General features: G+C 39.6%; 5 protein-coding genes, 3 non-coding genes and 8 pseudogenes across 31 annotated transcripts; 12 read left to right on the plus strand and 4 right to left on the minus strand.

The window, feature by feature from the left end:
* Positions 1 to 224: 224 nt before the first annotated feature.
* Positions 225 to 133071, minus strand: HELZ (helicase with zinc finger). Of its 17 annotated transcripts, XM_039859539.1 has the most exons (36): positions 132972 to 133071; positions 131745 to 131800; positions 130739 to 130814; positions 127854 to 127910; positions 126202 to 126265; positions 123926 to 124121; positions 114269 to 114496; positions 112027 to 112063; positions 101871 to 101995; positions 100141 to 100197; positions 96160 to 96211; positions 94725 to 94800; positions 92519 to 92717; positions 91956 to 92063; positions 90603 to 90900; positions 81929 to 82196; positions 74005 to 74338; positions 73033 to 73184; positions 67626 to 67805; positions 67002 to 67106; positions 61056 to 61234; positions 57917 to 58035; positions 56754 to 56899; positions 55363 to 55510; positions 49240 to 49423; positions 47224 to 47452; positions 41251 to 41455; positions 35462 to 35513; positions 34536 to 34726; positions 32568 to 32775; positions 27453 to 27532; positions 22912 to 23482; positions 22274 to 22520; positions 20960 to 21476; positions 5383 to 5635; positions 225 to 1833 (listed from the first exon to the last, which is right to left on the minus strand). In XM_039859539.1, the coding sequence occupies exons 7-36, from the start codon at positions 114476 to 114478 to the stop codon at positions 1499 to 1501; spliced, it is 5865 nt and encodes a 1954-aa protein (XP_039715473.1). In that variant the 5' UTR covers positions 114479 to 114496; positions 123926 to 124121; positions 126202 to 126265; positions 127854 to 127910; positions 130739 to 130814; positions 131745 to 131800; positions 132972 to 133071; the 3' UTR covers positions 225 to 1498. The 17 variants fall into 17 exon arrangements, with proteins under 17 accessions (XP_039715473.1, XP_039715471.1, XP_039715472.1 ...); XM_039859537.1 differs by lacking the exon at positions 126202 to 126265; XM_039859538.1 differs by lacking the exon at positions 123926 to 124121.
* Positions 16947 to 17055, plus strand: LOC120600466 (uncharacterized; annotated as a pseudogene).
* Positions 31045 to 31163, plus strand: LOC120600493 (5S ribosomal RNA). The gene has a single exon (XR_005652209.1). It is a non-coding gene; the product is annotated as a 5S ribosomal RNA (ribosomal RNA).
* Positions 58312 to 58429, plus strand: LOC120600456 (uncharacterized; annotated as a pseudogene).
* LOC120600494 (5S ribosomal RNA) lies at positions 63484 to 63603 on the plus strand. The gene has a single exon (XR_005652210.1). It is a non-coding gene; the product is annotated as a 5S ribosomal RNA (ribosomal RNA).
* On the plus strand, positions 69948 to 70064 carry LOC120600471 (uncharacterized; annotated as a pseudogene).
* On the plus strand, positions 132265 to 143450 carry LOC120600188 (translation initiation factor IF-2-like). Of its 3 annotated transcripts, none has more exons than XM_039859552.1 (2): positions 132265 to 133032; positions 143023 to 143450. In XM_039859552.1, exons 1-2 carry the CDS (start codon positions 132327 to 132329, stop codon positions 143067 to 143069), a joined length of 753 nt encoding a protein of 250 aa, XP_039715486.1. In that variant the 5' UTR covers positions 132265 to 132326; the 3' UTR covers positions 143070 to 143450. The 3 variants fall into 3 exon arrangements, 2 of the variants coding, with proteins under 2 accessions (XP_039715486.1, XP_039715487.1); XM_039859553.1 differs by lacking the exon at positions 143023 to 143450 and adding an exon at positions 137766 to 138321; XR_005652137.1 differs by lacking the exon at positions 132265 to 133032 and adding an exon at positions 138495 to 140800.
* Positions 143451 to 157313: 13863 nt separating this feature from the next.
* LOC120600453 (uncharacterized) lies at positions 157314 to 157432 on the minus strand (annotated as a pseudogene).
* Positions 157433 to 169273: 11841 nt separating this feature from the next.
* On the plus strand, positions 169274 to 169392 carry LOC120600447 (uncharacterized; annotated as a pseudogene).
* Positions 169393 to 169829: 437 nt separating this feature from the next.
* On the minus strand, positions 169830 to 191611 carry PSMD12 (proteasome 26S subunit, non-ATPase 12). Its single transcript, XM_039859237.1, has 11 exons — positions 191417 to 191611; positions 184776 to 184835; positions 184562 to 184690; positions 181404 to 181511; positions 179891 to 179995; positions 176794 to 176943; positions 176568 to 176702; positions 175578 to 175690; positions 174778 to 174952; positions 172889 to 172966; positions 169830 to 172227 (listed from the first exon to the last, which is right to left on the minus strand). The coding sequence occupies exons 1-11, from the start codon at positions 191522 to 191524 to the stop codon at positions 172018 to 172020; spliced, it is 1371 nt and encodes a 456-aa protein (XP_039715171.1). The 5' UTR covers positions 191525 to 191611; the 3' UTR covers positions 169830 to 172017.
* Positions 176069 to 176187, plus strand: LOC120600498 (uncharacterized; annotated as a pseudogene).
* A 45-nt stretch (positions 191612 to 191656) lies between the features above and the next one.
* PITPNC1 (phosphatidylinositol transfer protein cytoplasmic 1) lies at positions 191657 to 411058 on the plus strand. Of its 4 annotated transcripts, none has more exons than XM_039859239.1 (10): positions 191657 to 191778; positions 191912 to 192031; positions 306943 to 307091; positions 318865 to 318953; positions 319991 to 319998; positions 338751 to 338822; positions 369786 to 369881; positions 390749 to 390904; positions 393709 to 393772; positions 406439 to 411058. In XM_039859239.1, exons 2-10 carry the CDS (start codon positions 192017 to 192019, stop codon positions 406753 to 406755), a joined length of 966 nt encoding a protein of 321 aa, XP_039715173.1. In that variant the 5' UTR covers positions 191657 to 191778; positions 191912 to 192016; the 3' UTR covers positions 406756 to 411058. The 4 variants fall into 4 exon arrangements, with proteins under 4 accessions (XP_039715173.1, XP_039715174.1, XP_039715172.1 ...); XM_039859242.1 differs by lacking the exons at positions 191657 to 191778; positions 191912 to 192031 and adding exons at positions 199993 to 200924; positions 402487 to 402605; XM_039859240.1 differs by lacking the exon at positions 191657 to 191778 and having other exon boundaries at positions 191849 to 192031.
* Positions 249523 to 249625, plus strand: LOC120600481 (U6 spliceosomal RNA). The gene has a single exon (XR_005652197.1). It is a non-coding gene; the product is annotated as a U6 spliceosomal RNA (small nuclear RNA).
* Positions 411059 to 421130: 10072 nt separating the features above from the next.
* On the plus strand, positions 421131 to 436494 carry NOL11 (nucleolar protein 11). Of its 3 annotated transcripts, none has more exons than XM_039859244.1 (18): positions 421131 to 421322; positions 422723 to 422836; positions 422961 to 423017; positions 424117 to 424265; positions 425445 to 425502; positions 425804 to 425948; positions 427280 to 427468; positions 428788 to 428864; positions 429991 to 430114; positions 430618 to 430706; positions 431209 to 431283; positions 431742 to 431926; positions 432075 to 432200; positions 432412 to 432582; positions 433006 to 433084; positions 433584 to 433676; positions 435805 to 435912; positions 436045 to 436494. In XM_039859244.1, the coding sequence occupies exons 1-18, from the start codon at positions 421182 to 421184 to the stop codon at positions 436159 to 436161; spliced, it is 2097 nt and encodes a 698-aa protein (XP_039715178.1). In that variant the 5' UTR covers positions 421131 to 421181; the 3' UTR covers positions 436162 to 436494. The 3 variants fall into 3 exon arrangements, with proteins under 3 accessions (XP_039715178.1, XP_039715179.1, XP_039715177.1); XM_039859243.1 differs by having other exon boundaries at positions 421132 to 421322; positions 432352 to 432582; XM_039859245.1 differs by lacking the exon at positions 433584 to 433676 and having other exon boundaries at positions 432352 to 432582.
* A 798-nt stretch (positions 436495 to 437292) lies between these two features.
* On the plus strand, positions 437293 to 437411 carry LOC120600527 (uncharacterized; annotated as a pseudogene).
* A 27209-nt stretch (positions 437412 to 464620) lies between these two features.
* LOC120600474 (uncharacterized) lies at positions 464621 to 464739 on the minus strand (annotated as a pseudogene).
* Positions 464740 to 473490: the final 8751 nt, after the last annotated feature.

Here is a 473490-nt window from a genome sequence, read left to right on the forward strand (position 1 = left end):
AATACAGGATGGCCTATTCAAAAGTAGCCCTCCAAAAACTATTTTTGAATGGATCATCAGGATCTACTGGTTAATTTGCAATGTTTCCCAACCTCGTCTTATTAAAAAAAAAAAAAAAAGTTATATTGTAGTTTCAAGATATTTCTGAAGTATAAAAGCAGTACTACTAGATCTGGAAAACAATAAGGACATGCATCGCTTCGGAAGTGTTACAAGACCACAAGTTTTAAGAGGGTAAACGTTTTCCTTTGGATTTTACCAAAGTTCATTCAAAACAACTTTTAGACCATAGAATATATAAGATAGCTATTTAAAGTTTATATTTTTGTACAAGTTCAGTGGGGTTATTTTAGAAGAATCAAAAGACATGAAAAACAAGGGGAGATTTTTGCCCCAGATTTTGATGAATTTTGATACATCTTTGACAAACATTATATTTCTTCTTTAATGATGTTCCTCGAACAAAACAGTTAGCAAAATATCTGAATTGCCATGTATAATGTCACATTGTAATGTAAACATCAAAATAAGGTACCAAAATTTTTACTGGAGGGGAAAAAAAAAAAACCTTAAAGCGGCACAATTCTTTATACCACTGGAAGGGGGAGAGCCAGATTACAAACATTTACACATGCATAGTGAGGGAAAAAAAGGGTTTTACTAAATTCACGCATTTTTAAAATAGTTATCAAGTCTACTAAGCACCAACAATCCTAAAAATTTTTCAGCTTCATGATTTGTTTAAAAAAAAAACACACTATCAAATTAACATTAAAAACAAGCCTGAAGTGTAGCTTGTCCAAAAAATAACTAAATATGCCAACGTTTTTTCACGTTATAAAAAACAGTGGCATACAAAATACACCTGCAAAGAATGCCTTTAACTCTATCCTACAGTGGATGGAGATTACAACAGCACATCATACATAGTCTAAAACTATAAAAGTTTTAGAATGCAGCATCTTGTCACAAAAAAAAGCTGATAAAACTTAAAGTATTTAGAAGATGCTGCCCCTTTATTTTAAAAAATTTTAAATGAATTTAAGCAAAAATAACATACATCTGTACATCAACTGGCCATTTCTGGTACAGAAACCCAGCATATGGTAATATTATTGAATAAATGTAAATGCTACTTACAACTTTTTTTTCTTTTTAAATACATTTTAGACAAACTTTTTTTTCTTTTTTTTTTATAGTTTCACAATTAACCTCTTAGCTGCTAGCTTGATGCAAACATATGTAACAATACACAAATTTAAAAATATTTTTTATTCTACATAAAAGCTGTCAAAATTCCGACTCACATCAAAAATGCAAAATAATGGAATATACTTTTAAAAAATTAGTTGCAAGTCTAGCAGCAAAGCAATTAAGTGAGAACGTATTTAATGTTAAAACAAAGGGAACTGTGCATCTATCGATGAAGTCCAACTATCTGAATTCTACTGATACGAATAGAAATTAAAACATTCTCCCTTCAAGGAAAAAAAAGTGATTATTTAAAATAGGAGTAAAAGCCATTGCTGCCCGATGAGCTCCCCAAGCTAAGTTCCTGGAACAGAGAAAGAGGGTCGCTACTCTTCTTGGCCTGCTCAGGCTGGGGCCTGGGCTTGGGTGGGGCCCGCAGAGCACTGGCGTAGGACATGGCGGGTTTGCCACCCCCGCAGCTCTGCTGGCCGCTGCTGTTAGCCGACTCCACGATCTGCTTATTGGGCATGAGGGGGGGAAACTGGCCGAGATGCTGCAGCACGTTATAGTTGAAAGAACTGGGCACCTCAAGGTTTTCAGACTTCAGGTGATCCTCAGGGGGTCTGCCGGCCTTGGGGGGAGCTGAAAGCAGAAAACAGTAAGACCGATTTAAGGGCAAGCCCAGTGATGCTTGTGCATCCCATCGGCTCAGAGCGTCACAGCCGATTCTCCTCTCCATGAACTCAGTGACAGTATAGCCACAAGGACAGACAACTCTGCCACAGAACGTTAAAATCACAATGCAGCTAGCCAAACTTCTCTATCTTATTAACACTCAAAAAAACAATTAACTATGTGAGCTGGAATAGCTAACATAAAAACTAAAGGTCAAGTCTGAAGGTTTGCTTCAAAAACTAATTTGTACAATTGTACACTTTGATATTTAATATATAAACTGCTCAGTCTGAAAATGGGAACAAACATGTTCTTTCTTAAATAAAAATAAGCTGTATAGGCAGACTTCTGGTCAAAGGAGCTTTTGTTATTAACCTAAGAAATAGTAGCCCTGAATTCTATTTCTTAAAAATGCTACCTTTTCTTGTAATACATATCATAAATAAACATGGAATAAGATGGAGAAAAACAGCTATAAACTTTACTTCAGATATCCTATAATCTGCCTGACTTTCAAGGTCCTTTAAAATTTGACTCTATTCTTCCTAATTTTACTGCCCACTAAATCATAACTTATTTTCAAACACTGCTTTTATATTCGATCTTTTAAAAACTTAACTAACATTATATTGAATTATAACCATAATACATATTCATTGAAGATAACCTGGAAATTACACAAAAGGCCAAAGAAAATAAGTCATTCATATTCTCAAATACCAGAGATAAGTCTTAATTTGTTCATGTATTTTTTTCCTAAGGTCATAATACAATGCAGATATTTCATTACTTATTTAAGTAATCTCTCATTTTTGGAAATTTGGATTACAGCCAATTTTTCACTTTTATTCACCATGATAAATGTTATCAGAGATAAATATTTCTAAATATTCATGAATATTTCCTTAGAATAGATCTCTAGACGTGTAATGGCTGGGTCATTGGTATAATCACAATACACAATGAAAGCTTTTCACACCTATGGGCAAACTTCTCTGCAGGAAGATGCTGCAAATTTATACTCATCCAATGATGTTTACCCATATCGCAACACTGGTGTTATTATATCTCTTTTAATCTTAGCCTATTTTATAAATAATCTTTTAATTTGTATATCTTTGATTACTGATGTTTATAGACATTTCCCCTATGTTTATTACCTGTGTGTGGATTGGAAGGTTAAGGTGAAAACATTTCATTTTTTAGTTTTAGTATTTCATTGATTCAATATGCTAGTTTCATAGTACTATTCTAAAATTTCATGCTTCTAGAACATTCATCTCTTTTCCGCCTAAATGTTACTGATTTTGTGACTGAAACAATTGCTTTTAAGAAATATTTCAATATAAAAGTGGCCAGTACTGCCTAACATCATACATAACCATTTTATTGGCTGTTCGAGACCGTCCTAGTTTTATTTACTTTACTAAGATTTATTATTAACCACATTCTCATTTTCATGACAATATCATCAGAATTTAAAATGTTTTCATTCAAATAATACTTAGAAAATAATACTTTAGAGGCAGTTTAACCTAATGCCTATGTTCCTGCCTAAATTTGATTTTAAGACTTCTATTCATTTATCATATATACTCCAGATAAGAGAAACTATGAATTTTGCTAATCTTACAACCGATGATACTTTTCCAAAATACGTATTTCCATCCAATCTAAAATCGTCCATGTATTTTAAGAAAATGTCTGATAAAGTATGCTTTGTCACCAAGATATGTGAATAGAACCCAAATACACCTGTTAGAGAGGGGAACCCCACCTGCAACGTGGATCCACCGTGCATAAAGGCTCTGCATGTGCCTGGATCACCCCCTCAACTGCACAAGATCTATTTTCATTATCTCCTTACTCAGCAGGCATTGATAAGAGCCTCAACTGTGATCGGTGCCAGAATGTTAAATCCAGAGTTCAAAAAGGTCAAAGACATGGTCTGTGCTCTCAGGCTTACAATTGTAGAGAAACTATTTTCCTTCTGATTTACCATTGGCAATTGCTACATTCCTTTAAAAATACACACACATACACACAGACAAGAAGTTGTGCTTCAGGATATTAGTGACTTCGAATTATTTTTTTTAATATTCATCTGTTACTTTCAACTAAAGAAAACGACTGCAATTTGTCTCCAGCAATGAAGAAAATAATTTTATGTTTTTGTGGTTCTGGACTGAGGCCACATACCTAACTACGACTCCATAAGCCTTGCCACTAAACTGAGATTGAATATTGGACATGACAGTCAGGCATTTGTTAAGGAACTTTCTATCTTATCACTTCAGGTTAGATTTTTATTGATTTTGGCCAAAAGCTATCCTAAAATTTAGGTGGAAAGAGAAATGATGTTGTCTTTAAAATAAATTATAATAAACAAAACAAAAAATAAGAAATTTTCATCACTGATTTGTAACTTAGATGTTTCTCAGAAAATTCATATATGATAATGTCAGTGTATTTATGTTAGACTTTTAAAATGACAAAGCAACCGGGGCAAAATACAGCAGCTTATACATGGGAGGTACTAATGAATGTTTAAAGATTAAAATGACAATGTCTCTTGCCAGGAAAGAAAACCAAAATCTTTTCAGTGCTTTTTGCTCTACCATGTCTATTGTTCTAAAAATATGTTTCTATGGCACATATTCAAAAAATGGGTCAGTTACAGAAACAATGGATTCAGATTCTAAAGATGAACGAAATTAATTTCAGATACAAAGGTGCTACCAGGGCGTTAATTTATCAAACATCATGGACTTGTTTATAAAGATGAACACCTACAGCTGACAGACAGAAGGCTACAGATTAGAGAACTCAAATAGTATCATTCATTTCTTTACATTCGAAATGCATACATTAAGAAGAGAGGAAATAAAGATAAAAGTGCATTCATGTTCAAGGCTAAAGAGGAAGACTTTAGACCTCCCACCATACAATACGAGTTCAGAGCCTTGTCCATTCCAATGCCTTTCTATGCCTTTCTTTTTTCATTTTAGCCTTGGATTTCGCAGTTCATTAGAATATAAGGAACAAACAGAATTTCTAAATCGCAAAATGTTATACTTCACTGGTTTCTCTCATGGTCAAACTCTATTGTATAGCAAATTGTCAACAGCATTATTGACAATAAATCTTTGAAAACTGATATTGACCTAACCAACTCCCACCATCTCCAGGTCTGAAGAAGAAAAACCAAAACACCAGAAAACGAACTTTTCCCAAGCAAAGGTGATTCTATCTAGTATTTAGAAATACATTTGTTCACAAGTCAAAATGATCAGTTCCCAAATATGGATAGATCTACTTACATTCCAGACTATAAATACAGAGTCAGTATAATCCTAATTAATATGCATACCTAAAGCACATCTACAAGCTATGACCATTAAAAACTATTCAAAGATAATAATGCAAATGGGGGTGGGTGGGAGAAGAAAAACTCCGTAAGCATCCAGGAGCTGAATGGTCAAGGTTACAGTTTTAGCGACCCGTCACCTGTCTTACCTATCAACTCTCTGGGCTGAGCTGTCCTGCTAGATCCATTGCACGGAATGTTCTGATAGGGGGTGGATGAGGTGGTGTTTACCCAGGACTCCGGGGATGAAAAGTTGAAAGAAGATTGGTTGCTATGGTCCTGGCGCTCTTTACACTGAGCAAGACTGTCTTGAGGAGAGCTCACTTCTTCAGAACAAGGCTGGACTGAGCTGGATGAGATTCTTCTTTGGTACAAGGGCCGACCAGGTCCTCTGGGTTCATACTATACAAAGAAAAAGGACATTTCATAAATCGGGGAAATGTGCACCCCCTTCCCTTAGGTACATAGCAATTTCACTGTATTAAGCAGAAATTCTCAAAAATATTCTCTTCTGTGACTATGAAAACTCCCAAAAAGCAGCCTGAGCTCTGGACATGGTGTTAGGAGACATGGGTTCAAAAACCCAGTTTTGGCCCTCAGTAGGTAGTTCAAGGACAAATACACGTCTGATTTCTGATTCTGTTTTCTTGTCTGTAAAATATGGAGCTGAACTTCCTGTGTTCAGTTCTAAAATTCTATTGGTGTTTTATGTAATACTGGATTAAGAATAAGAAACACATCTGTTCAAAATTAAATGGGAAAATTATAGTCACAACCCACTGAATCACAGTATCCTGACCAGCCTTCCATTCTAGACTTACCTCTTGGGCCTGGGCCTTCACAACCCCCCGATTTATTGCTCCTTAGACTGACCAGGTGGCATGATACAATTCTCGCCCTACGTAACTGCTCCTGATTGAACTCACTGTGTCTTCTTTTAGACGGTCTTCAATTGACACAGAACGTTCATTACTTTCTTTAAAAAATCCTTTATGTTTGAAACTCAACTTATTCCTTATATTTTCTCTTCCCTAAAAAGCACAATCCAAATTCCTTTAACCCTCCTAAAGAAATCTATTTGCTGGCCACTTCAAGGTTTTTTTATCATTACCTAAGTACTCTCCGATTTTTTCTTGCCTGACTGTTGTGACTAATATTCAGTCTCAGTTTAGTGGCAAGGCACTATGGAGTCGTAGCTAGGTATGTGGCCTTAGTCCGGAGCCACATGACTTGGGTTAGACTTCAGGCTTTCTTTTACGAGCAGTGTCACCCTGGGCAACAGACTTAACCTCTTGGGAACTTCATCTGTAAATGTGTCTTCATTAACCACAGTATGTATATCATTTAGAATTGTTCCTGGCACATAGGAAGGGTTTGTTGTTATATAATTGTTGTAATATAACATATAAAGATAACATTCCATGTTATATCTCAAACAACAGATTGGGATTGGCTTTTATTGCCTCCTTCTTTCCCCCTAATAATAGATTTGTTATTCAGTTGGTGGTCGTTAGGATTCTAGGAATCTTCCTTATACCATTGTTGTTAGCAATAATTGGAAATCAGGTACTGGGGGTTAGATGACGAAGGAGAGAGAGAGATGAACTGGCAGTCATAGCAGGATATTTTGGGGGACTATAAGCACAAGCAGATATTGTGAGGCCGATTAGATGGGAGAAACTGCAGTATGGGCACTGTGAGAATAAGGTCATCACAGATAGGACCGCGGTACTGAGCAGAATAACCGGCCTTTCTCAACTTTATGTTCTATGGGCAGGTAACCCCCAAATGATGGATCACAACAGCTTGTGCAATATGTCTTTGTTTTTTTTATCAATGTTTGTTATGAAGATGATTAGCTCTTAGAATCAAAATGAAGTGTTTCTTTTTATTACTATGCCCTGACTGTTGAGCCCATTCGCAATCTGTAGGAGATCACATTCTAAAGTCTTCATGTGTGAATACTTCAATACTAAACTAATGTCTGCTATGGCCTCAGAAGGAACAGGTTATAAACTCAAATCCCCTGGTGATACAGAACACTAAATATTCTCATATAAATACAGGTATTAATTTTATAAGTCCTTTTTCATTAAATACTTGACATATATATACTCCAGTAGTATAAACAAACATCTTTTTGCAATGAATAGAAATATGAACCACAAAGCTTAACTGAGGAAAACTAAAAATTAGGAAGCAATAGAAGGCTGATATAAAAAAGAGACATATTCAAATAAACTTTTTAGAAAACGCATATCATTTGTATCTTCCCAACTGAAATACAAAAAAATTAGAACTGACAGGCACAGCAGGACTTGTGGAAGTAATGTATAACATATTTATAAGCAGCTATTGACAAAGATGAATGTGCCAATGAAATACGGAATTCAATTCTAAATCACATTATGAATATAACTGATCTTTTACATTAGAAAAAGAACCAAAGCTTGAAATTGTTTTTATGTTCTTAAAATTAGATAGATATGTTGAAGATTTTATATGTATATATAAAAGTCTACTGGTATATCTATTTCATGCAACAGAGATGATGGTAAATGCATGAAAATATGATTTGCTACTCTGGAATCTGTACTCAGAGGAAATTTGAGTACAGGCAAAGAAATCTTGATGACAACTGAATAAAATGATTTATATACCAAACAAATTGCATTTTAGCAGTTTTGTAGTTTTCAGCATACAGACCCTGTACAGGTTTTGTTAGATTTACATCTAAGTATTTTTGTTTGTTCTTTGAACTATTGTAATGGTACTGGCTTTTACATTTGGGATTCCAAGTGTATGTTGCTAGTTATAGAAATGAGACTGATTTGGGTATGCTGACCTTATATCCTGAAACTCTGCTAAATTTGCAATAGTCAAAGGATTTTTGTTGGTTTGTTTTCTGGGTAAATTCTTTGGGGTTTTCTCCATTGACAACCATGTCGTTTGTGAATAGGGACATTTTATTTCTCCCTTTCCAATCCCTATGCCTTTTATTTCTTTCTCTTGCCATACTGCATGAGCTAAGACTTCCAGTACAATGCTGGATAGGAGTGTTGAGAGTGGACATCTTACCTCCTTCCTAAATCTTAGAGAGAAAACATTCAGTCTCTACCATAAGTATGATGGTGGCTGCTGGATTTTTATAGATGCCCTTTAACAGGTTCTTTCCCTTCTATTTCTAATTTGCCAAGAGTTTTTACAAATAGATGTATTTTGTCAAATGTGTGTAGGGTATTTGTTGTTGTTGATATAATCACGTGATGTTGCTCTTTAGACTGTTAGGATGGTGGATTACATTGATTTATTTTCAAATACTAAACCAGCCTTGCATTCTAGGAATAATTGCCAACACAATCATAGTGCATTGTTCTTTTTTATACATTGCTGAATTCAATTTGCTAATGTTATCTTGAGGAAATGTGCACTGATGTTCACGGATATTACTCTGCAGTTTTCTCTTTTTTGTACAATCTCTGTCTAGTTTTGTTATTAGAGTAATGCTGGCCATTTATGGTAGGATGGGAAGTATTCCCTTCTCTTCCATTTTCTGGATATAAATTGGTGATGTTTCTTCTTTACATGTTTGGAGGGGCAGGAGGACACAGAGAATAAAAGACAATGAGGTTTGGCCCCACCTCTAAGGCAGGGGTCCCGACTCCTGGGCCATGGACTGGTTAGGAGCTAGGCCACCACCGGGCCGCATAGCAGGAAGGTGAGCAGCAGGCGAGTAAGCGAAGCTTCATCTGCATCTGCAGCCGCTCCCCAGAGCTAGCATCACCGCCTCAGCTCCAACTCAGATCATCGGGCATCAGATTCTCTTAGGAGCACTGGTCTCTCGCACCATAAAGGTTGGGAACCGCTGCTCTAAGGTACCACAGCTCCACCAAACAGAGATGATTCCCCTCCCTCAGAGTTTTGGCTCCTGCAGGATTTTGACAGTGTGAAATTTTCGATTCCATACTGCAACTATTCTTTAGGAAACCAACTGCTGAGTTTTAGTGTCATATCAAAGAAGAGTATCTAAAATTATCTGAAAAAGCTATCAAAATTCCCTCTTCCGGGTAAATATTTGTACGATGGAATTTTCTTCATACACTTCAACCAAAATGACATATTGCAGTAGATTTGCAAAACTGAAAAAGATGGCACTTTTCTCATGAAATACTTTTGGAAAATATAGTTATTTTCATAAAAATGTTATTTATGTTAACAAGTAATAGGTTTACTATTATAATTTTAAGTGAATTAATTTAAAATTGTTTTAAATATTGATAGCTTATATAAAAAACTATTCATAGATCTTTAAATATCACATAAACAAAAGGTCTTTGTTTTTTACAGAAGACTACCCACTGAAGCACTATTTGTAAGAGCAAAGGACTGAAAGTGATCAAATGTCCATGAACAGGAGACCAGCTAAGTACCTATGATGCAGCTACATAATGCAAATACTATGCCAGTGTAAAAGAAATGAGGAAGATTTTTATATACTGCTGTGGATGAGCGCCAATCTATGAAGGTACAAGATACATATATAATATGCTACGTTTTAGCTAAAAAAAGAGAAGACTATATATACATATAAGCATTTCTTTGTATTTTCAAAAAGAAATAATAAAAGGATAAACTAAAAAAAATAATAATGGTTATCTATAGAGGGAAGGAATGAGTTGAGGTAAAGAACAGGAATGGAAGTTTAACCTCTGTTAAACTTTGCTTATTTTGTAATTTGGACTTTGGGAGCCTGTATTAATAAATGTGTCTTAAAATCAAAATTAGATTTCAACAACACAATCCTTTAAAATTAAAAACAAATAGATATAAATTCAAATGTTTATCAAATGGGTACTATAACCACACGTAGAAAAATTATTTCGAATGCCTTTAAAATCCAATATTTTAACTAAATATATCTACGGGATATGGCCTTAGGGTAAAGTGAGCCACAAAGGTATCTTCAACTATATTTACTGCTAACTTAAAATCAGCATTATTCTTATAAAACCGTTATATACATATATAGACACACGCATATACAGAGCTATCTATATCTATCTCTATGTATGTATACACACAGAGATAAAGCCAATAAGTAGTTCTATTAGTCATTCATTAGGAACCATGATTTTTAATGTAAAAGGAAATATACAAATATTAAAAACCCTATAATCCTTTATTTGACTTAGAACTATTGGCATGAACTTATGATTTTTCTCTTTCAAAAAACAAAGCATTTCCCAGCTCTGACCAGCGAAAAGGCAGGGACAGCTAGTGGGGCAAGGAGCATCTTTAGCACCAAACTGTAGTCTCCACCAGGGCTCTCTGAGAATATCTGCTTCCTGATCAGGGAGAGAAAATACATGTACAAGAAGAGCCAGAGACATCTCATCATGCCTGAAAGCAAGGAAGCCACCAAAAATTACGTCGTCGCTATGTCAAAAGAACACAGACACCAACACGAAGGGGCTCCCACCGGTCAAAGACAGAACGATGTGTCAAAAAGTAGAATGATGACCATGAATTGAAAACACAATTATATAATATCTGATTCATAATGATATTCAAAAAGAAAAAAGTGGGGATGGGGAGCCTCAGTGGTCAACTTTGGGGACTGCTAAGGCATCAACTCATTACTCTGAAAACTGACTTTATAAAGGGCAAAAATGCACCTTTTATCCTGCCTTTTCGACATAGACTGTATTTGATGTAATTGAACATTCAACGAGGAAAAGGTCTCTTTTATAGAAGGAAAATAAATACAGAAGAAATGGAAAGAATTTAAAATCGCCATTTTGTCATCTTGAATGAAACTGGATCTAAGCAACAATCATTAAGAGCTGCTAAAATCTGAAAGTTCACTGGGAACTTTTAAAATTGATGGATCAGACAGATATCACTTGATCACTGATACAGAGTGATCAACTTAACATCACTAAAAGTATAAAAACCACATATTATGTGTATCTTTTCCCATATACATATAAACATACACATTTATTTAAAACGAAATATTATACATGGCTTGGTAATTTCCCACTAAATTTCACAGATATCTTTCTATGTCATGAAAACTCTTTTATAACGTCATATTTAACAGAAGCATTTTATTTCTTCACTTATTTAAACTTGGAATAGCAAATTCTAATGCCTTCCAGGGCTGTGTGTGTAACCTAAATGTATAAATCAGACCAGGAATTTGACAATACGAAGTTATACTGTGATAAACTAGAGAATACATGCCGGGCATTCACACTAGTAAAATTAATTTTCTAAAAACCACTGACCAAACAAACAAAACAAATCTGGACCAACAGCCTATATTCTCTGAGTTAAACCATATCCGGGACACTTAGGTTTTTATAATTTTTCACAATTATACAAAATTTAATGGTCTAAAATATCACAAAATTCCATTGTTTTATATCTTGTTCAACTATAAATTCTCATATGATATGAAGGTTATTGGTTCATTTACAAAACTGATATTTTAGAAATGTTCACAATTTTCTCTTAATCAAAAAATATGTTTAAGTCTGAATTTGTTTAGGCCTGGATTTATGTGATCCAAGACGAGGCACTGTAACCTTGACCTATAAAATGTGAAGGATATGTAAAGATTATGGGGCAGAAACTAGATCTTACTTGTGTATTCCCAGAACCTAATAAAAATCCTCAATATCTGACAAAAGAATTAAATTGTTAAATGTTGAAAAAAATGCCATATTTTCTATTTAATTTTCCCAAGATTTGAAGAAGAAATTCTTGACTGTAGAACACTCTTAGGCTCTACTAACTTACTTCAATTTAGCTCCCCATAAGTTTATCATCTTACATTTAAAGCAATGAGCCCTAATTTCGTAGAGAGGTACAAAGTTACCTAGAAAGAAAGAAACTAGGAAGAAGGGAGGAAAGGAGTATCAATGTAAGATTAAAAACAATCAATATTAAAAATAACAGTAATAAAAAAATCAATATTGGCAAGCCAGGAAACGTGTGATGAATAAACTGCAGTTTGCAGCAGTAATGTCTATGGGTTCATGGGCTGTAATCTATTGACAAACACCTGATAAATTATAACAATACTTTTTTTAAGGACATGATTCCTAGCTAATGGTGAAGACTGGACCAATACTCCACTAAAATAATAATAAATGAATATAAAAGATCTACAAAAATCAAGACCAGATGACTAGCCATCAATAAAGGACACATTTCTAGACTATATGGAGACACAATGGAGGAATGGTGTCTGAGGAAGAAAAATGGAGTTGCACCTCCCAACCAAGAAGGGATTTCATCTGCCCTACAGAATTCCACAGAGCTCGGGCCTCAGAAACACCATCCACAATAGAAAGTGAATGGTCTCACTCTGTGCTCCTCCCCACCAGAGGGATTCAAGCAGTAAAAAGTTGCCAGGCATAAACTATATAAATGTCTAACTAATATACTGTATACTTGAAACCAATAACAAAACAAAATTTAAAAGAAAAAGTCCCCAGGGAAAGGTCTGCCACACAGTAAGTCCTGAGACATCCATAAATGACCAAGCTGCTTTTCAGTAACACAAAGAATCAAGACTCACCAGATGTTTAAGGGGGTGTCTCTAGCATAAAAGATAAACAAGAAAGAAAGGGGATCCAAAGAAATAAATAACAGTGATGTTTTAAAATATATTTTTTTAAATAGTTCTAGTTCTTACTAAAAATCTAAAACAAAACAACAACAAATCCTCAACCGATTTCCTCAGAAAAGACACTGCATTTATAAGCAAAAATAAGATGTTACAAAAAAGGAAAATCTGAAAATAAAGAACTCTTGGAGATTAAACATTTGAGGGCTCAAATATAAAATGCAATAGAATGGTCTGTACATAAAATCAAGGAAAACTTTCAGAAACTAAGATAAAAAAAATATGAGGGGGGAAAAAAAGAGAGATTTGGAGACTTCAGGAGGTTAATGTCTTTTCAGCAAAATTTTCAGAAAGTCAGAAACAGAAAAGAGATTGTAGGAAATTATCAAAGAACTCCCATCAGACAATTTCAAAAAGCTGAATGAAGGGCAGGAGTCTCTCTCTGGAGCAATGCTGTCCACAGGCCTTCCTGCGCTGACGGAGATGGTTTGCATCTGCACTGTTCAGTGAGGTGGCCCCCAGCCACATGTGGCTGCTGAGCAACTGCGGCTAGTAGAAGTAAGGATAGATTATTTCTGTTTTACCTACAAAAAGATCTTAAATTTATTTACTTCTCACATTCCCAATACTACATCATAGTCCAAGCCACCAACATCTCTCACCTAGAAAATTATGACACCCTTCACTATTTAATATTTTAAAATAACTATTTTAAAAATAAAATGCATCACCTTAACAGGATTTTAAAAACAACTTTAATGTCACATTAGATTAATAAGATTCAGTCAAAATAGAAGGAAAAATTTATCTTAACATCCAAAACCACAGTACATTTATTTTGGGGTTTTATTATCGGTTTTTCTTGAAAGGTATACTGAAATGTATGTGACTTTGTAGCAAAGTGCATTAAATTCAACTTAAGTCTCAACAAAGAAAAATACCACTGGAAGCATCTCACAAGTAAGGGTGCTTCCAATCTGCAAATAGTACTGTCCTCCCAAGCACTATTATTTTCCTATATCCAAATATGAGGTCCTAGAAGAGATACTAGAATGAATGCAATATTATATCTGAGAAAAATGTCAGATTCATTGTTATGACATTTTGAGCTACTTTGAATCTATCTGGCTCTTGTTTACTCTTCTTGAATATGAAAGTCAAGTTATCAATTATAGACCACAACATCTCTTACAATGAGATAATGTCAGTTCGGGTAGGAAATAAAATAATTCATAGTTTACACCTTCAATTCATAACTATTTGCATTTCTCTGAAGAATCAATTAACATAATTAAATAAACTTTCCAGCTTAAAAAAAAAAACAACAAAGTAATGCTGGAAAATTTTTGTTTTATTCTTAAAGAATACTTAAAAATGAAGTACACTAATCATTTTCTGGTATTTGAGGTCTCTGAATTAATCATCTGAGCAGTCTCTTGTCCATCTCCCCCCCACAAATGAAGACTTGCTTCTTTGGTCCCAAGAACATAATTTGGCTCCCCCCACCCAAACACACACACCCCTACTTCCAGTGACTGCAATCATCTCTTGTTTTCCAGGAAGGAACCTTACTTATGGCATAAAGATCTGAAGAACAGTGTGACATTCCAGAGGCAACACAGGACTGAAGTCAGGAGTCTCGGCTCCACTTTAATTAATAACTGCTCAAGCTGCAAGTCCCTTAACATCTCAGTGCCTCGGTTTCCTTCAAAATGGAGGAGTTTGAATAAATGATCTTTGAGGCCTCAAACTAGTTCTAAGTTTTACTTTAAAGTAAATAAATCAAGTTGTTGTCAATGAGAATATATTCTAACATTTTATCATTAAAATATCCAAATATAATCTACCACCAACTTTAACAATCATCGTTTTGACGTATTTGTTAAAATAATTCAAGTGTTATCACATATACAAGCCTATGTAAATTATTTAAGTTAAAAAAACTATAGAGCATGCTAATTGACTATAATAATATGCATTCTGGGCAACAAGTTTAAAATTTCAGATTTTTTTTTTCTCACAGAGGGAATTTCTATGAAGTACACTGAAAGACAAAAGCCTCAAAACAAAACTTTTTAGAAAGAGATCCTTTCCTGCAAAAGAAAAATATTTCTGACAGAGAATAAATACCCTTTATATTTCAACTTACATTTCAGTCTTGTGGGCCCCAGGGTTGTTGAAATATACAAACTCTACTTGTCCTCCTTTCTTTTCTTATTTCTTGACCATTTTTTTTGTTTTCTGTTACTTCTGCACAGTTCTCAGTTTTTCCATGAAAAGACTATATCCATCTCCTGCCTATCAGACTACTTCTGTACTTTTAGATGGCCACCCTATCAATGACGGAAATTCAGGTATAAATCTAGAGTCCTTGGGTCTTAAATAATTTCATTATTTATTACTTAAAAGCTCATTCTATTCTGTCAGAGATCCTTATTTCTGGGTTCAGTATCAACTCCACATATATATTTGTCTTTTATAAATATTCTTCATGTTTAACTGTGAAATCATTACGTTGCTAAACATACGATCATTAGTCTAAGTCTACTGCTAATATCTTTCTAAATATCAAAATATAATGCTAAATTTCAATAGCCATTAAAGAAGGAAAAACTAAGTGACTAAATTCATATATAAATTTCTATTGTTAAAGATGGTTATCAGTTTTAAGTAAAAATTTACAGTTTGCTTACCACTGTCTTAAAAGGTATATCTCTAATGTATGAGGTTAGCAAGCTATTTCCCATGTATATGTATAAATAAATAACGGGGGAAAAGTTAGCAACTTACTTAGAGCTCTATTTATAATCATACTATCAAAGCTAATCACTAAGGAAGAGCTAAATGCTCTAGTGAAAATTCCAAGTCTCATTAACTCTGGTGCCAGAAATTTTAATTAAAATAGAACATCTCATTTAAATGATTAGCTTTGATAATTTAAGCATGAATAGAGGGCAATTTATTAATTTGCTGATCACTGTCTATGTTATGTGCATTAGATGGTTTACTGGATACTCTACATTAACTGTCTCTGAGAAGACAGCAATGTTACACCTGGTTATACAAGATAAGTCATGAGCTATCGTGACCCACTTCTAAAGTCAGAATAGGCAGAATGTGACAATCAGACAAGGACACAATCTTTAAGTTACATTTACACAATACTTTGCTCTACAGAAGGAAATTGGGGGTAGGAGGGTGATGATTAGACAACAGTATTAAAATCAAAACTATCAACTAACTTCAAAACTAGAGTGGTTTGAAGGAGAAAAATAGAAATGAATAGATGGGTCAAAAGTGTCTTTGTTCAAAAGCCAACCTATAAGACAAGAAATATTTCAAAGGAATACATACAGAGGCATACATGTCACTTCTAAGATGGCATAAGGATTTGCCCCTCAAGATAAAATGACTGAAAAGTATAACGGGGAAAAAAGGTCCTGTTCATAACAAAAACGAGGGGGGAAAAAAAAAATCAACCTAAGAGTAAATTTAATCAGAAATGTAGATGCTCCTGAATTTTATAGAGGAATATTCAGAAAACAAAAAATGGAGGAGGGAAGGGAGGAAGAGAAGGAAAAAAATTAAAATATTGAAGACTGCATCGATTTCTAAATGAGAGGTTTAAAATATTTGTAAAGACAAAATTTCCCCCAAATGAAACTATATATTTAATGTAATTCTAATCAAAATCCAAGGAAGGTTTTTTGGGGGGAAGATAGAGCATGGGAAAGAGTTTTAAAAGGTTTTCTAAACTTATAGTAGAAAAAGCATAGAATAACCATCCTCTCCCACCCAGCTCACACACCCATACAGAAAATGGAAGAAAAAACAGTACTAATAAGGGAGACATTTCATTATACTATCAAATTAGAATACTACGAAGCCTCAAAAGTTAAAACATTGTGATTCTGGTACAGAAACATATAGATAGATGAGGAGAAAAAGAAGAGTCCAGAAACAGATCTCACTATATACTAAAGAACTTCATCTTACTCAGAGGTTAGATTATAAAGTTATCATGCAAAGTGAAAAACCTCATGCAGGTGAAAATTAGCCTTTAAAAATCCTGAATTGGTCTACAGCCATGCCACCCTGAACATGCCTGATCTCAGAAGCTAAGCAGGGTCAGGCCTGGTTAGTACTTGGATGGGAGACTACCTAGGAATACCAGCTGCTGTAGGCAATTAAATAAATCAATCGATAAATAGATAGATAGATAGATAAATAGATAGATAGATAAATAAATAAGAAAGAAAGAATAATGAAAACCCTGAATCATGACAAAGTTACTAGAAACTGAACCCCTGGAAGCCCAGAAGCCAAGAATTTACTTCTATTGTTTCTCTTTGCAATTCATCTCCCTCACCTCCACAGCAAGCAGTTGAAATGCAAGGATGATACGGTGCTTCTGTAAAGAATTCAGTATTTGATAAGAAAGCTAATATTCTATTTAGTGAGAATACGATAATTTAATAAAGAGGAGGAAGACAACAGGAATGGTCTGTAACCTGGCCCAGGTAAGGATGGCACCTTTGCCTTGATCCCATCACAGCAGGAGAGAACTAGAAGTGAGAGAGGGTACAGACGTGACTCCAGCCCACAGTGCCCCGCCTCATCCAGGCAGCGAAGGCCAGCATTTTTGCTGCATTTGAGATAGGTAAGGAAAACCCATGGAGTCCAGCCTTAGGCACCTATGAGAACTCTTAACAATTTTAAGTAGCAAAAATATTATAGAATAGGATCAAGACCCCATTTATGGTGCCTTGACCTAGTGGAAAGAAAGATTTAATGGGGTGATATAACTGAGCACCACAATTAGAGAAAAAATTGTTTCAAGTTTCCCAACAAGTAATCCCTCTCCATTAATCAATCACAGGTTCATATATATGAATGCTATGAAAAACTAAATGTTGCAGTAACTATCTTTGAATAGTGAAATTAAAAATAATGTCTCTAAACTTCTATTTTCCATGCTGACCGTGTACTTCATTTGTCAAAAGAAAATCGAAATATTATAAAAAAAGGAAAAGCATAATATGAAAAACCATCTCCATTCAAATTCACTGTTAAGCTAACATGTAGACATTTTCATCCCACATAAAATTAATCTACCAAGGTTTCTAGCAATAAAAGAATTCACAGTAGGGAAGGAAATAAGACATTTTTCTGTATTGTTAATGTTAAAGAAATTATTTTAAAAGGCTAGAAATAAACAGCAAACACATAAACAATTCATTTTCTGAGATGATTCATGCAAAATCATTTTGTACAACATAACACGCAAAAGTTATCCTAATGCACTGAAAACGTCAAAATCTGCAATGTGGTAAATATAATATTTTTCCTTGTCAAGGTATTTTTTCAGCGTTCCGAGTTAGTTAGTCATCACTTGTGAATCTCACGCATCAAAATAAAGGTGACCAAATGTTTCTGCAAAAATTATTTCACTCTAGGAGCCCAACGATAATTGAGGGTACTTACTCACACACTCACAGCTAAACAGTAATACCAAATGTTAAAAGCTCGAGGGTACAAAGAACTCGGCTCCGAAACTAAGGAAACGTTTACACAGATCAATGATTAAAGTACATTATTTGGTATTTTTCATAAAGTACAAAACTTGACAAGACCTTATAAAAACTTTGGCATGTTGTTCCCCGTACATATTATGAATTCATTTGGCAGGTTAAGTCAAAATATCACAAGTGATATCAGTAATGGCGGAGTAAGGAACTCCTAAGTCCATCCCTCCATAAAGCAATGAAAAAACTGGCAAGACTGTCACAATCACCTTTCTTGGAATTAGAGAAACTAAAGCTTGCAGCAACCAAGGGAGCACTTACTCAAGAAAAACCAGGGAATTTCAGTAAGAACAGTGAGCTTTGTGGTATTTTAACTTACCCTAGTCCCATTCGCCTGCTCTCCAAGTCAGTGGTAGCCTTGAAATAAGACCCTGCATTTCTGACACCAGCTCTGAGGAAGCAGAATAGGCCTCGTTCTCAAAGAATAGTAATTATTCATTTTAACCCTGTCTGGTGGCTTTTAAAAAACAAAACAAGACTTAAAAAAAAAAAAACTTGCCTTGTTTTGTCTAACTCAGAATTCAACTTGTGCTTTATAAAGGGGCCATATCAAAAACATTTACAGGCAAATATTTTAGTTGCTGCTGCCTGTGGTAATGGATAACAGTTGAATTAAACAACAGACTAACGCAACCGTTTGAAGGAAAGGCTGAAGAATGAGATGCTTTAGGGAGTAAGGGGTTTGAACAGCTCTGATACATTCCTACAAATCCAGAAGACCACACAAGTGCTGTGCACATGCTCAGGAAAAACCTAAAAATTTCTCACCTCTCGCTGATCTGGAGGCTCTGCGGGAGCAGCAAGTAAACGCTAAAGCAGAGATGGGAACAGCCTGGCTGAGTATGGACGGTGTGTCCAGACACACAGACAAACACTGGGTAATGCTTTTGGTCTGAACATTTAAGGAAATCTCTGCACGTTGATGAGTTGATCATTAAGCTAATAGAATAAAGACTTCAGAGGCCACACATGACAAATACAGACTTTAAAAATTAGTTTGGAATTTAAAAGTTAATTTAAAATTAAAATTATTTTTTGATTAGTTCAGAAAAGTCACAAATGACAACAAAATCAAAAATCAAAAGGATGAGCAAAGACATTCCATGCAAACTGTAACCAAAGATAGCTGGGGTGGCTATATGAATATCAGAAAGGACATACTTGAAGAAAAAATTATGTGAAAGGACATTACATTACATAATGATAAAAAGGTCAACCCATCAAAAAGATATAACAATTATAAATATATGTAAACCTAACGACAGAGCCCCAAAATAGATGAAGCATAAACTGACAGAGTTGAAAGGAGAAATAGAAAATTCAACAATTTAAGACTTCAATACACTACTTTCAATAATGAATATAAAACCTAACAGAAGAATGAAGTAAACTGAAAATCTGAACAACAATATGAACCAAATAGACCTAACATATCTTTAGAACGCTCCACCTAACAAGAGCAAAATATACGTTCTTCTCCGGGATAGACCATACGTTGGGCCACAAAACAAGTCTCAAATTTTAAAAGACTAAAGTTATACAAATATGTTCTCTAACCACAATGGAATGAAATTAGAAATCAGTAACAGGAGGAAATTTGCAAAACTCACCCCAGATATACTTGTTTTTTTCTAATTTTGCCAAATATGTACTCGACACATTATACTAGAGGTTCTGCCAGGGCAATCAGGCAAGAAAAAGAAATAAAAGGCATCCAGATTGGAAAAAAAGAACAAAACTATATTTGCAGATGACATTATCTTCTATATTAAAAAACCTAAGGTGTCCACAAAAAAATCTATTAGAGCTAATAAAGAGTTCAGCAAGTTTTTATAGTCTACACCAAAAGGAACCCATTCTGGAAGTTTATAACCTGGAATTGCTAAGGTTTTCATATCAATGAAGGTCCATTAAGATGCTCTTTGGAAATACCTAAGTAGTTTAAGATAAAAATTCAATTTACTGTAAAATGCCTAGTTTAGCAGAGTCAATCCTATGTTAAACAATGCAAATTCTGACATTTGGAAATCAGAGTATCATTTTGTATCAACTGTGTCAGTCTAAGAAACTACTGAGATGAGTGACAGAAGAAAAAGAATAGCACTTGGAATCGGCCATTGGCTGAGATGGCCAACCTCTATGGAAAGCTCTAATAACAAATTTGTAATAAACAAATGTAACCTAAGCAAAAAGATGAGTCACTAAAAACCATTTTCCCAAATTAAACAGGACTAAGCTAGCCTCCTTGGCTCAGTCAGATGTTAAATGTTCCAAATCAGCAATAAAAGACTGTAAGGGTCTTCATTTTCCAACAATAATGACCATTCTACAAAGTCTGAAATAACACAATAGGAGGAAGGAAATTAAAATAAGTTCCAAGATTATCTTCAATAGACTATTAAATTCAATAAGATTTGTCCACTATTGTCAAATCCATAAATACTGACATTTTTCACAATCAACTAGTCCCAAAGTAAAAAAAAAAAAGGAAAGAAAGGCATTTACCTCTTCTAAGCTAGGGAGCGAAGAAGAAGATACTGTTCGAGATGACAATGGGTGAAATGGCTCTTGACCAATAGCATGTTGATGATTCTGTATTTGTACAAAAGGGTTCTGCGGTGGCCTGTGAGGCAATGGAGGTAGGCCATAGGGAAAACCCGGCCCCATTAGGTGATTCTGTTGTAAGTTAGCAAAAGTCCATGCTCCATCAGGTGCCAGGTATTTCAAGGGAGGAGGGGCAAGGTGTTCAGATGGCAACGAGAAAGGCGAGCTGAAAATCTGGGGTGGTAGGCGCTGTGGAAATGCTGGGTTGTTGGCTACTTCAACGTCTCTGCTGTTGTCATTAAAGTTAGAAAAGTGGCTACTGTGGTCTGTACTGGATGGGGGAGATGGGACTGCTGGTGGGCTCCTAGTCTGAATTTGTCTATATTGCAAAAGTCTTGATTGAGGTGGTGGCATTTCAGCGAGTTCCCGTGTGTCACTTTGATCACGATTAGACAGTTCTCTGAGTAAGTCTTGAAACCTACATAAAGACGATGAAATATGAGGAGGAGAAAACAAAAGAGAGGCTCTGTCACATTAAAAAGAGCTTAGTCAACGATAAGTGCAATTTCTACAAACAAAATCATAAAATATAATTTGAACTAACATTAATTAATCTCAAAGGTAAACATTAACACTCAAGAGATGCTGAATTGAAGACACTAAATATGCCCAGGTACCTGGTTTCTTTCTTTTCACTTTGTATTAAAAACAATTGTCCTTGTCTCTACGTGTCTTTGATAACTGGCAGTGATAAAAAGTCACCATAATGGCGGACCTTATTCAGAAGGCATCAGGAAACACTTCAATACATTCACATGACACTGGCCATAAAAACAAGTTTAGAGTCAGGACTGAACACTAAATAAATAACTGTAGTTAAAAGAAGGTAGAATTCTGTGCTTCCAGAAAAAATAATATTAAATTTAGAATTTTTCACTTTTAGCCACTAATTTACTTCTGTCCTTATTCATTCTTTAAAAGTACTACTACTGAGTATGAAAAAGACACTACTGAGTAGGATGGTATGTTTCTATTTTAGAAGAGACCACAAAGCCCAGGACCATGTTAATTTACGGCAGATTGTCCATGCCTAGATTTGCACGGAATTACTTCTAAATCGATTCTCTGTTTTTTGGGGTCAATCAATAGAACTGTGTAGCACATGCTCAGAAGGCCAGCATTCACTTTCTTTGGGACTAGATTCCAACTTGAGACAACATTCAAGAGAACAGGGCGGGTCATGTCTCACAGGCTATTTTTAGTTTGCCGCAATACCTCGAGTCTGCTGCTTCTGCTTCATCTTCGGCACTGCTGGGGAGCTTCCAGTCTGCCCTCACTGGAGGCTGATGTAATCCAGTGGGTGGCTGAGGAAGGTGCTGGAGGTGAGGATGGGGATGAGGGTGGGGATGGTGTGGGTAAGGAATACTGCCCTGGCTGAGATAGGCGTGATGCTCATTCCACTGCTGTAACCGCACCTGCTGCTGCCTCAACGTTTCCAGAGCCACGCTCCCATGCACACGATCTGCAAAACGTTTGTGAAGAGTTCAAGTCAGCATGCACTCGGGGTTTCCAGTTAATTTTTCAAGAGTTTTTACAACATAGTTTTCCCCACAAGGACAAAGAAATGGCTACAATTTGGGTTCTGGAGAAAGCAAATTTTTTAAATTTGCCAGTAACCAGAGTTATGGTGGTGATGATGAGTCTTTTCACCTACATAATGATGTGACCTCGCATCAACTGGATGCTTAATACTATACAGCATTTGGAACTACATTCTGATTACTACACTAAGTGACTGATTTTTACTTAAAGAAACGTACCAATTCTGACCCAAATTAATATTGCCTAGTATATGTCATTTTAAGTAAATAATCTCTGAATTTGTCACATTCGACAGTGACAGGAGAACTTACCTAAAGCCTCCCCTATAGGCAATCCCGGGGGGTTCTCATCAGTGAAGTTATTCAGATGTGAAGGAAGAATGGGGCCAGGCTGTGTGATGGCTCGCAGGGGACTGTGGCCTTCTTGCAGCATAGGAGAGGGCTGCTGCTCAGGAATCACAGTCTCTGCAGGAGGGGACTGTGGTCGATGAGAAACTGCATTATTAAAAAAAGCACTGTTGGGTCCTGCCTGATAGGCAGGAGAAAGTTGAGGAGGTGGCTGCTGAGTCAGCTGATTCAAAGGATTCTGCTGCTGGACCACCTGATTTGGTTGGGGTGGCATTTGATTTGGTTGTTCAGGCAAATTACTCTGCTGCTGATTTAACAGGGCGTGCTGCTGCGGAACTGGAAACGGTGGTCTTGGCAGCTGGGGGAGGGGATGAAAATGACGACTGGGGATTGCATATTGTGTGTGGGGAGCAGGAAGAGGAAGATTTATGTGTCTTGGGTTGAGATTATCTTTGCGATGAAATTTAGTATTGGGATAAACAACACCAGGACGTGATTCAGGACTTCTGTTATGTGGATTTGACTCCAAATCAATCTAGAAAAAAATAAGAAGTCTTTCTTAACCGCAGAAGATTTGAGTCCTGTGGCTCTCCACCTTTTCCCACCCCTAGCACATCTTAAGGATATGATACATTCTTATCAGCATTGCAGGAGTGCTGGGTGCTTAATCTATCACTATCTGACAATCAAATGAGGGAATAAATATTTTTTTAAATCAGGAAAGACAAAATAAACGGCATAGTAAATCTGAGTCATAAGAAGACATACTGCCATTTTATTAGCATACCCGCTCTAATCCCCTTAAAAACATTATTTTTAATTTCACACTTTCTTCCTTGGAAAATAATCATTTCTTTCTTTCTAAAATAAATCATTAAAATGCGGTCTTTCCTTCTTATTTTATTGTCTTTATATATCTCTTTCCTCAAACATATCTATACGAATAAAAAAAATACCTTGTTTCCATTTAAATGCTTTAAAGTAGATAAACAATTTATATATCATCTTTGCATAACGAGTTTGGTTATTATTTTTTGCCATTAGATACTGACATTTATTCCTTCAACAAACATTTATGGAGGGCTTACCAAGGGCATTGTGCCTGGTGCTGGAGATTAAAAAGCAGTAAGAAGACAGTCTGTGTCCCCAAGACAATAGAGAAGGGGTTGGCAAACTATAGCCCTCAGGCCACTTTCGGCCCAACATATTTTTGTAAGTAAAGTTTTACTGGAATGTAGCCATACTCATTTGTTTACGTATTATCTATGGCTGCTTTCTCACTACAATGGCAGAGCTGAGTGGCTGCAACAGAAAGATGAGCCACAAAGCTGAAGATCTGACCTTTTGCAAGAAAAGTTTGCAAAGCCCTGTTTTAGAGTCCAGTAGAGGATACCAACATCTAAACATAAAATGAGAGGTACTATGAGAGGACATGATATCCTAGTGCCTGGCAAGAGATCCTAGTGCATGAGAAAATTAAAAATGGCTCTTCACAGAGGCTGTGACATTTGAGTTGAATCTTGCACAAGGAGCTGGATTTTCCAGGGAGAGAAGGATATTCTAGGTAAAGGTAACAGCTTATGCAAAGGTGGAGAAAGGAGAAAAAGTATGGCAGATCGGAGGAGCGTGAGAAGTTTTGAGTGCATAGATAAAGCTGTAACTTTACTTGTTTATATGTTCGTTTTCCCCTTCTTGACATCAGATGAAACTACAAGAGCCCAATAACACAAGACTTTGAATGATTCAATATTGAGTATAAATATTTTTTTAATCCTGTAAACCGTGACAAGTTACCAAAGGTTTATAAGCTAGGGAAATGCTGTCATCCTTCTGAAACACAAGTTTGATCATAAGTGGTGACAATGTGAAAAATGAAATATAATGGGGAAACCTCTGTCAAACACTCCATGCATTGCGTTGGTATATCAATCTCCTTACAAGTTTTAATGTTGAAATAGTCACTGAAGGTTGCAGAGAACTTGCCTCACCAAAGGCGCTCAAGACAGAACGGACCATCCTAAGAACACAGGACAGGCAGCTTGTTCCTCAATGGAAGCTGGGGGACACCTGGCAACCAGGCTACTGCAACAAATGGTTGCAATGTGCCAATCATGCCCCAAGTGCACTCTCGTCTCTATGTACTAGCTCAAATGGACTGCCATTAAATTTAGCCATTGAGGTCCTTAAGATTACTAGGTGTATATAAATTGTCTACAAAATGACATGAGAAGGATGAAACTCTGTCCCAGTCTTCCCGAGCAGCTGCAATGCCTGCTCTTCAGAACCTGATTAAGGTTCTTTATAAATAAACATTTTGCCCCATAAATCTTCCTCTTTTTACTGACTGATGCTACTACATTCAGCTGTGATATACTTTTTTTCCAAAGGTACTGTTGATATGCATACTCTGATCACATGAGGGAGACCATGATTAGATGTCAAGGTTGTCTGTGGATAAGCTGCTGTTTTCATTGCCTCTTTCACTTCTGACTTTAACGTGGACAGGAAGCTAAGCCAGTGCCACAGAAATTTAGATCAAGACGTGCTACTTCATGATACTACAATAGACTAAGCAGGATAGAAGGCTGTAAGGTCTGAAGGAGTCTGAGTCTATTACCAGAATTAGATTGTCCTCTATCACTTTCCTCTTAATTCTGAGTTACTGACTCAAGGAGAGCTAGGAAGTATTTTTCCCCCAGGCCCCAAGACGAAGCATTATGGTGGGAAAGAAAATGAAACTTGCCTATCAGGATGCTTAGTCTCCTAACAAGAAGGATCACAATAGAAATTTGAAAACAAGGACATGAGAGACACTCAGCTATCTTGGCTTCAGTTGCTCTGATAGCACCTAAGACTTACGCTTGGCTTTGTCCTAAGCTGCCTCTGACTACAACCGCTGCTGCTGCTGCACCATCCCAACGTGCCCTTTGTTCTCTCTCTGAGCTCCTTCCTTGACACACAGGACTTCAACTTTCACTACAGCTCCCCTCGTACTCTCCCAGGAGGTTCCCTGGCTGCCTCATTCGCACTGCGGCTCCTCCAGTGGGCACTGAGTCCTTCCAGCTATTGAAACTGTGAGTCAGAGCTGCTTATGAGATTAACTAACTGAGTATAGAGAGCAGTTGCTTAAAGCAAGGCTGAAGTTGGAGATACAGATTTGGAAGTGCTTATCATGGGATGGGTATTTAAAATCATGGAATGGACCAGTTTATAGTAAGAAACGATAGTATGCAAATAGAGTTGTGGGACAGTGACAGAACCCTGGGAAACCCCAAGTTAAGGACTAAGAACAGATGGGAAGGAGGTACTCAGGAACTTATAAAGGACAGAAGGTCATGTGAAAAGCAGAAATGTGTGTCACAGAAACCGAAAGAAACAAGATGGTTAAGATGAAAGAAGAAGAAAATCATGCCAAATACCAAAGATAAGTCAAGTAAGACTATAACCGAAGTGTTCATGACATTTGGTCACTTGAAGCACGGTAGTTTCATTGACATGTTTGAAGCCTGATACTAGACAGTTGGTTAAGAGACAAATAAAAAGATGAGGTGGGAAGTAGAAATTAGGTAGTAATTACAAGCAGATGAAGGTCAGAGAAAGTGTCTTTTAAAAAACATTCTATCAATCAATTTATTTATAGACTGAGGAGGAAGAACCAATAGCTAAAAAGAATCTAAAGATAAATTAAAAGAAGAGACAAGGTCTATGAGGGACCAGAAGGGGAGAGATTAGTTTTAATGGGAACTGTTCCCTGAGACTGGTGATAAGGAAGTAAGAATGTGTGAAGATAAAGAAAAGTGATAAGTCTAAGGTTTTAAGTTAACAGGGTGAAATCCTGATGATGGAAGTCTAAGGCAAGGTCATCCTCTGATCATAAAGATAATAGAAAGTGGAAGATGATCAGGCATGAGATAAGCTGCTGAGAAAAATGGGCAAAAGGAACTAGGTACTTATAAAAGAAATGCAGGAGAGCTCCCTCAGGTTCCCTGGGATTAGAAAACATGAATTTCCAGTGCCATTATCTCGACCAATTTTATTTTCCCTAACTTGTTCACAAATACAGAAGCAGAGAAAGTAGAGAATGAATGAATACAGAGTTAAGGATTTACACAGCAGGTGTGATGAGGTGACAAGGTGAGGGGCATGAAGAAATTAATTCTTCCTTCTTCACTATAATAGCACTTCTCATTCTGAGATAATTTTCAATGATACATCTATAGCTGTGTCTTCATTTACTACTTTTATTGTGGAAAGGCTCTAAATTCGAGTCTATCGTTGAATACCACAATTTGAGAAACATATACTGATAAATGAATAATGGAGCCCCAAAACAGGTGGAGGGAGAGAGGGTAACATGACCCACTAGACTGTCATGAAACAATAAACAGAAAAGATATACATAAAAAAGATAAATACTTTGCTTTAAAACATCGAGATTCCAAGATGATCAATCAAACTAAATCTATTAGAACAATGCATTCGCTAAATGTAAGTAAGTAGCATACCTGTTTTGATTCTGTAGGCTTTTTCTCTGGTGTTCGAATCTTATTAATTTCAGGTCCTGGATTATTTGTATCACTTTTACCTAAGAAAATATTTTAAAATTCTTATAAATTATCTCCAGTGGATGTTACATTTCCAATGACTATCCAATATTAAACAAAGAAGTAGAATATTTTGAACATTTTTCACCCACTATATCAATTTATATTACTGCTCGAGTTTTGTCCTTAAATTTTCAGTGGCGGTTTCTCCACAAGAAAGAAAATTTATAAATAAAGCAAACCTCACTGACAAGGTAAAAGCTTGATAAAATAATCTTAAAACAGCAAATAATTCCAAAGATAACTGCCCAATCTCCAGGAATTTACGGCCTCATTTTTTCAAACTAGACAAAGAACTTGGCATTCTTGCCTATTTATTAAGGCTCAAAAATTTAGTCATTTATAAGTGCAATTAAGCAAAATCCAAATAATATGTCAATCTAAATTAGTAAAGGAGCCTTTATTGAATAAAGATATTCTGAAACAAATGTACTTATGCTACTTAAAAGTAATAGATATCAAACTAAATATAAGTGGATGATAAATAATAAAGGAAGCAAATTGAGGTTTAAAATATCATGATTACAATAGACTTAAATAATGCTATTTCATGCATATGAAAGGCTTTTAATACATAAGAATTAATGGCTGGATATTTTAAATTCCTTGAAAAAATACTTGATTTGGGTTCTTGTTCAAAAATATTCCTTCAGGAATACCACTGACACAATAAAATAAATTATTGTGCCAGAACAGCCTTACTACTAAACTTCAAGAAATAAAAACTACAATGTCTGAGATGAAAAATACACTGGATGGAATTAGCAGCAGATTAGACAATTCGGAAGGAAAACTTAGTGAACTTGAAGGCAGAGCAATAGAAACTATGCAAAATGAAATACAAAAAGAAAAAGGAACTTCTAAAAAATGAAAAGAGCATCCATGAATTGTGGGGAAACTTTAAGCAGACTAATATAGGGGTAGTTGGAATTCCTGATAAAGAGAGAAAGTAAGACAGAAAAAAATATCTGAAGAAAATAAAGGGTCTAAAATTTCCAAACTTGATGAAAATGGTAAACCATTGATCCAAGAAACTCAACAAACCCCAAATACAAGAAGCATAAATAAGATTACACCAAGGAATATTATAATCGAATAGCTAAAACCACTGTAAAAGTCTTAAAAGCATCCAGGAAAAAAAAGACATGTTTCATATAGAAAAACAAAGATAAGGGTGACATCAGATTTCTCTCTGAAAACAATACAAGCCAGAAAACAGTAGAGAAACATAATAAAGTACCGAAAGAGAAAAACTGTCAACCAAGAATTCTATACCCTGCAAAAATATTTTTCAAAAATTAAAGTAAAATTAAAACATTTTCAGAAATACAAATACTGAAAGAATTTATCACCATCAGAGCTATAGCACAAGGAATGTCAAAAGAAGTCCTTCAGGCAGAAGGAAAATTATATTACATGGAAACATAAATACACAGAAAAAAATAAAGATTAATAGGAATGCTAACTACATGGATAATACAAAAGACTATTTTTCTTATTATTTAAAACTCTTTAAAAAGATACTTGGATGTTTAAACAAAAATAATAACAATGTTTGGAACAATATATGTGAAAGTAAAATGCACTGTAACAATATCATAAAGGCCAGGAGAGAAAACATTGAAACATCGTAAGGTTCTTTTATTACACATGAAGTGGTAAATATAAAATTGGAAAATAGACTGTGATAAGTTAAAGATGTGTACTATAAACCCTAAAGCAAATACTAAAATAACAAAGTTATAGCTAATAAGCCAACAAAAGAGATAAAACGGAATCATAAAAAAAAATGCTCAATTAATCCAAAAAGAAAGCAGAATAAAAAAGGGGGGCGGGGAGGGACAAAATGCAGATTGGACAAATTTAAAACTGATACAGCAAGATGCTAAAATCAAGCTTAACTATATCAATAATCACCTTAAGTATAAATGGTCCAAACAACCCAATTAAAAGAGATTGTTATAATGGATTTAAAAAAAAAAATCAAGAGCCAACCATATGCTATCTAAAAGAAATGCACTTTAAATATAAAGACACGATAGATTAAAAGTAAATGGCCACAAAAAGATATGCTGTGCACTAGTCAAAGCTAAGTGGCTTTCAATTATTAAGCAAAGTAGATCTCAGAGCAAAGAATATTACATTACCAGGGATAAATAAGGTCATTCCATAATGATTATGAGTTAATTAATCTAGAACACATTATCTTAAGTGTTTAGGTACCTAGTTTCATCAAGCATACCTTAAAGGAAAAATAGACAAATATCAATTATATTTGGAGATCTCAATATTTTTCTCTCAATATTTATATTTTAAAAAGTAGGCAAATATCAGCGAGGATACAGTAGACTTGAACAATCCTATCAACAAATTTGATCTAATTAACATTTACAGAGCACTTTATTCTTCTCAAATGCATGTGGAAATTTACAAAGACAAACCATATCCTGGACCATAAAACAAATCTCGGAAAATTCAAAATGATTCAAGTCATACAAAATATGTTTTCTTACTATAGTGGAATTAAAGTAGAAATCAATAACAGAAAAATACTTAGAAAACCCCCCAATAAAGAAAAACTAAAACTCACCTTTCTAAATAATCCATGGAACTAATTTCAAGAGAAATTAGAAAGTGTACTGAATTGAATGAAATGAAAATACAGCACTGTAACTTGTGGGATGCACTAGTGGAGAGGAGGAGACTTACACTGCTAAATACCTACATTAACCTAAGCTTTCACCTGAAAAAACTATGTACAGGAGTTGTATACTGAAAACCTAAACTGAGACAGAGAGAGAGAGGAGAAAGAGAGAGACAGAGAGAGAGACAGAGAGAGAGAGAGAGATGCCCTGTTCATATACCAGAAGACTCAATATTGTTAAGATGTTAATTCTCCCAAAATTGACCTATAGATTCAATACAATCGCAATCAAAATCCCAGCAGGGCTTTTTTATAGAAACTTACAAGCTGATTCTAAAAAGTATATGGAAATGCAAAGGACCTGGAATAGATCATTTTGAACAAAGGTGGAGGATTTATACTACCTTATTACAAGACTTTTATAAAGCTATAGTAATCAAGGCAGCACACTTGGCAAAAACATAAACATATGCATAAATGGAAAAGAACAGACTTCAAGTATTTGCTCAACTGATTTTCAGGACAGGCACCAAGTTAGTTTAATAGCAGAAGGACAGTGTTTTCAACAAATGGTGCTCAAACAATTGAACATATATATGCAAAAACAAAACAAAATACTCTTCAATTCTTAGCTCACACCATATACAAAAATTAATTCAAAATGGACATAATGTACGAGCTAAAACTATGGAATTGCTAGAAAAAGAAAGATGATCTTTCTGATCTTAGATAAGGCAAAAATTTTTAGTTACACCAAAATATACACCATGAAATAAAAAATAGATAAAATGGACTTCATCAAAAATACAAACTTCTACTCTTTGAAAGATATTAAGAAAATGAAAACACATCTACAGCCATGCCACCCTGAACGTGCCCGATCTCATCTGATCTCGGAAGCTAAGCAGGGTCAGGCCTGGTTAGTACTTGGATGGGAGACCACCTAGGAAGACCAAGTGCTGTAGGCATTAAAAAAAGAAAAAGAAAAAAAGAAAATGAAAAAGCAAGCCATATCCTGGGAAAAAATATTTTCAAAACAAATATTTAATTAAAGGTTTATATCCAGAATGTATAAAGAACTCTTACGATATAATAAACAAAGAAACCAATAAAAAAATGGGCAAAAGATATTAATAAGACACTTCATCAAAGGTATACAGACGGCAGATAAGCCCAGTGAAAAGATACTCAACATCATTAGTCATTAGGAACATACAAACTTTAACTACAATCAGCTACTATCAGATACCCACTAGCAAGAGTAAAATGAAAAAGACTGACAATACCAAGTGCTGATGAGAATGTGGAGTAACTGGAAATCTCAGACATGACTAGCCCAAATTAAAAAGGCTTCCATCACCTTACAAAATAGCATGGCAGTTTCTCAAAGTATTAACTATGTATTTATAATGCGCTTTGGGTATAATGTGTTTACCCAAAGAAATGAAAATACATGTTCACACGTATGTTCATAGCAGCTTAGGAGCCAAAAATTAAAAATAAGGTATCTATCAATTAATAGATCAATAAAAACCCTGGTGCATCTGTATAAAGGAATACTAATCAACAGTAAAAAAGGAACAAACAACTGACACAGATAGCATGAATGAATTGCAAAAGCACTGTTAAGTGAACAAAGCCTAACATAAAAAACTACATACCCTATAATCCCATTTATATGACATACCAGAGTAAAGACAAAATTACAGGGACAACAGTCAGATTAGTGGGTGTCGACAGCAAAGAGATATAGGGGAACTGAGGTAATGTAAATACCGTGTATCCTGATTCGGTGGTGATTAACAACTCTGTATATTTGTCAAAACACGTCAAAATGCATGTTTTAGAAGTGTGAATTTTACTGTATAGAAATCATACTTCAATAAACCTGACTTTAAAAATTATAGAGGGCAATTTTTTGTTATTTATAATTCTAGTAGACAAGAGACTATGACTTGCATAAGAAACAACTACTTTAAGTCAACTATTGCCAGAGCAGTAGTAACTTTTAGTATACCACAAAAATATATTGCGTCAATAAAAATGTTTAACAAAAGAGGGTTTTCTGTCTCAATGTTAAATGACTACCATTTAAAGCACTTTAAATATTAAAATTTAACTTTTTTAGAAAATTGGTAATACCAATCACAAGTGGTAGATCACATACAAATTTTGTATCTGTGTACAATTTTTTATCTTCTGGAGAGAAGATCCATAGTTTTTATGTCAGATTTTTTTCTCAAAGGGTTTAATAATCTATAAACAAGTTTAATAATCTATAAACAATAATCATACTGTTAAAGGAACTTTATATGTTGATACAACTTGGCATATCATTAATTTAGGAACATGAAAACAGCAAAGCAACTCACCATTTCGATTTTGCTCATGTTGATCCTTCTCCTGATGCTGGTTTTGTGGTTGCCCTATGCTGACAGGTGGATGGTGCCCAAGGCCGTAAGGTATAGGAGATCCCCGTCCATGTGTCTGTAAGAGGTTCATGTTGTAGGCCATCGCTGCCTGGTGGGTAATGATTCGAGGATCAACTGCAAACCTACCCTGGTACCCTGTCCATGGTACCTAGGTTATTACAAGAAACAAAATAACTGCATCAAGTACATTTTGGAAGGACAACTGCTATAGTGCTATTGATTATGAAAAAAGCAAACACACAGAGACACATGTTAATTTTATCAAAATGAATAACTACGGAGTCAATGCTAATAGCAACAATTGGTAGAATTACTGCTACATCTTAACTGGTCAAAAAGTGGCTCCCTGAATCTTGAGTGTGTTAAGAGAAAACTAATCATTTTTCAGGTTAGGAAGAAATTGAAGACTTAAAATTGGTAATTATTCCTTGAGGCATTAAATCACTTTATAATCGTTAATCATTTCCCCTCAATATGAATGTATACGTATCACAGATTACCATGAAAATTATCTTTTAAAATCATAAGTGTATAATTATATAATTTAATAGACCAAATAAGAAAATAAAGGAAAAATTAAGAGTTTAGTCTAAGGAGCCCCAACTCAAAAAAAAAAAAAGGAAAGAAAGAAAAAGGTATTCCAACTTTATAATAATAATCAAAAAATTTAATGTTCATTTATGATAGGCAAAATTCAAACTGGTCATTAGTTTAGTTAATGCTTTTAATTCAACTCTTCCCTTAAGTCGTGGAAACAGAAAATTTCTTAGGTGTGTCTAAACACATAATCCCGGCAGTGTTAACATAAAAAGAATAAATACAATGACATCTGAGCTACTGCCCCTATTATTTTATTATAATATAACTGCTAAATGCAGACTCTTAGAATCTTATATAATAAAGGCCTCTTTGACCTAGTAAAATGAAATATAAATCCTACGGGACTTACTATTTAAAGCAGATGATGTATAATGTTGCCAGGCTGTCTGGGAAGAAATAACTCAGCTAAAATTGAAAGTCTATGGGGAGTGGACATAAATTACATATTTCTTACTGACAGTTTTTTCATTGTGAACTATCATGACCAATATGACTGAGAAATGTTTGCAGCTATCATGACCAATACGACTGAGAAATGTTTGCAGCTCAGCATTTTTCCACTTTTGGGGTGTGGGCAGGGTGCCAAAGACCCTTGGTAATGATCACCCCAGCTTGAAATTACGGCACTTGCCTTAAATGAAAGGCTTTCTAGGCTAAAATTCCTGAATTTGGAAATATTAGTATACCAGCAAATTAACAAAGTTACCAATATATTCGAATATCTTTAAAGAAATAAAACTGGGTTTTACATGAGATGGAAGCCCTCTAAAAATGAAAGTTTTAGAAAGGATTTAATGATGTTTTTAAGTACCAGTAAGATTTCATCAGGCGTGGAATTTCTTGGATAAATTTAGATCCAAGTGAGTTACACTAATCCAAGCCTCTTTGCCTCCTCCAAAGAACTGTTATTTCTTAGGAAGGGTTAGTGAATTACACAAGAATAAAAAGCAAAACCTAAAAGAAAACATCACTTTACAAAACAAGAGACTAATTTCTACCTCTGTTAACTTTTAGCCCAAATTTCCTCAGTAAAAATATTTTAAAAGAATACGAAGTCTTCTCAATCAAAATATCCAGTTAACAGATTTCTTCATAGCCACTGACAATCTAGTAACAAATTGTAAGCAACAATTCACATTGCTTTGGCTTTGGTCATTTCAAATTTTGAAAGTCAAATATATGAACTGCTTTAAAGGCTTTGAAAAGTCTTTTTAAAAAGAGATTGGTAGACACTATTTGTGATAGTCATTAATTTAGTGAAGCCTATTTCATTTTACTCAATAGAAAGTATCTCAAACATCCACTTACAGGTAAAGGCACCGACATAACTACATTCCCTCCATAGACAGCAGGTACATAAAGAATACTTGTCCCAGTGTGAGGATCTATTCTCTGAACAGGGCTTGGAGATTTCCCCAAATTTGGGTGAGGTCCAAGAGGGGGTGGAGGAGTATATGCTCTAATAGGATTGCCAATAAGTACGGAAGGGTTGGGTTGAACTGAAAAATAAATAGAGAAAGGATGCACTCAATAGCTGAACATATTCACCTAAAATAATTTACATCATCCAACAGCAAAATATATTTCCCAGGCTTGCCACAAGGTATCTTACAAAGAATTATCAGTGTGAATGAGTAAAGCATATTTAAAAAAATAATAACCATTTAAAAATGTTCCCTAAAATTAGCTTGAGATATACAACGTATTCCTTTTTTAAACTAGCATAATTTTAAATGTCTTCTGAGGTTGGAGATGTGTCAAGAAAGAAAGCCATGTACACACACACACTCTCAGTAAACATCCTTCCAAGACTAGGAAAACATATACGATTCTTCGGAATAAAGTTTTAACTTGCAATTGTAACAAAGCCACACAGGAAATGAAGGATAAACAATTATTATTTTAAAAGCATAACACTGCAACATTTAAAAATATTAACTTTACCTTGAAATTTGTATGACCTAACATTTGTTGGGATATAAATACGTTCCAAAAACTTACGTTGCATTAAAGGCTTAAATGTTTTTCCTCAAAGTTTCTCAATATATACCTTGGTGCCTACAAAATCACCACTTTCAGAAATGACATATGAAGACTTGAGTGAGTTCCAAAGTGTCCCTGAGTGTGTTTGTGCATTTGTGTGTCCCTCTCCCCACCCTCTCCTTTCTAATGATGAAATTTAGAACTCTTATATCATAAAAGCAAGTTTTCATAGGGCTAATTTTTCCACTTACCAATTCCATCATTCTGGAAATGATCATTCTGGGTATGATGGAGGCTTTTTCCCTTTACAGAAAAAAAACAAATGTATAATAAACACATTTAATATTAGAAAACAACCATTTTTCCTAACCCTATGCAAATAAAATGTATACAGCAATAATTAAAATTTGAGGACTGTGAGTCTGTAGTGAATAACCATGAGACTGCTCTGAATGAACTTTCTTTTTAAATATTGTCGTGTTGCTAGAACGAAAGTGTTCTCAGCTTCAAATTAAGGACATCTAAAATTCTTTTATTAATAAATTTTTATATAAAGAAATATGCAATCAATGACTGAAATCTAAGTTCTATTCCTTTGTAGTTTCTCTATAAATTTTCTATGAATTAAATGATGAAATATAAAAGTTGTTTTTCAAGGGAAAAATATCAGTCTTCAATTCTTGAGGATGAGAACCTTTAAAACAATAACATGAATGTAAATATGGTTTGAGATTTATGATATATTGAGTACGATTCATGGCATCTTAAAATGTAAAAGTGACAGAAAAAAAAACAGAAAAAGACACACTGTCATAATTTAAGAGAATGTACAAATTTTCTAGAAAGCAATTTGACAATATATATCAAAAACATCAAAAATGTACATACACTTTAACCCAGTGACTGCACTTCCAGAAATGTATCCAAATGAAATAATGGATTTGTGCACAGATGTTCATCACAGCATTGTTTATACATGTGATAAAATGTTAAGAACCTCAATGTCCATCAATGAAAGATTTATGAAATAAGCAATAGCAGATTCATATAATGGTGTACTAGTCTTCCATTAAAAATGATGACTTGGGGACAGAAACAGTATTTGAAGAGACAATGGTTCTGAATTTTCGAACTTTAAAAAATTTCTTTCTCTTGACATTGGCCATTTGTAATATACAAAGCCATCATACAAACACAAGTAGCACACTATACGACTTACCCTTAGATATGCACAAATCTGTTATTTGTATATTACATCTGAAAACTAAAGGTAGAGATAATGTCTATAGTGGGAAGAAAAATTCAGTCTTAACTAGAGCTAAAGTATAATGATGCTTCAGTTACCTCCCTCTCAGCAACATTAAATATTCAAATCAGCACTAAACATCAAAAGTCAGTTGGTTAAGTGATGAGTGGGCAAGAGAAGGTAAGCTCTAACTCTTAAAAAGTGAGAAAAAAAAAAAATAGTCAGAAAGAACCACAGTTGGTCCATTAACCAGAAGAGAATGTTCACAGTGATTGGCACTAGCTATAAGAAACAAACTTCTGAGGAATAAAGAATAACAAAGTAGGCAGAGAAAAAGGATAAAATGAGAAAATGGCAGGCAGCAGAGTTGGCAGAAGTATTTGTGAAGATCAGAAGCATAAGCAATTAGAAGTGACAACAAGAGCAGCCAGGGACACATACACTTACAGAAGAAAGGAGAGCCAATGACAGAGTCAGACGGTGAAACAGTTCCAAAAGGGGAACAACCCGTTTAGATTTCTTAGCCTCTAGGACCCATCAACCAAGGGCAACTATGTATTATGTGAAGAAAACATGATGGTTTTGGCAGTGTGGTAGGCAGAATGCCTCCTCCCACACCAAAGATGTCCACACCCTAATCCCTGGAAACCCTGAATATGTCATGTGATGAGACAAAAGGACTCTGCAGATATAATTAAAGTTATGGACTTAAAATAAGGAGATTATCCTGCATTATCTGGGAAGGCTCACTCTAATCACATAAGCCCTAAATTTCTCCAGCTGGAGTCAGAGAGATGCAGCAGGAGAGGAAGTAAGAGGTGTGGTAGAAGCGGAAGTCACAAGGATTCCAAGGGAGAGAGGGAGTCAATGCACCACTGATGGCTCTGAGATGCAGGGGCCACAGGCAAGAACTGGAGAGAAGCCTCCAGAAGCTAAGAATGGCTCCCAGCTGAGAGCCAGCAAAGAAACAGGGACTTCAGTCCTACAGCCACAAGGAATTAGATTCTGCCAACAACCTGCATGACTTAGGAGGAGACTCTTCCCAGAGCCTCCAGGTGAGAGCCCAGTTGGCCGACACCTTAAACGTGGCTTGGTGAGACTCAAGCCGAGAAACCAACCAAGGCAACCCGGACATTTGACCCAAAGAAATGTGAGATAACAAATTTGTGGTTTTAAGTCACTAAACTTGTGCTAATTTGTTACAGCAGCAATAGGAAACCAACACAAAGAATAACCATAGTCTGGGGTAATCCTCTACTAAAGCTGGAAGCATGCCAGACAATATACGTCAGCACTCTGGGTGATCTACTACATTAAAACTCAACCTAGAGCCTATCATGTAAAAAGACTGGCATATCTACAAGCGTGATTCAGCACTCTGTACAGTTCAATATAGGAAAAACTCTAGTATATTTCGACTTTGCATGCAACTGTAGAACGTAAGCATACTTGCTCTATACAAAATATAGTGTTTGGTGGCTTATAAAAAAAAATAATGAGGCAGTGAGCTAGAGCTAACTATGTATATAAAAGTCATTCCATAATGATAATTCCAAACTTCTGCTAATAAATCTCAGAAAGTATGTGTATCTTTGGTAGAATGCTAATTAATTCCAGGAATTTTATAAGCAAATATAGTTCATATCTATTTTCTAAGGACTGTCTTTTTACTCAACCATTTCTTCACTCAAGTATTTATTTTTTCATTCATTCGTTCTTTGGTTTCCATTTATTTATTCAACAAATGTTTATAAGACCACCACATGTCCAGCCCTGGCTAGGCACTAAGGCTTCTGAGCTACATAAGCCTGACACCTCTTCTGATGTCTGGACAGCAAGACACAACATAAACAGCTAGAGACAGGTGGTGGAAAACAAACTAAAATTTAATAAATAATGCTTTGGTCTTTTCAGAGGATCCATTTTTGAATATTATCTAACCTCGGACTAGTTTTTATAGTGTGTGCAAATGAATCTATTCCAAACATTGCTCTCAGCACGTGCCCTAGGAGTTAGCACAATGAAGACGGGCATATTATTTTTCTATGTGCTAATTCTGCAGAAGCCCACGAGATAGACACTGCTATAAATGATGCCTGGAGAGAGGAAGGCAATGAAGGGTTCTAGGACTACCTACTCCTGGACGTTTTGTTGCCACACGAAGTCCTGAGGAAGCAGGGCCTGGAGCATTTTTAACCATCATCCAGCCTCTTACTTTTAACTGCATGAAATCTTGTTGGGATTTTAAATCTTAATCTAACATTAACACTACTAATTTTTAATATTTCTCATGCACAGAACTATGCTGAAAATGAAACATTAGGGAAACTTGGGGAGAACTGAATGGCTTAGCATCATATTTTCAGAAATATCTTTTTTTATCAGTGAAGTAAATTCCCCTTTAATCAAAAGACTCCAACACATAAAATAAAATATCTGGAATTTGTTTCAAAATTCTCCAGGGTGTGTGTGCAGTGGTGGCGGAGCCGAGAAAGTGGGCTACAGAGAAAACAAGATCAAGAATAAGCTGATAATTAATGAAGCTGGGTAACAGGCAATTCATTATACTATTTTCTCTACTTGGGTAAATATTTGAAATTTTCTACAATAGAAAGTTAAATAAAAAGACTCCAGTACTTATTCAAACCTCAAAACAGTTTCACAGAAATTTAAAAAATACTGGGACAAGGAAGGAGATAAAGAGACAAAAATAACCTTTGGCACATAATATCTCAGTTATTTAAAATTATTATTACATATGATGTAAAGAATAATTTAAAATAACCAAGTACATAGAAAATTTGGTAAACCATTGTGTTAGGGACATAAAAATAACAGATGATATCTACTGGATCAGTGAAGAAGATGCTCTAAAAAGTTTTAAAAACTGGGGAGATGGCTGCTTTGGCCTTTAATTACACAATCTTCTCACTGAAAGAAAAGCCACACTACTGGACGCAGCATAACTATTATTCGCTTATCAGATACTTACTAAGCACCCGCTATGTACAAAGAGTGGGGCTGGGTACTGGGGGCCATAAAAAGAATATAGAATAGTATTTCTGTCTTCAGGGAGTTTATGGTTTTGGAAAAGCAAGTGGATTCAACATATATTTTCTTCACCTTTAAAATAAAAACAAAAAGCAAACTACAGGATCTTGCTTAGGATCAACAGACATTTGGGACTATGGCTTAAATCTAGCTGCACCTATATAGACATTAATTGATGCTTACATTGCTCAATTAAATAAGAAGTTTATTGTAGTTACTCTACTTTACTCTAGAAAGCACAAAGAGTATAATGATTTTGCAACATATTAAATAAAAATAAAATTTTAAAGTTTCTACCTGGGGTCCCTACTCCTCTCATACCCTAAACTAGTTGCTATTCCCTGTAGAGCCTGTAGAGCTTCCACATAAGCTCTTTTTCTTAAGCTTCACTCATTCATCTAAAAAATACTTCTAAGCACCTATGATGAGCCAGAAGTTCTAGGCAGAGAGGCCAGAGCACTAATGCAGGCAAAAAGCACCACCCCGATGGAACTTCCATTCTAGTTTTTGACATGTCTCCCCAATCTCCCACTATCCCCAACCACTCAGTGGGCTCCTAGACGACACCTCCATGGTAGAAAATGCCTTGAACCCACCTCCTTCCTCTGACCATCACCCCTCCAACGTCTGCCACTAGGGGACCGGAGGCTAATTTCTTAGCTCTGCTGCTCTAACACCTAGTATAATAGCTGGCGCGTAGAAGAAACTTACCTGTTTGATAATTATTATTTGTTAATAGTTTAAGTTTTATAAATCTATAAGATACATTTATGCAAAATGCTTAATCTAGTAACCTCAAGTTGCTAAAGCACTATTGCACATTAGGTTCATTTTTATTAAACTAAGAATATACAACAGTATATTAACATAGAAAATAGTTCTATTCTCAGCTGAATACATATTTAGCTATGTATTAAGATTTTCAAGATATTTTATTGCTTACATATTAGGTTCTATATTTTTTAAATGAAGCCCAAAATTGACATACTCTATTAACTCATGTCAATAAGTTTAATAACATGCTGAAGGACTATAAATACACCAAAACACTGGAACACATACTAAATGTGTCATTCTCATAATTTCCTTTTCTAGATGGTTAAGTGCAAGCATTTCTTTTTTTTCAGGCACTCTAGCAAATAAGCCAGCTGTCTTTGCCAAAAATAACTACGGTTCAAAAGTAGAAACAGCTTTGACTCTCCCATCTCCACTCCCTGTGACTGGACTACTTCTCATACAACAAATATAGGTCAAAAATCAACGAAAGTTATCTTCAAGAAGTCGGCCAAATTTTTTCACTATCAAATACCACTTGAAATGAACTGGTCATCAACAAAGAATCAGAACTATTTTCTTTATACAAATATTGTTTTTATAATACTATTCCTTATAAATAATAATACGCTTTTAAAAGACAGTGATAGTCTTTTAAACTGCTTCATTTTATTCACATCTTGCTAAAATAAGTCTATCAGCAGAGAGGCCTGGGAGGTTACATTACACAAAGGACATCAGAAGAAATCAGGCACTTGGAAATTTTGAGGGCGGTTATGACATTAAGCATGGCTAAAGATCACGCTGCCTTCCCACTCGCACATCCACACCAGACAGGTCCTTACAGAAGAGCTTGATACCAAATATAACCTTGACCTCCAACACTGGAAGTAATACGCGGCCCAGTAACCTCTGACACTCCTGCACTCCCCCACCGATACCCTCTTCGACCTCACTGCCAGGCTGTACCTTGGGGGGTGACTGCTGCAGCTTGGTGGCACTTCCTGAAGGCTGCAGTCTCAGAGCCCGTGGGATGAACTCGGGTGCCAGGGGATTCAACACGTATGTCTTCTTTAGCTCTAAAGCCTCTAGCTGAGCTTTGATCTGTTCAAAAGTGATTCCGTGCAGGCTATTATTTTCATGACAGAGGGCAATAAACCGCTCCCAAAATTTCCTACAGAAAAGATCAAGAAGATCAGTTCATGTTTCCAGTGCATGAGATCACCGAAATGAACAAAAGCAACTAAACATAATTTCAAGTTTCCTCCTTACGTCCAATATTCACTTGACTATGATTCAGATATAATCTCCCCACCAAATCACAAGACTTCAGAAGTTTGATTCTGAAATTAGAGTCATGTCTAATATTGCAAAACATACAAGGTACTCAATCTTGGCTGATCAAGTAATACAGTCAGTCAATGCTCAACTATCCACACTAACTTAGAATGATGGTTTTTGTTATCTACATATAGTAAGAATTTCAAAACTGATAACTCATTCTATAAAAGATTTGTACTTCTGGGCATACTTATATATATGTGTGTGTGTGTGTGTGTGTATACACACACACACACACACACACACACACACACACACACACACACACACACACACACAGAGAAATTAAACTATTTTGAATTATGGAGCCAAAGTAGCCTAGTAAATCTGAGCCACAAAGTAGATACTCTCCTCATGAAGATTCTTAAGAAATAATTTGCTACTTCTACATTTTTTTCTTACTTAACAAATGCTTGTCACAATCACAAGTTATAACATTAATTGACTGTTAAGAGTTAAATTAATTATGGAAATACAGGAAGCTGGCATGCTAATTTTAATGTTGATTATTCATTTCCTAATCAAATTAATAAATACTAAAGGAGAAAAATACATTTAAAACTTGTTGCCATTGTATACTGTTGTTCTTAAAGGTTTGAAAATTGATCTCCAAATATTAAAATATTAAATACATATTACAAAAGACAACATATAAAGAGTTTAAAATTTTTAAATGACTATTATAAATATGCATACCTATCTTTAATATGAGGTTCAAACAATGTTTTTATTATGCTATAAGAGATATGTGATATGGATTCTTCCCAAGTTGGTATCCTTGTGTCTAGGTGGACAGCAGGAAATCAAGATGGCTTCAAAAAGCATAAATGAAAAGGTTTATATTATAAAAGTTAGTATATGAATGGGAATTGGGTTATTAATATATTCATAAAACTGCAGTTCAATTTCAAACTATGATTCTCTTACATATGCCTTCTACCATCTTTCTTAACTTTTTAAAAATAAGTTTAAAAAAATGGGTCCAGAAAAAATTTCAAGCCTATATGCCAACAATGGGAAAAGTAAAAATGCTACAAAATATTATTATGTATTCCTGACAATTGGACATAAAGGCTAACGAGATAGTTATAGGAAGTGTATGTTGCTAAGAAATGCACACTAATGGCTGTCCTTTATTTTTATTCTTAAGGATCTTCTAAAGGCATCAAGTCTTGAAAGCTAAGGATTATCTTTAATATAGCACTCAGGATCTAAAATCCATAAACTTTGCCATCGTTTTAATTTAAAAAGCCACAACGTTCAACTGTATGAATATCAACACAATTCTAATCGCTATATTCAAAAGAAAGTGTTTCAGTCTAACCAATAAAGTATCAGTTTCATAGAGTGGCATTCGGCATTTGTGTTAAACTTAAGACACAGCCAAACAGGAGAGAATGGATCGCCTTTTACTCTAGCTCAGTTTTTAATATCAATTTCTTATAACATATTTTCATTTCAAGCTTACATAGCCAAAGTGCTAGAACTTGCTCTGTTTTCAAGCTACCCTTTTATACTCTATACCCAGTTCCTATACTGACCTCATCTGCACTGAACGGGAGCTGAAGTAACACAGAATAAGCAGAACCTTCAAACAACCTCACATTTAAGAAGCTAACAGCTGGGTGTCAGTCTCTGTCTATAAGATCCCAAGGATCTCAAAGAAGCAGCCTTTGAGCTAAGGACACCGTTTTAGAAGTAACACTAAACACTTATTATAAATTAAGTTAAACTAGTCCTGAAAATAACCTGAAATTTCCATTTTAAATCTCACTTGTCTTTTAATTACCCCATTGATAGCAAAATGGTCAAGAGCATGGATTCAAGAACTAGACTACTTGGGTTTTAGTTGTGGCTCATCATTTATTCAGTAGCTATGTCACTTCAGGTTAATTTCTTGACCTCTCTTTGTACCTCAGTTTCCTCATGTGTAAAACAGGACACCAACAGTATTATTATTATTATTATTATTATTATTATTATTATTATTATACTTTATTATTGAACTTTTAAACTCTCAGAGAAATGTATTTTTTCTTTAAAAATTATGTTTTAAAGTTCAAATTTTTCCTTTTTTCTCTCTTTGTGAAGACTCTTTTAAAGACTGGTCACACTGTCCTTGACCTCCCTAATGTTCAATGGAATACTACATATAGCATTATTAGGCATTCGTTTCTGAACTCATAACTGGAGGATGACCTGAAAATTTCAAGTATACTCAGAATGAAGATAAGAAATCACCACTCTACTTATTTAAAGGCTTCACCAGTTCTCAGTCCCCTCCATAAATGTTAATATATTATGTTAACAAGTTTTTCTAGTAATGTTGGTTAGAGACCCCAAGTGTATCTTTCTATTGCAATATAAGTATTTCAAAGGACAAAACCTTACTTTTAATCATTGCATGAACACAAAATTTGCTTTTGTTTTTATGCTAAGCTTGCTTTTAGGATCACTGATAAAACACTGAAAAATCACTAGATGTCTTTAGGGGAGAGAGAGAAGATGTGAGCACATGTACACAGATACATACACACACATCTCTACACACGTGAAAGGTGTTTGTATCTCACTGAGTAAAGAGAATTTGCTTATGAAGAAATTCAGATAAAAGAAAGACCTTCTCCAAAGACGCTGGTTTAGAGGAATGTATGACTCCCCTCTTGGCCTCTCCCCATGCAGTGCAGACTTATCCACACACATTCATCACTTCCTGGGAAAGGAAGGTAACCCAGGAAGAAGAGTTTGGGTTTTGAAGTCAATGTGACATCAATGTGACATTTGAGTGAACCACTTAATAGCTATATGACCATGGGCAGGAATTTCAACTCTCTGAATCAGGCTGCCCATTTAAAATGCAAATAAAATAACCACACTGCAGGGTTATTGGGTTGATGAACCAGGTTAAGTGTGCAAAACACTTAACCTAGCACCTGGCACAGCCAGCACAGAGAGCGCTGTCAGTAAACGACAGCTACTATATTACAGTTGTTGGTTTGATGAGTGGAGGAGGGGGAAGTTCACTACATTCGTTTCAGGTTAATAGAAAAATTCTATTCAAAAATACTTTATAACAAAAAAAGGTTATATAACTGTTTGCTTTCTAAATGGTATAGTATACACAGTAATTATTGTGTGATCAATATTTGCAAATGTCATATTTGGTTTTTGTATATATTGAATGGCGGCGGGGGGAAGCCTCATTAGCTTAAACTACAAAAAATTCGCTTCATTATTGTAGTACCTAAAAATCATATGACATCCTCCAGGTTTACTTGTATTGTGAAATTAAATTAATTTCTAATGAATTTAGAAAGATTAAAACATAAATACCCATATGCCTCGAATATCGGCTTTTGGATTAGAGCCATAATTAAACTGTCCAAATAACATAGATAACATTCCCACTTAGCTATGTGTCACATGATTTTTTTCTCTCTATACCACATATTTATCACTCTGAAAATATTTTCCTTACCTTATAAATTAATTTGCAGTCCCTGACATATCCCAGCTCAGTAGTAAGAAATAAGCAACCGGTAAAGATGGCTTCAAGTTAAAAATTAGCCCTAGATAATTCTGACAGCATGGCCTCAGGAGGAATCTTTCATCCATTTGTTTTGAGAAAGTTAACAGTTTATGTCAGAGAAGGGGTGAAAAATACTGATCTCATAGAATTCACAGTAGAATATGACTCTATAGAAAGCGGTAATGGTTTTTTTGTTTTTTTTTTAAAAAATATTCATGTTGGTAAATGTTTGGAGTTATTTATAAGGAGAGTCCAAAACTAACATGGCTCAAGACTATTGTTATACCTATTTATTCCCCCAACAGTTAGGCTGGTTTTTAATACATTTCATCCCATTTTATACATGTGTTTTAATCTATTAAGTTCTAATCAAACTGTATGTGTTCTCATATTTATCATATGATAAACAGAAACAAAATAGTAAACTATCACAGCAATATTCTAACCAAATACACTTTCAATGAATAGTAAAGTAACTAAAGTAAAATTCTCAGGAGAGAGGCCAAATTAATATTCTGTTTTATTCGTTTCCAACTTGAAATATATTTCCCTCCCCAATTTTTTGTCATTAGTGGCTAAAAATGAATGAAAATATTTTCGAAATATGAAATTAAAGATATTTTACAACAGAATTGTTTATCTATACATAAATAAGTCATAAACCATTCCGGTTTTTTTAAAGGTTATTTTTCACAACCATAAATTAAAACTCTATTTGATTCCTTTAATGGTTTTCTCCTATAAAGGATATTAACTTCTCTGGGAATCTGAAACTCTTAATACATGCAGCTTATTCTTAAAGGTCCCAAATCGTATTCCTCTCCATAGGATACTTTTTTCCTGCTGAAACAGGAAAACAGATAATAAAATGCTGCCATATCTATATTACAACAGAAAACTTGGTTCAAAGAGGGCCACTTCCTAACAACTTTGTCTACTTTAATTCTAAAACATCAAAAAGGCATATTCAGGACTGTCTACATGTCTTTCTATTATTCTGAACTCACTTTGACAGGGACTAGAATACTTAGAAAATTTTAAGTAATCTCAAGCACATTTCTTTCTTTTTCATAAAAGAGTAATACAAATTTCTGTTCGACTGGTTTTCTGTCAATGTTAAGATAGTTTTTCAATACTACAAAGGCCAAGTCTCATATACTGGCTTCATACAGTTAAAATCCCTATGATTGGTATAAATCAAAAGTGTAAAGAAAATATTTTATTTATGTTGATATTTTAACAATGTTTTAATAGAAAGTTCCTATGACGACGATCTAAATAATACTAACAATGCTATCCAAAGACAAGTAACAATCATGTATAATCCCCACCCCCAATTTTAGGATCCTCTGGATTAACCAGATGTAAAGAATTATTTACAGTGAGGAGCTTTGAGAGAGAAAATGAGTGAAAAAAATTCATGAAAAATGAGCCAAAACAATAAAGAAAGAAATAAAATGAAGTATCGACATAAAATGTAGTTTGCATCAAAGATACACACAAACACAAAACCACCTCAGGACCCTTGCATTGGCTGTTCTTTCTTCGTGGAGCACTTTTACTCCAGACAGCTCCCTAACTCACTGTCAATGTCAGCTTCTCAGTGAGGTCTACTCTGACCACACTATGCATAATCACAAACCAGCCCACTTCCACCCCATCACTCCTAATTCCCCTTAATGCTCTATTTCTTTTCCATTAAACTTAACACATGAAACACTACATAGTATACTTTTTGTTTGTTGTCAGCCGTCTTCTCTTCTCCAATAAAATGTAAGCTGCACAAAGGCAGGGATTTTTGTCTATTTTGTTTACTGATATATTTTGAATGGCTTGAAGAGTGCTTAGAACATAGTAGGCACTCGGGAAATGTCTGCTGAATGATAACTGAACGAATACAAAAGTACGTATAGAACAGACTCAAAGTAATATATTTTTGTTTCCCACTGCGTATCAGGTAAGACTAACTTGATTTTAATTAGCCAAGAGGTCTTATAAATAAATGTACACACAGGGATGCAAATTACCCTACATTTTCCCCTTTAATGTCTCCATCAGTAACACATAATTACCTGCATCTTCCAATAGAGCACAGAGCAATGGGATCACCCACCACAGCAACCAGGGATTGTGCTCTTGTGATGGCAGTATTGAGAAGTTTGTAGTTAGATAAAAAACCGTAATCTAAGTCCTCTGTGGAATCTTCCAGCAGTTGTTCTTTCTTTTTAATTGGTGTCTGTTTATGTTTACAAGTATGCCTTGTACGTACTGTGCTAAGAAACAAAACTCTGAACTGCTTTCCTATTAAAAAAATAAAAAATAGAGACTTAAGATTGTTATTCTGAACCACTAGCATAAAAGCATTTCATTTTTTTTTAACATTATTGCTAAATAACAGGTGTTGGCAAGGATGTGGTGAGACTGGAACCCGAGCACTGTCGGTGGGAATGTAAAACGGTATACAAAACGCTATGGAAAATAGTATGGCAGTTCCTCAAAAAATTAAACAGAGAATTAACCTATGATCCTGCAATTCAACTTCTGGGAATATACCCAAAAGAACTGAAATCAGGGACTCGAACAGATATTTGTATATCTGTGTCACAGCAGCATTATTCACGAAAGCCAAAAGGTGAAAGCAACATAAGTGTCCATCAGATAGCTGAACAGATAAACAAAATGTGGTAATATACATTTAATAAAATATTCAGCCCTTAAAAGGAAAGAAATTCTGACACATGCTACGACTTGGATGAACCTTGAATACATTATGCTAAGTGAAATAAGCCAGTCACAAAAGGGCAAATACTGTATTACCGTACTTATCTGAGGTACTGAGAGTAGCCAAATTCATACACAGCAAGTACAGTGGGGGTTGCCAGGGCTGAGGGCAGGGGTGGAATGGGGCGTTATAGTTTAATAGGGACAGAGTTTCAGTTTTACAAGATGAAAAGAGCTGTGATGATGGCTGCACCACAATGTGCATGCACTTAATGCCACTGGCTGAGGCATTTTACGTGTTTACGAACACATGAAAATAATTAAGCGGTAAATTTTGTTTTTAAAAAATTTAATATTATTTCTGGAACCAACCTTAGTGATTATCTATTCCAAGGTCCCACTCAATACAAGAACCCACTTCTCGCTGACCAAGGCAGACACAGCTGATTCCCTAAGGAAGCCTCGTACAACATTTTTAAATGCTCTTTCTCACAGTTAACACATCTAGTCCTGCATCCTATGACAGGTCTCCAAATATCTGACTATAGTTTCACTGTCAGTCTTTAGTCTTTTCTTCTCTCAGCCAAACAATCCTTTCAGCCGTTCTCGACTTCCATATGGCAATTTCTAAACCATCAACTATCCTAGATCTCCTCTGGGTGCTTCCTAGTTTACCAGTAATATTCCTTCTAAAATGGACACCCAAATTCTCTGTGACCTGGACAACACCTGGTATAATGGAGCTATTTTTCTCCTGTGATTTAGAAATTGTTTACTCTTACTATTGTATACCACCCTGAAACCTAAGATTGTACTGGGCTTTTTTAGCATTCACATTGTGTTGCTTCATATATTTAAAAGTACAAATTTATAGCAACTAATTACACAAAGACAATTTAAAAGAGTTCCTGGTAACTATTCATTCAGGAAAAGTCTATAGATGAAAAACAAGCTGGGCCTTTAAAAATGCATTTAAACAGAACTTGTTTGACAGGTACAAGTTTTTTAAAATCTTTATGAACAAATGAATCCTCAAACAGAGAGTAACAACAGTAGGTGTCATATGCTCTGGTGATTGTAACTATAACATACAGATATCATGTATGACATTTATACAATTACGATCATTAAAAAAGTTCATTTGTGCATATTTCTTTTATTTAGATATAAAAATTTAATAAACATGTAAATGAGCTCTACCTTTAACTGTCGAATTTGGCACTGAAGAATTTGGTATGAAATGAATACATAATTACTCGTCCAGAAAAAGAGAACTTGAGAATTATAAATCAAATGTGCACGCACGTTAAGACGCACGTTAAGATGTAAGCATCTGAGTAACTTCGCTCATTTCGATGAATGCTCACCTTGAACGTTTAGCACCCGTTCTACATTGACATCAGATAACCTCTTTTTTCGAAGTTCAGCGCGTATCCTAAACACCTGATCAGCATATGGAGTCACCACACCGATACTGCCGTCGTCTAACTTCCCCCACGCTACTGGCCACTTCCTTCTTAACTCTTCCACACGTTCCACCACCTCGAATACCTTTAAACAAACACACGTAACACATTAAAGTTACACAAGTGTTTAGAGAAAAGAATATGGTAACGGAAATAGATGTCATTTAAAAATTACCTCGAAATAGAAATAATGCTTTGCTGTTATGAACAGGGAGAATAAAATTTTTTTGGAACACAGTGAGAATAAAAATTTATTTGCCTTGTAAAACAGTAAAATTCTACAATAATGTACCCAGTGAAAACATGAAAATCAGAGACAATGTAACTGGCAATTGGCCCCCACCCTTTCTTTACTCAGCCTCCATTCTTAAATGAGGACTGGTTCAAGTTCCTGTGGAGGAACAAGGACAGAGATGGGGCCATAAAACTGGCGACCCCACCCAGGGAAACAGGAAAGAAAGTCCCGACATTCCCAATATTTCTCAGTCCACTCTCTCTAGACTGGGCCAATGAAACCAACCAACAAACTAGAAGATTCCCAGAGTCAGTGTCACTGTTAAGTCTCAGCAGTACGAGGCCTAGCATTGTCCCACACCCACCCCCCTCCATTAATACAACTAAGCAGAGCAGCCAACAGTTGGCATCAAACCATTGCTGGGACTAGGACAAATCTGGATGGCAAGACAGACTTTCAGAGTTCACGCCCTTCTAGTGGTACAAGTTCACCCAAGCCTCTTCATCAAGCTCGTGATACAGTAATGCCACATTTTACCCAACTGAATGTTTTAGACACCTTATTGGGCTGTTAGTGTAGTTCAATCATTTTAATTCAATGAATTGATCAAACAGTTTCAATGTTCAGCACAGTGGGAAATATGATGATTAATAAAAACAGGTTCCTTCCCTGCTAAGAGATTACTGTATATTTAGAAAATAAATTCCTAATAAATATATACATAAGGCAAGCTCAACAGAGGGTCAAGCAAGAATCCAGAGAGGAAGGAGAATTTTTTAAATGTCTTTTAATCATTTATTTACTATTTGTTAATGTCTATTTAAATTTATAATATTGAATATATTTAATAAATTTTAAGTTTTCATTTCTTTCAAGTACTTGAGAATTATTGGCTAGGACACAGCTCCGACTTCCAGATACAAATTCGATAAATGACAGAGGCTTAGACCAGTCAGCAATACTGCCATAATGATACAACAGCAAGTGCATCAGATGTGTAGCCCACCCAAGCATTCTGAAGAGCAAACTGGACTGAAGACATGGAGCTCTAGCTGTGAAGGACAAGAAAGGCGGGTCTGAGTCTACTGTGATAAGGAATAAGACAAAGAGGTCTTTACCCACTTGGTTAGATATGGAGGTAGATGAAAGCTAGAGAGACACCCCTGCTGCCCCCCACATGCAAAGAGTTCCTACAACTAAGCAACACATAACCATTTCTCTACTTCATCTCTCTGTTCACACCCTTATATTCTAGGCACCATAAAACTAATCAAAACACACGGACTTGGAATGGTTAAGGAGCTTGGGGAAACCTCTCTCCCAGACAGACATCTAATAAGCTGGTCGAAGTTAGAAGGCAATCATTTGAAGTCTCTGGAGGTTCATAAAGAGCTTACAAGAAATGGAGAAGCATTTACTGTATTCAAGTTCTACAGAAACTCAAAGAAGAGTAGAAAGCTGAGGCATTCAAACTAGGGACTGCACCCAGCCCCTCACAGCTCTGTCTACAGAAGGACTGTTTCAGCAGCCAAGGGGCAGTTCCCGTCTCCCACAGCAACCTGGGGTGCGAGAGCTATTCCAGGTAGTTTCAGTAGCTGGTGAACATGAGAGCTCGCATCCTCTGCCTATATTGAGTAGTTAACAGCAGCTGGGTGGTGCCTAGTCCCCTATCCCCATCGCCTGCTACGCAGGGAGGGTCTGAGTGGGACAGCAGGTGAAGAGAGCAGTCTCCCTTTCCCTCACAGACTGTACTGCAGGAGAGCTGAACCAGTGGCAGCCAAGTAACAGTTGCCATCTCCCCTGGCTTCCGAGGGCAGAAGACCTATTCCGGGTAGATTGAGCAGCCAGTGAATATCAGCAGATCCCAACCTCCCAAGCTCTGGGTTGCAGAAGACTGGCAATGGCTGGTAGCACCTGGACGGCAGCACGGATTCCACACACGCATATAACACATAGAGCTCTTGGCCCATATTGGTGACGTGGGTGGGACAGCCAGCAAATAGCAAGGTCCACATCCTCCCATAGTAACTGCTCCCTAAGTTCCAACCAGGAGAGGGTCAGAGTACACCTCACAACCTGGCAACACTCTGCCTCTGTCAAGGGGCCCACTCCAACTGGATCACACCATGGAGCAATCTATGCCTCGGAAAGGTGAAAAGTAAATAACTGAAGTAAAAAATTCACAATAGGGCCTCAAAGTAGATTTGAAACTGACAGAAGAATGAATCAGCAAACGAGAAGATAGACAGAAATTATGCAATCTAAAGAAGAGAGAAAAAAGACTTAGAGAAATGTGGAATCCCATTAAGCTCATCAACACACATGAGGACCAGAAGAAGAGAGAGAAAGGACCAGAAAAATATTCAAACAAATAATGGCTAAAACTGTTACAAATCTGAGAAAAACATGGGATCAGTGAAATTCAAGTAAAATAACTGCAAGGAGATCCACACCCAGACACGTTATAATCAACATGCTGCAAGTCAAAGACAAAAATAAAACCTTGAAAACAGGTTTTCACTTCTGAAGGAACTGAAACAAGTTATCACTTCTAAAGGAAGCCCAGTAAAATTAACAGATGACTTCTCAACAGAAAAAATGAAGGCAACAAAGTAGTAGGAAAGCGAATTTCAACATGCTGAAAGAAATAACCAATCATCAAATATCCAGCAAAACCCCCTTTTCAAAAATGAGGGCAAAATAAAGACATTCCCAGATAAACAAAAATTAATAAAATTCCTTCCTAGTAGACCCACCCTAAAGGAAGTTCTTTAGAATGAAAGCAAGTAACACCAGACAGTAATTCAAATCCACACAAACAAAGCACACTGCTAACGGGAATTATGTGGCTAATTAAGACAGTATAACCATATTTCTTCTCCCTTCTCCTCTTAACTCACTCAAATAATACTGCATAACACAACATGTACATAATTACATTGTTAGGTTACTGCATATAGAAATGTAATATATTAGACTATAAGGAAAAAGAAGGTGAGTAAAAATTGACACCAGATAGTAACTCGAATGAATTCACAGAAAGAAGGGAAGAGAACCAGAAATAGTAAACAAAGTTAATACAGCAAACTCTATGAATATGTACTTGACCCTCTTCCTTCTCTCAGAATCTTTACGAGACATTAAACTTATATAATTATAACCATGTATTATTGGCATATATATAGGTATAATATGAAAAACAATAATAGCACAAAAATAGGAAAGAGGGAATAGAGAAATGCAGTTCATTCTATATGTCATTAGAATTAAATCAGTTTAAAACTGAGGTTGATTCCAGTAAGTTAAGATGTATACTGTAAGCTCTAGAGAAACCACTAAGAAAACAACTCAAAAAATGTAGTTAATAAATTAAAATGTGAGACTAGAAAAATGCACTTAATGCTAACAGTCGTGGTAAAGGAGAAACAAAGGGTCAAAAAACACGAGACACAGAAAACGAAAAGCAAAAGACAGAGGTGTAAATCCAAACATATCAATAATAACATTGAAAGTGAATGAATTAGGCAATTCAAACAAAAGGTAGTTATTATCAGACTAGATTTAAAATAAAAACAAAAACACGATGCAATGACACAGTCTACAGAAAATATACTTTAGATTCAAAGGTACAAATAAGATGAAAGTAAACGGATGAAAAAATATTCCATGCAAATGGCAACCGTAAGTTCAGCTGAAGTGGCTATACTAATACCAGACAAATCAAGTTTAAACCCCACCCCCCCAAAAAAACGTTGCCGAAGGACATTTTATAATGATTAAAATGGTCAATCCACCAGGAAGATGTAAGAATTATCAATATATATGACAACTAACCACTGAGTGTCAGTATATCTAAGGCAAAAGACATATTCTCTATGCCACAGGTTCCATCAAACCTGATAGAGTCATGTTTTCATGTCTGTACAACTCTGCCTACCTCCCACCTATGCTTATCTTATAGTTAACTGTTTCCACAGCGTCTCTCTTCAGACCGAATTTCTCAAGGTTAAGAGAATCATGTCTTGGTGCTTAGTACTTAAATTCTGCTTTGTTCCCCTCAAGAGGGCATTATTATTGAGGTCGTTTCATTATTGTGGCATACGAGTTCAGTCGGAATCAAGAAAAAAAAGGATGATCTTTCTCACTTTGTTTCAATCTATCATTTTAAGTACGTGAAAGAAGATACAAGTTTAGGCAATAAACATGACATAAAATTACAAAACGTTCTCTATATAAAGGAGAGTTACATACAGCAAAAATGCTGTTAGCATTCTTTAATTTTATTTTTAATTTTATCTTGTTTTAAGTTCTTATGATTGTTAAGTCTGTGTGAAACTAGATCATTTTCATAATAATGAACTCTAAACCATTCTCAAATATCATAATGTCCTCCTAAATTTTAATCAGTACCTTTATAAAAATAGAAATCTCTTTTTTCTCCTATTGATATAACTGGTGCCACTTGCTCTGCTTGCTTTAAAACACAAAATAGATCTGAGTTTCATCTATGAATGATCTACTCTCAAGAAAAGTCCAGGGCAACTGGGGTGAAGTGTCTCACAGTTCTGACTACAGTAACTCGTGAGGCTGAAGAAAGCAACTGAACAACCATGTTCCAGTTGTAAAGTTCAAGGTGGCTTCAAATTTCTCTAAAGTTACATGTGTGATATTTAAAGGTCACACAAATCTTATCTTTGTGTGTTTTAAATATGAAAACTATTTCTTCCCCAAAAATTTCTGAATAAAATTGACAATCCAGAACATGTATCTTATTTGTCCTATAGCTAGCAGGTGTCTGGGAAACACATCACATCACCATGAAGGAACAAGTGGCCCAGGCTGAGCCTCTGGCAAACATCGGTCCTGCCTCAGGATCAAAGTTTGGGCTCGGCTCTGACCCCTGGTGTCACAGCAGGACCCCAGGCCTCCCGGACTGCAGGCTTGCCTCTGCCTGTCAGCACTGTCACCCTTACCAGGTGGCTGGTTTCTAACCCGAGTGTAAAAGCAATAAAGGAGACCCTAGAGTTATTTGTCAATATTTCACACATTTAAAGAAAAGTTGACCTATTCTTGAAATTAAATGGCACAGATGAACTAAAATGTCAAGTTCCTTTGCTTTTGCTAGGATTTTATCAAGTGAGCACTATTGATTTTCTTGTACTGACTTTTAACTATAGCCCTCTGATCAATTTTTAAAAGGAAAGATGAATTACTATTCCATAATGAAAGCCATCTCTTTGAAAAGAAGATGAGCCAAGCATGAGACTCAAGAAACAGAGGAAGATGGCTATCGTAGATCAAGAACCATCCCCCGTCCCCCATGCTCTGGGTTTCCTCAAGTCCGAAACTCTACTCACTGTAATGGCCAGAACTCAATCGAAGGGTGTCTGGCCTGCTGGCCCCTAAAGACTTCACCGGGTTTTTGTCTGCTGTCTGATCTGACACCTCATTCGAGCATGCACTATAAAATGTCATCGTAGTCTATTTTAGAAGGCTAATAATAATAATCTCTGTGAAAATAATATTGGCTTTTCTTTTAAGTGGAGTTACATATATTTTGTATTTTATCACAGGACAAAATGTAAACTAAAGTTTTTGTTTCCTACAGGAGATATATCTTAACAAATCTGAATCAACGTTATACAAGAACAAATAAACTTTACATACTATTTTCATGTAAACGAAGTCAACACACAATAAGATGTCAACTCAAAATTTTAAATAAATGCTCAACAAGACCAGATTACGTGACTGTGAAATGTTAATAATTTGCAAAAGAACTAAGGTACCTCTGCATTATTATAAAAAGCTGTGCTATTTTTCTCTTGTACATCTTCCCCTCGTGCTGTAAAGAAAGTTAGTGGGTAGAAATCCTTGTGTGCTGGTTGCTTTCCACTGGCCATCAGTTTGCCCTCATAGAAGAGCTCAGAGGTGTAACTGCAGAAAAAGACCAAGATAAATAAATAAAGAGTGATCTAGCATCAAAATTAAATTTAACCATCAGAAAAAGAAAAATTGGTCTACTATAATAATGTTACTTTATGTCCATGATTAATTTTAATCCAAACACCTCATAACAGTGAGGCCAAGATTTTCTCCAAAATTAACTACAGCAATAACAACACAGTAGGCTCCTGGTATACCATTGCTAAACAGAATTATTTAGTTAAGTGCGAAGCCAGAATATGGAAATAAAAGGAAGACATGACAACAGTTCAATCCTACATAAGCATCTTGCTCTATGAGGTAATGTGTGCTAGCTAGTATATTTTCCTGGTAATACACATTTTTACTTATGTGAATCGTATACACGCAAACACAAAGATATATAGACATCAAATCAATACACACAACTGTCTTCAACTGTAAAATAAATACTCTTTACTGATGAAGATACTATCTAGTACTTGATTCATCACTGACTTCAGCAAATAATTTGCAACAATAAAAAAGAAATCATATTTTGAGCTATCGATAAATGCCATAGTTAAACCTTTTTTTAATATATATCCTACTGCTTCCAGAGAAACCTAAAAATGGTTTCTACATGACTAACGTAATCACCATTATTAAATTATACTAAACTTTAAAAAATTCTAAGTTTTTAGTGGGGACAGTGCCCAGAAGGCACACAGGGCTCTCCAGAGTGCCAGCAACGTTCTGTTTCTTGATCTGGACACCAGCTACATGGGAGTGTTTGGCTCATGATGATTCATTGAGCTGTCACTTATGATATTTTTACTTTTATGGATACATACTATATTTAATAGAAACTTTTAAAAACTTTACTACTGTTTCATGGCTTTCTGTCCTTCTCTTCTTCCCTTCCATCCTTTCTTTTAAAACAGATTCCTTATATAACACAGCAAGACACAATAAGCAAACCATTATGTGGTTTGTCAATATACTTGTTTATTATATCATATAGTTTTACATATATATTATATATTCAGTCACAGGAAAATACGTCCTAGCTAATAGAAGCTAAAATTTTAGTTTCCAGAAGTGCCCTATTGTGTGAAAAACTGCAGCTCTGACTTCTGAAGTGTTCTTCTTTTAAAGACATAAAATTAAACATAATTTGCAACACTAGAGACACCGTAAAACTGCTGAAAATAATCTCTCCCTAGTAACAATGCTGTCCTGAGTTCCTTACGTAGAGAGGGTAGTTCACACCTACTTGATGATAGCTTCATGGGAGCGGTAGTTCTCACATAGCAGGATCCTACATGGAAACTCGGCAGGGTAATGCTCATAGAGTCGATCAAGTAATGAAACATGAAGGTTTCTCTCCCTGGCAAACTCGCTGTAAACAAAAGGACTGAGCTGTAACAGACAAACATACAGAGAAAATTTAACTAAATATAAAAATAGTATTTTTTAACCTACTAATCAAAAAAAAAAAAAAATCCACTATGCTGAAACTTCCGATGTACTTAACTTCAACATGCTAAATGCTGGAATAAACAGAATCAAAAATATTTACTATGAACAATTCCATTACTATAAAGAACTAGTCTAAAATTTCTAACTTTTCATTTCAGTACACCAACACTGACCTAGAGTTTCTACACACAGGTTAGTAAAGGGCTCCTCCAGCATAGTAATAACTACGACTTCAGTAATTTCAGAACTGCAACCCACTGCACCACTGGAGGAGTCAATCTGTTCTTTTAGTAAAATTGATGGCCTATTTAAAATGGTGAGCTGGCAGGATATTTAGTCTATAAATAAAATTTTTTTAATAATTAGCAAAATAACCCTCTCTATTTCATAAAATATAAGGAGCCACTCTAGATCATACCTCTCTTCCCATTAAAGAACAAAATTAAACTACTTTTGGCAAAGAAACTAAAACAGAATTTGTTCCTCTACATTCAACTCTTTCCTATATGTCTTGATGGCTACAATACTATAAAGGTTCAAACTTTATCAACTGTGGAAGAAGAGACATGTAAAACAGAAATTTTAATAGAAAAATTATATTTCCCTTTCTTACATAGGTATGCAAATACATAAAATCAGACATGTTCTTTGAGACTTTGATCATTATTTTTAATGAAGCACTTTGTTTCTTAAGATAGTGAAAAATTAACCCTTCAGGAAAACAAATGTTGGGACAGGAACCAGCGAACTATAGGAAGGATAATTTAAATTTGCTTTATAAAGAAAAGTAATTTCCTTCAGAAATACCAGTACTTTTCACTATTAGTACAGAAATATTTAAAGTACTTAAACTACGATACGTGGCACAATTTCATAAGATGTTTTAGAAAACAGAATATTAAACATCAAAATATAATTCAAAATTCCTTTCAGTATGATGACTCAGAAGGCATTTACCTGCATGTGGTCACCAGCCAAGACAATCCGCGTATTTTTAGTTGCTAATGCTAGAGGCATAATAGTTTCACACTCCATGGCCTGGGCAGCTTCATCTAATAGGATGTGCGTAAAAAACCCTACAAAGTACAGTATAAACACAGTAAAGCATATTACAGCAGCAATAAAGGTAGGAATGTGTTTTTTTCTTTTCTGCTAAAAGTTTAGTGTGCTAATTTAAGAGGTATGAATACTTTTAATGCCAATCCTCAATTTAGAAAATTATCCATTTAAATCATTTTTTAAAAACGAGGTTAAAAGGAGTAACTATTTTACTCAATAATAGATACGTAAATGACATCTGGTGCTAAAGGCCCTGAGACTAAGAGCTGAATCAGTATATTTAAAAATATTTTGTCTACGGTCATGCCACCTGAATGTGCCTGAGCTCATCTGATCTCAGAAGCTAAACAGGGTTAGACCTGGTTAGTACTTGGATGGGAGACCACCTAGGAATACCAGGTGCAGTAGGAGTTAAAAAGAAAAAAAAAAAGAAAAGAAAAATATTTTAAAAGTACAAGACAGTAGATTTTCACCAAAAAGAAGGGCTGGCAACTAAACACTGATGGGCCCAAAGTCCTTTCACTATTTATTTGGTGAAACACCAAAAATAAAACAACGGTAGCTTATAAGTAACTTGAACCTAAACGTGAATATCCAATAATAAAAAAATCATACAAAATCTAATATAAAGGAGAAAGTTGTAATCTAACTTTGAAATCAAGTTATCTATTAGCAAATTCTTTCATTTGATTATTTAGGTTTATTTTGTGTGTGCATGTGTAATATATATATAAAACATAATACACACACACACACAGACTTTTTTTAGTCTAAGATCATACTCTGGCTGAAAAGAAAATCACCACTCTGCAAAAAGTGACTAATAATAAATGTCAAAAATGTACATTATCAAATGTCCCCGAGATGCAAACATCAAGAGCAGGAGGCATCCCACATCTCGGCTGCTGTTGCTACTCACACTGGGGCACGGGGACCTGTATATGGAGGAAAAGTCCCTTGGCTCCTAAATGGGGGAAAGAGGCAAAAATCTCCTTGCTGCCTCAATGTGAAGAAGGAAAAAGCAGTCTCCTGCTGCTGATTCACCAAAGTAGGAAGAAGAGGGCCCTCTTTTAACTAACCTAGCAAAGAACACAAAAGAGTTTCTCAGCAGAATGATGAGTTATAAAACTCAGAGTTAATCAGCTTGCTGTGAGTTAGCCCAAGAACCTAACCTCTATTTCTATCTCTATTTCTAAGAATATCAACGAGTTCCAAACAATCGGTTTATACAACTTTCTAATGCAACCTGTTTTTAGATTAAAACTCTTAATCTTCCTGACTGGCAATAATAAACCTCATCATCACCCATTCAAACAAATGGTTGAAAGTACAAGTATTAATGACTGTTGTCTATTTACCGACAACAGTCATTAATACTTGTGGCCCAAGCATAATATGGACACATGCATTTTTCTCCCACTGAGGAGAATTTGTATTTTTGTTCTCCGAGACTAATTAAGGAAGATGATTATATAAACATAGGATTAAATGGGGAGGAAAATATGGAGACTAGTGAAAAAAATCTGTTTTCATTAGATAACATTTTAATTAAATAGAGCTAGGCTTGAATCAGGAACTGGATAAACCATGAAATTATTACAGCTATTGCTCAAGCTAGTAAAGGTAACTTGAATTAATCAAACCGATTTAGCCTGAGCCTTGGTTTTCTTATCTGTAAAATAACCCTCTGCAGGGATGATATGAGAATTAAATGAAATGAAGTATAAACAATGCCCACAACAAAACACACAGTTGACTTCTAATAAGCATTCTTCCATAGTTGCTCTTCGAAGCCATTCTTTACTCTCTCACAAAACTATACTGTTTAGGAGGTTTGGGTATTTAAGTAGTGAATATGCAGAGTATAATCATAAAGTAATGAGACTGATTGTTAAATAAACATACCAAAATTTACATTTCAAATGTGTTGTTCCATTCAAAGAAGTCAGCTAGGAGTAAATACAACTCATTCCGATGATACAGTCACTGTTCAAAACAATTTTGAAACTCTGCTTTTGTAAGGGCCCTCACCAGCGAGCTAGAAGCTGCATGCACAATAAGTCTCATTACTCAAAGTCATGGTGCGCTCGCTTGCGCGCGCTCTCTCTTTCTCTCTCTCTCTCTTATCCCTAATGGTATTGCTCAGTTTGATCTCCTACCTATTTACCAGTCTCAGACATACATGTCGCCGAAAGATTTTGAAGCTTTTCTAAAATGACATCTATCCTCAAAAAAAGAAAGTTTGGCCACTGTTCATTAAAATAAAGAGAGGTTTATCAAGGGCCTCCAGGTGTCTACATCCTAGGCCAGGTGCCAGGAATACAAGGTGAAAAGAACAGTCTCTACCTTTCAGGATGTTCAAAAGAATTTGTCACTGGCTCTGAAAGCCAGTCCCATAGGAGAGAGCAAACAAGTGTTGAGCAACGTCAGCAATTATACGGCAGCAATAAATGCTCTTCCAAAGCAACCACCTCAAAGTGATACCACTTTTTAAGTTCTGCCATATTTATCAGAACTTCTCACCTTATATTTATACTTAATATTAGTTTGATTTTACATGGTTCCTGCACTTAATCTTAATAGCAAGTAAAAAAAAAAATACACCGTATAACACAAAAACTTGAGAAAATTGTAAAAACCACCAATAGTGTCTAAATTTGAATTTTTCACATGATCAATAGTAAATATATTTCAGCTGACCAATAAGAGAACAAATAGAGTAGCAGTCATTAAAATGTCTAAACTAGGAGTTAATTTTTGTTTTGTAAAGGGCCAAACATGTTTTAAGGTTTGTTGACCATACAGTCTCTTTTACAATTACTCAACTAAGCTGTTGAAGCATAAAAGCATCCACGGGTAATAAAGAGGCAAATAAATGGGCATCAATGTGTTCCATTCACTAAAATTTTATTTCCAAAAACAGACAGCAGGCCAGATTTGGCCCACAGGCTATGTAGTCTGCCAACCCCTGGTCTAAATGGAATGCAGAAGCTCTAAGCATTCAGAGACCCACTGTCTGTGTCTGAAGTCGGCATACCAGGTTCAAGGTCCAACTGACAGAGGTACTGGGAAGTATTCAACGTAACAACAACCACTCGGTGCTTAAGAATATCTTCTTTCTGTGGCATCTGAAAGGTGGAATGTGCGCTTGAGATCAAACAGTACTGATGCACAACTGGGTGAACAGTCTTTACCCAGCGATTTCTGAAATATACCCTATAAAAGAAGACAACATTTCCTATTTATATTTATTAATACTTTACCAGTACTTGATTATCAAAATATCGACATTATTATTTTAGACTACAATATGTGGAAATTAACAAATAAATCTGATAACTGTTAACATTCTACTAGATTAGAATTTAACAAACTGTGACTTCTCCCACCAAAAAAGGTCCAAACAGAAAGCAGATGAACTACCATAAAATAAATATCTAAAAATTTTTGACTTCGGATTGATCTCACAATAGAATGACAACAAATACTTTCATAAACATTACAATTTAAGTTCAAAGCATTCCCATTTGGGAAGTTTTTTTCTAGAAAATTCTCCCAAAAATATATTTAATTTCTATTTTAATTATGCTAATAGTGAATTGCATATTTAAAATAGAAATTAAAAAATTATTTGCAGTTCACTTTAGAATATATTCTTATACCTATCTTTAAATAGACCTCTATCTAAGGTTCTAGAAATTTAAAAATAAATATCAATTTTGGACAATCAGAAAATCTTAAGAAATAGGATATCTTCCATTAATTGTAAAAGAAAAATATTAGCAGGCTTTGTGCAATAGATCACTAAGACAGCAGAGAAACAAGCTATCCATCTATCCACCCTCCCACACATCTCTAACCAACCCATGTAACGAAATCCTCCGGGTGTCTACTCTGCTCCAGCAGAGGCAAATCACATGGCCTGCACACTTTCCTAACAGCTTTAGATTTACTATGATTTTAATGGAAAACCATGAGAGAGTTCTCACAGAGCCGTCACATGGCAAACATGACTTATGTTGTTAAAGGACCGCTTTGTTTCTCTTGTTTGGCGGAGTGAGGAGTGGACAGTGGCATGTTGGTAAATGTTGAGCTCTGGGGTGGAGGTAGGGGATTTGTAGTGTTTGCTGATTTCTGTGGTATAAAACCTACTACAGCCAATTTCAAGCTACCAACATGATGTTGCTGAACATGAACTTGGGAAGACATGCAAATGACTGGCTCTCACAAGCCAGTACAAGCTGGCTGCAACACCCACTGGCTGGAACAGAGGCAGGAGCAGGGTACAGGAGCAAGAAGCCCAGTTAGGAGGTTGTTGTAAGGGTCTGGACAAGAAAAGATAATAGGGTGGTAACAGTAGAGATGTGAAAATGGTCAGAATCACTATACACTTTGAGAGTAATGCTGATAGGATTTACTTATGAACTAGATGTGGAATTTAAGAGAAAGGATGATTCCATGCCTTTGAAAATAGATGAATGCTACAAAGTTGGTAAAAAGGGGGAATAAATCTGGGGCGGGAATTGAGAATGCAGTTTTAGACATATCTGAATAAACATCAAAGTGGAGATGTCCAAAAACAGAGGGATATATAAGTTTAGATTTCAGGAGAATGCCCGGAACAAGAAATATACAAATGGAATAATATTTAATCCTTAAGCCTCGACGAGATTACCTGGAGGATAAAAGCAGATAGAAAAGAAACTAGTTGGAAGAATGACTGATGGACCACGGCAACATTTAGAGGCTGGGAAAAGGAGAGGGATACAGCGAAGGAGCAGTGAGTGACACAGGAAAGAACTTAAGAGAGTGTGGGGGTCCAAACCAAGGGAAATAAACGTCATGTCACTACATCACGTGGACATTTTTCTAGGCCCATCAAGTTACTTATTAACAGCATCCAATTCTATGGCCCCTCCCTCCTTGAAACACTGTCTTCTCTCAGCTTCCATGACTCAGCCTTCCCCTTCTTTCCTTCTATCTCTCTGGGTTAGGGTTCCCCAAGGCTTAAGACTTCGCCCTCTCTTTTTTCAAGCTCTTTTCTCTCCCCTGGCAATCTCGTCAAGGCCCGTGGCTTTAACTGCCACCATTACCCTAATGACTCACACATTTTTCTCTCTCCAGCCACGACCTCACCTCTGAGCTCCAGGATGTGTATCTAACTCTTTATTTAGCATCTATCTCCTCTAAGATATTTCAAAGACAGCTCAAATGTAAAATGCACAAAAACTAATCTCAAATCTTCTAAAATGTGTTGTAATCCTCCACTAAACACTTAAAACTGGCTGTCTTCTTTTAAGTAAAGCAAAAAGAAAAAAAGTATATCATAAATATCTCTAAATATAAATTATAATAGAGGAAGGTAAAAACATGTATTTTAAAACATTATTATAAAAGCAAAGACTGTAAACTTGGTGAAAGTAACCAATATCACTTCTAAAAGATACAAAAATTTTAAATATATTGTCTATGGCCATGCTACTCTGAACAAGCCTGATCCCGTCTGATCTCGGAAGCTAAGCAGGGTCGGGCCTGGTTAGTACTTGGATGGGAGACCACCTGGGAAAGACCAGGTGCTATAGGCATAAAAAAATTTTTAAAAACTAAGGGATTGTAAGCTGACAAAGTCCTTGCAATCTGTGAGGTCAACCAAGGGTTGCCTCGCCTAACACTAAGTAAATAAATAATAAATAAAATTTTAAGCATGTTTTAGGTGTTAATAAAAAATGTTAAGCAAATCAGCAAAGCTGAATTTACTTTTAAATATATGAAAAACCTCATTTTACAAACTATCTGAAAAAATCATTTACAAATTATAATTCCATTAATATTAACTAATATATGTGTATTTAAGCATATAAATTACTAGAAATTAACTTCAAAATGTTAGTAGTATTAACTCTGGCTGATGAGATTATCATTTTTATTTTTCTTCTTTGTACTTTTCTATATTTTCCATATTTTCTTATATAAACATGTCATTGTAAAACTGAAAAAGTGATTTAAGTTATTTATTAAATCTGACTCCAAGTACTGCTTCTTCCTCAAAGAAAAAATAGAAATTGAAGTTCTAAGTCTCACTACTAACTTTTTAGTAATCACCTTGGAAAGCTACCTCAAGTTGAAGCTAGTAAGAATAAAAAGTTTGATCATTAGGTCTATGCTTCCTTAAAAGTATAATATTCTAGTGCTGACTTCAAAAAGATTTAAATACTTTCTCAGCACTTTAGTTTTGTACAACCTTTCAGGTAGACACTATCTATAAGATTATTTAAAACACATCCAAGAACATCTACAAAACTGGACACTTTCAAGCTCAAAGTATAAAATGTGACACTAAGTAATTTACATATTTTTAGAAACAAACCCATCCATTTATCTCACATGAAGTATAATGACACTTAGCATGAAATTGACTGGTAATATAACATTTTAATTCACTTAAGTTTTACTCATGTATTGAATTCATATGCCAAAAACTCCAACAAAATTATTATTACTTATGAAACTACACAATCAGAAAGACATAATCCCAGAGGAAAATGTTTCTTTAAATATCTATATAAAACAAATAATTGCTTTGTATAGTTGCCCAGAACACGGTAAATACGCACGTTCTCCATAGATAATCTTTAATCTACTAAGTGCCAGATACTAATCTTCAGAACCATACACAGAAACTGGGTTTTCCTCTCTATTCCATTTTTAAATCTTCTAATTCTAAGAAAGAAATAAAAACTGAAACTAAATGTAATCTAAAATGGTTTCTTACAACCTCCAACTCCAAATATTTTAAGCTTGACTCCTGGCATCTAATAGAATTTTATACACTTTAACCATAAGTATGCATATTTTAACATATTTACTGTATTAACTATATAATATTTATGACTATTTTCACACTTCATCGCATTTACCAGAATCCACTCTAACCTACACTGTGAAGAAGGCAAAGTCCTCCTCAGTGTTACTCCAGAGACACCACACTCCCTGGGTCACAGGCAGACACTTAGTGCCCTCTTGTGTTCCTTCCCCTGCATCCTGGGACAACTCTCCCTAGAGGGCACAGCCATTCCCATCTTCTCCATTCCATCTCCCAAGCCTCGCAAGTTTATCGTCCATTAGAAAAAATTATAAATCAATCTGAGCTAATGTGATAATAGATGGTGCTAATAAATCCTAACATTTCAATGCATTAATCTTTGTAGGAAATACATTCACAAGTTAACGCCTTTCCCAAAGAGAAAAACTGCTGTGAAAATGTAGACCCACACACACAAAAAAACATTTGGGGAAGTCAAGCTTTTTCTTATTTTATTCTATTCACTAAATGAAATAACATAAAATTTGTATTTAAATATATTTAAATATTTTTCCATCTTGACTGAACCACTCCTGCAATTTATGGAGAGGTGAGATTTTCAACCAGAGGGCCGGTTCCTGTATTTGGGCCACTACAACTATACATATACCTTGATGGAACAGAACTTCTTATTCTACATATTCAGATGCACTACATGTGAAATTATAACCCCAAAACATAATTTTACCTGGGAAAGCTAAGCATAATGCGAGTCAAATGATGGATTTTAATGTTTACCAACAACAGCTTTACTGCCCCAAATGTCAAATGACCTATGCTAGGTTGACCAAGACTTGAAGAGCCTTTACTTGCACTGTTTCCAAGCCAAATACACCATGGTTATTGAGACTGCCATGATTCCTACATAACACACACACACACACAAACATTAACACCCATACACACGCTCAGTAAAGCAAACAAAACAAACATCTCCATTAAAGTAAGAACACTCATAGCAAAAATGCTACTAGCTTTTCAATTTTCACTTAGGAGCTAAAAATGATTAAAATATGAAGCAAACTAGTCATCGATAAATTTATCCACTGGCAAATACCACATTTTCATTTATAGTGATTGTACACATGTGATATTTTCTTATTAACTACAACTAAATTCTACTGAAATAATTATTTCTGCTCTAATTTTCCAGAATGAAAACAAAGTATGGCATAAAACCCATGTTAACAGATCATGCCATTTTTTTCTCTTTCGTCTTTTTTAATGCAACTATAAAATCATTCAAATGGCTTTGGTTATAGTTATTGAAGAATTAAATAGCAAAATCTCATTTTTTTCATGTCTAGGCTCAACTAGAAATAAAGAGTTAGTGAATTATGATTCAAAAGTGTGGTTAGAAATTAATTTATAAACAATAATTGTATTCAAACAACATAGCGCATGACATATTAGTTTATAAAATGGCAAAACCAAACATTAATTCATATAACAATGAAAGCAAATGGTATAATAAACAACCATTTAATGATTCTTTATTGTTTTCTGAAGAAAAGGATTTTATTCTCCCATGATCCTACATTTAAGCACATTTCATGTTCATCTACACTGAAAGGACCTTTCTATATCGACCTAAAATTTTCTTTGACTCTTTGTCTTTTAAAAGATAGTAAAAAGTTGTAAAGACCAGTCAGTTACATTTTAGTGCAGAAATCACTTCAATACCTCATGTTTCTCTAATGTATGGCTTTTATGAAATTACCTACATCACAGTCAGAATCTTATTTCCATAAAAAACAATCACTGCATGACTACTCTGTCACGTAAAATATGCTAGAATTTTAAATTTTACGTAATCATATTTATATTACTTCATCATAGCAGCTTTTAGAGGTACACATCAAAATCAGCTCAGACTATAAAAACATTTTTACATACAAAACTTAAAAAAGGATGTCTTTCTCTTTACTTAATGTTTAAGAAGTAAATGGTCAAAGATTTTTCAATTTTTCCTTAATAATGGTTTCTTCACAAGGCATAACTTCCAAATGTCAATGCAGAGTTAACAATTTTGGTATTCTCGAAGTTACTAAAATCTTTACAGACACCTTTTCTTAAGAATAATAAAGTATGATACAGATACATAATAAGCCTTAAAAATACCTGAGAGGTCTTGCCTGGGGATTGCCTGCTTCTACATATGGATGTAAATAATCCTTTATGTAGAGATCAGCAGCACTATTAGAATGGGTGCAAATGAGAATCCTGCTGAAATAAATGGTGCAAATAAAAAGAATGATAAAACACAAAACTATTCAAGCAGTATAATACCAAAAAAAAGCAGTGGCCATCTTAACATTATACATTTCCCTCAACCTACTCAATAACCTCTAACATAAAATTCAATGATGCTTCAGAAAATTATATTACTCTTTATGCTATAAAGGAAATAAGTTCCCCCAAATTATTACTAAATCCATCACATAAAATTATTTTTTAAAAATCCAACCCTTTTGCTCTAATATATGTCATAATTCCTTAGCAGACTTGGAGTTTTGCTGGCTATTTATTTAAACGCTATCATTCTCTACATTGCCAATTTTTCTAAACAGTATGTTTTAAGAGAATTCAAATTTTAGTGCTTTGGGGTTTGAGTGTGGGTCCTTTTCTCTTTTTTATTTCTTAAAATTTTTACAAGCTGGCTTGCTAGCTCTCACTTTGCATTCACAACAAGGACCAAGGTCATGCCCTGCTAATGAGATCGGAACACACATACCACCATCTCACCTCGTCTCCTGCTGCTGGAGGATGTGCTTTACGGCCTGAGCTAGAGTGAACGTTTTGCCTGTCCCATAGGGTCCGATGATGAGAACAGGAGGCAGCTGTATTGAAAGTGGAGTTGTAATGGCCAGAACCGCCTCTTTCTGTTTTGCATTTAGTCGAGGATCCAACTGTTCATCCCATTGTCTATAGAAAATAAAAATTTCAAACAAATACAGTTTATTAATAAACAGAACATGACATACAAGTATCCTGAATTTCACTGAAACATGAAAAATACTGAAATAACATAGCATCTATAAAAACAAATGCTTATGCTAAAACTATCTTTTAGAAAATTACCCAACAGAGTTGGTATAAGTAAGATATTTTGCTATTTTCATCAAAACTCACTTTAGTTATCTTGTCTTGCTCCAAGTGCAAAAAGATTTTGATAAATAACCTATAGACATCACACACTTCTAGTCTAGTTTCTGCCAAGTCTATACATAGTAATGAAAGTGTCTCTAAAATGTAATTTCCCTGTTACATAATATCAGAAAACTTTTCTTCTGTGATAATATAGTAGTTTCTTTGCATAGTATACAAAATGCAAAAGGGAAACTGATTTTCAATTTCTAATCCACTGAAAGATATCTTAGAAAAGTTTAAAATAAAGAGAAAAGAAAAAGCCTGTATGTCCCTGTTAAGAGATATCAAACTTGTGAAGTTCTTAATTCGGAAAACAGCAGTTTTATTTTAAAAGGCCAAACGACATGAAATGTTTCTAATATTTTCACATACACAAATAATACACGTATGTCATATTTTTCAGAGTAGAGAACACCTGTCACGGTAGCACAAATGGCTGCTGTAATGAGATCCGGCTTACTAGTGTCCCTTCTATGACTTGGCTAAGTTTCGAAGATTTAAATGGACAGCAGATGCTGAAAGGGATCAAACCAAGTGGAGAATCAACAGCATTCTTTCTCACAACTACAATTAAAATACTAAATATCGCAACAACTATGGTAAAAATGATAGGGATGTGAACCAAAATAGGAAGGGTGTGTAAAGAGACTCGGAAAATTTGCACAGTGCCTACAAAATGACCCTGAAGTAGGAGGACATGGTATAGTGAAAATTCCTTCTTTATGAGGCTATTCTCTGCTTAAATCAGAAGATGGTTATTTATGGAAAATCTTCTTAACGCTTTCAGTTTTTAAAAATTATAACTAATGCTATATTAATTTCAAATAAACAACATTCTACTAAAAATGTAAAACCTCAGAAAACAAACTGGCTATATAAACATGCCATTACTTATTTTTCTGAAATTAAAATTTTTTAGGTAAAAAACAAAAGGACTGACCAATGGCACTAGACTTCCTGGAAGCCATTTACTAAAGCTCAAGCATTTCACTCCAAAGAGTTAAGCATTAATTAGCTTATTTACTCACACGTCTGCCAATTTCTAGCAATGTTCTATCTTCTATGAATGAGGATATTGCTCTAGGTAACTAACTGCTAAGTACAGATCTAAAATATGTGGCAGACACTGCGGAACAGTTACCCCCAAGCCATCCACGCACCCTTTCTACCTTTCCTCTATTAAGCCTAGGCAACTATTAATTTCCACTGCCCAGCCTCCTCTGCTGGAGACCCAACCTGGCCAATGAGATGTGCAAGAAGCTCCTCAGAAGGGCTTCTATATCCAAAGAAACAGAAACAACGCCTCAGTAGAAGAAATCCCTTTCTGCTCCTTTTGGTAAATAAAACTGCAGCAGCCATCTTATAATCAAGAAACAGGCATCAAGAAGAAAGCCAACACGCTCTATGCTGCAGTGGTCTCCAACCTTTTTGGCACCAAGGATGGGTGTTCCTATGAGAATCTAATGCCTGATGATCTGAGGTGGAGCTGAGGCGGTGATGCTAGCACTGCGGGGGGGCGACTGCAAATACAGATGAAGCTTTGCTCATTGGCCTGCCACTCACCTCCTGATGTGCAGCCCAGTTCCTAAAAGGCCACTGACGATACCAGTTCGCGGCCTGGAGGGTTAGGAACCCCTACTCTATAGGATAGAGAGAAGACGGAAACCTTGATCCTTTATGGCACTGCTGAGCCCTGGTACCAGCCCTGGACTACTTAACTCTGAGCCTCTATCTCTACATGTTAAAGCCACAGTTAGTTCAGTAAACTGTTATTTGCATCAATACCTGACCACTGTGATTCTATGATACCTGGGACCATGGTTCCTTTATCTGTACATGGAGATAATATGTGATCAGATGATTATTTTAAAAATCAAATGATGTAATGCATTCAAGTTGTTTAGAAAAATAATTGAAGTCTATGGCCATGCCACCCTGAACAAGCCTAATGTCTGATTTCAGAAGCTAAGCAGGGATGGGGCCTGGTTAGTACTTGGATGGGAGACCACCTAGGAAGACCAGGTGCTGTAGGCATAAAAAATAAAAATTAAGGGATTGTAAGATGACAAGATCCTTGCAATCTGTGAGGTCAACCACAGAAAAAGAAAAAGAAAAATAATTGAGCAATAAGTGCTCAATTAATGTAAGCTTCTATTATTATAAAATTTTCTGAAGATTTCAGGAAAATATTACTTGACCAGTACACTTTTTAAAAAGAGAAAGTTTTAAAACAACCTCTAATCTTTCAAATTCAGACACTTTAATAAACTTATGAACAGATATTAAATTATATACACAAGTATAAACCTAAAAGGTTAATGACAGATTTATAGGTATAATTCTAAAATATGTCAATATCTCTTTGTTTATGTAGCCCATTCTACTTCTCAGTTGGTTCAGTGTAAAAATGCTTCAGAGCAGATGAGAAATTTTATCAATGCTGGTCATCTCTTTAATATCTTGTCATGAATGATAAAAATTTATAGAAAGCCAATGAGTAACACAAACTGTATTTATTGTACCACCTGCTAAATAAAGGGAAGAAGATTTACAATATACATGCTGGTAAGAGTCATCTCCGATTTTCACAACTTAAAACAATATTAAGTTTCTTCAAGTTTATTCTGAATAAAATAAATGTTATTTTATGCCTGGTACCAAACTAATTCAAAGTTCTTTTTTTCCCCTGGTCTAATGCACTGTTATAATTAATTTATACACTACATGCCCAAGAATAATTTCTCATCTTCATTTATCTATCTATATTCTACCTTATTTCAGAAAAGATTTTAAATGGCTAATGATTTCTCAGTAAGTTCCCAGACCCAGATACATTTCAATTACTATTTATAATTACAGTGGTATGGAATTTCTTCCTGCTTAAAAGTTTCCTGCTATTTGACATTTTCTTAGTTAACTTTTACAGTTAACATTTGCAATTAGGGATATTTGAATATATTGCTATGTGCTATACATGTCAACTATAACTGAAAAAATTTTAATTTTTTAAACCTCATAATCTAATGAGAACAGTAGAAATGTACACAACTGACAAAAATTAATTTGAGAGAAATTATGCTTGAAAACACAAAACTGAACCTAGCACAGAGTAGGCACCCAATAAATATTTGTTGAAATAATTAAATGGAAGGATAAGGCTTATCTACTTGAAGGAGAGAGCACTTGAGCTGGACTAAATCTTAAAAGACAGATCTTCGATAAATTAATACTGGGAAAAGATTATTTCGGGGGGAGAATATCACTTACAGAAGAGACGACAGGGCTGGGGAGGGGGAAATGCAGAGTTTAACAAGTATAAAGTTTCAGTTTTGGAAGATGAAAAAGTTCTGCAGATTGACTGCACAACAATGTGAATATACTTAATACTAGTGAACTGTAAAAAATAGTTAAGATGGCAAAATGTTTATGCTATGAAGATTTTACTACAATTTTTAAAAATTTTTTAAAAGATAAGGAGGCAAATAAGAGTAGGGCAAATTAAATGAGTAATTCAATATGGTTAGAGCATGGGAATTTAGAGGGAGAAGCGGGGTGTCAAGTAGAAAAAAGTAAGAGAAATCTGAAAAGATACTGCTGGAAAACGCTGTCAATGAGACCACATAGGAGTCTGGTATTAGGCTGCTCAGATTTTATCTACGTATCAAGGAGAAGCCTTCAGAGAAGTATAAGCGATGAAGTGAAATGATTATTTTGGCAAACTAACTCTGAGAGAAATATGGCAAACTAACTCTGAGAGAAATATGTGGGTTGGACCAGAGAACAGAGACAAAGACAGCAGGATGGAAGACCAACTAAAAGGTGACTGAAATAGTCCAGCTCTAAATTACGCAGGGGCTGTAAGAATGGGGAGCCAGGGAAAGATGCAGAGAAGCTGAATCAAATGAGAACTGAGAAGATGTCACTGGATTTTCACACTTAGTAGATCACTGATTATTTTCAGGAGAGTGAAGAAGAGAAAAACAGAGATTACAGAATTAATAAATAAGAATTCTGGAAATATGTAGACTATTCCTGCTCAAGAATTTTGGCAGTAAAAAGAAGAATGGGAATAGATAGTAAGGGTAAATACAAATAAGGGGGAAATGATTTGGTTTTTGTGTTGAAAGGCATATTTTGTTTTGTTCTGTTTTTAGAACCGGAAGAAACAGAATGTGAGGGGAAGAGATAAATGCCACCTCTAGACCTGGCCCATAAAAACTTCCCCCATGATGCTCCTGTGCTCATTCTTCCCCTGTCTGCCAGCTAGATGCCAATACCCAGGGTGACCGTGGAAACCTTACTGAAGATACCAGAGTCACGCGCCATCAGAGGTAGAACAGGGCCACCCTATCGTGACTGGATTGACACAGTGATAAATAAACTTCTTTGTCTAGAGTAAATGAGATTAAACAAAAAAAAAAAAGATGAAGTGAGCTGGGCATGGGCAGGGACCAACAGAATAAAACCCGCTGAAAGGATGAAAAGAAAACTGTAGTTAGTCATGCAGGCATCACTACTGTTATTCTGGAAATGAAATAGAAGTATCGTATTTAATTACATGTAAAGATATGCCAAATAGAATTTAAACAGAAAAATATTTACACAACCATTAACTTGAGAGTAGTTTCTGAAGTAGTATCTTCTACGATACTTTCTCTACTTTGCTAAATTACAAAAATGTCTTTTATGTTCAAAAATTAACTATTTAAAACACTTTTAGAAAGGCCCTAATTTTCCCATTCAAGTTCTACTCAGAAATATTCCTAAATTGCCTGACATCATATCAAATTCAGGCTGTTGAAAAGCAACAAAACTCATTTAGACTCGGAGGAAAAGTGAAGAATAGATGATGAACCTCAAAGGTTTCATTTAAGGGTTCTTTCACTCTCCTTCCACAACTAATAAAATATCTCCTGGAGAATACAGGGAAACTTTCTTACAAAAGAATGCTTGAGTTATCTGATACAGATATTTAATTGAACATTAACGTAATTTCCTTTACCGAGCTATCGCCTTTTTGTACCTGTTGGGACTCCACGGTATAGTTGGAGTCATGGTGATGTCTGGAAATAAAACCTCATTGTCCTTGATCCTGTCTAGCGCATAATGCATTTCACAGAGGGGTAATCGATTCAGCTGAAACTGAAGTTCAACCTGGAACACAAAATAAACATTTTTTGAAAAAGCATGAAAGTAAACATCAACACTTGCAGCTCACTAAAATACTCTATGGAGATAATCTTTTAGGGGGACCAAGTTTAGAGATTCTTTTAAAGTAGAATAGTATTCTAATAACAATTATTATGGCTAAATACTCACTTTATTTAGTGCCAGGCACTGCAATAAGCACTTTCCATAGATTATCTTATTTAATAAGTCGATGATGTATATACTATTAACTTTGTTTTACACCAAAGAAACTGAAGCACTTGTAAATCACTTAATCTCTAGATAAAGGGTATCTGATTCCACCATTCCTATGAAGAATATATTTGAGAAAAATCAAAACCATCTCTTGAGTGATAAAAACCAGCCCGAAGACATCAATTTACTATGAATGAATACTATTCACCATTTTATGTTTGGAAAAAAAAAAAAAAGGATTAGCTTTCCAGTTAAATATGGCAGACTGAACACACAGTTCACCTGAGAATCCATAAAGACAGAGAACAGAAGCAGATACAACTTCAGATGAGAATTGTCCCAGGATAAAACTTAATTCTTTTAATCTGTTTTTCCATTGCTGATTTAAGACTCTAATCGGAAAGTGTGACCTTGTGTAAAATTGGAACATTTTAGATGATACTTCCATTAAATAGAATCCTCTTTCTCTGAGAGTTACCAGAGGTTCAGTTCTCCACCCATCAGTATAATACTTCAAAAACAACTGCACTTCTGGGTATGGCAGAGGAAGAAAAACCAAAACAGAAGAGTATCAGCTGACGAGGAGCATGCTGCCACACTCAGAACATACCTGTGTGTCATAATCAGGCCGAAGATTAAGTTCTTCACAGCATTCCCTGGATATCCTTAAAAATATATATTCTTTTGTTTTTTCTTCAATAGTAGCTTCATAAACCTTCTCTTTGGTTCCCTGGGTCTGTACTAACTTCTCTTTAGGGACTGGTAATAAATAAACAGCATTGACTTTGGTCATCACCAGCCGTCCAGCCAAAGTATCTTCAGAAAGTGTTTCCGTAAGCTTAAAGCGACCAAAGAGTTGTCCATTCTGAGCATACTTCGCACCTCCAGAAACTCCAGTGAGCATGAAGCTTGCTAGAATCTGCAACTGCACTTTAAGGTTGAATCTAAATCAGAAGTAGGAAATGCGTTTGAATGTTTTACATCAAAAACTTAACAGAAAGAATAAAACAAAATAAATCGAATATAAAGGTACAAAAAGTTAAAATTTCATTATCAATTTCACTCCACTGGGCTACAAACTACATAATCTGTCTGTCTGCCTTTAGTCTAAGATGGAGACAACAAAATTGCTCTTAAAGTGAATAAACTTCCACATAACAACAAGATACATATTTAACTGTGTTGAAAAATATACACACCTCTTTGTAGTCTTAGCATTTAAAAAGAAGCTAAGTATAATTTTCTAATAGTGAAATATTGTGTAATTAATATGAAAGTCTGCTGACCACTATGATGTACACCTGAAACTAATATAAAAAAATACTGAATGCCAACTCTAACTGAAAATAAAAAAAAAAAAACTGAAAATTAAAAAAAATATTTTTAATTAAAAAAACAATCTGTTTGAACACACCTTTGGGACAACTAAGACTTTAAAATCACCTAGAACCAGAAAAAAACGCACTGCACTGAAACCACAGTGGGTTTTTATTAAACTGATGCTCCCTAAGCAGATTTTACCAAAAGATGCTAACCATACAATACTATTAATGAATAATATCCAAAAAAATTTTTGTTCATGACTACAAGAGAAGTTAAAAGCTATCTTATTAAACAATGGTTGGTGCACTAACTCACACTTCCATGTGTACAAGTGAGCATGAGAGGGAACACGTGTGCGAAAGAAGCACAGAGAATCAAGATTAATTTACACAGTCAAGTAATATGAAGTGAAAGAAACATTTAAACTAATCCACAGCTCTTCTCCTTTGTCATTCTACAATGGTGCTACAGGAGTGAAGACAAAGTGGTAAGGATGAGAACATTTTGTACTTTTTCTCAGAAAGTTTAAAATTTTTGAATAAAAAAATTAAATTGTTTTAAAATCTACATATCCATTTGTAGAAAAGGCTACTTCTTAATGGTACTATTGAACTGTTTTCTTTTCAGATCTTCTTTTGTATGCATCATGTCAAGAATGTCTTATAAATTCTTAAGGAAAAAGAAAGAAACCTTTTTTTAAACATTAATTTCTTTAATAAAAACATTTATGTTGTTACAATACTGGGAAACCAAATATAATTTAAACTCTATATTAAAATTTTGAATGTCTATGTATATACTTTAAAATTATAAAATTATAAAAAAATAAAATTACAAAATTATAAGGACAGAAATATTTTTATGAAAATATTTACAAAAAATAACACATCTGAATAGCTATTTATGCATGTAATATGTCATAAGAGTTTACAAGCTCCATTGGTAATTTAAATATTGGTAATTTAAATAGGCAGTATTTGCCTAATATACTTACACATTTCATATTTGCCTCATATATATGAAATTATTAAAAGTCGCATTATACTGTATTTCCCTCATTCTCTAAGCACATTTGACTAGATCCAAACTAGAAAAGTAGGATGGTAATTTAAAGAAATACAGATTAAATGTTATCTAGTTATATTTGACTCTTTAAAAAGGGAATGTGCGCTAAGAATTTATATAAAAATAAATCTAAAAATGAAAATGAAACATAAAAGTATACTACACTCCCCAGTTTACATGTAATCTATGTTTACTTGCTTTTTTAAAATAAAATATATCCTTTTAAAAAGAACGAGTCACCATAAAAAATAAATTTAAAAAATAAGATAAAATAATTAAAATAAAAAGAACAGGAACCCTTACATTATTTATGCTTTCTCAAAGTTAAAACTTTCCCAGAGCAAAGAAATTTCTTACAGTGTATTCTTGATTCATAAATTACCACTTTGTTGCTAAAGCTGATGTAGTTTTCTAACCTTTTTTTTTTTTTTTTGCAACCATGCTCCTTATTCTTTAAACTCTTTCACAGATTTCTGGAAGGTCATACTCTCCCAGTTTTCTTCCTATCTTCCCAGATGCTCCTCCATCTTCCATCCAAGCATCATCCACCTTTGAAAAGCTGCATCCTGCCCTCTTCTTACTCTGTAATTCTCACTACGTGAGGCTGCCCTCTCCTAGATCCCTCAGCTCAGGGCTGTAAACCCAACTGTCAAACAGACATCTTGGTTCATATGCTCTTCAAACTCAGTACGAGCAGAAGAGAGTCACCATCTGACCTCTCCACATATCACCCAAACCAATCCTCTCCTGTATTATACAACTTAAGAGCACCATCATCCACCTCAGTGTCCAAGACAGAAACCAAGTAATCCTTGACCCTGCCTCTCACCAACCTTCATTCCTCCCATCATACAATCACCAGGCCCTCTTAGTTCCTCCTTTTTTGAATTCATCTGCATCTCAACATTTTTTACTTGGATTACTGTAACGCCTAACATGACTTCGTACTTCAAATCTGTTCTCTGAACTACCACCACCAGAGGGTCTTTGTAAAATGCGAGTCTGATGATAAGCAGACAAGTACAGCTTTCTCACCACCCACCCCACCACACGTGTGCCTCTCATTACAATTATGATGGCAAACTGTAGCTTCCCCCAAAACTCTACGTTCTTATTCTCATATCCTGTTTCCTTTAACTGAATACCTTTGTCTTATTTCTTACCTGCCAATTTTACCAGTTTTTCAAAATTTAGCTTAAATACCATGTGGTCCCGAAAGAAGACTTGATTCCTTCCTTTACTTGACCATCCTCCGGCTCCCCACTAATGTGGGGCAGGTGCCTCTCCATGGGGCCCTTGTGCATTCCTCTCTCGCAGTGCTAATCACATTGCATTATAACTCTATATTTATAGGTCTGTCTCCCCATACGAACTTTTGGGGAACAAAGAAATATGTTTGCCTTAGAATCAGCAGTGACTAGCCTAGAACTTAACACTTTTAAATACTCAATAAAATTTGTCCTTTCAATTAACTTTATATTTTTGTAATAATCTGAATTTTTCAAGGTACCATATTCCCATTTCGACTACTTTATATTATCCCCTAACAAATCTGTGAAATCTTGTAATATTTTCTTAACTAACATGGGCAATATATTGTTTTACTGTTAATATCTGTTTTAGAATCTGCCATCCCAAAACACCTGATCACAATTTAGCAGCCATGCAAAATTAATCTCACAGTTTTAAAGCAATAAGAGAATCCTCTTGTGACATTTAGCTATGTCTTGCAACAAAACTCTTGAGGTAAAAACATTAGGAAATACAAAATACAGCTTTTCCCATAGAAAATTTATCATATGTTCAAGATGCAGAAATTACAGACTTTCTAATAGAAGTTAGTTATTGATATTTAATTTTTCTAAAATAAGCTAAAACTAAATTACATTAGTAAGCTTTCTAAAGTATTTAAAATACGTATTTTTAAGATTTAATAATTCTGAAATACCCAAAATACAAAATATGTCCTACAATTAACAAAGATATTTCTTAAGAAAAAGAAAAACCATCTTCCCATTGTTACATGCCACATGTGAAATCAGCATTACAGCTTACATAATTCCTAACCTTTTGGGGAATGACAGGATAACAGCCAACCAAATTTCCAAAAAATTTAAAACCACATTTGTACTAAAAGAAATATGGCTCTATCAATCTTAGTAATAGTTATATCTCTTGAGTATAACCTTAAAAATTTTCAAAGCTATACAGTGAATTTCACTTCATATAATTTTTGATTATATGAACAACAAGAAAAACCAACCCAGGTAATAAGCCAATCCCTGGGTTTACTGAGGCGAGAAACAGAACCAAGGTATAACCAAAAGAGGCCTTGCCCACCTTAATGATGAAATGCACATTCACACACCAGGCCTTTCATGCCAGCTGTCCGCTTTGAGAAGCCGCAACCCGATTAGGCATGCCACTACACAGTCTAATGGACACGACAGCTTCAGCCAAAGTCAATTTCTTTTGAAAATGTATATCTTAGAATCAAGTACACGTCACTTCAAGGCAGAATCGTTGAATGCATATCAATATGCAGTTGAGGACGAGAAGTTTAAAAAAAAATACCCTAAAAGAACTGAAAAGCATTTTCTAAAACTTAAATAAAATGCAATGTTATCCTTACCACCTCCATGCATCTCACATTAAAAATGAACATAAAGAGAAATCTTACTTTCTGGACTGCTTTGAAAAATCATCTCTTAAAAAAGAAAAGATAAACTTGATTACTAAATCCAACCTCAAGGCAAAATATATTTTGTCTAAACCTCAGAGGCTACATTCAATCTATTTTCAAGGAAGGAATGCCAAGGCGACCATGTAAAAGTATAGTCCAATCCTTACAATTAAATTGTAAGAAATCAGTAAGAATTCCCTTGATACTACAGTCACAATTGTAATATTTCGCTTAAATTGTCAAAGATCACAAATTATAAACACATTCTCTGGACCTAGGGAAATATCCTATCAATTGTGTGCTAAGTCTAACTACGAAGTCTCAAAAAGGCAAATTTCAGTGCATTCAGAATACATTATTACTGTCATTACACATAAACGTCATTTACCCATATAGCTGTCTTCTGATTTTAAAATAGTTCTCACTGCACCACAAAACATTCCTCACCATTCTAAAGGTGACTTAGTCTCACTTTTGCTTCAACAGACAAGCAAAATGACCCAACTGGACAAAGTGGAGCATTACCCAAGAGCCGAATCCAACTTCGGCCTGCTTTTGTATAGCCCTTGACTAACAGTGGTTTTTACAAAAACAGAAAACAAAACATAACAAAGAAAATATTCAACAAAGCCTGTATAAAGTCCACAAAGCCTGAAATATTTACTCTCCATCCATTTACAGAAAGAGTGTGCTAATCCCCCACCACAGCACAGTTTACTAGCTGCGCACGGACCTCCCCGAAATCCATTTTTAAACCATATCTCAGTTGTGTTATCTGTGCTTAAAGAATTTATCAAATGTGAATTCAAGCCACCATTAAAATGCACCATAAATATTAATTTTAAAGGGTAAAGGAGAAAACAGAAAATACACTTTTTTAAGCAATGTGTGAAACTTTGTCAAAGACTTTAAAAATCCTTACAATTTATATCTGTACTTTGTCCCTTGTCTATCTGTTTGCAGATGCCCTCCCTCTGAGAACTCCATCTCATAACTAACAGGATTTGCTTTTTTGTATGTGCACCGGTTCTGTATTGTACTTCACAAAATTTTACAAGCCTGCCAAATGCAGAAGGGTAATTTACCAGCCTTCACATCCAGGGTTACCTTTGGGTGAGAGAGAATCACTGGAAATTTTCCAAAATTCTCTGACACAGTAACTATCTACTTGTCACTTTAGACATATAGCAAAAAAATTTTCATTTCTATCTTTAAGATCCTTCAAAACTCTTGTGTAGTTAGCATATATAACATATCAAAAGTGATCCTTACAGATTTATATTCAACTTGTAAATATCCCTATTTGAGTCGACAACCATGATCTAATTTTAAAGATTAAAAAAATAGAAAAAGCTCAGATGTTCCTATAAAAAGACTATACACTATCTACCACACTGTGCACATTGTCTTAACCATAATCATTTTTTTTCATATCTAAGGGCAATTCTACACCACGATCATCAAGTGTTACATAAGGGTTACACATTAGTAATGTGTTGGTTCCTTTCTATTTCTTCGTTTGTTTTTGATGATTATAATAGCAATTTATTGTCATTGTAGAATATTTCAAAAATAGAGAAAACTGTTATATATTAGAATATAAAAATCATCTGTTAATTCCACCAACCAGAACACTTTGCTTTAACTCTTTCCAATACTTTTATATACAAATATATTCATATGTGTGTGCATTATTTACAGTAAATAGTTTTACAACTAGTATTTCTCCCTTAATATTATATCATAACCATCTTCACTGTATTAAAAATTCTTCAAGAACATTATCTCAGTAGTTATATAAGTTTGCTTATATGGCTATATCATAATTTACCTAACTTATTCTTCACTACTCTTTGAGAGACATTTGCATACAGACATCTTAATCTTCACCTCTGATTGTTTCTTCAGGACGATCCCTCATAAACAGAATCACTTCACCAAAAAGTTTAACTTTTCCAAAGACCCTCAATACAAACTTGCAAATGGCCCCCCAGAAATAACTTACCAACTGAGTTTGCCACCAGTGCTCATTTCACATTGCAATTTTTAAGCTCCTCTTATCATTGGCTTTAGAAGCCTTTGCAAGGTGCTCTCAGAGTGAACTTTCATCCTCTTACGTTTCTTGATCAGAATCTGACCTCAATTTTTTAGCATTTATTTTTTTCATTCAGACAAATTTATATTTTTAAAATAGTATTTTTAAAACAATAATCCATAAACTTACTAGTATTTAGTTATAAGTTCTAAAGTAATGTATATGGAATAATTTATAAATGTTAACAAAATATTAAATATAATTTATAATTTTTTGTGAATTTCTGGTTATCGTACTCCAAAATGGTCTCTAAGATTCTGAGAGGCTTTTAAGCTCTGTTTCACCCCAATATTTATGATATGTCATACTGTTCTTTTCTAAGGAAAAGGAAACTCTCATAATGTAAATAAAATGCACACGTAACATTACTCTTAATGACATGATACAAACCATTGTCCTTGTTATTTAATAACCGACCATTTCACTAGAACTGTCTATGGACATAATCGATAAGTCTGGTAAGAGATTATCAATGGGCCATGATTTAAAGTCTTAATGAAAAATACATTCTAGCTGACTTTGTAAATCTTACATGTATTTCATTTAAACACTTTCCAAAAGCTAGATCATGTTTAATCTAGAAACAGAATAACACAAGGCAGCTTTAAGTTTTCTCTTTTCCTTTTCTGAATATGTCCTTCGATGGAGTGTTCAGTGTCAATAATATTAATAAGGTACCAAAAAGGCAGCTCAGAAAAAAAAAAATGTTGGTTAGGCTGTATTTAAGGGAAAATTACTAATAAAAATGTGTTAATGCCTCATAACTGTGGTTCAATTTTTAAGGCTCATTCCATTTTATCTAAAAAGTAGATAGAATGCTACTACCAAATATAACAACTATTTCATTAACATCTTTTACTCATACTTTGATTTCTGAGATTACTTTTCCTAGAATGATTAACATAAGGTTTTGATTTAAACACTTTTGATTTAACCTGTGAGATATGAATAAAATGTAAAACACATGAAAGCATTTATAAACTCCTATAAAGGTATTTTATCATTATCAAAGTTTCCCAGAAGATTTAAATCATTTCATTCTTAAAATTACTTTCCAAAATATGTGATCTTTCAGTTTTTGTACATTTATTAAACACATATCTGCTGAGTGCTCACTCTGCCAGGAGGAGCAGAAACCACATGTTTACACGCCCAGCACCTGGCATGTGTTGGGGAACTGACACTACGTACTGCACACTAGGGCTACCAAGATGAGCCAGACACGGTTCCTGCCTTCAGAAGGTGATATAAAGCTACTGAATGACAACCACTTTTCCACCTCACATAGGCATACCTCCATTTTAAAAATGAAAAATACCATCCAAAGGGGAGATTAACCCCAAAAAAAATGTTTCTAACGTAACTTACTTGCTGACTTCTTTATACTGGGCTATCTCCTCAATATAAAGAAGGTCATGCAACCGTGACTGATAGTTGGTCTTGGTCAATGATTTGTCTAAAACGGACTGGGTAAATAGCTGGTCAGCAGAGAGAGGAATTTGGTATCTGATAAGAAGGCTCTTCTCCAAATCAGTAGTTTCATTAGGTTCAAAATCTATAATAGTCTTAGAAGAAGAATCCCAACGCTTAGCTGTGGTTACTAGCTGTTGTTTTGCATGCATCAGGTATTCAAGATCTAGATGGAAACAAAAAAGACATTTATAAAGGAACACAGCATTAAAATTCTCAAATAATACATTAAACATTTTGGTAAGAGAGTATTATATGCCAGAGCTAAAATTCTTAAAACAGAACAATATAAAGCTCATTTAACAGAGTATTTTCCACATATCAGAAATATTTTTTTTGTCTAGCTTATTTAACAAAATAATATATATAGGAACCCATGTAAAAAATATGTTTTACATCAGGCTAGGACATACCAGAAATAGTTATTAACATTTTAAAAATACAGATTAATATTTAGAACTCAACTCTTCAGTCAAGAGAAATCTGATCTGCATGAAGAAGACATGATAAATTCCTCATAAGACAAAGTCTATCAGGTGACAATCACTTTCTCTCACTACCAATACCTGCCCCATCACAGAAAGAGAAGATCAGAAAATTGTGAAAAGTTAAATCTTTTCTTGTGTGGTAAAGCACAATGAAATTCTCTGAAAGCCAACTTATGACAAACACAAATCTTTGAGAAAGTAGTCATGAAAAACTGCTAATTCTGCAATAAAACATAATATGATATACCATTCAAATGCCATTTTAGAAAAATCCAGTTTGGCCTCAGTTAAATTATACTGTAAGTAGGGCACGGTGTCAAAATGAATGACTGTTCAAGTTATGACATCTCTGAAAAAAAATGTAGCATAATACCAGCACCGTGAAATACATCATTAAGAAATTCTGAGCACTGGGTAGGCTCACTCTATCTGCAGTGCATAATACTTTTCTATTGGGTGGAACATACATACTCCTATAAATATGAAACTTAACCAAGAGAAAAAAAGTTGCTTAACTGACCAATCAGACCAAGATCCAATTTTAATATAACGTAATTGGAAAGATGATTTCACAACTCATTATGATTTTTGGAAGAAATAATAAAAAGTTTAAACAGAGATCAGTTAGCCTCCAAAACACAATGACAAGTTATCCTGTGCTCTTTGAAATAAGAACATAATGCAAAATTGCCATGTTTTGCTTAGTGATTTTGCTACATTTAAAAGTTATATATAAACTATAAAAATGATCATAAATATAGTCATCCACCAAGAGAAATTTTTCAATATTAGAAAATAGCTTATCCTAGTATCTTAATAAAGATTAAAATGTAAAGGGTCTAATTTAAATGTAAAAATGTAATAAAAAGAAAAAAAAGTAAAAGCCCTAATTTCTAACCTTTGCTCCTTGAAAGGCATTTGTAAAAGCTAGTTCTATTATTTCTCAAATGGCAATATAAACACAACTAAAGTCATCAAGCTATAAAATTTGCATTTTTTAAATACTCTGGATGAGATGATGACCATCTGTTTTTGCAATAGCCTCACAATACTGCTGACCTTTGAACAAGAGTATGAACTATGGTGGGTCCACTTATACATGGATTTTTTTCAATAAATACTATAAATGTATTTTCCTTATGATTTTCCAAATAATATTTTCTTTAATTACTTTATTATAAGAATACAGTATGTAATACATATATAAAATATGTGTTAATCAACTATTTGTTTTCAGTAAGGCTTCTGGTCAATAGGCCACTATTGATATAGTTAAGTATTGGGATAACCAAAAGTTATACTCGAATTTTCAACTGCACAGGGAGCTGGTGCCCCTAACCCGAGTTGTTCAAAGGTCAACTGTAGAATTTTCATAAAGTAAACTAATCACGTTTTCTTCCCAAATCACTCTAAAATTAGGCCCTGCCTATTCATTCCCTAGATCATAGCTACGAAAAACTATTTAAATTATACAAATACCCACATTGCTAAAATAGATTATACCATCACTAAAAATCAGAAGGTAATTATTAAAATAGCAAGAATGCACAAAATTTTCTTAATGCAAAAGTCAAAAAGAGAAACAACAAGGGTGCCGTAACAAATCAAATAACCAGCTCTTTTAAAAAAATTTTTTAAACTAAGTTCTATGTAATATTGAAGAATATATTTACTATAATAAAAGAATGTCTTAACTACTCTTTGGGGTGGGGGAATGATATTTCACAATTTTACTTTAAATAAGAAGTTGATTCAGACAATATTACATTCACATCCTTTAAAAAGTCACTAGTTAGTCCTGACTGATATTCAGGTAACTGGAATAATAACAGACTTAAAACAGTATAGCTTTCCTTTAAAAAAAGCTTTTTGTAATATCTATTTAATATGCAAAGCAGATTATACAGAAAGTCATCCTACTCTGGGCTAGAAGTATTCTAGCCTAGCTTTTGGGGAAAACTGTCATGAGAAAAATTTTTTTTCTCATTTTCTATGTAGTGCCATGATTCTCATCCTGATTTTATAAAATTCTTAAAATTAGTGTCTTCAAGCAGGTAGCACAATAATTTCCAAACTATTCCCAATGTTAAATTTTACTCCATTTATTTTTTTAAAGACTATAAACAGTACAAGGGAAGGGAAAGCTGAGGAAGTAGAAAGAAAAATCTTGTTAAATATCCATGTGTGCCAGCATCAAAAAGTCTACAAACTACTGATCTCAATCGTTAACTCAGATGTCAAAACCAAACTGTGGCCAGTGGCTACTAAGAATACAGAGTTTGCAAAAACCACCTGTTTCCCTGCTTCATCTGAACTTGAAACAAACTTCTGCCTCCAATCCTTTCACTTGCAAGAAGCAGTTTATTAAACCAGGTTAATTATCCACCTAACGTACAGTGTTTAAAGGTCATTAGGTCTTAAGGGGCCTTTCTAAATAGAAGAGGGAGATGACACTCTGCCATGGGGAGGGGACATGACTACTGCTGGGGCTCACGTCATCCCTGTGATGGCACATGCGTATCTGCTAACATCTAACCCAGACACCTACTAGCCTGAGCCAGTGCATCCTGGTACAACTTTTCTTCAACCTAGATTAGGCTAAAATGAAAAACACTCTGGAAAGATGAAAAGTAAACAAGTTAGGGTCAATATTCATAAAAGCACATAGGGAGAGTTTAACAGTGACTTATTAACCAATTCTTGTAATAATAAATCCAAAAGCAAACCTGACAGAAATTATACACCTATGGAATTTGTTACCCTGAGGTGTGGAAGGTAGAACCTATAAATATATTTTAAGAGAAATTCATAAGGAAAAAAAAGATAATTAGAATATACTTAATTTTTTGAAGATAACATAAGGGACGAGCTGCTGTCAAAAATAGAATTCGAGGTTGGAATAACTAGTCTGACACAAGATACGCTTCCCCTGCCCTCTGATTACTGAGAATAGCAGTGCTCTCATTTCAGCCACATAGTCAGTATTCTAATAAAGCATCCAAAGGGTTGGTTTATTTTGTCTCAAAGTATGTAGTACAGCAGACTTGAAAATCATTCTTAACAGGACCTGGAGAGTGGATAAGAAGAAAGTAAGGAGAAAAAAAAAAAATCCAGTGGTCTACGTACCCAGCACAAGGGCTGACACAAAAGAGGCACGCAATAAATGCATGTTAAATATGGAATTTATTAAAACAGCTATATTTATCTAGGGCGTAAAAAGAATAAGCTGAACTGATTCCCAATTCCAAAATCAGATATCACATTCTTATCCTTAGAAAACATTTTGGTCTGTGGCTTTACAAGTCTTGACTGCCCAAATTAATGATAAAATAAAGTCCAAAAGTAATCCCAAACTACCATTTCAGTTATCCATTTGATCATTCCTTTCACCACAACTGCTATCGACAAGCAAGATGAACACCTCTCAGCTCTTCCATGTTGTCTGGCCCTATCTCCCCTCTCTTAGCAAGGCTAATAGCAAGGCTACTAAAAAGAGAAAACAGGAGAGAAGTACCTCATACTTTTTACATGCTTCCACTCAGGTACATTTATCTTTCATTGACAAATAAACCATTTTTAAATTTATTTTTCTATTACTTTTCTGATCACATTTTAAATATTATTTTATATGCATATAACGTGTCCTTAATTTACTAACTACTTTGGCAACTGGCAATCATTTTTAAATCATACTAAATTTTAATGTTGAGATATGCTGCTAGACTCGAAGTAGTGAAATATGTAATATCAAGTTATCAAATTTAAATATAAGAATTTTAAACATGTAGCTTTCAGATCATCAAAACAATACCAAATCAAAATCTTTCATTAGTCAAAGTTATGATATGAAGTGCATAATGCAGTTTGTTTACTAAGCAGGGAGAAAATTCACTAACTTCTTTCTTTTGTAGATGTCTTTTAAAAATGTGTTTTACCGCACATTTTGAGAGGCACATCTTTAATCCAAAAAAATTGTTTAGTACATACAGTATCATTTTCTGAACCTGAATCTCACCAACAAGAAGAAAACACTGAAAAAAGCAAAGTTGAAGTTATACATATTTCTCGAACAGTTTGCAGCACTGCCATATAATGATGAGTTGAGAAAAAAAATCATTCATGACCTGCAAATTGAAAAGGTTCGGATACTTTAGATATCATAAAAATAACATTTTAAAAGTGGGGTTTTTTTTCCGATTCAAATGTGAATCGACTAACGTAAGATTTTTAATTCAATAATGAAAAATAAATTAGAGAAAGAAATGTCTGCTATGCAATTTCATTTTAAGTTTCAAGGAGTGATGCACTAATGTAATGAAGTTCCATGATCAAATCAGTTTGACAGAGACTGAGCCTTTAATTACTGAGGTGCACTGTGAATCTCTACCAGGGAAATAAAGCATGCATCACTTCCAAATGTATTTGGACATGGAACCCTTTACCTATTATTAATATAATACCTAATTAATTTATGTGGAACACAGTTTTGGAAACATTGAGCTAATAGATGATCCACCATGGTCCAAATTTATAACTTTATGGAAGAGAAATATATGTTCCCGGCATTCTTTTAAGGACAAAAACTTACCTAAAAAGGAACAATCAAGTGTAAGATGCGATAAAGATACTTTCTATCCAAATTCTAGTTTCGAACCACCATTACATTTCTTTGTGTATGTAGAAACCAAATTATATTAAGATATAATTTACAATATTATCAAAACTGTATGGAAACATGATAAAGCCCAGATTGAATTCAATTCCCCAATTCCCAACTGTACTTGGAATGACACTTTTCTACTAATTCTAAACCAAGGAAGATCAAACGATGAACTGGCTGAGGCTAGAGGTGAAGGTAGCCAGACTGACACATTGTCACCAATTTAATGAAGAAGTTCTCTTCCTCTCAATGTCTCTGAATGTTATCCACACAAGTATTTCAGGAAAAGATACAAATGAGAAACTGACATTTCACATTTTTATTGTTTCAGAATGTTTTATAAAATTGTGATTTCACATAAATCTTTTCCTCTCAATTTTTTTGCTGACAAGAACTCTGCTATAAAAAAAACCTAACTAGCATTAAGAAAGAAGCAGGAAACAAACATTATACTTTTTACATCCTGCTTTAATTTTTCCAAAATTCTGTTGGGACTCTGTACACAGTCACACTGAAACAAATATAGTCACACAAAAAAGCTTAAGAACTTAACAAAAATATCAAGATATCCAATGACATCAATTTTAAGAGTAGAGAAAATACCAAAGAGCTAAAAATTAGCACAACAGGTCAGTTTAACAATGACAAAATAGTCAACCGAATGTCATCTAGCTTGCCTAAACCTAGATTTGTTTTCTTTTTTACATTTATAATTTCATATCATAAGATACATTTTGTACATTTTATATTGTGTTCTTGTGCTATTTATTTTTCCTGTCCTTGAAAAACAAATTTTACTACATGCAACTGTTTGAATGTTTCAAATTAGTTCAAGAAAATGCTTGTTTTCAATTATTTTCTATAATATAACCATACAGAAGTAAAACCTTATTTAAAAGAAAATAGGCAAAGATATCAAACTATAAAGAGGTTACTGGTGGTTTTTATAAAATAGTATTATAAAAAAGGATGAGGGTATATTATAGTATTGGTTACAAATTGGGAGGATATCTTTGTCTATATTAATTTCCTCTATCATATCTGAATGAAATATAACACTTCAAACTGATACATTATAAACATTAAAAATGAGATTCTTTATTTCTTCCAGTTACCACTCTCAACTCATCAGTCACTTCTTTGGACAGCTTCTCTTCCACCGCCTATACTGCAATCTCTTGCCAAGATCTGTAGGTGCTGCGGCCTTAATGACTTAGTTCTTCGTTTCTGCTTTTTAGTCTGTCTGCTAACACCCTAGTCTCAGTCCTCATTTAAAAAAAAAAAAAAAAAATTCCTCCTTCTCTCTTTCCTACTTTCTTCATCCTGTTTGTAAGCCAGAAATTATCCTAATCATGTCTAATGATAAAAATAATAGCTACTATTTACTAAATACCTACTATATGCCAGATACTATGCAAGGTTTGTTTATTTCTAGTACTCACGATAATCCTCTAAGACAGGTATTACTAGCTCCATTTTACAGATGTTTCCACATGAAGCTCAGAGATGTTAAGTACTCTGCCCAGGGTCACACAGTTAATAAGGAGAGTATCAGGATTCGAAGCCAGTTTTATTTCACTCTAAAGTCTGTCCACTACTCTTTTTCTCCACTAGAAAAGTAGACCATATCTCAGGCGAAAGTAGCCCAAGTCCCCTCAATTTCTTAGGCCTATGAGGGTGCCCTGGAATCCTCTTCATCGCCACCTTCTCTTATTATCATCTATTTTAACAGTATCATTTTCTCTTACTTTTTACTGCAGACATTTAGCACTGCATATTATTAATTAAATAGGCTTTTATTAACTAGTACAAATTCTTGACAACACTTATGAACTATTCCTATAAAAAATGAATCATAAGTTACAAATCACCAATCTAAAAGCAAACTTTTAAAATACAACACACGTGTAAGCCAAGAGCATCTTTTCGGAGTTCTATTTGAGAGGAGAGGATGCATGTTGGTCTCATGTTGGTCTCTGTCATATAAATCTCCTTATGATTGAAAAAGGGTGCTTCCTAGTTCTCAAAGTTCTAGTCTCTAAAAGCAACTTAATAGTACAGGGATAGACAAAGCAGGGCAGCCGAGACAAATCCAGCCTGCTGTTGTTTTTGAAAATAAAGTTTTATTGGAACACAGCAATGCCCACTCATTTACATTGTCCACGGCCGCTTTCTCACTACAATGCAGAGTTGAGTAATTGCAACAGCCCTGTGACACAGAAAGTATTTATTATCTGGCCCTTTACAGAAAAAATTTGCCAACTAACTTCTTTTCTAGTAAATGTAAACCAAATATTTTTCTTCGTCATTTATATCTATTTGGCTATGGGAAACAAGATATTTTGATTCCGAAAAGTACTAAGATGACAAAAAAACAATACAACAGAATAAAAACAAGTAAAAGGAATAATCAAAATAAGTAAGAAATAAAGGTAAAATGGAGTCTGGGTAATAACATTAGCACATATACAAAAAGGTAATGCCTAATTGTTCAACTCAGGCATAAATATTCCTTTAACCTTACCAGTAGCTAAAGGAGACAAAACCAGTTCCACCTGCTTGCTACGTCCAAAAACAACTTTGACATTCTTATAAATGGGACAGTGTGGTACATATTACAAACATCCTCCCCATATGGTGAGACATAGCCAATGCAAAAGCAACTTTCATACAGCTCTGCTATATGAAGTGTTTGTTAAATATTTATTGTTCTTTAAATAAAATAAAGCACCTATAAATCCAACCAAGAGCCAAAGAAATGTAGGCTAACGTGATCTTTCCTTGTCCTTTTGGATCTTGGCATAAAATTTAGGTACAGGCAGTAATATGACAATGTACAAAGAAATTCATCATCTTCTACAGGGATTTGCATGTTGAAACCAGGGACTTCTTCCCAAGGACACAGAGCAGAGCCTGTTAAAAGTGCCTTGGTCTCCTTTACACTAGTAAATGTACAAAATCAACTTATGAAAGCTTATATTTAGGACTTTTCATTCAGAGATAATGTAATAATATCAGCAAAGTTAACTGGACAGTCCGACACGGAAACAGACATTGTAGGTATATTCACAATTACCATTAAAATATATATTCTACCCAAACTAACATTAAAAGGTTTTACTGTGCCAAAATTATCTTACTTTAAAAATGAAGTTGGTAAATCAAAACAGACCTGATCATCTACTCATACAAGTTCGGGGAACCTCAAAGTGAGCTTTCCCTGATGACTGTATTAAAAGATCAGGGCATAATGTTAACCATTCTAATCCCATTACACAGTAAATGAGTCAATTAATTTGGGATTTTTTTCCTTATTATTCCCTCCCTATCTATGGAATATTTAGGGGCCAATACATATCTTTTAATGTTGTTATGATAGTGCCTTGTAATACATCGTATCAGGGGAAAAAAGTCTAAATATTACCTTCTGTAGAAGCTGCATCAATCATTACTCTTTGCATGAGTACTGGTTCCAATCCAAAGTCGAAAACTATGGTTTGGCGAAAAGTTCCAAATATTTCTGTGTTAAATGCTATCCCGACTTTATACACGTAATGATCTAATCCATTTTGGGCCATCTTTCCTCCTATCCATTCTTGACAGTTTTCTGGGACTTCTTGTGATACCTGGGTAGTACTATCTCCGGCAGATATTGCAATGATACTAAAATGAGGACGATGAGCATCATAAAGCAATGCTACACGATACAGCATTCTTGCAGGCTACAAGGAAGTTAAAATAATTCATTGAGTACAAGGGGGTAAAAAAATCCAATTGTAATTGGGCTCTTCAATGAAACCATTTCCATAAGGGACCTTTACTTTCCCATGCTTCTAAGATACTATGTTAAAAATACAAATTGTGCTCATAAGCCATTTAAGAAAAAAAATTAGAATGGTTAAAAAAATCAGTTGTTAAATGATATATTTATGATGTCACTAATACCTCAAATAAAGCTGAAATTTTTAAAATGATATATTTATCCTACACCACTAGCTTCCCTGCTCTTTCTGTGATATGTTCACCTTTCATTGTGACAAAGGCTTTCACCCTGTATACCACTGACCTCCAACTTTCCATACCCTTGGTCTAAAAAACTTTTATGTAGCCTCAAGTAGGAACTCTTCATAGGAGGGCAGTTACCCCTGAAGGTACTGGATTGGGTTCAAGGCTGAAACTAAATGTTCCCAGATTTTTCATCCCAAGATGCAGATGGTACAGTGGAAGGAACACCACCAAAAAGTACACAAAACTTTGCCACTGCACATTTCACAGAAATTTTTACTTTGCTTCATTCTTAAACTTTGAATATTTACAATTCAAGGTGAGAAGCACTGCAGAAAATGTCTCATATTAAAAACTCATTATTACAGAATTTGTGATTTCATCAAATCAAATATAAAAACAAGCTGTCATTGTTTAAGTATCTTAGAACTGCCAGATTAAACAATTCAATTTTCAAATGTTAATTATAAGCCATGAACCCCATCCTATGTTCTAAGTTTGGAAGACAATGTCAAAGACCTCTTTACCATATAAATAAAAAAGCAAGTATCTAAACATCTACAGAGATTTTATCTCAAAATCTAAAAAAAAAATGTAACTTTAATGATCAAAATACAGAAATACACTTTAGCACAATACAGAACTTACATTAAAATGTACTTAGACTACAACATTTTCAATGCTCTTTTAACACAGAGATTTAAAGGTTCAAAAAAGCTTTAAGAAAAATCGAAAAAAAATTTACATTCTTTAACTAGCACAAAATTCATACCTTACAAGTGAGAGCAAAAGTCCATGTCTGGTGAGATTTTTTGGTGTTGACAGTAACTGAAAGATCAGGATTATGCTCTACCTTTACTCCTTCTATACATTCACTAAGCTGAAAATAGAGAGCAAGTAACGTTACATTTTTATTCCTAAAAGCACATACAAAACTTCTGGCATGGTAAATAAATGTCAACAGTAAAGATGCTGATGGAATTGTTTACAAAGCAAGGTATTTTATATATTAATTTTCAGTTATTTAAGAACAAAATATAATAGAGCTAAAACAAGAGACATAAGAAAATTAACAACAAAAAAATGGCAGTAAAAACTCCCTGAATGAAGATAAATTAATATAATACCTGCAAATCTCCAAACAAATGGCTTAGTTCTGCTCTTTATTTTAGTAAATGGGTCTACTTTTGCTACTAAAAACTCTTTATCAAGAATCAAGTTCTTCATATAGAGGATAATAAAATAAACCAAAATATAGCACAAAATAAAGTCAAGACTCAAACAAGGTCATTGTTTAAAACAAACAAACAAAAAAATGCAGTTTATTTTCCTCACCACTTTCTCAGGAGATAATGAATTCATCCACTTTTCTATCAAGGTTTCCATGTAACTGCCTGAGAGCTGTTTATTCTCATTTTGCTGTTTCAATTTTATCAACCGTGAAGCATATCTTTTCTGCCATTCTGCTAGTTCTTCCTGGGAATGTGCTGAAGTACACTGGGCACCATACCTACAGATTCCTTGCTCTAAAAATCTAAGTAGAATAGGAAAGACTGTTTTATCATACACTTTGTGGGACCACTTAAAAGACAAACTTCCAGCATTTTGCCCTCTGACTCTTCAATAACAAAAACAAAACTTAGTCTCCTGAAAGGCCATATTTATCACACTGTCTTGCACAGAAGAGGTAGAAGAGGTTCAGAGAACATTTACGACAGTTAAACAAAACAGCAACTCCCCATTATCACTGACCTCCTGCCCTGGAATAAAAGGGTACTAAAGCAGAACATAATCATAACCACCCCCACCCACAAAAAACCACCATTGAAAAGGTAGCTTCCTTCACGATATCACAACGCTATTAGACAATTCTTCTTAGAGAAGAATATTTTTTAAAGCAACACTGACATCAAGTGGATCAGTTCGTCAAACACAGGTATGCCCTACTTCCCAAAATAATACGACCTAGAGAAAATTTTCCACATTCTAGGAATTTCATTCTGAAAAAGATGTTCATATCATTAAGTTATCATTTTAATGCTTCTACCTTTCACCTTCAAATGTAATACTTTTACTCTTTTCTATATTTCTATTACCTATATTTTACTGAAAATATTGGATTCTATAAATGTGCTTGAAATTTTAAATAAATTAAGAATAAAAGTTCTGTATTAGAATCAATAGTCAGATTAAATTCTTCAATAGATAAGTTAATAAATGTTCATTTTAAAGGTTACAGAGTTAATGGTTTCTCAGTGTTTATGACTCAGAAAATTCAACTGTCAATTCAGTGGTCCAAAACATAAAAATATAAGACTTTAATCACTAATTTTTTTTAAGTTTTAAAAACTCCACAAAATTATGGGTCCGGGCAGTTTTTAAACAATTGAAGCATTAAAAAAATAAAAGATCTTCTAAGGAAAAAAATTAAAATTAAACGATAAATAGCAAAATGGAGACAAGAGAAATGCTATAATTTTTCAAATGGAAAATATGGATAGTAGGAAATACAAAATGAACAAAAGCACAATTTATCAAATGGCTTACCCTACTTGAAAAAAATGAGTATATATTAAGCCTTTCTTGGTGATACACAAAGCACCTGGACTTAAGTTACACTATTAATTAAGTGCTCTCATGCTTCCTAAGACACATTTAAAATCATGCATGTTTCTCTTAAGTATATCTTAATGAGCCAAATATTTCTTTGTCTTTCTATTGCTTTGTTTTAAATTATTTCCCTAATAACTAAAGGTTTGATATTCTCATTTGGACTATGAATTTTCACCCATTTCCTTTGCAGAATAGGACTGTGGTCCAGATGCCACCAGGATTTTCAAAATTTACTACTTAGTTTCTTTATTTCTACCACAGATGTTGAATCTGATGTCTTAATTATCAAAACCACATATCAAATTCCACTCATCAAAAGCAATCTAGAATGATTTTATATCTAAAAAATCCCACTAGTTACTAGCTTTTATAAAAAGAACTAAAAAGCTCACCTTTCTAAATGTGACTTTAATAATTCTTTCCACCTTAATACATAATTATGAAATTTTGATAGGTTAGCCCTTCAAATATAAATTACTCGTAAATTCTATTTAAGGATTACATGAAGATAATAGATTCTCTTTCGAGTTAGTAAAATAATTTAACGTTTCTTTATTTTATCTCCTACTTCAGTTTATATAAAATAATTTCAACTTCAATCACAATAACTGGTGAATTTCGCAAAAGCAAGAGACCAGCAATGAAATTCAATCATAATAATCCAAGTGCATTATAAGAGACTTCTAAACAGTCTTAACAATCTCCCCTTTGATCACTGTTGTTTGTAATTAAAAGCTCACCAATATGGCTCAAACTTTTACTATTTAATGTTGATGCCCATTATGGCTTCTGTTTCAAACTGAAAATAAACCGTTTTATTCAAATCATTATCTTCTTCCTTTGCATATTCCCTTCTTTTAAAAAATGAAGCGAAATTATTCTTTGAATAAAGACATGTCATTAATTTAAAACAAAAAGTTCACATTACCTTTTACACAAAGTATATTCCTCGCTGCTTGTGATTCCCCTAGGTGGTGGGCGGAAACGCCAACCATTACAAGATCCTAGAGAGTAATCAGGATATATAGTCTTATCATTTGAAGCTTGCTAATAATTCAGATATTTTAATGTGTAAGAAATTCTATAAACCCTCCATACACATCATCCCAGATGATGTAAAAAGAACATGACATACTTGCCTCTACCAAAAAAGTAATCTACCAATCAAATGAGTTAAATCAATTAACCATATGAAACTTAGAAATTACTGCAGAAGCAATTATCCAGCAGCTAAATCAAATCTATGACCCTGACTCTATCCTAGCAACTGGTGGGCACATTTCCAGGGCAGTCTCTTCCTTAACAACTAAAGGAGGGACGCTGGCATGCTTGTCATTTCTTAAGTATGAGATGTATCTCTATTAGCAATTACTTCAGGAATGAGAAAATTATGTATCCTGGAAGGAAATTTTGTAGAACAAATTCCAATACTGCATACTGAGTGAGAAGAAGTTCCACATTACCACTCACGTACTTTAGGATTTGTCTGACACATCATTGTAAAAAGTAATCCTTTTTTACAATTAAAATGAAATTCAAAAAGTTGAATTCTGAGATAGAAACTAAAAATTAACATTTGTTTACTTCTGAATATAAAGAGCTTTGATTCATTTACATAAATGGTTCCAAATAAGCCAGAAAAAATAAGGCTCAAGAGAGAAATGGCTGAGCAGCTATCAGTTTTCAAGAACAAATCTCTGTGCCTCCTTTCACCCATTAAAAAAAAAAAAAAAAAGATATTCAGCCAGATAGAGTTTAAAGTTATCTTTTATCCCTTACTAGCTTTGTGGCTGGGAAAATTTCTGAACCTTAATAAATATGTTTCATCACCCATCAAAAAGATGGAGAAGGGCTCTAAGAAGTCAATACTTATTTTTGTGACAGCCACTACCACAGTACACAGTATCCAGCAAGCACTCAATGAACGCTGGTCTCTCTTCCCTTTCCTCTGGCAAGATATAAGGAGATCATGGATTTTAACGGTGGCAGCAATAATTCAGTTTACAGATCAGAACTGCCAAAAAGTAATATTGTACTGGCCTGGGGTAGAGAGAGAGGAGAAAAGGCCTCCCTGTAGAGATTGCCAAGAATGAGTTTTAAATTTAGAACTACATGGAGGCAAGAAAATAAAATAGATGGCTTCTGGAGTTATCTACTACCTCCATTATTCCATCATTCTATGTAAAGGAGCCAGTGAAAAAATTGCTTTCATCTACACCTATTTCTTAAAATTAAATTTTTATATTCTCACCTACACCTCCACTTATATGTACTGTAACTCAGTAAATTTCCTCCCAATAATCAATTAATAAAAAAGCAATGCCCAGAACCATAGGTACCAGAAGTTACAGTTTGGTACTTACCCTCTTCTAAGTCTTCCATGTGATATCTAGACAGGACGTTACCAGTTGCTGTCTGCAATTTTTCAAATGAAAGATAATTTTATAATAAATATCTAGTTGATGTTGAATTAAACTTAGACATTTTCAACATTTTTTTAAAGGCCGAGTTTGAATATTTAGAAATTTTTAGTAAACATTAGTATTTCAAAAATGATATTTTTTGCTATTTGCTTTATGTTAAACTACATTTAAATATGGAAAAGAAGTATTTGTTAAGCCCTCATTAAGGAAATTGATAGAGATTTCCTACATAAAAACTACCTGCTGGTAAAGGAAAAGACATCTAAGTCTCCAGTCCTGAACCCCACAGAGTAGCATCTTCCATCCATTTATTCATTTCACTCTCCTCTTAACACCTAGAGAAGAGCCGGCTAGCAAGGTGCCTCTCCTCCTGTACCAAGTGCAGTGCCACCACTTCGGGGCCAGGGAGCACATCTTACCAAGTCCCCCTCACTCTGGGATGAGCCCTTCTCCCACAAGGAGACCGTGGCGGGAGCCCCAGTCGCTCTGACTCCTGGTTTACGCGACTCCCTCGGTGCACATAAATCCCTAATCTGTCCCTTTAGCTCTAACTTAACACTCCACACTCCCGATTCCAACTGAGTGCCAGCCACAGCACTTTCTGTTAACTATTCCATAGCATTTTACATGCTGGATCACTGTCAGCCATGTACAGACCCACTGTCAACAGCCTGCAACTGCCCTTCCGCATTCCTGCCCCTCACAGAAAATCTGTTATATATAATGGGTATTCGGTAAACCAGATGGATCACCTAAGCACTTCAAACACAATATGTCCAACTTTACCCCAAATCTCATCCTCCTTCAGTGCTCCTTACCTCAAGTTAACAGATTCCTCTTCCTCAAAGAGAGCCAGACTGAAATTCTGAACGCCATCTTGAACTCTCCCTCTCTGTCCTGCTTTGAGTATCATCCAAATCCTGCCCAAGTAGGTCTAGAACATCCATCATATCTGTGCTCTCTACTCCCACTGCCACGGTCCTAAGTAAGGCCTTCATTACTACTTGTCTCATCTTCCCCTAAACCAACTGACTGCCAATCTTATCCTGTACCAAATCACCTCTGGGTCTTTACTCAGCTGCCCGCCCCCATCCAACCTTTAAACCTCCCTGGTTTCCCCACAGAGTGTTAATCTCTCATTTCCCTGCCTGTACTTCCATTACAGCACTAACCGCAGGCTGCCCTGTGGCTGCATTAGCTATGTGCATCTCAGACTGCCTCATCAGACTGTTTTATAGGAATCTCAGCTTTCCAAAACCTACAGAACCTTGAAGAGCACAGGTGCACACTAAATGCTGAACTGAATCAGGAAGAAACAGTATCCCAAGGTGAAATATGGAATGTCTTGTACCATAGAAAAAATGTCATAAATGCTAATTGCACATAACAATAATATCACTATAATTTATATGTTGTTGATTAAATTGGACTTTTTAGGTTGGGGTGGAAAAAAATTACTATAATAACTCCTTCTACCAGAAAATTTCTCTGATGTTCAAATGACTTACTAATAAGTTTTTTAAGACAATCCACTCTTTTTGTAAAATGAGGACTGAACATAAGAATACATAAGCTAACAAATTAGTTGTAATTCTGTGCTCACAAGATACATTAGGAGATCTCTTTAAATTGTACAAGCAAGCTCTAAGTGCCATAGTTCCACACTAGCCCTTAAAATATGATTCCAGGTACACAGAATGTATAAAAACAAAAGCTAAAACCTGAATTCAAGTATGAATTTAAAATATCCCCTCTAAAAAATTTATCAAAATTAATTTATCAAATATTCCAAAAAATGGGAATAAAATGTTTCGGTCATAGTATGAAGGCTAAAGCATTTATAATTATTAGAAAGGAAAAATACATGGTGTGTTTCACGAGTCAGCATCTGCGATGATTTGCAAATGCAGAGTAGGCCTGTGCTGACGCTGCAGCTCTGAGTCTGGTAGCGTCTGGTGAACAGTACATCCTCATCAGAAGAGCTGGTAAAAATGAGACACTCAGCCTGGACTGAGGGCTGAGTATTTGGCCACTGTGACTCTTAGGTTCCGAGATATTGTGTGTGTTTGTTTTTTTAAACACCCTTTTTATATGCTCAGACCCCAGACTCAAGATGGAATGGCAATATCAATTAGCTTATGATCTTCGGTCTTAACTAACGCCTTCAAGGAAAGCAGCTAAATTTCATATTGCTAGAATTCCTATAAATTCACAATCAAATCTATTGACTTTTGATATTTTAAATTTTACTGAAGAATATGTATTGTTTTCATTTTCATTAGCTAGTCTTTAGTTTCAGATCTTCATCCTCATCCACCAGCGCTTGCAAGTTAAACAACAGCTCAACCCAACTTTTAAATGACAAATTCTCACTGTTTTTAAATATGTCATATGCAATAATAAATAAGGGTTGTTGCATTGTTTGTTAGCTTTTACTAGATGGATTTTTAACCAAAAATACTACTCTGGTTATACAGAAAATAAATTATAAACAAAACTAAATCGCTTCTTCTAAAAGTACAGTGATATTTGTGGCCTTATATGTAAAAGAATTATAAATATAAAAAATAAAATTGTATACACACACACACATTTGTGTGTGATTATCAGAAGTAGAGGTGGTAATTCAATTAAGGCAATAAAAAGAGAACAAAGCCAAAAATCGTAAAATGAAAGGTTATCTTATTTTACATTCTCATTTTAAAAGTCTAAAACACTTCCTTTACTCCTTAGAAATTAACAAGACACATGAACACAAGAAAGGAAATGGCTCTGAACTTAACTAGAGCTTCCTGATTCTTGGTTAATTCCAGGTAAGATAACAGAAGCCAAATAAAATGACAATTTAAAAAAAAAAACCTATACTACTGGAGCAAACAGTGTATCTTTATCCAGCTTATTAATTCATGATGACTACCTTTGCTTACTTATTTGTTGGTGTTATATTATAGATTTGAAATGGGAAAGTAATCTACTAGAGGTCAAGGTTTACGCCTGGGGTCTCCGCTCACCCTCTCCGCCTACCTGGAGCAACTTCCATTTCACTCTCCATGACACCGGCGCCTTCTCAATCCTTACGGCCCTGCTTAACCGCCCACCCAATCTCAGTTATCTTTTGATAACAGAAAGCTTATTCTTTTCTCTCATACCACTTACCTCAATGTGAATTATACCTAATTTATTTGTTGTCCATATCTTTCTCAAGACTTTAACCTCCCAGAGGACAAGGACTCTGGGTGTCTTGGTCAGTGCTGTACCCCAAGGATGAAGCATTGTACCTACTAGCACATAGTGGGTGCCAATTTTTTAATAAATAAGCCAATCAATCGATCACTTTACATGGGCTTCCATTTACGATAAAAGCTGACCAAAATGGTTATTTTTAAAGTGAGACCTCTAAATAAAAATATTTTCATGTGCCTGTATGAGGAACAGAAATTTGAGACTTACAAAGCTATGGGCCTTTTCCATACTATTGCTGTCCCTGGACTATCCATGTGTCTTTTTACCAGGGCGTATATTTATTCATCATTTACCCTGATACACATCTCCTAAACCCATTCCCTAAAAATAACTCAGACTTTTTTAGTTGCTTACAAAACCTTGACGAGATTTACTAACAGTATTTTCTGACCAGGTGTAGTTAAACACTAAAATTTCCCAATCATCTTTCTGTTTACTGGTCAGAGACAGCTAACAAGAATTAGAAACAGAAGACCTGGGGTGCAGAGGAGACATGAGAAGAAGCAGAGCCCCTAGGACGGGACCAAGCTGGGTTACAGAGCGGAGTCGGGAGGTTTCACTGCCCCACCTTCACGGCCTTGCTTTCTCAGCCAATGCCTATGTTCCAAATTTTAATACAGATGCTTATTAGCCAGACTGAGTTAAACTCTCCAAAGAGACCCTCTCAAATCGTCTTACCTCCGTTTCTGTGAGAAGTGTTTTTAGTCTTGTCAAATCTTTTGTTACCATCCCATTCTGAAAGGGTTCATGGAAAAGGGAAAAAACAGTTAGTATGTTAGTTCTTTACTATGGGGACTTAATTCAATTTCTCAGCTGTTTCTAAGGCTTATCTGTAAAGAAAACAATGCTAACCCTTCATCTCCTATCCCCACTGCCATTAATGGTGATAATAAAGCTTGCCATCTGTAAGGAAAGTTTAAAAGGTTAACAGGACAAAAGATACAGTATGCCCTAAAACACTGTATTCACCTTGTGTAAGAGTTTAAAATCAATAAAATATTCACTATGGGAATCACTGAAGATCAAGACAGAATAAGTGAAAACAAAAATAAATATAAGCTTTTTCTTCTTAACTTTTTTCCCCTAAAACTAATGGGCTTATATTTGCAAAATGGTGAACTCAGTTACCCATGATTCAGATTCACATAAAACGACGATACCAATTTAAAGATGGCTCATTAATAAAGCTATTAAAGGAAAATATGCAAAATATTCACTCTTCTGAAATTCAAATTTCACTTGAGATTTAAAAGCAAATTATTTTTTCCAGGTTTAAAAACCCAACAGATAAAACTGTGCAATATATTTAACTTACATAGAAAAGTTCTTTAAAGATAGAATTAATAATAAAGAAAAAATATTTTATCTACTTAGAACTAAAGAGCTATATACTTCTGCTATATTAATAATACATTTTAGCTTTTATAATCATTTGTGAATTTGGTGAAATCAAAAAACAATGTTAAACCAATTAAACAATTCAGGGCATAATAACTCCTTAGAAAAGAACTAAATTACCCTCTGAGATGGGTATATTACACGCAGCAGTATACCAAGAACTTTCCTAATTTCTTTTTTGTTTTACCAAACATAGTTATTTGCCTTGAAAACAAAACTTTGCTCCAGATTTTCATGATTTATATCAATTCAAAATAATAAAGTATAGGGAATTCATGCTGTATAGCAAAGTCTTTATATACTTCCTTGCTTTATAGCAAAGTCTATATATACTTCCTTGCTTTCATTGTTTTTCACTATACTCCTGAAAAAATATCAGCAAATTTTATAAGTTACCAACTGGTGAAAAAAGTTATCTCTTTTCTTCCAATTTGTATAGATTGCCAACTTCGAAGTTCCAAAAAGTAGTCTTTGAATTATCTCAACCCAAAACAAACAAAAACTCTAGAAAATTAAATACTACACCAAAAAAAAATTTACCCGAAGTCTGAATGGAATTAAATAGCTTCATCAGAGAGGTCATGAATACCGACTTACATGTAGACCATCTTCAGAAACAAAAGTAATTATTACTCAGTTAAGAAAAACATAAACATTTTATAAAATAAATGGCTGAATTTAAGCACTTTATAATATCATAGGCACAAGAATATTTAAAAACCCAAAAACATCTCTAGGTTCTATTAAATACATCTTTAAAGAAAATCATCCAGTTATTCTATACTTTCAAAGTTTTAAAAGGTACCTGTAATTCTTATATATATTATCGTAAACTACAATCAGGTTGTTGGAGAAAAATGAGTATCTCAAGATATTCATGAACTGTCATTTCTGAGAGAATAAAGTAAAAGGAAAAATGCACACTAATTATTTTTTCCCATAATGTTCCCAAGGAGTCAAGTGAATGAATCCGTTTTTTGGACATTCAAAATTAGAGCTCAGCAACGTACCAGGGACTCTCCTGTCAGTGACTTGGCAAGAATGTTGGATACAGGCTGGAGCTTTCCTTTCAGCTGCATGCAACAAAGCACTGCCTGAAAGGCGCCATCTCCCTTGGCAAGTCCTTCTCCTAGCACTGTCAAAAAAGCACAGCCATCATTAACCACGTGGCACGCAATACACATTTCTCTTGATTATATTAGCGCACTCTCACAAGCATGACTTCTTATATGCTAAAAGAAAAAACTTCAAGTTCCAGAGGAAAGCAGTAGTGTTTTAGTTCTGTCCGAGACATGCATGTATCCAATCCACTATAGCCAAGAGCCAGTAGGACTGCACCAAAATCACAGGAAGAATTAATCTAAAGCTCTCGAACCTATGATTTCTGAGTACATGAGGACTTTTAAACTGTAGATACATTCGATGAAGTTCTCACATTTTTGACAGTGACACAAGAGACCCAGTGCCATTAAAATGCAAAGAATAGAAACTGCAAATCTCAACACGTGATATTCTTCAGCAATTAAGAATTAGCCTCTATCAAAACCAGAATGATTAACTAGAACCCAATTGTCAAATGGCCATTGAAAATGCTACCCAAATTGTTTGCAAGTGTTTGCAAATTTAGCTTTATACAATTACAAGGAGTATATGTTTCTAATAATACAGAATATAATCACTTTTATGTCATGTCTTTTGAGATTTCTCACAGCAACTGCAAATGTTTCATCTAGTAAAACAATCTGCATCCTTCTCTTTACTGCTAAATCCAAAGACTGTATTTTTAGTTTGTATACACTTTAGCTTTATTTGCAAGAAAATAATATCTTGAAAGAAAATACTTTGGAAATTGCATTTTTTTCTAATTATTTCCAAGGAAATGTTTCTTTTAAGTATCAGTGTAATATACTGCATATTTAAAGTCCATTGGGAGACTTGAAAACCCATATCCGAAAAGATATTTGCACACCAATGTTCATAGCAGCACTATTCACAGTGGCCAGAACATGGAAGCAACCGATGTGTTTTACGATAGATGATAGGCTAAAGAATCTGTGGTACATATATACAATGGAATATTACTCAGCCATAAGAGATGAAATACTGCCATTTGCAACATCTTGGATGGACCTTGAGATAATCACGCTAAGTGAAATAAGCCAGACTGAAAAAGTTGACAATCACATGATATCACTTATTTTTGGAATATAAACCTAAAAACAACAAATGAACAGGACAAACAGAGACTCAAAGACATGGCAGGGGGTGGGGGAGGAGGGAAGAGGTAGACAGGGTAAAGGAGTTTAAATGAAGTGGGTAAAGGGGATCAAATATATGGTAGCTGAAGGAAACTGGACTCTCGGTGGTAATCACGTAATAGAATATATATAGATGTCAAATTATAATGTACACCTGAAAATTATATAATTGTATTAACCAATGTTACTCCAATAAACATTAAAAAAAGAAAATTAAAAGAAAATTTACATAGATTATAAACTCCACAGTACAAAAAAAAAAAGTCCATTGGGTCTGTTCATAATATTTTTATTTTGGTTGTAATGAACATATCCTTTCGCTATACTGCTCAATGTTTCTATTATACAAATAACATTATAACATTAATAAAATTCTACATAAAAAATTCACCATGAGCTCACCACTGAACTAAACTGTTTTCATTTATTCATGTTCTCTTCCAATTTTTATCAATATTTACATAATTTTTACATGATTATAACTGATAGAAATATGTTTGTTATTCTGGTTTATTTCCTTTTGGCACATTCAATATTTCCATGTTATTAGACTGCTAGGATTTATCATATTATTGCCTATATAATGTTCCATTAAGCAAATACATCAATTTCTTTAACTATTCCCTTGCTCCAGAACAATTCCAATTTTTATCTATTAAAAATAACACGGCAAAAAACATCTTTATGTATATATATCCTTTATTAAATCAGATAACTAAACTGAAAGTTGCATTCTCTCTGTATTTAAGGTTTTGGTCAATTACTTTTGAGCCAAATTGTTGTCTCACTCCATCCAAGTTACAGATCACTCATCCACACAACTGTCCCTGGATAATCCCAAAAAATGAGTAACTCCAACAGAGCATCATTGAGAATGTCTTGAGCATCTTCTAAAATTCCACGATAAACAAACATCTCCCTCAGCGCTATTATTCCTAAAACTATTCAAATATGACTTCTGGCAAGTCATTTTGTCTCTCTGGCCCTCACTGCAATCATCTGTAAAATAGAAAACTGTATAAATGTGTTGTAAAGATCAAATGAAATAACACGAATAAAATGCTTTGAAGAAAAACAACAGCCCTACTAAGGTCTGAACTACTTACATTGGAAGTAGTTTTCTCCCCTGTACAATGGAACCGGCAGTAGACCCTGATAAGGTTGGGGTAAAGATTAATTGTATCAAGTACATAAAGTATCTAGCAGTCTCCTCACGAGGGGTCCCCTTCTAAAAATTATAAAGCAGTATTGAGAACTGCAAAGGAACTATCTTAGTCCCTTTTTAGTAATTGCGATATTAAGGCACTATAGTTAGTAAGAGCTAAAGAATATTTCGGGGAAACAAAAAAAAAAAAATCAAAGAATACTTCAACCTCAGGTGATTAGGTCATGTTTAAAGAGTACTGTATCACACATTTTACACACACCTTTCACATATCTTTAATTTGATAAATGGTATTTGCCATCTTGAAAAAGCTTTAAGAAAACAAAGTGTTATTATTAAACTTGCCTCAGCTTTAATAATTGAACTTGCCAAAGGAGATGATGTTAAAATATAAACTAATCTTGAGCAATTACCAAAAAAAGCTACAATTCCCTGCAAATAAATTCTCTTCCCACCAACTTTTAGCGAAATTCTACTGTGAGCACACAACTGTTCCCAAACTGAATTGCTCCTTCATGTCCACTGGGAGTTACAAAGAAGGAAATCCGAACAGCTTAGCTACGTTGCTGTAGTCAAGTCTCTATCCTTCTCATTCTGAAGCTTCTGTAATATTTTCTAACACTTGAAATATGTCTTTCTTGGAATGGTTTGAATCAGAAACTGAGTCATAAGGAAGGAGCTGTTCCAACAAAAATAGCTTGTTAGGGTTTGATAGCCTCTGGCTAGGGAAGAGAGGATCAACAATTAAAAAGTGTGATTCCCCTTACTTGTAAAGAACTTCCTCCAATGAGAAAGTTCATTTAAAACAAGCTTAAAGTGCAGTAAATGTTAAGTAGTATTCTATATTTTTCAGTAGCATGACTATAGCAAGTTTTTTCTAAAATCTTTAATTGAAGAACTTAGCCTAATCAAGGCATGTTCCCAAATTTTTCAAAAGAAAACGTTTAGTTATCATTAAAAACTAAATCCTCTAGTCATTAATAAAGTGAAATCATTCACTAATTGGATATAATTTCGCTCTCAGAACCAACAGTTCAGGAACTGAATCAAAAATGAAAATGAATTATTTTTATGTATAAAATAAATTTATAATTTGTAAATAAATCCTTTTCCTAAATATCAGCCATTTCATTTTTGACGATAAACTTATTTTCCAAAAAGATATTTGGGTTGGGGGGAGTGGTATATAAACAGACTCCAAACATAACTCTATGTCAAATCATTAACCAGAGATTATTGTCTATTTGTTACAAGTATCAGAAAGTATAACAGAAACCAAAGTTAGAACAATGTAGCAAATCTCTCACCAGTGTCCATTCATTTTGCCAAATTAGGTTTTTTCCCCCCAACATTCTTTTCCTCTGCCTCAACCCTTTTCTCTTGCCCTCTCTTTTCCAATTGTAACAAATTAACGCTTTTGGACATGTGGGCTGCAGCTTTTGTGGCATTTATGCTCTGCCTACCAAGGTCTTTTGAAGATAAAATGTTTCCTTTATAAAATGCCTTGGGAATATGAAAAGCCATAACAGTATTCAATGTTATCTATCACGGAGACCTCTTCTAAATATTTCATCTCCAGTTTTAAATATTCTCTAATACACACACACACACACACACACACACACACACACACACAATCTCTGCTACCTTGCTCCTTTCAACATTCAGTCCTTAATCTGGTCACAAAAATCTTTGTGATCTCCTTTACAGCCTCCTCAGGTGCACAATGGGTTAAGACATTATTGCATATTTTTGGAAGTACTCTTTCCTTCAACTACAGTTCATTGTAAAGAAGCTTGGACTCCTTCCTTCTGGATGTTTCCATACTACAGAAACATAGGTGGTTTCTCCCGGTTTATTTTCAATGTTCCAGTTTAAATTTTAGAGCTAATTCGTTTACTGTCTCTCTACTTCCTTATTTCTATACAAATATAAAATAATTATACACAGTAAAAAGCTGACAATGCAATTAAGCATAAAAACAAACCTGAAACCTGGTTCCCAGAACATCATAAAAGGTTATTCCATCATCTACATGCTTGAATAAACTTCTTACTTAAGGCACTGTTAAAATAATATTTTCCAAAGTAGCCTGTTCTGCACTGCATGTGCACTGGGGAGGGGACGTGGGCTTGCAGAGCCTTCAAAACTTCCTCTGTTAACCGTTCAATAGCTGGATTAAGCTTTTTCTATTTAAAACAAAATCAACGTAACTATATTTTTTATCTTAAAACTCTTCCACTCCCATCATTTCCATTTCATCTTCATCTCTGTCGTAAACACTCAAAGGAAATCCTGATTGTGGATAAAACAAAATTTTTTTCAAATCCTCTGCTAGGCACTCCCTTGCTTCATTGTTTCCACGGTTAATTTGCTTACTTTTTCCCCAAAAATTTGCTTACTGAGAGAAACTCTGACATTTTGCTACTCTTCTATTTTCTTTGTCCGAAAGACGAGAGCTGTTTTCATACGTTCAAGATAATCTTAATTTCAGTTCTCCTTTGGTACAGTATTTACTGAGATTTTATAAGGCAAGGAAGGTACGATTCATTTTAAATCTCCTGTATATAAATATAATTTCAGTTAATATAAAATTAATGCTACTATTTATCCCATGAGTCATAAAACATGAAATACAATTTAAAAATGTCACTCGTGACTATTGCTGATACCCTGCATAAATTAGAAATCTAGAACAGTCACACAACCATGTTAAATATCTATCATACAAAAGAGAATTTGCATCTTTAAAGGATAACAGCCCTCAAACGTAAACACTCACTTCTCTAATTTATATTCGGTCCCAAAATTAGTAGCCTACGATTTAATTTTTTTATTCTTATCAACTTAAATATAAATATAAGACCTTTATTTAAAAGTTAATAAACCTTACGAGGAAATGAAGAGTCAAAGATCCCATGCCATACCCTTAAGTTCCTGGTGGAGAACAAAACCACGGTACAGCCATACAATGGAATAGTGTTCAACCATAAAAAGGAATGAATTATTGATACACACAACTTGGATGGGTCTCAAATACAGTGAGGGAAAAAAGCCGTCTAAAAAGGTCACATACAGTATTATTCCATTATGGAATATTTTCAAAATGACAGAACTCTAGAGATGGAGAACAGACCAATGGTGCCCAGGGATTAGAGATGGTGGAGGGGAGGGTGGAGAGTGTGACTATATCGGATGGCAGCAGCACAAGGGAGATCTTCATGGACATGGGACAACAATTCTATATCTTGACTGTGTTGGTGGTTACACAAATCTACACATGATAAAATGACATCGATTTATATATGATAAAATGACATCGATTTATATATAATCGTATCACAGTCAATTTCCAGGTTTTGCTAATGTACTATAGTTATATAAGATGTAACCAGTGGGGGGGGAAGGTACATGCGATCCCTCTGTACTATCTTTGCAACTTCCTGTAAATCTATATTTCAAAATGAAAAGTTTTTAAAATTACTATTGGATAAAGTTCGTATACATGAAATTTTTTTTTAAAAAATAGTTAATGCAACCAGATCCAAAGAAAAATTAATTAAATGTTATTGGAATGCATCCTGACTTTAAAAGTCTGGTGAACAGAAAAACCAATGGATGGACTACAGGCTTGAAGACCCAAATTCTTGTCCCCCCTCCATTAATGATTATCCAAGTGATCCTGAGCCTCAGTTTTTTTCATTTCTAGAATATCCTTTTGCCTTTTTTTTCCAAGTTTAGTATGCCAAACAGAACAATGTCTACGAAACCCTAAAGAATACACAGGCAGTAGTTTAGGATAAAGAGAAGGAGCACAACCTTTCAGATGAGAAACTCTTCACTTCAAAACCACAGTTCCCCTCTGGACTGGCTCCGTGCTCTTAAGAAAAAATCCTTAATCTCAAAAAGCCTGTTTATTCATGTGTAAAACTGAAATATTACAATACGATTAAATAAAATAACGTATTTCAGAGGGCCTGTCCCAGAGATAATTCTGAATAGTTACCCCTCTAAACTATGTAGTCTTCAAAAAAAAAAATTAATTATCATAAGAGTTTTTAATCAAAACTCTTCTGAGAAGAAAGGTGGGTAAAGATGCCACTTTTTCCCCCAGGGAAAGTGAAGTTCAATCAGTCACATATCAATTCGCTTTTCTTTAACACAATTTCTATTCAATAGGGGTTGCAGGTTACTCCATAGGGCAAATATTACAATAAATGTCAATGGTGCCCCACACTCCTTCGTAATGACGATTTTTTTAAATTAATGACACGCTCGGCTAGGGTTTAAAAGTCTTGCAGCTTTACAAAAATACTTATTGATATTTATGATGACTGAGTTTGTCCTACATAGTACGTGTAGCACATACTGTTTTAGTTGCTAAAATTTTCTTTTGATTTCACTTTCCCCACTTACCTCATTCCATTTTATTAGTGTAAAAAATGTAAGGTTCCTATATAATGAATATTTGAAAGACAGAAAAAATATCATTATTTCATGAAAGTTGTCCTGTTATGCCAAACACAACTTATGTTCAGATAATGGAAACAGACTCGACCACCTTACTATCCGGTGGTCACCAGTCTGGCGATCTCATTATCCAGAACACGACATCGAACTGAGAACTAAACTCCATGAACTTAGTCTATGTAGTTTATTTTCGAGATGGCTTTTGAGTCCTCAACTCAAGGCCTATCTCCTTTCATTAAAGTACAATTCCAACTTTAGAATTTTATGACTCTCATTAGTTCCTGCTTTGAACAAATCAGCCATAAAAAACACTGTGGGAACAACCAGGTAAATCTGATTATGGACTGGGTTTCAGATAATATTAGGGAGTCATTATCCATTTCATTTGGTTGATAATAATACTGTGGTTAGGTAGGTATAGCCTTATTTTTTAGAGCTGCATACTGAAGTATCTAGGGATAAATATCATGATGTCTGTAATGATGTTTAAATATTTCAGAAAAAATATAGTAAAATATTACAATTTAAATTTTGAGAATATAAATGTTTATTACACTATTTCCTCTACTCTCCTGCATGTTTGAAATTTTTCATAATAAAAAGTTTGTTTTGAATTCCATGACAAAGATTGCCTGATTTCCTCACCTTGCCAGAGAAAGCCACATCAGGACAGAAGCAGCAAGTGGAGAAGGGGAGGGGAGCTGCAATGAGGCACGCTGAGAGTCAAGGAACGTGAGCTGATAGGCTGACGGTGAAGGAGCAGACACAGAAAACGCAAACAAGGTCTGGTGGTGCCGTTAAGAGAGAAGCGATTCCACAGCCACCCACCATTACGAAGCAGTATAATAATTAACAGAGGCCAAGATTTTCATCTTGCTTTTTATTACTAACTGACTGCCTAACCATGGTATTTTATCTTACATAAAAATAACGTTACCAAAAGCTGGGGGAAAAATTACATGTAATAGCAGAATTCTGCAATGAGCACTATATACATATAAACTTAGCCAATATTCCCTAATGTCTATTTCAAATTAACAACTTTATATACACTGCTTTTGCATTTAAATAAGTGTTTTCCGTGTTCTTATCACTTAAATGGTTAACAAAGAATGGACAGAATTTAATTAATGAACTCCTCCCTTATTGGAGCTAACCAATTTTTCACTTTTACATACAGCACAGCAGTGAACACCATTCTGCGTGCAATTTTTTCCTTCTTTTGGATTATTACTGGGATGGTATCCCATAAATAAGATTACGGGGCCAAAGGGTATAAACATAGTACCAAGCTGCATTCCACTTCATACACCACCAACACAAGGGTGCACTGACTTCATTAACAACTTTACCTTAGACATTGGTTAAACTTTTTTCCCAACATTACAGAGGTATATTTGGTAGACCAAAAAAAGTGCATATAATTAATGTATACAATTTTGCAAGTTTGGACATATGAATATACTTGTGTTAGTATCATCACAATCCAGGTAATAAGCATACCCATCACCTCCAAGTTTCCTGCTTAAACTTTTATTTTGGTAATTTGGTAGTTGTAAAATAGTTATCTAACTTTAAAATTCTAGGTAAAACAATTAACAGAAAAATGCAACATTTTTCATATGCTCCTTCACCAACAGCAGTTACTGTTCTGTGACTTTTCGCAAGTCATTTAACCTTCAGGACTTTGCATGTCTCCAAAATGAGACGACGGGAAAAACCTCACTAGAACCTGAAGAAGTGAAAATTAAAAAGAGGGGCCAATTCTCACATATGAGATCGGCAAAATGTCAAGACTGATAAATTCTAGTGTTAGTGAGATGGCAGGGAGCAGGCATCCTCATCCATTGCTGGTGGGTATGTGCACTTGAAACTAATCTAATAGTGTCTGTTAAAGTTATATAAGGATATAAGTATATAATTTTAACCCAGATACTGACTTTTAAAACTCCTTTAACCCAGACATCCAACTTCTAAGACTATCTTACAGAAACAAAGGCAACAGTAAGAAAGAATATATGTATTACAGGATAGATGATAATGAACTAGAAAATCAGAACCACCTCAATGTCCATCAGTATGGAAATTTTTGAATAAATTATGGCACAACTACACTATGAAATAGTAAGCAGGAGTTTGGGGCAGGTGTATTAACTTAGGGAGATTCCATGATCTACGGTATATAAGGAAGCAAGTGCATTGTGATGATCACATAAATTTTTTTTTAACTCTTAAAGGAGTTAAATACACCTATCAGTGTATTATAAGTATCTGTGTTTATCACTATAGAGAAAGGCGCAGAAGATACAGCAAACTAGTAACGATGATTTCTTCAGGAGGGGGAAGAAGGAAAAATGATTCCCTCCTTCATATTCCTCGATGTTATCTGACATTACTATTTGACTTGTTGGTAATTTTTAAACGCTCATAGATAGTAGGAATTTTGTTAAAGGAAGACTGTAAGTATCTCTCAAATTCCAATTAACTCCCAAAGTATAAACTAACATGAGGAAAGGGTCACAAAAGGATCGCTGAATCTTTAATGAATGGTTAAACTATGTCCAATATGCCACAGGAGTTCGTAAGATAGTTTTGCAAGGTTTACAACAAAAATAGTTAATACGTACTTTTAAAAGTTTTAATACAAAGGAGTAAATAGAAAAAAAATTAACTTCTGTTAAACACCTCAGCACCCCCAAAATTCTGGATAAATGAAACATTATATTATTCAAATCACTGAGGTATGCAAAAAACCCCACCAAGAGCATGTGATAATGTATGTACCCAAAGAGCAAGAATCCTTTTAATCAATTTCCTGCCCAAAAGAAAACAGGAAAAAGCACTAAAGAACATTCTAACCAGTCTCTTCTCTCTGTGGAGAATCTTCCAGTGGAGGGAGGGAAAAAACATTTTAGAAGGAATAGGCCCAGTCTTTCAATTTATCCAAGCTTAATGTTTTAATCAATGTGTATATATATATTCTTAAAATTTCACTCTTATTGACTGAAAATACTCACAGAAACTATAAAAAGACGCCATCCATGTTCCCAAAGGAGTGACAGGAATGTCAACACTTGTGACTAGAAACAATGTACACCCATCATAGCAGGAAAGTTGTCATCCACATTAGTCACGAGTCACCACAGAAAGGTGGGGGGGGTTTAAATATTAGAATCACTTTTGAAATTAGCATATAAAAAATGAAATCTTAAACAGTGCTCAATTAAATAATTCAAAATCTTCAAATCAGAAGAGTCCCATTTTTACACATACCGTGCCTACAGTCTTCATCAGCTTGCCCATAGTTTTTCTGCAAAATAAAAGGTACGAGATAAAATTAAGTAGTTCAAGGGCTGCTTAAAACAGATATTTTATCAAAAAGAAGCTCAGCTTTGTTTTAAAGTTTGATTGTTAATGTTGCAAATTTAATATTCACAGAGCAAAGCTAACTCCTGTGCTCTCTGAGAATTACACAATACTCTACAGACAAACACCATCGTCTACTTCCCTACCTAGTCCTTTTACTCACACTCCTACTCCTCACCTTCCCTAACCTCAAATCGCCAGAACCTCCTGGGCCCCTGTTCTCGTTCTCAGCTGATGGCTTGACTGAGAAAACTGAAGCCCTGAGAGAATTTCCACAGAGCGTCAGCATCGCATCTACCTGCTTCCCAGCACACTCTCTGCCCCCACCTGTTACCAGACAAGTCGTTCACATTCACCACTAAGGCCTAGCCTACCACTCGTGCAGATCTCCGGCCTACGGAAAAATGTCGCTCCTGCAAGCCTCCTCTGATTCCCCAACATCGTTAACTTTTTGCTTTCTATCAGTTCAGTCCTATAAACAAACATACTGTTATTACTGCCCATCTAAAAACATCATTCTCTTGACTTCACTTCCCCCACCAGCTACCATTTCATTTTTTGGTGCCTCTTTGAGGCAAAACTCCTCAAGAATTGTCTGTACTCATGTATGTAAATTCCTTTCCTCTGATTCTCTTAAACTCTCTTTAATTGGACATTCACGCTCCACTCCAGGGAACGACAACTGACACTGCTGAACGTTCCCTCGCTGAATGCGCTTTCTTCACTCAGCTACCACGACACCTTACTCTTGGTTTTCCTTTACCTCAGGTTGCTCTTTCAGGTTGCTTTGTTGGTTCCACTTCTTCTCACCAACCTCCTAAAACTGTAGAGCCACAAGTCTAAGCCCTTGATCTCCTGTTCTCTTCCTACACTCACTCCTTGGTGATGTGCCCCTAGGCCCAAGACTTTATATAACAGCTATGAGCCAAGACTCTAAACTTAGTGTCTTTAGCCCAGACTTCTCTCCCAAACTCCTGCATAAATGACTATGTACATAACACCTGCGGCAGGATATCTAAGAGACATCTCAAACTCACCGTGTCCAAAACGACCTCTCCCCCCACAGAGCCTGCTGCTCATGTACAGCCTTCTCATCTTAGTCAAAAGAAACTCCATTCTTCAAATTGCTCAGACAAAAACATATCAAAGAAAGTAACCTGTGACCGCTCTGTATGTCTCACTCCCTGCATTCAATATATTAAAAAATCTTACTGGTTCTACCTTGAAATTAGAACCAGAACCAAACCACTTCTCGCTAGCTCCCCTGCTTCCGTTTTGTTCTGCGCCACTGTCATCTCTGGCCTGGATTATTCCAAAAGCCTCCAAACTAGTCTCCCTGCATCTATTCTTACCCCTTTATAAATTATTCTCGACACAAAAGCCAAAGAATTCCTGTTAAATAAGACCATGCCACACCTCTGCTCAAAATCCCACAATAGCTTCACTTCCCACCTCAAGCAGAATAAAAACCAGTCCTTACCATGACCCGAGATGCCCCACAGGATCTAGCCCCATGATCTTCTCCCCCTCATGCACTTTATTCCAGCACATTGGCCTCCTAGCTGTTCCTCAAACATGGCAGGCATGCTTCTGCCTCAGGGCCTTTGCACTGATTTCCTCTGCCTGTAATGCTCTTCCCCCAGATTTCAACAGGGCTCACTCCCTTACCGCCTTCATATCACCTCATCGATGAGGCCTACCTTGACCAACCAATTTAAAACTGCAACCCTAACCCTGTAACCCCAATCTCCCTTGCTCTGTTCTACCTTTTTTTCATGCAGACTGTTACTTTCTAACAATCTAAAGTACTTATTTACGATGTCTATTGTTTATTATCTGTCCCCCCTAGAAAAAGTGCCATAAAAAATGGATCTTCTTCTTTTTTACCAATGTATACCAACCACCTAAAACAGTTATCTAGCACATAATATGCACTAAAAAAAAGTGTCAAACAAATAGTCCAAAAGGCTATGTAATAGTACAATTTTCAAGGCTTAAAAACACAGTTGCTTGCCATCAACAGCCACTTCACTCATCTCCTCAGCCCAGAATTAGGTGATTTATAGAGGGAGTGACCAGGAATAGTCCCCAGTCAATGAAACGGACCATTTTACATGGTTTCGCATTGGCTTATCAACAGTTTACTCACCAGCTGCAAAAATGAGGCAATTCTATAAAGAAGACTCTCAATTTTGATGCTTTCTATCTCCAGTGGACATGGCCCTGTGAAGTCGGCCATGGAGTACTGGCCAAGAGAAAGAAGGGCCTCTGTGCAGTGCTTGAGGGCCATTTCATAGTCCTGCCTCTTGAGTGATTCACACGCTTGTTCACATGACTTCTCAGCTCTTCTGTCTTCCATGACTCAGGGACAAAAATCCTGAAGACAGAGAGAAAGAACAAGTAAGAAAAGATTTCAAAACTTATTAATTATAAATTCTAACCCCATTCCTATTTCAGTTAGCTTAATTATCTATCTGAATAGTTACTCGCAACCAGCCTTTTGATCAAGGTCGCAGCTGAGCAGCAGCTATTGATGCTACAAAATCTATACTTCTCTTTTATATCTTATGAAGTCTTTAGTGTAAGATCCAAGCAAAATGTCACCTGTAAGTCAGGATCATACCAACAAAACATCCAATTTATAAATGAGACAAATTTATAAATGAAACATGACTTTGAATATTGTCAAGTACAACAAACCATAAAGGCTTCCTTTTATTCTTTTTAACCAGAAGGTGTGGAAATGTTTCATATTCAAACCTCCCAATTTCAGTCTTGTAATTCTGTGACTGATTGCAGAAAATCAAAACCTATATACCATGTAGGAATTTTCCCACCAATATAGAAAAGTGGCTAAAACGCAAGTTTGAACTGCCTATTAATTTAATTCAGCAAACATGTCCCGAGGCCAGACCATGTGCTGGCAGCACTGAAATCAAAGATGGAGCGTGTCATCAGTGCTTTTAAGAAACTCATATTCTAGCAAGAGAGGCAGAGCACAAATGAACAATTACAAGAAAGACATTCCATCTGCCAAAAGGCATGAGCTGGCCTCAAAAGTGAAAAGAAGTTCACCACACAGAGATGATAGGGAGAGCACAGGCAAGCTTTTCAGAGAGAAGAGTTCAAGCGAAATCACCAAAAGAAAGTACGCGACAGACTCCAGCTGTCCTGTTAGAGAGGAGGAGGGAGAGGAGCTAGGAAAGATCTCAAATGCCACAAGAAGTGAGGGCTTTATTCCATACGCAATGGACACCACAGAAAGTTTTTAAATAAAGCAGAAACCTATCATATATAAGTCCTGTGAAGAACTGGTGAGAAGCAACCATTACCACTAATAAAAGACAAATAAACTAGTCCAAGTGAGACACAGAATTGAAGGGCGGCCTCTCCCTAGCTACAGCGCTCGGGACAACAGGGAGCAGCAAACCTGGGCAGAGAAGGCCTTAAAATCCTCTGACCTGGCAATCACAACACTGCTTCAGAGGGTCTCTCTTGCTGACGTAACCTCTTGTCACAAGCTCTGTCAAGCATCGATGCTGCTTTTCTTGCCTGTTCCCACCGTAGTCACCCTCCTGCTCTTCCCTACCTTCCACCTTACCGAATGGCCCCAGCGTACTTACCTGTCCCTCCTACCTCTCTCCAGCTTACCCATACACTCCTGCCCGCCCTCTCCACTAGCTTTGACGACAACCTGGCTCTGCCTTCTCCTGGCTGTTCTGCAGCTGCCTATATATTGCAGTGAAAGGTGAGGGGAGAAAGTTGCTGATGGTCAGACAAAAGACAGTGGCAGTGAGTAAAGCATGATGACAGACTTTAAAAGAGGTTTAGGCCCCCTTGACTTTGGAGATTCTTGGTGTATCGTCAAAAAAGTAGAAATATCAAAGAAATAGGACGACGAAGAATTCAAAAAGGACTTCGGTATTTGTTAGCATTTGTTAAATATGGGTAGTATATACATGGGGTACAATGTAATATTCTCTACTTTTCTCACTTTGAAATTTTTTATTAAAAAAATACCAAAACATGTTTTGAAATTTATAGGATATTTTAAATGTTTACATTTAACAAATTAACATTTTCAACATAAAAAATAAAGTCTAATTGTGTTATTCACAAAATAATCCAACAAATATTTAGAATATTGTATTTTTAGTCTTTACATGGCTTCCTCCCTTTAAACTTTCTCAGCTTTCCTTCAGTGAGCTATAATTCTTACTTCGGTTTAAAAGAACTTAAATATATCAGTTACAGAGGTATTTATGCCCCATATACTAACATGCGTTAATCTGAGTGAAATAAATTATCAAACAAAAATCAAAAATGATTTCTATATTACTGCAGTGACTTTTCCCATTAGACATAAGAATGGCATTACAAGATAACCACTAATTATACAGACCAGAGTTAATGCTATTGAAATTTTGGACTGAATAATTCTTTGCTGTGGGGATCTGTCCTGTGCATTGTAAGATGTTTAGCAGCATCCTTGGCCTCTACTCACTAGGTACCAGTAGCATATCTCCCGATTTGTGACAACTAAAAATGTCTCCAGATATTAGCAAATGTCCCCTGGGAGGTAAAGTCCTTCCTGCTTGAGAACTACTGATAGAGACAAGTGTATAGTATTTGCCTGCCCGATGATAACAACAACAGTGGATGGATAAATCCATGAATATCAAAGGCCCTAGAATTAGCAAATCTTATCTATAAAACTCCCAGCCCACATCTAGAAAATATTACAAAAAGAAGTAGAAAGAAAAAACTGATAATACACAAGCTAAATTCTTCCTAAGAAGAGGATGCAACATATTGATCCAGAACACAGACTCAGAGCCAAAGTTCAAAAAAAGGAAGCCTTTATGGTTTGTTGAACTTAATCTCAAGTTATCTCAACTGGCTCATCTCTAAAATGGTAAGAAGACAACCAAAACCTATCTCCTATGGTTATTTTAAGGATTAAATGAAATAATATGCATAAAGTACTTAAAAGAATGCCCGGCACACAGTAATGCTCAGTAGGTGTTAGCTATTATTACTTTCCTAAAATTCCAAATTGTCAATTTATATAAAGTGGAAACCACTTTACTGATTTCAACATACAATGTTTTATTATAGAAAATAAAATATCACTCTGCATAACTACTTTATCCACTTGACGGAGGAAATATCTTTACCTTTTGTCTCCATCTCAATAAACTGATAATGATTATGCAAGAATAGCCACTGGAGAAATAAGTGCTTCTGTATGTCACTGAAAGATGAGCCAATCCCTAAAACTGGCTAAGAGGGGAGATCACAAAGACTACTGTCAACATCAGTCACCAAACGTATTAGCCAAGGAGATCTCAGTAACATTAATATATAAGTAGAGATTAGAGGCAGAACCATTCATTTCAGGAGCTTTGGTGGGAATTGACTATAGAGATTAAGTCTCTGATACATTAGGCTCAGATGTCTACCTCAGAAGGTTTCTCCCATAATTATCTTTGGTAATCAGGTCCTGATAATTAGTTTCTAAGACCTACCTGAATCTCACTAGGAATACTTTGCTGTAGTGTGGATCTCAGTACAAGGCAGGTCTCTGTTCAACTGTTTTTCAGAAAGCAGTATGACCTTGTGACACATACTCCTTCTGAAGAAGTTAAAGTGCTTCCTCAAATGTAAAATAAAAACTGCCAAAGTCAGAGTGAGACAATGTCTGAGGCTATTCTAAAATGGACTATACAAAACACATGGTGAAAGCCTTGCTCACTCGCTGGCCAATTTGGCAGCTGCTCTTGTGATGGGGGCCATCCCACACCTAAGACAGGAAGATGGTGGCCACAAGGATGAAAAGGTCACTGGAGTCAATCAACTCTAGGCTCCAACTTGTTATGAAAAATGGCAAGTACATGCTGGCGTACAAGCAGACTCTGAAAATGATCAGAGAAGGCAAAGCCAAACTGGCCATCCTATCCAACAACTGCTCAGCCTTGAGGAAATCTGAAGTGAGTACTACGCCATGTTGGCCAAGACTGTGTCCATCACTACAATGGCAATAATATTAAATTGGGGAGAGTGTGTGGAAAATACTAGAGTGTGCACCCTGGCCATCACTGATCCAGGTGATTCTGGTAACATTAAAAGCATGCCAGAACAAACAGACTGGTGAAAAGAAAATCATGCAAATTTTTTCTTAATAAAACTGGCCAGAGTTTGTTTAAAAAAACTTGGGAAAAAAAGAAAGAAAATACATAGAGATCTAGAACTACTCCTGTACAAGGCCAGCAGCCCGATACACTTCATTGTGTAGGTGACACTCTAGGGTACACGAATACATCCATACTGATAGCATACGCTCTTGTCTGGCCTGATCCTAGGACAGACATAGACCAAGGTGGGCCTAGTACAGTTTCTCCAAGGACAAATGAGAGGCCCAGGGAAAGGAGCTGAGTCACATAAATCACAACAGTGTAAGAAGCAGCACCACATCCACCCGCTGTTAAAAGTCCATCCCTATCTACGTTGATTCTTTCTCTTCCTGTTAAAAATTATCCAACTTTCACTAAAAGAATAGAAAACACTGTAACTTTCTGCAAATTCCTACCCCTGTGGGGAACACAGACTTGGACAATGTAACTTATAGGCAAGAAAAGTGAATCAGAAACCTATTAAAAAGAGACTAATATTTCATTAGTTGTTTGGCTACCCAGTATCCATTCCTTTTCCTGAAAATAAGAGCCCACAATTTCCCTGTGAAAAGCCACCTCTCCCCCACTCTTAGTCCACGTGGTTCCTGAAAAGCTGACTCCACCAGGGATCCAAGGGTGACATGTGACTGGAACTGGCCAATTCAAGCTTCACAGGCCAAACACAGGGATTGGCTCAGGGTAAGACCTGTGACCCCATAAGAGCCAATGAGACATCATGAGACTTTTGCTGAAGCTTCTGGGAAAGAAACAGGTGCTCTTTCCTGCTGAATCTAAAATCTGAGAGGCTACACAGGTTGCTTATTGTACGGCCATCTGTCTAACATACAACACCTATAACTGAAATCTATACAAGAAAAGATAAAGTTGATTCATGGGGGAAAAAAAACTCAGTCCTGATGACATTATTTGAGCCCTGAAACCAGCTAGCTGTGCCTGGACTTTGCAGTTAGGTGAGCCAAGAAATTTCTTTTTAGCTTAAGCCACCTTAGGCTAATATTTCAGGCAGTTGGAGCTAACTGATATCTGATTAGTACCTTAAGTAAAAACCAAATGAGCTGATAATTGTCTTGTAAAACAGTGTATACATATGATTATTAACAACACCGGTCACAGTTATTGATTACTAATAATAAGTATAAAGAGAAAAGGTAAGCATGGGAGAGAAATGGCTTAGTGCGATATTTGGTTATTCTGCTTCTTGAAAACATAATTCTAAAACATTTAAACTTTATCATAAAGCTATTTCGGCAATAATAATGACCATTTACTGAATGTTTACTGTGTGCCAGATGCTGCTGAAAAGACTATATTCATGTAATATAATTTAATCCTTATAACAACCTTATAAGGTGCATTTTATTATTATTATCATCCCCATTTACAGACAAGGAAACTAAAGCACAGAGAAATTACTTATAGTTATACTGTAAATTAGAGAGGCAGGATTCAAATCTAAACAGTCTGATACAGCTCATGCTTTTAGCCATGACACTGATTCTGAATCCATAATCAAGGCTCTAATGCTGTTCCAATAGAGGAGAAACTCAAAATCAGGCACTCCCAAAAGCATTAAATGTGAATGTAAAATAGCACCATCTTACCTCTGAAACATTCTCAAAGACTAATTTCCTACATAATTCTGCATTATAAAAAGTATATATATACATATATATATAAAAATATATATACATACATATATTAGCCACGTTAATGATTATCATTTTTAAAAAGTGTGAAACACCTCACAAACCTAGCCAAGCATCTCCTTTGATTAAGCAAAAGTCATATGTGTCCCCAAGACTAGAGAGTGTATTAATTAGCACCACTTTTCCATAAAATTATAACTTTTGTACCTTCCACAAAAGTCAACTTTATGAGAACATTCCTATCACTAAGTTTCTTTTCATCACTTTTATAGAATAGAAACTTGTTCTAAAATCTATTCATCTCAGTTCAATTCCAAAATAAAAACTGATAAATTTGACTTTATCAAAATGAAACATTTCGCCCTTTGAAGGACACTGTTAAAAGAATAAAAGACTGAGTGAAAACTATTTGCGAATCACATATCTGAAGAAGGATTTTATCTAAATATATAACAAACTCTCAGAACCCAACAATAAGAAAACAACCCGATTAAAAGCTGGGCAAAAGATTTCAACAAACACTCCACAGAAAGGATATGATGATGGCAAAGAAGCACATGAAAATATGTTCAATGGGATTAGTCAGCAGAGAAATGCAAATGAGAACCATAATTAGATACTATTACATACCTACGAGAATGGCTTAATTAAAAATATTGATAATACAATGATGTGGAATAACTGGAACTCTCATACATTGCTGTTGGGAATAGAAAATTATACAGCCATTCTGGAAAAAAGGCTGAGAGTTTCTTATAAAGTTAAAATACACTCATTATGTGACCCAGTAATCCCCTCTCCCCAGAAACAGCTACCCTAGAGAAATGAAAACTTAGGTTCACACAAAAATCTATACACAAATGTTTTTAGCAGCTCTATTCATAACAACTAAAAACTAGAAACAACCTAAATGTCCTTTAATGAGTGATAATGGAAAACTACTCGGCAATAAAAAGGAACTTTCAATACATGCAATAACTTAGATGAATCTCAAAGACAAAGTAAAAGAACCCATTCCATTAAATAATATACCCCCAAAAAACGAAATTATAGAGATGGAGAAAAGGTCAGTGGTTGAAAGGGTTTTGGGATGGGGATGGGTAACTGTAAATGAACAGCATGAAAGAGTTTTTAGGGTATGATACTATTCTGTATCCTGATTGTGGTTATGGGTACCCAAACTTTATATGTGTTAATTTTACAGAACTGTATACCAAATTAAAGTCAGTTTTACTGTAAGATAATTTTAAAAATAAAAATTTTTAAATTATTTTTAAACTATGAATCTCAATGTCTTAATGGACATGGTCTTTAAAAACTGAAAAGAAATAGATACGGAAGAATAAGTTTGTTGTTAATGCATGAAAAGCCTATACATTTCTCTTCTAAAAGCCATAGGTTTTAGAGGCAAGAATGGTGCCTCAGAAAGAATGTCTCTGAATAGAATAACCACTGAGTTCGCCTGGCACAAAATGTAGGACACGTCTGAAGAATTCCATCTCAGATAACTGGTCCAGTGTCAAAAGTAAATATGGAAAGAAAAATGAAATCAAGAGTGTACCACAGAGGTGGTAGGCAGACTAGCCTGGATTAAGACGGTTTCAATAACAGATGATAAGAAGAAAGATGATATATAAGCATCGTTCTTTCCTCACTGTGGACTTCTTTCTGTAACAGTATGAGAATAACCACCAGCTCACCATGAAACCAAGTCACGAAATGTACTTTTATTTTTTTAAAAAATCAAGAAGTTATCTTCCTTAAATTAACTTTACTTGTTAATGTAGTCATGGTCCTCTTTTATTCCAAAAGACCTAAATCTTATTTGATTAGAGACAGACTTCAAACAAAAAAAAAACTCTGATCAAATAGCAGGAGCCAATAGTAGTAACTAAAGTTTCAATCTAAATTGAAGATGATTTCTGTATCTGTCTTATACATCTGTCTCCATTAGAAAAAGAAAATTATCTACCTCATACTTAACTTGGGTGAAATGCATCTTTGTAAAAGTTTCAGAAGACGGATGAGTTATGCTAAACATTATCCCTATCTACTTTGACAGAAATTACTAACATCCGCAATCGGTTCTTGATTAAACCCCAACTTATCTTTAATTATTAACCTATATAAACAATAAAACTGTAGGAAAACTTAAAAGACAAATGTAATAAAATACATAAGTTTCTTTACATATCTAAAAAACACAAAAATTTAAACAAAAAGACTGCTAGGAAAAAAAACTCGAGATGGACATTTTTTTAAAAGTCAGTAATTTGTCTTTAAACCTCATATACTACTCTCCCTCCGGAAACTCCATTCTTATCCTGAAAACACCGCTATTCTAGAAAGTAGTAAATGTATTGTGACAAAAGAAAGAAAAGTCAGATGGATACATCATTAAAATAACCCACAGAACTCAGTACAGTGGAGTAAGGAAAGCATATCAGAACATCCCCCCTTTCCCTCACTGGGCAGTGTGGCCTTGGTGAGACACTGCGGCTAATAAAAGTGTGTCACACTTCCTCAGGGAGGAAAAAAGCTAAGAACCATTACTCTAGAGATGGCACGGTGGTTCCAAAATGCCTATATAATAAGTTCCAAGCTCATTACTAGGTACCCAGGCAAACCTCAATCTGGCTATAAGCTAACTTTCTCAGCACTCCCACACAGGCCCCAAGCATGGTCTAGACCCTGAGTCTCTGACAATGCCCTCCCTCACCCAAATGTCCTTTCCTGCCCCTCTCTGGACCCAACTCCTACCCACCTTTAAATGAATATTTCAAGGCCTACATTCCCAAAACGCTCTCCTCCCAAAACCATCGTTACTTCCCATAGAAGGAACTGGCCTCTTAATCACCTATTATCTTGGATTAAACATACCATGTTGGATGCCTTAACTGCCCAACAAAACTATCATAAATAGGAGTCATATTTTACATCATTTATATTCCCATGACAATCATTCAATTCACTCGAATCATTCAATAAGTACTTTAACTGAATTTCCCAAAGAGATGGCCTAAAATAACCTAAATGCCAAGCATTCCAAGAACTGTCCTGTACCAAATTCAGTTCTCATTAGAATGCCAAGTCATAAAGAGGAATGTTGTATTATCTTTAAATTCATCTGCTTTCATCCAAAACTGGAATCTGTGACGGTTGTATGGGATGCACAGGCAAAATATTCTACAAAGTAATAAAGTTTTATTTATCGTACTGTGCTTAATGTTCAGCCCGACTTGCATTTTTCTTTAAAACTCTTTCTAAAAATCACTGAGTATGCAAGAAGCATTAGAAGAAAGCCTAAGCCTATTGAGAAAACTAGAAACTAAGATCATCAATCATATTCTTTTTTGAATAATCTCTTTCATCAAGACGTAAATCTCCTAATTCAATATGGCAAAGGGTTTTAAATACATAAAAGAAAGATCCTGATGGACTCTCTACCATCTGTTTTAGTGACTAAAATAATAAAAACAAGCAGCAAATTTTTAAAAAGTTATATCAACAGCTAAATCTGAGATGTTTTCCCATTTATTGCTTTGATTTTTCCTGACCCATTTTTCAGAATTGCCAGCAATTCTAAAGATAGCCTTCTTTCAATAATTCTAATTTATTTCTTGAAGAGTTTGAGTCTCCTCCCAAATCACTGAACATGCTTACTGACAATCAGATATGAAAAAGCAAAAACCTATTTTATGAAGCAAGTAAGTTATATTAATCACTGTAAAACTATTATCCTCTAGGTCTAGAGTATGAGCTCCACAAGAGCTGGGATTTTGTCTGTTTTGTTCACTGAAGCCTCAGGGGCCTAACATAAGTATCTACTGAATAATAAAAATTCATTGAATAATATAAACTTCATGCCAGCAACACAGAAACCCAAAGGAATAGCTCTACTGACAATTAAAATCTGCATAATACTTTAGCCTCAGAGTTTAGAGTTCAGAGGGGATTTTTACCTACCTTATCTCAAGTGATTAAGTAAAGCTGAAATCTCCATCTCACAGACAAACTAAGACTCAGAAGACTTAAGTGATTTGCCCAAAAACAAAGTCTGAGGCAGCACTGGAATTCTGGAAGTTAATCCTACTTCTGTTCAGTCCAGACCCCACCCAGTAAGCTTGGAACATATCCTTCTAAACCGTTCAACTCTCGTTACCTGCAAATACACAAAGTTTAAGGTCACCAAAACACTGTCTCCCGTTTGCTTCAATGTAATTGATGGGGAGGGAGAAAACAGGTGAAACGACATTAATAACCATTGAAGTTGGACAGTGGGTACAGTGGGATTGATTATACTCCTCTTTCCACTTCTGAATGTCTGAAAGTTTCCATAATAAAAAATTTTAATTAGAAAAGGTCCTCACTCCCATCATAAACTCTGCCACTTCCAACTTTCTACTGAGCACACCTAGGTGTTGGGGAAAGAGCACAGCTGAGAAGCTTCAGGTCCCCTCAGTGTGAGGCAGGGAAAGAGTGCTGAGCAGAGGATCAGGGAGTTTCAGTCCTCGCTGTAACTGACTATGAAACCTCACGGATCCCTCTCACTCCTCTGGGCCCGGAACTTCCTCATCACATCCTTCAAAGATTAAAATTCCTATTTTGGCTTTCTACTAGTTCCTTAAACTCCACACACAAAACCCAATTCATCTTTTCTCTCTTCTAAACCCCTAAGACCTGTTCTTCCTGACTTCCCTATGCCTGATGTCCCATCCTGCCAGCCACCCAACCAGAAAAACCTCAACATCATCTCTGACTCGAGGCACAGAACTGACTGTTCCCTTGCCCTCCTACCTAATCCGTCACATCTCTCTGTTCAACCTCCAAAATAGCTTTTGAATCCATCATCTCCTTTCCATTCCCAAGGTCACCAATTCAATTCAAGCCCTCATCCTCCCTCACCTGGACTATTACCATAAATCCAAAGAAAGTCCCTATCTCTAGTTTCTCCTCACTACCAATCCAACATACTTATCCTCTGTCAAACATGTGAGACCCTCCAAAGCCCAGCCCTGACCTCTTGGCAGCCTTACCTTCAACTACGGTCCTTTATGTATTCCAAGGTCCAGGTAATTTGGATATACAGATTCCTGACACCTGCCTCATTTCCAACACTACAACCCGGCCTCTGCTCAAGCTATTCTTCCCGGCAGTGCAATTTAAATGCCACCTCTTCAGTTGAAGTGTTCCTCCATATCCCCAAGGGGGCAGTATCACTCCCTCCACTTAATGCCTAAGCATTTTGTCCCAAACCCTGTTTTGGCACCTATCAAATTGCTATTAGGTCTTCCATTTTTTTGGTGCCTCTATTCTCCTTATTAGATGACTACTTCCTTGTCCATAGGAATGACTTTTTATTCATTTTTGCAGGGGTACAGAGCTTCTGGAGCACCACGGCACAGTGGTAGGCCATGAATGAGTTAAAGATGTTCTAGACAGTGATCCCCTCAGCCCTCCAAGCAGCCACAGAGGGACTTCAGCAGCCAGAGTCCCCCAAGTGGTGAAACCGCAAGCATTCTCAAGCAGCCTCCTCCTTCGACCAGGCAGACACCATGATGATAACTTGAGAAGCAGTCAGAGGATACAACAGCACGTGGTGCACAGTGGATGCACAATAAATATTTGTTGAATTAAATCTTGGAATAATCCACCTGTTTCCCCTTCAACCACTATCCCCAAGATCACTTACCATCTAAAACAGACTCTTTGAACATTTTCACTGAACGTGTTCTAGTTTTTTTAATAATCACCTCTTTATTAGCTAGTTATACTTGCCTTACCATCCAAAGCCCACATCAATATTTTACTGCATAAAGTGGCCAAGGATATGAACAAACAATTCAACATGAAGAGAATCAAAGAGTAAAACTCAACATTATTTGAAAAAAAACAAAACAAAAAAATGCAAGTACCACGCTACACTATTAAATGAGCAAAACTTAAGGAGAAAATTATTTCTGTCCAGTTATGTTGAAACAGAAACATCTATGTATCTGTTAGTAGTACAAACTGGTAAAAATATTCTTAATAAAAACAGTATGGCAAGATATAGCAAACGCCATAAAAACATTCACACCATTTAACACAGCAATGTACTCAAAAATTTACACTAGTGATAATTAGAAAAAAATACAATAGTGTAGATTAAAGTAGTAACTAAAAACCAGCCAGCAACATAAATACCTAACATAAAAAGACTTATGCAAATTATGAAGGCATGACTTGATAAAATATCTTACCCTTCAAAAGGTAATCATATAAATGAAAATTGTGGTAACTTTAACACAGAAATGTTCCAATGATCTAATAAACAGAAAAAAAATCAAATTATATGAACCCGAATTTAAAATGAGCAAAATATATTTTAATAGATGCCAAAAATAAAATTAACTATTTTAGTGTGATAACCCAAATTTTAACAATTTACTTAATATCAACTCAAATTATCTCATAATTTAAGAAAGTTCATTCCACCATACTAAGGGGTTCCAGGATACAAGCTTGATACAGTCTCAAAGAGAAGTCCGACCTTCCCCTCACTTTGCTTAACTGAAAATTCTCATGCACTCCTTATCATGATGACCTACAGCAACCCCAGATCCCAGCTTTCCAAGGACCAACGAGCCTCCTGAACTGGCCTTCTGATCATCCCCATGAACCTGTGGGGGGATGAATCGTGCAAAACAATAAACTCAAGAAACAAAGAATCCCTCCAACCAAGTATGATTACACCAATCAGCAAGTAGCCAAGCCCAAATTCAATTACAAATTCTAAAAGTCTAGAGTATTGTCACATTTGAGAATCTCTGGGATTCTCAAAGCCAACTGGCTGACTCAGTGGCAGACCAAATCACAGTTTTTAAAAAGCAGTACAGACTCATGGACAAAAAGAACTAGGGGCCAATTAAAAAGGAAAAAAAAAAAGTTATTTTAACTACAAGAAATAGAAAACTAAAACTAAAATCTCCAGCTTAAAACAGATGGGTAAAAAGTAGCTGGCAATGTCTTGTAAATCTTACCCAGCCAAAGCCCAAAATGACAGGATGGCAAACCGTTTTATTAACAAATGAAACTTGCTGGAGCTGGTGATGTCTAACAAAAGATTAGTATTGAAAACATATCAAAAAATAATTTTAGCACTGATGCCCCACAGGGATGATATTAAAACAGTCTACTTTTCTGCAGTATTACCATTTCCTAAGTTTAATAATGAAAGACCAAGGTACTATAATAGACCAAGAAGATCAATTACTGTGAAAAAATATTCTCAAGACTAAGTTGTTTTTCTTACTTAGTGGGGCATTTCAGCAAAAGATAATTTGAAGGACTAATACAACCACCTTGTAGAGGGAATACAATCAGCAGAAAAAAAGTTTAAACTTTTGTTTCTATTGATGTGTTCTCAGTATCTAGATCGTCAAAAATTCAGATATATAGTGATTCATGACAATACATACACAGCAGATAACAAGAAAAACAAACAATTCAATACTTAACCAAGTTCATCAGAGTACAGGATGATTACCACTCAAGAATACTGACACAAAAACTGAAGGACCTCTCAAGTTCCAATCATATGCAGATAGGTTGAGCCCTGTGCAGTTACTCATTCAGAACACAAGTGGAAGATTAACCTACCCTCGATTCTCTTCAAACAAACTCGGACAAAGCAGCAGGCAGTCTCTTCAGAGTACGTTCAGCAGGATCCCATCTGTTCTCGAAGTGGCCATTTCAGTCAGGACCTGCACCTTCGGGTTCCCACTGTTCCACCCTGTCTCACCTCATTCTTTCCTAGCTCAGACACTCTTGCCTAGCTTAAGACTTTCTTGCCTCTTTCTCAGCATTACCAAGTTCTTGTTTTCTAAATAAGGCTCTCCTAAACCTTACTCACCTGCAGTTCACTGCACTGGGTGTCACCCAAATAGCCCATCAGAGCTCTTTATAATTTCTGAAAGAGAGAGAAGAAAGATTTTGAATACATAGTACAAAACACTCTTGCTGATGTATCAGTTCTGAAACTTTTGTATCCAGTATTCGCAGCATATGGTCTTTTGCTCCACAGTATTGCAAAAAAAAAAAAATACATAACCAGCCAGGACCCAGAGTCCAGAGATAGGAGTCAAGAGATAAAAGTTTGGTTTAATGTTTCTACTTCTTAGCTGTGGGACCTTAAGCAAGTCACCTGACTTCTTCAGGCCTAATTTCCTTGTCTAGAAAATAGATTAGACAGAAGCAGCGGAGCACATTACAATAGAAAGGGCACAGAACGCCAGCACCTCTACGTGACTAGTCTGTTAGTTCACATTTAGTCTAAATTTCCTCCTTTGCAAAACGTAAATAACAATAACTATCTTAGAGTTATGAGGATTAAAGGAGAGATAATGAATTATAGAAAGCTTATAATAAAGATACCGTACAGCATATTGTACAATTTCACAGATGGCAACTATCACCATTACCCCCAGCCCTGAAGTTATATGACTTCGATTCACAAATATTTATTTCCTTAAAATATCAACAAATCAAAACTGTACTAATCTGACCATGGAATTAACTGTTTGAGTGTTTCACTAACAATTCAACAATTCAATTAGTTATCTTAAACTTATGGTAGTTTAAGATTATCAATATTACATAACATCACAGGAAATAAGAGTAGAATAGTCCCTGCACAACATCTAAACTGCTTCAGCAGCCCTGCCTTCCTGGACTTCTCCCTCTGCTTTTGCTAAGAGCACTATAGCTCGGCAAGGAACAGGTCTTCCAAAAGCCAAGTGACACCAACTGTCTCCTATGGTCAGCTCAGGGGAACGTGACGAAAAGATGGAGGAAGGAAAACAGAGGGTTGGTTTGTTTTTTTAATTTTTACTTTATACACTTATATACACTTACTTTACATAGTACTGCTCAAATCTGTTTACCATAGCATGCATCGGTTTTGTATAAAAATAAATGAATAAAAATAAAGTTTTAAATGATATTAAACATGTTGCCTACTGACAGGAAGCTCGCCTTACAGGAATATTTTCACAAGAACTTTTAAAGAAGAAAAGCAAAAAGGCAAATTCAGATGTGCAGCGAACACCTTAAATATGACACAGGAGTAACAAAAATCACAAATATTCACTTCAGAATGGTGCAATCAAAAAAGATGCTATGCATTCTTTGAAGACCCTAACGAATCAGTTTTTTGTTTTTTTGTTTGTTTTTATTCAAAAGCAAGATGAACATACAAACTCTGGTTTCACCAGGCAACTTTCTGCTCTTGGAGAAAATGACCCAGTACAATCTACATGAGTAAACAAGTTGGTATGACTGTTTGGTAGTAAGTTGGAAAACTTTCAATTATTTTTAGACAACTGATGGCTTTAAAAAAAATTATATATAGAAATCAAAAGTCTTCATGTTACATCCATCTTCGATATTATTTTTTAAAGGAATATTAACTTTATTAAATTCAGGACTACTCAAAAATATTATCCCAGCCACTCTTGAAGTGATAGACCACTATGTTTTATGCTGCTTCTAGCCAATGCTACAGAAATAATCCTGACTACATCCATCAACTGAAATGAACTGTAAGCTAGTATGGCCACACTCTCCACACACATCATAGTTCTCTTCTAGAAAACATTTCAAAATATTCCTTAAAAATCAAATTACATTTCCATGTATACTTATCTAAGTTTATGAAAATAAACAACCAGAACAATTTGCTTATAATTTTTAAGTAGCTTCTCAAGTTGATAAACTTGGCCCAAAATCTATGCATTTTTATGCACTGAAACAACAGGCAAAGGACCTTATTTCTTGAGCCAGGCCTGTATCTGAATCTTAAACATAGTCTGACAATTATAAACCAATTTGCATTTAATATTAATACCAAGCCTACTTCTTAAACAGAGAACAAAAGCACATGTATAAGATCTGGTCTACTTATTTGTAGGTCCCTCTGCAATATTCTTAGCCTTTCATGAACATGCTGCATATTTTTAAACTGCAAAAGGCCTTGTGCAAGTAGGAATAATTTCTCCTGTTGTTTGGCATCACTCCCCTCCCCAGTAAAACACTGGACATTCCATAAATGTATACAGACTTTAAAACAATGTAGATTAAATATCTATAGTATCAAAAAACGAAATTTTTTGCTAACAATTGCAAAAGTCAAGTTAACCAGCTGATTGAGAGGTACTTACTGGCTCTCAAAAACTACAGCCTTACCTAAAAATAGTGTCCTAGCTTCCCAGCCAAAAGGACAGACTAAAAAAGCTATGTCTTTATTCAGCTCAAAGACACAGACTTCTACTTCACCACAACCTTCCATACTATGGTATTTCCCATTTTAGAAGACCTCGTGTAACAACTTGTTTGGTGGCCAACCACTAACTTCACTTTGAAGTGAATACTAACACTTTCACATGGTCGACATGTGTGAAAATTGTGGAAAATGTCTTGACACAATTCAGGCCAAACAACACTAGCCACACAAGACTACCTGTTTCTATATTCCATTTTAGACTACAAACAAACATCTCCATAGGTCAAAAAGCAGATCACTGTTCCTTTCCACAAAGGAATCTGTAAATTAAAAACAACAACAAAACAAAACAAGATAAAAGGTTCAGATTGGGAAGTCTAAGGCATGAATATGCCTCCGTGTGTAAGCTGAAAATAAATTTTAAAATTCATATTTGCCCTGCCAAGAATAAAAATAAATATAATACACACAAGCACTGCTGAGTTTAAAACACAAGCAAATGTGGTGTGTGCACTTACAAAAGGATCTTGGTTTATGTCCACCTTCCTCTCCCAAGTTTTTTTAAAAGGCAAAATGTCAATTGTATGCCTCAATCTGAAAAAAAAAATAAAGTACATCTTAAACAGATGTTGTGATAGATATGAAAAGTCATGAGATTTCAAAATCCAAATGCTACCCAGATGTGTTTAAAAAAAAAAAACCTGCAGTAACTAATCAATCTACCATAACTTAATTTTCTCAATAAATCATAGTAAAATATTTTTAAAGTAAAAAAAATTGCTTGTGAAAAATGTAAAATTAGCAAACTTCTCCCCAGTATCTAATACCAATTGTTCATTAACATTATATATCAATTATGTCCTTTAAATCCAAAGCATTGTAAGTCAGATTAAATAAAGCAACGTTTTGAATTCACACACTACGTGTGAACAGAAAATAATGACAAACCAGTATTATCTAAAAAGCTGAACAAAACTCAACACTATTGTTTTTATTTCAAAATAACTATGAGACAAGTACTATTCCATTTTTCAAAAAAATAAAAGCAGTTGTGACAGATTTGCCTAAAATAATTCTTTACAATGGAAAGAGTGTACTTTATAAAATTCTCACACACTGTGGACACACGATACTCACATACACAATCACTAACACTCGATGTAGAATAAGTGATAGACACCAAAACACAGATAAAATTAAGACATCCAATTAAAGTTACACAAGGAAATTTAAATAGGCAACCTATAATTACCCTGGTGAAGATACTGATCAAGGATAGCTGCAAATAATATTTGGCTCTGGATAAGCTCCACTATGGCTGAGTATGTTGCAGTCACTGAAAAGTTTGGTACATTTGACACATTTCCCTTTCTAAATCTAGCTCTGCTTATACATCCACTAGATTGAATAAGTTATTTGGAAAATAAAGACGCCCCCAGCAAATTACTTAGTTGCGGCTTTACCCTTATGAGTTGATTAAAATAAATAAGAAAAAAATGTAAATCATTTCAACTGCAGTCTCACCTTACACATCTCACCAGCACTGTAGTTCTTTAGTGATCAATTACTTCATCCAATTCCTGAGGCAAATAGAAAAGTAAAGTCTATACAACACCAGTAATATAGTCATGATCAGTAGCAAACATTTTAACAGCCTGAAATGAAAAGGCATGTAAATTTGAAATGGAAAAAGTTACCAAAATGGTATAGCATGCAGCTTTGTAAATGAGTCTGTCTGTTTTACTTTAAAATAAAAACATTTCCTTTCTGTGTGATAAAAGATTATAAAATGCTTTGAAAATCTACAACATAAAACGGTCATCTTCCCCCCGCCCCCCAGGAATCGTCTCTGGAGTTATACACATTATATTGACGATTTGCTTGAAGAGTGTAAGTTATGAGGAAGAAGGAATAACAATTTTGGGTTTCAAACAAAACCTGAGGACCCCTTTCCAAAAAGAATCCTAGATCCTGGCTTCCAGCCCTTGTCTGAAGAACCCTCAAGCAAAGAGTAGAGTGTAGAAGGCTCAAATAATTTGGGGGGAGAGGAACCAAAGTCCTTAGATAAAGCTGCAGTCCCTCGGCCCTAGAAAAGGAGAGTCTTAAATGAATCGCCAAGAAAGGATAGCCTGTTTTTATTCTTGTTCATGTGTTTGTGGCCCAAAGAGAATCTTCGAGGAGGGGGCGGAGAAAGGAGGGAAGAAAGTGAAGCTCAGGCAACAGCCCTCGGTGGGGGAGGGAGGGGGCGCATCCCTGACCCACTTTTCCCGACGCCCACCCTCCGGCCCGCGCCCCACCGGGGTGGAAGTCCGAGCCCTGAGGGGGCAATCGAGCGGGGCGTGGGAGGCCCGCACGCTCCCCGCCCGCAGCCGCGACCCAGACGAGGGGAGCGTGCACGAAGGCTCGACTCCCCCTCGCGGCGTGCCCGGGGCTGGAGAAACCTCCCGCCCGCTCGCGGCCCGGGTCTGCAAGGCCCCCCTCCACCGCCTGGGCTCAGCGCGCCGCGGCCCCCAGCGGAGGGGCAGGGGACCGAGGAGGGGAAGAAGCTGTAAACAGCCCCAGCGTCCGGGCCTCGCCTCGAAGAGCCCCGCTTCCCAGGCCCCGCCGAGGGCCTCCAGGGCCCCCAGCCCGCCCCGGGGCCGCCCCTCCCGGGGCCCAGGGGGCTGGAGGGGAGCCCGGTCCCCTCTCTGGAGGGCTCCGGCAGCTCTCGGAGCGGTCCCAGCAGCAGAGAAGGGGGAAGTCAGGACTTACCTGTCATTACTTTCTACGCCATCTTGGATCCACTTGTCAACGTCCCCACAAAGCATTATGGGTAAGAAAGAGCCTTTAAAGTGACTGCCCCCCTCGGCCCCCGACTCCCGCCTCCGCCGCCGGCGCCGCCCCTCTGGCCGCACCTCCCGCCCGGGAAGTTGCCCCCGGTGGCTGGCTGGCCCGGGCGCCCCTGGTCCGACACCACCCCCTCCTCCGGGCCGTTTGCATTTAAAAGTCATCTCCAATTTTAAAATGTGGCTTTGGGTTTTTTCTCTTTGCTCCTACCCCTGGGCTCCCTTCCCCCCACGCCTCGCCTCCACGCGGGTTCCCTTTGCCCCGCCGCCCTCCTGCCCTGGCAGACACCCCATGTCTGCATTTAATCAGTCCGAGGTTTCCCTGCTGCTGGCAGCAAAGAGCGGCTCATTGATTTATTTATGCGCATTATGTGTCTTATTGCTCCAGCGCCTCCGTGCACAGTGGCGGGCTCCTGCGACCCGCTTCCCGCCCCGGGCAGCCGGGGGTCGCCTTCAGGGCCCGGGAGCCCGGCAGCCCTGCAGACCAGCCGGCGCTCTGACTCCCATATCCGCGGCCCGAAAGGTGCCTGTGTCCTGCCACAGGCTGTGTCCTGACCGCTCCAGAGCCGTCGGGCTCCAGGATCTGGGCGACACGGTGTCCCCGCGTCAACCGGCGTAGAAGCGCGCTTGGGGGTGGGGTGGGGGGGTAGAATAGTAAACTAAATGCAACTTTTATCCTGTTTACTCTCCCTCCCGCTGTCTCCACCCCTCGGCCGGAAACGTGATCCGCGACCCTCTAGGTGCGGACCCCTCCCCTAGGAATGTGGCTTTGGGCTCCACCGAATCCACAGTGTTTCCGCCCGGGCAGCTTGCGGACTGTGACTTCCCGGGGCAGGTAACTCGGGACGCAAGCTGCGGGCTCCGGACCCGGTGCACAGGCGCACCAGGGCTCGCAAGAGGGTCCCCGAGAGCGCCTCGGACTGGACAGAGATGCGCCCGCCCCGGTCCACCTGCTGGGTTCCAGCCGGGAGATTAGCTCAGGCGGCCGGTTGAGGGGAGGACTCCGGGCGCCAGGGGTTGTGGGGGGACGCACAGAGTTGCCCAGCTGTGACAGGGGGCGCTGAAAGTAGGGGACGCCGAGTGCCGCGGGAGACCCGGGGTAGCGACCACGCAGCCCACACCCGTCGCCCGGGTCTCTATTCAGACCAGCAGGCTCTTTGAGGGGTAGCCGAGCTCTCTCCCCGAAAAGCCGCGGTCTTTCGGTTGCGCGGAGCGAGAAGAGACCTGGCGCAGTTATCCATCCCCTTGCCTCCGGCGCACGTAGATCAGACCCCCTCCCGCTTCCCCCCCGCCGATGCCTCTGATCTCTGATTTGCAGACTTTGGGGGCCTACTTCTAGTTGCTTTTTATCCCAAGCAAAATTTTACAAAGAGGTGTCCAAGGAAAAAATGCTCCCGAACATCGATGCTTGCGAAACTGAATTCGGTATAAAATGCCATTGAATGGCTCTGACATTGCAGGAATGCACGGGCATTACATCCCCTCTTCTGGGCACCGGGTGGGCCTGGAGCGATGGGGCCACCCAACGGGTCCAAGCTCCTCCAGACCCTATGAAAAGCCTCTCTCGAGGAACCTGGACGGTCGCTGACAGCAGCCCTGCCCCCGGGGAGCTAAAAACTCCACCAGGCAATTGTCCCAGCCAGATGGGAAGAGTGAGGTGTAGACTCATTAAGGGATTGGCCCGGGGTCAGCGGTGAGGAGGAGAGCGAGGTAATGAGTCACTCTCGGCCGAGAACGCGGCGTGCTGGGGAGGGACCTCCCCTGAGTCACCCGCTTCTCTGAGCTCCGAATGAGTTGGGAAACTGGAGCCTGGAGCCAGGTTCTTAGACGTTCCAGCGCAGGCAGCCACGCACGGCCATGGGCTTGGGGGCGGGGACACAGCACGACTCGCGACCATCTGCTAATGCCCGCTGGAACATGGAATGCCCCTCCGGTCTTAAGAAAGTTCCAGAATCTCTGCTGGGTACCCAAGTTGCTCCTTTTCCAGTTCGCCTTCAGCCACAACTGTGCACTGATTTAATGGTTGCTTTGTGTTTTACATGGCACCTCTAGGTGTGTGGTCTGTTTCCTGTAATTAAACACTAAATAGACTGAGGGCAAGAATTGTGCCTCCCAAAAGTTTCTTTAGTAGGTCCCTTTCTTTGACGTTAAAGGCCTTGACCCAAAGAAGTGCCCAATTTACATAATATTAATTCAAGTCCTATCCCTGCCTGACCCATTCATCCTCTCCAGGGTGCATCCTGGTCCATCCACGTCCTAGCACCATGTGGTGCCTGAGCTAGAAAGCCTCCTAACCCGTCTCCCTGCTTCCACTTTGCCCCCTACAGTCCATTCTCCATTTGTGATGTGTTAATGGGATTATGTGACTCAGCTGCTTAACCCCACCAAAGGCATCCCCATGGAACATAGAATAAAACCCTATTCCTGACCATAGCCACAAGCTCCTGTGTGAGGTGGCTCCTGCCTCCCTTCCTTCACCATGATGGCGGCACTGGCCTCAGCTGCAATGTCACCTTCTCAAAGAGGATGCTTGTGATCCCCTTAACCAAAGCAGATCATTCTCTATTCTCTTACCCCGCATTAGAAATTTTCTTGTTTATCTGTTTGTTGATTGTTTATTATCCGCCCCATTCCCATTGGAGTATGGTTTTTTCACTCAGTGCCTATACCAGAGCCAGGCATGTTTGTAGATGGTCGACAAATATTTACTGAATGAATGACCAAACTCATCAGAGCTAGGGGTGATAATGGAAGTGCTGAAGAAGCATGGAATGAGATGCTGAGGACCCTGCCCTTCATCCTTTCAGATCACTCCAACTGTGCACAGCTAGCAGAGGGCAGATAGGAATGGAGTTGGGGGAGAGAAAGCCCTTTAATGAACATTAATGATTTCCCCATTCCGATTGTGATCTGGTGAACACACAGACTCAAATAAGTCCTTGATCCCTCCCCTCTTCCTTTCCTTGTTTTCCCCTCCCCATTCCCTGCACTGGCCACACCTTCTTTTCAGCCCCAAGTCTCAGTCCTTGGGTCTATCTTCAGATACACACAAACACACACACACACACACATTATCTCTTCAGTCTCAAGTCTTTAAATACTATCTTTACCTTGAGTGGAAAAAAACTCCAAACCTATAGCTCCAGCGGATAGCTTTCTCCTGAGCTTCGGAGTCTTATCCAACAACTTGCTGGCATCTCCACTTGGTTCTCTATTCATAGACACCCCAAACTCAGCATGTCCAGGAATGGATTCTTGATCTCCCCCACAAATACACCCCACAGTCTTCCCCGGTTCTGTTATTGGCAACTCCATCCTTAGATTTGCTCAGGCCACAGTCCCTCCTGTCATTCTCTCCAACTCCACCTCTAACCCATCCATGAATCCTGCTGTGCCTTCAAAATATCCAGTATCTGGCCATTTCTTATCACCTGTATTGTGGCCACTTTAGTCCAATCCATTACAGCCTGCTCCCCTTTACCCTCATCTAGTGTATTCTCAACATAGCTGCCACACTGGTCTTCATAAAATTAAATCTATCCCTCTTCTGCACATGACCCTCTGATTTCTACTCATCTCATTGAGAAGAGAAACTATAGAATCCCTCTGCTGCTTCTTATCTCCCACCTCTCTCTCCCTGGCTCTGCTTCAGCCATAATGGGCTAATGAGTCCCTTTCTCACCATTCAATTTAAAATTTCAATATCTCTCAATACACACACATTTTATATTTCTTCCCATTCTTTTGCTTTCCATAGCATTCATCGCCTTCTAACATAATAAGTATTTCTTTCATTATTCAGTTCCTTGTCTATCTCTCTCATGTGAAGTGTCAGCTTGCTGATCACCAAAGACTTGTGTTTGCTGCTGAGAATTACATTTCCCAGCTGTGCCCTTGCATCTAGCTAGAGCCATGTGACTAGTTCTTGCACATGGACTTAGAGCAAAAGTGTGACTCTGAATGAGCGTGTGGAAATCTGCCTAACCCAAAACATATGCATCGAACTCTAAGCTGATCAAACAGTAGACCTGTGGATTAGTATGCTAATCCACTGAGAACTGTGATCCATTTGCTGTAGCATTTAGCACTTTAATTACTATATCGTGGTTACTACAGCCCACTTCAGTGGAAGCTCAAGGAAGGCAAAGACTTGTGTATATTTTGTTCATTACTGTGTCTATCCTCAGTGCCCAGAACAGTTTGGCAAATAGTAGGTACTTAATATTTGGTTGAGTGAATGAATGAATTCTCTTTTCCACTGCCAATCATGAAAATTAGTGAATGATTGGCAAGGAAAAGACAATAGAGGATTTTGCTGTTGTTGTCGTTGTTAAAAAAAAAAGTGGAAACTATGGGTTTCTAGAGAATCATTGGCCAGCTACGAGACTTTGGTAAAACTAAAAAGCGTTTCCTTTTCGATCGTCCCTGTTTTCACCTTTTCTTTCTCTTCCACTTCCTCCACCTCTGTCCCCCTCCAAGTCCTTCCTTCACGCTCCCACTCTCCTTTCCCCCCTCCCTTTTCCTTCATGAATTTCCTTCTCTTTTTCTTCCTACTTGATCTAACAAAGAATTCACTGTTATTAATTGAGAACGCTCAGCCAAGATATCTACTCTAAGTCACCTAAAATATAATAGTAGAAAATAACATGGATTAAAAAAAAAGAAATCGTACGCTCCGCTTCAACTTTTTAGCCCAACTTCCTTTCTGTTTGAGATGTAGAAAAGAAGTGATGGTGGACCAGATGATTCCATCTAATCCTCCCATGGGCAACTAAAACAAAACGGACCTTCAAAACATCTGCTTGAACACATCTGGAAGGTTAACAAAAGTGGAAAACTACCAGGAGTCGACAGAACAGGGAAGTGATTCTGAAATTTGGGGGTTTTGTGTCCTAATGCCCTTGGCTTTTGACAACATCTTAAATCAAGGGTATCACCTCACACCCATTAGGATAGCTGTTATCCCAACAGAAAATATCAAGTGTTGGCAAGGTCGTGGAGGAATTAGAACCCTTGCACATTGTGGGAATGTAAAATGGTGCAACCACTATGGAAAACACTATGATTATTCCTCAAAAAATTAAACGCACTTACCATATGACCCTGCAATCCCACTTCTGAGTATATACCCAAAAGAATTGAAAGCAAGGACTCAAACAGAGTTTTATACACTCGTGTTCATAGCTGCATTATTCACAGTAGCAAAAAGGTAGAACCAACCCAGTGTCCATTAACGGATGGATTGAAAAATGTGATACACACACACACACACACACACACACTCACACACACACACTCACACATATATTTATATACACACACATACACAGTGGAGGATAATCTATTATTCAGCCTTAAAAGGAAAAGCTGGCACATGCTATGTAACATGGATAAACCTTGAGGGAAAGACATTATGCTAAGTGGAAATAAGCAGTCATCAAAAAAAAAAAAAAACCAAATTACTGTATGATTCTATTTATACAAGGTACCTAAAGTAGTCAAATTCATATACAGAAATTAGAAGGGTGGTTGCTAGGGGATAGGGGGAAGAGACAATGAGGAATTGTTAAATGGGTATGGAGTTTTAAGTTTTGCAGGACCAGAAGAGTTCTGGAGATCAATTGCAAAACCTTGCGAATGCATTTAATACTATTGAACTCTACACTTAAACATGGTTAAAATGATAAACTTTATGTTGTGTTTTTACCATAATAAAAAAAATGAAAAAAATTTGACAGTTAAGATGATAAGTTGTATGTTGTCTGTATTGACCGCAACTGTAAAAAAAAAAAAAAAATTAAAAAGCCATGTAGAAACTGAAAGAAACTAGGCTTTATGGCAAAAAGCATTACTAGAAATAAAAAGGGACACCTCATAATAATAATAATATGCTTAATTTACCAAGAAGATATAATAGTCCTAAATTTGTATGTGCCTAATACACATAGTCTCAAAATATATAAAGCAAAAACATGGACAGAATTGCAAGGAGATAGAGACAAATCTATAATTATAGTGGAAGATATGTATATCAGTAATGTTAGAACAAGCAGTTGAAAAACTAGTAAGAAATATAATTTAAAAAATAAAGCATAAAAAAACTGGTAAGAAATAGATTTGAACTGGATAAGCCAACTCTACCTAATAGATATATATAGACTACTCAGCCCACAACTGCAGATCACAAATTCTTTTCAAGAGTACATGGAATGTCTGTGAAAATGTTAGAAAATATAGCAAGTCTTAACAAATTTCAAATGATCTAAATCATATAGAGTACATGCTCAGACAATGATGCAATTAAGCTAGAAAACAAGAAAAAAGGTAGTTTTCAAATATGTAGATAAGTAGTTGCTGTTTCTTGCTCCTTTTTTAGGTTGTACAAAGTGATTTATTAAGATGTACAACATGATTTTAATATGTGTATACACTGTGAAATGATTACCGCAATCAAGTTAATTAATACATCACCTCACATAGTTACCCTTTTGGGAGAGGTGGTGAGAACACTTAAGATCTACACTCTTAGCAAATTTCAAGTATACAATACAGTATTGTTAACTACAGTCACCACACTGTACATTGGATCCCCAAAACTTAGTCATCTTATAAATCAAAGTTTGTACCCTTTGAAAACCTCTCCATTTCCCCCACCCCTCAGCCCCTGGCAGCCATTGTTCTTTCTCTGGTTATCTAAGAGTTCAACTTTTTCAGACCCCACATACAAATGAGGTCATACAGTATTTGTCTTACTGTGTCTGGCTTATTTCACTTAGCATACTGTCCTCCAGGCTCATCCACGTTGTTTTTGCTTTTCGGTTCTTTCTTATATCCACCCCCTTTCCATCCCTCTCATAGCCAGATATTTTCAGTGTGTGTTTGTGCGTGTGCTTGCACAGGCACCTCTGTGGGTCTGCCTTTGCCTCTGATTCTCCGATGTTTTGCAGGCTCTCCCGTGAGCACCACTCTGCTGAGTCTGCATTTCTGCAGGCAGTCCTCAAACTGATTGAGACAGGAAGCTGGGCCTCCTGGGGTCCTGAATCAGCAGAGCAGGAAGGAAATAAAGGCCACAGTGCTGTTGAAAAGGAAGAAACCAACTTGAAGGCAGAATCCATACCTCAAAGGATAGGTCTAGAGAAGAAAAATTTATATTGTGCCTGGGGTCCCATCATCTGTGAATAGAAGCACAAACTCTGGAGCAAGGCCCAGCAATGCTATTTGCTGTCACCAAAGAACACTGGGCAAGTCCTTTGCCTCTCTTTACTCTAGTTTCCTTATCTGTAAAATGGGAACAATGAAGTAGCCTTCCTGTTGTTTGTTGTAAGGATTACAGGCATCTCAAACCATGGCTTGGATAGAATAAGTCTCCAGCAAGTTTAGCACTTACTGCTTGAAGGTTTTGGTTTTAAAATAGGGAATTAAAAAAAATACCCATTTATTTCCTTCTTGTATTTTGTCTCCCATGTTCCAATTAATAGCTAATATCAAACAAACAAAACAAACCAGAAATACCCTGGTGGTCTATTTTTGCCATTTACAATTGGACCAAGATTTCTTCCACAGGAAAATGGCACTCAAGTAGGGAAATGTGCCTGAGGATATTTTCATTCCAGACCTTATTGTGACTGGAAGTGGCACTTAAGGCCTACAAGCCCAACTCCCATATTTCTAGGTAGTCAAAGGTTCAGAATGGAACTTCGTATTCAACAGAGACAGCAAAAAAAAGTGTACAGTTCAGTGATGAATCCTCACATGGTAAGTCTGCTCTTTAGAAGTGTTGGGATGTACTGGGACAAGCACGGACTTGAAGATGAGTGACTTAGGCCGAGCTTTGCCATGAGACCTTGGGCTAATTCATTTCCCTGGGCCTTCCTGCCCATCAGACTGGGGTGTTGGACTAAGTGGTCTTTAAATTCCTTCAACTCAATGAGTAAGGATTATACTCTTTTAATATCTCCAAAAAAGAAAGGAAGGAAGGAGGGAGGGAGGGAGAGAAGGAAGGAAGAAAGGAGGAAGGGAAGGAGGGAGGAAATAAGAAAGAAAGGAAGAAAGAAAGAAAAGAAAAGGAGAAAAGTAGTCATGATTTTAGCCAGGAACCAGGTGGGGAGAAAAAAAAATCAGGTCCCCAAGGTCCTTTTTAAAAAACAAAGTGTGTTTTAATTATAAGTCGAATTTCAGTTTAAGGGAAAAAACAACCCTTAGGCATTTTCTGTTCTATTTAGTTGAACTTTAATCTTTCTCTTCAGTAGAAAGGTTCCCAAAGGTTTCTCACACTTTCTACCTACAAGCCAGTTACATACAGAAGGGAGCTCCCTGAAACCCATTTACCATTTTTGCATAAAGTTGCTGCAAAGAAAGAAAATTCCCTGTTCAAAGGACTTGAGTAAATCTCTCGTGCCATTTCTGATGCTATAGGGTTAATCTAGTATGAAGAGAGTGACAAAGTGCAGGGTTTTTGTTGTTTTTTTTTTTTATGGATTCCACATTCATAACCAAGTACTTGGCAACCTGCCCTCTCATATGTCGCGAAACAAAAATGTGTTGCCTTCAGTGTGTTTTTAATAGGCCAAGCAGTTTGTTTGATCACAGCGCTTGGGTCTCGACTCAGAGACACCAGAACTTTTCCCACTGCGTCGTCACCGCTTCGGTTAGCATCTTGGTTTTCCTTCCGTCTTAACTAAAGAGCAGTTTGGAGACAGAAGATAGTGATTTCCTGGGATCGGCTACAGGCCCTCGATCGTGGCCTGAACTCTTCAAAAGCATTGGCATCCACATTAGCAAAATATTTTGCCAAACTTGCAAAAACTCAGTTGTAGATTTTGAAATTATTGGCAAGTGTCTACAATCGTGAAATTCTCATGAGTGGGGTGGAGCAGATTTCTATAAACAAAGCAAACTCCAATCTCTGCAGCCTTCTGTAGAAATATTTATACCCAAAGAGAAAGGTCTCTTCCAGCTCTAGGATACTGTAATATAAACATTTTACTAGAAATGAAGTGCCTGTGAACAAACTTGCCCATTCCCACCGAAACTCCAAGTACACAATTTTATCTAAACACATCTTTTTGCCCCATAGGCTTGGCTGAAAGGTAAATATTCCTTGTGATTCTCCTCACAAGAAAGGAGCCAAGTGTTTATTGGATGTAAGGCAGTTTTTTTTTATAAGAGGCCTAAAGAAAAAAATCTATTGACTCAAAAGCCTTATGACCAGCTTTCACAGGATTCAGCAGACCTCCTCAGAGCCACAACAATGGGACCTCCAATAATAGTCAGCCACAGTGTCCCAGAAGACAGGAGCAAAGCCATTGGCTGATTTATCAGGAGTTATTAAAATTCCTCCTTGCACACAGTTGGATTTCTTTTCAGTGTAGCCTAATTTTTTTCTAGCCCTTGTACCATGTTTGCTTGCCTGATTTGGTTATATAAAGGCTTTATTGGAAGTCAGGAGAGTCTCCAACGCTACAAATGACAATTGGAAGTGGATGGTGGTTTCTTATACCAAATAAAGCTGTCCTTCCCAGAACTCTCCTTCTACAGACAAGTAAGAGGCCACGGCCCCAGGGACCAAAGAGCCAGCCTCACACAGGCTGGAGCCACCGAACTTGACCCTCTGTTACTCTTGATCTCTCCCTTGCTTGGACCCCCTCATCCTTCCTTCCTTGGCTCTTCCTTATTTGTTTTCCTCCCCTTCCCTCTTCCCCTGAGTCTTATTCACTTACACCACAGCTCTTACGCAGAGATCTTGACGGTATTGCATCCTACTTTCTAGGGCATCCTCAACGGTTGTTCCCATTTTCTTCTCTTTCCAAACACCTGTCTCTTCCCCCACATCTAATATCCTTCATCTAGGCAGTCCCAATACTGCACTTGAGTCATACATAGTTGCAAGATTTTCCTTACCGATTACTTTTATCTTGCTTTGGAATACGGGGTTTTGACACACCTCATTATCCACTCTCTTGCTTTTTGATTTTTAGATGAAACAGCACTGCCTGTCTTGCATCTAGAAGTTTCCCTGGAATGAAGAGATGTAACCAGAACAGTTGAGTGCAATGTCCAGAAAATGTCTTTAAAGGGGGCGTAGGGTACCCTTCTTTGCTCCTTCCTAGTTCCTACTGACTATGGAATATGGATGTGCTGTCTGAAGCTCGCGTAGCCAGCTTGGAACATGAGGATACACACCGAGCACATCTGAGCAGCAAGACTGGAGGCGTCTTTGGTCTCTTTTGATTAGGTGGTCTCCATATCAGCCCTGGACTGACTGTCCAGTTCTGTTACTTGAGAGAGAAACTAAACTTCTATCACATTCAAGCCACTATTATTTTTGAAAGATATATAACCAAACATGCATTCTAATATGTGGAATTTATAAAGTCATATTGCATATAAATCAAATTTACCTAGACCCATGCAAAAGAATGAGCCTTGTAAAGAGAATAGATATAAATGTAAGAAATTCTAATGACTTTAAATCCTTTTGATCAGTCCATCTGTTTACCAGACTCCCTCAGTGCCACAAATAACTTCCAATAATAGCTTTACTGTCCAGAGGCAGAGGATATTTTAACATTTTGTAACTTTTTTTTTGGCATAATTGCAGATTGACCAACAAATTACAAGAATAGTACAAGGAGTTCCCATACAGCCTTCATACATTCCCCAAATGTTAACATTTTACCACATTCACTTTATCATTCTCTGTATATCAATTTTTTTTTCCTGAAACATTTGAGAATAAGTTGCAGACACACTACCCCTTTACCCATAAACACTTAAGTGTATATTTCCTGAAAGCAAAAGGGCTCAAAGTTTTTTCAGGTTGTCCCAATTATCCCCAATGATGTCCTTTATGAAAAAAGAAAATCCCAGGTCACGTGTTGCATTCCGTTGTCACGTCCTTCTAGTCCTCTTCAATCTGGAAAAATTTCCTGTCTTGCCCTGTCTTGCATAGCCTTGACATTTTGGAGGAATCGGCTATTTTGTAGAATGTTCCTCAGCTTGAGTACATCTGATGCTTTTCTCAGGATTAAATTCAGTTTTTGAACCGGAACACGCTGGAAGTGGTGCTGTGTTATTCTCAGTACATCATATCAGGAGGCATATGTCTCGTGGCAATTTGTCCCGTTACTGATGATGTTAACTTTACCCACTGGTTAAGACATGTCTGCCAGATTTCTTCACTCAAAGTTAATATTTTCTCTTTGTGAAATTAATAAGTATCTGGTGGAGAGAGATTTTGAGACTATACTGTTCTATTCATCCTTTAACTTTGATCTACCAATTTTAGCATCTATCAATGATTCTCGCATGAATCTATTATTACTAGATTGTCCAATGGTGATATTATAACACTTTCTCTCTTCTTTTCCAAGGGAGGCTGAAATTTATTTTTTAAATTTTTATTTATTTACTTTTCAAACCACTTTATCGACCTATGAGGACTGAAATTTAGAACATGAAAGCACAAACCCAGGCATACGGAGATTGTTTCCATGGACACTATAAATAAAAATAATGTACCTATTAAGAAATCCCTTTTTGAGCCCAGAGCATGTCTGGCACTGTGCTAGGCCCTGAGATTCAAAAGCAAATGAGACCTGTCCAAGACACACATACACACACACACACACACACACACACACACACACACACGTGTGAACAGATACCTACTCTACAACACAGTAAGGGCCATTGCCGTGTGGTTTAGAACCAGGTGCCTTGATTTCACTTATATGTGGAATCTAAATAAATAAATAAACAAACAAACAAAACAGAAACAGACCCATGGATAAAAGAGAACAAGCTGATGGTTACCAAAGGGAAGGGGGTTAGGGCTGGGAATAAAATAAGACTTAGGACACCTGATCTGGCATTTGTCCACTACTACACCACACACAAAAATAAATAAATAAAATTTAAAAATTAAAAAAAAAAAGGAATAAAACTGGGAAAATATAGCATTAAAATTTCTTTGAAGAGATTGCAGCAACCACCCCTCTCCCCTGCCAAAAAGAGGAAGCACAGAATAGGTAATTTATTCTGTTCCTCGAATGAAAAAGACTTGTATGTTAGAAAACACATCTTTCCTTAGTTAAAACAACAACAAAACCAGGTGCCTTGTATGGCAGGAGCCAGGGTTTCTTTGTTGGGTGGAGTGAGGATCAGCATGGCTCCGCGATAAAATTATTTTGCATAAACTGATTTCTGTGTAAGATAAGGGTCTTTCCTGGGAGGCAAAAACTTGACCCCTGTCTATCCTTGATATGCCCAGGAACTCAGGTGTTCAGGCAGGGGTGAGACTGCAGGAAAGCCCTACAGAAGCCTTAAGAAAGATCTTTTAAGAAAAGGAAGAATCATCTGGGAGGGGCAGCCTTCCGCTCCCACGACCCTGACCTTCACGGCCCCAGCCCCTCCCTGCCCCCACTCTACCTTTTGGAGGCATCACTCAGCATCATGTCAAACGTGAAATACACCCACGTGCCGTATTACATCAGCTTATATATATTTACGTTAGTTTTACATGAGTTGGCTTTCACTGGTTAGTTGACGTGTCAGCATTCGATTAATTTCGAATATATTTTTATAGTTTAAAGACAGCACTTTTTTTAGGTCTCCCACCTTTTGTAGGCTCTTAGAAAATTCACAGGTCCTAGAAACTACACTTGAAATACCTAACGATTTTTTTTTAAATGGAAAGAAGTTTTATTTACTTAGAGACAAATGTCCCAGAACTAATCAAACTTACTTCTTAAAAAAGAAAACTACTTAATCAATATAATTTACATACCATAAAATTGCATTTAAAGTGCAAAATCTAATGGTCTTTAGTACATTTATAGAGTTGTGCAACCATCACCACTATCTAATTTTAGAATATTTCATCACTTCAAAAAGAAACCTTGTACCTCCTAAAGTCAGTCCCCACCCTTACCCTGGGCCCCGCAGCAATCACTGAACTACTTTCTGTCTCTACAGATTTGCCTTTTATGGACATTTATTTCATATAAATGGAATCACATAATATGTGGTCTTTTGTGATTGGCTTCTTTCAACTTGGCCTAATGTTTTTGAGATTCATCCATGTCTTATGAAGCCTGTATCTGCACTTCATTCCTTTTTATTACTGATTAGTATTACATTGTATGTACATAACAGTTTATTTATCCATTCACCAGATGAGCAATTGGGTTGATTCCCCTTTTTGGCTAATGTGAGCAATGTTGCTATGAACATTTTGTGCAAGTCCTTTTGTGGACATATATTTTCATTTCTCTGGGAGTGGAATTGCTGAGTCATGTGAGAACATTTGGAGAAATTGCCGAAGTGTTTTCCACAGCGACTGCACCATTTTACATTCCCACCAGCAGTGAATGGAGGTTCCACTCTCTCCACATCCTCAACAACACTTGTTACTCTTTTCCATTCTAGCCATCTTAATGGGTATAAAGTGGTATCTCATTTTGGTTTTAATTTGCATTTCCCTAATGACTAATGATGTTGAACATCTTTTTATGTGCTTATTGGCGTTTGTATATCTTCTCTGAGAAATGTTTATTCAACTCCTTTGCCCATTTTTGTAATTGGATTATTTGTATAATTAAGTTGTACGAGTTCTTTCTTTATATATTCTGGATACAAGTCCCTTACCAGTTATATAATATACTAATTCTTTCCCATTCAGTAGGTTGTCTTTTTTCTTTCTAGATAATATCACTTGAAGTATGAAAGTTTTAAATTTTGATAAAGTCCTATTATAAATTCTTCCTTCTATTGTTTGTGCTTTTGGTGTCATATCTAAGAAATCACTGCCTAACCCAAGATCATGAAGAATTATTCCTATGTTTTCTACTAAGAGCTTTATAATTTTAGCTCTCACGTTTAGGCCTAAAATCCATTTTGAGTTAATTTGCGTGCGTGGTATAAGATATCGGTTCAACATAATTCTTTTACATGTGGATATTCAATTGTCCTCGCACCATTTGTTGAAAAGACTGGTTTTTGTTCCATCGACTTGTCTTGGCACCTGATTTTTACAATGGTTCTGAAAGTTATATCTAGTGAAAGTGTCTTGAGAACGAGGGAAAAGCAGTTATTTCCAGGTACGCCGTGACTGCTGACACTTGAACCCGTCCCGCAGACCACTCAGAGGCCAAGCCTGCATCTTGTGAGAAAAACAGCCTTCTTCTGCTTTCTGAGGTGGTGACAAGGGCTTCTGGTTTTGTGGAGCGCCAGTGGCATTCCAGTTTAACTGGCATTGTGCACGGTGCGTTTCCAGTTCCATCGGCACCTGAGTAGTGGTCACAGCAACAGAACCTCAGTATCCTCACAGAGCGGCACTGTGTATAACTGTCAGGACCTGGATCCGTCAGGTCCAAGTTCAGGTAGCTACAGTGGCAACCAACGACCAGCACTGATTCGTAAATATGTCCGAATAAGCTGATATTTCCTAAAGCTATTTTGCGAACGTAGGAGAGATTACTATCGAAGACTAGAAAGGTGAGAGCTCAGGCTAGGTATTCGTTTAAATGATGCCCTATCCGTTTTCATTGACTGGTGAGGTCCAAGACACCGGTATATGTATGCAGTGAATGCTGGGGGCCCCATGTGTTCTTCCTGGCGATGCAACTTGTCAGGACTGAGCAAGGGCATAGGAACGGGGCAGGAAATCAGCTGGGGACACCAAGGCCTGGAATCCGGAGCTGGAGCTTGAAGCCAAGAGCATGGAAGGGCCAAAGCCAGGAGAGAAACAGAAATGTATCAGGAGCCAAAAGGCGAGATCCGGGAAGGCAGGGTACGGCAGAGACACTGAAACCAGGAGTGTGGAAAAAATGAGACGCTAGAGACAGCAACCGAGGATAATGTTATGACTGGGAGCCTAGGTAATCTCGTAGTTGGATTTAGAGGCAAAGCTGGTGATTTTCCCATTGGCCGGCCTTTTAGAAACTCCAGGCTTTCTCCTCCAAAACACCCGTTTCTGCATCCCAGAGAGGTGGGTTCATGGCGCAGCTGGTCCCAAAGTTGGTGCTTGTGACAAGTCACTCCTGACACAAGGCACACATGCGTTGAATGCATATTATGTGCCTCATGTGGCAACATGTATACGTGAAGTTAGAAGCTCCTGTCATAGTGTAAATCAAATCCTACTCTCAGGAAGCTGAAGACAGCAGGCTTGGAACGTGTCCAGGGCTGACACAGGTCCTGGGGCTGTGAAGTCTCCAGCCAGCTTCACAATGGCAGTCAGTGACCAGCCCTAATTCACATGTCCAAGTCAACACAGCTAATAAATTGAAGACCTGGCATTAAGATTCAAGTTCCTTTATTCACACGTGGGACTTTTTCTTCTACATTATGGAAGACTCAGAGGCACAGTGAAAGGGAGAGTTAAAAGAACTGAAACTAGATTATTTCTATAGGGAAGAATGATATGGAGGGACACTGGAGGGGAAGGAGTTAAAAAAGGAGTTCAAGCAGTGAGAGAGAGAGGGAGGAGTTATGGAATGTATTAGGGTTCTCGACAGAAACAGAACCAATAGGATGTACATATATATCCTATTTTCTGTGCATAGACATATATGTATATACACACATGTATATATAATAATACATATATATACACAGAGAACCATATATGTGTGTGTTTAAATATATATAAAGCGACTTATTACAAAGAAGTGGCTCACATGATTATGGCGGCTGAGAAGTCTCAATATCTGTAGCCAACACGCTGGAGGCCTAAGGAGAGCCGATGGTGTAATTTTAGTCTGAGGGCAAGAGAGGATTGATGTTCCAGCTCAAGCAGTAAGGCAAGTGAACTTTCGTCTTACTCAGCCTTTTTGTCTTCAACTGGATTGGATGAGGCCCACCTACATTAAGGAGGGCAGTCTGCTTTGCCCAGACTGCCCATTCAAATATTAATCTCCATTTCCAGAAACATCTTTAACAAACATACCCAGAGTAACGTTTGGGCACCCTGTGGCCTGGTCGAGTTGACACATAAAATTAACCATCACAGGGAACAAAGAAGTGTCAATTCATCATTTTCCAAAGGGTCCCAAAGACCCAAGCAGCTGGCTTTGCCCCATGTTGGAGAGCTTTATAAGTAGACCATGGATTCTCTAAGAGGGTGCTACTGCTCCCCATAAGACTTTGAAAATCTGTAGGGACATTTCCAATGTTCATAGTCAATGGGGAATGCTGTTTAATGGTCGGAGAACAGGGATGCTAGACATTCTACAATACATGTGGTAGCACAGGAATTTTGAATGTCTCACTGAATACTCACAGAGGCAAAAATCATCATGTAGGTATTAATTATCATGTGAGTTCTATCTCACCTAGCACCTAACTCTGCTTTATATTATAATCACAGAGTATCTTAGCACATTTTTATTAAGCATGAAAGTTTAGGGGAGCCAGCTGTCATATAAATTCAGGGATGATTGTGCTTCGTTGTGTATATGTATTTTAGTCCATTTGGACTGCTATAACAAAATACCATAAATTTGGTGGTTCATAAACAACAGAAATTTATTTGTCACTATTCTAGAGGCGGGAAGCCCAAGATCAACATACCTGCACAGTCAGGTTCTACTGAAGGCTCTCTTCTGGATTACAGACTGCCAACTTCTCATTTTATCCTCATGTTGTAGAAAGGCCAAGCTAGTGCTCTGGGGTCTCTGTTATAAGGGCACCAATCTCATTCATGAGGGCTCCACCCTCATGACCTAGTCACCTCCCAAAGGTTCCACCTTCTAATACCACCACCTTGGGCATTGGGGTTTCAACATATGAACTTGGAAGGGATGCTAACATTCAGACTGCATAGCAAAGGGTGCTCCCAAGAGTTATCTGAGAAGAGCAGATACCTGCTTGTGGTATTTAAGTCAATGACACCATCCGCCTTTATGGTATCTCATTCATGGTGATTCTTTATATCGGTATAAGTACCTGCTCACTTGCTTTTATGCCTTCTAGTGTAGTCAGACCCGAGCATTTATGTATTAAAATAGTTATCTTATTATAAATTACTTTCCATTGATTTCTCCTTTGTTTGGGGAATTTATGTTACGAGGTTTTGTTTTGGTTTGGAATATATGTAGGTAGGTTATTATATGTATGAATTTCATTTCAGGAAAACAGAGAAGGCATTTCAAAATATTTGGTTAAAAGAAAGGCATTGGGTCTGATCAAGTTGAAAACAACTGAACCAGACAAGGATATGGTTCCCAGCTACCCTCCCCTTCTCATTCCATGTGGCTTTGGGTCGGTTTTTAAACCCTTCACAAAAGAGCTGCTTACACACTAATTTGTGCTCAGTATGTATTTGGTTTAGAGAAAGGCCAGCAAAGAGTTATCCAGAGTTGGCAGAGTGTAGCTCCTTTGTCCAAGATCCCCTTCGGGCATCAGCAACCCCCTCTTCATGGATCATTAGCAGCAAAGAGCACCCACCCAAGGGTGAGCACACAACCAAGGAGACCTGCCCAATTACTCGCTCCACAAAGAACAGCTAGAGAAACCATATGGAATTAAAAAGGACAGGGCCTGGTGGAGGTGGGGGAGGGTCTCCATGAATGCAAATAGACTCTGCCCTCCCCCTCCTCCCTGGGAAATATCTCAGAGGATTCTCTCATTCTCTTTGGCAGCCATTCTGGTTTTCCAAGAGCCACCCCAGGTCCTAGTTTCCACAGTCCTCACGCTGATTCTACACAGTTCTATCCATTCCATCCATAAAAGTTCTTGCCTTTGTAGATTTTCCTCTGAGATCTCTCTGAGTGCGTTCTCCCGGCCTCGTCTTCCTGCCCGTTCAGGACTGCCAACCCACCCCTTCAAGTCCTGGCTTTGGACTTGATGTTTCAAGTCCAAACTTGCTTCCTAGTTTTGCCTTTTCCCAAGACTCAACACCATTTCCCCTTTGCCCCATAACCCAGAGCACGGGCCAGATCCACCCTTGCTCGGGACCCAGTTTCCCCCTCCTAACACTGCCTCATAACTGCTGACCAAGCCCATCCTTACCCAAGCCCAGCCCAACGCCCAAGCTCCTGGCCTGGGCTAGAATCCAAGACCCAATTTGCCAGGGAGAGACAGTTGGACAATTTCCTTAATTTTTGCCGTTGCAGAATTCAGAGCCACCAACCCTGATCTCATCTGTCCTGTATTTGCTATCGTTCTTCTCTTGGGGGTGAGGGTGGGCTCTCCCGCCACCCACAATGTTACATCTTTTTCACCTTTGAAAAAAAAGTTAAGAGCAACCAGTGCCCCGGGTCTCTACCTAAGAACAGCCCTGTTGGAGAAGCTTTAACTCATCTACTTGGGCAGATTCAGCTATACATCCTGCAAAGTTCTCTTCACCACTTCTCTTAGGGCATCTCTGGAGTTTCTACTGAATCAAATATTTCTGATCTTTGCTAGAGGATATAAGATTATATATCCAGGATATATACCGATTATCGTACTCCTTCCTTACACCTCCAACCCCTAACCACAAATACTTAGCTGTTTGCTACATGTAAGTATACTAAATCTACTAAAACCCCAAATATAATCCAATCTTTTTTTTTTTTCTTTTGATAATTTGGAAACAGCATCCTCGAGTATTCTGTGATGTAGTAGAAAGAGAATTCTTTTCTTGCAAATCACTCCCTTCTCTCTCCAGGAAGCCCTTGTTCTTAAACCCCCCTGCCTCTTACACTCTCTTCCCCCATCCATCACCCTTCCTTACAGAAATGCCTCTTTTCTCCTGCGACTTGCAAATTTCACAAGCCTCTGGTGTCAAAAGGATGTTGACTGGCCTTTCTCCTCTACCCCGTCACTGTGGCTTCTGCAGAGCATCTGGTGGGCTCCAGGAACTCAATACTTACCCGCTTTCCAAGAGAGATGGGAAGAGCACGCTCTGGTTTCAAAGATTGGGGGATGGGAGGGTACCACTTGGAGCCCAGCTGGTTTCTCCTAGAGTATGTAAAATCAAACAGCTCTTGCCTTGATGGGGATTAATTTCCTTCCAGAATCTCTCCTGTCTGGACTACATAAGAAATTTGTATCTCTTCTATTAACACAGCTTTGACCATTTCCCTAAACTAATCCGTTAAACCCTGAGCTACATGAGTATGCACATTTTCCTTGCCCACAGTTGCATGACAAAGCATCCTACCGCCTGACAGTGAGATTGCTGGCAGGCCCAAACTGCTAGGAAGTTTCTCTCCCTCGACCAAAGGTCTAGTGCCTTGGGGATGGGAGCAAGATAAAAGTTCGCCCAGCCTTTTTACAATTATGACTATTATCCATGCCTCTATGCCCTTCCCCCCAGGCTGGGAGAGCCCAAGGGAGCCATGTTTGTAAATTCTTTAAAAACTGAGTCAGCAAATGTCTGACCTACATAGTAAATCTCTAATAAATAGAACTTGGATTGCAAAAAAAAATCATTAATAACTAAAAGAACAACAAATCTATATTTCCAAGCTAGATTATTATTGTCTAAGGGCACCTAAACACCCTAATGTTCCCATTTTCAGGTCATCATTTTTGAATCGAAATCAGAACTCCCGTCATGAAAGCCTGTGGCTGCTCTTTTCAGAGGTTTTGAAAAACTGAGCAAAATACACCTCGACAGAAATTTTTAGATATAAGATGGCTATCGGGCCGTTTTGACTAAACGAAATTATATGAAACTATCTAAAAATCCAATTTTTTAAGGCAATGAAAATTTTCCGTTTGATTTTTCTTTTCTTTTTATGACACTTGAGCAATTCTATTTTTGTGTCATTTGTCAATTAGCCAACCCTATCCCTGGATTTAGATGATAATCAACATTCGATTGCTCATTTAAAAAAAGAAAAAGACTATTGGAAGGATATGATAATAAAAAAGGGCAAGCAAAATTGTCATCCATTTGGCTTGGGTTTGCTTGTTTGTTTGTTTGAGTCCAATCCCAGCGCATCGGAAGACCGTGTTTAGGGGTCCCCTGCGCTTCTCTGCCTTTTGCGTAAAGAAGGTACAAAGTCTGAGATGCAAGAAACTGCCTGCCAGCCTTGGCTTTCCAGATAAAAAGCCTGGTTGGTACTCGTACTTTAATTACAAAATGCCTTCCCAACACTTCCCAAAGTCGCTTACTGCTCCCCTTCCACCCATCGATCAGACAACCTTTTAATTAAAAGGCTGGTGAAGTGATTAAAATACATCACAAAAAAGTCACATGTTTGACTTGCTGAGTTTATGGCTTACACTTTAAGGAACTTGAGATCCTGGATTCTGAATTTATATCAAGTTTGCATCCAGCAAAACAGCTGGACCTCATTCTTGCTGTTGACTGAACTTCGTCATCAACCCAGGACCCACCTATAATAACATTTCTCAGCTGAAGCAGTGGATCTCAACCCTCTCTCCCCACTTTTCTCCACACGTGTCACCGACACTCTTCCCATCTTCCCATACCAGCCGGCTTGCCGCTTCTCCAACAGGCCAAACCGTTCCAGTGGTCCAGCCGAGTGGCGCCCTCTCCCACTGCCTTTCCTGCTGCAGGACCCTCCCTTCCAAAGAGGCTGAAAATGCCAAGAGTTGCTTCTCGCCCTCCTTAGGACTAGAGTGTGGGCATGCAGCCGGATCCAGGCCCACAGGACCTATAGGCAAGCTTTGGGGACAGATTTTCCCCCAACTCAGAGACTCATGGGAGGAAATGCCTGTCTTGTCTGGATGTCCACGACACCTGGAACTGCTCAACCATCTGTCTTCGCCCATGAGGAAGGGGTGCTGCCTACAAGCCGAGCGTAGCCAAATGGAATGATGGAAAGTTGGAAAGTACGCTGGTCCTCGATGTCGCGGTTGAAACTCTGTGAAGGAGAGCAGGATACGCCCCCCCAAAATGTGCCACTTTTGCATATGGGTTATTTTGAGCTGAAGGCAATCGAGACCCAATAGACTCAAGAAAAACTTTGACCTCTTCCTTAAAACTACCTAAGGGAATTTAGATAGGGGGCCTGGCTCGGAGAGATAGCTATTACCAGAGTGTAGGGCCAGGAAAGAATTTTTCCTTTCTACCTTTCTAAGTTCTTCTGGCTGGACTAATAATCAAATTAACATAAGATGGATGAACAGGAAAGAATGACCAAATAAATGTATTATATGGGCACATATGGAGGTTCCATAAGATCCTGAGACCTGAGAACAAACCGACCAGTTAAGGCTTATATGCTATTCTGGACTAAGGAGGGGGGAAGTAGGCAATTCACAGGGAGGTGCAAAAAGCGAACAGGTGATAAACAATGCCAGGCCACCCAGCAACATGGGACACGGAGGGGAATCTAATACACGGGCTTGCTTGGATGCGCTCTGTCTGACACATTCGATTCATATATAAGATGAATGGGCTAAGTACCCCCTTGTGAAGCAGCTTTTTCTATCTGAATTCCTTTTGGCAGGTAAGGGGAAGGTTAAAAAAAACTCTTCTTGAATTTGTTGAGCTTCGATTATTTTTAGCTTGACGTAAGCTGCATGCTACGGTGGCACATTCTAGGCAGACTCTTTCTGGACCCTTAGAAGAGATAACTTTTATGAATGACCTATCTGTATTGCAGGGCAAACATCTAATTACCGAACATCTGCTCTTATTGTTCTGTGAGTTATCCTCCTCCCCTTTGTAGCCCCAAGCCCTTATCCCATTCTTTAGCTCAGGTGGTATATAAGCCTCAACTGCTCAACTTACCCCTGGGTTTCATATTTTTATGGGACTCCTATATGTACACAATTAAACTTCGTTTTATCCTGTTAAAATGTCATATGTCGATTTAACTATTTATGTAGTAATTTATTTTCAAGTAAAAATAATAAACCTGTTTCGTGTTAATACAAACATCAGTTGATGAAAAATAATTATATTTTCCAAAAGAAAAAAGTTAGTAAGAATGGTTGTTCTCTCTTTTTGCAAATCTCAAAGAAATTATTTTTTTTATTGTGATAAAACATACATAACACAAAATTTACCATTTTGCAAATCTCTCTAATGTCTGAATTAACAGGAGACAGCTTCTAATATGTGCGCGATCTGTTGGAATATGTCATATAGCCAATGAAACACTCCCCTCTACACTTGTGAAAGAATGAGAGCGTTCTTGGTATTATTATAAAAATAACCTCATGGATACCTTGAAAGAGTTCTTGAAAACCCCCAGGGGTTCCCCAGATCTCACTTTGAGAACGGGCAGTCTAAGCCGCATTTTGATGAGATAGTCTACTACATGCAGCAAAAATCCCATAATTGACACATCTCCTCAGGGTTGATGTACCTGTTCACTCTCCACCCACCCTCCCCCATGGTCCTCCCTCAGATTTTTGCACCAGTTCCTCTCACTTCATTAAAGTCTCCATTAAAATTTTACTTTCTCAAAGAAGCTATCTTGGACCACCTGGTAACTGTTTCCTTACAGAGGATTTATTGCTTAAAAGTATAAGTTTATTGTTTAAAAATGTAAGCTTCACATGGACAGGTGTTCTGTTCTGTTCACCAGTGTGGGCACTTAATAAATATTTGTAAAATGAATGAGTGAACATGAGTGACGATTTAAGGGTAACCCAGGATGTATTCTATAAGTCACTTTCCAGAAGGTAGAATAACAGTTGCCAGACGCTGAAGGGAGTTATTATTGAATGGATGTAGAGTTTCAGTTTGGGAAAATGAAAACATTCTGGAAGTGGATAGTGGTGATAGTCACGCAATGATATGATATGAATGTACTTAATGCCACAGAACTGTACACTTAAAAATGGTCAAAATGGTAAATTTTGTGTTATGTATATTTTATCACAATAAAAAAAATAATTTCTCTGTAAACTTTGGTACAAGGAACAGTTACTACCTATAATATAGCACACCCCAGAGGAAGCTCTCAACAAAGCTCTGTCCAGCTGTTGGTTGAATTCATTTGCAAAAATTTTCATTCACAGACACTTATTCTTTTTTACAGCTGAGTCAGCTAGGGAGGGCTAGATCATCTATTTGCATGGTGGGAGGGAGAAGCAGGTGGGGAGAACAGTGCTGTACTATGCACTGAGCTGTTTCATACTATCGCAGAAATGAAATCACAGGTTGGAACTCACTTCACACACACACACACACACACACGCACGCATGGAGTATCAGGAAACAGCCTGTCCACTTTGGCCACAGAGGCAGAGATTTTGGTTTCCTTGGCATCTGAGCTGTTCTTGGAGCTGGGCCATCTAGGGAAACTGAGCAAGTACATGGGTCCATTGAACTTGGGCTGGATCCATCAAGGACACAAAAAACAGACTATCCAGCCCTCTCCCCCAAGTGGAGCAGACAAAAGTGTCGTTGATGTTGAAGCTGTGGAAAGCTTCGGAAGGCCCCGTGGGAGGAAGCTTGGCATGAGCAGGCAAACAGCTCTGACCGACCCTGGAAGGGAGCACCAGGCTGGGGTAAGTAAGATCCAGGCCTCCGCTCAGCCTTGACTGCTGACACCTTGTGCTTTCTCAGCGAGTGACAGAGAGAGGCAGGCAGCCTGTCCCCACAGGCTCTGCTTGGTAGATTTCTCTGATGTCAGGAATTCTCTCAAAAGAATGTCACCCATGGAAAAAATGCTCATGATATAATGTTAAATGGGAAAGTCAAGATAAAAGGAATTCATATATATGCATATATATATACACATATATAAAACACAATATATGTATATATAATATAACTATCTCATCTATGTTTAAACGTGTTTTAAAGCTTGCGTTGAAAAAGAAGACCAGGAGGAAGTTACATTACAATCCTATCAGTGATGTTTTCTGGGAGGTAGGAGAACAGGTAATTGTTTCTCTCTTATTTATGTCATTCTGTGGTTTTAAATTTTCCTATAACTCGAATGTGTTATTTGATCGTCATAGCACAGTTTGAACTCCACCAACCCAGAAGCCCCTCGGCATGGGGGAAGGCGTGGGCTATGGAAAAATGGGTGGGGAATGCTCTTGGAAATATCTGGCAGTTGCAATAAGCTTGCTGCAGAGGGCAAGACGGGAAGCGTCTGGAAGGCCAAAACCAGAGTCCTCCCCTCGCTTTTTCCCTTCGGAGTGACTCTGGTTTCCCTGCCCGTGGGCCTGCTTAGCAAGAGACACAGTAGCAGATGTTATTTTTCCCAGAAAGATGTAGTCCAAACTCCCAGAGCAAAAGGAACCTCCAGCCCGTGCTCCCTGACCCACACCCCTCACCTGAGTTTCCAGGAAAACTCCCACAAAGGATTTCCCAGTGGCAGACATCTCAGATCTACTTTTTTAACGCCTGCAGTACCTGGTCTTCCTAGGTGGTCTCCCATCCAAGTACTAACCAGGCCCGACCCTGCTGAGCTTCCAAGATCAGACAAGATCCGGCCTGTTCAGGGTGGCATGGCCAGAGGCTCGGATCCCCATCTTTCGACACTTCTAAGAGTGTGGCCCAAGTTCCCCAGGGCCTTGTTGTTTTCCCGCCCCATGCTGCCTCTGTTTCTGTCTACTCCATCTCTCCTGCCCCCTCAGCCATGCTGGGACCACGTCACTAACACCAGCCGCAGCTGTGGAAAGTGACAGAGACGTTTAGTCCTCTGGAAACATTTGGCACACTCCTGGGAGGGAAAAACTGAGCTCATCCCAAGAAACAGGAGAGAACTGGGGACGGTACAGTAATCTTTGGATTCTTCAGAAATCTATTTCTTGGCCTTTTTCTCCCCCTTTTTATTATCATTAGTTTTTTTTTTTTTGTAGCCCCTAATTTCCCAAAGAACAAATTTTCTTCACATAAACACTATGGGGAAGCAATATCACAGCCACCCCAGAGTAGCACAATCATGCCCTCTTCACCAGCGAGCGTCAAGTTGCTTTTTCAGAACTCTCATCTTGCAGCCGGGCGGGCGGGCTGGATGGAGCCTTAAAATGCAGGGTTGAGAAGGTTCCAGTTGCCTTGGGAGATGATCTAATAGCTAAGGATACAGTGAGGAGATCCAAGTGGGTCTGAAGCTGAGCGAGTGTTAGAGAGCAGTCCCGGTTCGAGAGACGTGCGGTGAGGGGAGCTGGGAATTCTGCCCGCTGCTGCAGCTGGTACTTACTACCTCGGAGTGCCGCACACACACACACACACACACACACACACACACGCGTCAGCACCGGTGGGGAAGGGCAGCGTCTGTAGCCGCCATGTGGGAGGCTGCCCTCCTGCCATCAGCTCATGAGGCATCGCTCCAGAGAGGAGGAATCAGGCAAAGAGGATGGTAGGAGGGTTTAAATATCAAAGATTCTCCCACCCTCCTCTCGGGCACTTGAGCGATCTCCCTGGACAGTACAAATGTCCCTTTTCTAATCAGTCCTCTTGGCCTGAACTGGACCCTGAATGTTTTTCGCTCTCTTCATCTTTCCCCAACACACAAAGGGGCCTCGTCCCAGGAGGGTAAGACTGAGAAGGGCACTTTATTCCCCACTCAAGAGACCAGCCAGCCGTTGCGGGTGGTCACCTCTCAGGCCATGCCCTGTGCCTCTGCTGGGGCTGCCCTTCCATCCCCCACCTCCCCACCGGCTATGGCCACCAACAGCAGGGCACTGACCACACGAAGCTGGGCCTGCTTCATGCCACCCCTCCTCACCCAACCAGCACCTTCACAGTTCTCCCTGGCCCTCCCGCCGGTGACCAAATGACAGCCACCCCATCCTCCTGGGGGGCGCTACTCCCACCTCCCCTCCACGCCTCTGTCAACCCAGTGGCTGGGTATGAAAGCTGGTGGACCTTTTAGCTGTCCTTGACATTGGAGAGAACTGAGCCCAGTGAGTGACAATCTCCTGTGGGCTGAATCGTATCCCCAACATTCACATGACAAAGGTGTAATCTCAGAATGTATGTGGAGATAAGGTCTCTGTAGAGTCGATCAGATGAAAATGAGGCTGTTAGGGTGGGGCCCTAATCCAGTAGGCCCAGTGTCCTTAAAGGAAGAGGAAGGGACTCCAGGGATGCTGAAGGGACAGCAAGAGAACTGCCGTCTGCAAGCCAAGGAGAGAGGGAGGCCGCAGAGGACACCAACCCTGCCGCCGCCTGGATCTTGCACTTCAAGACTTCTTAACTGTGAGAAAATAAATTTCTGCTGTTTAAGGCACCCAATCTGTGGTTATTTGTCATTGCAGCCTGAGCAAACTACGACACCGTCCTCAGCAGACCCAGTGGCCTCTGGACTCTGTCTTGGGACAACAATAACACACAGTCACAAGTCATGGTGTTGCCCTCCCCACAAAGGGGTGGGCGGGGGTGGGGTGGGGGGAGGGGGCTTGTCCTGAGGACTTCCTGCTCATGAAATGTCCTCAGGGAGTCAGGCCCTTTCTGATTTCCTGCTTGGGAGGGAGTGGGGAACAGCCACCCTAACCCTGTTCTTGGGGCTCAGCCTGTAGATGAGCCCAACCTCGTGGGTGCTGGGGAGGAGGAAGGGAATGCCCACTGTTCGCTCACGCGGCTCCTTCCAGCCCTGTCCTTTCAAGTCACAAAGGAGAATTCCCACGAGCTCAGGCTCTGCCTCCCCTGCAGCCCTCGTTCATTCCCGGGGCTGCGGTTCCTGCGACTGGCACCAAGGCCCTGGGCGACTCTCGTCACATTGACCACCTGGGCCACTGCGACCACGAAAAGGAGACCACGGCTGTTTCCTGCTGCCATGTGAGAGGTTAGAGAGCATGCCCAGCACATGGCCAGTATACTCTCCGGAGGAGGAACAGGAGCAGAATGTAAGGGATCTCAGACCTTTTTACTTTAGCATATTTATGCCTGTGATGAAATAGCCGGCTGGAACCTGTGAGCAGAGCTGCCCCCTCGTGGTGTCTGAGGGGCATGCAGGTTACACCAGGAAGTATTAAAGAGTTCCCTCAAACACACACACACACACACACACACACACACTAAATATTGGAGGGAGTATTTATTTCCCTCTTTTCTTCCTCTTTCCCCCTAGACTTCTGAGGAAGAGAGGAAGGAGACAGAAAACAAGATAAAGAAGCAAGATGAGAGGGGTTCAGGACGGGCCGAGGGAATTTTTAATCTGTTTAACAGACGTGAGACAGAGTTAAATATTCCCCTAAAAAAAACATATTTATTCTTTGCCACCTCAAGCCTGGCCCCTTTTAGCAAACTAGATAGGAATCCAGCCTGGTACTGTGCCAAATATTTCATTGGGATAGATAAATTTAATCCTTATAAAAACCTTAGGCAGATAAATTTGTCATCATCGTTATCCTGATACGAATGGGGAAACTGGAGTACAGAGAGACTGAGTGACTTACCCAAGGGTCACAGAGCTGTTGAATAAGGAGGAAGTCTGAAGGATCTATGTCCAAGCTCCAGAGATGGGACCACGTATTAACCCCTATGCCAAGCCAGCCAGCACCAAAGTTAAGGGTTCTTGGGGTACTCTTGTCTGCTGGACTCACCACACATTGGGTCCTTTATGTCTCAGCCCTCCTCCAAGCTCAAACACTCTTCAAGCCCATGAGTTGCAGAGGCACAGGATGGCTTGTGCTTCTCACAGTGCAATAAGCTCTTTGGTGACTCTTACTCTTTGGGCAAAAAATAATTATTTTTATCAATGTAATGAAAGAGAGGCCAGGGAAATTGATCTCTTAATGAGCTGAAAAGCCAGTTATTTCCAAAGGTTGCAAACCACCCGCCGATCTCCTTCGTCTCATCATTTAAATAGCCTGCTGAAGAGAAATAACCAACCCAGAATTCTACCACACGTCATTTATTAATTCCACAAATATGTATTTCATATCCAACAAATATGAGTTCCCATTGTGTGCCAGGCACTATTCTAAACTCCAGGGGAATAGTAGGGAATAGGACAGAGGACAGAGGTCCACTCTCCTGGGTCAAGTACTCTAGGAAGAGACAGTCAGTACACAGATGAAGGAATAAATTCAGAGATAACTTCAGACAGTGGTAAGTGACAGGGCTAAAATAAAGCTGGGCAGTGGGATAGAGAGGGTCTCAAGACCAGGACCCCCTTAACCAGAGCGGTCAGGGGCATCCTCTTGGAGAAAAGACATTTGAGCTGTGACCCAAGTGATAAGGAGTCCAAGAAGAGCCAACCATGTCAAGATCTGGGGAAAAGTATTTCAGAAAAAGAGAGATCATCATGTGAAGATGCTAATCTAAGACAAGCTCCATAAGTACAAGTCTCAGAAAGAAGAGGGGAAGAAGGAGCTAGACCAGAGATCAGGGAGGTCATGAGGGGACAGATCAGGCCGGGGCTTGTGGATTTATTATTCTCCTTGCAAGGGATGCTGTTGGAAAAATTTTTAGCAGGAATGAGATACGATCAGATTTAAATTTTACAAAAATCACTCCGTTTGCATTTAGAGGGCACAAGAGGCTCAGAGAAGCCAGCTAGGAGGCTCTTGTGGTCCTGGCAAGATCTTACAGTGACTTGGGTCAGGGTGGTAGCAGTGGAGGTGATGAGAAGGAGTCGGGTTTAGGGTGAATCTTGATGATAACTCCGGCGGGACTTGCTAATGAATCAGATGAAGAGCGAGAAGAAAAGGCTGTCGTGAGGGTTTTCGACGGGAGTCGCTGTGTGAAAGGCGGTGTCATTTCCTGAAATAGGGAAGACTGGAGCGAAGGAAATTAATGGGGAGATCAAGAGCTTTGTTTTGGAACTCTTGATGTGGAGATTGAGTTGCCTTTTAGGTATCCAAGTAGAAATGCGTTCGTAGTGGGAATCTGAGGTTTGAGAGAAAGGCACGGGTAGGAGATGGTGACTTGGAAGTCATCAGCCTAGAGACAGAGCTGAAGCCGTGGGATTGGATGAGATTATCTGGAGAGAGAACATGGATGGAATAGAGAAGGCCGAGGAAAGACCCTGACACCCTTCCCTGGAGAAGGCGCTGCTGTCGAGGTGGGGTATGATGCTGACTTTGGCACAGGAGAACGTGTTTCGGTAGGCAATGGGTAACCCAAGCGAATGCTGCTGGGAGACCAAGCAATGTGGGGATCGGATGTGACATGATGAAGAGCTATTCTGGAAAAAGGGTGGAGATCGAAGTCAGATTGCAGTGTGCTGAGGGGAGAGAGGAAGGGCAGAAAGCAGACGGTGAGAAAAGCTACAGAACACGTTTGCAGCAAAGTCCGCCACTTCCTCCCTCCTTAATACTCTCCTACCTCTTATCCAAAGAGTGGGGGGCAAGTCTGCATTTACTACACACCGTACTTTATAATCCCAAGAACTTGGGATTCTCCCGCCACACTGATCACTAGGAAGATTTACAGATGGCTTCATTTAAAGTCAGTATAAACATGTGGAAAATGCCAACTGTCTTAGCCTGAATTCCCAAAAAACACAGCCCGAGGCAAAAGCTTATGTGCTACCGATTTATTAGGGAGTGTAATTTCAGGGAGCAGGAGTAAGAGACCAGGGGAGGGAGGCTGGCAGGGAGGCTGGAGGGGCAGGATGACAGTACCAGGAGGAAGATATATTATCAAACCGGCCACTGCTCAAAAGCTGGGGGACCGTCCTCCAGGAAGTCATGTAACCTACATCTTATTCCAGTCTGTCTGGCGGGGAGAAATGGGAAAGAAGCAACCCCTCAACAACCTCCTCTGATTGGTCAAAGAGTCACCTCGCGGGATGTGAACTCTCCCTCCCTTTAAGTCCCACCTGCTTACATAGATGTCAAACTGGGGTTCTGCTGTGTCGATGGGGAATCCCTCGGCCAGGAAGGGAGATATGACAAAGCAGGCTCAGGGCAGTACATGGCGTGGCCACACCAGCTTACAGAAATGATCAGACTACACAGAAATGATCACTGCTGGTGGCTGGAAAAGTGACAGATGAGGCCACGAAGATCTCAAGTGGTACACGAGAGGTATCTGATATGTCATCCGAATAATAATCTGAACTGTCTGTCACTTTAAAGAATATAATAACCAGAAACGTCAGTAAGACATATGTCTTTAAGAGAAAAACCAAACTAAGATAGATGTTCAAGGATGTTTACAGCAGTTTGTTAACGGGGAAAAAAAAAATCAAAATCAAGAACGAAAACTGGGAAAACCCATTCAAACAAAATGGGGACTGCTGAACAAATGGCGATATTCAATACAATAAAAATCTGTGCCTTCATTAAAAAGAAGGATGATGGGGGACAGTAGGAAGGGACAGGAAGGAAGGATTACAAAAAGACACCAGGAAAATTTGGGTGGTGAGAGATATGTTCACTATTTGATATTGATGAGAGTTTCATGGGTGTAGATATACTTAAAAACTGATCAAAGGGTACACTCCAAATAAGTGAAGTTTCTTGTAGATTATATCTCAACAAGGCTGTGAAAAATAATAAAAGTGGGGGTGAGGGAAATGGGGAGATGTTGGTCAAAGGATATAAACTCTGTTATAAGATCAGTGTGTAGCACAGTGACTATAGTTATAATGTATTATATACTTAAAATTTCTTGAGAGTAGGTACTGAATGTTCCACCGCATACACCCACATACATGCACTAAACGTAAGGTGATGAGCATGTTGATTAGCTTGTTCGTGGTAATCATTTCACAATGTAGATATATCTAAACCCCATGTTGTACATTTTAAATGTATACGGTTTTTATTTGTCAATCATACCTCAGTAAAGCTGGGGGGGGGGGAGAAAAGAATAAATTTAAAAATTAAAAAATTTGGAAACAACCATTCAATCAGTGCGGGGACTGGTTAAAACGATGGTATTTAATACACTGAAAATTTGTGCATTCATTAAAAAGAGGTAGATCATCTTCTACAAGGGGATATGGAAACGTCCCCAAGATATATTCAATGAAAAAAGCAAAGTACAGAGCAGTATGCCTAGCATGGTCTCTCTTGTGCACATTTTTGGACAGATTTACATAAGTAGGCATGTTAGGATGTTTAGGGCTGCAAAACAACAAAAAACTGAGACTCTAAATGACTTAAATAATACAATTTTCTTATCTCTTATAATTTGCAAGACCAAAAGTGGGGTGGGTATCAGGCAAGGTGCAACCATTCCAGAGAAGTTCTGCCTCTCCCCGTGACCCTGCAGCCCCAACAACACCTGCCCCCCTGGATAAACTGCTCATTGGTAGATAATCCAGGGGTAGAGTAGAGAGCATCCCCGTTACTTCTCTTCCCAGCCCATACCACATAGCCCTTAGAGAAAGGGAGAAAGAGCCACAGAAACACAAACACTCTTCAAATAAAAGAGGAAAAGATATCTCTCTTTTTTGTTTTTGAGTCTCTCACAGCAGAACGCCACCGAAACAGCTCAATAAATTACCTCCACATTAGTAAATCGCAGAGAGGGTCTCAGAGTCCTGATTTTCTGGGACAGGTTCGTTCCTAGGTGGATCGAAGCACAATTACCTCATCTGTGTTCACTTTGCCTGTGTAGGGTTCCCATTGTTTGTTTACTCCAAGTGATGAGAAAAATATAGGACATAAATTTTGAAAACAACCAGGTGACTTAGTGCTTCCAGGTGCATCTGAAAGAAGAAAATAAAAACAGTTCTCAGCATTTCTCCTAGTTCAAATTTAGTTTGAGCAGCAGAGCTGGATGATTTTGTTACAAACCTCAGGATTCCAAGGAAACTGTTTTTGACCTTCAGTCTACCTTTTATAGAAGCGGGTAATTCTTAAACATACATATTTCATCATGTTGCCATCTCAAAAAACATAGCATCTGACGCAACTCTACCAAGTTCGAGTGTAACTACCATGACTAATAAAGAGTTTGAAAATGCTTTTGACAGAAAGAGTACTTGAATGTAATACCGGCAAATGTTTTCCTCAACATAAACACCCAAGAATAGCATGGAAAAAACAGGAAGGAAATGAGTGATAGTTATCTCATGGGAAGGAACATAACTTCCTTACAGACACAAGTGTTCTATATTCACTTGTACCCCTTCCAACCCCTAAAGACAACTGAGTGACTTCATGTAGAGAATAATTTGCCTAAGTATATCAGCAAAGAGTCAACAGCAATCGGAGTTTAACACATTTATTTCAATAATATGATGTATCTCAAAAACCAGAGAAGTACATAAATGATTAAACCTTTCAAGATCTGAAAAAAAAAAAAAAAAAGATCTAGGTCCAAAATGAAGTTGTTAAAGTTCAAAATAAGTAAAGGACTCTCATCTCTTTGGGGAGAGGACAAAATGCTGTCTATCTATCAAGAAAGACCTTACTGGGCCACATTTGTTACCTTGGCGAATTTTCTATAGGCCAAGTGTGATCTCTGGTCTCTAGGCACTGAATACCAGTGTTTCCAGCTCAAAGAGCAAATCTATCTTTCAGAGATGGATATACACTGGTGTATAAAACTAGAATGATCATTTACTCAACACTAATGAGAAATTAAACTGCCATCCAAGAAACCACATGATCAACCCGTCTTCTCCTGGGAGGCAGACATGTATGATGCCAGAAAAAGTATTTAAAACTGGGAAATAAGTGAAAGAGATTACTGATTTTCCTTTCAGTGCAGTGCTGAGGTTGACTTGCCATTGTCTGGGCTATTTTAAAGCTCTGCAGGAGCCAAGATTAATCTATAGATTTTCGTCCCCTAGTGATGCAAATAACTTTTTGTCTGGCAAAACCAATAACCTCAAGACATTCCTGTTGGACATTAACAACCAAGTCTGTATCTAATTAGCAATTTTATTCATATGTGTGTGTGTGTGTGTGTGTGTGTGTGTGTGTGTGTGTGTGTGTGTATCCCTTTGAAATGATTTTAACATCTTACTGGTTCTCTTATTAATTGTAAATTGAATAACATCTTCGATATATGTATTTTATATTTACATGAGTCATTTTACCTTTTTAAAAAATTGAAGGTGAAATTCACATGACATAGAACCATTTTAAAACAAAAAAATTCAGTGGGACCTAATACATTCATGTTATACAACCACATCGATCAAGTTTCAAAACATTTCATCACCCCAAAATAAAAACCCTTATTAAACAGTTACTTTAGTTCCCTCCTCTCCCTAGGCCCTGATAACCACCAATCGGCTTTCTTTCTCTTGAATTTGTCTGTTCTGGAAGTTTCACATAAATGGGATCATGCTATATTTCATCTTTGGTGTCTTCTTTTCACTTGGCATCTTTCAAGGTTCATTCTCATGGTAACGTATACTAGCATTTCTGATTTTCCTATTTATGGCTAAATAACATTCTGTTGTATGGATATACCAAATTTATTTATCCATTCATCCTTTGTTGGTCATTTCAGGTAGCTTAAGCCCTTTGGCTGTTGTAAAAAGTGCTGCTATGAACATTTGTGTACAAGTATTTGTTTGAATCTTCCATTAATTTCCTTCGGGTAAATACCTAGGAGTGGGATCGCTGGGTCATATCGTCCTTCTATATTTAAGTTTTTGAGGCTCCACTAAAAGGCTTCATGTGACGGAACTATTTTATATTTGATTTTATTTTTTTGAAAATAATATTGGTTAAGTTACCCAATAATACTTGGTAAGTTATAATGGATCTAATGGTAAATGAAATTACCATCAGAAGTTTGCTTATTGAGCATGGGGTCAGATCAAGATGAGCTCGTTAGATGATCCTAGGCTATTTTTGCATGCTGCTTCCATTCTATGAGAGAAGTGTTTCCAACAAAGGGTTCTAATTCTTGTCCCCATGTCCGTGGTTAGGATGGCCTTGCCAAAAAGTCTGGAATACTTAGACTCAGTTAGCTAAGAAGCTCTGTCCCACACACAACAGCTGTGTATGCATCTGTGACTCTCACTTTTCTAGCTTTCATGGCTAATTCTTGGACCGAGGTATTCTTTATGTTTTTCAAAGCTAGTCAAGTTAATGTTATCTGATTATCCTTCAAAGTCCATACATTTTGTAACTATGTGCCAGGTGCCATTCCAAATATTAGGAAATAAGTTGTCGACTAGTTGTAAAAAGTTGCCCTTTCGAAAGTGAGCTTCCTTTGAGTCAGGTTTTGCCAGCCCAGGAGCCATTATGTATCCATTATCCATTCTGGTCCAGAATATATTAGTATTATCTAAATCTTAGAGGAAGAACTTATTTCCAAACTCTTACTGTAATCCTAAGTACTGACAGTGGAAGAAAATCACATTATCCTTCTCTTTCAAGATTTGCATTCTAATAGGTGAGGGAAATGTGGTCTTCTATAGCATTTCCATTAAGTAGGAACACTCTGAATAAAATATCTGCCCTGCATTCTACACACAATAAAAATCGATGTGAAAGCATCAGGAAATCAGCTGTTTAGTATTCTGCAGTGATGCATTTTGTTGTGCATTCAGCAGTAGCAGACATGATATGCATTTTAAGAATCATCTTATTCCTTCCCAATTTATCTTTGCTTTTTTTCTGAAAGATTAGTTGCTTTTAAACTTATCTAATCCTCCAAAACGCTAAAAAAAAATTTAAATGAATATAACGCTAACCTCTTGGTCAAGTAAAATTAGTTTACATCATATTGCTTTAACCTTTTTACTTGTTGCACTTGCAAGTGACATTTAAGCATTAAAAAAGGGGGCATTTATGAAACAAGAAAGTTCAGTTCAAGGAAAATGTTCCAAGTTCAAAAAAATGTTCCAAGTATACAATTTAACAGGGTACTAAATTTAGAAATATTAAACTTCTTAAAGATGATTTTTCCTGCATATTTGGTACTCACTACAAATAAGGCTGTATGTACGGCAATTTAGAAAAATTAAGATGTATCTGTGACACCTACCTTCTTCCATTTAGATAAAGCTGCCCCTGTTAAGAACATTATTTCCACAGTCTAAAAATAAAGTTTCCAAAAACCTGGCCCAGATGTTCTTTTGTGGATGTATAAATAATGTGTTTATTTAGCTACTTTTATGATTCATACTGAATAACCCTTTGTCCTAGTGATGCCAAATGTGCTTTAGATTTTTTGGTTCTAAAACCTTAAAAAGTCCTTGATGGATTTCAGATACAAGACCACCTATTAAGATATGAGTGCCTTATTTAATGCTAATTAGTCTGCTGGGACTCACGCACATGATACATGCTCAATGTTGGCTAAAACTTGATCTGACAACTCTGATCACAAGTGGTTCTTCTTCCATTGATTGTGGGCCACCTTGAAAGTAGGTACAAGAGAAGAGGCGTTCTCGTGGAATTTGTCTTTATAGTTACTGGGATAAGATTTAAAATATTAACAGCTTTGCCAGAAATTGGTCCCTCTCTGGTCTACCTCACCATTCCTTTGCACATAAACATCCTTTTGGTTTTATAAGCCAATGTGAAGGGTACAAAGAACCTCGCTGTACAATCTTTACAATTTTCTCTGAATCTTTTTTTAAGCCAATATGCAGATATACCTAAAAGATTCGGAAACAGGACTTCAGATACTTGCACACCCATGTTTATAGCAGCACTAGTTCACAACAGCCAAAAGGTGGAAACAACCCAAGTGACCATTAACAGACAAATAAATAAAATGGGGTAAATTTGCACAATGGAATGCTATTCAGGCATAAAAAGATATAAAGTTGATACATGCTACAATGTGGATGAACCTTGAATACATTATGCTAAATGAAATAAGCTGGACACAAAAGGACAAATGTTGTATGATTCCACTTGCGTGAAATATCTAGAGCAGGCAAATTCGGAGACATGAAGTTATTGGGGGCTGGGAAAAAGGGGAAGTAAGGAAATCACTGCTTAATGATTACAGAGCTTGTTTGGGGTGATGCAGAAGTTTTAAAAATAGTGGTGGTGGTTGTATGACATTGTGATGTAATTAATACCACTAAATTGCATGCTTACAGAGTAAAGTTGGAAGTGAAGATCAAAGGAAAATTCCAGGTAGGTATGATAATTAAGGGTTAAAAGATTAATTGCTTATAAAGCAATAACTCAAGAAGTGTTGACGTTTCTACTGTTAACAGAAGTGACAGACACAAAGATAAATGATTCCTAATCTTATAGAGAGAAAACAGCAAAATTCGCGGTCTTCAAAATGTCATTCAATTCTTTCAACATAGTAATTATTAAAGCTCCATGTTAGGGACATTGTTTTACAACCACCAGAAAAGCAAGAACATTTCTCTACACCTCACAATAAAAGCAGACTTTGGAATCACTAGACTCAAAAACAATAGCACTGGATAAGCATTGTGCTGTAGCACAATCCTAAATTCACTAATGTCTATGTTCACTCAATATTTTTGCTCAGAAAAATATTTTTAAAACCCAGCATATGTCTACAGCCATGCCACCCTGAATGTGCCTGATCCTGTCTGATCCTGAAAGCTAAGCAGGGTCGGGCCTGGTTAGTACTCGGGTGGGAGACCACTTAGAAATACCAGGTGCTGCAGGCATTAACAAAAACCAACGTAGTTCTTTTCTAGTATTTAAGTGTTGTCGAGAAGAATGGTTCCCAAAGTGTAGCCCACGAATCGGCCGCATCTGCATCACCTGATAACTTGTTAGAAAAGAAAATTCTTGGGCCTCGTCCCAGACCCTCTGGATGGGAAACTCAGGGGAGCAGCGCAATGTGTGTTATAACAAGCCCTACAGGTGACTCTGAAGCGCGTGGGGTCGGACAACCACTGGTCGAGAGCACAAGCAGGTATGGCCTCTCACCAATCCCAAGAAGTCAGGAGAAGAAAGCCAACCAGTTGACTTTTCAAACAAACATGCAAAATGTTTTCCCACTGATTAAAAACAGGTTTAGAAAGAGAACACGATTTTAAAAGAAAAATGAAAATTATCTATGGCCTTTTGTTTTAAACAGTAAGAGAATTGAAAAGAGAAGTAATCTTTTAAAGTACGAGTTTATTCTCCAGGTTTTCTTAAACACCCACAAATTAGTGATTTTATTGCAGCTATATCCAGGAGCGGAAAACAATTTAAAATAGGTACTTTTATCATACATTTAACACTTGTGAGAATGAAGCAGTATGAATTTTAAAAATTAGTTTTTCAATGATTCAATAAGCATATGGAAACTGAAAATTATTACAGATAGCTATTCAACTTTAAAAACATAAATTATATGAAATAAAAATGGTAAAAAATGTTTCATTTTAAAAAACCAAAAAACAAGAGGCTTATCACCTCTCCTTCTGGTTAGTAACCTGACGAAAATGATGAGTCAACTATTACTTTCTTCATATTTAAAATAAGGTGATTCTATCCTTTTCACAAATGCCGGCTTTAGGTCTGAAATGTAAGGCAGGACTTTAGGTTAAAAAAATCTCAAATATTTTACCGCCCTAGGCTGATGGATTCTTCTTTGTAACACCAAGAAATTGGTAATAACTTCAATTTGAATTTGTGTGAGACACTGGGACACGGTTGTAAGCGGCACCAAATCAGAATAGAGAGCTAGTTGAGGGTGAGCATCTTAAATAAAGACCAAAGAGGAGCACTTGAAGTCTTCGCAGTGACATGTATGGCCAAATATTCTAGGTTTGGCAAATACAAAGGGAATGAATCCCTAGAAAGATGAAGTTAGTGAGAAGCTAGATTCAAATTAGCTCCAATCTGACTTACAAACTAACAATGCAATATAATTTTATTTTCTATCTTTTTCATTCAAAAGAAAATTAAAACCATATTAGTATTGCTAGTGTGAACTTTTTGTTTCTGAACTTGCCATATTTTTGGTTAGTTTTTAAAGATAAGTGATTGCAGATGTTGCTATTATTGTGACTAATAATACATTAAATTTCTAAAGAATAAAATTAGATTAATACTATATTATTCACAATGACTCAACATAAATAGTAGAGGTCCTACAATTGTCCCCAGCCATGGGATCATGAAATAGGACAATTTAGTGACCATTACATGGAAAATGAATAATGAAAAATGTTTCCAAAATGTTTTTCCCCTTCTGAATTTGTTTTTAAAAAAGTAGACCTTATACTTTCATCTAAACATTTTAAATAACCTTCTAACACTGTTTCATTTTTCTATTTTCTCTGAAATAAATCAAATTTTTAAAAAATTTCCAAAATTTGCTCCTATTAATTGATCTCAGATGTTTCCTTTGACAGTGAAACTTCTGTTTAATTCTGTAAAAAATGTTAATACTATACCATTCGCTAAGAGGGTGGCATGAAATTTTCTGGGGGGTCATTTTTAAAGCATTTTAGGTTGTTATCCAGTGTTCAAATAAAGAAACTAAAGTTCCTATAAAGAGATAATGAATTCGGAGCATTAACGACATAATCAGACCTGTAAGTTAAAGCCACAAAGTCTCGTTAAAACGACTGTGTGTTAAATTGTGTCAACATGATGTCACATGATTTTGTTCAACAACTGGTCACGTCAAGGAAAACAAGTAAAAATAAGCTACTGTGATTGAAACCAATTTGACTCCAAAAAAAAAAAAACAAAGTCGATAGCCTACCAGGTAGCTCCATACACTGTACTCAGCCTAGAAGACTTCATGCCATAAAATTTGTACTAAAATACAAATTCTTCACAAATCACAACTCTATCCCAAATGTATATGTTCTATGTTGCTTTTTAAATTCTACAAATATTTCATAGATTTACAACGGAATTTATTTAAAAATCACTTAAACCCCGTAAAATGTTCAGAAACACAGGTAACCATAGAAAATAAACGTCATATACTGCTTTTATTATAATTATGGTTGTTAGCTGAATGAAAACAAATAATAGCTAAAAAGGTTTCAAATAACAGAAAAACATCTGGGTAAGTTATGACATAATTTTTTGAGTACTCAGACAATAGAAATGTATTGTTTTTGTACCAATTGTAAATGCAAAGTTAACAATGAAATCAGGGAGTTGAAAGGTTGATAGGTGCCTCGAACATATTCACTATCTTTTAAATTTTAGACAAAGGAGCTGAGAATAGGGGAAAAAACAACCCCAACATATACACCGTAACAGTCTTTTTTTTTTTTTTTTTTTTAATGACTTCCAATTTTAACTCTTTTCTATAAGCATTAAGGGCATCAAGACCTTTATTGTAGATTATGTATCATCTCCTCTTTGGCTATGAGGTGTGTAGTCTTGTTAACTAGAGACATCAATGAGTTCAGTTTCTGAGACCAGTCATTTAATAAATTATTTGGATCCTTGGGTCTCTGGAAGTTGATAATTCCTGCCAACCTGTCTACTTTAGCAAAGATGGTCTTGTTAACTACTAAATTTGAGAGAAAAGCCTCTGACTCCTGCAAGAGAGAAAGACAAATTGGATTAAGACTTGATAATTATAGATAATTAACAAAATTTAAGAAAAGCGTTTTCTAAACTCTTCATTCAAGATATGCAGGGCAGAACTTCATTATTAATAGTAAGCAACTACTGATTTCCTGTAATAATGTACTTATTTTACTGAGAGTCTAGGGAATGAATATAATGAGTCCACTCAGAGTTAGGGCTGAGTCTCAATCTGCCTCCCCACAAACCTAACACCGCTGGTACTGGGACAGGGCCTGACATCAACAGCAACGCCATCTACTCTCTCCTACGCTTCCTCCTAAATGGCATGTCCTGGGACCTTTTCAGGTAAATTGCCGTTAAGTCTCCCTCACATCTTTTATTCCTACCATTCACTTTTGGGAACCTAGACATATTTATTATAGAATATATACCCTGGACTTCAAATTAACCAATGGAAAACTAACATACTTAAGATGTTAACTAGTATAAATAATATTAATGTAACTATAAACTGATATTTGCGCTATTTTTTGGTACTTAAAATAGGTTGGGGAAACTATCACCTAAACTTAAATAAAACAAAATTGATTTTCTCACTCGATTTCTAGAAGTCCACTGAAATTCAAAATGAATGGCTAAAAATAACTCAAACAAGCGTATACTACTTACATCAACAGATAGATCCAGAAGTTGTGCCATTCTCTTCATTGTTATCCTTGTATAATACTTGGCCATTATTCTAATATTCTGAGGAGAGGAGAATAGGGAGGACATGTAAAAGCTGTCAGAAAGGCTAAAGTCCACTTGTTTTCATATGCAAATAGGTTTAGTTATAATGTCAGACTGAGAGCTGTTTTTTTTCCTAAAGGCCACTACTGGAATGGTGTTGGTTCTAAACTTCAATAACAAAACTAAATACTTAGATATTTTGGTTTCTGCAGTTATTTATAAGTTATTCTGAGTACATTCCACAACCCTTTAAAATTGTATAGTCAAAATATAGACTTAGTGATTGAAAATTGTAACTGTACAATATTTTTGCTAAATGCAAGAACCTAAAGTTAAGCTTTTCTAATTATGACACAAACATTTAAAAGGTTGAAATTTTTAAAAATTGAGATCATCTCAAAACATCACTTTATCTTAACTACTTCAAGGTAACTAGAAATTAAATTCCCTAAGTTTCACTGGAAATGGTACTGAAGTTAGGGACACTCCTCTTTATGATTCTTGATATTAACAGGCCAGCACTCCCGAGGGAAAATGGGGAACAGCGGGGAGACAAGTGAACTCATCTTTGAAGAAGCTGCACCTCCATCCCCATCAGGGTCGATGGCAACACCAATCCCTCAGGAAGTGGGATAATCATTCTAGACCCCACTGCTGCCTTCACCCTTTAAATTTAATCAATGACCAAATTCTACTGATTTTCTTAAAATAATTCCATTCCATCCATTCTTCAATACCTTAGCTACTACCTTAATTCAAGCCCATACGGTCCCATACTTAGTCTCATCTCTAGTCTTTTCTCTCTCTAAACGCATTCTCACACTTACCCCCGAAGGAATCCATAAAACACAAGCCTGGTCATTATCCTCTCAGAGGTTTTCACTACTGGGTGTACAAACTTTGTAATCCAGATCCTTGCTACCTAACTTCCTTTCTTCCTTTCTCGCTGAGCCCTTTTCTTGGGTCCCCAAGTTCCCCTGCTGGTCTGTGCCTCCAAGCCCTTGCTTAGACTGCCCTGTCAGCCTGAAAGGACTGCTCTCCCTTGTCCACCTGCTAACTCTGTATTCTTCTTACAAATCTTACCTCTCACGTCAATTCTTATGTATCTAGCCTGACCATTCTTCCAGGTAGAACCAATCAACTCTCTCCTTACACTAGCCTGTACTCTATATATACTTGTATCATAATATCTATAATACTTTTATTTATAAACGCATCTTCCCTATGGTTAACTTTTAAGCTTTTTGAAGGTAGCGACCATGTCTTACTCTCCCAAGTGTCCCAGCACTTTGTACAGTGTCTGGCACATAGAAGATTAACAATAAATGTGTTTATTATATGAATGAATGTTGACATAATCCAATTTGTATCAACACCAAGAAGATCAAAGGTTTAAGACATGTTACCCATTTCTAAAACTACCAAGTGAGTATCGGATAGAAAACCATCTCCCCCACCCCCATCAATCCCTCACATTCTTAAGACATTCTTTCTGGTTTATATACTATAAAATTTTGGATTTTTGAGAAGTCCTCTCAAAACGAAGCATGCTAACACCTAGTTATCTTTTCTTGAAAAGCCAAATATAGGAAGGGGGAAAGACAAGAAGGATGAGATAAATTCTGACGTGCTTTGGGAAACATAAACATTTGAACAACAGGCTTACATCACTATTACATTGGGCATAGAAAAAAAAACTCTAAGTGAAGAATTAAAGACATCACATCTAAGACACACATTTGATTATCAAACTTGAAAAATAAAAGTTTATGCTCAAATTTTCCAAACTTTACTTTTTAATCGTCACCTCTCCCATGCCATATTCTTACATGTTCAACAACTCTGTTCTTCAAGTCTTTCCACCTTTTTTCACCTTCTTCTGTATAACCAAAAACATCAGTTGCAGGACTCTCAAGAGAACCTTTTCTTAATTCCATTCCATAGTCTTCAACAAGTGTGGACCAACGCATCAGCTCCATTGTGGTAAAAAGCTTTAAAAGATCCCTGTAAATTGTATAAAACTTACTATTCCAAATCTATAAATTAACTTTCATCTAATATAATAGCAAGTTTTTAAATACCAACAAACACTTTTTAATAAATTTTTATTTGTAGAACAGGAATCAAGTGAATTATTAATATTACCAATTTTACTACCATTTTTCCCATGGTAATCCTGCATAGAGCATTCCCTGACCTAACATTGTTCTTTCCTGTATTGTATTTGCCAATCTCTGGACTAAAGATTTACTAATGAAACAGATAGAAGAAAAATAACTTAAAAAAATAAACGTCCACTGTGCTTATGATGAAGTGTATGTCTGTTTTATGAAATGCCCCAAACTACAAATGACAAAACTTTATCAAATGGTTAATTAACCAAAAGCTGCTAAAATTGCTTGAAATAAAACTTCTACTGAATAAGTGGTTTAAAATGATGTGTGGTAATCTCATCACATTAATTTCTGATGCGGTACTAAGTAACAGTTCACCACTTTATTATCTCTAGTTTTACTCTCTAAAACAATCTACCAGCAACCAATTAAAAAATGTACCCTTAGGTTAACCAATTTTCTTTCAAAATAGCACTTTAACTGAGATATACTTCACTAATTATAAAAGTACTTACTTATATTTAGGAATTTCTTCTAACTTCTTGTCACCACTTATTCGGTGAACCAAATCTGACTGTTCGTTATCAAAAGGAGCCAAGATAACATACAGGACAACACTTTTCAGAGCCTAAAAAAGTTGTATAACACAATAGATTATATGCAGGATTAGAAACAAAATGTAAACTTTGGCAAGAACTAAAAAAAAAAAAAAAAAAAAAAAAAATCACAGATTAATTGTATCTATTAATTTTTAATACTGTACTCAAAATTCTTAATCTTACCAAGCTGCTCTTTTCATAGTATCTTTCTGTAATATTTATTTTTCATAAAACTATTATAGTAAGTCTTTGCTAACTTGAATTACTACCTGGGCTGACATTTTTTTTACACAAATGTATAAAAGAAAAAGTTCTTATAATAAGTCGGCAGCATAAATGTGGAATACACATATGAGCTGTTTAAAATTGATTTTATAAAATAATTTTCCAAAGTATTGCTGGGTCTTGTCTACGGCCATGCCACCCTGAACAAGCCTGATCCCATCTGATCTCAGAAGCTAAGCAGGGTTGGGCCTGGTTAATACTTGGATGGGAGAACACCTAGGAAGACCAGGTGCTGTAGGTGTAAAAAATAAAAAATAAATAAATAAGGGATTGGAAACTGACAAGGTCCTTGTAATCTGTGAGGTCAACCAAGGGCTGCCTCACCAAAAAAAAAAAAAAAAAAAAAAAAGTGATAGGTCTCTATCTGTAACCTTTGTTAGCAGGTGACCTGCTGTACATATTTTAAATAGTAAGCCTACATTTCATCCACTGTGATAAATAATTTAGAATATTACCACAATTCATCTGAATAAGTAAGGATAAACTGAATTATCAACACACTGAATATAATGCAGCATCATAAAATTGCACATAATTACTGAAGTAAAAATTTCAAAATTTATAAAATATGTAAATTGCTCCTAATAAGTATCAATGTCAAGTTTAAGAATATATTCTTACCTGTTGCCACTTTTCACTTTCTGCCTGTATACACGGAGTATCATATATTGCTCTGTAGTGCTTACAAATAGACAAATAGGAGCCCTCATGTTGATCCAGCTGAATCATTAAGTTATAGTATTTCAACTTTAATTTCTGAAAAAAACATTGACAAAATAAATTGGGGGTTTGGGGGTTTTCTTCCCAAATACTTTTAAAGTAAATTTATAGTAAGAGATATGCTTACCTCTGTATTTTCTTCTTGGAAAAATTTGGTGTTTATTTTCTTGCTGATGATTTGTGTACGAATATAATCCTTCACAGCCAGGCAGAGCCTCATCTGCTCCAAAATAAACTCCACTCGCTCTTTCTTTTCCATTGACCCGTAGGTTTCCACCTACCAGAGTAAGTCCTCAAATTAGTTTATAACATTTTTAAATTGCAACAAAATTAAACACACATTAACATATTCACCCTTATAAATAGTAAGAACTTTCACATGTATTGGGAGAATGTTGATGCTAGTTTCCTCCAGTAAATTATAATTAAAAAAATTATTATACAGTAAAATGGATTTTTTTTCTTTTGGTGTAAAGTTCTATGAACTTTAACATATTTATAGATTTGTGTAACCACCATCACAATCAAGACACAGAACAGTTAATATCACCCCAAAAAACTCCCTCATGCTACTCCTTTATAGTTACATGCTTCCCCCACTCATAACCCCTGACAACCAATGATCTGTTCTACATCACTACAGGTTTGTCTTTTTAAAGATGTCAAATATAGTGGGTAACCTTTTGAGACTGTCTTTGTTCACCTGGCACAATACTATGAATAATAAGATTCATTCAAGTTATTGTGTGTATCAATAATTCATTCCTTTTTATTGCTAAACAGTATTCCATTGTAAGGAGGAACCATGGTTTATCCTCTCACCTGCTGAAGACCATCTGGGCTGATTCTATCTTTTGTCTACCATGGAGAAAGCCACTACAAAAAACTGCCAAACTGTTTTCTAGAGTGGCTGCAGACTGTATTCCTATCAGCAATCTGAGAGTTTCAGCTGCTTTGCAAAATTCCTGTCATCTCTTGGTATTGTCAGTAGTTTTTTTTTTTTTTAATTTTAGCTCTTCTAATAGGTATGTAGTGGTATGGCATCTCATTGTAGTTTTAATTTGCATTTTCCTAACAGCTAATGAGGAAATTATAATTCTAAATACAAAAAAAGATGCCAGTTGCAGGCCTTTTATTCACATAACAGTTGAAACCATTATATAAAAAAGGAGGCACTAGTCATTTTTTAATTCAGATAACAAGGCTGATATGACTCCTAATGGATGTAGACTGTAGTTACAATAGATATGAATACAATGTAGAAAATCAATTATATCAAGTAGGATGAAAAAGTTCCTAATATTTGGTATACATATATTTTAAGTGAATTTATAAAATCCAGAATGACACATTTTACAAAGCAGTATAAAGTGAGGCTATTGTTATTATAATTTGGTCTGAAAATGTTTTTATTTTACTGTTTCCTTTGTAATTTTTTAAGGAAAATAAAAACAATTACAATGAATAATCGATGTTTCATTTAAACATCTTCACCCACTCTCTCTGAGTCAATTACTTTGAAGCAAATCTCAGAAAACATATTATAAAGATTTCAGTATGTATTTCTAAAAGAAAGACTTTGAATATTATCGTACCTAAAAATTCCTTATATCACCAAATATCAGTTCCCAAAAGTCTCATTTATTTTTTAATCAAATCAGATCCAATTAAGGCTCATATTTTGACAGATACATTTCTTATGTCTCTTTTTTCCTTGCCATTTATTTGTTGAAGAAATCAAGCCAATCATCCTATAGTTTCCTAGAGTCTGAATTTTGCTGACTATGTCCCTGTGTATCATTTAACAGGTTCTTCTGTCCCTGGTATAGCCTGTAAACTAGTGGTTACACATGAATCTATATATAATCGAGATTTAATTTTTGGCAAGAATATTTCACAAATAATGTTGAATTATGAGGTACATAATACTCCTGGTTGTAAAATAGTTTCAAGGCAAAAATATGAAGATAGTAAAAAGATCAGTGGTTGCCAGGCATTAGAGGGGAAATGTGAAATGACAAGAGCACAGGATTTTTATAAGTGAAACTATTCTGCATGAAACTACAATGGTGAACACATCTCACTGTACATTTGTCAAAATCTATAGAATGTACACCACCAAGAGTGAACCCTAATTTAAACTATGGACTCTAGGTGATAATAATGTGCCAATGTAGGTTCATCCACTGTAACTACAAAGTACAACTGTGGTGCAGGATGTTGACATAGGGGAGGTTTTGAGTGAGTAGGGGCAGGGGCTATATGCAGAATTTTTGTACTTTCCACTCAGTTCTGCTGTGAACCTAAAACTGCTCTAAAAAATAAAATCTTTTAATTAAAAAGAAAAAAAGAAAGAAGTCTGAAGCCAAACAGAACTAGTATGAATCCAAACTCGGTCACTTCACAGTAATGACTTTAGGCAAGTTACTTAACTTTAAGTCTCAGCTTCCCTGGCTGAAAATTGGGACTAAAAATTGTGTGTGAACACCGAATGAGACAAAGTATATAGAGAATATATGATATGTTAAAAAAAAAAAGAACAATGCATAGCATTGCAAGATCCTTCCAGTATTATTTTTTCCCCTTTAGCTAAAAAGGACAAGCTACATGATTGAAAAGTTAGAATAATCAATTTAACTTAATAGGAAGCCTTTGATGGGCTAAAATAATAAGCCAGGTTTTGAGCACAGTTCATGTACATTTTTCTGGTGAGAATCAATGGTTTTTCTCATATTTCTTTAGCTCTTTGTTATCTTATTTTAAGGTCTCTCTTAAAAATTGTCCTGAAACATAGCAAATTATGAAGCACTTTTTTTTGATAAACCAATTTAGCCTACAAATTGACCACCAAATATTAAGAACAAAACCAATAATTAATATCAAATTCCTTAGGCAGAGTAAATAGTAAATAAATTACTGATTTTATTTAATTCTGATTTCTATAATTCTATAATTCTAAAGAGAATTAAAATCTTCAAATAATAGCACAATATCAAGATTAATTTGTTCATCCTAATTTTTCTTCAAAATTTCTTTAGTTGTTAAATTTACTTGGGACCATAATTACGCTACTTCCAGCTACTTGAACAACCTCACACCCTATTGCACTCACTCTTGATCTTGGTGGTTCAGAAAAAAGTAATAAGGTGCTAAAATAGGCTATTCCCGCAAGAAAATATTGCTGACTAAAATACATTTACAAACTCTAAAATGCAGCACCATACCTGCAACTCTTGTAAAATGGAGGCTGCCTCTTTGACGTCCCCATTTTGCTCTTTGATAGTTGCTAATGTCTTGGTCAGTCGAGCACGCTCAATTTCAACATAAATCTACAAATATGAGAAATTTATTATTATCCAAATTCTTATAGAAATATATTAAAATTTAAAAGAGAATTAAACTATTATTCAAACTAGATATGAGTATTTATCTTGGAGTTATTGTGCACTTTATCCTCCATATACAAATGGAGCAGTGTGACATTTTACAATTCACAATCATAATTTTTAAGAAAATGTCTTTACAAAATATTACCCATATTTTGCAGCTTTGCTTTGAAACCTAAATATAAAGTCTCTGTGTTTAACAAATAACCGAACCATGTGCTACGTAAATGGCACAGAAAATGGAGAATGCCTGTAAAGGAATTATTTGGGGGAAAAAAAACACTTTATAAAGAGCATATGCAGTCAAGTAGTTACAATTCAATCAATACTCTAATTCTGATGTCTTTAAATAGAAAGCTACATTCTTTAAAAAGATCTAATATTGCTAAGTATTAGATTTACTAGCATTTTTGTAGCTATACATAATATTAGTGGATTTGTAATTTCTAACAAATTAAACATTTAAAACATAGCTATATAGAGCTTAATAGTCTAGGAAACTAACTTTCACACTTAGGCTTGCTTACTCATTTAGCCTTTGCTCTGTAGCAACCTCTTTTCCTCACTCCGTCCCAAAAAACCTTAATCTCCAATAATAACACACTACTTAGTTTCTTAAATGTACTATATTTTCTTTACTTTGATATCTTTGTGTATAATTTTCACTATGTCTAAAATGCCCTTCTCCCTACCCCCTTGCCCTGTAGAATTTCTATTAATTCTTAAAAGGCAGCTCAGCCATCAACTCTTTGAGGTTTCCCTGGGCACCTCAGCCGATCGATCTCTACCTCTGTGCTACTGGGACCTACAGGCACACTGCTACTGTCACAACACAGCGCAGTAATTATTTCTATGACTGACCTCTCTGAGTTACAGAATAGTGCTTTGCTCATTCTGGACCTAGCACACCACAGGTACTAAGTAACATTAACTGAACTGACAGAGACAAAAAGTTAAATATAAGCTAAGTTACTGTCTTCAAGCCACAAAAACTTATCTAGAAAGAAATGTATCTACCACAGTCACTATTTCATGCTTGACCTTTTTCAGAGAAACATGAGATGGGGAGGTGCAGAGAAGGACATTGAAAAAGAAAAAATACAAATAGATCTGGCAAGACAGTGAAATTCTGAAAATTAACTTCGCACTGCAAATACTCTATTAATTTAAATATTGGAGTGAAACCTTAGCTATTCCAAAATAGATTTTTCAAACAGATCTAGGCCAGGGTGAAGAATTAACCTTATCAACCTTATTTTTACATACTAATATGAAATGTCTAAATACATAAGTGTCTCTGAATACAGATAAGAGTAGTTATTACTGTAAGTTATGCCAACAGACAACTCACCTTTCCTTCTGTAACCATTCGTAGAGTATCAATTAATCGAAGTTTGATGGGAAGGTCTGTGATTTCCTCAACATAAGTACAGCATTGTTGAACCATTTTTGCAACAGCCTAAAATAATAAAAGCCCGTAAGTAAAATCCATTCCTCATACAGGAAAAGGAAGTATGTTATTGATGGAAGTGCTATGGGCAAATCTGGTTTTCCCAAGCGACTCTACATACTGAAATGCCTATGAAAGAACAACAAAGAACATTAAAATCTCCCTGACAGCTAAGAAGTACTGAACACCCAGTAACAATTCGAAAGTTAGGATACCCTCATATGCAAAGACTGTACCTCTCCCCACTACAGCTGGTGAACTGATTACACAGAAGGAAACATGGAAGAAGCACATCTAGCGTCTATTCGATGGCTTGCTAGCAGGCATTTTTACAGCCCAACGGAAAAGCATGGAGGAAATGGCAATGGACCAAAGGTCTTTTTTTTTTTTTTTTTAAAGGAAGAGAAAAGCAGAGTTCAGTTATGGCTGTGGGAGCAGTGAAGCAATGACCAGCAGATATTGTGACTGCAGGAAAAAAGCATCAGTGGCAGAGGAAGAAGGTAAAAGAGGTCCACCATCTGAGTGAAGAGGAGGAGCCATAGTGACCCACACTCATCTCAGTAAAATGTGACACTGAAAGGCACAGCATCTTTTGCCCAGTTTCCTCACAGGTAATGTAAGCGGGCTGGACATTTCCTCCACTCTAACATTCTATGACCTAGCTCAGGGCTCACAAACCTTTTTTGTAAATTTTTGTTGACATTTACATAATAAATACTTTAGACTTTGTGGGTCATAGGATCTCTGTCTGCCTTTGTAACTTCAAAGCTGCCACAGACAATGCGTTTCAAACACTAATCTGCAAAGGTGGCAGGTGAAATTTCGTCCATAGCCCACAGTTTGTCAACCCCTAATTTAGATTCTAAAGAGCATATCATAATCATTGATAATAATTAGGACTCTGTCTTCAAGAAAATGTTAAATTATATTAAGCATATTTTATGAAAACAGAAAAGTAAATAGAAAATCTTGCTGTCAATTAAACCTCAATAAAACTGAAAAAGGATTCCCAAGATATATCTTGCAAACTTCCTTGAAAAATAGTTAATGTTCATGTAGCCCAGGTTAGCCTTTTAATTATCTGAAAAATCTGCTGCTCAGAGACCCAAGAGTTCCAAGAAGCAAGGTTTTTATTGTAAACTATAATTCTTTCAGTAAGTACAAGGCTCTGGGACACCTAATATCTCACAAATCATATGATCCCTCTAAAGCTAATTATAATAATGATTTCTAGATGGGCATATGATTGATAATTCTACTGTGCAAAAAACACATTAACAGAAATCAGATGGAGGGTAAGAGCAAAACCAAAACAAAACAATCAATATTCTAATGATAACTGAACATCCTGCAGCTCCCAGAAAAACATATAGATAAGTCACTAAGGAAGCTATGGTTAGAGTGAGGCCTACCCTCTGCTCAAGTAACAATGAACTTGAAACCATTAAGCAATCTAGAAAAGACTATTTTAAAAAAGTATTACTTTCTAAGCCTGATAAGGCAAAAAGTAAGTTTTAGGTAAAGAGTAATTATGAGAAAAGGAAAGAGAATTTTCCGTCCTTAAGCACTTTCCAGTTATGAAGACACGTTACAGCAAAAAGAGCAGTCTTGGTTACGTCACTGGCCAACTGCGAGGCTGACTCAAACTCCTCCTTCTCCAAGAAATCTTCTCAATAAACCTAATCAAAAATTTTCTCTTCCTCCTTTCATAATTCTTAGTACCGTTCACTATTCTTATGTCACTTACTATATATTGCTGTGTATGTAAATAATTTTTTACATGAACATTAGAACACTTGTCAAAGATGTACTTAAGATTACTTGTGATTTATATTCTGTATTAAACTGTAGGTTATTTGCACATTTCTTTGCATTCCAAGAGCCTTATACATAAACTTCAGTTTCTCAATCAAAAAAGTAATAGAGTTAAATAGTACCTTTTAATAGCTCTGAAATTTTATGACTCTGAAATCAAATTTGTATTTGAGAAAATGTGCTTTGAATTGTATTAATACTATATAAATGATACATTTTTGTTTATTTTAACCCAGATTGCCCTTCTAACCAACCCTAAGTAAACCTTTCAAAATTGCAAAATTGTCTTATAGAAAGCAAGCCTAGTAGAAAATCAGAGGAAGATGACAGTTTATCTATGTTGGTCTCTCAACCACTCTGATGGTTTCTCAAACCACAGACCTGAACACCAAAAGGTATATTTAAACAAATTTCACATTCACATTTACTAGATTGTCTTAATTAAATCCATGTAAATTCTTAATAGTGAATTTTTATGCATGGAAGCTTAACTAAAAAAAAAAGACAGAAAAACAATTACAGTAACTTTGTTTTTTGCAAAAAATAATTTAACCCACTAAGCTTACTCTAGCAGCAGACTAATGAAATAAGGGATTTGGACAAGAACCCTATATTTCTGTTTTTGATTCTATTACTGCCTTGTTTTACCATGTCATTACCTTTATCATTTGAAAGCAAAAAATAAAAACCCAGAAGCTTCTCAGAGAATAGCATTTTAAAGATGAGATACAAATGTAAAAAGTGGAATCTACTTCTACAGGACCATTTAAATATATCTCAAGCAGAACACAGAAGCAATAACGAAAATTCAGCTTCTCAAAAACACCCAAAGAGAACACACATAATCCTTATACAAAATCCATATTCAAAATATCTGAAATGGCCTCAAAAATAAGTTTTAATATTAAGTGTTTAATAAAAGACGTGGTTAAATTACAGATTATCAACATGGTGGATTATGACAAAATCATTTAAAATAAAAAATGAAGATATGGTACGACATGGAAATAGAACAAAGCTGTATCAATACTCTCACTATAATTTTATAAAAATATTCAAATATATAAAGACTAAAAGAAAAAAACAAAAATAAAAGCAGTTGTCATGAGTTTATGGACAGAATTTTTAAAAACTGTCTAGACTGTTATGTTGAATTAACAGTAGATACAATACATATTCACAGAAAGGTTTTCTAAAAGTCCTTATTTAAATGAGAATTTTTTTTCGAGCAATTATGAACTCACTTGCTTTAACTGACTCCGTCTTTTTGACAACAGCATAATATTTTCATTAAGTAGATCCCATTCTTTAGCCTCGTAGCACATCTTCACTACTGCAACTAAAATACGAGATGTAGACACCATATCAGAAGCCTGTAAAAATGAAAACATTGAAAGTTAATGCAATCATGTTAAATGAGAGTATTGGTAACTGCAATTTTCACTATAATTTACTCACAGTACGGGTCTGTTTTTCCAAAGAGAGAAGAGTTTCAATGACTTCTTGAAGTCTTCCTTCCTAAAAGATTAAAATGAACAGTGAAAACACCATCGACATGACAAAATCAAATAACTAGTCTAAAATGAGATGTTTCTGACAGAGAAAAGAAAAAAATCAGTGGCCTGTTTTAGAGGAAAAGGACCACCCCCTTAACTACTTTTATACTTTTCATGATAGTGCTTGCTTCTCTAGTGGATTCCGTAAGTCGGTGGTTTCCAACTTGGGGCCCATAAGCTTTTTTACTATTTCAAAATACCTAAAAAAGAAACTGAATATAGAACAACAATGATTTAACACCTGAGGAAAACATCGTCTTTGTTTTGGATTCTAATTTATCAACTTGGTGTGGTAACACCTGTTTATCTCGTTCTAAACAGAGACTCCTAACTGGCAGTCACGTGTCTTTGAAGAATAAAAATGAAAAAATGATTTCTTTAAAAAAATATTTTTATATTTTCAAATTAATGTTTCCAATAACAAGAATTTTAAAATAAAGTTTTGAGGAGAAATAAAAAGGATATTTGGTGGTATAAGGATAGGAATCTCTGGTTTAAATTTTCAATGACCTTAAAAATAAAAAAATGTGCTTAAAAAAATGAAAACCATCTGACAATACCCACACCTGTTATACCTAAAGTCATGTTGTTAAGCAGATACTGATCCAAATAAAACACACCCCTTTTTGTCTACTGATAACAACCTCTACCTCATAGACAAAAACAAAACATTCTCCTTGGGACATATTAGGAACTGAGAATAACAAAATTCAAATAATATAAACCTAAATGACAATACACAAGGACTAAATTAAGCCATTTGACTAGGAACCACACATTTTGATAAAAACAAAATCAACCCATAGCACAAAAATTGCATTTACAATACTGGTATTAATAACAATGACTAAATTGGAAGTAATGAGGAAGGCGTTATTTAGAAATTTTCCTAATCATAAATGAAAAAAAAATTTTAATGACATTCGTGAATGACACGAGCACTCTTTTGCTGATAAAAGAAACTAAAGTTTTTGAATTAAGAGCAAATAATGTTTGAACTTTTCCAAATACTGTTTCCATATTTTCCAAGATAAGTTTTAAACTATGATTTTTCAATGCAGCATAGAATATGTATTATAAAGCCATTATCTGAACGTATTTTAGTTGACACTAAATAGATATGATCACTAATATTTTAACAATGTTTCCTATGTAAAGGGAAGCACCAGTTCTGAAAGCTCTATAGATTCATATATATAATACATGCTAGCTCAATGTCCATCAGAAGAAAAGGACAAAAACTAAATCTATAGATTCCCCAAAGTTCAATGTTAATAAGTTATAACATCAAAGAATCTTAGTGGAAAGACTGCTAGACATTATTTAATCCAATTATCTCACTTTAGAGAGTAAAAAACTGAGGACCAAATAGCTCAGCCACAAAACTAATCAGGAGAACCAGAAGCCAGGGCTCTTGCTTCCTGGTCCAATGTTCCCTTCAGTAAACTAAACCACATCAGTTTAAATCATGTATTTGCTTGAATCAAAGTATGTCCATAGGGAAAATATTACTATCTGGTAACAAATGTAATGTAAAAATAGTTAAAATGCAAAATAACTATTTTTTCATGGCCACCTCCTGTCACTTTTGTAATTACTATTAGTCACATGACTGTGATCAACGGAGTGCAGTTTACTACATTTCATCTACGGGTTTTAAAGAATGGAACCCTACATGTGAAGGAATCACATATACATTACTCTAGAGCAATGATCTGCAGGTATCAATGAAACATGAAATGTCACCTTCTCAGAAAGGTGTTCTCAGATAATGCTCTCTAAAATCAGAAGTCATTCAGCACCTTCTTCTTTAATACTCAAGCCCACTAACTTTCTGCTTTGCAATGACCTCAGACTGTTTTATTTTAATGTTTACTGTCTTTGTAATCTCACTAGAATGTAAACTCTGTAAGAGCAGGGACCATGTCCATACTGTTCGCCACTGAGGCTCAGCGCTCTGCACTTGGCCAAGCACATAATGTTGCTTCTGTAGACATTATGCACAGCCCTCTATGTCTATGCCATAGTTCTTCATGTGCATGTCTTGTCTCCTCAGTCTATGAGGTCCTTTAGGGCTGGACCTTGTTTAGTGAATTGTTGTTTCCCTTGCACCAACTTGCACATAGTATGCACTGAATGGATCCACAACGACTAGAACTATTCAGTTGATCTTAATGGCTTACAATTCCTGATTCTTACTGTCACAGCAAGTAGGATGTGACAAGTTACATGGCCTGACAATTCAGTGCTATGTGAGGGACACTATCATCAACTTTATTAAACACAGCTCCTAATTCGCTAATTATCCTACTTTTTTCTCCCAATTTTCCATGTTCAATCCTATGGCTAAACATCTTCCTCCTATCTTTGCTATATATTACTACAGTTCTTAAAAATTCCATCTCCTCGATGCTGCCTTTCAACATAGAGAAACAAGACAACCAGAACTATTAAAAACCAACTTGTTAGAACATGTGCCTTTTATGATTCATTTTTCTCATTAAAATAATCATTGTAAATGAGATAAATGACTAAGGAGTTTAACAGCAGTACACGTTGGGTATCTGTAAGTTTGTTATTTTTCCCCCCCACCCCGCCCTCTACCTGTAAGTTTTGTATGTCTGTGTCCTTTACTCCTAAATGGATCCAATCTGTTAATGATTTGTTAAATAACCTAAACAAGTAAGAAAAAGGCCAATAACAAGTTACTACAAATGCTAATCCAATACTTTTAAATGATCTATTTCTCAAAGAGGTCTTTTGTCCAAGCTGCTAGCAATCAGTAAACTGTTTTACATTTCATTTTAATACTAACCTAAGAAGAAGCCGCAGGTGACAAATTAAATGAAAAGACATTAAAAGGAGAATCAAAGGATATATTTGATTTAAGAATGTAAGTAGTTCCTAAATAACCATGTGCCACATATACCATAATCAAAAAGTGTATTAAGTTCTGTGTATTAAGAACTGCTAAATGCTACATCTTATAGTTCAGAAAAGGGCTTCTTTAGATTAACTCCTTGATATAAGGGTGAAGCAATAACCATTATCAAGAACTGGTATCACTTTTATTATCTCACCAAACTAATGCAGGGTCCTCAAGTACCAATCACAGGTACAGTAGGATGTAATGGTTAAAAACGCAGGCTCTCCAGCAAGAGTGCTTGTGTCTAAATCTCAGCTCTACCATTGCATTAACTTGGGCAAGACATTTACCCTCTGTGACCCTCTATTTTATCTCCAGTGAAATGAGCACAACAGTCCTTCCACCATAGGGTTGGTGTAGGGATTAAAGCAATACCTGTGAAGGTATGTCTGGAACACAGCATGAACATCATCATCTTCATCATAATAGCTAATATTATATAAAACTTACACGACAATAAATATTACTTATTGTTGTTATTTGCTAGGTGAGTGTTAGGACTTATAGTGTTAGGAATTATACTAGGTCACAATCTTGGGAAATTCAAATGGCCTAGATTTGGCAATTTCACCACCAGGCTTAGACTTCAGTTTTGAAGGCTTCTGCTACATGTGGTCTTCTCACCTGATACATTCTTAAGTCTCTATATACATAAAATTTTTATCTTCAAATGTCTTTCCTGTTAAAAATAAAAACTGTATTAAGGAAAGTAAATATGGAGTGATAGTCCTGTAAACAGGTTGCAGCATGTAGGAAAAAGAACACTATTCTGTTGCCAGGAGACCTGAGCTTGACCTGGCTCTGCTGTAGACACTGGATAAACCACTTCAGCTGCCCAAACCTTAGTTTTCTCAGTAAAGTGAAAATAAAACGTTCTTCAGTTTTATGTATAGGCTCAAAATAAAAAACAAAAGAATGCATACTAAAGTGTTCCATACATTTCAATGGAGAAATGCAATGCTAAACAAGTATTTTCTTATGTTTGGAAAAATGGTTAGAAAATAAAACAAAATGATGAATAAATAGCAAAACACAGAAATATACCTTTTTAAAAAAGTTAACTAGGACTGTAAAACAGTCACCAAATCCAGAAGTTAAAGACTATGGGTCTATACAAATAAAAAACTTATACCTTACCATCTTCCAGCCCTCTACCTCTTCTGCCCCCCAATAAAAGCAATCTATACCTACATCTTATTTTGTTCAACTGGCACAGTGGCTTAAAGAAGAATCAGAATCCAAATGCCTTTAATTTTATTTATTTTAAGAGGCCCAACATTCCTTGTTTTAAACATTTTCATTCCACCTGACAACTAAAAAGGCATCTGGCATTTGCGCTGCAAATCTTTTTAACTGTCTTGAACATAACAATGTCCTAAAAAAATACTATTCATGTAATCACAAGAATGATTGTAGCAGTGATTGTTTTTTTCTTACTGGCGTATAATCTACGAAGGCAAAATATTTGTCTAATAATCTTTATCTCCCTCGCCCCCTCTGATCTAGCACTGATTAAGTCTTGCACACTGCAGGCTATCAGAAGAAATGGGTAAGGGAAGATTTTTTCCTCCTAGGTTTCAGTTCTAGGAATGGTTGTACTTCTTTAAGCAAATGCTTTCTTCCTTGTGGACATTATCATTCTATTAATACCAAAGTGCTGGTTCAGGGGCTGATTTTGGCCTATAGGTAAACATTTGATCTACATGGTATTTGCTCAAATAGCATTTTAAAAGAGATCAGTGTCCAGTTTCTAAATATTGAGGCATCTCATATAAAAATTCATATTATTGGTTTCTCCCCCAAATTAGAAGAGATGACAAAGTTTGGCCTTTATCCTCAACTGGCAAACATTAACTGGAAGTGAAGAGTTATTGCTCCCTTTCCCTGGGCAGGTATTCAGAAGTTCAGGTCTTCATTATACGTGGTTCACCAGGCAGGATAGCATGGTAAGGGCACACACTGTAGAAGCAGTTGGTCTGGGTTTGTATCCTGGCTCCATCACTTTACTAGCTGTATGACCTTGGAGCATGTAACTCAACTCCTCCTAGCCTGTTTTCTATAAAATAAGAATAGTACATATCACACAGGTCTAAGGTGAAGATCAAATGAGTTAATCCAGGTAAACACTGCAGAAACTATTCAATAAATGCCAGCTATTATTATTTACCTGGCACTGTAGGTATTTCAATTTTCCAACCCTTGTGTAACTGATGTTTCTTCACACTAGCCGCTAGAAAGCTCACAGATGAATACATATGGCTCCCCTCCATCAAGTGTACTGAACCCAAGAAATTATCAACGTCATCACTTTTCCCTATCCTTTTTTTTACGGGGGTTGGGGTGGCGAGTGGGGGTGTGTAAAGCTTCATTCAATTCTTTTTTGGAAAAAAGAGAAGCATTAAAAAGTTTTCTAAAAACTAAATATGAAGTATTACTTGACACTCCTCCTGCCCCTGAATTTATTACACTTTAATATATTTATGTAGTAAGCTCCTTAGAGACATAAACAACCCTATTAGTGAATGCATCCCAGGTGAATAGCAATAAACGTCTGTAGCTGGAGAAGGATCAAGGAATTTAATGAGGCTTGAACATAATCCTTAGCAACAGCCCATGATGGAGCTGACTCAACCACTACCCATACCCTAGTCAGGCAAACCGAGTTTTGAATCCCTGGTTCTACCTATTACTCACTGTAACGTTGGGCAAATAACGCTGAGCCTTGGTTTCTCCCTATATAAAATGATACACAAAGTTGCCTGACACACAGCAGGGGGCATGACGAATGTTTGGAGGAAGTTAAATTTCTATTCTATGGGAGATAAGCAGTTATTTGAGTTGGGCTAAACTACTATTCGAGACCTCCTCTAATTAGGTTATTCTGCATTTTAGTACCTATTTGTCTTTATTTCCGTAGTTCCCGCTACAGGAAGGACTCCTTTCTAACCCAATCTCATTCATTCTTTAAGGTCCGACACAAACATTAGCTTCCCTGTAAAACCTCCCCTTATCCCACCAGAAAGAATGAACAGCTTCCTTCTCTATGTTCCAATGACACTATTTATACTTACATGGTACTCACCACCATGCAAGACTTTCTAATTCGTTAGCTATTAGACAACTCCTCAAGGACAGGGAGCCTGTGTTAATCACCTCATACTATCACTTGCCTGCCTTTTCTCCTGGCCAAAGGCCAGGCGCATCGCCATGATCTATAAACAACTTGACATAAATTGATTCAGCAAGAGTAACAGAACGAAACTCTCTGATCTAGCCTGAATGCTGAAGCGGCCTGGACTCCAGGGAAACTACTAAGGTAAACGTTAAACAGTATCCAAGAAAAGGCAAAAAGTACTATGGGGCCCCAACTCGCACGGGGATGAAGTGACCATCTGTCCTGGGGAGAGTGTAGAAGGCTGTATGCACTAGCGTACCCCGCCTACGGAGTCTCCCTGGTCAGGCCGACCTGGGATGTCCTACTCAGGCAGGCCCAACCCGGGCTGGGCAGGCAATGGGGGGATGCGCGCTCCAGCCCTCAGGCCCCCTGAGGCCTAAGCAGGCTCCGCGCCGTGACTCAGCCCCTGGCGCCCGCCAACAGACAGCCGGCCTCCCCTCACCTTGGCCAGCTTCTCGCACTCGGGCAGGCGCTGGTCCACCGTGGCGCTGTAGTCCACCTCCATCTTGACGATGCGCCCATCAGCTCGCTCCGAGCCGCCGTCCGCCATGGTCACTGCCTAAGCGTCCCTTGATGTCCCCCTGCTTCGGCCACCACTCGTCACCCACACCGGAAGCCGCCTGCGCACCCGCTCAGGCAGTGCGTCGGGAGCCCGCGCGAAGGACCCCACGAGGTCCCCTGCGCCGGTCGTCAGGCAGGCAGCGCCGCGGGCAGCCCCGCGGGCGGAGCTGGAGGGCGGGGCTCGCCCCTGTAGCGCACGTCCGGATTTGTCTTCGGTGACAGACCTTTCACTTAGAATTTGTGGTGAGCAGAACTTGTGTAATAGAATAGACCATTCCGTATATTTTTACACCCCTGCTTTGAGAGGTCATGATTTCTCAGAGCCGTGGGCAAGTCGCTTAACTGTCCTCAAATCTCGGTTTTTTCAACTCTATAGGAGCAGGCTGAAATAAACCCTAAAGAAAAAAGTTCTAAGGTTTCATCTGGTTGAGAATCCTGGTGGCTTAATCTGTGGGATCTCTGAAAGCTCCTAAACGAAGATATGGCAGCGGCTCAAGTAAAGTATTTTTGGTTTTCGTTTTTACTATAATACAGTACAGTTGGTGAGAAAAATCTTTAAAAAGACATTTGCTTTCCTTATAGGACTCTTGTGGGCATCAGAAGAGATGACATATGCGAGACTATTTCAATTCTTAAGGACCATACGAGTTTTCTTTATTATCATCTGCACCAATAGTGTCCCTATAAAAAGGCTTTGGATCCTTGAAAATGAAAATGAGGTTGTGTATGGTGTGGTCAAAGTGTCAACGGTAGATTGGGAAGCAAATGCGAAATCTTGCACTGGTCTACCTGTTGTGTTAGTGGTTCTCAATTTAATCAGCACCAACATCTATATATGCTATCAGCTTTAAAAAAATACTGTCCTATAATAAAAACCATCTACACACAATTTAAAAACAAAACAAGAAAATATGCCAGTTATAATGTAAAAGAGAAACATTGTAAAATAGCACAATATATAGTTCAAAATATAAAAGCTAAAATGTGTTTACAGTAGAAAATACAAAGAAGTAGTTATTTGCTTGTACACATAACTGTAATTGCAAAAGCTGCAAACACTAGGTGTGTTCTACTGGTTCCTCGAGCATCAAAGGGCTTATTGTTGGTAGTATGATTTTTCCAAAATGATGTACACCTTCTTGGTAAAAGTTCTGACTATATCAAAGTATAATCTTCCATTGTTTTTCACACAGAAGAATTCTTAGAAATTTTAGTCCATATTAAGGCTTCAAAGAAAAATAGCTTGACATATATAAAATGGAGTTAGAGTCTAGGCCTTAGACACATAAGTGTCTGGCAGGACACTGAAAAGTCTGATATTGTGGGACAGTATTTTATTGTATAGGTTTGTTGCATTGCTCGTGTCTAGCATCCTAATTACATGGTACTATCTCCCTCTCCCAATGATTGTGACAACCTAAAATTGCCTCACAAATTTCAAAAACATTCTAAGAGCCAGTATTGTTGAGATGCATTAGGTTAAGATGTTTTCTGGCCCTGTATTTGGTGTGCAGTTGGTTTGACTAGAATAGACAAGGATTTGGAGGTCTACATTTTGTGTGGAGAGTTCGAAAAGACAAAAAATAACAAAGGTGTGATGGAGTAAAGAGTAATGGTTTTCAGAACTCAAAAAATAAAAGTGTCAGGGGGTCTAAGAAGGGAACAAATAGGTAGAGAAAACTCTAGTTGGCTCCTACACCAAACTGAAGCCCTTCCTTGCTAAGCTTGGAGGTAACAAAAAATGAAAGCAAATGAAATCTAAGGGATAGCTTGCAAAGAAAATAAAAATATTAAAGTGAAGTAAATGAAGTAGTAAAAGTCTGAGCAATGGTCAGAAAAATAGGTACAAGTACCATACTGTAGACAGGCTCTTTATAAATCCTTTATTTGGGTGAGTCTGAGATTAACTTTATGGCTTTGTAAGAAAGAATTTGGTTTCAAAAGAGAAAAATTGGCAGTGGAAGAATAAGGAATCTAAAAGGTAGGGAGAAATGCTGATTAGAAAAAGTTTATTCAGAAAGAACAGTGGTAATGTATATTATACTATTTAAAATGATGTATTTTGAGTGCAGGCGCCAGAAAATAAAATAATATATTTTAACTACTACTATATAGAAGATGTATTAACTACTACTTTGGGTATATTTTGGTTGTATTTGGCATTTCTGGCATGTTCAGCTTATTGGCTGTGCACATATCTGACTCAAATTCCTACCTTTTGAAGTGAACATTCTAAGGAAGGGAAGAAGACACTTATGTAAGTATGAGCCTGGGGGTGACAGTGTTTGAGAGGTGGTCAAGGAAGGTACTGCTAGTGAGCCAAGACATGAAGTAAGTAAGGGTGTCTTGCAGATAGCTAGGGAATGAAGACTCCAGGCAGAGGCGGGAGCAAGAAGCCTGAAGTGACAGTACTCAGGTCTGCCTGGCCTGTTTGAGAACCAGAAGGAGTGAGGGTGAGAGTTGTAGGAGATGAGGTTTAGGGCAATTCGGCCACTAGAAGCACTTAGTTTTTCATCTGAGTAAGACAGGAAGCCAATGGGGGTTTTGGGCAAAGGAGTAGCATGAGCTGATTTACATAGTAAAAGAACCACTCTGGCTGCTGTGTGACTACTAGGTTGGGCAGAAGCTGGGAGCCTAGGTGGGAGGCTACTGCAGTAATCCAAGAGGGAAATGGTGGTGGCTTGGATTAGGGTGGAAGCAGCATTAGTGGTAAGAACTGCCTAGATCCTGGATGCAATCTGAAGGTAGACCCAGAGGAATCAAACGTCATCAAGATTTTTGGCCTGAGTGTCTGGAAAGGTGGAGTTGTCATTGACCAAGAGCAGATTAGAGATGACCATGTCAACGAGGAAGGGACAGCAGCCCAGTTTGGGATATGTTAAGTTCCAGGTGCCTGTTGGATATTCAAGTGACAATGTTGAGAAGCCAAGTGAATATACAAGTGTCAAATTAAGGGGAGTCATTTGGACTAGAGAGTTTTTAAGTTAGGAGTCATTAGCATATCGATGGTATTTAAAGCCACGAGGCTTACATCACAGAAATGTCCCTGAAATGTGTGTAAAATATTTGTTTTTGTAATTTGCCTATTTTAAAGGCAATAGGAGAACTTGGTATTTTCAAGTCTGCCATGAATCCTTTGTAAAGAAAAATACACATTGTCTTTTGAGTAAATCTCTCAGTCCTTTGTAGAATTACTTCATGTCAAGTGCAATTATATCAGGTAAACGGAGTCATAACTGAAGCATTCTATTCATTTATTCTTGCTGCTATAACAACTAACCACAGATTTAGTGGCTTAAAACAATGGAAACTGACTCTCACAATCTGTTGTCTAGAAATCTGGATCGATACCACTGGTTCAAAATCAAGGTATGACGGGGCCATGCTCCTTCCTGAGGCTCTGGGAGACAATCTGATCCTTGCCTCTTCCTGCTTCTGGTGGCTGTGGGCATTCCTTGGTTTGTGGCCTCATCACTCTGATCTCTGCTTTCAGGGCCACATTGCCTTCTTGTCTCTGGGTGTGTCAAATCTTCTGCCTTTCTCTTATAGAGTCACTTATGATTCTATTTAGGCCTCACCCAGATAATCCAGGATAATCTCTTCATTTTGAATCCTTAATCACATCTGCAAAGACTTTTTCCAATAAGGTAGTATTTTCAGGTTTCAGGGTGTCAGCCTAACTACAGTCACCTAAGCAATTTTTAAACTGGGGTTTTGCTATAAATGATTACATATGCTTAATAAGCAAACATAATTCCCTCTTTTTCTCTCTGGTAACATTTAAAATGTTCCACAAAAAGTCAAATTACATGACATCTTTATTGCATCACATGGCTAAGAAATACCATTTCCAGATCTGTGTCGATATCATTTTATGATACTAGGTTAAATATGCTTTGGCATTAAAGAACTACCATAAACTATGGTTACACAGTTGTCTCCTCTTAAACGACCCTCCAGATCAAGAACAATGTTTTCTTTCATCACCAATATTTCTCTCCAGTGAGTATAGGTTATGTATACTCTCATAATCCATCTCAACACATTCCAATGTTTTGATAATTTTTGTAAAAATAAGTAATGCAATAAAAAGTAAAGCTTTGATAAACAGTATTAGCTTATTTATTTCAAAAAAGACAAAACTCTAATAACTTTAGCCACAGAACCTCCAGGTTTTTTTTCTATGTGAAGCAATTTGTACCATATCGTCGTCAGTTAATTTTTATTTTATGAGCATTTACTGCACGGTACAAGCAATTACACGTCAAAGGCATTCTCCGTATTTAATAGAGGTCTGATACATGGGTCTACACAAAAGAATTGCCTTGAGACTTGCTTTGTGTAGTTTTATTAAGAATGAATTTAACATTTGCTTAGCACCTAGCAAGGACAGACATACAGGTGTTTAAAACACACACACACACACACACACAGGTATACATAGACATAGACTTTGCTGGAATTAAATGATATTTAATACAACACAAATTAATTGCAAAAGATAACATTCTGCCTTCATAAATCACCTTTAAAAAGGGAGCATGTCAAAAGAACCCAGGAACCAAACTGTAAGAGCTACCAATGGCCAAAGCTAGAATAATTTAAGCAACAAAATTAATGTAGTATTGAATTATAACTTAAGTATAGAATAAATATGCATGATGCCACACTGATATAAATAATTGAATGAATAAATAAATGAGGGGGGAGGGACAAATCTTGCAGATTTCATTACATATGTAGATATTCTCTCCCCAAAGGAGGTGGGGCTTCCTTAAGTGTGGCCTGCACTTAATGACTCAATTCCAAAGAATGAAGTATGAAAAGGGCAAAATAGTAACTTCATAATGGAAAAACTTGGCAGATATTACCTTAACCAAGTGATCAAGTTTAAGGTCAAGCCTTTTATCAAGGGCCGTTTTGGTAATATAAAGCAGAGCATGGGAATGAGAAAGGTACATCTTTATGTCACTTATGTCACTGTGATGTAACAGTTTTGTTTTGTTCCTTTTCTCCTTAGCCCGAATTTTGACAAGTTGAAAGTCAGTCTTTCCAAAAGCTGCTGCTTGGAGTAGCTAAATATTCAGATAAGACTAGTGACTATCATACTAATAGAGTGGTAAATTTTGACAAATTGAAAGTCTTTCCAAAAGCTTCTGGGAGTAGCTAAGACTAAGACTAGTGACCGTCACACTAATACAGTGGTTCTCATTGCAGGAGTTCCCCGCTCCATGCCGACCACTATATTTGGCAATGTGTGTGTATATGGGGGTGGGGGGAGCTGCTACTGCTATTTAGTGGATAAAGACCAGGGATGTTGCTATAAATTTTACAATGACCCCTACAACAAAGAATTATCTGGACTGAATGTCAATAGTGCTGAGGTTGAGAACCCTGACATCCAATAGACATTTATTGAGTACCTACAATATCCCTCATACCAGGCTACATTTTCCAGATGACATGGATAGGATGTAGTCTGTCTCCTCTAGATGCTTACCATCGCACTGGCAAGTTGGAGGACAGGTGAAACACAGTACTGCACATAACATTTTACATATAAAAGCCACACTTGTATACAAACAAAACCAAAATGAATAGTTCAAATAAAATTTCTGGGTTGTCTAGAAAGGTAAAGAGTTCCTAGAATGTCTCTGTGTAGAAGATAGGACTTTTAAAGGGCCTTGACAGACCCACAGACCTTAGATATAAAGAGTAGGAAAGAGGAAGATAGGAAGAACCCTATATTTTACTTTAGAAATACCAAGAATATTCTAGGAATAAAACATGATTCGAATAGTCACAAGACTGTTGGTATATTCTTATTTCAGATGCTTCTTATAGGGGTGGTCAGGACCTTCTCACAATTTTTCACACAAACTAAGAAGAGGTTTCAATGTGGGGAGGGGAATATCATCAGAATTCTGGTGAAGACAATGGGTTGAAAAAGCTCCTTAGATGATTGATTTTGACGTGTACCTCCTCCCTTCTCGTAATCCCTGCCTTCATAGGTTGTCACTTATCTGAATACATGCTGTCACAGACATGCATAGGCTAATAGTATTCTTCTCCTTTTGGTGATATTATTCCATACTGGTAGCTTTACTCTTTGTTCTTCTTTTTGCCCTTTCCACCACACCCCCATTTTTTAAATATGTGATGATTAGTAACTGTAGACTGTGTGTTGTTAACGGAACATCATATTGTCCAGAATGATGATAGCGACACCTTCAAGGTTCTTTGGAAGTTGAACTGGTTGAAAAGAAACAAAGATACAATTCTCCTTGTCAGACTTTTTGCTGGTAGGTGACTTCAAACATTTTTTCAAATGCGTCTGTCCAGTAGATGGCACTCTCCTCCCTTTGTGTGAATGAGTTATGAATGAATAAGCCCTCACTTTGCCCTCCCATCCCCCAAATGCTGTTGTAGAGAAAACCAATCCATCCCCAAGTCCTTTCCACGTCTTTAAAATGCATCCTCTTTTCTTCATTCACTATTTCAGGCTCTCCACATATGTCTCCTATAGTATTATAATAACATAATCTCCTGCCTCTGGTGTCCTTGTGTTCTAACCCATCCAACACACTACCATCAGAAGCTCTTTCCAAAAACACAGATTGCCAGTGCCCTGCTGAAAAAATGGTGTCACTGGGGGATGGAGCAGGGGAGGGGTTCTCTTTGAAGGCAATGGCAGGAGCAAAGTGGAGGCTTTTTCCGGCCAACAGATTTGTTTCAGGGGAAGGGCGACTGGCTATTGTGGGAAAGGTAGATTCAGAGCCTTGATCCTCCTGCCAAAGAATTTGAATTCGCTCAATAGAGCGTAGAGAATGGCTGAGAGGTTTTGAAGGTTGAGAGATTAAAGCTTGAACAAGATCCGTGTGACCAGGCATGCAGACTGTGTGAAAAGGAAAAATTCAGTGAGGAAGTCAGCTTGCAAGAAGGGTAAGGGGAGAGGCGGGAACCTGGGGACTTGCAGTTTGGGAAATTCAGAGAAGTCGTTCCTCAACCGTAATAGTCATCAGTAAAATACTGATTTACAGCATCAATGTCAGGAAACATCTAGGAAGCCAGGAATATATCCATGTATTCTGATGTCCCCTGTGCATGTGTCTGTGTGGCTAGCCAATACATGCCCAAGCTGCCTCTGGGAAGAGTATTAGGTGCCAGAAGCGAAACCACTACACTTGTTTTCAAGTAAGAAGTAGAAAAAAGAAAAACAGCTTGAGCTTCTTTCCATATCACAGGCTTTCAATGTGTTATTATTCAACACAAAGTGTCAGATTTAGATTTTCCACCTCGAGGAATTTGGTTTAGCTTTAATTAGTTGCTGTGAGTATTTCTGAGCCAACTCTGGGAAGCATTTATCTAGAAAATAGTTTTCACTAAAATATAAACTGGGTACAGGGTGTCATTTTTCTATCAGGCTTTGTATCATGTTCACACAGCTATAAATTCTCTCCAGCCATCTGGATGATTTTTGCCACAGCCCACCATAGTTATACTGGATATTTATTAATCACAATTTAACATACTGTAATAGTGAGGCCATCTGTATTGCCATCCAAGCACTATGAGTAGCTGCAGGACTTTAAAGCATGAATATTTTTCTGAGAAAAGATGATGCTTGCAGGTTGTTCTGCATAGAGGCAACTGGTGTGTTTTCCATCCAGCAACTTTTCATAAAAACAGGCTTAAAAATACCAGACAAATGAAAAACAGACTTCAGCAGTTACATGCAGCTTCCTGAGTAACTGAAGAATGTGCCTCTTGTGGTTAAAATGAGGGATCTGTTTAATATGGATGAAATACCAACACTCCAGGCATTTTCATTGACATTTCACTGTGACTTTTTGAACTTAGGAGTGCTGACACGAACACCCATTCTTGCTGCTCTGTGAAGCCTGCAGGCAGACTGCAGAGCAGGGCCAGGAGCGTGCAAGGCTGTGTCCGGTTCACCTTCCCTCTGCTGGCACGTCTTTATGTTTGTACTTCATTCTGCATTCACACTGTTGCATTCCCTAGTTTTTCCAGGATTCCTTTTGTGGAACCAGTCGGGAAACCAGGCAAGGGTTCTCATGCTCTGGAATTCCATCACCTCTCCAGCGCTGGACTTGCTTGCTGGACCAAAGTGAAAACATTCGTGGTGGGTATTTGCCAAAAGTCGGAGAGCATTTGCGTTCCTTGGAACCAGAAGCTTCCCAGAGTGGCTGGACAGAGCACTGTGGCACCCAGGACACCCTGGAGAACAGATTCAGGGGTAAAGGAGCCGAGAGAAGCCTCCTTCTCCGACTCTCCGCGGCGCCGGGCGGGCTGGGCTCCGGGGCAGCCCGGCCGTCTGGCAGCAGCCCGGTAGAGACATGCTGTTTTGTTTAAATCCTCCACATTCTTTGCCATTTCCCCATTGGCCGGATGGGGCTACCCTCCCTGCCGCGGCCGCTGCTGATGTCAGCCTCGCTCGCGCTGGCTCCTCCCGTACCCACCTCCCCGGCCCGAGGCACACACTGCAGCTCCGCGCGGACTCTCCGGTCCCGGCGAGGTGGCTGCAAACTCGCGGGCACGCACGGCGCTCAGGGAGCCGAGGGACTCGGGGGAGGGGACGCGCGCGGAAGGCGCCAGCTTGCTCTCGTCCGCCCTTCCTTGCGCGAGCGGAGGTTGGAGGAACCCCGGGCCCCAGCCCGGCGGAGCCCGGCAGCGGCGGCGGCGGCTTCCCTTTTCTCCTCCAGCGAGCTTCGGAGCGCCTCGGGGACTGGCCCTAAAAAGATCAGGCAATCTTGTTTACCGCCTGGGGAGAGGAGCCGATCGAGCCTTTGTCTGGAAAGTCAGCATCTCCAGCCCCGGCTGCAGTGTGTTCCTGGTGAATTCGCATTGGGCAGACCGGCCTGAGAAGGGGGTGGTCTCCAGGTTCATGTCTGGTTTCGGAGGCGGATCGAGCGGGTGACTTTTGTGCATTCGCTTTAATTTTTGGAAATCTCTTTTTTTTCCTCCCTCGCCCGCCACGGGGCATGTCCTGATCTGACGGCTGCTCCTACCGCCCCGGGCTGCATATCAGAGCGGTTTCCAGCGGGGCTCCCTCCCTTCCTCCCTGACTTTGAAACGCCGCGTTCCGGGAGGACCGACCTCGGCTAGGAAGGAGGCGGGGGAGCCGCGAACACCGGACCCAAACCTTGACATGCTCTCGGGCGGAGAGCAGGCAGTCAGGAGCTGAGCGCACCGCCGGGGCCGCTTCGCCCGCCGGCTCCGAGCGCTGGGCTCCCGGCGCTTTGCCCTGCGCCTGGGCGGCAGCCTTGTTTCTTGGGGGGCGCCCCCGCTTCCAGCTCCGGGGGTCCGCGGCCGGCAGGACCATGCTGCTGAAGGAGTACCGGATCTGCATGCCGCTCACCGTGGACGAGGTAAACGCCGCGCCGGGCCCGGCCTCGTCCGCTCCCGGTCCCCCGCCCCCCGCCCCCTTCCTTGGGGCGCCGCGTCCCCCGCCGCCGCCTCCTGGCCGGCGAGTCTACTGCGGGCGGCAGGAGAACCTGGTGGGACACTGTCACCTCCCAAACCAGGAGGCTGGAGCGGGTGGAAGAAGGGGAATTGCTGTTTCCACTTGTCACCCCAGCCGGGGAAGCGGCTTTGGGTGGGGCGGTGGACTCCAGGTGGGCCCTTTGGGCATTCAGAATCCAGATTACTGGGAATCAGAATGCGCCAAAGGGAGTCGGTGCGCCCCCTTTCTCCAGTTAAGAAATGAATAATGCAAACCCAGGCGCCCCAAGCGCGCGGTGGTAGTGGGGGACAGGCTTCCCGTCCGCTCTTCGCCGTAAGGTCGGGGTGCGGGGTCGAGTCCTTCGCCCTCGGGGTCCGGAGGCCTCAAGCCCGGGTGGAGGACACCTCGGAGTCCTTGGGGGGTCCATCTGGGCCTGGACCTTATGCGGTGGCCGCCAGCCTAGGCCCTGCTCCCGCCACGCGCGCGCACCGAGGCACCAGGACCTGGCTTCGACCTTTCGCAAACAGCCTGGCTCGGAAACTTTCTGCGTCTCTTGTTTCTTGGGCGGCGGGGGGACGTGGTCTGCGGGCGAGCCGCGCGCGGCGGGGGCTGCGGCGCCGCCACAGGAGGGCGCTCCAGCACGTGGGTGCGGGGCCGGCTCCTGCTCCTGCTCCAGGGTCCCGCTGCAGCAGCACCCGCGCGGGCGAGCGGCGGGGCTTGTCTTCCACGCGCTGCTGAGGTTCCATTCCCCCGGAGCCGCAAGCTCCATCATTCAGGAAATGATGACTCAGGGAAGATTATCCAGGCCCTGGCTTCCCTTTATTCGCCCTCTGCTCCTTGCCTTTAGGTGATTTCACAATTGCTTAGCGCCTGTCCTGGAACTGAGGAAGCGTGAAGTCAATCAAGGCAATTTGAAACTCACTAGTTTGGTTTGGTGTGGCAACACTAACGAAACCGGCGACCCCAACCACATTTATATTTAAATACAGTGCACTTAAATCTATCAGCTATCATTGATCCACTGCTTTGTGCAAGGGGCCAGGTGCTTTGGGAGAGAAAAAGATATTTAACCAAATAGATGGCTGTGCTCCCAAGGGCTATCTTCATTTGTCATCTGGAGCTAGTGTTGAGGCTAGACCCATGTACAATCCAAGGCAAGATCAGAGTAGCTCCGAGTTCAAAATAACGCATCCCAGGGACGCTGGCCACGGGAAAGACCAGTCCCCACCCGAATTAGCAACGGAACATTGCAGTTTGTAGGTATTTGAGGAGATAGCATTTGCACAAGATCTTGAAGGGTGGAGGCCTTGTGGGTAGGCAGAATTTTGGGAGGTGCATTCCGGCCTTGTAAATAAAGTGGAGAGGCAACACACAGCTATCTGAAGAGGGAGGGAGGCAAATGAATGAAACTGGTTAACCTAAATATTTCTTGAAAAGGTTGAGATCTTCCTACCCCTAGGGCAACTGACTGAACTGCAGCGGTTCGGCTTGCGTATACTTCTATCTCATCTCCTCCAGATGACTTTACTTATTGATCGGAATTTGGAATTTGGAACCAGAAAGGGCAATGTTGGTACTGCATGAAATACCCCCAAATACAGGTGATAGTCAAGAAAATCACCAGTTCTAGAATCTTCTCGATTGCCTGCAAAATCTGTTATGGTTGGTTCCCTTCTCAGGCTTTCTTGAACACACAAGCACAGCTCTTTCTCCCACTTTTTTTTTTTTTTTGGTTCTTAAATACCCACCACTTCCTGGTGAAGTAATCACATTTGAGTGGTACAGGTGGAGGCCCTCTTTTCTTAATTGGCAAATGAAATCAGCCTCCACCTGTAATATAATGTATAATTATAACTTAATTAATGTATAATTCATTTGGACTAAAGCGTGATTCAGTTTCTGTAAGGTCATATTCTTCTAAAGTGCTTTTCTACTCTGTCAGAGAAGCAGCAGTGGGAGCGGGGGTGGTTTAGATTGATAGAGATTTCAAACTGGAAGGCTTGAGATGAACCAAACCAGATGATGGATGAGGAAACTAGGCCCAGCTCGCTAGAGGTGAGACCCTTAGGGTCTGACTGGTAGTGAACCCCACGATTTCCATGATCCCCCTTGGCACTGTGTCCTGCCCACCTTAACACTGAAAACTGGGAAACAGGTGTCTTCAGAAAAATGGGTGTCGTCAGCATAGGTGGGTTTTTAGACACCTGACTTTTGCTTCAACTCTTGATTTGCTTTAGGCCCAATTCACGGACCTATGTGGAACTTCTGGAACTTATTTCTGTTTAACTACCATAGTTAATTAGTAGCAGTGTCTGTATTTTTGAAAATGAGGCAAATGCCCTTGCTTTGGAGAGTCACCGAGAGAACCAGCGCTGTGTGTGTCTTTTCATTTCACTGGCCTTATGCCATTTAACTCCTGGCAGAGGGGAGCGTAAGAGGGACTGGTGTGTTATTATCCACATTTTGCAGGTGAGTAAACTGAGATTCAGAATGGTTAAGTAACGTACACCAGGCCACACAACTAGTTAATAGCCAAGCCAGAACCAGAGCTGTGGTAAAAACCATTGTTTGTTTTCCCTCGCTCTGCTCTCTGATTGTCACTAGCATTTACTCCAGCAAAAGGAAAAAACATTTTTTGAAAACAGATAACGTCAATGCTATCGACTAAATGAAAAATCAAAGATCTTTTGAACTGTTTCTACTATTTCTCTAGCCTTACTTAACTCATCAGATGTCCCCTAGTTCCAGGAAAGAACAACTCTAAGAGATGAAGAAAAGAAAGCTGAACTACAGTTTAGATTAGCTGGTGTTTTGTATTGTTTTAGATATTAATTTCAGAATCACTTCTTATAATTCTTTATTCTGAAATTAACACCTAAAACAATATAAAGCTTCATTAGAATAGTTTCCTCGTTTATGTTCAACACCATTGTCTCTGAACTAAATGTAAGCTCATTGGTAAGATCTGTGCAGGAAAGGGCCCTGGGGGCTGATAGTTGGTCATAAAGAGACAGTCGTCATTGTCTTCATTTGCAACATTTGGTGATGTAGACTCTGGAATTTTAGACTTGGAAGGGCTACTAGAAGTCATCTATAGTCTAGCCATTTGTGGAGAAGACTGGAATTGTAGAAGGTTCAGTTAGTATCCCATCTTATAGCTAAGGGCAGAGTCTGGGCCAGAACCCCATCTTCTGAGTTGCAAAGTTGTTTAACTATAGGTCAGGGGTTCACCCCTGCCCCGCTCCCCTCCACTGGGATTCCTTGTTGGAAAGAAATATTATCCCTAAGCCTGATGTGCAGGGCAAATATGCTGAGCAATCTCTAGTTGAAGGTGGGCTGGAGATTCTGACCTTGTCTACTAAGGCGACCTTTAGGGGTAGTCAGCTGACTGGAAGAGTGACCAGAGGGTTCTATCTGAAGCTACTTTTGTATAACAAGCCCACTGGTTTTCCTTAGATTGTATGTTTATTTGGGGTGACTTTTAGATGTGTGGCTCCATGGAGATTATGGACCCCTACCTCCCCAAGCCACTCCTTTGGTGCTGCCACTGGTTCCAGCATCCCAATCCCAAATTCCAACTTCATGACTCCTTAAAGCACCATCTGAAGATCACCCCTCCCTGACAGGTACTTACAAGTAAAATAACCATTTTCCTAAAGCTCAGCACATCCCTAATATGACCTAAGGCAGGAATCCTTTTGTTTTCATTGCTTGCTTTGGTGTTTTAACAGTTCCTGTTCTGACTGCATTTACATTAATGTGTGTACTTTTAGGGATTTATTTGTGGTCTTTAGGGATTTGATGCACAATGAAAAATAGAAACACTCCTCTCCTTTTCAAGAAAAGAGAAGGAAAGAAAAGAAAACCACTTTTTCAATACAGAATATTATTTTGTTCTTTGTCCTGGCAGGGAGCCAGTGCACTTTATCCAGGCTCCCCGGGTCCCCAGAGACGTTTCTTACGCACATTTCTGAGAACAGATTTGGGATCGGGGTGGTGCCGTCTCTGGAATGACATAAATGGAGACGCCAAAATGCCCAACAGTGCTTCTTAGCCTCTGTTTTAAACAGTTTTCGAGGACTGCATCTGCAAAGACATTGGGGCAGAAGTTTTTTTAAGGAAAGAATTTCTGGTGTTGACACTTGGTTTTTTGTTGTGCAAAGTGACACCTCTGAATATAAAGGCTCCTTGGATTAATCTCGTAGACCTTCCCCAGGATTCCTCTTAAACATAATTTTGAAAATGTTTCTTAAGAATGAGCATTATTGTGACTGTTTTTTTCCCCTGTTAGTCTAGTTGGGAGGAACCAGTGCCAGGGTCCTGAGTTGGATTTCTGGGCCATCTTGGTAGTTTTTCTTGCTTATTTCACAGTCAGGAAACAGTTTTCCTCATGCTGCCCAGCTCTCTTGCAAAGCTCCCTTTTGGTGGTGAAGGGCACGGGGAGCGGGGAGAGGGGGGTTAATGGATAAGTGCAAACCTTTCACCACTAATGGATCAGACAACAGGGAACAGATGCTGTCCTCCTGGCTGGTCAGTGAAATTGACTTTGTGTATGAAGGACGGTCCATTTTCCCTGTGATTTGGGTGTGAGTGCCCGTCACATGAAACAGATTCTGGGCCTTGAAATAAAATGCTCACTATTGTTAACAAAACCCGAGTCAAAAGGGGGGTAATTAACTTTTGCTTTTCATTAAGAAGGCATGGAGTGAGTCCTTAAAGCTCTTACAAATCAACTTAGAAACCCTGTCTGATTAAGTGAGTGTTATTGATATTCAGAGAAAGGCGAGTCATCTTCATTTGAGAAAGGCTCTCATTTCAGGTGAATGGAGAATACTATTTTTTGTAAGCAGCTTTTTAAAAAGTAATATATTTTCAATATTCAACCTCTGTACAATCCTCCCTATGGCTCCAGAGTATCAGTTAGGAAAATGTGTGTGTGTGTGTGTGTGTGTGTGCACGCGCGTGTGTGCGCGTGCGTGCGCGAGCGCGTACAGGCAGGAGGGTTCACAAAGATGTTGTTTTAAATATAAAAGTGTATGCACAGTGACAAGCAGTAAACGTGTTTTTCGGGGGCAGTGATTACTGGAAGAGTCCGTTGAGGTTCATTGCTTTAGCCGCCTGAGTGAGGGCACAGGTGCCCGGGCTGGCCTGTGTGGGCTTCGGCCTGCTTTCCGTTGCCTGGAGGTCTGTACAGTCAAGTAACTGAAAACTTTTTTGAAAACCAGCTAACACTTCTGCCTCTGTTCGGAGAAAAAGACACATCAAAATCAGCTGATTTGTAGCCAAGAAGTCAGGAAGGTTTTCCATATCTTGAGCAAATTCAGCCCACTGGGAGAGGAAAAAGAGAATTTCAGATTGCAGGCTGCCAGCTGCCTGCCCTCCCTGTCTTATGCATGAAGTCAGGAATTTTGTGGTATTTCCCAGTGGAGATTTTCTTTGTAGGCCACATGGTAGATGAGGTCCAAGTGTGTTATAAGTATTAAAACTGGAAAATAAATGGTATCTGGAGAATGTAAAGTTGTTTGAAGAATTTATCTTGGAAGCTTGACTTTTTATACCACACAGCCTCCAACTTACAGAAACGGGTACAAACAGTATCTCGGGGTGCACACCTCCAGGGGTGCCGTTTACACGGAGCCCACTGGGAACAGTGCAACGTAATGGCCCTGTAAATGACCGACTACCTTTGTCAGGCCTGTCAGGCTCCCCAGCCCCTGCTGCTGTCATGTATTAAAACTTGAAAGTTTACAGAAAACTTGGGGGTTTATGAGTGGAAATGTTACCTCCTCGGAGACCGCTTTCCTCACCACTCCTCTAAAATAGTTTTTCCCTATTACCCTTTATCTCTGCACTTCTTTCTTTCCGGCAGAGCAATTGTCACATGTACTTACTTGGTGCCTTGTTTGTCACCTCTCTCTGTCACTATCTTTTCAATGTGTAATCCACCTAGGAGAATACCGACAAGATATTTTAACTTATTTTTCTTTCATACTAAGTCTTGGTATATATTTTCCATTTGCAGCACATTTCAGTCTCCACTAGCCAGTGCTCAGGGGCCACATGTGGCTGGTGGCTGGTGGCTGCCGTACTGGACAGGGCGGTCGTACTGCATAACTCGCAGGTCTGTCACATAGTTGGTACCTGCTGAGTGAACAGGTAGAAAGCAGCTGAAAACACAGGAATCTGTCAGGAGAAAGCCGACCCTGTCTTCCATCACACTGTTGAAATTTTTTTTCACTTAAGTTTTATACTGCCTGTAGTTGTGCAAACTAGAGATTCTTTTATATTAAAAACATCTTCATTTTAAAATTCCTCAGTGACACAGCTGAGAAGTTTGAGGCCAGTCATTCCTGGGAGTTCGTGTAATCATTTTGCTTTCTTCCTAAATCCTAGAGGAATGTATTAGATTTCTATTGCTGTGTAACAAACGTAGCAGCTTAAAACAACAGCCATTTATTGTTTCACGGTCTCTGTAAGCCAGAAGTCTGGAGCTGGCATGGCTGGATTCTCTGTTCAGAGTCTCACAGGTTGAAATTGAGGTGTCCGCCAGGCTGCATTTCCTTCTGGAGCTTGGAGTCTTCTTCTGAGCTCGTGTGGTTATTGGCAGAAATAACCTTGTGGTTGCAAAATTAAGATTTCCGCTTTCATGCTGGCCGTCAGCTAGGGGCCAGCTTCTAGAGCCCACCTGCTGTTTCCTGCCACGTGGTCCTTTCCACAGCATGGCATGTTCCCCCTTCAAGGCCAGTAGGAGAGCATCTGCTGCAACTTTGAATCTTTCTGACTTTTTGTCCCTGACTTCTAGACTCTTTTTCCAAAAAGCTGGCCTGTTTAGGTCAGGCCCACCCACATTCATAGGGAAGGAATTATACATATACAGGGTGTGCACACCAGGTAGCAGGAATCTTAGGAGCCGTTCTTCCCACCACAGAGAAATTAGCTGGGTTGAACATTGGAGGAGAGAAGTAGTTTATTTCTTGTATTTAGATTGGTACTTGGGGTGGCAGGAAAGCGTGCATATCACAGATACTTAGTGGACTCCTGCTATGTGCCAGGCATGGAGCAGCAGATAAGGCAGTATCCCCTGCACTGCTAAAGCTTATGGTCCAGAAGCCATTGGAGAAGTTTTGTTGCCATTGTAGAATAGATTATGGCAATGGTTGCACAAGTCTCTGTAAATACATTAAAAACCATTCTGTTGATATATAAAATAGATCTCAATAGAGCTGGGTTTTTTTTTTTCTTTTTCTTTTTTTTTAAATAGAGGAGCCTACGGGTGTTTTCCAGCAGAACAGACGTCTGTGTTCAGAAAGAGCCATTGACAGAAAATGCTGAATTTGAATCATATCTTCAAGGAGATGGCTCTGTTTGTCCTGTGAGTTTAGCTTTCCAGAGGAGGTTGTTCTCTTCTGTAGCAGGGTGGGGGAAAAACTTGCCAGATTTGGATCAGAATGACTGCAATTTAGGTCAGAACTTCGTACTTAAGTTCTCTGTCCCCAAGAGGACAGGGGCTGGTGGCAATCATGAAGCAACAGTACCTGGAGACCATTCTGCTGTGGCTCCAAGTGCATTTCTCTGCTTTCTATGCTCATCCAACAGGAAATAAGGTGCTAGCAGAGTGAATCCTAGAATACATTCTGGAGGAGGAAATGGTTCCACGGGGGGGTTGAATCCTCCGCCGCACTTATCTCAGGCAGATGTCCCCAAGACTTCCCATCATAAGCTTTATTGTAAAGGAGGCCAACTAGCTATTTAAATTATGTCTCAATGGACTCAGTCTAGGATGGCAAAATCACCCCTCTGCAGGCTGGGCACATCTCCCGGGGTGGCGGAAGGGAGCCCCACTGCACAGGACATGCTATCTTGGCTGCTGGCTTTACCCATGACAGAGGAAGGAGTCTAGGATCACCCGCCACTTCCTGGCTGACTGCCTGTGCAACATTATACAGTGCCGTTTGTTGATCTAGAAACACGAAAGCCAGAACTCACCAAGATTTTGACATCAAGTATTAAAGTGATTCATTCTTTCATTTCCCAGCACTTTGACAAAGGGGGCCTGCTCTTAAAACTTTTTTTTGAGACTTTAGTGGAAGTCGACTCATATATCTAAACAAGTAGCTAACGTAAGTTCTTGATCAAATTTATCTAATGACTCTTCATTTCTTTTTCTTTTTTTGCTCCTTTTAAATTTGGGTACAGCATGAACTTCTAGAATTCCTGTTGTTTCCAGGCAAAGAGAAAAACTTAATCATCCTTTAAGTCCTTTAGAATTATATTTGATGATCTTTAGGGTGTTGTTTCTTTCCCAGAATGAATCACCTAGAGAAGTGAGATCAGCCAAACACATGTAATTTGATGATAACCTATAATAATGTTGTTTAAGCACCTAATTTGCTCCCCTGCCCCATGTCATCTACACACACACACACGCACACACACGCACACACACTTCAGGTCTGATTATATTTGCTGTATTAAGGTCAGATCCAGGTGTTTCTGAGCACTAGTTTATGTTTTTACACCAAAAAGAACGAATTGATGTATTAGAAGAAAATATATAAACATGGGAATAAGAAGTCACCACTAACTCAGATGCTGATACAGTAGTTCTGCCTTATCTGCAAGGTGTGTTCCAAGACTCTCAGTTGGATGCCTGAAACTGCGAGATAGTACTAGACCCTACGTACACTATGTCAGCGGTCCCCAACCTTTTCAGCACCAGGGACTGGTGTTCCTATAAGAATCTCATGCCTGATGATCTGAGGTGGAGCTAAGGCCATGATGCTGGTGCTGGGGAGCGGCTGCAAATACAGATGAAGCTTCACTCACTCATCTGCCGCTCACCTGCTGCTGTGTGACCCAGTTCCTAATGAGTACCAGTCTGTGGCCCGGTGTTTGTGGACCCCTGCATTGTATTTCCTACACATACATGCCTATGATAAAGCTTAATATAGAAATTAGGCATAGTAAGAGATTAACATTAGTAACTAATAATAAAATAGAACACTTATAACAACATATGTAATAAAAGTTATATGAATGGCTTTGGGACCATTATTAAGTAAAATAAGGATTACTTAAACACAAGTTCTGTGATGCTGCGACAGTCGGCTGCTGAGTGACTAACGGGCAGGTAGCGTCTATAGCGTGGATATTCTGGCAAAAGAATGAATCAGATCCTGGGTGGGACAGAGCGGAAACCCGCTAGATCTCATCGCGCTACTCAGGATGGCACACAACTGAAAACTTATGAATTGTTTCTTTCTGGAATTTTCCACCTAATTTTCAGACCCTGGTTGACCACAGGTAACTGAAATCACCAAAAATGAAAGTGCTGATGGGTGTGTGGACGAGGGGGACAGCTATGTGATGAAGTTGTTGAAGCCTTCAAGAGCACTGGATATTGTTGGCTGGATTGTTGGTATTTCTCCAAAGCTGTCCACTACTTTCTTGTTTTAAGCCATGTAGTGGGGTTGACTTATTTATTTTTGAAATGGCAAAGTTTCACTTATCTCTTGATTCTTTGGCAAGGTTTCCAACTTATGTATAAAGTTTATAGAGACAGTGATATGTTAATGAGTATTGTACCCAAGCTTTCTAAAAAGTATCATGGAGAAGTCCACAGGGCCTCAGAAGCTGAGGGTTGCACTGTTCATTTTGCTTATCTGAGCCATCTCTGTCTTCATGTCTTATGTTAATTGATTTTCTTGATCCCAGCTCTGAGGGACTAGAGCTGTGTCACAAGGTCTTAGTTGAGTGTGGCCTTGCACTAACCTTGCTTTTATGCACATAATAAAATAGTCGGCCCTATTTGCTTTCGCAGTGCATCCTATGAAACATTCTGTTTGGAAAGTGTTTTGAAATTTCATTTATATTTTATATGCGTGTACTGATGTCAGTCACATTTCATAAGCAAAGGAGGGAAAGAGAAAAATTACATTTGTCGAGTGCCTTCTCGTTTCACTTAGTCCTCATAATGGTCCTATGTGTTAGACATTATCATCCCATTTTATAGATATAGACTGTGGGTGGTTGCATGAATAGTCAGTGGTAGATCTAGATTCACACCTGGGTGATCCAACTCCATAGCCCTTGCTCTTTGCTCCACCCAGTACTACTTTGCCGAGAATCCTAAAGCTGGAAGGAGCACTAGAGGTTATTTAGTTCTATCACAATTTAAAAAATGTATTAAAGATTAAATAACTTGTTCAGGATTATCAAAGGAAATAGTTGATCTTGGATTCCAGTTAAGCCAAGAGAGTGGTCAAGTTTTATCTCCCACCGGACGATCGATTTTACCCAACCATTAAACCAAGTGACATTCCTCAGCTTAACTTTGATAAATGAATCATACTCCTTTGAAAATAACTTTTGTAGCTCAGCTCTAAAAAGAGAACCACCTCTACACTTTTGAAAATTGTTCCTTTTAATGGCAGTAAAACCTTTGTCTTTCGTAGACATCGTCAGCAGAGAGGTTCACTGATGAACAACCATGGGTTTCTCAAACTAAGTATCTAAAAATAATTATGGAACAGAGATGCCATACCATGTTTTTGGCACATTTGGTTGAAAACTGAAAACTCTTCATGTGGAGGAGCAAATTGGAGGGCATGAAAAAGGATCAGAACATACTCTTTAAAGCTGTATATTTACTCTTCCTGCTGAGAGGGCTCACCTTTTATTAACATCGCCTCCAGAGCCAGTTTACCCAGCACGTGCATAAATTAATACTCTTCCTTTATAGTCATACCTCATGTGGACTAAAATACAGAAATTTTAACTCATTACAATTGTATTTCTGAAAATGGAGCTGTTAAATTTTTTTCAAAATGAAAAATTATCCTCAAAAGACATTTATCATTATCAATCATGTTGAAACAATGGAAAAAGCGAAACCTGCCCTGAGTCCCACGGTGGAGATTTCAATGATGTTTTGTTCTGTGTCAGTGTAATCACCTAAAATGAACTATTTGAAGGGGACCACACTTCATTGGCTATGTACATTCTGATCAGTTTTTTTTTTAATAATAATTGTTTTAAATTGTGGTAAACTACATAGTGCATAAAATTTGCCTTTTTACCCATTATTAGTACACAGGGGCATTAAGTATATTCACACTGTTGCACGATCACCACCCTATCCACCAGCAGAACTCTTTTCATCTTGCAAAAGTGAAACTGTGCCCATCAAACACTAACACCCTATCCCACCTCCCTCCAGCGCCTGGCAACCACCATTTTACTTTCTGTTTCTATGAATTTACTACTTTAGGTATCTGGTTGGTTTTTTGTTTGTTTGTTTGTTTGTTTTTAAGCATGCTAGAACTTTTTCCTGAATTTTGCTTTCTTTCAAAGGTAGAAAATGACAAGATGGGCCTATACCCATCTCTTGAGTGACATTAATGAGTCAGTTAATGACCTGTACCTTTGCAGCAACAGCTGAAGTGCTTGACAACTTAAATTCAGGAGTACCTACTGTTGTCATTTAACAGGAAATGTACATCTTTGTTCAGAATACTTAATAAGGCAGGAAAATGTACCGGTGCATTTTAGAAGCATTTCAAATAAACAGGGTTGGCACTGACAGGTGTTCTATTAAAGTAGGTGACAGAATATTTAATTAATGACAATGCTTTATTCCTGTACCAGGTAGAAATAGACATTAATTGATCCCTTTTTCTGAATAAAGAAATATGGTTAAAACATTAGCTTGCTTGCTTGCTTGCTTGCTTGCTTGCTGTCTTTCTTTCTTGGATTTTTTTTCAGGAGAAATTGATGTCAGTTTGATGGCTTATTAATCAATTAATTGTAACATTTTTATTGTAAATTCTCTTAATGATGTCTATAGATAGAGTGTTCAACTCACTAGCCAACAACCTGGATTTCATTCGATTTTGCAGGATGATGGTCCTTGCACCCTCAAGGAGCAGCTTGTTCTGTGTACTATCCAGGAAAGTGGTGGGGTCTGGAAAATCGCTGGTCCTCACAGTTTCAGTCCAGTCTGAGAAGCATTTTCCAGTGTGCCTGGGATACCTCACAGGTGTGTTTAACCTCTTACACACCTGTAATATTAAACATCTGCAAAACAGAATCACAGGAAACGGAACTCCTATTAACCCAGCAATTAGTAATTGAGATAGAGAAACAGCACTGGATAGATGTTTGAGAAAACAAGATGTAATCACCTGTTCGTATGGACAGGTAGTTCCGAAGACAGGGATGTGTCTTCTGAAATGTGTCGAGTCCCCTGTGGGTAGTCCCTGGTGGCACAGTCCTCCATTAGGAACATTTTGCAGAGTTTGCCCTGATCTGAAATAATGATGCCAGGGCTGATGAAAAGACTAATTGTGGCCCCTTAATATAGCCTCATACGTATCCATCTTTCTGGTGTACTTCAGCCTCCTTAAAAGTGACGCAGTGAATATGAGTGGATTATCAATACTTAAAAGGTGCTGTGAAAATAGACTGTTCTTTTACTCATCGAGACAGGTTTAAAGAAATGAAGTATGGTTATTTAATCCCCTCCTTCCTCAAGTGCAGAGTTGGGTAACTAGAATTACATTTAATGAGTAGGGTACAGATTGTACCGTGCATGCTGGAGACCTAAACCCTGGACTATAGAAGACCATGACGAATGCCCATTTTTTGATATTATGTCTTTGCTGCTCATAAAGAGGCATCGTGTCCAAAATGAAAAACTTTTAGATTCAGGATTTAATAATTCACCTCTTTTGGATTGTGTTTGATGGAAACTTGGACACAGCTGAGTGTAATTACATTTTTTAGCACTATGACTTATAGTACTGCAGATATAGGTGCACTTAGAGATATCTTGCCAAGCTCTGGCTGAAAAGGAGCTTGGTTGTTTTTGCTTTGTTTTGTTTTAACAAAAAAAAAAAACCCAGAAATTAGGCTATTCATTGTCCAAATGGAATAATCCCCTTAAGTCTTTCAAAGAAAACACTTCCAAAATGGTCAAGTATATTTAAAATTAGTCATTATTTACGTAGGTGCTCAGCCTTTTGCCCATGCTCCTCTAGGGTTCTTTTAAAAAAAAAGCAGTGATGGTCACGTCCGTCAGAAACCATCTTATTTTTCAAAAGGGTTTAAAACTGCTTTTTTAGATCAAAAGCAGCCAGATCTCTGGCATCACAGGAGCTTCATCATAGATTCATCTATTTTGCATCTGCAGGGTGGCTATACTCAGTGTTGTTTTGGCTGTTGGACAACCTTTTCTGTGGACCTGGAGAAGGAACTGCCCAGGGGCTTTAGTAAGGCCACTCTTACTGAAAAAATTTAAGAACAAAGTGAAAAAGAGGCAGCGAGATGTGCTGGTCAGGGCTAATGAATTGTGGTTGGGGCTGGAGTTCAGGTCTATGTTGCTGACCGCTGGGCTCAGGATCCACCCTAGGATAGAACCTGCTCACCCTGATGCAGACTCCTGATGGCATGCCACCACCCCGTGACACCCTATGACTCACCTTTTGGATGTGTCTCATCTTCAAGCTGGACGATTAGCTTTCTTTTTGCTTTCCTTGGGTTTATTTGTATTGCAAGTCAGCCACATCTGACAATGGACACATTTTTTTTAAGTCCTAGTAATTGCCCCACCTCCCACAGGGATTTTCATCCCTGAAAAGAGGCATAATCACTTTCAAATGTCATCCCCCCCGACCCCCATTTTTCTCTACCTTTTAATTTAATTAAACACCTTGGCATTTTATCTCCTTGAGCCTGTGATTCCCTAAGTTGGGGTTTCTGGTACGGTACAGTGAGGAGCATGGAATTGGAGTTAGAAGAACTAGCCGAGTCCTCGCTTTGTATAAACCCATGAATTGATTTAGGAAGACTCGATTTTCCTGTGCCTCAATGTCCCCAGTTGTCAACTACCTCTCTTTTCACCTCCATCAGGGGCTGATTACATGAGATATGGAGCCTACAAATGTATGGGGTGCTGATAATTTTCCACCCATGGGTGCTGCTTGAACACCTGGTAATCATGCATTCCCTGAGCCATGCGCAGAATGAGACATCACGCTTTTAAATATCTTTATTTTAGGGGGACCATCTAGTATAATAGACATTTTAAAGTCTCTACTTTCCAAATGGCTGATGGGAAGGAATCCTGAGGTGCCTGCAGGATCTGAGTTTGCCCAATGGGAATGTTATGTCGTAGTAATGAACACTTAAGGATTAGTTTATTTCCAGCCCTGCAGGGGCTATGAATTGTTTCTTAACATTTTATTTTCCAAGACTGCGATGTTTATGTTGCTATGTTGGTGCATCTCTTGCTTGGATGTCAAGATTGCCATTGAAAATAGATAGGCCAAAATAACAGCTTAACAGGTGGCTGTGCTTTGTGATGTTCGTAAAACTATTTTATGAAGAAGTCCAGGGGAAGTAAATCACCCAACTGTGCCCATTTTAGCACGTTCTTTTTTTCTTTTTTAAACACATTCCTCCCCTTTCCGTTTTATATATAGACTACTCTCCCTCTTTTAAGCAGAGCCATACTGATTCCCTATCATAACACAGGGAAAGATTTTAGCTCATTTTATTTAGCAGTGGATGTCCTTTCCTTATTTTGTGTAATTGGAGCCCTTCTTCTAAAAATAACCCTTCTTTTCTTAATGTGATTCTTTTTATAGCTGATGTTTTCTTTATTTAAATGGAAGACCTTTTTAGTGTGCCATTTACACACGTGTGTATATATACATATACACACATACATATATATATTTGTATTTCTCTTAAGGGTATAATCCTTGGTGAGTGTGTTAGTAAAAATTGTTTCCATTGACTTGTCATTAAGTTCTCACCTGCTGTTGATGATCATTTTCTTTCTTTTGAGATAAAATCATAGGAGGAACCCAAGTGTTAAAACAGTTTAGCTTCCTACCCACTGTAAGAATCCTTTCTATAGCAATCTTGCATGGCAATCATCTTGCTTTTTAGCCTAAACATCAGCATGGCAGGGTGCTCACTCTTTTACAATAGGACGTCTTCCCTGATTGTCTACTTCCACGGGTTCAAAGATGCTTTCTTATGCTTCGTTAATATCTGCCTCCCTAGAACTTTTATGATCATTCCTCATTTTCCCCTGTAGAGTGACACAAACACAAGCCACTTCCCTATGCTGGCTCTTTAAATATTTAAAGAAAACTATAATGCCATCCTTTGGTTTTCTCTTCTACAGCTTAATATCCACAATTCCCTCAGTGATTCACCTTATGAAATGGTTTCCAGACTCCCTCCCCATTCCCATGATCCTCCTTTTTTTCACCCTTTAAAAAACATTCAACACAATGCTCCAAAGCAGAAGGTCAGCAAATTTTTCCTGTAAAGGGCCGGATAGAAATATTTTAGACTTACAGGTCATAAGGTCTCTGTCACAGCAACTCAACTCTGACCTGTAACACAAAAACAGGCAAACCCAATACGTAAATGAATGGGCATGGCCGTGTTCCGATAAAATTTTATTTATGGACACCGACATTTGAATTTCATATAATTTTCACATTTATTATTATTATTCTAATTTTGATGGATTTCAACTACTTAAAAATGCAAAACTATTTGTAGCTCACAGGCCCTACAAAGATAGGCAGGGGCCAGTTTGGGCCCCCCAGGCTGGAGAAGAGTGCTGGGGTCATGGCACCTGTTACTTCAGCACTTCACGCTTTGCTGATGCTCTGGCGCCAACACTGTTGTTTTCAGAAGTTGCATCAAACTCCTGGCTGCTTTTGGTAAGGTGATCACCCCACTCAGGTCTTACTCCAGGAGATCTGGCACTGCCAAGCCTCTCTTTCGGGTGTGTATGAGACCTACAAAAACAAGCAGGCTTATAGCAACAATGGCCATTACCATGGGACTTGGAATGCTGACTTCAAGTTCCACGAAATGTTTTTGATTCTTGCTTTTGTTATTTACCATGCTGGCTACTCTTCTTAACTTAGCGGCAGGAGTGATAGGCATGTCTTTCTGTCTTTATGCAAGCCACCGATGTTTCAGTAGCATCCCAGTCATAAAATAGAGGCCATAACTGCTTACCTTGGTTGCAGAAACCAGTACGCATTTGGGTGTAGAGATGAAGCCCTCAATTACATTAATAAGCTTAAGAAAGGATTATTCTCTACTCCTCATTAGTTCTAATTTTTAAGATAAGGTTCTCATTAGATATTTTGTGAAACAGTTTAGCTAAGATTATAATTTAGCATGCGGAGGAGAAAATTTAGTAAATGGTGAAGCCAATTTTTTTTTAGTGTCTAAACAATTAAAATTATGTCTGTGTAGACATTTACTTAGTAATGCTTTGCTTTCACAGGGGAGGGAAGACACAGAGGGCCAACATTAGTGGAACGTTCTAGTGTGCCAGGACCACTGTGTTAATTATCTTCTTTCATCCTTACTGTCGTCCTCCAGGGTGAATCCTCTCATCTTCAGATTACATAGGTGGAAATTGAGGCTCATAGGATTTGCCAAAGTCACCCAGTCAATGGCAGAGCTGGATTTAAACCCAGGGATCTTTGGCTGTAAATTCTGTTTGCTTTCTCCAAAACCATTGCTTTCGACAGCCAGAGAGAAGTTGACATTTGTTCATTATCAAGCTTATTGTACCAATATAGACAGCTGATTCTGAAATAAATATATGTTCCTAAATCACTTACTGGAATGATACATTTTGGCGTATATATCTCAGGAACTGTGATATAAAATAAGAATATTGACCTTCTTAATGGAAAGAGAGTGTTTAAGTTCAAATTATTTATATTTGCCTGCCATATGTTGGTAAAACTGGAAACATAGATACAATTTTAGATTACCTTAGAGCTATTCGAGGGAAACCTTGATTGTTTTTAGAAAGCTTCTGTGTTTATCTACACTGTATCTTGTGAAAATGAACTCCAAGATGTCATTCTATGAATATTCAGAAACTAATAGAGCCTGGATAAGAATGTGTGATAATCTAAAGATATCATTTAAGTCAGGGCTTTAAAAATACATTAGTTCCAGTAAAAAAGGAAGTCTTGCTCTCATTCCACCTATATCCTGAGTCCTTAAAAGCAGATTTATGAAAGGGAGATAAAGTTTCAGAATGAAATGTGGAAGTTCTGAAAGTAAAATATGCTTCATATTATAATTGTTTAATTGTATGAAATGGAGTCTTTAATGATAGCTGGCGCTGGGAATGACAAAACCTTTGCTGAGATTATTCTTTGAGGAAACTGATGGACATTTGGGTTGTGTGTACTTTCGGGCTCTTCTGGATAGACTGCTGTTACGAACATGCGTGTGTACAAGCTTTTAAAAAATTCTTTGGATTTTTTATCTAGGGAAAGAATTGAGGGGTCTTGTGAAAATTCTGTTTAACTTGTGGAGGAACCACCAAACTTTTCCACCATTGATGCACTGTTTTACATCTCCACCAGCAGTGTAGAGGCTTCCTGTATCTCCATATCCTTGCCAACACGTGTTACTTTCTGTCTTGCTGATTCTAGTTATTCTTGTGGGTGTGAAGTACTATCTGATTGCAGTTTTGATTCACATTTCCTTAATGAATAATAATGTTGAGCATCTTTTCATGTGCTTATTCGCTATTTGTCTGTCTTTGGAGAAATTTCTATTCAATGTCTTTATTGTTGAGTGGTAAGAGTTCTTTCTGTTTTCTGGATGTAAAACTCTTATGAGATATATGATTTGTAAATATTTTCTCTCATTCTATGTGTTGTCTTTTTACTTCCTTAATAGTGTCCTTCGAAGTGCGAAAGTTTTTAATTTTCATGAAGTCCACTGTATCTATTTTTTCTTTGGTTCCTTGTGCTTTGGGTGTAATATCTAAGAAATCATTCCCTAATCCAAGATCACAAAGATTATACTTATGTTTTCTTCTAAGAATTATAGTTTAAGCTCTTATTTAGGTCTTTGGTCCATTTTGAGTTAATTTTTGTATATGGTATAGGGTAGTGATCCAAATTCATTCTTTTGCACATGGCGATTCATTTGTCCCAGCATCATTTGTCGAAAACACTATTTTCCCCCCATTGTATTGCAGAGCTTGCTGTTCTTCACTCAACATTTTGATCCTGAGATTCATATAACTGTAATTCATTCATTTTTTATGGCTATAGAGTATAAATACAACCTGTACACAAATCTACCATAATGTATTTATCTATTCTTTGATCTATGCACAATGAGTTGTTTCCAGAGTTTTGTTTTTATGAACACTGTTGCTAGGAAACTTCATGTTTCTTACTACCCACGTGTGAGAGTGTCTTTCTAGGGAATATGCCTAGGAGAGAAGAGTTATGCACATGTTTTCCAAAGTGATTGTAATATTTATGCTGCTGTCAGCCATGTATAAGAGTTACATTGGGGAAAACTCAGTTTTTAAACCTTCTGTTTGTTTAGTGTCTCTTTGAAAACAGTCATTACCTACAGGAAAGAAACAGTGTTTGCAAGTGAAATTTGCCTGTTAGGCTTCTGATATTTTGTGAGTAAAAATTATTTTAAACAAGCAAAAGGCCAATAGCTAGAGAACCTAGTAGGCAATTAGTATCTCTTTAAAGTTTTGAATATTAGTGTAAGGCTTAAACAGATCTTTGGCTGGTTAAGGTGGTGAAGCTTTTTTTTGCTATAGTCAATGAGCTCGTGTGCTCATAAAGCTACATCACAACAGTTTACTATTGTTCTTTTACACAGGGTACAGAGCAAGTATAATGTAGCACTTGATAGAGTCTGGGTATGGGGGCGTGTGAGGGATGCTTCCCTTTCTTAGTACCCACATATCAGTACCCAGGGGTTATGCTAAGACAAAACTGTGTCCATGATGATGAGAAATATGCTCTGTCCCATCCTGTAGTATCCCATGGATGACAAAATTGGGCAGGCGGTGCTCAAAACCTTGAAGGAGATGGAAATGCTCTCTGGGATGGGATAAATCCACCGCTTGTGATAAAAGGGAGTCACACCTAGAAAGCACAACAGGCTGTGCAAGGCCACCAGTGTGGCCCAGGCAGGTGGGTGTCAACAGGGATGGCCATCAGGAGGCGAAGAGAGGCCTGTGGAAGGCAAGAGGGTGGGGTACGCAGACAGTGTAGCATGGATGGCAGCATCAGGGAATCATATGGGAAGTGCTCCAGCTCAGGGACCAGATGCCAGTTCCGAAGCAGGAGTTGGCGGGGCGGGGCGGGGGAGGGGGGGCGAGAGGAAGAACTTGGCAAGATGTTCCAAACTTAAGGGCACTTGGGTAGGTCATCAGGTCCTGTTTTAAAGACACTGCAACTTGAATACAAGGAGGCAACTTGACCTCAGGAATAAGTTGATGTTATGACTAGTGCTATAGATTGAGTGTGTATGTCCCCCCGCCCCCCACACCAAATTCATATGTTGCAACCCAGTCCCTAATGTGATTGTGTTTGGAGGTGGGGCCTTCTAGAGGTGATTAGGTCCTGAGAGTGGAGCCTTCATGAGTGGGGTTAGTGTCTTTATAAAAGAGACCCCAGAGAGCCCCCTCAGCCATTCCTCCATGTGAGGACGCAGAGAGAATACAGCCCGTTATGAACCAGGACGCAGGCCCTCACCAGACCTGAATCTGCTGGTGCCTTGGTCTTGCACTTGTCAGCCTTCAGAACTGTGAGAAATAAATTTCTGTTTATAAGCCAGCCAGTCTCTGGTGTTCTGTTATAGCAGCCCAAATGAACTGAGACAACTAGTTCTTAGAACTGGTGCACGAGAGCATAAAGAACTTGATGGTCTCGACCCTTGTTCCTCCCACAGAGAGTAATAATGGCTGTCTTTTGGGGGTACTTAGTATGGGCTCAGTGTTTTTGTATATTAGTTTGTTTACTCCACACAAAAATCCTATGAAGTGGATTCTGTTACTAACCCATGTTGTAAATGGGGAAACTGAGGCACAGAGTGGTTAAATAACTTGCCAAACGTTTCATAACCAGGAAGTAGCAGAGCCAGGATTTGAACCCAGACATTCTGGCTCCAGAGCCCAAGCTCCTCCACCACAGTACTATGCCTCCTCTAGAAAAAGCTGTGTTTAGAGAGTCAAACAGTCTTGACTGCTGATCTTCACTTCGCCATCATACTGTCTTCATGATCTTAGACAAGTCAACTAAATTGTCTGTTATTCAGAGTTTCCTTATTTATAGAATAAGCCTGGTTGCAGATCACACATGAAAGTGTCTCACACCTTGCCTAGCCTGCGGTAGGTACTCAGTAAGTACTCATTAATACTACTTCTACTAATAAACTCTTCCAAACTGAGAACTGGACTTAGCCTGGAGCCCGGGGCAGGGTTTAGTATGTACATGAGGATCAGGTTGTTTATCTGAGGGAGAAGAGAGGCGTAAGGGTCAGCATTCCAAGCAAGTTCTGACAAAACCTGGTGCTCCTGTCACTAGCCCTGGGATGCCTGGAATTAACCAACTCAACCGGAGACGGGATCACTCTGTTTGCATCCCTCTAATTATGCTGCTGGTCTCCTGTGACCTTACATAGAGTCTTAATTCAAAAGACGAGAAATGGGAGGATAATAAGGACCACTCTTTCATTTTCTCACATATTTTTCTTTATACTTACATTTTTACCCCTTTTTTAATGTTGGTTCTCATTCGCAGATTCGTTTCTAGTGCCTGTCTATTGTTTCTCCGTGGCGGTTTTCCTCTGTAACTAGTTGGTTGCTGGATATAATTTTGAGTGTATTTGAGCTCTTAAGAATGATGGAGGAGAAATAAGGAGGAGAAATGGAAAGCATAGGAATAGAAAGAGATGACGGTGGGAGAATTATTTTCCCCTTTTTCCAATGTGAAACCACAACGGGAGGTTAGATCTTTCAGAAAGAGAAGTCAGAGTTTTCCAAACTGCCTGCTTATTTTAATGACTCGATGGTGTGACCCGATTTACTGCTTCTTAGAGGATAAAGAATTGGTATTTTTAGCAAACACTCCTCATGACTATAATAAACCAAATATGGAATTGAACTTAAACCTTCTTTAAATAAAGGCCCCAAGTTGGACCCATTAGCTCAGCCATAGAATTACTTGATATTTTTAGTATTGACACACACCTCAAAAATACTTTATAAAGTGCTTAATTTTTGTTATTACGGAAAAGTTAAAACCTACACAAAAAGAGAGAGAATGGTGTGAAAGTCTCAGCCTTACCATGGCCAAGTATGGAGGTGCTTTTAAAAGAGAACAGGGGAGTTGCTAAACAGTAAAGGCAAGAATTAAAACTGACTGTGCCTGCTTTATTTGTAATACTCAAAATCTGGAAACAACCAGATATCCATCAACAGATGAATGTGTCAACAAGCTGTGGTGGATCGATTCCATTCAATGGAATACTACTCAGCAATAAAAAGAATAAACTATACATATAACATGGAAGAACTGCAGAATAATTATGCTGAATGAAGAAAGCCAGATGAAAACAAGTTCATGCTATACGAGCCTACTTATATAAAATTCTAAAAAATGCAAACTAATCTTGTAGATCAGTGGTTGCCTGTGTCAGGGTTGGGTGCGGTGGAATTTACAGAGGGAGCCAGTACAAAGCGCACAGGTACTTTTGGAAGGTGAAGGACACGTTCATTACCTTGATTGTGGTGATGGTTTCACAGGTGTTTGCATATGTCAGCATTTATTAACCTGTATACTTTAAATTATGTACAGCTTACTGTATATTAGTTATACCTTGATAAAGCTGTTAAAAAAGGTGATTGTGCTGGAAAGAAAGAAATTTTATTTCTGATTTTTTGTTTTATCTAACCTAAACAAATTTAGATCTCTTAACCATACCTTCAAGGACTCATATACCCATTATTGTAAAGCTCCGGAATCTTTTTCTGGATTCAAAAACAACATTTTCTAACATACATAACAAATTTATCTTTTAGCGTGTCCCAAATTTGGATGAATTGAATATCTTTGCTGTCTCTCCTCATTAAGGCACTGGAAAAGCCTACATTGTTTCTGGAAATTCCTTTAATTTGCTCAACTATTTACATACATTAATAACGTGGGTGTTTTTTTCTTCCTTTGGAGAAACAGAACATTATTTTTCTTTTTAGGATTTAAAGGGGTCAGAAACGGAATGACCACTGTCTGATATCTTTCCATCTTGTGTCACCCAATTTTTATGGAAAATACCCAGAGGACATTAAAAATCTGGCCATAGGTAGGGTGGGATAGAGTGGGGTGAAATCTGGCCAGAGGAGACCAGTCTCAGAGACACAAAACTATAGAACCCAAAGAGGACCTTGGAATGTATCTTGTCTAATCCTCTCATTTTACTGATGGGAAAACTGAGGCAAAGAGAGAGAATTTGGGCTTCAGAGCTAGCAGGGGCTGAGCAGAATCTGTATCCTCCTGACTCTTGGTCCATTGGCTTTCTTGCTACCAGTGTTCTTCCTCTACATCCTTCAGTTTGTCCACCACACTGTCACACCTCTCACCAATCACGACCCACTAAAAAACTCCATCATTTTGTCCTGCAAACTCTGTGGGGCTTTGCCCAGTATCCCTTGTGTACATATACAGATGGAGCTTCTGTACACTGGACACAACAGAAATTAGTTTAGCATCTATTTCCTACCTGATAAAAAAAGTTTCTTCTGCTCCTGGTTTCATGTTGACAAAACCCCTAAGTAAAAATAGGGGTTTTGTCAACTGTTTCCCTGAGAGAGAGAAACACATGGAATCTTCTTGCCCCACTTTCGTCCAGTCTTTATTTCAGTGATGTAATGATAAGTTTATTTAGCCCCGGGATTTTCCCTCCTCTCCTTGGCTTCTGCATAATCGTTCACATTCTCTGTGTGGACAGTGGCTAAAATGAAAAAGACTGACAATATTAAGTGTTGGTGAGGATGCAGGGCAACTGGAACTTTCATGTATTGCTGTTGGGAATGTAAAATAATACAGCCACTATGGAAAATGTTTTTGAATTTTCTTATAAAGTTAAATATACACTTATGCTATGGTCTAGCAATCTCATTCCTAGGTTATCCAAGAGAAATAAAGATACTTAAGTTTACACAGAGACCTGTGTGAAAATATTTGTAGCAGCTTTATACATAATCATCAAATGACCGAAAACAAATGTTCATCAATTGATGAGAAGATAAAACAAATTGTGGTACATCCATTCAATGGAAATAGAATATTACTCAGCAATAGAAAATACAGATGTACACACACCAACATGAATGGATTTCAAAAGCTTTGTACAAAGTAAAAGGATCTTGATATGAAATATTTATATGAAATTCTAGAAAAGATCAAATTATTGGAACAGAAATCAGATCAGTGGTTAACAAAGGCTGGGGGTGAAGGACACAAGGATGTCTGTCCTTGTGGACACGTTTTTAGAGGGAAGGAAATGTGCTGTATGTGGTAATGTTTGAATGACTGTATGTCAAAATTTATTGAGCTATACATTTTAAAAAGGGTGAATTTTACTGTATTAGTTACATCTCAATACACCTTACTTAAAAAAGAAACAACAACCTTTAAACACAAATTTCCTTACAGAATGGAATCTCAACCCACTTTACTGCTTCTTCATTCTTGTATTCAACAAATAATCATTCAGTGCCTGCCACAGCAGGTTCTGTTAGGTGCTGTATATAGACAGCCTTAGCCCCAGTTCTCGTGCATTTGACAGTAGGGGTCTGCAAAATACATTCTGTGGGCCAATTCCTGCTCATCACCTATTTTTGTAAATAAAGTTTTATTGGAACACAGTCACACTCATATTTATGTTTTGTCTATGGCTTTCATGCTACAACAGCGAAGCTAGGTAGTTGTGACAGAGACCATATGACCTGCAAAGCCTGTAATATTTACCATCAGTTTTTTAAGTTTGCTACCCCCTGGTTTGGAGGTACAGACAGACAGTAAACAGCAAACAATAAGCACAAACAGATAGGAATAATGGCAGATCATTAGTGCTATGCCAGTAGAGAATAACAGAGGCAAAGGGGAACCTCTTTCTCTGTGGTGCTTCCCAGGCATCTTAACCTATAGTTCAGTTGAACTTCTCATTCTCCACGGTTTTCTTCCTCCATGTCTGCACATTCTCTGTCTATTATGCTCTTTCGTTGCCATCCATTGCTGTCAAAATTCTACCTACCCTTCAGGGCCCAGCTGAATTGTCACATACTCGAGGAAGGCTTTCCCATCTCCCCCGTCACTATTCATTTCTCTCCTGCTTTTCTTTAGCTCATAAACCTCTCTGGGAGTCACTTCCATTACATTGTAAGTTTCCTAATAACAAGACCCATGTCACATTCTTCTTTGAATCTCTTGGGTCAGCACAGCCTCTTTTACAATGAGTACAACCCCCTTCATGTGACATTTAAAGTCCTTCTGGGCAGACTTCTCCCAGCCTTATCCTCTACCCCTCCTTTGTATCCTGTGATCTGGCCAAATCAAACTAATTATGGTTTCCCAAATGTACCATGTGGTTAACTTTTAATGTCTCTTCTTTTCATTGCCTTGGCTTTCTCGACAATCAGAGCTAATATAATGTTGGCTATTACAGTTACATGGGCATGATTATACAGTGGCCTCGCAATGCCTTTAATAAATGAAATCTTAAAATGTTCCATCTTTTCGGATTTAGATACTCCTGACTTTATTCTTTCTGAATCTTTATAACATTTTCTGAAGATCACGCTGTACTCTTCTTTCTTCTGGATGATTTGCAAAAAACTTCGGTCAAAAGCAGTAAAGTCCCGACTTAGATGTGATGAATATGCAGTAGTCACATATTTCAGAGTGAAAACATTGACTTTTAAAAATCGTGTTTGCCTGAAGAGCAAACCTGAATGTGTTTTATATTGATTATATGTGTAAAAATGTATTGCCATTCTTTACTCTCATTTGCTCCTATGTTGAAGAACAATCGGCACATTGAAGGCACAGCAGTATCAGTGTTATGTATGAATTAATATGGAAAACAGCGTGGCTATGACTGGAGTCTTATGACCATAGACACCAACTCTGAAAAATTCACTTAAATTTCCAAATAACACTTTGTCCTTTTTTGTACATAAACCTACACCCTCTTTTCGTTGTTCATATGTATTGCTTGTTTATTTACGATGAAGTTTTGCATAATTTTACCTACTGTAAGATTAAGATCCCTTGTTTTGAGTAATGGTGCATAAATCTAGGAAAAACAAGTTACTCATAGGTAGCTGGGGCAAATGCAGTGTATTTCTGCCTGAATTCTTTGGCCCCCCAGCCTCTTGTTTGGGTTGCTAGGTGCCGGGAGATTGTTATACCTGGGTAGGGCCTGCCGTACTTGAGAAGTTCAGTTTTTGCTGCATCACACATCTGTTTTATTTAATTTGGCATCTATGTCACCATTAAAGAAGAACTTACCTCAGTGACTTTGGTGCCCTTAAAAGGAAGTTGCCCCAACATCTAGGACCCTCCCAGTTCTTGTCAGCAAGGAAAGCAGAGGCAGAGTTCATTTGATCCACATATAATCTCCTGGTGGCCAGCCTTCCTGGGTCTTCTAAAGGCCTGAATTGAATCTTTTACTTTCTACAAAATTCAGAATGCCTTGTGCTGTGGGTCATATTTGTATTCGTATACATTTTAAGTAGCTTCTCATCAGCTGTCCTGCTGATAACATACCTTCGTGGTCAGTACTGTTGTATAGGTACCCCTGGTTTCCTGCAGACGTGGGGGCTCTGGCTGCCTAGTCAATGGAATGAGGCAGTGGCTGGGGGTACCCTGTCCTTGGGAAGTGTGTGTTAGAGATCTTCTCCTTGACATGATTTGGGTCTTAAGTCTCCCAGGCGCATGGCCTCATTATTAGGAGATGATTAGGCGGTAGATTAAGGTCTGCTTATTGCCTTGCAGGCTGCATAAGGCCCCAGTCCTTATTTTTATTAGAGACTAAATGTCTAACTTGCTCAGTTGGTTTGTTTGTGGCAGCGCCGCTCTGCCGGTCCTAGGAGAAGACAATTTTACATTTAAATGGAATGTTCTAACTTTGCTTAGTAAGTAGTGACCTAAAAATTACAGTGCAGGAAAATGGAAATGCAGCGTTTTGTGTAAAAAGCTCCTAACGCAAGAGAATCCCATTTTTCATTCTTTGGGTAGGTAGGCAGATTTCTGCATGTTCAGTGAAACAGTCTTGCTAAAGGGGAGGAAACAGACAATCAGCAACGAAGCTTGGTGTCATTTTAGGAATTCTGCTTGATATAATCATGATGAAAATGAACGCCCTTGACCGGAGAACAGGGATGCTGGTGGTGCCTTGGGCTGTGTTCAGGGATCTCTCAGCCTGTGAGAACCTAGGTCTAGCTGGGCATTACAAAGTTACTAGCTCCTTTTCACGTACGCTCATCCCATCCGTTGGGGGCAGAGGGCAGCAGCCTCTTTGCCCAGATTGACATTAGATTGATAATTCAGTGAAATCGAGCAGACTGCGGCTCACAACTGTAAATAAAAGCTTGCTTAGGAGGAGGGGGAGAAAGAGAGAGGAAAAATGTGAAAGCAGAAAGAAAGACAGCAAAGGAAGTTGGAAAAGACAGGTAAGGTGCAGGGGATGAGCGGAAAATAGGCACATGCGGTGGAGGAACGGATGCTCTCCCAGTCGATCCGTCGGCTCCATCTCGTTCACACGGGTTCTAGAAGTTTCCACCTTCTGGGGCAGAGCATAGACATGGCGCATTTCCTGCTAAGGCAGATTTAGATCCGTCAAACGTCATTTCCCGTTGCTGTGTCAGACTCATGGATTTTTCTCTGTGTCCTTGCCTCTGCTGGGGACGCTTGCTGGTTTTGACCTTCAATATGGTATCGGGAGAATCCTGAGAAGAGGAAGACTCTCTTTTTCTTGAATTACAGAGTAAACTGACTTATTAAAAACATTTTTTTTTTTTTATGTTCCAGAAAAATGCCCCTTCTGGCTACATATAAGGTACAAAGTTATCAGCGATAAGTCACCCTCTCGTTTTCCTTTGTGCTCGTGGGCCTGACATTAATGTGTCTTTGGTCCCCGAGGGGGTGACAGGAAAGCAATGCTTTTCAGATTGGAGCTTTAAAAAGGCACTGTGTGGAAGGGAATACATTTTATCGACCGATGATTAGTGAGGTTTTTTTATGACACCCTCTGTATTAAATACGATTTCAAAACCTCTAAAGGAAGGTTTTCAGGAATTACTAAGTCACAGCCTGTCGGCATGCCCCCAAATGCAGCCAGAAGCATTGGAGTAGGTGACATTTCAATGCGTGGCCAAATTTCTAAATTCTTGAGGGCACACATAGATGAACTAGTCTGATTTTCTGCTTGTGTTTTTATTTCCATTGCATTTTCTGACATTTAATATATTTTCTCATCACAGAAACACTTAGTGTCTTGGAACTCAGGCTTATTTTCCAGTATTTCTTCTAATCATATTAGTAGTCCTCTACTTGTACAGTCTGTAGTCATGAGGGGAAACTCAGAAATGACTAATGTGTCCTAGCTCATAATGAAGCTTCTGAGAATCTCACCATCCATGAACAATGCATTATCCATGGTGTTAACTGGAACATACTCAGCTCATCTCTTTTGGGGCCTCCGTAGGGTCCTTCTGGGTGCAGAGGGGAAGATGGCATCTTGGAAAGCCCTGGCTTTTCCCCTCTGGCAGGCTGAGAGAAGGTTTTCTTCTCTATGATGCTTGCGAGAACTTGGCAGGTGGAGCAAGAACAGTTCATTTTCACCCCGTGTTTGATTCATTCACACATGCAGCCCATCCATAGGATGAATATGTCCTGTACCTTGGTGCCAAGACTTGAGAACAGAGGACGGTAACTTTTGAAACCGATTTGTGTTGTTCCAAACCCTACTGTATAGCACAGAATTGGGAAAGAGCCAGGTGGCTCTACCAAATGACATCCTGGTCCAGGTCGTGGCTCTTCTTAAATTGTTTTATATGAAGCCCCACTCTTTCATGGTCTTAGAGAAGTTACCTTAATTTTCCTGTGCCTTAGTTTCCTTACGTCCTCGAAAAGTGGTAGAGATACAATGTCTATTTATCTAGTAAATATTTATCAAGTTCTGGGAATACAAAGGCGAATGAGCCAGCAAATCCTTCCTTGATGGAACTCACAGTCAAGTAGGGCCAAAACAATTAGAGACCTTCCAGAAATAATATTGAGAGGCAGATTCCACATGTAGGCAAATACGTGTGGCCAACAGGAAATGACCTCACATTGAAGTTAAGATTCACAGTATGAGAGATGAAGCAAGAATCTGTGAACCCTCAGAACCCAGCAAGGCCAGCTGGTATGACTTGCAGGAAGTATGATCCAATTATGACTGTGAGGAAGAAGGCGTAAGTCATCTGAAGAAAGAAGGGCTGTGCTAGCGTGTATGCTCCTTCGTATGCTTTGAAAGAATAAAAGGAGAGGCAGAGAGAGAAACCAAACAGCACGTCCCCAGGGGGAGAGGAGGTCGACCAGGTCTAACTACTAGTTTGTAGAGTTGGGGAGGAAAAGAAAACAACAGGGCTTTGGAGATAGACTGAGTTTGAATCCCAATTATGCCACTGTTTACTAGGGGCTTGACCTTGGACAAGTCATTTTAATAATCTGAGCTTCAGTTAGTTCATCTTTCAAAGTGGGCTGTTCTCACTTTTTGTTGTAATATGCATTTAGTAAATGTGAGCTCTGCTATAAGGGATGGAGCTCTGATGTGAACCAGCTTGTCTTGATTCTGGTACTCCCAAGACTTGAACATACTTGCGTTTTTGGTAATATGAGAAAGAATATCGGGAAGAGCCACATTTTAATTGTATCATTGCTCAACTGCTAACTGTTTTGATATGTTGAACGAAGTCCATTGATTCTTTGTGGAGGAGTGCTTGCTGGAGAGTGAGTCAGGCGTCTGCGTTATTAACTTGTTCAGAAGCTTTTTGTGGCAGATTGATTTTAAAAGCCCCCAACACAACAGAGGACTTTATTTAATAGAAATATTGTCAAGGATGGCATTGAGATTTGGGTTTGGCTTCAAATCATCTAATACAAGTTGAATAAAGGTCTTCTCCATGATAGATAGGAGAATCATGATGTGTTGGGGAAATACTCTCCATCATCTCGCAGGGCCTCGCCTGGGGGAGGTGATACTCGCCTGGAGAAAGAACCCAAGTGACCCTGCACAGAAGGCACTGTTTTCTTCTATAAAGATGACGATGTGGACTTGGTATATAGAGAGTTGGTGAAATGCGGTTACTAGTACTTTCAACCTCTAGGATTGCACGGTTGTCACCCTGTGTTTGAATGAGGTGGGTGCGTGCCCACGTGTGCCTGTGTGGGTTTCCATCCGGCGGTTCTGGGGCCAAGGACAAAGGGAAGAAATTTGCCGAAGAAAAGAAGAGAGTTTCTGTAGCTCATTCAAAAGCAGGCCCCGGATTTGCATCCTTCAGCCTGGAGGGGACATGTGGCCCCAGTTCCACATGTAGAGCGTTGCAGTGCTCCTTCTTGGTGTCACTGTCCGCATTTGGATTCAGGGCTGAAACATCCGGATACGTTTCATAGAAGAGGTTTTCAGTAGATTCCTTGCAGCCCCGAAGTCACACTTGTCTGAAATTGGTTTAACACCATTCCAAACCCTATTGGTGTTCCTGTGATATTTTACAGCTATTCATACGCTTTTTAATAAATGACCTCTGCAGAGAAATCACCAGTTCATTGTGCAGGAAGATGGGGCCCTCAGAAACGCCCCCAGCTTATTTAAGATATGCCACCTGTTCGGAAGGCTCATTGCTTCACCAGAAATCCTTGCTATAGGCAAACACTTTCTTAAAGAGCCAGTGAGTAAGTGTTATTGATTTCGCGGGCCATAAGGTCTCTGTCACAATCATAGATTTCTGCTGCTGTAGCTCAAAAACAGCCATAGACAATAGAGGAATGAGTGTGACTGTTTCAGTAAAATTTTACTTACCAAGTAGGTCTCTGGCCTGCAGTCCCTGGTTTGCTGAGATCTGCATAGATTATCATAAACTTCCTGTACCCTGTGAGTATACAATTCATACTTTGGAGTAAGAAATTCATTTGAATATAAACATATAAATGCTTGGTAAGGATACCCACGTTTGATATGAAACAAATTGATTGATGATGTTTAAATTGCTATTCACTTTGAAGATCATTTTCACATGCCTGCGAGTTCTCTGCACCACATTCCTTGCTTCTCTCCCTTGTAGCAATGCAAGTACGGGATCCCCACGTGTGTGACTCCTCACTGCCGAGGAGGTGCTGTCCCAGGTACCGACTCCTGCTCCATGGGGCATCTCCACGACCACCCCCCCGCCGGGAGAAGTTCTCCTGGTGGTCTGGGATGAGTCCATACTAATAGGTAGGGCTTTGTGGCATTGTGAGACCTCTGGCCACTTTATTCCTTTACTACAACTTAAACTTTCTCAGTATTAAAACCTCCTCTGATTCTCACAAGAGCACACAAGCCAGATCTGCCATATTTTCAAAGTCATCCTTCATCGCACATGAACACTGGCTGCACCCAGAGCTTGGCTGTGAACTGATTATTCTCACCAGGACCTGTTAACACAAATTCCATCACTCCCGAGGCTAAAAATAAACCATATTCAACACTTGGAAGCAAAATTCCAGGCAAATGTATAATCTGATTTGATTGAATCTGTTGAAAATGTTAATAGCGGAATCAAATGCTTACCTTTAAGATGGAAGGTTGCCTTCCTTCTGTGAGCAGGGGGATAGAAATCAATTCTACCTATCAATTGTTGTAATCAGAGATTGATGGATGCCTGAGCATCTGAAATGACACTAGTTCATCTTGTTCAAGGGCTCCCCCTCACTTGTGGCACACTGCCATTGAAGGTCAGTCTATTTAAATAATGCCGCTCCATTAGAGGTTTTAGGAATATTAAGTGCTAGCATGTCTAGCTAGTGTCTGCATAATGGAAAAACATACCCTGCCTAGGAGGTACAAATATCACTTATAGTCATCTGTGAGTAACAGGATTACAGATGATTTTAAACTTTCTTATAATTTTTCTGTGTTTTACAAATGTTCAGTAATGAATATGTATTGCTCTAAGAAAAACAGTACAAAGGCTTTCAAAGTTTTTTGCCTATGACCCGCAGTAAGAAGTGCAGTTTACATCCTGACTGAGTACAAACATGGATTTATGTATTAATAAAATTAAAACAAGAGTTTCATGAAACATTAGTTAACCTTTTTAATACCCGTCCTTACCTCCTGACATTTTCTCTTTTTCTATTCTATTTTATCAAAGAGAAAGGATGGATGGAGGGAGGGAGGAGGGATGGAAGGAAAGAAGGAAGGAAGGAAGGAAGGAAGGAAGAAGGAAGGAAGGAAGGAAGGAAGGAAGGAAGGAAGGAAGGAAGGAAGGAAAAAAAGCGAGAATGTAGATATTGACTAACAAAAAAGGTTTCATGAACCACTGATGGGTAGATTAAAAAATATTCACTGTAATATAGTGGTGTCAGTCTTTTATTTCATGGGTCAATAAAATTTTAAAAGACATTTGCTGATTCATAGAATACCACCCACTTTTTATGTTGTAAGATATGGATATATAAAAACTTAAACCATTCTTTTATTAATTTTTCATGTTAAAATTTTGTTTTTATGATTTGGGGGCAATTTTCATGTCAAAATATCCTTTCTTTTATGAAAGAATATTTAAACATGACACAGTAGGAAGGCTACAATTTTATCCTTTAAATAGTGAATAAATGCAGCTTTATGAAAATGGATGACACCAAGTGATTGTTTTTTCCATTTGTTAATGAACCTGTGCAAACTTGGGGATGCAGTAGCCTTAAGGCATCATTGAGGAATTATTATTGTAGCCAAAAGAACACTGCTTTGGAACAACACCATTTCACTTCCAGCTCTGAATCTCAGCTACTTGGGGGCAAGTCACTCAACTTTTCTGAACCTCATTTTGCCCATCAGTAAAAGGGGTACCTTTCAGAGGTGCAGAGATAAGATTTACAAAGAGTTTAAGACAGTTTGAAACACAGAAGAGTTTATAAATGGTAACATGTCAGGATCAGTAGCTCTCTTGCTGCTTTGCGATACAAAAACTTGGCATGTTGAAAGAAATTCATTATGTTTTCCCACTTATGATGAAATATCCCTTTAATGATCATTAACATGAACAACACCTTTTTTTTTAAAGTTTCTTGTCTTGTCTTAACCCTCCAGCTTTACCTATCTTGCTACATTTTCTTCTATCTTTTAACCTGCCATCCTTATATCATCATTCATGACAGGAACACAGCTTGTCCCGCAGTTTGGTTGTAGAAAATATCCCTTAAAAAATATGTACATTCCTTGATAATACAGTGAGTTTGCAGTTTTTAAGTTGTGGTTTTGGCTAGAGAGGACTCGGACGTTGAGCGGAATACTGAGAATAAAGAAAGGATGTGCTTAAAATAGATCTTCATGTGCCTTCTGTTTTAATTACGTGGTAATTTGTAAAACAGACTACCTTCTGTGGCCTTGAATACTAATAGAGATTTGTCCCCTGTACCACTTACCTTAGAAGCATAAACACGGGGGTATGCATAGTTCACACGACTCTACACAATCTATTTCTAAGAGTTCACCATGAATCACTCTGAAAACCTTTTCTTCATTTATCTTAAAGTTCTGACTTTCCTGACCACGGACTGTATGCACATTTCAGCAGCATATTTAAAGTGTCTTCTACTGGCTCAGTCAGGTATTTTCAGTGTTCAGACAGCACCGACCACACCCACACTGCCTCCTATTTCCCCCAATGAATTAGCCATCCAGGAAACTCTGAAATGTTCAGGAAACTGGGTGTTCCTGATAAGGTTTACCAAAATCATGTCAATCTTTCTGGAACATTTTTTATTAGTAATAGCCAACATTTTTGTGGGCTTGCTGTAGTCTAGAAACTTTGTTACAGGCTTTATGAACTTATTTAATCCTAAGAAAAAAATAAATACTTCCCTGCCTGGATTTCTTGAGTGAGATTTATTTGTCAGTATCAGCTGTTACAGTGTGTTCTGCCTTTGAAGTTCAGGTGCGTGGGACTGTTCTCGTTTAGCTTACCACTACTTATTGAGTGATTATCGTGCGCCAGGCATGGCTCTAGGCATTAGAGAGAGACAGCAATGACTGAAACAAACTCACTGCCCTCTGCAGGAAGAGGGACCCAGACAATAACATATAAACATACAAACATACAAATATAATGTCAGGGATTGATAAACGGGACAGGTTCTGGGGATGAGGAGAGTGATGGGGGAAGGCCTTTGATGAGATGACATTTGAGCAGAGACCTGAATGAATCATGGGAGCAAGCCTTGCAGATATTTGGCAAAAGAGCCATTTGCTTCTGTACTAAGTGGTTCTCTCTCTTCCACTTTTTGTAGTTTCTCTGCCTCCTTGCTGTCAGTGTCAGCAATGGCCTCAGTTGAGCCTGACCAAGGGAAGCCAGATGGAGATAGAGCCACAGGTATGAAGTAGAGAATATGGAGGCCTTAGCTGCAGACCGAGGGCACAGGCCTGGACACATGGATGACACAGCGAGTGTGTCATGAAAGTCTGATGGCTGCTTACAACAGCCATGCTTATCGGCCGATACATCAGAGGGCCGGCCAGCTCTGGGCAATGGGAGCGTCCAGCCCCGGGCAGAAGATGCATCCTGGCGGCTGACATGGGTAGAGGTACAGGCGGGCATTGTCAGTCCTGGGCAGAGGGGCTTGGCTACAAGTGGCACTGCTACTGGGGCTTAGAACAGAACCTGGCTCTCCAGGAAGAGGGAGTGGAGCGAGGCTGTGGTTTAAGAGCGAGCTTTGCTTACAGATGTGAAGGAGGCAGGAGTTCAGTGCATAGAACCAGGTTTGCAGATTGGGAGTGAGCTGCAGCAGCGGGACTTAATGCTGACACCTCAGCTATGGAGCCAGGGTCCTGTGTCCCCTCCTGGTGCTCACGTGGGTTGACCAGAAACTACTTTGCCTTCCATTGAATTCAGTTTGCTCTGTGCCACTCTGTCTTGTAAAGTCTGTTTGCATATGTCGATTGCCTCCTCTGCCTGGGAACTGAGCCTCCAAGGGAAGCTCCCACCCCTATTCAGGCAGTTTCCTCTTTCAGCCCCCATAGGCCTATTATATAACTTTTATATGGCCCTTGGCAGAGATCTGTCTCCGTGTTTGGGAGGCAGGCTAGAAGCCAAAAGCACAGATCCGCAGTCATCCTGCCTGTTTTGAACCTTGGTTTGCCTGGGGTGAGTTATTCAACCTCAGTTACTTCATCTGTAAAGTGGGAATAATGACAGTACCTACCTTATAGGATTGTTTTGAAGATAAAATCCAACCAGCAGTGTCTGGCCCCATAAGTGTCACTGCTTTTTACATGTCTGTATTCCCTCACTAAACTGGGAACCCCTCCAGGCAAGTCCTCATCCTCATGGAGCTGACAGAGAAATAAATAACAAAATAATAAAGAAAAATTAAATTAGGGTAATACAATCAAGTGACCCAAGGTGTGTGTGGGTGTAGGTGCTATTTTAAATAGGCAGGACAGAAAAGGTGTTTCCAGGGATCGACATTCGAACAGTGGTCTGATCCAAGTGACAATCTGGAGGACAGCCAGCCAGCCAGAGGGAGCAGCAAGTACTGGAATGACCTTGGTGTCTTTGAGCAAGTAGGTAGGTAAAGAAAAGCCGGGTGTGCCAGGAGGAGAGCAGAAAGTAGTGATGTAAGAGAGGAGGAGGGAAGGTCGTGGAGGGTGCAGAGGGCAGACTGGGCAGGGCTTTCGAGGCCCTGCCAGGAATTTGGGACATGTCCTCCTTGCGATGGAGTTATAAGCAGGGGAGTGGTATAATTTAAGTTTCTTTGCTGTGTGGCGAGTCAAAGTAAGAGTGAGAATGGGGATAAAAGTCAGAGGGTTTCAGGATTCTTGGACTTCTGGACATGCTGAAGATTTGTCCTGATGGCCTCTTTGGGAAGATGGGTAACCAGTTATCAGTTTTAATGATAGCCTTCTGTCATAGGTTGAATAGTGTTCCCTCAAAGATTATGTCAGAATGTGACCTTGTTTAGAAATAGGGTCTTTGCAGATGTAACTAGTTAAGGACCTTGAGATGAAACATGAAACCATCCTGGATTTAGTGGGGGCCTAAATCCAATGACTGGTGTCCTTTTAAGAAGAGAAGACAGAAAAAAAAAAAAAAAAAAAGAGAGAAGGTGGTCATATGAAGGTGGAGGCAGAGAAAGGGGTCATGTTGCCACAGGCAAGGAATGCGTGGGACCACCAGAAGCTGGAAGAGGCAAGGAAGGATTCTTCCCTAGAGCCTTCGGGGGAGCGTGGCCCTGTTGACACCTTGATTTTGGACTTGTAGCTTTCAAAACCGTGAGGAAACAAATTTCTGTGGGCTTTAAGCCCCTGGTTTGTGATATTCTGTTATAGCAGCCACAGGATACTAATATGTACACCTCCTAAGGGTCTCTGGTCTCTTAGCAGATTTGTACTGTAGTCGGGGTATTGGTCTTATCAGGAGCTTTCGTAGCTCTGTAGACCTCCCTTCGAGTCAAGGAGGGTGGTGTTACTTGGAACTTGAAGGAGAACTAGGAGCCCGGATGAGCCCGGATGTTGGTTGAATGAATGAATGAATGAATAGGTCTGAAGCTGGGCTGTGCCTGTCCAGGGAGCCATTAAATAGCCCCAGACGTGATAATTGTAGTCGACTGTCTTCAGGTCGAGGATCCTGCCGTCAGTGCAGTCGCCACCCCTCTGCTGGGTGCCTCCTGTGTGCTCCTGCGCGTTGAGAAACCCAAATTAATTAAGACCTTTGTTAGAAGATCTTTAGATGAAAAGGACAGAGTTCCCAAGGAAGGACCTAACCGACTTTCCAACGCGTGGGATAGAAATTTGTGGATTTTAGAACCTGGGCTTTTAACGTCGGTTTTCTGAGCTCAGAAGTAATTTTTCTTTCCTCCCTGTAAATGTTCAGTAGATAGGTCAAGTTAGGGGAACTGGAGAAGTAATCCAGAGGCATAACCCTGTGCACCAGCAACAAAAAGCAGTCCCACTTCCGGCTTATTACTACTATTCTTTGCTTTAGAGTTGAAAAGGCTAAAAAGGGAGAGGAAACTCCAGACCATAAAAGTCTAATTTTATTGTAATCCTGCCAGAGGTCCACCCCCGCCGCTCCTATAAATTTCTCTCGGCCTCTCCTGCAGAAAATGTACATGGATTGCGATCAAGCTTTTTTTTTTTAATTAAACTAATATACTGCATTCTCCTCCGTGTCCAAATGGCAATGTCCTGTTGTTGGGCACCAGTCTCTCCCAGGACACCTGGCTTTTTGTGTTGGTGATACAAATTCCTGGTTGTGTCTGGACACACAGTAGGTGCTGAAGAAATGCTTCTTTAATTGAAATCAGGGCTGAAGTGGCAGTAGTTTGTTCATACTGTAAGGAATCATCTGATTGGCTTAGGAAATTGTCTAGGCATGTATACTCGGGTGATGTTAATTTCTATGTCAGTTTCTCTCCCGTATAATTGATGAGCCTCCTAATGTTGATTAAAAAAACAAAAACAAAAAACAAAAAAACAAGCACTGTATTTAGTTAATAAAAAATACAGGATAAGATTCAAAACAGCTGTGTTTGCTATTGGTGTGGCTATCACCCGCCGTCTATGACCCTCCTCATACTCGTGTATGTCCTAACAGTACCACATTTGTTGAAACAAAAGTTTAAAAATAAAAAAGATGACTTTTCTCCCTTCGGCTATCAGTGACAACCTCTGCTCATAGTATTTATTTAATTTTGTGTCTGGTAGTAGGGCTCACAGACAGTTCTGTGAAGCAAATGTGTAAAGATCTGATCATTATAGAAGCTTATTTCTTATAGAAATAAATATATTCTCCAGCCTTAGGCAGGGGCCATGACACACTCTTAGATGCTTCCTTTTTAAGTGTGTGTTTGAATGTAATTATGGATTGTGTGGAATTTTTTGCATCCTGTTTTCCCATTTATCACCTTTTGCCACATTTCATGCTTATGAGTATCCCAGCCAGTGATGAATAAAGAAACAGGATAAAGGAAAAACCAAAATGCACAACAACAAAAAGAAGCAAGCAAAACAGTATATATATATACTGTTTATATATATATACACATATATACGTGTGCGTGTGTGTGTGTGTGTATGTATATGTGTGTATATGTGTGTGTGTGTGTGTATATATATATATATATATATATATATATATATACACACACACACACATATACATATATATATATATAAAAACCCGAAACCTCTTTTCCAGTAGGCAGTAAATTTGGACACAAAACTTATCAGGCAGGCAGGCAGGCAGGCAGGCAGGCAAGAGGAAGTGAAAAGCCTACCTGAAATGAGGGCTTCTGTGTAGACTTCATTCAGGTTATCACAGGTCCACTGTAGCCTGGAGTAGAGCCAAAACTAGGGAGAGGCTAGTGAGACATGCCCCTTAGGTGCAAAATATAAGGGGGGGGGTTGCCAAAATATTTTAATACAAAATATTTTTAAAAGCGTAATTAATGCAAAATACTCTGATGTACAGAGTATCAAAATGTTGAACGAAAGATCTGCCCCTGCATTGGAAACCCAGCCTCATTCACCTTCCTCTAACCAAAGGGAAGGTGACTGCGAGCTGGAAAAGTTTCTCATTCCTTTAAGCCTGGCTTTGCTCCGGGTTTGAAGTCTAGCTCTATTAGGACCAGCTCTGTGACTTCAGGTAAATGATTTAACTTCTCTGAGCTTCGCCCTTGAAGCACTTGGGCGGGTAGTAGATGTCCAGTAATGGCTTATAATAATTAATTCATAATTATTCACAGAGACCCAAGCAGGTATTGCCTATAAGCTCATGAGTCTCTTCACCTCTGTCAGGGTTAACACAGCTTTGTTTTCACGTTATGGGATGTATCAAGAGTATAGCCCTGTTCTACCTGCGCTTTGAACACTCACACATCCGCTCAACTGCTAAGTAACTGATTTCCTGTTTAGTCATAGCTCCTTGCCTGGGTCTGGCCACAGGCTGCAAGTTGTCACCTCCGTACCTCCCTCTCAGAGCAGCTCAGCCTTCTAAGCCCTCTAGAAATCAGATTTTGTAGCTGCTTTTATTTACTGAGACCTCCCAGTCATTGTGAGTCTCTCTCAAGTGTGTTTCCACACCTGATGATTCATCTGGATGACTCCTTACCCTTATTGTCATGTGAACTTTCCACAGTCCTGAGCTGGCCTCTGATTTGCTCCGCAGAGATGGGGCCATGTTCCTACCACACAAGACTGAAGCTAACACGGGCAGAGTGGAAATCGTGAAAGGAGAGTGAAATGGGCATCTAGTTAATATTTGATACAGAAACTGTAAAGCAGCTCAGTTATTCTCTCTGATTATATAAAGTGGGTGGAAACAACAATTTTGTCAGCCTTCTACCCCGATAGCTGCAGAGACCATAAAGCTGAGCCCTCACGTCAATTCTTCTCCTACCCAGTCCCAAGGATGCAAAACGAGATGGGAAAATGACAAGAGAGCATCACTCAAATAACTTATTAGTCTTTGGGGGTCTTAGTCATCATTAATGGTTCATATGTTATGAGTATTCATCAGCGCTCCCTGCTCTTCATGGAGAGAGGCTGTATGAAGTAGGAACTCTTCTGGCTCTGTTGCGTATGCTTTGGAGTTAAGCTATTTTTTCCACTTGATTAGTTAATAGGAACTTGAGCTGGGCTCAGAATGATAAAAAAAATAATAATAATAAAGAAATCTAGGAAAATGGAAGTTTTGCCCCCGAAGACTTAGGATTAGTTGGGTAGAATAAATTCTGTTTAACCTAAGCCTTAGGCTCACACTCCTGTTTCCATATTCTGTCATTCTGCTCTCAAAATGTTGCTTGAATCTTGTGTTGGGTTGGCGGTGGGCGGGCAGTAGCCTCCCCATTTACTGCCCGGTCTCTTGTGCAGAGCCCTGCCAGCCATATTAGAGCCCGAGGCAAACAAAACTGTACACTCCTATTATACATTATCAAAATATCCCATATTGTGAACTGAGAGGGAAAAGTTAATAAAAGCTCTACAATTAAAAGAAATGCAACTATATATAAAGCCTCTTGTTGTCCCATCTGTTCCCATGTCATTGTTAACCCTCATAAATCTACCTGGTGGGGTGGTGGGGTGGTGGGGTGGGGGACAGGAGGCGGATAGGTTGGGGTTTCCAGTTCCATAATAGGGCAGGGTAGTAAAACAAACTGCGATAGCCTGTCTTTATTTACAATTTAGATTTTTTTTCCATCGCAGATTTTTTTTGCATTGATTTTTATTTTTACAAAGTATAGCATCGAAATAATATTTATCTAGATTACTGAGTTTGGGGCACTCCCTTAAATTTTGTACCTCACTCTCTCACCCTAATCTGGCTCTGGCCTCTTGCAAAAGCCCACTGCCCGCTGTCACGTACACAGATGCCATCACCTCCCTAATAGACCAACAGTGATTATGTCAGTTCCCCGTTAGCTCCAGAGTACCTGAGAGATAACACCCAGCCCCCTTGGCTTAGCCGCATGCCCCTTCACGATCTGGTCCCCACTTACCTCGCTGGGGCATCTGCCCTGCCTGGCTCTTCAGGACTGCATCTTCTGCCTGAGTTGTGCCTCTGTCCCCAAACTCCTTCGCCTAACATATCCCCGCTTAGCTCTTCAGTTCCATCTGGGATGCCACTTCCTGGCTGGGCTGTCCTTTCGGGCTCCCCAAGCAGGCTTAATGGCTCTGTTTTCCCGTAGAAAATTGTTTCGGCTCGATTCCTATCTTGGCTGTTGCATTCACTATTCCACTGTGATTTATCTGTTTACCTGTGTCCCCAGTTACACCGCCAGCTCCTTGAATAGAGCAACCGGGCTTTTCATGTCAAATGAATAATGAATACAGTTGAATACAGTGAAAAAAGCAGCACTGAAATTGTTTATGAAAAACAGTAGCTCTGCAGAAAGGACATGTCTTAAAGCCTGGAGGTCTTGAGTTCACATCTTGGTTCTGTTATTAGCTAGCTTTTCGATACTAGTTATTTTAAGATTTTTACTATGGAAACTCCTATATAAGCAAAAGTAGAGAGAACCCTGTGTGAACCCACATGTACCCATCCTCCACCTGCAACAGTCAGCTCACGGCCGATCTAGTTGCTTGTAATGCTGACCTCTGTGCCTCCATCCTTGGATTATTTCAAAGTAAATCCCAGACAACATATTATTTCATATATAATTACTTCAGTAAGAACCTTAAACTTTTAATTGGTTGCAAACTAGTGTCAACCACGTGCAAAAAAGAGCTTGCAACGGGTTGGGATCGTGGGGAGGCTGAGGCTCTTTGAAGCAAGTTCCGAAGGAGGAATATGGATTTTGGCAAAGGAGGTTTGTAAGTGGGAAGCTGTAAGTCATGAGTGCAGCATGTGGTCAGCAGATTGTTTTAGCTGGGACAGGGGGCAGGGCGGGGAGCAGTGAATGGAACAGAGAGGTGGCTAGCCCCTTGATGCTTTAGAAGCAGCTTTGGGTGGGGGGGATAGGCTGGGGAATCTTCTTAGTTTTATGTAACAATGTGTTACTTTGAAGGGTTACACTCAATTGTGACATGGGGCTGGGACTAATAATATTCAAGCTCTGTCTGTCAAAGCACTTTCCTTGTTAACTGATTTCTCCTTTAACAGTGAAGGAAATTGTGACAGGCATGGTTAAAGAAACTGAATCCTGTGCCCACCACTAGGCTTTAGTCGGGGAGAAAGGGGAACTCAGTTTTCTACCATCAGCCCTACACCAAAAATGACCTGGCAACTGTGCATTTTATCCCACTGGGTTTAATCCTTATTATAAATAACAGAGCGAAGCTTTGTTATTCATGAGAGTGGATTTTTGCTGCTGGGAGAATTAGTTGCAATCTTATTCAGAAGGTGCCTTCTAAGGCAGTGAGGTCTTTTGAACTGTGCATAAATAGGGCCTATTGTTTAGGCATTTGGAGCGTAAGGCTTAAATTGCTCCTGAAGTTCCAGTCAGACTCCAGGTATCTTTGACTGATCCGCTCCCCCCTCCCCCGCCCCCCCATGCTTTGGCCACAAGTAGTAGTTTTTTCCATGTTGCTTTAGGAACAGTACCTCCTAAAACTAGGGCACAAGCAACACTTTTACTGGAGTCTTTTGGGCCTAGAGAGAAGGAAAATTTAATTCTTCTGCGTCCAAAAATGAATGAATGAAAGAATGAAAATAAAAGTATGTGCAAGCTTAACCAGGATATCACCCAGAAATAGCGCCTTAGGAATATAAAGAAAATATAATTTTTTTTGATTTTTTTTTTTAACTCAGAAATAAAATAGAAAAACAGTGTAAGGTGAACCTATTAATTTATTGCTGCCCAGGAATCTCTTAGGAGGACAAAATACTTCAAGATCTCTAAAAGAAGAGCTGATTATTTGTGCAAGTCTCCCACAGCCCAATTGCCCAGTACAATAAGCCTTTCTGGCTCCCTGGAGCTGTAGATGTGAAACTTGCTTTGACTCTGAAACCACAGAAAGAAGCTCCCTTCTTTGAAGGTGTTTTTATGTTTTTTGTTTTTTTCCTGATATTTTCACCTGGGATACCAACTAACACACTGCTGTTCTTCTTCTTCTTTTTTTTTTTTTTTTTAATTATTTCCTTGTGATGAGAACTTGTAAGATCTACTCTTTTAAAAATTTCAAATATACAATAGAGTATTGTTAACCATGTCATCATGCTGTGTATTACACCCCAAGTCTTAGGCTATTTTTCTGGAAAGGTTTATTAAAAATGATTTTGGGGCTTAATCCTGGTGTTTTCTTTTGGTCACCTCAGTCTGCACCATGTCCCTGAGTTGTATGGCTGGCTGTGGTTGTTACACACCTGCTGTAAAGTCGTTTTCTCATATGCGACCAGATACTCTCAGGACTGGGGTGGCTTGCCTGATTTGGAGGGGAGGATGCAAGGCTTCTCCAGTGCCCTGAGAAGCCGCCCTTTGTAGATGCTTCATGAGTACTTTATTCGGGTTTATTCTGCCTTCACTAATCTCATCTCTGTATTTCCCTTCACTGGGCCTGTCTAGAACCACCGGGCCATTCTCTCTTCTCTGGTTCTGTGCTTCTGGTCTTTCCCTGGGGTTAAGATCTGGTGCAAAGTCCTGTCTCACCATCCACAGTCAATGTCACCATTTACTGAACTACAGAAGCAGGTACATTGCTCTTCAAAGCATTTATTGCTCTGCTGCTTTTAGGGCTAACATTTTTATCCCTTTGCTCTTCCTCCTTGTCACCTGTGCATTGTCACCTAAGCAATTAAAACCCTTTGGTTGTACTTAATTTATTCAGACCTTCTAAGGGGTGTCCATATTGACATAACAAAGTCTTTTCTCCTGCTTTTTCTCCTCTTCCAGAGTTCGAGTTTGGATAAGCTTACTGTTTTGGAAGGAGTTAAAAGTGACCCAGAGAATTGCTTTTGATGATGCTGATAACAAACATCTTTTGAAGACTTAGATAGATTGAGTATTGTTAATTTAATTTGGAGTCTGTCAGCTTGTTGCATCCTAATCACCCATTTGGAAGCCTTGCTGTGAGGACCCAAGATTATTTGTTAAAGTGCCATTGGAATAAATATAACACTTTTCTTTAAAGGGAAGAGATCTTAAGAAAAAAAGTAATAAGCATACCTCTGTATTTTCTTGACAGATACCAAAGAAAAAAAATCTTTCTTTTTTTACCTTGATAAGTAAGACATCTAACATCACTGGGAGGTTTTGCTTACGTGAGAACTTCAACATTATAATATAGAAATCTTAGAGAATTGAAACTCAACTACTTTCTCTGTTTGGGGGTGGTGAAAAGGGACAATAAAATCGTTATGGTGCAGCTAGTTACCAAAATAGTCAAGTATGAAAGCTAATTCATCTCCTTTTAAAAAGGTTAGTCCTTTGATATAGGAATCACAGTTGATGCTAAAAGGAAAGTGTTAGAAGCATAAATTTCTTTCTCTGTTCAGGTTTTGAGTATTTTAATTACCTAACTGTTTATCTTTCTGGCAGTGAGGTTAGCACAGTAGCCAGTGATTACTAACAGTTAAAATAACAACAAATCATTTCTACAGCAACACTTACACTCCCAGAAAACCCAATTAAAAGCACACTTCATTTTTGCTTTCATGATTTAGAAATAAATTTAGAATCAGTTTCATGATTCTTGTGGTGTTTTCCAACTTAAAGACCGTAGACATTTGGAAACTGAACTGCGTGACAGCTAAATGTGTTTTCTTCCTTTTGTTATCAATTAGATATTTAAGAACTGAGCTTAAAAGAAGTAGCTACCTAAAAGCGGGCCAAGGCCACACTCCTGTATCCTTCCTTAGGCAGAATACTGCACAGGAGACTTTTTTTTTTTTTAATTGTGATGTTAAATATACCATTTAAACCTTTTTTTAGGTGTACTGTTCGGTGGCATTAAGTACATGCACAGTGTTGTGCAAGCATCACCACTGTGCATTTCTAGAACTTTTTTGTCTTCCTGAACAGAAACTGTATCTCCATAAACACTGACTTCCCATCTCCCCTACCCCTCCAACAGCCCTGGGCAATCACCATTCTATTTTATATCTCAATGAATTTCACCATCCATAGGGACTTCCTATACAATAAATTATACAGGATTTGTCCTTTTGTATCTGGATTTTTTCACTTAGTGTAATGCTTTCTAGGTTCATCCCTGTTGTAGCATGTCTCAGCATTTCCTTCCTTTTTATGGCTGAATAATATTCCATTGTGTATATATACCACATTCTGTTTATCCATTCATCTGTTGGTGAATGCAAGAGAGTCTTAAATTTTTATTTTTGCTTTCATCAAACACACACAAAAAAGTGACCGTGTGAGGGGGATATGTTAATTAGCTTGACCGTAGTAATCATTTCATGGTATATGAGTATACCACGCCGTTGTATACCAGGCCATCGTGTTATAGATTTCAAGCAGTGTTGAGCTGCATAATGATGTTATGAACAGCAGACATGCATATACAGTGATGGTCCTATAGATTATAATGAAGCTGAAAAATTCCTATCACCTATTGATGTCGTAGCTGACGTGACACTATACTATATTTTAATAAATTTAGTGCGGCCTAAGTGTACAGTGTTTATGAAGTCTGCAGTGACGTGCAGTGATATGCTAGGCCCTCACATTCACTCACCGCTCACTCACTGACTCACCCAGAGCGACTTCCAGTCCTGCAAGCTCCATTCATGATAAGTACGCTATATAGGTATATCATATTTTATCTTTTATTTTTTATTTTTTTATTTCTATTATTTTTTAAATTTTTTAGGTGAGACGACCCTTGGTTGACCTCACAGATTGCAAGGACCTTGTCAGCTTACAATCTCTTATTTTTTATTTTTTACACCTACGGCACCTGGTCTTCCTAGGTGGTCTCCCATCCAAGTACTAACCAGGCCCAACCCTGCTTAGCTTCCGAGATCACCATGTTTTACCTTTTAGACCATATTTTTACCATATCTTTTCTTTGTTTAGATGTATTTAGGTACAGAAATAGTTACCACTGTGTTTCAGTTGCTTACAGCATTCAGTACAGTAACATGCTGTATAGGCTTGCAACCTAGGAGCAATAAGCTATCCCGTATAGGCTAGGTGTGTAGTGGGCTATACCATCTAGGCTTGCGTAGGTGCACTCTGTGATTTTTGCACAACACAGAAATTGCCTAAGGAGGCATTTCTCAGAATGTATCCCCATCGTTAAGCGACACGTGACTGTATATACAATTTTTATTTTAAAAATAACATAAAATTTTTATTTTTTTATATGTGCCATTTGGAAGTCTTCCCTACTTCTAATTTTTTGTTATTCTTTCACTTGGGGGTCATTTCTTGAGCCCTTATGTGGTGCCAGGTGCTGAGAACACAATAATGGATGAGTTCTACTCTGCATCCAGGGGCCTTCTTATCTGGTAGGACAAATAGACAAGGAAGTAAGGGACCCTGGCTTGGTGGGTTGCCACCCAAGCAGAAGGCAGCAGGGAAAGTGGGTGTCTCACTGTTAGAGAAGGCCCACATCCTCTGTGGGTGGGTGAAAACCTGAGGCATGAAGGACTCTGGGTCATATTGTAACTTCTCTGACCCAAAGGCTAGAAATAGATGTGAGCAGAATTAAAGGTTATGTACAGATGGAGAATCAATAATCCTGCAGTTCCTCCACACCTAGGATTTCTTGCAAATTATTTCCGAGTTTTACCATCAAAGACTCTTCTCTAAAACGGTAGAGCAAAACATTAACTTCTCTGGCCTCTAAATATACAGGAGCTTGTGTGCGATATAACCAACTTTCAAGCAGTATTACCATATGTTGTACAACACTTAATTTTTCAAAATCTGCTGTGCATTATATTCCCATTTTTACATACAAAGAATGTAATTAATTTGTCCATGGTGGAAAGATTAAGTGTAGAATCTGGATCTCCTGGCATTTAGCTTACTGTTCTTTTGTCTACATTTCTTAATACCCTGTATATAATACATGAATTTTTTTAGCCACTCCGTGTGTCAGCCATTTTCGGGGCATTGGGAAGGTCCAAGAAGGCCCTTCTCCAGAGTACCAATTTGCATATTATATTATTGACAGGATGGTAGAACTGATTTGCATTTGGATGGTTGTGGGTGAGCTGAGGGCAAGAGATGGAATCCGACCCATCTACCCTTAGCAATATGGGAGTTTCAAAGGCAGCTAAAACATGTACCTCACTTTCTAGGTATCAGATTCTATATGGTCTAAATTTCCTCTGTTATATTCTGCTGTAATGCTCTCCAATCTGTATATTTGTCCCCAGTTTGATTATCTAATCTTTGTGATGTTTGTTTTGTAATCTCTAATGCTATAAAAATCTGCTGTTTGCAGTCTGCTCGGAACAAACTGACAATAAGAACAGCAACAGAGGAAAACGGCATTTTTCTTAATGTCTTTGCTGGCATGAGAAGAAAAGTAGACTCTTCCTGGCCTTTTTAATCTTGAGCCCTAACTTCTTGCTGTTTATGTGAGTCCACGGGAACCAACTCACTTCAGTGGATTCGTGACCATCTTTTTGCTAAGGATTCCTTAAGCCACAGCTTCAGTTCCAGACTCTTTTCCAATTTTACAACTGTACACTGGGTATTTGTACCTGAATATCCCCTGGCACCTCAGAATCAACCTGTCACCCCTTCCACCAAACCTGCTTCTGCTTCTGTGGTCCTTATCTTATTTTTAATGACACTACTTTCTTCTCGACTGCTAAGACCAAAAGTTTCCTCCCTTCTCTTTCCGACCACCTCTTAGAAACTAAGGGTTGGTTCTGTCTTCTAAATATCTCTTTGATCTGACTTCTACTCACTTTGCCTACAACCCTGCTTTCATTTATATTTTTTACCTGGACAAAAAAGCCTCTTGCTTTTTCCCCTTGTCACTGAGTCATCTTTTCCCATTGCTTGCAGAGTTAGCTTCCTAAAACTCAAATTTGATAGTTACTCGCCTTCTTAAAATTCTTTAATGACTTATTATCACTTACGAGATGAAGTACCAACATCTTGGCAAGGCCCTCCGATTTTCTCACGTATCCTCCCTCTCTAAGTGCATCCTGCCTCCAGCATCACATATTTCTTTTACTTCCCTAAATGCCACCTGAGTTTTCATACCTTCTTGCCTTTGCACACTGTTAAATCACTGCCTCAACTAAATGTTTGTTTTCACAATATTATCTCAAAATTTCTCTCTTTTCTGAAGGCTTCCCTACACTTTCCTCCACCTCAAGCAATTAGGTCCTACAGTTTTGTTTTAAACAGCTTTATAGAGGTATTATTTGCATATCACAAATTCATCCATTTAAAGTACACGATGAGTTTTAGTAAATCCATACATTTGTGTAACCATCCCCACAATCCAGTTTTAGAACTTAACATCACCCCCAAAAGTTCCCTGCACGCTTGATTGCGGTCAGGTCTTGCTTTCACCCCAATCTCAGGCACCCACTGATCTGCTTTCTGCCTCTATAGTTTGGTCTTTTCTAGAAATCGCATATTAAATCATACAGTGTGCAGCCTTTTGAGACTGGCTTCTTTCAGCATGCTGTTATTGAGTTCATCCATGTTGTTCCATGTGTCAATAGTTTGTTCTTTTTTATTGCCAAGTAATATTCCATTGTGTGGATACACCATATTTTGTTTACCCACTTACCAGTTGATGAATATTTGGGTCATTTTTGATTTGGGGCTATTCCGAAAATACCGCTGTGGTCATTTGTATACAAGTCTTGGTGTGTATGTTTGCCTCCTCTTGGATAGTTACTTAGGACTAGAATTTCTAGGTCATATGCTAAGTATATGTTTAACTTTTGAAGAAACTTCAAAAGTTTTCCAAAGTGGTGGGTGCAATTTATGTTTTATATTCTGACCAGCAATGTATAAGGGTTTCGGTTTCTCCACATCTTTGCTAATACTTGGTATTATCTGTCGTTTATTTATAGCTATGCTAATGAGTATGTATGTGGTGGTATCTCCCTGTAGTTTTTTCAAACTGCTTTCTGTTGTAATAGGATATTTTGTGTTGTATTGAATGTACCTCCTAATCTGTGAGCTGTTCTCGGGCCGATCCATCTAGCACAGTGCCATTGTACAAGGTACATGGTAAATACTTAGAGTTTATTGAATGAATGAATGAATGAATGAATGAACAAACTGATACTTAGTATGAGTTCTCGGTTATTTTTGGTAATAAAGAACACTTGATAAATTAACTTTAGAGATGATACAAAAGTCATATCTCTTTCTTGAACCATTTTTGCCAGTTTCTAAGAAGCTATAAACTGACTGAACTAGGTTTTACTTTCTTTTCTGTTATTCCTTGGTGATAGGGAACGGATAAAAAAATACAGATATGGCCAAAGAAGAAGGAAAGAAACTCAATCTCTAAATGACTCAGAGCTTGTGGAACAGCTTGGTAGAGAGAATCATCTGGGTTATTGGTTACTCCAGAGTTTTAGGTGTGGGAGATTTCGTCAGCGTTGTGACTGCCTGTCACTTCTCCCTGCTTGCTTTTCTCTGTCGGTTCTGCAGACATTTCTGTAAAGGGCTTTCCCGAAACACCATGGCCTTCCATCCTGAGAATTCACCAGAATGTGCTGGCTGCATTCGCCCTCATAGTGTCGGAGAACTTTTCGCGTGGGGGAAGCAAATTAAGAATGGAGGTGCTAGGGTAAGACTTCTTGGGTTTGGATTCCAGCACAAGGACTCAGTAACTATGAGATCTTTGACTATGTACATATGTATTTGGAAGCTTCTCGTCCTTCATCTATGAGTAATAGTACCTACTTCACAGAGTTGTTGTAAAGATTAAATACAAGATTTAGAATTACATATCGTAAATATTATTATTCTTTTGATATTTTCCCCAACCATATACAAAAATTGGAATGGCAGCACATATACTAAAATTGGAACAATACAGAAAAGATTAGTATGGCCATTGAGCAAGGACGACATGCAAATTCGTGAGATGTTCTATATTTTGCTTTTCTGATATCCATGGGTGGAGAAACAGGCTGGATAAGGAAATGCCTTATCCAATTGAAGGCCCTTCCAGCCTCAAACTCCCTTCCCAACTCCTCCTCTAAAAAAATAAAATAAAATAAATAAAAATGTAAAACCATTCTTAACTCACAGACAGCACAAAAATGTGTGGCAGACTGGATTTGGAATGTGGGATGTAGTTTGTGGACTCCGGGCTTAGAATATAAACCGAAATTATTATCGCCACTTAGTTTAGAAATAATTATTGCTTTTTTTTCTAATTACAAAACACCATATGTTCCCTGCAGAAAACCTGGAAAACACAGAAAAGCACAATAAAACATCAGTAACACATTACGCTATTTCCTTGTAGCCCATTCTCTGTGTACATATACACACTCACATATTTTTTAATAAAAATAAGCTCACGCTATGGAGACCGCTTTGTATCTTTTTCACTCATATAATATTTGTCATTAATATTCTTCTATAACCTGAATTTTAGTGCCTGCATACTATCGTTATTACAGATGCATTAAAATTTACTAGAGCAATTCCCAACGACATTAAAGTTGTTCTGAATTTTTCACCATTAGGTGTAACTTGGCTGTGAACTAGTACATACATGTTTGTACACATCTCTGATTATTCCTTGGGATAAATTATAAGAATTTCAACATGGGATTAAAAAGTATTTACGTTTTTAAAGTTTTTGGTGTATCTTGCAAAATCGTCCTCTATGAAAGTTGCATAGTTTATACTCTCTCAAGCGGTATATATGAGAGAGAATATTGTTATTTATTGTGGTCTTATATTTTTACTTGGTCATTGGGTTCGTGGATTTAAAAAATTAAAACATTTTTATTTTAAAAACAATTCAAATATATAAAAGTGTATAGACAATCATGAAACTCGTACCTGCGTGCCCACTAGGAAGATTAAGCAGGTGTTAACATTTGTGTCACACCTGTATCGTGATCTGAAGGTTCTCCTTATCTACTGCTTTTCTCAACATTCTTTCTTGACACTTGCTTCTTGGTGTACGTAAACTAACACAATGTCTATTTTCATCATCTAGATCTTGTATTAAATGCATATGGGCATTTTTATTGTACTCTCTATTCCCTTAGCTATTCTTTCGTGCTTCTTTTCTCTCTCTGATACCTTTTGGTAATTTTCTCAAATCTGTCTTTCATTTTACTTAATTCTCTCTTCGTTTGTGTCTAATCTGCTATTTAACCTATTTATTGACTTTTTAATTTCAGTGATTATAATGTTCATTTCCAGAAGTTCTTTTTGGCTTATTTTTAAATCCATTACTTTTTTCCATAGGTTTTTCCTCTGAGTTTTATTTCTTACTTTCATGTCTTTAATAATTTTAAACCTGTAAATTTTTGTATTCTCTTTTTTCAAAATGTAACTTTATTATCCCTAGTTCCTGGAACTCTAATAATCCTGTTTGTTTTGTTTTCTGCTCACAGTATGTTGTAATTTTTATAAGCTGATTTTTAGTGGGGATTTTTTTTTTCCTGTGGGGATCTTATGTGGCCTGGTAGCAAGGTCCTTCCAGAACAAGTTGCATTGCTGCTTCTCGAGATCCCAGGAGTGGGATCCCAGAGACACCAACATTTCTGCTAATTTCTTAGTTTGGCATTTCCTGGTTCACTCTGCTCAAGGCTCAGATCTGGGTCTTACAATTTTCAGGAGAGAGTTTTTTTGTTTTTGTTTGTTTTTCCCTACTCAGAGCCTAAAGACACACAGAATTGTCCTCTTGGACTCCTTTTTCAAGGGATGAGTTTTTCTCCCCTAGTCTTCCTTTTCACCGAGGAAACACCCCTATGAGGATCCTGCCTTTCCTCAGGGGTTTTATTTTCACCTCTCAGCCTCCTGGCAGCTCAAGGTTCCACTTCCTTTATCCACTTGGCTTTTAAAATCTCAAATTTATAAATTACCAGAGTAGCCTCAGAATCATCAGCTCACATACTTTTACTTGGCTTTTCCCTTTCTTTCTCACGTTATATTTGACCCAGCATTCCTAGGTATTTGTAGTGGAAGTTGTTTCTCCGCATTATCTTAGTCTGCTGCCATGTTGCTGAACCAGAACTCCCATATCGAATTCTGTGTTTCAAGGCTTCGCGGGGCACCAGTTTCTAAGCACTGTCATGATTGTAGCTCATAAATTCACCCATTATTAGAAAAGTCAAGTGTTTGAGATTTTTGTTGAGACTATGTAGATATATAGTACATCCAGAGAGGTTTGGAAAGAAAGCTACCTTTATCTTCCAACCTAAGGTAACTTCATTGGTATAGGAAGCACCATAAAATTTTATAAATAGAACCGATGCTTAGAAAACAATGACATTGCTTTATTATTATATTATTATTATTATTAATTTCTTTTACTACACAGACCAAGTAACAGAGCTCTTCTGTTTTCCTCCTTTCTTTTTTCCCAGTTTTCCCACCATCCTTCTCAATTTATCCTTGTCAACAGGGTAGAAAAGAGAGGTCGAAGTGATGTATGGGTATAATCCACTGTGCACTGGTAAAAAGATAAACTTAAATGAAGTGATTTATTACCTGTGGCAGGTGTTCTGTACCCAGAATTGTCTATCAAAGTGAGCGCTCATTGATTTTTCCATACCTTCCCTGTCAGCCTCTGGATTGCCATTGTTCATTAGAGGTGGATAAACTGTTTAAAGTGGCAGGGTGTTCTCCCAGCCAGGGCACTCTCTTGTAGAGGTTAGCCTCTGCTTGTGTTCTAGGGCTCAGAACTCCTTCCTTTTCCTGCCTTAAACCGTGTATATGAGAAGAGCCAATTCCACTGCTACTCTGAGTTACTCAAATTAGAAATAAAACATATTTTATATTCCCATTTTGAAAATGCTTATACAGTCTTCCTCCTTGAATCAAATAGACAATAAGTCCCACTAGAACAGCACAGACTAATAATATACAGCTGTAGGGGCAGTGTCTGAGTAGGTCCGGTCTGTGTTAGATGAAAGATACTGAGCATCCTGTGGGAATTAATGAAACAGGGAGTGTCCTTTCTCTTCAGGGGCCACACGCGTATCACACATGACGTCTTTCCTGTTTTTCTCCAAACCCATCCAGTCGTGTCGGAGAGTGACAAAGCCAAATCTTTCCAACAACGAGGGTGCAGCCTTGGGAGTCAGGATCAGTGTCACGAAGCCTCTTTAGGTATTAAAGAGATCGTCTTAAACATCTTAGAATTTTGAACTGGCATGGATTTTAGGTCATGTGATCCAGTGTTCTAACTTTGTAGATGAGGAATATGAAGTCTGAAAGTTTTTGATAACTTTGCTCATCATCATAGAACTAGTCAGGTGCACAATGAGCATTATAACCTGGATCTCTGGACTTCCTACCCATCACCATTCCCAAGGGGCTTCTCTTCCACTACTTTCCTGGATTGTGTTCCATTTATTTTTACAACGTACCTCTTGAATTTATAGATAACTGTGCGGTTGGTGGCTCTCATTTTTGAAGTTCATTTGCTTGATCCTTTGATCATGACAAAAGTTCTGTTAATATGGGTTGGGATTGGTGAGCTTAGTTACAATTTTCCTTTTTCTTTTTTCTGTTGTGTGCTTTAGGTATTATGATCTGGAGAAGAACACCACATACTAGGCACTTTCCAAATACACATTTTGCTGGAAAAAAGAATGCTTTTATGCAATTGGGTTGGAGCCAGGGAAATTATTTACATGATGTAATGATTTTCCTAAATGGCAAATTTCCAGGAAAAAAAGACTAGTATGATTACTAAAAAGTTATAGAGAAATACATAAGTTGTGTTTATATATGCACACACGCATATATAGTAAAATACTGATATTTAGCATTTGTATTTTTTAAACTCATAAGCCTTCTGTAGTAATTCAGGCTTATAAATACCTGTATGTAGCAAGTAACAGTTTATAATAGCTAAAGAGGGATAAATACTGATAATATTTCTCTCTTTGTAATTTGGCAGGTAGGGGTAATCAAAAGCTTGATTTGGGTTAGGGTTATATATGTATGTTTATATATACACATACACATACTTATTTTTAATACTGATTAATCACTTTCTTAAATGAATTTGTGGCATATATTTCCATAATATGCATTTGTGGCAACATTCCCTGAGCCCAGAGTACCAGTTCCTATAAGTTAAGCAGGATGTTGCCTTCATACTGCAATTATTTCATACTGCACATAGCGCATTGGGGGTCCGAGGAAACAAAAGCAGCTTCCAGAAGTCCTTGACTTAGGGTCAAGAAGCATCAGAGAAACCAGGAGAAGCTACCTGAAAGTGTATATAGTGGTAAAAATGCAAAGATATTGTTAAGTGTTCATATGAGCAGAGAAGAAATGTATAGAACACCATTATGTTCATTTTGTCCCCTGTGTTCCTTGGTGGCCTGATTATTCATCTGGCTGAGGTGTAAGATCTTTTGAGCTTCTAACATAATAGTTATTCATAAAGGCATTTAGTCTGATGGCTTTCTCAGAACGTCCTGCTGTTCAGGATGGACTTCATCTATATTTCAACGAATTTCTAAATGGGAGAAACAGAACATTTTTCCTTTGATTAATTCATTGGGCTTTTTTTGGTCCTCAAGGACTCATATGCTGGTGAACTCCAAAAGGAAGTCAGTAAAGGAAGAATGGTAAATTGGAATTGGAACCCATAAAAATCTTTGAACACTGTCCTAAATTCAACATCTGAAATATAGCAAACCAGGCAAAGATTTATGAAAGCCAATTTAAAAACCTGATTTAAAATTGCATCAAAGAAAGCACAGTGTTACAAGTTGTATAAAGTTCTTAAGCTGTTTTAGACCATTCTTTTACAACTCTCTGGCTTTTAAGCTACTTAGCCCAAGAATCAAGTGCTTTAGCAGGTACTGCTGGTTGGATCACAGAGGTAGGCTTTGCATTCTTGGGCTATTCCCTAGGACTACTCCCTCCAGAACTATGGTTTTAAGATTTTATGTTATTGGACGTACATCTGTCTTAGACTGGTCCCCAGAGGCCAACCCTAAGATTAGGATTTGGGGAAGTGTTCGCAGGAAGCCTCAGGAGGATCATAGGGAAACGAGAAAGGGATGGGGGAGAAGGTAATAGAGTGTGTGTAAAGGAATGAGTTTCCTGCTGATTCGGTGGTCAGGAAACAGCCTTGAAGGACAGTCTGGGCTGTGATGGTCGCACCAACGCGAAATCTAACTATAATTAGTCCTCACTTCACGTCGTCAGATAGGTTCTCGACTTTAAGTAAAACGACATAAAGGGAGACCAGTTTTACCACAAGCTAATGGATATAAACAAGATTTAAGTTTCTATGGCCTATTTCTGGTTACAAAAACATCACTAAACTTCTAAGTCCCAAAACACTTCTAATATTAAACATCGAAATAAATGTGAGCTATACATACATTTCAGAAAGGTGAATAAAAACAAGTAAGATCATGCTTTTACACCTGCTTATTTCCAGTTCAGGGTGGCAGGTGGCCAGAGCCTCGCCTGGCAGCTCAGGGCGCAAGGCAAGAACCCAGCCTGGACAGGACACCCTTCCATCACAGGGCCACTCACATCCCCACTACTGCTGGGACCCGGACAACTTCGGCACACCAGTTAACCCAGGGCACGTCTTTAGGACGTGGGAGGCAAACGGAGTCCGCAGAGAGAACCCACGCAGACGTGGGGAGAATGTGCCAATTCCACACAGCCAGTGGCCCTGGCCAGGAATCAATTTTTTTTTCTAATTATAATGAAACGACACCTTATTGTCTAACGAAAAACAATGTTATTCAAGGACTTGCTATACCTCCTTGGATAAGACTTGACGGCTGACGTAACCGTTTTTGCCTCATGAGTGATCTGTGAGATGGGTCTTGCCAATGCCGAGTTTTTCCTAACTTGGGTACAGGGTGCCTAGGAACTAGTAAAATCACCCTTTTGTTGTTGGGTCTTTTTAGGAGACAGAGCTGTCACCCAGGTATGGCAGAGCCCCTCTTTCTGATGTCCTTTCTCCAGTGTGAATAAGGAAGAACTGGGAACTGAGCCTTACCTTCGCTGTTTGGGGCATCAGCTGGGCTTGAGTCAGGGTCCCCTCTGCCTAGCTGTCTTCCGGGGAGCACTGGAGCCCCTGAACTGGGAGTCCTTTTGCCAGGATCTCCCAAACACGCCCAGAGCTTCATGGAGCTTAACTCCTGGTGTCGTGGGTCAGGTTCCTTAGGAGCTGAGGGATTCTCATGGAGATGATGTATGGTGTGGGAGTGGAGGAGGGCGAGGGTGGCAGGGCAGGGGGGAAGCCGAGTTCTTGAGGAGCTTGGGAGCTTGGGAGCATGAGCCGCATCACAGCTAGTGTCCTTCCGCCCTAGAGTTGGCCCTTAGGACCCCTCTCCCGTGTGAACCGTTAATTGGTTGTGGGCCTCTCTCAGGGCAGGTATAACACCCCTGGGTGGAGTGGCTCCCAGGGACTGAAGGCAAGTTTATGGACTAGGGGGCAGATGGGACCCATTAGCAGCCGACACTCAAAGCTACTTGTGCTTCGGTAAAGGGATCCTGGCAGGGTGCTGTGGCATCACCCAGAACAGCAAGGAAAATAGAATAGGTGTTGGTCCTTTTCTAATCATTGCCTTTAACACTATTCCCCGGTCCTCCAAGTGCCCTTTCCAGAGGGCCCCTCTTGCCCTCCACACTCGGTGTCCTCAGGCCTCTCCCTTGAGAAATTCCACTCCTGGACACAGGGGAAAGGAAGCTCAGATGCCTGTGCCTTCCGGCACCTGTGGCTTGAGCTGGATCTCGCTGAGGATTCTCTGGCTCTGAAGAGGAGCGGTGGGCCCCAGTGCTTGGTAGGAGATGGTGAATGCTTTATTCCTGATCTGTCTTTCAACCACTTTCCTCTAGCGTCAACTAAAGGCAAATAGGCCTCAGCAGTGAGTATTAATTTTCTGCCTCAAACAACCCAGCAGCTAATCTAGTTTTATAAGAAGAAAAGTATTCCTATTAACAGGGATTTGACCCTACTTTTTACAAAATAATAACCTGGCGTTGTGGTGCTAAGGACCATCTGATTTCTTCTTGAGCCTGAGTTTTGTTACCATTTTAGCTGAAAAGGTTTTTTTCTAAACTTATACAAGATCGAGGGAGGGAGGTGTAGATTGGTGTGAGTTTCGGTTGTGACTTTTTCATCTTTACTCCGACCTAGAGTGACTGGGGTATTAACTTAGTGGATGTTGTCACCGAGGTTTTTGAAGTGACTGTGTTGATGATTGGAAGGCTCCTGCAAAATCCTGAATTTTGGAACCAGGTTTCATTCTCTTGTGATATCAGCATGTAGGAATTTCATGAGGTTTGCTTTGCCTGTGCCCCAAACAGATTTGCTCTATAAGCTGTTATCACTCAGGGTGAACACCAGCTCTGTATCTTGGTGGAAAATTCAAAATCATAAAAAAGCAAAACCACCTGCCAGCCACGCCCAGGTACGTGTTGCATTTGGATACTGTGTCAAAATATCTTCATGACCTAAGAATAAAACCCCTAAAGAGGTCAGTCTGATGATATTCTAGAAAGCTGTCCCCAGGACATACCCTGTCCGTTAGAAGTGAAATAATTAAATCCTACCCACATTCAAGGGGAGGGGAATTAATAAGCTAGAGGGAGGAGAATTGAAGAAAGGTCATTTAGTTGTGCTAAAACCACTCCAGTAATTAATACTTTTGGAGAGATGCTCTGAGGCAATGCAAGCATCCTGTGTCTCCTTTAAAAACTTCCAACATGATCCTGCCTGCAGCCATGATTACCGTAGCCTCCTACTGGTGATTTTCTCCTTCCTTCTATGTTTATTACTTACCTTCCGCAAGGAAGATTTGCCCCTTCTCTTCCATTTATTTATTTGGTTAGTTACTTGTTTATATCAGCACGGATTCATAGGTATTTATGTCATACTCTGGGTGAGAGTTGTTTGTTAATATAGAGAAACAGCCTCCATCAGTTAGGTAGAGGGAGGTGGTGAGGAAGAGTGTAGATGCTGAGGAAGAGTACGATATGGTGGATGGAGCGCCGTTCCCGAGAATGAGATCCAGAAGGGGAGGCCTTGGCAAAAATGAGGGACACTCTGTTCTCAAAAACAGGGACGAAGAAAGCTTGGGAGGACCGATTTTGACGTCAAGAGGGAGTTCCCATTAATTAGCTTTTGTCTTCTCAGTCAAGATGTTTTTTGTGACAACAGTGGGAAATTGACTTTTGGAATTTCAATTTTCTTGGCCAAAATTCCTGGCCTCCACAGCAGGGTTTCTCAGCCTCGGCACTATCGACATTTGGACCGGGTACTTCTTTGTCGTGGGGGCTGTCCTGTGCATTGTAGGGTATCTAGCCTCTACCCACTAAATACCAGTAGCATCCTCCCCTTCTCCCCCAGTGTGACCACCAGAACGTCTCCGCGAAGTGCCACCAAATGTCCCCCGGAAAGCAAAGTCCCCTGGCTGAGAACTACTGATCTAAAATAATATACACAGTTCTGGCCATCCACAAGCTATTTGAACATTACCTTTGAAAGACTAAGACGATGACATTCACCCTGTTCCTGCGGAAAGAACTACGCTGCCCTCGCTTGAGCACACAATGTCGTCACAAGGTGCCCTGTCTTCTTGGGAACAGCTGCTGGTTTCTGAACGCACAAGCCGGATGAATCAGGAGGAAATGGAGTTCTGGGTCTCAGAGGGTCTTTGGTTCTGAAAAGCGTTGCTGTGGTTATAGCCTTGCCTCATGGCGGAGGGTTGCTTTGCTTTCCGTGTGGTTTCTGCGTGGGCTGTGAGAAGCACTTTCATTGTTATGTCCGTTGGAGACATAGAAGCACTTCTCACAGGTTAGTTCCCGAAAGCCCAATGGTTCTGAATCTAACATGACCCTTACCCAGCCGGGCACGCACTGATTGCGGGTGAGGTCGTTTCCTAAGAGAGCAGGGATGTTGGGGGCTTTTGCTTCTCTACACTTCTCGTTTTATTATCCAAAGACACTTGCATTTTGACCTAATCTTTTTTCACCTTCGGTAAGTTTTTAACAGGACACTGCATTTCAAACATAGCAAACATGACAGAGATTAAGAAACAAGGCCAAGGCTGAGGCCGAACGACCTTGCACGACCGCTGATGCCATCTGTTGGCGGCTGGCAGAACTGATGTCCTTTGGAGCTTTGTTTATTATTGCACAGAAAGTTGAAAGTTGGCAGCGGAGGACCTTCCTCGTGCCCGGGAGCTTGGAGTTGACAGGACAGGGGAGGGGTGGAAAGGGAGGGATCGTGAGTTTGCTTCGCAGATCAAGCCTCAGTCGTCACTGGGTGCCAGAAATCCATATTTGAAATAATTCGAGGAGGTTTTTTAAGGTACTGGCTGGGATGCCACTGGGACCTAAAATCCATTTATGAGTCAGTTGTCATTTAAGAAAGTTAGAGTCCCAGTGCATTGGGTTTTGGGGAGTTTAACAGCACAACAGGGAAGTCTCTTAACTAAAAAACAATCTCTTTGATAGAGTTAGCACGCAGCATACTCATGGAATTTGATTATTCAGGGACACTTAACTCCTCACTCTAATGGAAGGAACTAAGACACTATCACATAAAATAGCCATTATAGTTTATCTTCTTTCAAAGTGCCTTCAAATACTGTACATTTGTTTCTATACCAATCCATTTTGGCCAGCATATCCCCCTTCCTAATACAAAACTGAGATTCCCAGCGATAAGTTTCCAGGGTCCATGTACCTAGTTGATAACGAGCGCCGGAATGAGTCCAGCCAGTGGGTTTTCAACCCTGACTGCCCATAAGAATCGCCTGGGAAACTTGAAAATTCCCAGCGGTTGGCCTCCCTGCCATATATACTGACTTAATTGAGCAGTGGAAGGGCTGGCTCATAGGCGTTCCTTTCAGAGCAGATGTGTTCTAATGCGCTGTCTGGGCTGAACTGCTGCTACTCAACGTGTGGGCTGTGGACCAGCGGCATAGCATCATTCGGAAGCTTGTCAGAAATGCAGAATTCCAGGCCCCGTCCCAGACCTTCTGAATCAGAATCTGCATTGTAATAAGATTCCCTGTTAATTCCTGTGCACCGTGAAATTTGGTAAAACCGAGAGTTGTCTCTGAGGTTGCCCCATCGGTTTCTCTATTGAAGATGCCGGTTTTTGTGATATCTTTAGCCATTCAGGCAGCATTCAAGGTTTGGGTGGCCTCCATCCGGGGCCCTCGCTTCCCCTGCCCTGTGGGTTTCATGTGCCTCTTAGATGGAAGCCACAAGAGAACCCAGGTGCTCCCTAAAAGGCTTGCTAACTGATAGCAGTTAGAGCGGATTTCCATACCACCCCCCAACCCCCACCACCAATTTCTGGGTGTGTCATAGCGTAGCCACCAAACCAAGACTCCAGTCTGTGGGCTGCCTCCAGGCTCTTGTTGAGAGTGATGGCTCGTTAGTGCCGGCTTCACCAATGAGCAAAGGTTCAACTTGTTGTATTCAACTCCAAACTCTCTCTTTACCTGTAGCTTAGACACTGCTTGTTGGACAGGAGGGAGGCAGTGCCTTTTTTTCTTTTTCTTTTTTTTTCCTAAAGGAAAGGTCCTGGGTAAATGTTTGTTTCTGAATGTTTGAATGAAATTTTAAGGCTGCGTGGGCAGCTGGGAAGCAAGTGGCTTCACAAAGAGGCTGCATCCTCACTGGACTTGGGTTGAAGTTGAGGGGCCTCTTAGCTGGGCGGCTCTCTTACCCAGCGAGTCCATCTGTTGTTTTCCTAAAAGAGGTCTTTTTTAGTTTGTTTCTCAAATCCAATGCTAGACGAGTGATCTTTTCTAAATCTGTAGTTTCGTTTTGGGCAGTGCCCAAAAGAGACACAAAAGTGCCTGTTCGACCTCTTTTTGGGAAACTGAGAGTCTTGGTTTATTTCCCACCCCTCCTCTGCTGTTTTTAACAACAAACCCCCTTTGATGAAGGGCCATCCTGAGCTGGACAGAGCTGTTTTTCCTGCTTTCATTTCTCCTGTTCTCCAAGCTCGCCTCTACCATGTCCTGTACTCCTTCCAGCCTTCCTCCCCACAGGAACAAAGCCGCAACAAACCAAACTTGGAAGAGACAAGGGAGGCTTGTCCCCATTTGTGAAATCCCTTGAAAGGATGTCACTGAAAGAGGATTCAAAAGCAAGTGGAGGGTTTCTGTGTCCCTTTTTCTGGAAGCGTCGGGAGGTCTCTGTGGGTCCGATCTGGAGAGACCTGAGTGCTAATTTATGCGCAGAAGCCATTCATGAGTTGCCACCAGCAAGAAGACCTTGCCAGTAGTACGCTTGTCATGACTCTGAATTCAGAGGTTTTATGAAAAGACCCCAAACTGCCCGAACTGGGTTTGTGGCTTTCCCCAATCTGTTGTTTTTCCTTCGTATTTCTCCCTCCTCCCCGCTTCTCCTCCCCAGTGTTTCTCCTCTGTTGCCCACAGCAACCCCAGCAGTTGGTCCGGGGAGGAGGGAACAGACCGGGTTACCTCCGTGTCAATGAACGATTCACCGGATTAGCCACACAAAGGAATAGGCTTCTCTGGAAATCTGATTCAAGCCCTCCTCAGCGACTCCTCACCTCACCTTTCTTGAGAGACTTGTTTCTTCTGGTACTTGGGAATCCAGGTACCTGGACACCCCTGCTTCACCTTTGGAGGCATCTGTTTACCAACAGTGCTTTGTAAACTCTAACACATTTTCTTTTTGCTCACACTTCCCCCTCTAAAAACACATGTTCCACAGTCTCTTCTACAGCGGAGGGTGTTACTAAATCTAATATCACTCTAAGTGAGCCGAGAGGCAGACTGGGGAGGAATTAGCCGACAGCCGCTCATGTGGAATAGACTGCAAGGTTTTTCTCTCTTGCTCATTACCACAAGAAAGCGCTTTGTCAAAAGGAAGTGCCAAAGTCGTCATGGAAATAAATGATCAGACTGTGCCAGCCAGATTAATTGAACCACCCTTAATTTGGGGGGAACTCTCTCATTAATATATCTGAATCTCAGTTTACAAATGAGCACCTGATGACTTGATCCACTGGGGCTTATTCTTGCGATTCTTTTGAATCTCAGTTAGTAAACTTCTCCTTAAAGGCCACAACACTCCTCTGAACCGAAGGCAAGCCCGGTGGAGTGCCAAAAGAGACCAGATGAAAGATGACGATTCTTCTGAAGGAGAAGGACAAAAAATAAATCCGGACACATGAATAGTGTTTGTCATTTATATCTTGTCTTCTGATTTCTAAGTGTACCGGTTCCTTTAAATTCCAAGGACTGATTGTGTGTGTTCTTTGAGATATTTGTCAGTGACAGGGGAAGTATGCTTTGAGTAAAGGCATTTTCTTCTGCAGCATTCACATCTATTTCAATGGTTTGCCTCAGTACTTTAATTAATACTGTTTATGCTCAGTGATGAATAATTCAGAGTCATACAAGCAACAGATGTCAGAGGATTCAAAATGACTTTTCCTGAATTATTTATTATTTCCAAAAAAGTAACAGGTTTGTTGAACAAGTAATTGGCAACACAAATGTAGATCAAGGTTTGTCAGCGGGAAGCAAGGTCTACTACTGCTTCTCTTTTTTGTGCAGATTACTAACCAGGGCTGCATTATGGAAGGGAGTTTGGCTGATAGCACTGCATAGGGAGTCATTTATTCATCTTGCGTGCTGACTGGGGAGCTGGAACCTTGTTTGACTTTTCAGGTTGTCTATGGATGACAAAACCTGAATGGGAATTCATCCAAAAACATAATTAATGAAAGTAACCTTGCAAATACCTACCGGACAGTATGACTTAATGCAGGTACCCAGGAAAAGGGAACATCTTTGTTTGTGAAGATAATGTTAAGAATAGAGATCTAGGGGAAAAAATAATTGGACAGCTAAAGGTTTATGTATAAGAATGTTCTCTGCAATATTGTTTATAATAGAATTTTCTTAAAGGAAAAAATCCAAACAACTCATAGTGAAAACTTGGTTAAATAAATTCTGACAAATCTAGCAATAGGATATTATAGTATAGCCATTAAAATGATATATGTGTATTTTTTATTTAGAAAAATATCAGTATATTAAATAGAAGGTGATATTAAGTGAGAGAAGCTATAAACCAGTATGGTTTTATTTCTGTAGAAAATATGTGTATGTGGTTTTTTTGTAGGCATAGAGAAAAGTCTGGAAGGAACTACCCCAAAATATTAATAGTTATTTAGGCATAGTAGAATCCAGGTGACTTTTTTTCTGCTTCTCATATTTTCTCATCTTTTCAGCTGTAAATATGCATGTATTCGTTATAGTAAAAGGCCAAGCTGCTAAGAGATCCACAACATTGAGACTTAAAGAAATGAATTTCTCTCTCGTTTAACAGTATGAGGTGAGTAGGTGTTCCATACACGCAGGTGGCCTTGTTCCATTCAGATTGTCATTGACCCAGGCTCCTTCCATCCTGTAGCTCCTCTATTCCCCAGGGCCTTGTCACCTGCTACATGGTCAAGGCTGAGTGCCATCACAAGGAGGAAGAAGGGCCTTGGAAGAGGCCGTGGTCCCAAAGTGGCATAATTACTTCTGCTCACAGCCTTATCAGGGACACAGTCACACGGCTACATCCAAATGCAAGGCAGGCAGGAAACAAAATCCTGATAGGCATCTGTGTGACCAGCTACAACACTAGGCTGCAGAGGAAGGAGAAAATGAATTTTTCCAGATAGCTTTCAGTCTCTGCTAAATGTATTACCTGTATAATAAAAAAATAATATAAAACATTTTTAAAGGGATAGAGTTTGGGGTTAGAGGTCTTTGGAGGACATTTTCTTTAGGAACTAAGCAGGCAGAGAAGGTTTAGAATTTGGATACAGCCTTTAAGAGATTTACAGTCTCATAGAGTAACTGGACCAATAACAATTCAGTCATATATGCACAGGGCCAAAAGAGTGGCCAGATAAACGCAGAGGAGAAAATTGGCTAGGATCATGGAATATGGCTTAGGTGAATTGAAAAGCTTGTAATTCTGCTTCATTGAGTTACCAGGATTACTTGGATCTTTGGAAAAAGTAAAACTTTGTGTTTCGTGTCATTTTAGGGTAGCATGTCCTCCCTTTATGCCTTAGAGGAACTGAATCATATTGTCCTGCTGACCTAACAATAATTTAAGGCTCTAATTAACTTCAGTTAGCTGCTGTTTGTTGTAATTCTTTGTTAAATTTGTAGTGGTCTTTAACATAAAGTATCTTGGAAGGGCTATAATTTAAAGGACATTCTTGATTTAATAATGGATAAGTTATTTTTAAGTACACCTTAAAAAATATGGTTTTAAAGTTTTAAAATATGATTATCTTGAGTCTGGTATTTCTAGACCACCTCAGAAGGTAAACCAAAAGTATACTATAGATAAAGGTTTTTTTCCTCCACCTTGGAAAGAAATATTTCTATCTTTGATAGATTTTTAGTAATCATATGATACATTATCTCCTTTACGGTAGGGTCCAGTTTTGCATATCTTCTGCTTAGCATCAAATTTTTCAAGTCTGTAGAGTTTAAGCTAGTAAAACCAAAAAAAAAATAAATAAATAAGTTCTGTTTTTATACATAAAACCTTCAAAAGTCATATAGTGGAGTTTGGTCTCTTCTTCAATCCACTCCAAACATGGTCCCTTAAAATCCTCTGGAGCCCAAACGCCTGTGACTTGCTGTCTCCCTGATAGTCCCTGAGATGCAACCAAATGTTTGAAGGGGGACAGCAAGAACCAATTGGTACTTTGGTGGTTTTTTTTCTGGGAAATTCAAGTTGCAGAAGCCCTATAAGGCAAACATTATTGCAGACGAGGCCCAGATTTGAAAATTGCTGTTTTGCAAATAGTGCTTATTTTAGAAATAACCATTTCCACAGCTGGGAAGAACTTAAAATATTCGGTGATCCCGCTGCCTTCTTTTGCAGATGAGGAACTGAGATGTGGGCAGATCAAGTCACTTGCTGAGGTCACGTGGTTCATTTGTGGCAAAATTCAGAACCAAGGGTCTGACCTTCAGTCTTCTGGTCGCCCGGCCCCGCCCTACACCTTGCCTCTGGTGATGTTATTCCTCTGGGAGTCTCCAGCTTGCTCTCCATCATGGAAGGGGAACCTTCCATGAGGAGAGGGCAGAACTCTTCCAGCTCCTGACCCATGGGAGTGATGGGTCGGCACTGGGATGAAGTGGGAGTGAGGGAGTCATCCTTAGAGCCCAACATCTGCAGAGATGACAAGGTTCATTTCTTGATTCACATTAATAATAATAAGCTCATTTGGGGCAGAAATTGGACGTGCGGCCAATTTTGTAAGGAAGTTTCACAGCCAAAACATCTCTAGATAAAGAATTTCAAAGTTTCTTTTTTTAAAACCATTAGTCAGAGCACTGAGAGTTGAAATCTCACAATGACAACAAAAATATTTCCTTCTTAGTAAAGAGTGATCGCAGAGCTGAAAAACAGTACTGTCATTTAAAATAATTTTCTTACCCTTTTTTGATCAACATTAAGACGAGTTGTCTCGTTGGGGTTGTGATTCTGGTTTAATCAATACAAATATTTTGGAAAATGTTTTATGACCTATAGGTTTTTTTATTTCAAAGTCTATAAATCCATCTATCCATCTATTTGTCACCTACCCAACCCACACACCTGGGCAGAATGTTAGAGTGGGAAGTTTTCAGTCAAGGCCTAGCAGCTTACGTTAGTGGGTAGCCTGGGAGCACTCAGTACTTCAAACTGTGGTTTTTCTTTTTGAAAAGCATATAGATCTTAATTTTCAAAACACAGCTTTGTTTATAACTGAAGAGCAGGAAGTTTTATAATGTAGCCAAGACTGTTGGTTGTCATGGAAGAGCCATTCTCCCTTCATGCCTGTTAACCCGTGTCTTTATCCTGTTTTCTTGCCTGCGACATGGGTGCCTACGTGATAGACACATGCGTTAGTTCTTCCTCTCTAGCTTCGCCTAATTAGATCTCTGTTAAGCTGGAGATAATTTATAGTCAACATTTTCTAGATTAAAAACATAAGCCTTTGTTGAAATATTTGTTATTCTAAATTGGGACCATCCTGACTTTGTATGAAAGAATTCATTTTTAGTTCAGTTACAACATAAGCCGGTATAATTCTCTAGGGGCTGCTGTCGTTAATTTACATCTGACCTTGTTCTGAGAAAAATATTTCAGGCAGGGGAACCCTAATTTAGAACTGGCTGGTTCTTGCTTTGCCACTTAGTCTGGACCTGTGAAAATTAGTCTACCTCCCTGAGAAATCAGACTAAAGATTGTAATAAAAACTTCAAATGCAACCCCAAGTACTAGGATTGCTGTTAACTCTTGGTCATTGTGTGGATGAAAGTGAAAGACATCTACTATTCCCATCTTACGAACAGGGAAACAGAGACACAGAGAAACCCAGTAACTTACCTAAGGTGTAGGGAGATGGTTGCCACCGGGTTCTTAACCTAAGCACTTGGCTAGACCGTCTTTGTGTATGTATGTATGTGTCAGTTTCCTGCTTGTCATGCTCCTGGAAGCATCTGTCGTGGGCGCAGTGGGAAATGTGGAGCCAGCTGGAAAGCGTCAGGATTTTCATTTGGCTCTGTGGGTTTTACAGTGGATATTTGCTGGACCATGTGCCTGGGAGCCATCGGTGGCTGACAGGTGTTTCTGAGGGAGAAGAACTGACTTGCCAAGTCAGTCAGGAACGTCAGGAGTTGAGAGACATTGGAACGACAGAAAAAACATTATTAAAGATGACTCTTAAGATGTCAAGAGGGAAAAAAAAATGACTTCTTAGGTCAGAAAAGCGAAAGCTATCACACTGCACGAGCCACATGCTGAGGGATGGCTTCTCAAGGACGGCTTAAATGCATTAGATTAGTCTGCAGTGTGGATTAAGGGACTGTGGGATTTAATAACTTGTGTATTAAAGAATGGCCCTGCAAATGTTACTCTGTCATAGGAATGTAACCACTCTAATCAAATTTAGAAGCAATATGAAAATTATTCTTTTGGTGATGCTTCCTAGATGTATTAAATAAAATATCAAAAGTCGTAATGATTAAACTAAACCTTTAGCATGTGAGAGTTATTAAGCACTAAATTCTGTTGCTACAGGTTTTTATTTCATTTTTTGTCTGAAATATACTAAGAAATTTGTCCCTTTACATAATTTATGGTCATTCTGTTGTTTCGATGTGCCAAAAAATATTCTTAGAGTCTTGGCAGTGTTTTTGGAATATAGCATATTAACTTAGTGGTAGACTATATATACAGTGAACATAATATGTGTTAATGGTGGTATTTCATGAGTGGACTTCTCTCTAATGGACAAAGAAAGGAATAGGCTATTAAGTGGCATACAGTGTTTAGCGTGCCTTTAAGGAGTAATGTTGGGACATACACCTTTTCTTCCTCCTCTTGTAGCAATATATCATTCTGCTAACCTTATGTCTGCACCTAAAGACCGAATGAGAAGATGACAGAGTGGGGGTACCGACGTACAGCTGGGATGCTGCTGTCCACGTGCTCCAGGGACCATGTCACAGTTCTGGAGAGCCTTGTAGAAAGCACAAAGCATGAGAGTGGCATTTATGAGCAAGGGGGTCTTCTCCTTCTCATTTAAGGATAGGTAGATAGGGCAAACGTGAGGGTCGGGGGAGGCGGGGAGGTTCTGATTTGAATCCAGACACGTAATGAAGTATATAATTGATTGACAAATATTTATGTGTTTGGGGCGGGTTGGGTTGGAGTGGGGGTATTAGGAGTGCCCAGGAAACCTCATCCCCTCTTGTCCTTCAGGATGTCTCCTGGAATCCCAAAAATGGCATGTTCTCTGTTAAAGAAGATTTTGGAATTTATTTCTAAATATCTGTATATTTTCTCAAAACCCCATAAACTATGAGCACTGGTTAGAACTCATCACAAACAAGTCACACCATTTAAATTAGATTTCCTTTGCCCGCCATGGCCAAGAACCTCTCCCCTTTTCTGTCATTGCTCAGATTTAGAGGAATTTCTTTTATTTTGCAAAACTTTATGTCAAAGAAGCAAGCGAGTGTATTTCTGTGTCTGTCTGAACTCATTAAAAGGATATCCAAGTACTTAATCCAACTCATGTTGAATGATTGGCTTCTGGCTGAACTGTTAATTCGTAAATTCTAAGAAAGAGAAAGTTTACATCTTTCCAGCTGCCAAACTTTGGGCTTCATGGTGAGTCACTGGGACAGACTTTCTAGGCCAGTGTGAGTTCTGCTCTAGGGCTGCTGGTATGAGCCAGGGGAGCGTGATAGGTTTATTTAGATGCTGGGCCAGAGCTCAGACACATGGGTTTGGGGACCGGCCTCCAGGGCCTAAGCGACTTCCCCTAGAAAACATCTTCAAATGTCATTCCCTGTATAGGATCATCATGGACTGCTGGTTGAGGAAGAGGGTTAGAACCGCCGATCAGAGAGGAGCTGTCATGTTTTTCTTCTCTGTCATAGGGGTGCCAATAAAGGAGAAAACTTACTCACTTGAAAGCTTTGGATTACTGAGCAGTTCAAAAGAGCCTTTGCTGGCGGAATTTTCTCCTTGCTGAAATTTTTCTTTGTCCCTAGAATATACTAAGTGAAAAGGAAGGAAAAGATGAAAGATAAGACCCTCTTTCAAAATATGTTTGTGTGGTCCCATCACAGAGAAAACCTGAGATTTCTCAGCTAATAAGTGGCATCACTGTGCTTGGCAATTAGAAAAAGGCTCCATGATAAAGTTATTTGAGAATTTCATCAGTTGGCTTGTCTCAGGCATGGAGCACATCGAAATTCACCTCATGGTGTTTGAAAGCTGGCAGCCTGGTTACGTAACAGGAAATGCAAGGCCTGCCGGCCAGTCCTCACAGTACCTTGGGGGAATTTCAAGGCTCTATAACTTTCTTGAGTCAGCCAGCCCTGCCAAATAGATGCCAGTGGCCTGGGGTATGTTGGTCACAGACCTCAGTCTTCACAGTTTTACAGATTACATGCTCTACCTTTGGGATTGTCCTCAGTAACCTCCACCAACACCAGAGAAAAGTAAGTGAGGGGCATGCATTGGGTTCTCCCCTACTTTAAAAAAATTTTTTGAAATTGTGGTAAAACACACATAACAAAATTTACCATCCTAACCATCTTTAACAGTTCAGTGGCATTAAAAACATTCACATTGCTGTGCTACCGTCACCACCATCCATCCACAGAATTCTCTTCCTCTTGTAACACTGAAACTCTGTACCCATCAAACAATAGCTCCCCATTCCCCCAGCACCCACCAACCACCATCCTGCTTCCTGTCTCTATGAATGTGACTCCTCTAGGGACCTCAGGTAAGTGGGATCGTACAGTATTTGTCCTTCCGTGACTGGCTTATTTCACTTAACATAATGTCCTCAGAGGTCATCCAAGTTGTAGCATGTGTCAGAATGCCCTTCCTTTTTCAGGCTAAAACATATTCCACTCTATGTATATATCGCATTTTGTTTATCCGTTTGTCTGTTGAAGGATGGCTTTATTGCTTCTCCCTTTTGCCTGTGGTGAATAATGCAGCTATGACCATGGGTATGCAAATATTTCCGAGTCCTTGTTTTCCATATTTTGGGTCATATACTAAAAAGTGGAATTGCTGAATCATATGGTAATGGGTTCCTTTTTTAAAAAAAAGCAAAGTGTCATAATTATCTGTGACTACCCTAAGAGGAGAGGACTTGATTGTCCGCCTTGTCCTCGTCCACTCCCTTGTAGCCCACAGGCCTCTGTGGTCACAGGCTCGGTGAGGAAAGATGTCCTTGTCCCAGGCTGAGATCACCAATGTAGACCTTCTTGGTTTGGCCCTACATCCGATTAGCCCCCTGACACCCAGAGAGGGTGACAGTAAATTGAAGGTCACATCATAGAAATGACTCCTCCTTCCTCCTTTGCTTGTTCTTTTTCTTTCCTTTTCCTTCTTTCGAAAACTACAGCCCAAATGCCGGTAAATCAATGACACTCCAGGTTGACTGTTGCACTGGAGTCGCCTGATTGCTTACCGACATCCAGACCCTACCTCCAGAGATTCTGAGTTAATTGATTTGAGGTCATGAGAATTCTGGGAAGCCCCCAGGTGAGTCTAATGTGCATCCAGGCAAATGTCTGAATGAGTATTTTCTCTATCCTTTTCTTTCTGTCTTGTTTTGGTTATTTCTTTGGAACACATCTGCAGATTTGTAAATCTCAGCCCCAAGTTTAAAGACTTTCAATAGACTTTTTTTTTTTTTTTAATTAATGAGGCTGCATGATGTAATCGTGAAACCAAGCATGGGGGGACCTGCGTCATACTCTTGTGTGTATCATTATCTAACCAGGATGAGGAATTACTTAAGTTGTCAGGATCGCAGTGTTTTGTTTTTTGTTTTGTTTTGTTTTTTAAATCTTGGCTTAAGAATCAGAATATGGATTGGAAAACCATTTAGAAGAATGAAATTAATGATTTTAAAAAAAATGTCTCCTCTAGCTCTAACATGCTCTGAATGAACAGGTGCAGTTGATGGGGAGCAAGAGGGGCTTATAGTTCCGTGAATGCGAACTACGCCATGTCCTCGCAATAACGAGCAGGGAGATAAAGAACCTCCACACAAGCACCACTGGGGCTTCTGGTGCCCCAGAAGCAGCCTCAGGGCACTCTTGATCAGTAAATGAGAGGATACAAAATAAAGATCTCGAAGGATCTGTAGTTAATAAGAAGAAGCAGGAATGCCACACCAGGCAGACCGTGTGAGCGTGTCGAGGACATTGTAAGTGATGGAGAGCACATAGCAGGATTCTGGTCTGATGGAGCAGAACATCAGAGGCCCCTTTCTTCATGAAAATTGTCACCTCCTTGCTACCATCCACAAGCTTTTTAAAGCCAGTGTTGCTTCTGGGGAATTCTTTCAAAGCGTTCACTTATTTCCCTCTTTCTCCGATCCTTTTCGAGGAATGTGAACCAATCAGGTTTTCGTGTTTGCTTTTCCCTTCTTTAGGTTAATACAGCCAGTGCTGTCGAATGATGTTGCCAGGAGCTATTAGTGTAGAAAACCAGAGAAAGTGACCCTGCCCTGGACACCTTCAGGCATGGAATTTTACCTCCATGGTGACTTCTTAGGCCCATGGGAAAGTGAGAGGAGGTGGCCTCCTGGGGGGGCGGGTGGCCGGCTCAGCCTCTGGAACTGGGAGCCGGAGCCAGCCCCATAACGTGTGGCCGTCAGAATGACGCAGAGAAGCGTGTGAATGCAGCCGGCTGCTGCAGCTGGTGCACTTGACTCTGGGCAGTGCGTTCCCAGGAACCCGCAGGATGCTGAGGACCACGAGTGATGTAACCCAGATCTGCTAGATGTGGGAGCCAGTGTGAGTCATGCTGAACGATTTATTAAGAAACGTTTTCTGGGTCATCTGGGCAAGGAGCACTGGCTGCTTCCCCTGCCATCTGGGGTTGGAGGCACCCAAGTCCACACACCAGGATTCCCCAAGTTCACTAACACCTATCTAAAATTATGGTTCTCTGAGCTGATACGGTACAGAGCCCAGACTCTCTGATGGTCCCTGGCTTGGAATTTGTTAAAGGATTTCACCACTTTGGGCATTTGAGGGTGGAGGGGAATTATTTAATAAAAACATGTGAGTTGCTGCGAGGTTTCTGTACATTCTACTAAGATCAGATGTGGAATGGGATGTTGTGAGAAGCCAAAAACTTTACTGCCATTGCAGCCAATGAAATGCCTTTTTTTTTTGTTGGATGTGTGCAAGATGCCTCATGGTGAATAACAGGTATATATCTAGAAGCTGTAAGCTGACTTTTAAAAAAAAACTCCTTGTGGATATCTAGCATACAACCAGAGAAGTGCCTACATGCCTTGCTGGGTAAAATTTCACACCCAGGTATCTATAGTGGATTGAATGGTGGTCCCCCAAATGAGAGTGGTCTCTGGAGATCCGTGAATATGATCTTCTTGGAAGAAGGATCTTTGGAGAAATGATTAGATTAAGCATCTTGAGAGGAGAGCATCCTGGGTGGGGCCTAAATCTAATGACAGGCATCCTTATAAGAGACAGAAGAGGACAGACTCAGAGAGAAGGCCATGTGAAGACGAAGGCAGCGAATGAAGCGATATGGCCACAGAGAACAGCTGGAGCCACCAGAAGCTGGAAGAGCAAGAAGCAGATTGTCCCCTAGATTCTTCAGAGGGAGCCTGGCCCCTGCCAACAACTTGATTTCTGACTTCTGGCTCCCAGAACGCTGAGAGAATAAGCAACCAAGTTTATAGTAATTCGGTATGGAAACCAAAACAATAACCAACACTCAGATCAAGAAATAAAACGTTACCGAAACCCCAGAAGCTTCCCTCGTGTCTCATTCCTGTCTTCACACCACTCCAGGATAACCACTCTCCTGACCTCTGACACCATGGATGGGTTTCATGCCCTTGGAACTTCATTGCAGTCGTCCCTCCTTAATCTTGGTTTGACTTTCCACGGTTCCAGTTACCTTCGTCAACCGCAGTCCAAAAATATTAAACAGAAAACTTCAGGAATAAGCAGCCCGTAGGTTTTACATGGCACGCCCTTCTGAGCATGGTGGAACCTCACACTGTTTCGCTCTGTCCCTACCCAGACTTGAATCATCTCTTTGCCCGGCGTCTCCACACTGTGTATCCTCCCTGCCCGTTAGTCAATTAGTAGCCGTCTTGGTTATCAGATCAGATGTATCGCAGGGCTTGCGTTCAAGTAATTTTACTGTAAATAAGATATTTTGAGAGAGAGAGAGAGAGACAACATTCACATAATTTTTATTACAGTATGTTATTCTATTTTATTTGTTAATCTCTTACTCTGCCTGATTTACAAATTGAACTCTATCATAGGTATGTATATATAGGAAAAAGCGTAGTATATATAGGTGCCATTTCAGGCACCCACTGGGGGTCTTGGAACCTATGCTCCCGCCGATAAGGGGGACTACTAGAAGTGGAATCCTGTCGTATGTGGTTTCCATGTCAAGTTCCTTCTACTCGGCTGTGAGTTGTGTCCACATCATTGTACTTCATCGTTCTTATGGCTGTATAGTGTGAATATGCCACAATTTGTTTATTCTCCTTTTTGGGGGCCTTTGAGTAGCTTCCTTTTGGGGGCTATTACAAGTAACACTGTTCTGGACTCTGTTGTGCGTCTTTTGGTGAACATATATGTGCATTTTTTGGGTTATATTCTCAGGAGTTGAACCGTTGGGTCATAGGCTATCAGTATGGTCCGCTTTAGTAGATAGTGACAGATAATTTTACAATTCGTTTTTAAAGCATCCAATCGTATTTGGAGTCCTTTGTTAAATGGAGACTCCAATGGTGATATCAGTAACCATTCTTTAATGTAGATATTTCCTAAGGTCCAAGTGTTGGACATAAGATTTTCCAGGATCAAGGCCCCACTTCCTTAAGTAGGAAGTCTGCGTTCACAATGAGTAACACTCCATGTCTCAGAAGAGCCAGCTCACGGATTGGGCAAGTGTTTGAGCCCATCGGTTTCTGGGAATCAGAGAGGCTAGAGTACTGACTGTGAATTTTAAATATTCTTAACCCATCACTGGAAAGATGAATAGCACAGCTGCTGTATCCTCCATTTCAAGTCTCTGAAATAAATTTGCAGCCTTTTAAGAACTCCAGTTTTAACTCTCCAGCTTTCAAGTTCTATGCTCTGTAACTTAGGAAGCAACCAAATGATATGCAGTATTTCTAATCCTGATTTGATACGTCTGTGGAAATAGCGCTGGTGCAGAGGAATCGACAAGATTAAAATTCAGAGTCCCCAGCTGTCTGAAGAGGAGGTGCTGCTTTGAATTTGCCAGATGCCCTTAGATCCTTATGGAAATAGGGGAGGGTAGGTTTGACCTTGAAGTATTTGAGTGGGGTTTGGAAAGGGGAAGGTGTGGTGGCAGCAACCTAGCCATCATTATAAAGGATAAGTCTTTGTTTTTCTAATACAAAAGCAATGTATCTTCTTGTAGAATGAGTAAAATACAGATCCCCTAAAAAATAATTACAAACCTGACACCCAGAGTTAAGCACTGCTGAATATATTTGCATATATACTGCATATATAAACCTTTCTTCCTGTGCAAACATTTATTTCTGCCGTACTGCTCCAGAGTTCTCTCTTTCCCTCTTCGTGTGGTGACTAGCAAAGTCCAAGAAGATGTCTTCTCTGTCAGCCTATGTCCCCAGTGACTAGGAGGGTCAGAGCACTCCTGTCAGAGCAAGAAGTAAACTTTGTCTGTTTTGAGTCATGGAGATCTTGGGATTCTTTGCTACCACAGAATAACCAGCCAGTCCTGAATGCTCCAGCTCCGGGCATGGCATACACAGCAACAAACGGGGAGAGAACAGTTAGCTGATTCCATTACACTGTCACTGTGACATTAATAGAGAGGTTTTTTGAATTTTGTTTTTTTAATTGAAGACATATAGTCAGCATTTAGAAGGTACTGCAGAGACAAATGTCTTTGGATCTGGGACAGTTTATCTGTATTTGGCCATCTTTCATTTGATTATTTTCCATTTCTTAATGCTTATGATTTTGGAAATTCTGAAATACAAATGAATTTTTGGCGTTGCTGGGAATTGAATTCTGAGAAGAAAGTGTTGCAGGAACTATAGAGAGCACTTTTGGAATAGTGCCAAGCATAACACTTGTCCTTAGAGGAAAAAATGCCAGAGAGCACACTTAAATTGGGGAAAAAAAGAATGAAACTTCAAAATAACCATTTCTTTAACAAACAGTTTCTTTCGTGAGGGAGATATTTCCCCTTCCCCTTATTTTTCTTCTCCATTTCCTCTTCCTACTTAACTACAGATTCTTACATACAGTAGTTCCTCCATGTAAATTATATGAAAAATATTTTAGTCTTCTAATTGCATAACCAAATACACAACCTTTTAACTAATTCCGGGAAGCATCTAAGTTCCATTCATGGCTCCCTTTGAGTTGAATCATATTGCTTGAGTTGAGTTATTGCTTGTCTTTGTAAAAAACGACTTAGCTTGGGCTCGTTCATAACAAGTATTACTCCAAACTTGAGTCCCAGTCTCCCCGTGTTCACTGTAGAATAGTCGAGTCAACAGACAGCCCAGCATTTGAATTCTTCTCTGAGACGCGTGGAAAGCACACATTATCCCTCTCGTTGAGTCCTGAGAGCGTTAGGTGCAATTCGTCTTAGAAAGAATGGGTTCACTCCTGCCAGGCTTCCGGAACGCTTTTAACCCAGACTCATCCATGGTGACTGAAAGTGTTTATGTTACCACAAAAGGTTAGCAGAAGTATTTCTGTTTAGAATAGAGAAGGTTGAGGGTGATAATCTCAAAAATGGATGTTTTTTTTTTTTATTATTTAAAAGTAATGCATACGTAATCCATACATGATCCATATATATTTAGAGTAAGAGGTCCTCTTTCCACCTTCCCAATTCTGCCTTTCTCTGCAGGTCTCACCATAGTCAAACATGTGCTGTTTTATCTTTTCAAACCTTATTTTGTGCATTTACAAACATGAGAGTAAGACTTATGTAGGTGCTTTTTTAAAAAACATAAATGTCCATACAAGGCACATTATTATAAACTCTCTTCTTAAAAATTTAATTTACAATGGAATTCTTCTCTGCGCAGGTCCACTTATATCTACCACGTTCTTTATAACAGCAGCTCATTAAATAGATGAACAACAATGTAACTGTCCCCTTAATGGCGGACAGTCATTTTTGCGCTGTTACAGATAAGATAAATCTCCGTCTCCATAAACTTTTGGTTCGTTTGTGTGTTTCCGTTTTTGTGAATTATGTGTATTTTCCCGGGATGCATTCCTAAGGTCAAAGTGCTGGCCCAAAACACGCACATCTTCATTTCTGATATACCTCGCCACCTTGCCTTTCCGATAGCCGTACCACTTTATAGTCCTGGCAGCAGTGACTGGGTACCAGGTTCTCCACACTGCTTCCACTGCTGCCGTTTCATAAATCAAAGTTTTCGCTAACATATTAAATAAACACCTCATGGTTGATTTAATTTGCATTTCCCTGATTCTTAATGAGGTCCAGCATCTCATGTTTATTATCCACGTGTATACCCTCTTTAGAAACATGCCCCTTCATATCTTTTGCTCATTGTTTTTTATTGGGTTGTTTATCCTTTTAATTGATTTTAGGAACTCTTTATATATTAGGACTATTAATCTTCAATATTATGTTTCAAATATTTTCTCCCAGCCTTTTGTTATAGCTTATGTGAGCGTATGTTTACATTTTGTTTATGTCTTTTTATTATAGAGGAATTTAAAATTGTTTCACAGTCAATCTGTTAGTCTTCTCTTTTGTGGTTCCCAGATTTCTTGTCTTGCTTCGAAATGCCTTCTACATTCCAAGGCTATAAAAATATTCTCCTCTGTTTCCTCACATAGTGAATTTAGAATCTAACCCTATATAAAATATAATTCCTCTCTAAGTTTCTCCCCTTATTCCAGTTCTTTATTTTTAACGTTCTTCAATAAAATTTTATCCCTCTCTTTATATAGGCCTTGTAGATTTTTTGTTTTTGTAAATGCAGTCGTAGGCATTTTATGGTTTCAGTTACTACTGTGAATGGATCTTTTCCAGAAAAGTCTGATTAATTGCCCACATTCACTCAGCGAACAAGTAAGGACTATATATTTTTTGCTAGTGTCTTGCTTTTGCAGCAACTTAAACAGGATGGCAGCTCCTGGGCAACCCCACCCTTTGCGTGTTTCGGTTGGGGGCAAGGGGTGGATGCTCAGGCTGGTAGTGGTGGTGGTGGTGGGTGGGGGCAGCAGCCCAGCAGAGCCTTGGCTTTGCGTGTCTGAGGACGTGGGTCTTGTCCATGGCTCCTCTTGACTCTGTTTAATAGCAAATACTTGCCGCAGGAGACAAGGTTGCTTAGTAAAGATAGCTTTGTGACCTTAATAAGGAATGTCTGGTGGATTTATCTTCAAATTTGAATGTTCTGGTTTTTCAGTTACTTCTATTTCCTTCTCTTCGGTCATACTTACTGGGTACATATAGAGAGTTGTCAGATAAAATATAGGATGCCCAGTTAAATTTGAGTTGCACGTAAACAACGAATCTTTATTATTATTATTGTTATAAATATGTCTCAAAATATTGCATGAGGCATATTTATACTAAAAAGTTTTTGTTCTTTATTGTACATTCCGTTTTAGCTGGGCGTCCTATGTTTTCATTCGTTGAATCTGGCAACTTTAGTTTACCTATTACCAGAGACGAGATCTCTCCCCTCAAGGAACTTACCTCCTGGTGATGGAGAAAGACCATTGTGAAACTATGTCTGTTTTCCTTACTACTGCCAAGAGGATCTTTCTAATAAGATCACAAGCTCTCCTGATAAAGGCGAGCTTTCTCACTCATGGTCTGACCTCTCGCTGGCCTCTAGGCTCATTTCCCCACCACGAACAGCCATGCCCTCCTCTTGCCCCATCTCTGTCTGTCTCTCTCTCTTTTTGAGGTAAAAAACACATAACGTAAATTTACGCTCTTAACAGTTTTTAAGTATACAGTACAATATTGTTAACTTTATGTACATCGTTGTACAACAGAGCCCTTGAATTTTTTTTATCTTGCATGACTGAAACTCGGTACTCATAGGGTAGCATCCGTTTCCCTGGCAACCCTGGTGACAACCACTCTGCTTTCTGTTTCTATGAGTTTGAGTACTTTAAAAATCTTATATAAGTGGAATTATGCAGTGTTTTTCTATTTTACGATTGGTTTATTTCGCCCAGCATAATAGTCCTAGGTTCATTCACATTATAGCATATGATAGCTTTTCCATTCCAATTTTATGTGTATACCGCATTTTCTTTATCCATTCATTGATGAACAGATGCTTTCTCATCTTGGCTATTATGAGTAATGCTGCAAGGGTGTCAAATAACTCTTTGAGATTATATTTTTAATTCTTTTGAATATATACCCAGAAATGTGATTGCTGGATCATATGGTAGTTCTGTTTTTAACTTTTTGAGGAACTTCCATACTGTTTTCCATAGTGCCTGAGCTGTTTTACATTCCCACTAATAGTACGTACACAAGGGTTTCAATTTCTCCACATCCTTGCCAACATTTGTTATTGTCTGTCTGTCTTTTTCTTCCTTCCTTCCTTCCTTCCTTCCTTCCTTCCTTCCTTCCTTCTTTCCTTCCTTCCTTCCTTTCTCATTTCTTTTCTTTTCTTTTCTTTTCTTTTTCTTTTTCTTTTCTTTTTCTTTGTAGCCATCCTAATGGGTATGAGGTAATACCTCATTTTGGTTTTGATTTGCAGTTCCCCGATGAAATGCAAATGTGATGTTAAACATCTTTTGATATGCTTGTTGCCCATTTGTATATCTTCTTTGGAGAAATGTCTATTCAAGTTCTTTATCCTTTTTTAAAATCAAATTATCTGGGTTCTTTTTGTTATTGAGTTGTAGGAGTTACTTCTATATTGTGGATAGTAACCCCTTCTCCTGATATATGGTTTGCAAATATTTTTGCCCATTCCATAGGCTGCATTTTCACTCTAATGATTATATCCTTTCCTACACAGATTTTAAGTTTGACGTGGTCCAATTTGTCTATTTTTGGTTTCGTTGCTGGTGTCTTGGTGTCCCATCCAAGAAATCATCGCCCAACCCAATGACCAAAGCTTTCCCTCTATGATTTCTCCTAGGAGTTTTATAGTTTCAGATCTGAGTATTTAAGTCTTTAATCCATTTTGAGTCAATCTTTGTACATGATCTAAGTAAAGGACCCATCTTCATTCTTTTAAGTGGATAATCCAGTTTTCCCAAAACCATTTGTTGAAGAGACTGTCCCTTCCCCATCGTGTAGTCTTGGCACCATTCTCAAAGATTATTTTACCATATAACGAAGGTTTATTTCTGGTTTATGTTTGTCTTTACGTCAGTGCTATACTGTTTTGATTACTGTAGCTCTCTACTGAGTTTTGAAATTATGAAGCTTGAGGCCTCCAGCTGTGTTCTTCTTTCTCCATTCCCACCCCTTCTTCCACCCTCTATTCTAAGGCAAAGTGAGAAAAATAGTTTCTTTAACTTTAAAGGATTGTCTTTATACTAAAATTATATTATTTCCTCCTTTTTTGATGTAAAGATGGTAATACCAGGTTATTAATGTTATTTTTAAATAACATGAAATAAAAATTATGTACTAACTTGGTAAAGTTGCCAATCCTGTGTTGTTTCTAAATTCGGGGTGGGGTGGGGTTCTAATAAATAATCCTTTGTTGTTTGAGGTAAGAAAAACATATCAAATAATAAGGAACTTGGGATGAACAGCTGCTCTGCCGCTTTCCTGCTTCCTGCAGCCCAGAGGCAAGTCCGTCTGTTTTACCTCTTCCCCTTGGTGAGCCTTTGTAATCTTAAATGAATTCTTATATGCTGTTTCTCAACTACTAGATTTAGACTTAGTAATTCCCCCCGCCCCACTAGTATGTAAATGAGTTAAGGAGGATTTAATTTCTCCTCAGCTCCGCAGCCCCTCCTAATGGCTAAATAATTTTCAACAATTATTTCGAGTTCTTCTCTTGGTTACCTTTGTTGTTCTTGGTAATACATTTCTGCCTCTATGTCTTGTTTGATCAATTTTAGGCAATATTCTTCTTCTCTTATAAGCAAAATATTAGGGCCTAGCCCTTCCTTCCATTTTTCTCTCTAATTTACTTTTACTCTATTACATTGCCAAGATTCTGGATAAATAAATATAGTATATCCATACAATGGAATCTTATTTGGCCATAAAAAGGAATGAAATATGGATACATGCTACAAAATGAATGAACTTTGAAAATATGCTGAGTGAAAGAAGCCAAACACAAAAGGCCATGTATTGTGTAATTCTATTTACGTGAGCTGTCCAGAATGGGCAAACCCATAGAGACCGAAAACGGATTAGTGGTTGCCAGAGGCTGGGGGAATGGGAAGTAACTGCTCATAGGGACAAGGATTCTTTTTAGACTGATGAAAGTGTTCTGAAATGAATGGGCATGGTTGTGCAACCGTGTGTATATACTAAAAACTACTCTCTTAAACTTTAAAAGGGTGAGTTTTATGGTCTGTGAGTTCTATCTGAATTTAAAAAAAACTCTTAACAGTTATATTCCATTCTCTAATCCTAATATCTTGAGGTTGTTTCGAAACGTTGAACACCAGTAAACAACATATATGTAATTATCGCTATGTAAACATTGCACACTGCAGGCCTCGGTGCTAGGGTCATGTTATCTTTTCTATAAGATCAGTATCACAACCCGTAGACCACCTGAAAGACAATATTTCGTGTATCAAGATTCAAATGAATTCTTTTTTCTTACAATGGACTTCAACCCTTTTATTTTCCTTGGCTTCCTACTTATCTTTCTTTTTCATACAGACGGAAAATAACTTGCTTTCATCGTCTACCGTGATGAACGTGCTCTCGGTGACGTGACTTCGCCGTCTCAGAGCCGTCATCACGATCCAGCCCACCACTATCCTCACCTTTACACCGCCTCGGCACAGCGTTTTATTGAGTTTGTTTTTATCTCTTCTGTCGTCGTTTTATTCCTTCGTTTTTCAGTCTCTTGAATGGGTATGCCCTCTTAGAACTTCCACAGAAGAAAAAGCATGGGAGAGATCAACTTTCCGAATCTTAACATATTTGGAAATTCTTCCATTTTGCTCTTCTGCGTTGCTTGCGCCTCAGTTTCCTCGTTTGTACAATGGGAGGGTGATTATACTCGCACTTACCTTTTAGAGTTATTACAGAGGACTAAATGAGTTAGTGTACAAAAAGCTGTTAGACCATCTTTGGTACGTAACGAATTTGTTCAGTAGGCATTAGCTGTTAATGTTGTAATAGAAGCACATTAGATGCACCATAGCATTCGGCACTCTGAAAATATCATATGGACTGACGGTAAAGTGAGTGTGATAAGAGGAAAGTGAGTGTGATTACGTCAACAGCCCTCCTTACATAGCTGCACTATGGGCTTATGAATTATTTCTTAGTGCTCTTCTGTGCTTTTGTAAAGTCATAATCAGTGTTTTAGGATTTACTCGGCTTTTTTTTTTTTTTTTTTTTTAGGTCAGTAGGCTGTTTTCAGCTCTCTGGATTTTTAGTAAAGCACAGCCATTTCCAGGAAATGTATTTAAATTGTAATGCAAATTTGGTTTAGATGCGTGAAAGCAGATTTGTGCGGTAACAATGCAAGCTCCTTATGGAGGACGGAAAATTTAGAATGTTGAAGATTTGAGGAATAGTTTGGCCCAAGTACAAAAGCAGAAAAAAAGCATAAAACCACCAGCCTGATCCATCTACAGTGGCTGCTTGGAACACTGTGTTGAAGGGAATTGCAGGCAACATTTAGGCTTTTGACAGAAAGTGATGTCTGCCATGGGATAGTAGTAGCATTTGTCTTTCCTAGCCTCTCTTTAACCCTTTCTCATGAAGGAAAGGATGAGGTGTTATTAGGAGTGAGTTTAGTGGGGTGTGAATGCGGCAAAGGGAAGGAGGTCGAGAGCCGTGAATGCAAAGGAGGAGGCGAGTAGGCCAGTATGTCTAAGGCACACACTGGAAGAGGCACCCAGTCAGTCAGTCAGGGCATCTGTCATAGGCCATGCTGAAGACTAGGGCTTTATTCCAAGAACGGTTGAAGGGATTTGTCCTGGGAAATAAAAAAAAAAAAAAAAAAAGCGGGATGCAGTGAGTAAAAAGGAACAGAGAGGGACGAGAATGGGTTTGGGTACTCCTCTTCAGAAGCTGTCACAGGGTCCACAGGAAAGTGGTCGTGTCTCAGACCAGGGCGACGGCCGTGGGATGGAGAGGGGTCAGCGGAGGTGAGAGTTATTGAGAAATAAATCTACAGGACGAGTTGATGAGGGGGTCGGGGAGACATCAAGGATGACAACTCCTGGATTTCCCACTCCACAACTGGGTGAAAGCTGGTAGGAATTGGGAGAAATCACATCACTTATTAAACTGCTTCATCTCATGAATGAGTGTAGTAACCAGAACTTAGCGAAGGTTCACAGAGCTGGCAATAGAATCCTAGTGGCTGGTTCTGTCTCAGAGGGAAAAGGGGGGCCAGTCACCATCTCACACTCTGGGTAACTTCTTCACAGCCCGGGTATTCTCTCTAACCTTCCAGGAGTCTGGAATAGGACTAATTGACCATTCTATTGAACGTGAGTTGTTTTCATTTTCTTTTGTATCAGCCTTGAAGTGTAGAGCAAATGAAAACAGCATTGTATAAACAAAACACAAAGCAGCTACTAAGATCTTCCTGTATTTTCTCAGGTAGGTACAAAACAGGTCTTATCTAAAGCAGCTGAAAAGGCGCAGAGGCAATAATTGCTTTGCTATTCCAGGAATAGGCAGCCTCATGTGCAAAACTATTGAACAGCAAGTTTTCAACCTTCTGCGGATAAGCTGTAAGGAAATGGCTAAAATCTTTCTAGAACCCATTTCTCTGTGAGGCAAAGGAGAGACCTGGAAGACAACGTTAACAAAGCAGTGCTTGGTCAGTCTAGCGTCAAGGTTTGTCAATTTTGTTGATCTTTTCAAAGCACCGAATTTGGGTTTCATTGGTTTTCTCTGTTGTTTTTCTACTCTCTGTTTCACTAATTTCTACTCTAATCTATATTATTTCCTTTTTTCGGCTTGCTTTCATTTTAGTTCGCCCTTCTTCCAATATCTTCAAGTGGAAGGTTAGGTAACTGATTTGAGATCTTTCTTTTTTAATAAATTCACTTACAGCTATATATTTCTCTTTAGGCACTGATTTAGCAGCATCCCATATGTTTTGGTATATTGTATCTTTATTTTTATTCATCTAAAAGTATTTACTAATATCCCTTGTGATTTCTCCTTTGACCCATTGGTTATTTAAGAGTTAAGAATCCACATATTTGTGAATTTCTCAAAATTCTAATTTCCTTCTTTTGTCGTCAGAGAATGTGCCTTGTGTGAATTCAACCGTTTTAAAGTTATTGAAGTTTGTTTTATGGTCTAGCATATGGTCTATCCCAGAGACATTCATTGTGCTGCGTGCAGTGTCTACAGACAGGTTAGGTCTGGTTGGTTTAAAGTATTGTTCATGTCTTTTGTTTCCTTGTTGACCTTCTGCCTAGCTGTTCTATGTGTTATTGAAGGGCTATTGAACTCTCCAACTATTTAATCATCTATTTCTTCCATCAGTTCTGTCAGTTTTTGCTTTATATATTTCAGGGCTCTGTTAGGTGCGTACGTGTTTATAATTGTATCTTCCCAATGGATTTACTCTTTTATCATTATTAAATGTTGCTCTTCATCTCATGACATTTTTTATTTTAAAGTCTACATTATCTGATATTAGTATAGCCAGTCCAGCTTTCTTATAGCTACTGATTATATAGTATTTTTTTCCATCTTTACTTTCAATCCATTTGTAACTTTAAATCTAAACTCTCTTGTAGGCAGCATATAGTTGGATCTTGTTTCTTATCAAGTGTGATTGTCTCTGCTTTTTAACTGGATTGCTTAATCAACTCCCATTCAATATTGTTGATCTAGTTGGGTTTACATCTGATATTTTACTTTTTGCTTTCTATATCTCATGTCATTTTTGTTCCTCTATTTTCCCTTCACTGCTTTCTTTTTCATTAAGTGAGTATTTTTTAATGTAGCATTTACATTATTTTAATGATTTTTAAAACTTTTTTAAAAAGTTATTTTCTTGGGAGGCGCTCTTAAGCTTACCATATACATCATAACTTATCAGAATCTACTTCAGATCTATACTAACTTAATTCCAGTGAGATGTAGAAACATTAGTCCTGTGTAGGTCTGTTCCCCTGTTCTCTCTTTTTATACTGTTGTTGTTATGCATGTTACATCTGCATATTATACACACTGTTATAATTATCACTTTATAATTTTAGGATCTGTTGAAGAAGCTGAGAGAAGAAGAGGGAGTATATATTTATAGAGTTTGTTTTATTAACCTTCTAATTTATTGTTTCTGGCTGTCTTCATTTGTGTCTGTGGATGCGAGTTACCATCTGGTACCATTTCCTTACTCTAATACGGCTTTGCTCCCACTCACCTCATTTGTGCTAGTATTGTCAGATGTATTACATTTCTATATGTTTTAGCCCCAACAATACAATTAATGTATATATTGTGTTATACCGTTGCTTTTTAAGTCAATTAAGACAAGAAGAAAAATATGCGTTATACTATTTTTTCAATTGCATAATTACCTTTACTGACGCTCTGTTTTTTTTCATGTGAATTTCATCTGGGATTGCTTGTGATATTTGAAGTGCCATTTATATTATTTCCTACCTATTTGTTAAAAAAAAAACAAAACAGAACAGAACAATATATGGCAACGATGCAAAAGGAAATTCCCCCCAGCCCTTCCGTTTTTTCCCTGTCACTTCTGTAGCGTCGAGTGTCATATGAGACAACCTTAAAACATAGTAGCAGTCACCATGCTGTCACCACCTGTCTGAGTGCTTGATTTTTCCTAAAAAGAGAGACAACGGTGGTTAAAAGTTGTCAGCCAGAGCACACCTTACGTGACTCCCAAGCACAAGACCAGAGGATGGAACTGTGCAGAAACGTAGTAAAAATGGGCTTATGGTAACACTCGGCAGGCTATACGGCTTAAAAGTCAAAAGCGTAGAAGAGAATTTTAATTCTCTTGATCATTTCGGCAAGATGGTGGTGTTTTGTTTTGTTCCTACTCTCCTATGACTATAAATTACGTTTTGTTCTGCTTTTGTTTAATCTTGTTCTGATAATAAAAGCGCTACATGCTCATTGAGACTATTTAGGCAATTTAGAAGAAAATAGAAATTTCATAACCCAGAGATAACTCCTTTTAATATTTTGGAGAATCTGTTCTCTCTCTGAATGTGTATATATTAACATGTCCATATGTTACTGGCATTTCCCCAAGACAGAAATCAGGAGGAAACCCCAGAAAAATTTCCAGATTTTATTAAGCTTACGCTTGAGCACTTTGGAGGCAGCACAGAGGAGAGGGAGGTCCTCTGAACTGACTCAGGGGCTGGCTGCTTTTATCAACTGGGGACAAAGTGGCCTTTTTGAAAAGGCGGGCACGGGCTTTTCGGAGTAATGGGATGGTGGTATTCTGTGGTCAGCTTATCTGGCATTCCTCCTGGCCATCTGGCATTCCTTTGACCCCAAGTTCCTATGCAATCTCACATATAATATTTAAATGACATTCGAATTTGGATTTAGGTTGTTTTAAGCCTAAGAGTAATATAATAGTCATGTTTCCATCCGTTTATCTTGCTTCTGATTACAGCTTTGCCTTCCTTTAGCACCTAAGATTTACTATGTAGTGTTTCTGTTGTTATTTTCTGTTGTTTGTTTGTAACTGTAGTTTTGATTTCCACTATGACCAAAAGTTTATCAAAAAGTTCTTTTAAATTTCTGAGTGTTGGGGTTTTGATTTAGACTTCTGGGGTATTAGGGGGTTGAGGTAACGGGTAACACTGAGTCCTGTATTGTTTCTTCTTGGAATTTATTCAGGGTTTCTTTTTTCCCCCTTTTTTAAACAAACTCTGGCCAGTCTTATTAAGAAAAAATTTGCATGGTTTACTTTCACCAGTCTGTTTGTTCTGGCATGCTTCTGACGATAGCGGAATCACCTGGATCAGTGATGGCTGGTATGCATGCTCCGTGGTATTTTCCACACACTGTTTCCAGTTCAGTTTTATTGCCATCGTAGTGATGGACACAGTCTTGGCCAATATGGCGTAGTACTCATTTCAGATTTCCTCAAGCCTGGGCAGTTGTTGGCCAGCATGGCCAGTTTGTCTTTGCCTTCTCGGATCATTTTCAGAGTCTGCTTGTACCCCAGCACGTACTTGCTACTTTTCATTACAAGTTGGAGCCTAGAGCTGATCAACTCCAGTGACTCTTTTGTCTGCTTTGTGGCCACCATCTCCTGCCTTACGTGTGGGACGGCACCCATCACAAGAGCAGCCGCCAAGATGGCCAGCGAGAGAGAAAGATACTCAGGTTTTCATTGTGGTTTAATATATGATTGATTTTTATGTGTTTCATGAGCACATAAGAAATATAGTGCCTATTATCATGAATTAAAATCACTTCTTGTCTACTAAATCATTGATCCTCCTTTTATTGTGACCATTTGTGTTTCATTTTGTTCTAGTTCTCTCTCTCGTAAGCGAAATGTCACCGGGTTTTATTTTTCAACCCAATGTGAAGGTTATTTCCTTTTAATGTGGAACTATAACATTTATTATTATAACTAATAATATCTTATTTCATTTTTATTTTTATATTTTACTTTTCCTTAACATGTGCTGTTTCAGTATGCACTGTATCTTCTCTAGTGATTTGAAAATTCACATCCTGTTTTTAATTCTTTGTAGATACCTTTAGGTTTTACAAGAGCATTCTCAAGCTTTGCCTTTTCTGATTATCGAGGTCCAGGTAATCAATACTTGGAGTAGTACTTTCGTCTCCCCTCCCCTCCCTCTTGTATGTTCTTTCATGCCTCCTCCACCTACAATAATATATGGAATTCAAAATCTTGTTAATGCTTTTTTTTTTTTGCATTATGTATTGTATTTAGATCCTTTTATTTTCAGTCAATATTATATTTACAGTGATTATTTAGACATAACTATTTTGTTGGTATCAATGTCCACTAGATTTACCCTATCTCGAGCTCTTAACCTTGATACTTCTCAGACATCTGGAAGAGATCTTCAGGTGATTTTCTGAGAATACCTGTAGGGGATGCGTTTGAGCCCTCGTAGGTCTTGCCCTGTCACACAAATAGCAGCTTGGCCACATGTGAAATTTTGGAGTAACTCCTCAAAATGTATTTGCCAGTGTTGCTTTGTATTCTGCCCAGCAACACTAGCTTCTGCCTCTTTGCCTAAATGGCACTGGAGCTTGCCCTCATGGCTTTTTCGGGGTATGCTTTGTCTAAGTGTCGGCGCTCAGTTGTTATCCCATCCTTGAAGCCCCTTTCCTGCCCTTACAGCACTAGCCCAGTCCCAGTCCTGTTCTGTTCCTTTCTCTCCCTCTTCCCTCGAATCATCATGCTTGGGAGATAATCTCTGCGTGCCCCGTAAATGTTAATTAGTGATACAGAAAGTTCATTTTATTATGGGCAAGTACATAAGTCATATTTAACTGACTTTTACCAACTGAAAACATTTCAGTATTTGTTAATGTGAAGTGAACGTGCTGAAGAAAAGGAGAAGCAAGAAAAAGTGAAGATCTTACACAGATTTTCAGATTAGATGATACTAAAGATCTGTAGATGTTGATCTTCCAATAGATTTAAGACACTGTTTATTTTTTTCCTAATTATTGCCCTAATCATGGATTTAGTTTTTGGAAGAAAGTGTAGCCCTCATAGACTGGGGAAAGCAGTAGTTTCCTTAGATTTAATTGACTTTTAGGACAAAAGCTTACAAATTCTCCAAATATGTATTATCACAAGCTAAAAACAAATTCTTTTTTTTCCATTTAAATCATATATTTGCTATTCGAATGATAAAGTAAATTCAGAATAGGATTTGCCTATTACTACTGTCTTCTACTAATGATAAAAATTCAATTCAACAAACATCTTCTGAAACCTACTATGTATAATATACTGGATAAGCAAAATTTTTTAAATTCTAATTCAGCAATTGGAACTTGATTAAATTATATCCATGCAAAGGGATATCTTATGCAACCATTAATTTTTGAAGACTATTTAAGGATATAGTCACTTAGAAAAAGCGTGTTACAAAGTGAATATATTCAGTATAATTTCTAATTATCGAAAAAATCGAAAGACTAAAAAGAATATATGCCTAAATGTTACTACTGTTTATTTCTTGATTAAAAAAAAAACCTTTTCTATATTTTAATTTTTCTGTAATGAAAAAAAGTTAAAGTTGTAATCAGATGATGCTATGATTTTGTTGGTTTTTTTAAGGACATAGCTCTGCTCTATAGGACCATAGGGAATGGGCCATTCGTCTCCACTTCAGGGATATATTTTGACCTCTCAGAAAAGGGGCGATAGGAGTTGGGCCTCGAAAAGAGAGCAAAATATTAATAGGCAGACACACAAAAAGAAGGATACATGTGCCAAGCAGAAGAGCCCGTTGAGAAAATGTGCAGACTTGAGCAGGCACGTGGCAGATGGACTGGGTGGTGGCTGGGCCAGTGGGGTGGGTGGTCAGAGAGGCAGGGCTGAGTGGGGGAGAGCATTGAAAACTTTGGTAGGGAGTTCAGGTTTGCTGTGTACACTGGAGAAAATTATTGAAAGTTTTAGATTTGAGGTGAGAGAATCAGAGATCATGAGTAGATCTGCGCTTTAGGTAGGTGATTCTGGAAGCAGTGATCAGCAGGGTGAACCAAAGGCTGGGAGACCAGAGGCGAGGAAGCACTTAGGAGGCGTGCTCTTGGTTTCTTCCATTCTCTGGCTGATCCTTCTCAGTGGCCTTCCCAGGTTTTTCTCTTATTCTCCCCTTTAATTGTTGGGAAGCTCTTGGATTCTACCTACCACCCCCATTATTCCAGGCTATACCAACCTTTGGAATGCTGTTGGTTTCAAGGAATTTTGTCAGTTTCAATCCAGACCTCCAGCATGGATCTCTTTCCTGGGCTCCAAACCAGTATGCGTTTAATTATGTCTAAATAACCTTCACTGAGTAGTTCCCGGATGCCTCAACCTCACAAAAATAGTCTCTCTTTACTCTAATGTCTAGCCTCTGAGCATAGTCTTCATTCTCCCATCCTACCCGGTACCCAAGCCAGAAATGTCCTCATAAAAGATATGAAAGGACAGATATTGTACGATTCCACTTATAAGAAGTCCCTAGAATAGGCAAATTCATAGAGACAGAAAGTAGAGTGGTGATTAGCAGGGGCTGAAGGGGTTGGTGGAGTGATGGAGAGTTAGTGTTTAGCGGGTAGAGGTTCTGTTTAGGAAAAAAAAAGTTTTGGTGATGGCTGCACTACACTGCAACTGCATTTATGCTACTGAATAGTATACTACAAATGAGAAAAATAGTAAATTTTGTGTATTTTGCCGCAATTAAAAATTTAAAACTAATAAAATAAAACCTGTTGAATTTGATTTGAATCAATTTCTTTCAGACTTATTTGACTATCAAGCCCTCTGATCAAAAGAATAAAAAATGTTTTGAAGTATAACATATTTGCATGCTTTCGATGTTAGAGGAACACACTTTGGGCAACATTCTCATGTATTTGGGGACATGGAAGAGGAATTAAGTTCATGATTTCCTCAGACCCTGCTGGAACTCAATGCATTTCTTTAAGAAAAGTTACTAGAAACAGCGGTTGGGCTTCTGTTTAGAGAAATTATGGGTAGTGAGTCTTCTCCAGGCTGACCTAATGGCATTATTTCTATGGGAGGGTGTATTTGGGGCTTTGCGACATATTAGCCTTAAAAGGAAATTCTAGAATATAGTCCACCCAACTCGGAGACAGAATTACTTCAAGGAGTCCAAATACACAGCCTGCTCACTTTATGCGGAAGTTTGCAAATTATTTTGAAAAGATAGGAGGTTCCACCTATTTGGGGTGACTTCCAAGCTCCGGTCATTGTCACCTGTCTACACGTGTTGAAACTCAAGGTTGAGCACAGGGAATTAGGTGAGTGAAGAGGCAGCCGCAGGCACTGCATTTGTCACCCCTTCCTCCAGTCCCAGGTCCCTGGCCCGTCTGGGTCTGAGGCAGGAAGTACTGAAGAGGTTCAGCCACGGGGAGTTTTAATGTCTTTCACCCATTTGCATGCAGAGCTGGGGATCAGAGCCACACTCAGGCTCTCTTGGCCACTCTGTCACCCACTTTCAGGGAAACTCTGATCCTGCCTTGTCACTGACCCCTGCATCCTGAGATGTCCAAAGCTGACAGGCACGCTCTCTTTTCTCTGACCCCTTTGTGGTAACAGCCCTCCTGCCCTGCTCAGAGGCTAGGGCTCTTGCTTGGTTGCCTTCCAGGAGCTTATCTGACCCCCCACGCCCTGCAACTCCTGGCCATGCACGATCATCAAGACACCTGGGTCCTTTCCCGATTCTGTCTTATCTTCTTCGCCAGGAACTGGAACCCTGCCCTAAAATTTCAGCATAGGGTCACCTTTTCTATGCCAGCTTATTTCTTTACTTGAAAAGTAACATCCTCCTTAGAAAAACTTCAAACCTTGTAGAAGTGCATTCCTCACAGTCCTCTCTTAGTCACCCTTAATCATGAATTACATATTTTTTAGTTCTCTCCCCTATTCATATACTAGAACACAGGTATGCATTGTACCAAAACTCCTGCTATACCTGCTATTTTGCAGCTTTTTCCCACTTAACTATGCATCTGGGGCACCTTTCCATTTTGGCAAATAGAATCTGTTTCATGATTTAATGGCTATGTTGTATTTCATTATTTGGATGTGCCTTGATCTATCTAACTGGTCCCATTAATGGGCAATTGAAGTTTTTCCACCTTTTTGCTATTGCATATATTGCAGCCATGAATAATCTTAAACATATAAATCTTTGCACAATGGCAAAAGAGTTTCTCTAGGATAAATTCCTAGGGAGGATAGCCAGGTCAAATGGTATAAACATTTTAAATTTGAATAGATAAAATCACCTTCTTAAAGATGATAGCCAAATCATCTTCCTAAAGGGTTGAACTGCTTTGCTTTCCCACCACAGTGTGGTCAAGTGTTTGTTCCCTCCACCTCACCAACAGTGGCTAGCCTTTATAATCTTTACTAATCTGATAGGTGAAATGTTTTAGTGTGCATTAATATTTTTTTTTTACACGTCTTCCCATTGTAATGCTCTGGAGTGATAACCGATTACATGAAGTTGAACATTTTTCATGTGTTTATCGGCCATTTGTATTTCTTTAAATGCCTCTCCTAGCTTCTACTAATTATATGCACTTTAATTTCTCACTTCTGTGCTCTATCTTTCATCAGGAGTGGACCAATACTGGTCAGTGGCCTGTTAGGAGGTGAGTGGCAGGCTAGTGAACAAAGGTTCACCTGTATTTGTAGCTGCTCCCTAACCCTAGCATCACCGCCTCAGCTCCGCCTCAGATCATCAGGCATCAGATTCTCCTAGGAGCACTGGTCCCTGGGGCCAAAAAGGTTGGGGACCACTGCCTTCCAGGATGAGACATCCATTCCCTCCCTTCAGACCCCCATGCCGACTTCTACTTCCTGCCTCAAAGCTGGAGAGTGACATCCAGCCCAGGACTCGTGGTGGGAAAGACCTGGGTTGATTCCCAGCTGCTCCACAGATTGTTTGACCTTTGATAATTTTCTTAATCTCTCTGTGCCCCCGTTTCCTCATTTGAAAACTGAGATGGTCATTTTGTCTACAACAGACGGTTGCCTTCTGGATTAAACGGCATGATTTTTATATAAAGCACTTAGTCCTTGCCTCTTACCAGAGTCCTGGGGCCCAAACATTAATTAATGAAGCACCTTGGCTCAAATATAACACTTTCCAAGTAGGAGTATTCTGCTGTTTACCTCTCTTCTCTTTACTGTAATTGAGTTACATGAAATCAGAGGTTACAAAATACGGCTAAATGTAGCTATCCAATTTCTTATGTTTATACGGTGTTGTGAGCTTGGGGGCCATGTTGGGGTTGAGGCCAAAGCTCCAACTAGTGTGAGTACGGCCCTCTCAAGGAGAACAGCCTCTTGGTCACTTTCCTACAAAATGTGACCTAGAGTGGCCAGTTAAGGACCTGGGTGCTCAGGCCCTGGCAATAGATATCACCTTCAGCATCACAGTACTGACCCCTCCCCACTTCCTACAAGTGCACACGATCTGAGGGCTCCATCCTGTGTTCCCAGGAAGTCTGAGCTTCCTGTTTGAGTATTTATATTTCATGTGTCTATTTCCCTTACCAGAATCTAAGCTCCTTGATTTCAGAGACTGTACTTTACCATTTTAAGATCCTTGGTGCCCAAGACATAATTGGTGTCCATTAAATATTTTCTAGTTGACTTAAATTTTTAAAAATTTATTGACTCTTGTTATATAAAAAGTTTTTTTCTAGGTGCTATGGGAATACAAAAAAAGTTTAAAATGTATATATTCGGAAGGAGCTTATTATCCATTTGAGGGGATAAGCTCAATCATTCATTCAGTTATTCAACATGAGTGAGCATCTGAACTCTAAGTATATCAAGGTTTGTGCTTCTTTCTCAAGTGGCTTCCAATCTACTAAGGGAGACAGATATAAAATGTAAAATGAACCCAACATAATGTGATAAGTACAATGATATAGTTTCTAACAATTTAAAATATATATATAGTAAAACCAATAGCTCAAAACAGTCATGGAACTATCACAAAGCAGGGTATGACTTGGTATTTGTCAAGGGGAAGTAAAGTTCAGCTTTCCTAGGGATGACTTAGGTGACATTAAGAAGTATCTTCTGAGAAAGGGACTCCATGGAAAAATCCATGGCATTGGGAAGTCAACAGTCGCAACTACTGTTCATGGTGCATATCAGTCCAACAAAGGCCCAGAGAAAGCCTGCATTTTAAAAAAACAAAACAAAACAAAAAAAAACCTGTCTAACTTTGTTTGACCTAGTGTTTCCCACACTTGACTATGGAGCGCTTTTCCACCCAATATGGGAAATGCCAGTGTAGGTGCCACCTGTAATTAGAAGTTGGTGGCTCTTAACATTTTGGAGGTCGTGGACCTTTTGAGAAATTAATGGTGGCGTAGGAATGGTGCACAATTCATGCATTCTTTGAACCCCATCCGAAACCCCTCTTTATGATCAGAGAAAGAAAAGAAGGAGGCACATGATGGAGACAAAAGAAGGTGGAAAAGATGGGTCTTGTTCAGTTCCAGTCAGTTCGACTGTGAGGGAGAGGGGACCACAGTGGAGTTGGAGGAGGCCAACTGTGGGAGGCCTGAAATGCCTAGTAAAGAATGAACAGTCCTTAATGATTGATCGGCTGTGAAGGTCAAGGGAGATGCAAGGCTGAAGATCAAGCTACTAACAGACACTGGAGTCAGTTTAAGAGTATTTACAGAAATAGCAAAGTCATGGAGCTAAAACTTTAATGTGGCAAAACCTATGTTATTATCATGCTTGAACTGTCCCAACTTGCCTTTACTAACTAGTGCTGAGTTTCCCAACTGAAAATTTATTTTACGAATTGAATTTGCCATCTAATTGGGCATCTTACCTTGAACAGTTAAAAAATCAGACTGGTCTGACTTCTAATTTTAGAAGGAATCTGGCTGACCTGCATTGCGCTGTTGCTATCTGGGGCCGGTTACCTGGGTGACTAGATTTACAATATGTCAGTATGCAAATACCATCTGCCCAAGAGGAGGAGAGAAGAAAGGCCTCCCTCCTCTGGGGTTTGTCAGCAGTTCTGGAAATGTCCTCCTCTCGGAATGGGATGGAAGGAAGAGAAGAGAAAGGAAAACCAGAGAAGGAGATGTGATTTTTCACTTTCAGAGCCTTTTTCTCACTCTTTTCCTGCAAAAGAGTTTAGGGTTTGCCTTATAGACAGTCCTATAAGGAAGATTTTTAGGGATAGGCGTGTGAGGTTTAGATTATACATTTCTTCTAGGGGAGTGAGCAGAAAGGGTAGCATAGGCCACTTCAGTGTATCACAAAACACTTAGATGCGATCGCTAATGAGGCCTTTGAATATGCGACTGTTGACTTCCCAATGCCATTAGGAACCTAATTTCCAATCAATCAGAATATATGAGCTAGACCAGGAGCCCGCTGCCTTTATCAGGTGAGCGCTCAAGAGGTGGGTGTTCCATTTTCCTACACATCAGGTAGACCAGGTGAGCTGAACGGATTTTTCTCCCATAGAATATCTATAGTCAGCTCCCGTCCTGCGTGTTGGTTCAGGCTGGAGCTCAGAATGACATTGGGAAACATTCGAGTCTGAAGGCAGGGAAGTTCTATTCCTTATGAAATAACTGTCACGTCAGCTGTGAGCTACAGGAATGTCTTCGCCCACGCATTTTTTGAGTCCAAATTGGATGGAGTTATTAATTTTAATTTTTACTTTAACATCTCAAGGACTTGTATGGGTGGGTGTGCTTTAATTGCTGTGTATCAGAATTTGTGTAGGAGGAAGTGTTTCCAGGAGCAGGGCTGAGAACCTTGGGCTTTTGGCTTCTCATTTTGTCCCCCCCTGTTAACTTCTCATGTGACTTCTTCTCTCCTTGCTCTTTGGAACTGCTGTCTCCTACCTTTTAAAAAAAAAAAAAAAAGAAAGAAAAGAAAAAAAACCTCCTCCTAACATCGGCTAATACTGTCAGCAGTATGCAAGAGTAAAGAAAGTCTCTTTACTCACGAGGGTACTTTTCACTCAGCCTTATAAATAAAGAGCCTTTTATTTGGACATCAGGCAAGCGGGAGAGGAGATTAATGACTGACACAGGAGAGGGTAGATCCTGGAGCTCAACTGCCTGGGGTCAAATCCCAGCTCTACCACTCTTTAGCTGGGTGGCCTGGGGCAAGTTACTTGACCTCTCTGTGGCCCAGTTTGTTCATTTGTAAAACAGGGATAATAATACTACCTACCTCATAGTGTTGTTATGAGGATTAAATAAGTATAAATGCTTTAGGACCATCCTGACCCTAGAGAAGTTAGCACTATGTGATAGCTTTTATTATTATTTCTGTCTGTATCTTCAGTGGTCCTGGGAAATCGTGCAGTTTTGTTGTGAGCAAGTAAATGTCCAATATTTATTTGCAGGCTACGATTTCCCCCTTCCTTCTCGCCTAAGCTGATCCTGTTCACGCATAGATCAAGCCACATTTTCTGTGTGACATCGTCCTGGAAAACTTTAGCCCGTGTTGCTCCTCCGTTCCTGGCCCCTTGCACAGCTTCCGCCTGTGCCTCATAATTAGTGCATTTGGATGTGCTGTCTTAGCTTCTCATTGTCTGTCATGTCAAGTTTAGCTCTTTGTTGTCCCAGCAGAGTAATGAAGAGATGACACGTGGCTGAATAGTTGCCCACGATATTTGTTCATTGGACGTACCGAAGTGTAAAATACAGTGAGTGACATGAGCAAGCGAGGCCACACTTGTCCCATAGCTTACCCTTGGCTTTTGAAGTCACTTGTTTGACTTTCTCGTTTCTCCAGGTCACTTAAAACTATCAAAAGTAAGTATGAGACATTATTGGCGGGAATGTAAAATGGTGCAGCTGCTGTGGGACAAAACAGTTTGACTGTCCCTCAAAGGGTTAAACATAGAGTTACAGTATGACCCAGCAATTCCACCCTAGGGCTCTACCCAAGAGAAATGAAAACCTACGTCCACGCAAAGACTCATACACATATGTTCATAGCGGCATTATTCATAACAGCCAAGAAGTAGAAACAACCTAAATGTCTATCGACAATGAATGAATGAATGAACAAAATGGAACATTATTTAGTAATAAAAAAGGAAGGAAATAGCGACATTTGATAGAATATGGATGAATCTAAAAATATACGAAATGAAAGCAATCAGGCACAAAAGGCCACATGAGATATGATTCCGTGTATGTGAAATGTCCGGCATAGGCACATCCATAGATACAGAAAGTAGATGAGTGGTTGCCCAGGCCTGGGAGGAGGTGCTCATGGGAAGTGCTGATGGGTGTGGCGTTTCTTTTTGTGATAATGAAAATGTTCTGGAGTTAGATAGTGGTGACGGTTGCACAACCTTGCGAATATACTAAAATCATTAAATTGTATCCTTTTTAAAAAAAGTGTGAGAAACTACTTAAGTCTATTATAAAGTATGAAGCCACTTCCAAGATTACTTTTTCAAGAGTAGCTGTTACCTAAAATAGATTTTAAAAAGTGACTTAATCCCCAAGAAAAACGTGAAAAATGCAAATGACCAGGAATGGCTTTTTTTCACTCAAATCTTTGAATATAAATCATATATATTCATATACATAAGTAAATTCTGCAGGACTGTTTGCTGCCTTCTACATTGTGATTCTGTCATTTACTACATTCTTGGCTGGGCCATCAAAATAATACTGAATGCAGCTTCTATAACAGAAATAGAAGGGCCTTTTCAGGTCATGCCCACCACCACCCCCACCCCTGGACTCCCTAAGGTAAAAATTCATAGCTGCCTTTTTGTGGTGCCCTTAGAAAGTGACTTAACTGTTTGTGAATGTGTTGGGCCTTTTTGACTTAAAGGGATTTATTGTTTTGAGTTTATCTTATGTTTGCAACCAGATCATTTCCAAGGGACACCCTACAACCCCTGAAAAATAATCAGCTCGGATCATCAGTATTTCATCAGAAGGGTATACTGATTGTTTCTACTTCTTGGTCATTTCTGGTTTAAATAAATAATATTGAAATCTCTCCTAGGGCCATCTCAGTACTTATTTAGAAGAAAGGTTTGACATGCCCAGGCACCACCTAAAATGAACTTTACAAGAATGGCAGATCCAAGAAAGAACCTAGAATTGACTTTAAAACATCCTGTGATCACTTCACACCCTTTAGGATGTTTATTATTTTTTGTAAATGGAAAATAACAAGTGTTGGCGAGGATGTGGAGAAATTGGGATTCTTGTGCATTGCTGCTGGGAATACAAAATGGTGCAGCTGCTGGGGAAAACAGTTTGGTGGTTCCTTAAAACGTTAAACATAGAAATACAATATGATCCAGCAATTCCATGTCTAGATATTAACTCAAAAGAATCAAAAGCAAGGACTCAGATACTTGTACACCAGTGTTCATAGCAGCATTATTCACAATAATAACCAAAGGGTGGCAGCAACCCAAGCGTCCATCAGCACATGAGTAGATAAACAGAATGTGGCATGTACATATAATGAAATATTATTCAGCCTTAAAAAAGAATGGAATTCTGAAACATGCTGCAGCGTAGATGAACCTTGAACGCATTACGCTGAAGGACACATACTGTGTGATTCCGTTTCTGTGAGGAATCTGAAATAGTCACATTCATAGAGACGGAAAGTAGGTTAGAGGTTTCTGTGAGGTCGTAGGTTTCCATGGGGTCTAATTGGTCGCGTTTCTGTTTGAGATACTGAAAACATTTGGAAATGTACGGTGGTGATGGTTGCACGACAATATGAACATACTTAATGCCACCGAACTATAAACTTAAAAACAGTTAACATGGTAAATTTCGTTGTGTATATTTTACCACAATTGAAGAATGGAGGAAAAAACCTGTAAAGAACTCCACTTCCTGTTTCTTGTTTAGTCTGCTACATTCTTTTTTCTCCCAACTCCTTGCAAACGCGATCAGTTATATTTCACATCGGCGTCGCCTCGGGTACTTGTTTCCGTCTTCCTTAGGAGGGGTCAGGGAGAGATGGAAGGCTACCACCTGTTGATAGGGAGAGGGCAGGGCAGCACTCGGCCTTCAAAGTACCGGTTGATAGACTATCTCTCCAGACCATTAGAATAATTCCGAAATGAAATAAGAGTTCAGAAGATAGATTTTTAAATGTAGCAATTCCTGGAAATGTACCCAATTTACTCTGTCTTGCCTGTCTTCGTTAACAGTCTCGGGAGAGCCACAGCTGACAATCACATGCTTTTCTCAGTCAGTTATCTGTGTCTTTTTACCAAGAAAGTACCCCTAGGCTGCCATTGCTTAAGAAAATGGTGCCTTCCCTATAACCAGCCACATCCAAGTACTGTACCACGCATGTGAAACTTGCCGCCTTTCCTCCGAAGTGGGGCGAAGAAGGTGATGGAACTTTCCAAACTGAGTTGTAACTTGGTCATAACTCTCTTGGCATTGCTGGATAGTTAGCGGAGCCCTGAAAACACTTGCCAGGCCAGCTAGCTCTTAAGTAAGCAAAGGGGTTCAGTGACCTTCATATGTTACTGAGCTGCTGTTATTCTAGGCATGAAGTGTCTTGAATACCTCTTTCAAAACATTAAGAGCTACCATTGTTTGATTGTACATGAAACAGCACGTGCATTCACTTTGCCCTTCTGGTCTCCGAAGGTCTCAAAGACACGAAAACCAATTGCTGTGATTCCTGCAAGTGTATTTGTGCTTTTAGCCGGTACTACTGTGTCCCTCGATGCTAGCACTTACGTTCTTAAAGCATTGATAAGTGCACTAGGCTTCATAAACAGGGGCTTTTCTAATTCTGGAAAGACCCTGCTACCCCCAGAGTAGCGAGACCTCTCTCCTGGGAACACCTGATCATGAGGCCAAGGTTAAGGAGACGAGCATGGACCAAGGTGGGTGGCAAGGAGATGGTGCCGGGTACATTTCCTGGGAAGTGCTATCTCAGTTCCCCCCGCTTTTGGTCTTGTGATTGGTTGTGGATTTATATTCCGTAGTAAACACAAGAGCCTTGATTGCTTTCTAAAGGTCAGACCCATCACCAAACCTCTCCATTTACTTGAGTTGCAGTTGGTGTCACATTTCTTGGCAAATGGTTTGATAGCTCTGATGGAAGCGTCAAGTTCCTTCAGCCCATGTTTTCAAGGTGGAACTCCTCAGAGAACCCTCTTCTTCACCAGCGACCAGGTCTGTCTTGTTCTTAGCTCTGTCTCCAGTGCCTACAGGGCCTGCCTGGCACACACGAAATGCTCGTTAAATGCACGAACAGACAGAACTCACCAGAACCAGAACTGTCCCCACAACCATTGTATGGAGAAATCCCATATTCTGCCACGAAGGGCCTATAATCTTGATGTTTTTGAGCTGAGTTCCAGCAGTTTCAGTCTTTGCTCTCTTCGTGGCTGCCCATGACACTCATGAATGGCTAATTTGTTCGGCTTCTCATTTGTAAATACGAAGGATGACAACACCTCCTTTAGCCAACGCTTATAAAGTCGCCTCTCTGTGCTGCATGTGATCATTTTGGCTTTTCAGTTTGTGCATCAAATAAATTCTCAGGGCTAGAATAACACCCCCAAGGGCGAGTCAGTGTTGGAAGGAGCAGATAACATGTGCACTCTTTTTATATACTATAAAGAATATCGTTACCCTCCTGTATTCGGTCGAGTTGATTCTGCTTCTGATGGCTGAGTTCTGAAGACCATTCGCACAGTCTTGTGGCGGCCACAGGCATAGAGTTGTGCTCGCAGCAGCACAAAGCGTATCCCGAGCCCTTGCCTTGGCATCGAGTTGCCGTATTTCTATTCAGTTCAGTCCAAAACTCAGGGTGGGTTAAGCATCAGTGTACGATGTAGTTTATATTAGTTTGTCACAAAAGGGGGACTTTTTTTTTTTTTTTGGAATTAAATGTCAATAACCCAGCTCCTTCTTAAATCTTCTTATCAGCTTTCTCGTTCCTGCACCCTAGCATAGTGACACAGGCATTACGTAAACAAGGCGCCTCAGAGGGCCGCTTATAAAAATCCAGGAGAAAAGATAGATATGTGATGATGCACTGATATCCTGAAATATGAGCTGCAGGTTTGTATTTTCTTTGTGGGATCGGATATTGGTTTTCGTGGTGTATTGACCTGGCCGGGAGAGATCTGACGAAACACTAAAGAACTTTACACCTTTTTTTCTTTTTTCTTTTTACCTCCCTGTCTATGTGGAGAAATCAGGACATTGAATCACAGAGCCAGAAAGACTGTGTGTGGGGTTACCCAGAACCCAAATCAGACCCAGCCCTTGTAGGTAAAAAAAAAAAAAAATACACACTGCCTTTCCAAAGGAAAAAGGAATTGGAATGATCTCGCTGTAGAGTCACTCTCAGGCGGAACCCCAGGCTAAGGAGCAAATGGAGGGGCTAGGCTCTGAAAGTGGCAGTCACGTTCAGTGAAGAGCCGGTGTTCTCACTGTCCCGTGTGAAGTTTGGGAGCATCAGAATGCGTTTGTATTCAGTTTATCACCGGTGTCTTTGCGACGTGTCACAGACAGCACCGCATTGCTCAGAAGCATCAGCAACGTGAATCCTCCAGAATGCTAATATTAAAGACATCTAAGTTTAGGGCATGGCCACCCAGACGATGCCCCAGGCAGGGCAGGAATCGGGAGTGTCTCATGCAACATTGTCTCTGAGTGACGTACATGTTACAGTTCTCCTGTCTGCTCAGCTTGATACCTTCAAATAACCTTTCAATCCAAAGATCCATCAAACGTAAAAGTCCTGTCCTTTTTACAAAACTGTCTCATGATCTTAAAAATAGAATCATTGTTGGATGGCCACCTCGAGGCATGAAGCGGATGAGCCACACTCACTGAAAAATGACATGCTCCCAGGCTTTAAAAAATTTTGTTATTAAGATACACATCACATAAAATTTACCATTTAAACATTTTAACGTGTAGTGTTCAGTGTCAATGAATGCATTTATGTTGTGTAACCATCACCACCGTCTCTCTCCAGAAACGGTTTCATCGTCCCAAACTGAAACTCTGTACCCATTAAACACTAACCACCACCCCCCCTGCCCACCGCCCCAGGCCCCCTGGAAACCACTATCTACTTCCTGCCTCTATGAATTTGACTACTTTAGAGACCTCATGTAAGTGGAAGGTCCCAGGTTTTTTTTTATAATATTTTGGAAAGTGTTCAATCTGACTACCATCCACTGGAATTTACGGAAGGAAAAAGTAGCCTTGGGCAAATGGTCCAGTTTCCTGTTTTTTGTTGGTTGGTTTTTTTGCATTGTACAGAAGCGTATGGCAGATGCCTTGTTCTCTTATCCTTTATAGAACCGTAGCGTAACAGCGAAACGAATGAAATACATCTTCACGTCCCAGTTAGACGTGTCCTCACACAGAAGGAGCGATAGCTCCAGTGGTTCGTACATAGTCTTCTATTTTACGAAGCCTTTTAATTTGTATGTTTTTTCTCATTTGATTCTCACCATGTCCTGTGAGATATTTTGCTAGTCCCATTTTAATGATAAGAAACTGTGGCTCAGATAAGTAAATTGTCTAAGGTTGCAAAACTAATCAGAGGCAGAATCAGGACTTCGGCTCCAGGTTTTCAATTTTAAAACCTCGGCACTTTTCACCATAGCATACTGTGAACAATTATCACCTCTCTAGAGGTCCAGGGGATCGCCAGTTCTCAGGAAGACAGGGCACCTCCAAATACAACCCTAATTACCAGTGCTCCAAGACACATGGAAACCCTTGGCCTGGCTCCGTCACCCGTCCAGCCAGCCTCTGAGGTCTTGGTGTGGCCTAATGGCCTGACTCTCAATCCCCGTTGGACTAGATTAGAGTCTAGACCAGCATTTTGTCCAGTAGAAATAAGTGAGTCACAAACGGGAGCCACATACATTATTTAATATTTTCTAGTAGCCGCATTAAAAAAAAGAAACAGATGAAGTTAATTTCAAGAATATACTTAATGCACCATACCCAAAATACTATCGTTTCAATATGTAATCCCAAATATAAAAATTATTAATGAACTATTCTAATTTGGGGGGATGAGAGGGTGTTACCAAGTCTTCAAAATCCAGCGTGCATTTTATACCTACAGCAATCTCCAATCTGATGCTAAATTTTCATCAGAGATACTAGATCTGAATTAGGATTCTGTAAAATTTTCAATTGAAAAAGATTTATATACCCAAGTTGTTTCAAATATATTTAGAAGTTTTCTAATAGGTGAATTGAGTGTCAACTTTTCAATTGAAATGAATTGAAATTACAATTAAAGAAAATTTAAAATTCGGCTCCTCTGTGGCATGGGCCACATTTCAAATGCACACCAGCCATATATGGCACGTGGTCACCGTACCAGACAGCACAGGTCTCGGGGAACAGCTAAGGCTGGCCCAGACTGGACCCATACCGGACCCATACCAGTGGTCTAAAAAGGGGGGTCAGCAAACTTTTTCTGCAAATGGCCAGAGAGTAGACATTTTTGACTTTGTGGGTTCTACGGTCTACATTGCAACTACTCATCTCTGTTGTTGTATCATGAAAGCAGCCACAGAATGAATGAGCTTGGCTGTGTTCCAATAAAACTTTATTTAAAAAAAAAAAACAGGCCAGCCCACACAGCTTCCTGACCGATGGACCAGAACATTTGTCCTGGAGCCTTAGCTATGCTATGGGATTACAGAGAACGAGCTCCAGCCTCTAGCATTCTGAGATGAGGTTGTTAAAACCTGGACCCGCGGTATCTCTTTTCCTGTGTGTAATTACAGTTTGGGCACTATTTGGGTGAGGTCTGCCGTGCACCTGAATCCTGGATGATGTTTTATCTTTGAGACACTCTATTCGGCAGGCCCCTTGCGCATCATGAGACAGTTGCTTCACTGTGCTTTGAGGTCCATGTGTTGAAAGTGGAGAAGCCTGGAAAAAAGAGTTTCGACAAAAGCATTAACAGTGTTGTGAACTTGGCGGGAATCTCCCTAGAATACCAAATCGTATTAGCCTCGGCCCTTCCTTCGTCCACACAGCCAGAGGAGGACTGGCGGGAATAGCGCGCATTTCACAGATGGAAAAATAACAGGACACCACGTTAAGTCAGAGGACAGGTGTTTCTCCTTGGTTATTGGGTTTTGTGGCATCCATCCATTTTGAAGGTAAAGGCGAAAGTAGATGTAAATTCTGATTCCCAGCCTGGGGCCTTGAGGACCCAGTCATAGCATCAGGGGATAACCCGATCCAGAGTCAGTGATATTTATCGCAAAGCGAGGTTCCCACATTTTATATCATTGTGACCAGTGGAGGAAGAGAAAGAGGGCAGGAAGGGAGGAGACAGGGATTGTTTGGAAGAAAGATGACACCCCTTTTGTTCTTTAGGGTGGAGGAATAAGGGAGGCTGGCTTGCAGAGATCCGTAAAGCTCAGTAGTTGGGGAAGGGGGCATTTAAGTGAAAATCAGTCTTAGCTTGGAGTTCTGGTGAGCCTGAAACTTTGGGTCTAGTACCTCTCCCAGCAAGGATGAAGCTCAAAGTGTTGTTGGTGCTCGGTTAATAGTCCCTTACATACTCAGGAGTTTTGGCCTGGGGTTGCCTTTTCTAAAATCGAGGTTTGAGGCTCAACTGCATTAAGGTGCTTGTGCCCAGCCGTTGAGTTTGCAAAGTACAAACTGATAAAACCGCTTGGCTTCTCCAGGCACATCATGCAACCCTGCCTTCTCTCAAGTTTTACAGTGCCGTGTGCAAGTGGGAAGGATCTGAATCCCCATGATGTTTTTTGACTACGGTGATAATTACTCGGGGTAGCTATTTTGACGATGGCTCACACAGAGGCCCAGCCCTACAGTGCAGAGCTGTCTCTAACTATAATTGCTTGTAATGATGATTACCTAAACTCTGGAATTATAACAATAGATTTGACAAAGTTGGGGCATAATTGCTCTACCATTTCATATGTGAGCACAGTTTAAACAACTTTGATCTTTTAAACGATATCAGACTTTCATTATTCATCTTCTGAAATAGCAGAGTTCAGAGGCAGTGGATCTGAATGATCCCCCCCTTTTAAGCCCAGGGAGGCAGTTCACCTGTTAGAGAAACAAGCTGAAGTTACATGGAGAAGAAAGAGTACAGACCTGTGGTGGTAAATCCCAGCTCTGTCACCTGGAAGCCATGTGGCATGGAGAGAATCTCTCACCTCTCTGAGACTCAACTTCCTCATCTGTAAATGCCTACCTGCATGAATCATTGTACTAAAAGTGAATATAAAGCACCTGACTGGTGCCTCACAGTAACAGGCAATCAATTAAGCTACACTCTATCGCCTCCATCATCTTGATGATCATTTGACATATGAGTGTCTTTGGAGTTGGTGATCAGGGCTGTGGTATTTTCACTAAATTAGAGACAGAGCTTTGCAAGAAATTAGCATTAAAGAAGAAACAGGCCACCTAAAGATAGGACATTTTGGCCTGGGCACCACCGTATCTTACTGAGCAAGTCCTAATGAATGCCTTTGCCTCTCTCTCTCAGCATTTAGTGTGCATTTGAGTAAGATTTCCAACTTCCCCTACCCCCAGAATCTGAATGTAAAAGCACTGGGATGGCCTAGGACTCGGCATTTTTAGGAGTGTGTCTGAGATTTTGGGTGATTTTGAGACAGATGGTTCAAGGACTAACTCTCCAGCCCTCTTCCCCTGAGAAGCCTCTTGATAAATGTGTCTGTGGGTCAGTTTGTGGTTTATAAACAACAATAACAAAACCTCTGCTTCTGGACGGCCCAGCTCTGGCCCACACCCAGAAGAGCAGGCCTGATTTGCTTGGGAAGGAGAGAAGTGACAGCTGCAGAGCCCTTGACCATCTCAGCGTCTGGGCTTGAGTGTCCCGCCAGCCCCCAGAATGTCACCTATGTTACTGCATCCGGAATCTGTCAGTCGCCCCCAGACTGACGCTATCTTAGTGAGCTAAGGCTGATGTCTGCCCTGCGCTGGCTCACTCAGGAGCCACTGGAATGAATGATCAATGAGGCCAGGCAGCCAGGCCCTCCTCTGACCACTGGTGAATCAGCTGCCGGCTGCCTCGGCCCATTCCCTTCTCCTCAGAGCAGGAAGCACTTGAGCTGAGCGCAGCCAGAGCTGGATCGCGTCTGGCTAATGCCTTTTCTGTCGTGTATTGTCCTTGATCCCATACATTTTACATATGTCAGTAGGTTGGAGCTCCTGAAGACAGTCCCTTCTGACAAATCCCCCACTAATGACCTTGACAGAATTTTGGTGCAGGGGTGACTGCTTTCAGAAGCAGAGTCAAACTAAAAAAATAAATAAATAAACAAATAAGGTGAAGATCACATAATAAAATTAACCATTTAAAAATCAGTTCAGTGATGGCTAATGTATACATAATATAATGCATATATTATGCAACCATCACCTCTGTTCAGATCCAAAACACTTTTATCACCGCAAAAGGAAACCCCATACCCTCTGTCTTAGTTTCCCAGGGCTGCCATAACAAAGCACCACAGACTGGGTAGCTTAAACAACCAGAATTTTATGGTCTCAGAGTTGTGGATGTTGGAAGTCCAAGATCAAAGTTTCAGCGAGCAGCCTCGGTCCCCTCTGAAGGATCTGTTCCAGGTCAATCCTTGGCTTGTCGATGGCTGTCTTCTCCCTGCATCGATTTATCTCATCTTCTTTCTGTGCGTTTCTGCATCACCTTCCCCTTTGTATATGGACACTCGTCCTATTTGATTAGTGCCCACCCTGATGACCTCGTTTTAACTTGATGAACTCTGTAAAGACCCTATCTCCACCTAAGGTCACATTCTGAGATACCGGGACTTCAACATATGAATTCGGGAAGACACGATGCAACCTATAACACCCATTAAGCAGACTGTATCAGTAACAGTACTTCATTCCTTTTTATGGCTGAATAATATTCCATTGTAGGCAATAGCTTATTGTTGAGCGCCAGCACAAAGTAACTACCAGTGGGCAGCTGAGGACCCTGTTATAGGCTTGCGCGCCTATATAGGCTTACGTACACGTAAGGTGGAGTGTTGACCTCATGGGTATATCTCACAGATCTCAATCTACAAGCTTTTTCTTTTATTGTCTTTCTCCTTGAAAACGTGTTCGTCTTTATGAGCAAAAGTAAGCTTCTGATCCCAGAATTTGTTTTAAAAATTGATTTTATCTTTGATTTTCCTCTGTCCCGTTCCTGCTCTTATCCTCAGCGACTCCCCCACCCCCACCCCCACCCCCAGCGCACATACACTCATGTCGACAGTATTTTATATGCCTATCGTCCTGGGGATGGCTGTGGCACAGACTGGAAGCACTTTTCAGAAGACCCAGCTGGCTGCTGCTCCCATTGTCATGGTTACCATGTCTGGTCCCTGGGGCTGGCCTCAGACCAGAGCCTTTCAGAATCTCTTCACACTCCCCCCCTGACCCCTGCCTCAGGACGAAAGCGAGACCCTCAGCCGTGTGTACCCTCACAACTGACTGCACTGCCGATCTGTACATTTCACCTATTTGATTAGTGCCCATTTAAAAGCCGTTTCTCTCTCTCAGGCATGTGGACGGAAACCTGCATCCTTGCTGGCCTGGGCTCTTTGGGGAACAATCCAGAGCTGTCATTAGCCTGCCGCAGACACAGGCCCCCTTCCCCTATCCCAGGGGCCCTGATGATGAGGGCACTGTGTGTGTGCGTGTGCGTGCGCGTGTGTGTGTGTGTGGTGTGTGTGTGTGGTGTGTGTGTGTGCTTTGTGTCTGTGTGTGTGTGTGTGTGTGTGTGTGTGTGTGTGTGTGTGGTTTCACACCGAATCTGCAGGAAGGACCATAGCAGTCTTGCGTCGTACTGCCTGCCGACTCTTACTTCCCTCACGCAAAAGTCATTTTATTCCTTTCCCCCCACTGTTTGTCTCTCTCTCTTCCTCCATCAAATTAGTTTGGCCACCCTGCAAGTTCACGGGATGAAGAAACGCCTGCCGGCCCCAGGGTTTTCCAAGAGTCAGAAAGGAGAGTGGAACAGTTGAAAAATGAAGATAGGGCAGAAAGCGTTCATATCCTATGTTGTTGCACATTATCGTTTTCATATAAGCACATGCGGCCTCTGGAACCTCAGGCTGGAAGGCTCTACCTTGCTAATGGAATTGGATTAAAAGGAGTTAAAAGATACTGTAGATTTTCCTCATGGTGGGTCGGCCTTTAGAACACAGGTTTCACTCCTGGTGTGGCCTGGGCATCTGGAGTTTTTATATGCTTCCAGGTCATTCTAATGTCCGGCCACCTTTGAGAATTGCCGTTCTAAGGCACAGAGGCCTCCATGAGAGTTGAATACTTTGCAAGGTGATGGAAGAGACAGATGACATCTAATCCTCTTGTGCCCAGCAATGCAGTTAATCAGGCAGAAAGAAGGGACAGAACACACCGTAGCCTGTCTTTTGCCGAGAAAAACAGGACTTCAGCTCCACTTAATCGTGTAGGGCCAGGTGGGAAGGGGGACTTCAGCGCTCCCGCCTCCCTGCTGCTGCTACCCACAGGTTGGTGGGCTGCCAGACCCTAAAGACCGCCAGGCACCTCAGCGAGCATCCGCCAAGGGGATGCCAAACGCTCACAGGAACACGCCATTTTTACATTCTACTCACCACTAGTTCTGCTGCTCATTCCAGAGGAAAAGTAACCTCAGGCCCACGTGTCTGCTTTCTCCTCGCAGCAGAATATGCCGATGATGTTAGTTGTTTGTGGCACCGTTTTCAAAAGCAAAGGTGGGGCTGACCTCTCCGTCTCTGTGTTTTGCAGTACAAAATCGGACAGCTATACATGATCAGCAAGCACAGCCACGAGCAGAGTGACCGAGGGGAAGGCGTGGAGGTCGTCCAGAATGAGCCCTTCGAGGACCCCCACCACGGCAACGGGCAGTTCACCGAGAAGCGTGTGTATCTTAACAGGTAAGGAAGTGGCGGCAGCTGGGGGTCCCACCTCAGGGCTCTCTCACCACACAGGACCCCCCACTCCCTCCCACCCGCACCAACCTGGACCCACTGCACGACTGAGGTAGAGGTGGCGTCTGAGATAAAGCCTGAAAAAGTCATTACCACCAGCCTAGTTGCTTCCAAAAACAGAATCCCCTGTGTTCTGCCAAATAGTCCTCAACTGCATTTCATTAGGAGGGGTTTTTCTCCCACTTTTCCTGCCCCTTCGGTGGTGACACGTTAAAGTGAAATCTAATCTTAAGGATTAAAGGACTCGGCCTTCTCCCTGGGTTCAGCGTTAGTGGCAGGAGAGACATGGCTCTGCCCGTAAGGTGCAGAGAAGTGTTGAAGGTGGCAGTGTGCCATCGGGGTCTTGATTTGGTAAGGTTTCCACTTAACTGCCAAGTGACCGCTCAGGTGTCTGCAAAGGGAATCGACAAAACCGTCCCCTGTGACCAAAGTGCTAGGCAGCGCTAAGGCGGTTTTCATTTCTGAAGTGGACCCATCCTCCTCGAGGTAGGAGTGTCCTCTCTCCTCTGGAAGGGTGAAGATTGGGAGATTATAAGTCAGCACTAATCAGGACTTCCGTTTCTGCTTTGCAAAACGCATTCTTTTATCTCCTGCTGCGTTTCCTTTCACTCTTGATTATTGGGGCTCGTCTGATCTTCTCCCCTCCCAGACACCCCCCTCCAGCTTATTTTCTTCCTTTCACTTCTTTTCCGGGTCAGAAATTTCTAGTCACAAGCCATATGGACTATATTTTATGGAAAGTAACACTCGATTCCCGTAAACCAGTGTATGACTAGTCTGGTCTTTGCTAATCATTTTCATGAATACTCTTCACCCCCCCACATATGGCCTCTCCAGTTGGCCCGTATGTGGTTATTCAGAAAGGATTTTCAACCTAATCGCTGGACAGTTTGCCCCCCGTTTATTCATCAACACTCATGAATATTTGTCCATTCTCCGTGCCTTGGCCATGGTTAGAGGTTTCTGGGAGGAGCCATCTTAGGATTCCACCCTCCGACAGACTGAAATGGACTGTTCCTTCTCAGTGGGAGAGTTTGGTTCCTGTCACTTGTGCGTGGAGATCTCTCAGGCCAGTATCCTGACTGTGAAAGCCTCGGGCTGATTCAACCAACTCATTTTTTAATCTGCCCAGGGGATGCAATACCAGAGAATTCATGAATCACAATGAAATGTAAATTAGATTGATCCTGTTCGGCTGCTAGTGGCTGTGAATTCCCAGGATTGGAACCAGTTCATCTTCGGAGCCAGCTGTTGATTTGCAGGAGGAGCCGAGCTCCAGTCTCTCCTGGGGATGGCTTTCTTACAGAGACAGGTTTCTCAGTGTGCTGCTTTGCCGTTGTTAGTGTGGACAGTGTAATTCAAATAACGAGCAGAGATCATCTCCGTAGAGCAAAGAGAAGCGAGCGAGGGAGATGCAAGAAAATAGAGACAGACCCACAGAAAATTTCATTTCTTGCCAATCGATTATTTTCCCAAGTTTTTGCCTGGGGACTATTCTTTATGTACCAAATTTGAGAAAAATTTTAGAAAACTTTATAAATTTTTCTGAAACAGGACAAGAAGTGTCCAGCTGTCTCTGTCATGTCTGTTTCTTCTATCACAATATATGATATTTATTTTAAAGGAGAATAATAAACATCAGTAAGAGGGAAATTTGTTATAAATAGGAGTTCCAGGAATAGGAACTAAAAAGATTAATATGGATCTTCCCCCACCTCGTTTGATAAACACAGGATGGAACATAACAATATAAAGCCGAGTTCCAAACAAAAACAGGGAAATCCTCAGGTACTAGAAATAAAGAGGAAGCTCAAACCAGAGTGGAAAGCAGATGAGCTAATGCTAAGGAAGTCTGAGGAGGTCAGAAATGAGTGTATACCCCAACATCTAGGGGGTGCCATGCCCACGAGGGGACAGGAAATGTGGCCTTGGCCCATGAAAAGGGGGAATTAGAACTGAGAATTGAGCATAAACATTGTTTGTTTTGAAGGTCAAAGGCAGAGAGGTTATTACTCAGAAATGCATATTGAAAGAACTACTAAAGGATGTACTTGAAGTCAAAGGAAATTGAACTCAGGAAAGAGGTGGGTGGGGTCTAGAAGTAATAATAAAGAAGTTGGTAAACAGCTGGGCAAATCCGAATGAACATAGAATGTTTTGAAAGTACTAATAATAATTAGGAGTGTATTTGTGGAATTTAAATGCTAGACAATAATAACAGAAGATGAGAGGGTAGTAATTATAATAAAAGACACTAAGTTGCTAATATTATTTAGGAAGAAGAGGGAGGTATTCATTAATTAAAACATTTGACAGGCAAGTGTACATATTCAAAATGTAAAGATAACCTGTAAAGGATATAAAGTCCAAGAGAACACTCGATCAATCCAATAGAAGGCAGAGGAAAAACAAAAAGAATCCTATAAAAAGCATGGCTAATAGAAAACCTACATTTTGATGGTAAGATAAATTGAAATATATCAGTGGCCGCAATAAAGCCATGTGAGTTAAATCCTAAACCTGATCCTAGATCAACAAATATATCACAATGCTGACAAAATCACAAGGAGCCTAAAGTTATAATGGCTGATTTTATCAAACTTATAGATCAAGTAGACGAACAATTTAGCAAGTACAGAGAGGTAAACGACAGAATAACAAGCTTAATCTAGCGGGCACTAATATATCCAAAAACCAACATGCTTTTCAAACACATACATGTAAATGTACACAGTAGGCCGGAAATCAATCTCAACAAACACCAGAAAATCAATATCATGTAGATCTTATCGGTTGATTACAAAAAGAAATCGATAACAACAACAAAATAAACTTTTTCATCATACAGAAATGTAAAAAATTCTAAATATTGTCTGGGTTGAAAATGTTAGATATTCAGTTTTCCAACCACCTTTGCAGCTTGAGAGTGGCCAAGTGACCAAGTTCCAGCCAGTGAGGTGTAAGATTTTCCTCCCTGATAAAAAGAGAAAGATGTTCAAGAGAGGCACAATCCGCTTCTAAGAAAGGGAGGAAATGGATGGCGACTGTTGGGAAGGCACCCGATTGTGCCGCATGAACCTCGACAACAAAACCGAGCAATAACGGTGCGAAAAGGAAACTTCTAGACCCATCTCAGTTAAGAACACAGATGTGAAAATCTTACATAAAACGTTAGCAAATCAAGTACCTTGGACTGTGATAATAATTAATAATAATAATAATAATAATAAATGATAATAAATCATGACCTTGTCACATTTTTCCCTGTTAACATCAATATGAGAATTCGACAAGATTATTGGGTATAAAATCCATATATAAAAATCACTAGCACTATTATATAGCGGGAACAATACATGGGAAATATAATATTAAAAAATTCAATTTAAAAAAAAATTTCTTTTACAATGGAAAAAGAATAGAAAGAGAAACTTAAAGATACCCAGTAACAAATCTACAAGATACACAAAATCTTTTTGGAGAAAAATATAAAACATTAGTGAAGGACATTTTAAAAACCTTAGACAAATGGCATACTTCATGGGTGGGAAAAGCTATATTATAAAGTTGCCATCAATTCCCATATTTAACGCATATCTAAGTAAAATGCCAACAGTGTTGTATTTTAAATAGAATTCGAGAATATACTCTTAAAATTCCTAATTACTATAGCTTTATAAAGAGCCTTGCTATCTAGAAGGGCAAGTCCTTCCTACTTATTCTACTTTTTCAAAATTGTTCATATGAATTTTAGGATTAGAAACCTAAGTGATGTGAAAAATAACTGAAGAAACCAAGAACATTTAATCTAGAAAAGCTAGATAATGGATAAAGCTGGGTAATGATGTAGCCAGGTAGGGAAAGAATTAGGCCTATGTATTCTCTAAGACCTTAGAAGGACCAACTGGACAAAGATGAATGCATGAAAATGCCAGGAGAAAGGTTTAGGCTCAGTTTAAGGAAGAAATCTAAGTACGCAAGCAGGAAAAAAATTACGTGACATAACTATAAAATAAAAATATTTACATAAATCATAAGAGAAAGCCAAAGCCTTTACTTTGTAGCTACAAACTAGAGTTTAACCCACTTCAAGTTGACCCATGTCCAGCATGCACAGATTGTGGGACTCCCATGTTAGTGAGGCTGCTTCATAATTGTAATTCAGTAAATGGGCATTAAGTGAAACCTGTGCATCAAATTGTTTGGGTAATGGGGGGAATCCCTTAATAAATAAGACATGGTCTTTGCCTTCTGATCAAAATAGGGTCCTAGGCCGACTGGTTCCAGCATTTGTGAGTTTATCCGCCATCTTGTGAGTGGTGTTACAGAGGAAAACTTTTCCTCAGCCCACTTAGGGTTAGCGATTGGGGGCCTGCGTATTAAATGGAAACTGACAGATTAACAGGAGAAAAGAAATTTTTATTCACATATGTATGTGAGAACACTCAGAAAAGTGGACTCAAATAGGTGGTTAGAATTTGGGTGCTTATATACCATTTTAATAGAGGAAGGGGAAGAGGAGAAAAGATACTTATGGAATAGCAAATGGCTTTTACGAAAAATAAATGTAACCTTAGGAGAATGGATGGGGAGACATGACAGTTTCGTGGTAATGTCTGTCTAGGCAATTTCTTATCCTGGTGTTTACTTCTCCTCTCTGGTGACAGGAGTCAGTCTTCTGGTTGTGAAAGTCCCAGGGAGGGGATTTATGACAGTTGAATTCTTTCAGGAGGCTCTGCTTTTAGGCAAATAAGGGAAGTTCAGAGAAAACCTCCTCTGCAACTGTTGATTCTCAAAGGTCTTCGACTCTAAATAATCTTGGTGCCACTGTGCGTATTGTGGACGCCTTCTCTGGCCACAGAGAAATGGATCCTGAGAGATAGACTGGCAGTAGCTAAGACGGTCCAGCACCCACTTAATAATTTACATGGAGAAATACCATTGTCCTACGGATTTGAATTCATGAGCTGGCAAAGTGAGCCAGATCCCATTCAAAAACTGCTTTAGCGATTTATTACCCAAAGCAACTATAAGAGAGGCACTGGAAATACTCAAAGCCTGTGTAGTCAGGACTGTCTCAAGCAGAAAGGACATTTCATAAAAGAATGTTAGTGGCCCACAGAATTGTCTGGAGACTTGAGAATGGGCAACTTCAAGGGTCCAAGAGCGGCAATGATGACAACCATCTTTAAGTAGAATCAGAGAGTTTCATTCTGCCATCACGGGTAGGCCACCATGGGTAGGTCCAAATTGTCCCTTTTTTCTTTCTATCACTTGCCATTGAGTTCCCAGTCCCAGCCCAAGCTACTACCCCTGGCGGGGCCGGGAGAGAATTCCAAACTGTTTTCCAAAGCACCACACTATTTTATATTTCCACCAGCAACCTGTGAGGGTTCTAGTTTTTCTCCATGATCACCCACACTTGTTATTTCTGGCTTTTTGATGATAACCGTCCTGGTGAGTGTGAAGTGGTATCTCGTGGTTTCGATGGGCATTTCCCTAATGACTAGTGATGCTGAGCATCTTTTCATGTGCTCTTTGTAGAAATAGCTGTTGAAATTCTTTGCCTCTTTTTAAATTGGGTATAATAACTTTTATAAATGCCACTTACCCTTTTATTACTTGCTCTCATCTCTCAGGGATTATGGGGTTGCTCTGTCCTCTGGCCCTTCTTACAGCATCTGATACACTACTGGGTACACAATACATTTTGGCAGTTGCCTAATACATTTAGGACATTACATTAGTACTAATGTATTAGTACATTTGGCGGTTGTCCTTGGGCCTTTGATCCAGTTCAGTTAACCAAATAAGTGGTATTTCTTGGCTTGTCTTCAAAAATCCTAGTTTCAGCGGGCATCCAGGAAAAGGAGGCAAGATACTAATCAAACTCTGGAATAGTGGTTCTAAATAAAGCCTGTAGCCCAGAGTCATACGAGGGTGGGACTTCTCTTTTGTCCCTTTTTATTTTCACTTCATCTCTAGCATCTCTCTAATCCTTTCCCGCTGAAGCCCGCAAGGAGAGGGAACCAGGGGGTGGGGGTGGAGGTACACTGGAGCAAAGATGGAGCCTATTTTTAGGCTTGTTTTTCAGTCATGAAGTGTCATGTTCTTCCCCACCACGGCTGCTGGATTAATCAGGCTGTGCTGGCAGCTGCCAGTCAGGGAGGATTGCCAGCTTCTAGCAGTGATTCTGCCTAATGCCTGAATCGATTTGCACGGAGAGAACATTTCTCTTGCCATGTGGCCCTTGCTTTCCAGGGCAACCTCCCCTGGCCTCCAGTGGTTCTCAATAGGAGAAGGCACAGCTTCCGTAAGCCACGGATCCTGTTTAATTGGATAGGCAAAGCCACCGGCTGGTCTCTTTACCTACCAGCTCACTGGTAGAGCTTCATTGCCATGAGTTGGGTCTTTCTCTTCCGTTTCCTCTTCCTATTCTCCCAGATCTTCCCCAGAATAAGAGCTCATGTGGCTTTGGGAGAGCCCACAGCCTAGGTAACAGGTCATAGACAAGAGTCAGAGCCAGAGATTCTGACCTAAGAGCTTATTTCCATGCTATTTTGAAAGAATCTTCATGGTCATTATTGGCTTCTGAATATCCAGAGACAAACTTCATTCATTCAGAAAATATTTATTGAGCATCTGCTGTGTGCCAGTCACCATTCTAGGTTCTAGGCTTGCCGCCATGAGCAGAACAAAGATCCCTGCCCTTTGGGACTTGCATTCTAGTTGGGAGTGACAGACATGCACCATCGCCACAATATATACAGACATTATATATTTTAGAATATTTAACCTTATATACATACTTAATATATAAATATTAATGTAACATTAAACAAATGTAATTGATAATAATTTTTTTTTATATATGCTAGGGAAAAATAGAGCATGTCGGAGACTTCTTCATGACATACTCTTCAGACCATGCTATTCATCCTGTTCCCATCTCAATCCTTAAGAACATTCCAGGTGTTATGCTGATGGCCCCCCTTGCCCTCCTACCCTGTATCCCTTAACTACTCTCATGGGAAGTCACAGAAACAGACCATTTAGGCCTGTTGGAGTCTTCGAGAGCATGCAGTTAAGCGGTTTTCCACCTTGGTTCTGCTTCACTCTGACGGATGATGCGTGGACCTGTTCCTCTGGGTTCTTCACATCACGCCAGCCACGTTGCATCGAGGCAGAGCCCTCCGAGAACCGGCACCAGGCAGGCCTCTCTGGCTGCAATTCCAGCGCAAACTGTTCTTTCAGGCAGGGAGAGTGACGGTGATGTCCGAGCCAGGGAACTTCTCGTGGGCTAAGCCCACGCCTCTCACAGGTCACAGCTCTAGCCCGGAAATGTCCCTCTCTTTGCTGCCATAGAAAGAATGACATTAAGAGCAGAACTAAAGGCCGGCCAGAACAACCATTAAGAGGAGTAAGAGAATAAATCACAGCAGCCGCAGAAGAAATGTAAAGACCTCGGAAATTGCTGTATGTGGAAGCGGATAGGAACAGTTGCTTATTATCAAGTAATTGTCACATGTCAGGTTTTTGGCACAAAGAAGGAACGGAAGGTCATAACGTCCCTTCTGGACCAGTGGGAAATGAGGATGCGAAGGTAGCTTAGTCCTTTTTAAAATCAGTTACATGAGCTGCAGTTGTTTGAGCATGATCTCAGCATGGAGAGGGACAGGTTTCAGGCACGCCAGGCAGGGGAAGACCCTGAGCGAAGCACTGTTTTCGTGGACTCGGAAGGATTCTTTCTGCTGGGAATGTGTACGTCTCACAATTCCAGTTAAGACCATCACAATTCTGATCCCTGTTGAGAAAATGAAATTAGACTCCATTTAGACCACATTTGGCCTAATGATGTTCACCACCTCCTGGGCCAAAAGATATTCCCAAATGAGCATAAATTGCAAAGTGAGATTAGCTATCATAGAGAACTTGGTGATATCGGGATTATAAAGCACCAGAAGCTTCTAATAAAGAGACAGTTTGTGTTTCAGTTCCATAAATTCTTTATGAAATAAACACTCTTAACCGGAGACCAGTTCAGATGATGCTCATGGAGCCTTCTTACCAGGTCAGTTGTGACTCAGGAAAACCTGAGGGACATATGAGAGTGTCACCGTGACTGCATTCACTTATGTCCCAGTTGGGTTTCTCAGTCTTGGCACTGTAAATATTTGGGGCCAGATAATACTTCGTGGGGACTGTCCTGTGCATTGTAGGATGTTGGGCAGCATCCCTAACCCCCCTCCCCCAACCCCCCAGTCATGACATTTAACCAAAAATAAAAGTTTCAGATTTTGGCCAAATGACCCTGGGGATGTTCCCCCCCCCCCCCCAAGCCAGGCCTTCCTCCACACCCCTCAGCTTTTTCCTTCATTGAGAACCACTGCTTTATGGTGACCAGCCATCTCAGTTTGTCCAGGACTGAGGAATTTGGCACATGGGACTTTCAGTGCTAAAACTGGGACAGACCGTGTAAACTGGGGTGAGTCGATCACCGGGCTGTGCCATTAATACGTTTTACTTCATACTAAAGTTTAAAAGTAAGAAACCAAACGTTTTGGAAAGTCTGTCTTGGGGAGGCGTGGACAGAGGCCTTTCAGGAAACATGGTATCATTCCACCTCGGCATGTTTTCATAAAGATTTTAGAGACCAAGGTCCATCTTTTCCTCAGTGTCGTTAAAGCTGGAGTCGTGATGAGATGGGCTGTTGGCCAGTGGATTAAGAGGACATGATTCAAACCTTCATGCCTTTCTAGAAGAGAGGTTCTTGTTTGACACCTAGTAGTGAGTTTGAGTGACAGACTTCTCCTTAGAATCGAAGGCCGTGTGACAATATGCATCATGAAAGTGACAGACAACAGCGACTAATTTAATTCCATTTTTGTTTGCAGCCCTGATAAATCATTGCTGCAGGGAACAATAAAATTTTACTTTCTCAGACAAAAATGATTTGAATAACGATGCGCTCCGGGGAGATTGAGGTCCGAGGAAAGGTCTGTTAGTGGGCTGAAAACATTTAGAATGGCGTGGTATGGAACTTAGGGCAAACGCCTCCTGCGCTTAGCCTGGTAAATGACTTGGACCAGCAAGGCCTCCTTCCCAGACTAATTAGAAAAGTCTCATAAAATCGTAGCAGCCATGGTAGCTAAATGATTGCATTTTTTAGGGTGTCTCGTTGGAATGGGTAACTGATTATAGTGCTGTGTATCCTGCATGTGTTGGTGAACAAAACAGCTAAAATAAGGATTGCAGGCTCTAGAGCCCTGACCATTTAGGAATAGGAAAAGTCTCAATGTGAATGGAAAATTGCCCGTGTTTTTCATCTTCCTTCCAGAAAATGATTGTTGCTTAGGCATGTGCTTCTGCTGGGAGGCTTTTTAAATGATGTAGGGAACGAATTATGGAGGGAGCAGGGCTTGGGCCTCAGAGTGCTCTGCATGAGGAGCCTAAAGAATCTGGGGCGGGTGCAGAGTAGATGGAACCCCTCCCCCAAGGACAGCAGTGGTGAGCGGGCCCTAAGGCTTGTAGAGAGTCATATGTACTTTTTCAAAGCTAAACAATGCCCAGCCTACTTTGGGGAGATCCTATAATCCCCATTTCCATCCGTTAAAAGCAGAAGAAAACCAATTGACTGTATGTAAAACCCAGTTCTTCCTACACTGCCCATTGACATATCGCTCTGGGGTTGGGGGCAAAAAAGGAGAGAACCCATTTTGCTTCGAAACCATTTCCTGCAAGCCCGCCCGCTGCGATTTCCCCACTCTCGACATCGGCCTCAGTTGCACTCCAGCTTCAGTGACTGCAAAAAATAAATCATAGGCAGAAGCTATAAAAACCCCTGTCAGGAAGCAGCACCTTCCTTTCGAGCAGTGTGAACGTTAAGGTAAATGAGCAGTTACTGCCGAGATGACTTACAGGAGCGAGACATTCTGCGTTAGAGCAGCAAGAATTGCTGTGTGAATCATAAAACTGCTGCAGCCCGCTCCTCACAGCCCCCCTGAGAGTAGTGGTCTCCGTCTGCCGCTCCCCTGACTTCAGGGAGCTTTGATTTTTCCATTCATTTTAACCCTGATAAATGGCCCAGAGTTTTGGATTAGGTCCGGCCAGCCATTGAAAATACATATTTGTCTTTTAAAAAGCAGGTCCTGGATACTGTCAGAACTAAGAGAAACAATTTGAGAAGACATGCAAGGTACACAGTATTTTACTAGGTCTGGTTGTCGTTAAATGCCATGTCCAAGAGGGCTTGGGGATTTGAGGGGCTAGCAGTGGTGCCCAACCCTCCCCCCACCCTTCCTAGTTATATCAGCTCAGAATTCAAACACTGCTTCCTGGTCTTCTTTATTGCCAACGTGAAGCCCTCAGGAGCTGAGAGCCTGCGTCATCTTTTTGGGTCTGATGTACTGCTAGACATCGGGTCCCAGACACTTAGCTGTAGGCACCAGAATAGGAAAAAAAACAAAATGGTAGCATCTGGAAAGACAGAAAACCCCAGGGTATACAGCTGGGGAGTGGGGAGAATAAAAATCATGCAGACATCTTTAAGGACTATGTAATACTGTATATTTAAATACAATATTTAAAGACTTCTCCGGGCCTGGGCTATACTGTCGAGTCTGCCTCTGAAGGGAAACAGAGCAAAACAAAACTTAATAAGCCCTCGGTTTACGAAAGGTCTTGGGACCTGTGCCCTTGAGTTTTCTATGTTTTAAAAATATGTTTTCTGCAAAGGCCTGCATGGATCCCTGCTCCAGAGGCATGGCTGTCAGTGTATCTGCTTCCTAGGGCTGCAGCAACAAATTGCCAAAAACTGGTTGGCTGAAATACCACAGATTTACCCTCTCAGAGTTCTGGAGGCTGGAAGTCCGTTGGCAGTGTCGGTTCCTCCTGGGGGCTCCGAGGGGGAGTCTGTTCTGGGGGAGTCCTTGGTGTTCCTTGGCTTACAGCTTTATCACTCCGACTTCTGGCCCCAGCTTCACATCTCCCCTCTGTGTGTCTCTGTGTATCAAATCTCTCTCTCCTTTGTCTAATAAGGATATCAGTCCCTGGAGTTAGGGCCCACTCTAAATCTTGAGATCCTTAACTTAATTACATCTGCAAAAACTGTTTTTCAAATAAAGAAATTCACAGGTACTGGGGCTTAGGATGTGGATACATCTTTATGGGTGACGCAAGTCAACCGACCATAATCATCAAGGGACCATATTTTGTTTCTCTTAGTATCTCTAAAGTTGCTATTCTCTGTTGCTGTAGTCCATTTTCTAAACTCCACTCATAGGAATTGTTAAGCTGATGTCTGACTCTAAGATTTGCCTCTGTCCCTCCCACACCCCCATCCCTTATTTGAGCTTAAACATCCCTTCATACCACTTCTGCCGTATCTCTCTTAGGAGACCAAAGGCCAGTCTGGCCAAATCCTCCAAACATGGCACCTCTAAGGCACTGAATGCTCATGACCTTGTAAATCAAATCGAAGAGGGCAGGCTTACAATCCCACCGTCACACTGGGCTGTAAGCTTTCACCGTCACACGTTTGAAAAGCAGGTGAATATGCACAGAAAACAATTAACTGTGGTAAAGACCTGCGAGATGAGGAAGGGGTGGGTGGCCCAGAGATCTGATTTCTCTAGCAGTCAATTTATCCAGAAAGATAGGGTAGCACAGAGAGGCTCCGGACAGACTCTGATTTTTTCTTTCTTTCTTTCTCTCCTCTTAGCAAACTGCCGAGTTGGGCTAGAGCTGTTGTTCCCAAAATATTTTATGTTACAGAGAAGGCTTGGAACTATTATCCCTACACGATTACAGGTAAGTCCTTCGTGCAATCGGTATGTCATGGGTAGCAAGAGGATATAACCGTAGTCAGATTTCACTGATTTAGGGTTTGTTATTCAAGCAGGGACTTGTGGGAAAGCCCTGTTAACACCTCCCTCACCCTTTGCCTTCATCCTTTTAGGTCAACACTCTTCCTGGGTGGGGAGGGAGTGGTGTCAAGCTAAAGGGTTCCATCTTCCTCCCTTAAGTGCTTGATGTAGACAGCTTTTGAAGAAGGAACGTGAAGCTCTTTTTAGTGATATTTCTAGAGGTTCCATTATCCTTATTTCTGTCTGATCCATCAGTATTCCCTAAGTAATTTTTGGGTGTGGTTTCTTTAGAAAGTTCTTTTGACTTGTTTTATAGGCCCTCCTTCACTCCCCATCCTCCTCCCCAAATAAACATCTTGACTATGAATTCTGTTGGGTCTCTCTGTCCCAAACTATAACCTTTGAAAATGGATAATTGAAGATCTTTAAGATCATGTTCCCTCTTACTGATCATGGAGAAATGATGACCTCTATGCTGATACTGAGCTAGAAACTGTGGTGAAAAAAAAATTTAGAAGGTTTGGTTTCTTCCCTCCATCACATGAAAATTCTATACCCCACCTGAATGTCATCCTAACAAGCTCCTCTTATTGGTTGTGAAAGCTGCTTTTCACCTAAAGATTCTCTGTGTGGTTAATGAAGTGCTCTACTGGAATTATTAGTCTTTAATTCTGCTTTTATAACGTCAACTCTTTGGTTTTTAATTAGCCACAAACCTGTAGGATAATTGAATCTTGTCTCACAGTCCATATCTGTCCAGCCCCGAAAGTATCATATTTAAGAGTTTCAAGAGCAAACATGGAAACATTCAGTATTTATGAGAGTTTAATTTTTGGAAGGTTCTTTTACCACATTTCTAATAATTATAATGCACCAGTATTTTTTGTTCTGTGGTTTTATATTACATATAAGTATGGTCTAAATCATCATTTTGTCTCTCTTTTTCTTTTCCTGCTTGTCCAAATGAACATCTGGGACCAGAATACACAGTAAGTTTCATTTAATCATTTTAAAATATTCAACCTATGATCAGTGGAGCAATTGGAACTTCTCTTGTACTTCTAATCTTATTAAAGTAATGAAAATGTAGAATAATTCAGAATCAGAAATATTTAAATGTTGGCTATTACAAAGTTATATATAATGCAATAACTTGAATGTTCTCATTTATTCAACAGTGTGAATGTTAATTTGAAATGCCTTGATAGTCACTTGACATAATTAACTTTTGCTTGTATTTTTAAGTAGCTTGACTGCTCTATTTGTGATAGTATACTGTAAGAGAAGAATAATGTCTAGAAATGTGATATTAAAAAGATGGTGGTAGTTATCAATGAAAGATGGGGTTTATACTCAGAGGCTGTGGCCTGATCCCTTATTGGAGAACCTTGAAACTAGAAATACGTACATTCAAACTATTTTACTCAGAGCTCAGGATTGAAAGGTCTCAGTGGCTTGATAAAAATTATTTAATTTCTTCCTGTCCTGAGAGCATCTAGAGTCATTACTTACACAGAAAAATAAAATTAAAAAAAAAAAAAGAAAGAAAGAAAGAAAAGGACCCTATAATATCATTGTTTTGATGTTTTCATGTAGATCATTTCCCTAATGGCCAGCAGATCTAACTTCTATAACAAGACAGTGGTTATCTGAGCTGTGATGGAGTTGAGTTTTTTGATCTTAATCCAAATAGCCAAAAAGAGAGAGAGATGGTAAGAGAGAAATGGAGGGAAATGATTCATCATGTCCTAGGCATGAGTGTGGTACCCTGCACGAAGGAAATGCTCAATAAATGAATGAATTCATTCTCAATGAATTCGCGAATCCATAACTCAATGAATAGTTATTGAACGACAGAAGGAATGCACGAGTCAAAGATAGATTATCACGACAGATACAGCAGAAGCGTCACCAGCTTTCGAGTCAGTAGACCTGTGTGTCCTCCGATTCTGCCGCTTACTAGCTGAAGTTATTGAGTGACCCCCAATAGCCAGTTCTTGGTCCATGACTGTGTTCTCACCCGTTCTTTGCAAAATGAAAAAATAGGAATAGTATTCAGAGTTTTCATAAAATTAATTTGTTAGAAGTCAGAGAACCACTGCTCTAGAACAAGCAACTTAACTTCTCTGAACTAGGTTTCCTCATCTCTAAAATTGGGATAATCTCTCTTTTATCGAGCTATTAGTAGAAGGATTCAGTGGTCTGACACAGAGGTCAGACTTTTTCTGTAAAGGGTTATGTCGTCAATATTTTCTGCTTTGTGGGCCAAACAGTCCCTGTGACTGTGGAAGCGGCCAGGGACAGTATGTAAAGATATTGGCATGGTCACAGTTGCCCAGGCGGCAGGCCAAATATGGCCCCTAGGCTGTAGCTCGCCAACCCCTGATCTAATGTGAAGAAGCTGTTAGCACATAGCCTGTACCTAAGAGGCAGCTAAACGGTGACCTACCAATACTACCCCGTTCCATTGCCTCTAGCAATTGCACAGCCTTCAAGAGGAAGATGGAGGGATCTCTTGAATCCCGCCTCCACGATCAGTTACGCAAACCACTTTCTTTCAAGCCTCCATTTCCTCATCTGTAAGTGGGGACAATGTAATAACTATCTTATAAGGGAGATGTGAAGATTATATTAAATACTCCACATGAAATCTTAGCCTGGTCCTTGGTGCATGGTAAATGCTCAGTAAATGTTTATTATTTCTTGTGCAATACTAGAAGCTGCCACCGTTAAAGTGGAAGTTCTGTGGGCAAATGAATGAGACTATATCTTGGGGCCCTTCGGCACAGACGGGGCTCCATTTATGAGACTGGACAGTCCTAATTGTCTAGGATATTATTTAATTTTATTGATACCTGATGTTAACCCACTTTCCACTTCTCAGCTTGTACATAGACTTTCCATTTGAAATGTAATCGATAATTACATGGACAAGCGAATTCTGGTCCCTATAACTACCCAAAGGCAGTTATTTGCCTGGCAATGCATAGAATTAGGTCACCTTGACTTGACCCCAAACTGATGGCTGTTATTCTCCGTAAGCCCGCAATACTGCAAAACGTGGGTGATTAACAGAAAAGAAGTCTGAAAAATGTTTACTGATACTGTGTTCCTTTTTTAAGAATATGTATTAAAGCACTGAGGTTCTGAAAACAGTGCAGCAGAATGAAAATCATGGTTCCTGACAAAGCCATCCCCGTGGGGAGTCGCCCCCTGAGGCAGCCCTCCCACGGGGCTCTCCTGCCAGCCCTGGGACAAGAGCCTCGGTCTCCTGTGCCGACCTCCGTGCAGGCCACGGAGGGATTCTGAGGGCCCCTTGGCCTTTCCTTCTGCCCGGCCTCTGCCCTACAGCGCTCCTACAGTTCTAATCACATAGTTCCGACTTTTAATTGGTTTTATTTCCGTGCGAGCAAATTTGGGGACAAAACATAAAGGAGTTAGTTATAGTTGTAAAGTCTCCTGCTTGCCCCCTCCTGTTTGACTCTAAGTATTACCTGAGGTCCTCTAGCCTCTCATTTCTCTTTGTTGTTCTCAACTCCTCCCTAAGGCGCAGTCCTCGGGGAAGAGTCTTAGGGCCGCCATGACAAAGTACCACAAAAGGGGTGCCTGAAAACAACAGAAATTTATTGTCTTACAGTTCTGGAGTCTAAAAGTTCAAATCAAAGTGTCAGCCCGATCATGCCCCCTCTGAAACCTGTAGGAGAAGAATCCGTCTTGGCCTCTTTCTAGCTTCGGGTGGTCCCAGGCATTCCTTGGCTTGTGGCAGCGTAAGTCCAAACGCTGCCTCAGTTTTCACATAGTCGTCTTCCCTCGGTATCTATGTCTCCATGTGGCATCCTCCTGGCTGTGTCTCTCTCATCTTCTTATAAGGACACCAGTCCTATTGGATTAAGGACCAGTATGACATCATCTTAACTTAATGGCAACTGCAGTGACCCTAGTTCCAAATAAGATCACATCCTGAGGAACTGGAGTCATATAATGGCGGGGGTGGGGAGGGAGGGGAGGCAGGTTCAACCCGTAACGTCATCTTTCAGTATTAGCTTTACATTTATTTCTTAAGCACCAACAATGCATAAAACATTGTGCTAGAAGGCTTCGTTGAGCAATAACCCCTGCCCTTGAGGGAGTTACAATCTGGGAGTCACAGTCAAAGCCTGGGAGTCATCAGCATGTCATGGGGTTTTCTGGAGGCAAGATGGGACAGGCCATCACTCAGCCCAGGGGACAGGCTGCCACCAGACCTGCCCACTGAGCTGGATGAACTCTGAGAAGGGCTGATGGGAGAGGTTCAGACCAGAGGGCAGAATGAATGGCCCTGGGGAATCAGCCAGACAAGCAATTGCAATGTGAAAGGAAGTGCCCTGCCTCCTGGATTAGAGCCTTAAGCTTCAGTGACAGGACCACAGTCCTCAAGAAGCGGTATAGGCAGGAGGACCAGGACGTAGCCATCTTACAATGAATGGGTCAGATGAGATGATCACGAGATGCTGGGTCGATAAAGTTGCCAGCTTTAGCGAGTAAAAATACCTACTATCCTGTAAGTTTGAATTTTAAGATTAACAGCAAATAGTTTTTAGTATATCCCAAGTATTGCATGAGATATACTAAAAGATGCTCATCTTGTATTCTATCTGGTAATCCCCTTGGGGGAGGGGTGGCAGTAGGGAAGAACTGGTCTCAGAGACCAAAGTATGAAAATCAGGTTGTAGGAACAGGGCACATCGAGAGGCCAAGGGAGAGGGGCAAGAGAGAATTGTATAACTTAGGAACCTGTCCTGCAGTTGACATGCCACATTAACTCAGGCCAATCAAGTGACCAGTCAGAACAACTTCAGTACTTCTTGCCTCAGTCAGGATTGGCTCGGGAGGTGAAATGGATTGAGGAGGGTAGCGTTGGAGAAAGTAAAGCGAGAGCAGATGAATACATAACTGTCTGTGTTTCGGGGAAGACCCGTGCTAGGTGTTGTCGTTGAAATGCAGAGGGTTGTGGAAAGGAGGGAGAAATTCTGCCTGGGAGGAATACAGGAGGATTTCTCGGAGAAGGTAGGATTTGAGTTGGACCTTAGGAATAGTAGAACTCCCACATACTGATGCCTGCTCTGTCTTAATCTGCTCAGGATGCATAACAAAACACCATAAACTGGGCGGCTTAAACGACAGACATTTATTTCTCACAGTTCTGGAGGCTGCAAGTTCAAGATCAAGGTGTTGGCTGATTCGGTTCCTGGTGAAGGTCCTCTTCCTGGTTTGTAGAAAGCTGTCTTCTTGCTGTGTCCTCACCGGGCAGAGAGGAAAAGCAAGCTCTCTGGTCTCTTTGTATAAGGGCACTAATCCCATTGCGAGGGCCCCGCCTTCATGACCTCCTCTAAACCTAAGTACCTCCCAAAGGCCCCCATCTCCAAAAATCATCACATTAAGGGGGGGCGGGGCTTCAACATGTGGATTTGGGGTCAGGGACACACTTCTTACATAGCATGCTTATTCCAGGCCCAGTAGGTAAGTGATGTCACTGGATCCTGGCCACCTGGACACATGGAGGCCAGGTCAGAGCAGCTGTGAATGTCAGGTCAAGGGCTGGGTTTAATTCTCCATAAGGAAGCAACATTGTTCCAGGCTAATCCACTTTTATTTTCCATCCCAAATATAGGACAGCTTTTCTTTCTGTCTCTCAGTGACTGGGGGATCTGGGTTGATTTCTCTCGGGCTGCAGGTGCACTCACTGCCTCCGCTGACTCGGGTCGGCCTCGTTCTCACGCTCTCTGCCCGCCACAGCCCAGGCGGGGGGCCCGCTCTTCTGACTGTAGGTTCTGCTCCTCGGATTTATGACAGATGGTTTCAATTGTCTTCATCTCTTTTCCTGTTTTAAATGCTTTTTCACTGGTCTCTTGATCCCCTGATCCTTTAATCCTAAATACCTCTTCTTGATGTTATTCCATTTTCATATTTCCTGTCTGTGCCCCAAAGCAAAACTTCCCCAATGCCAAACTCCCAGCTTGGGTCACCCAGCCCTACCCTCCCTCATGGAAGCTCAGGGGCTCTCACCGCTCTAGACAGGTGTCTGTTCCTAGGATTAGCCCAGAGCACTATTTGTCTATTCCTAGGATGTCCCAGGTCTTTTATCTGACTGCCCAGTCTGTTGCTGAGACCTCATGCTGCCCTCATGTGTGACAAAATCCAGCCAAGAGAACTTTCTATTTAAGGTCATCTGGGGCTTCGACATTATTACGGTAATAAAGACATAAAAGCTTTTTTATCACTGCGAATGATCCTGTGTGTTTAGGATTATGTGGAAATGCCATTTGCCCAGGAAGTGGGAAAAATATCTTTAGCTTGGTTATAGGGGAAAAAAAAAAATCTTAATTATACAGTTTTCCAGAGGACAGACCATCTAACCAGGTCTTCATAACCTGCTGGTTCTTCTGAAGTTTGTAAAGTCACAAAGGAAGGTGCCGGAGGAGACTGGCTGCCTTCCAGAGTCGCTGGTTTTGTTTTTCCAGGGCTAAAAAAAGGCGGTGCTGGGCTGTGAACACAGCGCAGCAGCATCAGTTCAGCCGCGGTAGCAACGAAGGGGGAAAAAAAGACTTTCTTCTCATTTGTAAGAATTCGACAGCCTAAGCTATAGTAAGTCAACAGCGAGTGACCTAGAATATACAGTTGCTATATATATACTTGGTTGCCACGACCTTCCCACTCCACCAAAACATCTTTTAATAAGAATCTGCAGAAGAGGCGATGACGAAGGGGAAGCACATTTCTGTTAGAATGGCTGGCTGTTACCCAGGGAGCAAAGGTAGTCGTGGGCTGTCCGGTGTCACTTGACATTTTAATGAACTGGTTGAAAGAGGTAGAAAAAATAAATTGCAGCAGACCAGGGAGAAGGAAATGGCTCTGGAATGAGAACCTCAGACAGCGTTGAGCCACGAGGAGAGACGGAGCCATTCAGGATCGGTTTACTCGAGCCTGGGAAGAGTCACGGCTGCTCGCAGCTGAGAACGGGTCGTCAGTCACCCCAGGTGAACACGGGTCATCCTCCCACGGGTGGCAATAGAGAGAGAGAGATTGAGGTGTTTTTCTGAAAGCAGCTAACTGTGCCGGGTAGGAATCTCACTCGCAATCGTGGCCTCATCAGCTTCCTGGACAATTGAGTGAGCTGATGAGTTCTGGCCGCCATTCCTCTCAAGCCCTCTCTTCCTTCTTAAGTTCCCCCTCCTGTACCCTCTGAGTCCCCACCAAGGGTTTTAATTACAAAATGAGGAAATAGGTACAAGTCCAGGAAAGATACACTATTATTCCAGCACTCTAGGATTGATCTTGTTTGGAAGGAAAGCAGAGGACAATCTGGCCATCTCAACTACCGTGTAAGCTAAGAGAATGGAGGTCCCTATGTGTTCCTTTTTGGGGGTCACGGAGACAGGGCTAGGGAAGGGGGTTAGATGATTAGGAAATGTCTTTTATCTCCACATCACAAGTAACCCTGAATATCCAGAGCGTACATTAATTGGCGTGAAGAGGGGGTGAGCAAAGAGAAGTATTCCTTCTTAGAAATGGGGCCGCATGAGCTGGGACCCGTTAGGGCCCAGGCCAGAGAAACAGCCCTCCAGTTGGAGGTGCCGGTGAGCAAGGTGGCAATTAGGCCAGAAGAGAACCCTCCCGGAGAAAATGGTTGAAGTCTTCGAAGACGTGGGTCACAGCATGAGGCTTGTGTCGTAAATAGAGCCAGAATGGCCAAGTCCAAAAATCTTCTGGATTCAAGAGAATTTAGATGGAAATGTTCTAGAACCATTTATAACAGTCATAAAGATGATGCACAGCCCATTAAGTAAGGGAAACACCGGGTCCTGCACTTAAACAGATTCGTTATTGCGGGACTTCTTAGAGCCTTTACTCTTCTGACGTACACTGTGAATCTCCGAAAGGGAGCTGTAGTGTGCAACGCTCTCCACACTTATTTGTCCATGGGACCGTGGATTTTGCAAAGGCAGTCTTCTAAAATTTAGCGGAGCTCCAGAAGCTTCTCTCAGGGTCAGAGCCATTACGTGCCCTCTAAATAGGCCAATAGATCAATTCTATTTCGGTAAATGTTATTTTCTCTTAAATTTCAGTGGGCTAAGACAATGCCTCAAGATTATTATTACTCAGGTACCAGAGTTTTCCGAAGAACTCCCAACAGTAATGAATTATTTTAAAAGATCTTCAGGATTTAAGAGAATTTAGATGGAAATGTTCTAGGACCATTTATAACAATCATAAAAACGATGCACAGCTCATGCATTCTGGTTTATTTCAATTTAGAAAATGCACTAGCTGTACGGGTGAACCAGTTGCAAAACAAATCACTCACAGATGTTCCTTGATTCTTGTGCAGAACTGGAACTAGTCTCCACGGCTCAGCAACCCAGTCAATTGGTACCTGGTGAAGCAGGAACCTTGGAACAGTCAGTACTGTTTGTCTGATTTAACCCATTTCCCTTTGCTCTACCTGTTCCCAAGCTCTTCTTTGTACTTCAAAGAAAATTAATTCAGCCATTTCGTGGGGAGAGAACAGAAGACAAAATCTGCTTCTCTACCCTCTATAGCATTTTTAAATTGTTCGCATTTTTTTAAACATCGCTAAGAATGACTTTACAGATGGCAGTCATCAGAGAAAAAAAAATATTTGTTTAAAGGAATTTTCAATAGAAGATTTTACTAGGAAATTCTCCTTTCCTTTGTTTTCTATTTCCTACTTGTGTTACTGAAAATTAGATTTCTCTCCTACAGTTTATTAATGAATATGGAGTGAGTTTTATTTAGTTCAAGTTGGTGAGGTCGAAATATTACAACTGGAAATATTTTGTAGGGCAGATTACTTTCTATACAAATAAAATAAAACACATATGGTGATACTGAAATAGTTAATGGTAGTGATTAAGTAAAGTAAATGCAATATGGTCCCATCATTTTTGACTTTTCTAATCACTAAGATACTTAGAACTACATGATAGTATATATTTAAGTGTGGAGACTGCTTAACTGATTAAGAGGTGATTCATACAGTTTTTAACTTAGAAGGCTTGTAATCTGAAGGTTTCCTACCTAGCCATATGCCAGCCTGTATTTGGGAAGTCACTCCAATTCATTCCCATCTCTATTATTTGCCTGCATTTCTTTTTCATTTGATGCTGTGTGCCTGTTTCTTTAAATTCTTGTCCTGCCTTTATTGTGTGTAGCTACCAGTATTTAAGAGCATCTTCTGCTTATTTCTGCCTTAACAGGTCCAGCCCTGGATTGCATGAGCCTGAATTAGTTTCCCAGCTCGGTTTTCATAGAAGCCCCTCTAGCAAACCATGTCCCCATTGAGAAAACATACTTTCATTCACGTCCTCGCTCCCTCCCCCTCCTGGCCTTGCTTTTCCAGTGAGTTGCCGTTACTCAGCATGTCAGAGGATGGGAAGAGGCTCCATCAGTGAATGAACTAATGAGTGAACAGAAGCCTCAGTGTAGGGTGCAGGCTGATGAAAAGCAGCAGGGAGGCTGACATTCATTCCCTCACTGTGGGCTGGAATACAAACAGCTGTTTTCCTGCTCTGTTTGCCTGCTCTGCCTTCACACACACCCCGCCTCTCATTCTTCCCCATGTCTCTTTCAGGTCCCGCCATTCTTCTTAGACACGTTTTCCTTCCTATGCATTCTATTTTGGGAATTCATTCTCTGGTTCCTCCTTATCTCTAGTGTTTACATGCAGTTCCTATTCTTTGCTTTAAGATTCTTCTACTTTTTTTTTTTTAATCTCCACTTGAGTTCCTTTTCTCACTTTTCTGGAATTATGTTCTTTCCATTTTTTTTTTTTTCCAACTACTTTGTCACTGTTAATACCGATGCTATCTAGACATAAAGTCGTATGTGGCCCTTGGAACCCGGAACAGCAAAGGAAGCTCAAATATCCCCCCTTATTTCCCTTGCATCTTTCCCTTTATGATGACTGGGATTGATTAGATGGGGACAGCCAGTCAGACACCTTCTTGAAATTGGTATGTGTATTAAAAATCTTCCATTTACACAAGAGAGAAGTTTATGGGGCAAATTTTCTATCACAATGGAAGGATAGAAGGATAAAGGAAATTGAAAAATACTTTAAGATCTAGGGTCTACCAACTGCCTATACCTAAAGATTCACCACCCATAGTCTCCTATTTTACAAACAGAATATAAATCTTACACCCTAGACCTGATCTCACTAGCCCTGTGGAACATTCTGGATGTACGTCTCCTGGTCGTGAGATGTGGAAACATTTGCAAATCCAGTTTTATTAATGATCCCATCTCAAGCTGAAATTCCCTGTATGGCCTTAGAGTACCTTTAAAATGATAACAAAGAATATAGTACCAGAAAAATCAATGTCTTCAGAGGAATTCCATTAGAGAAAAGGTCAAGTCTATATAGAGTTTAATGTTCATCGGTAGTAGACAACACATGTTGCATAGAGTCAGAACAAAATGGCCAGAGAAGAACGCATCGAGTTCCAGGTGAAAGCTCAAAGGAAATGGTCTTTTCAAAGTCCTGTAAATACTTTACCTACCTTAAGCCAGCTTCTCAGCTCTTCCATTTAACTTTCTTGATTCCAAGCCTCCATGTAAAGTTTGCTCTCAAACATGGAAGGATTCCGGCTGGTAATCTAAATAAAGCACTGAGTTATTGGGCTCAATGATTACTTTTTAAACTTTCCTTCTCATAGTCCAGAAGGTTCCATGTACCCGCCTCGCTGGCCACCATGTCCCTGCATAACATTTTGCTTGAAGTAAGAACTCTGATGTCATTTAAAAGTGGCTTGAACTACTGAACTGTATCCCAAATCTTGCCCTGTGCTAAAACCCCATGAAGAACACTTGAAGTAATGATTCCCAAACTTGCAAGATTTGCACTACCTCCATTTACTTGTCAGTACTCTCTATGATATACTGCTTGCTCTTTAAGTTAAAGTGGACTAAAATTGAGAGAATTTTTGGAACATCTCATGACTTCCGTTAGGCTTAGCATAATTACTTTGGGATATCATTGATGTGTTTATTAACTCTTTATTGGATTTGCATCTTTTCGGCTTACCGAGAAAGTAGATATTTATTGTAAAATCCAAACATTATAAAAATGAGTATCATAGAAAAGAAAAGGGCCTCATAATTTCCACTGTTCTCTTCCACAAGAATATTTTGGTGTCTATTCTTCCATTTTTTGTGTGTGCATACTTTTTTTCTTTTTACAAAAGTGGGATCATCCTGTTTTACACTTTGGTTCTTTTAATAGCTTTAGAGTCCACCACAGTGTACTTAACCAATCTTCTACAGATGGCTTTTGGGTTGTTTTCATGTCTTTCAGGGCCAAAACTATGGTAATGAACACTTGTTCATTTGTAATATTTTTTCACACCCTTCCTAGAGTTCTGGGAAGGATTTTAAAAGCACTTCCACAATAGGAACTAACTTAAGCCATCATATTTAAATTCAAGGTTTAAAGATGATTGTGTTATTCATTCACAGATACCAGGGTATTTGGGCATCTAAAGGAACATCAGTATGAATTCCCTAAATGAATAATCATTTCCCCAATTTATCTTTTGGTTAACTCCTATTTTTCCTTCTTTGGGTTTATTCGAAGCAAAGCACACCTGTCATTTGACAGATGCATACACACATTTTTTCTTTGCTCTCAGTGGCCGCAGGACATACTGAGAAGCAAAGCCTGTGCCTTAGTCGCCATTACCCCTGACTGACACTCAACTCCACTAGACATACTTGTGTACTTTCCTTTTGTACTCAAGAAGCAACAGGACATAGGATCACAAGCGTGAACCACAGAGCCAGACAGCCTGAGCTGAGTCCGAGCTCCATCATGTAGATGTGTGGTTTGGGGGCGTACTGCCCAGCTTTTCCACGCCTTTATTGCTTCATCTGTAAAATGGGGATAATAGTACATCCCTCATAGAGTTATATGAGAGTTGATGAGTTAATAAATCAATTATCATATATCTAACACTTGAAACAGTGCCTGATGATAGTAAATACAGTAACGATACTATTGTCATTATTTCCTCGGCATTGGGTTGTGTCTGTCTGGCCCAGAGCGGACGTGGAGAACATTGTGTTTACCTTAGATCATTGTTTTGACCCAAAAGTATTCCAAAACTTCCTGGGGTTAAGAAACACTTGGGCATTATGTGGAGAATCTGGAACCCTCAGCCAGTCGCCCTGAGAGGAGCCTAGAATGTGTTTTTAGCCAGGCCCAACAGATGAGGCATCATTAAACGAGTTTTAGAAATATATCTTTAGAGAGAATGTGATTTTCATTTTGCTTTGTAAATTGGTATAGGGTAGAATTAATATCCATTAGCTTACAGTTTTCACCATGCGCTGGGTGCTGTGGGAGTATAGTACGTCAATAATGATGATCTCTTCAAAGTGAATGGTGCACATTTTTCCAGAAGTTTTGCTATTGCATGTTTCTGAAGGTCAGAACACCGAGAGCCTCAGGCTGGTGTCCCATGGCCAGTTCTCTACAGCCACCGTCCCCCTCTCTCCCTATGCGTGGGTGGAGGCTGCAGTGAGGGCTGCCAGCACCACCCAGAATCTGACTGAAATTCCCAGTGCGTTTGCCCCTTTCTCTTTAAGACTTGCTTACATTTAGTTTTATTCTCATAAGTGTTTCTTATTGCCATAGCAACCCTAATCAATCACCGGGCTAAAAATAGCTCTTTCATTTTCCAAAGCATGTCTGTAGTGAATTGAAAATCCAGCTCTGCCATGCATTTTGTATATGCCGCTTTCATTTCCCGACACTGAACCTGGGTGTGCTCGTGTCTGGAAGTTATTCTTGCAGAGGCCCAGGTGCTTCACTCATCTTTCCTGGCCTTCTTCTTCCCGATGGCAAATTCCCTCATCACTTCTGAGAGATGAAAGTACATGCATTTACATGTTCATCAAAGAACCATCTCTTCTGCACATTTAGTTTTAGTTGCTAGAGATTTCACGGGTACCTGATGATCATTTTAGAGAAAGAGGTTCGTGCGGTGGATGCCATTGGGTTTGGAAGCAAACCAAAGATGCACGGATGACAGCAATACTAATAAGGCTCCTCTGGCTTGGGAGAATCTGAGCTAGAAAATCAAAGAGGATATGACAGGAGATCTTTTGCTTTATTGCCCTAATTTCTCCATGACGCCGTTATCATTGTTAGCGGGTTGAGGGCAAAACAAACCCTGGATGTAGTAAAGTGAATATTCGTTATGGTTCTGGCCAAGCTATTCTTCTAGTCGAGGAGAGAGAGAGAGAGAGAGAGAAGGGAAAAAAAAGGTTTTTCATGAGAAAGAAGATTGCAGATCCAGAGTGGGCCCAGGGGAGGGGCTGAAATGACTCATGATGTCCCCCAGGCTCCAGGGGGTGAGGGCACTTCGCTGCCTCTCCCCCTGCTTTATCACGATGCTCTAGAGTCATTGCCCCATCCCTCTGCCTGTAAGCGAGGTCATCTCGTAGGAACCCCTGGGGCTCCCAAATGTGGTTTTTCTAGTGCTATTTCTTAACCTTTCTGAGCCTCGGGTTTTGTAATAAGGCTGAGTGAACCAGCAGGCACAAAGCCTTTAGGTAAGAAAGTTCGTGGAGATCCCAGGAGCGTTCATGCTTTCCTGCATGAAGTTGGCAGGGCCTGGCAGGGAAGTTGATCAGAGGTGCAGGGAGAGGAGCTGCCAGTGCTTTAGGGAAAGGAGGACAGTGAGAGGACTGTCCTAGAAGATACGATGACATGCCCTCAGCAGTGCAGCAGGTCAGAGTTCAGAGCAAGACATCCAGACCTCCTTTGTGGCTTGGCCACCATCCATGTCATGGGAGACCAACCAGGTGTCCTCCTGTCGCTCCAGCAGGCCCACAGCCTCCCAGCGCATCCTCGCACATGTACGATGGAGGACCTGCCCACTCCTAGTTCTGTTTTCTCCCCCACTTAGCCTGCGGGACCTCCTGGGATAGGTAGGGTGCAATGGGATGGGCCAACAGGCCTCAAGTGACTGTCCTGCCAGACACTTCCAGGCTTTGGACATTCATTCTATCATTTAATCCTCACTCCACAGCAGTAAGGTTGGTGTTGTCCCCATTTTATAGTTATGAAAACTGAAGCTCAGTGGGGTTCAGGAATTTGCCCAAAGTCACACGATTTGTGAGAAAAGCTGGGATATTAACTAAGCTCTGTTACATTCCAAAACCTGTATTCTTTCTCCTGAACCACCATACTTCCTCCCTGTGGCCGGGCGCATGCTAATGGCAAGCTTAATGGTATCAGTTACCAGTAAAGGTCACGCTGTTCAGTGAGCAGTGGCCATCGATAAAGCAGATGACATCATAGGTGAGATTACTACGTTAGAAAGAGTAAAAATTCTCCATTTCCCTGGATATGTTCAAACCTCAAAGCGAGTGATATTTTATTCAAATGAGAGCCACGTAGGAGATTCGGAAGGGAAGCAGTGATTGGGTTCTCGAGGCTGAGTGTTGTTTTCGTGTTCTATTGCTGGATAACAAATTTCCCATAAATTTAGTGACAACACACATTTATTATCTCACATTTCCACTGAGGCTCGGGTTAGCTGGGTCTTTGGCCTAGAATCTCACCAGGCTGAAATCAAGGTGTCAGCCATGGCTCCAGTCTCGTCTGAGGCTCAGGGTTCTTTTCCAGGCTCACTGGTTGTTGGCAGGATTCAGTTCCTTGCAATTGTAGAAAGGAATTCCCGATTTCTAGCTGGCTAGCCTCCAGGGGCCACTCTCAGCTCCTGGAGGCCTCCCTTAGGTTCTGGCCACGTGGCAGCGTACATCTGCAAAGCCAACAAAGGAATCTCTGCTTCTTCTAAAAATAAGTTTTATGTAATGTAACATAATCTGATCACTTTGGTAATCTAATCAAAGGAGCTGCTATCCCATCATATTCTCAGAGGGGAGGGATTATACACGATACGTATACCAGAGGCTGGGAAACTTGGGGCCATCTTAGAATTCTGTCCACCATGGGTCTTTTAATCTTTCCTTCATGTCATTGTGGGCCAAGTGGGACTTTAAGCATTCAGAGTGCCGTAGAGAGTGTAAGAGTCTTCTGAATCCCTGAGACATCTTCCAATTTCAGCCAAAGGGTGACTCTCCTGACACCCGTCTTCTTGCGTCATGTTCCAGTTTGGTCATGTCAGGGCTCCCAACGTTTTTCCCATTCCCACACTCCTGACAGTTCCCTTAGCTCTGCGGAATCCCCTTTAACCAAAGAAATGTTTTGAAATCTTTAGGGGACAATTCATGTCTCGAGAATGTCCAGGGTTGGAAGGTGGGGTGCTCCCTTCTCACTCTGGATATCTGAGAATGACTAGGTTGGATGGTATATTCCTAGCTGGAGCAAGCCCTTAGTCACAGGAAGCATCTGAAAACTAAAGGAGATGCTTTGGTGTCTAAATAACTGGGGCGACTGTGACTTACTCCATTCCTAATGGCAGCAGGGTATAGGGGACGAACCTCTCTAGAATAGCATGGGAGCTTATCACCTGGTTGGTGAGCCAGACATACAGACAGATGTGATGACGGGAAAAGAGATAAAGGCTGTGACAAAGGTACAAACAGTGCTCCCCGCACACATGGGATAATCATTCTGAAGGTGTATTCAAGATGGTCTGTAGTGAGATGTCGGAAGGAAATTTGTCATAAGAAAAGAAGAGGGCGCAGAGACACACAGAGGAAAGAAAGTGACAGAGGCAGCCATAAACCAAGGAACACCCAGGACCAACAGAAGGCTGGAAGAGGCGAGGAAGGGTTCTTCTCTAGCACAGCACTGCGAACACCTCGATTTTAGACTTCCAGCCTCCAGAACCGCGAGAGAGGGTACATTTCTGTTGTTTAAAGTCGCCCAGTCCCTGGTAGTTTGTTACAACAGCCCTCGGAAACTCATACAGTGCAGGAGAACATTTGACTTCAATAAAGATCTTTCAAGTTTGACATTGCCCATAGAATCCTTATTGGGGATGGCTAGCGGGCGACTGGATGTGTGAGAAGAGCAGTTGGGGTTAGAGATGTCAGTTTGGGAGAGATTCATAAAAAAAATGATCACGGAAAAGTCAGGAGTAGATGAGATCGCTGGGAAGAGAGTTTGGAGCAAGAAAATAAGGTAGAGAGCAGAACCCAAGGGTCCACCTCCATTGAAGGGGTGGAGGAAGGAAAAGAAGGCTGAGAAGGAACTGCTATTAGGAAGGAGGAATTGTTCTGTCATATCCAACTGTGGAGAGTTCTACAGGGTGTGGGTGGAGAAGCCATGCTGGTTGAGAAGTCCTTGATAATCATTCATTTCCATACCTCATTGCACTGGTTGAGAAGAGGTGGGAGGTTAAAAAAAAAAAAAGTAGAGGCAGGAATCCTTGACCCCTCTTTCAATAGAGTTCGATTGTGAAGACAAAGAGAAATGGGATTGATGGTAGATGGAGAAAGAAACACAACGAAGGGAACTTGATGCTCATTCGTCTTTTTAAGAATATGACGCTTTTCATTATATTTTTAAGCCGCAGGAAGGAAGCCAGGAAGAAGATGCAAATAATCGATGAAACAAGTTTCCAGACAAGAGACTCAGAAATATTTTTTGCTATGTACCCACTATGTGCCAGGCACTGTGCTAGGGTTTAGCTGAAAGATTTCGTTGATCTTCTCCATACTACTACAGAGTAGAGAAGGATAGTCCCCTCTCTATAAATGGGGAAACTGAGGCTTAGAATGGTAAAATAATATGCCCAAGTCAGTACATCTGGGATTGAGACCAGGTCTGCTGACTCTGTGTCTTCAATTCTTCTCATTATATTATTTTCCCCTGGAGAGAAAGCGATGTCTTTCTCTGATTCACAAAGAATAAGAAGTAGCATAAAAATAAGCAGATTTGAAGTGGAGGAGAGGGAAGTCGTAGGTGTTTCTGTCACATCTTCTGTGTCCTCATTAAACAGAATCAAAATTCTCAGGCATGTAGAAGTAAGAGTGAAGCCAAGCAGGGGTCTTGAGGGAAGGGATTTAGGAAAACCTCGGAGGTAAGATGCAGTAGGGAGCCAGCCAGGGAGAAAGAACAGAACTTGCTTAACAGTTAAGGCTTCACAAGGATTTTTAGGGATGGCAGGTTGAATCTTTAGGAATGCTAACCTGCATAGGGAAGCAGAAATTTATCTCAACATGGGTATCCCACCGGAAAGATTTTAGTGACAGCTCTGAAAATGCCCCGAGTCGTAGATACATCTGATTTTTAACTTGACACGCCCACACACTGAGCCATCAGAGGTCCCCAAGGAATCATCAGTCCCTAACCACTACGGAAGGAGAAAACACTGACCGGCCCAGAGTTGACCTGACTAATTCAGGTCCTCCCACTGCCTTGCCCAAGCCAGGTGCACTCCCAGCCCCTGGCAGAGTTGGCATTCTGATATGAAAATAACCTAAGTCCTTGACTCAAAAATAACATCTGCTAATTTGCATGAGAGCTTTGCATTTCATATTTGGGCTTAATATCCAAATGCTAAGATTCATTTGTTTGACCTTACTTAAGTAGTTTAGAGGTTCAACCAGTAAAAACTCCTTGCAGAGTTCCACCCTGCTGCACCAGACCCAGCTCCCCGTGCTGGATGGATCTGTTCCTCCGCCACCTGGTACTGGGTTTGCATTGGATTGATCCTCATATGAATTATGGGTTAAAAAGGACAAATCTGTTTATCTGAGGCATGTTATTTTTAAAAGAGTCTCGGGCAGGTGCATCACCCAAAGTTCGCTTGTCGATCAGTCGCTCTGCTGTGGGCCTCTGAGCTGCCTCAAGTCCTCCAGGGTCTCAATTCATGACAAGCAGCTCCTCCTTGGAACTCCCTGGGACTGGGCATGATGGCAGCAGGTGTGGAGTGAGAGGCTGGAGAGGAGACAGAAAAGAAGGTGTCAGTGAATAATTGCAGGGCCACCTTCTCCATAAAGGCAATTACTGGGATTGATTGTTTCCATGTTTCCTTAGTCACGGTTCAGCTTGCTTGTTTCACTCGGATTAAGACAGATGAATGCCGAACCACACAGGCGTGTGATGTCAGGAGAATTATCAACGGCACGTTCAAGGCCCCGGCCTTCTTGTACAGTTGCCACTGGGGGTCTCAGCTGAGCTGAAAGGAAATCAGCAGCACGTGGGGTGAGGGTAGGAGTCGTGGATTTTAGGTAACACATTCTCTCTGTTTCCTTCCCAGACGTGGTGTCCTCAGGTGGTTTTCCAACTCGGGCATGTGCGTCGGCATGCCCCAAGGGCTTGTTAAAAGTGGTACCTGGGCCCCAACCCCAGAGTTTCTGATTCAGTGGGTCTAGGGCTGTGCCCAAGAATCTGTCTTTCTAGCAAGTTCCGGGCTGCTGCTGCTGCTGCTGCTGCTGCTGCTGCTGCTGCTGCTACAGATTCAGAGGCCCCACTTTGAGAACCAGTGGGGTAGTGATCGAGAACATGGATACTGGGACCAGGCCACCAGACTTTGAATCTCGGCTCTATCGTTTACTGGCTCTGTGATTCTGGGCCAGTTTCTTAACCTCTCTGTGCCTCCGTTTCCTTACCTTTAAAGCAGGGTTACTAATAACAGTACGTAGTTCATGGGATGGTTACAGGAAGTAAATGAATTAAACCCGGAAGCACTTAGACCAGTGCCTGGTCTACAGTATGTGCTCTGTGCATGTTGGAGAAGTAAATGCAGGAGCCAGTCTCTCGAGACTATGAGGGAATCGGCCCAAGTCTCATTTCTCCAGCACCTGCAGCTCCCAGTGGAGTTGCTGGGTCATTTTACCCATTAGTCTTCCATCTCATCTCTGGTGGCCAAGAAAGTGAATGCCCAGCTTGGTGCCAGCAGGAGGGAGGTTACATCAAATCCATCAAAATTCTCTTCTCAAGCTCCTTAACCCTTAAAATCTACTGAAAATGTAGAATATAACTCATTGAAACTGGGACACTAGGGCGTGTGCATTTAGGGTTACTCTCCCCGGTGCTGGCAAAAAGAAGGGCTGCCTTTTATGTCAAGCTCAGCCATAGCCTCATACGGATTGCTGCCATTCGCTGAATGCTGACTCTATGCCCAGCACTAAATGTTCTATACACATGATTTTTTTTTAACCCTCACAATGTCACTACTAGGTAATAATGGTTATCCCTGTTTTAATACTGCTAAGGCTCAGAAAAATTAAACGACTTGTCCAAAGTCACGTAGCTATCAAGTGATAAACCCAAAACTAAAAGCCATGTCTGTCTGACTTCGGTGATTGATGATTTTAAAAATGGTCCTTCTCTACCACCTCCCTAGCTTTGTATGAATATTTGTATAAAGAGTAAGACGGGGTCCACGGGTATCCAGCAGTGGCATCTGCTCTCCAAAGGTGATCACCGGGAACTAGAATTGCCTCTGATTCAGAAGTTTGCTTTTCTCAAGCCTGTGGTAGGTCTCACAGAACATGATCCTTTTGGAAATGACCTCTTTGGTGACTTGCCTTCCATTGCTTGGTTATTCTCTCTGGCCTGACATCTAGAGGAAATTGTGTTCACGTTGCCAAAAGCGTCTTTTCCTTGCCTGAATTGAGATATTGACCTAGTATCTTAACATTTCTGACTGCAAACAGTACTCCCCACCAGATGGTCAGGAGAGCATCCAGAGACTATGTTGAAGATGTAAAGAGAGAAAAAATGGTTTGCTAATGGAACTTTACTCTTTTTCCATAGTGTTCCTTTCTGCCGAAATTCTCCATTCACATAGAAACCAAGTATGAGGACAACAAAGGAAGCAACAACAGCGTGAGTAGCCCCTCCGCTCGGCCCTGCCCTGCGCTCGGCCCTGCGCTTGGCCCTGCGCTCTCGCCCCTTAGGCTCTGTGAGTCACGAGTCACAGTCAGAGTCACAGTCAGAGTCACGGTGCTTTTCACAGCCCGCTGTGAAAAGGAGGGTCTGTGCCTGGGACCTCAGAGAAGTTCTGGCCTTCGGCTTCTGAGGGCTAGTGCCCCGGGATTTCTTTCTTTCTGGATTATTTTGTCATCTGGTGTTTCTTCTCATTTTTATGTGCAGAAGTTTCTGTGACCTGGAGTAATTGTCATCGGGGGTTGAGAGGATGGCAGGGACCTTGGAACTCCAGGATTTGGTTTCTGAGCGCACATCTTTTCAATGACTGTCAACATTTACTTAGATGAATACTACCAGATATATGTGGGCATTCCGTATATATTTTCTGGACTATGCGTATGTTCACATATGTACACACGTACACACATACCCCACCTTGTCAGTATACCCCTCCTGCAAAATGTTTACCTCGTGAGGCAATCTGACTCTTACTAAATCTCAGCCAACCACTTCGTTTATTAGTACTGCTTAAAATGCACCTTCTGACCTTTTACCCCCACTCTCTTTCTGTTGGGGCAATACATTTCTAAATCTCCTTCTCTTTGGAAGTGAATGTTTTGACCTATCAAGAGTCACACCCTGAGATTGGGCGTTGGGTTCCATTAGGACACACTGAGGGAAGAGCCTAGATCTAGGAGCTGCAAGACTTCCACTCTTCATTTCTACTTCACTTACGTGTTTTGCATGTGTGGAGAATGGTGAAGATTGAGACTGTGTCAAAAAGGGCAAGAGAGAGTTTCCTGACAAGGTGACCCCTTTGTGCCCTCACTGAGCCGAGGCGATGCAGAAAAGGATACAGGAAGTTGTAGAGGTAGCTAAGTGGGCTTGACCATTAACATCTTTTAGTCTTTTTAAATTCCCTTGCTTTCTCTTTTTCTCTATGGCTCTGTCCTCATGAATAGTTAAAAACTGCCCTATTTGTGGAGGTAGAGGGAGGACATGTGTCCTCACTGTGTTCCCTGTAGAACTATAGGAACAGCATAATCTTCTGAGTTATCCTCTGGTCAGTTCAAATAGTCAAGAAAACTCGCAACTATCATTTATTATCTTGTATCCCTTTTTGGCAGGCGCTAAAGTTTTTTTATTACTCTTCTAGGAACTTAGCTTTGTCACTGCCCTAACAATTTAAATATCTGTGTGTGCACCCTAAAGTAAGGACCCATGCTTAGAGTCAGCATCCCCTGTCCATGCCAAGGGCCAGGCCTCTCTGAGACCGACACCGTCCTGCAAGAGAAGCTCTAAACCCTGGGAATTTGTGTGTAGTCCTTGTCAACACAGTTCACTTCCCCGGGAGAAATGCCAGTTATTGTACCCTGTGCTGTCTCCTCCCTAACTTACTGATTCTGGGACCGCCATTGGGGCCAGCTCCTTAGCTCACTATCATGGCATTCAGCTTGTCCAAGTCCACATCCGGCCATCTTGTTACACTGTAGGGATCCTAAGTCTGTTTTTGCCCAAGTTCTCTTTTCAGCCTTCGCCCAGCTCTGCTCCGTAGACCCATAGGCCTTGCTTCTGAGGCCACCGGACCAGACAGGCCAGCCCCGGCTTGATTAAACTTCTTCTTTGCCAGTTGGCCTTGCTCTAATTTGCATATTCAGCAGCAGCTATTGGTCGCCCAGCTGGTTCGAGGTTGGTCCCAGGTTGGCAGAAAAGGAAAACTTCATTGACTTTCGTCTACACTTTCGTTCATGTTTTGAAATCAGAACATGAGAAATACATGTTTATGTAATAACACTTTAATTATTAAAAGATGGCTTTGTCCAGGGGTTCGAAACTAGAGCCTTAAGCAGGTGGCTTAAGTGCTGGCATGCACTTTTCCTGTCCGTGGATGAGAGTGGAGTTTTCGGTGGGCGGCAGAGTTGCTAAAGAAAGCAGTTCGGCGGTGGCTATTTCTCTCGTCTTAGTGCTTTGCCAAATGATTTAATAAACTCACTTCATTTCTTTGCATTTTCTGGGTATATAGTCTTATCATTCAGCTACCATCCTTCATACTACTATCTGTGCCCTGTTTCCTCTCCTACCTGCCAAAAATTTAATGAAATTGATGATGATAAGAAGCAATAATTAAATTGAAAAACACTAGTGATAATCATATTGATTAGTGATTGAATAGAGTACATGTCGCTATCTTGTTATCAATCACCACATAAGTAATTTTTTTACATTATCCAATATCTAGCTAAAAAAAAAATATGAGCAGTGGAGATTGTGAAAACCTGTAAGTTGTGAATACATTAACCAGGACACGATGGGGAAGTTGTCTTAAATTGAGGTCCATTTATTTTATGCACGTACTGATGAGAATTATTTGAGCCTTAATTAGTGCTGGGGAGCATGGCACCATGCCAAATGAAGGTTCTGTTGTTTGTCCAAGGCCATAAATCCAGGTCTGGGAGAGTCAGTGCTCAGTGCTCGTGGGACGGCTGCTGCCAGGTTACTGCCATTCCCTGGGGTTAATGGGGGGCAGTCTTGCCTTTACTTCCTCTTCCAAACAGAGCAGGCTCCATTTCAAGCAGTGGTTCTCAGCCTTGGCTGCACATTGGACTCACCTCAGAGGTTTTAGCCATGGCTCAGGCCTGGTTTCCACCCCCTGCCCCAGGATTTAATTGGTCCTGAGTGCAGGCTGGTCTCAACGAGCCAACACACACGCGGGAGAACACATCCCTCTAGGAATGCCAGATTCGCCCATTGGGAATGTGTGCAGTTTGAGAGTCCACCCTCCAGTTAAATCCAATATGTTCTCTTTGGGGGGATGTGGGACATGCCATCCCGCCCCATTTGAGGATCTAGACCAATGGTTCTCAATCGTGGCTACTTATTAAAGTCACCTGGGAAGCTTTAGCACTCACAGATGCCACCATCTCAACCCCTGGGCCTCCGGCTTCATTTGTCTGGGATGGGGTCCAGCCATTGGGATTAGTAAAGCTCTCCCAGGTGAATCTGAGGGGCATCAAGGCTGAGAACTACGGATTTAAAAAAAATATTAAGTTCTATTTAAAACCAACTGTGAAATTTAGGAAATCAGGTTCTCCAAATTTCTTCTTCATACCCCTGGAAACAGAGCAGTTTACAAAAAGCACGTTTATAACCACCACCACTATCACCTAAACACACAATAAAAGGGCTTGAGGGCACCGTATTTATTCTCATTAGCCGTTATTCCTCAGCGACAAACCCCCTTGGATCAGATAGAAGAATGTTCTGTTTGGTTCCTGAAGCTCGAGGCTCTGTCCTTCACAGAGCTCTCCTTGGAGGTTGCCTCAAATATTTGGAATTGATTTAGCATCTAGTTCAGCTGTGTTGTAATAAAAGAACACAACATTGTTCTTTCTGAAACAAAAAGATCAGTGTTGAAGTCCCAGCTATGTGACCTTAAGCCATGGAGTCCTGGTTTCTTGATCAAGAAAATTGAGTAAATAATGTTTGCATCAGTGTGGAGTATTCATACAGGTATTTTGCCTGGAAGCACTTTATAAACTATAAAGGGCTGCACAGATATTAGGTATTGCTTCAGTTATGGTCATACGGTGGGATTAACTGTGTTTATGATGATTTCCTAATGAGACTCTGCTTTTGTCTGAATTGTCAATAAACCTTTTCTTATTCAACAAATTTGGGGTACTTACCATGTGCCAGGCATTAGGAGAGGCACTGAGGATCCAGCTGTAAGACAGACAGCGCCTCCACTGCTCACGGAGTGGGGGAAAGCAGATAATAAGCAAGAAAGCAAACAAAAAATTCCAGCTGTAGAAGGTGTGAAGAAGGCAATAAATAGAAGGTGTGAAGAAGGCAATAAATAGGATGGAGGGGGAGCTCAGCTTGAAGCCATGTAGTCAAGAAATATCTCACAGAAGAGGTGACAAGTCCATGTGAGACCTGAGGATGAGAAGGAGCCAACCATCCGAAGGGTTATCCAGGCAAGGAAACTGTTACAGATTGTGTAATATGTTGAAGTACCTCAAAATATGACTTGTGTTTGGAGATAAGGCCTTTACAGAGGTGATTAAGTTAAAACGAGACCATTGGGGAAGGCCCTAATCCAGTCTGAGCGGTGTCCTTAAAAGACGAGGAAACCTGGACACGTGGACCGAGGATGTGTGAGTACAGAGGGAAGACCATAGGAGATGGACCATGTGAGGACACGGCAGAAAGGTGGCCATTTGCAGGCCAAGGAGAGAGATCCCAGAAGAAACCACACCTGCCAGCACCTTGCTCTTGGACTTCTAGCCTCCAGAACTGTAAGAAAATAGAATTAGGTTGTTTAAGACACTCAACGGGTCCTATTTTGTTATGGCAGCCTTAGCAAACTAATACAGGGACAAAACAGGCAACATCACAGCCACAGCCACAGCCACAGCCTGGCATAAGGAACCGTCTGAAAACCGGTGGCCAGAGAATTAGGAGTGGGAACAGACTAAGAGGAAATGAGATTTTTTTAAAAAGTAGCAGAAGGCAGATCACGTAAGACCAGTGAGGCAGAGTTTAGATTTTAGTGCAGTGTATTTTAGGAGGAAGTTATGCAAAGACTTTAAACAAAGGAGAGAAATAATATTTATTTATGAGTCTTTCTAATAAACTTTTCAGTTGGGAATAATCTTACATTTGTACTATCTCATTTAGCTAAAACTACATCTTTTGGATGTATGGAGTAAGTGTTTCAGTGCAGGAACTTGGCTCAACTTGCATCGCCTTTGAGGATAGCCAGAGACGTTCTCCCCGTGACCACAGACAGCTTTCTCTAAAGCTACCAGATGACAGAAAGGGAGTTTTATCATCTGAGAGCTCTGGTTATTGAATATTTGTTATTATAATAGTCATCATGGCATTTGTTTCATTATTGCTATTCATATTTTTATTTTTAACATCGAGAGGGCAACATGGATGGATATAGGGTAAAATAATTTATTTATGCATTTCAAAACGTACTAAAGTTAATTTGTAAAGCAGAAGTGCCAGTGAGAACTGTAGAATCCATATTTACAGGTGTCTGAAGCTGATTATCTTTCCCTTAAATGGCTTCTAATTGAGGTTTATAGAAAGAAAAAAAGTACTGGCTTTATTTTTAGACATGATATCTGATGTCTTCAACTTTTATGATTCTGTTTCTAACCTTAGATTATTATAACCAGCCACCTACAAAATCTGCAATTTTCTCTAATAAATCAGTACTTGCTAAAAAAGAATGTTGCACAAGACACCTCCATTTGCAGTTTCAAAGGATTATTATCCACTTTGGTCCATGAAGTGGAAAGTCAATGGCCTTACTTAATCTGTGTCTAATAGTATCATTTTGAGGACAATGGAGAAACAGATCATATTTGCTTCCTTAAAGGTGTTGCCTTAGCTGTTTGCAGTACAATTTATGATCTAAGAGCTGGATGTAATAAAAAAACAAAAAAAGTGGGGACAAAAAATGCATCTCTCCATCATGAGCACTAGCTTTCTGATTAGGTGAAATCACAAAGCAGATTATCTCTGCATTCGAAGAAGCTGGGATTTATTACTAGTAATCGTTAATAGATACAGCTTAAAGTGGTATTTGCTATCTGTGTAGGCCCAGTTCACCGGTGCTGGGGTATATCTAAAAAAGGTCTTCCTGTGCCGACCTGTTAGTGCCAAGGGTTAGAAAGACAGTTAACCAAACTGGCCAAAAGCAGCATAATCAAAGGACAAAGCTGAATCATTCTTAGGAAACCAGAGGTCAGAGCTAGAAAAGCGATACCAAGTTATCAAGGTCTGGGTGACCGTTTTATAGCTATCGTAGTAATAATTGACTGAAGGAAGAGTCATCAATAGATGCTTAAACCATTGAGCAAGACAGTATTGGGGAACAGGAATCCACACTGCCTCAGAGTATCACCCCAGAGATTATGTATTAATTACAAGCAATGGCAAAATCTCGTGCGAACCATTAAGTAAGCAAATTTTGCATCACCAGTAATAAGAGCAACTGACATAATGTGCCTTCCATTGTGACATACCAAGGACACAACATCACCTATGCATTATCCTTACCAAAAATGTTTAACCTGAATTCTTAAAGGAGGAAAGAATCAGACAAATCCAAATTGAGGGACACTCTATGAAACAACTAGCCAAAAACTCTTCAAAAAAGAACATGTCGTTAAAGATCAAAAACAGAAACAAAACAAAACAAATATGTGGGGAACCGCCCTAGATTAAAAGAGACTAATGTCATTCAGTAACTAAATTTAATGCCTGATCTTTGATTAGATTCTGGTTTAAGGGGGAAAAGGTAGTACAGAGAGCAAGAAAAGATATTATTAGGACAATCGGGGAAATTTGAATATAGACCATATATTAGGTAATGGTATAATATTGAGTCAATATTAAATTTCTTGCCTGTGATCAGTCTTCTCTCTCTTTTGGGTGATATCCTGATTTCATTAATGAAACAAACCAAAAAAATGTAGCCTCATTATAACTGTTATCAGCGTTATCATTGATTCTGTTCATCCAAAAGATGTTTATGAAGAGAAAACTTTTTGAATTGCAGAAACTCTGGGTTCTCTCTGAGTAATTTCATACCCTGGGTTGTGTCCCGAAGTTTTGAAAAGCAGATGGGGATGATTCAGACTAGACTTCTAAGCGTATGACCCCACAAAGGGTTATAGCCCAGGCTACGTAGCACCCTAGTGTTTGTACACTGCCCTCTCTGTGCTTCCCTAACTAGCACTTTTATCATGCTTGATAGTAATTGCTCACTTTACTGTCTCTCCAACTCAATTAAAGCTCTGTGGGGCAGATACCATTATTAATATCAATGTAACTTTAAGAGACCTAGGAACAATCTAATTTTCATAGATCAAATTATTATTAAAGGGCATAACAAAGACCTTTAGAATGATAAATACTCCATGTTCCAGGATGGGAAGACGAAATACAATAAAGAAGAAAGTTTTTTTTCCTAAATTAAACTCCAAATTAAATGTAATTCCAATCAGAATCCCAACAGGATTGTCATAACATGATCGTAAAATTCAAATGGAAGAATAGAAGTCTAAAAATAGCCAGAACATACTTTCAACAAAGAACAAGGAGGGGAGTGTCCTCCATGCCAGATAACAAACCCCTTTTAAAAGAACATGGTATTGGCACAAAGATAGAAATTAACCTAAGCTGATAATGGGAGTTTGATAGTAGTAGATAAAACATCTCAAATCAGTGGAGAGAAGAGACATTGGGTCCTTTTCTCAGCAATGACATTGGGTCAATTGACATTTCATATGGAAAAGTAATATACTAAATCCTTACCTCGTTCTATATTAAAAAATAAACTACAAAGAATGATTACAAATTTAATTGTGGGAAACCATTAAAATCATTTAAGAATATATTGTTTGTGGATACGTTTACATATTGTAAGAAATACAGAGTTTCTAAAAGTATGGGCCACGTTCATAACACATATATGATAACTGTCAGCCTGGAGTAGAATGGAAGGGATTTCAACTCAAAATGTGAAACTTTCTTTTTAAAAAAGGAACGAGGGGCAGAATCGGAATCGAATATTTGTTCATTTACACATGTTCATTTTGAGTGGTGGGTAGTGGCTATTTGTTATATAATCTTTGGTGTTTTTATGGATGTCAGTCTTTTGAGTTTGGGGAAAAAATATTCAACACTGTTGTTCCAGGAGATTCCAACCTCTCCTATTTCCTGTGATCCACTCTCAGTTCCTGTCACTTAGCAGTTGTTTCCCAAATGTTTGGCTTTTCTTCCCCCCTCATAAGAGACCTAATTACTGTGGGAAAACAGTGCACTTCACTTTAAAATAAGACACCGCTTTCCTGTTTATTTACCTAGAGCATTGTGTTTATGTTTGTTGAGCCTGGTTGTTGGTGACTCGGTGAATGGATTGCTCATGACAGATGGTGGCCAACAACCTTTGGATCTTGGAGCATTTTGGATGAGGACATTTTAGGAATCTGCCAAAAGCTAGCAGCTGGCCAGCCCCGTTTAGCAGGACAATGTACTAGACTGAGAGAACTCACCAGCCTTGGACCAAACGGGATCCAAAGCAGCTCTCTGAAGTCCAGTGACAATGGGACTTCATTGTTCCAGACATCACTGGCCTGTGAATAAGGGACGACAATGCCCACCTCAGGAGTTGTTGGGAGCATTCAGTGAGATGATGCATGTCGAATACTTCGTGAATGGTGGTTCTTTTCTTCTCCGTAAGTTCAGTTATGCTTCCTGGGCACCATTTCAGAGCTAGCCTCCTGGAGATCTGCAAGTGGAGAAATTATCGGAGGACCTCTTCTGGAGGGAAGGTACTAAGTTCTCACATTTCCGAAGTCTGTGGTCTCTACTCTTTATCCACCATCCAGGATGGGGACTCTTCAGACATATGTTGAGAAATCACATGTCCCTGGGAGCCTTTGAGTTCACTTTTCCAAGGTAGAGTAGTGAGCGGTCACTGCCCAGAGCCTTGGACCCTCTGCTTAGTGGCCTTCTGCCTGGAAGTTAAAAGTTCTGGTTTCAGAATCAGTCCTTTCTTGGGTCTCGCTCACTTGTAGGGGATCCTGATTGGCACATCTTGTTTCTAAGAGGTGACAGCCACCTGTCCAAAGTAGTAATCGAGAAGATAGAGGCAAATGGTGAATGGAATGAAGGCTACAGGCACTGGAGTCAGACCAGCTGGGTTTGATTCCTGGGTCAGCCACTTAGGCTAGTTAAGGCCTGTTACTTCACCTCTCTGTGCCCCTGTGTTCCCACTCATTGGGTACTTGTGAAGATTAAATGGGACTTCATTCATGAAAAGTGCTCAGAACAGTGGTTGGTACACATAGTAGGTGCTCAGCACGTTAGCTGATATTGGTGTTTCCATACTTCATCGAGTCTAAGGTGGCCAGTTTTTTCATGCTTGAATAACCCTAAAAATGAAACGTGTGTTAGAGTCGATGGTATCATACAATTATAAGTGGCAACATTTTTCATTTTTGGTAGTATAACTGGTAGTGTCTTTGATTCAGTGAATTCAACATGAGACTTCCTCCTGCACAGGATGTTGAGATGTCTGAATGGCGAATATAAGCACTAAATAGTGTTTGCATATACAGTATGAACACTGTACTGGATTTTGCCAAAGGCAAGTCATGTACAGTATGAACACTGTACTGGATTTTGCCAAAGGCAAGTCATTGAATAATAAGCTATTCAGTTATTCAGGCCCGCAAGGTTGGTAGTTAACTTTTCCCAGGGCACTGACCGGCTTCCTAGTAATGCGAATGACTATCTTGATAGAGCTCTGAAAACCGAGCGGTTGAATCTTTGCTATTGACAGGTTCAGAGCCATCATCTTTGTAAAAGGGATTTCTCTCTTAAATCTCCTGGATGCCATCTATCTGACAAACACCTTCAAGGGCAAAGTCTCCGCTAGGGTATTTGTCTTTTAAAAAAGTGGAGCAAGGGAATGATAGGAACTGACCTTATAGAAAAGAAGTTAATGATTTCCAATAGGCATGATTTCTAAGCAATTTTTTTTTTTTTTGCTTTTGATGCACCAAAAGCATTGCTTCTGTCAGCTCTACTTGTGTGCAGGCTCTGCGCCTTAACCAAGCAACATGTCAGCTGTTGCCCACCAAATTCCGCACTAGGTCTTCTGAGACTGATAGCAGTTCTGTCTGAACAATACTAAGCTGTTAAATCATATTTAAATCACATTTCTCCACTAATACCAATTAAAAGACTGTTTATAGTCCATCGGACTTTACAGCCTGGTACATAAACTTATTAAATATAAATCTCACAGTGCTGCATCTGAAAATTTCATCTTGTTTCCAGCCCTTTAACGAGACCGTTATAAATACCTTTGGAATGTGCAGACCATTATTTGGAGTAATTTTAATTTTCCTTAGCTATGCCAATCAGATTATTAACAAATAGATGTTGAAAAGCATGAACTAAATGTCATCGTGGAGTAGATACTCAGCGGTGAAACCAAATAATTGACTGTTTGGTGCTGAAATGTTTTATTATCAGTCAAAGGAAATTAGAACTCTGTCATGAGTTTGAGTTTGTTTTAACTCAGTTTTACCTTGGTTGGCATGTCAAAACTAGAGTGAAATATTGAAATAAAATATGAAAAGTATTAAGGAAGATTCTCAGGAATGAAGGACATTGGAAAGATTGATCTTTTTTTCCAGTAATTTAATTTTGATCTATGGGTGAAGCCTTGTTTTCAGCACCCAGCTAAATTTGTTTAAAACCATCTGGATGTCTTGAAATAGATAATACTAAACCAGATACCCCAGTTGCACATATAGTATGCCTTTGTTGAGGCTTTTTGTAACAGTTGGAATAGAAAACAGTATGCCTTTAAAAAAAATAAAAGTAGTCATGTAATACTCTGACTTAATATTCTGCTTTAGCTAATAGTTCCTATAACTGCATTACTTCCCTTGAGAGTTGGTCTTCCTATTTAAAACATCTTACAGTTGGAAAAAAATATTCTCTTATACAATTAATGATGAAAAATTAATTAGTGACTCTCTCTGGGTACAGATTTTTTAAGAGTTGGTTTTTTTTACCAAATTTGTTCTCGAGCTACCCTGAAGACTGTCTTCTCGTACCCACTGTGTAAGCCTTCACCATGGGATATTGAGGAACAGAAGGTACCATGGGTAAATATTATCACCACGGACTTACGCAAATAGGAATATCCAACGTAAAGAACTTTTCCAACTCCGTATGCTTTATCTTGTTCCAGGCCCTACAGATAACAGGTGTTTAGTTACATTGGACAAAGTCAAGAAGTGTTTTTATTGGGCAGAACATTTGGGGACTTTAACAGGTTCCTCCTGTTACAAAGTTAGGGTAATGTACTTGAAGAGTCCTCCAGTGTCTCAAGGGCAGTCAGCACCAGCCTTGAGAGATGGAGGAGTTGGAGTTTGTTTTTTTTAACAGACCTAATTTTACTTGCATTATTCCCAACCGTTATTCTAAATTGACAAGAATGTAGAGTCTTCTAATTTAAAGACTGTTTCCTTGGATTTCCTTATCCTCTAGAGGTGTAGTAAATTCTTAAATTTTCCTTACCCTCTTGAATCAGTTTTTTAAACGATGATGAATGTTCTGAACCAAATCATTGATGTAAGCAGCCTACCACAGCTCCTACAGGTAACCCATGTATAGTAAATATCAATTATCTTCCTCAATCCCTTCGTCTTAACTTTTGCAGTGAAAATCCGAGAAGTCCTTTATTTTGCAGTGAAAGGAGAGGATGATCTCAGTAGTGCAGTAATTCATTGTACCGGAAACATTTGTTAAGCATGTATTTGGTACCAGGAGTGGTCAGTGTGGGGAGGGAAGTCCTGTCATTGCAGCCTGATGTGGTAGGTGCTATAGAGAATACAGGATGGAAGGTGAGACTGGAAAGAAAGATAGGATTGTGGTGTAGGAAGAGCTAGGTGAGAAAACAGGAGACTTGCAACAGATCAGATGAGACAAAATGCCACCCAAATTTAAAGCAGTGACAGTAGAAATGAAGAGGATGAATTAGGAAGAGGGAGAGACTGGTGCCTAATCAGATTCAAGGATGAGATGAGATGACTGTCTCGGGGGTCTGGGATAATTCAGATTTTTGTCATGGATAGGTGGTAGTGGCACCAAGACGAGGAATTTTGTTTAAAGTGGTTTAGGAGAGGTTGATGAGTTCAGTTTTGGTCTGGTTGAGTTTGAAGTGCTCGTGGGAAATTTAGTGAAAATAACCCGTAGGAAATTGGATATATAAATCCAAAGCGGAGACCTAGAGATATAGATTCGGAAGTCATGAAGCAAAAGTAGTTGGAAGCCATAAAAATGGAAGATATCGCCTAAGGAATATGTGAAGGGTAAAGGGAGAAGAGGGGGAAAGATGGAACCTGTGGGAATATAACATTAAAGAGAAAAGAAATGGAAGAGCATCCCATAAAGATGGATGAGGAGGAGTTCCCTGAGAGGTGGGAGGGGAACTGGGATGCTAGAGAGTCACAAAGGCCCAGGAAAGGGAGAATGCCAAGGAAGAAAATGTCACCAGTGATAATGGCAACATAGTTCAGGAACATAGGATTTGAAAGGTCCTGTGGGACTGAGCAATCAGGAGGTCATCGGTGACCTTTACGAAAATGAGTGAAATAGTGGGGGCAGAACGCAGCTTGCAGTGTACCACAGAGGAACTCAGAGATGCTCCGCTCTGAAAGGAAGGAAAGGAATTGAATCAGAAAGGGATTCGGGATTGAGGGGAGAAGCCTGTGTAAGACTTCCCATCTTAGTAAAAAGAAACAGTTTATGTTCTGATTCATCTTCTCTGTTCCAAACACGTAGCAACGACAGATAAAATACAAAAAGAGAAAACCAAAATGATATAGCTAGACTCATGGATCAGAAGCAGGACAGAAACTCAGGAGGATGGCATGCATAGAGTGGCTGGACTATGAGTCTGAGGGCAGGCTGTCGCAATGTTGTCATGGGTCTTATAAGGCCATGGGAGTAAAAGCGCTCCGTGCAAAATAGGGGACCAGAGCCAGGTTCACTGGTTGACGAGGCTGGGATGGGACTTTTCCACTGGTGAAGAGAGGCTGAAAAATTCTCCTATGATTGCTGCCTTGGCCGTGGCTTAAAGTACTAGTTTTGCTCATGGAAGGCGACTATAAAACCTAAAGACTGATGAGGATTGGGTGAGAAAGTATAAATGAAGAAAGACAGAAAAGAAAAAAGCTTCCCACACCCCTCAAAATCCACAAACCACAATGATTAAGAAAGACAGCCAGTATGATCAACAATCAGAACATGAATTCAATGCAAATGGAAATAATTTTATAGGTGGATCTGATTAAAAATTAAAACGTTTCTGCTGCTCAAAGAGAAAACTAAGGAAATAATGTCCATTTTTAAAGAATGAGAAATTAAGAAACAAAAACTAACAAAAAAGAAATCAGAACTGAGGGTTTGAAAGAGATGCAATTAGAAATTTGGAGACCAAGTCACTGAAATGGAAGATTCCATGGATAAAATAAACTCTAGATACAACCAAAGAGATAATTAATGAATTGGAAGATAGTATTGAATACAACTCATTTCATAGCACAGCATAAAAAGTATAAAGAATTTTTTAAAAAAATAAATAGCTACTAAATTTATTAGCTAATCATAATGAGAGTTCTGAGTTGCCATATGATTATCTCATAGGAGCAGAAAAATGCAATAGAGGAAAAGCAGAAAAGCAATTTGAAATGGTAAAAGCTGAGAACTTTCTAGAACTGAAGAGACACGAAACTCAAATCAAAAATATACTTTGAATAATAACAATAGTGGCTAACACTGAGCACTTATGTTTCAGGTACCGCTCTCTTTGCTTTCCATGCATTGGCTCATTAATCCTCTAATAATCTTGAGATAAGAGCATTTTACATGTGAATATACTAGAAAAGAGAGAATGTATATTGCCCAAGCTCACCCAGCTGGTGGTAGGATTTCACCCCCAGCAGTCTGGCCACCCTCTGATATCATTCTAATACTAAGGAGATAGACAAAAATAAATCTATACCTAGTTATATCATAACGAACCTGCAGGGTATTAAAGGTTTTTTCTAAAGGCCCTTTAAAGCTACTTCAGAGGAAGACAGATCACATACAAAGAGACAACAGTAACCCCGACTGTGGACTGCTGATTAGCAACAGTAGATTCAAGGAGTTAATGAAGAGAAATATCTAAAAAGTGAACCCAAGGAAAGGCATGGGACACAGAAAACAATTGTGGGCCTATCGATTGATCAATTTCCTATTGTAAATTAACTCTTTGCTGTGAAATACTGAGAGGAAGGAGCCAGCAGGGGAGTTTGAGTTTGAAAGTGGAAGAAAAAGAGCCTGCTCCTAGAAATTAGGGGGAATGGTCTTCATGAACCTCCAAGATAGGAGGAAAGGGCAGAGGTCCGGGCAGGTAAGGGTATGCCTATAGGGCAGAAGGTCACAGAAAGGAAGGAGACAGGAAAAGGGGCTTAAGGATTGCGATGAAGGTCAAAGATAATCTGGATGGGAAATGGACGAGGGAACCACCTCCAGACGAGTAAAAGGATTACTTTGAAAGGTAATTACTTGGCAGTCTGGTGATTTGGGAAATTGTGAATGAGTTAGTGCCATCAGCCTAAGTAATTGTGTTATTTTCCCAGCTGTGCTTTGCAGCCTGCGTGTAGGAGCAGAATAAACAGTCAAAATTGATTGAGGATTTGCTTACAGGATGGGTTTGCAGAGTATGGAAAAATTGAGTAAGTGAAGGTCAAAATGAGCCTTGGAGTCCAGTACAGGCTCTCTGGGATCGGAGAGCTCAGCAAGGTCAAGGAAAAGGCGTCCTGGGAGTGAGAATGAAAGAAGTGAGGTTGAAGTTGGAGAAAAAGTAACTAGAGGTGGATTAATTCCAAGAGACTTAAGTCCCAGGGTGGGGCTTGGGAGGAAGTGGGTAGGAAGTAGAATAAAGGTGAAGGTCATTGGAAGAGAAGTAGAAAAGGAATTAGGCCGATGGCATTGGATGGGTTGTCCACATGGAACTGAAATCACAAAGATGGGGGCATGAGTTGGGGTAAAGCAGAACCAGGAGGGTGGTCTTCTGGGACCTTGTTCAGGAATTGAGGGGTCAGGGTTCTCCAGATTGGTGGTCCATAAATAACCCTCATCAGCAACGAGGCCCTGTGTCTAGAAGGTGTAGACCTGAAAAGTGCCGATGATTCTATAAGTGACCACTAACCTCTAGGAACTTTCTCCCAACGAGTCTTCATAATTATTTTCTAGAAATGAATTGATTAATGTTTCTGAATATGCTGCCTCACCAGTGCTGAGCTCAATATTCTAAAGGACTACATCTCCACTTCATGCGGTGACTCAGATGGTCACACAATGTGCCAAACCGTGAAGGCTCTGGTGTTCACTGCGCTGCAGACCCTGGGCCACCTCTTAACCAGAGCCAGGGGGTTCATTTGTTCAAATTGAGCACTAATCAAGGAATCCAATTGTCCTCTCACACCTTTTCTCCAGGTTCCAAAGTCCAGAATAAGAGCCACTTGCTGACCTGGGCAATGATGGTAGGGCCCCATCTAATGGCACTGTTGCAAAGTACAAGTGGAGCAAGCAGGCTCTCTTCTGCCCCTCAGTGAAGGATGGCAGAGAGTCAGAGGTAAACCAGCAGGCCCCAGCTAGGAAGTAACTTCTGCAGGAGTGGGGAAGGCAGAGAGATGACAGTGATATGGATATTGACTACTGATAACGATAATAGGATGGACGTTGGCAGGAGTATATACTGGCAGGAGTATATACTGAGCATGACTTCAGCATCCCGCTAACCTCTGTATAGTCATGATGATTTTACCAAATCCTCACCACTGTTCTCATCCCTGTTCTTCCACTGAGAACTGAGGCTTAATGGGAACAAGTGCCCCACACAAGGTCAGAGCTAGCAAGCATCAGTCCTGGGACTTGATTCTAGGTTAGTCTGGCCTCAGAGCATAAGTCCTCGTGTAATTAATATGCTGCATTTGGCTCTAAAAATAGAATTATAAGACTGCATGAGGATTCTGCTACCTGAGTTATTAAAGCCTGGCTGAAGGTTTAAATTTTCATAGTGACGAAAGAGAAATAGTCCTTCCCATGCTACAGCATCAACGTCAAGATTTTTTCTCATTCCAAGTTTTGTAGGGCAGCAAATAATCTTGAAATGGAAAATGGTGTTTCAAGCCTGTCTTCAGTTTTTATATGTCTTTGAATATGGGTGGAAGGACAGAGCTGCGTCATCTTGAGTCTGGCTCAAGTCAGATACCCCAAGATTGAAAGATGAAGATGTTAGTAAGCTTAGTAGCAGGTTGCTGGTGGCACATGCAGAGGTGGGTGAAAATGATCAGGTTCTGTGAGAAACACCATGACAGGAAAGAAAGACTGGCCTCAGAGACCCAAAGGCAACGGAAATAAGTTAAAAATAAAACGAAACTAATGATAAACCGAAGGACTCCTTGACAGGAGCAAAGTTGAACTGAGAACTCTATTCCTAGAGCTCAATTTCTGAACAGTTTATTTTTCCTACCTTTTGGTCTGCATGTGCCTTCCTCTGCCGAGATCAAGTGCCAAAGGACATCCTAAAATATCCACAGCCGAAACTACTCAGCATGTCTCACCACGTGGAGGGAGAGACAGCTCTGCAAAAGTCTTTGTCCTGAACTGTTTATGGATTTTCCATAGTCTATGCAAGACCTTGGACCCATGCTGCCTGCCAACTGGCAGCCACTGTGGAGGCTGGCCTGGGGACAGACCTTGCCCCGATGGCAGAGAGTCCTCATGGAGTTTATTGTGGCTTTCCCCTATTTTGCATATCTATCCTGAAAACATCCCAATCTTTTCTTAATGAAGGTTTTAGTGAGGAGAAATTGCATTAGTGGCGCCTGTATTTCTGTTATCGCTCTAAATTATGTTAGTGGTAGGTAAAGGCAGTGTTTGTTGTGGATTGTGCCTGGGAGTCAGGCAATAAAAATATAAGTCATGAGCAGGAAGACAGCTCTTCAAAGCAGGTGGAAATACTCCAGTGCCAGACAGAAAAATGCCCCCTGCAGTTATCAGGAGTTCAAGTAAATTCAGAAAGCACTCCCAGAGCTCCTCCCTGTTAGGTTAACAGCACCCAACCATGACGCCTAACTCAGTTAAGAGAGCATTGTGCTATATAACTCCTCAGTTAAGATTCACAACCATAATCTCAAGATGGATATTGTTATGCTCGGTTTGCAGATGAAGGCGCTGCTATCAAGAGATGTTTAAAGAAATGGCCCAAGGCCACACAATTAATAACTGACAAAACCGAAGTCTCCAATCTCTTGAGTGTGTCCTTTGCTCTTTCCACACTCCACCTCAGCTGCCGGGAAGCAGATCCTATGGCCAGAGTGGACCTGTGGGAAGTCTCAGCAATAGAAGCTTCCTGCCCTAAAACTGACTATCTGAATTAATGGGACAATGGGCAAAGGGTGATAAGCGAGGGAATTATTCAGTAGTTTGGTTGAAAAAGACTTCAGTATGTCAACAAGTCTTACATAAGTCAGGAAAACTCAGGATGAGCGAACAGAGAGAGTAAAGAGACAAAAATATTCTCTTTATTAAGCCTTGGAGGAAAACACTCTTTCCTCAAATACCCAACATGGCATTTCTCTCTCTCTCTCTCTCTCTCTCTCTCTCTCTTTAATTGTTAAAACAAGTGACAATTTTTTACCCCAAAAGCCTTCAAAGAGGTATTTAGAGAATGACATATGATACAGAAAACTGGCTTTTCCAAAAAGCTCCGAAGGACCCCCCCCTTATAGACCAAGTAACCTTGAGAGAAAAGGCTTGTCAGTGCTGGCTGGAGACGCCTGGCCACTCCTGGATGACCAGGCATGAATGACCCTTTGCCTGGAAGACCATAGGTCCATCTCAGGAACATTTTTAAAACTGAGCTTCATAATGGAAACGCTGACACAACCTGCTATCAGCAGCCACGATATTAAACAGGCACAGAGCCAGCGGCAATGGCTGGGAGCCAGGGAGGGGAGATTAGCATCACAAGTAAGAGATTTTAGGCTCTGGGCCAGGAGAGTTTTTTTCTTTTCATTAAAAAATCATAAAAAGGGAGAAAGACAGAAAAAAAGGAGGAAAGATGCAAAAGAATTCTTGTTTAGCAATCCTCCTTCAGATTGTTCTGGAATATCCAGGTAGGCGTAGAAACAAATCATTATCTGTCTGAAAACCTGGCATTTGTTTCATGTTAAATGGTCTCTGCAAAAACCCTTCCAACCATCCCTACTCTGCTGTCCTTGGTTGGTGCATGTGTGGAATGGGCACATTATCTCCCTCAGAGGGAAAATAATGGTGAGCAAGGCCCATTTTTCCACTTAGAGTTGGGGGAAACATTTGGGGTGTCACCTCCTTGCCCTACAGAGCTCGGAGGAAGAAATGTGCAGTGGCTGGAAGCTGGTGGTGCCCAACCCCTAGGATGATGGTGCATCGCTTCAGGGACCAGGAAGATCTCTTACCAGCTGCTCTCTTTAGATTTGGGGAGATGTTTAAGGGTGTTTCCTGATGCAGCAGAACCACGTAGCATTTTCCAGGAGAACTCTGGGAGAGCTCACCCCCTATTTCAGGGCATGGGGCACTGACTGCCGAGAGCCCAACCACCTTGGGGGACACAAGGTTCTCTGTTGCAAGTAACTCTCAACACCGGATGATGCGCCCCAGTTTTCCTGCTCAGGAGTTGCTTCTGGCATTTTAGCTGCTTTCTCCAAAGCAGCAAACGATTTCTTGTGACCTTCTTTTAAATTTTTTATTTAAAAAAATTTCAAAACTATAAAGAGGTTGCAAAAATTATACAGCGATTCTAGATTCACGACCTATTAACCTTTTTCTACCTCTGCTTTCTCTCTCTCTCTCCCTCTCTCTCGCTCTCTCTCTCTCTTTCTCTTTCTCTTTCTCTCTCTCCATAAATATTAACCTATTGTTTTTTCCCAGAACCTTTTGAGAGTAAGTGGCGGATGTCATGACCCTCTTCACCCTTAAACACAATGCACTTGTCCTAAGAACAAGGACTTTCCCTTACGCAACCATAGTGCAATGACTAAGTTCTAGAAATTTAACATTGATACAATGCTGTTATCTGATATAGTCATGTTTACATTTTGCCGATTGTCCCAATAGTGACTTTTATAGTGAACGACAATAAAATAAAACCCTTCATGGTTCATGTTCCAGTACAGATGTACGCATTGCATTTAGTTGTCAATTTCTTTGGGTTCCTTTAATCTGGAGCAATGGCTCAGCTTTGCCTCATGACACTGACATTTTAGAAAGCACAGGCCATGTTTTGTGATGTCCCTCATTCTTGGGTTTTCCTCTTGGTGTTCTCATGATTAGATTCGGACTGTGCCTTTCTGGCAGAAATTCTATATTAGCGATATGGGGTCTTTGTGGACTTTCAAAATGTCCTCTACCCAACATGTGTGGCTTCCCTCTGTTTTATTTTATGGCTCTTGGGAAAACTTTGACCTCCTTCAGTTTTCCAAGCTGTGTTCATCACAGAGCTGGTATTGGGGACCCGGCCGAGGCTCACGTGACATGTTCTTCTAGTGGGCTCCTCCTAACCTGGCCTCTAATTTCTGAAAACTGCTCACGAAACCTTCACAGGGTAATTCAGAGCAGAACTGGGTCCATCGGGTTAGGGAAAAGAGGCCGGATTCCCTGCTCCCACGTGTCTCTTGTACCCAGGTTGCCGAGCTTGGGAATTCCATTTGGGTAGTTTTACCTCCTAAATATCACATCCACCCTATCTTCTCCATTTCAACAACCGTTGCCCTGGTTAAGGTCCTTATGTCTCTTCTAGAACTCTCTCTCATTGAACCCATCTCTCGCAGAGCTGCCTGAGCAGATCCGTCTAGACCCGAAATCTCACAATTTCACAGCAGCTTCCTTTGCCAGGATGAAATTCCACCTGGCCACTGCTTTTCCTCTGCAGTTTCTTGATTCCCTATTCTCTGCCTTAAGTGTATATTCCCCAAAATATCAGATGTCTGTAGGATCTTTAGCATCACCATCGCCTGGGACCTTATTAGAATCTCAGGACCTACTTTGGACCCACTGAACCGCAACTTGCATTTTAGTAAGTTTCCCCAGGTGTTTTGTGTGCCCATTAAAATGCAGGAAGTGCTACTCAGAACATGCTGGAAGGGCATATTCTGTGCAAGGATCTTAAGTTGCCACTCACGCTCTTGTTGTCATTGGTATTAAGGCATGATTCTCAAAACTATTTTTTGATCCAAGGGATTCAGCCCCTAAAATTAAACTTTGCGACAATTTTTCCTAATTTGTAGAAAGAAAGAAATTTAGTGAATGGACTTTCTCAAGTTTTCTTTTTTCTCACACAAATTTTTTCCAAACTTTGACATCTGCTACTACTCGTTGGCTAACTGGATGTTAGCTGGCAGCCAACAGAGTGAATCAACCACTAGCAAACAAATGCTCACGTTAAAACTCAAAAGTTAATGATATTCAGCCCAATAGTTCAACGACAGCAAAAAAAAAAAAAAAGAAATTAAAATTAAAAAAAAATTAAGTGTCAAGCTTCGGTTATATACAAAATGTTACAAGACTGCGAGATGCGGTGATGAATGAGATACATCAATTGTATAGTGTATCCCCCCACACACACCCCTGAGGCCACATTGCTTATAGTGCTGGGGCACTTAGTGGGACCTTGGCGATGACCGCCTTTCACTAGAGTCTTTGGAAGGCTACTAGTCTAGATTTGTAGAATCGCGTGACATGAAAGACATTTGCTGTCACCTGTCAAGTTTATTTCATCTTCCAGGTTCAGGCAGCCCTCCAAACCAGTGCAACCAGGGCATCCGCTCTAGATTCTCCAGTTCGATACACAAATATATTTTAAAACAAAAAGTCACAGTGGATCTGTTGCCACTTGCTAGCTTGGGCTTTAGGAGGGGAGATTTCAAAAGCCTGGAGCTGAAAGATAATTGTTCAGCCTTTCCTTGAGTGCTAATGATTTATGACCCTCTAATTTAACAAAAGTAGCAACAGCTGAGACCAACCATTCCCTAGAGGCAGTGTTCCCTTGGAGAAGCCATCAAGGAGACATGCATTGGGATCTCTGAGAGCCCAGGAATTTAACTGTAACCAAACGTTACTCCCCAAAATGAGTTCATATTCACTATATATAGTTGCTTTACTAAAAGAAAGGTTTGGCAGAGGCCGTGACCTTCAAATATGAGTTGATGTGACCCAGGCAGATAGTGTGGGGAAGAGCCCTCAGAGCAGAGGAGGAACAAGGGCCAAAGCAGGGAAGGTGAGAGCGAGTTGTTAGGAAGCTTGATGCTCTGAGGGGTGAGTGGGGCATGCTTGGATCAAGGAAGAGAGAAAGGAAGGCATCCTAGACGGTGCAGGTTGACAGGTGGAGGCAAGTGTGCAAATTCCATATGTTGGTGGAGCATTTTGGAGTTTTCATGGCACCTTCACACCCATTATCTCACCTGGCCCTGATTGGCCAGGACACAGAGATGATGAAACGGAGGCTTAGACGAATTTCTAGGGCTTCGTAACTCCTAAGTCATGGAGCCAGGACTAGAACCAAATATTTTGACTCTTGGGCTATGCTCTTTCCATAAACTGACATGTTATGAGGATGAAGAAACCGTTGCAGCATACTGGGAAGAAAACTTCATGAGTGGGCGTGGGGATGGATGGATGGATGGATGGATGCAGTATGGAAACCAGAGTCTCAAGAGAAAGGGAAGTTAGGGGTCCTGCATTTGTCCAGGTGAGACAGAGAATAGATGATCTGTAAGAGTCTAGGATGACACCCAAGTTTCTACCTTGGATGATTAAAGATTCACAAGAGGAGGAGCCAGCTCAAACCTCACAACCAAAGAGGTGGGAGTGGAGATGATGAATGTAGTTTTTAATATGTTAATTTTGAGTAAAACCAGAGATTGGCGTCCAATAGGCAGTTGCTATCAAAAGGCTTGGAATTCAGGAAAAGTCTCTGGGATATACAGGTGGTTTGTTAGGTCATTAACATTCAAAGATTAACATTTGTTACAGGTATTCACTGTCATATTCTAAACTACATGAAAAACGAGAAAAGACAGGCAGGTGAGGAAAGAAAGGTCTTAAACCTTGAATAGTGGAAAGACGGGTTCGTTTATGTTACAGCCATATTATAAAATGAGAATCAGACCTTAAAAAACTAGTGCTGGCCTTATGGTGATTTCCCCTCCTTAATGAGACTAGCATCTGATATCAATGGGGCCCTTACCATGGCCAGGTCAAAATAAAATGAGCTTTATCTGCTTTATGTCATTGAGACGTCACTACTACCCATTAGAGGGAGGAAGTGATACTACTCTTTACAGATGAGAAAAGTGAGGTCCACCTGTCCGGGTAGCATGCCCAGGTCACCCAGCTGAGAGGCAGAGCACAGTCTCAAACTCAGGTCTGCCGCCTCGAATCTAGGCTCATCACTACCATGCTATATTTTCTATACGTTAAAATGACATGACGTACAGGCCAAGTCGATCCACAGTCGTGTATTTGAGAGCTGGTCCGGCCAGGTAGGAATGACGCAGCAGGTCCTCTGCAATGGGGGAAAACGGAAAGGGTGTTCCCTTTCAGGGGCCTCTGGCCTGGTTATGCCACCACCTTGGGACGAGCTCAGGAAGCCAGCCCCCTCTCATCTGCTGGCCCACGTCTGTCTTAACCCATGCCTGCATACCTCCAGAAGGAGCTTTCCACTCAACTGCCTGGGGCAGGTCTGTGGAAGGCAGCCAGGAGGCCCTGCAAGTTCCCGGATTACCTTGGGAGGCATTAGAACCAATCCATGCAGAAGGGAGAACCAAACCATATACAACCTACCAAGGAAATGTAACAATCTGTTCCTTCATTTTGTTTTTGTTTTTTTTCTGACAGTCGATGCATTCTTTTGTGAGCCTTAAGTGGTTTGGAGCTGGTCCCTGTCCCATTGTTTTGCCTAGAGAGGAATGCCAAGAATGAGCTGGAAGGAGCCGCAAGGCCCCTGAGTACCTCAGGATGCTTGTTTGGGGAACGGGCCTCTAGAGAGCGTAGCTGCTGGCAGCCTTCCTGTCACTCTCCTGTCTTTCGGCCTCCCCACCGTGCAGGCCTCAGCAAGCCGGCCATCTCCGTTCTCAGGATTTTATTCTCTTCCCTCCAGATTGAGTTAGTGGCTTCTCAGGGAAAAAGCAAGTACCAGTGATTTTTCTGTGTCAGGAACTCTGCCTCTTCGTGCAAAGGATTCATTGTTTAGTCTCAAAAAAAAAAAAGGTTTGAGGAAGGACAGGAGATCGGTCACCGTGACATGGCAAACCCCAAACACTGAAGCCACTGAAGGCTGCCCCACAGCAAGCCTGTGAACGCTGCCAGCTTAAATATCGACCCGTCACCTTGAGAAGAGCCGCAGTTCTAGTCCCAGAGACCACCCGTGAATTGAAATAAGAAGCCGGGAGAAATTGAAACTATTTTAAGCTCAGCTTCTGAGACTTCTATCAGGAAGCATTATTGATTATCCTGCAGGAGACTTACAGTGTCTCAGGTGCTGGTATCCATCCCCACGTGCCCGTGTGGAGGGTGGGCCTGATCTCCTGATACTGTCTACGTGTCCAAAGGGGCTGTGGCCTAGAGAGAGAATTTGGATTGAGGCGGCTCTGTGCTGAAATTAGACCAAGCTTATGAAAAGAGCCTTGTCACAGCTGCCCTGGGAACCATAATTTAGAAGTATTTTGGGGCCATAAAAGCCTTTTTAGTAAATGAATTGAGTCATAGCATTTGTGATCCTTCTGCATTGCTTTAATGTACTTTTCTTAATTAGTTGCCACGACCTGGAGCACCTTATTAGCGTATGGTTTCTCCAATCAGAACTGTTTTCTCATCAGTCACCATGTCCCTTTGATTACTGCCTCTCGAACCTTCTTCCTCACCTTTCATCTCACCCAGACGAGCCAGGGTTCTCCATTGTTCCCTGCCTTGACTTCAGGTCACGGCTCGAAATGGTTCTCGACCCACCACTGGTTTGCTGGAGCTCTTTCCAGATGTCAGCTTTGGAAGAGAAAGAAATCTCTCTTCCCTTAGAGAGACCATCCTGTGACTTCATACTCACTTCGCTGTGCTCCTTACCCTGAGGTCTCTGTCCTGCCACTTTCCCAGGCACGCTGCCCTCCTCCTTTCTGTTGCTGTCATTCCCCAGGTGCATTTATCAACAGCTTTTGATTTGGAACTTCGCCGATGAGCCATGCCCTAGGTTAGCCCTGGCCTTCCGTCTCTTCTGTACTGCTGTCGTGAGGCTTCTGTCTGTTGTTTTTGAATTTTCTGCAACCTTTGAGGCGAGGGGGGGAAGGAAAAGGACAAATCTCCACCATTGGCCCATTTTAAAGAAAAAAATAATCCATGACACTTGTTGAAGAGGAGGACTTCTTTCAGGGGGGGGACTACATGAGGTTTTGTAGTAGGGGAGAGAGATTGGGCTCAATTCTAAGACCGTTCCTGACACCATGAATGCCCCAGGGTTTTAATCAGCTCCCTCGAGGTGGCTCGAGATGTGGCATTCTTTTCTACTCACGCTTCCTGGCCTCCCAAGGATGCGTTGGCATCCGTGCTCCACGGCCAAGGTGGGAGTGGTTCTCGCTCAGCTGGGAGCTCTACATCCCTCTTGGAAGTCCTGGCCGTCCCCAAGCGTGTGCCAGCTTCCCTCGGTCACTGTCTGTAGCAGCCTGTCGGTAACACGCACGATACCCACAAACGATGCTGAGGGAAGCCACCTCACGTCCCTCGTCGTCATCTCTGATCTAGACTATCCCCACCACCCAGAGCTCCAGGCTTCCTCAGGGAGCTTTACCTGTCCCCATCTCCATCCTCTCCTAATCAGCAGCACCTCCCCAAGTGCCTGCCATCTGAGACATGTAGGCCTGTTGGGTCTACCCGGGTATTCTACTCGGCTTATGAACAGTTCACCTCCCACTCCCTACACCCTTTCTCCTCACTAAGGTGCCCTCACGTCATCAGCTCCCACCTCCGAGAGCTTTACCCCTTCCTCACACACTCTGCCGCCTTCCGGGATCCCTTAGCGAGAATACCTGGAAGTTTACCCGAAGCCCAAAGACGGCTTTCTGAAGAGAGGGCTCCCTCTCTTCCTCCCATTGTCCATTTTGAGCCCTTTGAAACGCAAACCAAATACAGAAAGGTGAGTGAACTGTCAATCAAAGGAGAGAGGGCAGCGTAAGAAAACAGAACAGCACAATAAAGTTCCACCGAGATCCACAGGGGCTCTGTTGGAGCTCCTCTGCCCCTCTCCACCTGCCAGCAACCCTGAGCAGGTGTCATCACCACCTCACTGGGGACGGAGCTTTGTCTTATGCTCTGTGTGGAAACCTTTGCCTTCTCTTTCCTTTGCGACTCGCGGGGCCTTTGACAAAACCATTTTCCCTTTGTCAAGTTTCCCCCTTGTCGAGTTTTCCCTTTGCTGAATTCAGACTGGAGTACTCTTGCCTGAAGCACGCCTTTTAGTACTTAATACTTCAGAAACATATAGATTATATGTTATGTGTTGTCGTCGGTTAAATCTTGCATTGAATCTGGTCTTCTCTACAAAACCGTAAGCCTCCGTAAGAGTGGACCGTATCACGCATTTTTAGAGGTACAGCGTTGAACACATAGTAGGTGCTTGATAAATACCTGCTGATTCGTTGATTGCTGTGTGCCTAGTCTCTTCTCTCCAGTGTACTGTCTCAAGTCATTCCACCTTCAGAGCAAACAACAGTTGCCCAACTCGCGATTCTGATGGGGTAAAACAGAAGCAGAAACGTTTTGAAAGGAACCAAAGGAGGCCTTTTTAAAAAAAATCTCTGTCTTAATGGCAATGTAAAGACAAGTTTCATACTCTTGGAATGGATCAGAGAGTGTACATATTTATGAAACCGTCACAGTTGTATTACCAGGGCATGAAAATGTTCTTGGTGAGGATACCAGTAGAGATGGGGTCATAAAATGACGGTTTTCCTTGTCAATGACTTGGGTTTTTTTCTTTCTTTCTTTCTTTCTTTTTTTTTTTTTTTTACCGGCCGTAAGTGTTTTTCAGTCCCTACCCACCAGGTGTGCTATTGCTAGAAATAATCGATAAAACATAAACCAACCCCAGCCCCATGTGCCTAATATATTAACCAGAAGACAGCATCCCCAGCCTCCACCAAACCCATGGCCACTTTAAAAATCCAGAGCATTAAAATGAAAACATTGTTAACAATTCTGCTTCCAGTGCGCCTTCTTGCTAAACCTGTTCTTTGTTGGTATGTCTTAGTCAGTTGCTTCCCCGGAGCCCTCTGAAGTGCAGCAAAATAAAGTGAGAAAACAGTGGCTTTAGCTGAGATCCTTTGTCCCTTTAATCGTCCCTGAAGCATAAAACAAGATGACTGGTAGATTTTTCTCAAAATCCCTACTAATCAACTACCTCTACCTTGCATCCTTGTTAACTTGGGCAGACAGCAGGAAGATAAAATCCACACAGCTACAAAGCTTGGATTTTTTTTTTCCTCAATTTTTTTTAAATAATAGACTTTATTTTTTAGAGCGGTTTTAGGTTTACAGAGAAATTGTACAGAAAATAGAGAGAGCTCCCATCCAAACTTGGATCTTAAACCACAGGAGTTACCATTATAGAGAAAGGAGCCGCAGAATCCATGATTCCCAGGATTGTGGATTTCTGAAAGCTGCTGTGCACTGCACAGTGCCGTCCCTCAGCGGGCTGTAACAGGAGGGGTCACAAGGTCTAGAAAGACATCTCTGTTCAAGGAAGAAGTCTAGTGCATCGTTAAAACACAGTCCATAATTATCGACGTACCCTTCTCTTCTCAGTTATGACCTCATGACTCAGCATTTGCCTATATTCAATATGGGGCATCTCCTTTTCTCCATCCCACCCACCCTCATGCGTACCCTCTGGAAAAACCTTTTTTAAGAATGGAGTTATAATGGCTACATAATAGTTCATCAGGTGGCTTTATCATAATTTCCTTGGCCATTCTTCTGTATTGAGATATTTAAGCTGTTCATGCTCGTTCGCTCGCTCTCTCTCTCACTCTCTCTCTCGCTCTCTCTCTCGCTCTCTCTCTCGCTCTCTCTCGCTCTCTCTCTCTCTCTCTCTCTCTCTCTTTCTCACCATTACAGCAATGTTGCAATGAAAATCATCGTCCATAAAGCTTTCCCTTTATTTTAGATTCTTAAGATAAATTCTCAAAACTTAAGCTTACTTGGTCAAAATATAAAGATTTTAAAGATGCTTGATACTTAATGTTCATAATGCTTTACAAAAAAGGGGGAGATTACTCCCATTTTATTTTGGAATCTATAAGATAGCATTTACTCGGGAAGTTTGCCTTCTCGTTGTAATATTGCTTACTCAGTTCATAGTAAAAGGAGTTTGTTTATTGAATTTTATCGCCTGGTGGGGACTGGAGGTGGAGGTTAGGAGAGTCAACCAGATTGGAACTAAAATCCACTGCAGATGATCGTGGGTGGGCATGTCGCTGATAAATAAGCAAAGATGGGAACGTTATTATAGGGGATATAGGGAAAGTATCAAGGTTAATTCCCAAACCCAACTCCCGTCTCAGAAGAAGACAGATTCTGCCTCCGATGCTCCCAAGGGCAGAGGTGCATAGCATCTGTGTCAGGTGTGATCCTGGCAGAGCTTTGACTTAATGTATCAACAAGACACATCTTGTCCTAAAGCTATCTCAGAAGATCTCTTACTCTGCCTCAAGGAGTTGGTGTTTGGACCAGAGTCCTGGCAGCTGCTGTTGCTACCACCGAGGAAACCCAAATGAATACTTACCCTTGCTGTTTTCCTTTGGGGCCTGGCTAAGCCTCTGACTGTTTGTAAGAGTGTCGGCTTAATGCTCGATCATGCCCTAAACCGAGCATGAAGATTAGCCTGTTTCACCCCCAGCCGTGGCCTCTGATTACACTACATCGTGACCTCCACCACTTCCTGTTGCCCTGTTGCAGCCTCTGTGTGCACCACCCAAGTCTGCAGGCTGCGGGGTGAAGGGGCAGAGAAGGACTGAGCCAAAGAGCGAGACTTAGGAGACTGACACGACCCAGCTGTCAGTCAACATCGCAGACGTTTTAACCAGAAGAACTGTCAGTGGTCATCTCGGTCTCACGGGCCACAGATCTCTTTGATAATAAGGTGAGAGTGGTCACTCTCTCCAGAAAAATGTACCTCCCCAAATTTGGGGTAAAATTCCAAGACATTTCCCAACTCCCTGATATCCATCCATCTGGACTAAGCCTTTTATTTTGCAAATGCGACCCAAAGAAGATGCAGGACCTGTCCAAAGTTACACAGAGGAGAGAACTGAATTCAAACTCGGATCTGATTCCCAGTGTAGGACCTGTCAGCCAGTACCGTGACGTCTCATTCTACATCGAGTTCTATATTAGGAGCTATGGAAAGTTAGGGTGCTTACAACCAAGGAAATAGAACTCAGGCTCATGAAAGGAAACTAAGGTCAATAAGTAAGCAATATTCCTGCCATAGATTCCTCTTTGGAAAGTAGATGCTAATGCCTTCCATTAATTCAGCAGGCACTTATTGAGCACCTAAGAGCATCTCCTAAAATCTCTAATCACTGGGAGATTAATTATTTATCGGAAGTCACTACTCTTTGTAATCTCAAGCGTGAAGAGGATGTTGAGGTCCTCAAAGTGATTACTTGTGGCTTTGTTCAGGTGATGGGAACCCCGCCCTGTAATGTTTACTGCAAAGGTGCTTGGTATTTCATGAACTTCGATGCAAGAATTAAGTGTCACATTAATGGAGACCAGAATCTGAACTGAAGGGTAGTAACTGTGTAACTTCTACTGCAGCCTCAGCTGTTCAAAAGCTCCAAGTCTTTTGGGAGTTCCCAGTAACAGCTACTCAGGACATAGATTTTGTAAGTAGCAGGAAGAGAACCAGATTCCAATTTCATCTTTCTAGAAAGAAGCAGGAAGCATTTTTGATGTTTATTTTCTCGGTTGAGTGCCAAGAGGTGGCCTTTGATCACGGGAGGAGCCCAGTGGTGAAGCCCGGAGACTGACTTGGATCTGAGCTTTTCTACTGGCTAGCTTTGTGACCTCAGGCAAAGCTCTTTCTTCTTTGAGCTTTGGTTTTATCATCTGAAAATGAGGAATAATAATACTCTCTTCATAAAGAGTATCTAAGGCTGAAGGAGTTACCCAAGGATAAACAAACTTGGAAGGGGCCCCTCTCACAGCCGGGGCTCAGACTTGGAGAAATCATGGCTGTAGCCCTTGGGATGGCGGAGAAGTTCGCTGGGTTGCCTGGACCAGAGCTGGTGCGCAGTGCTGGGCAGCAGAAAGCAGCCCTCCGGGCACAGGTGAGATGAGACTGGTGGCAGGTGTGTAGAATCAGAGCCCCACTGTCGAGGCAAGGCCTGGATCCCGTGCATCAAAGCCTGGGACAGCACCACTGAGCGTCTCCATTGACATAGTCTGCGACAGAAGTAAAATCCAGACCCAAAGAGAACCCCCTTCTTCTTGCAGGGTCCCCGTAGTACATGGCTTACTGTGCTCGCTATGAAGGAGAGGTGCTTACGAGGTCCCGTCCATTATCTCAGAGCAGAGACAACAGGGTGGCTTTGAAGCTGAGAGGCAATAATATGACTACTGATGATCAAAAATGTCTCAATTAAAGTAGGAAAAGCGACATCATCTGTCATTAACTCCCTTAACCCTTGTTTATTTCCTCATCTTTACTCATAAATTTTTCCAAGAGTAAATGTCAAATCTCTCATTTCCCTCTGGGGTGTTCCATTTTGTTTTGTTTTCTTAACGAGGCATGCGTCTTTCTTCTCTTGGCGCCCTCTTCAAAAAGAATCATACATAAAAGAGAGAGAAAAACACACACACACACACAACCTGAGACCTAGTATTTCATTTCAAAGCAATCCACCTGTCCCTCCCAAACACTTTCATGCGTGTTCCATAGTACTTGAATTCAAGTGGCAATGGGAAGAATCAGAGCTGATCCAAGAACCAGTCTTTCTCCATCTCGAAGGAAAATGCAGTGGCCACCTCGGATCAGACTGGGATTTAATTTCCTTGGACAAATCTGAAGAGTCCAGTCCCCAACCATTTCAGAAAAAATTAAGCGTCAAACAGCAGACTTGGAGGATAATTACCAGCACCGATATTATTCAGAAAGCGTTTGGGAAGGGCTGATAGATTCCGCTTGAGAATCAAACCAAGGAGCATGTAGCAAGTAAAGAGCCTTGCTGTCACTGTTCTGGGAGAGAGAGCATTATTAATAGGCACCAGATTTGTGTCAAGACAATGATCCTAGGCACCAACCACCGTGTTCTTCCAAAGTATTTCATTCCCTTCTGAAGAGTCAGATTTAATTAGTGTTAACAGATGATTCTCCTGCTGGAATTAGCTAAACAGTGACATGGGTATATAGTTAAAACTTCCTCCAAGGATGAAGTGGTTTTGCAAACTTAATCTGTTTACCATCCTTCAAAAGGATGGTACGATCATTCCTTTAAACCAGAAAAATGGCAACTGGAAAAACTAGAGGAACGCAGTCTTTCCACCAAAATTTATATCTGTGTATGTGTCTGTCTTACATATTTCTTTGCAAGTGATGGATGTTCTGGGCCTAAGTAGACTGGCAGGAAGCCATCTCAGTATCGTTTCAAGTTCTTACCCCTGAGTGTACCAATGAAATCATGCTCTTAAATGATCGAGAATAATACTGTGTTTATTCCTGGGAATTGGGATTGTGGACAATCTTTATGTTCTTCTGTTTATCTGTTTTTACTATGGTGAGCAAGTATTATTTGTGAAATTAAATATATACGAAAATTTTAGTGGGGGAAAAAACACATTTTTTTCTTCTCTAAATCTCGGGCTGTATTTCTGCTTTATGCCTCATATCTAGTCAGACCTTTTTTAGTCTCTTCACCTCCTCTGTTCGGATTAACTGCCAAAAGTCAGCAGACATCATTTTTAGAAGAGACTTTTGGAAGAGATTTATTTCTTCATTCTCGAATCTCTGAAAACAGCCTTTTCCTTCTACCACTCACCAAGCAGTGATCGATGCTACACTTGCCTCTGATGTGACAAAATGTTGTGAGCAGGCGGAAAGCACTAGCCAGGGATGCCGGGCCCTGTGAAGATGCTCTGTGTGGTGTTATTCTGCCGCGGGCACAGTTGTGCCAACCTGTGGACTCCTTGAGGATATCACCTAGTGCCACTAACCTTTGATATGTTGCCCTGCTCTTTCAGATTTTTGACAATGAAGCCAAAGACCTAGAGAGAGAAGTTTGCTTTATTGATATTGCCTGCGATGAAATTCCAGAACGTTACTACAAAGAATCCGAGGTAAGCAATAGATGGGATGACGTGTGAAAGAGGTTTATTCATTCATTCAACAAATATTTTTACGTCCATCCTAACCTGGGAGACTTCCATCTGTCTTTGTGTTGATTCAGTTTGGTTTCACATCGTGCTGGATTCTTAAATGCCTGTCTCAAAATTAAGTCCCTGTTCCTTAGGGCCCATCATTGGCCCCAGCCACCACTCAGTTTAAACTGAGTCTTCGTATCTCCCCAACTCTGCCATCATTCTGGGCAGCAGAAGAGACACAAGGCTGAATTATCCCACATACTGGTCTCCCACAAAACAGCAGCCACCTCTGGCTTCCTGCTCTCCCAGCCTTCTGCACAGCCTGTCTGTCTGCATGCTCCCCGAGGGCAGGGGCTGTGGTGTTTTTGTTTGTTTGTTTTTTTGTTTTTCTTTGGGGTCCAACACAAAGAAAATGCTCAGTCAATCCACTCAGTGAATATTGAAAACTTGGGTGGCTCATCCTGGCACCAACCTTTTTCTGAAAGCCGGAGACACCTTCATAGGGCTTCTTTTTCCACCTTGACTGAGAATAAATTTAAGAGAATATCTGTGGCTTCCATCCTACCAGAATCCCTTGTTTGCCTCAGTCTGACCTTTTCACTTTACTGTTGGTGCGAGTCATCATTTATATCCCATTAGTACTGTATTAATGGCTGCTGACGGAACTTGGGTGATCCCCTTGTAAATAATGTCCCAGCCTTGCAAGGACAGCAGATGCACAGCTATTTTTGTTGTTTAGCAACATGCAGCCAATCACAGTATGTTTGGGCTCAGGACCTAGACTCATCCTTGAGCCATAACGCATGGACCTTGAAACTCTCCTCTCAGATTCGTTAAAGCCGATGTAAGACACGATAAATAAACCCATTAAAAATAAATTCCACTGTGGCATCAACTGGGCTCCCGAAGTGCTTCAGGTTTTTTTTCCTCCATATATTGGGATTCGTTTGGATGTGAGTCGAACCTGATCTTAGCAAGGGCTGAGCCGCTTAAATTGCAGGCAGGTTGCTCTGCAGCTGCTGCCCCTTCTAAGACCGGGAGAGGCTGATGTGAATCACTCTCGGTTCGACTCAAAGGCCGAGTGTTTTAGTACCACCAGTTTACACTACACCCTGCAGCCAGCCACACTCATGAGTTTTCAGAAACTGTGCGTAACCGTGGGCTTGCTAAATAGAGAGAGAAACCTGGCCTCCCCTTGTCTCATTCTGTGGAGGAGACACTTCTGTGGTTTCGTATCGAGTCCACCCATTCTGATGGGGCTTCGGCGATGTGTGGAGCATCGTGCTGCTAGTCCGTGACTTCCGTGGCATCTTGGGCCTGGGGGTGAGGGGCCATCCTTCCTGGACATCCCGACCGATTTGGGAAATCGGGCCTTCCAGGAAGGCAGTGTCATCAGAAAACTTTGAACTAGTTTTAGCTCTTCCTCTTAGATTGCTTTGGGGGTGGCCCTGCCTGTGACTCAGGGAGTTCCCACCTGATTCTGTGGAGCATCTTAGGACAAATATGGAATACTAATGATGAAATCAGCAAGTGTCATTTCTAGTCAGCGGTGCCTGACTCATTTTTCTGTGCTTCGTGCTCCCAAGAACTGCCATTGGAAAGCTTCTTTACAATTACGCAGACATTCTTCATGCTTTAGTAGTCATTTATTTCTCTGGGTCATAAAGTATTCTTTTCTGGATGCAGTTTGACCAAGGAAATGAGAGGTAAATAGTCATTCATCCAATAAATATTTACCGAGTATCACATACAGCATTAAAATGGATCATAGCAACGGGCAGAAGAGACACTGAGGGTCCCTTCCCTCAGGACACTTCTGGTCTAGCGTGGGCACCAAACAAGAAAGAAATAATCACACGAGAACATATGGAGGTAAAAGTCACAAGTGTCGTACGGAAGCACCCAGCGAGAGACCGTGACAGGGAAACTGAATGGAAAAGGATGGGATCAGAAAAGATGTTCTAGAAGAAATGGCATGCTGAGACCCAGAGGATGAAAAGAGTTGGGGGCCAGTGCCCCAGGTGGAGGTAACAGCATGTGTGGGAGCCCCAGGTGACACATATGAGGAAGCAGAAGAAGGCCAGCATGGCGGCGACAGTACAAACGAAAGGAAGAATAGCACAAAGGGAGGTTGCAAAGGCCAGTGTTAAGATACTGAGACATTATTCAGGTGCAGTAGAGTGACTTTTAAGTAACTAAATCTTATGATCTGATTTGTGCTTTTACGAGATCGCTCTGGATGGAGAATGGCCTGGAAGGGAGCAGAGTGAAAGTCAGGAAACCGCTAACGTCACTGGAATGATCTACATTATTGGTTGTTTAAGGTGTGTGGCGGCTTGAACTGGAGGGCTGGGAGCAAATGGTCTTGAGGTCTGTTTTGAAGACAGAATTGCCAGGGATTAGTCATGGACTGGACACGAAGATGAGAGAAAAGAAAGAGTTAAGATGACCTAAGATTTATGGCTTGGACAATAAGATAGGTGGGGTGAGAAGCGAAATGGATTTCTGGAGAAAGATAGATGGATTCTGTGAGGCCAATGAGACATCTAGAACAAACCGCAATGAGTCTGGAGCTTAGATGAGAGATCTGGATCTCAAGACAAGTTTGAGAGTGTTTGGCAAATAGAAGATATTTAAAATCCTGGGGACGGATGAGAGGGAGAAAGCATAAAATGTAATGGGAAACGGGATCAGGTCCAAGTGTTGAGGGATGGCAGCACTTGGAGATCAGGGAGAGGACAGGGAGGCCCCAGAGATGCGGCCAGGGAGTTAGAAGGAAAACACGGAGCGTGCACCAAGGAACACAGGTTTCCAGCTGTGCGATGGAAAACTGCCCTCCAGAAAAAGGGTTCTCAGCAGGAGCGATCTTGCCCCACAGGGATGCTGACGATGTCTGGAAACATTTTTTGGTTGTCACAACTTGGAGGTGCTGCCAGCAACTAGTGCTTAGAGACCAGGGATGCTGCTAACCGTCCTGTAATGCACAGGACAGCCCCAGAGCGAAGCATTGTCTGGCCCTAAATGTCAGTAGTGCCCAGGCTGGGAAACCCTGCCCTAGAGGAAAAGGTCATTGGAGACGAATGGAACTCTGGATTCAGGTCTCACACTCAGAGCCACCCCTCCTATTAAAATACTTAATGGATAAGGAAGAAAGGGGCCCTGGAGTGCCCAGCCCTATGCATTCTTTGTCAGGTTCTGCTCCCCAGTGGACCGCCGACCTGCGTTACCGAGAGAATTCTTCCTCACTAGCCCTGCAGTTAGACCACAAAGGAAGAGACAAAATTGGGAGCCTGCAATGAAATCTTAGGAAGAGTGTGCTCCGTGGGACTCCCTTGTGACTCCAACCTCTCTGTCATTCGAATTCCAGAATCCAGACTGCAGTGTGAACCCACCAGAAGGGAGAGAAGTCAGTTTCCGATACTGTGTGGATTGAGCGTCGTTAGCCGGGGGCTTAGGATAAGGGGAACGACCGATTCAGAAGGCAGACCATTTCCAAATAAATTGCTACTTGGCACACTGTAAATAATTAACATTCTACCCCCACCACTAGAATTTCCTTCTGCAATGAAACCTGACCTTGCCATTTTCTGCTTAAAACCCATCACTGGCTGGGAGGAAGCCCAGTCCCTTAGCATGGCACTCTGCCTTCTCCACTCCACCATCCTCCCCATCCCTGTGCCATTCAGCTGGGGAGCATCCAGTCATTCCTCTCTAGAGGTCAGCTCAAACATGACCTCTCCTGTGCTTGCCTGGGCAGTCTGCTCCCCCACCTGTGTCCACGGAGTTCTGGTCAGTGGCTTCTAGCTCATGCTAACTCATGCTAGCTCATATTATAACAAGAGCTGTCTTATTTATCACCATACCTCAGCAGCTAGTACAGCACCAGCACTTAGCAGATGCTCACGAAACAGTTGTTTTACAAATGAGTAAGAAAGCCAGGGGCTTTGTTTTACCCCCACCCAGCAGCCACAATTTCAGAGCAATGCCATTGGAGATAATGGATTGGTTGCCATTAAGCTAACAGTTGTGAATTAGAGTTCCTTTTTTTTTTTCTTATCCAAGGCACACAGCTTTATGGGCTTTTTCTTCCAATCTATCTTCATAAGTCGACTATGTCAGCATCATAAATATAAACGCGTTTTCTGTGGAGAAAGCTGAAGTGCTAGCAGGCTGAATCTGTTCTGAGATCTTTGATGCTCATGAATTCGGACAAGGGTTATCTGGGTCACTCCTCCCCACCCAGTTCCCGTCACACACTGTGTCATCCGGGCCAGACAAGGGGATTAAAGCACCTTCTTTTCGTTTTCCATTTCTCCTTGGAAACCTCTGAGCCACACAGTCAAGAATGCCTCTCTCCTTTGGTCACTGGAGCTGGAAATTTTCCACTGGGTGGCCTCTGCCTGATGGCCCATGTGCCACCCCTAACCAGGGGCACAGAAGGACGCTGGAGACTTGGGATCAGCTGTTCTCCTTACTCTCTTTTGCGGTGCTGCTGGTTCCAGTCCACACCCAGGGCCTCGGCTTCAGCTCCCCAGAGCCTCTTAGTCTCCAGTTCTGTTTTCTCGTATCCACGGTAGGACTCTGCAGGGCAGCACTAAATCGTCAAAAAGAAAATTCGGTGTGTTTTCTTAGACCCAAAGAGCACCTTCCTCAGTCTCAACACAGCCCCACCAAGGTCCTGTCCCCCATCAGTCATAAGGCTCTTTGAACTGAGCCACATTCGCGCCAAAGCATCAGATAGGAGATGGAGCCAGAATCTGAGCAGATCGTCCTCGTTATGTAGTTAATACACGGGTTGTTGCCTCTACCAAGATTTCTATCCTGATACTTTGAAGCTCTGCCAAGATTTCAAAGTGAAGATCCCAGCCCAGGAATGAGGAACTCTGTACTTTAAGTTGCAGATGCCCGCAGGGGCACGGACAGTGAGCCTGTGCTGGGGGAGGGTGCAGGAACACATCTCAACATCCAGCCTACGGGACTAGTCCAGCCTGGACGATCTGAGAATCAGGCTTAGAGCACTCACATTCGGAGGCCTTGCGTGTGGGCTGGTGTAAAGTCCTGTGCTCTTCCTCCTTGACTCACTGCAGTCGTTCATAAGGTTTGGCTTCCATTACAAGTGACGAGAGAAAATGGCTTCCCTATTGGCCTCCTAGCTGCTGCCACCCGAAGCTCTCCCCCAGGGACACAGGAAGGCATACGCAGCTTCTAAAATCTCAGACATGCCTTGAGTAGAGAGGGAAAAGGAAAAAAAAATGTAATTCCCTGGTGGAGGAAGTTCAGAACTAGAGGATTTTTTTGTGTGTGCTTTGTCTTTTTTTTTTAAAATCGTCATTGATTTATGTAAAGCAAAGGGGCGTCCCTACACCAGTGGTGCTCAATTAGGGGCAGTTTTTTGCCCCCCAGGGAACATCTGGCAGCATCTGGAGACATTTTTGATTGTCACCACTGGGTGGAAGATGTTTGGCATCTAGTGGGCAGAGGCCAGGGATGCAGCTAAACATTCTACAATGCACAGGACAGCCCCCACAGACAGAATTAGCCAGCCCAAGGTGTCAGAAGTGACAAAGTCGAGAAACCCTGCTGTAGACTGATCCAAAGAAAGGAAATTTAATAAAACCTATTAGTAGCAAAACTCATTAATGAGTTCCTTTAGTTCGCATTTGTTAAGTGCCTGCTGTGTGCCAGGCTCTGTGATAGGCACTGAGGCAGCAAAGGCTAATCTCTGCTACACTTTGAACTTGATCTTCTTTCTACAGAGAAGGCCGATTCCTCTTTCCCTTCATTTTAGAGGTTATAAAAGAAGTCTCCATCTTACCAATGATCAATAGAGCATAATCATTTTAAGGGGGGAATTTACGGTGTTTGGAACCTGGGTAGCAATGAAGGAGAAAGGATAAGAGGCTTTCTTAGAAGCATAGGCCCCAGAATGGGTATAGCTGAATGTAGGACAGTGCAGGGGGAGTTTCTAGGCAGGATTTGATTTAGAGCCTTCCCCTCGAGTTGGGTGACCAGGGTTGGAGGACTCTTGAACTCAACCTCCAGGCCTCCGGATTATGTAGTCCTCCTGGACAAATAAGTCATCAGCAGCCAGGCCCTTAGTCACACCGATATAAATACCTGTTGAATTCTCTCTTAAGGGAGAGAGAACAAAACAGATATATCTAACTTTCCCCATAACTGTCAAGGGTGAGAGATTAAATGTTGTTTGCTAAGTACAACAGGCCCCCAGAAAGGGAACAGAGAGACAAAATGAGTAAATATTGTCGTACTTACCTGTACCCTTCTGTACAAAGTGCATCGTCCAAACCACTCGACTTCCTCAAATTAAAAATATTTCATTTTGCCCTGCATCTTGGCGGTTGAGGGTGGTGAAATGTTCAATTATCTCCAAATGGCCAGATTTAACACAGCTGCCTCGTGCTGGGGTACGTCGTTGAGTTCAGTTTGTTGTCATGTTGTTATTGTCATTTTTTTCCCTTTTCCCTCCGTCCATCTGTTTCTTTCTGAGAGTAACACAGCTGTTTTGTGACGGGTTCCAAGTTCCTCTTGCATAATGAGAGGACTGACTGCACCGTTTGTGTGAGGGAAAAGCGGGGGAAGCCTCCGCTGCCAGTGGGCTCCCCAGTGATCGCCCCTAAAACTGGGGGTGAAAGCCTGCCTGCGAAAGAGGTCATCGGGGGCAGGGTCCCCAGCATCTGCGGCATCTCAGGCCCTGAGTCCGCCATCTTCGCAGGGTCTGCATGAGGCCAGTGCTGCTAGAGAGGAAAGCGCTTGGTGGTGGCCTCGGGAAGTGGACGATGACATCCAGGGGCGGTGGGAGGAAGGAGGATTTTTCAGTGATGCTTCTCTCACCTCCCGCTCCTTTGGAAGCCAGGCAACAACACGGATACCATTTCCCAGGGCATTTGCCACCCCTCCACCCCCACCCTGGTGACCCCAAAGGGAAAGCAGCATGGTATCTGCAGTGTCAGTACAAACACCCTCCTGCCCTTGCAGGGAGAGCCAGAGTGATCTCCTGGGAAATTGGCTTTTGTTTGCTTCCCCCATCCCCTATACAAGATAGACATTGTACTGTGCCTCTATCCAGGTCGATGGTACTAGAGAGGAAATGGGCCTCTGGCCCAATGGGAAGCTTCTTCTGTATGGGAGCAGGGATCCAGGCAGCCTGGCCAAGAAGGCTTTATCCCAGGAAGGCTGGAAGGGAACTGCCATTCCTCTGATCTTAGAGGATAGATCCTTTGTGATGACGCAGTACAGGACATTGGGTGGTGACATAGTCTTTGGGTTAAAATGAAAAGTAGGACACCCTCACCTTTAAGAAGCTTATGATCTGGTTGAGAGGGTAAGGTCTCACGACATAAAAGTCTGAATGACAGCACAGCCCGAGGCAGTGAGAGGAATCACAAGATTTGCTCCCTTAAAACTATTGTCACCACAGGGCTTGGAGGAGCGGGAAGCTCTATAAATAAACAGAAGTGGTCAGGTCAGGCTTTATAGGAGTGGTTAAATCTGAGCCTTTAAAAACTTTATTGTTTATCTGTTCACGAACTAATATGTGATCCTCATAAAAAAAATCCCAACACAATACAAATAAGTCACATCAAAAAACAAATATCTTGCGATGCCTCATGACAGAGATAGCTGTTGCTAAAGTTGGTGTTTATGGTATTTATACTTAAACATAGTGCCTAAGTAACATTTTCTAAAAATAAGCTCAGAACGCATACTACTTCGCAACATGCATTGTTTCACTGACGATGTAAGCTTGTCATCTTTCTGCGGCAACACACATCCCTCTAGCAGATTTTGCAATGTCTATATAATGTGCCATTTTTACAGTTATGTCATATTTCCGCCGCTCCCCATTTAGGTGGACATTCAGGCTGTGTCCATTCTTTTGCTCTTACAATACTGTAGGAAACATCCTCATATGGTATCCTTTGGATATTGTTCTAATATTTCTGCAGTCATTGAATCAATGGGTATGTGGGTTTAAATCTTGCTGGATATAGCCAAATTGCCCCCACTCCAAGCTATATTAAATTACCCCCTGACCCACGCTTGTATGGGAGCAAACTGAATTTTGAAGATGAGAGAGATTGAAAAGGCAGTGGAGTAAGTGAGGGCAAAGGCAATGACCAAGCTAGGAGTCCCTGGGCACATTCAGGGTCAGTGAGTAACTGACCGAGGCGGTAGAGAAGAGCCTTGAATGACAAGCCAAGGAATTTGGATTTTATCTTGCAAATAGCAGAGGGTTTTCAAAGCAGGGTCACCAGCCACCATGCAAGGGAACTCCATTTGTGACCTCCCCAGAGAGACTAAGTCTCTCAGGGTGGTGACGGAGGCTCCGGGACCCCAAAAGGTTTAGGACCCTCCTCCCCATCAACCTACTTCTCTTCCCCTTCCGCTATCCCTTTCATGAACAAATCACCTCCAGCCATCTTAACTGTAGTAATATTTTGTTAATAAAAAGAAGCCTTTGGAAATAAATTGGCCTTAAACAGTAGACCAGCTCTCAACAACCCTGGCTACGTCATTTTAAACCAATAACGGACACCTCACTTTCCAAGGATCAAAGAGGGAGTCTCTTTTTTTTTTTTTAATTTTCAAGGGGAAAAAAATCTTTTCAGCTGTTGCAGTAATTTGTATAAATGAAGTCCTCCCCTAGAGCTCAGTGCCCAGAGTAGCAATTGGAAATCCTACTAGTTAGATTTGGTAGTAAAATGCCACCCCAAAAAGGTCAAACAAAATCGAGGCAAATGAATTCTTAAACCAGATCAAAACCAGAGATTCTGTCTACCAGAAATGGAGTTGCTGATTGTGGCATTGCCCATTGACTTGATAGAAAGAGTCCAAGCAAAACATCCACGGAAGGGAGAAACAATCGGGCTTGTTGTAAAGGGACCTGTGCAAAAGATAACCTCGGGAGCCTGTGGATGGGGATTCAGAGCTCATGTTTTCCATGTGTAGATGACTCAAGGTAATAAGGGGCCTTGGCTTAGGTCGGTCTCCTAGGTGATCACAGCCATTGTACTTCATCATCACCAATTATTGTATCTTGAATCTCTTCTTCCCCTCAAATGAATAGATGGATGGAAAGATGAGATGAGATGTGATGAGATGATGTGAAAGGCAAGGTATTAAAATGACTAGCATAGTCCCCGGCACATAGTAAGCATTTAATAAATGCTCTCTTCTCCCTGCTCCGACTCTGGCATTGAGATCTGCAGATGTGTTGCTGGGTATGCTCAGTGGAAACCATGTGTCTTTGGAAAGTAGCTGCTGTGGGAGTTTGCGTATTGCTTTTTACTCATTAGTTTGAATGTAGAAGAAAAGCGGAGGGTTGGTTCCAGTCACTCCAATTCTCACGATCACAGAATCCTCTTCAGCTACAGCAAGATCCTTCAGAAAACGGAGCCATTTGTACTGCTGAGACTTTTTGTAAAAAGGTGTTGGTATTACTTCTGTTATTGTTTGAACTGAATTCAGAATGCCATGTGTCTCTGGTACTTCACTTCTGAAAAACCTAGGAAATTGCATTTACTGTTTGTGTGCCAGCTTCGGGCAGTCTGTGGTATTGGAGTCCCAGGAGGGTACCCAAGGCAGTTTGGGCATTTTATTAACAATCCATCTTGAGCCTTTCTACCAGGTGTATTTTAGAAGAATAATAAAATGTTAAGACTTTGAAAGAAGGAAACAGGAGCCAAAGGGCCCGAGATTTTCAGCCATACACAACCGAGCTCTTCAATTCTATCTCAAGGACAACCTCCCTCTACTCTCAAGAAAATAGGCATTAAATCCACAACTTGCTCAGGACTTGGACCGGCTCTGTCAGCCTCTGCTATTTTTAGTCCTATTAATTTTAAATTCCTTAGTTCTCAAATCATATTGGAATCACCTTGAAAAGAGCTTTGAAAAAATGCAGGTACCTGGACTCCACTCTAGACCAGCCAAACCAGACACAGTAAGTAAGATGCGACACAAGGCTCTGTGTGCATATGCACCAGGTTTGGGGAACTACCCCCAGAGCAGAGTGACCCAGCTTTCCTCATGCCATGACACATTTGGAAAATTATTGATTTTGATTGGTATATCGGGGAGGAGCTCCTAGTCAGAGATGACCCCCCCGAGGTCAGAAGGCCCAGTCTGCTCACCCAAGAGCCGAGAAGAGCTGTGTCTTTTCAGGTCTATCATCCGTTCAAGGAAGGGCAGCTCTGCCTCAGAGAGCTCTGTTTTATCGAGTTTTTAAATCGTTTTATTGTTATTCCATTTTGTGGAGGGAAAAGGATATAGCAGCGTAAGCCTGGAAGACTGCCTGTGTTCCCCTCCTGAGGGAGGGGTCAGTGCCTTTGAATTTCATCCCATCTGTTGGGACTCTGACACCATCTGTGGAGTCACATCCAACGCCTTCCTTTCCAGTCGATGGCATTAATTATGAGATACATTTGTACAGTTTTTTTCCTAAATTGCTTTTGAGTTGGGGGCTGGCTTGGAATCAACCCTCATCTAAGTTTATTTCTTCCAATCTGTGACTGGAATCAGTGTCCACCAGGTCCTCTGGCTCAGTGTTATCTAAGCCTTTTCCCAGCTAGCACACTGATAAATAAGAGTCCATGGCTGCGACTCTGTGATAATGGAAGTGGTATTTTTTTCCCCCTTAAAAAATAAGACCTGACCCAGTGATTCACTCTTCCATTTCTTCTATTTATTCAGACTCCAAGGACAACTGTTCAGCTTCTGCTCCAAAAGCATCCAGGAAAGAATAGGTGTTATTAACTCGCTTGTCTTCACCTTTTATTGTCAAGGGGCCCAAAGAAAGACATACAATTACCAGCTGATAAACTTGGGCCTTAGATGTTTCAACAGATTTCTCACAGAATGGCTAAACCCCGCTTTAGAGGGACAACGAAATTTTGAGAAAAATAAAAGTCATCACTAAGTTGTTTTATTCGGTTATATCATTTAATCGTAACAACTCGGCAGAATAGATATTGTCTTCATTTTATAGATAAGGAAACCGAGGCTCAGAGACTCTAACTCACCAGAAGTTTCAGGAAGCCTCAATTCTGGCCTTCTCTCCCCCACCAACCTGGCTCCTTCAGGTAAACCTGGAGGTACAAACAACTTGTCTTTGAAAAGCACTCTGGGAAATTTGTTTCCTCCTTTAGTATCTCGTTAACCCCAAGTCTTACTGACCATATGAGTGGAGGATCTTACAGAAAGAGGGGGTAAGTAGAAGAAGGGCCTTCCCAGTCTCTTGTTTACCCTCCTTAGATTTAACGATCTTGTAGAACTCCACTCCCCATCTTTTGGGGAAAAAAAAATGTCCTCTTTATGAACAGTCCAGAAAATAGCATATTGGCCAAAACGAACTGGGAAAAAAAAAAAAAAACCTGGCCATCCTACAACTAAATAATGTGGGAACCCATTAAAGGGGAAAAAAATTCTACCCCCCAAAGAATGCATCCTCAGACCCAGTTTGAGAAACATTCCTTTCCTCGTTTTGTCATCCCAGCCTTGTAGCTGAATAACTTGCCCAGATTCACACAGGTAGTAGTTGCTGGAGCAGAAATTCAAATCCCTAACTCCAAAGCCTTTCAGCGCCCCCTCAGTTCTGCTCCCCAGAACCCAGGACCCCACAGAGGTACCTCTGGGCCCAATAAACAATGAAATACATCGCATTAAACAATGAAGGCTGAAATAGCCTGAGGAATCCACTCATCGCTTTCTACCTTCTTTATTGGGATTCCAAATCATAATATATTTGAAAAAACAAAATGAGTTATAAAGCCAAAATAAGTTTGAAATCTATTCCAGCTTGAAAAATGAAAATTCTTTATTGCCTTCAAATTATAGGTCGATGAGCTAATTGAACATCTCTATCCCAGTTTCTGTTCAACAAATCGAAGGTCCAAGTTTCCCAAAATAATATAGTGCATGAGGAGCAAGCTAGATTTAGGGACAGTTAATCCCGTGCTGATCACCGTTGCCATGTTGCAGCTCATCAAGCATATTTGTTAGTCTACTATCAGCTTTTGATCTAATAAACTCCAGCTATCTGTAGGCCAAATCATATATCCTCAGTATGGATTGAGGCTATTAATGTTTCATAGCCTGTGTCCAAACAGCACCGCTAAGATCAGAGTGAGCAGGACGACCCACAACACTCAGGCCCGGTTCAAAGGCTGCAGACCGTGCCAGTCCGAACAGCCTGCCTTTATGAGAAGAGCTCGGCTCACTGGCTGTTAGAAGAGCTGGTGCCTGGCCGCTCACTGTCACACACTCAGTAAGGTGGAGTCCTCTCCAGTGTGCCCTTGAATGACCTTGTTGGTTTTGAGGTGATCTTAAAAATATAAAGTCGTATCTATTAATGCTGAAAGGAACAAGTTAGCATTATGTAACAGGATGTGAGGGAGACGTCTCGTTGCTCTGGAATTGGGAACCAGGCCCAAAGCTGGGGACAAAGAAGTCAGGCCCCCACATTCCACAGGCAGCTGCTAATCTACTAAGGCCAGGTGCTCCCCAGGGCCAGCCAGGTGACCCTGCTGCCCTTTCACCATGGCTCCCATCATCTACCTCTTCCCCCTTCCTAGTCTATACTTAGAGATGGGTGAGGGATACTCTCAGAGTATTGGGGGTACACTTCTTGCCTAACCCCAAAGCCATGTAAAGGGAGTATGCTAAGAATCAATTACAGAAATTAAGGTGTCTGTGAAAAAGCTATTTGCTGAGCTGGGGATCTGCAGGGCCACCCTCAGCACTGCCATCCTCTGAGACAGGTGAGACTGACATGTGGCCGCAGAAGTTGGTAGGGGAACGTGGGGATTGATGCCTGCTGCCTATCTGGAGATTTTTGAAAGAGGGGGCTTGTGAAAGATGCCCAGTGGCAGAGGCTGAGGTGGAACTGTGAGAGAGTGAGTCTGGGAACAGGATGGGGCATCCGCTTGCACATTGTAAAAATGAAGATAGTAATATACTTTATAGGCTTGTATGAGGTGAATTCTAGGGTGTTTGATGCCGACCTATTCTCTGATACCAACAGGGTGTCCAGCAATTCAATTCCAACACCATCTACCTGGAGCTAGTGTCAGATCCCCCAAGTTAAAGGACTCAGTCCCCACTTTAGATGCCAGTCACAAGTCCCAGACCACTCGTACTTCTAACTGGCCGCAGGTTCCCAGCAGAGGCTGTGGTACACAGCAAGCATTTAATAAATACTAACTAGTATGGTTATTTGTCCCTCCGTCCTGGTTATTTGTCCTTCCTTCCATCCTTTACTTTCTTCTGACCACCTCTCCTATGGTTCTCTTTTGATTTCATCTTCTCCCTAGCCCCTAAAAGCTATCAACAGTGGTCACCCTCAGGGCTCAAGACCGCTGACTATTAAATTATTTTGTGGTTCGTGCTCAAATTTTCCATTCTCGTGCTCCCTCTTCTCTAAGGAGGGAGTGTTGAGTTTTTCTGGCACTGAATTAAGTGAGAAGGGCTCAGAACACACAGCAAAACAATCCCCCCACCACGACCTCCTTTTTGTCTGCCTTTCTACAGGTCGGTCACACCTTCGAGCCGAGCTCCTTTAAGAGAGTCACTTTGCAGAGGAATAGCACAAATCACTCAGTGTTTGTGGTGCACTCTAGTGCCAAGAGCACATGCTTTAAAAATAGCACTTATGGTATTAACTGCTAACAAAGCAAGAATTGGCCACTTCTGGCTACGGTTTGCATTTAGGGTTTTTTTTTGTTGTTGTTGTTGTTTTAAGCTTATGCATAGCAGTTGACCTTTTAAGTAAAGTTTTAGGTCAGTTCTCAAGCACACTCTGAAAGCTCCTTAGTTCTGTTTGGTTACTTTTTTTTAACAGCATTATCGAAATACAGTTCACATGCCATACAATTTAGGATTCAGTGGATTTTAGTGTATTCACATGTATGTGCAACCATCACCACAATCAAATTTAAAACATGTTTGTCACCCCTAAAGTCAAGTCTCAATGCTTTAACTCTTTCACCCCCTTCCCAAGCCACCTCACCTCAGCCCTAGACAACCACTAATCTTTATGTCTCTGTAGATTTTCCTGTTCTGGACATTTCACATGAGTGAGATCCTTTAATATGTGGTTTGTTTGGACTCGCTTCTTTGAAAGCTCCTTAATTTTTATGTGTATCCCTTTTAGGATTTAAGTTAGAGAAATCTTGGTATAAAGTCAGGGCCAAACTTTACCTGGTTAAAGTGACCATTCTTTGGAGAGAAATGAGAATAATATCTGTAACACATTAGCTAGCATCTTCAAGGAAAGTTCTAGAATGCAGGGGAAAAAAATCCTCATATGTGTTGTTTGTCCCTATTTTAGGGCTGAGCTTTATGGTTACATAATGTAGCAATTCCTAGCCATTTTCTACTTAGCCCTAATTCATTTAACATTTATCAAAAACTTCTCATTTCAATTAACAGGGCAAGCCCTTGTTGGATATGGTCCTTTGTGGTTCAAATTGAAAGTGTAATTAATCACGGAGACTTTCTATCTCAGTGAATGTCAACTAATAACACTGCCTCTGAGCTATAAGCCAGTACCAACCAGGCCGAGATCTCCCAGGGGCTTCTTCTTGCACCTCTCAGGTGTGAGACTGATTCTAACAATCGCAGAGACAATTTCACAGGGGCCGCGCTAAGGAAGAAGCTCTTAGCTTCACCTTTGCTCTGCTTTGTCCAAGTGCGGAACGGATGAGGCCAAAAGGTGTGGCTGACTCTGTGCAGAGGAAGCCCCCTGGAGAAGGGGTGGCCAGTGAGGTCCATCTGGCCCCAGGGAGACAGTCCTGGCACCAGCTCACCTCCCTCCGTACAAATGGGTTTTAACTACAAAGGTCCAGTTTGCCATCTGCCACGCCCGGCGGTACCAACAGGATCTGGAGCCGGAGCTCTCCTTGTGGGCGAATTTAGAAGCCCCCCAGCCTGAACATTTTGCAGCCAGCCAGCTGCTGAGTGGAGCATCGCTTTCAGAGAACTTACACATCACCCGGAGGATCTAGCTGCAGCTACCCAGTGTTGAGGCTCAGCGCTCCGGGACTGAGTGAGCAAGCTGTGGAAGAGTTTCTGGGACTCCGGGAGGTTTGCCCTCTGACCCAGGGTTATAGGTCAATTAAATCGTGTCCCTCTAAAAAGGATAGGTTGAAATCCTAACTAACGCCCGGTACCTGAGAGTGTGACATTATTTGGAAATTAGGGCTTTACAGAGGTCAAGTTAAAATGAGGTCCAGTGGGCCCTAATCCAATATGACTGGTGTCCTCATAAAAGGGAGAAATTTAGACACAGAGACAGACATGCACAATGGAAGACAATGTGAAGACTCACGGAGAACGCAGTGTGATCGGGGTATGCATCTATAAGCCAAGGAACACCAAAATTGCCAGCAAGCCAAATCACTGGAAGCCAGCAAAGGGGCATGGAACAAATTACTTATAGCTCTCAGAGGGAGCCAGCCCTGCCCACACCTTGATCTCAGACTCCCAGACAATAGACAACACCGTTCCCCATTAGAGGAGAGAGCCCCACCCCAGCTGGGAAGGGCACTGGAAGAAAAGGATTGCACTTGTCTCTGTGTAGCTCTCAGCCCTTCAAGAGTATAGCTTTTAAGTAACTCCCAAGGTGCACGGAGGCTGTCCAACTTCAAGGCTGACCCATTCTGCTGTTGGGAGGTACCAGCCAAGGGTGTTCAGGGAAGCTCCCACTTGGCTCCTGCGTGTGCCACCACGTGGTTCCTGAGCCCCAGTGAAATCAGTAAAGTCACTTGCTTAAGGGAGCAGCCTACAGTAGGGGAATCTGCTTTGCTCTCTGCTTTGCCAACTTGGAACCTGCCACCGAAACATAAGACAAAGAGGGAAAGGAGTTGGTTCCGAGACAAGACTATCACTTGGCCTTAGTCCAGGACATAGTCACAGTGCCCAGTAAGCAGAAATCCTTCTCTTGGGATTTCTTCCACCCCCGTCCTAAGGGACACCAACAGGGGACAGCTTCCGGAAAATGGAAGTGTCCACCCAGTCTTTCACTGACACAAGGACACCTGCATGGTGGTTGGCAGTCATATTTTTGTTGACGCTTATCAGCATTTTTCTATACACTAGTCCACAGGATAACAAAGTAATAATCAGTGTAAGGCACTTCGGATATTCCCACCGCCTTCGTCTGAGGAGCTTGCCGAGAGCTGAGGAAATTGCATTACAGTCTCTCTAAAGGATGTTTCTGTGTCACGTGCCTCTTATCTCTCAGGGATGTTGCCTGTGGATGACACGCCATCTGTCGGTGTCAGACTAGGGACTTTGCCAACGTTATCCTTGCAACAGCCCCAAGGGGAGTTAGCCTTAACAGCATTCTGCAGATGAGGAGACGGACTCTCCTCTGACAGATCGTGCGAAAATTTCAGATGGGAATGTCCTGTCCACGGGGTGTAGGGTTTGGGAGCCAAGCCTGGGAGTCGGCAGCCTTGAGCCTGAATCCTGGCGGACTGTGGAAAAGTCACTGATCACCGGTGAGCTTCAGGATCCTCATCTGGAACAGAGGGATGGTAATTGTTTCACCTTGGCTGCACATCCAGACACGTGGGGAGCTTTTGAAACGCTGGACTCTCAGACCCCAGCAGGACTGATTACATCAGAAGCACGGGGGTCGCGGGTCAACCTTGCTCCTCGTCACCAGAGGTTTCTCTCACGGTTCTGGAGACCGGAATCAAGTCCTAAATCAAGGAGAGGCTCTAGGAAAGCATCCTTCCTTGCCTCTTCTGGGGGCCCCAGGAGTTCCTTGGTTTATGCTGCATAACTCCGTTCTCTGCCTCTGACTTCACGTGGCCTCTTCTCGTGTCTTCTCCATTTCTGTTTCTTATATAAGGACATCTGTCATTGGATTTAGGGCCCACCCTCTTAATAATAATCTAGGCGGAGCTCATCGCGAGAGCCTCAGTTTCGTAACATCTGCAGAGACCGTTTTTCCCCAAATAAGATCACATCTACAGGTACTGGAGTGAGGACTAGGACACACCTTTTGGGAGTCGCCATGTAGCACCCTACAGAGAACTTTCACCGAGTTTTCTGGTCGCACTGGGTTGGGATCCTAGAAGGAGTTTCAAGACGTGTAATGTCTCGGTCACACTGAAGTCAAACTTTATGTCCTTTTAAAATAGGCCAAACCTCGAAACCAAAGTTTGGGAAGGCCCAGGAGATTTTGTAGCATCAGAGATGAAGGTGGAGGTTTATAACCCTCCTTTTAAAATAAGGAACCCTGGAAATGAAAGTTTAAAATGTGAAGCATCCAGTTATTTTATAAAGAATGATATAAGTGATATAACAGTTTGACCAAACTATTATGATAGCTGTAGAAACACAAACCAGAAATTTTTAAAATAAAAAAAAAAAAAAATTCTGAAAGTTTCTAAGAAAGGTCAGCTGATGTGTAAATGGGCAATTTAGATACTCATGTTCACCAACTCGAGTGAGAAAATGAGCTGCAGAAAATGAGTGCAAGAGGAATGGGTATTGGGGAGTAGGTGGGGAGGAGAAATGAGAGTGAGGAGCCTGGGCAGGAAAAGGGAGAAAAGTTTATGACCAGAATATTTCAGATAAGGTTAGATTTTTTTTCCTCTCACCTTCATTCAAAGGCATTCGGTCGGATGTTCATTTCTGATCTTAAGTTTCGATTAAAGAAGTCCTCTGGTAAATCCTTCTCCCTTACCTCCCTCCAGCTCTTCGAAAGCGAATTCCTAATTGTAGGCCATGTCCGAGATTTACTAAATGAAATCGACAGCTGTGGATATTACACCAGACTTGCAAAAAATCAACACGCCGTTGCCGTAAAGAGCCCACTTTTTAATGGCTTTTTTGGCATCTGGCTATAACAAAAACACCCTTTTGCCATTTAATATTAAAAGTAAATGTAGTGGAAAGAACATTGAGCTAGAATTGGGGAAGGCTGGAATTCTAGTCCCCGACCAGTTACCAAGCGCCTGTGGTTTGGGGGCAAAATATTTCATTTGACCTCAATGTCCTTACCCATAAAATCGAGGACATGAAACCGAGTTACCACTTCCATCTTAAAAATCCTATTCTGCACCTTGACAATACAGTGTACTTCTCCCTGCCTCATGGCCTTTTTTCTAAAACCTCACGTTGCAATAGCCTAATATGATTTTACTATTTTGTTGTGCAGTCAAGAACCACACATGGATTTAAGCAGCACTGTGCAAGCAGCACTTTTCCTGTCTTATTCAGAACCGAAGTTTGCTGTGAGGCCCCACAATTCTTAACTGCTTTGGAAATGCAATCTGCCAGTGTTCCACGCTTGATACTGCAGTCTTGCTTTATTCCTGAGAAGTCTGGAATGTACACAAAGATTCTGGAAGAGGTGTCATTTCAGATTCAGCAGTGGTTGGGCAAAGAAACAAGCTGAGGCTAGTCCATGAATCAGAGACGAATGTCCTGGGAGGGAAGAGTGGGGTGCAGCCATGTGGCCCAGAGGTCTCCATCTGCGGGCCTCTCGCCTGCACACCGCACAGCATCTGAGAGGCGTGAAGACAGGTCAGGCCACAGTCCTGGCTTTTATTTCATTTTCCTGCCTCTGCTGCCTGCTCACCTCTCTCCGTTTGCTGTGTCCTTTGTCTCCTGCACGTCGGGGTTGCTGGGAACTTTACCCTCTTGCTTCCCACTGCTCGCTGGCTCTGGAACTATCCTTCGTTCACCCAGTTGCTAACCCATTTGGGACAACCCCTTCCTAGGTTCCTGAAGGTTTGCCACACATATTCTGGTCAGCCACAGCCATGTCTTCTGAGCCTCAAGATAGTTGTCATCGTGCTGATAATTATACTCATCATTTGCCTCTTGTGGGGAAGTCAAAGGGCGCACGGGAAAGAAACCAGCTTTCCCCATTTAACTTCGGCTCCTGTATTTCAACTCAGCAGGAACTGCTGGGCAGCTATAAATTTCCTTGTTTATAGCGTTCACACGTGTGGCCAATTGTGTGAACTTCTGGTGTGTTCTGCGAAAGAACAAAGTGGCATTCATTCTCTTCCTCTCTGGTGATCTAGTTATTGCGTGTGTTTTGTAATTCGCTTGATACATCTGCTTGATCTCTTTCTAAGTAACAATCCACTTCAGAATTTAGTGGCCTACAACAACAACAGTGCATTATTTCCTCACGATTCCACAACCTTGACTGGGCTTAGCTGGGCAGATCTTCTGTTCCTCAGAGAGTATGCCTGGATTGCAATATTAAAGGTGACTGGTTCACTCCCATCCCTGGCTTCACAGCATGGTGGTCTCAGGATGATCGAAGTAGACTTTTTACATTGGCAGGATTCCAGCTTCAAGCTTCCCTTCACGATTTGAACTGACAGTGTCTCTTCTGCCACATTGCACTGGTCAGAGCAAGTCAAGGCCAGTCTAGATTGAAGGGGAGGGCAAACAGCCTCCCCGTCTTGGGCGAGAGGAACGGCATATGCCGGTACAGTGAGGAAGGAAGTGATGGTGGCCACGTTTGCAGATTATCTACCATAGTCTCCCTGGTGATGCAGCTCTCGATTTATTGGTCTTCTCTTTTTAATCTAAATGGCATTATATGGCATAGAAACACAGGGCAGGCAGGACCTAGTCCCATGGCCCTGAACATCAGATCATTTATCAGCAATTCTGGAAAGGCTCTGCTGTCTGCCCCGAACTGTAAGATTGGACGTATTACTCAAAGTCTTCGCCGACTGCCTTTGGAAGTGCAATGATGACTTACACTAGGGAGCGCTCGCTACGGGCCAGACCCTGTGCCTATGCCTTTTCCATGTGTCGTGTTATTAAATCGTCATCATCTTCCCAGACCAATGCATATAATATCAGCAGCAGTTTCTGGGTTGGTTTAGGTGATTAAAGTACAGCATGGCAAAGCTGGTACCAAAGATTCAGAAATGCTGCCCACTCTCAAGGTTACCGACCTGTATTCCCTTGGGAAACTTATTATGTATTTTCTTTTCCTTCTGCCCTGCTCCTTCTTCTGTCAATTTTGTATTTCAGTAATTATGTATTTGTCCCAATCTGGTCCCTTTCTACCATCTTCCCAGGCTCACTATCTTCTTGCAATTGATGCAAATGAGGAAGAATCCTGGAGGAAGGCCAGGGGACAGAGGTCATCTAAGTAGAGTTGAGTCTGTTCTCTGAGTGGGAGAAAGTTATCTGCAACCACGCACACACAGACCACACCTGCCACACACAAAGCTGATGCCCTCCCATCCCCCTCAGGACAAAGAAATCAGGCCAAGGGAGAGCATCATGTAATACCTGGGTCTGTACCGTGCCCACACTGTGCATTCGGTAAACACGTGCTTAGGATAATGAGCATCATAATATTACTTGATGCAGGAATAGCAGTAAACCCAGAGCCAGTGCAACCCTGAAAAATCCTACTGAGGTAGCATATGGGATTTTTAATATTACTCTTGTGTATTTTTCAGCTTTGTTGATATATAATTTACATACCATAGAGCTCACCCATTTAAAGTGTACAAGTCTGGTTTTTAGCAGATTTATAGAGTTGTGAGCCAATCGCCATAAATCTAATTTTGGAACATTTTTATCACCCCCGAAAGAAACTGTTCCCAGCAGTCGTGCCCCATGTCATTCCCCCTCCCTCAGCCTTAGACCACTGATGTCTTTCTCCGTAGATATTTGCCTATTCTAGGTATTTCATATAAATGGACTTACACAGTGTGGCTGATGGTGACTTGCTTCTTTCACTTAGTTTCACTTACTTACTTCATTTATTTCATATAAATGGGTGGTCGAACTTTTAAGTTACCATTTCTTTGATATATTTGTTCCAGGATCCCAAGCACTTCAAGTCAGAGAAGACAGGACGGGGACAGTTAAGGGAAGGCTGGAGAGATAGTCATCAGCCCATCATGTGTTCCTACAAGCTGGTGACCGTGAAGTTCGAGGTCTGGGGGCTTCAGACCAGAGTGGAACAATTTGTACACAAGGTTAGTGAACAGACAGCAGTTCCTGAGCTGCGGACCAAACAACTTTCTTTATTGTCAGCTGGAGTGCATGGTATACAACATATCAGTGCTGAACCCACATGAGATAACTACCTCTAGAAAACTCTGTTTTCATTAAAATGCATTTTATATACGGGTTTAATTTTCTTGCACTAATAGATGCTTTACACTTCATCTCTTATTCTGTGACCTCCATGTCTATTGAGTGAGTATATTCAAGAAGTTAGCCTTTCAAAACATACTCCCCATTTGGCATCTAGTTCCAAGCATGGATACTTATACTTGGTACTTGAGTACTTGCATTCCAGGCAGAGGCACTGTGTGTACAGCCCCTAAGGATAATTCTCACTCAAAAGATCCTTCGAATGTAGACCCCTAAGGTAGAGGACGCACGAAGAGACAGAACAAGAAATCCCAGTATTCCCATTAGATAATGGTACACTTCAGCCTTTCTGCTCTTAAAATCATTCTGTTACCAAAGAATTATTTACCGCCTCAGAACAAAGGTTTCAATCGTGTACCCACTTTGACCAAACATGTTAATTTTGTAGCATGAATTCACTGGGTAATGACTTAAGGATTTCTAACATGATTCCTGTCCTCATGGAAAAAAATGGGAAACTCAGTGTCAAGCGTTGCCCTTTGTAACTCCTCCTATTTCCATAAAAATAAATACTACCCAGTTGTCTCTGCATTCCAGATAGGCTGGATATCTGTTTATTTTTCCGCTTAAAAACTGATAAAAAATAGCTTTCTGAAATTCTTTTGGGAGCACTGGAATTTAACCTTAATGCTCTGAGCTTTTTGTTACTTAGATGGATTTGTCTACGGGGAGCAATTGATAACAAAATCGGGGGGCAATTGATAATAAAATGTGCAAATCTTGAATTTAAGCCCAAGGAATAGACTGAACTTGGGCTCATGATGATAGTAGGCTCTGGAACAGATGTGAGACAGAAGCGGGCCAGTCTTCTGCTGAGTTCTTAAACTCCTTCTGCCCAACCAGAGCAAGGCGCCAAGCGAGACACATAGAAATCAAGTTCTGGGACCGGCTGTGTCCCAGTTATTAAGCAGGAAGGCAGGACCCCTCAGGTCAATGTTTTCCAGCTTCAGCTCTGTGTCTACCTTAAGCTGTACCTTTCTTGACTTCCTACAGTATCTTCCCTCCACTTTTTTTTTTTTAACCCAAAATGATCTCTTACTAAGGCCACAACCATAGTGCACTTTATCATCTCTCCCTCTCACAAAGCACATTTAGATTGTCACAGGGCTCACTGTGTTTCTTTTCTCTAAGATGACTTCGGCTAGTTTTGAGAATCTTTTTCTTTAAAATACCTGTAGGGATTAGGCTCTGGTGATAGGCATTCCCATTGCCCATTTCCACATATAACGAAGTGTTATCAACACCCCCAAAAAACACCTGCTCTGGCACGCGAGTCGCTAATGAGTATCTGAGGCTAGCATTTGCTTGGGTTTAAAGTGCCAGAGATGCCTTTCTCTGAACACCTTGGTTTTTTAAGAATCACAGTTAAGGGGGGAAAATGTTCGAAAGCGAGCCATTAATTAGCACATTATTGAATTCTTGTTTCCAGAAGACAGCTGTGTTGTGCTTAATGTAATGGAGGATATTTACTGATGCCTCGATGCTGTTCTTTTGATTTCCACGAATTTGACACACTCAGCACTCAAGTATGGATGGCTTCATGTTGTCTCTAATTTTCATTACATATTTCCTCCTTAAGCCTCACTAGATATCCAGAGTCTTGGAATAATAAACACTTCATTATAAATGCTTCCCTTGTTTCTGCAAATTCACCAGATTAAGATCCTTCATTTATAGAAACATGCTTGAACCTTCCACGAGAGGTTTTTGACAATTGCTGGATTTATTTGGCAGGAAGACGAGAATGTTGGAGGGAGTGTGTGAGTATCCAAGAAACGTAAAAAAAAGGCATATTTATGGAGGACAAAAAAAGAATACCATGAAATAAAAGCATGTGAACAGTGTTACACACACAAAAACTATGTATATGATTTTTCTTAGTCTACGATTGCCATTATGTGTCACCATCAGAAACAATTTCATTCATTTTTGCCTCCAGTCGTCAGTCTTATCATTCCCATTAAGTTCTGTTCTAGTTTGTGTCTCTTATGTCATCTCTTTCAATAATACTTAACTAAACTTGCTTTATTTTCTTCCTTTTATTATATGAAAGTCAAGCCTAGAAAGATACTTACTTGCCTTATGTCTCACACCTTCAATTATGAAAAATATTTAACCAATATTTAGGAGGTTTCATCAGAGAAGAAAGAATATTAAGTGCTCTTTGCTTAAAAGTGACTTGCTGACTAGAAAAGTTCTTGATTTCTATCATTTATCATTATTCTCCCCGGCACTAGTTAAACCCACCTTTCTACAAATGAAATGTAGGACCTGTTTTAGGTAAAGATAAATGGAGAGAAAAGTCTCAAAGTGATTAGCCTAGAGATTCATTCCAGTCATTTCTGTGTGACTGCCAAGTCGTCGTCATTGGCTTCTACACACCTCCAGCCTGAGTTTCAGATGAGATGGAGATTAATTTGCAGCAAGCATTTACACGCCGTGGAAAGGGCTGAGGGTGAGCAAGTACAATACCAGTGTGTGTCAGCCTATAATTGTTATCACATGTGGACAGAGGGGTACAGAAATTTGTAATCGTCAAGATTCTTAGAATTGGGAAAGGTCTATTTTCCACATAGTTTTAATAAACATGATATTATTCAACCCCCTTCTTTCACTTTTTTAGGTGGTCCGAGATATTCTGCTGATTGGACACAGACAGGCTTTCGCATGGGTTGATGAGTGGTATGGTAAGTCGACTTCCCTGAAATGACTTGTAGAACAACTTCCTAACATGTTGAGTCCATCTGGCTTCAAATGCCACCTAGAAAGACTACAATAAAGGCAGGGCTACTGCTTCCTGTGTTGGAAATGGCACTGTTCGCGGAACATAAAGGAGAAAAATGTAATGATAGAAGCTTGGTCTAACATAACTACAATGCTTAGTTATTGACTAAGTAGGACCTCAGTATGTTTAATGCTTGCATACTTGATATACAGGAATCCATAATTCTCTGTTGGATGGGTTTCAAACTCATCCTAATTTATAGCAGATTTCAAGATCAAAGCTGCCTGAAGCATCATATCAAGTGAAAGCTGTCCTTTGATTCAGAGATCACTTAAAACACTCCTTTACCAAAAACATAAGGATTCTGCAAGAATTCAAGGGCAGAGGCATGGATACCCCCTTAATCCTGAGACTATTGTTCTGGCGTTTTAAGTTTTTTTTATTTTACATGATTTGGAAGAGTTAAACAAGTTCTTCACATTTCCAGTAAATAAAAACAAGGTCGCTTCATCCACCCTTCCCAAATCCATGTTTTATCCACGTGAATCCTCTACATTCCCAGGATCAGTCATCAGAGGCTAGTGCCCTTCACTATAAATAGAAACAAACACACCCAGGCGGTGACTTGGGTTAGATCTGCTTATCCAGTGAAATGCTCTTCTCCTTGGCCTTTTCCGAAGTCACGCTGAATTTGTTTTCAGTGTAACCGGGATTGTATTTTAGTGCTTTTCTGTCATTGTTCCACCAATTCCCTTGTTGTTCTGAGCAGAAAGTATCAAATTCAAAGTGAAAAGATACATTGGACCGAATGGGCAAAGACAGTGATGGTTATTAATGTTGGCCATTTCTGAGCCACGTTAAAGAAAAAAATGGTTCTGTAGGGCTTTTTATTTTTATTTTTTTGCAATTTTCCTAGATCCGCATGGTTGAAGAGCAAATGCGTCTCCCTGGGTTTGTCCAAAGGCAGACTCTGGAAGATCGTCACTGTTATCACACACTCTCAGGATGCCACTCACGTGGCAAGTGCGCCGCCTCTCACCACGAGGCTGTGATGCCCCCTAACACTCGTCTATTTGTAGTTGTCTTTTATGAGGCAGGCGGAGGGAAAGTCTCCAGTGATTACTTCTCCTGATCATTAAACCAGTCTTCCTGGTTGTTGTTTTTTTCTGGGGAGCTTTTCTCCCCTAAAATGGTTAAGAGCTACTACTCTGTCCCAACTTGGACTCCTCCAAGCTCATGGTTTCCTTACCACCGACACGAAGGGAATATCACAAGGATATTCAAAGAATAATAGGCTCAAACTGATGAGAAGTTTGGCAAGCGAACAGGGACCTGAAGGGCCAAAATTCTGCCACTTTGAAGACCAAGAAGACACAGGGCACTTTAGTAGATTCCTCTCTCGTGCCAGAAGGCCAGAGAGGGCTTTTTAGAATGTGTAGCATCAAACAGAGTAGCCAGGGCCTCATGAAGGGGACAAAACACTGCAAGCCTATTAATCAAGAATAAAGGGTTTGAGTAGAGACAGGATACAGAAAGAGAAAAAAATCGAGGGAAGGCACCTCGTAAGTGAACTGCAGAGGTACAGAGGATGAAGGCCCACTCTTTATCTCATCCAAGCCTGGGATAAGGAAAGACTTAAAGACTTTCAGTCCAAAAAAAATAAAAAGGTCAGACTATTACAGAGGCCCTAAGCTAGAATAACGCATCAAAGGAAACTGTCGGTCTCCAGTGCTGGGGTCCTTTTAGAGAACAGCTACCTATTTACTTTAGATGGGTTAGGTGAAGACAGAAATAACTCAAGGAATCTATTGACAAAAAAAGCCTTTTCTGTATCTGAGTGCAGAAAAACAACATGTGGTTTAGTGGATGTAGATCATCAGGGCGCCTTGTACTCCCCGGAGAAGGTCTCCACTCCCACTATATACACAATCCTAGCCCCAACCAAAACAAGCAGCCTTTTCACTCAGCAAGGGGTCTGAGAACCACCACATCCATTTCATGTAAATTACTGCTGGCATCGTCGCCCAGCTGAGCTGCTTGCCAGGAAAACAGTGGCTCCTTCATTACACAGATGCAGACACTCAAATCAAATGAATGGAAATAGCCCTGCTCACGAGTGTCTTCTCAGCCCCTCATTCGAGATAATGTTGAGGACGGTGGGCCTTTCAGGTAGATGGATGTGTCACTGGTACCGAAGCCAGCCGTCTGCCAGGATAGCCCTTCAGTTTTGGGTTCCTGAAGCTGCTTGTTTTTTCTTTGGCCTACACAGGCTCAGTGAGGCTCTCGTTAGTAAATACAGCAAAAGTCCAAAGTTAAAAAAACAGACACACACACACACACAAAACTCTTGCCTGTAGCTTATTGCCTGGTTCTCAGAGTGAATTTCCTGGGCCAGCAAGCAACATTAGCATCCTCTGGTTATTTGTTAGAAATTCAGATCTTCAGGCCCCACCCCAAAACTACCAAATCAGATACTCTGGGCCTAGGGTATAGGCCAGCAGTCCATGTTTTTTAACAAGCCTTCCAGATGATTCCGATGCTCGCTGAAGTTTGAGAACATTTAGCGTAGAGCATGGACTATAAACCAGGTTAGATTGCAAGGAAGGACAGTTTGATTCAGTACAAATAGGTTAGACTAAAGAATAGTAGATGTCTAGATGTCTTCAGGGCCAACTGCCAAACTCCAATACCTTTGGAGAATTAGAAGAAGGTGCCCCTTCTAGGCAGATTTAGCAAGTGCTTTTGGCTTGGGACTAAATTTTAGCCCCATTTGCCTCCTGGGCTGTGTGCATATAGTAGGGTACAAAATGCACACACTCCCTTATGCAATGGCAGCCCTAAATGTCTTTCTCCCTAATTAGACTCACCACTTCCAGCGCTTAATTAAGAGTCCAGGGGGAAAAAAGACATTGTAGATGATGACGATCTTTTGCCCAAAGATTTTAAATTTGTATCTTTTCTAAGTTTCAGCATTTTGCTGTCACATAACTATTTCCCTAAACAGATGTCATTCTGTTCGTGTTCATGGTAAAGTATAACCATTTCCACTGCTGGAGGAGCTGAGTTTGTCTTTCAAAGCCTTGATTGGTCTTTATCCATGAGCCTTGGGTCTCTCCTGCGTGACTGGAACACTAATCAGAGAAGCAGCAACAACACATTTCGGAAGATGGGGGGAGAGGGTATGGGGATAAAAATAGACAGCCCAGCTTCACAGAAGCATAGTTTTGCTTCACAATCTGACAGTATTTTGAGAGATGAGCACAGGATTACCAGAGGGAGGCTGTGGTTGGGTGGAACCTCATGAATGTCTTTGAAACCCTGACCCTTCGAAAAAACTATGGGAAGGGGATGTTCTGCCTGGTCTAGATGAAACTACCTCATGAAAATGACTTAGAAATCATCCTGGAATCCCTAGAGCAGGACTACCAGTGGGTGAAGCAAGCTTAAGGTGGAGAAAGAGGCCTGCTTAGGGACGAGCATTAGCTGGTTGAGTTCACGAAGGCAGCATTTTCTGATGGCCTCAGGTTTCTTGAAATTTGAATGTGAGGGTTATGGCTCTTATGCTTATGTTCATTTCTCTGGAGAGAGAACCCCTAACTTTCCATCAGATTTTCAAAGCAATCTGTGACCCACCCCCACTCCACTTCTCCAAGTTAAGAAGTATAGGGGGTGAAAATCACAAGCATAGGTTATGATTCTGGATCTTAGTGGTCTGAATTACATGGAAATGCTATGCTCCAAGCCTTGAGGATTTGACACCTTTCACTACAGAAAAGTATAACCACCCTAAGCTATTTGTAATGAGTATGGATTGAATTTATAATCATTTTAAATGATTAAAAAAGGTACTTCCCAAAGGATAGCCACCATTTTGATGGAGCCAAAGGAGTATCAAATCTAATTCATGATTGCCAGAGCCTCCCCTTGACCCCAACACAGCTACTTGTTCAAGACTTCCATTTTGACTAAGAATGAGAAAAAAAATGACTTCTATTTAGGCTGAGGACCCTAGAAGTGGAGAAAAATGTTTATAGAAGGCAATAAAACATAATGTGCCATTGGACAGGTTATTGAATTAGAGTTGTAAGACTTTTTAAGAATTTTTAGCTGCTACAACTATGCAATGCAATGTAGGAAAATTCTTGCAAACATTTTGTCCCTTAGCATTTGTAGTTTCTCTGTACATTCAACTGAGTTCTATCCTAAAGGCCTTTAAAATATATGATCTTGCCTCCACTTCCTGAGAAATCAACTTGCCTTCTTTAAAATGATTTAAAGAAAATTGCCACCATAAACAAAGTTGAAAGACTAGGAGAAGATACTTGTAGCCAACAGAGGATTAATACCTGTAATATATAAAGAGGTCCTATAACTCAAAAATCCAACAACTCAATAGAAAAAGGTAAAGTATATGAATAGGTAAACAGTAGAAGAAACGCAAATGTCCAGTAACCTCACTACTAATCATAAGAGACGTAATGAAAACGGCAGGAAGATATATCTGCTCATCTGACATCAAAAATTTAAGAGAATGACAATATTCAGTTTTGGATAGGTGGAAGAACAAATTGGTAGTTTTTATAAAAATAATAAGTACAAATAACCTATGACCCGGCAATTCCATTCTTAAGGAATAATACACGTGTAGTGTTGTTGATAAAAGCTAAAAGTTAATCTCAGGGTAAATGTCCATTAACAGGAATATGGCCAATTAGGTTATGATAGTCCCATATTCTGAATATGTGTGAAACAGTTAAAAAGAATAAGGTAGTTCTTATGTGTTGGTATGGAAATATGTACATTTTCCATTAATGAGAAAAGCAAGCCAGAACGATATATACAGGATGTATATAGTATAGTTTGATTCCGTAGTGTAAAAGTAAATGAGACTGTGTGTGTGTAGTAACATACATGTGACTTCATGGGGAAACTCTGGCAGGCTGTGCCTCAAACTCTTAAGAGTGGTTATGTCCAGAAGGAACAGGATTATAGGGGAGGTTAAAAGGAGGTAAACTCTTTTCTCTATGTCATCCAATACGCCTTAAATTATTTCTATGGAATATAATCCATACCTTACTTGAGTGGTTCAATAAATTAATAATTAAAACCCAGATTTAATTTTTTAAATATAGAAAACGCTGGCAGTGGACCAGGGCTCATGAAGTTGAGATGTATTTTGCTCCTTAATGAGAACCTTTAGTTCCTGGTTTAGGAGATTGAAAAGATTCCTCACTTAACAAAGCCGCTCGTCCAGAGCTGCCCTGTCAACAATGCTGGACTAATGGTGGAGGAGGAGGGTCCAGTCTCAGCCCGGTCACCGGGCAGAAGAGAAGGTGCTACTCTGGCTCCGTTCAGTGTGACCTCCACATGCTGGGACAGGAGACTGAGATTTGCTCTGCTCTCGCCTGAAGGAGGGTGAGAAAGAGAAGGAAAGAAATGGCCTAGCAAGATGGTGAAGAAAGGCAATCTATTCCAGTGAGGTGCGATGAGGAGGGCGTTTGTACGCCCACCTTACTTCCCAGTGCTGCTTCCAATCAGTCTTTGGCAGAGATGTTAGGTTGTGCCTCTCTTTGAAGAAATACCGCATTAGTTCCCAAATTCTTAAATCAGGCAGTTAGCTATTGTTACCTGTTTATAACACCTTTATTTAAGAAACCTTATTTAAGAAAAGTAGATTGTAACCATTAAAATCTATAAATTAAGGGGTGATTATCCGTTTACTTGCAAAATAATTGACATAGGATTCCATTAATTAAGAAGAGTTTCTGATACACATAAACTCGTTTGCTGAAAACAAGAGAACTGAACCTAAATTGTTAGAAGTCACTGATCATTGAAAATTAATCAGTAATGAAGGTGAGTTTTCTTCGAAAGGACAGTCTGTCATTGGGCACATGACTGAATGTAACTAAAAAAATTGATTCATATCTAGATTCTGGGGTCATAGACTTTGGAGATGCAGGACGTCATGTATTTTACCATATAACTGAACAGAAATGTTTTCTCTTGATTAGGCTTTCCATAAATTACCAACAAATATTGAAAATGTTTTCATCACTTCTGTAAGCACGTAGGGTATGTGGGGATAGTTCAGGATTTAGGCAAACATATTTTCTTTCCACATCGGCAGGGACAAAATTATCATCATCTTTTAGAGACCCACTTTACTAGAAATGTTCATTCTTATGCGATCGAATTGGGAGATTTTTTTTTTCTTTTAGATGAAATTTTCTGAAATTTTATTTCTTAACTCTTAATTTAAAACAGCCACATGGAATCATGTTTCTAGAATGGGCAGAAATTCTAGAAAAGTGTGTCTCCTCCTTACCAATTCCAGATTGAAGGTGTCCATTTTCGAATGACCCCAGATAATATTTTTAAATAATGTTCTATTTTTCTTACGCAAATAGTGCATATTCCATGTAAAAAATGTGGAGAAAATAAATAAGCAAAAAGAAGAAAATGAAAATTACCCATAATTCCAACCTCTCAAAACAATCACTGCTAACATTTTGAAATATATACTTTCAAGTCATTTTAAAATGTATATAATGCTTTTCCAACAAAAATGATTTAAGATGTATAATTTTCCTACCTCTTATTTTTAATAATATGCCAAGGACATTTCTCTATAGTGTTAAATATTTTCTACATCATTTTTAATGGTTGCATAGTACTATCAATCCCCTGGGTGGTTTTCAGTTTTTCACTATTATGAATAAGGCAGTATCTTTGAGTATCTTTATTATTAAATCCTTCTTCACATCCATAAAATTGATATGTCCTTGAAAGTACATAATGAGACAGCATAAGCCCTCTCTTAACATTGAGCTAATTAAAGATAAAAAATGATTTTTGTTGAGATTCACTAGAACAAAGAAACCAAAATGTCTTTGTTTTTGTTTTCCAAATTATTGTCATGCCAGTGAGGGGGAGGAAAGAAAAGATCTCTTGAACACATGTATAGAGAAATTTCTTTAAATGTTAAACTTTTAGCTTAACATGACCTCGGTATTTATTCCAGGTGTATTTGTTTTTTAAAATTTTGATAACCAGCCATTGAAATTAAAGTGGTTGTATTGAAAGAATGTGTTATTATTGTTAACTGAAGTACATTTGTTTAATTACAAAGCAGCATCTCTTTATTGCTTCCAGTTACCTCGATTTTCTAAAAGAAAAAGCATGCTCTTTGCTTGGCCAGACTTCTGCTTAACGTTCTTGATACTTACATTGCTATGGACAGCATCCTTGATTGACAGCTTTGGGGTGTGGGGGTTGTGGGGGAGGTCATTAGCTAAATAACTTAGCCCAGGTCTGGATTTAGAGCCGCCCTCCATCTTGGCCCCAGACCACACTGAATTAAATCATAAACTTCTGGCAAGTCTGCCCTTTGGAAATGAAGAGAATCTCACATGACACACATGGATTGATATAAAAAGGCACCAAGCCACATGATGCAGAAAATACCTAAGGAAAAATTCCAGCTGTGAATACCCGCCACGATAATTAGTGATCAGGGTGGTCAGTTATCTAGTTGCTCAACACACCTTTATTGTAAACAGGTGTGAAGTTAAATTCTGCCACAAGAGCAGCAGAAGAATGCCCATCTGGGAAAATTGTTGGTAAAACAAAGTAAAATGTTCAAGAAGTAGGGTGGGCATAAGGAATAAAACAACAGAAGAATTTAAAGTGAGTCTAATTGTTATTTTTATGTATTTCACATACTGACAGTGAATGGGTTCCTTAAGCTTTTTTTAAGTGGAGAAAGACAGATTTCCCACCCTCAACACTGTAACATTTTGGATGAGATGATTCTTTGTTGGAGGGTGTGGGAGAGACCTGTGCATTGTAGCATGTTCCACAGCATCTCTCTGGCCTCTACTCATTAGACGCCAGTAACAACCACATTGCAGTTGTGACAAACGAAAACGTCTCCAAAGTGTCCCCTGTTGGGATCCGCTGGATTTAACATCATTATCTTGAAATACTGAAAAACTGCAGACTTGGGTGAAAAACCATAATGTCATGTGCCATTTTATTTATAGATCAGCGTGGGTGGAATTAGTGTCAGCCATCTTCAAGCTGTTAGGCTAGACTTCAAGTTCAGTGTAGACCTGCACTCTCTGACACCCATATATGCCGTGCAAAAATATATCTGTGTGTGAGCATTGCACCCAGTCTGACTTGTACCAGCGAGCATCCTTTCTCAGCCCTCTACGTCAAGTCTCCTACAATAGCAATGAAAGTGTTCTTTCTGTTGCTGAATGCACTGATTTAAAGAATCGATTCGGGAAGGTATATGGAAGGTAAGTATTAAACCAAACAAACCTGAGCCTGTCCTGGAAGGGATCTTCTAACTTCTGCTTTAGGAGATCCCAGCCTACGGCACTGCCATGTGCTAATACTCTCTACCCCTTTAGCTCACTTCACGAGAGTCACCCCTAAATAATTTCCACTCTTCTCTGTTCTAAGACTATTTTGACTTCACTTCCTTGTACTCATTCCCCTTTTGGCTGGTTTAGCTAACTTTATGATTTACTCCTCATAAAGTTAGTGAATCCCCTGCTTTTTAAACCTCTCTTTGGCTTCCGCTAAGCTACCATCTTTCCCTAAAGTCTCCCCATTGAAAGTTTGCATTTAATAACGGAAGTTGCCAACGTCTTGACCTTCTTTCAGATATGACAATGGATGATGTTCGGGAATACGAGAAAAACATGCATGAACAAACCAACATAAAAGTTTGCAATCAGCATTCCTCCACTGTGGATGACATAGAGAGCCATGCCCAAACAAGTGTATGTAGAATTTTTAAAACATGTTGCCCACCCTTTACCAAACGTACACGTAAACTGATCTTTGAAATACTGCGAACGCTCGGTTCTCAAACTTCCACGAAAAAAGTCTCATCGCCCAAAGGCTATTGCTGCAGAACCTGAGCTGGGTCTAAATCGGACAGTTGTCACCTCTTGCTTCTAGACGTTTTGATACTTTAAAGCCGCTTGACTTAGGGGTTGTTTCGGTCTTAAAACCAAGAACACGGAGAGTGGAAACAATTTCTGGTACCAGTAAACAGCCTGCACCACAAAAGAACAGAGGGGTAAAGAAGGATGTCACATGCAAACTAGAACATCGTGCCAATACCTTTTAAAAACATAGTTAACACTCAGTCATTCATTCAAGGGAGGGCTTCTGGCCCATCCGACATTTTAGGTTTCTTCATATTTGCTTTGAAATGCCTTCTATGGCCCTTTATAGCTCTTTTACCCAATTAGTTCCTTTTACTAAGTTAGTGTCGAGATGGGGCTGCGGTTGGTGCTCACACCTGGCTGCACAGCAAAGATGTGGTGAGCTGGGACCACACCAGAGCTAGCCTGGGACCTAAGAAAAGGCCCAGAGAGCCCCAGGTTATTTAGGGGCATGTTGGAAATTGAGAGTTGACTGTATGGTGTACACCAGCATGGTTATATTTTAAATATGGTTATATCTCAGACATTCATGCTAATGAAAAGGAGAGACAGATGACAAGGAAATATGTAGTCACTAAGTCATTTGTATGCACCATTGGCCAGAGCCATGCATGATCTTTGGGTGCCAGCTTGAGCCCGCATGCCTGCTAGCTCATGCTCCAGAATAATACATATTAGATTATTTTTAAGAAATTGGTGACATAGTCATAGAAAATTAAGAAATGGCTGTTGTCATTTGGAATCGTGAAGACATTTTGGGCTGCACTTTGGAAATTTTCAATCGGGTTTTTAGAGCGTGTCTTTGGAATGCGCCCTGCAAGGCTCCCGTGCCGCTGTCAGATCATGTGACTGCCCTGAGGTTGAAATGGCCCTAACTCTTCCTCCCTATTTTGCTCGCAGTGATGATCGGATTTACAGAAAACTGTTCCGACGAGACAGCCGAGGTGGTCCTCTCCGTGTACAGACCAGTTCCGATAGGACTGCCCGCTACCTCTCCCCCGTTCTAAAGTTAAAAATGCTCCTTAAGGAGACGGTCCTTGATTTTCATCCCTTTCAATTACCTTTTCTTATAGGAATGTTAGACGCCAGTTCCCCCGCAGCCGCTCTCTGAAAGCTGCTCTCTATAAGTATGAGCAGACAAAGGAAGCCACAGGAAGCGGGAGACCCCACATGTCCCAAAGATACAAAGCACAGTGCTTGTCTCATTCTGAGTTCTCATGGCTTTCAACTGAAGGCATTTTGTTTGGTCTTCCTTTCATTTTACTGTGATTATTAGTGTTAGAAGGTCAGTTTACCTGGTCAACGGTGATACCTAGAACTGTTCTCCCCTTGGGAAAGCCCGAGCATTCTCTGGCTGCCCCACACAGGGTTCCCATGACATCAGCATAAAGAGGTAGATGCCTATCTCCTCAGAAGTTACACAAAGTGCTTATTTTGAATGCTTACAACATTTCTCTTATTCTGTGGAATTCCATCAAATTGGAGACCATTTATTTTTCTATCGTCTTCTCTATATTATAATGAAAAATGGAGTCAAGAGGCTGCTGCCCATCACAAATAAAAACTGCACGGATGCTCAATAAAATTTAAATCATCTACCCGTGTAGGGACGAATTAGATTGAAGTGAAGCAAAATTAACATCCCTGAACATAGAAATAAGGGCATAGTCTCTTTTTCAATGGAACAGTTTCTGTGCCTTCAAGGAAGGGAACTTCGAAGAGACTCTGGAACGGAGTGTAAATTCAAAATTCTGTACTTTGGTGGTTTCTGCTCCCTGCTGGATATGTGGAGAAGAGCACTATGTTCAGCCGCTTGTTTAAAAGTCTAATTTTTTTCCAAAATGATATCCACTTATTATAACAGAAACATATTCCAATTCGCTGAAATTTTTCTGAGAGTCTCAATTTTATTTCGAAATACCCCTTTTTAAAAAACTCAATCTCACTTCTTAGCTCGTTTAATAGTCTCATTATTTTTTTTAAAGTGAGAAGTCTACAGGTACAATTTTTCTTGTTATATTCTGAATTTTGTATTACATCAACACAGCCGTAATTTTTTATTTCCTTGGTAAAAGAAAAAAAAAGTTTCCTTTCAGAATATTTTAATAATTGTTTCCAAGAAATCCTCTTAAGGATTTTGTTTTTTGAAAAATATTTCAGGCTTGCTCAAATGTTAACGATATGACCTAATATGTGTGCGTGTGTATATATACATAAAATCCCCTAATGATTACTACCATGTTATGAATATTCATTCCATAGTTAATATTTCCAAAGTGGCTGTGTTGTTTCATGCTAGTTTATGCAATATCATCTAGTGAAGATTCAACCACTAAGTTTAAGAATGAAAGATGAGTCTATGGGAATCTGAAACAGACATAGAAAATCCACGGGCAGCAGATAATCACCTTTCACCCAAGGACAAACTCTTAGGCCTTCAATCAGCACATTTTCTAATACGCTCAGCTAACTGTTTTCTCTTTTAACAACAGATAAACGTGGCAAAGGATACCACGATAGTCAGACTGGAAGTCATTAATAACCGTAGCAATAGTAATCACAGGAGTAGTAATAGCAGTAATAGTGATAGAGTTCCTGAGGATGAGAGAAGAGATATCAAACCATAAAAGGCAAATGGGCCCTGAGAAGGAAGTCATCACAGTACAGCAGCACAGTGATGCATTTCCCATACATTTTATCTAAAATGTTGTAAGTGTATGTCATACCTTAAATATATTAGGGAAAGATTTATATTTTAAAAGATTTTTTTTTTTTTTTACTTTCTCAGTAAGAAAATTTCAGGTATTTGGAAAATTATATCATGTGACAATGCCTGTTAAATGAGGCATCGCTGAATTTATTTCTTGAATGACAAATAATGCTTTTTTCTTTTAAATAAAAATTTCACTCATTAAATTATCCTCTCCCTTTGTTCTCTATCCTTTTATGTTTCCTTGAGAAATGATTTGGGTTCTTTTGGTTTGGTTTGCTTTTTGGTTTGGGGATAATTAGCAGAGTTTGTTGTTGTCATCATCTTACTTATTTGTTAAGCTGAACTAATTAAAACGCAGCACCTAAACAATCTCAGGATGCATATACAGTCAGGAAACAAGTATCCTCTGAAATGCAAAAAATATATATGCTTATTGAATAAAAAAATAGCACGTGGAGAAATTCTGTTGTTTGCCGTTGACCCTATAAAGGTATACTTGTATTTTCGCGATCTAAAATAGACAATATGCATCATTTTGGGGTCATTGATTGTTTAATTACTTTCTCCTTATAGAAGAGATGGCCAGGTCTATTAATAGTTCCATATAACACACCATACCCACTTCTCTCTCTCTCACACATGCACACACGTACACATACACACACACTGCTGTGGTTTGGTTCTGTACTCCCCCGATACATTCTTATTCAGAATACTTAAAATATGTGAGAAATCTTGAATGGATATTCATAAAGGAATATTTTTTCAGAGGTTTGCCTCCGTATAAAGAAAAAATTCAGGGTTTAGCATTTCAGTGATAATATGGGTTTATAATCTGGAGAGGACCCTTTATCATAGGGTTCCTATAGGGCCTTTAAAAACAGACATAGAGATTAATCCATTCGCATTTCTTCTAAATAACTGCTCTTTTTTTTTTTCTTCTTTGAAGACATGACAATGGATGAAGTCCGAGAATTTGAACGAGCCACTCAGGAAGCCACCAACAAGAAAATCGGCGTTTTCCCACCTGCGATTTCTATCTCGAGCATGCCCCTGCTGCCTTCCTCGGTCCGTAGCGCCCCTTCTAGTGCTCCGTCCACACCTCTGTCCACAGACGCACCGGAATTTCTGTCCCTTCCCAAAGATCGGCCCCGGAAAAAGTCTGCCCCAGAAACTCTCACGCTTCCAGACCCTGAGAAGAAAGCCACCCTGAATTTACCTGTCACACACTCTTCAGATAAGCCATGTCGGCCCAAATCAGAGTAAATTCTTATGAATATTTCATGGGGTTTTATATTTTTGTTTTCGGGTTTTGTGTTTTGGTGTTTTGTTTTGTTTTGTTTTTAGAATCTTCTAATATAGAAAAAGACTGCTTTGTCACTCAAACATGTTCCTTTGATCTCTGAGCGTGCATGGGGTTAAGTAATTTCACATATAATATGATTCCCTAAGTATGCCACACAGCATCCCGTTAGACGTAAAATATAAGACTTGCAAAGGACAGAAGGAATCAATCTCCTTCTCCTGTAGCCACAGCTGGATGCCAGGGAGGAAGCCTGATTATTGGGCCTTTGATGAGGTTGGTATGGATTTCAAGCGTAAATAAATGAAATCTTTACTCCACTGTGTTTACAAGGTGTGGTAAAACAGTGAAGTCACTTTCCTCCCATCGAACCTGAAATTCTCAAAAACACTCTCAGGCATAATATACCTAATTGCTAAATTTTGAACTGCTCGTCACCAATACTTGAATACCAATAGTTACTAAGATTCGTATTTTGGTTAGTCTGACTCAGGATTTGGGGCCTAATTAACACTTTAAATTTTTTGAAAATTTTAATTATCAACCTATAGAGGCTCCAAGTGCAATTAATGATAACTTATTTATACCTTTCACAGAATTTAATAAAGATTCCACTTGTTTCTGCCTTTTAATAACTTTCCCCTTTCTGCCCTCGTGGCCTCAGAAATCTTACGAATTTCATGGATGAATGTGACCTGAAATGACTGACTTTGGAAGGGTTAAGTTAGGAAACCAAGAGGCCCAGGTGAGGCACACATCTTTTTTCTCTACAGGTACCAACAAACCTTAATTGTCAGCTTCTATCATCCATTAACATTCTCAGAATTTGTAATTAATCAAGTAGAATTCATCGACTATCTGCCCAAGTTCAAGGATAGAGTAAGCCAACTGGACTTTAACACTGTCAGAATGTCTGGTTTGGGAACCCTAAGAAGGAGAATTGTCTCCTGTCCCCCCTCCTGGTTTTGTTTTTCGTGACATCCAGACTTCGTGGAATGGATTGCCCATCACTGGACCTTAGAAAAGACTGTCATTCTCTTGCTGCTTACTTGAAATCCAAATATTGGGAATGTTGCAGAAGTCGAGTAAATACTGTCAGGTGGGAAGAGAGAATGAACAGAATTGTTGACTCCTATTTGTACAGTAAATGGAGGAATGATAGAAGACGCCCCTCTAAATTTCTTTTCTGCAAGTAGTGGTAATGCAAGATCAGATTCAATGTTGACAGGAGGCGAGATCATTCACCAAAGTGGCAGAAAGAGAACTCTCCTCTAAAGAGAAAAATCTACCACCTTCGCATCTCACTGCCTTTAAACGCAGAAGGAAGGGCAAGCAGAATCTAGCATTCCCGTAGGTCCTCCAAGAGAGGAAGAGAACAAGGAAATTGGGCAATTCCAAGCCCCCAGCTAGCCTTCCTGACCTTAACCTCCAACCTCAGGAAAGGGACCTTCCCAAAACAGATTCCAAAGGAAACAACATAGACCAGGGAGTATATCCTCTCTGTCACAGCCTCTCAGCCAGTGGACCCCGCCTGCTTCTTAGTGCTCAGCACTCTGCATAGTGTCTTTCAAGTTGACAAATTCTCCCAAGGTGCAGGTGCTGGCCCCATGAGCCCAGCACCAAGTGGAAGTTACACATCAGACTGTCAAGGTCATTTCTTTATCTACAGGTTGACATTTAGCTGGAAAAATAAATAAACCCAGAACTCAAGGGGAACCAGTTGCAAATAGCTGAGATCAACACTGCATCAGTTCCCTAAGAATGATAGCATTGTAATAGGACATCTTTGCATGGTATGGTAGCATGATTTTTGCTTGTGGGAAAACGTAATCTTTTATCAAACCCCTTGGACTTCCCAATGGCTCCCTCTCCACACAGTAGTACTTAACGAGAATGTTTGGCTTTAGAAAGCAAAATTCCATTTTCGGAAGACAGTGATAGTGTACGTATTTGCCTACCGTGTATTTGCAAGCTGAAATCAGGACGGGGTGGGATCATTCTCAAATAGACCGATTCGTTTTGTGCAGGTTGTTCACACATCTGGCACCCAATTTTTCCTTTCATGCCATTGCTGTTTTCCCTTTTTGTAAAGTAGCTTCCGCTATCAAGGTCAACAATTCTATGCTTTCGAAAGCTAATTTCTAACTTCCTTCTGGGAGTTTTCTTTCATAGCCAGCACAATACCACAGACATCAATTACAAACTGCTGATGATAGTGTGATTTTCAGCCGTCAAATGTGTGTGCTCTTAAAATGCGTTCAGTTTTCTGTTTCCGTGTGGTTTGTGTGCATTTAATGAAAGGGGGGTGCTTCTATTCCTTTAGCTGCTTTAAATATTTAATCCAGTCACAAGCATATATAACTTCACTATTTTCTCTGTCTTGATTTTCAAATGTCATTTTACATTCTCCATACATGAATTTGTTTATTGTGGGATACAAGCCTGCGATGAATGTGTATATAGAACATTAATAATTCCTATAAGGATGGAAATTAAATGGCTGCATGACGGAAACTTAAAGGAAAAAAAAAGCAGAAACTTGAATTCATTAAGCATGTTTGGGGAAAAATAGAATCTTTAACTCAGTGCCTCTGTTTGCAATGTGGAAACCTTCAACTTTGTTCACCAAAATTGTATTATACCTGTATATATATATATATAAATATAGTATAGTGAATCAGACACCACTAGTTTGAAGTCTCTGGTCCATAGATTTCTTTAAATAGTCCACAGACTAACATATATGTGCACGCCATCTTCATCTCTGATGTTAGTGAAAACCATCAAAAGGACTGTAAATTTTATTTGGGTGGATTTCAAACACGAAATGCACACGTGCTTTTCGTTGGCTGCAGTACAGCACTGCTGCTTTGACTGTGCTTTCCCAACACAGGAAGGTCTTGGTGTTTTTTACCCCATAAACTTTGTCAGAAATTAACTCTGAAGACCATTTCATCGTCTATAATAAAACAAAGCAAAGGAAAAGCTTAACAGCGAAGGAGGCCATGACATTTTTCAGTTACCTCTGTTATAACTGACAGGATGTGCATTCACAGGTAAATGGATTTTTAAACCCTTCTCATGGTTTTGCATCTACGTAGGGGAGAAATGGTTTTAATTTATTTGGAAGTACTTATTAGCCATGTTTTTGGTTGTGAAAATAAACCTCTGAGTAGCGCAGTTGTGAACGTATAACACAGACGCTTAAAAAACACAACCCCCATCCCCCAAAAGTAATTATGTGGTTTTCTTTAAAGACACTGTAATACAGTTAGTGGCCTAAGAAAAGAGATTCTGACACATATTGAAAAATAATTTTTCTGCGAAAATGTCAAGGCTAATATATTTGTGTGTATTTTTAAATTCTCCTTTAGCATTTCTTCGTGGCTCAGAGACAAGGTCACTGGCTGGTTTAAGTCAATAAGAATTTTTCTTTTCAGAAGGGCCAGAGTATAACTTACTCTAAATATAATGTGTACTCAGATAATCCAATAGATAAGAATTGTCTTAAATATTTTTAGTCCCTTTCTAATCAGTCATCTGACTCAATAGGCTAGTTGACAATCTGCCATCTGAGCCGTAATTCTTGAAATTTAAAAAAAATCTGTCCAGTGACTGTAACTGGTCATGGATACACTTTTTTTAAAAAAAAAAGTACACAATTCTTGCTGAAACTGAAGTGCTGCTCAGGGTTGGCATTCAGAGGCAACACGTACTGGGTTCATCTGTGTCCTACCTTCAAAACAGTCTGTTTGCATTTGAAATGTTGGTGTTTAAGCTTTTTAGGAGTCGTGCAATAAGAGAATGTGAATATGTTGAGAACTTTTCAGATGCCGTTATTAATTGTAATTTCGTTGTTAACAAATGCTTTAGGATAAGTCTCGATGTTTTTGCTTAAAATTGAAAGCATGTCTGTTGAATTGCGAGTCTCCCTTCCATGTAATCACCAAGGAGAGATTCTCTGAGTTGATGTAATACTTCTGTCACTCTTATGTAGCTTCAAGTGTAATTTTTAGTGTTTACATTTCAAGCTGGGATCTTCATTAGTTAAATTAGTCAATATACCACTGCCACTGCTGAAGGACCAAGTTTTGGAATGCACAGTGTTATAGATGACAAGCAAAGCAAACAAAAAGTTGATCCTCACACATGCCATCATTCGGTGTCATTTTATGCCTTTTTTGTGTTTCTTTCCCAGTTATTTATTATTGTTAATAACTTCCTTTTTCTTACATTCTGTTGTAAATAAAGTACAAAGCAATCTTCTTTCCAAGTGTAGCTTCCTCTCTTTCTCTCTCTCTCAGCTCCTCTCTCTTTTCTCAAGGGAATCTTGGCAATAGCGAACTTGTGGGTTGATGGAAAAGAAGCTATCAAAGAATAAAAAAATAAGCCAGCGGCCAGTACTTAGACCCAGTTCTAGAGGGCTTGTAGGCAAGGAAGCCTGACCTGCTAATAGTCCTGGTGCCTCTAGGGCCAGAACCTCTGGGATGAAAAGCCTGGTGCCGGCTCTAACTATCCAGCCAGAAAATACCCAAGGTGAATCTGTAACCCAGTGGGATATACACATAGACTCATCTATCCACCTAACAGGTGCCCAGTTCCCTATCATCAAATGTGAGGCTATGGTCTGAGTAAGAACCAAGAAAAATCACCCCAAGGGAATCTGTAGGAACACCGCCCCAGTGGGACACCAGATCCCCTTCCATTACAGGGCGGCCAGTCCAACATGAACCGTAATCACTCTGATATGGTTTCTCCACTTCGAGTAGCTCCTGTTCACAAAAGGATTCTCTGGGGATGAGTAGAGTGAGGACAAATTCTGCCTGGCCCTTGTTCAATAGTTTTCCTGGAGTTTAAACAGCAACACCTCTCACTATGCTCTCCTCTTCCATCCTGAAAGGAATGTCAACATCCACATCACGTGCATTTATCTCTGATTGTATCACGCTGCAGCTTTGTAGAACAGTGCCCCATAACTAGGCTTTCGACACTGAAAATTTTCTCAGAATCGTGTAACACTAATCCGATTAACTAAGACGTGTTTGCTTTTGTAGTTCCAACTTCACCATTGCCACCCCCACCCTGCCTTTTAATTCTCTCTTCAAAACACACAAACTTCCCACACACAGTTGCTGGCTGACTTTGAGCCAGGAAATTTGGGGAACAGCAGTCTGGCTGTTTATTCCTGGGGCCGAACTATAGTTGAATGCCTGGTGTTAAATATATAGATGTTCGTAACACCCCCCAGTTTCTCAGTACTGCTTTTAATCATGGTATTCTCTCATTTGAGTGTTTCTCTTAGACTTCTGAACATTTGCTTTAAAAAAAAAAAAAATTCCTGTTAACTTCGATACATTCCACTTGGGCCTTTGTGCCTCCATCTTCCAACTGCACCTTGGCCCCCCAAGTTCAGAACAAATCCTGTGTCTTTTCTCCAAGCTTGTCCTGAAATAGTCCTATATGAAAATGTTACTCTCAGACCTGCAGCTTTGATAGCCTTGGAACAACAGTCCACCTGTGCATACGTGTACATTCATGTGTGTGAGCATGAAAGTGTGTTTAACTTCGTGTGGTGGATTCAGGCAAGCCATTTTCAAGTCTGTTATATTGACTTTCTCTGCTTAATTATTAGCCCTCTAGTATCCCCTACTCCCATAAATTCTCCCCTTTCTATAGCATGCAATCTAGTACGATTTCCCATTCAAGTCCAAACATTTAACTACTTCTACTCCCAGGAAAATTGGAAACAGCCTGGTACTTTGCCTTAATGTTCTCGCTCTGGTTGCAGCATTGAGGACTTGAGTCAACATGTATCCGAAGAAACTGGATGTCGGCCTCAGGTCCTCGGGAATCAGACCGTTCAGTGCAGCAACATCACTGAGCTGAATTAAAGACCTGGAATTTTTCATCTACCATATGATCCAGCAATCCCTCTACTAGGATTTACCCCAAAGTCTTGAAAACATATCCGAAAAGATATTCGCACACCGATGTTCATAGCAGCATTATTCATGGTGGCCAGGACATGGAAGCCACCGAAATGTCCTACAGAAGATGATTGGATAAGAAGCTGCGGTACATATATACAATGGAATATTATTCAGCCATAAGAAGAGATGAAATACTGCCATTTGCAACAACATGGATGGCCCTCGAGATGATCATGTAAGTGAAATAAGCCAGACAGAAAAAACTGAAAACCACATGGTATCATTTATACATAGGATATAAACCTAAAAGCAACAAACAGGACAAACAGAGACTCATGGACATGGACAATAGACTAGTGGTTACCAGAGGGGAGGGGGAGGTAGACAGGATAACGGGGGTGAAATATGTGATGACAGAAAGAAATCTAACTATGGACAGTGAACATACAATACAATGTGTGTGTGTGTACATATATATATGCCTTACTGTTGAACTGTACACCTGAAATTTACTTGATTTTGTTAACCAATGTCACCATAATAAAAAATGAAAGGAAGAAAGAAAAGAAAGAAAGAAAGAAAGAAAGAAAGAAAGAAAGAAAGAAAGAAAGAAAGAAGGAAGGAAGGAAGGAAGGAAGGAAGGAAGGAAGGAAGGAAGGAAAGGAAGGAAGGAAGGAAGGAAGGAAGGAAGGAAGGAAGAAAAAAGATAAAGATCTGGAATTTAGAGGATAATTATGGTTAACTGAAAGTTCTAATGACGTGTACTGAAGTCAGACACACGAGACGGGATCGTTCCTTCCCCTCCTTTAAAGCACAGAAAGGAGATTTGGCCACTCTGTCACCTGAGGATGTTTGAGGGAAGCCAAATTGGGGCCTTTGTGATTTTTAAAAAATCTTATTCCAAAATAACTTTCCTGCTCTCAAGGAATCTTACATGCAAGATGCTGGCAGTTTTCCGCTTATTAGCAACCCTCGAGAATCATTTTGTGACCTTACGCATCGAAGTTATTCTATCCAGATCATTCCAAAAACAGCCTGCTGCTCTCTGTATGCAGTCTGCTTGGAAAGTCAGTCCTCCTGTTAATGTGTGTTGTGCCTCTTCTCAGAACATGGTTTGAAAATTTAGAAGTATTTCTACAAATTTGAATTTTCCCACTCTCATCTTAGAAAAAAACTTTTTCTTTGCATTTTGTTAAAATCTATTATACAGACCCAAAGATGTGAATTTTCTTTTCCACCTTCATTACGAACTTCACACTTTACTCTTTCTTCTGTGGAAGACAACTCATCGATACATTCTTCTCTACAAAATGCTTCAAAGGTTTTTAATTGTTTTATAAACACCTTTACATTTGTTATATAGCATGTTTATTATTTTTCATAGCTATGTAATATTCCACTGGGTTGGCAATCCATAATTTAAATATTCCTTTATTATTTGGCATTTAGGTTCTCTAGAGTGTTGTTAGGAACATCTTTGTAACATAGTTTATGTCTTTTTAATTATTTGTTTTGGATAAATTCCCAGAAATTGAATTGCTGGGTCAAAGGATATGAGTATTTTTATGACTGTGGATGTTTACTGCCAACATCTCCTCCAAAGAAAATTGTACCAATTTACAATCCTACTCATAACGTATGAGTGAGAGCATTTGCCTTAAATAAGTATTTGCAATTTTAAAAGTTCCGTATTCTCAGCTCCTTATGCAACTGCTAGCATCCAAGCATCGCCCCACCCTCTCTTCTAATTCTTTACAAAATGGACGAAATCAACAAACCTTCTTTAACAGTTAAGACTATAGGCCCATATCAGTCCTTTGTTGGTTTAATGGAATAATACCCTCTTTTTGGGTGTTCATGCAATGAAGGGCAAGCCCAGACCAAGAAGGTCTCTGATTTATTTGTTCAGTGCCTTCTCAAGCTTACTAAACTGCAGAAATGTTGACTGGCTACTTCCGGAAACAAAAGCATAAGGAACTGTACTTAACTGAATAAACAAACATCAATTCTAAGTCATTTTGTTTTCACGCTTTCAGTGATAACAAACATGGAATGATGATTTGTACTTGAGGATTTTCTAAAAACCACCATATCGGTGCCAATAAGTTTGTTTTGTTTTGTTTTGTTTTTAACCAAGAGAGAATCAAGGTAAGAAATTCCAGCTCTCTGTTTTAGAATCAGTGACTCCCTGATTCTAACAGACCCTTGCTGAGGACGGAGCAGAGTCTTTCCTAAGTTTTTCTTTTAACTTCTTGGAAAGGATGTGATAATAAATTGTATAGGTGCTCCAACAAAGGAAAGTTAACAGTCAGTGTGTCACCCTCTCTTGAGCCATGTGAGACCCATCTCTGAGGAACAGAGAATTCCCAAGGAGAAGGAATGGATATGACTTACACATAACAAGGACAAGGTATAGAATTTGCCTTCAAGTTAGTCGGAAATCTAACTGCAGTCTACATTTTTGTTGTCAGTATTGTGTGTTTATGTTAACTTTTAATTTTGAAATAATTATGGGTCCACAGAAGTTACAAAGTCATGCACAGGGATGTCCTGTATGCCCTTCACCCAGCCTCCTCCAGTGAAAGCAGCTTCTACAACTATCATACAGTATTACAACCATAAAGCTACACACACGTGCGTGTGAAAGTGGTAGAATCTGAATACACTTTAAGTGTACAATTCAGTAGCATTAAGTAGACTCACCGTGTTGTCTAACCATCGCCACTATCTATTTCCAGAACTTTTTCATCATCTCAAACAGAAACTCTATACCCATTAGAGAATAACTTTCTATCCTTCCCTGCCTTTTGGCCCTGATAGCGTCTATTCTGCTTTCTGTCTCTATGAATTTACCTATTCTGGAAATTTTAATAAAATGGAATCATACAATATTTGTTTTTGTGTCTGGCTTATTTGTGTCACTTAGCATAATGTTTTCGACATTCGTTCACGTTATATAGCATGCATCAGACATCATAAAAGCTTATTTTATAACGGGGAAATCTGATAAGCCAATAAACAAAGATACTCTTCTGTGTGCTGCATTTTCTCATGCTGTGTGATGGGTAAATCACTTCCCCTTTCTGAGCCTTTATTTCTTCAAATGTAACAACACCAATAATAACATGTAGCATATATTATATCTCAGTGGCAAGTATGTAAAAATCAGATCGCCGCTTGGTGGTGGAAGCTGCTGCTGAAGAGCTATGAGAAACAGAAAGTACAGGCAAGTTGAAACAAGCTCCATAAGAAAGTCAGCATGGCTGTTCCCCACAGCTCCATCATTGCATGAAGCTCCTTTTATTTTGAATCTATTTGAGCGAGTCTCTTCTTTTCAATCATAGGAGGCAGCTGAAAGCAATTGGAAAGTAGGTTAAAATATCCTTTCTAGAAACAAGTCTACTAAAGGAAATAAATATAAGAAACACAACTTTTTGTCCTTGTAGGATTCCAACAAACATTAATAACATCCCAAGAGGAATAATGTTTCAAGAATAGGGTGATAATGCAGTTTCTGTTCTGCTTGAAAAGAACTAGACAGATGAAGTCAGACCTGCAAAATCTGCTTCATTTTCATGCATGCAAGTTGTCAAATAATTGTTTTACCCTTGTAAAGAGAAATAACTGAGGATACTCAGATGGTTAAAAAAAAAAAACAAAACGGCAACAACTGTAATGAAGTTAATTCAGATTATTTGGTGGTCAATAGTGTGTTTTATTCATATTCTTTTGAGCAACATAACTGTTGTGGCCAGAATATAAAAATGTCAAAAACTTTTCTTTTTCCTAATATGCTAAATCTAATTTACATCTAAATGAAAAAGCATTTTAGTATAATAAGACACCCTTCCACACCTGATGAATGGCTTTTGAGACAGATCTGATAATTTAACTAGAACGGCCAATATTTTGTTAATTGGATTTGCTAAGCAATACTCAGCTACGACTCTTCAGTGATTCCTTTTAAATAAAATTAAACCAAATGTACCCGAAGAAGCGTACATATCTCAAACATGAGCCACTTCAATCTAGATCCAAATATGAATCAATTATTTTAAGTGTTTTTGGTGAGTTCCTCTCCTTCCTCTGCCCACTGCATCTTCCTCGATTCTTCAGATGAAAACCAAGGAAAAGTAGATTAAAAAGTAGACTATCTCAAAGTCTCCTGAGGGGACATTTTGAGAGCCTTTCTTCCCAGAGGGAGCACTGGAACCTATAAAGAGGACCCCTAAGAGTTCACATGATATTCTCTCCTATGCTGAGGCACTTGAGATTTTACTTTCCTCTGAAAAGTGGTCACAAGCCCAAACATCTGAGTTACTACTGAATTGTACACACAATGGCTCCCTGACCCTGATCCCAGCCACCATAACGGCAGTCACCGGGTCTCCAACACCAACCCTCAAACTCATCTGTCCAAACCCTACCTCTACTGAGATAGTGGGAGCCACTTCTAAATTTAGAAGATAATAAAATCAACGGCACTTGGGACCTATTTTCTTCCCACTGCTGTAGACACCCCACCTGTGGATGACAAGTTGCCCAAATCCTTCCCGAAGATTGTTGGGTTCGGCGGGCACTATACTCCACCCACCTACCTAAAACACCTCACCCATCTGTCTTTTCTCCCACTTCAATTAAATCACAAGGGCTTGCTTGATCTCAAATCCCAAATACACTCACTGTGTTTGGGAACTCGTTGGAAGGGTGCAATCATTAGATTGAAATAGATGCACCAAAGTGTAGCAAAACAGCTTAGATTCTCCAGCTCTGATTTTTGCTGGAGTGGGGGGAAACCATCTTTAGAGGTGCCTGCCTGAGTTCCAATAATATTGAACAATGAATTGTTCAATTTATCGCTGTGGTCTCAATAGTTACCTCAAAGATGTTTTGGAACCATAGAATTTTACTTACGTGTGGAATATAAAACAAAAAAAGAAACTCATAAAAACAAAAAAAGCAAACAAAACAAACACAGACTCATAGATACAGACAACAGATTGAAGATTACTAGAGTGGAAGGAGAGTCGGGAAGGGCAAAATGGGTAAAGGGGATCAAATGTATGATGATGGATGGAAATTAGACTTTGGGAGGTGAGCATGCTATAGTGAATACAGACGCTGTATAATGTTGTACGCCTGAAACTTACATAATGTTATTAAGGAGTGTTATCTGCATAAAAACAAATAAATAATTAAACCCCCTAATACCTGTGAAGGGCAATAAAACAAAGTGTGCCTGTTGACACACTATTTTTCCAACCCTGGCTCCACCCTTTGTTTTAGTGTTACCTTTACAATTAAATATAATAAATGCTAAAAAACATTTTTTAAAAAAGATGGTTTGAGATTCTAAAACTGAAAAATATATCTCAGAGCATCTTAGGCCTTGTTTAAGAACCACCACAGCTTCCATATCATGTGGAGCTTTTGCGGAGTACGTATATCTACCATCCATTCTCTTTTCAGAATGCTTCCTTTGGCAAAGCACTGACTATATCACACTCATGCGATGTGCACACCACCAACTGTCAGCCTTCCATGAACAGTCCATAATGGGTAATATCCTCTTGTTTGAATATGAGCAGGCATCCTTTTCCACCCGTACATAATTAGACTTGTTCATTGTATATTTATCACCTGATTCTATTCTAGGAATTGAATGTGAGAGGCGATATCTTCCTCCAGTCTTCACAGCTAGGCAACCAAGCAGCGTAAACATGACAAACAATCCAGGCAGAACACCCACAGCTCATGGTAAAATGTGCAGGGTCACAGCTGCCTTTGAAGACCAGCCCTTAAACGTCTCTAACTAGTGATGGAGAGTCAGGCTCTGTTCTTGCTCATTGACCTCAACTGATGTGTCTTGGAAGTGGAACGCTCTCCCTCTCTCTTATTTTAAGCCAGGTTGCTGAAGACTCCTAGTTCCCTTGTTACAGCTGGTGTCCTTCCAAAAAGGATTGTGACCTCCTTTAATAATTTACCAAACTTAGACTCAAATTTACAGATGAACATACAAGTGCAGTTCCAGCTTCCTCAGCCAGTTAGTCTTACCTTGTCCTAATGGATCAAGTCCATATCCCATTTATTACAATGGATTGTCATATAAGTGTGATTTATTCAACAAACATGTATTAAACTTTTCATATGGCTCAGACACAATTGCTGGTGCCATGAATACAAAGATGTAAAGGGATTCATTTAGTCAAACAGCACATTTTAACTGAGTGCCTACTAAGTGCTATGAAACAGGGATGCTTAGGTAAATGTGACAGATAGGGACCCCCCCACACACACACTCTTATAATATAGGGAGAGCCTAGGTGAGTGAGCAAACAAATAAATAATATAATCACAAACTGCGATGAAGAGGAAATAAATAAGTTACTGTGTTAAGAGAATGATGGAAGAGACTTGTTTTAGACAAGGTAGATAGGAAGACCTCTGTATAGGTAGTATCCTTGTTATCTCTCACCTGGTTAATTACAGTACAGTACAATAGCCTTTGAATAAAGCTTCCTGCTTGTGCCACGGGTCATTTGCACTTGCTGCTGAGAATGCTCTTGTCTCAGTTAACTGTATGATTGGCTCCCTCTTCTCCTTCATGTCATTTCTTAAAAGCCACTCTCTCATCGAAGGCTTTCAATGGTCATCTTAAATAAAATTTCCTTTTTTCGGGCACCATGGGCCTGTCCAGAAGCTGTATCACATGTAATAACACAATGGATTGAAGGCAGAAGCAAATGTGAGAATCCAGTTATCTTTTATTGTCAGACATTAAAAAGATTTGCAAAAATGTGCAAAATGCCACTCTTCTCACTAAATTATTTTTTAAATTAACTTCCACAAAAATGTTATTTCTGTTCACATGTAATAAATTTATTATTTAAAAATGAATAAACACATTTTAATTCTTTGGTTTTAATTTGTAATACAGTAAATATTTCAGATATAACCCAAATGAACGAAAGCTTTTTGTGGCCCTCAATAAATTTTAAGAGTGTAAAGGATTCTTGAAATCACAAAGTTTGAGAACCCCTGTTTTAAAGTCTTCAAGCTGAAGAAGAGGGAAAGCACAAATTCAACATGACGAAGAAGCTTTCACTGTGTATTCATTAGTCCCACAGATTTTTATGAGCCAGGCACTACGCCAGATACCAGTGATAAATTCTGAATTCCTTTAAAGGATAAACATAACATGGGAGATATATGAGTAACTAGGCCATCCTAGGACTGGATGTTACAATAACACTGGTGCCCCGCATGAGATATTTAATCCAGAAAGTCAGAGAAGACCCCCTGGAAGAGAAGTCTAGGCTGGGATCCGAAATACGGGCAATATACACCAAACAAGTTTCAGTACAGCAGAGAAGCTGATTAACTGTGCTGGGAGGAAAAGGAAGGTTTCACAGAGGCCAAAGATATCTAGGCAGATTCTCGACAATAATTTCCAACTAACAAAAAGATTACAAATTCAAAGTCAAATTTCTTGGTCACTTTGAAAAATAAAAGCCGTCAGCCTTCATAAGAATTTTCAGTATTTGATTCCTTCACAACAGCTGACTTTTCTTTCTCCAGTGTTCTGATGTGGTCATGAAGAAACTCTGCCCACAAAGTGATCCATGTGGATGCTTCATCTAAACTGATGTGGAGGCATTTTGCCCTGGGATGTAGCACGTTATACATGTTTGCTTAGTAATTACCTATTTAGGTGATCTCCCCCTAAGAACATGCACAATTTGTCTTTTTATTTAGAGTTTTAAAACATTATTGAATAAATCAGTCACTCCCCAAAATGATGTCTTGCCAAAAAATTGCCCCAGGGACCTTCAACTTCGTCTTCTTCATTAGATAAATTTGAATTTCCTGTAAGCTAGAGAGACTTTCCCCTGGTGCTCAGAGAACAAGGGGAGAGAGAGACCACTTGGGTGGCCCGAAAGGCCACAGACACTAGACGTCTGTGGCGGATTCTGAGATGCAAGGGGATTACGTATTTCATTTAGGTACAGCACGTTATGAAGAATTTATCTGAAGAGGTAAATGTTTTGTCTTTGGTACATTGTTCCATAAGGTAGTGGTAGGCATTCCTAGAGAGATCGCTTAAACTGAAAAAAAAAAAAATCTAATTTACATTCGGCCACTATACCATGGCCATCCTTCAGCTTCTCAAGACTGCAGCAGAGTAAGGCGGAGCGAGCTCGGTTCCAAGTAGGTAAGATTTCCTCGGCTCACCCCAGTCCCCCAGGAGTACATCCGGGACTCGCTGGGGCGTGGCCTGGGAGGTGGAGTCTAGATGCAAACTCCAAGCCCCGCGTGCCAGCTCCGCCCGCCAGAGGTCGCACACTCTGCGAGCAGGTTTCTTTTTGGGCGACTTTCCGTCCAGTCTGAATCCCAGTTCTCGCGAGAGAAACGCGAAGCCTGCTGGGAGGGACGCACGGCGGCCTCCAGGTTTGCCCAAGATGGCAGCCCTAGAGGAGGAATTCACGTTGTCTGCGGTACCCTTGGGTGCCGGGCCGGGCGGACTCCTAGGCGTGGAGCAGAGCAACAAAACAGACCAGTTTTTACTAACGGACAGCGGAAGGACCGTTATCCTCTATAAGGTGAGGGCGATGGGATCGGCGCGTCCCCGTTGTCGTCTCGCCCATTGCTGAGTGCGGAGCCGGAGCCTTGTGTTTATCACAGACTGAGAAAAAGATCGTCGAGTGGGCTTAGCAGAAAGTTGGCTTGGCCTCTCCGGAACGCTGAGTGAAATCTAGAATCTGACTTAGTTGGTTTCCTTGAGAGAGAAGCGTATTTCCGATTTACAGGCAGCAGACCATTTAAGTGCACGTGGGCTAGCCTCGGAAAGGAGAAGAAACCTGTGTTTTTGCTTCGAAAGTCTCGGAGATGACCTTGCTAATATGCCCTCCTGGGAGTCTCTGTCACCCTAGCTGCTCACTGAAGGGTTTGAACGGAGGTTGGGTGGGCAGGAGAGGATGACTGACATGGTGGGAACTGGTTTAGCCTTGTGTCCATACACTTCTGTCGAGGAAAAATTTCGTGGATTTTTGTTTTGTTTTGTTTTTGCTTTCTTGCTATCTCGATGATAATCTGGCTTACGAATAATCTGTTTGTTGTCAATTACAGCTGTAAATTCTGGAGTTAAGTCCCGGAAAATCTATATGCCCCACCCCCTTTTCATCCTAACGCTTGATGGCACACCCTTGAAGCACTTTGCTTTTAGTGATCGCTTAGAAAGTATTTTTTTCTGTGATGCTGAACATAGTTTTCCGTGTCTTTTAGAAGCTAGCTGTCTACTTTGAAGTTTTGGGAACAGGTTGCAGGCAGTTCCTTCCCTATTGCTTGTTTTGACTCTTCTGATGACACTTGGTTTTTACCTGTCAAGTGGACTTAAAATTTTGCAATTCCTGCAGAGGAATACCATAGCTAAATGAAATTGGCAAGATCCCAGCTAATCTTGCTTAATTTCCACGCCCTGTTCAAAGGCACAGTGGATTCAAGTTTTGAAATGTACTCTTGTTTATTATCAAAGTGTTGTTAATTTATCTTTTAAAAACTTTTTAGGAACTTAGTTATATTTATATTTTCATTTAAACTTCCTTTTAAAAGTTTACCTTTCTGATTGTGGTAAAGTACGCATAACTTAAAATTTACTGTCTTAATCATCTTTTTAAAGTTTATGGTTCAGAATATTAAGTGCATGCACCTTGTTAAGCAGCCATCACCACCACCCATCTCCAGAACTCTTTTCGTCTTGCAAGACTGAAAAGACTTTGTGCCTATTAAACAATAACTCCCCATTCCCCCAACCTCTGGGAGTCACCATTTTACTCTCTGTCTTAAGTGGAATCATACAGTATTTCTCTTTTGTGACTTACTTTTTTAATCTAGGAAGTTTGTTGAACGCTATCATTTAATGATTTGTTTTGCTTGTAAGTATAATTGCTTTTAATGTCATAAATTCACTCTTTGAATATTGTATGTATCTTAATTTTATTAGGTTTCTGATCAGAAACCTTTGGGGAGCTGGTCGGTGAAACAAGGTCAAATTATAACATGTCCAGCTGTGTGCAACTTTCAAACTGGAGAGTATATTGTAGTACATGATAATAAGGTGAGTTTTTAAATTTATATGATAATATATACAACAAAAATAAAATGTTGGTTAATTAACTTTTTGTTTATTAGGTGTAAATGAAAATCGGAATACTTTTTTGACTTGTATGTTTTAATTTAAGGTTTTAAGATTATGGAATAATGAAGATGTAAACCTGGATAAAGTATTTAAAGCTACAGTAAGTCTTTGGATTTTCCAGCATATTCATTAGCTTATTGTTGAGATGGAATAATTTGTATTGTAGTAGGTCGTTCATCTTAATGCGCCTGTGAAAGTAAGCAGAAAGGTTATAATTAGTTTTTCATTCTAGTTATCTTACAGTATATCTTGGTAACATGTCTCAGTTCCTGAGTTAATACGTTAGAAAATATAAACTTTATTATCCCATGAGATTAAGGATTTACATAATTCCCGACTGATAAATTTATAATTTTTTCCATATTCGCGATTAGATATTTGCGATGTGTCCCTTGTGAGGATAATTCCACTTCATTGTGCCTTTCTTAAAAATAGATAAAATAGACCCTGCAAATTTCATATTTTATATTTTAAGAGTGATACATAATGTATTAGAAAAGAACCACGAAACTACCTTTTCTACTAATGACCTTAAGTATGGTAATTAACTTTTTCTTATAAAATGAGGATCTCAAACTAGGTTAATCTAGAAAGTTCCTTCCAGTTCTAGACGTCTAACTCTAAATATCATTGGCACATTTTAGAAGTGGCACACATAGAATCGATTCAGATGTAATGGCAGTTGTTGCCTGGACCCTTGAGAACTTCTGGCCAGCTATCTGTGCTGTTTCCTGGCTCCAGTATTTTCACTTACTTTGCAGTAACACGGTCCTGAATTTTATGCAGCGGGATTAGCTGCTTTTCTTGGACTTGCAGGCTGCAATTTTAAGTGTGGCATCAGCCTTTAGCACCAGAATCTTTTATAACTGCATTAATGCTTTATTTGTATCACTCCCCACCTCCAATTTTGGTTGTAGCCTAATCTCCAGTATTCGCATTGAAAGAGTAAATTAAAAATGGATAAAAGTGATAGCTTAAGCGTGAGAACAGGGAACTGGATAGACAGAGTAAGAGCAAAAGTTAGACTTCTGTATGTATTTATATTGTAGATTAGACTTTGAAACCATTCATAGTTATAAAACAATTGAATCAAAATGAAAATAAATCAGTCCTTAAAAATAAGCCTTCTAGAAATGTCCTTATGCTCTTAGGCCGTAATTGTGTTAAAATAAAAATTTAAATATTCTACGTTCTTATAGTTGTCAGCTGAGGTATATAGGATACATTCAATACAAGGAACAGAACCCGTGGTGCTATTCAAGGAAGGTGCCGTTCGTGGTTTAGAGGCCTTGCTTGCAGAGCCCCAGCAGAAAATTGAAAGTGTTATCTCTGCTGAAGAAGTAATTAAGTAAGTACGAATACTTGTAAGTGAATTTTTGCCAAGATGAAAATGCACTCTGCGTGTTTTTTTTATAACAGTCTTTGCTTTGTTAAAAAGTGTTTTAGTTATAAACATAATAAAAGTAATCTAATTAAAAACTATTTATAAGACATTGGCCAAAATAACACCCCTTGGAAATCTCTAGGGTGATAAATGATTGAGGATGCAGTAGGGTCATGCATATGAGTCTTGTCCTAGTGACAGAACTGGATAGTCAGTTATTTGAAGATGAAGTGTGTAATCCCACAACAAAAAATCTTTGTTTCTCTCATATTGCCCTGACTGCCAAGGTCAGAACTCTTCCCCCTGAAGAAATGTGCAACTTTTTATTAGCGAAATGATAACGCTTTGAGCCCTCCGCTTTCCAAGATCTAATAAAACTGGGAAAATGACTCACTCAAACGATAACAGGAAATTTTGTGATTTCACATCTCCAATCCCGATTATATTATCACATTTCCTATTCAGTGTATTTGCTGCCTCTCCAGGTCCACCTGACTCAAAATTAAATTTCTCACAGTCAAAGCAAAGACTTTGACTTAGTAAGTGAATAATTGCCCAGTTATATCTATGAATAATGATCAGCTGTATCTTGGACTTCCCTGTTGAAGGCCTCAAAGTGCGAGCAACTATGGAAGAAATCTTCAGCTAAAAAAAAAAAAAGATGTAGGTTGTGGATCTGGATTCTTATAGCCGTTTTGCCAAAAACTGGCTATGCAGCCTTGGTTGCAAGCCCTTTACCCTCCTGAGCCTCAGTTCCCTCTGTCACTGGAAGAAGGTAGTTGAGATTCTAACGTTTTCCTCCGAACAGTAGTCCCAAAAATGACTCTAAAAAAGTGAGGGGTTGTCAGATAAGTTCGGGAAACATTGCATATTGTCACACTCTGTGTCTCCTTCAAAACTTTACAATTCACATTATTGTCTTTAAAACTCTAGGAAGTTCAGCAACTTGCATTTAATTCAGAGATGCATTTGACAGAAGCGCCTACTAACACCCTACAGGGGATATATTTTGGAACACTGAATTAAGTGTTCTCCGATGACTCTCTGGCTCTAAAAAATATTTAATAAAAGATATTCTCTTAAATTTAGATTGATGGTGTTTCACTCAACTGGTAATTTGGTATTTTATACTTTTTTTTTTAGGTGGACAAAGTTTTTCATGGTATTTAGACATCCTGTTTTAATCTTTATTACTGAAAAAGTAAGTGATATCTCTAATTCCTGGCCCATGGTGTGTGACATTTTAAAATCACCCATATTAATTTTAAAACTAAAATTGGACTTTAGTGTTTCTCCCAGAAGATTTTTTATTTTGTGTCATTTAAATAGGAAAAAGCCTACTAATTATATATAGAAATATTTTGTAACATTTTAAATTTAATTGGACAAGAAGTTTTTAAGCACCCATTGAAGTAATTAGAATGGGGCAACAACTGGTTTTAGCATTTAAATATAGTTGGTTGAAATGAGGATATTTTTAAAATAATAACCTTTTTTTGCAGCATGGAAATTACTCTGCTTATGTACAAATGTTTAACTCACATATCTTAAGCAAATACACACTCTTACTTGGACAAGAAGAAAAATCTGTAGTACAGAGTTTTACCACATCTGTGGATCGGAAATTCATCTCTTTGATGTCATTAAGTAAGTATTTTACTTTAAACTTCTAGCACTTGTAAATAGAGGAGTGTTACAGGATAGTGTTTTCTTTTGAGTCTTAGGTATTTGCAGTTTTCTATTGGAGCACTTCCCTTTGCATGCTTCCTTATAAGCATTTGTGCCTTCATTTTTTGCACTGTGCTATGTCTGGTCATGCATTAAGACAGTGGTTCTCAGCCGGTAACCTTTATGTCATAAACAATAAAAAAATACCAATAAAAAAGTAAAAATCACTTTATCATGCTAAAGCCAGGTTTTTTGATGTAATTAGTGAACCATAAAATATTTAAGGTTGCTGTTGAATGGCCTCTCCGTCCCTCTTCCAACCTTAAGGTTTAGCGTGCCTTCTTTGAACAGTCACCGAGACGAGTGGATAATAGGAGACTAACAAAGCACTCTAGGCCTGTGCCAGCCAGCATTTTACAGATTTTTTTAATGCCTTGGAGTTTACCTCTGTAATGGTCTAAAGTAAAACCACAGTCTTAGGGGGAAAAAAATACCTTTCTGGTATCCTCTCTCCCCTACCCTTGATGGCTTCTTTGGAAGTTTGGAGACAGTTAAGGGAGGAAAAAACAAGAGCAATATTTAGGAAACATTTTCATACTATCACAATTAAAAATCTTCGTGAAATTTTTCAATGTGCAAATGTTTAAAGTGGCAATTAAGAAAAATGCTCCCATCATTTATCATCTCTAGAGGGTCACTGGAATCTGCTTAATGCCTTTTCTTAAGAGGGACTGGTTTTCTTAAAGTTTAACCTTTAAGACATTTATTGTCAAGTAGAAGTTTGGAAGTTGTATTTTAGTTTTTTGAACATTGAAGTAAGGGAGTCCGAACCACAGGGCTATAAAATCTTCCTGTAACGTAGCTAGAACCACATAGAATTGCAAAATGCAGTTGACCTACGAAAAACAGCAATTTCATGTGTTTTTTAGGGTAATGGAATAACAAATGAATAGACCAGAGTGCTAATTAGTTCTAATGAGAAATATATCCTTTCACTGACGAGATTGTCTGTGTTTCTGACAGTCCCCTCTCATTTCATTACAGATAGGTACAGTTTTTATTTCTTGGCTATTACAGCATTTCTTACTGAGATTTTTATTTATAATTCTCCTACCTTAATTTTAAGTTTGTAGTATATTCTTTAAGGAAAAGCATTGAGTGATGTAATTGTTACATTTGTTTATTTTTCTGGTTGGATCTTGTATGAAATTGGTAAAATCTTATAAACAACACAATACATGCATTTAACTATAACAGAAACAGAATTGTTCTTTATCCATTAATGAACAACAAATACTTGTTTTCAACAGGCTCCGATGGATGTATATATGAAACTTTGATACCAATACATCCGAGTGACCCAGACAAAAACCAGAGGGTAGTTAGATCACTGTTGCTCAAGACCGTAGTGGCTGGAAATGCCCGAAATGGTGTTGCACTCACCATCCTGGATCAGGATCACATAGCAGTCCTGGGACCACCACTACCAGCTTCTAAGGGTGACCGAAATCCTATCAATTAAGTCCTTTGGATTTCTCCTTCACGGTGTACCTTTTAATCTCTCTCTCTCTCTCTTTTTTTTCAGTTATTTATCACCACTCTAATTCATTCTCTATCACAATACTCAAATAGCTTCCTAGTTCTTGAATAGGTCTTTGATTTCATCTTACATTGGTTAATCTTTCTAAAACATTTCCTTGTATCTGCCTTTCTCATCATTAATGTCTTAAATAAAAACTGCAGATATCCATGCCACCCCAAAGGCATTTGAAAATTGGTAAGCCTTGCACTGGAGGATTAAATTCATAACTTGGTGACATTTCCACAGAATGGAAATCTACTGGACTTGGACAGCTGAAATTCGGGGGCTGCTAGTATGCTTTTTCATCTCTGTGAATTCAGAGCAGGATTCTCATCATCACCTCACCTCCTTACCTCAGTCACCCCTCCGCACACACAGATTTGTCTATCATGAAAACCACAGTTGTTCCTGGCCAAGGTTGGGGTCTCGTAGCCTCCACTATAAAACTCAGAATTTATTGTTTAGCATTCAGGTCTCCCACAGTCCAGACCTCATGCTCTTTTTCCAGTCTCTCTTCCCAACTTCAGAGCAAGAATCCTCTGAATTCAGGCCAGGCTCCCTATTGACTACAAACTTGATATGCCTACCCTTACCTATGTGCTCTGTTCTTAACATTTCTCACACTTACAGGGGCTGCTAGTGATAGCATAGTTCTGTGTGCTGGGCATTTTACTTATCTCATTTGTGTCATGTAATCCGCCAACAAGCCTATGAGAAAAAGTACAGTTATCATCATCCCTGTTTTACAAATCCGGAAACCGAGGTGTTAGGTAAATAAGTAGTGTACTAGATTTCAACCATGTACCCTGCCTGAGTCCTGGCCCTTCACCACTATACCATGCATGCTATGCTGCTCTCTCTCAACTCTCATCCTTCCTCTTTCTGGTTCCTGCCCTACCCAGCAAAAAACCCAGTAACCACCGTTAGTATTTTACCTTACCTGAGGTATCGTACAGATCTTTCTATATCAGATTATTATTATTATTATTAATTTAGACTTTTTTTTGAGCAGTTTAAGGTTCACAGCAAAATTGAGGGGAAAGTACATAAATATCCCATATGTGCCCTGCCTCACCATGTCCATTTCTTCTTGTCGTGAGATCTAATTCCTTTGAATTTCTGTGGCAATCAACTGTTGAGAGTCATTTTTATACTTAATAAACCAAGACTTGTGTGTTTAACTATGACTATTTATTTATACTTGAGACTTCTGAATATGTATGTCTTCTATTATAGAATGCCTCTCCATATGGAACACAAAATTTCAAACACTACAGATTTCAAAAGAATTACCACAAGGGACCAGTGGTCAAGTAAGTGTTTTTTTGTGCCTAATAAATTTACTGTTAGGGAGGAGATCTCTTTGGATCTAAATATTTTGGCAGTTTTTGATTAAAATAAGTTAAATATTTTTTATGTGAAAGATTATATTTGGTGGTTGTTTTAATAGTTTCCTTATGTTTGTCACTTTCAGAAGACTAAATTATAGCTAGTGTTAGATCAAGAGAGAATAGGTGGCTAGTTAATTAAACAGCTTTTGCCTTTAGCAGCTCTTTGGTTTGATCCTTTTACTTTTGTATTTGAACTATTCCCCAAGGCTGTTACTTTCCTTAATAAATTAGTTGTTCAGGTTGTATAATAAATATCATGGAATTATATAAGAATTATTTTAAAATTAATATTTAAACAGACTAGATTGTAAACTTCCTGAGGCACCAAGAGTCCTTATCTGTTTTGTTCTGCATTGTATCTTCAGTATCTGTCAAAGGTGCTCAGTAAGTATTGGTTGTTTAGTGAATGAATATTCATGTTCAGATATGTAAATCAAGATAATAGAATGTTATAATTAGAGGATAAGGAAACTAGATTTCTCAGCATCCAATTTAATTCTAATTTAAACAGATTTACTTTTAACAAAATTAACTACTCACGGTGCCACTCCTTTAACAAATTTATTTTTGATTTCTGTGTTCCCTTAAGCTTTTTGTTCATATTCCTGTTTTATTTTTACAGTTTTATAATTAATCATAAGACAGGAACAGTGTTAAATTCTGCATTTTTTATTTTGTGGATTGTAACAGTTTGCCCATTGCTTTTACAGTAGCCTTCATAGTTATGTTAATAGTTGTGTAATAGCGACAATATTAATTTTAAACTGATTTTAAATGTACCTATTGATCAGATTTTTATGAGTTGAGAGTATCTTTTAAATTATGCTTCATTCAGATGTTAGCAAGAGTAAGAGCTCTGAAAGCTATCCAGTTAATAAGTTGTACATATGAGATTATTCTGGAAAGTTGCTTAACTTTGTTGCGTCTTTTTCTGTTATGTTAAGATTGCTCACACCATAACTTATCATTATAAGTTATGTGTGGCTTTGTTGAATCAGATCTTAAAAGAGAAAAATAATGCTTACATTTTTGATAATTTGTTTTGTAGCTCTGGTATTATGGGGAAAATTTGTTTATGCTACATGGAAAATTTCTAACTGTGATTCCATACAAGTGTGAAGTGTCCTCATTAGCAGGTGCTCTTGGAAAACTCAAGCATAGTCAAGATCCAGGTAGGAACTTACTAGTTTGTTTTATCAATATAAACCATTTTATTAACTTCCAGTTTGATGTGTAGATTTCTACAACCATCAGTTTACAGAACCTGTTGTTAATGTTGAAATTTGCCACTGATTATTGAGATTTCCTTGACTCAGGTATCTACCTTAGGAATAGTCCATATTGCAAGTACTGCGGTAGGCTGAAGAACTATACTGTGTTTTGAACACCAGTGTTCTTCTGACTTTAGGGGCAATGACAGAGTCCCCCAGACAAAATCATTAATCCCTCTATCCTCCCTGGTTCACCAGTGGTCTCATCCGTTGGTTCGATGTTGCTGGGTACATAGCTTTTTATAACTCACTGATCTAGGGTTATCGGTAGAATTAAATAGATTTTAAAACCTTCCTTGAATTATGCATTAGTATTTGTTTTTTTGTTGTTCTTTGATTGCTTGGTTTGATAAATTTCAGTAGGTCAAAAAATTCCAGAAATTGTGTAGTGTGTGTTTTCTTAGGTACTCATGCCGTGTCTCATTTTGTAAACTGGGAAATCTCTCAGGGATGTGGACTTGGATCGCAGAACTCAGAGCCATCAAAGAGAACTGTAAGTTTGGTAGTCAAAATGGAAATGTTAATAGAAATATTAAAAAATGGGAAAAGGCCGAATTATTTTAATGATTAGTACCTGTACAACTCTTACAGCTTTGATCTTAATGACAAGGCAATTTAAATCTTGAACTCAGTAACCCAACAGCCGTGCTCCAAAAATGACACACATAGTGTAGTAGTTAATTTATGTGTGTTTGTGTGTGTGCGTACGCACGCGGGTAAGATCCAGGAATGAAAACAGACCAATTCACAATTAGTAATAATACCTTCCTGAGTATATTTTATTCTTTGTTTTAAAAACTAAAAACTGTAAAAGTATTAAATTTAAGTTAAAAGTTGAAATAAACCAACTTTTTGCTATAATAAAATCAGACTATTAAAAAAACTTTAATTAGAGCATAAGTGTGCTTGTCTCTTTGGGATGTTTCATGTTCTTCTAAATGTGTACTGGAGCTTTTGTATTGTTTTGAGATCCTGATCAATTTACTTAATTCTAGTTAAGAAGAAGAAAAATTGAAGCAAGTGTACAGCCAGAGGTTCAAGCATCCAAACAACTTTTATCAACCATAAAGGTAAATTTAAAAATACTAAAAATAAGGTAAATCAGCTCAAGTGGTTTTAGAAAAATCCTATTTACTTTTCATTTTATCTTATTTTTGTGATCATTTTTATAGTTATAGCTAACGTTTGTATAGTATCTTAAGGTGGTCACCGCAGTCCACTACTGTGGCTTATTTGATTCACTAAGCGGTTTATGAGGACAGTGTGATGTTTGTGCCCTCATCAATATCATTCAACTTTGCACTGAATATATTTGTAATTTAGCCTCTTAAAGATTTTCATTTCTAAACTCTCGAATTGTTTTTTTTTTCTTTGCGGTTTGTCTTTGTGCAAGAAATTTTAGCATCAACTCCAGTTTCACAAGAATGCATGAATAGTGCTAGTGATTTAAGAAAATTCTGAGCCTAGGAACTTTTAAGTTCAGAGTGACATTTATTAATGTACAGACTGAACTCTTCTGCCCTTTCAGAAAGATTCAGAAAAACACATTGAAGTAGAACTACGTAAATTTTTGGCTATTAAGCGGACACCTGACTTTCATACTGTTATTGGGGACATTGTAATAGGACTTTTGGGAAGATGTAAAACAGAACCATCATTTTATCCCCGGAACTCTCTGATGCAGCTTATCCAAACGCACGTGCTTTCTTACAGGTAAACGTTTGTACCCCGAACTTTACATGTGCAATTCTTGACCTTGTTTTTCACAGTTCTAGTTTGCATACTCTGAAAATGTTTATAAATTATTTGCAGTTGAGAGTTCATTAATATATAAAAATTATACGTGTGTGTTTTTCCTTAGCTTGTGCCCTGGCTTAATGGAGGTTGCCTTAGAAAAGATGGATGTGCAGATGTTACAGCTCTGTCTACAGCAGTTCCCTGACATTCCTGAAGCAGTCACCTGCGCTTGTTTAAAAATTTTCTTGAGGTAAGTTAGAAGCTGAAGGTCCTTTTCCTTCACTGCATTTTTCATCTATTTTATTATTTGATTTCTAAAACTTTGCTTAGAAAATGAAAAATTTTCCAATAAATTCAAATAGCTGTAAGAATTAATTTCTTGTTTTCAATCGACATGATAGCATTGGTGATGACAGTCTTCAGGAAATAGATGTCAATATGGAATCCGTTTCTGACTACAGCGATGCTGTACAGGATGAGCAGATGGAAGAGCAAACTGAAATTCTTCAAAATGGCTTTAATCCTGAAGACGATAACTGTGATAACTGTGATAAAGAGTTTAATGAGAAGCCTCAGGACACAGGAGAGGAGACCACTTCGTGCCCTATAAAACCAAAAAAAGCAGCTCTACTGTATCCTCTAAAACAGTTTGCTCTATATTGTCTCTTTCTGGGGAATAGTCAAGTGCCAAGCAGTAACTAAGGAGTATCAATAGATAATTTAAAGTGTTGGTTGTTTTTTTTTCCAGTTTCTGCTTGAAAATGGGTTATGTTCAATATTTAAACAACTTAAATCTGTTTTCTTATATAAGAAGTTATGCTAAGGTAGAAGCTCTATCAATTCTAAAATTAGCGTTCCGAATAAATACCAATTATTTATAATAGCAAAGCATTCAGGATGACCTAGTGATTAGGAGAGTGTTCAGTGATAGAACTCTTATAGAAAAGTAAAACTTGTTTAAATTAAAAATATATCATTGAGAAAGGGAATTACTCATAATTTCAGTAGCAAAGCCTTCATTTATTGAAATAAGATTTTCCTTTATTCCTAAGTAGAAATGCAGTTCTTCGTTCAGCATATAGTGAAGCATTTCTTCTGCCTCACTTGAAAGACATCCCAGCACAACATATCACTGTAAGTGTTCTCACAGACGGAGAATTTTATTTCTGGTTTAAATTTTGCTGCTTAACTAACCACCTTTTAGGGCATTTGAAAGGTTAAGAAGTACTTCCATGTGAATAAGAGGGTCCCCAGCCTTCATAGTGAAAAATCGTGCCTAGGAGACGAGTGATTTTTGGATGGCAGACCTTGTCATGTTCCTGGCGCCACGCCTGAAGGCAGGTTAAACTGTCTTAAGTTATAAATGAGTAGAAACTAAAAAGAATTGTCTGGGAAACCATTCTCTCTTTTTCTACTTATTATTATAAACAGAATAAGCTCCACTTCCAAGCCAGATGAGCTCATCATTGATGACAGGGACTGCATTTTATTCATTTTTGTGTCACAGATAGTTAAATTCAGTAGCCTCTTAAAATTCTTTCCAGTCTCTTCGTTAGCTTTATAGAAAGAAAACATTTTTTTTTTAATCTAAGTGATAAATTGTCCTTTTTTTTTTCCCACCCCCCTCACCCAGCTATTTCTCCAGTATTTGTATTTCCTTTATCTGAAGTGTAGTGAAAATGCTACTATGACTCTTCCTGGAACACAGCCTCCAACCCTGAACCAGGTGAAATAATTTTTTACTTTTATTTGGTGCTGGAAAAAAATCTGCAAAAAAAGTTATGTATTGTGTCAGGACCTGGAATCCAGTAGCTGATTTCTCCTTGTCTGCTAGTTCATATGAGCTCCCTCCCTCACCCTGTGCACAAACCACTGGAGAGGGGAGGTGCGGAGGACCTCTCAATTCAGTAGATTTTTAAAGTCGTAATTCTGTATGAAAGAACTTAAATTCACCTTAAATTCCTGATTATTTTGACCCTTGTCAAGAGTTTCGTTAGCCTCGTTGGGTGAAAGGTGATAAGTGTCCTGATAATAATCTCTTAAGAATAAGAGAATGAAGATTAATGAAAAATGTTCTCAAAGTAGCTCATGGCAGACCCTCTTTAAATACAATATTTATCTGAGAAACAGTGGAAACATTAAAAAAAATTATTGTGGGTTAAGAATGTATTCTAATTATTTCAAACACTTAATTTGACTATTTTCGTTTTCAAAATAAGTTTGAAATCTTTTAAGTAATTAATTTTTGTAGTTGAAAGTTCCAGCAATACCAGATTATGAAGAAAAAAAGAAAACTAGGTGTCTCTACTCCCCTAGTCCCTCTTGGAGATGACCAGTATTAAAGAGTTTTTTTTATGTCTAGAAATTTTCTTTCTATACATTATCCTTCTCCTGTTCTTCTAACACACATTAGATTGTAGCGTGCATACTATTTTGCAATTTGTGTTTTTTCACTCAGCACTATGTTTTGGACAATTTCTGGATCAAGATACATACATCTGCCTCATTCCCTTATTCTTTTTAACTACTACGTACTATTTCATTTTATGGGAAATCTTAATTTGTTGGTCCCCTGTATATCTACAGTTAAGGTGTTGTGTTTTTTTGTTTTGTTTTATTTATTTTTGCTATTGTAAACGAACCTTCAGTGGGTATATTCATCCAGCTATTCTTGTATCTTCATGAGAGAACACCTGTTGGGTAAATTTTCATATATAAAGTTACTGGATAAAGGGTGCATGCCGTTTTTGTTTTGAAAATGCCAGATTACCTTTCCAACAGGTTGTGACAATAGATTACCTTTCCAAAGGGTTGTGATACTAGGTACTACTGCCACCAAGGTATGAGGCCTTACTCTGTGCCAATCAGATTTGCATTTCTTTGATAATGAGAGAGGTAGGCCATCTTTTCTTGCCTATTTTATATTCCTTTTTGTGAACTGCCCAATGGGGTTCTTTATCCATTTCATGTCTTTTTCATTTTAACTTATAATGAATTATTTGTAGGTTTATTCCTAGTTTTAATAAAACATTTTGCAAGAAACTATACTTTTTAAAAAAAATTATTTGTATATTAACCAAATTAACATTTTTTTATTAAATGCATTATGAGTACTTTTTCTATCACTTGTCTTTTATCTCTTTAATGTAATTTTTGCTAGAGATAAGTTTTAATTGTTATGAGAATTACTAAACTTTTCCTTTATTCTGTCATGCTTACTGCTCTTCCCACTCTGTTTTTCCCTAGTACATTCATGGTTTCCTTTTCTGTGTTTTACTCTTTGATACATATGAAATTATTTTGGTGTAAGGAGTTCATAGAGATCAGCTGTCCCCCTCTCCTCCCTAGTAGATAATCGGTTTCCTTAATGCTTTCTCATGACAGTGATATTTGCACGTTAACTACACCATTTAAAGAAGTAGAACTATGTAGGATACTTTAATAAATGTATAGTAATAATTTTAGTTCATGGTAACTCATCTATAATACTCTACACACCCTAGTCTTGGGGCATAGTTTATATTTCAGAATAGGAGATGAGTGAGTGCCTTTTATAACGGACAGTAATTGTCAAAAACATTTTTTTGATAAAAAGAAGTACTGACTTTTCCTTGGATTAAATATCACTCTGGTTTTTTTACTGATTAATCCTATGAAAAAGATCCAGTTATGCTTGTAAAATAACAAAATAGAGCCTTTTTATATTGTTTACAAATTCATCTCTGTAATCTAAAAATTTTAGATTTCTGTAAACTTATTTCTTATAACCATTTGATGTAATTATGGACTTTGTAAAAGGAATTAACCTAAAATTAAATTAAAATCTTCACATTCCTTTTCCTGTTTATCTTTAGATTATGGATTGGATATGCCTACTTCTAGATGCTAATTTTACGGTTGTGGTAATGATACCAGAAGCAAAAAGGCTACTGTTAAGTCTTTACAAGTTTGTGAAATCTCAGGTATGTACCCAAGTATCACCTAAATTATAAATTATTCTTAAAACTTTTCTCGAAATAGTTATAAGTAATCATTGCAGACTTGTTCCTATGTAGAAGTTACAGTAAAAAATATTCTAAAACTTTTTTCTTTAGATATGCATTTGTTCTGAGCTCAACAAGATTGAAGTAAGTTTTCGTGAGCTACAGAAATTGAATCAAGAAAAGAATAATAGAGACTTATATTCGATTGAAGTGCTGGAGCTCTTCTGATATTTCCAGTTCTCCTCCATAGACAATTTATGAAGATCTTATATATGAATTCTTCCTACTCATTCAGGCAAGAAATGTGTCTTGTTTGTGACTGTCTCAGTAACAAGAGAAGTGTGTCAGGGAGTACCTTACCAGTGCTCCTCGGTCGGACTGCAGGTTTCATGTGAACCTGTGCTAATTTATGGACATTGGTGGGGAGAGGTTCTAAAACTTTTTTAAAATATGTAACTGAGCTAATTTTAAGTAAACTTATTTGTGATACTGATAAAAGTCTTAATTTCTTACTGTGTGTTTTGAACAGTTCTTTTAATAAAAAATCACCATCAAAACAGTGATTCTAGGAACAATGTAGATGTGTCAGTCATAAGCTGTCCCCGCTGGTCAGTTCCACAAGCAGGGCAGCGAGGGGTCCTTGTATAGCCATGTGCTTATCTTCTGCCATTTTTTCTTGTTCTGTACCTATTTCCACTCATCTTTTACATACCCAGTGGTCAAACAATACCTCTTTTTATATATTATCTCTCAGATTACCTCTATGATTAGGATAATTTAGGTTATAAAAACATATTACCAAATAGTAAAACAGTCTCTTCTGAAAATAGTTTAAAAGGTTAATTGACTGTAGAATTTCTCATTTTAACTCTTTGGGTTTAGAACAAATGAAAGGTTTTATGTGAAAGAAATGGATACTTGTGTTTCTTGAAAATAAATTCAAATTTATTTTTGTTAAAAGTGGAATCACTCTTTCAGATGATAAATTAAGTATTCTAGAAGTAACTTGAAACATTTCAGAGCTATGACAGCCTCTGTTGAGTAAAACCTGTTTTAACTTGAAGGGTTACAGTGTTGTTGTTTTTTTAATTTCCTATAAATTGTAGTGCATTCTAGAGCCCAGATTTACAGAATCCTGATTGTTTAACGTAATTTGCATTAGGGAAAGGCTTCATTTTAGGTCAGGCTCTCTAAAGTTTAGTTTACAACTATGGCAATTAACAAGTTTTCCTCACTCATTCTTAATCTCTCTTTAATCCTGAGAGAAAAGAAATACCAAGAAAAAGCGTATATTAACTGTCATGCTGACTTTATATAAATGAGACTTTTTGCTCCGTTTAAACTGTAGTGACAACGTGGGTCTATAGTCTTGCCACCCTGAACACACCTGATCTCGTCTGATCTTGGAAGCTAAGCAGGGTTGGGCCTGGTTAGTACTTGGATGGAAGACCACCTAGGAATACCGTGTGCTGTAGATTTTAAAAATAAATACATATGTACATACATACATACCAAACAAAAGTGACACAGTTCTCTGCAGAAATGAAAAATGTGGGTCTCCACAGTGTATATTTCCTTTTTACCTTTTTTTGGACAAACTAAAAATTGCTTGCAGACATCTAGACATAAATTTGTGGGTTCCTAAGCTTTTTCTTAAAAGTTTTAACTTTAAAGTAGCGGATCCTTTATGATTTAGAGATCCATTTTATGGGACTTAAGATTATTCAAGATTTTCACACTTTTTTGATTCTAACTTATGATTGTTTACAAGAACCCATAATTAAGAGAAATCTCATTTATTCGTGAATTCTATCAAAAACATTCTTGTTTCAGCGAAAGCAAGATAAGCAACTGAAATTCAGTGACGATCAGGGCATAGACTGACATTTTGCTTTTCTTGACTCCTGATTAAATTGCAATCGAAGATGGCTTTGGCAGTAAAACAGTTTTCCTCGTCAGAGATCACCCAAGAGGCCTTTGAGCAGGGAGAGGCCAGGAGAGTCATTGTACCCTCAAACTTTTGCCTATTTGAACGGAGCTTTTGTATAGGGTCCCTATAAAATCTTTATTGTAAAGTTTAATAATTTAGGTTGTAAATATCATGGAAGCAAATTACTGATGCTTTAAGTAGAAAATTTTAATTGCTGTTAAATACTAGTCGCTAATTGTTTCTAGGTTGCCTATAGTCTGAGTCACTAAATTTAGAAATTAAATAAGGATTTTATAAGGACATAATAGAGTCGTTTTGTTTTTTTTTATCTATTTGAGATATAAATGACAAGAGACTCTTATAGGCTGAGTTTTTCAAGGCAAGTTTCTTACTTTTCTGCACACTAAACACAGAACCACCAGCATATAGTTGGTGTTCAATGAATGGTTATTGAGTAAGTTATTGAATAATGGATCTTATCTGTCCAACTATTGAGTAATAATTCTGAGAGTTTGCAATAGTGACTTTTTCTGGAAAGTAAAAATGTGTTCATATATAGGCAGTGTATGCCCGTAGACTTTTACTTTTTAGACCATAAATTATATCTCAGATTTGTTTATGATTACATATACTACATCTATAACAATAAGAGTTATTCTTTAAACTTAAGTTTTCATTGAGGAAATGATGTCCTGCTGTGAACTTAATGTTTTTTGAGAGAGATATGGGCTAGCAGGTTATCATTTCAACTTAAAATTAGACATTTACTTTTTGCCTCTTTAGCTTTCTTTGTAAATAACATGGTCCTGTAACTATAGTGGAATTCATTCTGGATCATGTAGAAAACTTTAAAATTAAGATGGACTTTTTGCTCCCAACTGCTTTAAAAAAATTTTAATCTTAAATAAGTTACAAGAAAAAACAATAAACATCCATATGTCCTTGACCTAAATTTACCTGTTGGTAACATTTTACCATGTTCGTTTTGCCACCCTACTTTTCTTTTTTCCTGAATCATTTGAGAGGTATTTACAAACATCCTGATTAATCCCATAATTCAGGTTAATCCCATAATTACTTCAGTTTAATCTTCTAAAACATGAGTATATTATTTTACATGACTACAATGCAATTATCACATTTAGGAAATTAAATATAGAATGATTACAGTCTTATTCATATTTCTAGTTGTCCTAGTAATGTGTTTTGTAGCTGGACTCCCCCCACCCAAATTCATTGAAGGATCATGCATTGCATTTAATTTCCACGTTTTTTTTTTTAATCTCCTTTAATCTAGAACAATTCCCTAGATATTGCATTTCTGAAGAATCTAGGCCAGTTATTTTGCAGAATGTCCCTCAATTTGGATTTGTCTCCTTTCCACATGATTAGATTCATATTAAACATTTTTGACAAGAATACTACAGAGAAAGCACAGCAGCAGGAGGCATTGATGTGAGTTGTCCCATCACTGGTGACGTTAAATTGGATTACTTAGTTAAGATAGGGTTTACCAGAATGCCTCACTGCAAAGGTAACTTTTTCCTTTGTACTTCATAAGTAACCTATGTATGTCTTTGAGACTGTGACTATCTTATTCTGGAATATTCTTCCTCAGCAGTGGTTTTAGATCCATTGGTAATTTTTGCCTGAAACAGTTATTACTTTGGTGGTTGTGGCTGCAAATTGTAAAATTGTTTTGGCATAAATTTCACTCTAAAGTGGAATGCTGCGCCATACAGCACTGTTCTCATTTCTTCAGTGTGCTTTCTAATCTTTAGATGAATGAGCAGGTAAACGAATAGAGCTATTTCACAGATTTGAAGAGTTATAATGAATAGTTGTAATGAGCATACAATGTGTGGTCCACTTTTTTCACTTAATATTTTCATAAAAACATGTTTTCATATAGTTAACATAGTTTGATTCTTAAAAGTTTTATACTTAGAAAACTAGAGCTGAAAAGGCATAACAATAATTTATTCATAAATGTTGTGTCTTGCCCCATTGCCTTAGCTTTGTACTAGCAAAGCTGAAATGTGACTAGTTAATCCTGTTCTACTTCCTTTAATCATCACCGTTATCATTTTGGACACTTTTGAAAGCATACCCAAAATCAGTGGAATATTGGGAATGTTTCTGTTTGCTATAGACAAATTTCTTGAGAAAAACACTTCAAAATTCTGGACAACTTTGTAAATTACCTCCACAGAGCCTTTTCATCTCTGAGAAAGCAGTGTGCTGTTATTAAAAGGGTTTTAAGTAAATGTCTGAAATAATAGATGATAGATAGATAGATAAGATAGATAGATAAATGTCTGTTAAGATTACCCTATTAATTTTAGGTCACATACTAAGACTTTTACCTAGATGAACACAGTTAATAATTAGATAGAATTGTGCTTTTTGTGTATTATACATTTAATTTATAACACATTTCAGATCTTACTTGCTATGATAGTCTATGCTCATTTTAGACTTAGAACATAAAAGAATTTTGTCATTTTAATTGTAATTAGTAAAACAGATGTACCTTTGTATACTTATCATTTAAACTTATAATATATTTATACTATGTATTAGATTACGTAGTACTTATTGTGCCAGCCATTTTTCTAAATACTTTACAAATATTATTTGACTTACTACTTTTAGTCCTGCTTAATAGTCCTATGAGATAGGTAGGATTTACTGTTGAAGAAATTGAGGCACAGACCAGTAAGGTAACCTTCTAAGTTCACGTAGCTGGTAAATATCAGGATTTGAACCCAGGCAATCTAACTCTAGTGTTAGAACTCTTAACCCCTACACAGTGCTGCCTCTTAAACAGTGCTGCACTTATGGGGTGTGGCAGGCCACAGCTACAATTTTGGTGTTCAATATTAGGAATATAATTCTTAATTATTTAATTTTATGTAAGAAAATACCTACTCTACAGTAGTTTTCCCTGGGCTATAGTTTACAGGAGTACTTTGAGATAATAAATGGCTGCCATCTGTATAATGCTTGAAAGATCGGCTAATCAATTATAAATATCTATGACGTGAGTATGCAGATTTGTAGAAAGCATTATTACTTTAAGACTTAGCAAATTGTCTTACCAAACACGGAATACCTTGGGTGATGGCCTAAGGCATGGAATCAAGGTTGAGATCATTTAAATTTGGAATAGATAAAAGCAAATTAGTCTAAGGATGAAAAATGATTTGGTACAGAGAGGAAAAAAAATTAGTAGTGTTTGTGCAGAACAAAATGTAGAGACCATAAAGAACTTATTGAGTGGAAAACCAAAAAACGGGTGGGGAGTCTGAGAGGTACACATTATTGACAAAAATTTTTTTTTAAAAGTATCTTTGCTCTCTTTAATTCCATTCAAAGCAATTGACACTGATTTGCTTTCCCAGAAACACAGATACCTTGGCATGAGAACTGATTAGGTAATTACAATATAATCCTTGTAAATTAACAAATTTCTTGTCTAAAATTCAATTTCATGTGAAAATAATTATCCTTGTACTTTTCACTTCTGGATGAATTTATATGCTTTGGATTGCCAGTGCCAAGTTTGTTATATATTGTTATGACATAGACCCCAGAGCTTACAATACCTATTCTCATTTATTTAGATATTTTATTGTTAAATGTCTTATATTTTAAATTGTACATCGCATGTGGTATAGTTAGTATGTAGATGTTTTATTTTACTTAAACATTAACTTGGAGAACGTCAAGTACATACTCGAAGAAAGGCTCTTGGATTTGCACAGACCATATAGACCATCCCTATTTTGTTACTCAATTGGGCAGTAGCGTTCAATAGCAATAGAATAAGCCACAAAATGAAATTTGCACCATCTTGAACAGTTTGGTTGGTACATGATTCCCATAGGAATATCAGGAAGCTTAAAGCTGCTATAACCTTGGTATAAAGACTTTAATTTATTTATATGTTGTCTCTCAAACAAAGAGAAGTATACAATAAAATAGTATAGTAGAAATAGGAAATTAGCCTCAAGAAAAGTAGATACAAATATGGTAACTGTAAAAGTCAGCAAAACTTTAAGCTCACAAAGACTCTACATGATGATGTATTTCAAACTTTATAGGTTCTTTCTCTTTTCTCCTCCTCTCTTTTTCTTTGTATTGTGGACAATTTCAAACATACAAAAGTAGACAGAAGAGTACCATTGACCCTCGAACAATGCAGGGCTTAGGGATGCTGACCCCCCCACACACACTTGAAAATTCACATGTAACTTTTGACTCCCCAAAAACTTAAATTGTCCCTTGGTATCCTTCAGGGACTGGTTCTAGGATCCTCCATGGATACTCAAATCTGCAGATGTTCAAGTCTCCCTATGTAAAATGCCTTAGATCAATGTATACAGTTGGCCCTCCACACTTGTGGGCCCTCAACCACAGATCAAAAACAGTGAGTTACCTATTGAAAAAAATCCACGTGTAAATGGACCCACACAATTCAAATCCATGCTGTTCAAAGTCAACTGTATAATGAATCCCATGTATTATATCGCCCAGCTTCAACATTTATCAATATTTTCCCAATCCTGTTTCATCAATTCCTCCACTTCCACTTTCCATATTATCCCAGACATCAGATAATTTCATCTCTGAATATTTCAGTTATTTATTTTCACAAGTTATTTGAATCAGGACAAGTAAAATTTATACATCGTGATGATGTTTGATACGTCTCATGACTTAATCCGCAGGTTTTCTTGCCATCTCTTGTTTGTTTTTTTCTTGCATTCACTTGTTGAGGAAATTAGGTCATATGTCTTGTAGAATTTCCAGTCTGAGTTATGCTGATTATGTCTCTATAGTATCATTTTTCATGTTCTTTAAGTTCATAATTTCCTCTAAATTGGTATGGACCTAGAGATTAGGAGATTCTGGTTCTTTTTGATTGCAGTGCACAATTTTAAAATAAGCCATTTAAATCTTTCAGGATACCATAAATTAAATTAACAAATTTCTTTATGTTGCGGCTAAATGTTGTGTTTAAATTGATTATATTTCAAAAACCGTGTTCATTCCCTAGGATTTTAAAGGAAGTTTTTCTGTACCTACACTTTTAATAGGTAGTCCTGTTTTCCTTTGTATTCTTAATGCTGTTTATTTCTCTGAAATGCTTCTATTGGCAGTGCCTGATTGCATTTGCCATAGGGCGGAATGTCTCGGGAAATGTTTGAAAGGTCAGTTTTCTAACCTCGTTTCTGCTATAGATGTTGTAGTCACTTTTGCTTTGTTGTAGTCACAAATTTCTGCTCTGTTTAAAGAAAAAAATGTAGTTTTCCTTTTTTTGGTAGGACAGGTCTACAGAAATCTTTTTAGATAATCAGTGTTTTGTCCCATTTTGATCAAAGAAATATTTTTAATGAGCAATTGTGTAATTATAAAAGCAATCTGTCATTCCTACGTTGAAAATGTTTGTATAGCATCAGTTTGTATATGATGCTGGAAGTGCTTTAGCTGATTGAGGAGTTCAGCTCTCACTTTCTACAGGGAGAAGCCGAGAGATTATTAGCTCAAGAGTGCTTGCTACTCAATAGCAATGTTTAGGCTCCAAATCAAGTTCTTTTTAAAAAATAAATATTAATATTTTAAATTTTGTGCAAATGTACTAAGACCCTGAGGAAAACGTTAATTAGCACCATAAGTGTTTAGCTGAAAGATTTAGGCCTTGTTTGCTTGAGCCCCTGTGCCGGGGCAGATTGGATTATGGTTCAATTCCGAGTCAAGGGATCAACCTCTGTTAGGAGCTGTTAACAGGTTTTAAAATAAGATGAAACAGAGGACATGCTCATTAAATAATTACTGAATGATTGGAGAAGACAGCTTGGGGGAACAATAACTACAATATGGAGGAAAGCTTCCCACAAACAAGAAGCTAAGTAAGGAACCAAGGAATCGGTTAGACACAGAAGCAGAGTCAGGAGGAGAAAGGAGAAGGAACTGAACCTCGGATGAGATTCCTCTGCACCTGACCCTCCCCGCCCATGGGGAAGTGAACTTTAAGAACTGCCCAATTGCTCTGCCCATCTACTTTCCCCACAGGCGTCAGCAGCAAATGTGCTGGATTGCAAACCTACAACCCTGCTAAGGGGAATATAAAAAACGAAAGAAATCTGGGTATTATGTGCTTGCTATGTAGGAGAGGAGATGACAAAGCAAAATCAAATAGCAATACAAGTTTATCTCTGGGTGACAATTACTGTTCTGGGGTTCTATAGAAGTCTGCAGTGTTTCCCAAACTTTAGATTTCGTGATTCAGTAAAATTTCCAAAGGAGTTTAGAATCTGACATAAGGTTGCCAATGTTCTGTTTTGCTAATTAACCTCTCAGAAGCACTCTTTATGTTGTCCTAATTTTTCTCAGTTCACCTCAGACCTGGGCCAGCAGTCACAGGGCATCAACCAGTGAATTTATTTGGAGCCAGAGGCCTAAAGTGTTGTCAGAGGCAGAAAGATTTAACCTAGGCTTTGAATGGATAAGATTTGTATGAGCAGAGATAAGTACTAAAAATATTCAGAACTACAGTCAATAACATTGAAATGCATCATTAATTTGACATGACGAATTGTATTTTTCCGAAACTAATTTGCTGCTCGTAAGGCGAATATGGTACTGAATGCTATGGTCCAGGTTTCCTTTGAATTTATGGCTTGGAAGCCAGAATGGTTTTTATATTTTTTAATGGTTAGAAAAAATATCAAAATAATATTTCGTGATATGTAAAATCATATGAAATTCAAATTTTAGTGTCTAAACACTATCTGGTGGCTGGTGGGTTGTATATGCACCAAGTTGCACGGCCAGGCCCCATAAATACTCCCATGTCCAAGAGACCACAATATTAAGTAGCAAATGAAAGGCACCATGACAAGTTGAGGGACACTGCAGAAGAAAGGAAAAAATTTTATATGTATTATTTTTAGTAGCATTTTCCCCTGCTTTTTGAACAAGGGGCCCCATATTTTCATTTTTTTGCACTGGATCTTGCAAATTATGTATACTGGCCCTGCCTGTGCTTTCTTTGTTCAAAGTGAGTATGATAATATCTACCTTCTGAGATTACTATGAAAATTAAAGATGAAAGAATCATACTGTGCCCAGACCTGGATTCGTACAGCACTGCAGCATTTACTTGTAACTTCAAATACAGTAGCCTTGTTGCTGTCTGTGGAATAGTTCGATGGGTCAGGGAAGTATTCCAGATTTGTGGCTGAGAAGAGAAGGGCCCAGGAAGGTTACCAAGACTCCAACTCAGATGCAGGCAGTGCAGGTGGTTTTCAATAAGGTCAGCATGCAATAGGGCATGGCTAGACATTTAGGACATCCAGGAGCCAAGCACGACTCTAGTACACAAGTAACCCATGTGTGGTGGAGCCAGATATGAAGATGAATAAAACAATCCCCACCTCCGAGCACCTTCCAGTCCTGTGAGGAAGACAGGAGACACACATACATTGTAAGCAAAAGGGTAGAAAGCGTCAAGTGCTCTAAAGGCTGTGGAATTGCGAGGAGGGCAAGGCTTCCTCCCAGCTGGGATCATGGAGGGCTGTGTGGAGAAGGTGGCATTTGAGATTCGCCTTATGTGATGGATAAGATGAAATACAGAAGTCGGAAGGACACTTCCAAAGGAAGGAAATAACATAAGTAGTCAAAACTGAGGGCAAGATGTGTCCCAGGGCAGCAAGTGATGACTCAGTATGGCGGGACCTAGAGATAAACCCAAACTGCAGATAATTTCCTGCCTACAGATTTGGGATTGTGAAGAGCAGATTGGATGAAAGGAAGGACACTTTGAGTCACTGCCCCTCAAATCACCAAGATGAAGTTGAATTTTACAGCACTTCTTACCACCTGGCATTCACAGCCTTATTCACTCCCACTTGAGAGGGTCCGCAGCCCTTGCTCAAGGCTCTGAAGTGACTGTCGTGAGGGTTATGATGTGTTAGTTAGATTTGCAGTGAGTCTGTAAAATAGCAAGGATGATCCAGTGCATGTTACAGAAATATCTGTTGCAAAGGGACAGTCTTCGTGGAGAATCCTCCATCGTTACACCACTGTTCCCCATAGGAAGGGGCAGAGAGAGAGTTATCCAGGGTTATTGCTGGCACTCCCGGATGGTATGCTGCTCACAGGTCTTGAGCTTAGAGGATAAATCCAGAAGTTAGGTTATGGATATGAAAAGGAGGGAAGTAAGTCCATTAGGTCTCAAGCTGGAGGGCTTAACAGCCAACTACAGCTAGAGTGCAGGGAAGAGGGCCAGTAGACTGGCTGAAGTCTACCAATGAAGTATCTGCTCATTTGGGCTTTTCGTGAAAAAATGTGGTAATGGGGTGGGCAATCAGGCATGGATTACATTTTTGGTATAAATATAAATTAGTATGGTCTTGTCAGAAGGCAATTTGTCAATACCTACTGAAATTTAAATTCAGCTACCTTCTGGCTCATCTGTAGGATTTTATCCTACAGATATTGACACATGTACCCACAGAAGTATGTTACAAGGATATTTCTACCCTGTTTGCTGTAGGAAACATTTGGAAATAATTTAAATGTCCGAGAGAATACTGGCTAAATAAATAAATATGCTATAGTCATGCAGTGGTTTAATATAGTAGCATTTAAAAAAAGAACTAGCTCGGTATGTATTGATGGGGAACAATCTCCACAATATAAGAGATAAAAACAAAAAGCAAGGTACAAATAATCCCCCTAATTTATTATTTAGTATAAATAATAAGGGGGTATGTTTACACTTAGAATGTTGCCGGGTGGACATACAAGAAATTGGAAACTGCCTCTGGGAAGAGGTCTGAGTCGAGAGTGCTACTTTATCTTCAGAAATTTTTACTGTCCACCTCCACTCCAAATAAATAATTATTTTTAAGTTAGTGGTTTCTGAACCACTTTATCTTGTAAGAGATAAAAGGATTGCTTATTTTTTTTAATGTGGTAAAATGCACATACCGTAAAATTTACCATCTTAACCATTTTTAAGTGTACAGTTCAGTAGTGTTAAGTATATTCACATTGTTTTATAACTACTTTCCAGAATTTTTGCAGTCGCCAATCTTGCAAAACCAAAACTGTGCCCTTTAAGCAACCACTTCCCTCTTCCTACTCCCCCTGCCCCTGGCATCCAACATTCTACTGTCTGTCTCTGTGATACCTCATATAAGTGGAAGCCTACAGTATTTGTCTTTTTGTGTCTGGCTTATATCACTTAGCATAAAGTCCTCACGGTTCATCAATGTTGTAGCGTGTGTTAGAATTTCCTTTTTTAAGCCTGAATAACATTCTACTATATGTATATACCACATTTTGTTTATCAATTCATCCATTGATGTCACATGTGAGTTGCGTCCATGGTTTTGCTATTGTGAATAATGCTGCTATTGTCGGGCAAGAAAAACTTTTTTCCTTTATCCTCCAAGATTCTCTGGATGGGACCCTGCAAAATTGGACTGACAAGATAGATAAAACAAGAGAAAAACCGACAGTTGATTAACACGGGGGAACTCGGTGATGAGTGACTTAAAGGGATGGTTAAAATGTGGTCTTACATAGCATCCTAACAAAGAACAGAAGAACAGTAAATTCATAGAGAAGTAACAAGACAAAGCAAAAGGACTATGAGCTTCTAGGGGCAGCAAACTGTGGGAAGGTTAACTGTGTGGGAAACCGGTGGAAAGCAAGGGTCACTTAGCACGGTTAGTTCTCAGAGTCCTGCGGTGCTAGCTCTGGGCTGCTAGGAGTCTAGACTTGTCTCTGGTGATTCAGAATTGTCCTGCCCGTCCTGTCCTGTGGAGTAGGGAGGGCAGAGAGTATGTCTTGTGCCTGCTTTTTTTTTTTGTCTTTGGCTCAAAATAATTCTTAGGTCAGAGTGGCATGTTTCAGGATGGCACACTCTGAACCCCTTCACTGTGAATGTGGGTGAACAAAGAACTCTCAAGACCCTGCTTTCAGTTCTTTTGAAATATACCCAGAAGGGGAGTTACTAGATAATATATTTTCAGTATTTTGAAGAGCTGCCACACTGTTTTCCACAGCAGCTACATCAGTTTACAGTTCGACCAACAGTACGCAGGGGTGCCAGTTTCTCTATATTGTCGCCAACACTTATTTTCTGTTTTTTGTTGTTGTTGTTGTTGTTGTTCATTTGTTTAACAGTAGCCATCCTTATAGGTGTGAGGTTTTGATTTGTAGTTTTGATTTAAAAAGCATTGCTTTTTTAACCGTTTTCCCGTTTAGAAAAAGTGCAGCTCACTGCCAGTGTTAATTTAACATCACGCGTTGGAATGCTGTGTTTTCTGGGATTGGACGTTTTCAGCGATCGAGAATGACGATATTTTGTAAATGGAAGTACCACTACTAAAAACAATGCTGTACATAGAATGATGTCATTCATTTCCAAAGGCTATTGATGTACTAGAGCGATGCAAAAGTAATAATAAAAGCGAGATATTTCACTGCAAACTTGGGGGGTAAGGTTAGGTAGGACTGTGATCCGCGAGTTATCTCAGGGTAAATGCTGCAGCCGCAAGTGCCGCTGGCGAGTATTCTCGGGGCGAACGGGAAATGGGTTCATTCTCACTCCTGGTGTCATCTCCACTACTCTTTAGGCCTAAGCCGTCCGTCTGTCTCAGTTGGATCACCACCAGTGCGTCTTAAGTGTCTTCTGGCTTCCATTCTTGCCCGCTACAGTCCACTCTCAACAGAGCAGCCGGAGTATCTGGGGGTGGGGATCCAGAAGGAACCACCCCAAGATGTGCCTCAGTGGTTTGCAGATTACTTTGAGCTAAAGGCAATATTAGCTTCAGGCTCAAGAGAAACTTCTGACCACCTCTCCTTAACTACCTAGAAGAATTTGAATTAGAGGCCTTGCACATAAGAGATAATCAGAGATAACTTCTTTTGACCTATCTCTACCACAGGGTGAACTTCTGTTTACTGAACGTCTGCTCTTTCTATCCTGCAATGGCCTTTTAAAGCCCCAGAGGCGCCTTCTCTCATCCCTAGCTCAAGATGTCTTATATACCTCAATCTCCCTCTCTGTCTCTGAACCTCTCATGTATGAACGTTTCCCAAGTGCACGATATTAAATTTGATTTTCTCTTGTCAGTCCGCTTCCTGTCGATTTGATTATTCGGCCAGCCAAAAGAGCCAGAGGAGAGAAAGGAGACTTTGTCCCTTCCCCTCATGAGCCTGTTAAAAATGAGACATCTTGTCAGTCTTCTCTTTCGAACCTACGGGCAGGTGTCCTCTTCCCTCCACCACCTCCCCAAGCTCATCTGCTGCTCTCCTACCCGGTCTTGCTCCTCCAATCATATATGTTATTCTTTCTTCATGGGTGCCTTCTTCCCTCAGCTCCTTGGGGTTTGTGTTCAAGTGTCACCTCTGCGAAGCCTTTCCTGAGCCCCGTCCTGGACATTGCAGGCCCGCTGCTCTGCACCCGTGATGGCACGCCCTAATGTTTCTCCCTCATTCATTTTCCCTCCAGAAACTGTTCACTACCTGGCATACCCTATATTTTACTTATTCATCTGTTTTTGTTTTTGTTTTGTCCGTTTAGGCTCCATGGGGGCAGAGTTCCTGACATTTGTTCTCTATTGAGGCCAATAGAACACTAGGTCAGGGCCCGGCACAAGACAGGCATTCATCTGTTGAAAGAGTGAGGGGACCGGCCAGGACCATGAGGTAAAGAAACCGAGCCCTCTGCCTTGAACTGCTGACAGCGAACCATCAGGCAGCTGTGGTGCCAGTGATCTCATTCACCAGCGGCCTTGCCAGTGGATGCCCCTTGCTGGCTAAGGGATCATTTCAGTGAAAGAGGAAGGGTTCTTCTTGATGTGAGGGTTAAAGTACATTCCCCTCCTCCCGAACCTCTCTCTGGTCTTATTTGTCCAAGTTCCTACACTTATGGTTCACCGTGATTGAAATGAACAGGCGTAGGCAACAAAGAAAGGACAATTGTTAGAAGTATCTTTCCTCCCTTCTTACTGCTGCCCACCCAAAGGTGGGGACCGGGCCAAGTCACTGCCATTTGAGCAAGAGTGGACCTTGGTCAATTGTTTGGTTTGGTCATAGGACTCCTCCCAGAGATATTTTGTTAGCAGTTAGGAAGGATCACCACCCACAGAGGAGTGTGAATTGTCCAGGAAGGGTGAAAGCACTTGAAAGCATAACAATGTAGAAACACATTATGAATGATTCCCTTTAATTAGACGAAAAGTTTAAAAAATAAATTCGATTTTTTTTTTTTTCAATGTGAGTGACCACCAGGAACAAAGCATTCATTTGTAACAGGAACTAAGACCCTGATCCCACTCACTTGGTTGGTTTTCTTATTGAAATGCACTTAACATCCTCAGTGAGAGTTACCAGCTGCTGGGGCTGACTGACTGGAGTGGCAATAGAAATGCAAAGAGATCTGTTAAGTGAGGTAGGTGACTTTGAATACAGACCTTGAGGAGACTGGCTTCTGTCTTTGTCAATGCCGAGTACTCATTCAGATGCAGACTATTCCAATTTTAGCTAGGAACTGAGAGGTATTAAGATTTACCAACCAACCTCTTACTCTTGGTCACCTTTGGGGTGCAGGTGGCTTTGTTATAATGCATATAATTTAACAAATATTCCCCTGGATTTAGACTCAATCTTCAGGCTGGTGACCCTCAAGTTTTTACCTCCAGCTCTGACTTCCCCACTAATTCCCACATTCTAATTTCCACCATCTAATTAACATCTCCAATTAGTTATCACAAGCTTAACATACCCAAAATTGAATTCTTGGTGTCCCCCCAACACACCTGCTCCCCCTGCCCTGGACTTCCTGGGCACTTGGCGCCACACTTCCCCAATCTCCCGTCCATCAGCAAGTCCTGTCAATGCTACCTGTAAAATGATGCAAACGTGCCCGCTCTTAACATCCCCACCTCAGCCGTCTTTCTGCGTCCCCATCATCTCTCTCCCTCCCCGGTGTAATGGCCCCTAACTCATCTGCTCACTCACACTCTGGCTCCTCTCCTGCCCATTCTGTCCATACCACTGAAAGCGACCCTAAAACGTTTTTCAGATTGGTTCACACGTGCCCTTTAAAAAGCTTGTACCGATGTACCGATAAATACTACAACGTGACGAACCTAGGAAACATTATGCTAAGCCAAAGAAGCCAGTTATATAGTGTATGGTTCCACTTACGTGAAGTGTTTAGAACAGGCAAATCCACAGAGACCAGAAGCAAATTAATGGTTGACAGAGTCTGGGGGTAGAGCAGGGAGGGAGGAATGGGATTGCACACATTACAATAGTGAATTTTACCACAAGTTAAAAAAAAAAAAAAGCTTCAATGGCGTCTCATTGCAATCTTTAGAGTCAAACTCCTTACTATACTCCACGAAGGCTGCGTGGTCTGGCCCCTGAGCTTCATTAGACGCTGAGCTTCATTTCACCCTGCCAGCCTCACCTCCAGTCCCTTGTTCAAACTGTTCCCTCTGCCTGCTGTTCTGTCTCCAGCCCCAGGCCGCTCCTCACGAGCCTTCTGGTTTCCACCTCGGAGAGGCCTTGCATGACCATTCTCTCTCTGCATCAGCTCTTTGCTTTCCTTCCCAGCACTGATCACATTCTTTTTTGCCTACTCGTTTGCTTGAGTTTTCTGTCGCCCCAGGAAACTCCGTGAGCTCCATGCGGGGCAGGAACAAGTCTCCTGTATTCCCAGAACCTAGACAGAGCTTGGTCCTGCGGACAGCCTTGAAATTTACAGAATGAATGGAAAAAAAAAAATTTTTTTAATGTAGAATAAATGAATGGATGAAGCTCTGAACATTAAGAATACGGTCAGGAATCGGGAAATAATGTGTTTGTCAGTCAGGTGTTTGTCAGGAGACTAACTTGTGCCAGGGTGGCTAAAAGCTGCTGGTGACACAGAATGTGGAACTTGGTCTCTGAGAAATAAATAACCCCTTCACGGTGAGCAGCCTTCTGTTAACACGAAGGCTAATTCAGGCAAAATACAAATATTTACAGGCCTCATTTATTTTTCTGAGTCAAGATAACATGAGCCTTATTGAAGCCTATGAAAAGAGACAAGATATTCTTACCATGAGATAAGCTACTTCATCACAGGAAAAATTTCATTAGAGATTGTCGTGCCTTGTGTTTAGGAAAACATCTGAGTCTGTGCTGAGTAAGCAGCTTTCTAACCTTCTTACCTTATCTTTGGCTAGTGTTTTAGTTCATCACTTGACCTTCCATGCATTAGCTCATCTTTTCTTTGAAGTCACTTCTTTAGGTGGGTATTATTGCAGTTGAGAAAACTGAGGTTCCAAGTCATACTTGGCTTAACTCTGAAACTTTGAGCCAGTTTCTCGGCCTCACTAAGCTTCCTTTCCTTGCTTCCTTCTGGTCCTTTCCCACCTACCCTGGGGATTGCAGGAGAATGAATGAAATTAGCGCAGAAAGTCCCTGGGCTTGGCTCTTGTTACGATTTCCATTTCATGGCGAGCTGACACTGCCCTTCCAAGGTGGCCTGTGATGGGCCTGGTCGGGGGGACTGAAGGCCCCCTCTCTCTGGTCTCCATCCAAGTTTCCTGGCAGGGCAGAGGCTGAGGGACTGGGGCGGAGGGCTAGGATCTCAGGACTGAGAACGCCACGAGCACGGGTCCTTCGGCTTCTCCCTATGTGCTCATCACACCACATATGTGCTCACACGCAGATGCTCAGAGCAACGGCATTTCCAGCTTGTACGGGGGAGAGGAATGTATGATGAGACCCACAGCGGCCAGAAAAACAATCCAGCCTGGCCCCGCTCCCAGGACCAGGCATCCCTGGTGTCGTCCAGACCCCCGCCCGACCACCCAGCCCAGCTGCTCCGCTGCTCTCCCAGGACCACCCTCTTGAGGCAGGGTGTACACTGGCAAGACGCAGAGGGCGGGGGGTGAGAGCGGAGGGAGAGAAGGCCTCCTTCCTCCCGCCCTGCAGGCTAACCCTCTGGGACCTCAGTATTTCAGCCAAAGCTGTTAGGGGGCAGAAGCTCTGCTTACCCCACCCCGCGATGGGTAATGGGAAATTAAAGTGCCGGCGATGTAGACGAAAGCAGTCCCCCAAACCCTTCTGTACACCGTAGTCCCCCAAACCCTTCTGTTTTCTACTTGGTACAGCCATAGCAACCAGGTGTCTTTAAACTTTCATGTTTCTGGAAGCCTTGCGCAGCTAATCTTTATGCACGTTCATGCTCTTATCCGTGGAGGATCCGCCTCCCGCCCTGGGTGTTCCCCTTTGCAGTAACAGTATGCTCTGCTCTTTCACATACAATCAGCTCCGTGACTTTATTTTTCCTTTTAGAAACCACCAATGAAAGGAGTAACTCTATAAGAGTCTGGACTGCTTAAGAACTGGTTTAGAAAATTAAAATACTGTCTTACACAGATATGCCTGTGCGCCTTAATATGACAATGTAATGGTAGCTTTTTACGGATTACTCCCTTGTAAATGAATCGGTGTTTGACTACAAAAGTGGGTGGAAAGTATGGCTGCTCCCCTTCTCCTAACTGATACAGTTTTCCTCTAGGACCAACCTATGATCTCAAGGTAATTTTAATTTAGTGTCTTTAAAATATAATTTAGGTTTTCTATTACAAAATAAATGGCAAGGGTGCAGTAGAGAGGAGGAAGGGTAACGTATAAATTTAAAGAGACTTAAAAAGCATATTAATCAATTGTAATATGGGAACCTCATTTGGATCCCAGTTTAAATAAACAAACCTAAAAATGTATGACATGTATAAACAGAGGAGGTTGATTTCTGATTCGATATTTGATGATAAAAGGAATTATTCTTGATTTTGTTTTAGATGTTTTATGTTTTCTAAAAGGAAGTCCCTGTCTTTTAGAGATATATACTACTAACTTAATAAGAAACGATATGATTTCTAGTATTTGCTTCAAATTAATATGGGAAGGGGAAAGTTGAGGTTTAGATGAAACATGCTTAGCCATGAGTTTGATGATTTTTTAATCTACAGATGGGTTCATGGGGATTTATTGTACTAGTCTCTCTACATTTGTATATGTTTGAAATTAATTTTTCATAATGATTTAAAGAAAACATTATGTCTAACCTACAGACACATATATTCAATCAATACAAAATAACTTTCTAAATGTAGAGTTTTTGTAGCTCATTCTAGTCTATTTGAAAAACATGTTGAAGTGGCCAACTGGCCCTGCTTACGGCAAAGAGGATCACGGCTACTCAAATTCTGGTTACAGGTCAAGTTTTGAGAACTATTTATTTTGTCTTTTTAAGTTCGTAACTGAGTCACACCTGAATATCTCATTTTTATTGGTGTATAAAACTTCTCTATAAATAGTGCTTTAATATCATCTTTTCCCCTCCTGAGAGTCGTAATAACCCTTTGAGGAATGTGGATACTAAAAACTCTATGAAGCTAGCAGGATGAGTAAGTCAAGTGACTCATTCAGAGTAACCCAACTTGAGGGGTGTACTGGCCTGGCTGCCTTCACGGGGCTCACCCAGTGGAAGAGGACTCTGAGAGAATGGAGTAAACTGTCAGTAAAAGAATGTGACAAGTCACCATAGAGTTTGGGCCTAGTCTTCACAAAGACTCTCTGGGAGGCCAGACCCAGGGTCCTGGCAGGCTGATGGGTTTAACAAACTCTGTGGTCTAGAGGGACAAGATAGAGGGGCAGAGGGGCAGGGTCTATCTGAGGGAGCCTACAGGGATCAAGGCCTTGGGAACGTCATCCCTGCTCTCTAAGACAGCTTGCCAAGGAGCCCCTGCCTCCACACATTTAGATGGCCTTGAACCGGCATTGGAGGAGGGGCCGGCCACATTGCTGGGTCAGCTTCCCTAAACCCGCGGCAGCTCCCAAAGGCAAGCCAGGGTTAGAGGGAGCCTAACAGGAACAGGTCTGGCATTGGGACCAGAAGTTTCCTCCCCTTCCCTATGTCTCCCCTTGTTGCCCTCAAAGTCACTCTCTTCTATTTCCCTCTTTTTTAATTGAAGTGGTCAAAGCATCTCGCTTCTGCAGTCTTCAGCATGGCCATTGGAATGCTTCATCCAAGTAATATTACTGTATTCTGTTTCAAGTGCTTTCTTTTTTCTCGTGGCCAGCTAGAATAGACAAACTACTTTGGACTCATTAATAAACATCTTCCAAACTGCATATACCACAGGGACACTGAAGGGGCTATTAGTCATTTCTGGAAGCACGATAGAATAATGGGAAAAGCACTCGTTTAGAAGAGATAGGATACTCATTTTAGCACCGCCACTAAGTCAACAAACTTGGGCAATTCATTTCTCCATGTCTTAATTTCCCATCTTCAAAATAAGCCTAACTAAACTGTTCTTATTTAGCTGGGACTCTTGGGTTAATCAAAGGTAATAACTTGCCAGCAGGTGCTTTGTATGTAGTATTCATTGCTGCACACATGCAAGGTTTTATTTTTATTTATTTAGCTTAGTAATAAGATCACTTTCTTAACAGCAGAGCAAGTGTATACAACATACTTTGCTACGTGTAGCCGCATGACAGATGTACGTGGTACATCAGGAGTATGGTACCGAGTAGGCATCAACTCATGGCAACGCTTTGGTGTATGGATGGGAGCTTGTGTCAGGGAATGCAAAGCAAAGAGGGAGGGAGCTAGGCAGCAAAAGTGATTGAGGCCATAAAAGTTTGGAGCGTGGAGATATTGCCATTGGTCAGAAAAAAGAAATGCCACTTTCAGTAAGCAAGTTGAAACAAGGAACAAGGCTTGAGCAGAGAGGCGAAGACATAGAAGGTCTGGTGACAGGGTTGCAGATCTCAGGCCCAGCAGAACTGGTACATGGGAGCCAGACTCAATCACAGTTTGCTCATAGGGTTGTGAGTCTGCAGTTTAGGTCCAGGCAGAGGGCCTCAGGGGTGGAGGTCAAACCCCAGACACAGAAAGACGGCTCACCCCAAACAATAACCACTGTTGTGAGCAGGTACCCTGTTCATGCATCATCTCATGTGGACAACAGCTCTGTGAAGACAGTGCTGCACCCCAAAGCTGAGGAAACGGAGGGTTTCAGAGGTGTGACGTGGTGCTCGTGCTCACTCTGTTGAGTGGCTGAGCCTGGTTTTGAACCCAGGACTGTCTGGCTCCAATACCAAAGGAAATGGGCATCGGAGATGGGGAGAGAGGGCAAGAGATGGGTGCAAAGGGAAGAAGCTGCAAAGTTGAGCTGATCTCATTCCTCCCGTTCCTCTCTGAAAGGGGCTCGTTCACATGTGGGCGGGACTGAATCCTGCAGGTGGGGGCCCCACGGAGCCAGACAGTTCCTGACACAAGAAAACCACTCAGAACAAATCCCAACTCAGACAATCATTTTGGCACCTTTCCAGCAATGCACAGGAAGTCAACTGCAGAGAAAACCTGGAAAATGCCAACAAGACTGGACATTTCTGTAAGCAAAGACTATGTTGCAAGAAGACTAGGTAACAACATAGGGAAACATTTATGTCCTATTGTTAGGAATAGCAGGCTATATGGCTATTGTTTTGTACAAAAGTATGTAGCGAACTCTACAGGAAAGGTAATAGGATTTGTTAGATGCTGAGGTAGGATTTTTTCCCTACTTGTTTTCCAAATTTTTTATAATGTGATTTACTTTTAAAATTATAATCATGAAGATTATGTGAAAACATGACTAATATTTATGAGTCGGTTATGAGCCTTTTAAGCAGATCATATAATAGAATGAGGATAATTATATGTAAGAACTTTGTGCATAGTGATGTATGCACAGTGGCCGGCACACAGTAGATGCTCAATAAATAATAGGAGTGACGGTGTGACTATGGAAATAGTGTTAAGGTGGTGGGTTAGGGATGAAGTGTTTTCTTTCTTCAGAATTTGCTTTAGTGTTATATTGGCTTCTCAAACCTAAAGAAACCACAAGACCCTATTAAAGGCCAATTTGCTAGGATTCTTTCTACATTAGACTCTGAAATGAGATTCTTAGCTGAAAATAAACCAATAGAGGCTAAGCGTGCTTTCTTTGTACACAGAGAAGATGCTCCGGCTCACCTTTTCAGAAGGAGCAGCCTACTTGGGCCTTTATTTTCTTTCAGATATGCTTTGTATCCAGGGGGTGGCCTCTGTGACACATGGTGACAGAACAAGAGCCTGGAGCTATACTCTGCCATGAGAGGATCAGGAAAGGGTCAGGCAAGGGTCTCCAGGACTGGTGACGTCTGGCAGACAAGCCTCGGCAGCACACTGTTCATGGCTCCAAGCAGTGGCAGCACCAAGTGAGCGGTTTGAGGGGGTTTGAATCCCCACCATAGTCTTTGTTAGTCCCCGCAAAGCCACCCCTAGTAAGCATATGATTTTTCCCAAATGGCTTTCAAGACAAACTACCTTTGAGCTTCCTCCAACCCACTCGTTGCTCTCAAATCTCTGTTAAATGGACATTTTAGTGCATCACTGGCTCTAGGAAAAGCTCTGGGGGAAATAAATTCCTGTCGGACTAAAGCCTTTCATTTGGGAAGTTAGTCTCTCTCAGCCTCGATTTCCTCATTGAAAATGGAGATAATATCACCTCCATTTCTTAGGGTTACTGAGAGAACAATGTAAAAGAACTCTTTTATCGATTCTAAGACATTCATATTTTTTTCATATATTATCTCTAAAATTCCGTTGAGGCCTTATAGTCGCTGGCATTTTACATTTAATACATATAAGTAAAACCAACCCATTTCTTTGACTTCACCAACTTCCCACCTCCGGAAGGGCCAGTGGTGGCCCCTGCTGCCTCTACCAGCGCACTCCGGCCTCTTCCGCTGCAGAGCTTGCTCCAATAGGAGAAAGAAAGCCCAACACCAGAGTCCAACCTGTCAGGTTCTAACATCCATCTCAACTGAACCCACCTGACTAGAGAGTGACAACCTCGCAGGAACTCCAGAGAAGATGGGCAGCTGGTGTTCCCAGCTGAGCCCATGACAACATCCGTTCATGCTGGTGCCATATTGATGCAGGACAGGAAATTTTCACAAGTCGGGGGTAACTCAAGCCCCCTGCACCAAGAGAGAAAGGGTTCTTGACTGAGCCCAGGAAAGAATTCAAGCTCACACCAGTTAGAGTTAAAAAGAAAGTTAATTAGAGAAGGAGTAACACTCCATAGATAGAGAGTGGTCTCCTCGCAGAGGCAGAGAGTCAGAAAGCCTGAGACTCAGAGGGACCAAGACTATGAGACGGACAGAGAGAAAGACACAGAGGGACCTCGAGTGTTCAGGGAATTCAGTTTATATATCATCCTCGGTTTCTGTGAATTAGTTTAGAGACTTTCGATGGTATAGGTGCACAGTGCGAAAGGGAAGAGCGTGTAGTGTGAATTTTTAGGCTTTGATCCCTAAGTTCCCCCATGGTTTTAGCTGTAGGGAATGAATGATTGTGTTTATTTTGTGTTTTCCTGTTTTCTCTTCATGGTGTAGGGAAATGGTTTGCTAGCAATATCAGCAGAAATCTTCATTTGTTCTGTATGTTTCTTTGTGGTTTGTTCTGTACATTTCCTTGTGGTCTGGCTGTAGGGCTGATCAGCACACTGCAGTCTCTGAGTGTAGCTTGATTTATTGTTTCATTTTTTTTTTTTTTAAACGCCTATAGTCCCTAGTGGTCTCTTATCCAAGTACTAACCAGGCCCGGAGTGTAGCTTGATTTAACGTTTAGCTATCTTGCCTACTCCCTACATTAATATGAACTTAGAGTGCATTCCTTACTCTGGATGTGACCTTGGAGTTACGATGTCTGCCTCACCAGCAAGCCCATGGGCCCACCCTGCCTACAGATGTTCTTGATGCCTCTGCTAGCCTAGTTTTGGATTTATAATAACTTGTTTATTGAACCCATGGATCTTTCCCATACTAGTTCAGTGTGTGTTTGTCTCAGCTCCTGATCTCTGACCAGGCTCCTCCATTTACTGGGACCCCTCTTAGCTGCCCATGCAGCTATAAGCAACCTGAGGACCCTGTCCTTAGGCATAACCGGCTTTCTTCCAGATACCCCAGTTCTAGCCACATTCTCCCTGCTGCCCTCACCTGATTGAGGCCATCTTGCCTCCAGGGATTTAAAAATGTTTTTCATTCTTTAGAACTCTTCCTTAATTTTGCAAAACATTTAGCATTCCTGATCTCAGGCCCACAAAATGCCAACCGTGCCTCCAAGTCATTGAGACAACCAAAGGAAAAAGAAACTGTCCCCCCACACACATTTCCATTGCCCCCCTAAGGGAACATTGGTGTCCCTGCTTGAGAATCTCCAAAGCAAAGAGAAACTATAAATATAAGGAAACCAAACAAAATTATCCCCCAAAGGGAGGAAAGATCTACTTCAGGTATTCCACCATAACCTATGTGGGCCAGACAGCATTTCTCTGTCTTCCAGGTGATTCTTCATCATTCTCTATCTGGCTTTCTGCCTCGAGGCAGACCTGTATGGACCACATAAAAAGGCTCCCGGGTCCCTGGCTTCTCGTTGGGAGAAACCCAGATAAGAGATTAAAGAAAAGAAAAGAGTAAGGTCAGAGTCATTCAGTCCCTCGGCTCCCTCCGTAAGAGGTCGCCTTGCTTTGGCTGTCCCTCTGATGATGGGCCTTCACAAGGCAACCTTCTGTATATAATTCTGCTTCCAGGTTCTGAGACTCTCCCTCCTCTTGAGCCCAGGGGAAGTAACAGAGTATTGGGCTCTCACCTGTGGTATCCCTATGCCATGCCTACCCTGGAGCAAACAGTCTATTTGTCAAACGCTCCTTGCGCGATCCTAATTTGAGCATGCCATCTGTTTTCCGCTGGAACTCAGTTTTTCTGCACCACATGATTCTGGAGCTACAGATGGGGTCACGAGAAGATTAACGGTATTGTTTGGGTTCCACTTATACCTGCCGATGAAGAAGGACCTTTAACCACTTCAAAGTTTCATACGAGTATTTCCGAGTGGCTCCAGAGGGTGTGCACACGTGTTTACCAACAAACTCTGACCTCTTTCTGGAAGTATCTGCTGTTTCTTCCGCTCCGGCTGCTTTCAGTGATAGCCACTGCCTGTGATGAAGGCGCGGGGCCTCATCTTGCCGTTCTGTTTTACACCCACAGTCAAGACAATGTCACACAGGCACTGCAAGTTCCATCAAATGTTTCACCGTGGTCACCCTTGGGTGCTGCCACTTCCCTAGTATATTGGTCAGGATTCTATCAGAGAAACAGAACCAGTAAGGTAAATAGATAGATTGATCAATCAATCAGTCAATTGCTAGATAGACAGAGATTTATCGCAAGAAACTGGCTCACGTGATTGTGGGGCTGGCAAGTCTGAAAGCTGTAAGGCAGGCCAGGCTGGAAACTCGGGCGAGAGCTGATGCCACAATCCACAAATTTCTCCTTCCTCAGGGAAACCTCAGTTCTGTTCTCAACTCCTTCCAGCTGATTGAGGCCCACCCAGATTATCAAGGATAATCTCCTTTACTTAAACTCATTTGATTGTAGATTTAATCACATCTATAAAATACCTTCACAGCAACGCTTGGATTAGTGTTTGATTGAATGACTGAGTACTATAGCTTAGTCAAGTGGACACATTGAACTAACCATCACACATGGGTGCCACCCATGTTGGTGAACAGAAAGCCAAAGCTGCCTTGTGTTCTCTGACAAACACAAGGGGCTGAAGCATCTGTCTTCTGTGGTATATCCACATAGAAGTGGGGAGCAAGGCCACTCTCCATACTTTATCCACATACTTTGTCACATGATCAAAGTGAAAGGGAACATTATTTCTTCTGGTCCTATGTCTTACAGACCTTGTACCAGAAACAGCTCTCCCAGATTTTGATCCTATGTGGTCTAGAGACTAAGACAGCTTGGACTAGGGACACTGGGTTCCAGATGGCTGGGTCAGGCACTCGATGGGTAAGAGCGACAAGACCACCTCTGTAGGACCAGAGGCTTATTCTGGTGCCAGGTTTGTCTGCCTGGAGCTATTTCTTCTTGGGATGCATTCTTTCCCAGGAGATAATTCCTGCAGACTAGACTCCAGGAAGGCCTGCTTAGCCTGTTTGCCCTGGCATGCCTGCATTCCCAAACCTCGGGGGTACAGACGCCCCTTGGACCCAGTACACCCACCACGAAGAGGAAGGGAAGGTGAAGGAGGACTTCAAATTAAAATATCCCCAAAAGAGAAGACTTGCTAAGAAGCATTAACCAAGGAGTATTTTTAATCAGAAAAGAAATAACGATGACAGAGGGGCTGTGCAACAAACTAGAAAGAATTTTGTGACAAAATGACAAATGCTAAAGAGAACCTAAAACCATCATAGCGGGCTGAAAAAAACAAGCAGAATTTTTGCAAAATAGCAATGAATGAATGGTGTCTTCCTGGCCAATTCTCAGGCAGGGATCCCCTTGGGAGCCCCCGCCCATTCACCATGCACCCCACCTCTTTCCTAGTGGATGATTCTTTCCCATCTGCTTCATTCATGACTTATAGGGTTAAGGGGTGTCCCCCATACCTGGAATCTTCACTTAATAGAGAAGCAGAATCATTATACTTAAAAACAGGTATAAAAAGATGTATAATTAAGAACTTGTGAACATATACACATATATCAATCACATTCTCACATATACGATTATGAAATTTTGCTTTTCAGTTAGCTTTAATCTGCAGCCTTTGAATTTTCAAACCTGTATATACATTAAATTTTTTTAAGTGTAAAACCAAGATGCCCATACATAGTATAGTTAAGTCAATTTAATGCTTGTCATAATTCTCTAAGAAGGAAAAGAATTTTCTTTCTTAGAATAAAAAAAAAAAATGACTTGAGAAGAAAGAAGTACATCTATCACTTTTGCAGTCAAGATGTTTATATTCTGGAAAATCAATCTAAAAATGACTTGAGTTCAGCAATGGGGTCAGCAAGATGTAAGGTTATTAGAGTCAGTTGCATTTATACTGTAAAACAGCTAGAAAATTTTGTGAGGGGGAAAAAGTCCCATTGGCAATAGTAAAAAAAAAATCGACCAGTAATCATATAAGAATTAACTTCACTTTGGACACATGAGAGCCATTCAAAGAAAATGAATATTTCTCAAAGGAAAAGTAATTTAGCCATTATAAACCAACACTAGTTGGGAAGATAAGGTATGTGACTCTAACCCTAATTGAAATACTATGGAGCTGCATTGTTTTTATACTTTTTAAAAAATGGCAGAAACTTTTTTCACATGAAGTCCTTCCAATTCAGAAGCATTATATACGGGACCGTGTTTATGTAATACGGACAGGTGACACACAGAGGGACCCCAGGGTTCTACCCACTTAGCCCCTCTGACTCAGTCTCCACCTTTCCCCAAACATCTTCACGAAATACTGGTTAAAAGCCGCTAATAAATGTTATCTGACATTTGACCTCCTACTCACAGTCTTTAGAACTAAACTGATTTCCCTCCCTGGACTGACCCTCCTGGATGTCTGGGGAGCTAGGGGTAGGGGGAGCTAAAAAATGGGAAAAAGATTTACTTAACAAAATAAACACAAGGAAGACATATTTTAAAAGCCCCGAAATTTAAACTGTAAACGTCAGATCTGTCATGAATTCCACTTACCTTCACAGTTTTATAATAGAGTCAAACCGACAGTTTCTAGAAGTTTGTCCACTTGTGACAAAGTGCTCTTTTCCATTATCCTCTGGTGCATCTTCTAACAGTGCTTAGAAATGAAAACTCTACCCCCAAACCAACCCCCTTTGGATAGATAAAGGATCCTGCTGGTGGGTGCCAGGAAGAGGACACAGAATGAGAGAGAGAAATTAAAGCCCTCTGAGAAATCTTCAGTATGTCGCACAATGTCCTGAAGATTTTCGATCTTTTCTGTCTACTGAAAAACCAACAAAACCATCATAAAAGAAAAAATAATCAAGATACTTTATTTACAACAAATAGGACTGATTGTAAATAGTTATTCCTCATGTTGCGTAAGAACTTGTGCGAATATATCACAAAGAATAAACAAAATGTTTATAGGTTTCTCAAATCTAACATGTCTCAAATTAAACTCTGGTCTTTTTCCTAACCTGTTCCTCCCTCAGTCTTTCCCACATCAGTTAATAACTAGCAGCTCTCCTAGTTATTCAGAGGCCAAAGCTTTTGGCTGTCGAATGATGTTTAGGGGCTGACTTTTGCAGGTGGCTGTGCTGGCCAAGTAAAGGGCCAGAACTTGGGCAAGCATTGACTCTTCTAAGTCCCCAGCAGGGCAGGGCAGGGCAGGGCAGAGCAGGGCCTCCCTTTATCCACCCAGTAGAATGTCTTAACCTGTTCAGAGGACTTCTGGATGAAGAGATAGCAACCAATAATCCATCTGCCAGCTCATAACCTTTCATTAGCACCAAACATTGGAGTCAGTCGTGAGGCAGATGGGGTTCACTATTTCCTGCACGCATGTCACATTTGCCTCTCTTGTCTGGGTTGCTTGTGGTCTGGGGGTGGTAGAGTGTAATTGTGGGTGGGTTGGATCCACAAGAATGGAGAGCAAGGCCATGGCTGTGCAAGAGCCGGCATTTCCATTTTCATCCAGGCTGGGAGGCATGTGCATGTCATCAACCACAGTACTTCTCCTTACTCTCCTTACAGGTGAGCAGAGTCCGGCGGTAAGCAGAGTGATAGTCCCCCAAAGATGTCCACAGCCTGTAAGTATGTTATATTACACAGCAAGGGGAAATTAAGATGGCAGATGGAATTAGGGTTGCTAATCAGATGATCTTAAAGCAAGAGAAATGATCCTGGAATATTTATGTGGGGTTCATGGAATCACAAGTGTCCTTTAAATGTGGGAATGGGGCAGACGAGTCAGAGTCGGGGAGAGATTTGAAAATGCTACGCTGCTGGCTCTGAAGATGGTAGAAGGGGATGTGGGCGGCCTCCAGAAACTGGAAAAGGCAAGGAAATGGATTCGCCTCTAGAGCCTCCATTTCTGACTTCTGATCTCCAGAACTGTAAGATAATAAATTTGCATTATTTTAAGCCATTAAGTTTGTGATGTTTTGTTACAGCAGCCACAGGAAATTCATCTCTGCCCACTCAGGATAGGTGTTATGTGGCCCTCAGCGAGCTGAGCATGGAGACTCCTGAGTTCTCAGAGTCCAGGAGTGGATGTTAGAATCACCTGGTTAACTTCATTTGATTTCTTTGTTAATTAATTTGTTTGTTATGGAATATTTCAATAACAAGACTATGGCAAAAATATAACAAACATCCACGTATGTTTACCGCTAAAGAAACAAAAATAAGTAATGCCCCTGATTAGTCTAGTGCCTACCTGATACGATACATACTTATTACAATATTATTATGCTCTGGTTTTTCTTCAGATTGTATAGCTCTTTCACCTTTTACGATATTATTAACTATATTCCCATATATATACATATCTATCCACTATGCGGTATACCTGAAACTAATATAAAATAATATTAAATGTCGACTCTAATTGAAAAAATGGTCAATTCAGTTAAGCAGTCCTATGACTCCCCCAAAATTGAAAATATCGTGCTGTAATTATCAATATACCCACCAATTATAGAAATGATTCTATAATTTACATTTTATTATTTATTTTATCACAGCTCTATCGATTTCTCCACTCATCTATTAATCCATCAACCTATCTTACTTTTTTTTTTTAAACGCCTACAGCACCTGGTCTTCCTAGATGATCTCCTATCCGAGTACTAACCAGGCCCGACCCTGCTTAGCTTCTGAGATTAGACAAGATTGAACACGTTCAGGGTGGCATGGCCGTAGACTAACCCATCTTACTTTTTATGTATTTCAAAGTAAATTACTAACATGAGTATCTTTCACATATATATCATATGTTTATGTCAAACACGTACAACGAAATGCTCAGATATTAAGTATACTCTTTGATAAGTTTGAAAAATGTGTTTCCATATAACCCAAATCTCTGTAGAGGTACAGAATGTCACCCTGTGCTCTTTCCCAGTCAATCTCTCCCTCATCTCCCCAGGAAGATCTCTGATTTTTTTCACTTCAGATTTACCTGTTCCAGAAATTCATATGTGTTTGGCTTCCTTTACTTTTTACATAATGTTTTGGGGTTTGTTTATGTTGTTGTGTCTATCAGTAGTGGTCCCTTTTTACTGGTGAGTAATAGTTCATTGTATAAAATACCAGGTTTTTTTTTTTTTTTAGCTGTTCTGTTGATGGACAAGTTTTTCCAATTTTTGACTATTATAAATAAAGCTTCCATAAATGTTTTCATACAACTCTGTGTGTGTGGTCACATTTTTTCGTTTTTCCTTGGCTAAATATAGGAATAGATTTGCTAGGTCATAAGGTAAGGTGTATGTTTAATTTTATGAGAAACTGTCATACATTTTCCCAAAGTTGTTGTGCCATTTTAAACTCTCACCAAAATGTGTGAAAACTCTAGTTACTCTACATCCTCTTCAATACTTAGTGTTTCCAGTCTTGAATTTTAGCCATTTTGGTGGGAGTGTAGAATTCTTTCATTGGGATTCTAGTTTGCATTTCCCTAATGACTAGATGATGGAGAGCCCTTTTTTTTTTTCCATATGCATATCGGTCATTCATATATCTTCCTTTGTGAAGTGTCTTTTCAAATCCTTTACCTATTTTTAAAAATGGATTGTTCGTACTATTGAGTTTCAAGAATTCTTTTTATATCTTGGATACCTCTCCTTTGTCAGATGTATATTTTGAGAGCACTCACTCAGTCTGTGCCTCACCTGGTCATTTCTTTAATGGCATGATTTGGTGAGCAAAAGTTTTAAATTTTAATCAATCTGATTTATTAATTTTTTTATGCATATTGCTTTCTGTGTCTTAAGAAACTTTCGCCTATATCCAAGTGATGGAGATGTTCTGCTAGACTCCATCTTGAATTAATGCTTGTGTGTGGTGTGAGGTAAGGGGTTAAGATTTGTGTTTTTGTTTTGTTTTGTTTTTTATTTCCACACAGATATCCAGTTTTCCAGCAACGTTTGTTGTAGACAGTTTCCTCTCTTCACCAGGTTGCTTTTATGCTTCTGTTGGAAATCAAGTGACTGTATAAGTGTCTACTTCTAGCGGGACCTCTGTTTTTGAAAAGCTCCTGAGGTGATTCTTAGGGTGCAAACTCTTGAGGTTCTGGCAATTTGCTGGTGCTTGGTGATTTAGAAGGTTGAAGGAATGGAAGCCATGATTGATGTGTGTCAGTGTATCTTGGCCGTGGGAATATAGTGAACTGTATGTAAATTTTGCTGAGTTAAGATGAGTGGTACAGCTGTGTTTCCTGGTGGGCAGGAAGTAGCAAAGGGAGAGTTCTCTTGAGCTTGATTGATGTATTTCACAAGGAATCCAGTGAAAGATGCCACCTTAATCAGAGTACCAATTCCCACCATGATGATACGATGGCCATGGGCATCAATGGGGCCTGGAGAGGGTATATTAACCCTTAGGACCATTGCTGTCTAAGCCAGAATACCTGCAGCTCAAGAGCTGATGGATTTTAGGGCCACCAAAAGTCCCCTCGGACCATGTTCAGGAGTTTGAATGACCCTCAGTGACATGCTGAGTAGTCCTGTTCAATCCCAGCACTGATGTGTGTGGTCCTGCTGCTAGGGCACTGATGGCTGTTCAGGTGGAAGAGGACCCTGTGCATTCCGTACTTTTGGGTGGACTTGGATTTTAGCCAGTTGCATGGTGGTCTGGCAGAGCCCTTTAGACCAGCAGCAACAAAGCTGGCATGGCCACAAAGTCTCAGGCCATGGGGCTTTGGAGGTGGGGCTTCCCTGCCACCCCAGCTATTGTGACAGTTTGGGTTGCTCAGTTGGAAAATGGGAGAATCCAACTCTTCGAAGCTGTAATGAGGTGTGAGCTAAGCCTAGTGTACTCCAGGCACTACTGGCTGTCAGGAGATGGAGACTCCCCTCCTTGAAGGCCACCTAGCTCACTAGCAATTCTGTCTTTTCTACAGGGTCATGGATGTTAGTCATTTAATCATTACAGGTTTCTTCACATGCTATTGCAGAGGAGGAAGTCACTTAGGCTAGCGACTCCCTGAGACAGACTGAAGAGTTGGCTTTGAGGTACATGGCCAAGCTGATCTGAGGGAGGACAAGGACAAGTTAGAAATAAAGAGCAGTCCTGAAACTAAACACGCAGTGAGGCTGATGCAGGAGGAATCCTATCTCTTTTCTGAGGTCACTAGGGGGCAGACAGGGTGGAAAAGTAGGAGATAAACCACCCACATTCTTGAGCTCCAAGAAACCCAATATTCTAGAATTGCCTAGGGGAGGGTATCCCCAAACCAAGAGCCTCTTTAGGCTCTTTGCCCTGCTGCATCTTAAGGCTGAATACACACTGCCCAGAATGAAGGTATCTGCGAGTTATCAGTTTGGTTCACAAAACTACACTTCTTGGGAATGGCCTGGAGGTGGCGCCCCTGCTGTTGGTCTGGAACCAATGGACCAAGGCTCCAGCAGGTCTGGCAAGTGGATGAGGATGTCACCCAGGGGATGAGGATGCCCAGAAGGCTGGCTGGGGACCCCTTCATCAGCCCCCGGAAGTGAGCAGGGGCACTGCCCAAGCCTAAGGGCGCTGCCATGCCTTCTAACTGCTCAAGACTCGCCTTGAAATCTGTCTTTGACTCCTGTCCGCTCAGATCCACAGTGATCGGGGTTTTAAATACGACGCCTTGCTTTGTTCGTAAAACATTTCAACTCCAGCCTTACCATGAATTCTTCCTTGACACAGCTTAAAGATTCTGATCAAAATGCGCTCTTGGGTGTTTATAGGGCAAGGATACATCTGACATCTTTAAGAAAGGATTGCAAGCAGGGCTAGATTGAAGAGCCGATAATACTTTCTTCACTCCCTGTCCTGTAGCCTGGCAAGGCCCCTTAGTGGGAGGTGGGTAGAAAGGAGGCAGAGCTGCAGGCCATCTGAGGCCCCTTGCTAGATTGGGATTCAGTTCCTTCATTTCTGGGCCACTGCTCTGGCCGAGGGATTTGATGTATGCAAGCAGGCTGAGACATGTCTGCAAGACTGCCTTCTGTTCCCTGCCTCTGTGATCTGGGTCTGGTTTCCTGATCATGACAGAAAGTGGAGGAGAATCAGCAAAGCAGGGTACAGTCCTGCGAAGTGACTGCTTTACAGTAGCCCTGGCCGAGGGCAGAGCCTTTGAAACAAGGTCCAGTCTGCCCATGGCGGCCTTTGAGGGCAATCCACTGGATGCGTGCGCGTGCGTGTGTGCGCGTGTGCGCGTGCGCGTGCTCCCAGGGCAGAGTAAAGCAGATCCTCTCCTTCCAGTCTCAGACCGTGTGGGTACACTGTCTCAGCCAACGTGTTGGACTTCCCCCACCCCCACCTCTTATTTATTTAATGCCTTCAGCATCAGCTGGCAAATGAGCTCCATGTTTCATTTACCACCTCCCCTTCCCCTTAAAAAAGGTCATTCGTTTTATGATCAAGCTAACCTACATTCACTTTTGAGTAAAGCAAATACATTTTTAATAAAATTCCGAATCTCCTAAGACATTGGCTTTATAGCTTCCTGGCTGAGAAAGCGGCATTTGTGAGGGTGAGAAGATAATGAAATGGCTGAAATTACTTGGGGTAGCTTTAGTCGATCAGGAAATAAAAATATTCTGTCCCTATATTGCTCAGTGAAAATGACCCATTAGGAAGACTAAATGGGGCTTTGAATAACCTATAGTTGCTTCACTTCCTATCTGCCAGGGCCTTTCAGGGAGTAGTGAGGGCCAAAAGAAGTAACTTGAGTAGGATGGAAACCCAGTTCAGAAAAAAGATTATGTGCAACTTCCCCCTGGAAACTAAATTTGTTTTCTGCTGCCAGGCCAGCGGGGGCTGGGGCTCTCCAATGGGATGCCTGTGGTGGGGAGGATCAAAGTGACTCTTTTGAGTAACTGTCCTGACAAGCTGAGAAAAATGACATCGGGTGTGGCTGAAGGCTGGCAGCTGGTAGCTTCTAGAATGGGTGTTCAGGACTCAGGAAGGAAGGAATAAAAATCGCCATGAATATTTGAAAGCATAAAGACTTTATCTTCAGGCAAAGCAATCCTAGTTGAAATGTATGTCTCTTCCCAGCTTGATTTATTCTTACCGTTTTGGTTATTCTTTTTTCTTTTCTTTTCTTTTTTTTTAAATCCTTTCATTCTCTTCGCTCAGAGTGAGGTAAGTAATTGATTTCCTTATCAAGATGCTGGGCGATACATTTTTTACCGCTTTCAGGGTACACAGCAAATCCAAAACTATTGTCTGGCAGACACAGCTTTCAGCTGCAATCATTTTTATCATCAGGTAAGCCTGCCAGCATATATTTTTCAAATTTTATTCATAAATGTTGTCTTTTACCGGTCAAGTAAATGATAACATTTTTTTTTACTTTGTGATTGCATTGTCCAAAAATAAAAGAAAAAGATTTTTAACAATAGTCAAAATAAAGTTTGTTAAATAATTTTCCATGGTAATGAAGTGGTTCCTGGAAGTCTGATTAAAGAGAAAACTAGGTCAATTTAGTCAGAGTCCATATGAGGCAGAAAGGAAGTCCACAGAGGAAAAAAAAAAAAGTTGTAGAATCATAGACACAGTAAAAGATAAAAATTTCAAAGTATAAAAAACCACAAAGAAAAAGAAGTCAAATTACCTTGCATATTTGCTTTGGAAATTTATATGTGTTTGTGTATATACACATATGTAAATGTTAGAAAAGGGATTAGAAATGTTACTATAATAGTTGCTAATAATATTGCTAATAATGATTAAAGGAGACTTAAAGCATATCTATAATTTTCCCAATTCTTTATAGCACTTACTTATTTTTATTAATTTTTATTGTGATATAATTTACATACAATAAAATTCACCCTTTTAAAATAAGTGTACGATTTAGTGATTTTAGTATAGTCACAAGGTTATGCACCCATCGCCACCATATAATTCCAGAACATTTTCATCGCCCCCCAAAAAGAGCCTTGTAACCATTGGCAGTCATCACTCCCCATTCTTCCTTCTTCCATCTTCTGGAAAACACTATTCTACCTTCTGTCTCTATAATTTGCCTGTTCTGAACATTTCACATAAATGAAATCATATGATACAATATGTGGCCTTTGAGTCTGGCTTCTTTCACTAAGCGTATTTTTTTAATTGTGGAAAAATATACATAACATAAAATCCATTTGCTATTTTAACTGTTTTAAAGTGTATAGTTCAGTGGCATTAAGTTCATTCACATTGTTGTGCAACCATCACCACTATCCATCTCCAGAACTTTTTCATCATCCCAAACCGAAACTCCAAACCCATTAAACACTAACTTCCCCTCACCCCTTCCTCCCTGCCCCTGGCCACCACATTCTACTGTCTGTCGCTATGAATTAGACTACTCGAGGGACTCATACAAGTGGAATGATACAACATTTGTCCAATATTTGGCTTCCTTCGCTTGGCATAGTGTCTTCAAGGTTCATCCATTTGTAGCGTGTGTCGGCATTTTCTTCCTTTTAAAGACTGGATAGTAGTGCATTGTATGGATAGACCAAATTTCAGTTAGCCATCCACTTATCAGTTGGTAGACATTGGCTGCTTTTCACTTTTTTGGCAATTATGAATAACAGTACAATGAACGTCTGTGTACAGATTTTTGCGTGGACATATGCTTTCCATTCTCTTGGCTATACACTTAGGAGTAGAATTGCTGGGTCATATGGAAACTCATATTTAACCTTTTGAGGAACTGCCAAAGTGCTTTCCACAGTGCTGTACCATTTTACATTCTTGCCCACAGGGTATAAGGGTTCCAATTTCCCCACATCCTCACCAGCACTTGTTATTTCTCTCCCTCTCCCTTTTTCATTGCAGCCATCCTAATGGATGTTAAATAGCATCTCACTGTGCGTTAGATTTAAATGTCATGTTTTAATTTTTTTAAGTCAGGAGAATATACTCACTTGTACTACTTTTACAGAAGAATTGCATTACTAACACACACATGGATGTAAAGAACAAAACACATCTAAGGTCCTGTTGCTGCAAATAGGAGATTATTCACTTAGCTAATGGAATTGAGGGGTAAGTCAGAGACGGGTTTTTGGCTGACGCGAACGGTAGTATTCTTCCTGGAATGATCATGGATGGTAGAGATTTAATCTCCTTGTACTTAAAAGACAACAATCAAAAGAGAAAATTTTTGAGAACTTCCCTTGTTACTAAGCCTGTGTTAAATGGTTTATGTGTATTTTTTTTCATTTAATCCTTAAAACAACCCTATGCAATAAGCACTATTTTAGTTTTTGTTTTATAGCTAAGAAAACTAAGGTGCAAAGAGGTAAACAGTTAGGAATATCATGCTATTATATGGTAGACCTAGGACTGATTTCAGATCTGATTCCTGAATATTAGCATTGGACAATTTAATGTTACTTTCCACACACTTCTCAGTAGTCTCTTATTATAAAATAAAATCATCATCACAATGATCACCACTAACCTTTATTGTTTCCTGAGTTTCAGGCACTATACTGGGCTTCTTAGATGCATTGCTTTATTTAATACCCATAACAGCCCTATGAGGTGGGTACTACAATCATTTTACGTATGATAAAATAGAGGTCAGGAAACCTGCCTAGGGTCCCAGAGATGCCCAACACAGCTAGTCTTCTTATTGTTTCCCAAACATGCTGAGTCCACTTTGCCCAGAAGGTTCTTCCCTAGATCTTCATATACATGCCTTCTTTCATGTTCGGGTTGAAGCTCAAATGTTACCTCTTCACAGAAGCCTTCCCTCCGTATCCTTCTCAAAGTAGCATTGTATGTACTATCAGCATATAGTAGGTGGTCAATAAATATTTATCGAGTGAGTAAGTAAAGGCATCCCATAGACATGCCCGCCCCTCCAAATTTGCTTCCCCCATTCCTGCAGTCCAGAATAGCTTGTCTGCCTGGCTCAAGTCCTCCCCTAGTCCCCACCCCACCAATGATGCCACCTTCTCTGGGCAAATCCAGGCAAGAGATGATGCAACCTTGAACTAATCAAAAATTACCATCAACATATTTAAAAAGATGTATAGTGGTGTTTGTTTCAAATCCTGTCTCCATCATGCACTACAAGCTATGTGACCTTGGGCGAATTACATAAGCTCTGGGCTCCAGTTTCCACCTAGAGAAAATGATGTGCACTCCAGAGTGATGCTGAGAGGATTAAATGAGACAACACCTCATAACGTATACACTTAAAGATACTTTTAAATTACTATTGAAAAATAATTTTATACAGAAAAAAGACATTTAGCCCGAAGATATTCATGAAGTGTTATTTATAATAAGAAAAATTTGGAAACAAACTCAAAAATCCTCTTGATGGAATATTATGTAGTCATTAAATTGTATCATAGAGTCATAGACAAAACAGCACTGGGCAAAATTGTGGATGTGGTGTCCCCTGGGCTATGTAAATACATTGCGAAAGTCCCTGTGCCTCTTCAGCCTGTGGGTTTAAGTGAGACTACATTCATCTGGTACCCAAATTTTTCTATCTCACTGCTCCCACCTGCTCCTGCGGACATGTACAAAGGCCCCAGGGGCCCTAGGGAGTAGCTAGAGCCTATCTGCTCCTTACCTGCTGCTCCAGTATTCATAAATGTCTGCACTTGATAGTCACAGCCATTCTTTTCCCTGGCCTTTGCCCTTGCCAATATTTCATAAAGGACACCTCTCTATAGGGTGACCAACCACCTGGTTTGCCTGGACCTGAGAGGGCTCCTGGAATGTGGGACTTCTAGTGCTGAAACTGGAAAGGTCCCTGGCAAGGTGGGATAAGTTGGTCAGCTTATCTCACTGTGCAGGTTACTTCCAAAGCTATAAAATTTTAGGTCTCCAATTGGGGTTTGTTTTTTTTTCAGTTGGAGCCAGGCCGTGTTCCTCCCAAAATAAGGACTGATGGGTTGCATAGAGGACTGGGTGAGCAGAAGATTTGTGTTTGAATTCAGGGAATTTGAATTGCTGGTACCAGAAAAGTGAGAAAACTAATCAAAAGGTTGCTTAGGAACAAGTGATCGGGGCACAGGTCTGAACAAGAGATGCTGGTTTGGGAAACATGAGCTCATTGGGTGTCAACTGAAGTCACCTAGAGTGGGCTAAAGGCTTCAGGGGATGTGTAAGTAGGACAGAGCCTGAGGATAATGACACTTGAGCCAACGGGTAGAAGGAAACATGTCCACAAAAGAAACCGAGAGAACAGCCAAAGAGATAGGAAAACCAAGATTCAAGGTTTGCAGGTTTGGGGGCACGGTTTTCTCGATCAGCCCTTGGTTTCTCTTTGGCTATGTCTTACCCCAAAGCCAGTGTTGATTCTAACTGATCATTCTTTATATCATCTAACAGACTTCTTCCTCTTCTTCCATTTCCTGAAATGTAAGTGACCCTCAAAGTCTCTATGAGGTTTGCTTTCTCTCTCTGCACTGTCTTCTATAATATTTTAATTTATCCACTTGGTCACCATTTTTCATCCT

Source organism: Pteropus medius, unplaced genomic scaffold (genome assembly GCF_902729225.1).
Source record: "Pteropus medius unplaced genomic scaffold, Ma_sr-lr_union100, whole genome shotgun sequence".
NCBI classification, from domain to species: Eukaryota; Metazoa; Chordata; class Mammalia; order Chiroptera; family Pteropodidae; genus Pteropus; species Pteropus medius.

Excerpts from the sequence above, each read along its gene's own strand:
- PITPNC1 (XM_039859238.1), top strand. The coding sequence starts at position 200,877 with ATGCTGCTGAAGGAGTACCGGATCTGCATGCCGCTCACCGTGGACGAG. Across the intron at positions 369,882-390,748 it reads GTTACTACAAAGAATCCGAG|GATCCCAAGCACTTCAAGTC; the intron begins GTAAGCAATAGA and ends TATTTGTTCCAG. Across the intron at positions 393,773-406,438 it reads ATGGGTTGATGAGTGGTATG|ACATGACAATGGATGAAGTC; the intron begins GTAAGTCGACTT and ends TCTTCTTTGAAG.
- LOC120600188 (XM_039859552.1), top strand. The coding sequence starts at position 132,327 with ATGAATCGCCAAGAAAGGATAGCCTGTTTTTATTCTTGTTCATGTGTT. Across the intron at positions 133,033-143,022 it reads GTCCCCACAAAGCATTATGG|ATGAAACAGCACTGCCTGTC; the intron begins GTAAGAAAGAGC and ends TTTGATTTTTAG.
- PSMD12 (XM_039859237.1), bottom strand. The coding sequence starts at position 191,524 with ATGGCGGACGGCGGCTCGGAGCGAGCTGATGGGCGCATCGTCAAGATG. Across the intron at positions 184,691-184,775 it reads TGGAAAAACAGACCCGTACT|GCTTCTGATATGGTGTCTAC; the intron begins GTGAGTAAATTA and ends TCATTTTTACAG. Across the intron at positions 172,967-174,777 it reads AGAACAGAGTTGTTGAACAT|AATATTAGAATAATGGCCAA; the intron begins GTAAGAATATGG and ends TCCTCTCCTCAG.
- NOL11 (XM_039859243.1), top strand. The coding sequence starts at position 421,182 with ATGGCAGCCCTAGAGGAGGAATTCACGTTGTCTGCGGTACCCTTGGGT. Across the intron at positions 430,707-431,208 it reads CAGAGCCATCAAAGAGAACT|TTAAGAAGAAGAAAAATTGA; the intron begins GTAAGTTTGGTA and ends ACTTAATTCTAG. Across the intron at positions 431,284-431,741 it reads AACTTTTATCAACCATAAAG|AAAGATTCAGAAAAACACAT; the intron begins GTAAATTTAAAA and ends CTGCCCTTTCAG.
- HELZ (XM_039859540.1), bottom strand. The coding sequence starts at position 114,478 with ATGGAAGACAGAAGAGCTGAGAAGTCATGTGAACAAGCGTGTGAATCA. Across the intron at positions 35,514-41,250 it reads TGCAGCAGTCACCCCCCAAG|GGAAAAAGCCTCCATCATAC; the intron begins GTACAGCCTGGC and ends TTTTCTGTAAAG. Across the intron at positions 5,636-20,959 it reads CGCTCCCTAGCTTAGAAGAG|TATGAACCCAGAGGACCTGG; the intron begins GTAAATGCCTTT and ends TTCTTTGTATAG.